The sequence below is a fragment of the Aedes albopictus genome, chromosome 1 (genome assembly GCF_035046485.1).
Source record: "Aedes albopictus strain Foshan chromosome 1, AalbF5, whole genome shotgun sequence".
In the NCBI taxonomy this organism is placed as follows: domain Eukaryota; kingdom Metazoa; phylum Arthropoda; class Insecta; order Diptera; family Culicidae; genus Aedes; species Aedes albopictus.
Window position 1 is genome coordinate 226,853,112 of NC_085136.1, and position 521,413 is coordinate 227,374,524.

A 521,413-nucleotide genomic window follows, 5' to 3' on the forward strand; every position below is an offset into this window, starting at 1 on the left:
CATTTTTCGTTTGATTCGTGCTTCACCTAGCGCAGTTTTATTATTTTCAACAAAAACCGGACCCGTAGGAGTGGATATAAAGGTAGGTAATAAAATGAAAATTGTGTTTAAAGTTATTGTGGAAATTCCAGAATTTGCAAATGTTTTTCAGCTTTTATGATGATGGAATCAGGGGCAACCGCTATGAAGGTGCGAGCAAGAACACGTGTCAGGATGAAACCTGAAGGTCCAGGTCCACAAACGGGGCTCTGCAATTCACATCGCTCACAATTCAATTAAATTTGGATTGCCGGGAAGTGACCATAATTATCACTATCACCTTTGGGGCTACGCAGCTCTTCACGACGTTGGCCAATGCTAATCAATTTGTTAAACAGAAGCTTGGCAAACCAATCTACAAACGACCTGAGAATAAGTTTAAACGGTTGCTCCTATTTTCATGCAGTGTGTTTAGACATGTTTAGGCATCTTATTATTTAATAAAGTGATACCAGTATTACCGAAAGAAAATTATTTTAATTAAATTTATTTTTAAATTGAATGAAAAGAACAAATCTAATTTCTAAAAATTACTGTACATCATCCACAAAGCAAATTTCATGGCATCCAGGTTGCGTCTTGTTGCCCTTCGACACTGATTAGATTAACATTCACTTTGCGACTAGCAGTTCCTACAAAAATCGAATGATGCGCTTACGACTGCTTGTCATCCAGTGCGAGCCAGACCGAATGATCGTCATCCGAAACCCGACTGACAATCGTCAAAGGGCGTGAGCATATTGGTTTTCAGTTGATTTTGAGAGGGTGTGCTGGTTCAGTGTACTGTCACACTTTCTTAGACCCCCCCTCCCCCCAAAATGTTGGACGTAATTTTTGAACGTTCCCTATATCCATTAGAATTGTTATCCATAAATTAGGTAGTATTCTTCTTCTCCCTCACCGCATGTTAAAATTTAAAAAAAGATGCATCAACCTGACTGTTTGTTTTGGGAAAATTAAATTTTTCGGCTTGGGAAAACTTGTGTCGCCCCCTCGATAAAGTGTCACTACTACCCATAAAAAAATGAGTGTTTTTTGACTAGATATAAAGTTTATTCATATTTGAGTAAACTGACCTTAGCGTGTTTCACTGTTTTCGCTAACCTTTCACGCGCGTCGTCTTGACCCGAATGACGTCTTGTGCTGTCATCGAATTAGTTTTGGCAGCCGAAGGCAAGCGAACATCAGAAGGAAATTTTACGATTCAGCTAAATTCAACCAGCTTTTACAACAACATTCTGCCCTAAAAACTTCATTGATCGTTAGAATCTGTGATAAAAGTTGAAAACTCGTTTTTCTGGTGCAGCAAAGCAACAGCAACCCAGCTCAAGTCCCAACATACCAGACAAAATGACCAACAAGTACGACGCGTAAGTTCTATCGCCATTTATGTGGTTCCCTTTCTTTCGTTGTTTTAGGTTATATTTCGTGACGGAATCTGGGATAGGAAGTTCCTAAATTTCACTCATAATACTGCCCTTCCATTGCAGGCTGAAGCCCTACGGTAGCGACAGTGACGATAGCGGCGACGAAGGTACGGACTTTGACGTCGACAAGTTGGAACCCCTCGAGGTTGGGCCGGGCGAACACAAGCTACAGTACACGTACTGCCTTTGGTTCGCGAAGAAAGGGTCTCACAGAGCTGCGGTAAGGATTATTGCCGAAATTTATTTCTCGGGCAAGTGCGATGAAATTAAGCTTCCTGTTTGCTTTTTTTTTAGGAATACGGCAAATCGCTACACTTTGTTGGCCGATGTGCCAGTGTGGAGCAGTGGTGGACCTTGTATTGCCATTTAGTTAAGCCTACCGTATTGAAATCCTTCCGAAAGTTACACCTATTCAAGGTAAGTCTGTGCAGGAAAGATAGAGCTAGGTCTCTAGTGATTTCTTCCACCAAAATTCATGATAGATCTCCAGCCAACTTTAGTTGGTTTGCTGTAAGCCTGTATCCCACAAAACATTTGTAAGATTAATTTTGGGAGGAAGTTAGGTGTTACTTGAAATTCTTGTAGGATATAATTCGGTTGATTTCTACAACGAATCCGTTGGTAGTTGAACAGGAGATAGTAAGGGAGCGTCGATCAATAATGCAGCATTTTAGGGGAGGAGGAGTATCTGATTGGTTGCTACGAACTATGTATTAAGTATTGAAAAATACAGTACTGGCCAGAATGGATCATTGAAGCCGACTTTTCCGCTACTCACCGCGTCAAAACAAAAGCGCCACCGTATATGGACGGTAACACAGTGACAGCAGTCGAGTTACGTCAAACACACAAGGCTACGGTGGCGCTATCTGTTCATTTCATAGCGGCCGTTTTAGTTATTTTAGTGATCCATTGTAGGTGATGCTGATAATACGATGCTTAGATCGATAAAGCTTTCTTCGGGTTGACTGGACTTATATGCAATAGTTCAACTATTTGTGTTTATTGATCACACGTAATAGAATTGCATTGATTCTAACTTGAAATAACATTTAACGAAGGACGACGAATTATAGGCACTTAACCGCCCTTCCTGAAAAAGTTCGACGTGTTATCTCAGACGTTAGTAAAAACATCACCAGGATCCGGGGGGAGCGACACTAGTTTTGCCAAGCCGAAAAACCCAAAAAAAAAATCGAAAAAACCCGGTAAACCCCACAAAACTTTTGCGGGTTTTAGCGACTTTTTTGGGCTTTTTTCAGCTTTCTTGAAATTTTTTGGCTTGGCAAAACTAGTGTCGCTCCCCCTGCCAGGATCTTGCAATATTCTATTTATCAGCAGTGTTAGTTTAGTTTAGAATCGAGATTACCATAGTTTTTGAGTTTGATTTTGAGTGTATTATATCAAACTTTAATGTCTATGATAACTATTTTTAGATTCTTGTGATTTCGAGTTTATACATATGCAATCTATAAAAACAATGTCCTCCAACGTTTCCAAATGGCTTCAAGTCTAGGGTAGTGGGCAACCCATACAAAATTGGAACTCCTATGCATTGAAATTGATTAGATTGACCCCACTTACTTACATAGTACAGTTACTCACAAAAGTGGTGTCCTATACGAGACAACAAACAAATTAAAAACACCTTGAAGAGCGCTGTAAACATGCCTCTTGGAGCAAAACACAATGTTACCACGTTATATTTAGTAATTTTCTCCTTAGTAAATAACTTCAATTTACTGGAATTTGAGGTGTCTGTTAGACGGAGAGTAGACTAACGCAATATGTATGCGTTTCAGCATCCAAACCCGAGTGCAAGGAGGTGGGGGTAGTAACAGGGTGTGGAAATGTATTTTTCATAAGGCATTGTTCTCCCGATTTCATATGAAACTATGCTAAACCTATGCGTATACGGTGCCGCTAAACCGTATATCAAAACTATCAATTCTCTAGTTCATTCTAATAAGAATTCCGTATATATGGTGATTAAAGATATTTTCAGCAAGACAATTAACGTTAATCAGACGTTAACGTCTGATGGCACAAGGTGAATTATTAATAATTTCAAGATTTTAACTCATTTTTCTTTATTGTTGATTGTTTAAAGTAAGAAATGTTGTATTATTTATTCTGTAGTCAGTAAGCACTTATACTAAACTAATTTCGTTGAGTTAGCTTACTTATTCCAGCTGTGAGAATGTCGTTTACTTTTCCTTGGTCGTTTATTTTAAACACACAGTGTGTTCACAGTTATAATTGAATTGACACCTAATTTTATTAGTGAGAAAATACCGCTTGTTTTGATGGGATTCGAACCCACGACTCTACATCGTTAGGCAGGCGTTTTAACCAATTGAGCCACAGAACAAATTACTCAGAGGAATATAGACTGTTTCAGAAATTATAAATACACTTTGTTTATTGATAAAATGAATTATTCTAATGATTTCTGTCAACTTCTTTCAGAATACAGCAGATTGTGATCCACATTTTTGTATTTCCTTTCAGTTATCAAGATATTTTGAAGAGTTCTCTAACAATTTATTTCATTCTCCAAATTTGCATTTGCACAAAGGTGTTTTTTGAAGATGTCAACATTATTTATCACTAAATACCAAATTTTATCTAACTTTTTCTCATATTCGCTTTGTTAACAAGTTGCCCGAAAATTGCCTTCATCAATATCTGGGAAAAATCCATAAAGGCATTTGAAACAAAAATGTTTGCATTGAGAAGGCCCGTAATGATGGTTCTTGATCAAATATTCCAGTGAAAATTACTTTAACCAATCGAGAAATATCTTTTCTTGTCGGAAGAGTAACTTTCATTGTGTTCGGAAATTTGATACTTTATTTGTGGAATTTTTTTTCGTTTCTTTTTTCTGGCGATCAAAATGTGATATTGGTTTGATTGAGATAAGAGGTAAAAGTACTGAAAATAATATCACAAATTTGTTCCTAAACCATCTGACTCATAGCAAAATTTGATATTTTAAGATCAATCAAGCAGCTCACTGCTAAGATATGAGCTAAATGTGCTTGATGACGATGTTCCAGGAGTAAATTTGAGATATTGTTCTCAGTACTTCTTATCTCAAACAAACCAATGCCACCGTTTGATCTCCGTATCAAAATATGTTATTATTTTTCCTCTACTCGGGAAGTGAAATAACATCCCAATGGCATATTTTGCAATCATAGCTTATTTTTAATATTTCTTGCTTGTTGATTTTTTTCGGTGGATCTCACCGAAAAAAATCAACAAACAAGAAATATAAAACTCAACGGTGACCGAAACCCCATAAAGTACATAGCTTGTTTTGTTATTTATGATATATTTTGGATTTATCTTATATTAAATATTTAAAAAAAAAGCAAATTATTATAACATCAAACCAAGCACAAAACTTTTCTGAATTTACAATACCTTTTTACCCTTCTTACACCCATAAGAAGGGTATAAATATCGCTCGAAAAACCGACTTTCGATCCGAGGCCCGGAGGGCCGAGTCTCATATACTAATGAACTCAGTTCGACGAACTGAGCAAATGTCTGTATGTGTGTGTGTGTGTGTGTGTGTGTGTGTGTGTGTGTGTGTGTGTGTGTGTGTGTGTGTGTGTGTATGTGTGTATGTGTGTGTGTATGTGCGTTACAAAAAAAAGTCACGCACGTTTCTCAGCCGTCTGTCAACCAATTTGAGTTCTCTTGGAAGCAAATGAAAGCTACTACATCCTAGTAGAACGCTATTGAATTTTTTTTCAATTGGACGTTTGGTTACCGAGATATCTCTCGAAGAGTACTTATGAGTCACACATCTAAACTTTTCAAGATTTTTGACCAAGTGTATCATAATAAATATTTCGGCCGTTCGTCAATCGATTTGGGTTCTCTTAGCACCAAATGAAAGCTACAACATCCTAGTAGATCGCCCAGAAATTTTATTTCGATTGGACATTTGGTTACAGAGATATCTTCCGAAGAGTACTTAGGAGTTATACAATTAAACTTTTTGAGATTTTTAACAAAATGTATCATATTAAATATCTCAGCCGTCTGTCAACCGATTTGGGTTCTCTTGGCACCAAATGAAAGCCACAACATCCTAGTAGATTGCCCAGAAATTTAATTTCGATTGGACATTTGATTATCGAGATATCTTTCAAAGAATACTTAGGATTTATACTACTAAACTTTTCGAGATTTTTGCCCAAGTGCATCATAATAAATATCTCAGCCGTCTGTCAACCGATTTCGGTTCTCCTGGCACCAAATGAAAGCTACAATATCCTAGTAGAACCCTATACAATTTTATTAGGATTGGACATTTGGTTACTGAGATATCTTTCAACGAGTACTTGAGAGTAATACAGGTTAACTTTTTGAGAGATTTTTGAGAAAGTGTATCATAATAAATATCTCAGCCATCTGTCAACCTATTTGGGTTCTCTAAGCACCAAATGAAAGCTACAATATCCTTGTAAAAGGTTCTGAAATTTTATTTCGATTGGACATTTGGTTACTGAGATATCTTTCGAAGAGTATTTTAATAAATTCCTTTTTTTTATTATTATATTCGCTTGTTATCTTGCATTAGATTTTGACAATTCTAAGGTAAATTATTTTTCAATAAATAATGCTGATCTCATATAAAGTGTATCGGAGGCGAATGACTTTTTGTTAAAACCTCTTTAATAAATAAATAAATAATAATAAGAATAATATAAAGTGTATACTAGCAGGTTATTATTTTCAATAAAATTATAATTAACAAATTACAAATTAACAGGAATTCTTTGAAAACTAACAATATGTTAAATGAAAGCTTTGAATTTATATATTGTGGGTAAGTGCAAGAACCGGACAGCCAAAATAACTAGCTAATGCCAAAACTGATTTACATAGTAGATATATCATTTTTGTCCTTTTTGCACCATAACTATGAATACCAAGTACTTCGGAGCTAATTTTTTCGACTGGTTAAGAGATATTAGACAAAGTGTATCTCGCTGATTTTCTTATCCATTTGTTGAATATGGAAGCTATTATTTTTAAACATTCCATACAAGATTCTAGGAGGTGTCTGGCATTTCTGGTAGTTAAGGTGAATATATGACGAAGCCACACCTAAAATTTTGAAGAGCACAAATCTGAAGAACCGAATGTCGGTTTGCGGTGAAAAGTTGATCGATTGGTTACCCGCTGGTGGTGACCAATCGATCAACTTTTCAGCGCAAACCGACATTCGGTTCTTCAGATTTGTGCTCTTGAAAATTCTAGGTGTGGCTTCGTCATATATTCACCTTAAGTCCATGGTTTGATGCTATTTTGGTCAATCAATCAAAATAAATTTGTTAAATACGAATAATACAACATTATTTTTAATAAGTGTAAGAAGGGTTCTGTACACCATAGGTGGATTAAATCGGGTTTTTTTTTCAATTATAAGTACAAAATTTACAATTAAGTGAATCCCCCCGATGATCTTTTTTTTTAAATATTTAACTTTTTGTGTACTTTGTTTGTCTTCAATAACTCGATAATAACTTGTTCAGTTAAAAAAGACACGGACACGTTCAATGTTTCCAGTGAGCTATTCGCTCTTTGAAGGAAGCACGACACTAGATAACGGACTAGCATGTAACGCCCAGTGGCACAACCGAAAACTTTGCCTGACAGCTGCGGCGGGAATCGAACCCGCGCTCCTCAGCACGATGCGACTAAGTGCTTGGTGACACTAGCTGCACGGCCACGAATCTACATAAGTTATTCTCCATTTCCGAATATTTTGTCCTTGGTTTGTTCTTATAAGGATAAGTTATTATTGAGTTGTTTTCCGGTACAAAGTCATTTTTGTTCTTTTAGCTCTTATTCCCAACAAACCAATAACAAATTTGCTATTCAGTTATTCATTTTAAGTGGCAAAATTTGATCTTCGTTAGTTAATTTCTTCTACTCGGGATATAGCTCCCAATTTTCGCCTTCAACTTTATATTGATTTCATATTATCTTCCTGGAACGGTTTTGGAGGAGAAGAACGCAGCGAGGGCGGTAATGCTGCAGCATGGGACTCGACAGAACGTGGAACGTTATAAACAGAAGTGGAAACAGCAGACCCGCCTCGTTCGGGAGAAAAAGTTACAACACTTCTTTCCGGAATTCTTGCTTCCTTGGAAATCTTCCAGGTTCCAGAATACCTAAATTCCGACCGATTTTTGTTGGAGTTTTTCACGAGGGGCCTACAGTATTGCTTCCTTAGGTTTTCCCGGAATTGCTTTCAGAGTCCCTCGTGAGATAATCTCCTGCATCTTGCTCAGACATTTTCAAACGATCATTTTCAAGAAGTATCCCGAGATCTCCACAAGAATATCTTTCAGGATATAACTGACTTTGTCGCGGAATTTCTCCTACTTAGAGTTTCTCTCAAAAAACCCTTTGAAGATTCTCCACGATTCCATCTGCTGTTACTTTTGGGTCTTCTCAGCACATGTTCTTGGGATTTCTCCCAGAGCTGCTTCAATATTTATTCGTGGGATTTCTACTAGAGCTCCTTTAAGGGTTTTTCGACGGAGTGTTACGAATTTTCTGCGGGAACTCCTCTCGGGATTGCATCTTCTGTAGAAATTTCCGTGAGTTTTTATTTTCGAAAGTTTCTTCTCTCGAAATTTCTCCCGGGAATTCTTTCAGCAGATTTCTTCAAGTGTTGATCCTGGGCAGAGCCGTAGCGTGGTCCCATGGCGCCCTTGGCAAGCATCCAGGTTGACGCCCCGCGATATTGTTAATTTGCTAAGTTTGTAGTTATTCATTTTTTCAAAGTTACTTTAAAAGTGGCACTTAGTGTTTCTAAGAAACAAATTCCCCTCGATTTTTTTTTTTTGTTTTCTTAGAATGTTTTCCATTCGTTTGTTTTTTTAGGAATTTCAATGGGAGAAACCTAACAATTTTGCGAAGTTGATTTCTTTTATACGAGTATAAGTACGATCATTTTCTTCAGCAAATCTAACAGTATTTTTTGAATTTTTGTTTCCGGATTTTTCAAGTGAATTTTGTTCGCAAAAATTGAGTTTTAGGGGTTTTCAGGAATCCTGAATTTTATGATGAATTTTATAAATTTTCGGCGATTAGTTTAATAGGCTCCACCAACATTTTCCAATAACTTCACCAAAGATGTGTTCTTAAGTTTTTTCAAAACATTTCTCAAAAGATCTGTAAGAAAATGTTCAGTAGACAAACCATGGACATGGTTGAATAACTAAAAGAATCTCTACATCAGTTTTTGTTGAAATCTCTAGAAGAATTCCCGCTGGAATTACGAGAATAAATTATGGTAGTATCTCTGGAGGAATTCCTGCAGAAATTTCCGGAGGAATACTTGATGAAAATCCGGGAGAAAATTCAACAAGAATTTCATATGGAATTCATGGACTAACTCTTGAAGGAATTGCAGGAGCTGTTCCTGAAGAAATACTTGATGGAATGTTACAATTTGTAGAGAATCACTTTTGGAAGAATTTCTGAAAGAAAACTTGGAAAGAATCCCTGAAAAGGTTTCTTGAGGACTCTTTGGGGAATTTAAAAAAAAAATCCCTAGAAGTTTTTATGAAGAAATCCCAGGAAGAAGTTCTTAAAGAATCCACGAAGGGCTTTCAAAATAAACCTGAAGAAAATTTTTGAAGGAATCAATGGTAGATTTTCCAACGAAATACCTGGAGAAATTCCTGAATGGATTCCAAATTTATGATTTTCTGGAGTAGTTAATAAGGAAATTCATGGGAGGTTTTCTACCGGAATTCTACCTGGAATATGTGGAGCAATCCCTAGTGAGCATGGAATAATTTCGGAAGTTATCAATGGAAGTTTTTCTGATCGATGTCATAGATTTTTTACAAAGGAATCTATAAATGACTTTCTGAAGGACACTTTCGTTGAATTTCTAAAGAATTCCATAGAAGACTGGGAGAATTTTCATAAAGAATTCTTGGGATTTCTAACGGAACCTATGCAGTATCCACAAGGAATCCATGGAGGAATTACTGACAAAAACTATTGAAAGGTTTCTGGGCACCTAATCTTTAAAGATATTTTTGCAGGAATCACTATACGAATTCCAAAGAAAATTTTGGGACTCTGAAGAAATTATGGAAGATTATTCAATGAAATCCTTGAAAAAATATCTGGAAGAACCCTTTGACTCATTTCTGAATAAACTTCTAGATAACTTCCTGAAGCCTCCCTGGAGGAATTTTTAAAGGAATTTAGAAACTTCTTCGAGATATTTCAAGAAAAATCTTCAGAAGAATTTATGATTTGAAATTTGTTTTAAAGATTCCCTGAAAGAGTTTCTGAAAGAATTTTTAGATAAATTTCCGATATATTTCTTGAAAGATTTACTGAGGAAAAAAGTTCAAACAAATACCTGGTGGCATTTATGAAGGAATTCCTAGAATATTGAATTTGTTTTGGGGAGATGAAAATTATAAAAAAAAATGCTCACTGGTAGTATTTTGGGAAAAAAAAATCTTGAAAGATTTCTGATAGATTTGCTAGTTTAAAAGTTTAAGCCCAAAGAAACATTTACTGGAAATAAAAATTGGATGAAGCATTAGGAATTTTCAGGAAGAAACATCACCAGACTTTCGAAAGGTTATTGATTTTGCTTTACTCATTAAAATCTAAAATAGCTTCTCAAAACAAAAACGATTCTTCAAATCGTCAAAAAAAAAAAAAATTAAGAATACGGAAGAACGTAAAACAAATGATCAATCTTGGATACTGTAAATAATCTAATTGATAGCATTCAAGAAAACAACAGCATTATCCAGTTTCCTTCTAGCCTTAGGCCTTTCCGGCGCCCCTCTGAAGCTGGCGCCCTTGGCGGGGGCCAACCTGGCCAACAGCACGCTACGGCTCTGATCCTGGGATGTATCTCAGAGTTTTTACTGAATTTAGCATTTAATGAACTTTAACCGGCATTATTCGATACCCCGGAGTTATTGTTTTGTTTGCTTAGTATTATTTGCTTAATTTTTTTTTTCGCTTATAGTTTACGTAGTTAATGGACAGGCCCTTATCGGGAACGGGGGAAGCTCCGCGGTGCAAATGTACTAATTCGTAATAGAGTTGAAAAACTTACATCACATTCTTTTTCTCGTCTGCATTTACAGAGTGGCATAAAACCCATGTGGGAAGACCCAGGCAATGTGCGCGGCGGCAAATGGGTCATCCGGTTGAGAAAAAATAAAGTAGACCGCGCGTGGGAAAATGTTTGCATGGCAATGCTCGGAGAGCAGTTCTTGGTCGGTCCAGAAATATGTGGCGTGGTACTTTCGACGCAGTTCCCGGAGGATTTGCTGTCCATCTGGAACCGAACCGCCACAGACACAACCAGTACCAATCGAATCCGGGACACGTTACGGAGAATTCTGAACCTATCCCCTTCGACGCACATGGAGTATAAACCGCACTGCGATAGTCTCAAGTACCTTTGAAACTGTTTCGCCATCGTTTGGCGTATCGTTATTCTGCCGGGTTTTCCTCTTTTTCTGTAACTCTCAGGATGGATGGTCATCCTCAAAAGAAATAAAAAAAAATAATATGATAGCTGAATCTAAACGATTAGTAAGCGAATTTTTGCATTTTGTTTGTTTTTTTTTTCTTCAAATGAGCAAATCATCACTATGTGAAACAATTAGAACAGTTAATTAAGCATCAAACTAATATTGGTATTTCACGTTTACTATTCAGTGAATATTTGCTCATTTGACCATCTGATTTTGTGAGTATCACATTCCTTGTTGTTGTTAATCGCACTCAACCCTAATCGTGCATTGGGGTCATTATGACCCCTAAACTTGCACTAGGTCAACGAGGTGAGCGCAAGCTAATGCACGAAGAAGGTTAAAAGGCAGCATTCGGCATTCCAGCTGTCAGAATGTCGTTTACTTTTCCTTGGTCGTTTATTTTAAACACACAGTGTGTACATAGTTCAATTGACACCTAATTTTATTAGTGAGAAAATACCGCTTGTTTTGATGGGATTCGATCCCACGACTCACCCACACCCTCACCGACAATTGACCCACAGAACAAATTACATTTCTGCTCAATAAAACGTCAAACCGAATTCGAAACACCATTTTCGGATACGTTTTTCACAACTTTATCTCGCTTTCGGCTTAAATCGGCTTAAATGTTAATCTCCCACACGCTAGCGGGAACCCACGACTCCGTATTCGCTAGACCGGCGCTAAGCCTTAAAACAAGTAATGATTCTGCGGAATAGAAAGCCAAACTGACTCCGAAGCCGCACCGTGAACACTCCTATTTCATTAACTCATTTCTCTTTCGGTTTAGATGCCAATCCACAACACACTTCCGTTTGTGCCTACTAACTACAAGTGAGAGCGAATTATTTTTATGAAGCCGAGCGTCTCTGTTGGAGTAAATCGGTAACGCAGTATGCTGATGACCTCCTTGGAAACCAAAGGTTTCCTTAGCAACCTAAGTTTTCTTTAATAAACAACGCTGTTAGTTTTTCATTCCTGTTCAAGCTCTCCATCAAGCTAGTTGTACAATTGTATAATAAATAGTCTCTACCGTTAAACTTTGCTGTTCCGGTTCTTTTCTAACCATCAAGAGTCTCGCACTCCGCATACCAAGCCACCAGGCATACAAACTGTTAGTGCGAGACTAAGTCTCGGCTGATGCGGTCCAGGAAACTGGAGCTGGCTCACCACAAGACAGAGGTGACGGTTGTTAACAACCTGAAGTCGGAGCAGCAGACGGAGATCAGTGTAGGAGACTGTACTATCCTGGCAAAGCGCTCCGTCAAACACTTGGGCGTGATGATCGACGATAAGCTTACCTTCGGTAGCCACGTCGATTATGCCTGTAAAAGAGCCTCCACAGCTATTGCGGCACTGTCCCGGATGATGTCCAATAGCTCTGCGGTGTACGCCAGTAAGCGCAAGCTTCTGGCTAGTGTTGCTACATCCATACTTAGGTATGGCGGCCCGGCGTGGGGCACCGCGCTAAGTACTAAATGCTACCGACGGAAGCTGGAAAGTACTTACAGGCTTATGTGCCTGAGGGTTGCGAGCGCGTACCGTACCGTGTCACACGACGCTCTCTGCGTCATTACTGGTATGGTGCCTATCAGCATTCTTATCAGTGAGGACATGGAGTGCTTCGAAATGCGCGGCACAAGAGGCATACGCAGGACTGTCAGGATGGCCTCTATGGTCAAATGGCAGCGCGCGTGGGACAGTTCCACCAAAGGAAGGTGGACCTATAGGTTGATACCGAGGGTAGATAGTTGGATTAATAGGCGCCATGGGGAAGTCACATTCCACCTGACACAGGTCCTTACAGGTCATGGTTGCTTCCGACAGTATCTACACCGTTTCGGGCATGCGGATTCTCCCGAATGCCCAGTGTGCAATGGTTTAGAGGAAACGGCGGAACACGTTTTGTTCGTGTGCCCGCGTTTTCGCACAATGCGTGACCGCATGCTTGCCACATGCGGGGAGGACACAACTCCGGACAACTTGGTCCAGAGGATGTGTAGGGATGAGTTTGGCTGGAATGCCGTTTCAACGGCTATTACCCACATCGTCTGGGAGCTACAGAGGAGGTGGCGCGTGGACTCGGAGAATGGCTAGTCCAGATGCAGTACAAGAGGTGGTCCAGGGTTCGGAGTCGGCTTCGTAGGTCATACCGGTGCCCTGCGGTCGAGATCGACCCTTACAACGATTAAGTGGCCGCGGGAGGAAGTCTCGGTAGTGGTGCTGTCGTGGCGTCGGTCTACTGGGTTGGATCCGAGCCCGCGGTTGGAAAGGGGTCCCCGGCAAGGGTCGGGGTAGGTGAGATCCTGCTGTCTGCAACCTACGGGTGCATCTGATAGGGCCTGAAGGGTAGTGATACCCTTCCTTACGGGCAGGTCAGATCGGGTTGCACGTGGGCATCAGTTCTTGATGTCCGCTCAGCAGTAGGGCGCGGGCGGGGTTGACCCTGTCCGCCTTCCGAGGACAAAGGGAGTGGCGAGGACCACTCGGGAAACTGGCTAAGCGCCAGCATGCTACCGTGATGGACTCTATGATGATGAATAACCTGGGCTTGTTAGGGGAATATCTGTAAATAAAAGAAAATCGGGTTAAGTACGGTTCCTTTGAATTCCACTAAGAATTTGCATCCTTTGACAGATACGTATTTCGACCTCAACTGTAAGGTCGTCTTCAGTGTCTTGTACTTGACTCGATGGACTCTCCAAAGCGAGTCATCGATGTTCGTTGCTGCAGGCTACGCAGCTAACCTTGTGGGTGCGATGTGCACTAGCCCCTCTCTGAAGCAATACCTTCTTGGTGGTTCCGGAGAGACGTAGGGTTTGGCGACCATAGGAATGGTTTAGTGGGTACGAGGAGAGAGTAGTCCTGGATTTTACTTTTGTTGTAGAAGACGGCCTGTCAGACCTACACTACCCTAACCTTCTGTTAGGGTGTCTGTTGAGCAGATTATCCCCCTATGGTTTAGAAGGAAAAAAAAAAAGACTAAGTCTCGGCTTCATAAAAATGATTCGCTCTCACTTGTAGTTAGTGGGCACAAACGGGAGTGTGTTGTGGATTGGCATCTAAGCCGAAAGAGAGATGAGTTTGTGAAATAGGAGTGTTCACGGTGCGGATTCGGAGTCAATTTGGCCTTCTATTCCGCAGAATCATTACTTGTTCTGAGGCTTAGCGCCGGTCTAGCGAATACGGAGTCGTGGGTTCGAATCCCACCAGAACGCGTTTTTTTTCGCAAATTTCATCTCTCAATTTGTCAATTAGCAACATTTTGTGCCTTCTAATTTCAAGTTTTTCCAGTATGTTTCAGACATACCAGCAAATAAAATGCCAGTAAAATGGGCAATGTGTCATTGAATGGCTAAAAATATGTATTAAACCCTTAACCCTAGTAGGATGTTGGGGTCAATACGACCCAGACAGGCTCGCTGAACGTGCACTATGTCATCGTGGTGCGCCTAGCTTAACATCTTAGGAGGGTTGAGGACGCGCACCGTTGTAAAAAGTACAACACTTCCATAAAACCTTGCTCGTCGTTTACAGCCCGAGCGCGGTGCATTTTTGGCATCAAATAGGCACGCGTCCTGAAAGGTTGAGATGACTGATCGGTATTATTTTTTGTCAAAAATATGCACACCTTATGTTTCGGTAATTTTTTCACGAAAATAGAATAGCTGAATACAGCAATAATGTATTGTTTAACTTGTGCACTCGTTTATGACAGTTGGTGTACTGAGCCTCAGTAAAATCGATTGCCGAAATAGTTCTGCTGTTCTATTTTCGTCAAACAAGTACCGAACAGGTAATTCAGGATTGAGTGTGTGATGCCAAAATCAGTAATAAATTGACTAAACTGGAAGTTTCTAAGAACCCTTCCCGAAATATATAAGCTCTTAATTTTTTGAGCAGCTTTGTCGAATACAGTATATGTACTTCTAAATGGTCAAGAACGCGACATATACGGGACTCCTACGAAAGGAAGAATCACAAAAGGCCGAAGGGAACGAAAGGCCGAAGGTAACGAAAGGCTGAAGGTAACGAGAGGTCGAATGTAACGAAAGGCCGAATTACAATACTAGTAATTATATTACTTAACCCTTTCTTTCCCATTACTTTAATCAATTATATCTACAGGGGATAGACAAAATGATCGGGACAGGCAAAATTTTCACTTTTCCAAAAATGTTAAACTAGCTGTAACTTTTCGAAAAGTGCATCAAATATTCTCAAATTTTCACTGTAAGTTTTTCAACTAGTTGTGCATCAGTGGACAAAATTTGGAAAAGATCGGGCTATTCTACACGAAATTAAAAATATTCTAGAAATAGGTATAATTTTCCGATAGCCAACTTTGAGCTGTTATATCTCCGGATTCAATGAACCGAATGTAATGAAATTTTGACCATTTAAGACTTATATAATGAGCTCTGAAAAACGTTTGACACAACTTTAAATTATTAACAAGAGAAAAAGTTATAGCGATTTTATTTATTAATTGATTTTTTAGTAAAATGGCCTATTTTTAATATTCATCCCAATACTTTTTATATTAATTGAAGGCTATGTTGTTACTTTTCTTCAAAACATATTTATATAAAAGACAATTAGAGGGAATTTAAATAAACTATAATTAACATCTTGAATTTTGAAACGATGTTAAAGTTTTAGGAAAATTGGTGTTTTATTAGGAAAATAAACTAATCGTAATAACTTTCTTCCGTATAAAGAATTTTAAGTTGTGACAAAAGTTTTTCAAAGTTCATTATATAAGTCTTAAATAGTCAAAATTTCATTGCATTCGGTTCATTGAATCCGGAGATATAACAGCTCAAAGTTGGCTATCGGTTAATTATGCCTTTTTTTAAGAATCTTTATAACTTAGTGCAGAATAGCCTGATCTTTTCCAAATGTTGTCCACTGATACACAACTAGTTGATCAATTTACGGTGAAAATTTGAAAATATTTGATGCACGTTTCGAAAAGTTACAGCGAGTTGAACATTTTTTGAAAAGTGAAAATTTTGCCTGTCCCGATCATTTTGTCTATCCCCTGTATAACAAGAAAAAATAATTTAAGCAAAGAAGTTGGAAATGTTGTTCACAAATTTGAATTGTATAGTGATAATTATACAGAACATGGCATAAAATGCTTATATTTGCAGCACATTCATGATAGAGCCGAACAACTACGTTTGCCATATTTCGGGGAAACGCTTGCTTTCCACACTCGCTATCGCTCGTCGGACTTAAAAAAGGTAACAACTTCTGTTCGCATTATACTTGGGCCTTCAGTACACGCTTTGCCAAGTGTGCAAACTTTTCCGCACGCATCAACCAACATCAAAGCAAACACTTGACATTCCCGATGTTTTGTCAATGTTGCGACCGCTGTTGGCCTGCTGGGTTATGCGTGCGGAAAAATTTGCACACTTGGCAAAGCGTGTACTGAAGGCTTTAGCCTACTATTGGAACTGCTGTTTTCCTTGCATTTGAATTGATACAATTACGGTGCATCGGATATCGCGTACTTCGGTGACCTTCTGCCGCCTCAGTTGCTCTATCCTCAATGCGGCTACGCATGTTCACGTTTATGTGCATGAAGTGTAGAATTAGCATTAGTTAAAATACACAAAAATAAAAACCTCAATAAAATTATGTGCATTATCTGCATACGTTAGAGTGGGATTACTAACAAAACAACTCTTCAATTTGATGTTATGAAATACTTAAACAACCCTTATATGCATTGTTTTAATTGATAGAGCCTATTGTTACATTCGGCCAGATTCGGCCTTTCGTTACATTCGGCCTTTCGTGATTCGGCCTTTTGTGGCAGTTACACTGGTTTCGGCCTTTCGTGGTTCGGCCTTTTGTGATTCGGCCTTTCGTGGTTCAGCATTTCGTGATTCGGCCTTTTGTGTTAACCCCACATATACGACATTTAGATTAAACTGGAAGATTCTAAGAACACTAGCGTCACGCTGCGGAACGTAGTGAGTGAATCTCGAACTAAATTGTTTTCTAGTGAAAGAGATTAGTTTTCTGGTCCAATGCATTAGGTGCCTGAACCAGTTATCACACTACCTAAGCAAAACTATTTCTACAAAAATAAGAAGAAGACCGACGAATGGCATCGATATGTCTAATGATAGATTAGTTTACATACTTTACAGGAAAAATATAGAAACCGAGTTAGTATTTAGTATTAGACATAACTGGTACACTATGGCGAAATAAAGTGCAAGGAAGACGAAAAGTTGAGGTAAATAAGATATTTCTATCATAATTTGCGCAAATTGTGAAGTTTGAATGATTGCAAACATCTTTTGTGATCGTGATCTGTTGTTCACGATATTTTTCTTCTTGATTTGCATCATTAAAGATTGAAAATTAACTATGACGAATATGAGGTACTATAGCCATTAGGGTGGCCCACACTTATATGAAAAACAAAAAAATCGAAAAATGCCAAGTTTTACCTCCTAAATCAGTTGTTTTGGACTTCCAGACATTCAAAATTTGAGCAAAATCGGTTGAGCCTAAGGGGTGCTCAAAACGCTTGAAGTTTGTATGGGAAAAGTTGTCCAAATGTATGCAAAAATTTAAAGTTTTCGAATTCTGCCGCTAGGTGGCGCTGTAAGCGTTCAATAAATAAACCCTTTTGTATTATTGTATAAACCCTTTTGTCACAGACAAACAGACGTCTCACTTTACTCACTTCCCATAGTTTCCCTTTTTAACGGTTTATTCAAATATTCCGCAGTTCGCAAATCGCTCACTCATGGCGCTCGTATCGTTTTTGCTCCTGTTTGGACGTTTGCTTATTAACGCCATCTACTCAGTGGGTTTACGTACCACAGCGTAATTAGCATTGGGCGATTATGTTTGCGTGACGATGTTTTTTATCGCATTTTGTTCCAATTGATACTTCACTTTGTGTCTGTGCTTTTGTATTATTATATGCAAAAGAATTTTGTCGAAGACCGCGAAGTGATCCGACGCCTGTGAAAAAGTTATACCCTAGGGGGCCGTTCATAAACCACGTGGACTTCTTGGGGGGGAGGGGAGGTCTGGCCAAAGTCTGCGCTCCATACAAATTTCGAAATTTTTGTATGGACAAAATTCTACGAGGGAGGAGGAGGGGGGGTCTGAGATGGCCAAAATTTGGTCTCCGTGGTTTATGAACAGCCCCTAGGCAAAATGAGGCAAAGTATTGAGATTTCATTATTGATATTATTCATCTACATGTGTTGGAAAAACAACAATAAAGTTTATCCTCATTTTGCCTAGGGTATAACATTTTTCACAGACTTTGGATCACTTTGCGATTTTCGACAAAGTTGTTTGGCATATAGTCACCTACAATAATACCAAAGGGTTTGATTATTGAACGCTTACAGCGCCACCTAGCGGCAAAATTCGAAAACTTAAAATTTCTGTGTACATTTGGTCAAGTTTTCCCATACAAACTTCAAGCGTTTTGAGCGTCCCCTTAGGCTTAATTGATTTTGCTCAAATTTTGAACGTAGCTTCAGGGAGTCCAAAACAACTAATTTAGAAGGTAAGACTTGGCATTTTACGAAATTTTTGGTTTTCATTTAAGTGTGGGCCACCTTGATAGCCATAACTGGTACACTGGAGCTATTCTTATTTTTTTCTCAATGCCCAAAGAAGGTTAGGGATCTTTCGAAGAAAAAATACAAACCCTCCGTCGAATTCAATTAGAAAAGGTTTTCTTCTCTTGTATTTATTGTATACTGTATATTTTATACACGAATAACTAAAATTAATCAATAAAAATTACTTTTCGTTCATTGTATTCTTTTACTAGAATTAAAAACAAACATGTATAAAATTATCTTGTCGTTATGAGGTAGATAACAATTCATCCAAAAATGTTTCATTCGTTCGCACTGCTGCTTGTTTTACTTCTTCTTTTTTTTCATTATTATCAAAGAAAACATAGATAAAACAAAAATCAAACAAATGAGAACCAACAAAATGAAAGCCTTTGATAGCACTCCTGATTATCGCCCGCCGTACACGCCGAATTAAGTATGGAAAAGGGGGGAAAGCACAGTAGGCGACGTGTGTGTGAATTTCATTCTTTCTTATGATGGCGCTTTCCTGGTTCTTGCTGTGTGTTTATGAGGATTGATTTTTTATTTGTGTTTTTTTTTGTCTGTACACAGTTTTGTCATTCCTAGCGAACGAATAAGTTTTTTCTCTCTATATTATGCGATGGGGTTTTAAGTATATGTGTGAAACAAAATCATATTGTTTCTTGTCGTGATCTCTTCATATCGGGATTGGGCGTTTGGGGGGTTTTCTCTATGTGTGTGAATACGAGTGTATGTATGTGTGAAAAATAAATAAAATAGTTTCTTGCTGTGTTTGTTAAATAATCGATCCTATATAAATCACTGTACACAAAATAGTATATATTTGGGCGAGCCTTGCGCTCGCAACTGAAACAGGTATTGATCATTTTCAATAAATACTATCCGTTTTCGGGTTGTAGAAATTTTAATGTGTAGAAATAATCCTAGTAACAACTTTAAAAGAAATCGGACCTATCGCCACCATGGTTCTGCTGGGATACCACGGAATTTATGGAATGTATAAAATGTAATCGGTTCACAGAAATGGTTTTCCTTTCGGGCTTGAATGTGTGTGTGTGAGTGAGTATATGCATGTTTCTATCCTGTTTCCTATTTAGAGTGAACGCGCATACGCTTATATTGGCTGTGTGTGGGTGTGGCTGTTTTGTTCATTATACATCTAAAAACAATAACTGAGAAATGCTTTGGCTATAGATGTATTCGAGTGTGGCGAGTAATTGGTACATGTGTCTATTAAAACTCATTTTGGTTGTGCTGGAACGTTTCTTTACGTAACATATGAATGGATGCGTGTGTGAAAGGGTTCTATTGTGCTGTAATGGTTTTGGAAACTTTGAATAAAGAAACGTAGAGCTGCGTAGTTATTGCTATGAGTATCAGGTGACTGTGTGTGTTTGTTATTTATTACGGTGCATTGATATGTGTTGGTGAGTTTGATACAGAGTATGCTGAAAGATGGCATATTGGGAAGACTGGGAACGCTTTCGGCCGAAAGTGTTATCAGACTTCCTAATGTGGTATCTTCAGTTGAACGGAACATTTAAAACTATGACTGCGGCGACTACGGTAAGACTATGAACCTACGAGAACATATGAGAATAAATAGAACAAAACGGTCGAAGGAGGAAGTGCATTGTATAATGGTAACTGTGTTCGTCATCTTCTATAGCATAAATTTAGAATTAGAAGTTTGTGTAAAAATAGGCGTAAAATTGTTATCTACATTCATGTTGACAAAACTATTCGATATTTCTTCTCTTAAAAGTATGTAGTGTTCGATTCGAGAGTTGCGTTTCTGTTCTTTCGATTAGTTTTTTTCTTTTCTTTTCAATGTAACAGTGCGTAACACATGTGTAATTCCATTTTTATTTTGCACATTTTAGCGATAGATATAAGAGAAGCGATTTTAGACAGAATTAATCACATTTTTGCCATTGTATCTGAACAGTTATATAAAAAAAATCAAGCTTCAGTTTTTTTTAATTCCTAGTCCTGATGGTTTTGTCAGAGATGAATATGATCCAGGAAATGACAAACAGTTGATGTTTGTATGGGTATGAGGTTTTGAGATATTGTTATGATATTTAGTATTTCATTCAAGATGTTCTCTTGAGATTCACTCCGACACCTTTCAAAAGGATTCTCGGATAACTTTTGTATGGATTTTTTTTAAACCTTAAGAAGTTTCTCTTGCAATTCGATATTATTTATTGAAGAAATTTTTTTAGGATTTCCCCCTGAGGAATTTCTCTTGAACTCTTCGGGGATTCCAAAAATTCCAATAAATCATCGAAGGGATTTCTCAACTCCCCCAAAAGCAATTTAAGCAATTCCTTTAAGATTTTTCAAGGGTTGAGTACATTAATTGGTTAAGTAATTCCACAAAAAAGTAGAAAAAATCTTCCATGAATTTCTTAAGAGAGAAATACTTCCAGATAGGAAAGCTCCCATCGGGCTTTTCCTTGAGAATTCTCGAAAAAATATTTTTTTGGATTCTTAATGGAAATTTCCAAAAAATAGTCCTCAAAAATTCCTATAAATATACTCTGAAGAATTCCTCAAAGGATACTTCTTGAAATTTCTCAAGGAATTTTTGTAGTAATCGCAATTTAGTCTAGTTAGATTTTTTTCCAAAAATACTATTCGGATGAGAACTCCACATCCTAAAAGTCAGGCACCGAGTTGATCTTATTCAGCAATCTATAACTCTACTCAGTTTCTTTTAAAAATCAAACTACTCATTGACTACAAGTTGTCCTTCTTTTAACTGAAACTGTGAAGAAAAACAATAGAATTTCGGATTTCTGAGTAAGATCAATTCAATAAATGAGTAGGTTTCGAGAAGTTATAACACAGTTTCTGCATTATGTAATATGGTATTGAATTTTGCCTACCTTGCATTAAAATTGAACCGTTTAAATCTATTAAAAGTTTTGTGATTATCTTTGTGTGTGTAATATGTATAAGCGTAACTTAACTATGAATTAACTGTATATTGCACGTGTTTTGTGAGTGTGTGTGTGATAACCGGTTAGTGATAACAATCAAACTGTTGTCATTTCCAGCAATAGGTTCGAAGAATGGCACTCTTATTCTCTACATTTTATCCGAAGCCAACACCGGATATTGAAATTAAACAACAAAGAAGGTGTGAAGTAACCGATTGACAAGGGGGTAAAGCAAATAACTAACAAACATTGCCATCCTAGTGGCGTCACACAAGTACTGACTGAAATGGCGCTTCGTGTGTTCTTGTGTTTCTGTGTCTCTGACTGATTCAATTAGAGCATCTTTTTAGCATTTAAAGTTTTTTTTTCTGTCAATTTGTACAAGCAAGGCACGTTACATACGTTTCTTTGCCGTTAGATTCTTTCTGTAGTTCAATCCTAGCCCTGTCTTCGCTTTATTACTTTTGTTTATTCGTATCGCACGGTTGCCAAATCACATGTCTTCCGAGTTGCCAGTTATGTTTTGTGTATGTTTGTTTCATTTGTGAAATTTCCTATGGTTTCGCATCTCTGTCGATTCTCTAAATCGCTGGGATTAGATTAAATAATTCAATCCATTTTGTCGAAGTCGTATAGTTGTTTTTTTTCAGTTTTTCATCAAAGTATTTTTAGTTATATTTTTTCGCAACATCACGATAACGATGCACACATACTTATCGCTTGTTTTGTGTATCATTGACTGTTTTTTTCACAACTGTATTTCCCTTATTTTCTTAAATTTTGTTCTTCAACTCAAACAGTGTTTAGCTTAACGATGTCAATCAAAATCTCCCTTTTCCATTTCTTTTTTTTTTGTTAAGTGTTTGTAGGATAGCCTTTCGAAATTAAATTCCGTTTCTCTACTATTCGCACACTATCATCAAATGTAATGAGACTTAAGCTATATATGTGTACTTAAAACAGATTCGATTTATAGCTGATTTCCTTCAATATCATCTGTTTGCTTTTTTTTCTTTTTTTTTTACAAAATACGTATCGCTTGGAATTTCAATGTTCGATCGCTAATATAATTCGATTGTTGCCATTTGTTCAACCATAAAAGAGGCTTACAGAAAAATGAGGTTTAGCACAGTTTTCCTTCACTTATTCCAAATAATAAAAACAAAAAAATCGGTCACAATCACTGAAACAGCAAACATTTGTCCGAACATTTTTTTTTTTCTTAATGTGTCACCCTAGTAATTGCGGGTGTACTGTTTGTGTTGCATAGTTTGTTGCTACACCTTTACGCACAAATTAATCTGTTCTGTTAGTACTTTTGTGTGTAATTTTAATAGGTCAACTTACTCTCTACTGTTCGTTTCAGGTACCAGATTGTAATATATCTTATGCTTCTTAGTTTTTTTTTTCTTAAAGTTTTGTTTTGTTTTTTTTTTTCTATAAATTAATGCGTCTGCAATATAATAATAATAGTAATAATATATAGTTTGTTATAATGTTTCCATTATAGTTGTTTCTTTCTTTTAACGTTTGCCTTGCCGGTTGGGTTTTACGATGCTTAGCCATTTTACACCATCGCACAGGGAGCTCTGTACATATACCTCAGAATAGCAATAGCAATAATGCAAAAACATAAAAGGATTTCCATTCACAACAATTCCTAACTTATAAATTAACCTCTATTGCATTTAGGTACGTTGAGTTTACATCAGAAGGTGAATTTGCTGGAGCGGTTGCAGTGCAGATGTGATCTGTTGAAGAACCTAGTCAAAATTCAAAAGTAAAAGCGTACAAAAACAAAATTAGGTAGCCCATCTCTTGACTTCCTTGGATATACATAGTTTGGTGTATCACCGAGTAGGCCATGCCGTTGGTGAAGGTGATTATTATCATTCGATCTGTCAAGTCGGCTAGTGCTAGTGCTAGTGCATTGGCGACGAGAAGAACCCATTTTGCAGAACAAACCTGGACAAGTAGAAATATGAGGATTCGAGCCTTTGAAGAGGACATTGAGAAGATAAATGTTCAGTGGACATCCCGACGTGCATCGTACGAAGAGCAGGGAATTCCGTGGCGTTGTTGGCTGTTACAAATGAGGAGGACAACTAGAACAAGATGTTTTCCGCTGAATGAGGCTGGAACAGCCAGCTTAAGGTAATTATAAATAGTCTGTTTTTCGACGGATAGCATCTGATCGGATCGAACCAGAGGGAAATCGTAGAATCTCGACTCGAAAGAGGGAAATGCCAGAGCCTCGGATGCAATTCCGGCCAGGGCTGGCATGAATGTCTCGCCTCAGAGAAGAGAGGCTCTAAGGCGGCGGATAAAATTCCGACCGGGGCTGGTAATGATGTCTCGCTTCAGAGAAGGAAGACGCCAGAACGGCAGATGAAAATCTGAACGGAGCTGGCAATAATAGTCCTGTTCAATGAAGTAGGTTGAACCTGCTCGACAAGGCGAACTCCCGACTCCGGCAGCTCCCTGGGCTGTTAACGAAGAGATCTACCTTAAGAAGTATCAACAGAAGCGTCTGCTTCCTTCTGTTCACTTTAAGCTTTTCGGGTCCGTATAAAGTAAAATATCAAAATTTTACTTCTTTTCCCGATCAGCTTAGATAGCAGTGTAGTGGCGGTAGCTGTTAGTTCAACTGGCTTAGAATAGCACTACGGACAGCCTGTTCCGGTGGCAGGAATCCATTAATCAGGTGACCCCTAATTCATGGTGTTATGCCCCTTAATGCTTACCGTGCTTAGGAATGAATCGTTAGGGGGGGGGGGGGGGGTGTCTAACAAAAACATAAAAACATAACCGCAATCGAAGCCTGTGGAGTACTTGGGCAGCCTCCACAGTATTTTGCCCTTACTGCGCTAACCGGAGCAATAATACTGTAGACCTTGTATTTCTCCGAGACAATCAGCTGCCTTTCTTCAGTCTCAAAGTAGAGGCTAAATAAGGGCGGGATTATAAAGATGACATTGATTAATTCAAATTTTCGCCTTTGGCGCTTTCCAATCGTACGGATCTTTGCAGACTTATGCAAAAAAGTACAGCCCAAGTAGCTTTAGTCCAAGAACCTTACTTTCGTAAGGAAAATTTTTATCTAGAAAACCTTGTGTAACCGGTGTGTGCTACTTTCAATGAAAATGAAATGGCAAACTCGCGTGTCATGCCTCGAACCTGTGCGCTTGTCAATAACACAATTGTTGCAACACTCTTCTCTGCGTCAACCACCAGAGATGTATGTGTTGTCACAATTGAGATATTTGTAGGACACCTTAACAGGAGATACGCATGGAAATACGTCTATTGTTCGGTGTATTTACCGCATGATGAACCATGCCAAACCGATGCTTTCAAGCAAGTCATCGCATACTGCACTTCAAAAAGCCTTCCGATAAGTGTTGGCAGTGATGATAATGCTCTCCATATCATCTGAGGCAGCTCAGACATTAATTTGAGAGGCTCTAGTTTGATGGAATATACTTAAGTAGTACAGATCTTACTTAGAAATAACATAGGCAACCGCACAACGTCCATGATATCTGCTAGAGAGGGAGTGTTAGACATTTTATTCTAGTAGAATCAGTCACGAGATGACCAATTGGCATGTGTCGGATGAAGAATCTTTATCTTTATCTGACCATCGCTACATCTTTTCTAAACAAATGAATGTTACTTCGCAAACTTTGCGTTTCAGGAACCCCCGGTCTACCAACTGGGATATCTTTACTGAATTGGTTGCGGCCAAATTTCCTTGATACTCACCATCCATTGACACTCCAAATGATTTAGATGATGCCGTTGATACTATAACGGCCTTAATCATGGAGGCTTTTAAATAAGCTTGCCCTCTGCGGTCTATGTAGAAAGAGTTGGAACAGACGACGTTCGGGTGGTTCGTAAGCTTTCAGGTCAGCTCGCAAGATCTACAAGGAAGTTCTTCGGCCTGTTGAACGATCCGGTTGGAAAAATCTCTGTACAAATGTATCCAGTTTGAGTAAAGTCAGTTGGTTGAACAAAATACTTGGGAAATCTAAGAATTTCTGAGTGAACGAACTTTGTTCGCCACATGGCGATTCCACTTCCTCTGATAAGGAAGTTCTGGAATGCTTGATCAGCACACACTTCCCCGAATGTGTGGATATTATATTTTCAAGTGAACCTGATGTCTTTTCTAGTGGCGCGGAGTATTGTAACTATAGAATCGATTGAGTGGAAACTAAATAGCTTTATTCCTTTCAATTCTTTCTGGGCACATGGACTTTATTCTATTTTACTTAAGAATTGATTTTATTATTTCAAACATGTTTAAAAAAGAAACTTGTTTGCCGTTTTACTACAGAGTACAAACGTGAATCGTGCATCGTATGAAGAAGCAAAGAGTTTCAGACCTATATCAGTTTGATCTCTTTCCTTCTGAAATGCTTAGAACAATGCGATCATCACATCCGTGATGTTTATATAGCAAACGTGCCTCTTCATGTGAACCAATCTGGAAGATTATTCCACTATGATTTTTTTACATAAAGTACTTTACGATATCGAGAAAGCATTCACTCAAAGTTGTTTGGGTGTACAATTAGATATTGACTCAATTTTCTTTAGGATTTCTCTTGGATATTGAGAATTTTGACAAAGTTGCTTTCTTCGTCAAGCAGCGATTAGGAGGTGTTTGTGGATGCTTCAAAGGGGAGTTTTGGCACCACTTTTGCGTAATGCACAGCAAGCGCGCTCAGTTTTACAACTAAGGGTGAACACTTCTAAATACAAAAACTCATTAAAAGAAAGTAAAAAAACGACATATTGTTGTGACATGTACACGGAGCTACACCTCTTGGTAGCTCCTATAGAACTCCTATAGAAAAACTTATTCACAACGCACTGAAAACCCCGTGTCCAGTAAATTCTCCTCCGCTTTTGACAATGACCGACCGTATTCTGTATGGTGTTAGATGATAAAGGTTTTTGATTTGGCGTGAAGCAAAAGCAGTTGAGATTTGGAATTTAGAAACGCAAATAACTTCCGTCGCGGGTTTTGCGCGCGCGCGGATATGATGGGTACACCATTTTCTTCTCTTATAAAAAACTTCACCAAACATGTTTACAACTCTTAACCATACAACGCGCAATATCCGCAAATGTTCCGATAGGTAGGTAAAAGAAGAAGCCTCTTGTTCAATCAATATTGTTTTCTCATTTCGATCGAATCTTATTAATTTATAGAATTTAGAATTTAAATAAAATAAAAACATCTCTCTCTTTCTATCTGAATAGTAGTGTTCGTTTCGATCGCGGTTTTCCTCTTATCTATAAAGGTTTTCCATTTAGCCAAAGTATGGTTGAGATATAATATAGATAATTAATTAGTGCATGCGAATGGGTCATCTTACTTTGTTCCTATATTGATGGTGATCACATGTTCGAAACAATCGTTCGGATGAGTGTGCTGCTAATGAACGATAACGAAGACGATAATGATGCTGATGATGCTGGTGATAGTGGTCTAGCCGACTGTGGTGGCGTAACTAACCGTTCGGCCCGACAATGGGTCGCCGAAAGTTCCAACTGGAGGTATGCTGTTGGTGGAGGGGCTTCGTGCTCAGGCTACTCTCGTTCAACAGTGACGAAGAGTTGTCCAGGTCTTCCAGGTGGTCCAGATCGCCTTCCTCGTCAGGATCGGCGATCTCACAAGGAGCGCCACTGGAATTGAGCAATTGCTGCCGGTGAATGGGCGGTAACCGAAGGCAGTCGCTATGGAAGCCTGCCGCTGCTCCTCGGTGTTGCTCGTTATTGTTGCATTCCGCTTCGTGCAGGTCGCTCCCGGACGCGGGAGCTAACCGCATTCGTACGGAGAGCTGCTGCTGCTGTTGGTGGTGGTGGTGGTGCGGTTGTTGGGGAGAGCACTCGGTGCTCAGGAGGTTGTTGGTAGAGGTATTTGATTGGTTAGCATCGTCGTTTTGATCACAGTTAGTTACATCATCGTCGTACGGTTCTATACTATTACTATCTATTGTTAAATCTAATAATCTACGTTGGCTACTATCGAAGAGTGAAGTGTTCAGTACGGCAGCTGGAGAGCGGTATCCTCCCGGTGTCGATTTGTTCTTCAAATACTGTAACGATAAAAAATGAAATACAAAAATTGTCAATCAGTTAGAGAAGATGGATCAGTTTAAACAATTATAAACAAGTAATAAGCTAGTAATAAGTTTCAGATTAGCGCAATTTTGTAGGGCCCATATAGCCGAGGCGGTAAACGCACGGGTATTCAGCATGACCATGCTGAGGGTGACGGGTTCGATTCCCGGTCGGTCCAGGATCTTTTCGTAAAGGAAATTTCCTTGACTTCCTTGGGCATAGAGTATCTTCGTGCCTGCCACACGATATACAGTATACACATGCAAAATGGTCATTGGCAGAGGAAGCTCTCAGTTAATAACTGTGGAAGTGCTCATAGAACACTAAGCTGAGAAGCAGGCTTTGTCCCAGTGAGGACGTTACGCCAAGAAGAGGAGAGGAGAGGATTAGCGCAATTTTAGAGGAAATGGTAACATGTCTGCAAAATGGTGAGTTGAAAACTTGAAAAGAGCGTCCAACATCTCTGGTCCTCATGTGTAGCGGAAGACGTGTGAGGTGCCCGTGTCGGAACAACATCAACGGAAGAAATGCAGATGAGTAGCGCAGACCTGACGCGGACGCTGAACCGTAATAAGAGTGAGCTAACAATGGTGTTGGTACTCGCCAAAGAGCTGGTCGGGTATACCAGCAAACGGAATAACATCAGCGAGGACCTTAAACAGGACCTGCTGAAACTACTCAAGTCGATGGCTCCGTCCTAGATAGAATACGGTCTTTTGGCCGAGGAATAAGAAATACTACTAGAAACCTACAAATCACTAAAAACCAAATTCGAAAACGGGAAGGAGCAGGAACTGAAAAGCATTACCGGATTTCTCAAGGAAATCAAGAGAGAGATATAGGACAACAGCCGAGTCTAAACAAACACACCGACCAACAAGACAACAACGAGAAGCGACGAGGTGGACCACCCATGATCTTAGCCAGAGAAGACAGCAAAGAAAAAAAAATCCCTCCCCTTCCACCCGCCCCAGGCCAATTCTTGTCCATGCTACTGGCGCTACTGGCAGTATTGAGTCCCGTGGTTATCGCTGGAGACTTCAACGCCAGGGCGATCGAACGGGGAAACCGCTTGATTAAAAAAAAAAAAAGACACGGATAACGTCTTCAGCTTTCGGCTGTACAGACTGTTTTAAACTTAACATTAGACAACGGACAACGGAGCATGCACCAGTGGAAACGGGGAAGAAACTATTCTCACGAAAAGTTTCAACGCCCGAAGCGGGAATCGAACCCTCACCCCATAGCATGGTGCGATTATAAGCTTGGTGACCCTAACCGCACGGCTACGAGGCTCCACGGAAGAAGCGGTTGGGTTCTGCTCGAATCTATGGTCGGGCTGATCATGGATACTGAGTTTCTATCACGCAGAAAAATATTTTGTAAACACAATTAAATTCTAGTTCAAATCAACCGATTTTTCAGTTTGTTATAGTGACAAACTGATTATTAGTTTAAACTGAACTGTTCCATTCTTTGATAATACAAATCTGGAGCTCGATTTGAATAGGTCGTATGTGCTTTTGTCGATGTAAAATTCGATCAGTTTATTTTAGTTATTGTAGTCATCTGGATGATATTTTTGAGACTTTTAATGATGGAACGAAAAGCCTGTTTTGTGAGGATTCTGCTGTATGTATGTACTTTGTTCAATTTCAACGGTTTTCGCTATAATAAGCGAATCCAACTGATCGAATTTTTAATCGACAAAAGCACATAGGGCCTATTCAAATCGAGCTCCAGAAATATTTTCATTTGCCGAAATTTTTGACAGTTTGTTAGAACAAACAAAGATTTGGTAGTTTCAACATAAAATAACAGATTGTTTTAAACGACTGCACTTTTGCTACTAACAAAGCCGGGAAGTGATTGTGTTGGTGACGGTAGCTCGAAAATCTATTTTTAGACACTCTAGAAGCGGATGGAAGTGATAAGAAATAAAAAAGACAAAAAATCGAAACCGACAAACTTTTTTTTGGATGCAGTCTTGAGTACCTGCGCGTTATCCATCACGGCCAAAACTGCACTTGGAAGTTGGAGTGATGGATTTGCTACACTTTCTTCGTTGTGGCGATGTTGGGGTAAGAATTTTGAAGATGTGTGAGTGCTTCCAGGCCTTGTTTATGGTCCCCATTTTGTTGAAACAAATGCAGATTTTAACGTTATATGGAATGATGGGAATTGGTTGTTTTGCGTTGCGTTGCGTTGTAACGGAGTAATTCGTAGATTGCATACTGAAAGTTGTCATGTTAAAACTTTAATACTCCTATTCTAATTGCTTATGGAATGCTATTTGGGAAGGAACAGCTATCCAATCAGAGATTGAAGTAAAAAAGACATAAAAACTTCCATTGCCGGCCACGCCCATCTTCTCCGTTACGAGGATAGGAAAGGATGTAATGATATGACACCTACTTTATGAAAGGCCAGCGACTCACCGGCGCCCCCATAGGTGTCAAGGAGTTGGATATTTGGAAAGGGTTGATTGGGGATTCACTATAAGCGAGTGATGCGGCAAGATTCAGATTGTGAAAGTGTATTTGAGTTGATCATGTTGATGTGTTGATGTGAGTGTAAGTGATTTTTAACACCAACGTTGAGAGTGACATAGCTAAGAAATTTTGTCACTCCATGGGCCTTTTTGCTTCCGGGATGGGGCACAGGCATTTGGACCATGTGTCCTGGCTAACAAGCCTAGGCTTAAGCGCCATTGATCGCTCTCTGAAACGATAAGAAACACGTTATGTGGATGGGAAGGGATAATCGGGAAGGGATGATATCTATTTATCGAGATGCCAGCGACTCACCGACGCTCTCGTAAATAGAATGGAAATAGGATATTGGAACTGGAATGATCTGGAATTTAGTATGATTAAGTTATGTTGGAATTTGGATGAGATGTAATGGGCGAAAAACCAGTGAAGAGAATTGTCAGACAAAAGAGGCACAAAACAAGCAACAAAGAAGGTGCGACGATTACTCTTTATCCCTACTGGTAACAGATAATGACATGATCTCGAAATTTTTTGTTGCAGACAAAACGGAAGCTGAATTTGTGGCGTACTTTTCAACTCGTGAATAATCAATTATTGCTAACCCAAAGTCGAAACTGTTTGATGATAGAGCTTCACCAGAGTTGCAGTGTTTAACGACTTGAAGTTACCATTCGAAAATCGCAATGCAAGGCTTAAAAATCTCTAAACTCGTGGTGTACGATGTTCATCCCATTATTTTCAAGTTGGGACAAACTTATGTCGCATGGGTTTGTTTGTCGCAACAAATACAGGTTGCGACATTGTCATCATTGTTGCGCGATGGTTGAATTTTTATTCACTGCGAAAAACACAACAAATACAAAAAATATTTATCTTTATCGTTGAAACAGAAAGTATTCGGAATAATTATTCAAAACTTAAATAAATGATGCCCTTCTTATGGCGTAAATGTTCAGTTGTGATAAAATGGAATGATGGGAATTGGTTGTTTTGATCGATAAACTCTAAGTAAGAACAAAGAAATATAACTTTGGAATAAGTAAATGCTCAGTTTGAAAATCAACCATGCGTTTTGTTGTTTTAAACAAGCCGCATTTTTCTGCGTGATGAACTCCCCCTGCTTTCCAGTCTGCACAGGTGATCGATAGACCAGTTGAGTCCCATGGTAAGCGGTTGGGCTCTGCTCAAATCTATGATGAGCGTAGGCTACTAAAATGTCTTAATCATTTTATGGCATTATCGGGCATTTTCTACTACGAGTGTAAGAGAGTAGAGATCAAAGAGGATAATATTATAAGAATCAAAATAAAATCTACTTTGGCGACTACTTTTGGTCGCAGGCAAAGATACGCGCGAGATAGTCGCCTAAGGCAACAGACCTGGTTTTCAAATTTTCCATCATAGAGTTCTTTGATATTTCATGAAAAAAGTTCACCACGTGGCCGGGTGATGTGATGACTGCTGCGACTACACGTGGTATTTGCACCGCGATTGAATTTGAACCATCTTTCAAGACCTGGAAAAGTAGCCGCCATAAATGTGTTTTTCATGCAACGCACAATAAAATCAATGATAGACATGATAGTATTCGCTAGATTTCGAACAAGTGTGAAAGTTAGGCATGAAGCAAGGGGAATGACATATCCTTTTCTAACCGGAATATCCGCATTTATCCGTTTCTAACCGTCGCTAACCGTTGCTAAGCGAGCTGCTAAGTGAGCAGCAGTTAGACGCGGATAACGACGGTTAGAGACGGATAAAGGCGGATATTCCGGTTAGAAAAAGATATGTCATTCCCCTTGGCATGAAGGCCATGTATTAAACGAATACATCGAATGCGTGAATCCTTTGCCGTACAACCTGGAAGAGATCGGCTTGGTTGAGGGTTCAAACCGCCAAACTAAGGCTGGCCAACCAGAATATATGACAAAAATACCTACAGTTGGAACGGTGTAAAGTCCATAGTCTATGTGGCCTTTTGAAAGCCGGGTCTAAGCCGTAATTCAGACTGGATGGTCATCTGTGGGTACACTCTGTCTGGCGACGATCTAGTCGAAACTTTCAGCCGCGCGTGCGATGCCACATAAATTTTTTATGAAGCGTAGACTTTGGCTGGACAAACTCCCCCTCCCCCCAAAAAGTCGATAACCGATAACCGATGCTAGGCAGCCAGCACAAACCGCTGCACTGGGACGATAGCGACAGGGTACGGGGTAGTCATGGCCAAAACGATAGGCGCATCAGCATCCACGAAACGCCCGAGATGATGTGTAGAGAATTAGGGAAACGCTGTTCCCGTCCCACATTATTCGACCAAGAGCTCTTATCCTCTTGTCTTCATCCCCATCCAGGTTGTCCCGACAACCTTGACAAATGAGGAACTCATCACAATAGTGATGTTTCTCAAGGTGAACAAGGCACCGGGTCCAGGCGAAGACGGTATTCCAACCGGTAGCCGTTAAAGCAACTGAAACAACTGGTGGTCATGATCGATGACAAGCTGAACTTTGGTAACCACGTGGAATAAGAAAAGACAAGTATGGCGATTATGGCACTGCCGAAGATGATGTGAAATAGTACGGTAATAGTTTGGAGCAAGCGTGATCTACTCTTGACAATACGGTGTCCAATGTCCATACCATGGGTCGAGTGTGCCAGTGTTCAACCAAATCGTAGAGCGACTCGAGAGTACCCACAGGTTGATGTGCCTAAGAATACCGCATACCACATGAGACGGTGTATGTGTGCTAGCGGATATGATGCCCGTGATGGTATGTGTGCTAGCCAGGGCCGGATCTAAGGGGGGGCCGGGGGGGGGGGGGGGGGTTGGGCCGGGCCCCCACGTTTTAGGGGCCCCCTCCTCCTCTCCTCTTCTTGGCGTAACGTCCTCACTGGGACAAAGCCTGCTTCTCAGCTTAGTGTTCTATGAGCATTTCCACAGTTATTAACTGAGAGCTTCCTCTGCCAAGGGGCCCCCACAAAACCCTTTTTTGGTTGCTAACATTAGCTTTATTTTTCATATTGCTCAAGTGCTGTTCAAAAATAAGTAAAAACATTTTTGTTCATCTCTCCGAGGGGCCTCCACATCCACTCGGGCCCCGGGCCCCCACAATCCTTAATCCGGGCCTGGAGCTAGCGTATGATGCCCCGTCTAGTTGTAGTAGAAGATGAAGAGTGCTTCGAGCTGCGCGGTATAAGAGGAGCGAGACGAATCACCAAAACATCATCAATGCTAAGATGGCAGAGAGCGAATATCCTAACAAGGGTAATTTAGGTGGCATTTGCAAAGATTCGTGCATGCAGATTCTACAGCATGTTCCATATACACAAACTGTGACGAGACCGTGGATTATGTGCTCCTCGTAGGTCCACGATTCGTGGAGCAAAAGTTGAGTTTGCTAGAAATACCCGATAGAGATATCACTCCAGACCACATTGTTAAAAGGAGTTGTACGGAGATGGACAAGTGGGATTCTTTATTTTCCACGGTCTTTTGAATCGTGCTTGAACTACGGAAAAAACGGGTTGTGTGTCTTTCCTGGTGTCTGCGGATTTCCTCATAAAAAAAAAACAACCTACAACCTTTAAGGGAATGGTAATTCTATTTCGGTACGCCCTGGTACTCCAAAACGTAGGGGCCAAAGGTGAGGCGAACCTTGCCAGAATATGGATTGTGGATAAGAAAGCAGAACGTGGTACGTTACAAGCGGAAGCGGAAAAGCAGACCTGCCCACGTACCTGCCTCTTCCGGGACAAAAAACGCCGGTTGGAAGAAGCGGAGCATGAATAAATGGAATCGCTAACCTGTATTAAAGAAACGCGGAAATTCCACCAGAAGCTCAACTCAGCTAGTAATGACTTCGTGCCACGAGCAGGGATAAGTAAGGGAGTCCCTTTGACAGAACAACATGAGGTGATCGAATGGCCGAAGCAGCACTTCCACGAACAGTTGACTGGTGCAGGGCATACATGCACCTGGGAATAAGGTAGCGATACAAATTACTATGTCAGCTCGACGGATGATCGGAACCAACCAACCACCTTGTTGAGTGCAGTTAAGGATGATTTTCAACCAGCTCAAAAATAATAAGGCAGCTGTAAGAGATGGTGTTGCAGCTGAACTCATCAAGATGGGTTCGGAAACATTGACCGTTTGTCTGGACCGGCTGATTGTCAGGATGTGTGAAACAGAACAGCTAACGGAGAATTAGAAGGAAGACTAGTTTACAAAATAAAACGAAAGTCGTGAACTTCTGTCAACGACCAGAATTTTTGAAGCACAATTTAGTACTGATTTCGAAACCGTGCTTCAAAAATTTTTAAGTAGAGCACTTTTTGAGTTTTAGCTCAATATCGAGTTTTACAACTTTAAAAATATGGAATTTACTAAAATTCAAATATCTTGCGTTTTGTTCAACCAATTTCAAATCTTTTTCCATAAATTAAAAGCTGAATACAACACCATTAGATCATCTGAATGCAGATTTTGCGTCAGATTGATGAAATTCAAGATATTGGCGAGTTTAACCCTCAAAAGCCCTAGACGAACCACTTTTTTTCAATCGGGTACTACTCAAAGACCATACAATCAAAAAATTTGAAACCAATTTTAAATTGAATGCGGTTAGTTGGTCTTCCAATATCTGGGTGTGGCATCCCCCCTGACCCCTCCCCCCTTTCTGGGTATTGAGAAATGCCTTGCCACGGGGGTATTTTTCGACAATTTTATTGAATATCACACATATTATCATTCTGAAATTTGTATTGTAAAATTTATTTGGCCATAAAACGATTGCTCTGTGCTATGGGCATGCCACCGCTACGGAACCAGTTCCGGACGTTCAGGTTTCCGGACATAATCTCCGGAGGAACCTGCTACATACTGTTTACTAAGGTTCGCATTCATAATCCTTTTTTTGCGGCTTCAAATATTGAATTTAGAAGTATGATGTCTTAGAAGAGTTTGTTCTATATACTTAATTCTTTATTTTAAAATTTTCACCTAGATGATTAATCCACCTAAAAGTGCGATAGGAATTCACTTTTCTCAAAAATAAAGTTAGAGTATTGGTGTCTTCTACAAAGTTGCAGAAAAGGGTATTATTGGAAAGTTTGCCGAACAAACTATTACCTTATTTGTTCAACTTGAAGAGTTATGTGTCATTGTTTGTGGACGACCCCTTGTAATAGGTTTTCGGATATAACTATTTCTATGGATTTTTAGGATTTTTCGAGTGTTCTACAAAGTTGTTCTTTGTGATGGAATACACCTCATTCTGATTTTTTCTTCGTACTGGATTAACGCTCCAAGTGGTACAGCGCCTGCATCTCAACTTCCAAAAATTTCAAAAAGACTATGGAGTTTCAATGCTCTTAGACTGAGAAAGCCACAACAGTTCAACATTTCCTCCCAGTCGTATAACTCCTCCAAATTCTCTTAATTTTTTTTTCAATTTTAAATGATTATAATACTCCTCTAAAAATTATTACTGTAAACTCTCATGCAATTACAGCTTAGATTCCTACGTACAAAAAAAATGCTTTGATTTTTCTAGACATTTTTGTTTATTTTCCTGCTGTGATTCTTTCAGTGAATTCTACGAGGATACCTAAAGAAAATTTTCTTAGTATTTATCCAGTAGTTCATGCCGGAAATCAACTTGAAAATTTGTTTGGCAATAATTCAATAATTTCCTAAAGAATCCACCAGGGAGTCTTGTTGGAATTCCTCAACCAATTCCTGCTGGTAATGTACCAGGAATTCTTGGTGGACTCCTAAGAGCAATTACTGAAGAAATCTCAGCTGATATTGTTTGAGAAATTACAGCAAGAATTCCTGAAAAAATAGTAGAAATATCTGAAGGAATCCTAGCAAGAATTTCAGGTGATGTTGCTAGGGAAATTCCTAAAGGTATCCTTGAAAAATGTCTGGAGAAACCATTAATGGAATTCCTATAGGAACCCTTGGAAGAATTACATGCAACAAATGTAAAGGAATCTTTGAAGAAAACTCTGGGGCAATCTCTGCAAGAATTTCGAGAGAAATTCCATTATTAATTTGTGAAGGAGTTCCAAGAGGATTTCTCAGAACACTTTTTCTTGGATTCCTCCAAAAGTTTCTCTTTGCATTTTTCTGAGCATTTCTCCAAGAATTCCTTCAGGACCTCATTAACGAAAAAAAAACTCTAGAATGCCCAGTCCACAGGAATTTCTACAAAAGTTACTTTTGTGATTTTTACAGGTTTTTTTTTTCAAAACATTCCTCTACAAATTTCACTTCAAATTTCCCCAAAATGCCTGCTTGGTTAAAACCACGATTTCCTCAAGTTGTTCTTCTAGTAATACCTCTTGGAATTTATCAAAGAATTCTTCTGGACTTACCTCTAGACATTCTTGTTGGGATTTATTGAATTATTATTGATTGGATTCATCCACCAACTACTACTGTAACTTCTCTTCTGTAACATCCTTCTCTTGCGCTTCTTCTAAGAATGTATCTAGGGATTGTTTCAGGAATTTCTCTTCGTTTTATTATTGGAAGTCTCCTTCCTGAAAATGATTCAGATTTCTCGAGTAATTCGTGGTGGGAAACCTCTTGGAAATCTTGCTGGGATTCCTCAAGTCATTAATGACAGAAATTATTCAGCAATTCCTGGAGGATTCTTAAAAGCTTTAACAGCAAAAATACCATCTGGAAATGCTTGTGAAATCCCAGCAGAAATGCTTGGGGAAATCCTGGTAGGAGTTCCTGACGGAATCACAGCAAGAATTCATAGAAATATTCCGGGAGGATTTGAATAAACTATAGAATGTTTCTTAAAGGGACATTCCTTGCCGAAGGAAGAATCCCGGCAGAAACTTCTAGCACAATCTCATCAGGCATTCCTGGAGGAATTCTAAGTAGATTTCTCAAAAGATTTCTCCAGCAGTTTTTGTAGGGATGACTGCTGGGATTCCTCTGAAGATCCCTCCGGAATTTCTCTTAAAAATTCTTCTCCAAGGATACCTCTAGGAATTCCTCTTTCAAAACATCCAGTAAACAACAAGGATTACAAAAAATACCTTCTGGAATTTCTTAGGGAATTCTTGCTGAGATTTCCATGGAACATCTCCAATAAATATAAATATTGCTCTATAAAGTCCTGCAGGAATTACTGGAGGATTCTCTGCAGATATTGCATTGGAATCTCAGAAAAAAAAAATCAGGAGGGTACCTACCTGAAATGTCTAGAAAACCCCCAGTAGAAGTCCTGGAGCAATTCCAGCAGTAGTTAATAATATATTCTCAAGAGGATTCCTAATGGGAATTACATATTTCTGGAGAAATCTATGAATAAATTACAGCAGGAATTACTGGAGGAGTCCCAGCAAGAAATTCCTATTGGTAATGCAAGAAGAATTGAGGAGTCCAGGTGCAAAGGGCTGTAAGTGACCATTTTGTCGATTTTGAGCTGAACATATCAAAAAATTCTTATAATTTTAAGCTTTTGGGAACTTTTTCAAGATTATTTTTACGATGAATTACAATGAATCGGAGAAAATTGGGTCCATTTTGAAACCTTATACATGGGAGGAAAAAATAATGGAAAACTTTATTTACTCAAATCTCATTTACTCGAAAGTATATTTTTGTCACTTTTACCCGTTTGCTTCTAACCCCTCTCAATTCTTGTGTGAGTCCTTGCAGAAATTTATGGAAGAATCTCAAGAGCTGGAAGAATTCTTGATCAAAACATCTGAAAGAAGCACAGGAGGAATTTCTGGGAGAGTCCATGGAGAAATCTCTTCAAATGTCGCAATGAGAATTTCTGCAGGAATCCCAGCGGACATTCCTGTAGGATTTTTGAGAGCAAAATCTGAATGTATCCCGGAGAAATTTCTGAAGGAACCCTTGAAGCTATGTCTTCAGCAATCTCCGCAGGAATCGCTTAGAGAAACTCATCAGGTTTTTCTGAAGACATTTCTCTTGCAATTTTCCCAAGGAGTTTTATACATATTTTTATGCATATTCTTTCTTTGATACCTTCAAGAACTCCTCCTGAGATTTCTCCAAGGTTAGTTAGTTAGTTAGTTTTCATTTTTAAACAAAATTTAGAAAGACGGAAAAGCCCCTGTGAGTGATTTCTTTTTCTATTTCTCCAAGGTATTCTATAGAAATTATGCTTGCGATTCATTTATAGATTTCTTCATGGGTTCCTTAAGATTTTTTTTTCTAAGTGTACCTACCTGCAGAAACTCTAACTAGAATTTCTCCAGGAATATTTCCAGCATCACTTCTGGAGAAATATCAGCAATAATTCCTAAAGGAATTTCTAGTTGCTTCCCAGGTGGAAAATTTGTAAAAATATTTCTGAAATAATCGTCATGTAAATCCCCGAGGGAATCAAAACGAGATTTTTTTTGAAAGAATCACAGTTGTAACCACTAGCGTGGCCAGATGTTCCTTTTTTACTCGTTCTTCAGGAACAAACAAGAGAACGAGAATCATGGAAGAGATGGAACTTGCTCTCACTTCTATTCCTCTGTTTCTCATGATTATAGAAGAGAATGAATGAGAAATAAGAAAAATAAGCCGGATCTAGTGGGTGCCCAGGACCGAAAGTAGTAAGTAAGTAGTGACTGTAATTGAGTGAGGTATTCCAGCAATAATTTCTGCAAAAATCATAGGAATTTCTCCAAGCATACTTCAGGATGGCTTTTTAGGATTTCACCCCCAAGTTGAGATGCAGTCGCTGTTCCACTTGGAGCGTTATTCCAGTACGAAGAAAAAAGCAGAAGGAGATGTATTCCATCACAAAGAACAACTTTGTAGAACACTCAAAAAATCATAAAAATCCATAGAACAAGTTATATCCGAAAACCTATTACAAGGGGTCGTCCACAAACAATGACACATAACTCTTCAAGTTGAACAAATAAGGTAATAGTTTGTTCGGCAAACTTTCCAATAATACCCTTTTCTGCAACTTTGTAGAAGACACCAATACTCTAACTTTATTTTTGAGAAAAGTGAATTCCTATCGCACTTTTAGGTGGATTAATCATCTAGGTGAAAATTTTAAAATAAAGAATTAAGTATATAGAACAAACTCTTCTAAGACATCATACTTCTAAATTCAATATTTGAAGCCGCAAAAAAAGGATTATGAATGCGAACCTTAGTAAACAGTATGTAGCAGGTTCCTCCGGAGATTATGTCCGGAAACCTGAACGTCCGGAACTGGTTCCGTAGCGGTGGCATGCCCATAGCACAGAGCAATCGTTTTATGGCCAAATAAATTTTACAATACAAATTTCAGAATGATAATATGTGTGATATTCAATAAAATTGTCGAAAAATACCCCCGTGGCAAGGCATTTCTCAATACCCAGAAAGGGGGGAGGGGTCAGGGGGGATGCCACACCCAGATATTGGAAGACCAACTAACCGCATTCAATTTAAAATTGGTTTCAAATTTTTTGATTGTATGGTCTTTGAGTCCTCTCTCCTCTTCTTGGCGTAACGTCCTCACTGGGACAAGGCCTGCTTCTCAGCTTAGTGTTCTATGAGCACTTCCACAGTTATTAACTGAGCGCTTCCTCTGCCAATGACCATTTTGCATGTGTATATCGTGTGGCAGGCACGAAGATACTCTATGCCCAAGGAAGTCAAGGAAATTTCCTTTACGAAAAGATCCTGGACCGACCGGGAATCGAACCCGTCACCCTCAGCATGGTCATGCTGAATACCCGTGCGTTTACCGCCTCGGCTATGTGGGCCCTCATGGTCTTTGAGTAGTACCCGATTGAAAAAAAGTGGTTCGTCTAGGGCTTTTAAGGGTTAAGGGACGATCTCCTTAAATTTTAGCCAAATTTCCAAAAATATATGAAGAAATGTATTTTTTTTTTCAATAAGAAAAAAACAATCTAAAAATTCTTTCTGAACGTTTATTTGACATATCATATGTAGGCGAGTTACAGTAAAAAAATCAGCTCAATCGTAGCATTGATTACGGAGAATGAGATGTGTGAAGTGAGCGACGTTGCTTAAAAATAGAACAAAAATCGATTTCAAATCATCAACCTTGTATGGAAAGTCGAAAAAATTTCCGCTCTACTGTAATTTTTTTCCTTCGCGTTTTCGAACTCAGGGCATGATTCTACACCAAAAATGATCATCAGCTTACCGAGTTCAAAAATGCTGTAAACTAGTGTAATCAGTTCTATCTACAAGTAAGACGAAAATATTGTGATAGTGAGCTACCACCATTCTGAACGGCACAAACAAAGTGTTACATTGAGGCAAAAAACTTAGGAAGAGCATAAGATCCCCTTAAGATTTGGTGACACTACGATTATTGTTGAAAGCCATAAATGTCACTTATGATTTAGAGAGGAAAAAGTTTATGTCTAGTCATTTACCATCATAAGTTTTGCTTAGGAATATCATTGGATCAAAATTATAACTATCGTATGTTTGCTCTTATTGAAACCAACTACTGAAACTTATAGAAATCAATATTGGTAATTATGAATGTCATGTCGCAAGCAAAATGATATTCGTATTCATATGTTGTAGATTTTTTGATGAAATAATTCTGCTCCAACTCATGTCATGTATCTTAAATTACTGCGTACCGTGCCATGCCCTAATACCGTGACCTTAAGGATGCTCTTCACTTCAAAGAGCCCTGTAAAAATCAATAATCCATGTTTCTTGATTTTTCAAACGCTACATTATTACTTATTGTGTGTATTATGTATAATAAATACACAGACAAACATACATACTACTCAAATCGAAATCATCGCACGATTTAACGGTCATTTTGAAAATATAGTGTGGTTCGGACTGTGCTCGCAAGTGTCATGGTGGCGCTGCTGTGCCACCGTCACCTCTCAATTTTGGAGAGAAATGAGCGCGACGCCGATCAATGTTTACATAAAATGACTCAATCATGAACCTTCATTCATGTTTTATGAATGGATGACGCCTCGTGGGAGTCGTCACCTGCAAAATTGTTACATCGAGCCGAGGGAAACAACACCTGTAAATTAATACTTCGGTTTGAGCATTATAGAGGGTGCTATTGAGGTGCCAAACGATGTTTTTGAAGCAATTTTCTTCTAAGTAATATGTTTGTTTGTCTGTGATAAATATGAATAATGGAATTCCAAATGCTTAATCCATTGTTAAAATCAAAACGGTAAAACATAGCATTGTTCCTAATACCGTGTATGTGACCCGCATTCATTGGTGGTCCTTTGAATCATCACTATATCAATCATACTAAGTTCATACTTAAAAGAACCTGTGCGTCAAACGTTGCCTAGAGGTTTGTGCAATTGATTCATAAAGTAAAACGTATTAATAATATTTTCAGTTTGCGAGTTTTTGCCGAAACACGGTATTTGGAACACATAAGGAACCATGCCCTAATACCGTGTATAGGTACTTTACACTCACATTCTGTAAATATTTTTAATCGCTTGTTTTTGTAAATATGTGCCAAATTTATCACGCCTAACTTGAGAAGGTTTAATATGCTAAAGTTTGAACTAGTTACTCAGTTAAAAAAATAATACACTTAGTAAAATATTTGAGTTTTTTGTCAAATACACGGTATTAGGAGGCACACGGTATTAGGCATGGCACGGTAAGTTAAATGATCGATTTCGTTTCATCGAGAACATGGAATAAAGACTTTAGTGAAAAGGACTTAGTGAAAAGGAGCGTATTCGACATTCAAGAATGCAATTTTGCATGCGGATTGTTTTAAGCACGCAATGTAGTCAAACTTGCTTCTTTGTCACTTTTGCGAAAAACGATGGGATGAATCAAGAGAAATCAATCATTATACTTACGTACACTGAGGATACTGCAACCTGCAACTCAGAAAATCATACGAATGTACTATGATTTTTTCCACAAGTATTTCTTACGAAAATCATAGTTACGAACTATGATTTTGGATTCAAAGCGCCAACTATTATTGTCATACTGCTACTGTATACATTTCATAGCACTCACGTATGAAAATCATACCGATAACGTACGAAAGTTGAAATTATGTCCTATGATTATCATACATAATTTTATGACATAATTTGCGCATAACAAAAAAAATCACAACCCAGAATCGTACCAGGGACGACTAGAGTAGAGACCGCGTGCTTTACTCATGCGTCCAACGACGCTTCGGAGGTTGAAGTGGTTAGAAGCCAAAAAAAGGTTTAGTTAGTTTTGGGCAATAGCGTTTCATAGTATATCCTATGATTTGCATAAGAATCTTGTTATGAGGTGTTACGATAAGTCTTATGGATTTCGCTGCGACGTGTATGAAAAGCATACGAGAGCTATGAAATAATTTAAAAAAATAAAAATAACTGGTTCATAAGGTGTAAACTATCACACTTAGAATAAATTACAGTATTCGGTGAAAAAAATCACCGAAACTGGTCTGTAAACAAGCAAACTACAGTATTACGGCAAAATCGATGAAATTGCAGGAGAAAATCGGTGAAATCTAAGAAATCACCGAAGAACCGGTGAAATCAGACAAATTTACAGGAGACCTGTGAATATTTTACCGAACAGATAGGTGATGGGACTATTTTACCGTACTACTGTAAAATGCGTTTGACAGCCATGCCGGCAGCTTCGAGCATCAGTTCTATTAGAATTTGCGCATCATCTCCAAGCAAGACTCTCTTGTACAGTGGCAGCAAGTGTGGTTCCTGATCAGAAGGTCATGTATTCAATCCCATCATCGACGTTTTTAATGAAAATATTGTTTTTTTTTGTGCTCGCATAAAATCGCCGTAAATTTGTAAAATTTACCGTACGTTCAGTGATATTGAGAATTCATTTGTAAACAAACATACCGGACGTTCTGCGATTTTTACGGTAAATTTGTAAAAAGTACCGAACGTTCCGATAATTTGGACAGATGCATTTTCCTGAGATATACAGTACGTTCGGTGGTTTGAAAAATCACCGAACTTTTTACCGTACGTTCAGCTGTTGAGATTACGGTAAAATTTTACCGTAATCCGTCATTTTTTTTCTAAGTGTGTATGAAAAACATAAGTGCAGTATCCTCAGTGTTTAATTCCATTGTTGTTGTGGATTTCAGAGAATTTATGGGCCCTTAAAGAAAATCAACTTGATTTTTAGTGTCCGATAGCTGCGAAAACAGATCTGTGAGTAATGCTGGTTTGTCTAAGACGAAGCCAAGGACGAAGCTAGATGGAATCCATATCCTAATTGTAAAAAAATTCATAGATTTCAATTATGGCTTTTTCACAACCATGTCGGTTATGTCAATCGTAAGTTGTAGATATGGAATGCGTTCGCGTCAACTATGAAATCAATAAGTGAGTAATGAAACAGAAAAATCCTCCTTTCATAAGTTGTGACTTATTAAATTCCTAAGTATTTTTGCCTCAGTGTATCCTACATCATGTTCTCAGGGTTGGCATGCTCCTCAGTGCATTAGAAAGTCTGATTCGTCCGTATAAATAACGTACTAGTTCGTGGGCAATTATCATAGTCGATGACTGTTTGATAACGTACCAGATCTTTACCGTACATCAAATCTTCAATAAATGTCGTGAATATCAGATCCCAGGCGTTCTGGAGCGGTGAACCAAGCATCCAGAAAGTGACCAAAGCCGAAAGGGTACGGTTTGATGAGATGGTGGAGCTTGATTGACATGATAATATAGGTATTGATATCAGAGTTTGTTCCCTAATATTGTTAACTATCCTTTGGTTTTCTTGTTCGTCAATCATCCCCCGCCGCTTCTATCTGTCTTTGGTATGCCATTGGTATGATTTCCGCGAACACGGTCAACTTGTTTGCTTTAACCCTTTATAAGACAGTGGCAACTATATTACCACCTATTGTTTGTATTTTTTTTTCTGTTTTATAACAATTTATTTCGAACTTTTTTTTGGTTTACGCAAAATTGGGATTACTAACAACGCCTGGTATTTTTTGGTACTAAACAAATCTTTATCAACAATTTGGGAGTCATTTGTAGTATCAAAAATAGCTAACTTTTACCGCGTGAAGAAAATTAGCTCAAACTTATTGTAAAATTGTAGATTTGGTAAATATTTTAAGAAATAATCATATTATGGGTTGACATGAGCTGAACTACACAGTTTATATTATGGGTTAAGCCCTAATCCACTCTAAAATCTCTTTTCCGGCTTTTTGTCGAAGTCAAAAGAAGAAAAGTACCCTAAACGGGCAGTGGCAAGAATATTGCCACCTCAAAAGCTCGTTTTTGGGGTAAACGGGCAGTGGCAACTATATTGCCACCTAGATTTTTGAGAGTTTCTTCCAAACAAAAATTGTTTTGTACGTGAAATCATGTATATAATTATTTCCATAATCGTATGCGTTGACAACTCTTCTAGTTGTCTCGACCTTATAAAGGGTTAAGAATATACTGTAACAATGATTCATGCTATCACTTACCTGTGGATTCTCCGTAATCCGTACTGCTGCAGCACAGGTAAGATCGACACCGTCACCTGCTACTGGTGGCGTCGTGCCGTTGTTGCTGCTGCTGCTGCTGCCGTACCTGACGGTCCGATGTTGAGGTTGCTGCTGTTGAGGATGCGGTTGCTGCTGAGAATGTACTGAACAGGAAGAAGAGGATGACATCGCCGAGGAACCGTTCGAGGTGGTCGAAATGTTCGATGCGGACGAGAGCGATGTCGAGGTAGCTGCAGAACTTGGCACATTTTCCGCAGAGGTTGAACTGATGGCGCCCGTGGCCATTATGGTAGGTGCAACAGTAGCGAGAGTGGTGGCGGTTGGTCTATAGGAATGTATCGGTTGCGATTGATTTGGTTCACCCGTATTGAAGGTTATGTGTTGTGTTGCGCTTCCACCGCTTACGTTATAGCCTGGATCATCGTTATTGTGATAGCTACTATTGGTTCTACGATAAATACTATTACTATTAGTGGCGCTATGAGTTGGTTCCGCTTCCACGTCGTGGTTCTTGCTACTGCTGTTTGCTTCCAAAAAAGATTTAAGCGGTACTTTGCTGCTTAAAACATGTAAGGATAACGCGAGTTGCTGCTGGGGTGGAAGTAGACCGGTGCCGGTTGAGGAAGAAATGGTTGCCTTTTGTACAAGCCCGTTTTTGTTCGGGGGTAAGAGGTGAGATTTGCCATTTTGAGTTTCTGGATTGTTGTTGGAAGGGTTCGCGTTGGCGTGAGATAGTCGAACACTTCCGAAAGTATTCACAGATTGCTGATGATTGGCCGGTATTTGAGGTTCGGGTTGTCTGTATTTTCCGTTCGGTACTAATACTGGTAGTTGTTCTGAGGTTCCAATGAGGGTTTGCATTTCGTGAATGTCGGCATTACAATTAACGGAATGCATCTGCATTGGCGCATTAGCGCTGGCTGCGGCTTGATTCCGATGGGCTTTTTTGCAGTTTTTCCGATGTATTGCCAGAAGACAACAAAACAAAAGAAGACATATGATTGTAAACGCACCAATACCAATTTCGATCCACGGAAAGTATTCTTCTGCCTCGGGTTCAACTATGTCCACGACGTGATTTAACATTTTTACGTAAATCGGTATGCCCACTCCGGTGTTGCCAATTGCCATGATAGAAATGTTTATCTTATCATCCGTCGATACGTTCGGAAATGTAAAGTGATTTGCATCGATCGTGAGATTCGTCGAATGATTTACGTTGTCTTTGTCGATCCACTGAATCATATATCCCTGAAGGAGACCATTCCTATTCTCCGGTGGACCCCACGTTAGCGTGATACCATCTTTGCGCAGCAAATTGTGATTAGTAACGGGGCCGGGAACTGTAGAGATAAAAATGGAATCAATATGTGTCCGTGCATTTACGACAAATTAATATTTACCATCTTGCTTCGTCAGAAAGTCCAATACATCGCTGATAGGTTCCTTGGAATGGCAAGGCTTCAGGAAAGCTTTGTACGCCGTAAATGGCAGTAGACCTACCAGATTATAGTGCGTGGCGTCCTTCGGTCTGAAAAAAAAGCATGTCAGTAAGCATATAGCAGAAAATTTGGGCATTTGGGTGACTGTGTATTAGTTTTAGTAACGATCTGCTTTGTGTCATTTGAAGTGTTTAAGAACTCTGAGCAAAGAAGAAGTCTCTGTTTCAGTTGCGCTGTTTCTTCTTGAAACTCCACTTCTACACATATTTTGAAGATACAGATCATTTTTTATGAATACTGCACATGGCATTAAATTTTCTCACGAAATAGATAATAGATAAACTGAAACTGGTTTGACCTAATAAATTAATCGTTCAAATTACACAAACATTTCTGTGCATTCAAACAACTAGTTAGCCGATAGCGATAATTTAAGTTTTTAGAATATTTCTTTGACTTCCGTTTATCTATAGTAATGATACTCCATCATTTATTCTAAATATGTTTGCCATACGGACTCACATGTTCACACAGTTGATCCTGTTGGAGCCTCCGCGTATGAAAACGTCATGATTGACGTTCTTGTAGCACAACGTGAGACACTTGTTGACGAGGTCGGTCGCAATGAAGCGGCTCCACGTAAACTGGACACTACGGGCATCGACGTGGTTTGTTTGGAACCGGTTGACAGCATCGGGCCGACGAATGGATGAATCAATCTGTGGAAATACATTTACAAAATTTGTATAGTCCGTTTCCCTATAACCACATACAAACAGACGTAACAGCTTGAACGGTTTTCATGGAAATCTATCGCTCAGTCTACACTACCATCACCTGGTGGAAAAGTTGCACGAATCACTGTGTTGTGCAATATCGTCGACAGAAGGCGCTAGGGTGAAACGTCAAACGCATAGAAAAACGATGCGCGCGCCTCTGGTTGTGAAAGCCAAAACTATGAAAATTTAAAATGATCGTTAAAAGCGTGGTCGATGGAAATTTCGCAAGTGTTACGTCTGTTTGTCTGTGCTATAACTAAAGACACTTACCGTTTTCCATTGAATGTAATGCAAATCTTGCTGCAGGGGTTCCCCATCTGCCGTCACGGATCCCAGAATGCGCACGCTCAGGCTGCTAGTGTTCGGAATGAAAACGCCCGTCACATTACCGGGAACTTTGATTTCGGTGATCAGCACCTGACGGTATCTCGTTTCGTGTTTGTCGTGATGCCCTGCGACGCCCACGTTTGTTCCGGCCACTTCCAAATCCAGTTGGGTGCCGGTCAGTGATTCGAAAATTTGCTTCCGATCCCGTCCCACCATATCGAAGGCTCGGCGGCGGCGTTTGCGTCGTCGTTTTTTGCCCATCGATTCCTCTAGAACATTTTCGCGCGTTTGCCTCACGGTGATGTCAATTGCCGTCAGCAGGGGCTGCACTTCCTCGTGGGTTATGTAGTCGTCCAGGATCTGAGTGGTTCCATTAACGCGCTGTGCGTCAAACGGAAGAGTTTTGGTGTCGTTGTGCTTCAGCTGGATAGTGTAGGCAGTTGGCTCTACGCCGCCAAACCGAGGCCACCACATGAAAATTCCGTTGGAGAAAAATATGGACAAAACCGGAACTGCGAAAAGAAAAAAAAAGGGAAGTCGTTAAAATTGGTAGAATACGTGTAATCATTGAAATAGAGTATGTGTTGAAGGCTCAAGCACATCATTTTTGGAGGATTGAAAAGCTGTAACTGAAAAGTTGTAAATCAAAATAATGACCATACAAATGTGTTCCCTATAGTGTACTCCATTTTTATATTCAACTAATTAACATCAAAACTAACGTTTTTGCTGTGAAAATGTGTCCATGTATTTAATAGTTTCTAAAAAAAGAACTTTAACATTAAATTTTATGACGACGACGATGTTTTATCCGTTTTATCGAATTATTCGTCGCGAAGGCGATTTTCAAGAAATATCAGGTTCGTCTCTTTATGCTCATTTATGTCACTCAGTCCATCACCTGCAGAATGATGAATACGCTTGCGTCGAATCCGTCGAATCGGACAGTTTACTTATGGCTGAATGCATAACCTAAATTAGGTATTGTGGATTTACCGGCTACTTGTATTAAACCGGTCACTTAAGTAGCCGTTTCAAAGTAGCCGTTTCCATATTTAAGTCAACTTAATTGTCGAGAAATGAATGTTATTGAGTAGCTGATGGCAACGAGGAATCGCGCAATTACTGAAAATGCTGGCTCATTTTTAAGTTACGTTTTTTATAAAACGGTTATTTTGAAGGCCATACTGCAGAGACCGGTGGAATACAAGTAGCTGTTAAATCCACAATAACCTAATTGTTCATAAATGTGCTCTACATAATATTGACATGTCATTATTCAAATGCGATAAATAACATTATTTACATTAACATACAACATTAACAGGTTAATCATCATTAATTTTATCATATTGATTTATTCTACATTTGAAAGCCATTTCCGTATAGTCCGTGCCATATTATATACTGATTTATCGACCGTATTCTATTAATAACTTGATGATTTTGTGGCTATATGAAATTGGCTATAAGAAAATATGAAAAACTTGTGCGGCTAGACCAGTTCTGCTAGAAAGTCACGGAAAAACCCATATTTTTCGAATATTTAAGGTAAATGTCACGGACCACCTTTGAAAAATGCTAAATGATATTCACCGTGAATATCATTTGGCATTTTTCAAAGGAAGCCCGTGACATTTACGTTAAATATTCGAAAAATAGCGGTTTTTTCGTGACTTTCTAGCAGAACAGGTCTAGCTGCACAAGTCTTTCATATACCATATTCTCAGGTTCAGCCTCCAAAATGAACTGTAGGTGATTGAATTTAGATAAGGCGAAATGAATTTTTCAGCACTGCTAGGGATACTGCCCCACGGTACTATACGTTGGTTTGTTGTCTAGCTAAATATATAAAATAAGTGGACTACGTGTTCCTAATTATGGATACCATAAGATGCAGTGGTCCTACAGTGTTTCTTACTATGTACAAACAGTTTCTCTACGTTCTTAGTCGAGTGAAAATCGATATGTTTTGTAACGATTGGATTATAGAGGGGCTCAATAAACTTAACCTTCCCGTACCCAACGTCTATTTTGGATGATTTTCGAATCTTGAATCAGCTATGAAAAAGGCATTTCCCAATCGATTTTTTTGAAGTCAATGGCATTCGCTCCAGATTTGTCCAAATTGTCAAGGACCACAATACGGAACCGGTTCACCCATCTGTTCCGGAGTTATTCCAGATTCCGTTGGGGTCATGACCGACCGGAAAATGACACATAAATGCATTTTACTCTGCATCTATTGTTTTTTTTTTTGGAAATTTGCACATATTGTACGCCAGGAATATAGAAACTATATAACCACCGACGAACCGACGTGAAAGTGATGATTCAAAACAGCCCCCCCCCCCCCCCCCCCCCAAATTTAACGGTCGACCAGCAAAGCGAGCGAACGCTTCTGTCAAATAAGCGCAGACGCGAACCTCTTCCTATATCAATACACGGGGGTTTGGAGTCAAGCTATCAAAACAACGCGAACCGTTATACTGCCGTAATTCTGCAAAGTGACGTAAGCGACATTGAACGTTTTGGTCCATTTTTTGGTTGTTATGCACAAAACTCTTGCTTATCCTCTAAGTTTCTTTCCATAGATGATAGATTACGATTAGATCTTGCATTTTGATACAGCAGGCATACCACAGTGTTATTTTTACACCAGTTATTATATATAATATACCAAAAAATATCGACATTTTAAATGGCGCTTACGTCACTTTGCAGAATTACGGCAGTATAGAGGAGGCGGTAGTGTTCGGCTATTTTTCATCATGGCGTCGGGGACAAACAATTTGAATTTATTTGTTCTAGCTGTCACGTCGGTTCGTCGGTGATATAACTGCAAAGAACCATTGACATGAAATGACGCAATCAAGCAGTACCATAAACCGGATATGTCCCGGGTGCCCCCAGGGAAGTGGCCAAAGAGGACATTCTGGCAACATTGTCAGAATCAATCGTGCGGCACCTCGAACTTCATGATTTGTCGAAACATGAAGGAAAATAATCATTCCAGGCTCCTACGACCACTCGGTAACGGCCAGGCCATTTCCGGAATGTTCCGGGTGCCCCCAGAGATGTGACAAAAGTGGCCATTTCCACAACGTTGTCAAAATCAACCGTGCAACACTTCTAACTTCATGATTTTTTAAACATAAAAGAAAATAGTCCTTCTAGGCCTTTACAGCCCCTTGGGACCGGTATGGCCATACCCGGAAAGTTCCGGATGCCCTCAGGGAAGTGGTCATTTCTCAAACAATGTCACAACCAGCCGTGTGTCACCTCAAATTTCATGATTTGTCGAAATACGAAGGATAACAGTCCTTTTAGGCTCCCATGACCTCTTAGAGTGGTCCTGGCCACGTCCGAAATGTTTCGGATGCCCTCAGGAAAGTGACCAAAATGGCCATTTCCACAAAGTTGGTCAAATCAATCGTGCGACACCTCAAACTTCATGATTTGTCAATACGTGTAGGAAAATAGTCCTTTTAGGCTCTTATGACCCCTCAGGAACAGCCAGGCCATACCAGGAATGTTCCGGGTGCCCCCAGGGATGTAATAGAAGGTGCCATTTCCACAATGTTTACAAAATCACACGTGCACCTCTGAATTCATGATTTTTCGAATCGTAAAGGAAAATAGTCCTTCTAGGCCATTATGGCCCATAGGGATCGGTCTGGCCATACCCGGAATATTCCGGATGCCCCAGGGAAGTGGTCAAAATGGCTGTGTGGTATATGTCTGACAATAAGCATCTCTCAGTGTGTTTAGAGTCTTATCCCCCAATATGTCAACAGACAACTGATAACGCACGCACATTCCCCACCCAGGGTAACGCCCACGCTATCGAGTGATAGCTGCTGACGACATCACAGCAGACCACGACTCTTCCTCTTTCTTTGGTCAGCGTTCGACCACATCGGACGTTCAGTGTAGTCGCTGCGCTGGGCGATTCTCATTGAGAACCATCAGCTAAATTCCCACAATGGCCATTTCCACAACGTTGGTCAAATCAATTGTGTGACACCTCAAACTTCATGGTTTGTCAAATCACAAAAAAATAGTTCTTCCAGGATCTTCTGACCTCTCTAGAACGGCCTGGCCACGGTATGTTTCGGATGCTCCCAGGTAAGTGACCAAAGTTCTCATTCTCACAAAGTTGTCAAAATCAACCGTGCAACACCTTCAACCTCATTATTTGTTGAAACATAAAGGAGAATAGTCCTTCTAGGCTTTTCTGGACCCTTGGGATCGATCTGGCCACACCCGGAATGCTTCGGATGGCCCCAAGGATGGAGTCATTTCTCAAATATTGCCAAAATCAGCCGTGCGATACCTCAAACTTCATGATGCACCGAAGCATGAAGTATCACGGCGTGTGTATGGGAAAGGTTTATAACAAAAAAATGGGCATCGCCAAATTTTTCGCTATTTAAAAATAGAGGCTTCCAGCTTTTATCTGCACGGTCCCTCAAAAAAATCCACCGAGGGATCTCGAACAACTTTTTCAGAATACTGTTTTTCCCCATACAAAATAAACGGTTCAAAATTAATCCTTATTTCTACTTAACAAACATACCCAATTTTTGTATGAAAAAGTTCCCCCGATGGAATATTTCGATGTTGGGCTTGAATGAAAGCTAGTAGCGTCAACTTTCACGTAACGTAAAAATTAGCGATGCCTATTTTTTTGTAATAAATTTCTTCTACCAGACACACCGTGAGTATGACAGTCCTTCTAGGTTCCCACGGTAAGTTGTTACGTTTGTAAATTAGTTGTGACGTATGTAAAGTAGTTTTAAGAATTTTCCATGAATTGGAGAATGCAATTCTTGGAAAATTCTACGATTATTGCATGGAGTGTGTTACGTTTGTAAATTGTTGTGAACATTTTGTCAGTTTATTTTGTATGTTATACTTAGGTTTGTACATCTGTCCCTGAATTTTAATGTGCATTTGTAGTGCTCAGAACATTTTAGGAGTGGTCACTCCTGGGATGTTCTGGATACCCTCAGGAAAGTGGTCAAAATGGCCATTTCCACAACGTTGATCAAATCAATCGTGCGACACGACTTCATGATTTGTCGAAACATTTTGACTTCCTCGCTAGAAGAGTTTAACCCATGGCTCTTTTCAGCAACAAGATCAAGATTGATGTGCTCCTTGTGTTTATGCTACAAAAGAATAAAACAAAAGAGACGTTCGCTTGTGGCATTGCTGTAAAAATGCCAATCAACACAAATGTAGAGGGTGCGGCAGAAAAAAATACGAAAACTTCAAAAATCTGTCACCGGCCGAATTTGGTGTATTTATGACTATTTTTCATGACAGTGTATCAGTAAATGTCTATAGAAATTTAAAAAAATATATAAAAATATATATTTTTGATTATTAAGTAGTGATATTGTAAGCCGAGAAAGTGAGTATCCAAAAACTGCGCGCCCAATGGTCATGTTTCATATACTAGTTGAAACAGTTTATGGATTTGATGATATTATACTGCCGTATGCAGCATAGTTGTCCCATGTTAATAGGGATTCCTATAGAACATGGGACAACTATGCTGCACACGGCAGTATAGAGAAAATAAATAATTTAGAGTATGTGTGCCATCAGTAATTTCACGCTCCCATGCCAAGTAACAATCAGCATGCCTTGAAGATTAATTCATGTTTTATCCTGGTTTTATACGAGCATGTGAAAAAGCTAGTTGTTCTATACTAGTTTTATGTGATAGTTTTTTACTTTGCACCTTTGGCATTCCATGAAACTATCATATAACTTCTGCTACAAACATCGTCATTTAAAGACTTGCAAGTGGTCATGAATTGGTTTTATCACTAATTGTATGCCATTTCAGTAAAACTTGCATTTGCGGTTGTTGTCGGAGAGATTTCTTTTTGTAAATAAATAAACAAAACTGTGAGGCAACACTTAGAACCAACAAAAGATTTCGTGGCCGTAACATAGACCAAGAAATGCTGTGATAAGACCGTTAGTTCTATCTTAAGCTCAGTTATGACCAGCTTAGGAGGGTCAGCCCTATTGGAGAAATCATCAGGAACGCAGAGTTTTATCAGAAAAATATGTCGCCAAGCCGGGATAATTTATGTAAATACAGAAAAATCATTACTCAATTTTATGATTTCACGTACAGCACTTAATATCAAACTTAACTATTCAACACGTTTCCGTCATATTATTTTCAGAAAAATTACATAATGTTTTTGAAACTCCGGTTAAACATACGTTATTTGTCCGACAAACTTTTTGTTTTTTTTTTTTCTACACCGTGCTTTTTAAATGGGCGCTGGGTACCCGGGTACCCTGTCGGCCACATAAGGGTTAAAAAACCTTTTTCACGCCCAATTCCACCGAGCATATTAAATGCATTTAACTTCCTATTAGTGGAGCGGACCTGGTTGGATGGTTAGAACACGTGACTATCACGCCGAGGACCTGGGATCAAATCCCACTCCCGACAAACTCGCAAAGTGTGAGTTCTTCCTTCGGATGGGAAGTTAAGCGTGGGTCCCGTGATGAACTAGCTCAGGGCTAAAAATCTCGTTAATACAGATAAAAAAAAAACTTCCTATTAATGCACAGTTTGTGTGGCGCACTTATTGTTTGTCATTATCACAGTCACATTCACCACAAATTTCCCGTGGCATGTCTCCTAACACATATTAAATAGGACATCAAATCTCAATTCCAGATCGGTATCTTTTCAATTCATGGCTGGATAAACAACCAAGCATAATTTATTCTGACGATCGAACATTGATAGTGAAAAATAATTAAAACAAATATTTGACAAGTAATAAGGGAACCAATACCCTATTTTATAAGATGTGAAATTTAGCGACCCATTTATTCTGTGGTTTGATAATATTGATTGTCTTCAGCTTCAGGCGCTGTTTTGTAAATGTTATTGATAAAAAAAAACTTTGAATAACTTTTCAGAAAATTAGCCTGTAGGAGAACATATGAAACGTTGAAACATGGATTGGTTAACGTCAAGTCAAATACACAAAAATGAGGTTTGAAGAAGAAAAACATTTTCGCATTTTTCATTGCCGCATACTGTATATAGGACCGAAGTCCATCATCTCAGATTTTGAAAAGGCAATCGTCGACATCATGAAAGCCATATTTAAGGATGCTGAGTACTCTTTTGCTATTTCCATTTTACCTTAAATCTAGCAAGCTGAACTTCCGGGGTCTGGAAAGCTTTCGAACCCGAGCAGGAGAAAATAGCTGAATAATAACAAACTTAGGTATGGAAAACTGAATGCCTACAACCTGAACGAGCTACATATTAAGAAGCCCTGCATAAGAGGTAAAATACCTAAAATAATAACTGATGTGTATTCTGTGCATAACACGTGAATAATGACATCAGATATGGCAATCAATACCTAAATAATAATCTTCGATTTTTCCATAGAAATAGTGATTTTTCCATAATTGAGTAATACCGCAAGCAGTCCTCAACACCAAACAAATAACTCGTTGAGGTATTCTATCAATATCTACAAAATAGCAATTCGGCCTCTAAGAATTTGGCATTACATTACTTTTGGCCTTTCGTCGTAGTTACAATATTTACGTCTTTAAGGGGCGATTTCTTCACCCTGGCTTAAGCGTTAAACCAGGTTTAACTATATGGGTAAGCCTGGCTTACCAGTTAAGCCGAGGTGAAAAAATCGGCCCTAAGTGATTCGGCCTTCTGTGTTGATACAGGTGATATTGCTTGTGCATTTTTTCAATCTGGTTGAAAGTCGAGTCAAGTACAAGACACTGAAGACGACCTTACAGTTGAGGTCGAAATACGTATCTGTCAAAGGATGCAAATTCTTAGTGGAATTCAAAGGAACCGTACTTAACCCGATTTTCTTTTATTTAGCTTTATCTCATTACTTACCTCCTTGCGAAGTACACTGCACTCCTTTGGAAAGCTTCGACGGAATGACTTGCTTCTTGCCGGCTGGTCCAGTATTCTCCGCATCCGGGACATTGGTCACTGCACACGTTCGCAGATACACAGTGTAGTTCCGAAATGGAACCACCATTGGTCCGGTTATCTTCAGGCTGTTATTGGTCAGAAGCTGCGTCGGCGGCGAACTGTACCAACTGTAAGGACTACCCGAGGCGAGGTAGTACATGGCGTAGTCCGTGTTGACGTGCTGCAAGCCCCGCTCGAAGCGAACATACAAACTGGACGTATCGATTGGGAAACATTGGATGTTCTCCGGTCGACGCGATAAACGCCTGTATCGGTCTTTGTCCCTTATGGAAAGATACATCGACACGCTCGCTTCTCCGGCTTCATTTTTGGCGATGCACTGGTACAGACCCTCGTCGTCCGGATCAATGGTGTTAATCCGTAGAATTGGATAGTTGAAGTGTACGATGTAGCTATTCTTGATTTCCCGCCCATTTTTGAACCACGTGATTTTCGGAGGAGGATTCCCACTAGCGCTGCAATTAAACGACATGGAAGCAACTACCGATGTCGTATATGAGGTCATATTGTTGAGGAACATCGGTGGCACCAGCACCATTACGTTGTACAGTTGAAAATCGGTACCGAGAGAGCAGTTGTATATTCCTTCGTGCTTCTCAACAGACACGTTGGTGAAGAACAATTGATACGTAAAGTTCACTAGATTTATCGGTATTTTGCTTTGCCGTGGGGTAAACGTCCACCGGGGACGATTGTTCTCACCGGCACAGTTTAGTTTGAGAGTGGATCCCGTTCGGATGCTTATGTTTTGTGGCTGCATCCTTGGAAGCAATCGATCCGATACAGAACCAGAAGTGGATGGTGATTGTACTGCGACGACGTATCCATAGCTACGAAGCGTTTTCGCGGAAAAGTTATTCGTAGCATTGCATCGGTAACGGCCAGCATCCGACATGCGTATATCAGTCACCAGCAGGCTTCCGTTTTGCAACTGATAGAATCTGTAAAGACAGGTAATTTGACCTTATTAGACAACATGTACCCAACATTATTACACGGCTGCAACCCAATATTCGCTAGCTAAAGCTTTCCCATAATAAGTAATACACGTGTTAACATATAAATGAAACCTTTTACTCGCCTGTTCTCATGCGGCCCGGTTGCGTAGTTGTTGATGACTATTTGGGTTTTATTCACTATCCAGGTGATGTTCGCCGGCGGATGGCTATCGAACGGACAATGCAGTACTAATGGCTTCTGGGTACTGATCATAATGGTGTTGTTGTCGGAAATCAGTAAGTTGTTTCGTTCCAAATCTGTAACAAAAGACGTTTGTACATTAATATGTTTGCTTGGAAACTTTGGTTGATCAAAAGAAACATCTTCTGATTTGATTTTATCATCAAATTGATATAGGGGAACTTATATCGGCAGTTTCGTTCTCATCGTCCTGAAGTTTTTTTTTTTTTGAAACCTGTTAAACTCAAATTTAATCTCAAATATTACCTAATCAAGATGAATTTTACGACCAATTTTTAGAAATTTTTCAGAGTACATGACGCGACCGCTCCCGGGTTAATAAGGTAACAAAGAGAACAAAGCTGCCGATAATACCCAAAGTCACCCTCAGGGCCGGATTTAAGGACGGGGGGGGGGGGGGTCAGGGGGGGGGGCATTGCCCCACATTTCAGGGGCCCCCACAAAATGTTACTTCAAATGGAAACCGAAAAACAGTAGTGCTAGAAACATCTTGACTTAATTTATATCACAAGTACTTCGACTCTCAAGATGTGAAGAAGCAAATGTCTGCCTTTTAATACAATTTCAAACTTTTTCAGAAAGTTGTTAGGATTTTTAAGGTTTGAATTGATCACTCGTGTGATTTTTACACAAGTTATTAGATTTCATCAATGATTCCGCAAGAAATTCTATTTGGAGGTTTAGCTATAACGGTCCCAAAGATAGCGCTATAAATTTTAACTGAAATTTATCGAAAATGTCTCCTATAAAATCTATTTTTAAATTTCTTAAAGGACTTTCTTATGAACTTCGACTTGATCAATGGAATCTAATACTATGAACACTCGCGGATAAAGCGTTATTTACTAGATAAAATTTCTTTTACGATCGTCTTCAGACTAGATTTTCATATCTTGATCTCTGTTATGCTTAGTTTATAGTGGATGCCTTTTTTTTCTAGTTACGCTTATTAAGCTAGACTAAGGACAAGGTATTTGGAGTACATTGCTCAAAATTGCTAGAGCACCGTTTTTTAGAACCGTTGAACGGATTTTGATTAAAATGCATCACGCTGTTGACAACCACTGAACAATTAGCGTGATATTTTCATCCAAATCCGTTCAACGGTTCTCAAAAACGGTGCTCTAGCAATTTTGAGCAATGTACTCCAAATACCTTGTCCTTAAGGCGGATAAAAATTTAATTTTGACTTTTTGTCCCCCCCCCCCCTTCAAAATTTTTTGGCAGTATATTACATTTTGAGGGAGCAGTTAGAAAATATTTATCAAAATATCGGGTCCGGTCAAAAATTCTTTAACAAATCCGATGAGTTTTAAATATTGTTCAAATTAAATACTTTATTATTTTTATCCCCCCCCCCTCGACCAGCCAAACAGCGGTGGGACAAAAAGTGAAATAAGTATTTGTATCGGCCTAATTTCTTCAATAACAACCTAATTTTTGGAAGAATTTTCCATATTTTCTGGATTTTTCTACAATGGAAAAAAAATCTCTAAAAAAGAGGGCCTCCACAACACTGTGGCCCCGGGCCCCCACATTTGTAAATCCAGCCCTGGTCACCCTATTTATTTATTTATATATAACATTTTAGCCTGAATAATGGAGGCACTCCTAAACACTAGGGTAACTGTCGAATTTTGGACCCCTAGAGGACATTAGATTGAATTTAAGCTAAAATTAAACAGATTCTGAGAATGTTACACATAATGATGATGTTGGTATGACCCTAAAAGCCCCCACTGTCCGTCAAAAATACCCACAAGGTTATTTCTGGCTGAAAATTCGATGAAAATAACTGATTTTTGAAGCATCAGTTTTCACTGTTTTGGACACCCCAATGTATTTTGGACCCTCGTAAGTATATATTTTGGACACCCGGTGTTTAAACCCACTTGAAACTATTTTCGAAGAATCAACCACATAGATATGCTGGATCACTTCCTAATTACTTGATTGACAACGGCTGATTAGACGAATTTTGCGAATTTAGTGCGCTAGAATGAATAACGTTTTTGTTTACATTTGCAAGATTCCCCAGCACCACATTCTCTTCTCGGTAAACATACCGCGACACTCGCACGGGTGACGAGATTAATAAAAAATAATTTCACGGCAAATAATGATATTTCCAGTGAGGAAATGCTTGCTGCTCGTGCAGAACAATCTATTTTAGCAAATGATTCTAAAAACTTTCGTCATCTCATCATTAAATCTGTGAAAGTTGTGATAATACGTCCCAGGGGGTCCATAATATATGGGGGTAAAAATTATATTGGTTACCCTATAGATTGGAGAGTCAAACAGTTTCTGCTGAATACTCGTTTTCATTATGTGGGAATTTCTGAAAGCTATTTTGAATAAATAATTTTCTATGGAGTTCTTAGAGGATTGCAATAATATTTTTGTTTATTTTTTACTTGAAATTTTCTTTTTTACTAGACTTCTAACTGCACTTTACATAGAATCGAAACCTCTATACTAGACCCAAAGTTAGAAAAGAGTATGAAATCTTTTAGAAGCTGTGGATAACTGACACTGAGGAAGATTACAAGTGGTAGTCGAAATACGTGTATCTGTCAAAGGATAAGCAAAACAGGGCGGAATTAAAAGGTACAAATCTGATTACACTCATTTGAAGAATTTTAGAAGCAGTTTTCTAGACGTGTGTGGATAATTATTAAGACATTTTTGCTAAATAACTTAAAAAGTTACGTTTGGTTTGGATTGGAATCTACTTAATCTCTCTAAGAGTCGATTTTAACTCAGGAGCGGTCGCGCCGTATACTGAGTACACGTACCATGAAAAACGCACGCTTGTGGTACACAGCGTGAGCGCGGCGTCGTTGCAGGCAGTCAAAGGCGCGACTGCTCGAGGGTTAATCGCAGGGCATCGGTATGACTATCAGCTTATATACAACTTGTATAGAGTCTGAATTAGCCATTCGCCGAGTCCACGCGCCACCTCCCCTGTAGCTCCAAGACGATGTGGCTGTAGCCGATGAAACGACATTCCAGACAAACTCGTCATTACACATCCTCTGGATCTGATTGTCCGGAGTTGTGTCTTTCCCGCATGTGGCAAGTATGGGGCCACGCATTGTGCGAAAACGCGGGCACATGAACAAAACGTGTTCCGCTGTTCCCTTTAAACCAGCACAAATCGGACATTCGGGAGAACCCGCATGACCGAAACGGTGTAGCTTTCGGTACTTAGTGCCGTGTTCTGCTCGGCCGCCATAGTATGGACGACACAACACTCACCAGAAGCTTGCGCTTAGTGGCATACCCCGTAGAGCTATTAGACATAATCCGGCACAGTCTCACTACAGATATCTTTGGCAATAGTACCAGGCTCTGCCGCTTCCAAAACTCTGGGAAAACTTCCTCGGCCAGGCCTCTGGAATAGCTTTCAATGCGAGTTCGGGACTCCGTCCGAAGCTGGAATCTTACCTATGCTAAGGGTTTTTGCAATTCCCGTAGGTTCCTCAATCCTCATCGATGACCCTCTCCTCATCGCCAGCCCCAGTCCCCAGCTGCCATCATAAAAAAGGAGGCCAAGAACTAGGATCATGACGCGGAAAGAGCCCCCCCCCCCCCCAATCTCTGGAGACAGCCATTACACCTCGTGTCTTCGCCATCACGATCCTGTAGGCATCACCCTATGGATCCGCTTGAAACTCTGAAAGAAACCTGCAAAGCAGGGCTTTTTATTTACCCTTATCACGGTCTTGCTGATTCGATCGTTGGAGGCTCGTTAGATGGGCTGTCTCGCCGGTTGAATGTTCACTGGTTTGGACAAAACCCAACATAAAAGCACTGTCAATGTCAAAATCGATGTCAAAACGAGTTTGACGTCTGACCGCCGTCGCATCGCAGCTTCTGTATAAGAACGTTTGTGCAAGTATATGAGTGTTTCGTGACGTATTTCTCGGCACTTGCGTGTGTCTAGAGCATTTTCATCAGTTGTCAGTTGCCCCAACGAGCGATCACGATTCGCTAATCGGGGCGCAGTCGTGACCCAACCAGCGAATCCGGACTGTATACTTCTGTTCAGATAGCCAGGCTGCTATCAAAGCATTTGCTTCGGCCAACTCTAGGTCGAAGATAGTTATCGCTTGTCGAACTCAAATCGAGCAGCTGAATTTGGCAAATGCTGTTCACCTTGTATGGGTACCTGGCCATTCTTCCATTGCTGGAAATGAATTGCCTGATGAGTTAGCTCGCACTGGAGCATCACATGACTTCATTGGCCCTGAGCCAGCCTGGGCTGCCACTCAACACAGACAATACTGGAACAGTTGGGAGTCATGTCGTCAAACGAAATTGTATTGTACTCAGCTATCTCCAAGGATGGCGAAGTATCTTATAAATCTGTCAAAGCAGAATTGCAGCAATGACTGGCCACTAATGGCGACTCAGCTATCACATGGCGAATATTCAGCAAGCTAATTCATTTATATGTGATATCTGTGAATCCGATTATGGAACTTCGTATCATTTGATATCCCATGTAACATTTTAAGTTTTGTTCGGCTTCATAAGAGATTTTCATGACCAATTTTATAAAACTTGCAATAAAACTGATTTATACATCAAAACCTCTTGATAACCTTTTTAAGAGCATCTTCCGGCTAAGTGGACCACTCTCGGAGTGGATTTGCAAACCACATTAACCCTTTATAAGGCAGTGGCAACTATATTGCCACCTTTTGTTTGTATTTTTTTTCTGTTTTATTAGAATTTATTCCAAACTTTTTTTTTTTGGTTTACGTGAAATTGGGATTAGTAACAACGCCTGGAATTTTTTTTGGTACTAAACAAAGCTTTTACAACAATTTGGGAGGCATTTGTAGTCTCAAAAATGGCTAAATTTGACCGCGTGAAGAAAATTAGCTCAAACTTATTGTAAAATTATAGATTTGATAAATATTTTAAGAAATAATCAAATAATGGGTTAACATGAGCTGAACTACGCAGTTTATATTCTGGGTTAAGCCCTAATCCATTCTAAAATCTCTTTCTCGACTTTTTGTCGAAGTCAAAAGAAGAAAAGTACCCTAAACGGACAGTGGCAAGAATATTGCCACCAGCGCTGGTGGCCTAAACGGGCAGTGGCAATTATATTGCCACCTCAAAAGCTCGTTTTTGGGGTTAACGGGCAGTGGCAACTATATTGCCACCAGCGTTTTTGGGCTGAACGGGCAGTGGCAACTATATTGCCACCTAGATTTTTGAGAGTTTCTTTCAAACAAAAATTGTTTTGTACATGTAATCATGTATATAATCATTTCCATAATAGTATGCGTTGACAACTCTTCTAGTTTTCTCGGCCTTATAAAGGGTTTAGAGTAGCTATAAAACTGTTTTAAAACCTTGTTGAAAATAATCCATTCTCGAAAAGAGGTTATGATGATTGTTGATGTTTTTTTTCACCAAAAATTATGACAGCTCAAGATGCAGAGAAGCTTCTCCGATGGCACGTAAAGTTCAGGAAGATACATAATTCGTAAGTAGAAAGCGATCATTTCAAAGTGATATTTTAGTAGTTATTGTGTTGGTAGGCTTATGCGCATTCAATTTTACCGGGAATATTGGGGTTGCAGAAACATAAAATTAATGCGCTTCGAAAACAGTGAATATTATCATCTTGAAATGAAATTCATCAACCTGTTAATTTAGTAAAACTATCTCGAATCACAAGAAAGCTCAACTGAGAGAGTTTGTTTATGTGGGCATGTTATGGAAATGGTGGCAAACAATCAATTCACTGCTTATTTGAGCAAAATTAACTATTTTCAATTCACGTCAGCTAATTATTCAATATGGCGACGACCATAATTAGCGAAAATAAAACGAAAGCAATTTTACTTTTATGATGACCGCAATAAACCTAGCAGTGTCGTAGTTTCTGCTTTTTCACCAACAGATGTCGTTACTAATCGAGCGGATCGCCATCTGTTGAGAGTTTCAACAGTTTTATTGTGGTAATTATGAATGCCAGAAGGTTTACATATCGGAGAGTTTTGTTTACTCTTGAAATCTGGCTTTATAAATATCTTCAAGTATACTATAAAACATTTCATCAATGGTTTTCATAAAAGCAGTCATAAAACTGTGAGTTTTAATTATTGCTGGAATAAAACCTTAATAAAAATCGAAGAAAACCAGTCAGCAATGGAATTGTTACTTGGGATGTAACTGTCCAGTTTTTGCTCATCTGCGTTTCCGAGTATTCGGTAAACACTTATCATGGACGAAAACGGCTTTCCTGGGAAGCTGACTAGACCACAGAGAACAGACATCCAGGCTAGAACAAATTTCATTCGGAAAGTTGTGTAAGGATTTGAATCTTTACTTGAGTATGGTTGCAAACCAATACACGATGACAACACTAACGCCACCAAACACCATATTGCCACAGTCAGTGGTGAATTGAAACATTTCAAGTGGTGAATTAAATTAGTATGGCAAATTAACCGATTGCAGCGCCACGCCATAGCCGGGGCCCATATAGCCGAGGCGGTAAACGCACGGGTATTCAGCATGACCATGCTGAGGGTGACGGGTTCGCTTCCCGGTCGGTCCAGGATCTTTTCGTAAAGGAAATTTCCTTGACTTCCTTGGGCATAGAGTATCTTCGTGCCTGCCACACGATATACACATGCAAAATGGTCATTGGCAGAGGAAGCTCTCAGTTAAAAACTGTGGAAGTGCTCATTGAGCACTAAGCTGAGAAGCAGGCTTTGTCCCAGGGAGGACGTTACGCCAAGAAGAAGAAGAAGAGCGCCACGCTATTGCCACTTGTGTTGCCGATTTCAAATGGCCGTTAAATTCCTTACATAATTTTGGAACTGGACTTGGATGTCTGTTCTCTGTGACTAGACTGATTAAAGCAACGATGGACGGTGTGCAAAACTGCGTAAGGGTTTCGGGTGAACTATCTAGTTCATTCGAATCTCGCCGGGGACTGCGACAAGGTGATGGACTCTCATGCCTACTCTTCAACATCGCTCTGGAAGGTGTGATGCGACGAGCCGGGCTCAACAGCCGGGAAACGATTTTCACAAAATCCGGTCAATTTGTGTGCTTTCAGACGACATGGACATTATTGCCAGAACATTTGGAATGGTTTCAGAGCTGTACACCCGCCTGAAACGCGAAGCATCAAATGTCGGACTGGTGGTGAATACCTCAAAAACAAAGTACATGCTAGTAGGCGGAACCGAACACGACCGGATCCGTCTGGGTAGTAATGTTACGATAGACGGGGATACTTTCGAGGTGGTGGAGGAATTCGTCTACCTCGGATCCTTACTGACGGCTGACAACAAATTCGGAGGCGCATCATCAGCGGAAGTCGGGCCTACCACGGGCTCCAGAAGAAACTGCGGTCGAAAAAGATTCACCCACGCACCAAATGCACCATGTACAAGACGCTAATAAGACCGGTGGTCCTCTACGGACACGAGACATGGACCATGCTCGAGGAGGACCTGCAAGCACTCGGAGTTTTCGAGCGACGCGTGCTAAGGACGATCTTCGTCGGTGTGCAGGAGAACGGTGTGTGGCGGAGAAGGATGAACCACGAACTCGCTGCACTTTACGGCGAACCCAGCATCCAGAAGGTGGCCAAAGCCGGAAGGATACGGTGGGCAGGGCACGTTGCAAGAATGCCGGACAACAACCTTGCAAAGCTGGTGTTTGCTACTGATCCGGTTGGCACAAGAAGGCGTGGAGCGCAGAGAGCACGATGGGCGGACCAGGTGGAGCGTGACCTGGCGAGCAATGGAGAGCGGCAGCCACGAACCGAGTATTGTGGCGTACTATTGTTGATTATGTGTTGTCTTAAATGTGATGTTGAACAAATAAATGTATGTTATTAAGTGAAACTGACTTCAGAAACCTGAATCTTCAGGAAATTCTGCTGTTCTTAACCCGCTGTGGTACATAGTTATAGGCTCTCTTTCGTTTTATGCGTTATTACGTGCCCTTTTCAGGTCGCTGTTTGAACCCATTCTGGTACGCTTATGCGTTAGTACCCTCTTCCAGGGTATTTTTATCTATTCCCCTACCTGTCTCTATCCCCATCCTATCATATCCTTATTTCCTTCCTTTTTCCCTCAGGTAGTAAATGAAATATCGTTGGTGTTTTCGATTGTTTCACGAAACAGTTTCGTTGTGGCTTGTCAGTCTTGAGTCCCTGAAGAAGGACCCAAACGGACTGAAACGTCGGACAATATATTTTTTTTTTTATTTTGACGATGGCACAAATGTCCCAAATGGAGGATAACGTGCCTCTGGAGCCGGCCTTCTGATACCTGATAGCTTCAGAGTCACCTGTAAGAGCAATAGAGTTAATAAACTATAGAGGACGAATGTCGCTGCTGTTCCCTTTGTTTTCTTTCGCAAACATGCCGGGTATCTATCTGTCAAACTGCATACTTTTTCGCTTTGACACTTATATCCCTCCCTATCTCCGCCAGCAAGAGATGTTGCGGCAGCGACGCCAGCGACATTCGTCCTCTATAGTTTATTAACTCTATTGTAAGAGCCCTCACCTCAACACTCTTGCCAAAGATATCTCTTCCGTCAGACTTTTGTAGGCACCGCTCCTACGTACTTAATCTCAAGTATCATTTTACCTGTACGAGTTCGTTTAATACAACGCTCGTCGACTCCCAGATCCACAAGCTTGGCGTCGCTTCTCATCGCCTTCAAGACTTTCGAGTCCTTAGACTCTTTAGTCTTGATAACAAGCACGTCACCCTTCTCGCGCTGGATACCTCCCCTCCAATGTTTCTTAGGCCTGGTGTCCCTTCGCTCCTGAATGTCCTGCGGTTTCTTCTTCTCCGAAAAATCCGAATTTCTAAATATCCAGGAAAATTACCACGAGTTTTATGGACACCTCTATATCTTGCGTTGCACAGTGGCGGGCCTCCATACAAAAGTCGGACAAAACCTCAAATGTTAACCGAAATTGCTAAAATTCACAGGTTATGATGATTTTAGTTCCCTAAATCTATTTCTGATATGGAACTTTTCATATATTTTGTTTTTACTATATTAGGGTGGCTCAAAATTTTGAAATCTACTGATTATGGGAAGCATGTAAAAAATAATCGACAATAAGCTATCACGATGTGCTTTTTGAACGTAGATTTTGATTAACCTCTTAATTTGGGAATTATAAAATCACGTATTGGTATTGAAATAAACTATAATTGGTTATTTGTTGCTGTTAGGGTGGTCCAAAATTTTTAAAACTAAATAAATCAATAGAAAAAATCGTTTATCTACATTTTCTTTCAATGGATCAATTCAGATACACACCAATGTTGGCTGACAGACGCGGACTATTCTCAGAGACTGCCCATAGGCCACGTGACATTCTACGGTGGGTACACGGAGGTGTGTTGATTCAATCGTTATGGGGTCGGATAGTCTAATATAGTGAACTGTGGAAAATTTGAACTACTTTTTATCAATCTCATTTCAACAACTTCATGCTTTTCCGAGTTTGGATTGTAATGTGCATTGATATCTGCTATCACTTCTCAAAGCAACCAAAATAACCCTATCTGTAAAGAATTGGCAATTCATATTCGCAATATTGAAAGGAGTTGTTGATAAACGATCATCAGAGATCGGTAATCATATTGATGAACAGTAGAGTTCCAGCAAATATTTTTAAAATCTTTATCACTTTGTGTGTCGTTCAGTAGAAATGTGTTTTACTAAAACACATGCATAACATACATTAAAACTTCAAGTTAAAAAAAAAAAACAATTGAAACCCCTGATAATAAAGAGCGAAACGTGTTCGTTTCATTAAATTTAGATAAAAATATACAAAGATTGCCTTGATGATCGCGACATTTACGCAGAAAAAATATTTATCGTAGCGTTTTACGCGTAGCGTTTTTAGCGAATTCCTTTTATATTTTATAGGTGATTATTGCTTTGAACTGTAGCAATGTGCGTGTAGAGAAGAAACGCGTAAATGTTGATGAATTTGTGTCACTATATATTGAAACTTCGATGGAAGTTCGTGAAGAGATTGCTTCCAAGCTTGTTGAGCAATTATAATAATTAAGGTGAATCGAAGAAACGACCAGTTTAAGAAAATCAATGAGCAATGGTTTGTAGTTATTGTCACATGTTTTTCACGGTTATTTTTGTCTTTCTTTTTTTTTTTAAGGTTAAAAGAGTTAGTTGTATCTGGTGAAGCAACATGTAGGCAGTATCTAAGTAAACAAAGGCTTGTTCATACTTTGTCATCACTCCACTCCTCTCCAGCTCACTGTTTTTAACTGGAGCACCCACCTCTTGTGTTTTTCTGTAAAAAAAAATATTTAAAAAAAAATGTTAATGTGGCCATCACGTTATCACCACAACCCCTTCACCACCCCACCCCCCCCCCGCCCCCTATGAGCGCGTGACTTAGTGAAGGTATCCTGCAAGAATGAAAACTGCACTAAATTGTTAGTATTCCTGAAGTCAATTTAAACTATGTTAAGATAAAATTTAAACTTCAAACAAAATCACTTCCTCCACAACCATGCGGCTCCATTGTGACCTGATAGAAAAAAAAAAATTTCAAGCTTAGCGCAAAAACGCGCAAACAGTGACTTATACAGCCAAAAACTAGACAAAATTGCACGTCAGGTCCCGGATACGGCGTCGTTTTCTGATGTTTCCTAAACAAGTACTGGATCTTTTTACTACGAAGTTTTTCTCTAAAATTTCATAAAAGTCAATATGTTTGCATATTGTAAAAACATAATATATTTGTGATTGGATTCCAAACAATCCCTGAAATGTAATGGTTATTCATACACAAAAACACAAAAAATATTGTCACATTATTCAAATCTTCCTAACTTTTACAACGAACTCATGAAGAAAGCTCATAAAATAAAGACAATAAATACAAGTATAGTAGCACACAAAACTTCAACTTTGAAAAAATCTACAAGACTCAATATTCGACCAAATGACTTGAAAATTTGGGGTTTTCTTAGTTGAAGTATCTATAATGGAAGAAAAATATTAGAAAAATAAAAAATTGAAGTCGATTTTTGAGGTTTTGTCCGGCTGCCGGCCACTGTGCGTTGTAGTGGACCAATTACATTTTTTTAGTATGAATGAAAAGCTGAATATAATATCTTTCGATCATTTGGATGCGGTTTTTGCGTCACATTGATAAAAGTCGTGTTATTGGCATTAATAGACCATCTTCACAATCTTGCTATTTTTTTTAATGTAGAGTTATGGTTTCACTTTGATAAGACAAATAGGTACATTTGGGGATGTTAAGGGATTCATCTTAAATGGGGTGTTAAGGGATTCATCTTAGCATTCAACTTCACCTCCGTTTAACCCTCCTAAGATGTTAGATTTTTTGCACCCTGATGACGTAGTGCACGTTCAGCGTAGTAGGATGGGGAATTACTGATTCCAAATTTGCTTGAAATATATATGATGCGTAATACTTACATGCTATAGTCACCACACTTTCAGTCGAAAGAATCGATCCACTTCCGTGCCGCGTCAAGTTTGCCCTGCAGCGATAGACTCCGGCCGAGATGTTACTCATTTGACGATTGTACGGTATCTTGAGTGTCCCATTTGGAAACAGGCGAAACCCCTTGTGCGTTTGCTTGTGATTTTGGTTCTGGAACGCCGTACTGAAAAATTCTAACCCATTCCGATACCACACGTACTCGATCAGCTCATCGCGCCCGTAAGCCGACCGCCGATACCGACTTGACTGCTCATCCTCGTCATATTCTTCGTCCTCTTCCTCGTCCAGATCGTTGCCATGGCCATTGGGGTCGATATTTTCATGCGCCAGATTATGGAGGTCGAGCGAGTCTTCGTAGAATCCCTGCCGTTCGAGGTTCGGTGGATTCAGGATGTCCACCTCTTCGTTGACATTGGTCTCGTACTCGATATCGTCCATGTCCTGGTCCGCGTCCATATCCGAGTCGGCGCCCCAATCGTTGGGGTCGATATCGGCTTCGGCGTGGCATGGCAGGTAGACGGGAGTGTTTTTGGTCGCCGTTATAATTACGTGTGACGGCGGGGACACCGTGAGCCGAAGTCGGTCTGGGCCAGCTTCGTTAACGAAGGCAGAGACTGAAAGGAAAAGAAAAACAATACCTATTAGAGATTTGTTCAACTAAATAGTAATTTATGCAAAAAGTTGCAAAATGAAATGTGTACTTCAAAGTAACCTCTGTCGTTGTAATAATACCGATAATCATCATCATCGATAACCAGTTAGAGTTCAATTTCTTTCCTGAAACAGTAAAGCTGCGCAGAAAGAAATACCCCACCGGCGAAGAGTGCATTGTACTAAGCCACGGACATATGCTCGCGGTGTGTATGATTGATTTGTTCAATAAATCACCCAGGTGAATGGTATTGACATATTGGCTTTGACTCAGCCCCCCGAAGGTTACTCTCTTCTACCGTGCTGCTGCTGCTGCTGCTGCTGCTGCCTTCGATCATGCAACACCGGCAAAACGGCACCTAGATCGAGAGCACCCACGCACGCATGCATTCATCTGGGTGAACGAGAGCTGTGTCCTCTCGTATTGCACAGCAGCTCTCCTCCTGACACCATCCATCGCATCCTCTGTGCTCAACCAGTAGCTTAGAGCAGGGCAGAACAATAATAATAATAATAATAGCAAGCTCTCTGGGTAATCCACGTAACTGATTGAATCGCAATTTTCTCTAATCTTATATAAAACCTAATAAGTTAAAAAAGCCTTAAGCCGTTCATAAAGTCCAAATGAAATTTTTATCATCTTTATCCAGAAATTTTTCCAAGAATACCACCAGGACTTTCTTCAGGGATATCTCCTAATTCATCCAGGAATTCATCAAGCGATTCCTTCAGAAATTCCTCCAAGGTGTCCTCCAAAAATTCTTCCAGGAATTGTTCCACAAATTCATCCCGGAATTCTACCAGCAATTCCTATAGGGGTTCTTCCAGGTATCCTCACAGTGATTCCTCTTGAAGTTCCTCAAGGGATTCCTTTTGGAATTCCTCCAGGAATTGTCCAAGGGATCCCACCACGATTTTTTTTCAGGGATGGCTTTAGAGATTCCTCCAGGATTCAATCGGAAATCCCAGGAATTTCTCTATGAAATCCTGCAGGGGTGCATCCCGTAATTCCGCGAAAAAATCCGACAGGAATTCCACCAGGAATTCTTTCTAGGATTCCTCCAGCTGTTCCTCAGGGGATTCCTCTAGGAATTCCTCCAGGGATTTTTCCAGAGAATACCTCTCAAAATCCTTCAGAAATTCTGCCAAGAAATTCCATTAGTCATTCCTCAAGGAATTCCTTCAGCAAGTACTCCTGGAACTTTTTCAGGAATTTCTCCAGGAATACTTTCAGGATATATTCCAGAAATTTCTTCAGGAATACTTCCAGGATATATTCCAGAAAATCCTCTAGCAAGTACTCCAGGAATTCCCTTTGGAAGTACTCCAGAAATTCCTCCAGTAATTCCTCTAGGAATGCCTCCAGAAATTCCTCCAGGAATTTTACTACGAACTCCTTCACGAATTATTACAGGAATTCTTATAGGAATTGTTCCGGGAAATACTCCAGAAATTCCTACAGGAACTGTTCCAGGAATAACTGCAGAAATGCCAACAGGAAATGATGTAGGAATTACAACAGGAATTCCTCCAGAAATTCCTCAAAGAATTGTTCCTGGAGATCCTCCAAGAATAACTCTAGGAAATCCTACAGGAATTCCTCCAGAAATTGTTCCGGGAAATACTCCAGAAATTCCTCCCGGAAATATTTCAGGAGTTCCTCCAGAAAATAATTCATGAATTCTTACAAGAAACACTACAGGAAATCCTCCAGGAATTTCTCTTGAAATTCCGGCTGAAAAAAATAACTTCAAGAATTCCTCCATAAATTTCTACAGAAATTTTTTGAAGAGTTCTTCCAGGAATTTCTTCAAGAATTTCTTGCAGAAATTTCTAGAGGAAATTCTGGAGTAACTCCTGAAGTAGGGTATCGGGATGCTTCGGTGGCATAGTCCCCTCGTTAGGCCTACCACAACGTAAACCAAAAACTCAATCAAACACGCATAACTGGAGATCGGAAAAGCTCTGCGACAAACAACTGTAACATGTCGTTTCAATTTTAGCACTTAAGAGCACTAACATGGAATGAAAATGTCACTTTGTTTAGCTTTTGTAGACGCCATGATTCTTCGGCTTAGTGGGTAGTCTATACACATGATCATAAATGGCATGATTCTGGGACATTTTGAATTGACTTTTCTATTTTACAAATTAAATGTGGGCCGACTATTGAGGACATTTTTTCACTATGTACCCAAATCTTAGCTTATTAGTAAAGTAACGTCAAAAACATCGATAAAGTGACGTTAACAACATTGCTTGCGTATGAACCAGAAAGAACGATCAGGAAGAAAAAAATTATTTGTGGTAAGTGTAAAAATATAACACAATAATTGGGTTGCGTTGTTTTCGTTACTAAATAAAGAAATAACTGTATTTTAAGTGATTTATTTATAGTTTTGTGAAAATGTGTATGTAATGTGTATGAAAAATGTAATTTGAAAGTCAGATTGGTGAACAAACAATGACAATACTTCAGCAGAAATATTGAAAAAAATGAGAGAATAAGTAGTTCCGGTGTCTGGAAAGCAATAGGCCAACGTTGTATCCACTAATATGCCAATTGTTGTACCGTAGACCAACGTTGCATATCATCGCATCGAATCTTTTCAATGTAATTAAGTAAGTTCTTGAATATTTACGTTAGTTTACCTTCAAGTGGTGTAACATGCATTGTCAAGAGTGCGTGATAGGGTCAACATCAGTGCTGAAAAATTCATTTCGTCAACCACCAATTCAACCACCTAGAGCTCATTTTAGAAGCCGAACCCAAAAATACATTATATTAAAAACTTGTGCGGCTAGTCCAGTTCTACAAGAAAGTCACGGAAAAAACCGACATTTTTCGAATATTCAAAGCAAATGTCACGGACTACCTTCGAAAAATGTCAATTGATATTCACCATGAATATCATTGAAATTTTTTGAAAATAGTTCGTGACATTTACCTTAAATATGCGAAAAAGAGCGGGTTGTCCGTGACTTTCTTGTAGAATTTGTCTTGCCGCATAAGTTTTTCATATACCATATTCTCAGCTTCAGCTTCTAAAATGAGCTAGGTGGTTGAATTGGTGATTGACGAAATGAATTTTTCAGCACTGGTCAACATATAATTTCTTATGCTTATTAATTCACGAGTTATGGTCAAAATTGTCAAAGCGGCTTGCATATTAGGCCAAGGTGTAGTACATATACCCTACTTTCTGAAAGAATTCATTTCATTTTAAAGAATTTCAGACAGTTACAGAAGGAATAGCGTTCATATAATTGTGTAGTTAAATGAATGTATATTTTTATAAAAATAACGGATAATTCTCAAAACATGCTGCAAATTTGTTAGCAGATATTGGCATCTACAACCTTCCCAGATTGATTTTCCTACTCAAACTTGATCATTTGATGGGTGACGATTTATTAAATGTAGTTAAGATCTTGTTTGAAAGGTTACATGATTTTTTATCATGAATCTATTCTATTGGCAAAATTTTGTGCCTATTACTCACATCACTATAGGTTCAGAAACATCCAGTTTCACTTGGTGGTGCTTCAAATTTGAAAGACAAACATATATGTGGCGTTACCACTGACTGTGGTTGGGTACGTGCAACGGAGTAGTCGGAATGATTGGTTCGACGAGGAGTACAGAGTACGGCAGTTTTCAAAGAAGAATACAGCACGGGTGGTAATGCTGCAACATGGGACCCGACAGAATGTGAAGCGATACAGACAGAAGCGAAAGCAACAGGCACGCATCTTTCGGCATAAAAACCGTCGTCTGGAAGAAGTGGAGTGCGAGGGAATGGAATTGCTGTGTCGTTCTCAAGATGCACGTACGATCTATCAGAAGATCAGCGCATCCCTCAAGGGCTTCGTGCCGTAAGTCGAATTGTACATGGATAAGGAAGGGATAGTCTTTCCGATCCACAACATAGGTGACAAGTTAGTATGTGAGTATAGGGTGTCAGTACCAATTATGGTACTGCCTATTTTGTACAAAAATAACGAAACGACCAACGAATGTCATCAATATGTTAAAATACAGCTTAGTTTCCATACTTTACAGGAAAAATATAGAAACGGAGCCAAAGCTACTTTTAGTATTTATTACAGCGTGTGCCAATGATAGGAACCCTGTAACAGTCATGGTTACATTTTTTTTAAATCGGTTCCTTTTCGCACTATTTGCACGCATTCCTTATGGGATTAGCCATAACTGGTACACTAAGGAGAAAAAGAGTGCAAAGAAGCCTAAATTTTAAGGAAAATGATTTATATCTATCATAATATGAACAAAAAGAAAAGTTTAAATGAGTGCAACCATCTTTTGTGAACGTGATATGTTGTTCACAATTTTTTTCTTGTTGATTTACATTGTTAAAGGGTGAAAATTAACTATGACGAATAATTTGTACTATAGCCATAATTGGAACTCTTGCCCTATTTTCGAATGATCAACATTTTGAATGAAGCCTACAAAGTGCTATCCAAGATTTTATCAAGTCAGGTGACCGTCAGAGTTGCAGTCGGTCACTGTCAATGGTAACCAAATCGCTGATTTTGATAGGCCGACTGCGATCCAAGTTAGCGTGTGCTCTATTGAGTCACCGTCTTTTCTTGTTCCATCAGAACTGCACAGATCGAAAAAAGAGTGTAAAATTCTGTGACATTATGATGCACATAATTTTAGCGTGGGATATCACAGAAGTTTACATGACATATCATGTAAAGTTCATGAAAAATCATGTAAACTTCCATTATATATCATGTAATTAGCATGACTCTGAGTGTTTGCATGACATATAACACAAATTTACATGATATATCATGTAAACCATCATAACACTAAATTTACATGACTAAAATGAAGTTTACATGACGTGTAAATCTCATTATTTTTATCTGTCTGGATTGACTGTGATGGTGTATATCACTGATAGGCCATCTTTAAAATTCGTTTAAAAATCCAAATGAAGATTTACCAAGATGATATTTTAATATGTGGTACAAAATAACAAGTTTTGCATGTTGATCACAAAAAAATTTTTGTTTTGGCGAAAACCACTAAAATATCACAACAGTTGCAATGGTTGTGATCTAGAGTGCGGGTCAATATCAGGTCGTTACATGTCATTGTCATATTGATATTGAACGGTCTGGAGTGATAGTGACGATGGTGCAATATCAGTAGTCACCTGACAAGACTGATATTGCGCAACTCTGGTGACCGTACGGCAAATCCTACAGAAATGCCGTGAATACCAGGTAACCCCTGCTATTGACTTCAAGTTCATCAAGTAGTATACGATAGTATGGACCGCACAGAGCTATGGAAAATAATGGATGAAAACTGCTTTCCCAGGAAGCTGACCAGGCTGATAAAAGCAACAATGGACAGTGTACAAAAATGCGTAATGAATTCGAATGAGCTGTGTAGTTCATTCGAACCTCTTTGGGGACTACGAGGTGATAAAGTTTCCTGTGTACTATTCGTCATCGCAATAAAAGGTGTAATGTGACGAACCGGACTCAACAGGCGGACGATCATAACGAACTCCGGCCAATTTGTCTGTTTTTCGGATGACATGGATATTATTGCTAGAACATTTGAAACGGAGTCAGAACTGTACACCCCCCTGAAACGTGAACCAACAAAAGTCGGGCAGATGCTGAATGCGTCTAAAAAGGAAATACGACGGCGTATCATCAGCTATCATCAGTGGAACTCGGGCCTACTACGGACTCCAACAGATTCACCCCCACACCAAATGCATCATGTACGAAACGCTAATAGAACGGTGGCAGAGTTGCACTCTGTCACTGTCAATGGCAAGCAAATAGCTGATTTTGATAGGCCAGCTACGATCCAAGTCAGCGTGCACTCCGCTCTGTTGAGTCACCGTTACTTTCCTTGTTCCATCAGAACTAGACTGACTGTGATGGTGTGTGGATATCACTGATAGGCCATCTTTGAAATTCATTTAAAAATCCAAATGAAGACTTATATACCAAGATGATATTTTAATATACATATGTGGTACAAAATAACAAGTTTTGCACGTTGGTCATGAAAAAGTTTGAGTTTTGACGTAAACAACTAAAATATCAGATCAGTTGCCATGATTGTGATCTAGAGTGCAGGTCAATATCAAGTCATTTCCTGTCACTGTCGTCTTGAAATTGAACGGCCTGGAGTGATAGTGACGATGGTGCAATATCAGTAGTCACCCGACAAGACCAGAGATGCTCTCTGTCACTATCAATGGTAGGCAAACTGCGATCCAAGTCAGCGTGTGCTCTGTTGAGGCACCGCGTCACCGTCACTTTTCTTCTCCCATCACAACTGGACTGATTGAGATGGTGGGTAGATATCACTGATAGACCATCTTTAAAATTCGTTTTAAAATCAAAATAAACACTTAACCCTTAAAAGATATGGACAACTTTTTTGCATAGTTATACTTATAGCGTTTGACACAGTGGGTGAATTTTCAAAACCAAAATGTTTTTGTCAAGGGGATTAGTAACTGTTGTGCTATCATATGCATATATGGAGATTATGTTATGCTAGAACATTTTGGAGATATAGCTGCAAATGTAGTGTACACCACTTGTTATTCGCTCGATTTCGGGTAATATTTCTATGCAAATGTGATATATGTTAGTGAAAATTGCCCAAAACTCCTTGTTTGGGTTGTAGCTGTTAGATAGAAATGAGTTATATCCTTTTACAGCTGTAACATAGATCTCCAGGTTATCAAAAACGCCCAGAAGTTTTGAACTCTGTCTACTGAATACAAATAGTTATGTTTACTTTTCAAATCACTTGAATTTGAAGAATTACATTCAAATATACATTTTAGAACATGAAATGATGGTAGTTATGATCTGGTGATTTAAAAAAGCTCTGAAGTTGTGATTGTAAGGCCTTTACCTGTAATAGAGCATCAAACTAATGTATGCATGTCAGAACTGATTTCATTAGATCCATACATGTAAATCAGAGTATGAAAGACTAACTGCACATCAATGGCGATACCTTAGGCTATCCAAATCATTCTGGAGTTAAGGCCTTCATATCTACACCCGTAATAACACATCGGTTGCATTTCAAACTTAGTATAGTGCGTTTTGGTAGTTTTAGAAGATCAGTTGAATCATATGATAAGGTACACCGGGGCAAGTTGAAACGGGTGGGGCAAGATGAAACGCGAAGTTTTGAAATAGATTTCAATACAATTTGGAAATTTATCCTTCGTTAAAAGTTTGTTGGAATCGAAAACTAAGTGTTATGGCAATCAAATTGTTTATCATCATTAGAAAACATCATGTTAACCCGCTGTTTCATCTTGCCCCACCTGTTTCAACTTGCCCCGGTGTACCTTACTTGTATACACATCATAGAGGCATCCTGGATCATCCGAACTATTCTGAAGTTGAGAAATATGGTTTGAATTTGAAATGGTGTACCAACAGAAGTGCACAAACATAAGATTTTGCTCATTTGATTTATACACATAGTGCAAGCCATGGGAGGGAAGTTTCCAGATCATCAGGGATAACTGAGGTCACCTTTCAGTATTATGTGGTTAAGGCCTTCAGATCTATACTCGTAACAAAGCACCACTGTGTCAAAAGCTATAAGTATAACTATGCAAAAAAGTTGTCCACATCCTTTAAGGGTTAAGTTGATGAAATTTAAGTTTCGTATGATGGTCACAAAACATTTTGAGTTTTGGCTAAAATCGCAAAAATATAAGTTCAGTTGCTATGATAGTGCTCTGGAATGTGGGTCAGTATCAAGTCGTTGCCGGTCACTATCGTTTTGATATTGATCGGCCTACAGTGAGTGACGATGGTGCAAAATCAGTAGTCAACTGACATGACTGATATTTGGCAGCTCTGAACAAGACTGATATTGCGCAACTCTGACCTCTGACGCTCGAGGGAGACCTGCAAGCACTCGGAGTTTTCGAGAAACGCGGGCGAAGGACGATCTTCGGCGGTGTGCAAGAGAACGGTGTGTGGCGGAGAAGGATGAACTACAAAATAGTTGCAATGCACTCTAAGGTGAACGCTGCATCCAGATGATACGGTGAGCAGGGCATTTTGCAAGAATGCCGGATAACAACCCTGCAAAGTTGGTGTTCGCGACTGATCCGGTTGGTACAAGAATGCGTGGAGCGCAGAGAGTACCATGGGCGAACTAAGTGGAGCGTGATCTGGCGAGCGTTGGGCGTGATTGGCGTTGGAAAGCTGCATACCGAGTATGATGGCTTCCAATTGTTTACTCAGTAATATCGTGAATTTGATATTGAACTAAATAAATGAATATGAAAAAATGTATAATTTATATTATTATATTATATTATTTATTTTCCTTTAATTTTACAGCCTTTCAGGGAAAATTAAATCCACAAGAAATACTAAAAGACAATATTCCAGGCCAAGATTGGACCACGCTCTCTGCCTCTCTTTCTCAGACAACTCGAACGTCGTGTACGAGATAATTCCACATCTCACCGGTGTTGTACCTACCTCAACAAAATCATTTGTATGATAAATATATCATTCCCTTCTTACAGTCGTTGTCCTGTCCGTCCGCTTCCCGCCGCATGTGCTTACACCGGTGCGGCTCTGTGAGCAAATGCAGTCATGTTTGTATACAAAAACCCCGCCACATTTGCCCCTCGGTGGCGGCGGTGTTACCGGCATTATATTGTCGTGATCATACAGCCTGGGTTCGGTTCTCCCTCTTATAGGCACTAGGTACCTACCTATAAGGTTGACCAGTTTGCGTTCCCATTGGGCGATGCAACTGCAGCACGGTGTTTTGTTAATCGATTTTAATAAAGTGTATAAACAAATACATTTCTTCGATCGCGAACGAGGCCAGGCTCGAACAAATACGGCTGGGCCGGCTACGCAGAAGTTGTTGATGAATAATGGCCCCCCTACTACTGTGTGAAACTGTGTTAGAACACCTAATGAGCCACGACAGGAGTTCCAAGCAATGGTAGAGCCTTAGATCGCCAGTCGGAGTAGATCGAGTAGATGCATATTTTGACTCCTACGATAAGCAGGAAATTGTGAAATCACATGCCAACAACGCAATATTTTGTTGCAGTTTTCTGACATAAAATTGGTTTCCATGTGGCATGAGCAGAGCCGAACACATTTCCGTTAACACCTATGTGCCTGAGCCTCATTTTGCACCCTATTTCAAAACTTCAAAAATCTGATTCTCAGCCGTTTCTGTAACCGGGATCATGGTTCCGGATTTATAGCCGGGGGTACTGGGGTAACCTCCTTATCAGATAGAGGTGCAACCTATTATTTGCCTTCGAAAACTAACTTGCGGCATATCAAACTTCATGATTTTGCACAACAAGAGTATTGGACCATGTTTCTTGAGATTTTAGACACAATGGTCACTTCTCCGGATGTTCCGGACCCAGGTGCCCCCAGGGAAGTGGCCACTTTCTGACCGGTTCTGAAACCTAGCTTGCGACATATTAAACTTCATGATTTTGCAAAACAAGAGTATTGGGCCATGTCTCTTGAGATTTTGGATACACTGGCCACTTCTCCGGATGTTCCGGAAACCTGGAGCCCCAAGGAAGTGACCACTTTTTGACCGGTTCTGAAGCCTAGCTTGAGAAATATCAAACTTCATGATTTTGCAAAACAAGAGTATTGGGGCCATGTTTATAGAGATTTTGGATGTACTGGCTACTTCTCCGGATGTCAGAACGTGGCCACATCCCTAGGGGCACCAGTTTTCCGGAACATCCGGAGAAGTGATCACTGTATCCGAAATTTCTGGGAACATGATCCAATACTCTTGTTTTGCAAAATCATAAAATTTGATAGGTCGCAAGCTAGGTTTCAGAACGGGTCAGAAAGTGGCCACTTCACTGGGAGCACCAGGTTTCCGGAACATCCGGAGAAGTGGCCAGTATAACCGAAATTTCTGGAAACATGGTCCAATACTCTTGTTTTGCAAAATTATGAATTTTGATATGTCGAAGCTAGGTTTCAGAACCGATCACCAAGTGGCCACTTCCCTGGGGGCACTAGGTTTCCGGAACATCCGGAGAAGTGGCCAGTGTATCCAAAATATCAAGAGACATGGCCCAATACTCTTGTTTTGCAAAATCTAAAAGTTTGATATGTCGCAAGCTAGGTTTCAGAACCGGTCAGTAAATGGACACTTCCCTGGGGGCACCTGGGTCCAGGACATCCGAAGAAGTGGTCAGTGTACCCGAAATCTCTAGAAACATGGTCCAATACTCTTGTTTTGCAAAATCATGAAGTTGGATATGTCGCAGGCTAGGTTTCAGAACTGGGCAGAAAGTGGCCACTTTCCTGGGGGCACTAGGTTTCCGGAACATCCGGAGAAGTGGCCAGTACATCCAAAATTTTTGGAAACATGGTCCAATACTCTTGTTTTGCAAAATCATAAAGTTTGATATGTCGCAAGCTAGGGGCGGGACAGTACCTAATACCGATGCTAATACCGCCTAATAAATATTAGTTTCCTAATCTTCATGGTTCACCGAATCATTTTTTGTGTAGTATGTCATGATTTTCTATACAACAACCAACTGTCACCAATACAAAAGATGGAGATACGGTTCGTCGAAGGTTTTTCTTTAGTTTGTTCAATTATAAACCCTAATTTGTTTTGCTTATGTATTTTAGCAGTGAAAATAACGTGAGTTTCACTGCACTGGATGGCTCTCGAAAGCCCATATCGCTGGACGTAGGAAAATCAAAAAGGTAGCTCCATCAAATGTGATTCGATGCACTTCAATTGCAAGTGCTAAGCAGGAGCTGGTGAGCATAGCATGAGCATGAGCATAGATGACCGTACTATTCGTAGTTGCTACTCCGTGATTGACCAGAACAATCGAAGTTGCACAAGGAACCAACAGACGGAGCTTGGGAGTAGCTTACCGTCCTCAATGTGCATCTTCGAGAATTCCAAACTTTATTAGGTCAATAACGGCGCCGGCCACGTCCTTACGGTCATCGAGGAAGGAAAGGAATGTTATTATGACGTGCGTTGCTTACTAAAGACCGAGATCACCTCTGCGTCTCCACGTCTGTCATGGGAAGGACTTTTTGTTAGTGGGGAGGGGAAAGGGCGCATGATATGAGTTCACTTTGGTAAGTGGACTGATTCATGCAACCCTATTAATATCAAACCACTTATTTTCATTTGGACTAAAACAAAACACATGCCGACATCGAAGATGACGAACCATTCAGATAGTTTTCGAAGTGCGAAAATTAACGAAAGAGAAAATAAAGTGATTTGAACCAACGTGGTTTTGGAACTTGGGCCGACACTTGACGTGACGAACATTTCAATGTCTGTTGACTAAAATCGCAAAAAATGTTGTTTGTTGCATTTATCGTATCATAAATCGCCCCGTACGAAGATGAGCAGTCAAATAGACAACGACGACGACGACCGAATGAAAACGCGGCCCGTACACTTTGCCTCCAAAAACTCACTAAATCGCCCCGTACGAAGATGAGCAGTCAAATAGACGACGACGACGACCGAATGAAAACGCGGCCCGTACACTTTGCCTCCAAAAACTCACTAAATCGCACCGTACGAAGATGAGCAGTCAAATAGACGACGACGACGACCTGCAAGTGCTAAGCAGGAGCTGGTTGCGAAAAACCGTTGTCTTCAAATGCGTGTATCCAATACCTAAATATAAAAGAAAAACTAAATAAGCTGTCTGCGTTTCTGTTCATATTTCCCTTGATATTTACAGAATGTGAAAATTGGAATTAACAGAACTGGGAATTTTTCTACTCCAATGCCGTTTTAGGCTTTGGTGCACTGATAGTTTAAGTTTGTAGGGCCTAGCTAATTGAATACTGAACTAGATATTGGCCATATTGATCTGGAGATAGACTCTCGGTAATATTTTAGCTGGCGAATTATCGGTGTGCTATTGATGATTGTAGATGCAAGCTTTTAGGACGTAGATGTAAATACGAGATACCACAGTTTGGAGGTCCACCAGCGATATTTGCGGAATCGTTGCTCCGGGACTGAAAAGTACGATAGAATAGCGATATGCAACCGATTTCATACAACCTGAAACGAATGAAAATACGCATTTTGTTGCTGACATTTCAAATCGACCCAGTTCAAAAAGCATGGCATACTTCGTTCAAAAATGGATTTTAACTGGTATTAATATTTCTAATACTGCTTAATACCGCTAATGAATATTAGAGCTGTCCCGCCCCTAGGTCGCAAGCTAGGTTTTAGAACCGGTCAGCAAGTGGCCACTTCCCTGGGGGCACCTGGGTCCGTAACATCCGGAGAAGTAGCCAGTGTATATGAAATCTCTAGAAACATGGTCCAATACTCTTGTTTTGCAAAATCATGAAGTTTGATATGCCGCAAGCTAGTTTTCGAATGCAAATAATACAGGGGATGGCCAAAATGTTTGGGATAGGCAATTTTTTTTCTCTCACAAAAAAGTTCAACATGCTGTAACTTTTCATACAGTGCATCAAAAAATCTCAAATTTTGACTGTTTGTCAACCTATTGTATGTGCATCATTGGTACAAATTTGGGCTCGATTGATTAATATTTCGCAAAGTTAGAACCGTTCGAGTAAAACACTATTTTTTTGACAACTCATTTTTGAGCTGTCATATCTCGGAAACCAGTGAACCGAATTGAATGATATTTTGAACGTACACTAACAATATGTAAATGCTTCACAAACTATTAAAACATAGATACTTTTTAAACGTTGAAAAAAGTTATCATGGATTGACACTTTTTGGATTTTTCTCAAAAAAATGTTTTTTTTTACATCAATGTCAATAAATTTTAGTGTTGATATCCAAAGATTTTCCACTTCTGTTCTCAAATTACCTCGAATCAGATATATTAGAGCCCATTTAGATTGAAGGAAGAACACATTTAATAATTTTTGTGGGGTATTGTAAATTTGACTTATTTTCCGCTATATGGGTAAAAATTTCAACCCGGTATAAATTAATTCGCCGTGAGAAAATATTACATTTTATAACTTCGTATTAAGTATCAATATATTGTTGATAAACGCTAACAAATTTATTCAATTCGGTTCACTGGTTTTCGAGATATGACAGTTCAAAAACTAGTTGTCAAAAAAATAATGTTTTACCCGAACGGTTCTAACTTTGCGAAAAATTAATCAATCGAGCCCAAATTTGTACCAATGATGCACATATAGTAGGTTGACAAACAGTCAAAATTTGAGATTTTTTGATGCACTCTATGAAAAGTTACAGCATGTTGAATTTTTTTGTGGGAGAAAAAAAGTTGCCTATCCCAAAAATTTTGGCCATACCCTGTAGGTTGCACCTCTCTCTGATAAGGAGGTTACCCCAGTACCCCAGGCCATACATCCGGAACAATGGAAAAATCCGGAACCATGAAACCGGTTACATAAACTCGAAGGATTTTGTGATCAACTGTCAAAATTTCATTAACTGTCGTTGAGAAACGGCTGAGAATCAGATTTTTGAACTTTTGAAATTGGGTGAAAAATGAGGCTCAGGCACATAGGTGTCGGTCAATCAATGTTTGAACTATTGGTGATGTTGGAGGTCTACAATTGATCAAAGATAGAAACGACCATCTGCCCAAGTGATCGTAGTGAATTGCTGTGTATAATGTCGCCTTATGAGAATATATTGTATGTGTAGGACTCCAAGGGCACAGGTAAATCCGAATCTAAAGGATTCAACGAACCATTCAATACCTAATGACCGTATCATCTTGGATCAAATCAATGAATTCCAAGAATTTCTCTACCTGATGTTCATTGATTACGAAAAAGTCAGAAAGAGCTTTCGACCGTCTCAATCACGAAAACATGAATTTCAAATAACTCAACGTACATATGTACAGATGGGTAAATTATTGGTTAAATTGGGAAAAAATCCACAGCTCAGGTGAGATTTGAACTCACGACCCTTACGCTAGACAAGTGCTTTACCAACTAAGCTACCGAGCCAATTAATGACCCGGCAACCTAGTTGTCATAAGGTTCAATTCTAATCTCATCGATCTATATCATCTTCCCCTAAACCGCAAATATAACCATCTCTGTTGTACATATGTACGAAGAGCGAAAGCGATTTGTTTATTGTTTGAAACTGTTGGCCTATCGTACAGGCAACGCTTCCTCAACCACTTGTAGAGGAAGAACAATGCTACCTGGAAGGCGATCAAACGCGTCGTTCGTATTCTGTTTGATACGACGGATAACTACGTAGAGGTAGATGCTCGAAAACGACTCACTCAAAGTGCAAATTTTCGGTAATATCAATCCGTGTGGTCAATTATGAATTTCAAATAACTCAACGTACATATGTACAGCGTAAGGGTCGTGAGTTCAAATCTCACCTGAGCTGTGGATTTTTTCCCAATTTAACCAATACCCGAGCAGAAGAAAATAACAAGTGAATAACATATCAAGGTATTTATCTTAAATACTACCATACCTTGATATGCCCTTCATTAGGTGGTAATAAGAGGCAAAATAACAAAAACGAATACCAAAATTTTGTATAAATAACACCTAGAAAATAACAAGTCTTGTTATTTCAATAATAAATACATACCTAAAATTTCAATTGCTGTTTTTGTTATTCCAAAGTTATTGAATAACAAACTCATAACATTTCTTGTTACTAAATGTTTCATATGTTCGATGTCTTCATGATGTAACAGCAAATCTTGTTCTTCGGTTATTTTCACTGCAAAACTAGCAAATACTACATCAATACCAAACTCTGCTCAAATACCTCCAACTGTTATTGTGATGTTCTCATAACATTTCGTACAATAACGCTGCAATAACAATTTTAGGTATTAGAGCACATGTTGCTCTTCGCATGGTATTTGTAAGGTATGCCCTTTTGCTCGGGTAATTTACCCATCTGTACATATGTACGTTGAGTTATTAGAAATTCATAATTGACCACACGGATTGGTATTACCGAAAATTTGCACTTTGAGTGACACGAAAACATGCTGGAAGCTTTCAGGCGCAAGGATGTCCCTGAGAAAATCATCGGCCTCATTGAAGCACAGTATAGGGCATTTTCGTGCAGAGTGCTGCACAACGGTGTCTTGTCCAATCCCTTTCGGGTCGTTGCTGGAGTGGGGTAAGGATGTATCCTATCACCGCTACTGTTTCTCATCGTAATCGACGACATCCTGGTAGGTGCGATTGATCGTAAACCAAATCGTGAGTGAGCGCATTACCATGGAGCATCTAAATGACTTTCAACTGATTGGCGACGTTGCTCTCCTAGCTCACCGGCGCTTTGATATGCAGTGTAAGCCGATGATCTTGCCGATCGCACCTCGACAGCAAGTCTTACTATTAATGTTAACTAGACCAAATCGTTGGATGTTAACACGGTCAACCCTTCCAGATTTACGGTAGCTAGGCAAGTAGTCGAGAATGTTGCAAGCTACTATTATCTTGGTAGCCAAATGGAGGCCGATGGTGGCACCAAGATCGACATAGGTGCATGGATCAAGAAGTCGAGGACTGCTTCTGCGAGTTCAAGAAATGTATGGAAAAACAGTCAGATTAGTCAACACACCATGATCCGAATTTTCAACACAAACGTGAAATCTGTACTGCAGCCTGCAGTACGCCAGTGAAACCTAGGATGAATCAATGGTGAACATTCAACGGCTGCAAGTCTTCATCAATAGATGTCTGTGGTATATAATTCATGCATGGAGGCTCCACAAGTGGATCTCCAATGTCGATATCATCAAAAGACGATATCAACAAAAATTCGAAGCGAAAGTGAAAGTGGTTCGGCCACACTCTACGTAGGGGTGAAAATAATCTGCAAGCAAGCGTTAGATTGAAATCCACAAGAAATAAAGGCATTCGACAGAAATTTGACCTGGCCACAGGTCAAGGCGATGACTGGCAATCACCCAGGATAGAAATCTTTCAATTCGGCCCTCTGCACCACCATGGGTGCTTATACTTCAATTAGGGTCACGGTGCCAATAGTACTTCCACACTCCCAAATTTATCCTATTCGAGAACAAAGCGATTGCGAGATTTATGGATTCCGTTCTATTTTTCTTACGAACTACCTTCTAACAAAAAATAAATAAAAACAATAAACAAAATCAACACAATTTTATTCTTTTTTTTGTAAAATGAAATTGGGAGCATCCGGCTGATGCTGAACAGATATAACAGTCTCCCTATGTGGATCATATGTGACAGAAATGTTCACGTTTGTTTCGTTACGTGTAATGCCGCAACTCATCTATACTAGGAACCATAAGTTTTATTACCCGTTCTACCAGAAATGGAACACGAGAGCAACCTTAAAATGTAAATTATTAATTTGCCACAAAAGGAAGCAACAAAAATATAAAGATCAAGGTCGTTGATTCGCTTCCCACTGGTGCTGAGCGATGCCTAAAAATGCATTCCATCTATATGCATAATGTGCAGAACTGCAGCTGCACTCCATTTTACCATGCCATGTCAGAGCTAGCGCTTTGCGAAAGCGTTTTCTTTTCGTTAAAGAATGTAATCAAATTGCGAAAGACTTCAAGTTGAAAGCTGCAGTCTTTGGAGGCTTCTCTTGGACTGGAAAACTTGTGCACGACAATGCCTTGTATCTAGTTGCAAATGTAGTCGCAGATGTAATAGGAGTTAGTGTGGTATCCTAAAGCATCGACAAAATAATTTGAGTAATTACCCTATTATGCATGCTACTTCGTTGCACTTGCTATGGTAGTCCACAGTTTGCACTCCATGGTGTCACGAAAAAGTCCCACGCGAAATACCGTACCAGTAGTGCAGTGGCATAGAGCGGTCATCGATGGGCGGGCACTCAACTTCAACTCCCTCCTACCCTGTGGAATTGAATTTGAGGCAAACAACACTCAGCACTAAAATTGCTTTTATCGTTTTTTGATTAATCGATCAAATGGCAAAATTCCGCCAATTATTGCGGCCACATCTTCCTCTGTACGACGATGAAGCGCACACGGTAGGATGCGTACAAACGTCGAAACGGAAATCAGCTTAAATAAACAAAAAATGTTTCGGTTGTAGGTATTCGGTATCGATTACCGTTAAATGTTACACGTGTTTCGTTACGATGATATGCGATTATCGAAAGTCAATGTACTACACTGCCTGTCATAAATTGAGCCCATGCATAACGAGTAAATCAATCGTCAGTTCTGCATCAGCATATGTAAGTTGAAATATATCTCGAAATATTGATTGCACTGTGGTGCATAATTGATCGGACAAACCATGATTTGCATACAAAATGGCCAAGTTTGAGATGCTGTAACTATGGTTTGCTTTGATGGATGGATTTGTAGTTCCATGTCAAAAATTACCTACTTAAATAAAACGAACAGAACCAAAACAATCCCGAGACAATACAACGATATCGCAGTTTTTATCGCATGTGCTCGAGAATTATTACCAAGATTGTAGTTTATTAGGTACAAAACAACCCACAAAAATAGTGTAATTATTATAGTTAAGTTAAGTGTTATTATCAGTGCCCAATACTAGATTACACAAAGTGGTAAGCAACAAGAACTATTTAATACCGTGGATAGGTAATTACATTACGCTGCTATCATACAGGTTACATCTCCATTCGTGGCTGTGCTAGTGGCCTGTTGGTCGGATTGGTAAATCATACGCCACAATCGGTGAGGAATCTCTAAATGATATCAAACAAATTATATTACATTCCCCTGTAACCACTATTGCAGTGCGAATCAGCATAATTCACCTTCGGTGCGAAGCTAGGAAAACGTATCAGTATAAGTGCTATCCGGTAAGCAAATCAAACCCACTCCCATTTAAATGCTAAAGTGTTATTTTTCACTATTAGAAACTATTTGTGTGCATAACTAGGCCGACGAACCGTTAGAATCGTAAACAGAAACCTAGTAAAGGGACTAAACGTAAGTCAAAACCATGATGTTATATATAAACCAAACTTATATCTATAGCTACACCAAATGATAATCAGAGGTCTACATAACAGTATATACGTAGCACTTAATATTAAGTATGAACTCAGTTTGAATTTATCATAAACACTTTGCATTCGCCTCCAGGAAATTATATTCTCCAATACTGAATTGCTTGAGTTTTATTTGCCTTCGACCGGAGAATAACATTTTAGAAACCGTTCCCGTTGAAACTGAGTTTCAACAGTATTGGTGAAGCATGAAGCCGTTTTATTTTGTACAAAATAATACGTAAATTAAACAAAAATGGCCATTTACCTGTTTCAATGATATTTGTTGTGTTAGAGATGCATGGCTGCATTTTATATTGTTCATTCACACACTTCTCACTTTTAACCTTTTGGAGCCGAATTTTTTCGCCGCTGTCGACGCAACCTCGCTCGTGTCGAACACGTTTGTTATGCTCGGTTTCATCGCCGGGGTCATATATGACCCCTCCGGCTCCAAAGGGTTAAAACATGCTTGTATCCCTATGGTCCACTGCACGAATTTATGCTGGCCTGCTTACTCTCACGCGAAATTTGACGTTTGAGCGGTGTCGGCACCGCTCAAACGTCAAATTTCGCGTGAGAGTAAGCAGGCCAGCATAAATTCGTGCAGTGGACCATTGTGGTAAATGTTGTCCAAAATTTACGATTTATGATAATTGGGTTGTTTAGTGAATGAAATATTCATATTTTCTATAGCCTAATCGAAAGAGCTCATTTTTCTGAGTATACCGTGATTTTATTGGATTTCAATACCTTTGTTTTGATGGTTAAATTAACAAAACAGTTTTAATTTTCGTGGATAGAATGACAGTTCAATCGATAAAATGACAGTTCGACACAAACAAAAAAAAAAATTCCCCATACAAACTTTAAATGCATTTTTAAAATAGTTCCCGGACTCCAAAAATTATGAAATTTTTGATTTCGACTAATTTTTGGGTGGAAAATTCGATTATAAAATAATCCGGATACCCTAAAGAACCGAATTATTTTTAATATAACGGTCATTTTCAAGGAAAACAGCCCAAGTTGAGCTAACTTGCTATTTCTTACCATATCATCGCTAAAATTGTATTGTTTAAACCTTAGTATATCAATTTGGTTCAATACATGGGATACAAACTCAAAATTTAACCTTATGGACTCTTTTTAGATACCGTAGAATTGAAAAAAAAAATTGAATATTTTTCTTGCATGCCGGAGTAAACGGGTTTCAGAAAACGGAAGTGTACTCCTAGGCTTATAAAAACAAATAGAAAATATCGTTATTCTAATCCGTATGCTTCATTTAATCAGTATTATGTGGCCCTTCAATACATGTATTCATGAATCACAGATGTGAAATAAAATTATATTTTCTTAATTTGTATTTTGTATGAGAACATATTGGACACGATGTAGTTACTTTTTAGTTTCAGATAATGAAATTTTCACTTTTCGATAAACAGTTTGACGTAAGCATTTTTTTGCATCCGGCTTCTTTCATAGCACACACCGATCTTCAACTTATACGAAATTTATTTTGGTCAGAAACTCCCAGCAGTGGTGTAAGAACTTTTTATGCATGAATTGCACAAAATATCATTGTGATCGACTCCTCGATAGAATGTACCGTGAATTCCACCAGAAATTCTGTTTTAGAACTACTACTACCAAACGTCAACGCTCGGCGCTGGAGTGAAGTTACTTTGTAGCCAACAAGGTGTCATAGTATGTAAGTAGGTGCCGTAATCCGGGGTCAAATTGATCACTTTAAAACAACTTTTGCGGATAACATCAATGCCAATTTATATATTGCCAAAAGAATTTTTGTAAAACCAGTACCCTGTGGATCTCCATGGAACCATGTGACAGAATTTTGTTCAACAAATTTAAACTTAATGTTAAATAACTCCAAATATCAAACAATTGGAAATGTCACTTTGGGGCGAAATTGATCAGTACATAATTAAGTATCGGTTGGATAGGATAACTTCCCAACCAAGGCTCCACAAAAATGTTAAAACAGAGAATTTACGGGAAGTCCTATTAGCAATGGATTGTTTACACACTAAGAATAAATCACCGAATTCGGTGAAATTTCACCGAAATCTCAACAGCAGAATTTTCGGTGAACTGTTCGGTGATTTTTTGATTCACCGAACATATTGTAAAGAATAAAAATGCTCATTTGTCAAATTCACCGAACATTTCGGTGATTCGTTTTACAGGTTTTCAGTGAATTTGTACTTTATTTACGGAGGTTTCACAGCACTTTCGGTGATTTTTTTTACAAATTTTCGGCGATTTTCCAATTGGAATATTTGTGATTCACGGAACTGTTGCGTAAATTTTACTGCTTCCTCAAATGAAAAACCAAAATAAAATAAGTTTTTTTTTTAATTTGAAATACTATTATTTTTATTCATTACGCTGGTCAGTGAGAGGGCAACATGCAAATTAACGGGACGAAAGTGGCTGTTGTCTTATATGATCGTTCATGGGATGTTGCTCTTCCCAACGCGATGACGGATCCGGGAACTGCAATTCAACAGAATAACTACAAAAATATATTATTGATGAGAAATTAGTACTTACTGAGAATACCAGCAACCAGCATCTCGCACTTCTGTTGAAAATCGTAAAATCTTCATTTTTGTTGTTCTGCTGTTCTATCTTTAGTTTACCGATGACTTTGTTACTCTCACGCAAAAAAATAAAAAACCTAATAATTTTTGACAGCTCGCACTTGGTAATATGGCCGACTACTGGTTTCACAGAAGTTCGGTAAAAATCGCAGCGTACGGTGAAAATGTTAATGTTCCCCGAACCTTAATGTAAAAATTTCACAGAATTTGGTAATTTGTTTGCATTTACCGAATTTTCTGTGAAGTTGTGACAGTTGAATTGGAAAACATCAAATTTCACAGAAAGATCTGTGAAAACATATTTTACAGTTTTGATTCGGTGAATTCTTTCACAGAATTCTGCGATTCATTCTTAGTGTGTAGTAGCGATGCTTTCAGCTAAATGAGAAATACATTGCAAATTCCTTGAAAAAATAAGGCAAAACTAACTTTTTTCTAAAAATTTAAAAGTCTACACTCATCTCCAGACAGCTACGAACCAGATGACGTAAAAAGTTTAAGATCATTACGACGCTTAAGAGTTCCTAGTATAGAATTACAATCTAGTACCCGAATGATCAATTTCACCCCGCTGATCAATTTGACCCCGGTTTACGGTACCTAGTTGACATGGTATGTAAATACTCTTATCGGTGTAGGGATACTTACCAAATCGTTGGTAGTAGGATGGATAGTTACCACTCATCGACAGCAGCGGCGTATGCAGGTAATAATGGAAGGTGCGCTAGTCGCGTTGCGGCTAACAAATACAGAATCTTATATTTCTTCTCTTCTGGCCATAGTTGCTACTAGCAATGGCGAGGGCAGTAACCTAATTTGTTTCAACGTAAAACCATTACTCGTTAAAATGAGACGAAATACCAAAGAAATGGCGTGCGTGCCAGCTGAAATGGACTTACGACACATAAGCAATCAGCAGAGAAGGACAAACAATTCTAAAACATATGCTGTATTTGATCAGTGTTAGTTGGTTAGCTTTCAGTAGTGCCGATTATTAAGGAACATACACTACCCGTCATAAGTACGGACACACAAAAAGTTTTGCAACAATATTGCATCACACTGACTCACCTCAATATCTCTAAAACCAGAACACCTACAAAAATGCCGCCTTCAGAAAAGTTGTTGCTTTTGGTCTTCTGAATAACTTACCTTACCTGAGCATCTTTGTAAGTCCTCAGGTTTTGGAGATATCGAGGTGGGTCAGGGTGATGCAATATTGTTGCAATACTTTTTGTGAGTCCGTACTTATGACGGGTAGTGTACGAGGCTGTTGTTTTCTTTAACTGAATGCCGAACGGCAGCGCCATTCCGAAGATAAGAGTAGATTCCTGGACTAAACCGAGCAGCTTCAGGAGTACCAGGATCTGATGGACATCAAGATCTCGCTGAACAAGCTGCTGACATCCTAGGAAGTCCGTATTAACGACACGTTTGTGATCCAGACCGTGAGATCGCGATACGATGGAAGAACTGTACCGCGCTCCAGGACACACGGAAGTTCTACGAGAAGCTGAACCGCTCGCGCAGAGGCTTTGTGCCACAAGCCGACATGTGTCGAGATAATCACGGGAATATTCTCACGAGCGAGTGTGAGGTGGTCGAGAGGTGGCGGCAGCATTACGATGAGCACCTCAATGGCGACGTTGCAAGTACCGAAGGTGTCGTGGTAACAGATCTAGGAGTATGTGCACAGGACGAAAGACTTCCGGCCCCTGACCTACAAGAGATTGAAGAGGAGGTTGGCCGGTTGAAAAACAACAAAGCCGCTGGAGCAGATCAACTACCAAGCGAGCTTCTAAAATACGGTGGAGAAGCACTGGTGAGAGCACTACACTGGGTCATTACCAAGATTTGGGAGGAGGAAGTATTACCGGAGGAATGGATGGAAGGTATCGTGTGTCCCATCTACAAAAAGGGCGACAAGTTGGATTGCGGGAACTACCGCGCGATCACACTACTGAGCGCTGCCTACAAGATACTCTCTCAAATTTTATGCCGCCGTCTATCACCGATTGCAAGAGAGTTCGTGGGGCAATATCAGGCTAGATTTATGGGTGAACGTGCTACAACGGACCAGATGTTCGCCTTCCGCCAGGTGTTGCAGAAATGCCGCGAATACAACGTGCCCACACCTTACTTGTTCATCGATTTCAAATCGGCGTATGATACAATCAATCGAGAACAGCTATGACAAATTATGCACGAATACGGATTCCCGGATAAACTGATACGGTTGATCAAGGCGACGATGGATCGAGTGATGTGCGTAGTTCGAGTATCAGGGACACTCTCGAGTCCCTTCGAATCTCACAGAGGGCTACGGCAAGGTGATGGTCTTTCGTGCTTGCTGTTCAATACTGCTTTGGAGAGTGTAATAAGAAGAGCGGGGATAAACACGAGTGGGACGATTTTCACGAAGTCCGTTCAGCTGCTTGGTTTCGCCGATGATATTGATATTATTGCTCGTAAATTTGAGACGATGGCGGAAACGAACATCCGACTAAAGAGTGAAGCCAGGCGAATCGGATTAGTCATTAGTGTGTCGAAGACAAAGTATATGATGGCAAAGGGCTCCAGGGAGGAATCACCGCGCCCGCCACCCCGAATTCATATCGACGGTGATGAAATCGAGGCGGTTTGGAGAATTCGTGTACTTGGGCTCACTGGTGACCGCCGACAACGACACCAGCAGAGAAATTCAGAGGCGCATTGTGGCAGGAAATCGTTCTTACTTTGGACTCCGCAGAACTCTACGATCGAATAAAGTTCGCCGTAACACGAAGTTAACCATCTACAAAACGCTGATTAGACCGGTCGTCCTCTATGGGCACAAAACATGGACCCTACGTGCAGATGACCAACGCGCCCTTGGAGTTTTCGAACGGAACTTGGAGAAGGCGGGACTTGGAGAAGGCGAATGGACCACGAGCTGCATCAGCTGCTGAGAGAACCATCCATCGTCCATACCACGAAAATCGGGAGGCTACGGTGGGCGGGTCACGTCATCAGGATGTCGGATAGCAACCCGACTAAAATGGTTCTCGAGAGTCATCCGACCAGTACAAGAAGACGTGGAGCACAGCGAGCTAGGTGGGTCGACCAAGTGGAGGACGATCTGCGGACCCTACGCAGAGTGCGGAACTGGAGACAAACAGCCATGGACCGAGTGCAGGGTTGTTACGAGAAGCGTGGAAAAAAATCCGCGCCAAATCCGCGCGAGACAAATTTGAAGCCGCGCCAAATCCGCGCGTGAAATTGAATTCGCGCCAAATCCGCGAGAGTGCGAAAGTTAAGTTTCATTACGGACATATTAAACATAGAATTTGAATAGTCTACAATAGTGTATGAAGAAAAGGCACTTTGAACTTGAATGGACTATTTGAGAGCTGGGTGGGAGCTGAACTGTTGATTCGTAAATTAACGTAGCTCATCTTAAATGTTCTAAGCTTTCTACAGTTCGAAGACGTTTTGCCACAACTCTATGTCATGTTTTTTTCAGCAATATTCCTTCAAGAATTTTTAGTAAAATCGCGAGTAAAATCTACAGAGCGCTTTTGGAGAAATCGGTCAGAACCCGTCGTTCAGGAAAATATACCACAAGATTTGTGAAAAAATTGTGTGGATTTCTAGCAAACAAAAAAATCATAGAGGTGTCTCTAACGAATCCTTGAAAAACCTGAATGAAACGGAAAGAATTTTTGAAGTTTTTGTTTGCAGAACCTGATTTTTCGAAGAATTTTTAAAATAATAAGCTTGAATTTGAGTAGGATATTGTGAGGGTGATTCTTAGAAATTGACTGGGATTTTTTTTTTAGTGATGTCTGGAGAATCCCAGTAAGACATTCTAGAAAGAAACTTAAATTTTAGATAAGTATTCTCCAGGCAGAATACTTTAGAGCCCGTCCATGAACTATGTAGACTCTTAGGGGACGGAGGGTGGTCTGGTCAAAATCTAAGCTTCATCCTAATTTCGAAAATTTTGAATGGACAAAGTCTATGAGGGTATTTCTGAAATGGCCGAAATTGAGTCTACGTAGTTTGTGGACTGCGTTTTAAGAAAATACTGAAGAAATGCCAAGAGGAACACATGAGGAGTTGCTTGTACAAAGAGAAAATACCTTCCTCCGCAGTTATACTATTAATAATCCCTACAGCATCCAGGGAAGGAAACTCTGGGGAAATTCCTGAAGGACAATGTAGCATTTTTTTAAGAGTTTATTGATGGTTTAAAATTTCTTCAGGATTTTTTTTTTGATAATTCCAGGTATTTCTTCCGTTATTTATCCATGAATTCCTTCAAAAATTCAACAGAATTATTCTCCAAAGTTTTCACTATTAATTCTCACAGGAATTTATATGCATTTTTTTGAATTTCCTTCATGGTGCCTCGACAGTTTTTCTAAAATGATCTAAGGATTTCTACTAGAAATGGCTCAACAATTTCAACGTTAAATCTATTCTAGTGGCTTCTAATGGACGGATTACTCCAGCCATGAATTCCTGAATCATTTTTTTTTATTTGAGAAACTTGTATTAAAAAGATCAATCGTACCATATCCATGTGCGTAACTACAGCGCATTTGTCCTCTCAGTTCCAATGCCATGTGCGCTTGTTATACACTACAGCCAGTGTGCACGACTTTGGAACTAAAATTATTATAGTTTTGTTAGAAACTCTTTCGAGAATTTTCTGTTTCTTTCGATATGTTTGCAGGATTTTTTATAGAAAATTTCCAGGCATCACGAAACAAATCACGAGAACTTTTAAGATGAAAGCATTCACTCGAAAAAACAAGGTAAAAGTTCATTCACAAAGAGCTTAAGAACAATATCAGAAAAGATCCTTAGAGAAATTCCGGAGATACACCCTGAAAAAGTTCCTTGATGATTTGCTGGATTTTGCTATAGAATTTCTAATAAGTATTCGAGGTAGAGCTCGAAGTTTAGTTTATTCCTGTAAATCCAATAGATATTATATGTTATTGTCATATGATCATTTATAAAGGTGAGAAAATGCAAGCGTGTTTTACTTCAATATGTTGTAAAAACTAAGTAGGAAAAATTAAGTTTATTGCTACGAAAATAAACTACATAGACGAAATGTAACTAAGCTGGTTCAATTCAAAGCTTTCTAGATCAATTTCGTATTTACTGGATCACATTGCCTCTAGGCTCATCAACGGGAATAAAAATTATTTCAAGCGCTAACATGGCTTAACTCTTTAGTTTTAGTGTTTTCATATTCAACGCTGTTTGGTAGATAAAAAGAAGGCAATCTCACAAGAAAATAGTATGATGCAAATCAGACTAAAATCATGTTCAAAATTCAACAAAATTTGCATGACAGAACAGCAAAACCAATTCCGCGCCAAATCCGCGCGAGGGCCGAATTCTAGGGGCAAATCCGCGCCAAATCCGCGAAAATCGCGAAATCCGCGCTGTTGTAACAACCCTGCGAGTGGAGTGGAGGCGGCTACTATGTACAGCAGAGGCCACCCCGGCCTGAGCCTGACCGGTAAGTAAGTAAGTATGTAACTCCAATTTGTTGATTCCAATTCAATTAAAAACCAGAACAATGATCCTTAAGTGGGAAGATACTGTGATGGCTTTATGTTTCAGGATCATCTCCTACGATAGTAGAAACGTAGGTCCATTTTTGACTCATGTCCACTAACCGCTCGACCATCAGGAATACCGATATTATTGCTTGTTCCGAGCGCCTCGCGCATCGTCACCTATGCTAATATCATTGGCGTAGCCGGCAATGGAACTTTTCATGACTTTTCTACTTCAACCTTCGATTTGGATAGCTGTTCGTTCCCAAATATCTATCTATAACTAATTGGAATAAAAGTATTTAAGTTTTTAACATGACATTATCCAGCGTGCAATCTACGAATTACTCCATTACCACGCAACGCAAAGCAAAAGAAATTTCGAAAAGTTTTGAAATCAACTTCTGGCGAAACATTAAGGAAATTAAAAAAATCAACAAAATTGAACTTCTATAAATCTATTTTTATTCTAAAACAAAGTGTTGAAAAAAAAAAATGGTGGAAACGCTTGATGAGTTCTTGTTCTTGATAGAATTTCTAACTTCGTTTCTAATAGAATTTCCTATTCAAGCTCTAAAGAAAATCTTTTTCAAAAATTTTTAGTTGTTTTTTTAAATGTGTAAGCATTTTTAATACTCTCAAGATCTGTTGAGAACTCCATAAAATTCTTCTGCAATTTCCTCTAAGAATCTATGAAGCAGCACGCTTTAAATGACATCCCTAATTCGGAGAAAAAATATGTCAAGAACATACCATATTTTTCTAAAAAAGGGAATATCGGCATCAATATCACCTTCCTAAATGTCTTGCTATAGTTCTCTCTAAAACATGTTTCAACAGTTCCAGGTTTTAATATAGATTCAGTACAGATTCGCTCGCTGAAAGCTCGTTAGATGCGTTGGGTGTGCACTGGTTGGGACAATACCCAACTAATAACCAATGTCAATGTCAAAATTGAGGTCAAAACGAGCATTTCGTGACGTATTTCTCGTCACTTGTGTGTGTCTAGAGAGCAACCAGCTCGCATTCGTTGATTGCTCTAGAACACTTCGCTAATTGGGACGCAATCTTTACTCAACCTACGAATAGCCGCTGTAGTATGCTAAATAAAATCCAATCCACAATTCTTTCAAAAATGTTTCCGAGATTCCATCAGCAGTTCATTCTGGGATTCTTCAAAGAGATCCTTCTGGTATTGTTTAAGTATATATTTTTTGGATCCCATCTGGTATTTCACTAGGTATTTCTTTAGGGATTCCCCTAGGAGTGCCTTCTGAGATTCCTGTAGGAATTTCTTTTGAGATTTCTGCAGGTATTCCTTCGTTGTTGGATTCTTCCAAGAGCTTCTGCCGAACTATTTTCAGATTCGTATTTGCAATTTATCCAGGGCACTGGAAGTCCTCCACGAGTTTTTTTTTTCCTGGGAATCCTCTAAGAGTTTCTTCTGGAAATCTCCAGGCATTGGTTTTGGGACCTGCTTGGGCACCTTCTGGGAATCTTAGTGGAGTTACTGAAGAAAACCATAGATCGAATTCCTGGATTGATCTTCCGAGGAGTTCTCGGAAGAAACCCAGAATATATCTCTGCAGGAACCCCTAAAGAAACCTCAGAATGAATTCTTGGAGTAACCCGTAGAAAGAATCCATGAAGGAGTCCGGAGTCCGAATCTGCCTTTATACAGGCACAGTTCCGTAACAACTTAAACCAAAACCTCAAGATCTTGCAGTTGGAACCTTTTGTGTCATTTGAGTTCAGTGAGGCCGAAGTTGTTCAGTTTCGGACACAGAAATAACCAGCTTCTTTTAGACGAAAAATGTGGTCTCAAAACAACGTAGCGAATTGAAGCATACCAAGCATCCAAGTGAGGTCTGGGACCATTTGGACATGGGGACCTATTTTGGGCACTTGCTGTTATAACTCGGTCAATTTCAAACCGATTGACTTGAATTTTTGAATGTGGCTAGATACTGTACGTATCTGATCGTGTATAAAAAATCAAGTCAATCGGTTCAAATTAGTTACGAAGTTATAGCAGCAAGTGTCCAAAATAGGCTCCCTGCCCTAAGTACACTATCGATACGTCGCGACCAAAAAGTCGCCAGCATCAAATTTCAGCGGTGATCGATACCTGACCAAAACTGTAGGTAGTCGATTTGATGGAAATTTGTATTTTGAGACTAGACAATCTGACTTCCAAAGCAGCCAAATGTATCTTTCAAGGACAGCCGATAGTGAATGTTTCGCGTGTGTCCCGTACTCATAGAGTATAGGTACACAGTGCTTGAATTGCTAATACGACATTCTAGCAGTTTCTTGTTCGGTACATGAATAGGGTTCGTTCAAATATTACGTAACGCTGTGGGGGGAGGGAGGGGGTCTAGCGTTGTGTTACGCTTCATACAAAATTTCAAAATTTCCCATACAAATGTCGTTACGTGGGGGAGGGAGGGGGTCGAAAAGTGTCAAATTTTGCGTTACGTAATATTTGAATGAACCCATACAGGAAAGATGGAATTCTCGGCGAAAAAAGGACTCGGCGCCATTCCCGCCAAAATAGCTTGGCCCGCTTGATTGCATAAATTTCTCAACTATTTTCTACGCGTCAGCCGTAGAATGTTTCTAAATTCATCAGCGCAGCCCAAAGTTTGGCGCTAGAATGACGTCCGTTCGTTTTATTGGAATTTCAAATGATTAGGGACAAGTCGTTTTGCCGGTAAATTATAATCCATGCATGTTGACATTATCATCGTTTTATTTTTTGCATAGCAATGTGGAAATTGCGCAAAGTTTTTCCATAGAGTAAATTAGCTGAAAAGCTTTAGGGTTGCATGCAGATAACTAAAGAAAGAAAACATTTGTCAGAACCTGAACGAATCTATGAGATTGTATATTTTGTTTGAATAGGGTTTTCTGACGAATAAATTTTATATTCTTACCTATTGACTCTAACTGTCGGACGAAAGGCTAAGCGCACCTTATCGGGCATTTTTGATCTCATCTAAAACGGATCTTGGTTACTATACGAGGTGTGCACAGGCAGATCGTGCCTGGATCGGAACGCACAATTTGTGATCATGTGGTGGAAAGTGCACTTAACATTTGCCCTACCTGTCTGTCTACATTGCATATAGATAGTGGAATGTGTGCATATGCTATGTGCACTTAGAGAGGAGCGAGGGATAGAGGTTGGCATAGAGCCATGGCATTCAATGCATATCTGGCGGGAGACAGACGAGTCGTGAAAGTGTGGCAATCGATTTGCCAGCAATAAATCTATCAAAGACTCTAGCTCAGTTCGCATGGTCCTGGCACTTTAGGTCTGTAACAGTGGTCTACATGCTCGTGGTGGTGGAGTTGATTGATAAAATATTTAAATTTATTGAATAGTTAGAAAACCTCATGCCATACTGTTGACAATTCTAACTAATCTTGAATGCTGACCAAATATCATTCATACTTACAAGCAAGGATAAGCAAAATAGGGCGGAATTGAAAGGTACAAAACTGATTACACTCATTCAAAAAAAAGTAATCTGTTCCAACTTTTGTGATCAGTAAGAACGATCGGCAATAAATTTTCTTCTCAATGTTTCCACTCTGAGCCACTGTACCTACCCTATCTGGTGCACATTGCGCATGCTGGATGAATGTACCTCCAGCGCATGCTGATATCAACAGACCCCAGAGGGATTGTCCCTCGATGCTTCGATACAAAATGACAACCAACGCCAACAACTTAGTGATACTCGCATGTTATAGAAACACACTTCAAGATCGAGCAACTTTGCCTCCTATAATAGAAGCTTGGTGTTTGGTGTACACGGGGAACCTACGACGACGTAACGTAATATACGAACCCATTGGAATGCAATCAACTTAACGTATAGACACTAGACAGACCCCGATCGAATCGATCATCGGCTGTGCTGGTGAGTGGTGAAACTGCTTTGAGGTGAATAGCTTTATCCAAAGTTATAATTTACCTACTCGTATATTGTGGTCGTATGTCACCGGGGTGATTTTCATACGTTTTTAGCTAGATGGTAAAATTAACCCGTTAACGCCCAAATTGTCTCATAATTGTAATCTTCATGAGGATTTGTTATCGACAGTCAAGTTCCAATATAATAAAAAAGACTTCATTCAAAAATTGGAAGCCTCTGGTGTACTTCCAAAAAGTCTTCTATGTGGGTCCTCAACATCTCAAATTTTTTTAAGCTTTATTTTGTTCAACATTGCACTCGAAGGAGCGATTAGGAAGGAGGTCAGGCGGGCAGAGGAATGGGTCTATCATCACACGGTCGCACATGCTCCTCGGTTTTGCGGACAATATTGATCTCATCGACATCGATCGTAGGGCAGTGGAGGAAGCTTATGCTCCTCTGAAGAGAGAGACAGCGAGGATAGGCTTGACGATTAACTCTACCAAGACGAAGTACATGATAGCGGGTAGAGACAGAAGCAGGTCTAGTGGTGTTAGTGCTGAGGTAGTGATTGATGGGGAAGTGTTTGAAGTTGTTGAAGAATTTGTTTATCTTTGAACACTTGTGACATGTGACAACGACGTGTCCCGTGAAGTGAAAAGGCGTATTGCAGCTGCGAATAGGGCCTTTTACGGATTGCGTAGCCAGCTTAGGTCCCGTAACTTGCAAACGCAAACAAAATTCGCTCTGTATAAGACGCTGATTCTTCCGGTTGCCCTCTACGGTCACGAAGCGTGGACGTTAAAGGAGGTAGACCAAAAAGCTTTTGGAGTTTTTGAGCGCAAAATGCTGCGGACAATTCTCGATGGGAAACAAGAAAATGGAGTGTGGCGCAGACGCATGAATCACGAGTTGTACCAAGTGTACAAAGATGCGAATATTGTGAAACGTATAAAATACGGCAGACTTCAGTAGGCTGGACACGTAGTGCGAATGTCGGAAGAAAGAATAGCGAAAACAATATTCAACAGAGAACCCGTAGTAGAGGTAGGCGACTTCGTGAACGGCCGCGAATTCGCTGGCTGCACGCGGTTGAAGAAGATCTACGATCCCTACACGTTCGGGGAAACTGGAGGAACATCGCCCAAGACCGACGAAGATGGTGCTCTACTATACGCTCGGCGTTGGAGTAAAGTAACTTTGTAGCCAACAAGGTATCAAGGTAGGTATTTTGGCCCAACTTTTATACTACCGTTGTATAATCCGTTTAGATGCAATGCATCTTAGTGAAAAAGAGGATAATACTGAAAGGATAACTCTTTGATAAATCCAGGAAGAATCTTCAGGATGAAACCAGGAAAAATATTTTTGTTTTTTCCTGAAGAATCTCGGATTTTTTCAAATATTTCCTGAAGAATACTTTGGTACTATGATTTTTGAAGTACTCTCTGGATGAGAAATATCCGTAGAAATCCTGGAAGATTTTTTATACAAAATTTAACCAGAAACTTTGATTATCCAACTGGCGTAAACATAACGCAGTTATCATAAAATACGGCAAAAAGAAGAAGCTAGTGTTTTGTTTCTCTATTTTTCTCTGGTTCTCCCACTCTCATTAGCTGTTACTCACACTGAAGAAAGTTTCCCTGTAGAAATCCCGGGAGGAATCACGGAAGGAGTTCTAGCTGGAAGCTCGGCAGGACTCCTTAGAAGAATAATTGAAGAAATCCCAGGAGGAAATATAGGAAAAATCCCTTGAGGTTTGTCAAAAAACCAGGAAATATCTTTGTAGAAATCCTGGCACAAATATGTAAAAGAATCCCACAAATCTCTCTTGAAGCAATCTTTGAAAGAATACAAGGAGGAATCCCAGAAGCAATCCTAGCAGCAACCCTTAAAGCAATCCTTTACAAAATTTTGGAAGGGATGTTTAAAGGAATTCCAGTAGTAATCCCTGTAGGAATGCCGACTAGAATACTTGAATGAATCCTTCCAAAATTTTCTAAAACAATCCCGACAGAAATCCCTGAATGAATCCCGAGAGTAGTTCCGAAATGAATTTGGGAGGCATATCTAGTAGAATCCTGAGAGAAATTTCATCTGAAAGCTCGACAGGAATCCCTGAGAGAATTATTGAAGAAACTCCGAAAGGAATTACTGGAGAGATCCCGGGTGAAATCCCTGTGAAGGAATCTGTAAAGTAATCCCAGCAGCAATCCCTGAAGGAATGCGGGCTAGAATGTCTGAAAGAATCCTTTCAGGGTTTTCTACAGCAGAAAATCTAGGCTAGGAATCTCGGCCAGAAGCTGAGCAGGAATCCCTGAAAGAACCATAGAAGAAACCCTGGAAAGAATTATTGAAGAAATCTCTGAAAAAACTTGCGTTTGATTTTTGAAGGAATCCCATCAGAAAATACGTCATGAATACCTAAGAAATCTAGGATTGCCTGGAGAAATCACGGCAGAAATCTGTATTCTTTCTTATTCCTTTTTGGGAGGAATCCCTTGAAGGAATCACATCAGAAATCCCGATAGAAATCTTTAAAGGAATTCAAGAACAAATCCCTGAAGGAATACAGAATAGAATAACTAAATGAATCCGTGCATGTTTTTCTAAAGTAATCTCTGCAGAAATCCCCGAAAAGATCTCAGGAGTAATTCGTACAGGAATTCTGGAAGGAACATCTAAAGAAATCCCGGGAAGAATCGTGGGAAGATTCTTGAATGTATTTCGAGAAAATATCATCTAATCTCTTCTCATTTCTCCACCGTACTCTCAACCCTCTAACTTACCGTCTTCTTTGCTGTCTATCCCAATCCTCTATCCTACCCACTACCCTAACCCGCTACCGTATCCTCTACCCTAACTCTTTTCACCATAGGCGCCAACATGAGACGTAGGTTGGGTTGTGGGAGGCATGGGGCAAAGCTTTTCAAAATTGTACAAATGGCAAATTTTTTCAGCCTAATTTATGTCAAATTGGGATGAAATGCGTTGAATTTATGCGTGTTCTATTGTTTTTTAAGACCTCGCTTTTACCGACCCCCCCCCCTTTCCCTCTCCCAAATACGTCACAGGTTGGCGCGTATGCTTTTCACCATACCCTCTACATTTTCATCCATCCAACCCTTTACATTACCCCCTCTACCTTACCACACCTCTACACTACCATCTACCTTAACCCTTCCCTCTCTCTCTCTGGGGCAGCAGGGACGGATGTCCTGGGGCCTGACGCACCCCCCCGCTTGCGAGTCAGCCGCGTAGTTGCCGGCTAAGAATAGGACTACTAACCCCAATTCAAGGTGTCAAGCGACCCGTGCCGAGGAATGAGTGATCGAGGGGGTGAAAAAGATGCTCGATCTTTAACGGAGCCTGTGGGGCACCTGGGCACCCCCCACAGTAAGCTGTCCCTTACCGCGTTAATGCAGAGCTCTGGCGTGGTGGACATTCTTTCTCGTGCGACTCGTGGGAATTAAATATGAGTACTAACAAACAAATTCAAAAACAAGGTGTAGCAGGTAGTAGTGGTGCGATCAACCCCTTCGCAAGAAGCGGGTTGATGCGGTCTCCAACAAGGAGAAGCGAGGAGTCAGGTGCTGGAAGCTGCTTGCGCAGCTCAAGCGTGGGAGCTCCTGTCCACTCCACGGCAAGCCAGCCGGCGGAGGTCATGGACGGAGCATGGTTGCTGAGGGCCATCAGCCAAGTAGCAGGAAAAGGACGGCCCGCATTGGAGGTAGCTGAGCAGCAGCTTGGCAAAATTATCGACTTCGCGACAACTAAGTCGAATATAAGCAAGGACCTGAAAACGGCCTTGCTTCGGCTTAGAGCGACTGTCGATGAGGCCAAGCAGGAGCACACGGTCGCGTTGCTGGCTGCAGCAGCGGCGGAACCCGCAAAGGAGAAAGCGTCTAAGTTTACACAAACGGAGGCCTTCTCCTTCGCGGGTAGTCCGAGGAGTGTGGAAGCGAATGCTCGTGACAAACGTGACAAGCATTCGCAGAAGCGGGCGAGGCAGCCGTCAGGTGAGGAGCTGTCTGGCGGCGCCCGCAAGGCCAGGCGTATAATAACCCCTAAAGTCGGTATTATGGCCGGAAAGTCGGACCCCAGCCAGGGTTCCCGGAAAGCTGGGAAGGGTGGGCCTGAAAAGGCTGGCCCGTCCCGGAATGATGGGAACAAGGGGTTGCGACCAATGGTGGGCCCTCAGCAGCCACAGAGCAGGGCGGTCCAAGGAGAAGACCCTCCTTGGACAAAGGTAGAGCGGAACAAGAAGAAGAAGGTGAATCCGCAGGTAGAAGTGCAGGACGCCAAGCCAAGGCGTAGGAAGGCAGGTGCCAGGCGTGAGAAAGGCGACCCTATCGTCATCAAGACGGAACAATCCAAGTACTCGGACGTCTTGAAGACGATGCGAAGCGACGCCAAGCTTGAGGGTCTTGGAGCCGACGTACGCAGTATTAGACGTACTCGTACGGGCGAGATGATCCTGGAGCTGAAGCGCCAGAAGGAGCACAAGGGCGCCGCCTACAAAAGGCTGGCAGAAGAGGTCCTTGGTGAAGGTGTGCAGGTGAGGGCTCTGACACATGAGGCGACTCTGAAGGTCAAAGACATTGATGAGATCACCGAAGTGGAAGAGCTCGTCACGGCACTGCGGCAACAGTGCGATGTGCAGGTGGCCGCCGCAGCCGTTAAGCTACGGAGAGGGCCAGCAGGGACACAGATAGCTTTGGTTCAGCTACCTGTGGCGGATGTTAAAAAGTCCGTTAAAGTAGGGAGTATTAAGGTGGGCTGGTGTGTATGTCACCTGACATTCCACGAGCCACCTGAGGTTTACTTCAGGTGTCTGGAACCAGGACACAAGTCGTGGGACTGCAAAGGCCCCGACAGGCGCAAACTGTGTAGGCGATGCGGCGCTGAAGGTCATAAGGCCCAAAGCTGCACGAGTCCGCCCATCTGCATGATCTGTACCGGGAAAACCTCGAAAAACAGACATCCGATGGGTGGTCCAGGGTGCCCGGCCTTTAAGAAAGCCGCAGTGAATAACAAATCACAGTGCAGGTAACGCAGCTGAACCTGAACCACTGTGATGCGGCTCAGCAACTGCTTTGTCAGGCGGTTTCTGAGTGGGAGACGGATATCGCCATCATTTCGGACCCATACCGAGTACCCGCCGGCAACGGCAACTGGGCCTCGGATGGGACCAGGAAAATGGCGGCGATATGGACGACGGGTAAATACCCCGTGCAGGAGTTGGTGTCTACTACCTATGAGGGCTTCGTGGTCGCCAAAGTAAACGGGGTCTTCTTCTGTAGCTGTTATGCGCCTCCGCGGTGGCCGATCGAGCGGTTCACGCAAATGCTGGACCGCTTAACGACCGTGCTAACAGGGCGAAGGCCGGTGGTAATAGCGGGTGACTTTAATGCCTGGGCCGTGGAATGGGGAAGCCGTTTCACGAACCAGCGGGGTCAGATCCTGCTAGAAACACTGGCCATCTTAGATGTCGACTTGGCTAACGTCGGTACCAAGAGTACCTATAGTCGAAATGGAGCGGAGTCAATTATTGACGTGACCTTTTGTAGTCCTGGCCTAACAAGTAGTCCGAACTGGAGAGTAGATGATGGCTACACTCACAGCGACCACCTGGCGGTTCGCTACAGTATCGACTACAACAACAGCAGACAGCGGATAGAAGAAGAGGCGGCTAGGCCAAGGCCAAGCCCTCGTAGGTGGAAGACATCATACTTCGACGAAGAGGTATTTAGGGAAGCGCTCCGCCGTGAGCGAAACTTACTCGGTTTAGACGGCGACGAGGTGGTAGCGGTGCTCTCACGTGCATGTGATGCGACCATGCCTAGGCGAGTCCACCCTAGAAATGGGAGGCCACCGGCTTACTGGTGGACCGACGCGATTGCGGACCTGCGCCGCGCCTGCCTACGGGCTAGGCGGCGGATGCAGCGAGCACGATCAGAGGAAGAGCGAAACGAACGGCGGGTGGTGTTCGCCGCTGCAAAAGCCGCGCTCAAGACCGAGATAAGAGCAAGCAAAAAGGCCTGCTTTGAGGGTCTCTGTCAGAGTGCCAATACGAACCCGTGGGGTGATGCCTACAGGATCGTTATGGCCAAGACAAGAGGTGTGATGGCTCCTACAGAGCAATCTCCAGAGATGTTGGAGGGGATCATTGGAGGACTTTTTCCGCGTCATGATCCTAGTCCTTGGCCTCCTTTCGTAGGACAGCCGGGGACTGGGGCTGGCGATGAGGAAAGGGTCACCGATGTGGAACTTGCGGGGATAGCTAAGTCCCTTAGCGTAGGTAAGGCCCCAGGTCCGGACGGAGTTCCGAACCTGGCCTTAAAAGTAGCTATTGCAGAAGCTCCAGAGATGTTCAGGTCTGCTATGCAGAAATGCCTGGACGAGGGAGTTTTCCCAGAAGCTTGGAAGAGGCAGAGCCTGGTACTATTGCCAAAGGCGGGGAAACCACCCGGAGACCCGTCGGCATATAGACCAATATGCTTGATTGACACGGCGGGGAAGGTGCTCGAAAAGATCATCCTCAATAGAATGTTGAAGTTCACTGAGGGCGTAAATGGTCTCTCGAGCAACCAGTATGGCTTCCGGAAGGGGAGGTCCACCGTAGACGCTATCTTGTCGGTTACAAAAACCGCCGAGAAAGCACTCGAGCCTAAGAGGAGGGGAATTCGCTTTTGCGGGGTAGTGACTCTGGATGTAAGGAATGCATTTAATAGCGCCAGTTGGGCTGCTATTGCCGATGCGATCTTGCGTCTGGGGATACCGGAGTACTTGTACAAGATTCTCGGAAGCTACTTCCAGAATCGCGTACTAGTATACGACACGGAGGTGGGTCGGAAGTGCTTTCACATAACCTCAGGAGTCCCGCAAGGTTCCATCCTGGGTCCGGTGTTATGGAATGTCATGTACGACGAGGTGTTGAGGTTAGAGTACCCAGTGGGAGTGGTGATTGTCGGATTTGCCGACGATATTACGCTCGAAGTCTACGGTGAAACGATCGAGGAGGTGAAGTTGACTACCGACCACTCGATCAAGGTTGTGGAGGCGTGGATGCGGTCCAGAAAACTGGAGCTGGCTCACCACAAGACAGAGGTGACGGTTGTTAACAACATGCAGTCGGCGCAGCAGACGGAGATCAGTGTAGGAGAGTGCACTATCCTGTCGAAGCGCTGTGTCAAGCACTTGGGCGTGATGATCGACGATAAGCTTACCTTCGGTAGCCACGTCGATTATGCCTGTAAAAGAGCCTCCACAGCTATTGCGGCACTGTCCCGGATGATGTCCAATAGCTCAGCGGTGTACGCCAGTAAGCGCAAGCTTCTGGCTAGTGTTGCTACGTCCATGCTTAGGTATGGCGGCCCGGCGTGGGGTATCGCGCTAAGTACTGAATGCTACCGACGGAAGCTGGAAAGTACTTACAGGCTTATGTGTCTGAGGGTTGCAAGCGCGTACCGTACCGTGTCACACGACGCTCTCTGTGTCATTACTGGTATGGTGCCCATCAGCATTCTTATCAGTGAGGATATGGAGTGCTTCGAAATGCGCGGCACAAGAGGCATACGCAAGACTGTCAGGATGGCCTCTATGGTCAAATGGCAGCGCGCGTGGGACAGTTCCACCAAAGGAAGGTGGACCCATAGGTTGATACCGAGGGTAGATAGTTGGATTAATAGGCGCCATGGGGAAGTTTCATTCCACCTGACACAGGTCCTTACAGGTCATGGTTGCTTCCGACAGTATCTACACCGTTTCGGGCATGCGGATTCTCCCGAATGCCCAGTGTGCAATGGTTTAGAGGAAACGGCGGAACACGTTTTGTTCGTGTTCCCGCGTTTTCGCACAATGCGTGACCGCATGCTTGCCACATGCGGGGAGGACACAACTCCGGACAACTTGGTCCAGAGGATGTGTAGGGATGAGATTAGCTGGAATGCCGTTTCAACGGCTATCACCCATATCGTCTGGGAGCTACAAAGGAGGTGGCGCGTGGACTCGGAGAATGGCTAGTCCAGATGCAATACAAGAGGTGGTCCAGGGGTTCGAAGTCGGCTTCGTAGGTCATACCGGTGCCCTGCGGTCGAGATCGACCCTTACAGCGATTAAGTGGCCGCGGAGAGGAAGTCCCGGTAGCGGTGCTGTCGTGGCGTCAGTCTTTTTTTTTTTTTTTTTTTTTCCTTCTAAACCATAGGGGGATAATCTGCTCAACAGACACCCTAACAGAAGGTTAGGGTAGTGTAGGTCTGACAGGCCGTCTTCTACAACAAAAGTAAAATCCAGGACTACTCTCTCCTCGTACCCACTAAACCATTCCTATGGTCGCCAAACCCTACGTCTCTCCGGAACCACCAAGAAGGTATTGCTTCAGAGAGGGGCTAGTGCACATCGCACCCACAAGGTTAGCTGCGTAGCCTGCAGCAACGAACATCGATGACTCGCTATGGAGAGTCCATCACGGTAGCATGCTGGCGCTTAGCCAGTTTCCGTCAGTCTACTGGGTTGGATCTGAGCCCGCGGATGGAAAGGGGTCCCCGGCAAGGGTCGGGGTAGGTGAGATCCTGCTGTCTGCAACCTACGGGTGCATCTGATAGGGCCTGAAGGGTAGTGATACCCTTCCTTTGCGGGCAGGTCAGATCGGGTTGCACGTGGGCATCAGTTCTTGATGTCCGCTCAGCGGCGGGGTTGACCCTGCCCGCCTTCCGAGGACAAAGGGAGTGGTGAGGACCACTCGGGAAACTGGCTAAGCGCCAGCATGCTATCGTGATGGACTCTCCAGAGCGAGTCATCGATGTTCGTTGCTGCTAGGCTACGGCAGCTAACCTTGAGGGTGCGATATGCACTAGCCCCTCTCTGAAGCAATACCTTCTTGGTGGTTCTGGAGAGACGTAGGGTTTGGCGACCATAGGAATGTGTTTTAGTGGGTCGAGGAGAGAGTAGTCCTGGCTTCTACCGGCATTGTAGAAGACGGCCTCATCCCCACACTACCCTAACCTTCCTGTTAGGGTGTCTGATGAGCAGATTTATCCCCCTATGGTTTAGAAGAAAAAAAAAAACCCTTCACTCTACCCTCTGCCCTACCGTCAATACTAACCTTTCACCCTATCCTCAATTCTAACCCTCTTCCCTACCCTCTACCCTGACTCTCTACGCTCCGCTCTACCCTACCCTTCACCCAAACCCTACCACACACAAACAGACGTAAATCTTAAAGGAAATTCATCAAAAATTTTTGCCCGGTGTTTTTTTAATGAGCACACTGCCACCTGTTGGTAGAATCGCGCGTGTCACTGTCGGCCATGATGGGTTTCGATTTGACGTTTGTCTAACACACACTCACACACTTCGTTTGCATCATTCAGCAACGTGTACACTGGCAAACGTCAAAGCGATCGAATACTAGCGCCTCTGGTAGAGGGATCGCGGAAATCAAATAAAATTTGAAGTGATCGATAGAACCATGTACCAAGATGTTTTGAAGAGTGTTACGTCTGTTTGTCTGTCTACCCTAAACTTCTATCCTAACCTCCTAACCTAACCTGACCCTACCCCCTCTACCCTATCCTTCACCCAAACTCTGTCCGACGACCGTCAATCCTACCCTCTACTCTACCATCTCTCTGACCCTCTACCTCTACCTCTACTGTTTTACTCATCTAGCCCGAGTAATTGCATAGTATCAAATCTCAAACCACCATTCCGTGGTCGCCATCTTGGATCGTGGTCCGCCATCTTAGATTTCAAAATGGCATCAAATCTATTCATTGAGACCGATCGATAAATAAATACCCATTTGGCCGTCCGTGTTTTTTGCGAAAATTGGAAACGTTAAAAGTTCAATATTGCAAAATGGCCGTTTTAGCTAAAAAATGATCATGTCGAAAGAGAGACGAACAAGTCAAGGGCTGTCAAAATTTGTGGTTCGTATCCCAAAATTAAATGGTCTCCCACAAGGCCTGAAGTTCTAAAACATTGTATGAAGAAACGAATATTTTTCAACGAAAAAATACCATATTCAACTAAAATCGGTGATTTTAGGGCCCTTAAGGACCAAAAACGTGCACAGAGTATAAATATCTCATTGCGTTTTAGAGTTATTGATGAAATGAAAAACTACCGTAATCCGGGGTAACATTGATCAGAATTTTCGATCTTTCTTGAATAATTCTCTTGTTAACCCTTTATAAGGCCGAGAGAACCAGGCACGGAATCCACTCGTTCTACATTGGAATATAAAGTACATGTGGTGTAATGAACAAAAACCTTTTTATTTTCAAAAAAATCGATGGTCGATTTTGTATGAAAAAAATGGTCTAAATTTCAACTTTTTGTCAACAAAGTTTAAAATGTTGTTATTTTATGATGCGTTTATCAATCATGTTAATTTTTGACAGGTTATTGCCGTAATATCCATGAGTTACATGTGTGAATTTGAACTCGATTGGTCAATTATTTTGGACGATATGGCGATTTTAGTACATGCCCATTTATTAGACAACATTTTTTCAAAAGGCTGAGTTTCTAAAAGTAATGAAGCAATCAAGTTGAAATGTTGTCCACAAGTAAAAGGAACATAGGCCTTTCATTCCCCATCATTCGATTTTCAATTCGCTTACCACAACAGAAGTTCGAGCTTACAAACCTTTATGCACTCAATGGCAGATTTGGAGAAACATTTTATTCTAAAAAAACCCATTCATATTTGTTATGGCTCAAAAAATCATGAGTGTTCACAAAGGTCTAATGTGTCCATCAGTTAAAACAGAAGTTGTAAAAATTTTCAAAACGAACAGAAAAAAATATGTGTATAAGGTGGCAATATAGTTGCCACTGCCTTATAAAGGGTTAAATCATGTGTATTAGACCTGTTCACTTTTTTTGACCTACCCGTGTCACATCAAATTATCAATCCACATGCAAAAACAAGGCTTCAGCCCAAAAATGAGCCAAATTGATAAAGGTTTAGAAATGTATCAAATCGATTTTGTTTTTTTTTTTCGAGCATTTTCACGAAAATGTACTTCAATATCCAGAAAATTTCACCAAAAAGATACCAAAAATACCGTTAAAATATAGTTTGAACAATACCGTTAAAATATAGTTTGAACAATTGCCGAAGACACCACGGTTTTTAATTTGCGTATTTCAAAGTTATTCAACAATTGTCGTTAAAAAATCACGAAAAAATACAATATTTTTACGATTTTCCATGTAAAAGTAATGTAATTTTACATTGTTTTACGTGACTAATTTAATGAGCTATTGATCCTGTTATGAACATTTCGTCCATACATTATTTTAGTGTAGAAATTCGTTTTCATTGACTAATTATCAAAAGTTTGCCACGTTGATACTAAAAATTGTACAGAGTTGCCAGCATAAAATATAACAAAGTTACCCATGATTTAAACGTCATTACACTTCTTTGTCTTATCTGCATCAGTTTAAATTTGGTGCAGATGGTTGAGCATGAGATTGTCGATTCGAAGATTCAAGGTTCGAGTCCTGGAATAGGATTTTTTGCGTCTCGATCCAGCTATAAGTTGATGAAACTACGCACTGCATCTCATTGCAATTTGGCATCATAGCATTGTTTCGAAACCGTAGAGTGCATAGTAAGAATGAAGCTTCCCTTCATCGTGTAGTTGTGCTGATTTGTGGGTAGACAGATAACAAGCCCTTAACAAGCTCCACCCACAGTTGTCTGTAAAATGTTGCATCCAGAAGCAGTTCCATTATCGTATTGAATTGTTTTAGCTAAATTGATCATTATCAAACAGATGCTCAATATTTCGCCCAGCTGATCTCGTCGTCACGATTTATTGTCAACAAGTATAAACTAAATATGTAGCTAGTCCTGGAATGGACTTAATTGGTAGGTCCCGATCATTATTATTTGGGAGATTGCGTGTAAGTTATGGCAGATTCAACATCCTAACTGCTACAAAGAAAGAAAAAAAAGTTTATCATGTATTTGAGCTTGAACCTGGGACCTTCTGATCCGCAGGCTCGAGCCTTACCATCTGCACCATTTCTGATACTTAAACCAAAAGACATTCGAATACGATGGCATAATCATGGGTAACTTTGTTTTAATTCGTGCTGGTAACTCTGTGCGATTTTTAGTATCAACGTGACATACTTTTGATAATTAGTCAATGAAATCGAATTCCTACACAAAAACGATGTATGGACGAAATGTTCGTTACACAAAGGAGTAATCGCAAATCATTTAGTCACGAAAAATAATGTAAAATTACATGACTTTTATATGTAAAATCGTAAAAATATCGTGTTTTTTCGTGATTTTTTAACTAAAATTGTTGAATAACTTCGAAATACGCAATTTAAACACCGTAGTGTCTTCGACAAAGTTGTAGAGTATTGTTCTAACTATATCTTAACGGTATCTCCGGCATCTTTTCGGAGCAATTTTGTGAATTTCTGAGTAAATTTCTGTGAAAACGGCTAAAAAAACACAAAATCGATTTGATACACCTTCAAATCTTCATCAATTTGGCTCAATTTTGGACTGAAGACTTGGCTTTGCATGTGGATTGATAATTTGATGTGTCACGGAGAATCGGAGAAAAAAAGTTTCAAAGTGAATAGGTCTAATGTGTATGTGTTAAGCTACTCGAAAAAGTATTGTAAAACTTTAAAACATGATTAAATAAACTTTTTTATCTAATTTTTGATCACCTTAGTGAAGAATCCCAAGTAACAATTTTAATTTTATCAAAGTTTTTTAGCGATTCAAAAATCCTAAACATAAAACCATTGATGCCGACTTGAAAATGCTCTCTAGTTCTTGTATGCCTCAATAAGCCCACGTTCTAGCTAGTTGGCCCAGTCTTATTAGGGTCTACAGGACTTCGTATGCAAACCGGCTTAGGATTTCGGGTTGTATCATAGTTTTATCAATCTTCTAAATAAAACCATCTTCTGACTTGTCAAATAATTGTTTTGATTATTTTTACTCTCAATGTTCGATCGTCAGAATAAATTAATTATGCTTGGTTGTTTATCCAGCCATCAATTGGAAAGATCCAGATATGGAATTCAGATTTGTTTTCCTATTTAATACGTGTCAGGAGACATGCCACGGAAAATTTGTGGTGAATGCAACTGTGATAATGACAAAAACTAAGTGCGCCACACAAACTATGCATAATTTGGAAGTTAAATATATTTAATTTACTCGGTGGAATTGGGTGCAAAAAAGGTTTTTTCAACACAGCGGAGTTTAAAAGACATTATGTCATTTTCTGACAAAATAAAATGACGGAAACGTGTTGTATGGTTTAATTTGATCTTAAGCTGTATGTGAAATCATAAAATTGAGCAATAATTTTTCTGTATTTACATCAATTATCCCGGCTAGGCGACATATTTTTCTGATAAAACTCTGTGTTCCTGATGATTCCTCCAATAGAGCTAAGCCTCCTGAGGTAGTCATAACTGAGCTCAGGATAGAACTAGCGGTTTTATCACAGCATTTTTTTGGTTTATGTTACGGCCACGAAATCTTTTGTTGGTTTTATATGCATTGCCTCACAGTTTTGTGTATTTATTTACAAAAAAAATCTCTCCGACAACAACCGCAAATGCAAATTTTATTGAAATGGTATATAATAAGGGATAAAACCAATTCATGTCTACTTGCAAGTCTTTAATTGAAGATGTTTATAGTAGAAGTTATATGATAGTTTTATGGAACGCCAAAGGTTCAAAGTAAGAAACTACCACATAAAACTAATTTAGAGCAACTAGTTATTTGACATGCTCGTATAAAACCAGGATAAAACATGAATAAACCTTCAAGGCATGCTGATTGTTACTTGGGAATGTTCGTTAGTGCAGTGCAGTGCATATTGATGGTATACAATGATTTCTAACCTCATATCGTATCTAGTATTCATTCCAAGCATGAATGTTTGACAATGTTTATCATTGCGTTACGAAACACAGTTAAGGAAAAACCGAGTTATTTCAATGTTTATGAAATACAATTTTCATGAATAACATGTTATCAATAACTGAATAATAGCAGATTACGAAATACCATTCGAGAGCAGCAACTGATTCAATGACAAATGCTTGTTTGGACATTTCATGAGGTTGGTCAAGCCGATCAATGTTACCCCGCTGATCAATGATACCCCGTTTTACGGTACCGAAAAATTACCATTTTTGCCATGTTTTGCGATCCAAAAATAGTGACGGCCTCATACCCATATTGAATAGTAAATATTTTTGCCTAAACTACCATCCCGTGGCGGCTATCTTGGATTGGCTCTAAGGGAGACCCAACAGAAATGATTACTAAATGTGAACGCTGTTGAATACGCTCGCGCGAGGAGGCCTGCCGAGATCGCTACTACGAGAGGCTGGTGTACTCATCAACGAATAGGCGAAAGGAGACATGAGGAGCACGAGGCGGCGCAGCACCAGCCGAGAAAGCACAGATGACCGGCGCGGACCTCACGCGAGTGCTGAACCGCGACAGGAACGGACAACCAAAGATGTTGGTAATTGCCGAACAGTTGGACAAGCTGATCGGCTACACGAGCGGGCGGCTCGAGCTACATGGTCGAAACCTGCCGAGGTAACGCGGCCCAAGAAGCGTCCGACAGAGGCAAGCGGAGAGCCGAAAAGGAAGAAAGGGACGGCAAGCGCGAGCAACCAGGCTCCCAAGTCGGTTGCTAAACGCTCAAGGGGCAGGGGAACCAAGTCCCAGGAGGCCAAACCTAAGAGAAACGGGGGCCAACCGGACCAAGGGAACCCTTGGATTACGACTGGAAAGAAAAAGTTGAGAAAAGTGAAACCAGCACACAAGCGCAAACGGAGCGACGTGCTGGTCTTCAAAACTGAGGCGGATACATACGCAGAGGTGCTGAGGGCTATGTGAGGCGAAAATCGCCTCAAATGTCATCAGGTGCACCAGGACTGGAGAGATGATGCTAGTGCTGAAGAAGGAGAGGCCAAGGAAGGCACCTCCTACAAATCACTAGCTCTAGAGGTATTGTGCGCAAAAGTGCAGGTCAGAGCCCTAACGACGCAGGGGACTCTCCAGTGTAAAAATCAGGACGAGATCACCGACGCAGAAGAGCGCGCAGCAACAGTGCGAGGTAGATGCACCAAGTGTATCGATCCACCTGCGAAAGGGCCCGGCAGGCACGCAGATTGCCATGATCAAGCTTCCCCTACGGGAGGCGCACAAGGCGACTGCAATCGGCAAGATCACAGTAGGCTGGTCAGTGTGCCCGCTCAGCATATAAGAGCTGACAGTGGCGTGCTTCAAGTGCTTTGAGCAAGCACAGAAGTGGTGGGCGTGTAAAGGCCCCGTCAGGAGCAAGCTCTGCAGGAAATGCGGAGTGAAGGGCCATACTGCCAGGGAGTGCAACTCGGCGCCAATATGCCGAATTTTCACGGCGATCAAGAGTCACATGATGGGCGGGCTTAAATGCCCAGGCACGCGAGGAAGTCGTACCAACCGACGATAATGCAGGTTACTCATCATGAATCACTGTGAAGCCACACAATGGGGTGCACTATTGCAGTTGTTATGCTCCTCCCAGGTGACCGATAGACCAGCTCTCGTCTATACTGGATTCGAGTGGGATTGTGGAGACTTCAACGCCTCGAGTAGGGTAGCCGGTAGGCTGAACGTGGATGTCGCGAACGTAGGTGACAGAAAACACTACAATACAGTGCAAAGTCCATCATTGATGTGACCTTCTGGAGCCCTGGTCTAAATCCTAGCTCGGGCTGGAGGGTCGACGATAGATACACGCACAGTGACCATTAGCCTGGTACACGGTTTATATGGGAAAATATGAAAAATGGAAAAACTGCAACTCCTGTATACTTTTTGAGTTCCATTTTGGTCCCATATCAACCGTGCAAATTTTCAGATCGATCGAAAAAACTATATTTTAGCGCCAGCCTTTCTTAGTTTTTCATACGATTTACTATGGGGAAAATTTACTTCTTCAAAGAAAAATCGCTTGAGGTTACCCATTGATCCCTAAAAATAAGCCGTTGAATGATTTCTGTAGAAAACTTCACGAGGAATCAGACCTCCGAAGACCACAAAGCGATGCGACATTCGTGGAAAAAGTTATTAAGCTTTACCCGATCGATAAAATGACGAGATTTTATTATTTATTGTTATTCCTTACGTGTTAAACAGCGTTTGCATGCCATTCGGTTTTCAGTCAATAACTTTTTCCACGTGCCTTAGATCGCTTTGCGCTCTTCGGAGGATTTGTTCCTCGTAAAATTCCCAACAGAAATCATTCATCGATATATTTTTAGGGGTTAAGGGGCAACCTGGGGCGATTTTTCTTTGAAAAAGTGATTTTCCCCATAGTAAATCGTATGAAAACTTAAAACGGCTGGCGCTAAAATATAGTTTCTCCGATCGAGCTGAAATTTTGCACAGTTGCTATGGGGCCAAAATGGAACTCAAAAAGTGTACAGGAGTAAAATGTCTTTTTGTGTCCCACGCTAGTGACCATCTGGCGATTCGATACAGTTTGGAACACGGAGGACGATGAGCTCAAATGCAAGGGTTGACCGGTGGCTTAGGTCAAGTAGTTGTGGAAGCTTTAAAGGTTAAATAGAGCAAGAGGAAAACTGTAGCACAAATAGTAAATTTCGTCAGTTTCGTCATCTCGCTGAGTGTGTTCCATCAAAGACGAGCTCTGAAAGGCGCCTGGGGTCCAATGGACCCCAGGTATCCCTTTTAGGGTTAAGTAAATTCCATGGATTTCTTTTTCACTATTACCAATCTGACAATATCTGTAGCGTAGGAAAGTGCGAGGACGCACCTGCCCAAACATCCATAGAGCCAGAAAAGTAAGTGAAAGTAAAGCATAAGAAGACGCCAGGATGAAAATCTTGTGAAAGTAGGAAATGCAGTAGAAGTTGTATAAGTGGAGTGCTTGTGGTTTTCCTGGGTCTCTAGTGCGAAAGTGCCCTGTCTCTGTAAAGTTCGTTGAAGAAAACGGGGAGATGTCGATTGCAGCCGAATTTGGAGTTGTGCAATTTGCCGGGGACCGATACGATTCTTTCCAAGATGGAGTAACGACATGGTTGATCAATCTGCGACCATATTCCTGTGAATAGAACAGTTGCGCCAGCGCTGTCTCAGGAAGATAGAAAGGATTACACACAAGACAAAACCGAATGAACTGAATGGATCCTGGATGCGGAAGTTATTCGGCTGGTTGATGGACTTGACAAAGTAAATGGCGAAAGCGGACTTTGTGAGTGCTGTAATGATAGAAACATGATCCGGTTACCATTCAAAAAGTGTCGACCAAGAACAGCAAGGCCGCTAGAGCGTGTTCAAACAAATGTCTGTGGCCAGATAATACCGAGAATACCAAATGAATATTGCTGCAATACGGCGACATACAAGTCTGCTGCATTCAATTTCCCAGATGTACCATTAAAGACTCGCACGTCCATTTCCGGATATTAAAACCTTTCTAAGCCTCCAGTCTGAGCGACTTAATCGTTGCCCACACGTTTCGGCTTGTATCATATAAATCAAACCAAGGCTGCACCATTACCAACGGCCGCAGACGAATTGTAAACTTATGAAGATGGCATCGTCGTAATTAACTAATTGGACCACACAGTGTGAGCCGTGCCGGTAATGTTCCGACCGGCACGAATCTTCGAATACCTGGACCCGCGTCCAGGCCTGTCGCTGTCGATTGTTCAACGTTTATCAGATTAGTCGCCTATTAAAATTGTAATTAAGCAAAGCGCCATAACTCCTACACTCTCTGGTTGACCGAGAAGCCGAAGGCGCACACATTCGATTCATCTGTCCCAAATGCATCGATGATGATGACGACGGACGGGCCATACCGAGAGTGAGAGCGAGAGTTGTCCACGCCGCAGTCTGGTCGCCCTCCAGTTGGATGCAAACGGCATATTTGTGGTTCAATTCAATCGCGGGTAATAACTTCACGCCCACCAGCCAGCCAGCGGTGGTGCAGCGTGCTGGTCGATCTCCTTAGCTCTAGGGTGCAATACCTGTAGAAGAGAGCATTGTATAGCTCGAAAGAATGTTCACGAAAGAAATGCGTAACTGAATAGGATTAGTTGGTTGTCAGATCTTAGCCGAGTATTGTCGTCTTTAGATTTAATAGAAAACTATGTGAAATGTTTGTCTCACAAAGATTCGTTCCGAAATTTAACGTTCGTTTTTTTTCGTTCCGATCCGTGAATCAGACGACAACGACACTCTTTCGTAGCGTATTTTTATCGTGAACACTATTCATAATGCACTATGACTGCACTGTACAAATCAATGCAGTAAGCACCCTGCAGTAAGATACACCTTCATCATCTTGGCCAGCGTCGTCACTGCAGGCATTATTCCGAGAGAGCGGGAGGCGATCGTCAATACTTTATAAACGTTCTGGGCAATTCTTATTATTTAAATTAAGATTTATAGGAAATAAATAAACAAACACTGAAAAAGGGAGAATTGAAACCTTACATCGCGGCTGTTAATTGAGATTGAAATCCGTATGGAAGGCCATCCGCAGCCGGATTGAGATCTGTTGTGGCTATGACACATTTCGATTGGTGAAGCTAATAGGCAATACTATTAGGGACGCTTTTATTTTTTGCCACTATAGCGTAGTGCTGTGCTGTAGATTTATTGAGATGTTAACCCGCAAACACCCGGGACGATCTACTTTTGGCAGAAATGCAATATCTTCTTTGTTTTAAAACATTTTACACCGAATTTTTTTTTATAGTCAAGGGGAATAGTTGTGCTAAGAAATGCATGGTACCTCCCCCCTTTGCACCCTCCCCCCTTTTGCGGGGAGGCGAAAATACGTGGCTTCTTTTTGTATTTTTTCATAAATTCTACATGTTTTTGCTGAAATTTCATCGTTTTGCTAATCATCAATAGTTTTCACTGATCCTAGATATGCAATGTATTACTACCCATCATAGTCTGTTGAAGTTTTGATCTTAGAGCTATTCTAAGGCCTCCAAAGTACTCCGAAGTTTGTGACACAAATTTTATACACGATGAATGATTACAGACATTGTCTAAGGTACTCATAAAGCCTCAAAGCGCCCCTAGAAAATTCATGGTACATGAATTGGGTGATCTAGGTCATCCAAACTACTCTGGAATTCATTTTCTTAAGATCTAAAACATCTACCATCGTTTGTGTTCACTCTGTCCAAGAAATTTAGTCACGTTGATGTCCATTACACCTCACAATGCTATGAGCAACTTGATATTGTGGTAGTTGGACATTCCGTGAAATACAAATGGCCTCCAATACATTTTGAAATTTGGCTTACGATATCTACATACTGTCTCATGCTTTAGTTGTTAAAAATTTTCGTGGAATCTAGTCTATAGTGCTAATGGAACCTCAGTGCACATCTATAATGCTTTTGGTACATTCATGGGATATTCCAGGCTTTCCAAACTATTCTGGAATTAGGAACTTCAAGGTCTACAGGCTCTACTCTTGTTTTTCTTCACTCTATCGGCATAATCCTTTCACGATTGTGTATGTTGCACCTCATTATATAACGAGTATCTGTATTTGTTGCTATTTGGGTGTCCACTGGCATACAAATGGACCCAATGTATTTTGAAGTATGGGTCGCAATATCTGTAAATCTTAGGATATTTTTATTGTAATGATAATGAATGCTCGCGGAATATAATCTACGCTACTCTTAGAACCTCGGAGGGCAATTCTGATAACTTAGGAACATTCACTTGGTGATCTAGGTCATCCAAACTATTCGGAAATTAAGACTTTCAAGCTCTACAAGCTCTACTCTTGTAAATCTTTATTTTATCGATGTACTTATTTCACGATTACCTCTGTTATATCTCATAATTTGTTGAGTATTTGTGTTACTTGTTCATCCACTGACATACAAATATTCTTTATGGTATTTGGAAGTGTCGATAATTACCCAAGAATTCCTCTAGGCGTTCATTGGAAATTCCTCCAGGAGTCCCTCAGAAATTAATCGTGATATTCTCCGAGAATATCTCTACGAGTTCCTAGAGAATGTCTCAAGACTTCCCGTGAATTTTTTCAGGAGTTTCCCAGCAGTTTCTCGAAAATTTATTCAGGAGCTATGCTGGAATTCCTTCAGGAGTACCTTAGGAATTACTTTAAAAACTTTTCGAAAAATCCTGTAGGAGTTCCTCGGGAATTCCTTCAGAAATTCCCCGAGGATTCCACGGGATTTCTTCATGCATTCCCTAAAAACTCATCAAGGAAGTTTTCCCAAGAGTTCCTCCAGAAATTTCTCCTGGAATTCCTCCAGGAAATTTTCCAGGGATTCCTCCAAGAATTTTCCTAAGAATTTCTCCAGGGATTCCTCCAGCGGTTTCTCTAGAAGTTCTTCCAGGGATTCCTTCAGGAATACCCCCAGAAATTCCTGCATGGATTCCTCCATGGATTCATCCAGGAATTCATTCAGGTATTCCTCCAGGAATTCCTCCAGAGCTCTCTCAAAGGTTCTTCCAAGATTTCCTCCAGCTGCTAACCTAGGGATTTCTTCAGGATTGAAGCGATTCTTCCATAAATTTCTCCACTGGTTCCTCCAGAGTTTCCTCCAACAATTCTTCCAGAAATTACTCCGGAAATTTCTTCAGAATTCATCCAGAAATTCCTCCAAGACATCTGTCTAGAATTCTTCCAAGAATCCCTCCAGGAATTCCAAAACATCCTACTATACCTTCCCCAAGAATTTTACCAGAGAACCCTCTAAGATATCTGCCAATAATCCCTTCAGGAATTTCGCTAGAAATTCCTCCAGGGATTTGTCAAGAAATTCCTTTAAAAATTCATTCAAAAATTCCTCCATAAATTCATTTATGAATACCTCCTAGATTCTTCAGTCCAACATGAACTCTAAAGAGAATTTCTCCAAGACCTGCTCCAATATTTATGTCAAAATTCCTCCAAGAATCCGTCCTGGAATTTGGCCAGGAGTTCCTTTATAAATTTCTCCAGGAAAACCTTAGGGGTTTTTCAATAAATACTTTCAGAAACTCCTCCAGAAATGCATACTGGAATATCCCCGGGAATTCCTCCAAGAATACCTTCAGGTAATCCTCCAAGAATCTCTCTAGGAATTTCTCCAGGAATTCCTCCAAGAATTCTTACAAGAATACTTCCAAGAAATTCTTCAAGAATTTCTTGAAGAAATTTCTGGAGAATACCCTGGAGGAATTCCTGGAGTACTTTCTCCAATTCATGAAGTATTTGTGAAGGATTTTTTTTAAAGAATTTCCCAGGGGAATTCTAAGAGGAATTCCTTAAGGATTTCCTTGAACTGCGATGAAATCTAGAATTTTTTTTTACAATTTTAATTTTCTGGAGGAATTTCTGGAGGATTTCATGAATTATCTCCTGTAAGAATTCATGGAGTAATTCATACGAGTGATTCCGAATTCACTTGAGGTATTTCCTGTAAGAACTGGAATTGAAGGAATTTCTGGAGAAATCGCTGTAGTAATTCCTACAGCAATTCCTGTTGAAATTCATGTAGTTATTCCTGGAGAAATTTCTAGAGTATTTCTTGAAGGAATTCCTAGGGTGTTTCCCGGAACAATTCCTAGACGATTTCCTGTAGTAATTCCAGAAGGAATTCGTAGTCATTCCTGGAGTAATTCTTGAAAGAACTCCTGGAATATGTGCCGAAGGAATTTCTGGAATATATCCTGGAGTATATCCAGGAAGAATTCCTGGAGGAATCCCTGGAGGAATGACTGATGGAATCCCTGAAATAATTTAAGGATGAATCCCGGTGAGGAATTCCGGGAAGAACCCCTGTTGGAATTGCTGGCGGAATTCCTGGAGGTATTCCTGGAGGAACTCTTGGAAGAATTTCTGGAGGACACCGTGGAGGAATTTCTGAAGGTTTTCCTTGATGAATTCATACATAAATTAGCAGTTTTTCATGACAAAAATCCTGGAGGAATTTCTGGAGAAATTACCCGGAGAAATTCTCTGGAGGCATTTCTGGAGTATTCCCTGGAAGAATTCCTGGAGGAAACTCTGGAGGAATCCCTGGAAGAACTTCTGGAAGAATCCCATGAATCCTGAAGAAATCCCTGGATTAGTTGTTGGAGGAGATCTTTGATGGATTCCTGATGGAGCTCTGGAGGAATTCCTGGAGGAATACCTGACTGAATTCCTTGATGAGTCCATAGAGTATTTCGCGAAGGAATCCCTGGGGACATTCCTGAAGGAAACCCTGAAGGAATCCCTAAAGGAATCCCTGGAAGAATTTCTAGAGAAATCGCTGGAGGAATCCCAGGAGAAATTTCTGGATGAACTCTTGAGAAAATTTCCTTGAGTAGTTTTAAGGGAATGCCTGGAGAAATCTTTGGAGGACTCCCGTGAAATCCTCGGGGAATTTCTGGAGGGATTCCCGAGGAACTCCTGTAGGATTTTCCGAAAATTTCTTGAAGTAATTCCTGAGGAACTCCTGAAGGAATTCCAGCATATTTCCTGAATATACTTTAGAGAAACTGCTGGGAAACTCTTAAAGAATTTAACGGGAAGTCCTGAGGTATTCCCTAGGAACTCGTACATGTTCTCGGAGAACATCACGATGAATATCTGAGGGACTCCTGGTGGAATTTCCGAGGAACGCCTAGAGGAATACTTAGGTAATTTCCGACACTTCCAAATACCATAAAGATCATTTGTATGTCAGTGGATGCACAAGCAACACAAATAAATACTCAAAACATTACGAGATACAACAAAGGTAATCGTGGAAGAATAAAGTAAAGAGATACAAGAGTGTAAAGCTTGAAGGTCTGAATTCCAGAATAGTTTGGATTACCTTGATCACCTAGTGAATGTTCCTAAGTTATCAGAATTGCACCCTGAGGTTCTAAGAATAGCGTAGATTATATTCCGCGAGCATTTACTACAATAAAAATATCCTAAGATTTACAGATATTGCGACCCATACTTCAAAATACATTGGGTCCATTTGTATGCCAGTGGACACCCAAATAGCAACAAATACAGATACTCGTAATATAGTGAGGTGCAACATACACAATCATGAAAGGATTATGCCGATAGAGTGAAGAAAAGCAAGAGTAGAGCCTGTAGACCCCATAAAGCCACCTGGAGCTCATCCGACTATCAAACAACAGAAAACCAAATTGATCACGTTCTAATCGAGATTCGGATCACTGTCTAGTCGCTGTATGCATGCGCTCAAAACTTTCGACGGTTATTACCACGCGTTGAAGTCGAACGCCGCCGCTCTATCGAACGCCCGCGAAACGTAGAAGTGGCTCAAGATTACTAGCAGTTGCCACCAACGGAAGAGCAGCTTGGCGCAGCTACACTTGAATATGGCTGGAGGGACATCCGATCCGCCATAGGTAGTAGCTCGGCGGCAGCACTAGGCTTCGCGACTCCGAATCACAGAAACAACTGGTACGACGGCGAATGTGAACAGTTAAAAAATGAGAAGAATTCAGCATGGACGAGAATGCTGCAACACCGCACGAGAGCGAATCCCAAGTAACACAGAAAACATCTTGAGAAATTCAATAAATAAAGAATGTCTTATTTGTGTATTATAAGTGGATGTGTCAACATCTTATGTTATAATCCGGCTTTAATTATGTTATGTAATAACAAACTGATGGAGAGTTCTTCAGTTCTTCGATAGTTATAATTATGTTTAGAATATGTTGATTGTATGAAAATTTCATCAATAGCCTCCTTTTCAGATTTCGTAGAAAATGAGCATTGCTCCTCAGGTTTAACATGTCGACAGGGTGTATACTTTATCGAGATGATGGAATCTGAATTAAGAATAATTGCTTTGTGGTAAATTTGTTAACTGCATGAACCAATTCTTCATAAATCATAATAATGCAGTTTCCTTGACATCCTTGTCCAAAGCAAGTACGCACTGTAGAATCTGAATATATAACTATATGTAAAATTATGAGATATAATCGTCAATATAAGACGCTTCACTTCACGGGCTTGAATCAGAGAGAGGTTATGTTGAGGTTCACAGCAATGACCCAGCTTTGGGAACTAACTTTCGGCTCACATTTTATCTGATTGTATGACAACAACACAAACACTGTACTTACTACCGCCACTTAGGGAACGTTCAAAAATTACGTCCAACATTTGGGGGAGGGGGGGGGGGTCTACAAAAGTGTGACACTACGTGTATTAAGTATAGGGAAAATGCGTGACAGAGGGGGGAGGGGGGGTCTAGAAATCCCAAAAATTGATGGACGTAATATTTGAATCTTCCCTTACAGTACGTTGCACACAAAATTCACCCATATCTCTAATTAGATACATTTTAGTTGAAAGTTAACCCACGAGCGATCGCGCTGTTGTATTTTGTACAACACGTTGAAAAAATCTCGCTATTTGTACTCAGCATTAGCGTGGTGCTGACGCAGGTAGTCAACCGCGCGAGTTACAGAAGGTTAGCTGAGGTGGCAAATTTGGATCAAACACCAACAAATCTGCAACATTTTGACTAACAAATGTCATCATGGTTCATTAAGGTTTAATCCATGAATAAGTTTTGTTTGCGTGAAAATAACTACAGCAAGACAGTTATACAGCTTATCGGTAGAGTATGTTGAAAATATGTGCATAACATGTTATATAACAGTTATTACAATTTCTTCTAATATACTTTGTTCAACTGTGGTTAAAGGACGTAGACTGAACGTTGTTTCAACTAACACAAGTTTACAAAATAAAACGAAAGTCGTGAACTTCTGTCAACGATCAAAATTTTTTAAGCACAATTTAGTGCTGATTTCGAAACCGACCTTCAAAAAATTTAAAGTAGAACAGTTTTTGAGTTTTAGCTCAATATCGAGTTTTGCAACTTTTCAAAATATGTATTTTACTAAAATTCAAATATATTGCGTTTTGTTCAACCAATTTTAAATCTTTTTCCATAAATTAAAAGCTGAATACAATACCATTCGATCATCAGAATACAGGTTTTGCGTCAGATTGATGAAATTCAAGATATTGGCGAGTTTTAGGGACGATCTTCTTAAATTTTAGCAAAATTCGCAAAATTTTTTGAAGAAATGTATTTTTTTCAATAAGAAAAAACCAACTTAAAAATTCTTTCTCGACGTTTATTTGACAAATAATATGTAAGCGAGTATCAGTAAAAATTTCAGCTCAATTGGAGCATTGATTATGGAGAATGAGATGTTTGAAGTGAGCGACTTTGCTTAAAAATAGAACAAAAATCGATTTCAAATCATCAACCTTGTATGGAAAGTCGAAAAAATTTCCGCTCTACTGTAATTTTATTCCTTTGCGTTTTCGAAATCAGGGCATGATTCTACACCAAAAATGATCATCAGCTTACCGAGTTCAAAAATGCTGTAAACTAGTGTAATCAAGTTGCAAGAAGTATTGCCAGCTTTGGATGTCACATATTTTTTCCAGTGAAAGTACCGGCTAAAATGTTCAACCACATTTGACGATAAATTTGAGAGATTTATTTCCACTGCGTTTCCTTTTCGTCTTATTTTACTGTAATGCTCCAAAAGAGACAAAGCCTGTTTCTAAGCTTCGTGCTTTACGAGCACTTTCACTTGCACAGTTTTAGAAATTGAAAAATGGGGTACATATATGGTATATTTGAATGATGTTCCGAAAACTTCCAAATGGCACTGTAGGCGAGGAACTACCATGTTGTTTCTGTATTGAGAATCAAAAAATAGTCGCAAAATTCCTTGATTTTTCTGGTTTTGTAATGCATATATAGTTCAATTCAATAGCGCATGCAATATTGGGGCGTTATATCAGCAGTTTCGCGATAAATTTTGAACCGTATGCAAACGCAAAGTACCACTGCACTGCTGGGGGGAATTGTTGCACATCATTTCTATAGGGGAGACTGAGGAGACTTGATCCCTGAGGAAACTTGTTCCCCCCATATTTTCTCGGAATCAAAAACAGTTTTCTAGCATATTTTTTCCAAAACTACATCTTGACAGACGACAATGTTTTGGTTACAATTTATTTTGATTGTGCATTGCATTTTTAAAGGCTGATGGTTTGTTTTCAGTCCTTCAGAAATATTTTAGACGATTCCGAAAAATCTCAATAACTTTCTAAAAATAGAACCAAATCGTGTCAAAATTTTACAGCACATAGTGTAAATAAAATACTATCAAACGTATTTATTCTAATAAGTCTGTTATATAAATATTTTAATTAATGCAGCTTGGTGTATATACAACAGTGACATGGGGAGACTTGATCCCTCGAGGATTACACACACACATTATACATGTGAAAAATAAAATTCTATTTGGAAGCCTCTATTTACTCGGAATTCTAGTATATTCAATGATGAAACGTGTCAGATAATTATTATTTTATTACACACCATAAAAAGAGGGATCAAGTCTCCCCATTTTCAAAATACAGCATAACCTTGACAATGTAAGGAAATCTCATAATTTCAAATTCACCATATTCATCAAAAATACAAGAAAACTTGAAATGAAAATGAATAGGACGCTTCTGGAGTTATTTTCCCTTTAAATTGACCATGTGCTCAAAAGGGGATCAATTCAATAACAAATTTTGAAAACGACGTATAATCAATGCTACACCATTGATTATACGTCGTTTTCAAAATTTGTTACTGAATTGTGGCCCATTTTTGAAAAATACGTCATAAGACATGCCTCCATAAAAACACAGTTTTGAAAACTTTAACAATAATTTAAAGCCCTTCTGTTGTGTGTAAACTTGCAATATATGTTAACCTTCCATTATGTATGAAAAACGGATCAAGTTTTGTGTTTTTCTTGAAGTTACAGGCAAATTAAGAAAAAGGGATTAAGTCTTCCCAGTCTCCCCTATAGATTATTTGGAGATATTTGAAGCTTACCGACTTTATCACTAGACATTTTTTTCAAAGACACGGACACGTTCAATGCTTCCAGTGAGCTTTTCGCTCTTTTAAGGAAGCACGACACTAGACAACGGACTAGCATGCAACGCCCAGTGGCACAGCCGCAAACTTTTATTATTCAAGTTGAAGGAGCAGCTGCAAATTATTTAGCTTTTTATTTGTTTTGTTTATTTGTCAGTTGTTGCATACCAACTTGACATATGCTACCTTGTTATATAAATGCTTCTTTGACGTTGTGATACTTTCAAATAACTCGACTTCAACCAGAGCTTGAGGTTGGCAGTATAAATGTTTTGCGTAAAGTATTGTATTGTAATGTATTGCTTACTTGATAGCTTGATTTTCACCGGTGCATGAGGTTTAAACAAACAAGTATTCTGCATGTTTCTGTTACTGAGAGATAACCTGATTTAAACTAATTATTTTTTGGATCTACGTAAAACGTTCCTCAGACGTCATTATTAGTCTCATAATTGTATTCTAATACATCTTATATGATATGCAAGATGTTTTATAAGCCGCCATTTTTTGCGCTGTTTTGAATATATAAGTATGCTATAATACGTTAAAAATTCATGAACAATACACCAGCTTAGGATAGTGTAGTGAAATTTAAACTGTTATATAACAAGTTGTGTTACTTGGGATGGGGCACGTTACAGACAGGCGCGGAACAGGCAGAACTCATTCTTCCGGATGAAGAAGCGCCAGCAGGAAGAGAGAGATCGCGAAGCGATGGAAGAACTGTACTGCGCTAAGGACTCACGAAAGTTCTACGAGAAGCTGAACCGCTCGCGCAGAGGCTTTGTGCCACAAGCCGACATGTGCCGAGATAATCACGGGAATATTCTCACGAGCGAGTGTGAGGTGGTCGAGAGGTGGCGGCAGCATTACGATGAGCACCTCAATGGCGACGTTGCAAATACCGAAGGTGTCGTGGTAACAGATCTAGGAGTATGTGCACAGGACGAAAGACTTCCGGCCCCTGACCTCCAAGAGATTGAAGAGGAGGTTGGCCGGTTGAAAAACAACAAAGCCGCTGGAGCAGATCAACTACCAAGCGAGCTTCTAAAATACGGTGGAGAAGCACTGGTGAGAGCACTACACTGGGTCATTACCAAGATTTGGGAGGAGTAAGTATTACCGGAGGAATGGATGGAAGGTATCGTGTGTCCCATCTACAAAAAGGGCGACAAGTTGGATTGAGGGAACTATCGCGCGATCACACTACTGAGCGCTGCCTACAAGATACTCTCTCAAATTTTATGCCGCCGTCTATCACCGATTGCAAGAGAGTTCGTGGGGCAATATCAGGCTGGATTCATGGGTGAACGTGCTACAACGGACCAGATGTTCGCCTTCCGCCAGGTGTTGCAGAAATGCCGCGAATACAACGTGCCCACACCTTACTTGTTCATCGATTTCAAATCGGCGTATGATACAATCAATCGAGAACAGCTATGACAAATTATGCACGAATACGGATTCCCGGATAAACTGATACGGTTGATCAAGGCGACGATGGATCGAGTGATGTGCGTAGTTCGAGTATCAGGGACACTCTCGAGTCCCATCGAATCTCGCAGAGGGTTACGGCAAATATAGTTATTAATCGAAATCTGTAACGGTCCTACTCAAGTTTGATTGGTGTGCATAGAAATACTACGTTAGAATACAGTATTCCCCCAACAATGGCCCGGTCCGCATCGTCTGATTCGTGGTTCAACTTAATCTCGTTGTTATGATTCAATGGTTTTTCCGATGGTCATAACCATTAGCGGAGCCAGCATTTTCTTTTTTCTTACTCACTCTCCTAAACATACACGAGAACGAAACAGATGGAAGAGGGGGCAGCTTGCCTCCTCTTTCATCTCACTCATTTTCCTGCATATTTATGAGAGTGAGTAAGAAAAAATAAAAAGCTGGCTCCGCTAATGGTCATAACACTCTAGAATCTGCCCAGACCTCATCCCATGAATTGACCGACACAAAAAAAAATAATGCAAACGAAAGGAAAAAAACAAGATTTAGGCTCTTTTTCATCAATAGTTAATTGGATTTCGAGATTGGATCTATGACAATGTACGATTCCTACGACTTTCTCTCAAATGGCATTTGTGTCGCAGAAATATTTAACCAAAGCTACTTCGATTATTTTTGTTCAAATGTTTCGATTTCCTGCCGCTAGTAGACGCTATCATCGAACGAATCTGTTCACCGATAGCTAGTATGGGAAATTCATAAGTGGGTTATCTTGTATTAAAAAATCTTTGGTTACGGCAAGGTGATGGTCTTTCGTGCTTGTTGTTCAACGTTGCTTTAGAGGGTGTAATAAGGAGAGCGGGGATAAACACGAGTGGAACGATTTTCACGAAGTCCGCTCAGCTGCTTGGTTTCGCCGATGATATTGATATTATTGCTCGTAAATTTGAGACGATGGCGGAAACGTACATCCGACTAAAGAGTGAAGCCAGGCGAATCGGATTAGTCATTAATGTGTCGAAGACAAAGTACATGATGGCAAAGGGCTCCAGGGAGGAATCACCGCGCGCGCCATCCCGAATTCATATCGACGGTGATGGAATTAAGGCGATTAAAGAATTCGTGTACTTGGGCTCACTGGTGACTGCCAACAACGACACCAGCAGAGAAATTCAGAGACGCATTGTCGCAGGAAATTGAGCTTACTTTGGACTCCGTAGGACTCTACGATCGAACAAAGTTCGCCGTCACACGAAGTTAACTATCTACAAAACACTGATTAGACCGGTAGTCTTCTATGGTCACGAAGCATGGACTTGGAGTTTTTGAACGAAGGTGTTACGTACCATCTATTAATGCTTAGGGCTCCCATAAGAGTCAATATTGTGAGATCGTTCTGATTTTTATTTATTTATACCTATATCAGCTATATCAGTCACATTCAAGTATTAGAGGTAAATGTTTATTTGGGGAGGGTTGGATACCATAACTTTTGATCTCGTTTCAGAGAGCGGGTAAAAGCGCTTAAGCCTAGGCTTGAGGGCCAGGGCATACGGGGTAAATACCGTTGTTCCATGCCAGGATTCCAAAGGACATGGAGTGACATTAACTTTCTTAGCATAGTCACTCCCAACGATGCGGTACATTATTATCACTTTTCAAGGAACGGTTGGTACGAGATGTCCCCGTTTTTTGATTTCAATAACAATAAAAACGCTGCACAGTAGGCCTGGCCGCTTTATTGCTTGTAATGCATCTCTGATGCACTGCAACCATTAATAATGACAAGAAAAATGACAGGATTAGTCGATCCTATCATTTTCCAGGATTCTTTCAATGAATGGCTGTGTATGTGTAGACTAGACTAGACTAGACTAGACTAGAAGGTGTTACGTACCATCTACGGTGGATGCAGATGGAAGATGGGTCTTGGAGAAGGCGAATGAACCACGAGCTGCATCGGTTGCTGAGAGAACCAACGATGCATCGTCCACACCGCGAAAATCGGCACACCAATGCATGTGAAGTCGCTGCCGACCTGCACTCTGCTCGTGGGGACGCAAAGTGCTCTCGGTCTTTAGTAGCAATAACCACCACACACTAAAATCAACCGTGTATGAGCTGTTTAAATTGCACTTTGAGAATAAGAGAACTTAACCAACTCTCATTTCATTTCAATAGCATCATCACAATTTATATTCAATTTAATTTAGGGTTGGGCAAGATAAGCATTCCTTACAGAAATATAGAATAGTTATTTATGTAACGAGTTGCAAAATGATCATTTTTACAGCACGAGTCGTACATTTATCCAACGAGGCTTGCCAAGTTTTGCAACGAGTTACATACAACATTTTTTGCAATGAGAAAAAATAATCACTGTAATAAATATGATCAGTTCCAACAGTATCATCATGCTCCCTGGGGGCTGAACGCCCGAATAAAAAATACAGTAGAAAAACCGAACGTTGTATTGTAACAGTACTATTTAGAACCATATTTTTACAGTAGACACCACTGTAAAAATAAAAATACAAAAACAATAAGATGTAATGTAGGACACCATACCGTGAATTGTAAATAAGATTTTTACAATATATTATACTGGTTGTTAAGTATCGTAACAATATAAAAAAATATTTTTTTCCATATATATTTTTTTGCAAAACCATACATTATATTGTTAATGAATTGTTTAAAATACTGATACGTGGGATTAAATATACCGTACATTGTATGGTACATAAATGGTTTCAAACAATAAAATGTACCGTAAATAAATTGTTTTTAATTGTAATTTCACTACTAATTATACATTAAATCAAATGGTTTTGGAATGGTTCTCTATTGTTATGTTGTAGTGTTTTACATGACATAAACCATATATTGTTATATTGTCTTGCAATTTTCTTCCTCTTAATGACATCTTAGGCTTATTAGATTTATTAGAATGTGGTTTGGGAATTCTCCAGAGCGTTTTGGATAACCCTTCATATATAGGATCGTCCACGTCTAAGTCTGAGTAGTCTCTGATTGCATTAACAGTTGAAGCTTAGGCTCCCATGCCCCACCAGCCAGATAACCGGGTTTTGCGAACTTAGCATTATTTGTGGCAACACTTTGAGCGGCATGATGGAACTATGCCGAGCGCGCTAAGTGTTATTAGACCACTAATGTAGTTGCATGAAGTGGGTGACGAGGTACATAAGTATCATTACAGCGTGCTTAACCGTTATTGCAATATTGAGGCACCAGTTTGACAAAAGTTTGAAATACATAACAACTCATGAGAAAACTGTCAAGTTCGATTCAAATATAAGTTAGGTTAAAAAGCGAACCCGCAGACGAACCTATATTAAAAGTCATTTCAGTGTTCAGTCCAGTCCATATGTTAAAGATGGCTCTACGTCAAAGATAAAGTTTGTCAATCGCATTTGATTCGATTGTGGTTGAAGGCAAGTTCACGTGAGAGAAGAGGAGAAAACTCCCCTAAATGCAAATACAGAAAGAATAGTGTTGATCTCATCCACTGATTTACGGTAATCTGACCTGCATCTTTCCGGGTTGGCCTACATTCGTATTTCTCTCACGCACTCTACACACCTAGCCCGCCATATCACTTGGACCTGCATTTCTTAGGACATCTGGTTTACCACTGATTTAAACATGTTATTGCGAATATTTTGTATAGTTTTTCTTTCGTTGCGTAATTTGCGCGCCGGGCAGTTACGCGCAGCTCCACTCCAGTTGCGCGCAGCCAATCAGGAGCAAGAAAGCAGACGACGTCGTTGCGCGCCAAAGCTACACGCAGCACGTTTCCATTGTCTGCGACCAAAACAAACACCGACGCTCGCCCACCGGCTGATCGTTGTTGTTGATAACTTGCGTGGAAAGGTAAGTTAACTCATTATGGTCCCTTTCGAGATTGATTTAATGAAACGGAAATAACACAATATGTTCTGGAATTGTTGCTGATTCGATTGGTTGTGCCATTATTTGTTGCAAGCAGTCTTGTACTGATCGCACGCGGTCGATACCGGTTGGGTATGTTTTAAATAATGCAAATATGGATACTGCCCATGATGTGAGATTCACCCTTGCGCACAACTGACTGACAGATCGGTAAAACTGTGAAACTAATTTTTTTCTTGCTAAGCGCAATATTTACTTTAAATTGATGTTTCAACTTATTCACTTTTTTCTCTTTCCTTTCCTTTGCATCAAAATGCATCAAAAAAGTCACATCAACAAAACAAAGCACGGAAAAAATCTTAAACTGAATAAAAATTCACGGAAAAATAATTTTTCGGAAAAGTGAATGGTTCAAACGTAAGAAAAACAGTATAATATATTGTTACATAAAAATCCAATGTAAATGTATAGTATAGCGAACCATTTCATTACAATACACTTTATTGTAGCTGGTACACTGTATGGTGCAGGAATGGTTTCCACCATACACCCTATGGTTAGTTTTTATCCGGGCGGGATCACCCACGTGTTCCATCAAGCTAGACGCAAAATTTGAATCAAGCAAGCTGTGGCCGGGGGTCTCCAGTTAGCCTAGTGGTTAAGGCTATGGATCGCCAATCCGGAGACGGCGGGTTCGATTCCCGTTCCGGTCGGGGAAATTTTCTCGACTCCCTGGGCATAGTGTATCATTGTACTTGCCTCACAATATACAAATTCATGCGATGGCAGGCAAAGAAAGCCCTTCAATTAATAACTGTGGAAGTGCTCAAAGAACACTAAGTTGAAGCGAGGCAGGCCAAGTCCCAGTGGGGACGTCGAGCCATAAAGAAGAAGAAGAAGAAGCTGTGCTATAACTGTCACAGTTGTTCAAGCTCTTGACGTGGAAACATACGTTGTTGGCCAAACAATTGCATTATGATTCATAATGCAACCCAAATGAGTTGCATTATGATTCATAATGCAACTGCTTTTGATAGTGAGGAAAAGTAGGCCGTAGTGACACTAAAACGACAAGTATAAAATACAATTTTATAGTGCCTAGTTGCAAAAAAGCAATTTGAAATATCCTAATTCATTAGATAAGAGAGTTGTCGGACAAAAAAAGGCACAAAACCAACGACAAAGAAGGCGCGGAGTTTATCCTTTGTTCCCCCTTTTCAGATTTAATGACATAATCGCGAAAATTTTTGTCAGTGACTTTCAAATTCGTGAATAATCAGTTATTACAACAATCAAACTGTTTGATGGCGTTTCTCCAACAATGATGCAACCCAAAATCGCTAGGCAAGGCATGAAAATCTCAAAGAACAATCTTTATCATATTCTATTCATGTTGGATCAAACCTATGTCGCATCAGTGCATTGTCTCAACAAATGCAGAATGCGACAATGTCATTGTTGTTGGGCGACTGCTGGAATCGGAGTTAATTTTCTATTTCAATGAGTACAATCAACGTAAATTAAAAAAAATCATAACTGGGGGATCAAAAAATACTCTAGATTATACTTCAAATCTCCACAAAACATGTGTATGGCAGATAATTAGAATACCAACCATCTGCTCTATATGTTCATTAATTCCAATTGCGCGTCTGTTAACAGAAATTGGACATTTTACGACTTGCAAGAGAATATTCATGACAGAGAATTGAATGAAAAAAAGAGAGGCACTCAGCTGACAATGAATGTGGCCAGACACGAATGAAAAAAAGAAATAGAATGCCAATCTTCACTTTGGATCTTCGATTTTTTTACACTCTGGCTGGAATTAGATTCAGTGTAGTTCACTCAATAATGATAAAAAAGCATTCGTATCAAGAATTGTCACACAAACAATTATGACAATTATGTTTTTGTTGTGCAATATTCCAGAAAGAAATCCAGTTTTACTTCTAGATTGATTTAGTTTATTCATGTTCACTTGCATGAAGCTTAGAACAATCAAGGCCAACAAAAACACAATGAAATATGAATCATTCAGCTAAGAAATCAGTAATACAGCCATAAATTAGCAGCAAGCATGATTCAGGGCACGTTAGCATTAACGTTTATTTCTTAACAATGTTCAAAACGCGCAGAACGCATAAAACAGTGACCTGTTGTAATAAAGTTTTACTTCATTGCTAATTGGATTCGTTTCCCGTTTCAAGACAATCTAATTCGTTCGATCCGAGTGAATGAAGGTACTTTTGGGAGCAGATCGCTACCTAATTCCAATCCAATAGGTCTCCCGTAAATCTTCCGGCCGTCATGATGCGAAATTACTGCGCTATCAGATGCGTAGGCAGCCAAGAAGACCAGTCAGTAACGAAACAATTACAGTGCGGAAGCGGTCCGCTATTTATTGTGAACAGTTATGAAAATAAATATCTCCTTCACCTTTTACGCATCGAAATTCGTGCGAGCGGTGGTGCTCTGGATGGTGGCTTGATATTTTATTTTCATTCGCACACCAATCGGGGTACACAATGGAACAGTCGGCAGTGCGTGCTGAATTCTGCGCGGAGTACAATATAACGCTTTCCGCTAGTTTCTCGGGTTATTGCCGAATCTTGCACCATTCGCGGTGTTTTTGGTGTGCGTTTCGATGCCCTCCCGCTTCCGCTCGTTTCCCCCTGCCCTCCCTCCATCGAAACAACATTCAAGAGATGGCTCCACGCACTGATGCCGTGCGTAAATTGCTGATTTACGAGTCTACAAGTTGGCCGAAAAAGTTCATCAACCCCGCGAAATAGTTCGCTTCTGCTTCTGCTGTTTCTGTTGCTGCTGCTGCTGCTGCGTGAGGTTTTTGTTGTTCTCTCCTCTGTGCTTCTGTAGTTCCTCTGTGCGTTGCGTACGTACGTACGCATGCATATTTACAGTGTGTGCCTTTAAAATACAGATGAAAGACTATGACAATAAAGCTGAGTAAATATTCTTTACTCAAATCTCACAGAGATTCACAGAGATTTGCTTGATGTCTATACATAGATTTAGCAAAGATTATTTACTCAGCTTTGTTCATTTGTCCTAAAAGGCCTTAAGAGATAGAAACATTGTTCATTACATGTGTGGTACTGATAAAGGGTGAGTCGTTAATTATTGTGCCACCCTACCTTCAACTGATTCGCAAATTGTCTATAGTTAACGAAATAAAACCAAATTTTTACAGTAGTTTAGTATATGTATGAAATTCAACTTTTTGGTATAGGTTCAAATTTAGGATGCGTTTTAGTGAAATTCACGACATTTTCAATTAACGCTTTCAATTAACGCTGCACATGTGGTATCCTGTCAGGTGTGGAAACTTCCTCTGTAGATCGGAAAGCAGCAATGTCTGTGGTCGAATTTGTAGGGACGATAGGGTACTTATTGCCGAAAGATCGAACCTTGAGGAACGGTTGACTCCAGAAATTTGTAGGTTCACTTGTTTGGACTCATGCTCTACTTTACGGGTACCTCCAGTCCACTTTAGGCACAGTGGTTTTGTCGGTCCTTCGATGCCAAGTTCGTCCGCAAGGCCTTGCTCAAGAAGAGTAAGTTCGGATCCGTCGTCGAAGAACGGGTGAGTTCGTACAGCTTTCTTTGGACCGTAAAGTACCACTGGTATTATGCGAAACAACACCGATGATTGCCCTTGATGCACGTTACAGCTTGGATCCGTCCCTATTGCCTCTGCTGGGGAAACGGTCGTTGGTGGAATCGTCGATGGCTTGGAAATATAGTTCTCTGGTTTATGGAGCAGAGGATGATGTAGTAACGTGCACCCGTTCTTATCGCACTTTCGCTGCTGCTTGCAGGTACCATTATGTCTACGAAGACACTTTCGACACAGTCGTTGCTCCTTCACTACCGCCCATTTAGAGTCGTAACAAAGCTCGTCGAATCTGTTGCACTGGCTAACCGTCGTGCAACTTCCTTTACAAACCACACACTGTTCTTTGATAGGGTCTTTTGTTGCAATGTACACCGTTTTGTTCGACGACTCAGTAGTTTTCTCACAATTCGATTCTGACTCAGTATGGAAGTTCAGAAACCCATCCTTTTTAGTACCACGATTTCGTTGGTCTTGACCTGACGTAGCCATTACCGTGTTTGCGTCTTCTGCTATTTTATAGAGCCAAGCACTGAAATCTCCAAGGTTAGGATCTGGACAGTTCCTGGCAAACCTAGCCCAATCCAACTTAAGAGACGATGGTAGACGTTCCACTAACTCGTAGCGAAGTGATGAATTGAAGATATAGTCCTCAACTTCACAGGCACGGATTGTTGCGACCATGTTCTTCACCGTTAAAGCAAAATTCACCAAGGTCTCGAGTTTTTCCGTGTTCGGTTGCGGCAGATGTCTGATCTTTCTTATAATCGATTGAATAATTGCATCTGGTCGGCCATAGAGCATCTTCAAGGTTGATAAGATGTCAGCTACGTTTGACGGATATAGTAGCTCGCATTTCACTGCCTCCAGCGCTTTCCCTTTAAGACATTTTCGCAGACGTAGCATATTCTCTTCGTTTGTGAATCCGCACATCTGAGTTGATGAGTTGAACGTGGCGTAGAATAAAGGCCAGTCTTCCAATGATCCGTCGAAGTCCGGCAGGTCCCTAGACACTGCCTGGCGCGCTGCGATTTGGCTTCGATTGAGGATGCAGATAGTTTCATCGTTGGATGCTAGCGGACAATTCTCGGTCTGCGCCAACCGTATCGGCGTTGATCCTTGTCCTGGAACAAATTCGTTGAGGGTGCTGGGATTTATAGTTGGGACGAACACGGTCCTGTTAGGGATTTGCAGACGTGGTTGATCCTCCTGAGATGCTCTTTGGTGTTGACGGCGGTACGTCCCAAGTAGCCCTGAGGACTGCGGTCTTGCTTGACCGCAGGGTGCATGTGCGGAAAGTATTGGTTGACTCTCGGCTCGATATCGTTCGCTCGGCTGTCGTGCGTAAGACTGCAGTTGTATGCTGTTCGCGTAGTGTACTCCTTGTACGGAATGGGTGCGAGCTCGCACCTGCTGATGCGCCGGAGGCTGACTTCGTTGAATTTGCAAGGGTAGATCTTCCTGAACGTTCTTGCCGTACTGGTTGGTTCGAAGAGTTGCCAGAATAGCTTTTCGCTGGGCCTCCAGAGCTTGGTGCTCCTCGAGCTGGCCCGAAATGTTCGGTGTTTGCTCGTTTGCCGCTTCAGCTGCTAACCCGGAATCCTCGGGATCACCATGACGTTCAGTTTCGGCTAACCACTCCTCGATTTTCGACAGTCTATCGTCTCCGTTTTCTTCCGTTACAGATGATGTTTCGCTACCGTATTCTTGCAGAAGTTTGTATTTGCGCTCGAGGAAGCGCTTCTCTAACTCCAACTCTTCCTGAAGTTTCTGCATCTCGAGCTCCTTCATCCTTCTAGCTTCGCTTCTGGAACTAACCTTGCTGTTGGATCGTATCGATGGAACTTTGCCAGAAATCGCCTTTTGCCGCTGCTGTTCGGTCGTTCGATTGATATTCGTAGGAGGAACGATGAACGACGAAAACTTGCAGATTGGGCACACCCAGCTGACGTTGGCAATTTCTTCCGTGACTTGGACACATACAAAGTGAAACCACCGATCGCAACCATCACACTGCACCATCTCTTCATTATCTCGCATTTCACACAACTGACACCGATGATCGACGTTTCTGCGAACTTCGCGTAACGGATTTCTTCTGACATTATTCCCGGCACCGGCGTTCACTTGTCCGATATTAACACGGTTTTCGCTGGTTAGTTCCGGTTCTCGGCGGGGATGAGTATTGGAAGGGTCATCGTTTACCTGATTTTCGGAGCTACTTGGGTTGATGGCTGTGGCTCCAACAACGTTGTATGCTTCTTCGGGTTTGGACGTCGATTCTCCGACGTTCTTCGTCCCGGAGAAAGCTGATTTCTTCGACGCCATATAAAAGAATTTTATAAACTGTTGCGGGGTACGGAGGGAGCAAGATCCAATTCAATAAATTTATTCGGTCCGATGAAATAAATTATAAAATTCCTGAAATGACAATCGTTCACTTATTTGTTCGAGTTCACTTTTTAGTCATCTTACTTTTAGTGATCAAGCTGCTACTGACCCTCACACAACTGATCTGGATTCAATTAGGTTGGGAACCCCTGTACCTATGTTGATTAGAACATTTACTAGAACATGTGGTTTTTTGGGGATCAAATCCTTACCTTTGCGAATATCCTAGCGCCTTTCAACTACCTCTAGCCGATGATATAGCTTACCAGGTTTATTCTCAACGCACTTTTACCTCCTTTTCACCTGGGTTTAAAGATTAACATCAGTAGCATCAAGTTGATTTCACAGATATCTTAGCTTCTAATTTTACCTTGCTTACGCTCTTATAGACTACAAATTTGGCGAGTAATTCACTACTTTCTAAAGGTATGGGCAATAGTCACCCCGTAGGCTTAGCTCAACTAATTAATTACAGTTGATACAAAATATAGATACTAGTTAATAGTCCAATAGTAGCCAAAAGTACATCCGAATGATATGCAAATTGTTTATCTTTCCAATCGCATAATAGCGTTTTGCAGAACCTCATCGGTAGGAAGTCTGCAGGGTTGAAGAACAGCCAGATTCTGTTTAACAGTACGAACTAAGCGCTCCCACGCACCTCCCATGTGCGGCGAAAGCGGCGGGTTAAAAGTCCACTCGGTGCGACTAGAGGTAAACTCCTTTGAGAGCTTCTCGTGATCAAGTAGTTGTAGAGCTGCATTGAGTTCCTTGCTGGTGGCTTGAAGGTTGGTGCCGCGATCGCTATAGATGACTGCTGGAATCCCTCTTCTTGCCATAATACTTCGTATTGCCATAACGCAAGAATCGGTTGTCAGTGTGTGGGCGATCTGCAAGTGGATGGCGCGAGTTGTTAGACAGGTGGCAAGAACCCCCCAACGTTTCTCGGTGCGGCGTCCCACTGAAACTAATATTGGGCCGAAGTAATCAACGCCCATGTGGGTGAATGGACGACTGAAAGCGGCCACGCGTGCAGTTGGAAAATTAGCCATCGCTGGAGGCTGTGGCTTTGCTTGCTGGATTTTGCAATACTGGCAGTCTCGTCGGGTCGCATGGTACGTTGCCTTCAGTCGAGGAATACGGTAGCGCTGTAGAATTTCGTTGATAATAGTAACGTGATTCTGGTGGTTGAACCGTTCGTGGGCATCAGCAATTATCAGTCGTGTCACATGGTGGCAACGGGGTAGGATGATCGGATAGATGGCGTCATGGTCGATGAACGCACATGCACTGGTTCGGCCTTGTACTCGAGCTACTCCATATTCGTCGATGAAAGCGCTGCGAAAAAGCGGATTGTGTCTGATGACCTTTCTTGATGCTCGTGCGTCCCCTTGAGTGGTAGAAAGCATGTTGATTAGTATGGGACAAACATCAAATTCTCGCTCCAGTCGACTTTTTTGATTCCATTTAGGTCCAATATGAACTGTACAAAATTTCAGCGCAATCGGTGAAACTATAATTTAGCGCAAGCGGTTCAAAGTTTTCATAGGATTTACTATGGGAAAAGTTACACTTTCAGATAAAAAATCCCAGAGGTCGCCCCATGTCCCCTTAATTCAAATCGATCAATGCTTCTTGTAGAAAAATCATTTATGAAACTTTCCTTCGAAGACCGCAAAACGATTGGATGTTTGTGGAAAAAGTTATTGATTTATTACCGATTAGTGATCCAACGAACGGCTTTTTGTTTTGTTTTATTAGCAGCACTGTAGCTGCTGCCTTCGCTACTGCTGTTTCTGGGGGTGGTGATGCCTCCCGCCACCCCATGCAACAACGGCAGCAGCAGTGCTGCTGATAAAACAAAACAAAAAGCCGTTCATTGGATCACTAATCGGTAATAAGTCAATAACTTTTTCCACAAGCATCCAATCGTTTTGCGGTCTTCGAAGGAAAGTTTCGTAAACTTTGTTTCTACAAGAAGCATTGATCGATTTGAATTAAGAAGACAAAGGGCGACCTCTGGGATTTTTTGATTGAAAGTGTAGCTTTTCCCATAGTAAATCCTATGCAAACTTTGAACCGCTTGCGCTAAATTATAGTTTCACCGATTGCGCTGAAATTTTGCACAGTTCATATGGGACCTATATGGGATCTAAAAAGTCGACTGGAGCGAGGATTTAATTTTTCCATACAAGCGTGTCCCACACTAATGTTGATCTCTTCGGCATAAACTTCTTTCTGTGCCAGTCGAAACAAATAATTTTCCGCCTTCACTAATTCTTGAGCGGTATTTTTGGACTGATTCGAAAGACGTACTTTGCTGGCTGAGATCAGATCATCGCCGGTATAGCCAATTCGTGGCATTTCGTGTCAGTGAAGTACTAGAGTCGACAGATGTTAGCGAATGGCGATGGGTTCCAACAAAACAGAATGTCGCCGATGACGGAACAAAATGGACAAAGATACCCGATTTCTCAACTAGCAGTCGCTGGTTTTGTGGACCGCAATTTCTTTGGCAAAATGAAGAAAGCTGGCCTATATCTCCGAGCTTTAAAGCATCCACGGATGAAGAACTTCGACCCCACCTGTTCATACACGAGAAGGATGAAGAACCGGTGATCACTCCGAAAAATCACTCCAAGTGGACACCACTTCTTCGACAAACTGCATACGTCTACCGCTACATAGATAATTTACGACGTAGTACGAGACAGGAGCAACGTGTCTGCGGAGTACTGACGCGTCAAGAATTAGTGAAGGCGGAAAATTATTTGTTTCGACTGGCACAGAAAGAAGTTTATGCCGAAGAGATCAACATGCTTTCTACCACTCAAGGGGACGCACGAGCATCAAGAAAGGTCATCAGACACAATCCGCTTTTTCGCAGCGCTTTCATCGACGAATATGGAGTAGCTCGAGTACAAGGCCGAACCAGTGCATGTGCGTTCATCGACCATGACGCCATCTATCCGATCATCCTACCCCGTTGCCACCATGTGACACGACTGATAATTGCTGATGCCCACGAACGGTTCAACCACCAGAATCACGTTACTATTATCAACGAAATTCTACAGCGCTACCGTATTCCTCGACTGAAGGCAACGTACCATGCGACCCGACGAGACTGCCAGTATTGCAAAATCCAGCAAGCAAAGCCACAGCCTCCAGCGATGGCTAATTTTCCAACTGCACGCGTGGCCGCTTTCAGTCGTCCATTCACCCACATGGGGGTTGATTACTTCGGCCCAATATTAGTTTCAGTGGGACGCCGCACCGAGAAACGTTGGGGGGTTCTTGCCACCTGTCTAACAACTCGCGCCATCCACTTGCAGATCGCCCACACACTGACAACCGATTCTTGCGTTATGGCAATACGAAGTATTATGGCAAGAAGAGGGATTCCAGCAGTCATCTATAGCGATCGCGGCACCAACCTTCAAGCCACCAGCAAGGAACTCAATGCAGCTCTACAACTACTTGATCACGAGAAGCTCTCAAAGGAGTTTACCTCTAGTCGCACCGAGTGGACTTTTAACCCGCCGCTTTCGCCGCACATGGGAGGTGCGTGGGAGCGCTTAGTTCGTACTGTTAAACAGAATCTGGCTGTTCTTCAACCCTGCAGACTTCCTACCGATGAGGTTCTGCAAAACGCTATTATAGAGGTCGAAAACATAATAAATTCCCGGCCTCTGACTGACATACCACTGGACCACGACGAATCGCCTGTACTAACGCCGAATCACTTCCTGCTAGGATCAGCGAACGGACTGAGATCCTGGGTACCATTCAACGACAGCCCCGTGCTACTACGGAACAGTTTCAAGCAATCCCAGAAAATGGCAGACCAGTTTTGGCGGCAGTGGGTAAGAGATTATTTACCCACTATTACACGCAGAACCAAATGGTTTACTCCGGTGAAGCCAATCACCGTTGGCGATATCGTTATGATTGTCGACCCTAAGTTCCCTCGAAACTGTTGGCCCAAAGGCAGGGTTATAGCTACACATACAGCTTCAGATGGTCAAGTTCGGCGTGTCACCGTTCAAACTGCATCTAGAGGAATCTATGAACGTCCGGCTATTTCGCTAGCAGTGCTCGATGTAGGCGTTGAAGTCAATACGCAACCGGAAGATCCTTTGCGCATTCCGGGGGGGAGTGTTAATTACGCTCCATCGATAGGCAAAACAACCGTGCCCCCTCTAGTACCCACACCACTGGACGACGCGCGGTATTATGAAGAGGATTGACCAAACGAAGAATATAATCATAAAGAAGATGCGATTGGAAAGATAAACAATTTGCATATCATTCGGATGTACTTTTGGCTACTATTGGACTATTAACTAGTATCTATATTTTGTATCAACTGTAATTAATTAGTTGAGCTAAGCCTACGGGGTGACTATTGCCCATACCTTTAGAAAGTAGTGAATTACTCGCCAAATTTGTAGTCTATAAGAGCGTAAGCAAGGTAAAATTAGAAGCTAAGATATCTGTGAAATCAACTTGATGCTACTGATGTTAATCTTTAAACCCAGGTGAAAAGGAGGTAAAAGTGCGTTGAGAATAAACCTGGTAAGCTATATCATCGGCTAGAGGTAGTTGAAAGGCGCTAGGATATTCGCAAAGGTAAGGATTTGATCCCCAAAAAACCACATGTTCTAGTAAATGTTCTAATCAACATAGGTACAGGGGTTCCCAACCTAATTGAATCCAGATCAGTTGTGTGAGGGTCAGTAGCAGCTTGATCACTAAAAGTAAGATGACTAAAAAGTGAACTCGAACAAATAAGTGAACGATTGTCATTTCAGGAATTTTATAATTTATTTCATCGGACCGAATAAATTTATTGAATTGGATCTTGCTCCCTCCGTACCCCGCAACACACATTATCTGTCCAATAGTGCTCTAATAATGATAGAATACGAGCTGCTTCCAACGTATTAGATGCCGTTATTCCACATAAGATCTTCAATGGAACAAGTAGCCTATTTAAAGTTTACCAACTTTTGCTTGATCATTTTATTCAACTACACTGATAAAGCTTAACAACAAGATATTACCATGTTTCTTAAATACATATGTTACACACACCTTTATTCAAGCAATGTTGATTAGCAGTGGTACTGTGTCACTTAATTATCGTTGTTCGCCCTGCCCCTTTTTGTAAACACGGTTGCTGATTAGGAGCCTAAAAAGAGCAACCGCGGCTACAAGCTTTGAAGACCAAACAAACTTCTTGCAGCAGCTCTAAATATCACACTCTTCACACTTTTAAAAACATTCTGACTTACCTTTTACACTACACGCTCCAACGGCAGCAAAATCGGTAACAAAAACACCAGAAAAAAAACAGCTGAAGTGGATCCTGGGCGGCTCCTCTGTTTGGTATTGACAATCTACTCTATCCACTTTGTTGCCACCGGTCAAACCGGGCTTATCTTCCTTATGTCCATATCTTATAGCTGCCTGGTGATATACACAAGTTTTACACATTCTCCTCTCGACACGAAACAGGAGCAGTTAAAATAAATAAAGTTCACTTATTTGGACGTTCAAATAAAAAAAAGGTCGAAGCGATACCAATCTTACAACACAACACCGTGAATTACTGACAGACTAGCAAAATAATTAGCATGCATGCCTTATGATTAAACGTTGCGGTTACAATTATTCAAACATTGATCAAAACTTCAATGTTTATGAAGACAATTAGTTGAATAAAATATGTAAGCAATTTTTTTTTTCGAATGAGTGTAATCAGTTTCGTACCTTTTGATTCCGCCCTATGTCGCTTATCCTTTGACAGATACGCGTATTTCGACTACCACTTGTAATCTTCCTCAGTGCCAGTTATCCAAGGAAGATTACAAGTGGTAGTCGAAATACGCGTATCTGTCAAAGGATAAGCGACATAGGGCGGAATTAAAAGGTATGAAACTGATTACACTCATTCGAAGAGGGTATTCTGCTTAGAGGGTTCGAAAAGTCGGTACAAGATGTAAGCAATGTTTAAGCAGCATATGTACGGTAATGTATTCGACTCAGGAATTGAATATTAATATACTGCTTTAAATCTGCCGATTCATATAATTCGGATTGAAGCAGAGCGGATGCAGACGAGTGTGAAGCCAAAGATCCAGAGTTCGAGTCTTTCCATTGATGTGATTTGTCCCATAAAATGTAATAAAATAAAGATGTTGGGGGTACTTAATCAGAGAGAGCTATTCCAGACACAAATGCAGAAATGTTGAAAGTTAAATCATTTTCTCATTTTATTGTTACATGATGTATTGTATTTTTTACGAATAATAAGCAACGAAATTGAAATCGCCCGAAAATCGTACTTATCTGTCATCTCCGACAGCTTTTCGCTTCCTACCCAATATTCAGGCGAAATCAGCGTGGTTTGTTGTGAAAACAAAATCAGCTGGTGGTTGCCGAACAATAAGAATGAACGTAAACATCGGAAGTCCAGCTGATTTTGTTGTGTAAACATGATCAGCTGGTAGACCGAGAACAATGAGAAAAAATGGTAAACATCGAGACGGCCGGCGAAATCTGTCATTAGATCGGGCGAATTGCTAAAGAGCAGCAACAGAGAGCGACAGCGAAACCGAAAGCGAAATCGGAGAACGACGAAATTTATTGCATTGAAGTCTAAGTGGATAAAAAAATCGCAATAACATGACGTTGAAAAAACGTTTAAGAATCGTTTTTGTAGCAATTTTAAAATCATATCTATAAAAAGAAATAAATTTCGTAAGTTGTATCACAGCTCCAGCATGTTTTGATTGTAATATGGTGGAATAAATATCGAAGAAAGCTTGTTATTATGCGCTATGCTGCTAGTGCACAATAACGGTTTCTAAAACCATTCTTAAATGATTAAACAAATAGCGTCATACAACATTGTTTAATAAACGTTGAAGTCAAGTTTATGATGTTTGTGTAAATTGCTGATGGTTCTAACGTTGAACAAGAGTTTTACAACCAATGTACGATCATTGGATAAACATTCATTTCATCATGCTTATACAGGGCCGGATTTAAGGGGGGGCCAGGGGGCCATGGCCCCGGGCCCCCACATTTTAGGGGCCCCCACAAAATCTAACTTCAAATGGGAAGTGAAAAAAAAGTGCTAGAAACATCATGATTTTATTTTTATCACAAGCACTTCTACTCTCGAGATCAAGATATGTGTATGAAATATTTTGCTTCAAATAAGAAAGAAGCAGATATCTGCCTTTTTTTTTATAAAATTTCAAACTTCTTCTGAAAGTTTTTAAGATGTTTATGGTTCGGAATGATCATCTGAGTTCTAGATGAAATCTTGAACTCTATGGAATCGAGAGTCAAAAAGTTTCTGCTGAAAATTCGTGTAATTTTCTGTTGAAATTGTATTGCTTTTAAACATTTCCTACATAGTTCTTTGAATATTTGCAAGTATTTCTATCAGAATAAAGATACATTTTGAGAGTTTTAGAGTTTGATTCCGCTTACCAAACTTATAAATTATTCAAATCGATTCCTAGAATTGTTGATACATTTCTTTGAAGGTACTAGCAAGAATTTTTGGCGGATTTTTTTTGCAAAGATCTGGTCCTCTGGTTTCTTTAATATGATTAAATTCATGGCGAATTTTTCTTCTTGGCTTGAATGTGTAACTTAAGGCGAACTCTTAACAAATCTATATGTTCCTTATGAAAATTGCAGTAGATATTTGGTGAGAAATTCTTGAAAGATCCTGAAAAAAAATAAAGTTTTCGTCCGCCAAAGATTATTACGAAATTTTACTTATAATTTTATTCAAAATAAAACAGAAATTCCACCAGGAACTCATTTTGGATTTCGGATGAAATTTCTTCAGCAGCTTTTAGTAGAATTTCCGCTTAAAATACCACTATGGATTTTTTGCCCCTTGAAGTTTCACAAAGAGTTCTTAACAATTATTTTGCGCGTTCTCCAGAAACTCCTCTCGCAGTCGCGTTAGAAATGCTTATGCTTAAGTTCCACAAAAAAAAGAAACCTGATAATTGATTAGCAACTCTATAGATTTCATCAATGATTCCGCAAGAAATTCTATTTAGAGCTTTTGCAATTACGGTCCTAAAGATAGTGCTATAAATTTTATTTGAAATTTATCGAAGATGTCTCCTATAAAATCTATTTATAAATTTCTTAAAGGACTTTCGCATGAATCGACTTGATCAATGGAATCTAATGCTATGAACACTCTCGGATAAAGCGTTATTTACTTGATAAAATTTGTTTTACTAACGTCTTCAGACTAAATTTTCATATCTGGTTCTCTGTTATGCTTAGATTTAAATTTCTCCGATAACAACCCTAATTTTTGGAAGAATTTTTCCAATTTTCTAAAATTTTCTACAATGAAAAAAAAAATATGTTGGGGACCCCCACAACACTGTGGCCCCGGGCCCCCACATTTGTAAATCCGGCACTGTGCTTATATAACGGTTGACGTTGAATAGATTCTCATTTTTGGGCGAACAAGAGTTGAAGAACAGTTTTATTTCAAAATTATTCAAATATAATACGACTTCCAGTTCAATAACGTTGTTTTGAGAAACATTTCTTAAAGCAAAAATTGTTTTTTGGGATGTTTCAAATCTTGCTTTAAGTTTAAAACGTTTTTTTTACATTGACTCACGTCGATCAATTCCACCCACTGTTCAATTTCATCCGAAATTACGGTACGTCACCGTCTGTCAAATTTTATTCATAAAATAAGCGATCAGATGATCTAAATCGGCCCATAGAATGGACTATTGGTGTTTGATGTTGTTACGTATAAGGAAGAATCATTTAGGGTATTGGTTCCCTTCTTAAGCATGTGGTTCCCATTTTCATCCTACGAAAAACAAAGGATTGAAGCGCTGTTTGTTTTGTTTCTTATTTTTGTATTTTTTGTTAGAAGTGAGCACCCATGAAAACAAAAAGAACGGAATCAATCGGTGCCGTAATCGCTTGTTTTCGAATAGGATGAATATGGGAGCGTGAGATTAATGATGGAACACATACCCTATTACGTTCATCGTTTTCGTGATATCTAGATCCCCCTCCCCCCTCTGTCACGTTATTTTCCTATACCTAATACACGTACTGTCCTGTCACAATTACCTAGACCCTCATTATCCAAATATTGGAGGTAATTTATGAACGTTCATATATCTGACCAAACATTCCAATAGAACCTGTTATAACGGCAGCCACGAATCTGTTTTGGCTGATATAACTTAACTTTTACTTCGATATAACGTAACATTTTTATTGGTTTCAACTTTTTGCTACTTAAATAATAGGTATGCGTTATTTACAGAATAGTTTATATGACATTACACCCCTCCTGGAACCAAGTCTGCTACCTAAATTAGCGTTATACGACCACTTGCAACTGATTCTGGTAAAATTCTAAAAGGAATTCATGGAAAAATCACATAAAGGAATTTCTGTACAAATTCCAGGTGGTGTCCAAGCAAGAATTTTTGGATAATTCTAGTCAAAATTTCTAGACATAATTCAGAAAATCCTTTGAAAAAAAATATGCTGGAGGCATCTCTGGAAGAATTATTCCTGAAAGAACCCCTGGAGGAACCCGATCAGGTATTCAGAAGAATTGCTAGCTGCACCAATTTCTGGAAAAATCTCTTACCTAGAAAAATGATTGAGTTTCTGCATCCCTCGCAATGGCGCACACTGTATGCCAATTCGCCACCACCACCGCGGGAAAACATTCAACGAAAAGGCCACAATGTAAAAACTATTAATTATGCGTGAGTCGAATTCGCATTCCATTATCTTATTATTATTTTCTTGTTCGCGCAAACAGCCGGCCGGTCGGGTCCCGGAGTTCCAAAGATTGGTGTACCTATGTATGCGTTGTGTTGTGATCGGACCGGGCGCGAAACTATATCCACGGTGGGAGGAGGTGCAACCGCGGGTGGGGATCAGGCCAATCACTCAGCGGAGTCAGAGGGGGATATAAGCTTGACTGCGAGGGGCAATGGGCGAGCTGCGGGGAGGCTAAAAAGCTTCTAATAACCGGTCTCCTCTCCTTTCAATGACGGCAATCCGGTGTGAGCGGGCCGAAAAAAGTGTACCTGCCGGCCCCACATCCCGCCTTCTCCCCTTTTCCAACGACCCAAAAAGTGCGTAGATCCAAGAAGTGTGGCAAACAATAGCCTTCGTTCGCACACAGCACCGGCCGGCCGGCCGACCAACGCGTTTACAACAACAATAATGCTGAATGGGATATTGAAGAGCTCTGCTGGTCGAAGTAAGGTGGGTAACCTATGCGTAGAGCGGAAATTCCATCCAACCGAAACGAGAGAAGGCAAAGGAGAGGACCGATTGCGCGAAACACACGGCCGATGATAGATTGGTACAAGGGGCATTACAAACATCGAACATTGATGAAGATATTCCTGCCAAACCAACCAACGATGCGTCGGAATCTTCCCATCGCCGGTAGCCCCATCCATGGAAGTGAAGGGCGTTTTCGGACTTTAGGAAAACTTTTACTGCAATGTAAATGCCAAGTATCTTTGGGACAAACTTAACATTTCTTCCCTTCTTCGATGACCGTGAGGAATAGCTAAGAAGCTATTACAACACAACATGTATTGTTTCAAATTTTATTTTAAGAACCATCCATGGAATCTATTAGGGTAGGTGTGCCATCAGTAATCTCATGCTCCCATTGTCATCCTATTCGAAAACAAGCGATTACGGCACCGATTGACTCCGTTCTTTTTGTTTTCATGGGTGCTCACTTCTAACAAAAAATACAAAAATAAGAAACAAAACAAACAGCGCTTCAATCCTTTGTTTTTCGTGGGATGAAAATGGGAGCCACATGCTTAATAAGGGAACCAATACCCTATTAAGAAAAATATATAGCCGATAATCATAAACTATTATTTCTCAACTTTGAATATTGTATTTGGGGTTACAAAAAAATCGGTGGGGTGATTCGCTAATTGTTGAACACCACCCAAATGTTGAAACAGTTTCTGCAAATCATATTATAAATCGAACTGGTTGTAGGTAGGGTTTGAGTGCAATTATGGCACTGCCATAAGTAATCTCATGCTCCCAAATTCATCCTATTCGCAAACAAGCGATTACGTCACCGATTGATTCCGTTAAAAATATAAAAATAAGAAACAAACAGCGCTTCAATCCTTTGACATTCGTAGGATGAAAATGGGAGCCGAATGCTCAATAAGGGAGCCAATACCCTATTTCATCCTTTTTTGTTTTCTGCGTCATGAGGGGTTTTTGTCTCCCAAATTATTTAGTCGCATAATTCAGCTGCAAAACGGTGAGTCGATAAGGAGAGCGTCCAACATAGCTCTGGTCCTCACAAGTTCCTACCTCATGCTTCCACGGGTCAAGCGATGACAAAGACCGCCAGCTAAGAGTTGTGTGCTTAGCTGGTAGTGCAGCCTGGGTACTGGTGTCCTTCTGACTTCAGCTAGATTCAGGAGGTACGACCCGAGCGTCTGTTCACCAAGGAGGTGCGGCTCAAACAGCGTCTGTTCTGGCATCCAGCGGCTGAGTAAGAAACGCTGCACCACGCCCAGCTAGATTCAAGGTGGTAGCCCCATCAGCGTGACGTGAAAATCGTTGTCGGCGACATGAACGTGCAGGTAGGAAGGGAGGAAATGTACAGACCGGTAATCGGGCGAAACAGCCTGCACGCCGTATCGAATGATAACGGCCAGCGATGCGTAAACTTTGCAGCCTCTCGTGGTATGGTAGTCCGAAGCACCTTCTTCCCCCGCAAAGATATCCACAAAGCCACCTGGAGATCACCCGACCATCAAACAGAAAACCAAATCGATCACGTTCTAATCAACGGTAAATTCTTCTCGGATATAACCAATGTCCGCACATACCGCAGTGTGAATATAGATTCGGATCACTACTTAGTCGCTATATGCATGCGCTCAAAACTTTCGACAGTTATCACCACGCGTCGAAGTCGAACGCCGCGACTCAACATCGAGCATCTGCGTAACGTAGAAGTGGCTCAAGACTACACGCAGCAGTTAGCAGTGGCCCTACCAACGGAAGAGCAGCTTGACGCAGCTACACTTGAAGATGGCTGGAGAGACATCCGATCCGCCATAGGTAGTACCTCGGCTACAGCACTAGGCTTCGCGACTCCGAATCACATAAACGACTGGTACGACGGCGAATGTGAGCAGTTGAAAAAAAACGAGAAGAATGCAGCATGGGCGAGAATGCTACAACACCGTACGAGAGCGAACGAGGCACGTTACAGACAGGCGCGGAACAGGCAGAACTCAGTCTTCCGGATGAAGAAGCGCCAGCAGAAAGAACGAGATCGCGAAGCGATGGAAGAGCTGTACCGCGCTAAGGACACACGAAAGTTCTACGAGAAGCTGAACCGCTCGCGCAGAGGCTTCGTGCCACAAGCCAACATGTGCCGAGATGATTACGGGAATATTCTCACGAGCGAGCGTGAGGTGGTCGAGAGGTGGCGGCAGCATTACGATGATCACCTCAATGGCGACGTTGCAAGTACCGAAGGTGGCGTGGTAACAGATCTAGGAGTATGTGCACAGGACGAAAGACTTCCGGTCCCTGACCTTCAAGAGATTGAGGAGGAGGTTGGCCGGTTGAAAAACAACAAAGCCGCTGGAGCAGATCAACTACCAAGCGAGCTTCTAAAATACGGTGGAGAAGCACTGGTGAGAGCACTACACTGGGTCATTACCAAGATTTGGGAGGAGGAAGTATTACCGGAGGAATGGATGGAAGGTATCGTTTGTCCCATCTACAAAAAGGGCGACAAGTTGGATTGCGGGAACTACCGCGCGATCACACTACTGAGCGCTGCCTACAAGATGCTCTCTCAAATTTTATGCCGCCGTCTATCACCGATTGCAAGAGAGTTCGTGGGGCAATATCAGGCTGGATTCATGGGTGAACGCGCTACAACGGACCAGATGTTCACCATCCGCCAGGTGTTGCAGAAATGCCGCGAATACAACGTGCCCACACATCACTTGTTCATCGATTTCAAATCGGCGTATGATACAATCGATCGAGAACAGCTATGGCAGATTATGCACGAATACGGATTCCCGGATAAACTGATACGGTTGATCAAGGCGACGATGGATCGAGTGATGTGCGTAGTTCGAGTATCAGGGACACTCTCGAGTCCCTTCGAATCTCGCAGAGGGTTACGGCAAGGTGATGGTCTTTCGTGCTTGCTGTTCAACATTGCTTTGGAGGGTGTAATAAGAAGAGCGGGGATAAACACGAGTGGGACGATTTTCATGAAGTCCGTTCAGCTGCTTGGTTTCGCCGATGATATTGATATTATTGCTCGTAAATTTGAGACGATGGCGGAAACGTACATCCGACTAAAGAGTGAAGCCAGGCGAATCGGATTAGTCATTAACGTGTCGAAGACAAAGTACATGATGGCAAAGGGCTCCAGGGAGGAATCACCGCGCCCGCCACCCCGAATTCATATCGACGGTGATGAAATCGAGGCGGTTGAAGAATTCGTGTACTTGGGCTCACTGGTGACCGACGACAACGACACCAGCAGAGAAATTCAGAGGCGCATTGTGGCAGAAAATCGTGCCTACTTTGGACTCCGCAGAACTCTACGATCGAATAAAGTTCGCCGTAACACGAAGTTAACCATCTACAAAACGTTGATTAGACCGGTCGTCCTCTATGGGCACGAAACATGGACCCTACGTGCAGAGGATCAACGCGCCCTTGGAGTTTTCGAACCGAAGGTGTTGCGTACCATCTACGGCGGAGTGCAGATGGAAGACGGGACTTGGAGAAGGCGAATGAACCACGAGCTGCATCAGCTGCTGAGAGAACCAACCATCGTCCATACCGCGAAAATCGGGAGGCTACGGTGGGCGGGTCACGTCATCAGGATGTCGGATAGCAACCCAACAAAAATGGTTCTCGAGAGTCATCCGACCGGTACAAGAAGACGGGGAGCGCAGCGAGCTAGGTGGGTCGACCAAGTGGAGGACGATCTGCGGACCCTACGCAGAGTGCGGAACTGGAGACAAGACAAACAGCCATGGACCGAGTGGAATGGAGACGGCTACTATGTACAGCAGAGGCCACCCAGGCCTTAGTCTGATCGGTAAGTAAGTAATAGTTCAGCTTGGTTGGGAAGGATCTGAGGCAAACTTTGAGTTCAACAGCTTTCAAAAACCCCCTATGACGAAAAGAACAAAACTGCTGATAATACACAATTTCCGCTACCGATTTTTTCTGGTTGACAATGTTTACCAGTTTTACATTATTTCTCGAAATTACTTTTTTTTTGTAAAACTGTAAAAGGTTTCTCCGTCAATTACGTAAGGGTTTATGAGGGGAGGGGGTTTTGAGAAATCTTACGCGCCATATAAAAACATTTTCTCATATAATAAATCGACGGCTCCAAACATTCAGGAACATCCTTGATCCTTCCTCTAAATGTGTACATATGTATGTTCCATTATTTAATTAAATATTAAAATCAAAAATGAGGAAATGAATCCAATTTTGCCTTAAGCATTTATCGGTCAAAATAAACGGTTGATGTACATGCGTAATGAGCGTCACCATTTTAAACCGATTTATGTAGTTACAACCAGTGTTGGTAAACTCAGTCACACTCAAAGCACACTCATTAACCGCTCCTGCGTGCACCCTAAAACGAAAGTACATAGCGAATGAGTAACTTGCGAAAAGACAAAGGATTTTTCACTCATATTTGCGTACGACTGGATCAGCACAAAAAATGTGCTGATCCGGTGTTACACAAATTTGCGTGAATTTTCACACAAGTTTGCATGAAATCTTTTGTCTTTTCGATCGCTGCGTGAAAGTTACTCCTTGCTCTGTGTACATCGATCTTTTCGTGTGAGCAAACTCGCGCCCGATTCTGAATCGTTTTCTCACGCGCGAGAATTTCATGCAAAATCTTGTGCAAGCTTGTAGAACGAATTCAAATCAATTTGAACGGCATTCAATGGTGTTGTACGCTAGATTTGCTTTTGTTCTATCATGCAATCCTAAAAACTTCGATTTAAATTTTAAGGACACCAAGAAATAAAGCAATGAGTGAAATTATGAGTCAACTCATGCATGATTTTTTCGGCGGTGATTTTGGCGGGTCAAGAATCGCACGTGAAACAACTCAACCATGAGATTTGAGAATTTGAGTTTTTACCAACACTGGTTACAACGTTATTGAATATGTTTCACTTACATATCTAATTACAAACTTTGTACCGCTGATGACGCAAAAACTATACAATCCTCGAAAATAATCTTTCTTAAAATTCTCAAAACTCACTTTTCTTATGCATCCATGTGCCAATTGTTGAACACTGGCATAACCTTAACTGTTAGTATGACTACTAGTTTTTTTTTCAACTCATAATTGTACATTTCAATATGCGTTTCAGGGGATCCCAGGAGTGTTCCAAGGGGTCTCAGGAGATTTACGGGGTGTTCCATGGGGTTTAAGGGGGTTCGGGGTGTTTCAAGGGATTTCAGGGGCATTCCATGAGACTTCAACGCGTTCCATAGGCGTCAGAGGAGGTTCCAGGAGAATTCCAGGGACGTTCCAGTGAGTATCAGGGGGGTTTGATGGGGTTTCAGAGGCGTTCCATGGGGCCTCATGGAGTTTTCAGAAGGGTGTGAGAGATGTTCTAAGGGATTTCAGAGGGTTCTAGAACCGTTCCAGGGGGTTTCAGGACCGTTTCAGGGTTTTCAATTGATTTCAGAGGCGTTCCATGGGGTTTCGGGGGTGGGGCTCCAGGGCTTCCCAGGGAGTCTCACGGAGTTTAGGAAGCGTTCCATGGGGTTTCATGAGATCCCATGGGGCGATTCAGTGGTGTTGCAAGGGAACCATGGGGTTTCAGAGGCGTTTCAGGGGGTTTCAGAGAGTTTCAGAAGCGTTCCAGAGGGTTTCAGGAATGTTTCTGGGGGTTTCAAAGGGTTTCAGAGGTATTCCATAGGAAATCGTGGGCCTTCAGTGGGTCCCAGGAAGTCTCAGGGGTTTCGAAGAGCGTTCCATGGTGGGGGTTTCAGGGGTTCCAGGTGTTACAAAAACGTTTCAAAGTAATTAAGAGGCGTCCCATCGTGTTTCAGAAACCATGAAATGCTTTGAAATTTCTCTGATACATCCCTGAAACCCCCTGAGATATCTTCGCGAACCCCTCCCAAACCTTTTAAAAATCCCAAAAAAATCTGATAAATTTGTATTATTTTGACTACCGCAGTAAATCGTTCAACAGTGAGAATCGGTCAACATACGACGGGATGAGCACAGAATTTATAACCCTATAAAACACATTCTTGATTCCGATCTAAATATCATTTTTCATCATCTAAAATCGATTTAAACATGTTTCTTTTATGAGTTAACGATTTTATGAGTTTTGGCTTTTTATTTTTCTAATATTTATTTTTGAACATTCCAACACTTCTACATTTTTCCTGAAATCCTATTTTTGTTTTCGATGTTTAAGAGAAAAACATTTTTAGATTTTATGATTACTGTCGAAATGTTTTTACTTTAAATATTTTTCATTGAAAATTTTAATTTCCGTGTTAATTTCAAAGAAAAAAATTTTAGAGTGTATTCAACTCTACTAAGATTTATTCACCCAGTTTTATGCGTCAAACCAGGTTTACATATATTGGATAGCCTGGCTTACTGGGGACCGGGATGAAGGAATCGTCCCTAATTCCTATTACCATGATATTGGAGAAAATTTTAAAATAAGTACTTTTAATTGTGGCTATCTCAGTCATGTTGTAAATTGTTGCGATTCAATACGAAAGAAACTAAAGCTAAAATTAGACAGTACACTGCGGGTAAGCAAATATGTTTATCACGGTGCACCGATAGAACGTTATTATAAGATAAAAAGGTCCATCACAACTAAGTTCAGGGCTTCTGTTCGAATCATGTAGCCGTTTTTTTTTAATAATCTAAATAACCTCTAGGAGGAATCTCCTAATCAAACTGACTTAAGTGTGTTTTGTTTAGTATAGCTTACTTGCTTTATTATAGTTTGAATATTGCTTTCTATGGTTCATGGAAAGAAATCAACCAATCAATTTTAACATAAACATGAAGTGGAAAGAGAATTAATGTAACATAAAATAGTAATTGAAAGTTGAAACTTGTGATTGCTGTTTTAGTCGACCACAACCCATTATCGTTTTTTTTTCAAAAGCAGTGTTTGTAGCATCTAAGTAGTCTTTGATAAAATGTACATTGACAATCTTCAGAGAAATAAATTCATTCTTTATTCAACCACCAACCGACAAGGTTCAGTTATTTCATTTGGCGACTGCGGATGCGGATTATTCGACCCATTGAAGGCGGAGGTTAACTACTGGAACAAGTCCCGGTGTGTCACCATCTGATTTTGAAGGAGAAAACAAGATTGAAGCGGAACAGATCAGGAAGCGGAAGTCGAGCAGAAAATAACAGTAGCGGAAATCGAGCGGTCAAGATCCGGACAGCGGTCAAGATTCAGCAAACGGAAGCGTAGCGGTCAAGATTCGGAAAGCAGATTCGAGTACCAGGCGGCATCGTAAAACACGAACATTTGAAGATGGCGTGGCCGATGGTATGTACATTTTAGTTGAGAGAAATTTTGCGTTTTTTTCATGTTTGTAGTTGTCTTGGAAACAGTTCCAGAACTAAAATATTGCAACTAGAAATTCGGGATGTCTGAATATAGAGATTATTCAGAGCTTCGGAACCTGAAAGTTGATATTTTAGTTTCCTAAAACGCAAACCAAATATGGAAAGCTGTTGAAATCAAGATGGGTTTCGAAGCAGGAAAGTATGGGTTGCCCATAGAAATTCATTAATAATGAAATGGGAGCAACAGAGACCAAACAGGATTTCAAAGAAAAAGTTTGGGTTGCCCATAGAAATTCATTTATAATGAAATGGGAGCAACAGAAACCAAACAGGAAAAGGTAGAGCGTTAGTAGGACTAGTGTATGTTTTAATAATGTATGGTTAATGTAAACCAGATGAAGAAGTTATTTTATCTTATCCCCCGCTTATCCCGGCTCATGAGTCGTTGCAGTCTCAGTTGGATCAATGCGAAACAAGCGCAACTCCTTGCCCGGCGGAAAGCGTGCTGAAAATCAACAAAATGAACCGACAATCGAATGAAACATTAAGGAACTACAAGCAGGAGAGGTGCCCCCGTTGTAACGGACGTCATGCATTCAGAAGCGACAGCTGTCCTGCCAAAGACCAGAAATGTCGTATTTGTGGAATAGTTGGACATTTTGCCCGTTGCTGCCGTCAGATAAGGAAGGATCGCAACGCTACCGAAACCACCAATTCCAACAGACCAAGCATCAGGAAGAAGCAGTACATTCGGGAAATTGAACGCACGGATGATGGAGCCCATACAATGGCTACAGAAGCGGAAACATTCGATCTTTTCCATCTGGACTCGAAGAAACGGACAGCGACTGTTTGTATCGGTGGAGCTGCCATGAAACTCATCATTGACACTGGAGCAGATGTTGACGTGCTGTGTGATCGCGATTGGAAAACCTTAAAGGAAACCGGATTTATGGCGTTTAGCGTGAGAAAGGGGAGCAAGAAAACATTCCAGGCCTATGGAACCAGCAACAATCTCAAGGTCCTTGGAGAAGTTGATTCGGAAATCACATGGAAAGGGAACACCGTTGAAACTACACTGTACGTTATCGAGGGAGGAAAATGTTCATTCATGTCCGGAGATACAGCCGAGAAATTGGGATTACTGAAGTTCGTACAAGCTGTGGATAATGTGGCCTTTCCTCACATGCAAGGTAATGTTTAACTAATTTGTAATTCATAATTCATAGATATAACAATAAATTTACTGAACGGAACAACATTTCTATTAGGGATTGTGGCGAATATAAAAATTGATTAAACAGTCTCTCCAGTTCGACAATCAATTAGACGTATTCCTTTTCCATTAGAAGCATTAACCTTAAAGAAACTTAAGGAACTGCTTGCTCAGGACATAATTGAAAAGGTGAACGAAGCTTCTGAATGGGTTTCACCCATGTTGGTTAAACGAAAGAGCTCGTCAGAAGTCAGGATCATAATAGATTTGCGTGAGGCTAACAAAGCTATCGTTCGAGAGGTACACCCATTACCTACCATGGAACAAATGACATGTAAAATTGGCGGGAACAAAGTTTTCACGAAGCTTGATGTGAAACAGGCATTCCATCAAGTATTATTACATGAAAATTGCCGTTATATAACCACTTTTATATCGCCTCTTGGTTTGATGCGATACAAACGATTAATGTTTGGCCTATCCGCTGCACCTGAAATTTTCCAAAAGGTGATGGAAACCTTATTCGCCGATATGCCGTGGCTCATCATTTTTATTGATGACATACTGATACCGGCTAAAAGCAGAGATGAACTTCATCAACGAACAAAGGTTGTGCTTGAACGTCTTCATCAACACAATGTTTTATTAAATAACGAGAAAATTGTTTCAAATGTGGAAGAAATAGATTTTCTGGGCTATTTGATCTCCGGTCGCGGTGTTTCTGTTTCACCAAAGAAGTTAGAAGCAATACAGAAAATGGAACCGCCACGATCGTGTGCCGAAACTCGGAGCTTTCTCGGACTTGTAAATTTCGTTCACCGTTACGTTCCTGACATGGCTACACTCGCATTTTTGCCAACGTGTTTCCGATTCCGATCCAACGTTTGATGAAGAATATGGAAGGATCGTGAAAATTTTAGCGGTGGACACATGCCCAAGATCGGTGTCTTTGGAAGAAATTGAATCAGCTACAAAAGAGGACATTGAATTGCAAGAACTTATTCAATGGATACCTTACCCGGCAAACCGATGGCCGAAAACATTGGCCAGATACAAGAAAATTGCCAGCTCCTTGATGTATGATGGAAACTTGATAATGAAGGATCACAAAATTGTTGTACCAAGAAGCTTACAAACAAGAACTCTACAGATAGCTCATGATCCTCATCTGGGTATATCATCGATGAAACGACGTTTGCGCACAAAGGTTTTGTGGACTCACATGGACAAATTGGTGGAACAATTTGTCCAAAGCTGTTCTGGATGCCTTCTGGTTTCCGAACCCAAACATCAACCTGTTTCCAGAATCGAAATGCCAGCATTTCCGTGGCAGAAGCTGGCTATAGATTTCATGGAAATACCTGGGGGAAATCACTTGCTAGTGATAACTGATTATTTTTAGACGTTTATAAATTTAATTTTCATTTTCATAGATACATTGAAGTAGCAAATCAATCAACAATGACCGCAAATCTCACCATAACCAAACTTCGAGAAACTTTTGCACGTTTCGGTTACCCAGAAGTGAGTGTATGTGATAACGGACAGCCTTTCGCATAGGAGGAATTCGCAAGATTTTGTTCAGTTAACGGCATCATCATTCAGCATACTGTGCCATATGCTGCTTTTCAAAATGGTCTGGTAGAAAGGCAGAATCGAAACCTCTTGAAAACCATCCGAATAAGCGTCGCTACTGGGAGAAACTGGAAGAACGATCTTCAAGACTTTTTGCATTCTTATAGGGCTACACCACACTCATCAACACATTTTAGTCCCGCAGAATTATTATTTGGGTGGAATATTAGAGATAGACTACCACCTATCAGGAGGAGAGTTGATGTAACAGAAGCACGAGAGAATGATAGAAATTCAAAAGAAAAAGGCAGGTTATACACTAACATGAAGAAACATGCAAGTATTCTAAGATAGATGTAGGCGATCATGTTCTTGTGAAGAACATGTTGAGAAAGAACAAGTTAACCACAAATTTTGCGTCTCAGCCACATATTGTGCTTCAGCGGAATGGGACTAGACTTAAACTGAAGAATCTTGATTCTGGTGTAATTACAGATAGACGCGTAAATCATACTAAATCAATTGTCACTAATAATCCACTTTTAACTAACCTAACATCATCAAACACAAAACTAAGCGATAAACGATTGCGATACGAAGAAAAACATCAATCGGTATGGTCCAAACGTTTAAGAAACAATCGTTCATAATTTGTTAACTAATATATCATTATTGTTCATAAACTATATTATTTGTAAAATTGACAAAGGGAGAGAATGTAGCATCTAAGTAGTCTTTGATAAAATGTACATTGACAATCTTCAGAGAAATAAATTCATTCTTTATTCAACCACCAACCGACAAGGTTCAGTTATTTCAGTGTTTCCACTACTTCAAACAATGTTGATAAAACATTATCACTGCGCCAGTGAAGAGAATTGTCAGACAAAAGAGGCACAAAACAAGCAACAAAGTAGACGCGGCGATTACTCTTTATCCCAACTGGTAACAGATAATGACATGATCTCGAATTTTTTTGTTACAGACAAAACGGAAGCTGAATTTGTTGCGTACTTTTCATCTCGTGAATAATCAATTATTACCAACCCAAAATCGAAACCTTTTGATTCTATATCTTCAGCAGCGTTGCAGTGTTTAACGACTCGAAGTTATCGCTCGAATATCACAATGTAAGCCTTAAAAATCTCTAAACTCGTGGTGCACGATTTTTGTCCCATTCTGTTCCAGTTCGGACAAACCTATGTCGTATTGGGTAGAATGTCGCAACAAATTCAGGTTGCAACATTACATTGTCGTTATTGTTGCGCGATAGTTGAATTTTGATTCACTGCACTGCGCTTGGAAGCAGTAAAAGCATGTTCAATAATGGTTTTGTGATTTCGAGCAGAAAACTGCTTTGGAATAGTTGATGATAGCTGAAAATCACTGAATCTGAATTGCAATCATCGCGCAACAATAATGACAATACATATAGCAACCTGCATTTTTTTACGACAAGCCACCAAATGCGACATATGGGTCTAAAAAATTACATGTTTTTAGGGAGTGACCCCAAATTTTTCATCGGCAGTGTATGTATGTTTAGGCCAATTTGTAATTTGTTAAACTTTTTGAACATTTGTTTATGTATTTTGGTGACATTGTTTGATATTTACAATTATGAAATATTTTGTAATTTTATTGCTCAAAACATCAAATAAAGATACCTCAAGATTTATCCTAAAAATTATTTTAAAATATGCCCCCTCCGCACGGTTTAACTTTAGTATCTGAAATTTGCAACTTAGTTGGCCCTTATAATCCTGAAGGGAAGATAGCAAAAATAATACGGCGTAGCGTGTCACCTCAAAGATGGACGGTAATGAATGGCCATTTGCAACGAATTGCACTCATTATTCAGAAGATACTTCATAATGACGCAAACCAGAGACCCCATCACACATATGATCAGGCGGAAATTTGAGATTTATTCCGCAATCATATAGCTTCTCCACCCTTACCTGTCGACGCTTGCTTGATGTTGTGGGATGATGGGGCAGCCGAGTGCCAATTATGTACGACGACGACCAAGAATACTCACAGTAAGATGCACAACACTTTATGGCGCTACTACAGCGCGCAGTTAATGCTCCGGAGGAAGAATGACATTTACCTGAAAGATAGATGACGATAAAAGGTAACATGTTAGCTGGCTCAGTCTGATGCTATCCACCAACCACACTTAACTCAACTTCATGATTAATGCTTGGGGTATCAAAACGTACGGCGCTAAATTTGCATAGTGAGTGTAATTTTTAATCGCGGTCTGAAATAACAGATAATCAGAGCTGCAGCATGTGTATATGTGCCTCATATCCGCTACATATAGACATTGCTGGCGTTGCTGGCCAACTGGCTGACGTCGCCGAAGTCGTTCATTCGTTTAAACTTTTTTTTTTTTTTTGAATGGGAAACACATATTTCTTTTGGAGAAGTTTTCAACTACAGAACTTATCATGGCATTTTGTTCCGCTGTCCGAAGAGGCACTAAATAAAGTTGTTGAAAGCGGCGGCTCAGAAACATTATTGCGCCGTTTTTATACCTTTTCATCCAAAATCAGAAGCCCATAGAACGAGTAAATGCAAAAAAATGAGAAATATTAAAATAATTTATCCATTATAGAGTTATTAACAACAAATCAAAACTTTTTATTCGAAACTTTGAATATTCTGCTAAAAAACTTACATCTTCTTTTTGGTGTCCCATAAAACCGTAGCGAGGCCTTAACCCTTTGAAGCCGGAATTTTCCCAAGCATTATTATGGAGTTTTTGCACGTTTTTCGGTAGTTTTGGTAGAATATTATGCAGAATATTTTTTCTGGATATCCTAGGTCACCAAAACTATTCTTGAGTTTAGATCCTTAAGTCTACGGGTATAACGGTAACTTTTTTCATTATACAAAGCTACGATTTGTAATCTATCATGTCCAGTAAGTCTTCTGAAAGGGTATTAGACAATATTAGATCAGTCGGGATATCCTAGGTCATTCAAACTGTTCTTAAGTTTAGATCTCGAAGTCTACGGGTGTAACGGTAATCTTTTTCATTATACAAAGCTACGATTTGTAATCTATCATGTCCAGTAAGTCTTCTGAAAGGCTAATAGACAGTATCAGATCAGTCGGGATATTCTAGGTCATCCAAACTGTTCTTGAGTTTGGATCCTAAAGTCTACGGGTGTAACGATAACTTTTTTCATTATACTAAGCTACGAATTGTAATCTATTATGTCCAGTAAGTCCAGTAAGTTCAATAGACAGTATCAGATCAGTCAGGATATCCTAGGTCATCCAAACTGTTCTTGAGTTCAGATCCTAAAATGTACGGGTGGAACCGTAATTTTTTTCACTATACAAAGCTACGATTTGTTATATATCATGTCCAGTGAGTCTCTGAAAGGTTAATAGACAGTATCAGATCAGTCGGGAAATCCTAGGTCATTCAAACTGTTCTTGAGTTTAGATCTTAAAGTCTACGGATGTAACCGTAGCTTCTTTCATTAAAAGCTGTAATCTATCATCTCCAGTAAATCTTCTGAAAGTTACAGTGGTTGTTTTTATCAACTTAGCTTTATAACAGTAAGGCAGCCCATAATATCCCAACAATATATAACAACGCTTATTGTTCCTCTAACTACTTTGGTAAGTACTGTGAATTATGTAACACTACTTAACGTAGTGGCAAAAGCTATTATCACAAGTGTAGACCTGAAGCAATGGTCTTCGGAGTAGTGTTGTTGATCTGGAATATCTCAAAACTATCTAGAAATAACTCATGATATGCCAGGGGGATTACAGATTGCAGTTTAAAGTTCATTGTGAGAATCAATACTGTTAAGGTGCCATTAGACTGTTTGTCTATATGACAAATATTTGCCATTGAAGTCCTACATTTATCCAAGGTTGCTATGATTCACGTTGTGTTGGCCATTTGTTGAGCTTGTTTGGCCAAATATTTTACACGTCTAATGGGATCTTTATTACCGAGAGCTAAACTTCAGGATAGTTTGAACGACTCTCAGTATCCCAAAGGTTCATAATAATATATAGTAGACTTCAGTTTGGTCCAGCCCCCGCGATTGATTATGAAACGATACTCAGTATGACAGATATAGCTGATATTACGAGAGTAGACCTGAAGTTCTGAACTCAAAAATAGTTTGGCAGACCTGAAACATTCCCATAGTTCCTCTAAATGATGTTTCAGATTTCAAGAACTTCACGGATCTCAGCAGATTATACTATGCTATTATTTATGGTGAAAACACAAAGATTTTCTTGTAGATTTGAAGAGCTTCATTATATAACAGTTTGGACGAACCTGGATGTCACAAAGGTTTACAATAATAAAAAAAATTTAGCCTTCAGATTGGTCCAGTATCCACGGATAAATTGCAACTTTACTCAGTATAGCAGTTTTGGCTGTTGTTACGACTGTAGACCTGAAGTCCTGAACTCTAAGGTAGTTTGGCTGATCTGGAATATCCCCACAGTGTCTATAAATGGCATTGTAGATGTCAAGAGCTTCACGGATTCCAGTAGTTTATGCAATGCTTTTTTTTTTTCTTTCTCTGTTAACGAGATTTTTAGCCCTAGGCTAGTTCATCTCGGGACCCACGCCTTACTTCCCTTCCGAAGGAAGAACCCACATTTTTGTGAGTTTGTCGGGAGTGGGATTCGATCCCAGGTCCTCGGCGTGATAGTCAAGTGTTCTAACCCTCACACCAGGTCCGCTCCACTATGCAATGCTATTATTTGTGGCGAAAATATATAAAATTATTCTAGTAGATTTGAAGCACTTCATTATAGAACAGTTCGGACGACCCTGAATGTCCCAAAGGTTTCTAATAAGTTAGTAGACTTCAGATTGCTCCAGTAACTGTGGTTGATTACGCAGCGTTACTCAGTTTAACATATATGAACAGTCTAAGGTGGTTAAAAAAATCGTTTTTGCTCCACACCGCTTATTCGGGTTGTAAGCAGATTCTATGCCTTCTCCCAAAAATTGAGCTGATTTGGTTGAAAATTGTGAGTGCACAAGCCCTTCAAAATTTGTATTGGAATTACTATGGGGAAATCGATAACTAATTAATGAGACGTGTGATTTGAATGTGATCTTCGGCAAAATTGTAGCTGATAGAGTAGCCTAGGAGTACTAAGAATCAACTAACACTCTAGGGCACTTGGGAAATGCTACGGTCAATTGAATGAAAAACGTCATTTTCCCATAGTAATTTCCATACATACTTTGAAGGGCTTGTGCACTCTCAATTTTCAACCAAATCCGCTCAATTTTTGGGAGAACTCTTACCATCTGGTAACGAATCGAATAAGCGGTGTGGAACAAATACGATTTTTTTAACCATGCTAATGGACATTGTTACGAGTGTAGACTTGAAGTCCTTAACTCTAAGGTAGTTTGGCTGACCTGGAATATCCATGTAGTGTCTCTAAATGACATTTGAGATTTTAAGAGCTTCGCGGATCCCAGCAGATTATGCAATATTACTATTTATGGCGAAAACACATTAAGTTTTTTTTGTAGATTTGAAGGACTTCATTATATAGCAGTTTGGGCGACTCTAAATGTCCCAAAGGTTTCCAATAAGGTAGTTGACTTCAGGTTGCTCCAGTAACTACGGTTGATTATACAACGTTACTCAGTATTATGTTATTATTTGTGGCGAAAATACACAACCTTATTCTCGTAGAATTGAAGGACTTCGCTATGGGACAGTTTAGAACACCTAGAACATCCCAGAATATAAAATACCTTTTGATAACCTTAACGAAGGCTAAATGAATACATATAAACGTGACAAGAGAGGGCGGAATAACATCAGCAAGAACCTAAAACAGGGCCTGCTGGAGCTCCGCAAATCGCTGGATCTGGCCAAGAAGAAGTATGATTTCCTGTCGCGGATGATGCGAGCAGGGTTGGAGCGGTCCACCGAAACGGACTGCTTCCTCTTTGCTGGCAACGCGACGATGCAGCTCGCCGAAGCAGTAGCGGAGCGGTCTAACCGCCCTACAGCTCGAGTTGCATGGTCGAAACCTGTCGAGAAGACGCGGCCCAAAAAGCATCCGGCAGAGGTGGGCCAAAAGCGACGGCCAACGCGAGTAACCAGGCTGCCGCGTCTGTTGCGAAACACGAAAGGTACAGGGAAACCAAGCCACAAGAGGTCAACGCTAAGAGGAACAATGGCCAACCGGACCAAGGAAAGGAAAATCCTTGGATTACGATTGCAAAGAAGAAGCTAGCGAGAAAAGTGAAATCAGCTCGCAACAGCGAACGAAGCTACACACTGATCTTCTAAACAGAGGCAGACACGTAGATCGGCTGCTGAGGTGCTGAGTGGACCATGCGAGGCGAAAATCGTCTCTCACCGCTGGGCGCAGCTGTAAAAAGCATCCAGTACACCAGAACTGGAAAGATGATGGTGAAAAAGGAGGCGACCAAGAAAGGCATCTCCTATAAAGCACTAGCTCAAGAAGCATTAGGCGAAAAAGTGCAGGTAACAGTCCTGGCGGAGGAGGTGGTTCTCCAGTGTAAAAACTAGGACGAGATCACCGACACAGAAGAGCTCGCAGCCGCGCTCAAACAGCCAGCGGTGCGAGGTAGATGCACCAAGTGCATCTATCCGCCTGAGAAAGGGCCCGGCAGGCACGCAGATCGCCACGATCAAGCTCCCCATAGGGGAGGTGAACAAGGCGATTGCAGTCGGCAAGATCAGAATAGGCTGGTCAGTGAACCCACGCAGCATATACGAGCCGCCAGTCAGTGGCGTGCTTCACGTGCTTTGAGCAAGGACATTAATCGTAGGCGTGTAAAGACCCATACCGCATTCCTCCTGACAACGGAAATTGAGTAGCGGATAAGGCGAAGCTAGCAGCGATATGTCTCCGGTTCAGGAAATAATTTCCACGTCACACGAGAGCTTCGCAATAGCGAAGATCAACGGGGTGTACTACTGCAGTTGTTATGCAACAAACGCGAGAGGCTGCGCTTCACTCGAAGCTCACTGCTAGACTGTACGTAGATGTCGCGAATGTAGGCGACAGAAAAACCTACAGTTGGAACGGTGCAGAGTCCATCATTGATGTGACATTCTGGAGCCCGAACCTAAACCCTAGCTCGAACTGGAGGGTCTACGAAGGATACACGCTCAGTGACCATCTGGCGATTCGATACAGGGTCGAGCACGGAAAAAGGCGGCCGCAGCCGAGAGTAATTGACAGCCATTGGGAATGGCTGACCTCGTGCGTTGATAAGCCGGTATTTGTGGAACGATTGCTCATATAGGGTAACTACTAACGACGATCTAGTCGGAACCTTAATCCGTGCATGCGTCGCAGAAATGCCAAGGCGATCGCTGCCCAGTATACTGGTGGTGTAAAGAAATCTCCGAACTCTGCGTATTCTGCCTAAAAGCTAGGAAGAAGATGCACAGAGCTCGCACCGGTGAGAGTAGAATGGAGCGAGGTGAAGCCTACTGGGTGACCAAGCTGGCATTGAACAAAGAGATTAAGGAGCGAAAGCGGGCGACCGGCCAAGCCGGTCAAAGCGAGGTTGCTCCGGTGACGAACGACGAGCTAATCACAATATCGTAGTCGCTCAAGTTGAACAAGGCTTCGGATCAGGATGGTATTCCGACAGTAGCCATTAAGACGGCCATTGAGGCTGGAAATTCTGTCATATTCAGAATGGCTATGCATATGCACTTAGACATAGGCAAGTTTCCGAAGAGGACCACTCGGGAAACTGGCTAAGCGCCAGCATGCTATCGTGATGGACTCTCCAGAGCGAGTCATCGATGTTCGTTGCTGCTAGGCTACGGCAGCTAACCTTGAGGGTGCGATATGCACTAGCCTCTCTCTGAAGCAATACCTTCTTGGTGGTTCCGGAGAGACGTAGGGTTTGGCGACCATAGGAATGTGTTTTAGTGGGTCGAGGAGAGAGTAGTCCTGGCTTCACCCGGCATTGTAGAAGACGGCCTCATCCCCACACTACCCTAACCTTCCTGTTAGGGTGTCTGATGAGCAGATTTATCCCCCTATGGTTTAGAAGGAAAAAAAAAAAAAGTTTCCAAAGAGGAAGAAAATACAAAGACTGGTTTGACTGTTTGCACACGGGAAGGCACCTACCGATCCGTCGGCATACAGACCAATCTGTATACCGAACACCACCGAAAACAATTGGAGCTGATCATTTCGGAAGTGCCGACCGAAGGTCTTGACCGCTGCTGAAGCAACGATGTCAAGACATTCATAGAAGACTTAAACACTCAGGAAGGCCAGGAGGAGGAATTAAGACAATGAATGGCTCGACGAGAAATGCAGAACGATTTTAGAGGAGCAGTGTGTGTTAATAATGGAACCCCGCAGAACATGGATCGATACAAACAAAAGCGGAAACAGTGGATTCAGGAGACCTTCCGTTTTGAGGAGAAGTAGAGTACGAGAAATTCATCGCCATCTGGAAGAAGTTGAGTTCGAGGAAAATGAACTGCTGTGTCGTTGTCAAGAAACACGAAAAGTCACTAGAATATCAATATAGGTATCCCGCAACGGCTCCGTGCTGAGAGCCTAAATATGCAGGGATAATGACGGGAGCCTCTTGACGGACGGACGTGAGGTGATTGAAAGGTGGAAGCAGCACTTCGATGAACGGTATAGAAAACTTAGGCACGGGGACCAAGCAAACGACTACGTCAGTGCAGCAGAGGATGGAAGTGATCCAACTCCCACGTTGAACAAAGTTAAGCTTGCCATTCACCAACTGAAAGACAACAGAGCAAAACTGGCGTTCTCCACAGATCTGGCTGGTACTAGAAGAAGAGAAGCGCAACGGGCACGATGATTGGACCAGGTAAAACGTGATTTGGCGAGCATCGGACGTGATCGAGGATGGAGAGCGGCAGTCACAAACAGAGTATTATGGTGTAATCTTGTAGATTAAGTATTGTTCTAAATGTCATGTAGTGCAATTAAATGTAAAGTTATGTCTAGTACACATTTGGCTTCTAGTATGATGCTTTATATTACGTGAATCCTAACAAAGGTCAGTTGATTGCCCACCTGTGAGATGAGGCCAAGCATTCCATAAACACTGCCACGAGATAACTAGAATTCAAATGCCGCTTGGGTAACGAACTGCCAAAATTAAATTAGCTCGGTTGAAAAATGATTGCACATTACGCTTGAAGCAAACATGCAAGAATGAAGCCACTTTGGATAGCTACCTTTAACACTGGGAACGGAAAATGTTTAGTGCCATGGCAGAGAAATAATAGCGAGAAATAATAGCAATAACAATAGCCGTCATTATAACGCCATTCATTCGACAAATGTTTGACCTGCGAATGAAATACGTATGAAACTGGTTTTTACCCTATAATTATCCCATAAGGCAATCGCACAAAGCGCATAACATAACGCCATCACTCTCTATGGCTGGGGTAAAGCGCACCCATCCATATAACTGACTTTACGGCGAGGGACCGACCAATGATGATTGGGTGATCTTTCGTACAGTTTCGTTTACCTGAACCCGCGGACAGAGCACCAGCAGCCAGCCACCAGGAAGTAGAAATCTGGGGAAAAGTTTAGTTGTTAACTAATCATGACCAGTCCTTGCTATGTTTATTGTGCTTGTTTCTACTAGGCTGGGTCAACGACATTTTTTTTTCTAGTCCGGCGAAGGCATTAAACTCGATGGTTGAAAGAGTTCTACCGAGAAAATGGATCCGGCTAGAATCAAACCTATTTGCGATAAATGGGGTTTTATCTAATTCCCGTCTAGTTAAGCACCGACCAATAATGATCAAGTTTATTCTTGCATTTTGCCTAGTCTAATGTCCAATTTGGTATCAATTACTAATTCATAAATTAGCCTCCATATCATGTTTCCGTCTTGTCCACATCTAATTCGGTCAAATGATTCGCAATCCAAATCAAATCAAGTGTTCAAAATACTTTTGAGCAGCTAGCTTGAAAATTGAGGTGAATGTAGGTTTGGAATAACGACCAAAATATTTCAATAAGGACACGGGCAAGTTGAAACGGGTAACGGGCAAAATGAAACAGCGGGTTAACATGATGTTTTCGAACGATGATAAACAATTTAATTGTCATAACACATACTTTTTGATTCATCTCTATTTCAAAACTTCGCGTTCCATCTTGCCCCACCCGTTTTAACTATAGATAGTAGAGTAAACATAGATCTGCGGACATCACTGAGTGAAATGTTTCAAGCGTGCGAGTAGTATTTTTCAGGAGTGCGACTGTTTAATATGACGTAATGCGCTCCATTGTTTTTTTTTTGGAATCGTGACGTCATGCTCGTTTGGATACAGATTTTGACAGTTCGTTTGGATACAACGGATTCATCATCGACGGATCTATGTTTACTCTACTATCTATAGTTTTAACTTGCCCCAGTTTACCTCATTCAATATTTTTGTCCACCAGATGGTAATACGCCATCACAGTGCAACGAAGAAATCGTTCTCTCTGTGATTGTGAAATACGATATAACGTATGCAGAAAATTCACGCACACATTTGTTGGCATCCTCCCTAGACGAAGACAACTTGTTGTTTACATTTTACCGACGAAAAAAAAAGATTTATTTACTTGGTGAAGTGAAAACTGCACGGTGATAAAGAACAATTCAGCAAACTGCTGCTTTGGTGCGGTTGGCTTCGTCGTACGCAAAATGAGAAAAAAATCAATGACGGGAATTAACGCTTATGACGAAGTAGATTTCTACCCTAATATGCATATAATTTTATTTTGAAATCATGCTATGTGGGTAAGTAGAGAGTCAATATGAAGTGGAATTGTGGTAAAATTGTGTTCGCATTATCAATTATTATACTACGGTTCTTTTTGAAGAAGCCAGCAGTATTTGATGAATTATCATGCTAATGTGGAGCCTCGTAGCCGTGCGGTTAGGGTCACCAAGCTTATAATCGCACCATGCTATGGGGTGAGGGTTCGATTCCCGCTTCGGGCGTTGAAACTTTTCGTGAGAATAGTTTCTTCCCCGTTTCCACTGGTGCATGCTCCGTTGTCCGTTGTCTAATGTTAAGTTTAAAACAGTCTGTACAGCCGAAAGCTGAAGACGTTGTCCGTGTCTATTAAATATTAGCTGATGGAGCCTGGAATCGATTTGAAGTGCTTCGATGGAATTTACCAAATCTATAATTTTGGATCATGTATTGCAGAGATTGGAACAGATTTGACAGAGTTGGCACGAACCTTAGATCATTTGAAATGAAAAATCAACATTATTTCACATTTATTAATCAATAATTGATTAACAATTATTGTTTATCAATACCACAGACAACCTTATAGTGCTGCGCCTGTTTGTTTATGCTATCAATTGTCGCTAATGTAGCTCCAACATGAGTCAAACTATTCAAGACAGAGAAATAACTTAATCGAAGACTAATTTGCTACGCACGCTCCCGCAATGAACGATGGACGCAGAAGATGTGTCCAAATTGAAACGAAATATGAAATTAGTCAACACATATCTATCAATATACATATGCGGCTTGAGAACTGCTGCCTTGTGCCGAAGCGTGGCCTGGCCTGACCGAGACAAAAAGCAACTAACAAATAGCCGGTTTTAGGTGGTCCCCATGCAGAAGACTAAAAAACGCATCCGTTCAAATTTCGGCAGCCTTGAGCTTTCTGGAGAGGCAAACGCCGTAAAAAAAATCTTCACCATTGATAGAGGAGCGTTTACCGTTATTGGAGTGCCCGAGTAAATCGTGGCCCAAAACAAACTTTCATGCATATCAAATTTCACTGAACTAAACTAAATGTGATATCAAAAAAAGCGAAACGCGCGCTGCAACAAACTTGTGAGAGAGCTCTATCTAGTCGGCGCGGCGTACATACCTACAACTGGACCGGCTATGTTAGTACAAGGCAGCGTTTAATCGCATTACAGATTTCAGGTTTCAAACCGACCGACGTTAACGCCTACGTGTGAACTGCATTTTTATTGATATATCAAATCGATCATCAACGCACATGATGTTTTAGGAGCCACCACACGGCCGGCCGCTACATCCTCATGCCCGCGAAGCTATCATGTTGGCACCCCACCACCCTGGCCAGGCCAGGCTGAACATTTGTTCGGTTTGGTTTGACTTGACTCTATGGTAGCTTTATGCACATGCCGAGCCGTCATCGTCCATCAGTGCATCTCATCAAAAACATACCTGTATACAATGTTTCTTCGACACAAGTTGCTGACAGCGAGCCCGCCAAACGCATGCATGCAGGCAGGCCCCAAACGATATCACTATGCGAGGAACGTGTGCATAATATAATATAGACAACTATACAACAACAGCAACAACAACACCAGCCAAACGTAGCGTTGATCTTGGGTTCCTATAACCCATTATACGACGCTCCTTCGACCGATGCACAGAGGGGTACTTTGTTTATATTTGTGGTAATATTACTTGATGCAATTTAACCGCTGCTTCTCCTTATGTCACCTTCCAGACGCCTGACGGCGATGACAAAGTGCCGCTTCAAAGTGAGAGTGAAAGTGCGCGTCCATAGGATTTTCGTGAATTTGCTACTGTTGATATTCTTCTTTGCGGCTTCGCACACGCGCACTCCCACTCTCACGCGTAGCTGTAACGGCACCCTGAGTTTGCAGAATTCCGTCTGTTTACGATAGCTCAAAATCTCAAGACACCTCTAAATCAAAGCGAGCCGTTTGCGTCGTCTCAGTTGTGTTCGGAGATGCAGTGTGGGTCTCTCAGAGTGAGATACCACTTCCTACACTACTGAAATCTTTCCGAGATTGCATCCCGTCTATATCTACTCCCTCGCATCCACTGATCGTAGAACGTCCAACAAGAAAAATCGCACATCAATATCAGCTCAATCAATGTCGGCCGTTTCCTCCATCGTCCCAGTTATGATCGGAGTTGTGATAATCTCTTTTCAAGAAATTGCAGGCAAATATGTTCTAGTTTCTTCTGTCTCGGGTTATGAGCACACTACCCTGCTTCATCAACAATGTATTGCGGTACCACGACGCGACGTCCACCTAGAGAGCAACTGAAGCAATCGGATGTCGTCATTGCATGCGCACTGAATCTTGAAATAACGGCCAAACTCGATTAGGATCCTTTACATACTGCTAAAGTATAGCCAAAACAGCCGAGAGTTTGACAAGGAGTAGTGAAAGTAGTAGTGGTGGAGAAAAAACCCGTCGTGGTCGACCGTGCTGCAACGTTGAACGCGGTAGAATGTGGAACGTTACAAGGCCTAGTAGACGTGCCTCTTCCGGAAAAAAAACGTTGCATGGGAAAAGTGGAGTGTGGGGAAATGGAGAACTGGTTCTATTGGTGCTTTCAAGAAATACGGAGGTTCTATTAGAGGCTGATATAATCCCGCAAAAGCTTAGTTACAGGAATCAAATTTAAGGAAGAAAGAATTCTGACGTACCCAGGAACGCATGAATGACGAAATGGAAGAAATGACCACTTCAGTGTAGTACAACAAAAAAAAATCTCAAATTGTTTTCATCAGGTTTCCACATCCACATGGATTGTTTTCGTGCACGTTTCCATTATATGATATTAAAATACCACATAGACTTTGCTGCTAAATGGTGAGTTGACAACCCGGAGCGTCCAACATAGCTCTGGTCCTCACAAGTTCTTACCTCATGCTTCCACGGGTCAAACGATGACAAAGACCGCCAGCTAAGAGTTGTGTGCTTAGCTGGTAGTGCAGCCTGGGCACTGTTGTCCTTCTGACTTCAGCTAGATTAAGGAGGTACAACCCGAGCGTCTGTTCACCAAGGAGGTGCGGCTCAAACAGCGTCTGTTCTGGCATCCAGCGACTGAATAAGAAACGCTGCACCACGCCCAGCTAGATCCAAGGTGGTAGCCCCATCAGCGTGGTCGTCCCAGTGTTGGTTGGGACGTTAAACAGAACTGGCACGATGGCCCTCCGGCGAGATAGAAGTGTTGGCGTAGGCCCAACAATAGCAATAAAATCGTGCTGTTTTGCCAAGCAATGCCAACGCTATAACTTTTTTCATAAGCATCAGATCACTTCGCAGTCTTCGACAAAGTTTTTCAGGACACCCTAGGCTATGTTTTCATTATATCGGTTACGTGGTTTTAGACAAATTTGAGCTTGTTATGAGAGAAATGCAAAAAAAAGTGTGTTTTTTCATGTAAAACTCCATACAAACTTCAAACGCGATGCGCAAAACGTAGACATAACCGATCGTGCCCAAATTATGCACACTTATTTGGGTCCTGAAATGTGATCAAAAAAGCTTTGACCTGTTGGGATACCATTGAATTTTTCATTTTTCCATATAAACGATGACCCACTCTAGTAACATTTACCCGAAATAGACGTGTGCGCCGCCGCGCCGCGCCACCGTCGCCGACGATTTTTTCACGCCGCCGCCGCCAGTTAAATTGACCCGGCGCGCCGCTGTTTATATTTTTCCACGCCGCCATACAAAATTTCCCACGCCGATGAGAAAAAGACAAAGATTTTTTTCTCGTCGACACTTTACGAACCACCTATTTAAACCTGATAGCAATTTATAATTAGTTTCTATTGTTTTTTTCTTCTGCATAATAGATGTATTTTTCAGAAGTTTTTCTTGTATATCTTCTGTAACATTTCTATGTGATTTACTTTTGTGGTTTCTTACAGCAATACTTTGAAGATCCTCACTTATTCTATTTAAAGTACTAAGCGAGTTTATTTTGTAAACCATTGTGGAGTTTAGTATTTCACTGAGAAGGAATCACCCCTCACGTGCAGCACACACAACTTACCCAGGCTGACGTCGGTTCGCAAGTGGCAAGAGTGAACGCGGTTGGGTGACGCCTGGAGTTGTTGCTACGCAAGCAGGGATGCTAACATTGTCTGCTTGACAGTTCGCATCACATTCAAATGCGCTATATCGCCTGCTGTGATCAATCTCCTTTCCACAGCTTTATGCAGTACATCTTATATCTCACATCCTCCTTCTACTCTAAAGAAGTTTTACACATTTTTAACAAAAAAAAAATGAATTTCCGTATCTCAATTTGGAGTGTTTACTTACAACGATTTAACATATTGCGGAGATTCCACCTGTTTAGACTTCTGCGCGAAAATTAGTTGCGTGGGCCCACAGATATAAAACCAGACCGCATCCTGGTGAATATTTTACGCTGTGTTGCTAGGTACACATTTGGTGATAGTTTTGCGTTGTAAGCAAACATTTATAACGCACCTACGCTGAAAATGAGCCAAATCATTTGCGTCGGAATCTATAAATCATCACAACGGGCAATAAGTTACTGTTATATTACATCATCGCATACGTTGCTATTGCTGCCATGAAGCTACCGAATACAGTTTCATTGTGAGGTACCATTCTGACTATGCTGCCGCTACTTTTTTCAAAATAGCTCGAGCATTTTAGTGCTTAATTGTGGGAATGATATTTTCCGACGAGCAATAGGAGCTTGCACAGTGACGTCTTCATCTCTCTCTCTCTCTTTCTCTCGTTCGGGGTCGCTCGATACAGCCGTCCTTGCTCGCGAAATAATTTTGAGGGCAATGCTTACAAATTGTACCTCATTTCGTTAGTTATGTTGGTAATGCAAGCCTCTATACTTGTAGTATTTAAAAGAAATTACCGTTTTGGTACTGGGTGATCCAGTAAAAAAAACTTGTTCTTTGAATCTTTATTTAATCTTATACCCAAATTTATCCCATTGCTCCGTCGTTCAAACTCGAGATATCTGATAAAATACATTATAGATAAAGTTTATTGCCTTGCCATTCATTGGAACACTAGTCGCAGAAAACAAACTGCATAACATAATCCTTCTTCTGGCCAGCCAACTTTAACGACGCTCTTTGATAAAAAATATATTGTAACTATTCGATACCACATTTGCACGAATCAAAACTACGTGATTTTTCTAATATTTTTTTTTCGTACATTGTCAATGTTTATCTGCCATGACAAACAACACGATGCAAACTTCCAATCCGATATTTGCGCGAAGCAAAACAACGGGATCATTCTAACCCAGCTTTTCGTAAGCGGACATTGCCGGGAGTCTTCCTCCACGACAAACAACACGCTGTAAGCTTCCGATCCGACATTTGCGCGAAGCAATACAACGGGATCTTTTTAACCTAGCTTTTCGTAAGCGGACATTGCCGGGAGTCTTCCTCCACGACAAACAACACGCTGTAAGCTTCCGATCCGACATTTGCGCGAAGCAAAACAACGGGATCTTTCTAACCTAGCTTTTCGTAAGCGGACATTGCCGGGAGTCTTCCTCCACGACAAACAACACGCTGTAAGCTTCCGATCCGACATTTGCGCGAAGCAAAACAACGGGATCTTTTTAACCTAGCTTTTCGTAAGCGGACATTGCCGGGAGTCTTCCTCCACGACAAACAACACGCTGTAAGCTTCCGATCCGACATTTGCTCGAAGCAAAACAACGGGATCATTCTAACCTAGCTTTTCGTAAGCGGACATTGCCGGGAGTCTTCTTCCACGACAAACAACACGCTGTAAGCTTCCAATCCGACATTTGCTCGAAGCAAAACAACGGGATCTTTCTAACCTAGCTTTTCGTAAGCGGACATTGCCGGGAGTCTTCCTCCACGACAAACAACACGCTGTAAGCTTCCGATCCGACATTTGCGCGAAGCAAAACAACGGGATCTTTTTAACCTAGCTTTTCGTAAGCGGACATTGCCGGGAGTCTTTCTCCACGACAAACAACACGCTGTAAGCACAAAACAAAACAATTCGATCACTCTAGCGCTGCTGGAATTTGTTCTTTTGTTGCACTTTCACACTCTTTCCCGTCAATAATTGCCCATGCACAAACAGTTTTCCGCAGACATGCTCCAGCGGGAGCTACGTCCCCGAAAAATATCACACCGAACTTCCACTTTTCCCATATGGGTTTTGTGTTTCCCTCACTTGTTCACTAATGCATGCACATTGAAGAGTGATTCCTCCCAGCAAAAATATAGGTTCCATTTCCTCAATTAAACGAAAAAACTGGCAGGAATTCGCCAATGTGGAGTTTAGTATTTCACTGAGAAGGAATCACCCCTCACGTGCAGCACACACAACTCACCCAGGCTGACGTCGGTTCGCAAGTGGCAAGAGTGAACGCGGTTGGGTGACGCCTGGAGTTGTTGCTACGCAAGCAGGGATGCTAACATTGTCTGCTTGACAGTTCGCATCACATTCAAATGCGCTATATCGCCTGCTGTGATCAATCTCCTTTCCACAGCTTTATGCAGTACATCTTATATCTCACAACCATAACGAATTATCAACAACATTCTTGGCGGTAATCTAATTAGGTTCACAAACACATCTTCCTACATATTCTTTGTTTATCTCTTGGAAGGTTTCCATGGCAAATTACGGATGACATTCTTGAAGGCATATATTCCATCCACTCTTCAGAAATTCCTATAGGGGGCCCTCCAGAAATTTCAACATGAATTCTTTAAACAAAATTCCATGCCTCAGAAACTCCCCCATGGATTATTTCAAAAATTTCTCCGGGGATTCTTTCAGAAGAGTTCTGACATTCTTACAGCGTTTTATTTTTAGAGAATAAAAAGTCCAGAAAATAAAATGTCAGAAATTTCTCCAAGGATTCTTCAAAAAATTTGAATGTTCCTTCGGATTTTTTTTTAGAAGTGTTTTAAGTTCCTCCATAAATTTTCCAAAGATTTTCTATGGAGAACCTCCTGAAATGGCTCCATTGATTTATAAGAATTTCCATAAATAAGGTCACGTAAAAATGTCTATTTTCAAAGATGTAGTTTTCCCATGCTTTTGTTTGGTAATTCAAGTAGATATGCTTTCAGTGATTTCTGGAAAAAAATCATATTGTTTATGAGTTCTTCCGGGTATTATTTTACGTATTTCACCAGTTTTAGAAATTTAGAAAAATCTTCAGTAACAATTCCTAAAAAGTTTTACATATATTCCTTTGGAAATTTCTAGGAACCTTTACAGAAGTTAGAGTATTTCTCCAGATATTCTTTTGAAACTATGTTCATGAATTCCTTCGGGAATTCTTTCCGAACATCCTCCATGAATTTGGTTATAAGATTTGTCTTGTTTTTTTTTTCTAAATACATAATTATTAATAAATCCTTGTAAGAATTCCACCAAGGGTATGTGAGAGAGAGTTTCCAGAAATTTCTTTGGCAATTCTTTCTAGAATTATTTCAGAAAATTCCTTGGGATTGTTTTACATAATCTTCAGGAATTAGATAACATTTTTTTTTAATTCCTCCAAGGATTCTTTCGGAAATTCCTCAATAGATTCCAACTAAAACCTACTAAGGAATTCCAGAAGAAATATCACTACTTCAGTAGTTCAAGGATTTTTCATGAATGTCAGTAAGAGATTACCTAAAACATTTTTCGTTTGAAAACATCATCAGGGGTTTACGAAGAAATGCTCAGAAGATCTTTCTTTGGAATACCTGCTGCGGTTCTATGATTTGCGATTGCGGCTGCGATTAATTTGAAGATTCCTCCAGGAATTCTATGAGATATTACTCCACAGACATTCACAGAAGTATTTTATGAAATTGCATAAAACATGTAGGAGTTATTCTTGGAGGGTTACCTGAAAGAATTTCTATAGAAATGTTTAAAAATTTCTTGATCCCCATATGATTTGTCAATAATAAATATGTTATGTCCCGGTGTCATATAGCAGGCTTTGGTTAGACCTAATAATCATCAGACTGAGTGATCATCAAGCACTCTGGTACAGGACTAACTGGCGGTCACAATGCTATTTTAATCAAAGGATTTTTGTTAATATTTTATTCTTTTAAGGCTCCATCCAATTAGCCCGAACGTCATTCCGAATCAATCTGGAGGTCGCCCAAAAAAAAAGCTTACTGTGGATAACTTATTAAAAATTGATGTAACTTAATCGGTTAGAAAAGGGTAACCCTTGGGGTAATCTGTAACAACGTTGTCTTTCATGAACAAGAATGGTTTGTGGTAACGTAAGAAGCCAATGCAATGCATTTAAGGAAACTATGACGAAGGGAGAGGTTTCAGATTCAAACTATTTCCCTAATGTGTTCTTTTAAAATTTGCTTGAACATTTGCTGTTGGTGCTGATCACAAATCATATTTAAATAATAATGTTTCCCTTCTTTTTATCATTGGCTGTTCTTTGGAGCTGTAAAATGCTTTTGCAATATAGCTGTAAATTTTTATTTAGAATTCTCCTTCTCAGGATATGGATGTACTTTCGAAATTATAGTTATTGCTATAAAAACCATAAGTATTTCAATCTGGAATGTTCCCTTCTTTCTAATGTTGACTGTTATTTTCATCATAATTCATTTGATACGGAATAATTGCCCCAAACCTTGTCAACTGGCTCCCTTTTTGATGAATGAGAATGAAAAAAATCGTCCAAAAAATATTCAGGTCGAAAATCATGAGGATGAATGCTAAATTGTCATTAAGAATTATGGAATGTTCTTATCATAACTGAAGAACATCTGAATGTGATAACTTTTTCATTACCAAGCTATCACATTTTTTTTTAACACAGGCTGCTTTGAGCTACTTATATACACTTATATACACGGTCACAAACTGGCAGCCATACCGCAAGTATTATCCACTTCTTCTAAGATTTGCCTTCTTTTTAAAATAGGCTGTTCTTTCGAATTTACATTGTCCACCCGTAAACTGTTTATGAGTTGGTCGGCTGGTACTGACTAAACTGGTAATTTCTTCATAGAATTTATTCCTTCTCTTCATAAGAGGCTACTTTTTCGAGTTGGCGTTCAAATGTTATATAGTTTGTTGCGGACGAACTACTAAATCCATTGGAGACCCGTGAATCCATCTTTCTACCTATATCCTTTGGGGAACTATTATACTTATCCATTCCATATTGACTCATTCGGGGAAATGGCTTTTGGAATAATGTCCTATTCGAGGTTATGATGGCATTCGGGCCATGGTATTCGGGATAAGGGGGTTGAGTTTCTTTTACAGACATAGTATCACTGTGTTGTTTGGTGCACACTTAGATTTTTTTACAGTATTCGGTAATTTTTTACCGAATTTTCAACAGCTGAACGTTCGGTAATCGATACGACTACCGAACGTCCGGTAAATTCAATTTTCGATAGGCTGTCAAAATTTCTGAATTTCTCCGGTAATCTTCGAAGACAAATTACCGTAGCATTTCGGTACTTTTTTGTTTATTTTGAAGGTTCCGTAAATTTCCGGTAATTTTATTGGATTAAAAGATGCGGTCTATGACTCAGTTGTTTTAGCGATTACCATCATCTTTATTATTCATATTTATATAACATCTCCATCACTGTTTTATTAAACTTCTTCGATGCTTGTATGGTAGCCAGAGATGATCGGGAGGCACCATCCTTTTGATGATGGCTAGCAATGAAAAAGGCTGGAATGTTTTGTTAAATTATTTATAAGGTATGGCCAGATTCAATTAATAAACACTCACCCACCTGCTGCAAATGCGCTGTGCTGTCCAGTAAAATGAGATTCTCCGTCATTCAGCACCTTCAATTCAGAAAACTGTGAGCTAAAACCACTGACATGAAAACTTTATCTAGTGTTGTCGCGCCAGTTTGACGTTTGGATGTCTGTTCGACGCTTTACAGCATTTCGGTAATTTGGTGAAGATTTACAAACTTTTCGGTAGTAATAATTACCGGATACGATGTTTTCTCGGTTTTACAGTTCATACTGTAATATATTTGACAGCAAATGCTGTTTGTGTATGAAATCACATTCGGATCGGTAATTCAACTACCGAAATCTTGTGAAATAAATTATTATTACCGAAAAACGGTAGTTTTCCAACTTTACCGAATTTTTCCGGTGAAATTTTTACCGAACAGCGAAATAGAATCTGAGTGTGTGGCCAAACTATTACTTATCCTTCGGAGATTTGCCCTTCTTCTCTTCAAATGCTGTTCTTTCGAGTTGCACTGCAGGATATTTTGTTGGCGTTCGAACTACTAACTGCACAACAAACATTGTTGCTGTACAATAGAAGAATAAGCCATTCAAAAGCTTAATTTTTGAAATTTTGATTGAATAAGCTGTTATTCAGCTACCATTGTTAGTTAGGATGCATTTAAGTTTTGTCCTTCTTTCGATTATATGATATTCGTTTAAATTACACTCTTACATGATTGAGTGATGGATTCCAAGTCTACATCTAAGATTTTTTCCTTCTTTTGATAATAGGATGTTCTGTTTGGTGAACAATCTGCAAACTTCTCTGTCAAATATTTTTTTCTAATGATATGTTGATTTTCCGAGGGCTGTTTTCTTATCGTTTTGAGCTAATGACCATTTGGCCTACACACAGAAATTTCCCCTTCTTTAAATCATAAACTGTTCTTTACTTATCAAAAGAACAGCTTATGAATCAAAGAAGGGTAAATATCTAGAGTGAACTTTAACAGCGTGAACACAACAAATGTAAGCTGCAGTGATGAGTTTTATTCAAGGATATGTCCTGTGAATTCCTATCGCGGATCATTTCAGAGAAAATTTGATAAAATTGGTTCTTGAGAAACTTGATATTCAAAATGCTTTTCTGATCCACAATACAAAATAATATCTACATGTACTTTTCAAATTGCACAAAATAAGTGAGCTTTATTCACAAAATCATAATTTGTGCATAGTAATAAACTATTCGGGTAAATGTCGCATTCGGGTAAATGTCGCATTTGGGTATTTGGCATTCGGGTGTATGTTACATTCTGGTAAATGGTTTTCGGGTAAATGTCTTTCGGGTAAATGGTTTTCGGGTAAATGTTATAGAACCAATGTACATTAGGCCTGTCCACCTTTTCAAAAATTTTCTTTGATTCTCAAGTCCACCCCCATATTTTGATTGGCATCCTAAAAGAAGTAACTGGTCAAAATTTCAGCCAAATCCATTGAAATTAAGAGGTGCATCAAATCAGTTTTGTGGTTTTCGACTATTTTTGAACTTCAAAAAATCACAACTACACTAAAACTTGTCAAAACTTAATTCTATTGGCAGAAATTGAAAGCTGTACTTATTTGCTACAACTTCTCCAAACAACGTGTGCCAATAAAATTGTAGGAAACATGTGTAATTATCACATTTGTAATCAGAAAAAAACTTAAAAAGTTGATTTTTATTATAGATTTCGTTATGGAACACCCTAATATACGTAATAAGTTGGATTTTTCAAAACGGCATCATATTCTCCAATGTTTTTTGGTTATTGGCTTCTTTGACTCCAATGCTGTAGGAGTTGAGAAAAAAATACTAAAATTCGTGAAAGCCAAATGTGACCTAAAACTAGCTTTTCGGGTGCAATCACGCTTAGGCGCGCAAAAAGTGTCATCGCGTCAACACTGATATGATAGCCAACACCTGTCATCACGCTTGTTTGTTATCACCCGTGGTAGGGGGTAGAAAAGACAAACTACAAGGAAGTAAAGCTACTACGTTCAGTGCAATTTCGCGTCACAGCGTGATTGCCTCCAAAAAGCTAGTTTTTAGGCCACATTTGGCTTTCCCGAATTTTAATATTTTTTGCTCAAATCCTTCAGCATTGGGGTCAAAGAAGCAAATAACCAAAAAAACATGAGAGAATATGATGCCGTTTTAAAATATCAAACTTATTACGTATATTAGGGTGTTCCAGAACAAAACCAACTTTTTAAGGTTTTTCTTATCACAAATGTGATAATTACACATGTTTTCTTCAATTTTATTGGCACACGTTGTTCGGAGAAGTTGTAACAAACAAGTACAGTGACCCCACAATTTATGAATCGGCAAAAATGACCACAGTTTATGGATCACTCCATTTGATCAACATGGTGATTCATAAATAGTGTACACAATTAAGGTGATTCATCGGTGTGGGGTCACTGTATACCTTTCAATTTCTGCCGAAAGAATTAAGTTTTGTCAAGTTTTAGTGTAGTTATGATTGTTTGAAGTTCACAAATAGTCGAAAAACACAATATTGCTTTGATGCACCTCTCAATTTCAATGGATTTGGCTGAAATTTTGACCAGTTACTTCTTTTAGGATGGCAATCAAAATATGGGGGTGGACTTGAGAATCAGAGAACATTTTTGAAAAGGTGGACAGGCCTAATGTACATGTATATTTAGGCATGTATATGCATATTAGACTGGGTCAACAAAGTCGATTTTTCGGAACAAACCTTTTTCGATTCCTTTTAGCGTCCAAAGCAACTGTGCAAAATTTGGGAGCGATTGGTTGCTTCTCCGTATTCCGCTTTGCGATTGAAATTTGTATGGAATTTAGTATGGGAAAACCAAGGGGAAAACGGACTTTTTTGCATTTTACTCAAAAGATGAATTCTTTTGTCTAATACCACGTAACTAATGACGTTAAAGTATAGCCTAGGATATGCCAAAAAACTTTGCCAAAGACCGCAAAGTGATCCAACACTTGCGAAAAAAGTTATAACGTACAGATTGCCAGGTGGTGATTAACATTTAACATGTAAAGGAATAACATCAATAATAAAATCTCAATTTTTGGGCTAAGTTACCAGGCGAATAACTTTTTTCACAAGCGTCAGATCACTTTGCGGTCTTCGGCAAAGTTTTTCGGCATATCCTAGGCTATACTTTAACGTTATTAGTTACATGGTATTAGACAAAAGAATTCATCCTATGAGTTAAATGCAAAAAAGTACGTTTTCTCATACTAACTTCCATACAAATTTCAATCGCAATGCGGAATACGGGGACGCAACCAATCGCTCCCAAATTTTGCACAGTTGTTTTGGACGCTAATATAGATCGAAAAAGCTTTGTTCCGGGTTGGTACGATCAAATTTAAAGTTTCTCCATACAACGTTGACCCACTCTAATGCATATGTTGTGTACATGTATATGCAGAGAAGAGAAAAAAAGTAGAAAATACAAAATAGGAGTAAAGGGACAACCCAGGACTTGCTGTATATTCCGAGTAGCCCACATGTTCTTCACAAGTACAGGGGGTGGCCAAAATGTTTGGGATAGGCAACTTTTTTTCTCTCTCAAAAAAGTTCAATATGCTATAACTTTTCATAGAGTGAATCAATAAATCTCAAATTTTGACTGTTTGTCAACCTAGTATATGTGCATCATTAGTACAAATTTGGGCTCGATTGATTAATATTTCGCAAAGTTAGAACAGTTCGGGTAAACGACGATTTTTCAGACAACCAATTTTTGAGCTGTCATTTCTCGGAAACCAGTGAACCAAATTGTATGAAATTTTGAAAGTACACTAACAATATATAAATGCTTCACAAATTATTAAAACATAGGTACTTTTTGAACGTTGAAAAAAGTTATCATGGATTGACACTTTTTGGATTTTTCTCAAAAAAATTTAAATTTTTAACATAAATGTCAATAAATTTTAGTGTTGATACCCAAAGATTTTCCACTTCTGTTCTCAAGTTATCTCTAATCAAATATATTAGAGCCTATTTAGATTAAAGGAACAACACATTTAGTAATTTTTCTATGGTATTGTAAATTTGACTTATTTTCCTTTATATGGGTAAAAATTTCAACCCGGTATAACTTTATTCGCCGTGCGAAAATATGAAATTTTATAACGTCGTATCAAGTATCAATATATTGCTGAAAAACGTTAAAAATTTCGTTCAAATCAACTCAGTGGTTTCCGAGATATGACAGTTCAAAAATTAGTTGTCTAAATAATAGTGTTTTACCCGAACGGTTCTAACTTCGCGAAAAAATGATCAATCGGGTCCAAATTTGTACCAATTATGCACATACCATAGGTTGATAAATAGTCAAAAATTTCAGCCAGATATATTGTAGGTTAAAAAATAAAGAACCATTGTTGAAACTTCCATTATCACCAAATATAATCGATCCAAAGATTAACTTTGGCACCATTTCCCTTCAACTCAAGCGACCCTTCATCCTTGTCCGTTAGTCAAACAGAACACGCTCAGAAAAATCACACACGAGCTGACCGAATGAGTTCCACCAGCACTCTTACGCAGTCTCCCAGAGCAATATGGACATACGTCAGTTGGGAAGAAGCTCCTGCCAGGATTATTCCCCTTATCAGCTTCCCCGTCGTAAAACAACCACCAACTGTATCATATCTGCCTCAGCATACTTATGATCCAAACCAAAGCTTCTCCACTCCCGGATAAAGTCAATCCCATCCCAGCTGAACAACATCTGGAAATTGTCATTATAGTGAAGGATTGGAGAGTAAATTAAAATGGTATTCACGTTATCGGGTAATAACAAGCTGTACGTGGAGCTTGTCTCATTCTGTCTCATTGAGATGTCTCATTGAGACTCGCAATGCCAATGTGATGCGTAGTAACATCGCGAGTCTCAAGCTCACGGAATTTCCATGTGCTCACAGCCAACTTTTCTCAATCTCGTATTGAGATTTGTGCGTACAGATACTCTGATATTCACCAACTACCCCTCTGTGCATCTTTTTCATATTATAGTTTTTATCATTTGCTGGATGAAACAGCGAGCGGTGACCGGCTTTTTGTTGTGTGTCTGTCTATGTTTGTAATGTGTGTTCATTCGTCTCTGATACCTCACTGAAAAAGAAGGTGAAACAAATCAAAGTTTTCTACGGAATGCGATCAAAGTAGCATCACAGACAAACAGACGTCTCACTCTACTCACTTCCCATCGTTTCACTTTTTAACGGATTATTCAAATATTCCGTAGTTCGCAAATCGCTTGCTCATGGCGCTCGCATCGTTTTTGCTCCTGTTTGACGTTTGCTCACTACCGCCATCTACTCAGTAGATTTGCGTACCACAGCATAATTAGCATTGGGCGACTATGTTTGCGTGACGATGATTTTTATCGCATTTTCTTCCAAGTGATACGTCTGTTTGTCTGTGGTAGCATCATGGTGTGTGCTGGGCTGGGGGTGTTGAGTGGGTCTCGATTCGACTGCAGACTGGATATCTACCTACCTACATGCATTTAAAATTGTTTCCTTAATTAGATTGTTTATCGCATGATAACTCGCCGCCCTCAACTCCTTCAAAAGTGAAGTTGAAAAAAAAAAATACAATCAGCAACAGGTTTCTTTGGTTCATGCACAATGATACATTTGCCAATTGTTACACACTTTTTCCTTGTCCATGGTGCTATGCTACCACGTGGTAGCAACTTGCCAATTGCGGTTACGTGCCAATCATAATCAACAGAAACTCAATCATACGATTTGTAAATATTGTACATATTAAATTGTTCAAACAAGACTAAAATATTAACGCGCACTGAAACGGCAAAAACTAGCAATAGCCAATATCTTACAAAAATATTTATGATGACTATCTAAGTCTTTTATAATAGAGAGATGTTCCTTCTTTTTATCATCTGCACGAAAAACTATTGAAAAATCTCTATAGAATTTTGAGGAATTTAATAAAAACCAGAATTTTGATTGCTTCGCCCATACAAAGTGTTAGGCAAATTTGATCAAGTTTATTGCTAATTTCAAATTTTTAATTGTGCGATTATATAGCTGCCTTCAAACAATTGGTATTTTTGCAAATGCAGATATATTTCAAAAGAATCTACAATAAAATTCAAGTATTTTGCTTCATAAGTTTATACTTATTTACTTACCATTGGAAAGTAATCAACCACATTTGGAAGGATGATACAATATATGCAAATGTGATTCCAGATCAATATTATGTCATACCTGAAAAAGGAAAGAAAAAAAATAGGTTAGGTAAAAGTAGTAATAACCGAGGCACTTTTGAACCATTTGGCCAATTTTTTTTGTTCAAGGGGCTTAATTGTGTACAGTTGAAATAAATATGTAAATATTATTATTTTTTAGTTTTTCATGATCTTGGGACCAAAGGAGTAGGCTCAGTGTAGTAAATCATAGTAGGCAGACTTAAGATAGAAGACTAGATTGACAGCTAGGGATGTTCATTCTGTAATAAACTGTTGAAAGATAGAGACGTTGTCTTATTAACCTCACTACAGTTCAGAAGTGGGATAAGCCATGCTACATCGAAACGAAAATTATTCTCAGGACATTGGAAACTCAACCGTTGCTGTTGACGAGCGAAGGAATTCATCAAGTAGTTCATTTCGAGAGAGCGGATCATTTGCTGCAGGGATCGTCGTTTCAAACGCAATGAATGCTGCTGCACCCGCTGTTCGAACAGACACCGGATCGGCGTTGAATCGCGTGGATTTTGGATGTGATTGCTACGTACAAGGAGGACAACAGATGAATTTGGAAAACGTTGGAGATTTGGAAGATTTTCGGAGTTCTGCTGTAATGCAAAATCGCGGAAATTCTGGAGTCGTTTTTGGCAGTATGAAAATGGAAGAGATATCTCAAATGTTGCCATCGTTTCATGGGAATCCTGGAGAAAATGTAAGCCATTTTATATCGATATTGGAAAATACAAAACGCGCTTTGAATGTGGATGAGTTCTTCATGAAGCTGATAATGATTCGGAACCTGAAAGAGAAAGCTCAAGTTTGGTTACATACTCAAGAAGACTTTATGCTGAAAAATTATTACGATATTGTCAGAAGCCTGCAAGATTTTTTCTATCGTCCCATCAATACGTTTGAAGTTCGGAAGCAGTTGGAGAGGAAAACCTGGTGTGGAAAATTTGAGACGTTTTCGGAATATTGTCAAGCCAAAAAAGTTATTGCGCAAAATTTGAAGATGCCAGAATTTGAACTTGTGGAGTACATTGTAGAAGGAATTGTTGATCCAGTTCTTCGGAATCAAGCTCGAATCATGAATTTTCAAACAGTTGGAGAAATTATTCAAGCTTTTCGTATGATTGGTGACACAAGAACAAACCCGTTTTCAAGAAAGTCGGTGAAATGCTACTGCTGTGACAAATTTGGACATATCGCTGCTCATTGCTGGAAGAGAAAGGATGCCGTGCCGTGTCGATACATTAGAAGGGATACCTGCGACGGAGCTGCAACTTCCAGGAATGTTAAACAAGACATCAACGTTGTTATAAAGAAAGACTTGAGAGTTACAGGAGATGGACGTCATGGACTGGTAGATTTTGAATTGGTCAATCAGAATAGTTTATTTAAGGCTTTATATGACACAGGGAGTCCAATTTCACTAATACGACGTGGCTTAGTTGAAAAATCAGAAATGTCAAAATTCAATGAAAACAAAAAATTTCGGAGTATTAGTGGAAATAGACTCAAAATATTAGGAATATTTCACAAACAGATAATTATTCAAAAAATTCGTTTCAGGATTGATTTTCATGTTATTGCTGATAAACACATGGGACTCTACGATGCCATAATTGGAAGAGATGTGATCATGCGTCCAGATATTGAAACGGTCATTCAAAACGATATTAAAATGTATGAAGTCGGGAAAAAGTATTTGCACATTGAAACTCCATCTAACATGCAGGTAAATACACAAATAAATCATATTATCAGTTCAGATACGTATCAAATACTTTCATCAAATATTGGTAAAATATCTGATGATAAAAAGGCAAAATTTTTAGAATGTTTCAAAAGCAAATATTATTTTAACAAAAAACCACCCAAACCAGTAACAGACTATGAAATGACTATAACATTAAAAAAAGATGAACCTTTTCATTTCAAACCTAGAAGATTATCTTTTGATCAGAAAACCAAAGTTAACGTTAAAATTCAAGAACTGCTCAAAGAAGGAATTATCAAAGAAAGCAATTCACCATATGCCAGTCCAATAGTGATAATTCCCAAAAAAGATAATGATTTCAGATTATGTGTTGATTAAAGAAAACTGAACAAAAACACAGTTAGAGATAATTATCCTTTGCCCGTTATTGATGATCTAATTGATACTTTAAAAGATAAAACTATTTTCTCAATTATTGATTTAAAATCAGGATTCCATCAAATAAGAATAGCACAGGAATCTACTAAATATACATCTTTTGTTACACCAAATGGTCAATTTGAGTATCTGCGTGTCCCTTTTGGATTATGTAATGCACCTGCGGTTTTCCAAAGATTTATCAATAAAATTTTTAAGCAATTAATTGATGATGGCGAAATTGTAGTTTATATTGATGATATAATGATAGCTAGTAAAACTTTTGATGAACACTTAGATACTTTAGGAAAAGTTTTCCAAATACTCAATGATAATATGCTGGAAATAAATTTAAATAAATGTCAATTTTTATTTGAGGAAATTGAATACCTTGGATATACTATAAATACATTTGGGAAGAAACTAAATAAGTCTCATATTGAAAGTATATCAAATTTTCCTGTCCCCAAGACAGGAAAAGATGTTCAACGATTTTTGGGCCTTACGAGCTATTTCAGAAAATTTGTACGGAATTTTGCAACCATTGCAAGACCATTATATAGTCTTTTGAAGAAAGATGTAAAATTTGTTTTTGGCGAGGAACAATTAAAAGCTTTCAATTCTTTAAAAAATAAATTAATATCGGCACCTATACTTGCCACTTTTGATCCTCAAGCTGAGACACAACTGCATTGTGATGCAAGCTCTTTTGGATTTGGAGCTATTTTGTTCCAAAAACAGAAGGATAATAATTTTCATCCAGTAAGTTATTTTAGTAGAAAAACAGATGAGTTGGAAACTAAATTACATAGTTTTGAACTTGAGACGTTAGCAGTTGTTTATGCCATCAAAAGGTTTCATATTTACTTATCAGGAATTCATTTCAAAATTTTTACAGATTGTAACGCTTTGGTTCAAACGTTATCGAAAAAAGATGTTAATGCAAAAATATGTAGATGGGCAATGTTTTTAGAATGTTATGATTTTAGTTTGGAATACAGAGACGGATGCAGAATGCAACATGTTGATGCCTTAAGCCGCCAGAGGAGCACTTATGACAAAAAATCATCTGAAGTAGAATTAGATCCCATTAATGTGTTGCAAGATGATGTTATTGATGAAACTGTGCATGTTTTGAATGAAAATGATGTAGATCAGAACATCATAATAGCACAAGAACAGGATGATAAAATATTAAAAATAAAAGAGTTGATTGAGCGGTCGTCTTTTCCAGATTTCGAGCTTATTAATGGAGTTCTTTTCAGAAAAGAAGGTGATAAGCGATTATTAGTTGTACCAAAATAAATGATTGATAACGTAATTAAGCTAAGTCATGATAATTGTGGTCATATTGGTATTGAAAAAACGATTTTTGAAATTAAAAAGCAGTTTTGGTTTACCAGAATGAAAAAATTTGTGAAAAACTATGTAAACAACTGTTTAACTTGTATATTTTATAATCCTGTAGGGAAAAAAGAAGGCTTTGTCAAGATTATCGATAAAGGAAAGATACCCTTTAATACTATTCATATAGATTATTATGGACCAATACAGTTGCCATCTTCAAATAGAACAAAATATATATTGGTAATAATTGATGCATTTACAAAATTTACTAAATTTTTTCCTACAAGGACATTGAGTTCAAATGAAACTATACGTCATTTAACAAACTATATAAACTTTTACAGCAAACCCTGTAGAATAATCACGGATAGAGGTACTCGTTTCACATCACAAAAATTTAAAAATTTCACCGAATCTAATCAAATTGAACATATTAGAACAGCAGCGTATACTCCAGAGGCAAACGGTTAGGTTGAGCGAGTAAATAAAACTTTAACACCAATGCTCGCAAAATTATGTAGTGATTCATCTAAGCCATGGGATAAATTATTATCCAAGGCTGAATTTATTTTTAATAATACTATCAATAGATCAATCGGTAACTATCCTAGCGTGTTATTGTTCGGTGTTCAACAAAATAATTTAGACTCTGAGAACCATAATATTTCAAATTTTATTGCTAATAGACAATGCTCAACGGAATCAGTAAATTTAACAGATATTCGTGAAAACGCACAAAGGAAAAATATTGCTATTCAAAATTATAACAAAAGAAATGCAGATAAGAAAAGAAAAAAAAAGAGCATGATATATAAAGAAGGTGATTTCATAGTTTTAAAATCGGGCGAAACGCATAAATTAGCCCCAAAATACAAAGGCCCGTATAAAATTCATAAAGTTTTGCCAAACGATAGATACGTAGTGACTGATGTAGATGGATTTCAAATTGCAAATGCTCCATTCAATTCGGTTTGTTCTCCTCAAAATATGAGGAAATGGATAAGTGATTGCACGTCTGACAATAGTGATATCGATGAGGACATCGATAATGTCAGGATGGCCGAGATGTAGTAAATCATAGTAGGCAGACTTAAGATAGAAGACTAGATTGACAGCTAGGGATGTTCATTCTGTAATAAACTGTTGAAAGATAGAGACGTTGTCTTATTAACCTCACTACACTCAGTGTACCAGTTATGGCTATTATAGTACCTAAAATTCGCCATAGTTGATTTTCAACCTTTAAAGATACAAATCAACAAAACAATTTGGTGAACAACAGATTACGATCACAAAAGATGGTTGCAATCATTCAAACTTCACAATTTGCTCAAATTATGGTAGAAATAAATCATTTTCCTTAACTTTTCGGCCTCCTTGCCCCTTATTTCGTCATATTGTACCAGTTATGGCAAATCCCATAAGGAATTCATGTAAATAGTGCGAAGTGGAACCCAAATTAACAAATGTGTCCATAACTGGTACAGGGTTCCTATCATTGGCACACGCCGTAATAAATACTAAAAGTAGTTTTGGCTCCGTTTTTATATTTTTCCTGTAAAGTATGAAAACTAATCAACCATTTGACTTACTGTTTACATTCGTCGATCTTCTTCTCATTTTTGTAGAAATAGTTTTTCTTAGGTTGTGCGATAACTAGTACAGGCACCCTACCCTGCTTTTTTTAATTTTTATCAGAAAATTCAGAAAATTGTGCGTAACATAACCAAGAGTGTGCGAAGAAGTTGCCATGCCAATATCCTGTAAGGGTTAATGCTAGTCCTTCTGGTGGCGAGACCTGTGACTGTGATCGAAATAAAATATTTCTATTAATTTTTGATTCTCCTTCCTTCTATACCAAAACCAATGCGTGCCATGTTTGTTTAGAAGAAAAGTGAGCCGCATGACCTTAAAATAGTTCAACGTCGTGGTTGTTCGCATACCTCATATACCTACCAACACCACTTGTCGACGGTTTGGTACCTTCATGGAAGAGCGTTGCTGTTGCTGCTGCTGCAGAGCATTTTCAGATTCTTTACTTCACCACGCCGTTCCAACTACCAATTGCTATATGCATCGTCATCATCGCCATATAGGAGATATTGGGAATCGCTTTAGATTTTTTCTTGCATTACCATTTGTATGGTGTGGATAGGAAAGACGTAGAGCATATTTTTGTTCTACTATTCAATTAAGAGTAATATACATAACACGAGTAATTATTACAAAGGTTTAGATCCCATTAATACAAATAGTATTGTTAATACTACAGGTATTCTTCGATATAACGTACCCTCGATATAGCGTACCCTCGATATAGCGAATTCGATATAACGTACATTTTGCTTCGATATAACGTACAACATTGAAAATTTTTATTTTTCCCACGAATAACCCTTAGATAAACTACAAAATCACTCAAATCAATGTTTTGTTGCAGCATTAGCCTTGTTACCCAGAATTAGCGTAATTTGGGTAAAATTTAGTGTACTTTATATCGAAGCAAAATGTACGTTATATCGAAGCACAAAAAACGAAATGACTTTTCGTCAAAACTCAAGATTTTTTATTATTGGTTTTGTGAATTTCACCGAAATCATTTTCTGGGATTAATTTCACGTCGAATACATCAATACTAGCATAAAAAATATTATATTCTTCTCTGCTTCGATATAACGTACACTTCGGTATAACGTACAAAGAGAAAACTTTTTTGTACGTTATATCGAAGAGTATCTGTATTTGTATACGTCGACTTAAACTCTGTAGTCTTCAATTTTGTGAAGCACAAGCTATTTTTAACCGAATCAAACAGCTAGAACATTACAATCTCACAAGTGATACTATTGAAATCGCAGTATTTTTCAAGCAAATTTATGATACTGTTTTTTTTTTTCAAATGGTCTAACCAAAGTCTACCAAAAAGCTCCATACAAATTTCAAAATTTGTATAAGGACAAAAGCCTACGAGGGACAGGGGATGATGTCTCACATGACCTAAATATAATTATATGTGGTTTATGAACTCCCAAGAAGGCCGCAAGCAACTGGCACAGGACTGTCTGTTTGTCTGTGACTAGAAAATAGTAGCATAGCATAGCATAGCATAGCATGAATACTTGCACAAATCTTGGATGGAGTTGCAAAGTTGAATATATCCATTGACGTTGCTGATGTCGCTACTATCTACAATGTCATAGACCCACTCAGCTCCACACACCTGGCCAAGTCCTTGCAAGCATTTATAAATCCCTTCATCAACTTAGAAAGAGCCCAGAACTGAAGCAGCTTCCAATAGATGAAAGGATGTTGAAAATAGCGAATTTTCAACTTAAATGTAAGTATATAACAAATGTATATATACTGAAGTAGAGTTATTCATAAATAAATAATATTGGAAAGATCTCACCAATTCTTGCGTGGTTATTGTGGTCCAATGCCGATCAGCTACTGTGATTGATGTTCTTCACTTGGAGAATCGGCAAAATTGTTTCTGATTTGCCCCCTTCTTTCCTTCGAGTGAGAGGCAATCTATTTGACACATGAGTTGCAACAGTATATTTTCACACGCATAATTTTCACTGATTTTCTTCATTTGTTTCTTTCCGTATATTTCACTTCTACATATTTTTTCAACAAATATCATGGCAACATTCAAAATAGAAGAAAACTTCATACATGGCCCAATTTAAATACACAAATGCACAGCTCTGCTGCTGTCACACCAGCAGGTTATCCTCAACACTTTTTTTCAGCACTGCATTTACCCTCCTCAACACACACCCACACAGCCTAAAAAATCGGAAACACTTTCTGGAATTTCAGACCAGCGGGCACTTTACGACTGGTTCCATGTCGTTTGTATGCCATCCAGGATCGGCCCGCGTTTCGTACACCGGAAAACGTCACACTCACGACGAATCACACGCACAATTTTTGATCGACTTCCGCTTTTCAAATGTTTTCGGAACCCTCTGCCAAAAATAACCGTTTTCCCAACGACACTCCGGCGGATTCCGTTACCGATATCGTAACTCGGTAGAATCAGAATCACGAAGATTGTTCTATCGCACTCGAAAATCGCGGACACGAAAACTTGTCTGTGACTAGAAAATAGTGACACTTTATTCAAGCAATCCTTAAACTAAATATTATGTTTTGGATGCAGCGAGAACTCCTTCTTCTACTCACCTTCCTGTACCGAACGTGAAGGAGCGAAACCGCAAAACGTAAACGAAAAGTATTTTTTTTCCTCTTGTGTTGTGTTGCCTCCTTTTTGGTGGCGCGCGGTTTTCAAGGACTTCCAAATATTAGGGCAGTTGCTTAGAAAGGATCGCACGAAACGGTCGAAGTGAAACTACTAAAAAAAACGATATTGAACGCTATAGCTTAGGTCTCCCTACATATTAGAGACGTGAAGTATGGATAAATAGCAAAACAAAAGATTTTGGGATGATTTGCTAAGGCGGAAAACTTGTATGTATTTTATATGCTTGCCAACAGGTACGATAATGAGCTTCGCTTCATGTTTGCGTTTTGCAAATAAGTTGCGAAAGGGATATCTTTGTGCCTGTGCGTTCATAAGCATTAGATGTTCGACCCTACATCAAACCAATATTGAGACTTTAGGCGAGAATTTCCCAAGGAATTCAACCAGAATCTTTGTTAAGCAACCTCAATGATTTCTACCACAACATAGAAATCTAGCCAGTATATGCGACCCTCAATTTGGTGACCACGGCTCTTCTATACAAAATTCAAATTTCTGTGTGGAGAAAGTCTGAGATGACCAGAATTCGGTCTACGTGGTTTATAATCATGCTTATCTTTAGGATACTCAAAAAAAAACTCTTCTACTCTTGAGCTCGCTCATGAAATGAAAACCTGCTGCTCAGACTTCTATTAACCTTCCGTAACACGCGCGTTTGGCCACCTTCGCCTCCGCTAATGCTGAGTAGAAAAAGCGAGATATTTCAACGTGTTGGGCACAATACAACAGCGCGATCACTTGAGGGTTAAGAAGAGCATACTCCATGCTATCGGCTCCATCAGCTAACTCAACAGCAGTTACATTGTTGAGGTGTCGATATTTTTGATCATAAAACATCGGTTGAGCGACAGCGTAAAGTTGGGTTGTGATTGAAGAAGTGATCCGACGAAAATTTGCATACGAATTTCCGCTGTTTGTCGATATATTTCAACACTGAACATAACAAATGTCGCAGCAATTTCATGTGTGTCATTACTAGGCAGGGAATACGTGCAATGAAATAAAGAATACGTACGCTTCGTCATTATTGGCGGTGGGTAGGGTAGAGTACTCCAATAAGCACCTTTTAAGCTTGTGTGGTTCGGATCCTACGTTGTTTTACGGTAGGCCATAGGTGACTTCAATGGAACACAGGAACGGAATTCGGCTTGGAACGGAATAAATGAAGATACTTAGGCAGGGCCGGATCTAAGGGGAGGCCGGAAGGGCCAGGGCCCGGGCCCCCACAAATCCCTTTTTTGATTACTAACATTAACTTTATCTATCATATATCTCAAGTACTGTTCGAAAAAGGAAAAAAATAGCTCATCGCTCTGAGGGGCCATTAATTATATCCCCTTGGGCCCCCACAATCCTTAATCCGGCCCTGTACTTAGGTATGATGCCTCCGAGAGGTACCGTACCAGCTCGGAAGAATTTACGATATTGAAGCGTCCTATTTGTGGGACCCAGCGACCTACTTATAGGACAGTACTTTGTCAAAAGTATCAAGAAGTTGATATCTTGAGAATTACACAATATTGCAGTATGTATACTGTTTTCGGAAAAGTTGTTCAGAAGATCCATGCTTCATACATGGCGAACAATTAACATCAAAATTACCTCACCAGGAATATTTCTCAATTCCTACCTATAGTTCTCCGTGGATTTCTCTTATGACTCATGCCAGGTTTCATCTTGTAATTCCTCCAGAGAGTACTGTGCCGACAACACCCCTCGGTGCAGTGGCGCCGCCGACGGCCGTTCCTGAAAACCGACAGATGTGACAGAAGGCCGTTGAGACGTCAAGACGGCCGTAGGATGCGAAATGAAATGCAAGTCATCATCGCGCTGTTTGATGTGATCTACTGCAGTGTACGATATCACTATTTCTCTATTTCTAAACAACAATTACTAAATTACCAAGTGAAGCTAAAGTTTGTGAATTAAAATTATTGAATTTGATTGTAAGTAGAAGTAAGGTACGATTGAATTTAAACTGAATGCAATTCCTAATTTGTAGCAAACACACAATCACCGGCAATCGATACGATTTTTCCTAGTTTCCCAAAACGTTCACTAAAATCGTAAGTAAATGTTGCAATCGATTCAAAAGTTTTGAGAATTAATAAAATGATATTTATAGCTTGAAGCTTACACGATACCCAAGAAGTTTGCTATCAAGATTTGGTGTGACATTACCCCACCCCCAACAAGTACTGTAGGGATTCATCCCAGGGTTTCTATAGAAATTCCTCCAGGTATTCAACTCAGGATCCTTCTTGGGATACTTTCTAGTATTTTTTTTTTGTTAGGTTTCTAACTGCACTCTGAATAGAGTTGAAACCTCTACACTAGACCCGAAGATAGAAAAGAGTACGTAATCTTTCCGAAGCAGTTTGCCAGCCGTACGCGGAAAATTATATCCATTGAGACACTGTTGCAACTGACTCAGAAAGTTACGGTAGAAGATTAGAAAGTTTTCAATTGGTCAGTCAGTCAGGATTTGCCTATGTAGTGTTGTGGTAAGGTTCAATATGTTTTCCTCCTCGTTAAGTCAGTTGTAGTATTTTTTTTTATCGAATCAGTCGAACCTCGTATGTTAAAATATAGTTGATCCTGTGTCAAATTGTTTTCTTGATTTCGCTAATCGTTTTCTACTTCTCTGTGTTCATCTCTTGTGTCCTTAAATTGTCATCGGTCCAAAACCCACAGAAACATGTAACTGAACTTCTGATATTTTTCTGTTGGTGTCATAATACCATCTAAGAGATAACAAAAATACGCCAAGTTGGTCAGTTGATTGCAATAAAATTTTAAAATAATAAAGATTGCTTGTCTATTATGTATTCATCCCACTACAAATACTATGAAAAATATTCAAATTCGTTCAATTGTCCTATCGGTCCTACCTAGATAAACCATGTCATTTTCTCAAGCGTGGCCTAGAAATGTCAACCTAGTCATACACAAGTAACGTTGTTCAGTCAGTTTTTGTCCAAAATGTCACGTCGAACGCATTGACGTCAACAATGCGTTTAAGTGTTCGCACGTTAGCTTTGAATCTATCAACACAATTAAGTGCTGCAAATCTCCTTCCCACTATTGATTCTTCGGTCGATTTTAATTGCTTTATTTAAAGAAAATATGACCAATTAACATTGTATAAATTCGAAAAAAGCGACTATGACATTAATAAATTACTAATCAAAATCAACCGAGAAACGTGGGAAATAGAGCCCAAACAACATTTTGAAGTCAGTTGGCTGTAAAAGGTACCAAAACCTGTCACAAATCCTGTAATACTTTTATTAGGATTTGTAACGATCATCAAAACCTTCTCTAATCCAACCGACTTGGAACTATTGCTTGGGAATAGACTCTACTGAGCCCCGGCGGTTCCTCCGTGTTTATCGAGTATGTTTGATGCATATGATCAGCCATACTCCATCTGCAGCAGCCGGTTCGTGATGAACCGTTGGAGGCGCATTAAAGTGTTAAAAACGGTGATATGTTTCACTAAAGAACACTACATTACAATAATCAAAATGAAACTCCTTCACTTTAATACCGTCAACCTCTGCGGACTTGGTTACTTTCTAGTATTATTCTAAGGATTCTTTCAGGAATGCCCCAGGAGATAGGGCATAGAGTATCTTCGTGCCTGCCACACGAATTACGCATGCAAAATGGTCATTGGCAGAGGAAGCTCTCAGTTAATAACTGTGGAAGTGCTCATAGAACACTAAGCTGAGAAGCAGGTTTTGTCCCAATGAGGAAGCTACGCCAAGAAGAAGAAGAAGAAGAAGATCATTGATTCCAACCGGTATTCCTTTAAGGATTTTTTCAGCAACTTATCAGAGGCTCCTCCTACCCCGTAACGTGGGTGGATCACCTTAGAATGGTGCGTTGCGGTGTAAGATCTACCAAATCAAATTTTGATCTTGATATTTACCGTATTTTTAAAAATTCCAAGATCAAAGTTTGATGCTCTTTTCCTTGTGTTTTGTAGTATTTGTGTTTCAATGTACTGCTAATTAATATTTTATTTCAGTAGGATTGAGGTAAATGTATCGTACGGTATAGATAATATTTTAAAAATATGTAGGGGTAGGCGGGGCATTATGGACACCCGGGGCAGAATGGACACCCTCAATATTTTGAAATATGCGAACTTTTTTGTACTTTTAATGAATGGAGAATATAGTCCATTTGTCTAAAACGTAGTTTCAGGAAATAAACATTCGAAATTAAAATTATACTTGATTTTACACGAAAAAGTTGCGTCCTCCGTTTTTTGTGCATGGAAATTATAATTTTCACACCATCTAAAATAAGATTTAGTGATTAATTTATTGCAGGTCGATTAAAACCTGATATTTCTAGAACACATGCAAGTAGTTTTGCTGTATCTACATGCTTAACATGTTTATATTTTCTTCTTTATTATATCAAAAATCAAGTTTGGAAAAATCTTCTGCTGCCGGGGCAAAATGGACACTCACCTTTTTGAAAGAAGCGGCAAGGGAAAAATATAACCTAAATCACAAACCAACCAAATTCTTCGATTTCAGTATATTTTCGGTTAAATGTTCACTATAGTAGACATAGGGTGAAACAAATTGGTCAAAAAACGATAGAAGTGGAAAATAGTTGTTCTAGGCACAGCTTACATGCCGACAAAAACGAAGCTTTATCCAAAACAGCCTGAATTTAAATTAACTGAACAAAAATGAACTAATTCGGCGCATTATTCATCCATAATAGTTGTTTTGTAATGAAATTACTTCATAGGTGTAAATAATGTACGAAATTCGTAAAAGTCTCATGGTGTCCATATTGCCCCATGGGGGTGTCCATTCTGCCCCGTATGCTTGAAGATGGTCATGAAAAACTAACATTTTTCAAAACATTTTTTGAAGTGGATAAATAATTTTTCTTCGTGAGAATTCTTATGCAATAGATGCTAAATAGACTTTAAAAGGATACATGTATCAAAAAACTAAACTTTTTTGACATCTTGCCAGGTAAAGTTGGCAAAAACCTTAGGGTGTCCATATTGCCCCGCCTACCCCTAGCTGTGGCGAGCGTATCACTAATATGTAGCTTATTTGACGTACGATGTTAATATTATTTTATATTTCAGATTATCAACCGAAGAATCTAGTAATTCAACCAAATGCCAACAATATGACGAGAAAACCAGGATGAATTGGGCATACAACTGATTCGAAGCAGTCTAACAATGGTGTGCCTGAACGTTAACCAAGCGTATCCTTTGGAGTTTACCCTTCCACTAACAACACCCTAATTCCCGTGACACCTAGGCCTGAGAGATCGTAGAGTTGTCTACATTTTTCATAGGTGTCCAAAACTAACCATCCTTTCCCATTCCTCAGCAGTCGCAAGGACGTGGCCAGGACAGTGCTCGACCATTGGAGGATTGCGTCAGTCTTGTCTAAGAGTCAGAGATTAGTCCCAAATCTTTGTGCTTTGGTTCGGACGGGAAGGAGGCAACCCTCATAACAGCGGTCTAGGACTGTACCACCTACGAATTTGTGCGACTCGCTTAATGCTAATGCTAATGCTAACTTATCAGAGGCTCCTCCTGACATTCCGTTATGGATTACTTCCGGCAATTCTTAATTGCTTCATCCCAGGATTCATTTAGGGATTTCTTCTTCGTTATTTCACTGATTATCCCCGAGATTACATCAGGGATTACTCCAGTATTCTGTCGGGATTCCATCAGATGTATTACGTCCTGGCTTCCTTTAGGGATTCCTTCCAAAATTCCTTCATTTATACTCCCGGGGTTTCTTCATCGATTTTCCTGGGTTTTCTTTGAGCATTCGTCACTACAATTTTCATCAAGAACTCTTCTCAGGAGTCCTTCGAACCTGACATTGAGATTTGTTGATTTCTTACGCAATTCATTAAGGGATTTTTCCTGGGATTCCATCAGAGATTTCTTCCGAGATTTATCAATTGGCTCCTCCAGGGATTTCATTCGGGAATCTTCCCGGAATTCTTTCAGGGATATTTCCCGGTATTACATCAGGGATCACGGAATTCCTTTTACAATGTTTCCCGGGATTCTTTCACGGATTGCTCTTGAGATTGTATTAGGTATTCCTCCTGGATTCTTCATTGATTTTCTCCCGGGATTTCTTTACCGATTTTTACCTGCTTCTCTTAAAAAAAAATCTATCGAAATTAATACAGGGATTTTTTCAAGGATAATAATGGAATTCTTTTCTTCTCCATAAAAATTCTCTAATGATTCTTTCATTGATTCTTCTCATATTTCCTTTAGGAATTTATCCAGGTGTTCCTTCGGGATTCTTCCAAAGGTGCTTCTAAAGATTCCTTCAGGAATACTTTCAGATGTCCTTCCCAGGATTCCTACATAATTCTTTCAAAGATCTTTCCCGGAAAAATTTCAGGAATTCTTTCAAACTATTGAAACGAATTCCTTTTGAGGAGGAATTCTTTCTGAGTGTTTTTTTTTCGTGATTCCTTCAATATAGGAATCCTTCCGAAATCACTTCAGGATTTCAGCTCTGGATTCCTTAACCCTCGAGCGATCGCGCTGTTGTATTTTGTACAACACGTTGAAAAAATCTCAATTTTTGTACTCAGCATTAGCGTGGTGCTGACGGTGGTGGCCAACCGCGCAAGTTACGGAAGGTTAATATACTTTTCCCCGACTTTCTTGCAGGATTCTTTCCGAAATTCTTTCAAAGTTTCCCCCAGGGTTTCTCTCAAGATTATTTCAGTGAATCCTTCCGAGACCTTTTTAATGATTTCTCCATGAATCCTTTCATTCCTTCAAGGATACGTTTGGTCAACGTTGAGGCACCAAAACGATATACAATGGTACAAATTCGTTTAAACGCACATACCGTAAACTGGGGTGTAGTTGATCAGTGGGGTGAACCTGATCACTCAATTAATCACGAACATCGACTTTCAAGGAAGCAACAATTCTATTTTTAGCATTCGCAACCCAATGACGTAACATTAAAATGGAATGGTAACTTCCTTGAAAGTCGATATTTGTGGGCAATTGAGTGATCGGGTTCACCCTACTGCACAGTGGTGCGTAGCTGAACAAAAGCCAGCCAAAACCTCTTACCCAAAACCCTCAAAAACATATGAATATCATGAAATCTATCGCAAGTTTTCGCAAAATAAATCATACACCAATCGAAAGCACTGGTCTTAGGCTTACAAAATCGCACACGTCCTACTATAGTTTTAGATCAATTTTCACTCAAAAATGGGTAATTTTCAAGAATATCGAAGAATAACTCATTTTTAGGCAGCTTTTTCTCAACTTAAATGCCATACAGATGATCTTCACATATCTACGAACAAAGCCTTCAAAGCAACTATTATAGTTCATGCGTTTATTAAAGCACAGGACACTGGCATAGCTGTGAATAAACATTATAGATTTTGTATGAAGGCCGTTCAGGAGGCTGTCAAAAATTCAAATTTCAATGAATCGATCTGAAATTTTTGGATTTCTACAGTTGACGAATTTCGCGCCAACTCGACCAGTGGTTGGCAACACCCTCTCAGAATCGAATGAAACTTGGTGGGCATAAAGACTAGGTTTTTATAAGCAACTTTGCATACTTAAATTTTCGAAAATTTTCAAGAGTAACATTTGAAGAGGGCCTAACTTTTTTTTGAAGAATTTTTTAAAATCGATGTAACTCAAAAATGACAAGACCTATAGAAAAGTGTTGTATGGGGGACTTTTAGAGAATTGTCCAAGCTTTCATGAAAAAATATTTTAAAAATTCTAAATACATTTTTACACGCTAAAAAATATATTTTTAAAATTAAAAGTCAATTTACAGAAAATGCCCACTTTTTTATGTTTTGAAATTTTTTTCCAAGAAAGTCAATATTGTTGCCTAACTTTTCTCCATACATCACAAGATGGGCATTTTTAAGGAAAAAAAGTTTTTCTAACAAAAACTTTTTCATGTTATTTTTTTAGCGTGTTGCGCATTAACTCGTACAGGATGTATCAAGAATCCTTATACCCATTTAATAACACTCAATGGGCATTACAACTTTGTTTGATTGGGTGCCTTCTTTTTCTTGGCGTTACATCCCAACTGGAATAGAACCTGTTTCTCAGCATGTTTTGATATCTGAATGCTTAAAACAGCATTCTGTTTGCTGAAATTGTATTATTGTGTGCCTAGAACCAGTGAACTAACATCATTATTAGAAGCGAATGATGAAGAATCGGTTTTATTTCAACAATGGCTAACCACTAGGGTGGGTCAAGGGTTATATGGAAAAACGTGAATTCGATCGTATCTAGCCAGATCAAGGTTTTTTCGATTCCATTTGGGGTCCTTAACAACTGGTCAAAATTTGAGAGGGATCGGTTACGCCTACGTTTTGCGCATCGCGATTGAAATTTGTATGGAAATTCGTATGGGAAAACGTGCTTTTTTGTATTTTTCCTATTTCATCTACTAATTTAACTAAAGTCATAATACTAAACCCGTTAAAGTATAGTTCATGATATACCTTACAACTTTGCCGAAGACAGCAGGGTGCTAAACTGCTCACAAAAAAAGTTATTATGCTCCAAAGTGAGGTATATCGAAATATAGGCTGAAAATGACTTTTTCTGCCATCACTGCCCGCTGGGTCAATTATAAACTGCTATAGCACTTTGTGGATGCATTCTATCAATTTGGTGTCTTCAGCAAAGTTGTTTGGATTTACATGCTCTTTGAATTGCATTTGGACATTAGTTCGAAATTTCACCGCATAGGTGGCGCTGCGATACAAACTTTTTTATTTCGCATCCTAGAGCTTTGGCGTTTTCGGCAATGTTGTAGAACATGAAAAGTTATGAAAATTTGTCGAAGACACCAAAGCTCTAGCACTCAACCCAGCGAAGTTATAGCGAAAATAGTAAATCCTATCTCAAAGTTTACGTTTTTGCACTTTTTTATATACTTCTTATAGTGCCATGAATCGTTTATCTTCTACTAGCTGTCCCGGTAAACGTCGTACTGCCTGCCTACTGTGTTTTTTTGACATACAGCTCCATAGGGACGTTTCCCGCAAAGTTATCTGTGCGGGAGCCCCCAAATCAAAGGGGCTACATCCTCAATAGCGTTGGTAGATCGCTTACGCTGAGAGTTTACTACTTGAACATACAATAGAGGTAATAAACTATAGAGGACGAATGTCGCTGCTGTTCCCTTTGTTCTCGCTCGCAAACATGTCGGGTATCTATCTGTCAAACTGCATACTTTTTCGCTTTGACACTTATAGCCCGGCCTATCTCCGCCAGCAAGAGATGTTTCGACAGCGACGCCAGCGACATTCTTCCTCTATAGTTTATTACCTCTATTGAACATACATACACTGAACTACAAATCAACCCAAATTTAAGTTGTTTTGACGCAATCCCGGTCTTCCGTGGAATAACTCAAATTTGCGTTAAACAGCGAAAGTGGTGAGTGAGTAGTTCTCGTTTGAGAGCGGCAAAAAAATTAACCCAGTGGTAAGTTATTTTCACCCAACGGAGGCCTCAAATGACGCAAATTTGGGTTAATTCAAGAAAACCCAAATTTGGCTTCTTCCACGGAAGAGCAGCGGATGCGTCGGTGCTTCTCTCTTTGTTTTCGACAACATTGCGGTGGGACGAGGGAGAAAACAACCCAACTTTGAGTTAAAACTTTAAGCAGTTTAGCCAAATTTGAGTTTTTAAAACTTATTCTTTGAGTTATAATATTTTTCCGTGTATACCTCGCACTATAATGATTAAAAGTAATATCATTCGTAATATATTAGTTATATTGGCAGATAAGGAAGGAGTATTCTCAAATATATATTTTAATATGTACAATTACCTACTTTCAAGGTAGCTGCAATGTAGTACATATGTCACACGTAGTACAAAAACGTAAACTTTGAGATAGGATTTACTATTTTAGCTATAACTTCGCTGGGTTGAGTGCTAGAGCTTTGGTGTCTTCGACAAATTTTCATAACTTTTCATGTTCTACAACATTGCCGAAAACGCCAAAGCTCTAGGATGCGAAATAAAAAAGTTTGTATCGCAGCGCCACCTATGCGGTGAAATTTCGAACTAATGTCCAAATGCAATTCAAAGAGCATGTAAATCCAAACAACTTTGCTGAAGACACCAAATTGATAGAATGCATCCACAAAGTGCTATAGCAGTTTATAATTGACCCAGCGGGCAGTGATGGCAGAAAAAGTCATTTTCAGTATATATTTCGATATACCTCACTTTGGAGCATAATAACTTTTTTGTGAGCATTTTAGCACCCTGCTGTCTTCGGCAAAGTTGTAAGGTATATCATGAACTATACTTTAACGGGTTTAGTATTATGACTTTAGTTAAATTAGTAGATGAAATAGGAAAAATACAAAAAAGCACGTTTTCCCATACGAATTTCCATACAAATTTCAATCGCGATGCGCAAAACGTAGGCGTAACCGATCCCTCTCAAATTTTGGCCAGTTGTTAAGGACCCCAAATGGAGTCGAAAAAACCTTGATCTGACAAAAATGTTCCGATGACCCACCCTACTAACCACTGATCGATGCAATTTGGAAACTATTACTAAGACTATAGACGAGTTTGTTCCGTATTTTGTAGAAAAAGTTGATAAGCTTATAACTCATGATTTCATTTATAAAGAACAATCCTCATTTTTGCGGGATAAAAAAGAATCTCTTAAACAGGGTGAAGTATTAACAATTTGTGACTTTTCAAAAAATTATTAATTTATCATTCAAAATTCAGCTCAAGGTTACCATTGGAATAATTCTCAAGCTACCATTCACCCCTTTGAAGTGTACTACAGAAAAGAAAATAAGTTGGAAAACTTGAGCTTTATAATAATATCTGAAGTACTTACACACGATACAACAGCAGTTCAGTTATTTATATCAAAACTGCTGGATTTCATTAAACAATCGATTGATTTCTCAAAAATTACTTTCATGTCAGATGGAGCAGCAGCTCATTATAAGAACAAAAAAAAATGCCAGTTTGTGCAGTTTTCGGTCCAAGTATGGATTGGATGCAGAATGGCACTTCTTCGCAACTTCACATGGCAAAGGTCCATGTGACGCTGTTGGAGGTACTCTCAAGCGAATGGTAAAACGAGCAAGTCTTGCTCGAGATTATGGAAACACAATCACAACTCCTCGAGAACTGTATGACTGGGCAGTTAAACAGCCAGATACACATATAACAAAATTGAATTTTAGCTTTATTTCAAATGAACAATATGCAAAAATGACGGATGAACTTGAAGAACTATACACATACAGTCACGTAAAAACAATACCTGGTACACAAAAATTTCATTCATTTGTGCCAATTTCTGAAAATCAAATTGAAGCGAAGAAGTTTTCGAATTCAAAAGATAATCCGAAAAAGTTTACTTTGTTTCAGATAGACTAAAGATCTAATATTCAAAAAACGTTACAATAGAATGTATAAAAGAAGGATGTATATATTGTATAAAAGAAAATAATTGAATACACATATACATATGCACATATTTCATCAATACACAAGCGTTTTCATTGATATAAAACCCTAAAAGCAGTCTTGAGCCCTTTCCAATATCAAGCACGTTTTCAATGTCAAGCACGTTAAGATATTAAAAAAGTAGTTGAGCCCATTAAGTTTTAATGGATTGTCATTAGGATTCTTGATACATTACTGTACGAGTTAATGCACAACACGCAAAAAAAATAAAATGAAAAAGTTTTTTTTAGAAATTTTTTTTCCTTAAAAGTGCCCATCTTGTGATGTATGGAGGAAAGTTAGGCAACTATATTGTCTTTCTTGGGAAAAAAATTCAAAACATAAAAAAGTGGGCTTTTTCTGTAAATTGACTTTTAATTTTGAAAAGATATTTTTTAGCGTGTAAAACATTTTTTTATATTTTTTAAATATGTTTTCTTGAAAGCTTGAACAATTCCCTAAAAGTCCCCCATACATCACTTTTTTGTACAACTTATCATATTCGAGTTATATTTTTTGTGAAAAAAACGGCTAATGCGCAACACGCTAAAAAAACTAACATGAAAAAGTTTTTGTTAGAAAAACTTTTTTTCCTTAAAAGTGCCCATCTTGTGATGTATGGAGGAAAGTTAGGCAACAATATTGACATTCTTGGAAAAAAATTTCAAAACATAAAAAAGTGGGCATTTTCTGTAAATTGACTTTTAATTTTAAAAATATATTTTTTAGCGTGTAAAAATGTATTTAGAATTTTTAAAATATTTTTTCATGAAAGCTTGGACAATTCTCTAAATGTCACCCATACATCACTTTTTTGTACATCTTATCATATTCGAGTTATTTTTTGTGAAAAAAAAGCGGTTAAAGAACTTTGACTCTTTTTAAATGTTAGTCTAGGTTAATTTTGAAAAAACAAAATACGCAAAGTTGCTTGAAAAGGTAAAGTCTTGAAACCTACAAAATTTCATAACATTCTGAGGGGATGCTGCCAACCCCGAAGACGAGTTGGTGCGAAATTCGTCAGTTGAAATATTTAGGAATCTGACAAAAATATTATCTACGTGAAAAGCATTTTCATTTTTTAGGTTTCGACCGCCCTCGCACTACTGTGCACTGATCAACTACATCTTTATCTTTATGTTACTGCATAATAAAATTTATGATAATAACGCTCTAACTATCACTAGTAATAGGGTAACGGTCGAATTTTGGACCCCTAGAGGACATTAGTTTGAATTTAAGTCAGAATCAAACAGATTCAGATGATATTACGCATAATGATGATGTAAGTGTGATCGTTAAAGCCTCCGCTGTTCGTTAAAAATAGGGGGCTATTTTATAACTCGAGTCGACCGTAATTTCATGTGACTCGATAGTTGTCGAATTATACAAAACGAGTTAATCGATGGATGTCGAGTAAATAGTCTAGCACAACGAATGCTCGACTCACTAAAACGACTCGATGAAAACGGTCGGCCACCTGTCATCGCACAATAATCAGTGCCTGCTGCGCACAGCGATCAGACAGATTGATGTGAAATTTAGAATTTTTGCCAACAACATGGCTTTGTGCGCGTAGGGATTTTTTTTGCATTTTATTAGTAAAACTACTCTAGAATATTCATTGGAATCCGTTTTAAACCCTTCATCAGTCGCGCCAGAAAGAGATACACGAGCGATCGCGTCGGGTATTCAGTACACGGCATACGCTTTAAATTATGGTTGCAGTACTAGATAGCATATTGGTGTATTAGGCAAAAATGTCCAGCTGATTATGAGTGTTTGGTAGCTTGGTTGGTAGTGGACATGTAGAACCGACCAACCCGATCTGGTCCTGTCACGAGTGTCGGAATGGCCCCGCGGAAACCTTGGCATTCAGTCAAGGCCGCCTTGGTCAGGGCACCAAAGCTAGGCATGCGGCGGCTCTTTCTTGATGATTCATCATATCCATCATCTTAGCGAACCAACGGCCACCCTGGTGAACCCGTGGCCACTGGAATGTGCCCTGGAGGAGCTAACTTCGCAGAAATTTTGACCATAGTGCCAAAACTAGGCATGCGAAGGCCCTATATTCATCATTTATCATATATGTACACCACCTTATTATCCATAAAAAGGATTAATGACCTCCCTGGCCAACCCGTGGCAACCGGAATATGCTCTGGAGGACCCTGCTCCGAGGACGCTTTGTCCATAGCGCCAGAACTTCTATCTTTTTATGTTTATCCTGTGTTTAGGTGATCAAAACCTGATTCTTCGCCTGCAGGCATCTAAGAAACTGAAACCAGGAATTACGTCGGAATGAACCGATTACACTCAAGGAATTCCTCCAGAAATTCCACTAGGGATTCCTCTAGAATTCCTCCAAAAATTTCTCTAGGAATTCCTCCAGATATTCCTCTAGGAATTCCTACATAATTCCTCTAGGAATTCCACCGGCAATTCCTCTGAGAATTCCTCTGGAAATTCCTCTAGGAATTCCTCTAGGAATTCCTCTAGGAATTCCTTCAGGAGCTCCTCTAGGAATTCCTCCAGGAATTTTTCTAGGAATTCCTTCAGGAACTCCTCTAGAAATTCCTCCAGGAACTCCTCTAGTAATTCCTCAAGGAACTCCTCTAGGAACTCCTCAAGGAACTCCTAGGAATTCCTCAAGGAACGGAACTCCTTTGGGAATACCTTCAGGAACTTCTCTAGGAACTCCTCGAGAAAATCCTCTAGAAAATCCTCCAGGAATTCCTCCAGAAATTCCTCTAGGAATTCTTCCAGTAAGTCCTACAGGAATTCCTACAAGAATTCCTCTGGGAATTCCTACAGGAATTACTCCAGGAATTCCTCTAGGAATTCCTCCAGCAATTCCTCTAGGGGCCGTCCATATACCACGTGGACAACTTGGAGGGGGGAGGGGGTTCGCGAAAAGTCCACGCTTGTCCACGGAGAGGGGGGTAGGGGCCTGCCAAATGTCCACGTGGACAACATTGATATAAAAATTAAGAAACAAAGATACACTAACGAAACAAGTTTTGGAAAAAATCCTGAGTCGAAAAATGTCGGGAGGAGTTACAAGATGAAATTCCAGGAGATAATTTTGGTGGATTTCCCGGATAAACTTTCGGTAGAATACTCCTGGGAACATCTCATAAGCATTAGCTAGTATTAGCAGCAAACGAGTCGCACAAATTCGTAGGGGTGTAACAGATCTAGAATGCTGTTATGAGAGTTGACATCTTCCCGTCTGTTATCAACGCACAAAGATTTAGGATTGATATCTGACTCTACGACAACATCGAAGCAATCCGGAAGAGTTCTCCTAAGAACTTCCAAAAAGTTCTCTTTTAAAAGAATTCCTGGATGAATGTCCCGGAAAACATTCTAAAGATTTCCAGAAGAAACTTCCACAACAGATCCCACAGGAATTCTCGAAGAAACTTTTGAAGATTTTGCGGAGGATCTTCCAGAAAAAATCCGAACAAAAAGTTTTAAAAGAATTAACGATGGTACTTTCGGAAAACTTTCGGGGGAAACACATGACAGAATTCCCTGGGAAACTTCAGGAAGATTTGCCAGAAAAACATACAGAAGAACTCCCGGAAAAGTTTCTGTTTCTGAATTTCCGGAAGAATTATCAGAGACTTCGGGGGAGCTTCTGGAAGAATCCCCATACGAATTTCTGGAAAACTCGCACAGAAACTCCTTGCAGAATTCCTTGTGTCCTTGAATTACTGAAAAAAAAAGACACGGTGAAAATTTGGAAAATTGGATTAACTTTTTCATAATTCCCGAATGTAGAAATACCGCAGCATTTCTGGAAAGAATCCTCAGATAAACTTCCGATAGAATTCCCAATGGAGTTTCTGCAAGAATTCCACTGAAACTCCTTGAGTAAATCCTGGAATAACCAGTGAAACTCCTGAAGAAACTCCCGGTGAAAATCCTAGAGTGGCCTAGAAGAATACTTAGTGATCCCAATAATAGTACCTCCACAGACAAACAGACGTAACTCTTAGAGAAAATTCATCAAAAACTTTTGCCCGGTGTCATTTTCATGAGCACACTGCCACCTGTTGGGAGAACCACGCGCGACACTGTCGGCCATGATGGATTTCGATTTGACGTTTTGCTGACACGCACACTACTACACAAATTGCCTGTAATTTTCGTTTGCATCATTCAGCAACGTGTACACTGGCAAACGTCAAAGCGATCGAACACTAGCGCATCTGGTGAAACGATCGCGCAAATCAAATGAAATTTGAATTGATCGTTAAATGCATGTGCCAAGCCGTTTTGAAGAGTGTTACGTCTGTTTGTCTGTGGTACTTCCTAAAGGAATACCCGGTGAAACTCTTAGAGGAATTCCCTACCAAACATGTGGATAAATTCCCAGAGGAACTTATGGGAATTGGGACTCCTGGAAGAACTTTTGAAAGTATTTCCCGTAGAATCCCCAGTGGAATCCTATGAGAAAATCCTAGTGGGGTTTCTAGAGAAATTACTAGTGGAACTTCTAGAGGAATTCCCGATGGATTTCCTTCAGGAATTCACATTGGACTTCTGCAGGACTTCCTAGAGGCAATTTGCCATGGTATTTCTCGAGAAATTCAAGGTGAAACTCTCAGAAAGATCTCCTAAAAATTACTATGAATTCCCAGTTAAACATTTGAAAGAATTTCCGGCGAAATTCCTGGAGGGTTCCAGGGTTTGGAAAATTTTTTTCAACAAATCATGACAATTATGAATTGAAAAACAATCCGTTCAATTAATGTTAATGTTTTACATACTTCTTTTAGAAAGACTTTAAAAGAAGTCACTCAAAAGGGGTTTCCCCTTGTAATTATTTCGTTTAAAATACAATAAATTCTTATTTTAACCTATTAGGAAAACTACAGAATATTTGTAAATTCATTAAGCTATAAACTATATATAAGACATTGCTTACGATAAAAAATCATTTTCAAACAAAATTTCAAAATCGAAAAGGTGATAAATTTTTTATAATGTCCACGTGGACATTGGTGGAGGGGGGGTAGGGGTCAATGTGAAGTCCACGCTTGTCCACGGGGAGGGGGGTGGGGGTCAAAGACCACGATTTTCTGTCCACGTGGTATATGGACGGCCCCCTAGGGATTCCTCCAGAAAATCCTCTAGGAATTCCTCCAGAAATTCCTCTAGGAATGCCTCCAGAAATTCCTCTACGAATTTCTCCAGAAATTCCTCTAGAAATTCCTCTGAGTTTCCCAGAAAATCCTCTGAGAATTTATCCAGAAATTCCTCAAGAAATTTCTCCAGAAATTCATCTAGGAATTTCTCCAGAAACTCTTCTACGAATTTCTCCAGAAATTCCTCTAGGAATTTCTCCAAAAATTCCTCTACGAATTTCCCCAGAAATTCCTCTAGAAATTTCACCAAGAATTCGTCAGGGAATTTGTCCAGAAATTCCTCTACGAATTTCCCAGAAATTCCCCTAAGAATTTCCCAGAAATTCCTCTAGGAATTTCTCCAAAAATTCATCTAGGAATTTCTCCAGAAGTTCCTCTAGAAATTTAACCAGGAATTCCTCTAGGAATTTCTCCAGAAATTTCTCTAAGAAAATCTTCAGAAATTCCTCTAGGAATTTCCTCAAAAATTTCTCCAGAAATTCCTCCAGGAATTTCTCCAGAAATTCGTTAAGGAATTTCTCCAGAAATTCCTCTAGGAATTTCTCCAGAAATTCCTCAAGAAATTTCTCCAGAAATTCCTCTAGGAATTTCTCCAAAAATTCCTCTACGAATTTCTCCAGAAATTTCACCAGGAACTCCTCAAGGAATTTCTCCAGAAATTCCTCTATGAATTTCCCAGAAATTTCTCTCAGAATTCCCAGAAATTCCTCAAGGAATTTCTCCAAAAATTCCTCTAGGAATTTTTCCTAAAATTCCTCTAGGAATTTCTCTAGAAATTCCTCTAGAAATTTAACCATGGATTTCTCTAGGAATTTCTCCATAAATTTCTCTAGGGATTTCCATTAGGAATTTTTCTAAAAATTCCTCTAGGAATTGCTCCAGACATTCTTCTACTTATTTCTCCAGAAATTCCTCTACGAATTGCTCCAGAAATTCCTTTCGGTATTTCTCCAGCAATTCCTGTATAATTTCCTCTAGGAATTACTCCAAAAATTCCTCTAGTAATTCCTCTAGAAATTCCTCCAGGAATTCCTCCGAAAGTTCTTCTAGGAATTCCTCCGGAAATGTCGCTAGGAATTCCTCCGGAAATTCCTCCAGTAATTTATCCACAAATTCCTCTAGGAATTCCTCCAGAACTCCTCAAGGAATTCCTCCACAAATTCTTCTAGAGATTCCTCCCAAATTCCTAAAGAATTCTTCCAGAAATTCCTCCAGGAATTCCAACACCATTCCTCAAGGAATTCCTCCGATGAATTCTCCAGGAATTCCTCCGAATATTCCTCTAGAAATTCCTCTGGAAACTTTTCTAGGAATTCCTCTGGAAATTGCTTTGGAAATTTCTCTAGGAATCCCTCCTGGAATATCTCTAGGAATTCCCCTAGGAATTCCTCCAGAGGAATATTCGGAAGAATTCCTAGAAGAATTTCGGGAGGAATTCTGGATGAAACCTTTAAAGGAATTTGTGGAGAAATATCTTGAAGAATTCCTCCGGAAATTCCTGCAGCAATTCCTCCGGGAATTTCTCTAGAAATTCCTCCTGAAATTCATCCAGAAATTCCCCCGGAAATTCCTCCGAGAATTCCTCTGGAAATTCCTCTAGGAATTCCTCCAGAAGTTCCGCCGGAAATTTTCGCAGCAATTCCTCCGGAAATTCCTGCAGGAATTCATCCAGGAATTCCTCTTAAAATTCTTCAAGGAATTCCTCCGGAAATTTCTCCAATAACTTAAATTCTTCCAGAAATTCCTCTGGGCATTTCTCCGGAATTTCTAGAGAAATTCCAAGATTAATTTCTGGAAGAATTTCTAGAAAAAATTCTGAAGGAATTCCTAGAGGAATTTCTGGAGGAATTCCTAGAGGAATTTCTGGATGAATTTTTGGAGGAATTCCTAGAGGAATTCCTGGAGGAATTCCTAGAGAAATTCCTGGAGGAATTCCTAGAGAAATTCCTGGAGGAATTCCTAGAGAAATTCCTGGAGGAATTCCTAGAGGAATTCCTAGATGAATTCCTAAAGGAATTCCTAGAGGAATTCCTAGAGAAATTCCTAGAGGAATTCCTAGAGAAATTCCTAGAGGAATTCCTAGAGAAATTCCTAGAGGAATTCCTGGAGGAATTCCTAGAGGAATTCCCAGAGGAATTGCTGGAGAAATTCCCAGAGAAATAGCTGGAGGAATTTCCAGAGAAATTGCCGGAGGAATTCCTCCAGGATTTCCTCTAGGAATTCGTCCAGGAATTCCTCCGGAAATTTCTCCAGAAATTCTTCTTGGAATTCCTTTAGGAATTCCTTTAGGAATTCCTTTAGGAATTCCATTAGTAATTCCTCCAGAAATTCCTCTAGGAATTCCTTTAGTAATTCCTCCAGAAATTCCTCTAGGAATTCCTTCAGAAATTCCTCTAGAAATTCCTCCAGAAATTCATCTTGTAATTTCTCTAGAAATTCCTCTAGGAATTTTCGGAGAAATTCCTAGAAGAACTTCTGGAGAATTGCCTAGTGGAATTTCTGGATGAATTTCTAGAGTAAATTCTGGAGGAATTTCCAGAGAAATTTCTGAAGAAATTCCTACTGGAATTTCTGGAGGAATTACTAGAGGAATTTCAGGAGGAATTCCTTGAAGAATTTCTCCAGGATTTCCTGGAGGAATTTGTGGAGGAATTCCTGCAGGAATTTCCGGATGAATTTCTGCAGGAATTTCCGGCGGAACTTCTGGAGGAATTCCTGGAAGAATTTCCGGAATATTTCCTGAAGGAATTTCCAGAGGAATTCTCGGAAAAATTTCTGGAGGAATTTCTGGAGGAATTTCCGGAGGAATTCCTGGAGGAATTGCTGCAGGAATTTCCGGAGAAATTCCTCAAGGTATTTCTCCAAAATTCCTCCAGGGTTCCATCCAGATTTCCTCCAGAAATTCCTCTAGGAATTCTTCCAAATATTCTTCTGGAGGAATTCCTAGGGATATATCTAGAGATATTCCAGGAGGAATTCCTAGAGAAATTTCCAAAGAAATTTCTAGAGAAATTTCTAGAGAAGTTTCCAGAGAAATTTTCAGAGGAATTTCTAGAGGAATTTTCGGAGGAATTCCTAGAGAATTTAACGGAGGAATGCCTTGAAGAATTATGTAGGAATTCCTGGAGGAAATTCTGGAAGAATCTCAAGAAGAATTTGTGGAGGAATTCTGGGGGAATTCCTAGAGGAATTTGTGGACTGTGGACTGGAGAAATTCCTAGCGTAATTTCCGGAGAAATTATACAGGAATTCCTAAAGGAATTGCTGCAGAAATACCGAAAGAAATTTCTGGAGGAATTTTTAGAGGAATTTCTGGAGAAATGACTCGAAGAATGTCTGGAGCAATTCCTAGAGAAATTTCTGGGAAAATTCCTAGAGGAATTTCTGAGGAAATTCCTAGAAGAATTTCCGGAGGAATTTCTAGAAGGTTTCCTGTTTAAATTTCTAGAGGAATTTCTGGAGAAATTTTTTGGGAATTTCTGGATAATTTCTTAGAGGAATTTCTGGGAAATTCTTAGAGGAATTTCTGGAGAAATTCCTAGAGGAATTCCTGGTGAAATTTCTAGAGGAATTTCTGGAGAAATTCGTTGAGGATTTTTTGGAGAAATTCCTAGAGGAATTTCTGGAGAAATTCCTAGAGGAATTTCTGGAAAAATTTCTCGAGGAATTTCTGAAGAAATTCCTAGAGGAATTTCTGGAGAAATTTCTGGAGGAATTTCTGGAGAAATTCCCAGAGGAATTCCTGGAGAAATTCCTAGAGGAATTTCTGGAGAAATTCCTAGAGGAATTTCTGGAGAAATTTCTAGAGGAATTTCTGGAGAAATTTTTAGAGGAATTTTTGAAGAAATTACTAGACGAATTTTTGGAGAATTTCCAAAAGGAATTTCTGGAGAAATTCCTAGAGGAATTGCTGGAAAAAAATCCTAGAGGAATTTCTGAACAAATTCCTAGAGGAATTTCTGAACAAATTCCTAGAGGAATTTCTGGATAAATTCCTAGAGGAATTTCTGGACAAATTCCTAGAGGAATTTCTGGAGAAATTCCTAGAGGAATTTTTGGAGAAATTCTTAGAAGAATTTTCGGAGAAATTCCTAGAAATCCTGAAGGATTTCCTACTGGAATTTCTGGAGTAATTACTAGAGGAATTCCTGTAGAAATTCCCGGAGGAATTCTTGAAGGAATTTCCGGAGGAATTCTTGGAGGAATTCCTTGAAGAATTTCTAGAGGAACTCCTGGAGGAATTTCTGGAGGACCAGAGAGGAAATTCATGAAAATAAAGCCGTCGCATGCGTAGTTCTGGCTCCATGGCCTAAACGTCCTCGAAACAGATTTCTCCAGGTCACATTCTTATGACCACGAGATGACCACAGTGGCCTGGCCATTGATCCTTTTTATGGATGATGGATGTCACAAAAGTTCAGCTTATTATATGTAGTGGCTTGATTGCCCTAACAGCGGGGAGGAAAAAAAAGATAATTAATATATTTATAGAATCAAGAAGATAGACCTTCGCATGCCTAGTTATGGCGTTCACGAAGAAAGCACCTTCAGGACGCATTTCGATTGACCAGGGAGGACATTGGACCTTTTTACGGTAATCAAAATGATGGATATGAAAAAGCATGAAGATAGAGCCGTCGCATGCCTAAATTTGGCACCATGGTCCAAAGGTCCTCGGAACAGGTTCCTCCAGGGTATATTTCAGTGGCCACGGGTTGGTAAGGAAGACCATTAGACCTTTTCATGGTTACTAAAATGATGGATATGAAAAATCATGAAGAAAGAGCCGTCGCATTTCTAGTTTTGACCGTATGGCCAAGACGTCTTCGAAATAGGCTTTTGCAGAAAACATTCCGGTGGTCATGGGTTGACCAATGGTTGGCCAGGGAGGCCATTTGACGTTTTACGGTGACCAAGAAGATGAATATACAAAATCATGTAGACAGTGCCTTCGCATGCCTGGTTTTGGTGCCCTGACCGAAATCACGATCCAGGTCCCCGCGGGTGTAATTTCGATGCCCGCAACAGGACCAGATTGGGTTGGCCGGTTAGGTTCCACATGACCACTACCAGACACGCATCACCCAGCTGGACATGTTTGCCGCAGACACCAACATTCAAAGACGCGGCCGCTCGCAAAAAGCTTGTGTAAACAAAATTCCTCTCAGTAAACTGTCAAAATCGCGAATCGACCACTCTTCTGCTGTCGACTGTCGAGCTAGTCGGTTTCTGTAATCGCTTTTCTGCTCGACTCGACAGTGATAGCAGGCGACCCGATTTAATCGACTCGAGTTATGAAATAGCCCCCATATACACAAGTTCATTTCTGGCTGAATATTTGATGAAAATGACTAATTTTTAAAGCATCAGTTTACACTGTTTTGGACACCCCAATACATTTTGGACCCTCTGAAATATATATTTTGGACACCCGGTGTTTAAACCCGTTTGAAACTATTTTCGAAGAATCTGCCACTTGAATAAGTTGGATCACATCCTAATTACTTGATTGACAAAGGCTGATTACACGAACTTTGCGAATTTAATGCGCTAGAATGATAAACGTTTTTGTTTACATCTGCAAGTTTCCTCAGCACCGCAATCTCTTTTTTTAAACATGTTGAGACACTCGCCTGGACGACCAGAGTGATCAAATTTAATTTCAAGGCAAATAATGATATTTCCAGTGAGGAAATGATTGCTACCCGTGTAGAGCAATGTAATTTAGCGAATGATTCTAAAATTTTGCTTCACCTTTTCATTAAATCTGTGTAAGTTGTGATAATACGACCCAGGGGGTCGTCAAAAATTGTGAAATGGTTTGGTAATAACGAATATGGAACATGAGCATGAGCATGAGCATAGATGACCGCACAATTCGTAGTTGCTACTCCGTGATTGACCAGAGCAATCGAAATTGCACAAGGAACCAATGAATAGGGCTTGGGACTAGCTTACTATTCTCAATGTACACAGTTCGAGAGCTCTCAACTTTAATAAGGTCAATAACGGCGCCGGCCACGTCCTTACGGTCATCGAGGATGGGAGGGAATGTTAGTAAGACAAACGTTGTTAAAAAGACCGCGAATCGCTGCATCTCCACGTTTGTCTCAGGAAGGAATTTTTTGTTAGTAGGGTAAGGTACATTGTCAGTCCGGGAGTCACCTATGGTTGGTGATGATGGATGATTTGACAATGGATCAATATACACAAACCGCCGTTAACAACCGACCACTTTTCGACGCAAAAACTAGCCAAAAGGAAAATTATATCGCGCGTCTCCACTCCACTAGGGAGCAGAGACCTTTAGTCTATTCCACACAGAAATACACTGAACGCGACTCACTTGTCGGCGCCCGGATTTTTTTCTCGACCAGCGAGCCCTAACTATCATTTTCCACTCTTTTGTGTTAATGCAAAAAAAATATTTATTATCCACTAAAAGTGTATTGGGAAGTAGCGCCGGCGGAAAGCGGAAAATTCGGAACCGACTCGAGCCACGACGCGTCCACCGCACATTTCGTCCCGTCGTCGGAGCCCCGCAGAGAAGAAAAAAAAATCGCAAAATCTAGCAAAGCCAGCGCGCGAAGCTTTGCTGCTGCCGAACTACCGCACACTACTGACTGCTTGGCGTCCCGTCGTAGTCGTCGGAGCCCCGCAGAGAAGAAAAAATCGCAAAAATCTAACAAAGCAAGCGCGCGAAGCTTTGCTGCTGCCGAACTACCGCACACTACTGACTGCTTGGCGTCCCGTCGTCGTCGTCGGAGCCCCGCAGAGAAGAAAATATCGCAAAAATCTAACAAAGCAAGCGCGCGAAGCTTTGCTGCTGCCGAACTACCGCACACTACTGACTGCTTGGCATCCCGTCGTCGTCGTCGGAGCCCCGCAAAGAAAAAATCGCAAAAATCTAAAAAAGCAAGCGCGCGAAGCTTTGCTGCTGCCGAACTACCGCACACTACTCTTGGTAATAACAAATATGGAACAACCGAAAAAAGTGCGTTTAAACGATTTTTGCTCCAAAAATTAGACAGTTATTCCCTGATAAAGGTAGAACGAATTGAAAAGAATTCTTCGTCACTAGTGTAGATAGTACATTGCGTGAGTGTCTATCAAAATATATACCAATAAAACACAGATGACCTTAAAGTAAAGTTTACCGTTCAAAAATCAAGTGCGTTTAAACGAATTTGTACCACTATACATACACACCAAATTATACTAATTAACGCCCCCCCCCCCCCCCTCAAAAATATCACTTCACGAACAACATTGTGAAGAAGAAACAAACACAAGTGCAAGGAACATTATCTTGAATATAATCTAAAAGTTCCTGCTAAATGTGTCTGTGAAAAATTGGTAAATATATATTTCACGGAATTCTTAAATGAATTGAAGCAATTTTCTTTTTTTTTTCAATATAGTTTTAAGAATTTTCCACAGAATTATAGCGGGAATTTCTTTTGGGATTTGGGTAGCTTTTCCCCAGTTCTAGGGTTTGATTTTGCTTGGCAACATACGCGCCAACTTGGGACGTAGGGATGCAAGGTCTTTGAAATCTATGACATTTGAATAAAATCAACACAATTCATCCAAACCAGAAATGTTTACGTGAGAACTACTGTAGTTAGTTAAAAAAGTATCAATTTGTCCAATTTTAAGAAGTATTGCCCCCCATAACAAGTTGTTGCCTGTGGAGCGGACCTGGTGTGATGGTTAGAACACTTGACTATCACGCCGAGGGCCTGGGATCGAATCCCACTCCCGACATACTCGCAAAATGTGAGTTCTTCCTTCGGAAGAGAAGTAAAACGTGGGTCCCGAGATGAACTAGCCTAGGGCTAAAAATCCCGTTAATACAGATAAAAAAAAAGTTGGTGCCTATGCTTAGCAGCTATTTAAATCGAACTCCAGAGCTGTTGAAACAGTTTTTAAAGGAACTATAGCAATTATTCAAGGTGGATTTGTTTGAAGAGTTATGATTGAGTTCTTGAGAAATTTTCTTCCTGGATTAAGGGTGTATGGTGAACTTTTATGCTCCTAACTCCTACGAAAAAGTAATCGTAATAGAGCCTCGTGGCCGTGCAATTAGCGTCATCAATCGTATAAACGTACCATGCTATGGGGTGAGGGTTCAAATCCCGCTCCGAACGATGAATCTTTTCGCAAGAAATGTTTCTTCCTCGTATCCACTGGTGCTCGTAATGTGTGTCGTGTCCGTTGTCTAGTGTTAGTTTCGTTCAGTCTGTACAGCCTCTGGCTGAAGACGGTTTCCGTGTTTTTAAACATCTTCGGAAGGATTTCACTAGAAATACTGTAGCTTTCGTAAAAAAAGATCACAGCGCTTGCGCTGCAATGTTTACTAGAAACTTTGGAAGATTTCCGCTTTAACCCGGGAGCGGTCGCGTCGTGTACTGAGTACACGCACCATGAACAATGCACGCATGTGGTACACAACGTGAGCGCGGCGTCGCTGCAGGTAGTCAAAGACGCGACTGCTCGAGGGTTAAATTTATGTGGGGACATCAAGTATTCAAATGCCACGAGAATTTCGCATTAGAAATTCAAAACTGGATCACTGTTTTTTTTTTTAAATGGGCGCCAAAGAGATTTCTAGTTATGCTAATTGTCCTAAATAAAATTTCTTACATAACGAGATTAGTACTTTTTTGTAAGAACTATTAAGATTGTTCTCAATTTGTGTGCAAAAATCTATTCTCTAAAAAGAGGACCCCCACAACACAGTGGCCCGAGCCACCACATTTGTAATTTCGGGCCTGTTTGAAGGTAGATTGATATATACATACAATGTAGGGAGAAAGAGACTTTGAACCCAGTCCCTTTGTCCAAACTCTATGGTGCACTGGTGAAAACCTTATTCTTTCGCATAAATCTCGCGCTTAGTATCATACGGGCGTATCTACAATGATCGATTTCTCTTCATCGATTTTCTATTTTATCAATAACTCGGCCGGCAAATCATTTCCAGTTATTTTTATTGTTCTAGATGCTAGTCCTGGCCGTCCTGCATCGAAAAACCTCAAGAGATCATCCGAACACTGATCGTATGTCCCGGAAACATTCGAAGAGAAAATCGATGAAGAGAAATCGATCATTGTAGATACGCCTGTATGATACTAAACGCGAGAAATACAAAAAAAAGACGATTAGCTATCGTATTTTATGCATTTCTTTGCATTGTTAAAATGTAAATGAAGATTCTCTCAATTGCATCTTTTCGTCGTCGGTAAGTTTTGCAGCACTCTCCCCTACGATCATCTAGTGACTGGGCGCCACAAACTATACAGTCCACACAACAGACGAATGATCGTTTCCACTTCAAAACGAAACGTTTTCTGTCCTTGTCCGGCTTGTCCCTGCGCGCGCCGACCATTCGAAAACACCGAGACCACCCAAACGAAGGGAAACAGCCCTTTGGCGTGATTTAGACTGAAATAAAATCCTTAAATATGATAACGATTAGCCGTTAAAAGTGCTAACAGATCCCGTTGGTGCGTGGGTTTAGTGGGCGCAGAGCGAGAAACGTCTGTTACGGCTCTGAACTGGAACTTGATGAGATGAGGCCAGCGGAAAATGGAACCATACCTACCACCACCAGTCGGTTTAGTCAGACCTCAGCCCAGCAATCGCAAGCAAGCCGCCCACTCGGATCCCTTTCACCTTTGAGGGAACGGGCCCGGGTGCAATAAAAGCCAATAAATCTATGTGAAGGCACTTCATATGCGTTGAGATGCTATTGAGGGTCGTGCGGAGCCGATACCTATATGCGAGAGATGAGTCAACAAGAGCATGAAATGTTCAATACCCAGTTAATGAATGTCTTCTAAAAGCTAGAATATATAATTTCTCTAGGAAGACAATTACAAGTTTTCAGACCTTGATCAATTTTTATGTTATATTTGTTCATATTATAGTCATTCTGGCATTGAATAGAGTAGAAGCATCAGCACCCGTACCCAATAAATTAATAATGCAGAAATAGAGGATCTGATCGCACCATGTATCTCTTCGATTCTGATCGCTTCGTTTTCAAAAATCTACCTTAACTTGTGGTGTTCTCTCCAAGTGGGACGCGAGCCACGGATCAACGAACGGATGCTAATAATGAAATCGTTTACAATAACAATAATACGCACACCGTGAGCGAGAGCGACCACGTGGTCGTAAATGGTGTAACGCCGTCTGTTGTGTCCGAAGAAGAATCTGGTGGAGGTGTGATGAGGCTGTCGCTCACCGTTCCGTGTAATAGATAAGTATCGAAAAGTCCATTTATACGATAAATCTGACGAAACTGTTTCGTTTGTGTATTTCAACACGTACCTACCTACCTATAGCCAATAGTGGTTTCGCAGCGCGGCGTCACGAACACTAATGCAAAACTACTGGTTGAAAATATGCCCATTTAATTTTTCCGGGAACAGCTGATTTTTGTTTACTATTTTCAACCAGTAACTCAGCTAGTGTTTGTGGAATGCAACGTGTACGTACACGCAACACCAGTAAAAGCAGAAACCACTATGCAATGACAGCAACAACGCGCGTTGGTGACGACCGGGCCCATTTTACCACCGAAGACCGGAGGCATCAATTAGACCGGTATGTGCGCGACATAAAAATCGCGTTTGATGGGCGAACCAACTCGGAGTAGAAAAGTGTTACTGAAAGCGGTCAAAGTTTGTTATGTGCCTTTTGATAACTAAACTTAACATACCACACAGCAAATAATTTTATAATTTATTCGAATGAGTGTAATCAGTTTCATACCTTTTAATTCCGCCCTATGTTGCTTATAAGGCGGAATTAAAAGGTACGAAACTGATTACACTCATGCGAAGAGGGTATTCTGCTTAGAGGGTTCGAAAAGTCGGTACAAGTTTATAATTTATGGCGATGTATCATTTTGTTTACGCATATTTATAGAAACGATAACTTCGGATTATATTAACCAGACTGTAATGCATCTGTAACGCACTTGCACTCAAGATCTCATAGTATGTGGAGTGTTTTCCCGCCAAAACATGACCACAATGTAGAATTATCTTCCAGTAAAAGGTGACCGACCCTACCATAATAGCCTTTAGTAATCATCTGTAGACAATAAGCCTTTACTAGACATTATCGTACTCCATTCCAGTATAACCGAATATCAGTACACCAGCAGGACCGTTTAGTAGTTAACAGTGTCGTGAACCAGTCCGTCATAAATACAATACAAATCATCAGTGAAGCTAAGTTTCCAATAAATCCAGTAATTGATATAGAAGAATTAGTGTATCAGATTTACCGTCGAATAAATGTTGTAATCTTTTAGAACAATATGTTTCCATTGCTAAATCAGTGCTCATTATCACCTCGATTATGATCGTTCAGTATCCGACAGGTTCCGACTACCACAGACGCTCTCATGTGTGCGAAAACATTATTTTTAGAACGTGATTTCACTTGGTTGCATCGTTTTCCGACAATTATCACAATTCCATCAGAAACACCAAGACTTCAGCCAAAGTTATCTAAATTTTAGTTACTAAAATTAATTAAAAAAAAAATAAGAGCTTTACCAGAAATATCCTTGAAATTTTCTAAGCTTTTCCTTCAATGAAATCTCCGTGAGCTTTGCCAGAAATTGTCCAGAAAATTCTAACTTCAATATCTTGAAAAGCTATAACTTCATTACTGTCATAATATTATACATAAGTATTCTCAGGAATTTTCGGAAGTGATACTTTAACCCTCCTAATATGTTAGGATTTTCGCACCACGATGCCGTAGTGCACGTTCAGCGTGCCTGATTGGATCATATTGACCCCAACATCCTACTAGGAATGTTTTACACAATTCGTCGAATTATTAGCGCTACTTATAATTCTTTAAAAAATCGGCAACAATTTCCTCTGCAGTTGTCTTTTGATTATTTTTCCGGAAATTTAGTTGAAAGTACATACTGCGGCGTCATGGTTGCGATTTTTTTGGCAGTCAAGTAGACAGATTGTGAACGAACCTCGGACCCAAGTACATCCTTTTTGATCGATTCTCTTTACTGTCAGATCGGTGCAACACGCTAATGATGGTGTGTCTAAAACCGTTATTAACAACATAAAATACCCTTCTAAGCGGTACCCACCATTCGAAATACACTCCCGTTCAAAAGTTTGGGGTCACCCCCTTAAAAACATGTCATTTTTTAGGCCCATATCTCCGCCAATTTGCGTCCGATTTCAAAACCCTAGGTTTCATTCAAAAGATAATAAGTCAAAGAAACTTTGAACATGATTTAAAAGAAACTTTTTCAAAAAAATTTGTATGTAAACTTAATCCAAAGTTGCCAAAAATTTCTAAAAAATGAATATAAACTTACGGCAGTGTCGCTGGAAATTGGGTCGACCAAATTTTAAGATGAGAGCGGTAATATGACCCATTTTCTATTAGCTTTCAACTGCTTTTTACAGAACTTAGCTAAAAATCTAGAAAAAAAAGTTATTAAGTAAATTAATCCTTGATGTCATCGACCAAAAGTTTGGGGTCACTATCGTAAAACATGGAAAAGTGATTTGTTGATATCTTTGTCATCTTTCATTCAATTTTAATTCTTCTTGGCTTATTTGAAACATAACGAATGATACTTACTGCATAGACATTGAACCACATATATTTGTTGAAATTTACATACTAAAACTTAACGTAAAGTTGCCTCATTTTTTGAAGTGTGGTGAAATGTGTTAACTTTACATAACATTTTTATATACAAAAATCGTTAAATACGTTAAGTTAAAAACATCAAACGTAAATTTAGTTAATTATCTTTGAAATGAGCCAAAAAGAATTTACGTTAAGTTGAAGACATCAAACGTAAATTTAGTTAATTATCTTTGAAATGAGCCAAAAATAATTAAAATTGAACTATAGATGACGAAGATATTACCAAATCACTTTTCCATGTTTGACGAAAGTGACCCCAAACTTTTGGCTGATACATTATATTGAGGGGTGACCCCAAACTTTTGGTCGATGACATGAAGAGTTAATTTACTTAATAACTTTTTACCTAGATTTTTTAGCTAAGTTCTGTAAAAAGCAGTTGAAAGCTTATAGAAAATGGGTTATATTACCGCTCTCATCTTAAAATTTGGTCGACCCAATTTCCAGCGACACTGCCGTAAGTTTATATTCATTTTTTAGACAATTTGGCAACTTTGGATTAAGTTTACATACAATTTTTTTTGAAAAAGTTTCTTTTAAATCATGTTTAAAGTTTCTTTGACTTATTATCTTTTGAACGAAACCTAGGATTTTGAAATCGGACGCAAATTGGCGGAGATATGGGCCTAAAAAAATGACATGTTTTTGAGGGGGTAACCCCAAACTTTTGAACGGGAGTGTATATAGCATCCAGGCAGCATCCCTGAAATTTTGGAAATGTTTCATCGAGAGAATTGATAGTTTGGGCAATTTGAATTTTTTGGACGATTTTCAATGAAATTCTCTTTGAACTATTACTTTTCAATCGTGGCTGTATAACGATCGTGGCCATCGACCTGTCCCTCATAAATTTGGAATTCAACATTCGAAACGTACACACTAAACGCTTTCAGCAATATTTTGCTGAATTTTGCCGAGCTGAAGGGTCCAGCTAAATTTTTTGCTGAACATAAAACGTTACTGGTGATCAGCAGAGTTTACTGAACAAATCAGCAAAATTTTTCTGAATTTCGGCAAATTTTTTGCTGAAGCCTTCAGCTCGGCAAAATTTAGCAAAATTTTGCTGAAACCCTCAATTGATTTTTGGTGTGTATGGTATTCGAGTGTTCTTACTGAAAATTTGAGAACAGTTTATCTAAGAAAACAAAAGTTATCGTGAGTTGACTTTTTAATCCAAATCCATAGGTTTTTACAGTATTTATAGCAAATAAACGGTTAGAGTAAAGTGGGGCAAGAGTTTCTTTTGAAGTTTTTGAGCTCAATTCAAATTATTTCTTTCGGGTGTCAAGGTTGTTCGATGCCTTTTTTGAAAAAGAGTCTTTCACTCCAAAAAATTGAAAATTGATCAATATTTCGAACAGTTATGACAAAATGTAGATTTTTGATCAAAATATTGTAATATGCGATAGGCCTTCCAACGCATGGAATCGAATTGTAATGAAATCGAATTCGATATTTTATTTTGGGGCGTAACTAGGTTTATTTTGAAGATGCTTCTGCATGAATAACTTTTTGCAAAAAAGATTTGGAAATCATATTTTACACATAGTGGGGCAAAAGTTCGAATTGTGGCGCAAGAGTTCGAGTCATGTAGCAACTTTAGGTAAAACCCTAAAATTCTGCAAAATGTACATATTATCTCTAAACATGACGGAATTAGTGAGAAAATTCGATCAAAGCTGAAAAAAAATGTTGTTTTATCTGAATTTGGCAGAAAACTACTAATTTGTGGTGTAGTAAATTTAACCCTCATTTGGGTAAAATCCAGATCGAAATTTAGAGTGTATTTCAGTACCCACATCAAATATCAATTGGTTTTAGGTATTCAGATCACCAAAGTGTCAAAATAGTGTGCTACGGTTAGTGAAATTCCACAAACACTAGATTCGAACTTTTGCCCCAGTGGTGGGGCAAGAGTTCGAATTAGACACACACATACAAAAAGTGTTGTAACTCAAAATTGAAAAGATATTTGGTGTAACTTTGTTCAGCAAATTTTTAGCTCATGGATGGTAGAATCACCACACGGTATTCATTTAATTTTATCTACTTCGATTTCTTGAAAAAAGTTGAATTTTCAACTAAGGTCGAACTTTTGCCCCACCTTACTCTACCATTTAAAGCATTGTCCAGTTAGAATCCGGACGCAGATAATCACTTATATCTCAGAGGTGGAATAACAAACAGAAAAGGTGAAGCCCTTAAAACAAAGATAATTTACAGTAGTTGCATGGAAAAATATCGTTAAAATAATTAAGTTTAATTTTTAATACATTTTCTCATTTTTTCCGTGATGGCTTCCTTAAAAATCTGCACAATGGTAGTAAATTTTAACATCAACCCCTTCGGCGTCTTTGTTTAACAATCGGGTCATCTCTGTAGTGTCCTGAGACCCTCTACCAGTCTGATTAGGAATCCAAAGAAACTTTACCAAATATTTCTCTTCTTGCGAAATTAAGGGCTTATCAGTGAATTCCAATGAAGCGAAATTTGAGTGTTTTTTCGTTAATAAACACTATCCAACAGTAATGACACCACTGCACATCTCAGGCTGTCGTGATAGCTCACCAAAGTAGCTCAAACCTCTTCAGATCCCTTGTGGGCATTTTTGAAAAGCAGCACGCGGTTCTTGAGGTTATCATCTTTGTACACATTTGGTGTCAAAATCGTGATGTGAGAAATCGATGTCCAGAGCTCGAACTTCCTGACAAATCTTGGAATTCCAAGCGGATTTATCCATGAACATAAACTTTAATCTTCCTTGGACACTTCCTCTTGGCATGGTTAACAACATCTGAACACATCACATGAAATGGTTTTGGAGATATTAACATTTTTAGCGACTGTCGTACCTGACCACCCTAAATTTTCAGCGTGTTTGTGCAAGATTTTTTTTCTTCGCATGTCTTCAATCTGGAATAACTTTTCAATCGTAGCAAGAAAATCGATGAAATTTTCACCGTCATTAGAGGACTTGTTTATTATCAGACTGCAGTGAAAAAAATATGATTATGATCATTGAGAGCGTCACAATAAATTATCCTTTGCGTCCGGATTCTAACTGGACAATGCTTTACTACAAACAACCAAAATCAGATCAAATGCCAGCTATTGTGGTCAATCACAGCATTCAATAGTTGGATGAAATATGATTTCGATGTCTTGCTCTCTAAACACACAAATAAATTTCTCAGTGTATTCTCAATGCTTACCAGGAATTGAGAAGGGAAAGCAGCATTTTGTAATGTATAGAGGCGAGTCAGCAATCAAAGCAAATTATTGAGCGATTTTTATTAGCCTCACGGCATGGTGAAGAAGCGTTGTCATCATTCTTGCAAGCGAAAGTTTGTTAGCGAAACTCCATTTTTTTGTGTAATGAGACCCTTGTTAACGGTATGGATCAGGCAGAAGTTGATATTGACTGCCACTTCCCAACCTGCTTTACACATAACTCTTGGAACGCATTGAACAAAGCCGCCAAAAAAGCAAGTCCTGAAAAGGTTCAGTAGTGGTCCATGATGGATGTTGTGAGACATCAGCAACGAACGTATGGCTTCACAGGAAAAGCATATGACAATTTATTGGTCGCTTCGATGGTTCTTGAAGGAGGTCCTCAGCTACACGATCTTTTAAATGTAAGCGTTTAATTAACTATGATGGTTTAATAATAATTGTATTTCAGGCATCAGCTCTACAAAGACATCTACAGAACGTGTTTCATAGATAAATTGGATCCAGACTATACCACGTTGAAGGCTAGGTTTGGAACGATATGGGAGACCCTTAATTTACCGTATTTCTCAAAGTTTCATATTTTGCAGTTCCAGTTGCTGGTCTGAGATGATACATACCGGAAAATCTCTTGGTGTGTTCGGAGAGCAAGCTACTGAGAGTGTTCCCAGCAATTTTTCAGAAACATGGGAGAGATATCGTACGCAGACATCTAAATCTTCAAAAGTGGGCATTTGAATTCGTTTTGATTTTTGTAGTAAATGGTAACTGTTTAATTGCTATAAATACTGTAAAAACCTATGGATTTGGATTATAAATTCAACTCACGATAACTTTTGATTTCGCAGATAAAATGTACTCAAATTTCCAGTAAGAAGACTCGAATACTATACGTTTCGAATGTTGAATTCCAAATTTATGAGGGACAGGTTGATGGCCACGATGGTGATACAACCACGATTGAATATTAATAGTTCAAAGAAAATTTAACCCTAAAAGGGATACCTGGGGTCCATTGGACCCCAGGCGCCTTTCAGAGCTCGTCTTTGATGGAACACACTCAGCGAGGTGACGAAACTGAGGCCATGAAGGTATCCCTTTTAGGGTTAATTGTAAATCGTTTTAAAATTTCAAATCGCTCTAACTACCTATTCCCTCGATGAAACATTTCCAAAATTTCAGAGATGATACCTGGACACTATATGTTTCGAATGGTGGGTACCGCTTAGATGGGTATTTTATGTTGTTAATAACGGTTTTAGACAAACCGTGTTAGGCATTCTGTCAATAATTTCTATAACAATTTCCTTAGAGTTTTGCCAATGAAAACTCTAAGGTATCTGAATAAAATGTTTGAAAAGTTCTACTAAAAATTCGGCAGCAATCCTCTCAGAACTACCATTAATATAACAGACACTACTTAACTACTGTGGGAAAAATGAGTTGAACTGATTGCAATTAGGAATAGTTGCAACTAAAAAATATATCTTTTGGGTAGTTTAGTGAATCACATATTGCTATTTTCTATAGCCTAATCGAAAGAGTCCATTTTTCTGAGTATAAAGCGATTTTATCGCGTTGCAATACCTTTGTTTTGTTGGTTAAATAAACAAAACAGTTTAAATTTCCGTGGATAAAATAACAGTTCGACCCGAACAAAAAAATTCCCCCGTACAAACCTTAAATGCATTTTCAAAATAGGGGAAATTACCTATTCTCGGCCGTTTTGTTCACTTCGTCTTTGGGGGTTTTTTGAAACCTATTGAACTCAGAGTTGGTCTCAAATCCTTCCCAACTAAGCTGAATTATGTGGCCAAGTTTCAGGCAATTTGGCTGACAAAAAACCCCCATGACGAAGAGAACAAACCTGCCGATAATACCCATTGTCACCCTAGTTCCTGGGCTCCAAAAATAATGAAATTTTGGATTTAGACTAATTTTATGGCGGAGATTCCGATTATAAAATAATCTAGAACCTATCTAGAGCCCAATTGAGCTACAAATTAGCACAGAAATTTATTCAGATATCATATCTGCAGATTTCAAGAAACGTCTTTATAAACTTCATAGAAAATTCAGCATGAAATGCAGTAAGAATATCATAAAAATACTGTAACAATACCTCCACCCCGATCATAATTTGATAAATATTTTTCTCTAAAGAAATTACTTAAAGCCTGTATCCGCAAAATTCGGGACACAGAAGTACGTCAGTAGCTCTGTAATGAATCAGTAAAATTGGCCAAATAATTGACTGAAAACTCTATGGTGTATGTTTATCATTTGTGCCAAATTTCATAAAAATCGATGTATTACTTTTAACTGTGGATGAAAAACAAACAGACGTGGTTTTAAGCATTTTGTACAATCATGATCAATTTTCATTCGCATACTAGATGGTTCTTTTACGCTACAGTTCAAAGTTCTGTGATGATACTTATGAAATTTTGTTAGCAGTTATGATACTTATTAGACTTAGACACTTTCTTGCAAAATTTTATCAACTTTGATCAATTAGTTTGAAAGCTACTGGTATTGATGTTTTTCATGTGCTATTTTTGCCTATTCATAACTTTTGAATTTCTCTGTCAATTTTCATGAAATTTTCACAGAAGCTAGTTGATTATGTGTATATTATGCCTGCAAAATTTAATGATTATTGGCATAGTACTTTCACTAGTACAATCGAAACAATAGAGGGTGCTGACTAATTTCTGTCTGAGGGGCTAAAATCACGATCAGTGCCAATACATATTTCCACTATAAAATTGTTGATAGTGCATCGATTTTTTTTTAATTTTGCCTATGTAGATTGAGAGGTTTGTGTTCAAAATTTCAGCCATTTCCTTTGCCAAATTCAAAAGCTACAGCGCTGACAAGCAAAACTAGGGGCTGCACAAAATTCATTGGCGCACATTTTACTCTTTCGTTGCTACAACAAACAGTACTGCACCGATTCACATGAAATTTTGTAAGCGTAATGAATACATCACAAAATGTTATTAGACAAAATTTGAGCAATTTTAATGTATCTATTGCAGAGTTACAGCTGTATTTCTGTGTCCCGATTATTGCGGATACAGGCTAGGATGTTGAAGTGTTTTTGGGAACGTTTTATAATGGATCGACGCGACATTATGGTGTGAAACTGAAGGAGAGGGAAACGTTTTTTTCAACCCACTTTTGGTTCTAGTGATGTCTATGAACATATAAGGAAATGAAGAAAGTAGATTGAAGAAAGACACAAGGTATGGAAAAAATGACGAGTCAGGAATTGGACCCAGGAACTTTTGTATACGAATCAGAAACGGTAGCTTCAAGACCACCAAACCGGAATTTCTTGGATATTGTTGTGTTAAGATATTAAAATAAAGCTCGAAACATCTGAAAACAAAAATTATAGTTTGCCAAAAAGACCGTTTTGTAAACAATTTCAAAAATAATACATTTTCAACAATATTATTGTTATTATTAAATTACCATTTGAATTTTTAGGGTCTCCAGTTAGCCTGGTGGTTAGGCTATGGATAGCCGATCCGGAGACGGCGGGTTTGATTCCCGTTCCAGTCGGGAAAATTTTCTCGACTCCTTGGGCATGAGTATCATTGTGCTTGCCACACAATATAGGGGAGACTGAGGAGACTTGATCCCTGGGGAGACTTGTTCCCCTCATATTTTCTCGGATTCAAAAATAGTTTTCTTCTAGCACATTTTTTTTCAAAACTACATCTGGACTGACGACAATGTTTTGACTACTACAGATATTGATGGTGCATTGCATTATTGTGTAATGGCTGATGGTTTGTTTTCAGTCCTTCAGAAATCTTTTCGGCGAATCCTAAAAAGCTCTATAACTTTGTGAAAATTGAACCAAATCGTGTTAAAATTTCACAGCACATAGTATAAATAAAATAATACCAAACTTATTTATCCAAATAAGGCTGTTACATAACTTTTTTTTTATAATGCAGCTTAGTATATACAACAGTGACATGGGGAGACTTGATCCCTCGAGGATTACACACACATTATACATGTGAAAATAGAATTCTATTTGGAAGCCTCTATTTACTCGGAATTCTAGTATATTCAATGATAAAAAGTGTCAGATAATTATTATTTTATTACACACCATAAAAAGGGGCATCAAGTCTCCCCATTTTCAAAATGCAGCATATTCTTAACAATTTAAGGAAATCTTACAATTTCAAATACTCCATATTCATCAAAAACACAAGAAAACTTGAAAAGAAAATGAATAGGAAGCTTCTGGAGTTATTTTCCATTTAAATTGACCATGTGCGCAAAAGGGGATCAATTGTGACCCATTTTTGAAATATACATCATAAGACATGCCTCCATAAAAACACAGTTTTGAACATTTTAACAATAATTTAAAGTCCTTCTGTTATGTATAAACTTGTAATAGATATTTACCTGCCATTCAGTACGAAAAACGGATCTAGTTAAGTGTTTTTCTTAAAGTTATAGGCAAATTAAGAAAAAGGGATCAAGTCTCCCCAGTCTCCCCTACAGAATTCATGCAATGGCAGGCAAAGAAAGCCCTTCAATTAATAACTGTAGAACACTAAGTTGAAGCAAGGCATGCCAAGACCCAGTGGGTACGTAGAGCCATAAAGAAAAAGAACCTTTAGAATTTCTTCGAAAATTTTCACTTAAACAATGTTATCCTCTGCTTCCAAGACTGTATGCAAAAAAAACTTCACGAAAGTCTTGGCGCCGATACTCGCGCTCTGAATATATTTATTTTCCGAATATTTTTTTTCTAATATATACTTAAAAAATTTCGGGTTTTTTATTTTATAAAAAAAAACCAATAAAAAAAATAACTTACCACTAACATATTTTGCATGACTTTGGAAAAATATAACGTTCTACAAGTTTATTCAAAACTCAATTTGAAAGATATCCATAAATAAAAAAACGGTTTAAAATTGAAGAACACTTAAAATGAAGACATATTTTTATTACTCAAAAAATCAACTTTGAAGCCTTTGCACCACCGCTAAAAGTCAAAAGTTTTAACTCAAACTCGAATACGTCTCAACTTTATGTTATTTGAATCCAGAAGAGCATATGAATCAAGGTTCCAACAACTTTTGAAAAAAAAAAAAACCGCAGCCTAGTGCCTACAGATTTTTTTTTTGCTGAAAATGGTCAAAATCATTTTTGATAAATTCCAGGATTCTTACCAACGAAAATGGTATAAAAAGTACTGATATATCAGTATTATTGTACACTCAAATACAAACAGCAATGCTACTACAATGTACATAGACACTTAACCCCTTTCCGCCCACGACTTCTTTCAAACTTTTGAATGCTAAAAAATGCTATGAATAAAAAGTGCTAGAATAAAAGTAGTTAGGGATCACTTGAATGTGTTATCAATTCTGAAAGACTTGCCTCGGCGATTCAAGAAACCATTTTAGTAGAAATTGCATGGGGATTCTACAGGACATTACTGCACCAAGATTCCTCAAAGATAATTTTCCAACAAATATAATAGTATTTTCACCGGAAGCTTATTTAACAAAAAATAGAAGAAATATTAGATCACATATAAAAATACAATGTTTAATATTAAGAGGCGCATGGTTGGGTTGTTATTCATTTCCACTCGGGAACTCACGGATAATGATGGCTTTTTTCCCGCGGAAGTGTTTCGAGAGATTCACTGCTTGCTCCTCCGCTGACATGGGTAAGTTAGTTGCCGTTGTGCGTACGCTGCTGGAGAGCCCTTAATGCTGGGCTTGTGCAATGCGCAGCACACCTACGTACACGTCACATAGGAAAAAAAAAGCTGAAACAGCTTGACCCACTTATACTTCATCAGCGTAAGCTTAACTTTGTGGCCGTTTTCGGTTTCCTGCCAGAAGAGTGGCGGAGGACCGTTCCGTGTAGGCTCCCTGCGCCTGATCGTGAGTGGGTGGCGAAAAAAAGGGCCTTTGGTAGCAGTTTCGAAAGCTTTTTTTATTATTTCCCCACTGACGCGACGACCGCGTCTAAAACTAAACAGACCCCTAGGCATGGGCAAAGGTACTGGTTGCCAGGTCTGCGCTGCTGCTGGTAATTATTCAAGGCTTAAGATTTGAAGTCGTTGGCGGCGTGGGTGTCAATCATGTTGGCCGGTTTCGAAAAGAAAGGCTCAACATATGGTCCACGATCGCTTATGGTGGTGGAGTAACCACAACACAAACCATGTGACTTTGTGGAAATAAGGTGGGTGCACTTTTCAATGCTTGGCGTGGCGCTGATCGTTATGAACTGTTTCTTGACGACGCGACGCTATGTTAGTACATATCTAGGCCAACGGCGTGTCTCAAAATCTAAATCTCGTAAAATTTCACTTCTTCAAGGTTCAAAATCATATCTGAAATTTATCAATGTAGGTTTCCATAGAACTCTTCACAGATCAAATCAATCTACTGAATCAAAGTTATGAAGAATGAAGATCCTCAGCGAGTCAAATTGAATGATTTTTTACACAACATTTTGATATGCATACTTTACATACAGAAAAATTTTCATTGAAATCGGTTAAGTATTTCTGGCTCTATAAATAAAACAGTAAAAATGTGTTTTCATTTGTTCACAAAATTTTAAAATAGCAGATCTCAGGGTTCAACAATATCTCCGCAAATACTAGACCGATTTTGATGAAAATTTTATGGTACAAGCTACATATAATGTACCATTACTGATTCAAAAATCAGCTGTTTTGGTGTACGCAGTCTAAAGTTATGAAAAAAATGTGTGACCAAAATTTGACTTGACTTGACAAAATTTGACCACCTAAACAAATATAACTTTGTAACGGCAGGATCAAATTGAATGAAATTTTCACACAACATTTTGATATGTATACTTTACATAAAGAAATTTTTTTATTGAAATTGGTTCAGTTTTTCTGGCTCTATAAATAAAAGAGTAAAAATGTGTTCTTATTTTTTAATCCTCTCTGTTCCAAATTTTAAAATTGCAGTTTTCAGGATTCACAATATCTCCGCAAATACTAAACCGATTTTGATGAAAATTTTATGGTATAAGCTACATATAATGTACCATTACTGGTCCAAAAATCAGCTGTTTTGGTGTACGCAGTCTCAAGTTATGAAACAAATTGTGTGACACAATTTTGACCGTATCACCCTTTAGGGTACATAAAATCGTTTTGATTCCAACCCACAAATTTGTAGTTTCTTCCTAAATTTGGGGTTAATATTTGAACATTGAGACTGCATTGAGAGGCTTGTTCCTAACTTTGTAATGGAAATGAAAGCAACATGTTTCAATCAATCAACTACTATCACAAACGTAACATTTAGGAAATTTTTTGGTAATCAAATGTACATGTTCACAAAGGTACATATATGTACTAAGGTCTTTTTTACACGGGGGATACGCTGCCCCCACTCGCAAAACAGTCTTATATGAATAGGAAACCCAGCAAAAATGGTACTGTTATGCGAGTGGCGGCAGTGCGTATCGTGTAAAAAACGCCGTACCAATTTGGGAACCCGTGTAAGAAAACTTAGGGAAATCTGAAAATATTGAAAATGTCCTTACGTTCAGATATCCGAGGATTGTTTTAGAAAGTTCATGTGGAAAGGGAGGAGGGTAGTGGATCACGGATGAATTCTAAGGGCTAATGGGGAGGGTGGCAAGGGATGGTTGAAGGGTTTGGGAAAGGGGAATGCATACTGGATTCAAGGAGACTGTCACGAAGTGAGGATATAAGGTGTTGTTTGGGTGGGGCATAAGGCTTAGAGGTGTTCCAGGAAAGTTTTAGCAGATCTACGTATTTTATCAATGGGGGTTCCAGGTCATTTGGTAGAATGCCGTTTGGCCCCACACTATTTGGCCGAACACCGTATGACCGAAAAAGGAGTGACTAAAATATTCCCAGTTTCAACGCATACATAAAAACCCATGCATAAAACCATATAGTTTAATTAGAAAGAAAAGCCTATATGATTAACCCTTCCGATACCAATTCTCTAGATTTCTAGGATTTCTCTAGAGACTTCTATTGAGATTTCTTCAGAAATGCTTGGTGAGATTATTCAAGACAATCTTCTTGGGATTCTTCCAGACGTTTCTGCGGCGATGCCTCCAGAAATTTCTATAGAGATTTTAGCCAGGGACTCCTCGAGAAATTCTCATGGGATTTCTCCAGGAACTCGTTTTGGCCTACCTCAGGAATTCCAGCTGGGATACCTTCTGTGATTCTTCCAGCAATTCCTCCAAGAACTCCTTCAGTAATTATAACTGGAGGAAACACTGAAGGAACTTCTGGAAGAATCCTTGGAAGATTGTCTTGGAGGAGTCCTGGGAGGAATTGCTGCAAGGACCACAGCAGAGATTGCTTGAGGAATCCAGCTGGTGGGGAGGCTAAGAGGAGTTCCTGAAGGAATACCATTAGAAATTTATGGGGGAATCTTTGGAAAAAAAATTCTTGAAGAATTACCGAATAAACTTTTGGAATAATCTCAGAAAAAAACTCTGTAAGAAGTCTTAGTAGGGTTCTGGGATGTATTATTGGAGAAATTTTAGCAGAAATCCAAGAAATTGCTGGAGGAAAATATACAGGAATTTCTAGAGAAATCACATCAGGAATAGCAGGAGGTATCAAAAAAATCCTTGAAGAAATACCTGAGGGAATACCTCGAGAAATCCCTGGAAGAACCGGTAGAGGAATTCTGAAGGGACCACAGTAGTAATTTCTGAAAAAAATATCAGGAAAAAATCCTGGAAGAATTTCAGCAAGAATCTCTAAAGAATACTGAAAGTAGAATATACTCCTGCTGGAAGAACCACGGTAGGCGTTGCTTGGGGAATTCTTGGAGGAAGGCCATCAGGAGTTCCTGCAGGAATTACATGAGGAATTTGTGGAGGAATCTTTGGATACAATCTATGAAGGATTTTCTGGATGAGTCCTTAAAGAAATCCCTGAAAAAAAAGAAGGAATTTCTGCAGAATTCCGGGAAGATTGCCTTGAAGGATCTCAGCAAAAAAGCCAGAAACTCTAAAAGAATCTCTAGCTGAATTTTTGAAGTATCACAGTTAGATTTTCTTAAGGAGTCCGAGCAAGAACAGCTCGAAGAACCGCAGAAAGAATTGGTTGAGGAATAACAGATGGAATTTCTGGAGGAAGATCACGAGGAGCTCATGGAGGAATCCCATGAGAAATAGCTGGAGGAATCCCTGGATAAAATCTCTGAAGAAATTCCTAGAGGATTCACCGGAGTAACTTCTATAAGAATGTCCAAAATATTGCCATAAAAAATCCTACCAAAAGTTGCTGAACTCCTGGAGGTATAACAGTAAAAATGTCTGAAGAAGCCGTAGGAGGAATTGCTAGTAAAACCACAGTTGAAATTGCTTGATGGATCCCAGCTGAAATGCCTGGATAAATTCTCTGAAGATGTTCCAGGAGGAATTACCCGAGGAACTTCTGGAATAATCAATGGAAGATTGTCTTGAACAGACCCAACGAGAGTTCTTGAAGAAATTTATGGAGGAATTCCTAGAATTCCGTTACGTTTCACAAAAGGCTTTTATAGAGAAATCCCAACAGGAATTGCTGGAAGAATTTCTACAGGAATTATAGGGTTTCTATAAAGCATGTCAGGGGAATCCTGAGAGAAATTCCTTGAATAAATACCTGGAGGATTTAAAGTAGCGCTTCAATTGCTACTATAGGGCAATTTGGCAGTAAAACTGCAATGATACGGCAGTAAGCAAATCGAATGCAGATATAAAACAGAAATACGACTTATTCAAATGCTTTTTGCTGGGTAATTTCCACTGCTTAGCATGGATTCTACCCTGGCAGGTCAGTAATGACCAATCTTCTTTGCTTTACCTCTAGCTGCACCAACCGCTTAGAAGATGGGAAACAAGTTGACATAATCAACGCCGATTTGAAGGCAGCATTCGACAAAAGCGTTCATCGTATCTTGTTATATAGTTGGCGAAGCTTGGTGCGTCGGACGTCATACCTTTGCGACAGGATCGGATCGTATACTTCTACCTGGTTTACTGATTCCTCCGGTGTACCGCAAGGGAGTAATCTTGGGCCGCATCTTTTCGCACTTTCCATTAACGATGTCGTTGTCTTACTGGGCGTGAGATGCAGACTAATATACGCTGACGATCCCAAGATCTATGTTGTTGTTGAAAGTCTAGCCGACAGTGAACAATTGCAACAATTACTAAACGTCTGCGCCCGTTGGTGTGAAGTCAATCGAATGACGCTTAGCATCAATAAATGCTTCCCATGGATTATAGAATGGGCGACACATTCATTCAGCGTGCCAGCCAAGTATAAGACTTGGGAGTACTGCTCGATTCCAGATAATCCTTAAATGAGCATTGCTCGGAAATTATTGATCGTGCAAATTGACTGCAGGCGTTCATTATCGAACATCCAAAGGTTTCGATGATATCCGATGCTTGAAAACACTTCACACCTCGCTTGTTCGGTAGATTTTGGAAACCTCACCGTTGTTTGCTGCCCATATCAAGCAAGCTGGGTGATAGGCTGGAACGTAATCAAAAACGGTTTGTGCGCTATGCCCTAAGACAACTTCCTTGGAATGACCACAACAATCTGCGATCATACGTTGACCGAGGTTGCTTACTTGGAATAGAAACAGTAGAGCTACAGCGGTTCATTCAACAAGCTGTAGTCGCTACGAATATATTGAATGGAGAAATCGACTGTCCAAATCTTCTTGCAGGGTTATCTTTGAAAGCTCCGAACAGGATTCAACGTAGAAGTCTTGAACGGATGCTGGCAAAACGATTTCATCGTTCAGTGTATGGCTATAACGAACCGATGCCCTCTATTCTAAGCGCCCTCAATAATGTGGTCTATTTGTTCGAATTTGGAATGTCTTCTACGCAATTCAGAAGCAAATGCTCCCAATTAATGCTTAAATTATTATAAGAACATTCATTACGACTTATGTCAGATTGATTAACAATAAACAACAAATTTTCAAAAATTGACATCCAATGCACTTAGTGGAACCAGGTGACTATTCCAACAATCGTTAGAATTAGAAGGATATACGCTTCTTGTGTGAAAATGTGGTTGAAAAATATTGAACAAACAAAGAAGTTATAACGAAAAGAGTGTTTTTGCAATCTCGTTATGGGGGTTGGTAACGGAAGAAGGAAATATTGATGATCATACTAGCAGCTAGAATGTTACCCAGAGTTTGTCTGCGCCTCTATTTTTTTTTAATCATAATTCGGCCAGATGGAATGCGGCGAAACGACATTCAGCCAAACGGCATTCAATCAAATGATCGGATACCATCAATGAGTTTGTAGATGCTTGTAGATCTTCAGGCCTTTATTCGTGGAAGTTCTTAGAGGTCCTACAACATCTTTGAAAACGACTGCTCTACAGAACTATGCTCCATGGATCTGTGGCATGTTACATCGCATCAATAACACAGCGCAACATTTTTTTGTCTCAAGAGCAAACTTATGTGACTCCGAAGGATTTTGGGCCGCTGAATCCGAATCCGGGCTCAGATTTGCTCTAACACGTCACAATTTTGAGCTATACCTCAATTTATAGGGCAAAATATGCGATTTTGGGCTTTTTTGACTGCAAGCCATTAGGCAAGGAAATATTTTTTTTAAGCAATCAAAAGGTTAATTGGTCAATTAACATCTAAATTAACGACTCATGCAAAATATTTTGTTTTACCTAATCAAATTTGATAGATTTGAGCATTTTATGTTAGTATGAAAACATGCATGCAACTTTTGGAGGGTGACTTGTATGGGAAATATCGCACCTAACATAAATCGCTTAAAACTATCAAATTCGATTTGGTAAAACGAAATATTTTGTATAAGTCGTTAATTAAGATGTTAATTGACCAATTAACCTTTTGATTGCTTTAAAAAAATATTTCCTTGCTTAATGGCTTGCAGTCAAAAAAGCCCAAAATCGCATATTTTGCCCTATAAATTGAGGTATAGCTCGAAATTGTGACGTGTTAGAGCCAATCTGAGCCCGGATTCGGATTCAGCGGCCCAAAATCCTTCCGAGACACATAAGTTTGCTCTTGAGACAGACAAAAAGTTAATTTTTGTTACGCTGTGTAATGTAACAACAATCCATTGATTACGCTTGAAGAGCTTCAGGCTTTCTTCGCGGGAGTTCATGTAGGTCCTAGGACAGCTTTGGAAAACACTTCTCTATAGAATCTATTTATAATGCTTGTAGATCTTGAGGCGCCTACTCGCGAAAGTTTTTGGATAACCTAGAACGCTGTTGGAAATTATTTCTCTACATAACTATGCTTGTAAATCTTTGATGCACTTACTCGCGGAAGAATTTGGTTACCCTAGAACATCTTTGTAAATTAGTTCTTTATAGAACCGTGTTCCACGATCTACCATTAGGAAAACCCCATTTAACCCCTCTTCTTAACCCCCACGTATTACCACCAGTCACTTAATCGCCCCCCACTCTTGCTTACCTTCTGAACCCTTTAGACTTCTTACATCGAATCAAATAAAATACATTTAATTAAAATCGTTGATCCTAGTCTCAACTAAATTCTGAGAAGAGCTTGAATATCTGATCACTGGAAGTGTCGTTATGACCTCCTTGAAGTGTCCCATTTCCAAATGATCTAGGGCTTTATCGCGCTTCTGCTACGATGATTATTCCGCGCCGAACGGGGAAACATCTTCAAATGCCCAACTCAGCCTAGACATTCTGCATACTGAATAGATAATCGCGGTTTCCTCTCTTTTTCGCGAGCATATTGTATCAATCTTCCTTCCCATATCCCATTATTGCTGTTCAGTGTAGATTTACACCACCACATCCGTCCTCCAATCGCATAGGAACCATTATTGCTATAGTAGGTAGCACAGCGTGTATATCGTTACTGGGCTCTCCTTTCCGTTTTCGGTTCTCTAGTTCCACATTCCGTCTGCTCCCTAGCTGATACCGCCGCCTGTTGTGTGCGATTTGGTGGATAACAAACAACACCGAATAAATTGAGGAAAACGGGGAGCGATGCGTCTGGTGGCGATAAAAGATTTTTACACTAAAATGACCTGACCATGTTGATGGCAATGAGTTCACAGAATAAAAATGTTATTCAAATTATCGCCATGACAAACGTCAACAGGGATGCCATATATACGGATTTATCTGTATTATACAGATTTTTGAGCTTCCATACAAATTTCGTTTAATATGATTACAGATTTGGGAGCTAGAGGGGCCATTTTAATTTTGTATGGGATATAGATTGTACTACCAAATTTTGTTTAGGATACATATTTTTGTAAAGAGTGATACAGATTTTTCAGAATATCATCTGGCATCCCTGAACATCAATAACATCTCATTATCTAGAAGCTGTCATTCATAGTAATACTTCGGAAAACACATTGTTCAGTTTTCAGCCTGAACATGGCATTATAGGATACTGCAAGATGACGTCACGAAGCTGTACACAGATACTGACAGTTCAGCGAGCTCTTTACCTGGACTTAGTTTCTGGTGGAGATCCGGCGATAGAATCTCAGTAAAACGGGGTTTAGACGATTAATGTTGTACTATTTAGTAAAGTAGAATATAATCGATGTTTACATGCCACAATGATTTCGGGACGGAAAACGTGAATTTATTTTTTCATCACACGATACAAATTTTAACACCTTGTAAACAGCTCGCTGAACTGTCAAACAAAGTGAGGTTAGGTCAGGTGCTTGCAGTACCCAGGTGCCATCATTTTGCTACCTAAACATTTTACCCCGTTCTCTTCCTTCCATATAGACAGACCAAGAGACATTTCTCCTAACACGGGCCGCATTCGCTCTATATATCCTTTCTTAATCGTAGTCTCTTTCTCGCGCACCACACGTTGCGAGCGCCATTTTGATTGTTTTGACAAGAAAAACACGGATGAAAACAAATCGAATGTTTTGGCTTCTTCTTCTTCTTCGTCGTCGTTTCAATACAGGTACAAAATAAATCAAGCGAATAAAGGAATTTCGCATAAACGCATAAGCTTCCAGTAGTCAGTGGCAAACTGCGCCCGCCGTCCGCGCGTGGACAAAGGCACACTGAAGCATGTTCTATGGTGCGATCTGTACGAACGACCGGGCGCTATGTGATGATGTGAAGTGTTTGGTTTACACTTTTGTCACTCTACGTTGCATCACTGACTGCCGCTGTTGGTCCGGTACGGTACCATCGTTCCTACTTTGGTGGATATTGTATTGATGACCTTAAACTTCGTCATCTAATATGAACTACTTCTTATGTTTCCTTTGTGCAGTGATGCCAGAGTTAAAGAATACGAGATTCGAAGCCTTGATACTTAGGGAAACAAACAATATCTCGTTTTGATGTAGTTCATATTATGAGGAACTACAACCATGTGAACTAACATGTCGACCAATTTGGAATACCCATTGTCTAATGTCTCTTTTACGCAAAGTTGTAGGGTATGAGTATCTTTCTTCATCCTATACTCCTATCTTCATCCTATTCCAAAAACAGACGATTTATGCACCGATTGTTTCCATTCTGTTTGTTATTATATCATGCATGATCAACCTAATAAAATATACAAAAATGAAAAACAAAACAAGTAGCGCAACAAAGCTATTAAAAAAAAAATAAAATTGGAGCACGTTGCTGAAGATCGGCCCCGTTCCCCATATGTACAATATGTACATCTATAAGTACGAAATATGACGACAGCACAAATTTCCCATATCTTGCCATTATCTCCTCTACATGGCGACCGTTGCACAATGGTCTAAATCCACGTTTTAACAGAATAAAATATCTCTGTTTTCGTTAATATTAAGTGCTTAGCATGTTCTGGGAAGTTGTTTGCAATAGGACAGATCGGTGAAGTACTAGTTTTTTAGTAATGAGCTGAGTTTTAGTATGGTGAGAAGGTCAATTCTCCTTTTCTGCAATGAAATGGTGCAAAAACGTGGATATTATAATTCCTTGCCTAATTTGATGCTGTTTGAGCAAAACTTTGGGCAACCGTGTTGTTGTTATCTTCATTTCTTGCAACATAAACAACATAGTTATCCAAAGTTTTGCTCAAACAGCATCAAATTAGGCAAGGAATCATAATACCCACGCTTTTTGCACCATTTCATTGCAGAAACGGAGAATTGACCTTCTCATCATACTAAAATTCAGCTCATTACTACAAATCTAGTACTACACCGAACGTGCCCCATTGTTTGCTGCATCTTTATCAACACATTTTGATTAGGGTGGTTCTCTGCCCCCACTCGCGTAACAATCCCATTTGATTACTTTTGAGTTAACATTATGAATAGTCATCATTTTCGATGTACTTCCAAAAATCATGATAAAAATTACGAATTTTTGTATCAATGTGTGAATAAAATACCAAGTCATGAGCGTCCAATATTAAAAGTACCCGCATAACAGTCCCATCAGGGATTTTTGTGTCACGTAACACAAAACTGAACAATTCTGTAGTGATTGTAATGTTTTTCACAGTTATGTATTCATGTGCAAAGCAGTCTGTGAAAGTTTCGAGAAGATCGAAATTCTTTTCAAATTTTGGTGTCTGGACGAAGTCTACGCTCCATACAAATTTCAATTTTTTTTGTATGAACAAAAGTCTACGAGTAGGATGGGGAGGGGTGGGGGGTCTGAGATGGCCAAAATTTGGTCTACGTGGTTTATGAACAGCTGAGTTCAGCTGAAAAGATAGAGTTATTCTGTCTTTGACAAAATTGACGATACCTACAAATATTCCGAACAAGAGTTTTTTTTTTGTATGTAAAACGTGAACAAAAGCTTGAACTTGTTTATTGTATTTTGGCCAATAACCTACTGTTCCCAAACTTAAAAATGAAAGATTACGAACTGGTTTGATTTTTAGCGCAAAAAAAAACAGACAATAATTAGAACATGGAATGTACTAACTAGCTCAGCAGGCTAAATTGGTGCAAAACTAGCCAATGAGGCCTGCCGTATGAAGCTTCTAAGACTAAGCGTTGACGGAACTTTGCAGAACACAGTTGGGCTAATTCTGCAAAAATCTGGACTAAACGAGACGAATGAGAATTTTTTTCACACTGCAAGCGAAAATGAATCGTTTGGGAACTGCCAAGCTGAATGGAAGCTTGGCAATGTGATAGTTTGTGACCGAGAACCGGCCAGAACTGGGTGCCTGACCTGGATCAGCTAATGAAGCAACAGTTCGAATGTGAGACCAGAAAGCGCGAGCGGCAATTGGGCTATTGCTTAAGGACAGCCTACTGAACTTCATCACGGACACAAACACCGCTTGGGACACCTGGGAAAGCCTCCGCCGCCACTACGAAAAAGCAACCTTGACTTCAAAGGTATCCCTCTTGAAGGAAATGTGTGAGAAGCGGTACAGTGATGGCGAGTTGGAGGACCTCTTCGAGTGATTGACTTTGGCAGGCCATGATTTGGATGAAAATCTTTAAGATAAAATGGTGCTTCGAGCCCTTCCGGAGTCGTTCATTGCACTTACCCCTACTTGTAAAGTAGAATCGACGACAAGCTGACGTTGGAACTGACCAATTTCGTTTAAAAGGAGGAAAACGTAGCGAAAAGGTGCCCAACGAGTCTTTGCTGATAGGGAAGTGGAACCATTTTAGAAAGGCTCCTATTTTGGGCACTTTTCTGTTATAACTCAGCCATTTTTGAACCAATTGACACAATTATTGGGACGCGGTGAGATACGTAGAAGCTGAACCTGCGAATATGGTATATGAAAAACTTATGCGGCTAGCCGGGTTCTGCAAGAAAGTCACGGAAAAACCACTACTTTTCGAATATTAAAGGTAAATGTCACGAACTACCTTTGAAAAATGCCAATGACATTCACGGTGAATATCATTTGGCATTTTTCAAAGGTAGTCCGTGACATTTACCTTAAATATTAAAAAATAGCGTTTTTTCCGTGACTTTTTTGCAGAACTGGTCTAGCCGCACAAGGTTTTCATATACCATATTTTCTAAAATGAGCTGTAGGTGATTGAATTTGGATATCACGAAATGAAATTTTCACCACTGACTATAACTGTACTACGATACTGAATTCAATATAAGTCACTGCCTACGGCGGTTGCTATAATTTTTACTAAGTTTTTGACGTTTCTTGGCATTGCTGTTTATGATTCAGACTTGGAAGGACAATCGTCAGCTTTCGGACTTGGAAAAATTTTGCCAGATTTTCATGGGTGGTTTGATTTAATTCAACATGAGTAAAGTTTTTTTTTGGATTTCGCGTGCGTGGGAAAGTGTGCTGATGATAGGGTAAGTGCTCTAATGATGGATATAGTTCCAATTATTCGCCATAGTTGATTTTCACCCATTAACGGTGTAAATGAACAAGGAAAAAAATGTGAACAACAAACCACGTGCACAAAAGATGGTTGTACCACAGCCAAACAGGCGTATCACTTGGAACAAAGTGCGATTAAAATCATCGTCACAAAAGCAAAATCGCCCAATGCAAATTACGCTGTGTTTCGCAAACCCACTGAGTAGATGGCGATAGTAAGCAAAGTCAAAAAGGAGCAAAAACGATGCAAGCGCCATGAGCGAGAAATTTGCGCACTAGAGAATATTCGAATAGTCCGTTCGAAAGGCAAACGATGGGTAGTGGGTAGAGTGAGACGTCTGTTTGTCTGTGGTTGTACTCATTTAAACTCCACATTTTGCTCAAATTATGGTATAAATAAATCATTTTCCTTAAAATGTCGGCTTCCTTGCACCCTTTTTCGCCACAGTGTACCAGTTATGAATCCCATAAGGAATGCATGCAAATAGGGCGAAAAGGAACCTAAGTTACAAAATGCCCTAACCGGTACAGGGCTGCTATCTTTGGAACGCGCTGTAATAAATACTGAAAGTAGTTTTGGCTCCATTTCTATATTTTTCCTGTAAAGTAACATGTAATATAACATATTGATGACATGCGTTGGTCTTCTTATTTTTATAGAAATAGTTTTCCTCAGGTAGTGTCATAATTGGTACAGGTACCCTATATGACTTGATGACGACACGTTGGCACCCCTCTAGGAGGTCATTGTGGGACTCCACAGGAATACTATCAGAGATTTCTGCAAGAAATCCTTTGCCGGTTTTCTGCAAATTTATTCCAGGGCTCCTCAAGGAGTTTCTTGTAGGATTCCCAGGGAGTTCTTGATGAGATTCTTCCGGGATACCTAACGAGGAATCAAGAGTCCATGCTCCGTCTTGGATTACCCTAGATTGATTCGGGAATTTCTTCCCGTAGTTTTTCCACAAATTTATTCTAGGATTGCTCTTAGGATTTCCTTCTGTGATTGCTCAGCCCCTTCTGAGATTGTTTTTGGAGTTCCTTCAGAAGTACCATCTAGGATCCTTTCTGGGATTCCTAAAAGACTACTTCAGGAGAAACTCCTTTCAGGATTCCTTCTGGAACTTGCAGGGATTTATTCCTAAATTTCTTAAACAGTTCCTGGAATCCTCTAGGAATTCCATCCTATATTTTCTTAATAGTTTCTTTTGGGATGTCTTAAGAAGTTTTGTTTATTATTTGCAGAAAGTATCCTGGAAAATATGCCTGGGAATTCCAGCCATTTCGACCGGGATTTCCTCTAAGAATTCCTTCCAAGATTGCTACAAAAATTACTTCCAAAATTCCGCCTGGGATTCCTTCCATGAATTTAATGCGAGATTCACCCGAATTCCTTCTGGGATTTCTACAAGAATGCTTTCTGAGATCCTTCCAGGAATCCTACAAGAACTTCTTGCAGTATTCTGCCCCCACTCGCATAACAGTCCCATTTGACTTTTCATCACTTTTGAGTTAACGTTATGAATAGTCATCATTTTTGATGTACTTCCAAAAAGAACAATAAAAATTACGAATTTTTATGTCAATGTGTGAAAAAAATACCAAGTTATGAGCGTCCCATATCAAAAGTACCCGCATAACAGTCCCATCATGGATTTTTGTGTTACGTAACACAAAACTGAACAACTTTGTAGTGATTGTAATATTTTTTACAGTTATATATTCATGTGCAAAGCAATCTGTGAAAGTTTCGAGATGATCGAAATATTTTTCAAATTTTGGCGATTTTTCAAAGTTTTATATGGAAACAAGTTTTCAAACTTCAAATGCCGTTTTCTCAATTCCTACTTTTTGCAAATGGGACTGTTATGCGAGTGGGGGCAGTATTCCTCCAAGAAATTTCCGGGCTTCGCCCAGGACCCGAGATTCTTTGAAGAAGTACTTCTGGGATTGCCTCAAGAATAACGGGAATTTCTTTTGGGCTTCAGTCAAGAATTGATTCGGGAACACTTGCCGGGATTGTTACGGGAAGTTCTTCTGGAATTCTTTCAGAATGCTTCTCCCGGGATTTCTTCAGGAACTCTTTCCAGGAGTTATCTAGGAACTCTTTTTTTTGTTTCCTCCTAGAGTTCCGTTTGGTATCCCTGCAGATTCTTGAATTCTTGCAGATGTTTCCAATAGACATCTTCCAATAGTTTATTAGGGAGTATTTTGAAAAATTCTTCCTGCAGTTTCTATACATGGTATTCCTCATGAAGCTCCTGCAGGATTTCTATGACAAAATACTCCATTAAGTTCCTTCTGGTTTTCCTCTTGGTAAAATCTCAGATGAAAACTTTTGGGATTCTCAGAAGAAATGAGGAATCGCAGAAGAATATTGATTTAGCTGTATTATAGAGACTTTCAGCCCTTGGCTGCCTGAAGAAGATTCTGAAGGAATCCCTAATAGATCCCTGGAAGAATCTTATCAAGAACTCCCTAGGAATCCCACAAGAAGAAACTTTTAGAGGAGCCCTGGAATATATTTATGGAGAAACCGCGAAGAATTTCTTGGAGGAATCCTGTATGGAATGCCTGTGGACTCCCAGAAGGACCTCCAGGAGTTGTTTTTGTATAGAATTAATGATATCTTACTTTGTACCGATTCGTTGTAATGTATTTTTGAAGCTAAAAGTCGCCTGTCAAATTAAAGTAATTTAATTCGCTTACGAACGGGTTTTTATATGACTGATACGACCAATCATATCACGGTCACCTCCCACTAACGCGTCGTAACACTGTGAAAGTTGGAAGGAAGGGAAACGGTTTTTGCAACCCGTTTCTGTTCTAGCGATTGCGACGAACTCATGATAGGTAGGTAGTAATAGGGTAGGTAATCAAAAATTGAATCAAATTGCGGCTTTCCGAAGTAGCGCAAATTTTGAGTGATTTTTTTCTCCCGCATGGAAATAATTTACTACGACAAAATCTTATGTACATGAAAGTCACGGGTATAAGCTTTCTGTTAAGTGATAAAAAGTTTGTATTTGCACCGAATTTCATTGGAAAATTCGATTATTCGTCAACAATGATTTTAATGTTAATTTGAACCATCGTAATCATAATTTGAACCAATTTTAATCTTAATTTGAACTACTGGCGGCAGCAGCTCGAGCATCTCCAACAACAGCCAATTTCATGCTGAACAATAGAAAAACACGTGGATCCGCTAATTCCCATAACTATTTTTCATTAGGCAGTGGAATTTTTATTAAGAATGTTCTAAACTCTTTAGGAACTTGGAAACTAAATTTGGAATTTTTCATCCTCCAAGAGTAAACAAAACAACCACTAGCGCAGTCTGCACGCCAACACTGGAAGCTCGCCCCGTTCACTAGTTCAAATTTAGATTACAAATGGTTCAACTTAAGATAACATTCTCCGAGTAAGAATAACTTAAATTTAATAATTTTATGACAAACAATGCGGAATATTATTCGGTTGGTCGATTCTACGGTAAATAAGCTTTCATTTGACGTGCTCACATATTCCGTGTGATACAATGCATGAGCTGTACGAGTGCACCGAAAATGTGCTTTCTCTGGGGGGAAATGGGTGAAATCACAGTGATTTTTCAATTGCCTGTTTTCCATGACAAAAACGCTTTTTTCAATGCTTTTAAAGTCCATGTTATCAGGTTATATTACGGAAAGCTGTTTAACATCTTTTCCGGGACAATATTTACCAAAAAAGAACGTCGTTCTAATGAATTTCTAAATGGTTCAAATTAAGATTACAACTTGACTAGTTCAAAGTTTGATTTCTTATCTATACGTGAGTTGTATATGTAGAGAAGAGAAAGAGAAAGACTTACAAACTTTCGAAATTAACTCGACGGAGTTAAAAATTTGATAAATTTTTGCCAATTTTCTTGTAATTACAAAAATGTTACGAAACTTAGTTTAGCTCAGTAACCTTGAACTTTTAGCCTTGATACTAAGCTACAAATTTGATTGTCATTTTCGTGGTTTTCGATATGTTTCTATACATTTTTTTTTTTGTTGATGAAATGCGCAAAGTGCTGAGCACCACTGGTTTACGGGATCGGCGTCCCGTTTTAGTTCAATCCCTAGAAAAAAAAATCGATCGTAGAACATTTGATTGATTTTTATCTATTGAATCTGCTTAGAATACCTAATTTTGTAACTAGAATGTCCACTCCGTAGAGTTTTTATTTTTTATTAAAACAGTCGAGCCATATAAATAAACAAATTAACATATTTTGGAGGATTTCCGGAGTAATTCAAAAAAAAAAAACTTACAGAATATTCATTTTGAGAATTGGTAAAAACATTGCACAAAGAGTTCGTAGATAAGTTCGTTACGACAAAACATCCTTGACCTAATCCGTCTAAATTTCAAACACTTAGGTATCTTTAAAAGTTGGCTGATTTAGAAACACTTGCGTGACAATTGCAAATCATTTCAAATTTGCTTAAAAATGTTTACGACTTTTTGAATACTTTTGGTTTTGTCTTTTCCATTAATGAGAAGAGTTTCAAAATCTAAAATGTTTTGCAAACCGAGGCGAACCATTTCTTGAGTAAAAGTTAAGACGTTTGTCATTAGAAGTTTGTTTATCACATTCAATGATATATATTGTCGTGAAAATGAAGTTGTTTTCAACCGGTCTAGAGAAACTGAATATTCCAAGAAATCCTAAGACGACGAAATTTGTGGGATTCCCGAAATGTTTTTGCATTTTTTTCGCCGAAACTATCGATTTAGGTAGAGGATAAAGAACGCTATGGCAATGAAGCAAGTTAAGAAACTTACCGATACAGAATATAGCCTATTTTTTATACTAATACGAATATGATTGTAATTGTATTCAAGGCCGGATTAACAAATGTGGTGCCCGGGGCCACAGTGTTGTGGGGCTCTTTTATATAAAGGATATATTTTAAAGGAAAAAATCTGTAAAAATATAGATCATTCTTAGAAAAAAATATTAATGAAGATATTTTTGTCGTTATTGAGAGATTGAATCAGAACAATAAGCATTTAAGGCTTTGCTGGGCTTTGCTAACGTTGATATCCACTAAATTTATTCATGAAACAGATTTTATAATGAAAACAATGATAAAAGAAATTAAAATAAGATAAAAAACGCATTATATCTCCGATTTAGTAGGAATTCATACAAAAGTTCGTAGAGAAATTGCAAAAAGAATTAGGAGCTGAAATTTTTGAGAACTTCCTAGTTAAATTTGTAGCACAATCGTTTTTGCGGAATAGATTAGAAAGAAAATTTTTAGGTTTTAGGGTATTCCCGCTGCAATCTCTGGAAAAGTTGCTGGTCGATCACCATAAAGAATAAACACTTGTTCTAACGTCACTGCAAGGACGTTGTTCTGGCGACTTCTCATAAGAATTTCCCTCAAAACGCTGACATCAAAGAAGAAATTCTAATAGAAAATGCTCAATCCATTTTAGCGGGCATCTATGATATGTTCCCGATGGAATTTCTGATTTAATTTCAACGGTATAGATTTCTAAACTCTACATGGCGACCGTTGCAGTGAAACGTGTACCTGTAGCTCATGCTCATCGGAGCAATGCTACCCCGACTCGCATAACAATGCCTTCTATAAAAAAGTAGGTATTAAGAAAAAGGCATTTGAAGTTTAGAAAATCGTTTCATTTCGTTTCCAAAAATACGATAAAAGGAAAAAAAAATATACATCGAAAACAAGCATGTTAGTTAGTTTTTCGCGGATTTTTACGAAAACCAGCTGACATCACTGTCGCCGACGAGAGGGATCGATACAACACAGCAAACAAGGCAGAGAGGTGCGACTTGGGGTGAAGAGAAATGGGCAATACAAAAAAAACATGAATGCTGGTTTTCTTACCTGATAAAACTGCGAATCCATTCAGCCAGAGTAATCCTATCGCAAACACAAGGTAGAATCGAAATAATAACAGCGCCATAAAAATGTTTGACCATTTGGATTTTGGTTCTACCCGAAGATTTGGTGGTGGTGGCGGCGATGTTTGGCAGCGCGGCGCACACGACAGAGTTGGCTCATTTGGTGGGAGGAAGCGCGCCGGTGTGTTTTGGTTTGCAATTTTGAACTCTTTTTTTTTCACTCTCTTAATATTCGAAGGAATCACTTTTTTCGATGCTTTTTTCCAACCATCATCATTGTTGCTTACACTTTGCACTAACTAGCGGCGGCCGGTGGTGTGGTAGTATTACCTAATTTGAATTCCTTCCTTCTCTAATTATTATTCGCTTATTTCCTGACAAGTGCGCTTGCATGTACGAATACCATAAATAGCGATTCTTCCCCAAACACACGAAAACTTTTTTCCTGGTCGTTTCTTCTTTTACATATGAATCACTTCATCGGCGGTGTTGCTGCGAGTGGAGTGGAGCTAGAGCTCTCTGTTGCTTTGCTTTGCGTTTTCCTGCTGTATTCCCAATGGCAGTAGGCCGCCGCAGCTCAGAATTTTTACTCCATGAATATGATATTTCTTCTTCTAGACACAGCAGGCCAGACGGGGAAAGGTAAACGCAAACACCCGGTGACTATGATCTGCACAAACACTAAATACGATTTTTGCCAGACTGCTAGTTGCTTATCTCAATTTTCCCCGTGGCTATGTTTATTTATATATACGATACACAAATTAGACCACTTCTGCAGACTATTTCTATCAATTTAAATTTCAAACACTTGTACGACACACTGAAGCAAAAGCTTGTTCTGCTTCTTATTTCCAGAAAGCGCTCCACTAAATGTGTATTATCGTCATCCAACAACTATACACAACACACTACAGCCTCTCCTAGAGCAATAATGGAAGAAGCGCGCATCTATGTTATGAAATTCCTCGTTTTCCTCGCTTTATTAGTTTCTCGATCCCGAAAGGTATTCCGATTTGGACCAATACAGTGGTACATATCAAACCACCATATCTAGATTTGCACGCAAAAATCCATAGATCCAATCCTTTCCTGGCTTCCTCGCTCTGCTTTGCCTTAATTTGCACACACCTCCCAGCAGCAGGGGCCAAGGGATCCGAAAATATCGATTTTATGTTTACACACACCGCTCCTGCGATACTATACTATATTTTGGATTTCCACACCATTCACCGACATTTCTAGCATCAACTATTCAAAAAACACTTTGCGATCGAAACTTTAATGATGGTTCTGTTCTTCTGCTGTTTTTGTATCCATCATCCATTATATGCTGTTTATTCCGGGAGTACTTCTCCAGCAGTTCTTCCACTAGGCTGGATGGTAGATTGGTAGGTAGGTAGGTTGGTACCATTCATAAATGCGTAAATTACGTCTCAACACTAAGGCGACCGACCGAAAACTGAGGATCGGTTCAGTGTGGCGCTTGTGTTGGTTGATTCTGTGTCGCGTATACGCGCCGCGGAACGCGCGGCCTCTGTCTTGGTTTATTAGCAAACCTATTCGGTAGGCATGTATGGCGTTGATGCTGCTCCTCCGACACGAACAAATGCGGCGGCGCCGTACCCGGGTTTCTATGGTTCGGTGACGCCTTATTTCTAGTTAACGGCTGAGAATATAGATGGAGTGGTTATAAATTATTTATAAAATACAATAAATACATATTATACATAAACTATTCTACTTATACTACAAAAATATATAATCAATAATAAATATACAACAATATATTATACAATAACTATTGCTACAAAAATCATAATTATAACAATGAACCTGTATGCAATGATCCTATAGTTTGCAATGGAAAATAGACTAAATAATTATAAGCAACTACAAGATAAGTATTAGGTACCTCTAATATAAAAGTAATTTCCATAGAAATTTATGGTTGAAGCCAATAAAAAATATCAGGAAATGCGATTTTTGCTTGCTATCTGTATCTATCTACCTAAAACCATTTACTCTTCGCTTAAAAGTAAAAAATATGTAATAATATTTTTCTTCGATTCAAAGATGTTTCTTATCTTCTTCTCATGAAAACTGGCTATGCACAGAACAGTATGGTAGTACTCGGCTCCAGAAACCTAACGCTCAATTTATTGAATTCCTGATTCAGCGTACCATAGATATAATTAGTCATTATTCGGCCTGTTGGGATGAAGCGAGTCCATAGCGAATGAAAGCAGCCTTATTGTGGTCAGTTTCAATGCTGGAATTTCGTTTATTTTTCATTATAAATTGAAGTTTATTTTAATCCAAAATATAACTTACATTACAGTATTAAACTGCTATTCCCAGACACAAACATTCCAATACTTATACATAATACAATTTTGCCTCCTATGTTTTGTACACTTCTATATGCTAATCCATAGCAGCAAATATACTATATTAACAATATAGGTTACTTCGTGTTTTCACATACAACGACATGGAGACGCCGTTTACGATTGATTACAACACCACCTGTTGTCAGAAAAAGTCAATAATTGTATTTTGATCAATTTTAGTTTACCGTGCAAGGTGACATTTCTCGAAAAAAGATGTTAGGGGTGTCAAAGTTTTTTGTTCTCAAATAATCGATTAATAAATAATCGATTACAAATCGATACAAACAAAATAATATTTCATTAGATGACATCTACAAATATATCTGTAGAAGAATTTGAATGCTCCCTCATTTTCGAGGTTAAACGAATTCGGTGACGTTACAACCGAAATCGTTTAAACTCGAAATTTAAAATTTTCACCCTCAAAATTAACTTATATTTTGCCCTGGTGGATGCTCTTTTCCTTTGACAATGGCTTTTAGTATCATCTCTCTTAATAACCACGCTGACATACATCGGATGGGCCTTTTCATTTGACGTCTTAAATCAGCTGATTGTTCGGGCGTTTGACAGTTCTTCTATGAAGATGACACGTTCTTGTTAGCAGCTGTTGTTCAAGCTTTGTAAACAAATGCATGCACGGATCTGTCACATGAAAAGGCCTATTGGATAGCTTACAAAAAATCCGGAAGATCATCAACCAAGTGCACGTCAAATTACTTGTGGCATAGTGCAATATATTGCAGCCAAGGGTGTACAAGCTAATGGACCGATGCACGAACTTAATAATTTCAACGTTTGAGCGGCGTTCTTACAAAAAATGAGCTTCGGGATCGGACCTGAGAATGGAACCCGTCAAATTTAATTTCGAATAGGTAATTTCGTTGTTCTTCCGAAGTGAACTGTGAGTTTATTAAAATACTGATTGTTTTATTCCGGAATACTCGAAAACGTTTTGAAGTTTTAGTGTCTACAGTTGCTAATTCCGGAAGAAATTTTGGTCCTGGATAAAGTGTAAGGGTGCGGCAACATTAATCATCATGTGACCGGATCCCCCTATCGAGTGATTGTTGACGGTCCAGCCAGGAGAAGACCACAAAGAGTCCCCAACCGCTACACCATATTCGAACTGCGGCTGCGATGATGAGTCGGGTTGCAGAACGGTAATCCCCGCCGAACGACTGTCATGTGGTCCAATGGAACCTGGAGTCTGCTGTCCAGCGAGTTGTAGTGAAGAAATCTACGACGGATACCAGCACTTGGGTGACATAGTTCGTCATTAAGGTTTGATCTTTCCTTTTTATACTAGCAATAATACTTTTCTATAAGAACGCACACAATCCAAACCAAAACTGAAACAGTATTTAGAATCCTTCTAATTCCGAGTACACAAAGTTGACCTCATAACTTTCTCCATCCAGAATGGGGGAAGATCTATCTAATTTATTTTGCTTATTTTTTCATAAACTTATTGGATATTTGAAAAATGTAAAGGTTGTATGTGGGGGGATCTGTAATGCTATTTTATTTTCGTTTCAGAGAGTGAGTAATGGCGCTTAAGCCTAGGCTTTCGAGCCCGGACACAGATCAAATACCTGTGTTCCATCCCCGGAGTAGGCATACCAATGGAGTGCGTATTAACCTTCTTAGCTTCACCACTCCCAACGATCTTGTACCTAATCCTCATTCCCCTGATAACGAAACGGTTGGTACGGTTGTCCCCGTTTCATCAATCCTCCAATTCGAAAACTTGTGTCAACCATGTTATTCATACGTGCATAATCTGATTGCCACAATTTTTTGAGTTATCTTTGAAACCATTAGTCTGCACAGTGGGCCTGGCCGTTTTAATATTTGTATCACATCATACCTGATATGCTGCAAATATTAATGATGACAAGAAAATACCAAAAGTAATTTCGGTATTTCCAGGATGCTTTTCAATACTGGCTGTGCAAGCACTAGATTAGATTAGATTAGATTAGATACTGATTGTTTTATTCCGGACTAATCGGTTTGCTTTGTTGTTGCATGTGTGAACATTGTGCTGTCAAAGATTGCACATTTACACGGTCGTCGCGAAATCCTTGCAAAGCTCAATATTTTAAATATAAAGTAAGGTCTTTTTTTACGAGGTTTTAACTCTATACAAAAAAAAATCATCGTCTTATTTTTGCATGATTCGTCGAGAAATGGTGAGACTTTTTTTACGCGGTTTTTCGAATTTTGAACTGAGTTTTTTTTACGCGGTACGTATCCCTCGCGTAAAAAAAAACCTGACTGTACAGTCATGGGCTTCTGGGTGAACTTCAGGTAGTAAAAATATTCTAGCAAATTCGTCTGCTGCAGAGTGATAATCCCCCAGCAATTTAATCAGGCATTTCTTCTGATTTTCCAACGGAAGTTCCTTCTCAGGTTCCTCCAGGGGGAATTACATTTCCTTTGCTAACCGGAAAAATCCGCATTTATCCGTTGCTAACCGTTGTTAACCGCGTCTAACTGCGCCTGCGGCTTAGTTAGCAGCGGTTTGGAACGGATAAATGCGGATTTTCCGATTAGAAAAGGATATGTCATTCCCCTTGATTTCCTCCTAGAGTTTTTTTTTTCAGAGATTCATTCAGGAGCTCTTTTTGAAATTCATCCAGGAGAGCCTTCAGAGATTGATTTAAAGTTTTTTTTTTTAATTTCCCCAGAGGTTCCTTCGAGGGACCTCCAGGAGTTCCTACTGGAATTACTTCAGCAATTTCTTCTGATGTTCCTTCAAGAATTAATTCTAGGAATCCTCAAGAATTCTCTTCTAGGATTCGTCAAGAAGTTTCTTATAGGATTTCTTATAGGATGAGTTTCTTGGAGTCTTTCTTGGATTCCTGCAGAAGCTTCTTCAACGATTCCCTCAGGAGTTTTTTTTACGAATACCTCCCGGAGTTACTTCTGGAATTCCTCCAAATTTTTCCAAGAACAGATTTATCCAAGAGTTCCTTTAAAAAAATCCTCTTTCTGGGAATTTCAACCGGTATTTATACCAGTATTACTCCAAAAGTTCCTTCTGGAATTCACTCCGTCCTTTAAGGATTTCCACAAGGTCTACTGGGATTTTTCAAGGAGTTTCTTTTGAAATTCCGGAGAAATTCCTAAATGACTCTGTAAATCTCCAACGCGATTTTTTTAATATTTTTCGAGAGATCTTTCCAGGATTCCTTCAGAAGTTTCCTCTTTGAAGTATCAAAAATCTCCCAGGAATTATATTTGTGATTCCTTCCGAGATTTCTATTAATTTGGAATGTCTTCAGAAGTACTTTTTGCGGGATTCCCAAAAGGAATAAGTGAATACTAGATTTAAAGTGATGAGTTGTTTTTTTTGTATGGTGAGATGCTAAACTCTCCGTTTCTGCATTGAAACGGTGCAAACTCATGGGTAGTATAATTCCTAGCCTAGTTTGATGCTTCTTGAGCAAAACTTTGGGGAACTATGTTGATGAAGTTGCAATAAATGAGAATACAGCAACACAGTTACCCAAAGTTTTGCTCAAACAGCATCAAATCAGACAAGCAGTCATAAAACCCTTGCTTTTTTGTTATCATTGTTGAAGTTAACATTTTATTGCAGTAACGGAGAATTTACTTTGTCATTATACAAAAATTCAGCTTATTACTACAAATCTAGTACTTCACTGATTGCGTTTTGTTCATGGAGATTAGGCCTGTCCAGCTTTTCAAAAATGTTCTCTGATTCTCAAGTCCACCCCCATATTTTGATTGGCATCCTAAAAGAAGCAACTGGTCAAAATTTCAGCCAAATCCATTAAAATTAAGAGGCGCATCAAATCAATTTTGTGTTTTTCGACTATTTTTGAACTTCAAAAAATCATAACTACACCAAAACATGTCAAAACTTAATTCTTTCGGCAGAAATTGAAAGCTATGCTTGTTTGCTACAACTTCTCCGAACAACGTGTGCCAATAAAATTGAAGGAAACATGTGTAATTATCACATTTGTAATCAGAAAAACCTTAAAAAGTTGATTTTTTGATAGATTTTGTTCTGGAATACCCTAATATACGTAATAAGTTGGATTTTTCAAAACGGCATCATATTTTCCAATGTTTTTTGATTATTTGCTTCTTTGGCACCAATGCTGTAGGAGTTGAGCAAAAATTACTAAAATTCGTGAAAGCCAAATGTGGCCTAAAAACTAGCTTTTCGGGTGCAATCACGCTTTGGCGCGCAAAAAGTGGCATCGCGTCAGCACTGATATGATAGCCAACACCTGTCATCGCGCTTGTTTGTTATCACCCGTGGTAGGGGGTAGCCAAGGCAAACTACTAGGAAGCAAAGCTACTACGTTCAGTACAATTTCGCGCCACAACGTGATTGCCTCCAAAAAGCTAGTTTTTAGGCCACATTTGACTTTCACGAATTTTAGTAATTTTTGCTCAACTCCTACAGCATTGGTGTCAAAGAAGCAAATTACCAAAAAACATTGGAGAATATGATGCCGTTTTGAAAAATCCAACTTATTAAGTATATTAGGGTGTTCCTGAACGAAATCTGTCAAAAAATCGACTTTTTAAGGTTTTTCTGATTACAAATGTGATAATTACACATGTTTCCTTCAATTTTATTGGCACACGTTGTTCGGAGAAGTTGTAGCAAACAAGTATAGCTTTCAATTTCTGCCGAAAGAATTAAGTTTTGACATGTTTTAGTGTAGTTATGATTTTTTGAAGTTCAAAAATAGTCGAAAAACACAAAATTGATTTGATGCGCCTCTTAATTTTAATGGATTTGGCTGAAATTTTGACCAGTTGCTTCTTTTAGGATGCCAATCAAAATATGGGGGTGGACTTGAGAATCAGAGAACATTTTTGAAAAGCTGGACAGGCCTAATGGAGATATGTAATCCCAGAAGGAACTTTTGAAAAATAAAAAACAGAACGGACATCTGGAGGAATTTTTACAAAACTGCTGGAGAAATTTGATGAAAAATGTTGGAGGATGGAGGAGGAACGCTGGAACGCTTTCCCTAAGCAATCCCGAAAGGAGTTCCTAAAATAATTCCAGATTTACTTCTAGGAAGAATCCCCCAAGAGCTTCAGAAAGAATCTTGAAGAAAAAAATCCAGGGTGTAATTCTTAAAGAGATCCCACAAGGAAATTCTTGTGTAATTTCCGGAGCAAATACCGTTCATAACTCGCTAACGGAAAGTTCGATTTGGGTCGTCTGTGTTTAGTCTGTTATGAAAGATTATCAGTTCACATTTACTTCGCATGTCGCGCGAGTCGCGACTTCGATTTGGTGCTGCGACGATAATTTACGCCAAAAATTGTTCAAGAAGAGAGCATTAAATTTGTTCTGATTTGAATAGTTGAAAAAAAAAATCGATTATCTCAGAAGAAATGGGCATCCCCACCATGCAATGACAGTTCGACAGAATAAACGTCATTCGAATAGCGCATGCATTTAGTGTGTAGTAGTACCTCTTCTGACGCTTGGTGGCGCCACATTCACTAAAAAGGTGTCGCCAAAAAATCGTAAGAGTGACCTATATTGTTAATATAGTATATTTGATAGCAGTGCTGTCAGTTTAACCACTCGATGCTTCCTCATTTGTTCCTCCAATGGTATGGCAAAGGCTGGGAATGCGATTTTTGTAAGATCCTTTACCCTCTTGCCATGCAACTCAAATCCCGGAATACGAGCAACCTTACGGAAGATCGTGTAACCAGCCTTTGTGGGCTTTGGCAAACCTACTGGGTGCGAACGTTGAGAGGCAATAATACCTGGTAGTGTAAAGGCCGATATACAGAGGCGCTTCTTGATCAGTGGCCGATCGACGAAATAATGTGCAGGTTAAGGAAAAAGGCCGATTCTTCAACTACAGCATAATCAACAAGCGCAGCCATCAGCCCGGAGGCGCTGATGATGAGAAGGATGCATTCTACGCGCAGCTCGAATGTGAGTACGATAGCTGTCCAGGATACATGCCAAGATTATAGGAGACTTAAACGCTCAGGTTAGCCAGGAGCCGCAATTCAGACCGACAATAGGAAAGTTCAGTTCCCACCAGCTGATGAACCAGAACGGCCTACGACTGATTGATTTCGCCGCCTCTAAGAACATGCACATTAATGTGGGTCATCGGAACCGTTTTCACAGATCAAAGCTTTTTTGGTTCCGTTTTGGGTCCTGAGTATCTGTGCAAAATTTGAGCACGATCGGTTGCGTCTACACTTTGCGCATTGCCATTGAATTTTGTATGGGATTTTGTATGGGAAAACATACTTTTTTACTATAATAACCGATACTATGATAGCCTATGATGTTCTGAAAAACTTTGTTGAAGACCGCAAAGCGATCCGATGCTTGTGAAAATAGTTATAAACAACGAACCGCATGTATGTCTCTATGTTTTAACATATAAAGGAATAACAATAGCAACAAAATCATGCTGTTTCGGCAAGCAATGTCAATGCTATAACTTTTTTTCATAAGCATCAGATCACTTCGTGGTCTTCGACAAACTTTTTCAGGACACCCTAGGCTATGTTTTCACTTTAACGGTTACACGGTTTTAGAAAAAAATCGGGCTTGTCATGAGAGAAATACAAAAAAGTGTGTTTTTCCATGTAAAATCCCATACAAACTTCAAACACGATGCGCAAAACGTAGACAAAAACGATCGTACCCAAATTTTGCACACTTATTTGGTCCTGAAATGGGATCAAAAAAGCTTTGATCTGATGGGATACCATTGAATTTTTCATTTTTCCATATAAACGATGACCCACTCTAATGCACATGCGTAGCACCTACTTCCAGCACAGTCTCCCTTACGTTACACCTGGAGATCAGCACAGCAGAAAAACTCCAACATAATCGACAGCATACAAGTGAATGGCCGATCGACGAAAGAATGTGCAGGCTGAGGATCAAGGGCCGATTCTTTAACTTCAGCATAATAAACGTGCACAGCTCACACTCCGGAAGCACTGATGATGACAAGGACGCATTTTACGCGCAGCTTGAACGCGAGTACGACCGCTGCCCAAGCCGCGACGTCAAGAACATCATAGGAGATTTAAACGCTCAGGTAGGCCAGGAGGAGGAATCCAGACCGACGATTGGAAAGTTCAACAGACGAATGAAAACGGCCTACGACTCATTGATTTCGGCGCCTCAAAAAATATGGCCATATGCAGCACCTTTTTTCAACACATCCTCCCTTATCGTTGCACCTTGAAATCACCACAGCAGACGGAATCTCAAATCAACCACGTTCTGATTGACGGACGGCACTTCGCCGACATTATCGACGTCAGAACCTATCGTGGCGCCAACATCGACACCGACCACTGCCTAATGATGGTCAAACTGCGCCCAACACTCTCCGTCATCAACAATGTACGGTACCGGCGACCGCCACGGTACAACCTAGAGCGACTGAAGCAACCGGATGTCGCCTCAGCATACTCGCAGAATCTCGAAGCCGCGTTGCCAGACGAGGGCGAGCTCGATGAGGCCCCTCTAGAGGACTGCTGGAGTACAGTGAAAGCAGCCATCAACGACGCAGCCGAGAGCACCATCGGGTACGTGGAACGGAATCGACGGAACGAATGGTTCGACGAAGAGTGCAGAACGGTTTTGGAGGAGAAGAACGCAGCGAGGGCGGTAATGCTGCAGCAAGGGACTCGACAGAACGTGGAACGTTACAAACAGAAGCGGAAACAGCAGACCCGCCTCTTTCGGGAGAAAAAGCGCCGCCTGGAAGAAGCGGAGTGTGAAGAAATGGAACTGCTGTGCCGTTCCCAAGAAACAAGGAAGTTCTATCAGAAGCTCAACGCATCCCGCAACGACTTCGTGCCGCGAGCCGAAATATGCAGGGATAAAGACGGAGACCTCTTGACGGACGGACGTGAGGTGATCGAAAGGTGGAAGCCGAATTTCGTTCAGCACCTGAACGGCGTGGAGAACGTAGGCACGGGAGCCCACGGCAACGGAAGAAACGACGACGCCAGTGCAGCAGAGGACGGAAATGAACCAACTCCCACGCTGAGGGAAGTTAAGGATGCCATTCACCAGCTCAAAACCAACAAAGCAGCTGGTAAGGATGGTATCGCAGCTGAACTCATCAAGGTGGGCCCAGAAAAGTTGGCCACCTGTCTGTATCGGCTGATAGTCAGGATCTGGGAAACCGAACAGCTACCGAAGGAGTGGAAGGAAGGGGTAATCTGCCCCATTCACAAGAAAGGCGACCATTTGGAATGTGAGAACTTTAGGGCGATCACTATTTTGAATGCTGCCTACAAAGTGCTATCCCAGATCATATCCCGTCATCTGTCACCTAAAACGAATGAGTTCGTGGGAAGTTATCAGGCTGGCTTCATCGACGGTCGACAACGGGCCAGATCTTTACCGTACGGCAAATCCTCCAGAAATGCCGTGAGTACCAGGTCCCAACGCATCACCTGTTCATCGACTTCAAAGCGGCATACGACAGTATCGACCGCGCAGAGCTATGGAGAATCATGGACGAAAACTATGTGGGCTTCGTGGCCGAGCGGTTAGCGGCGTCAGTCGTTTAGGTGTCTCGTAAGCCTCGGAGTGTGGGTTCGATTCCCGCTCCAGTCGGGGAAAACTTTTCGTCAAACGGAAAATTCTCCACTGGGCCACTGGGTGTTATATGTGTTGTCCGTTGTCTTACGTTGGTTATGTTCAGTCTGTGCGGCCACTGGCCGAAGATGGTGTGATTGTCTTTTTCTGCCAAAACGGCTTTCCTGGGAAGCTGACTATACTGATTAAAACAACGATGGACGGTGTGCAAAACTGCGTAAGGGTTTCGGGTGAACTATCCGGTTCATTCGAATCTCGCCGGGGACTGCGACAAGGTGACGGACTCTCTGCCTACTCTTCAACATCGCTATGGAAGGTGTGATGCGACGAGCCGGGCTCAACAGCCGGGGAACGATTTTCACAAAATCCGGTCAATTTGTGTGCTTTGCGGACGACATGGACATTATCGCTAGAACATTTGGAACGGTGGCAGAGCTGTACATCCGCCTGAAACGCGAAGCAGCAAAGGTCGGACTGGTGGTGAATGCCTCAAAAACAAAGTACATGCTGGTAGGCGGAACCGAGCACGACCGGATCCGTCTGGGTAGTAATGTTATGATAAACGGGGATACTTTCGAGGTGGTGGAGGAATTCGTCTACCTCGCATCCTTACTGACGGCTGACAACAACGTGAGCCGTGAAATTCGGAGGCGCATCATCAGCGGAAGTCGGGCCTACTACGGGCTCCAGAAGAAACTGCGGTCGAAAAAGATTCACCCACGCACCAAATGCACCATGTACAAAACGCTAATAATACCGGTGATACTCTACGGGCACGAGGCATGGACCATGCTCGAGGAGGACCTGCAAGCACTCGGAGTTTTCGAGCGACGCGTGCTAAGGACGATTTTCGGCGGTGTGCAGGAGAACGGTGTTTGGCGGAGGAGGATGAACCACGAGCTCGCTGCACTTTACAGCGAACCCAGCATCCAGAAGGTGGCCAAAGCCGTAAGGATACGGTGGTCAGGGAATGTTGCATGAATGCCAGACAACAACCCTGCAAAGCTGGTGTTTGCAACTGATCCGGTTGGCACAAGAAGGCGTGGAACGCAGAGAGCACGATGGGCGGACCAGGTGGAGCGTGACTTGGGCGCGACTGAGGATGGAGAGCGGCAGCCACAAACCGATGTGGCGTACTATTGTTGATTATGTCTTTTCCTTATGATGTTGAACAAATAAATGTATGTATGTATGTAGTTTAAATTGAAAACATATATTTTTGAACCTGAAAAATGAATTCAAACACCAACATCGATATTTATGAAAACCCGTTTTTATAATAGTTTAAAACAAGCTTCATGTTGTGTTTGTGTTGTGATGATCTATGATGGGACAAAGGTTGCGATTAACATTTCTTCCCTCTTCCAACCTGACTGCAAGGACGTGGCCGGCACCGTTATTGTACCGTTAAAGAGAGCCTCTGAAGCGTGTACAGTGAGAATGTTGACCACTCCCAGTCAATTATTCAGTTGATTCATTGTGCAACTGTCATTGGTTCGGGTCAATCACGGAGTAGCAACCATAGATATGTGCAGTCAGTCTAAGCTCAGCTCAGCTCAGCAAAAGCGAACGGTCTTGGTGTAACCCTTACCGGGGAAAAGCTCTTTTTCAAGCTTAGCTAGAAAGCATCAGGAATTTGAACAATGGTCAAGCTGCGCCCAAAGCTCTCAGTTATCAACAATGTATGGTATGTGCCGGCAATGGGGCACCTTCGGTGTAGTACAGGTCGGACTCGATTATCCGGAGTCGGGTTCTGGTGCTTCCCAAAATAATATCTCGCAAACGGAATGCTGTGAGAAGCTGAAATTTTGACTGATCACTAATCAAAGTCGGCTTGACAAAATGTCAAAATTTCAACTTTATAGAGAGCGATTCCAAGCAACAGCATCAAAATTAAGGAAAATTTTTAATTCATGATTTTCTATTGAACTGAAACTTTGCACAGTTTTTCAGTTCCATCTAAATCGCCATTTTTCGATATCAAATTTTTATTTAGAACCACGACTAACTTTTCAAAAAAGTGTATGTGAAAATGGTTCAAAAATATTCAAAAATATGCACAGCAAAAACGAATTGTTCGATTGTTATGAATTTTTCAGCAAAGTTAGATAGCTAAATGGTGATTTCTAAGAAAATATACACTGTGAAAAAAAATCTATTTTATCATTGAAAAACATCATTTTTGTCACAAAAACTCAAATATCTCAAAACCCTATCTTTTTACCAACTTGAATTTTTTAGGGAAAACGGTCCATTGTATTAGCAATCTACCATAAAAATTTGGTGATGGTAAACTAATAAACAAAAAAGTTATAACATTTCAAAAATTTCACAATTTTTACATTTAGTAAAAAAAATTTTTCTGTGTAAATTATTTCGGCCGGGAATCGCGATTTGATGCTGATTTTATTGTTCAGCAAAGTTAGATAACTAAATGGCGATTCCTAAGAAAATATACACTGTGAAAAAAATCTTTTTTAACATTAAAAAATATCATTTTTGTCACAAAAACTCAAATATCTCAAAACCCTATCTTTTTACCAACGTAATTTTTTAGAGAAAACGGTCCATTGTATTAGCAATCTACCATGAAAATAAACAAAAAAGTTATGACAATTCAAACATTTCACAATTTTCACATTTAGTAATAATTTTTTTTAGTGTAAATTATTTCGGCCGGAAATTGAAGTTTGATGCTGATTTTATTGTTAATGGCCTTGCGTGAGTAAAACAAGTTGTTTTTATTATATATTATATATACATATAATATAATATACTATGTACCGTAATGTTCCGATTTTATCACGCCCTCCGCGCATTAGTCGTTTATTCATTAATTTGCTGTTACATTTGAGGACAAGTGTTTTCCCTCTTCTTCAAGATGAATGTTGAAAGCGTGTTTTGCAACGTTAAAAATATTGAAATGGGTATAGATGTTGAAGAATATTACAGGGCATTTTTGAAAAGGGGCGTAATTAAATTGTTTAAACAGATGTCGCTGATGACAATTTCTCAGTTGTTGTCGTTTTCGAACTTCCTGCGCCCTGCTTTACCGATGATATACAGATGGCTCGTTTGTCAAATTCTAGACGGCAGGACGTGCAAATGCGTAATTTTGTACACAATGTGGACATTTGGGCATAACCAGTCTCTTTCAGTTTATCTATGGTGCTTTCGGTGAGATTTCGTAACTCTTTTGAACATTTTTTTTCATCAAACGGTCTACAAGAGAGCGTTGAGTTGAAGACCTTTGAGAAAGCGACTGTTCATCTTGTTCGTTAGATTATAATAAACAAAATCACTTATTAATTTTAACTTACTTGTTTGGTGTTGGTGGCTGAAGAAAAAAAATACTATACAATTTTTAATATTCATAGCGGTAGTATTTTTTTGTTTTTTTCGTGAGCATTGTCAGGTATGTATACAGACAAACAAACGTAACACTGGCGAAATTTTCATTGACCACGCCTTCAACGATCATTTTGAATCTTGGTTGTGGCTTTCATAACAAGAAAAGCGCCCATCGTTTTTCTTTGCGTTTGACGTTTCACACTAGCGCCTTCTGATGACGATATTGCACAACGCAGTGTTTCGTGAAACATTTCCAGCAGGTGGTGATAGTGTGAACTGGGCGATGAATTTTCACTAAAATTGTTCTAGGCGTTTCGTCTGTTTGTCTGTGGTATGTACCTCTTATGCATTTGTTGTTGTTGAAGTTACTCGCATTCTTCCGATCATAAAGTCTGTTCTCTAAGAGGGATTTTTTTTGCGGATAAACTAGACGTATACGCGTATAAAAAAAACTTTTATTATACAGCTTTTGTCTTAAAAATAAATTCAATTCCATTTTTCTTATAATCAACAGCTTTTCAACACTATCAAGGGATTTTTTCACCAGTCACGTACAATAAAAAGTATGACAATCTCAATATTTTTGATCACAACACTGGATCGCGTCTAAGTTTCAAATAGATACTATAGTAATTACGAATAATCAAACTAAAGTATCATGAAAACAACTTGTTTAATTCAGGCGGTAGCCTTTACAATAAAATCAGCATCAAAATATAATTCTCGAAATAATTTACACAGAAAAAAATTTTTTTTTGTTACTAAATGTAAAAGTTGTGAAATGTTTGAAATGTCATAACTTTTTTGTTTATCAGTTTACCATCACCAAAATTTTATGGTAGATAGCTGATATAATGGGCCATTTCCCCTAAAAAATTGAAGTTGGTAAAAAGATAGGGTTTTGAGATATTTGAGTTTTTGTGACAAATATCATATTTTTTCAAAGTAGAAAAAGAAATTTTTTACAGTGTATATTTTCTAAGGAATCATCATTTAGTTATCTAACTTTGCTGAAAAATTTATAACAATCGAACAATCCGTTTTTGCTGTACAGCTTTTAGAATATTTTAGAACTATTTTCGCATACACCCTTTTGAAAAGTTAGTCGTGAGTGAATATGAAGGTTTAATATCAAAAAATGGCGATTTATATGAAATTGAAAAACTGTGCAAAGTTTCAGATATTTTTGAAATGGTCGCTCAGGATCGACTGACATGACTCCGTGGAATTCCTCTAGAACGTTCCGTTCCCCAGATATAGGGCACTGCACTGTTTTGATTTTGTATGGGATTTTGACGTTTCGTGGCCTTGTTGTTTACAAAATTTCTGTAAGAGTGAAAAAGAAGGAGATAATTTCATGCACTGCCCTATATGATTGAGAAGCATGGGAACTCGACTCCGGATAATCGAGTCCGACCTGTACTAGATTTGTAGTAATGAGCTGAATTTTAGTATGGTGAGAAGGTCAACTCTCCGTTTCTGCAATGAAATGGTGCAAAAAGCGTGGGTATTATGATTCCTTGCCTAATTTGATGCTTTTTGAGCAAAACTATGGGCAACAGTGTTGTTGTTTTCTTTTTTCTCGTTCCAGTTTCGTCAACATCAATCAGGCAGACCGAGCGGGGGTGACCACCGACGTCGGCGCACCGTCGATCTTGAGACGATCTCGGTGGCCTTCGGCGGGACGCGGTAGCCAGCTTTCCGGCGCGGGAGCGAAGGGCTCGAAGGCAGCAACGATCGCATCGGTAATCGGAGGAGCGGATTGGTGAGCGAGTTGGCGCCAATCATGAATCGGACCGTAGGGTCGGCCGGGAACAAGCATCCGGCAGGCGAGGAGGCCCGAGTGAGCGGTCGAGGTTTGTGATCGGTGGCGATGCGTGAGTACAAATATGAGACAAATGTTAGTTTCTAAGTAAGAATAAACAGCTAGGACGTAGAGAGAGGATTAGGCGTTTAGGTGGCACAATGCTAGGAGCCAAATAAAGATGTCTAAATGAATAAGCTTTGAGTTGGTGCTTTGATTGCCGTGTTTGTGCCCGAATTACCCTGCTATACGGTAGTCTTGCTCTACTGGTCGGGAAGTTTGCAACACTGGCAATGGGGCACGTTCGGTGTAGTACTAGATTTGTAGTAATGAGCTGAATTTTAGTATGGTGAGAAGGTCAATTCTCCGTTTTTGCAATGCGATGGTGCAAAAAGCGTGGGTATTATGATTTCTTGCCTAATTTGATGATGTTTGAGCAAAACTTTGGATAAACATGTTGTTTATGTTGCAAGGAATGGAGAAAACAACAACACTGTTGCCCATAGTTTTGCTCAAAAAGCATCAAATTAGGCAAGGAATCATAATACCCTCGCTTTTTGCACCATTTTATTGCAGAAACGGAGAATTGACCTTCTCACCATACTAAAATTCAGCTCATTACTACAATTCTAGTACTTCACCGATCTGTCCTATAGGGCGCAATCAGTGAAGTACTAGATTGAAAGTAGTGAGCTGGATTTTTGTATGGTGAGATGATCAGTTCTCCATTTCTGCAATGAAACGGTGCAAACAGCGTGGGTTATATGGTTTCTTACCTAATGGGGCACGTTTGGTGTAGTACTAGATTTGTAGTAATGAGCTGAATTTTAGTATGGTGAGAAGGTCAATGCTCCTTTTCTGCTATGAAATGGTGCAAAAAGCGTGGGTATTATGATTCCTTGCCTAATTTGATGCTGTTTGAGCAAAACTTTGGATAACTATGTTGTTTATGTCGCAAGAAATGGAGAAAAAAACAACACTGTTGCCCAAAGTTTTACTCAAACAGCATCAAATTAGGTAAGGAATCATAATACCCACGCTTTTTGCACCATTTCTTTGCAGAAACGGAGAATTGACCTTCTCACCATACAAAAATTCAGCTCATTACTACAAATCTAGTACTTCACCGATCTGTCCTATTTGATGCTGATTGAGCAAAAGTTTGGGTAACTGTGTTGTTGTATTATTTATTTCTTGCAACTTCAACAACACAGTTACCCAAACTTTTGCTCAAACAGGATCAAATTAGGCCAGAAATCATATAACCCACGCTGTTTGCACCATTTCATTGCAGAAATGGAGAACTGATCATCTCACCATACAAAAATCCAGCTCACTTCTTTCAATCTAGTACTTCACTGATTGCTTCCTATTCCAACGCTGAAGGAAGAAAGCTAAAGATGCCATTCGCCAGCTCAAGACTAGCAATGCAGCCGGTAAGAATGGTATTGAAGCTGACTTTGTCAAGATGGGTCCTGAAAAGTTGGCCTCCTGTGTGCACAGGTTGAGCTGACACACTGAAAAGCCACCGGATGAATGGAAGGGTAATCTGCCGGTACCCTTATTTACAAGAAAGGTGACTGCTCGGAATGTGAGAACTGAGAAGCGATAATAACGTCGAGTAAACGCCGTGATGCATGTAGCATTCATCACGGTGTTATATTTGACGCTTATTTCCCTATTCCCCCGAACTTTTGGATACCGGCAACTAGATTCTACATTGATGTGTTTTTCATGGCCAAAATGGAATCATTCCTTAGAGCGGTGATTCCCAAAGTGGGCGAAATCGCCCCCCAGGGGGCGAAAATCAGATCGAAGGGGGCGAAAATGTGAAAAACCAAAATTGGGGGGCGAAAATACTAAAAAAGGGGGCGATTTTTTGAATAATTGAAAAAAATCAAAAGTATTGAAATACTAGTCAAGAATGTCAACTAAATTATTAAAAATCCCTAACATTTCAAATTTTGTTGTTTTTAGGGTTATTGAAAAATGTCTGTTTTGAGATCGACTATATTTTACAGATTTTTTTATATTTATGAGGACTTTTCGTCAAAATTCCAAGAACAAAAAAACACAAATTAGACTGCTATAAAAATTTCCTAAATAAGGAATTATGGAGATCTAATATTATACATGTTAAGAAACTATGAAGAAAATTTTATAAGAGATAATGAGGAAAATCGTTTTTTACTTGATGAGAAAGTTTTTTTTCATGGAATTTTCAATCAAAATCATGATGTTTCAGACGAATTTCAGAACACGTTTTGGATGGGAGCTATCACACATTGTTTGAGAATTTCAAACTTATTACTAGTAGCTTTTTTGATTTTTTCCACGAATTCAGCGTTGATTTCCCTCAAACCCGAGTAATGACTGTTGCATATTTACTTATTTGACAATAGAAGTTCCTTCAATTTATACTGGCATTTCAATATTTGCATTTACTTTGAAAAGCTGACTACACTTGAAAATACACAGATATATTCCTGATTTGTTACTTCTGTATAAAAAATATTTTTGAAATTGTATTTCAATATCCCATCAGTAGGAGAACCTTGTTCAAAAACACTAGTACAATATCTGGTGTAAGATAACGAGTTTTCGTAAATGTTTACAGTCCGTTCTGTTTGCTTGTTTTTGTTCAAGAATATGTATAGCACAAACATGATTTCAAAATGTATTGTTATGCATGCAATAATGCGTTTTTTTTAATGATGATGATGATGATGATGATGATGATGATGATTGTGTACCCACCATCAGCGCAAGGATTACCTATGGCTGCAGAGTCATACCTGAACGGAATGATCTACCTGATGGTTTGTTGTAGCAGGGTAAGCTAAATTCACTGGAGACCTTCGGAAAACAACATGATAATTGTTATCTCGTGACAAAGTCTGGCCACCCCACGAACATTTGCCCGGAAACCAGTTCATTTAACTTCCTTTGGCTACCCCTCCGAAATCCCCATATATGTCATGTTCAAATATAAAAAGTAAGTATAAGGAACGAACTCACCGGGTAATCCTGACCAGCTGGTTTTCTATGTTTGGCTTTGGTCTCAGCATGCAAACAGTCCAACCATATTAAATGTGCACTCGTTGACACCACTCGCTGATTCTCAAAAAAAAAAAAAATGCATAAGCGAGAATACCCGACGCACTGAAAAACAATAGTCCTGTTCAATGACGGAGGTTGAACTTGCTCGAACTAGCTCGGAGTTGCTCCATCCTGCTCTTACCCATTCGTTAACAAATGGGTAAGAGCAGGATGGAGCAACTCCGAGCTAGTTCGAGCAAGTTCAACCTCCGTCATTGAACAGGACTAATCTCTTGGATACTAGCATTTCCGAACTCGAAATAACGACGAACACGAGCACCACGATGCGGGCAATGTGGTCTCTGCCACCGAGCCATCGTCGATCGTTTACACAAAGTGCGAACAAAAAACACAAAGAAAAATACGAAAACGCGGGAACGACGAAATGCGATAAGTTTCAGCCTCCGCGCCCTGCTTGTCACTACAATAATGCGTTTTTTTTAATAAGAGATACTAATTTAGATACATTATGTATCAGTTTCGCCACAGTAGTGTCAAATAGTGGGTTTTTGAGGGCTTCAGCTCAACAAACTTTCAGCCTTTTTTCATAAAAAAAATAAATATCATTTAGGGGGGCGAAAAAGTTTTTCTCAAGCTCCAAGGGGGCGATACCTCCTAAAAGTTTGGGAAACACTGCCTTAGAGGATGCGTGTTGTGGTGTTACCTCAATCTCTCATGGTTGAAGGATTTCTTTTCAGTTCTCATCACGGAAACATGGGCATTACCATAGCAAATCATATGATATTACATTACCGTAGAAAGTAACAGGAGGGTTGTGAAAGTAGCTAATACGAATTCCTAAATGCTACCCAACTTACGCACAAGTGATATAAGACTGCCAAAGACGGTACCTTTTATGTCGTTCATGTGGAACTCCTTCAATCCGAAGACGATGACGAACGGCGGCGACTTTTCTTCTTCTTGTCGCGCTTCTTCTTGCGCGATCGATCGCCACTGGATGAAGATGATGAACTCGAAGAGGTGCTCCTGCGCCGTTGCTTTTTCTTGCTCGTGCTGGTTGAACTTTTGGCTTTCACTGTTGAAACCACCGTTTCCAGAATTTTCTGCGCCGCCACTAGTTTCATGCTGTCGTGCGCTTGTAGTTGTTGAATCGTTTCTTTCTTTAGTTTTTCAAGTTGAGCGATTTCCAAAGCCGCCTCGAGTTTTTCCTTTTCCTCCTTTTGCTTTTGCTTCTCACGTGCTTTCCTCTGTTCTTCGATCGTCTTTTCCATGTGGTTCTTGAGTAGAAGGAGTGTTTCAGCGCGCTTCAGCATCTTCTCCTTCTGTAGACGCGCCTTTTCCTCTTCGGTTGGCTCCTGTTTAACCTGCTGTGCTTTGAGTTCCGGAGTTTTCTCTCGTTGCGGTTCCGGAGATGACTTGCGGTCGGATTTTTTGGAACGGGATCGAGAGCGGGAATCACTACTGTGGCGTCTGTCTCTGCGGCGAGAATCCGAGCGGCTTCTGCTCCGTCGATCGTAGCTTCGCGATCGCGATCGATCCCTTCGGTAACGATCTCGTCTGCGATCGTAGCTGCGGGAACGACGGTTGCGATCAAAACGCCCTCCTCTTCCACGTGGCGAAAAGAATCCGCGCCTTTGATTCCAACGACCAACAAACGGTCGGCCACCTCCGCCTCCTCTACGATATGGCACTGGAGAACGATCTCGGTACGACCGACGTTTTTCCCTTGATCGACTTCTGGAACGATCCCTTGAACGACTTCTTGAGCTGTCTCGCTTACGATCATCTCGCTTTCTCTCACGGAAGCGTTCTTTGTCGTCCTTTTTGTGCTCAATTTCACTTTTCTTGCTTTCAACCATTTCATCAGTTTCTTCGATAGTGTCTTTTGGATTGTTCTCTTCGCCGACATTGGCCTTTTTGGTATCCAACCCGAATGCTCTAGCGATTGTTTCATTGCGAGGATTTTTCGCCGCTTCATCGTCGGAATATGCACCCTGATGTTCGTAGTCCAGTGCATTCATATCGATAGGCTTCTCGGGTTCGTCTTTTTTCTCGTCCTCGCTTCCATCTTCATTGCCCGGCAGCCCTTGATCCTTCTCTTGGTTCAACTCGAAGAACGATTTCTTCGAGGCATCCTTGGCCATGTCTTCGTGGCGCTTCTTGCGCTCCGATTCACGCCGTTTGATTTCACCTTCCCGCTGGCGCTTCTCGTCTTCGATCTTCTCCAAATCCGTCATTTTGATCGTCCGTTTCTGAGCAATCTTCCAGTGGATGGGAGTAAAACTGCGCGATCTTGAACGGGAGCGCGACGGCGTGCGATAGCGCTGCAAATAAATTGTTGTAATTTCTTTATTAATACCTGCTCTGCAACTTTGGCATGTAGCGCTAATACTTACGAAATTACCGCGTCCCTTAATGGCACGTCCACTTTTCGAAATTGGCACCCGCTTCTTGGACCACCCAAACCCACGCTGTTCCCGGGATCTGTCACGTTCTCGTCTCCTTCCACGGCCCCTGTCATCATCCTCCTCCTCCTCGTCGTCGCTGTTTCTCTCGACCTGTCGCCTTCGCCCATCCCCTCGCATCAGAAATTTATTTGAAACCTACCGGCAATGAATTAGATTAAGGTTTGTCTCGCTTTGAATGATCATTGATCAGTTAGTTTTACTTACTTCCGGTATTTCATTGGGATCAATCTTGGTCACCGTTGTCATTGGATGAACCTCTCCATCGTCCTTCAATTCACCCTCTTCAAGGATGCTTCCATTTTTATCTCTACAGGGCAGAAAATATTCAATAATTGTTTTAGTAGATCTATGTCTAGTGTTTGTAACAATTGAACATACTCTTTTTCACTCTTGGATTTCTTCTCCTTCTTTTTCTTCTTTTCCTTCTTTCGCTTCTTAGATGTCTCCGCTTCTGAATCATCGCTGGAGCTTGATTTTGATTTCTTTTTCTTCTTTTCTTTTTTCTCTGTGAACAACAGTGGTGTTAGAACACGGTTCTACAATATTCCCTCGAAAGTGATTTACTAGAACTTCATTCTCCAGAATTGTACACGCTTTCCCACTAGTTCTTCAGGAATTAGAAATACATGCATTCTTTGCACTTACCTTTCACCTGGCGAACTAGTTCCCCACAGTTGGCAACGACGGCGTCCTGCAGTGGACGAGAATTTCTGTCGACCGGCAACTGTTCCAGCTGCCGTACTAAATCATGACCGGAAACTACGTGTCCGAAGATAACATGAACGCTGTAAATAGAAAACCCGGAAAGTTAGAATTTCCTTCTCATCTGAAAATCCGAAGCATCCGAACGTACTTATCGAGATGAGGTGCAGGTTGCGTTGTACTACAATAGAAAAAGAGAGAACAAAGAACAAAACAATTGATTGCATATGCTTTTGGATTTTTTTTTTCTGGTGGATTGCTAGAGTTGTTGTTATTTGGCGGATTCTTTTTTTGGAATTTAATTGGTTGGTTCTAATTCCGGTTTTTGGCTCATGATGGCTACCGTGTTTTCCAATACGGACGTAGAAAGGGCGCTTCTCTTCGAGCGCACAAGCGATAGAAATTGAGCAACGAACCGGCTGCTAAGCTGCAACTGCCACTGCTCAATGTCTATCGGGCTTGGCTCAAGACTTCTTCAGCAGTGGTCCGAATCATCGCCCGGCGATGAAGCGGCGTTGACATGTTTGGGGTCCTAAGGCCGCGAAAGAGATCACTCTCTTCACTGGAGATGGCCACTACTAGATACTCATTCGTGGGAACCAGATGTCGAACTCAGATTCCTTCTCTTGCTCTATACACAACAACACAGACAAGGTACAAGAAATTGTACAATACCATTAAAATCAAGGAAACTTGACAAATACTTTCGTGATTGCTGAAAAGTAAAAGATTAGTCCGTGGTGATGAGCTTCCAAGGCTCTTATGCTGCGGGTTCAGAGGTGATAATTTTGTTTTTGCCCAATTAAAGGCAACTACACAAAGTAACACTTACATGAAGAACTGCGAACCGTTTGTGTTCTTTCCACGGTTTGCCATGGAAAGTAGAAACGGTTTATCATGCTTTAGAGTAAAAGCTTCATCTGAAAGACAAAAAAAAAACAAAAAAACATTATTAAATAATTCTATTTACAGAATTTATAAAAAGAGACATCGTCGCAGTAATGGTGGAGGTGCCAACAACCAATGGCAAAACGAAAATCTACGTTGCATCAGCATACTTTCCGGGAGACATAGGAGAAGTTCCTCCACCAGAAGTGGTAGAGTTTGTTGCATACTGTAACAAACAAAATAAAGCGTCTTGTACCGACTTTTCGAACCCTCTAAGCAGAATATCCTCTTCGAATGAGTGTAATCAGTTTCATACCTTTTAATTCCGCCCTATGTTGCTTATCCTTTGACAGATACGCGTATTTCGACTTGTAATCTTCCTCAGTGTCAGTTATCCACTGAATGAAGTTCTAGGAAGTGTAGAATTAGCATAAGTTAAAATACACATAAATACAAACAAAAAAAAAAAAAAATGAAGTTCTAGTGGATAACTGACACTGAGGAAGATTACAAGTGGTAGTCGAAATACGCGTATCTCTCAAAGGATAAGCAACATAGGGCGGAATTAAAAGGTACGAAACTGATTACACTCATTCGAAAAAAAAAATAAATAAAGCGTTTATAATTGGCTGCGATGCAAATGCCCATCACACGGTATGAGCAAGCACGGGCATCAATAGCAGAGGTGAGTACCTTTTAGATTATATATCTATAACAATGAAATAGACATATGTAATAGGGGAGAAGCACCAACATTTATAAAAGCAATAAGGCAGGAAGTACTTGATTTAACATTGTGTAGTCCGAAAATTATCGAAAAAATAAAAAATTGGCATGTATCTGATGAAGCATCATTATCGGATCATATGCAAATCTTATTCAAGTATGAGGCTGGTCAACAACTCACACAAACTATAAGAGATCCCAGAAAAACAAACTGGGAGCCTTACAATTCAGAGCTGAGAGCTGGAGTAAACACATTACAAACATCCTCAAAATCATGCACAGAACTTGAAGAAAGTTCAAAACAAATATCAAATTTGATTTTGAATGCATTTAATAAAAGTTGCACTGCTAAAGAACGCTCAACAAACAGAGATGTTCCATGGTGGTATAACCGATTAGCCAAACTTCGAAAGAAAATCCGGAAAATGTTTAACTGGGCTAAACGAACTCAACAGTGGGGCCCATATAAGGAATCCCTTACTAATTATAATAAAGAAATAAGAAGATCAAAAAGGATTAACTGGAGGCATACATGTGAAAGCATTGAAAATACTCCAGAAACCGCCAGGTTGCAAAAAATCCTTGCAAAGGATCATTCTAACGGGTTGAGAACACTGAAAAAAATGGGACTTTTAAAAATTCTGCAAATGAAACGTTAGAGTTGATGATGAAAACACATTTTCCCTGTTCAGTAATCAATTCAACTGAAGACCAAAGTTCAGCTGTAACAGAAACTGGCGTTATTGAAACCAGGACGTATGATCATGAAATACTGAGCGGAACGACTGGATCAAATAGAGACAGGATCGATAGTTGCACTTTGGCCAAACAAATATTTACTGAAAAGAAAGTTGAATGGGCGATTGACTCCTTTGCACCCTTCAAATCACCTGGTAGGGAATTCTTCCTGTACTACTGCAAAAGGGAAAGGCGATTTTAACACCTATTTTAACTAAACTTTTCCAAGCCAGCTTATCTTTAAGTTATATTCCAGTAGGGTGGCGACAAGTACGGGTGATTTTAATCCCCAAGGCCAAAAAAAGGATAAAACACTGCCAAAATCCTTTAGGCCAATAAGCTTATCGTCTGTACTACTAAAAACTATGGAAAAAATAATTGATGAGCACATAAAACCATCATATCTTATTGAAACTCCTCTCAACAAACACCAGTTTGCCTACCAAGAGGGTAAATCATCAGTAACAGCATTACATAAGCTTGTTACAAAACTTGAAAAATCTCTCAATGCCAAAGAAATTGCTCTTTCTGCTTTTCTTGACATTGAGGGAGCTTTTGATAATTCATCTCATAATTCAATAGCAACGGCCATGATGAAACGAGGTTTCAATAAATGTGTTGTCAGCAAACCTTGGAAGCTCCTCTATATCTGTTAGAGCAGTGAAAGGGTGCCCACAGGGAGGCGTCTTATCACCTCTTCTGTGGTCTTTGATAGTTGATGATCTTCTGAAAAACTTAGAATCACAGGGATTTGAAATATGGTTTCGCAGACGATATAGTCAGAATAGTGCGTGGGAAATATGACCAAATCATCCCAAACAGAATGCAAACTGCTCTAAATTGTATCTCATCGTGGTGTGATAGGGAAGGATGAAATGTAAATCCTTCAAAAACTACTATTGTACCATTTACAAAGAGTAGAAAACTTTCTATAAATAATTTATACCTGAAAGGCATATCTATAGATCTTTCAAATACAGTCAAGTACCTCGGAGTAGTCCTTGACAGCAAACTGAATTGGAATTCACACCTAGAGTAGATAATCACAAAAGCGACAAATGCTCTTTGGACATTTGGTAAGCAGTGGGGATTGAAAATGATTTATTGGATCTTTTCGGCAATCGTGAGACCCAGGATTACCTATGCCTCACTGGTCTGGTGGCAGAAAACCACAGAATCCGTCGCTCAGAGAAAACTAGGAAGATTACAAAGACTAGCGACTCTCTCATTAACTGGAGCATTGAGAAGCACTCCTTCATTGGCATTGGATGCTTTATTACACATGCTTCCATTACATCAATTGATACAATTTGAAGCTGAAAATGTTGAGTGAACAGTGGTCGCCCCTCATTCATGTCTGAAGAACTGGCAGCACTGCCATCGATGACGAGAAACCCCATCGTTGTGTTATTGTTTACCATTATCCTTTAGTATTAAGTTATCAGTTTCAAGCGAAACATCGATTAAATGTCCTAGTGATTAGTAGCACCAAACTGTGTTTTTTCTTTCGCGATTGAACAATTCCGTTGCATATTTTGAGGTCGGCCAACAGAAAAGAGCGCTCTAAGAATCAAAAGATCTACGAACCTCTTGGAAGGCGACCTTAATGGGCATCTTAGTATTCTAAAAACTTTTGGCATAAACTCCATAGTTATGAACAACGAAGACTGGATGGAGAAAAAGTACAATTTTGACCGTATGTTTAAAGTTTATGATCCTGATCGAAGTTCGTGGCGAGTCGGTGGTCCAGAATTTCGACCAGGATCGATTATTTTTTATACAGACGGTTCAAAATTGAACAACAAAGTGGGAGCAGGAGTAACTGGCCCAGGGATAAACCTGTCGATACCCATGGGAAAGTATCCAACTGTATTCCAGGCAGAAATCCAAGCAATATTAGAATGCTCTAATATATGTTTGCAAAGAAATTATAGGCATTCCAATATAAAGCCTGTATCCGCAATTATCGGGACACAGAAATACGGTTGTAACTCTGCCATGAATCAATAAAATTAACCAAAAAATTGACTGAATACTGTTTGGTGTCTGTTTATTATTTGTGCCAAATTTCATAAAAATCGGTGCATTACTTTTAGCTGTAGCTCAAAAATAAAACGACATGCGTTTAAGAATTTTGTACAGTCACGACCAATTTTCATCTGCATGAAAAATGGTTATTTTACGCTGCAGACCAATGTACAGCAATGATAATAACGAAATTTCGTAGACAGTTGTGATACACATAAAAGCACTTTCATACAAAATTTCGTCAACTTTGATCACCTGGTTTGAAAGCTACCAGCGTTGATGGGGGTGAGTGTTAGTGAAAATGTTTCGTGTTTTTCATATGAGATGTTAGCCTATTCATAGCTTTTAAATGTCTCGGCCAATTTCCATGCAATTTTCACAGAAGATAGTTGTTTATGTATATATTATGCCTGCAAAATTTCATGATTTTTGGTATTGTACTTTCAACAGTATAATCAGAACAATAAGGTGTGCTCACTGATTTCTGTCGAAAGGGCTAAAATCAGGGTTAGTCACAATAAATGTTTTGACTATAGAATTTTTTATAGTGCATCGATTTTAATGAAATTTTGCCCATGCAAGAAACGTATGTTGAGAGGTTTATGTTCGAAATTTCTGCCATATCCTTTGCCATTATCAAAAGTTACAGCGCTTATAAGCTAATCTAGGTGCTGTACAAAATTCATTCGCCCACGTTCTACTGTTTCATTGCTACATCAAAAAGTACTGCACCGATTTACATGAAATTTTGCAGGTGAAATCAACACATCTTAAGATGTTCCCGGGTCAAATTTTAACAATTTCAATGTATCCATTGAAGAATTGTTGCTGTATTTCTGTGTCCCGATTCTTGCAGATACAGGCTTTATGCATATTGTCTGACAGCCAAGCAGCACTAAATGCTTTGAAGTCAGCGGTATGTACATCAAAACATGTTTGGGAGTGCATTAAATCACTGCAAGATCTGCCCTGTCGTAATCAGATCAACTTATATTGGGTTCCTGGCCATTGTGGAATTGATGGAAATGAAAGAGCCGATGAATTAGCAAGGCTTGGATAATCTCTTCAGTTCATAGGGCCCGAACCTTTTTGTGGGCTATCTGCCTGTGCTTTGCGAATGGAGTTCAAAATAAGAGAACATTCGAAAGTGACGAACAATTGGAAAAACACTTGTATAGCAAGGCAAGCAAGGCGATTTATTATTCCAAATGTTTCTAAGACTTACAAAATACTGGATCTTTCCAAAAAAGATCTTGGCGTATATACTGGGCTTATAACAGGTCATTTTTTTGTATCTGTATTAACGAGATTTTTAGCCCTAGGCTAGTTCATCTCGGGACCCACGCTTTACTTCCCTTCCGAAGGAAGAACTCACATTTTGCGAGTTTGGTCATTGTCCGAGCCGATATCACTTGAAGCTTATGGGAAAACTTCAAGATGATATGTGTCGCTTTTGCGGCACAGATAAAGAAGACTCGGAACATCTACTGTGCCACTGTCAGGCACTCTTAACAACAAGACGTAAGTTCTTCGTCAAAGGACTGTTAGAACCCTCTGACATTTGGAGAACAACACCCAGTACGGTAGTGCAGTTCATTCGAAATGTCGAACCGCGCTGGGTTAATGCTATTAATCAAACGATGACGATCACTCACAATAGTGGTAAGGTACACCGGGGCAAGTTGAAACGGGTGGGGCAAGATGAAACGCGAAGTTTTGAAATAGATTTCAATATAATTTTAAAATTTTTATTTCGCCAAAAGATTGTTTGAACCAAAAACTATGTGTTATGGTGTTCAAGCTATTTACCATTTTTGGATAACATCTTGTTAACCCGCTGTTTCATCTTACCCCACCCGTTTCAACTTGCCCCGGTGTACCTTACGTCATCTTGATATACATAGCTATAATAAAACTTATCAGGGGCATATGTCACAATAGATCAAAAAACTGGTCGCAGTAATGGAAATACCCGACACGGAATAAAAAAAATCTATTTTTTCTATGAGCAGGAATGTCTAATGTTGTTTTATATGACTTTTTTCAGTAACGGGAGGCATTTAAACCCACCCACCTATTGTAAAACGTCCAACTATCCAAACTTTTAGATGGATCCGTAAAACTTGAAAAAATCCGTAAAACTGGAATATTTACAGTATCATTGTTATACTGTTATACTGGGGGACAATTATGCATTTTTTTAGGACGTCGAAAAGGCATATCAAAACAATTGTACATGTAACATATGCTCGAAATTTGCTTCTTATTCTGTAGGTTTTGTAACGAAACCCATGCTTGAAGATTTTTTTGTCGAAATTTCGAAAGATTCGAAGACATACTTGATGAAGTTTCAATAACAAATTTGGCGAGACAACAGAAGTACTCTTTAGTGAATTTCTTATAAAGATTTTTTACGCTATCCCGGGAATTCTTAAGGTGTTATTAATGATGGAGCTATTGATGTAATTCTGGTAAAATTATTGAAGCTAGCTCCAATATAACCTCAATTATATTTTTACCAATGGAAATTTTCTAGTTCGCTAGAACAGGTCTTGAAGCTCCTGGGCATTTGAGGTGGGGCTATCCATAAAGTTCCCAGAGAGCTTAGACAAGGGGGTGTAGTAGGCTATGCTGGAAGTGACATTAGTGGGACAGAGAATAAAACATCACTTGTGTACTGGACATCAACCAACAAACAGTGTTTTATAGATTATTACATTGGCGACGAGAATAAAGAACCCCGTCGAAGAATTACCTAGTTGTCCCCTTATTTGTCTAGGTTGAAAAGGAAAGTATATAACATTTATTTAAAGGCAAGTTTAACTAAACTAACCATTTCCAGCAATCAAAATCATTTTGCGAAACCATTGGCGTGAGCCTCAGCACATGAAGATAAATTACTTGCAAATTAATAGCCGCCGGAAAGGATAAGAACTGGTGCGACATGGAGTTCCACATACAAACGGGAAACGCTATGTTCTGACGTAAAATTTTGATGCCATAGTGGAAAGGAATAAATCGAGGTAGGTAGGTCCAACATAATTTACGCTAGCCAAATTGTTTGTAAAATTTACACCCTGACCAACTACTACTAATCTACATACTTTCAAATGATGGGAAGACTTAACAATTCTTATACGTTGATGTATACTATACGGTTTGCACACCGATGGCAACATGCTATGCCATACATACAATATTGATGATTTTATAGTCTATCGCTCATCACTTTGCGCCATTTAGCTGGAACTTGATTCTTTGTGGACTTGTTGCAGAATCTCCATCACACCTTTTTTTCCTGACATGTGACATAGGAGACGGAAACGATAATTTACCTCTATATTCAAAAATAATATTTGCAACCTTTTAGATTCAAAGTCCCCATAAAAATAAGTGTTTGATATAGAAATTTGGATCATATGTAGATGATTAGTAAGGTTGATTGATTCGTTTGGCAATGACAATAACCGTTGTCAAAAGTGCTTTGGACTACACTACATTTTCAATAGATGTGAAGGACTATATGCAAACTTGAGCACTAAAGTGGACTCAAACCAACTTAGTTTGTGAATTTTATGATGGAAAAACAGGTAAAATTTATTCGTTTATTCTAAAATATGTTGTATATTGAAGATTTCTTCAATTTTGAAATGAAACAGCGAAGAAGTATTGCATACGCCCACATTGACATTACTTATGGGTTTGAGAAAGAAACTCTAGATTATTTACAGAAAGTTGATGAATTTTCACCGATAAAATTCGGATATGTCGAAATGATAAAATGATGTTTTGTTAATTTTGATCAAACATTGATTTGTAATTGAAATAGAACATTTGTCACAGAGACTGGGAGTTGCACGATTTATTACCAAACATCAAATACTCTGAAAATCCATAGTTGCAGTGCATGGAAAATACGAAAAAAAAAATATTGAATTACCCATCGAATCATAATAGTATAGAGAGGTAAGGACCCATACAGCCAGGAAAAGGTGATAAGGTTGACGAGTTCGATTCCCGGTCGGTCTGGGAACTTTTCGTAATGTAAATTTAATTGTTTTCTTAATGCATGCCACATGATTTACACATGCAAAATTGTCATTGGAATAGGAAACTCTCAGTTAATAACTGTGAAAGTGCTTATAGCAAACTCAGCTGATAAGCTGGCTTTGTCCTAGTGAGGATTGAAAGTCAAGAAAAAGACAATTGAAAAACTAGCGTTTTTCTTATTAAGCATACCTTAAAAAAAGGGTAGTTGCATTACAGCTTTTGACGGTAACTTGTATGAGAATGTTTTAATAAACTCTCAGTGAAAAAGTTAGCTTACAAAATAGTCTGTAACTTATAAAGAGTCTGTTTTAGTCGATACAGTTTTGTAGCCTCTATACAGTGGATGTGCACCATTTGAGATACCACTGGGTGTCAATTACGTATGTATATGTATCGAGTGTAAGCCGAACTGAATAAATAAAATAATGTGAGTTGTTCCGTGACTATCGGCCTACCCCGACGTGTTCCATATATCACCCATATATCTGCTATGATGATCTCCCCTCTTTCGATCTCCCATGATTTGGGAGATGTTATAAGTTTGTATGATTATCCCAGTCTTATTGGAGATGAATCAAAGCAATGAATGAAGAGGATTTTGAAACCTAGTCCATTCATTATAACACAGAGCACCATGTTTAAAGGAATTACAACAGGTTCACGGAGATTCGGTATAAACGAAAGGAACTTCAAGAGAGTTGTAGTACGTTATTGTTCTTTATTACAAGGGATAAATAAAACTACCCCAGTCTATTTGATAATGTAGAATACAGTCTCGAAAAACCAAATTTAAAAGGATAATCTTAATCGATTTGGCATAAATCCAGTCTACCATTTTGGTAAAGGGATACGCATAGGAAACTAAACAGTTTCAGTCTTCATAAAAGACCAAATGTAGGAGATACGTCTCAGTCCATTTGGCAATCCAGTCTACCATGAGATGTAGGAAGTGATACTTCAGTGCATCTATGGTAAAGGGATGCGCAAAGGAAACATAAGGTTTCAGTCTGCAATAAAAAGACCAAATGCAGGAGATACGTCTCAGCCCATTTGGCAGTCCAGTCTACCATGAGATGAAGGAAGTGATACTTCAGTCCATCTATGGTAAAGGGATGTGCATAGGAAACGCAAGGTTTCAGTCTGCAGTAAAAAGACCAAATGAAGGAGATAATTCTTAGCCCATTTGGCAGTCCAGTCTATCATGAGATGTAGGAAGTGAAACTTCAGTCCATCTATGGTAAAGGGATGTGCATAGGAAACGCAAGGTTTCAGTCTGCAGTAAAAAGACCAAATGAAGGAGACACGTTTCAGTCCATTTTGCAGGTCCAGTCTACCATGAGATGTAGGAAGCGATACTTCAGTCCATCTATGGTAAAGAAATACGCAAAGGAAACGTTTTGTTTCAGTCTGCATTATGAAGACCAAATGCAGGAGATTCGTCTCAGCCCATTTGGCGTAAATCTAGTCTACCACGAGATGAAGGAAGTTATTAAGAATATTATGACAAATTATATATACATAATACTATTTTAAATCTCATTTAGGAAAAAAAACTATTAATCTTGGACATGGACGGAAGCAACTTCGGAAGCATGCGTTCAAGCAGGCACACGTTTTGGGTAGAGAAAAAATTAACAAAAGATGATAAGGTAAGAAATGATAAGAAATCTACAGGAAAAGGGAGAAGACAGCTGTTGTGGAGAGCTAAGTATACAAACATATTTTATTATTAGTTATAAATTATTTCAAGTATCTTTTCCATATTATTTAGATGTCTACAAGATATCCGAGCACGACAGATGACCTTACTGATGGAAGATCAATGGAATAATTTCTTTTGGATTCAACGCACAAGATCGCATCAGTACACCGACTGTTAGAAGATTTGAATTTATACTTGGAATTGGAGATAAACTACATTTGTTAACACACATAAAATAGGCAGATTAATAGTTCATTAATCTGGATTTGTATGATCTATGAATTGATATTGTTATAGAATAAGTATTAGCTAATTGTGTTTCAGGAAGACATTTCAATTTCCTTGAAGGGCTATACTTAAAACTGTTCAATTTTTAATAAACCTAAGGAGAGATGTAGTAGGCTATGCTGGAAGTGACATTAGTGGGACAGAGAATAAAACATCACTTGTGTACTGGACATCAACCAACAAACAGTGTTTTATAGATTATTACAGGGGGTTCAGAGAATTGTTTCAGGAGATTTGGGGTGCCTTTTAAGGGAATTTTGGGGGTTTCATGGACGTTTCAAGGTGTTTTAAGTGCAATTCAGGGGATCTCAGGGGCCTTTAAAAGGCGCTACAAGGGGTTTGAGGGGCGTTTCACGGCATTGTAGAGTAATTTCAGAGAATTTCAGGGGGTTTCAGGAGCATTTTAAGGCAGAGTTTCTCATTGCTCATGTGTACATAAATGTGACAGCGAGCCTCCCATCAAATTGTCTCCTAGCTCTTCAAAATCGCTAGGAGGCTCACGAAAATCTGGTAGGCGCGAGCTAGGTACATAGCTCCCGGGAGCTCGTCTCATGTGCTGCGTGAGCTGTTGGTATCTAAGGCAAAAAACAACTTCTTAGTAACGAAGAACCTCAACGACTTTTTTCCGTACACGACACAAGTGTCTGGTTGGTCTATGCGATACGACTAGGGACTATCAATTGAAAGGTAAAGGTTTCAATTTTCGTTCGTTTAGGAAGTTTTTGTCGTGAAATTTTCTTATTTAATCAGCGCATGAGACGAAGTTCATGAGACACATCTTTTGAATAATGAGACGCACAAGTTTCAGTCTCAAAATGTACTGTGCTCCTCGGAGCTTGCTTCATGGTGGCCACTCAGAGCAGCAAATTCCCGAGTTTTTCCCGGTTTTCCCGATAGCTTTTTAAATTTTTCCCGATTCTAAAATAGAATGATTTACAGTGAAAATTAAACGTAACTTACTAAAAAAAAACTTAAGAGAATTAATATTGCATATTTTCAAATCCTTAGATTTAACATAGTATTCATATGAACTTGAAAATAAGTTATGTGTTGTTTGTCTCGTATCCAATGATGGGCATTGAAGTTACATCTTCATTGAAGATTTCTTAAATTCATAAATGACTAACTAGTACAAATTATGCAGTTGTTTAAGCAAATAAAAATAAAAAGGATAATCCTGAGGGGGTCGAAAATCTCAGAGAATACACTATGTTTATAGGATTTACAAACTTATTATTAGTGGATTTCTTAGTAATATTCCAAAAATCTCTTCTGAAAAATTCTTGGTAAGTTTGTTTGGGAAACTAATATATAAACTAATAACAAAATGCCCAGAAAAAACATTCTGGATGAAATTCTGGTGGAATATCTGGAAACATTACTCGTAAAAGAATTTTGGAAACGATTTCTAGGAAAATCTTCAGTGTAGTATTTTTGATGGTCATTTTTTCAAGATATTTTAATAGAAAACCAGTGGCGAACTTTATGGTAGCGTAAATGGCTACTGCAGAAAGACAGGCAGGTTACTTAGGCTGGAATCGTAAATTCTGAGAGATCAAAGAAATCTTAGCATCCGTCTAGCATTCCGTTATTTCATCAGCGATTGCAATATGAAGTTCTTAGAGATCTAATTTAGATTCATTATTTGGGAATTATATATTTCCATAAATCATACAACTATATTGCTCCAGATGCTTTTGAATACTCACTGGAACGCCCGCGAGAATTTCAATTGGAAGTTTAACTAGAAACTACGAATACCCTAAATTCTCGAGAATTTGCAGAAACAGGAGTTTCACAAGGGACTTGCTAAAGTTTTACCAAAAAGGGATTTTCCCGATACCTTACTCCGGTTTTCTTCGAACATTTTTATTCACAAATTTAATAAATGAGTACATCCAAGAGCTTCGTGAAAAACAACAGAAATCTTTCAAACAAAATACAGGTCGGACTCGATTATCCGGAGACTCGATTATCCGGAATTCGATTATCCGGAATTTTAGACTCGATTATCCGGAGTATTTTTATTGTGATTTTTTTTATTTCAACGATAAAATTTAACATAACTAAATATTATAACATTGTTCTGGCACGATTTTGGAAGCCCCTGATTCTGTTTTCCTCCAATTTTGTCGGAAATTAAAATGTTTTACACTCAGCATTAACATTTTACATTTCCAGTATTTTACAGTGTATTTCAAATTCAGTTGATAATTTTTGGCGTCATATACAAATTACGTAACAAAATAATCTCGCGTTATATTTGAAAATGGCCAAACAATTTTAAGTCTCTTCGCAGCCACAAAACGCTAAATATTGCATCTGTTTTTAAAACATGCCGTGAATCATCCAGGAAATTTTCAAAGAATAATTGCTGGCATGTTTTCAGATAGTGTTTCTGGGATCCCAAGTAACCACGGTGCTGAAGCTTTATTGCATGCAGATATACGACGTATTTAGAGCAATCATTACTTAACATGCAAACTTAAGGTTGATTTAAAGTGGAAATGGGCAATTATAGAATCACATTAAGATTATACTGGTATAATCTTAGTTCAGTCGTATAATTGCCATTTACACTTTAAATCAACCTTAAATGTTCATGCAAAATAATAAGTGCTCTAAATACACCGTATGTCTGCGTGTAATAAGGCTTCGGCACCGTAGTTACTTAGGATTTCTCCAAATTTTCTTTCAAGGGGAAACCTTTCAGAGGTTTATTCGTCCAAATCTCCTTTAGGAATTTATGCTGAGATTCCTCAAGCAATCCCTGCTGGAATTTCGCCAGATATTTCCCGAGGATATTTTACGAAAATTTTTCCGGGCAATGCTTGTTGGGATTCCATCAATATTTTATACTGGAATTCTTCCACGGATTTTTGTAGTTGTGCTTGAAATACCCACGGTTGGATCTACGTTTTTATCTAGGAATTATTTATGGGATTCATATGGGCCTTTCTCCAGATATTTCTTAAAGTTTCCTCCGGAATTTTCTGTAGATATTCCACCAGAAGTCCTTGAGAATTCCTTAAGGTATTCATGCAGAAATTTATCCTAGGATTCTTTCAGGAATCCCTCTGATATTTTTCTTCATTATTTTCTACAGGACTTCTTGCATGGATTTCTTCAGAAATTCTTCTGGATATTCCTCCGAAATCTTTTAGAGATTTCTCCAGGAAGTTTTTAAATAGGCTTGTCAACTACCTATATTCCTTCAGGAGTTTGACCAAAATGTTTGTTGGGTTGGCATCAGCTCCCAGTATCGTGTGTATTATCAACACACGGAAGAGGCTGTTCCTAGATTAGAACACTCTGAAAATTAACGCTGAATTCATCATACAACAGCCCCATTCACTTCAAAACTTTTTTTTGTCGTCCCCCGACATTTTCTCCAATTTACACAAATCACACCCCTTTCCATCAACCATGCCATCTTTAGGGAATATCCATCAAGTACGTTACGCTGAAATTGGACATTTTTATACGGATTTTTCCGTGACGTACTTAATGGATGGCCCCTTACTGTTTATGTTTTGTTTCACGAACCCCTTTTTATTTAGTTCAAAATTGACAGAAAAGTGCCCCGATCTTATCAACCCAAAGCACTATCAGGATCTTACTGAATACAGCTTACAGAAGGGAATTTCCATAAATTATGTCACATTTTGAGAAGGGCAGCATAATTGTGATGACCCATTAAAACTTCAGAAAACTTATATAAAAAGTATGACTAGGGGAAGCAGCAAAAAAAATTTTAACGTAATTTAAGGACGATCCCTTATTCGAATTTCTGGCTACGCCACTGCTTCATGAAAATAAAATAACAAAAACATATATTTTCATACGATTTTGAATTTTGATTTTATTTTTATATGCGATTCGATTATCCGGAAAATTCGATTATCCGGAGTGAAATAAAAATCGATACTCCGGATAATCGAGTCCGACCTGTATTATAAATACTTTTATGAACTACAATAGGCGTGCTTTGAGGAATTCCATCAGATACTAAAAATCCCTTCAAATATTGTTTCAATTGTTTTTTAATAACTATTTTGAAAATGTAAGAATGTTTTTACCAGAAGTCTGGATCAGTAACAGAATTTCATAATTTTTAAATTTAATTTATTCTTGGGGCAATTCATTCATTCATTCAAAATTTTATCAGCATCCTATCCAAATTTCTCAAAGACTTTTCGCTCAAAGGGCAAAGGCTATAGCAAGCATTCTCCTAGAGATTGCACAAGGATAATTTTTTAGAAAGAAGTTATAATTTATGTTATGTTTTATAAAACTTTTATAAGGACGCTTGATGTTTTCAGGAACATGTAAATCCTGAAATGCATGAGTGACATATGAATCTATAAATATTTGAATGTGTCTCAACCAGTCTTTCCACCTTGTTCAAATTGTGATGTTAGGCAACTTCATTATGATTAACTTTAAGGCTCAAATGAGAATCGCATATTATCCAAAACTGAAAAAGCACCTTTCTCCAGAATGACGAAAAAGTGAACAAAACCAGCGTGTCCGATTGTCATAATCGACTAAATGAGCAATCGGACATTCTTATTTTCTTCGATTAGTGGATCATTTTGAGAAAAAGTGCTTTTTTAGTTTTAGAACATTTACCATTCTCAATTGAGCCTTGATTGTCATGACTCGACGACAAGATATTAATTTCCAAGAATGGATTTTACGCTATTTCACCCACTATGTTATATAGTTCAACAGTTTCGTTTCGCTGTGCTTCTGGAGACTGTACAAATTTTAGAATCTTGGAAATTCCCGGTGACTAGCAACAATTTCCGAGGTTTTCCCGACTTTTTCCCGGTGGTTTCGAATTCCCGAGCTTTTCCCGGTTTTCCCGAAATATCCGACTGGGTGGCCACCCTGACTGATGATCCACTAGAGTGTACTCTATAGAGGTAATCACGTTCAAATGTATGCGTGCCTTTTTTGTAGATGTAGTTGTGAAACTGCGAGGAAAATATTTGCACTCTTGCCCCGGACGTTAGTTTTATCATTATTCACCCGTTTTACCCAATTCAATTGGGTAATATTTGCATATGAGGCATTCCATGGACCAGCACGAATCCATTTTAATCTATGTTTTTTAATCTACTTGATATTTTTGTATACTATTCCTCTTTATGTGAGAAACCATTTTTTCATATCAAAAGTTCATATTTTGTCTCGACTAACTTTCAAATAGGGCCAATGAAAAAATGGAACACAAGCAAATAAAAAATTATAACACGGAAACAGCTTGTTCGATCGGAAAGGTGTCTTCAGCAAAGTTATAGAATAATATATGGCGGCTCTTAGAAAAAATACACATTGAAAAATTTATTCAATTTTTCTTCTGGAAAAACTGAATTTTGTTACTAAAAATTAAATATCTCAAAAAGCTTTTTTTTTACCTTCGTGATATTTTGTGAGAATAAAGTTCATTCTGTTAGCTATCATCTGTAAAATTTTTATAGTGGTAAAAAAATATACAAAAAAGTTATGGCAACATTTTTGGTTGCGTGTTTTTTTAGAGTGCATGACGAATTTCCCGCAAACTAGATTTTGGGGTTGGCAGCACCTCTCAGATTTCAATAGAATTGTGTAGGTATGAAGACTATGTACTTTAAGGCAACGTTGCATACTTTGTTGTTGTTTTTAAATTTTATCTACACTAATATTTGAAAAGGGCTTAAGTTTTTGACCATTTTTTATACCAATGTAACTTAAAAATAACATGACCTACAAAAAAGTGTGGTATGTGTGACTTTAAGGAATTTGTGTGAACTTTCAAGTAAAAATTGAAATATTGGAAAAATCACGCTAAAAAAAAGTTAAAAAATAAATTGAAGTCAATTAGGAATACATGCCCATTTGCGAAATTAAATTAATCCTATTCCGGAGAACCAAATCCCACACCAACCATTAAGAATAGAATTCAAAATGGATCAAAGTAATTAAATTGCTGTTATCTGAATCTAACCCAACATAAAATGTTTTTTTTTTTGAGTCAAGCCAATTTTTGGACATTTTTATACGTGGATTTTCACATACATATTAATATTGAACATAGCTTTATGTTTCAATTATAAATCTATCCAATACAAAGAATATAATTAAGAATATAATTTAGGATTCTCTTTTGAACCAGAACACCAGATCTGTTACACAGAAATTCAAAATATCAACCAGAAGTCGAATTTCAACTCAAAAGTTCCCTTATTCATAGGAGAATAAAATAAATACTTTGCATCAGATAGACTTGTGAATCAAAAATATGGAGCTATGTTTAATTTAATATATGAAAATATCTGTAAAAAACGCCCTGAATAAAAAAATTGTTTTCTACCGAAGAGAAACACGCAAAATGATGACATGAAGTATATGTTGTTAGAAACTGTCCATTAAAGACGTTGCATTTTAGGGGAAGTTAATGATATTGCTAGGAGCCTTCTATTAGGTATAAGAAAATATACTTTAAGAGGGGAGGAGCTGTCAAAAATTTTCCACCAATGCTACCGTGATTTCGAATGCAGCGATATGGTCCAATAAGGACCGAAACGTCGGGTTAGGAAAACATATAGTTGTTTTTGATTGACCAAATTAGACTGAAATGCCAATTAAAGATATCATCCAACGTACAGTCGAAAGTCAAACTCAAAGCAATAAAACAAGTACGACCACGATTCTCATCAGTCAACGAGATTGAAACTTTTACTACAAATCATTTTATTGTAATAGGTAAATATCATTTAAAATAAAAAATCAATAATTTTGCTTTCGGGATGAAATTGATCAGTAAATGAAATACCTTTGCATTTGCCAAAAATATGTTTTCCACCTGAATTAACCACCCCAGAATGCGAAATGCTACGCAAAACTTTTACGAGTTTTCTCAATTTTTAATTATTCAAGTATTAAATTTAATAAATTTCATGAAAACGCCTTAAAGTATGCACTTTTCATACTGAAAAAGTGATTACTTCCGGAAAAGTGCAATTTTATGTATAAATTTGAATATTTATAAAAATTTTGATTATGAAATCGTGTTTAGCAAATACTTGGCAGCTAAAAGCATCCATTCGAATATTAATTACATTTGCGATACAGCCACGGTAACAAAAGTTTGAAAGGGTATTTGAGATTCACCAAACACGCAATTACGGAAAATATTGAATTTAATACAGAAATATGCGACTAATTGACTGTAAAACTATTGTATCTTCAGATAAGAAAAGAAACGACTTGTTCGTTTGACTTGTGAACAGAAAGTGAAAATTTTATTTGAATAAAAGTCATGGCTTACTACGCTATACTCTAACACTCCTCCTTAAGCTAGGACTCCTATGGCTTCACGATTCTTCTCCAGTTTCGTCCGTAATAATGGTTTCGTGAGGCCATCGGCGAGTTGGTTGTCTGATTCGATGTAATTGATGTTGACTATATCTCTTTCCAGTGCATCCCGAATAAAATGGTGACGGATATCGATATGCTTGGTCCGAGGGTTGTAGCCACCGTTCCTGGCAATCGCAATGGTGCTCTGGTTGTCGCAATTTATAGTGATCGGACCAGTCGCTTCGAATTGTCTGGTCAGTCCTTGCCACCACGATGCTTCTTGAACAGCAGCCGAAAGTGCCATATATTCTGCTTCGCAGGTTGATAAGGCAATCGTCGGTTGGCGCTTGCAGCACCACGAGATAGCTGCTCCTTGCAGCGTGAAGATGTAGCCGCTGGTGGATTTGCGGTCATCCACGTTGGCTGCCCAGTCCGCGTCACTGTAGCCTTTGATGTCGCTGTCGCCGCCCTGGCGGTATATCAGCTTCAGCGCCGATGTTCCCCGCAGATATCGGAAAAGCGTTTTCACGGCACTCCAGTGTTGCATTCCGGGATTCGAGTTGAACCGGCTCAACTGATTGACCGCATACAGGATGTCCGGCCGGGTACATTGAGCGAGGTACATCAGGCTTCCAACCGCTTCCTGGTACGGAATGTTGGCCATTTGCTGCGTCTCCTGAGTTGTCTTTGGGGACATATCCTTCGTGAGCCTGTCGGTCATCGGCACCCTCGCTGGCTTGCAGTTCGCCATGTTGAACTTTGTCAGCATCGCGTCCACATATGCCTCGTGGTCCAGTGCTACGGTTCCGTCTGACCGGGTGATTCGGATTCCGAGGCAGTTCTTCGCCGCGCCAAGATCCTTCATGCGGAAATGGCCACTCAGGAACGCTTTGGTTTGTGCTGTCCATCCATTGTCGTTCGAGAAAATCATGACGTCATCCACGTAGACTGCCACGCAGAGATGGCATTTCACCGTAGCGATTCACTGCGGCGTCAGTTTATCGACCACACTGGGGATAGGAACATTTTTCACCACACCAAGAAGCCAGTTTCTCTTGTTTTGGGTGGTAAGTAGACCAAGCGCTAGTGCGTGCTCTTGCTCGTCCGCCTTGGATCGAGTGTGGCTCACTCTTTCGCGCGCATCGCTCTCCGGCGCTCTCCCGTGTTTTCACCCAGCAGTCACCGAATTATCACCATGGTGTCGCCGGGGCGAGAACTCTCCGGCGTTTCACCGCAGCGCGCACTCTGGCGCAAAAACCTCACTGGAGCGCGCACCCGGGTGATTTTTTACATTTTCACCGAAGAGAATTTTAAATCGCTCTCGCCGCACTGTTGTGTGGCCTAGTGCTCAGGGAGCTAAGAGATTTATTTCTACCCACCAAGCTTGCGCGCATCCGAATCGCAGTGGTGGATCCACATATAAGAGAAGGGCTCCTGTTCAGATGCACAGCGTGAGTGGTGTATTTTCTATTTCTCTTTCCCACACTGAGGATATGGACATCTCTGCTGCCACGAATATCATGCTGCCTCCTTCGATGCGATAATACACGCAGGGATCGTACTTCGCTTGAGTCAGCCCGAACTCCTTCAACATCTGGTCCAACTTTTTGTTCCAGACTCGACTGGACTGTTTTAGCCCGTACAGGGCCTTATTAAGACGGCACACCAGGGATGGATTCCTACGATCGATGAACAACGGAGGCTGCTCCATGTAGATTTCCTCCGCCAGGTCTCCTTGGAGAAAAGCGGATACCGCGTCCATCTGCTGGATGTCCAGGTTGTGCTTCGCCGCCATGGCGAACAGATATCGTAGCGAACTGTGACGAACCACCGGGGAGTATGTTTCGTCATAATCTACCCCCTTTCGCTGCGAAAATCCCTTGATGACCAGCCGCGCCTTATGTCGTTCAAGGTTCCCGTCGGCATCCAGCTTCGTGCGATATACCCACTTGCAACGGATCGCCTTCCTGCCCTTAGGAAGTTCCGTCAAGGTCCACGTTTCGTTGGATACATGGGCGTCGTATTCCTCCTGCATGGCCACCTTCCACTTGTCCGCATCGTCGCGACGTATCGCGTCTTGGTGCGTCACCGGGTCGTCGGGCATCGCTTGTCGCTCGTCACTCTGCTGCTGAGATGCCATGCCGGCTAACTGGCCTGAGGTCTCAGGTCCCAGGGGTGGACCGCTTGCTTCCTCACTCGCCACATCGGAACGGTTGATGCCATCGGTTGCAGGAATCTGGGGAAAATTAGAACGAGGCAAGCCTTTGCTCGAAATTGCAAAATCCTTATACTTGCCTGGAAGTTTGTGCTCCCGACCACTGCGCCTCAACACCTGTGACGGAGGTGGATTTGAAGTTTGGTGTGGAGGGAGCACAGTGATGTCAGTCACAGTATCGGCGGAAGAACTACTTATGTTGCTTGCTGCTTCTTCGAAATCTTCATCGTCCCAATCGCTTTCCTCGACTTCAACTCGGCCAGTTGCGTCATCCTCGAGATTCGGATGGCCGCCGAGCGCTTCTTCGGTGTCCGGAGATAGTGATACCGCTTCTTCAACGTCTAGCTTGATAACCGTTGGCTTCGCGGGCTTGCTGCTCTTGACTGCCGCCACCGGGGTTCCAACGTCGCTCTCGTTGATGAACGTGACGTCTCGGCTTCTCGAAACTATTTTCGTCACTGGGTCGTATACACGGTAGCCTTTCGTGTCCTCGTCGAATCCGACCAAACGGCAATCGTGGGCCTTTGCATCCCACTTGCGCCGCTTCTGTTTTGGGACGTGCACCATCACATTGGCCCCAAAGATCCGAACGTTCGACAAATCTGGCTTCTTTCCGCTCCAGCACTCTTCGGGTGTCATACCATGACCACGGGTCGGCGATCGATTGATGAGGTACACCGCCGTCGAAACAGCTTCCGCCCAAAACGGTTTTGATAGGTTGGCCTCAAACAGCATGCACCTTGCACGCTCGACGATCGTCCGGTTTGCCCTCTCTGCCATACCGTTCTGTTGGGGGGTGTAGTCGTTCGTTCGCTGATGACGGATACCAAACTTCTCCAGGTAGCTTTGGAATTTCCTGTTGGTATACTCCAGCCCGTTGTCCGTTCGAATGGTCTTGATTTTCGAACCGGTCTGCCGCTCCGCCATCACGTGGAAAGCTTGAAACGCCCTCAAAACTTCGTCCTCGGATTTCGTTCGTAGGAAATAGGCGACCATGCGGCGGGATTTGTCGTCCACGAACACGATATAGTACCTGCTACCCCCTAGCGACGGTACCTCCATCGGGCCGCAAATATCCGAGTGAACGACCTCCAGTAGTTCCTTGGCTCGGGAACCCTTCTTGCCGAATGGCATTCGTGACTGTTTCCTCTTGGCGCACACGCTGCAATCACTTATACTATTAGTATTTAAATTCATGCCACTCACCAGACCGCTCGCTAGCTTTTTCAGGTTCACCGTGCTGAGATGCCCCATGCGCTGATGCCAAACTTCCATGGAATCTTCCGGCGGAACAGCCAATGCCTTGCCGGATCCACATGGCTCGCGCTGCTCCTGTTTAAAAAGTCCGTTTTCGTGGCTCCCTGTTGCCACCGTGCCGCCGCTCGAGTTCAACACCTTGCAGCCGGCGTTGTCAAACACCATCGAGTAGCCTTTACTTACGATCTTGTTGACGGATAGGAGGTTGACGGACAGCTGCGGAATATAGTGGACATCAGTCACGGAAATTTCGTTTCCGTCTTCCTGGCAAACGGGCTTGAGTGCAGCGGTTCCAGTAGCTTCGATCTTCATAGCGGCCTTGTTCGCAGCCACTACGGTGCCACTGGATGGCTTCAGGTCCTGCAGCAGAACCTTGCTTCGGGTCATATGATTGGTCGCGCCTGAATCGAAGTACCAGTCAGCATCACTGGCGGCCTCGAACGTTGACAGGACGGTGCAGAAAGCATCTCCTTTTTTCGAGCTTCTGCAGTCCCTCGCAATGTGTCCGTAGTTTTGACACTTTTTGCACTTCGGTCCTTTCGGTTGATTGGATTGCTTCGATTGGCTGCCTCGATTTTGGTTGCCGTTGCTGCTGTGGTTGCCGTGCCACTGGTTGCCATGGCTACGTTTACCCTTCGACAACAACGCCGCATCCGACGACGGAATTTGCACCTCTTGCAGCAGCTTCGTCTTGATTGCGTCGCCGGTGATCCTGGTTCCAGAATTTTCCAGGGCCATGATCATTGGCCTGTATTCCTCCGGGAGACCGCAGAGCAGCAGGGCACCAATCCATTCCTCCGAAATGTTGAATCCAATTCCGTTGAGTTGGTGGGCCGTGGAGATTATCCGATTTACGTACTCGGACATCGACGAACAGCTCATCAGATCGGTTTTCACCAGCTTGTGAAGGAGACCGATCCGCCGGGTGAGGCCGGAATCTTCGAACGCCTCCTCCAGGTTCTCCCACACTTCCTGCGCCGTTTTCGCCTCCTTGACGTGGACATACAGGGGATAGACAAAATGATCGGGACAGGCAAAATTTCCACTTTTCAAAAAATGTTCAATTAGCTGTAACTTTTTGATAAGTACATTAAATATACTCAAATTTTCACTGTAAGTTGTTCAACTAGTTGTGTATTAGTGGACAAAATTTGGAAAAGATCGGGCTATTCTGCACGAAGTTATAAGCATTTTAGAAAAAGGTAGAATTATCCGATAGCCAACTTTGAGCTGTTATATCTCCGGATTCAATGAACCGAATGCAATGAAATTTTGTCCATTTATGACTCATATAATGAGCTCTGAAAAACGTTTAACACAACTTGAAGTTATTAACGAGAGAAAAAGTTATAGCGGTTTCATTAATTTTATGATTTTTTAGTAAATTGGTCTATTTTTAATATGCATCCCATTACTTTTTCAATGAATTGCCGCCTATGCTGTTACTTTCTTTCAAAACATATCTGTATTCAAGAGAATCAGTGGGAATTTAAATGCACTATAATTAGCATCTTGAATTTGTAAACGATGTTGAAATTTAAGAAAATTTGGTGTTTTATTAGAAAAATTATCTAATCGTTATAATTTTCTTCCGTGTTAAGAATTTTTAGTTATGTCAAATGTTTTTCGAAGCTCATTATATAAGTCATAAATGGTCAAAATTTCATTCCATTCGGTTCATTAAATCCGGAGATATAACAGCTCAAAGTTAGCTATCGGATAATTTTACCTTTTTTTAGAATTTTTATAACTTCGTGCAGAATCGTTCGACCTTTTTCGAATTTTGTTCACTGATACACAAATAGTTGATCAACTTACAGTGAAAATTTGAGAATATTTGATGCACTTATCGAAAAGTTACAGCTATTTGAAATTTTTTTGAGAAGGGAAAATTTTGCCTGTCCCGATCATTTTGTCTATCCCCTGTAGTTCACCGGTTCAAGGAGAAGAATTACCTTGGCTCTTGCTTTCCGGTCCTTCGCAGGGTCCACAGCTTCGTAGCTTCCGTCCGGATTCTGCTCCGGCTTGACGGCTCCCCAGAGATCTTCCAGCTCGAGGTACGTTTGAACGGCAAACTTCCACGTAGCCCAGTTCTCTCGTCCGGATAACCGCTCAATACCTGGCAGGCTTGAAATTCCTTGCACGGAACTGCCGCTTGATCCCGCTGGACTTCCGGTATTCATCCTGAATCTTCAGAGCTTCGGCTTGAAAAACGATAGGCCCATAACCTATTGTATCTTCAGATAAGAAAAGAAACGACTTGTTCGTTTGACTTGTGAACAGAAAGTGAAAATTTTATTTGAATAAAAGTCATGGCTTACTACGCTATACTCTAACAAAAACATCTAACTCATCATTCAATAATCCTTTAGCCGGTCATTTTCTACAAATTGTTTTAAGTACCCTTTCTTTCCCATGGTAGCACAGGTGATCCACTACTTTGCACTGTTCATACAAATACAGGATAAGTTAGTTCATTCCCATTTTTTCGTCAGATGTTTGTAAGGTACCCCGGGGCAAGTGGGACCTAAAAAAATGCTAGTTTGGTTTTGTCAAGCCAAAAAATTCTAAACGTAAATAATTTTATAATTCCAATGGTTCTAAAAGACATTGTTGGTATATTTCTTGTTATTGACGGGCATTGAAACAGTTTCAAAATTTTTGAATTCTGTATATTATGCATATAATAAAAAGTAGAGCAGATCATCATTTACACCATATCACGGGGCAAGTGGGACCTATTCGGATTTTTTGTACTAATGGCTTAATATAGTTGCTGCATATATAAGGTAGCATAAATTATAAATATCTTATGCGAATATCTATGTTTAGCGATTTATGTTGGAAAAGTTTTGTGGTATCGTGCATAAATTACGTAACACATATAATAACGAATCACTGAGAAAAAAAAGGTTTAACTCTAGTAGCTCGTGTAAAACAAATTGATTTTATTTACACAAAAAGCGCCCTAAGGTTAATTGCCAAGGGATTTCCAAAATTACCATTCATATTACGTAGTGTATAAGTCCCGCCAAAAGATTTTTCAAGATTTACAGACGTTATGTATTCCCTTACATAATTTTACGATCATTAAATAGAGATTTTTAAATCGTGAACCTCGAATAAGTCGTTTTCCAATCTTTGCATACTTTCTGGCCAGTTCCTTAAGGCCGCACGGGACGACGTGTAATTTTTCCTATCTTCCCTCTCTTTCTAACAATTTGCCTCGCGATTTTGAAGAAGCAAATATCAATCTCCACTGCACTGACGTAGCTGAAACTTTAGTCGATTGTGCACCACAAGTGAGCAAATGAACGATCAAATTTCTAGTCAATAATATGAAGTAGAAGTTGAGATTTGCATCTTACTAGCAACAGAGCAATGGCGGACGATTCAACCACCGTCCCGTCCGGCCTTAACATTCAGAAAAACTCATTATGCAGCGAAAAACGAAAAAATAATAGAATTTGCTTGAACAAAAATATGGAAAATAGATGATTTCGGAAAAGTATGTTCTATCAAAGACTTTACAATTTTCAACAATAACTTCATCATCAGAATAGAAGTAATTAAGTATAATTCAACGATTGATTACTTAAGGCGCCGATTTTTACTTCACTTTTGTGTAAATTTCGACTTAGGTTGAAAAAAGCGAGATCAAACTATGAAATTGTGTTTGTTTACTCTCATAGGTCTCACTTGCCCCAGATGCTGAAATGCACTGGGGCAAGTGAGAGCAGTTAACAAAAGGTTATAAATGAAAATAAATTACAGCTTTTTCGCTTAAAATGATTTGCAAACATTCCAAACATTACCCTGAAACCGAAAAAGTTTTACTTTATTTGTTATTCTATTTTTAAACGACGAATGTAGTAGAGTACGTTAATCTCACTTAGTGAATTGAAAATTACATAAGTACAAAAATAACATATATGGTCGGCGTTAAGTCAGACTGGACCATCTGTTTTTCAATGGTTTTGAGAAAATGCCCTGCAAAGGCGTAGGATATCAAATCAAACGGATTATTTTTTGAAAATCTATTACTCTTTTATGGAATGAAGCATCTGCATCAAAATAACATTGAAAAGTTCAGAGTTATTTAATTCCTTTGCTTATCTTTAACTGCCCAAAAAATCGCGTGGTCCACTCTGGCTGAACGCCGACCATATGGTCTCTTTATGATGAGAACAATAACAATTTTTGAATTCAAAGTATCCGTTGGTGTGATACCTATGTTTTCTATGAAGAATGTTTGCCTTGAAACTAACAAATAAACAAAATTATAGCTGCAGGTCTCACTTGCCCCGGATTCTCACTTGCCCCGGGGTACCTTATATGTTTAATGAACTATTATACCAAGTTTGGTCAAAATTTCTCTGCTCGTTTTTGTTCTGGAGCTAAATGATTGAGCGAAAGTCGGAATTTTTTCTATTTTAATTCAAACAATATTTGAATATTCAATATTCCGAAACATCAACATTATTTTCATCGGAAAAAAATACTAGCATGCCCTACAGTATGTATATTATCACAATAAAATACCGTTTCACAAACAAGTTGACGATAAAACACTAATTTTATGATCAAACATGTGGATCATCAGTGATCCATTGGGAACATAACGACATTTTTATCCTTCCCGATCTAAACTGTTCCTTGTTAACATGTTTGTTTACATTCAAGATATTTTCCATTATTAATAGGGTTTCATGTAAATATGTCATTATTTCATATAATGTAATCTATTTAGCGCCGGCAATAAGTCGTAGATGAATCCAGGAGGGTTTATATGGTACTAGGAGAGAATCCATAGATTCGAAGCGAATCATGTCCGAATAACTACTTATGATAACTGCAAGAAGTCCGACAAGTTTCATTAAGTTTTACAGAAGGGCTAGATAAGAATCTCGAGATGAATTAAAGGTGTAATAGACGATTTATAAATATATAGTTTTGAAAAAAAAAAAATATACAAATAAAAAGCTAAATTTATATATGTGAATTCAGTGCATCCATCTTCCCAATGGATCACAGGTGATCCACCCAAAAAATCATTTTTTTCATTTCTAACGATATTTTGGAGTAAAACTATACATCTTTTGTTCTGGTGATTTTTTCAGAAACCATTTTATCTATTTTTAAATGTTAAAAAACCTTGTGGGAAAGAAAGGGTTAAAGCAAAATTTTTAACAAATGAAAATGACCCTCACGTCGATCAATTTCACCCGAAATCACGTTACCTCAGAAATGCTTTTCTTCAAAAGTGCCCATCTTGCGATATATGGCAAAATTTTCAATAATTACAAAAATGTCATGTTTTGCAAATTGAAATAATTTATCTTATTTGTTCACATGATTATCTGATAGTCACCCATACATAACTTTTTTGTAGGTAATGTCATTTTTTAAGTTATATTGAGTAAAAAACGGTCAAATATTTAGCCCTTTTCAAATATTAGTCTAGATAAATAAAAAAAAAAACAACGTATGCAATCTTGCTTTAAAATACAGAGTCTTTAAACCTAAGAAATCCCATCGGATTCTGAGACAGTTTTGCCAAACCCCTACGCGTGAATTCGTCATACACTCTAAAAACACACAACCGAAAATGTTCAAAGTGCCATAACTTTTTTGTATATTTTTTACCATTATGAAATTTCTACAGTTGATAGCTAACAGAATGAACTTTATTCTCACAAAATATCACGAAGGTAAAAAAATAGCTTTTTGAGATATTTAATTTTTAGTAACAAAATTCAGTTTTTTTTAGAAGAAAAACTAAATAAATTTTTCAATGTGTATTTTTCTGAGAGTCACCATTTATTAACCTACAACTTTGCCGAAGACAGTTTTCCGATCAAACAAGCAGTTTCAGAGATATGATTTTTCATTTGCATGTGTTCCATTTTTTCATAGGCCCTATTTGAAAGTTAGTCGAGACTTCATAAAAAGTTTTAATATGAAAAAAATGGTTATTTATATTGATTAGAACAGCTGTGCAAAATTATATGCAAATCAAAAATGCAAAATTAAAAAAAATGGATTTTTTTCGTGCTGCTTCGTGGAAAGCCTCTATACCATATGCTCCGGTTCAGCTTCTAAAATGAGCTGTAGGTGGTTGAATTAAGATATGACGAAATGAAATTTTCAGCACTGGCCCTAACGATCCATAGCAATGCTTTTCAATAACGTTGTGACTTGCAACGGCGGGGTGACTTGCAACACTTGATGTCTTCTGTCTATGTTTATCAACAAAACATAAAAATCAGACGTTTACCTACCAAAACTTAGTTGAACTATAAAGTACACATACTATCTGAGTAGTAGCCACGATTTTTACTTTTATGAAAAAAGTTCCAACAAAATACAGGCGTACCTCGATAGTACGTACCCACGATAGTGCGTACCCTCGATAGTACGTACCCTCGATAGTACGTACATTTTGCCTCGATAGTACGTACACCAAAATTTAGTTAACTTTTAATCTACAAAAATGAGTTCGAATCATTAGTAGACGTATAGCAGAGACTCCGATACTATGCATTTGTGTTATGCAGACTCCTATAACACGGATTTTCATTAATCAGTTTTAAAATAATGCGAAATGAAAGGCATGAACGAATACGTTTAATGTAATGATTGCAGTATTCTTTGCTATACATAGATGTTTTCTGCCAGTCATAATATCTGGCATCATCATTCTGGCGTTACATCCCAACTGGAGAGGACTGCTTCTCAGCTTAGTAGTTGATAAGCACTTGCACAGTTATTAACTAAACGTTTTCTTTACCAATAGAATGTTGTAATAAAATAAAAAAGCACATGATGATTCTATTTTGGGTGGTAATAAAAAAAAACTAAATTTATCGGCGAAGAATGCTCTCCAAAACATAAATCAAACCCATCAAGTTACTTATCTAAATCATTGATTTCAGTTCATTTACTTGCTTTTTTTTCGTTTTCCAACGTTTTTTTTTTGCGATACGTGTGCAACATTTGACAGTTTTCCATGAGTTTGGAAATTTAAACAACTTTGAGTACCGTAGGGCACTGCAAGCCGCGGTTGCTAAGGAAAATGTTCTTAGTTTTGGATGTTTCGTGGCTTTGTTGTTTATGATTCGGAAAAAGTTATCATGAGTGGTTGGATTGGTTTCTAAAAGGGGGGGTATGCGTGCGTGTGCTGTTTTATAACTTGATGGTGGCATGGTGACTCACCTCATGAAGTTCCTTCTGGGATTCCACAAGAATACCATGAGGGACTCCCCTCGTGATTTGTCCACAAACTTGCTCCAGAGCTTTCTTCTGGGATTCCGTAAACTCTTAATGAGATTCTTTCAGAAGTTTATTTAGGATTCCATCAGAAGTTCCCTCTGGGGTTTTCCAGGATTATTTTTTTCTGAGATTCTTTAAGAGGATCCGTCTGGAGTTCCGTCAAAAGCTCTTTCCAGGATTGTTCCAGGAAGTTCCACTAGATTCTTCCAGAGGTTACTGGATTTCTGTAGAAATCAGTTCTGATTCCATCAGCATTACTCCTTCTAGGATTACCTTAGTAATTTTTCCTGTAACTCTTCCAGGTATTCTTTCCGTGGTTTCTCCACAAACTTTTTCTAGAATCCCTCTAGGATTTATGTGATTCTTCAGGGAGCTATAACTAAGTTGCTCTTTCCTGTGTTTATTCAAGGAAATCCTACACGAACTACATGAGGAATTCCATAAACAAAATACTCCAAAAAGTTCATAATAAACTCCAGGAGGATTTCCGTTACAAACAATTCCTGACGGAGCTCTTGGTAGAAACCAAAAAAAAAGTCCCTAGATGATTTCTGGAAAGAGTTCTCGAAGATATCCCTGAATCAGTTTCTGAAAAAAATCCTAGAAGAAGCTCTAAGAGGAATCCCGGAAGGAATTTTCGAAAGAATCCTGGAAAAATCCCAGAAAGATTACCTGGTGAAATTATTGTAGGAATCTCAGAAGGAATACTTGAATCAGAAGAAGCTCCAGAAAAAAAAAAAACGGAAGAAGTTCCTGGAGGGATCTTGGAGAAGCATTTAGAGGAACACTGAATGAAGTTCTTGTCAGGGATCTTGTAGGATTTCTGAAAGGGTTTCAGAAGGAATTTCTAAAGAATTCCCAGAAGATACTTCGAGAAGAATCTCGTATGAAATTCCAGGAATAAATCTTTACTGATTGTTGCAAGGATTTTTTGAAAAAATCTCGGAAAGAATCTCTGATACCATTTCCGAAAGAACTCCTAGAGAAATTCTGGGTGAAGTTGCTAGAATTTCCAGGAATACCATGTGGAAGCCCAAAAAGAAATCCAGAGACTTCCCAAAATAAACTATTCGGGAATTCCGAATGAAATTTCTGGAGGATTCCAGGAACTCCTTGAGAAATTCTGGAAGAAATCTCCTGAAGTCCGAAACGTGAACAAAAATGTCACAAAACGTCAAAAACTTTGAACAAATTCTTTAGCAACCGCGGTTTGCATTGCCATATAGGCTGTACCAATTCAATTGTTTCGCTTTCTCGCTCCTTAAAGATTTCTTCAAATTTCTTTCAGTTCCGAAATTCCTCTAGGTGTTGGTTCCGAGATTTCTCCAGGAATTCTTTCTGGGAATTCTTAGGGATTTTTCCAGGAGTTTCTCCTGCGATTCCTAATGAGATTCCAGGGTCTCTTTTTGAGATTTCTTAAGAGATTCCTTCCGAAACTTCACCAAGAATTTCTTCTGTAATTCTTTCGGGACTTTCAGGATTTTTTTTAGGAATTTCTTCCAGAATACTTCCAGGAATTTCCAAAGATTTCTCCATGAATTCATTCCAAGATTCCTCCAGAAATTCATTCCGACATTCCTACAGGAATTCTTTCTAAGATTCATCAAGTTGTTTTTCCTTGAATATCTCCAAGACTTCCGGGATACCTCTTGAAATCCCTTCTCGTAAAAAAATTAAACTCTTGGAGGAGTCCTAGAAGGAGCAACGTTCAGAAAATTTTGAATATATCACGGCAATAAATGCTGCAGAAGAAAATACATCTAGAATGTTTTTTAACAAGATATTACTGATCTAGATCGATTCAATTATATCTAGACCAGTTTGGACGGTTCTAAAAGATAACTCAAATAAAATCAATCTAAGTTCCCAGAGACGAGATGCCTCTACGAAGCATCCCCAGAGCACAAGAAGATTTTTCCAATAAAGATAGCATCCTAAACAAGCAAAATTACGTAATTAATAAACGGATCCTTAGGCCACATGTAATTTTTTGGCAATCCTGACGTTCTAGAAATAACATTCTTTGATTTAAAAATGAAATTTGAAATAAAAAATTGTGATTCGATAGTACGTACGTTTCGATAGTACGTACACTGAACGAAGCGATGGTGTACGTACTATCGAGGTATGCCTGTATTCATAAATTTAACTTTAGTCTCAAAAAGTAACAAAAACGCGAGCCTCAAATCGTTGCCTGCAAAACAATGAAAACAAAATTTCCCAAAAATAATATTCCATATGCGGATTCTATACATAATGAGCTATACGAATTTCCATTTTACTTTATAAAAATATTACAATATCATTGTTATATTCATATGTTTTGAAATATTATACCTAGACGGGGAGACTTGCAACACTTATTTTCTTAACAATTCAAAGTCCAGAAACACGAAATATTGTTGTTTAACTAATAATTCACCAGCAACAGTCTGAAGGATCATCATATGAACTGAAAAATACATTAAAACTTATGTAAAATTAACAATTAGTAACTTGGTGTGTTTGAGCCCAATATTCCCATATAAAAATTCACAATTCAATTTCCTATGTAAAAACAAATGCAAAAATAAGTATGTCAGCCCAAACGATATCACAATAGCAGCAAGAATACTTATCAAATATGCTTGAAACTAAAAATTAATATCTGCGTGTTTGAAAAGGGATTTACATTGGGTGTTGCAAGTCACCCCACACGACGTCTTGTATCAAAAACGACCTTATTTGGCTTTTTCAACATGAAAAAATAAATCAATCTATAACTTCTTCACTCTATTTTATAGCCGGCCCATTAAAACTATTACAAATAGTTTGAATTTTAAAATTGAGTTCATTTTTTGTTAATTGAAGCTGAAAAGTGTTGCAAGTCACCCCGTTTGACGGTATATGCACCCCACACACGCAACCCCCACAACCGAACAGTATGGTCACTTGAGTATCCCTGAGGTTTTGATTAATCACTAATAGTGGACACCCCCGAGGTCCACTATCGGTTTGTTAACTTTACTAGCCGCTCCAATGTCCTTAACCCTTATGTGGCCGACAAGGTACCCGGGTACCCCGCGCCCATTTCAAAAGCACGGTGTAGAAAAAAGCAGAAAGCTTGTCAGACACATAACTGTTAAATCAATATCAATAGTGGACTCTCTTAGAGCATAGTGGACCCATAGACGTGTTTGCAAATTTGTTCAAATAATAACATTTCGCATCGTAATTAAACCGTATGGAACTACTATCCAGGAATATGAACCATTGTCTCCCGGTGGAAGTTAAACGTTAGAAACAGATTTGAGCAGGAAATCGAAGAATAGTGACTGAGGATCCACTTTTGGCCAAAATACCCTTATAACATAGTCTCTTTTCATATGGCATCGCTGAAGCAAAAATAACTTTTTCTGAGTGTTTCATCTAACTTACCATCAAACGTTCCTCCGTAGATCGATTCCCCACCTGTTCCGTTGGCATTGGAGAAGTCTCCAGATTGTATCATAAAGTCCTTCACAACGCGATGAAATATAATTCCCTGAAAAAGAATGTAAGAAATTTAACTGATCATCATAGTTTTATCTACATACGAGAACCCATACCTTGTAGTGCAGTGGTTTGCCGGTTTTCTGGCCAATTCCTTTCTCACCGGTGCACAACGCCCGGAAGTTCTCGCAAGTTTTCGGCGCTAAATCCGGAAGCAGTTCAAAAACAATTCGTCCCGCCGGCAGCCCACCCAGCGTAATATCGAAAAAACATCGGATTTTAGACTGACCAGCCGCGGAAGCGGTGGCTGCAGCTGTTTCCGCGTCGACGGTCATCCTGACGGCAGTTTGTTCCGCCCGTCGATTTCTGAAGAAAATCGATTGGCTCAATGAAAAAATGGCGTCAGTGCAGCGAAGGGCAGAGTTGGTACTTACTTTGGCCAAAAGTCAGCTGAAATGCACACTACAATGGATACATTTGCGTTGAAGGACAGCAAAGGCACACCACAAATTGAATTTCACGGTGAATTTTAGAAATTAAATGGATATCAATGCGATAAAACCAAATGAAACCACGGTTTCAGGAACCTAAACACTCTCCGCACACGATTTCAGCGATTTTCAGTCATGACGTTCAGCATTCGCGAATGGGAATGACAAATTGCACACGGAAAACCAAAAATACTCAAAGAGGTGAGAATTTTAACTCGAATCTGATTCAGGGAAGATCCAAATATTACGTCCCTTGTATATTTTTTTGAGATAAATATTGTGGATTTACCAGAGGCCCCTGGCATTCACCGGTTTCTTATTATGGCGCCAGCACCAAACCAAATGGTCCACTGCACGAATTTATTCTGGCCTGCTTACTCTCACATGAAATTTATCGTTTGAGCGGTGTCGGCACCTCTCAAACGTCAAACTTTCTGTGAGAGTAAGTAATGTCATTGACGTCATTGAGTAGCTAGTGGCAACCTCGGTGGCAACGAGGAATAGCGCATTCAATAATAATTATTTATGTAACGAGTTGCAAAAAGTTGATTATTTCAGCACGAGTCGTACATTTATCGAACGAGGCTTGCCGAGCAGGATGAGGACAGCTCACGCACGTGGATGAGTATCGAGACAATGAAGAATTATTTACATAGCTGCCTAGCTGCCTATGATCACGCAGAAAAATAAATTGTAAACACAATTAAATTCTAGTTCAAATCAACCGATTTTTCAGTTTACTATAGCGACAAACTAATTTCTAGTTTAAACTGAACTGTTCCATTTGTTTGATAATACAAATATTTTCGTTTGTCGAAATTTTTGACAGTTTGTTAAAACAAACAGAGATATGGTTTTTTCAACATGAAATAATTGATTGATTCAAACGACTTCACTTTTGCCACTAACAAACCCGGAATGTGATTGTTTTGGTGACGGCAGCAACTGCGGCAGCTCGGAAATCTATTTTTAGATCGTCGGTAAGCGGATGGCGAGGAGAACGACTAGAAAAAAACAAAAAAGGTGAAACCGATCAACTTTTTGTGGATGCTGTCGTGAGTACCTGCGCGTTATCCATCACGGCCAAAGCTGCACTTGGAAGTTGGCGTGATGGATTTGCTGCACCTTCTTCGCTGTGGCGATGTTGGGGTAAGCATTTTATAGATGTGTGAGTGCTTTCGGACCATGTTTATGGTTTTTATTTTGTTGAAACAAATGAAATTTTTGATATTATATGAAATGATGGTAGTCGGTTGTTTTTATCAATAAACTCTGAATGAAAACAATTAAATAAAACTTTGGAATAAGTAAATTCTCAGTTTGAAAATCAACCATGCGTTTTATTGTTTTAAACAAGCGCCAATTTTCTGCGTGATGTAGTGCGCAAGCCTCGACCGACAAACACGTGCTGCATAACCGAGAGTAAACGGGGGAAGATGTCCTCACCCCGCTCAGACTGACTCCCTAGTTGAGACACCATCGATTTTTTTGTTTCATGGACATCCACCTGGTTGCCACCTTTGCTAAATTTTTGACGTTAGTTTTCGCCGCTTTCCCCCACGTGTTTGTTTTCTGTTTGTTTTTTTTTTTTCAAAAGATTCCTCTGAAGTGTCCAGTTGGTTTGTTTTCCATTCAGGATCAATGGCTGTCGGGAAGCATCGCATCGTTTATGCGGTAAGTTGTTTAATTTATGACTTCATTCTGGAACATCGGAGCTATTCATGGTATGTTTTACTTTCAGGATTTTTTGGAGTATAAAGTATAAGTTAGCTGAGGATTTACCGGTAGAGGATGACGACATTGAAGCGGCCGTTCCGCAAGTTAGGAGGTGGTAGGTTAGGGCGAAGCTACCTTCGATGCTTGCTGCGATGGGAACGACGGAAAAGGAGATGCATGCAGTGGACGAATTGCTTCCAGACTTCCGTCAGAATGAGGTGCATCGATTCCCAAGGCTGTATGACGTACTTCGGCTCCCAAAACAGAAAGTAATTAACTTCTGGTAAAGTATTTTAAAAGTAGAAAGTTCTATCTTTGAATTCCAAAGTTTTAGTATTAATTTAACGTTCCCACTGCGATAGAAACTACTTCGCAGTGTTTCTGCCAATGACCATCCGTATATCGTGTGGCAAGTAAGTGCCCAGGGAGGAAATTCATGAATATTCCCATTACCTTCGAAGAGATCTTGGATCATCTTTGAACAGAACAGGCGGAGAAGCTAGTGGCGTAATGTACCAACTTGGACAAAGCCTGCTTCCCAGCTTCTATGAGTGTTGTATGAGCATTTCCGCAGTTATTGACTGAGAGCTAGTCTCTGTCAATGATTACTTTGCATATACCGTGCGAGCACCATATTATAGACAGCTCCATATTCTGAACAGTCAGCTAATCCAAAAAAGATTTTTCTCTAATGAAGCAATATATTGATTCAAGAGTTGAGGCGTTAATTTCATTGAGCCCCGCTATGATCCAATCATTACAAAGCGTATTATTGTTGACTCAACTGTGAACGTAGTGCATGTGTTTGTACATAGTATGTAAAACTGTGTGTCCATAATTAGGAACACGTCGTCCACTAACAAAAATATGTCTAGATCATGGACTGCAAGCTATTATGAGATTTAATTTGTTTTATATATTTAACTAGACAACAAATCAACTTGATGGTATTGTGAAGCAGATTCCCTTGAAACAAGAACTTCCATTTATGTGAACCTCTATTGTGAGAGTCGCTTAAACGTTCAGAATATGGGTACCGCACGGTAACCACCAAGTATACCATTAGCATGGTTCAGCTGAATACCCTGCACTTACTGCATCGGCTGTACAGTAGCTCTTGAAAAAAAACGGCTTGAAAACGCTGTGTCCCAAGAAAATACAAGACCCAATCTAATCCATGTTATTACTTTCATCTCATTTCATAAACAGACTTGAATAACAAAATTTTCACAGTCATGTAGAAACAACATCGAACCAGTTAGTCACATTATACAAAGTGATCGCATACCAGTCCCACACTACGAAACCGTCGCAGTAATATGTAATAAAAGTGTACTGTATTCATAATCAAATACATCCCGAGGCTTCTGACTTCCATAAATGATTAAGAATATTTTCTATAATTTATCGAATACATACCAAATGACTGGGAATTCATGAGAATCTTTAGTGATTTTTTGGGATAATTTGAATATTTTAGTGAAGCTACTCACTAGTATAAATTACTGAGAATATTTTCTATAATTTGTCGAATACATTAGGGATTTTCTGGAATTATGTGCATATTTCAGTGAGGCTGCTGCCTTCTATAAATGATAGAGAATATATATCTATCTATCTTTGTCTATACATCTATACATACATTTATATAAAAATGAGTTTGAATTCCCTTTGAGGCAACAAAACTCACGAACGGATGAACCGATCAGCGTGATTTTTGCATGGTTCGATCCGTCTGCAGGGTGGTTGTGTTTATATTTAGAAAAGTTAAATAAATCAACCACCAAAGTAGAAACAATGGAAAAATACTAAAATTTGGGAGAACCTCAAAACGATCGCAATAAAATCTATCTAAAGTGCGGTGCAAAATGAGCTCAACAATTGTCCAACACAAAGTGGCAGTACAACGTTTGCCGGGACAGCTAGTTTTCTATAATTTATCGAATACATCTCAGATGACTGCAAACTCTTGAACATCATCAGGGATTTTCTGGAATTGTTTAAATACTTATAACTTATTGAGTTGAATACATCCCAGATGAAAAAAAATCCTGAAAATCTCTAGTGGTTTTCTGGAATTATTTGAATATTTTAGTGAGGTTACGGACTTGTATAAATGATTTAGAATATTATCTAAAAATTATCGAATACATCCCAGATAACTGAGAAATCTTGAGAATATTTAAGGATTTTCTGGGATTATTTCAATAATTCAGTGAAGGTAATGACTTCTATAAATGATTGAGAATGTTTTCTATAGTTTCTACAATATATCCCAGATGACTGGAAATTTCTGAAAATCTTCAAGGATTCTCAGAAATTATTTAAATTTATTCCGCAAAGCTACTAGTTTCTATAAATGATTGAGAATATTTTTTATAGTTTCTAGAATACATCCCAGATGACTGTGAATTTCTGAGAATCTTTAGGGATTCTCAGGAATTGTTAAAATTCATGCCGCAATGCTACTAGTTTCTATAAATGATTGAGAATATTCTCTATAGTTTCTAGAATTCTAGGGATTCTCAGAAATTATTTAAATTTATTCTGCTATGCCACTAATATCTTTAAATGATTGAGAATATTTTCTATCGTTTCTTGAACAAATCTCAGTTGATTGGGAATTTCTGAGAATCTTTAGGGATTCTCAGGAATTATTTAAATTTATTCCGCGATGCTTCAGATATTTTTAAATGATTGAGAATATTTTCTATAGTTTCTAGAATACATCCCAGTTCACTGGGAATTTCTTAAAATATTAAGGGATTCTCAGGAATTGTTTTAATTTATTCCGCAATGCTAATTGATACTTTTAAATGATTGAGAATATTTTCTATAGTTTTCGGAATACATCCCAGATGACTGGGAATTTCTGAAAATATTTAGGGATTCTCAGGAATTGTTTAAATTTATTCCGCAATGCTACTGATTTTTAAATGATTAAAAATATTTTCTATATTTTCTGGAATACTTCCCAGATGACTGGGAATTTCTGAAAATATTAAGGGATTCTCAGGAATTGTTTAAATTTATTCCGCAATGATACTATTTTCTATAAATGATTGAGAATATTTTCTACAGTTTCTAGAATACATCCCAGATGACTGGGAATTTCTGAGAATCTCCAGAGATTCTCAGGAATTGTTTAAATTTATTTCGCAATGCTACTGTTTTCTTTAAATGATTGAGAATGTTTTCTCTAGTTTTCTTAATACAACCCAGATGACTGGGAATTTCTGAGAATCCTTAGGGATTCTCAGGAATAATTTTAATTTATTCTGCAATGCAACTGATTTTTTTTAAATGATTGAGAGTATTTTATATAGTTTCTACAATACATCCCAGATGACTGAGATTTTCTGAAAATCTTTAAGTATTCTCAGGAATTATTTGAAATTATTCTGCGATGCTACTGTTTTTTAAATGATTGAGAATACTTTCTATAATTTCTAGAATACATCCCACATGACTGGGAATTTTGAGATTGTTTAGGGATTCTCAGGAATTGTTTAAATTTATTCCGTAATGTTTATGTTTTCTATAAATGATTGAAAATGTTTTTTATAGTTTTCGGAATACAGTGATAGACATTCGTTTAGCCGAGGCTAAAAAAAAATTCAAAAAAGTGTAAGGAAACTCATACAAAAGATTTTATGATAAAACTTTTTTATCGTAGTGATAGTATATCTAGTACTGTTTTATAAAAATATGATACATCACACTTACATATACACTGAAACAAAAACGAGGGTGAAAACCCTTCAAATGTCATTTTTTGCCTACACGGAACTACAAATCAACCCAAATTTAAGTTGTTTTGACGCAATCCCGGTCTTCCGTGGAATAACTCAAATTTGCGTCAAACAGCGAAAGTGGTGAGTGAGTAGTTCTCGTTTGAGAGCAGCAAAAAAAATAACCCACTGGTAAGTTATTTTCACCCAACGGAGGCCTCAAATGACGCAAATTTGGGTTAACCCAAGAAAACCCAAATTTGGCTTCTTCCACGGAAGAGCAGCGGATGCGTCGGTGCTTCTCTCTTTGTTTTTGACAACATTGCGGTGGGGCGAGGGAGAAAACAACCCAACTTTGAGTTAAAACTAAGAGCAGTTTAGCCAAATTTGAGTTTTTTAAACTTATTCTTTGGGTTTTAATATTTTTCCGTGTAGACATTCGTTTAGCCGAATTGTACATTTTTTAGAATTCCATAATAAAAAACTAACAAATTTCGAAATATATTAAACAAAGTTATTTTGTAGGGTGGCCTGCATTATAGATCGACTTGTAAATCATGAATGAGATCGTTTTTGGAAGTGTTGCCATATTAATTTTGCATGCATCTTATATAAATATGTCATAATATTGTAAATGTTTCCAAATTGAGATTTGATGTAGTTATTTTTATCGGAAGTGTTTCAAAATAATCTAATGAAAATTTCAAGACCAAAGCAGGTTGAAAATTTATGAAAAACAATGATTTTAACAGAAAAAAATAACGCAAACCATCAAAAAATCACGCATTTAAGTATTGTTTTGATGAAATATGATGGCTTCTCTTGCATAAATCACAGCGTTTACTACTGTTACTTCTTCTAATAGCTCCCAGTATCTTCTAGACTGTATTCTGGCTGAAATAACATACATTGGACGGCTCATATTTCGAGAAATGGCACCGAAAGTATTTAAATTTCTAGCATGAACTACTTGTTTCATAATTTAGACATTCTATTCAAATATATCATGTTAAAAATGAATGTGGTTCACAAATAAGACTCATTTATAATGTTTTTCTTCAGAGTGAATGGAATAAGCCAATTGTTTGACCATATCTTGCATTTTTGTATGAGCATCTGCTTTCAAATAAACAGGGTACAAAAATTTGGACAGTTTGCAGTTCTTCGACTTTGCCGTCTTCTTACTCAGTTAGTAATGCTAATATCAAACAGGTATACACCACAGGCATTAGGGCACGTCTTTATTTCAATGCAGAACTATTTATTTTAGCTTTTATCAATCCCATTTTACAGTTTAACCAACCAAAAACCAATATACTTAATTTTTTCATGACATTTTATGCATTAATTTGAACATTTATAACAATAATTCTGTGCCATATTTTCAAAACTGCTAATCTAGCTTACGTTTGAGTGTTTACAGAAATCATTTTCCTTAAATAAATTTGTTTATCGTCGCTTCTCTATATCGGGACATTTTTTTATAATATTTCTCTGAATTTCACAAATAAATAAACTTTTAAGGTCAATTATCTTGCTAACACGTCATAAACTAAATTCCTTGGAGTATATCATCGAAATATACTCACGCAGTTGCAAAAAATCTGTTGAAAACCAATTTTTTATTTACCTCGGCTAAACGAATGTCTAGGCAAAAAATGACATTTGAAGGGTTTTTACCCTCGTTTTTGTTTCAATGTATATGTAAGTGTGATGTATCACATTTTTATAAAACAGTACTAGATATACTATCACTACGATAAAAAAGTTTTATCATAAAATCTTTTGTATGAGTTTCCTGACACTTTTTTTGGTCTCGGCTAAACGAATGTCTATCACTGTATATCCCAGATAATTGAGAATTTATGAGAATCTTTAGGGATTCTCCGGAATTATTTTAATTTATTCCGCAATGCAACTGTTTTTTTATGATTGAATATATTTTTTGTAGTTTCTGGAATACATCCCAGATGACTGGGAATTCTGAGAATCTTTAAAGTTTCTCAGGAATTATTTAAATTTATTCCGCAATGCTACTGATTTTTTTTTAAATGATTGAGAATATTTTCTACAAATTCCATGTATACATCCCAGTTGACTGGGAATTTCTAAAAATATTTGGGGATTCTCAGAAATTGTTCAAATTTATTCCGTAATGCTACTGTTTTCTATAAATGATTGAAAATGTTTTCTATAGTTTTCGGAATACATCCCAGATGACTGGGAATTTCTGAGAATCTCCAGGGATTCTCAGGAATTATTCAAATTTATTTCGCATTGTTACTGATTTTTTTAAATGATTGAGAATATTTTCTATAGTTTCTAGAATACATCCCAGATGACTGGGAATTTCTAAAAATATTTAGGGATTCTCAGGAATTGTTTAATTTTTTTCCGTAATCCTACTGTTTTCTATAAATGATTGAGAATGTTTCTATAGTTTCTAGAATACATCCCAGATAACTGGAAATTTTTGAGAATCTTTAGGAATTCTCAGGAATTATTCAAATTTATTCCACAATGCTACTGATTTTTTTTAAATGATTGAGAATATTTTCTACAAATTCCATGTATACATCCCAGTTGACTGGGAATTTCTAAAAATATTTGGGGATTCTCAGAAATTGTTCAAATTTATTCCGTAATGCTACTGTTTTCTATAAATGATTGAAAATGTTTTCTATAGTTTTCGGAATACATCCCAGATGACTGGGAATTTCTGAGAATCTCCAGGGATTCTCAGGAATTATTCAAATTTATTTCGCATTGTTACTGATTTTTTTAAATGATTGAGAATATTTTCTATAGTTTCTAGAATACATCCCAGATGACTGGGAATTTCTAAAAATATTTAGGGATTCTCAGGAATTGTTTAATTTTTTTCCGTAATCCTACTGTTTTCTATAAATGATTGAGAATGTTTCTATAGTTTCTAGAATACATCCCAGATAACTGGAAATTTTTGAGAATCTTTAGGAATTCTCAGGAATTATTCAAATTTATTCCACAATGCTACTATTTTCTATAAATGATTGAGAATATTCTAGGGATTTTCAGGAATTGTTTAAATTTATTCCGCAATGCTACTGTTTTCTATAAATGATTGAGAATGTTTTCTGTAGTTTTCTCAATACAACCCAGATGACTGGGAATTTCTGAGAATCTTTAGGGATTCTCAGGAATAATTTTAATTTATTCTGCAATGCAACTGATTTTTTTTTAATGATTGAGAGTATTTTATATAGTTTCTACAATACATCCCAGATGACTGAGATTTTCTGAAAATCTTTAAGTATTCTCAGGAATTATTTGAAATTATTCTGCGATGCTACTGTTTTTTAAATGATTGAGAATACTTTCTATAATTTCTAGAATACATCCCACATGACTGGGAATTTTGAGATTGTTTAGGGATTCTCAGGAATTGTTTAAATTTATTCCGTAATGTTTATGTTTTCTATAAATGATTGAAAATGTTTTTTATAGTTTTCGGAATATATCCCAGATAAGTGAGAATTTATGAGAATCTTCAGGGATTCTCCGGAATTATTTTAATTTATTCCGCAATGCAACTGTTTTTTTATGATTGAATATATTTTTTGTAGTTTCTGGAATACATCCCAGATGACTGGGAATTCTGAGAATCTTTAAAGTTTCTCAGGAATTATTTAAATTTATTCCGCAATGCTACTGATTTTTTTAAATGATTGAGAATATTTTCTATAATTTTTAGAATACATCCCAGATGATTGGGAATTTCTTCTCATGGATTCTCAGAAATAATTTAATTTTATTCCGCGATGCTACTGATTTTTTTTAAATGATTGAGAATATTTTCTACAGATTCTAGAATACATCCCAGTTGACTGTGAATTTCTAAAAATATTTGGGGATTCTCAGAAATTGTTCAAATTTATTCCGTAATGCTTCTGTTTTCTATAAATGATTGAAAATGTTTTCTATAGTTTTCGGAATACATCCCAGATGACTGGGAATTTCTGAGAATCTCCAGGGATTCTCAGCAATTATTCAAATTTATTTCGCATTGCTACTGATTTTTTTAAATGATTGAGAATGTTTTCTATAGTTTCTAGAATACATCCCAGATGACTGGGAATTTCTAAAAATATTTAGGGATTCTCAGGAATTGTTTAATTTTTTTTCCGTAATCCTACTGTTTTCTATAAATGATTGAGAATGTTTTCTATAGTTTCTAGAATACATCCCAGATGACTGGCAATTTCTGAGAATCTTTAGGTATTCTCAGGAATTATTTAAATTTATTCCGCAATGCTACTATTTTCTATAAATGATTGAGAATGTTTTCTATAGTTTCCATATACAACCCAGATGACTAGGAATTTCTGTGAATCTTAAGGGATTTTCAGGAATTATTTTAAATTTATTCCGCAATGCAACTTTTTTTTTAAATGATTGAGAGTATTTTATATAGTTTCTACAATACATCCCAGATGACTGGGAATTTCTGAGAATCTTTAAGAATTCTCAGAAATTATTTAAACTTATTCCGCAATGCTACTAGTTTCTATAAATGGTTGAGAATCCCTAAATATTTTCAGAAATCTCAGAAATTATTCAAATTTATTTCGCATTGCAATTGATTTTTTTTTAATGATTGAGAATATTTTCTATAGTTTCTAGAACACATCCCAGATGACTGGGAATTTCTGAGAATATTTAGGGATTCTCAGGAATTGTTTAATTTTTTCCGTAATCCTACTGTTTTATATAAATGATTGAGAATATTTTCTATAGTTTCTCTAGTGATTTTCTGGAATTATTTGAATATTTTAGTGAGGTTTTGGACTTGTATAAATGATTTAGAATATTATCTAAAAATTATCGAATACATCCCAGATAACTGAGAAATCTTGAGAATATTTAAGGGTTTTCTGGGATTATTTCAATAATTCAGTGAAGGTAATGACTTCTATAAATGATTGAGAATGTTTTCTATAGTTTCTACAATATATCCCAGATGACTGGAAATTTCTGAAAATCTTCAAGGATTCTCAGGAATTATTTAAATTTATTCCGCAAAGCTACTAGTTTCTATAAATGATTGAGAATATTTTTTATAGTTTCTAGAATACATCCCAGATGACTGTGAATTTCTGAGAATCTTAAGGGATTCTCAGGAATTGTTAAAATTCATGCCGCAATGCTACTAGTTTCTATAAGTGATTGAGAATATTCTCTATAGTTTCTAGAATTCTAGGGATTCTCAGAAATTATTTAAATTTATTCTGCTATGCCACTTATATCTTTAAATGATTGAGAATATTTTCTATCGTTTCTTGAACAAATCTCAGTTGATTGGGAATTTCTGAGAATCTTTAGGGATTCTCTGGAATTATTTAAATTTATTCCGCGATGCTTCAGATACTTTTAAATGATTGAGAATATTTTCTATAGTTTCTAGAATACATCCCAGTTCACTGGGAATTTCTTAAAATATTAAGGGATTCTCAGGAATTGTTTTAATTTATTCCGCAATGCTAATTGATACTTTTAAATGATTGAGAATATTTTCTATAGTTTTCGGAATACATCCCAGATTACTGGGAATTTCTGAAAATATTAAGGGATTCTCAGGAATTATTTAAATTTATTCCGCAATGCTACTAGTTTCTATAAATGGTTGAGAATCCCTAAATATTTTATTTATTCCGCAATGCTACTATTTTCTATAAATGATTGAGAATATTTTCTACAGTTTCTAGAATACATCCCAGATGACTGGGAATTTCTGAGAATCTCCAGGGATTCTCAGGAATTGTTTAAATTTATTTCGCAATGCTACTGTTTTCTATAAATGATTGAGAATGTTTTCTATAGTTTTCTTAATACAACCCAGATGACTGGGAATTTCTGAGAATCTTTAGGGATTCTCAGGAATAATTTTAATTTATTCTGCAATGCAACTGATTTTTTTTTAAATGATTGAGAGTATTTTATATAGTTTCTACAATACATCCCAGATGACTGAGATTTTCTGAAAATCTTCAAGTATTCTCAGGAATTATTTGAAATTATTCTGCGATGCTACTGTTTTTTAAATGATTGAGAATACTTTCTATAATTTCTAGAATACATCCCACATGACTGGGTATTTTGAGATTGTTTAGGGATTCTCAGGAATTGTTTAAATTTATTCCGTAATGTTTATGTTTTCTATAAATGATTGAAAATGTTTTTTTATAGTTTTCGGAATATATCCCAGATAAGTGAGAATTTATGAGAATCTTCAGGGATTCTCCGGAATTATTTTAATTTATTCCGCAATGCAACTGTTTTTTTTTATGATTGAATATATTTTTTGTAGTTTCTGGAATACATCCCAGATGACTGGGAATTCTGAGAATCTTTAAAGTTTCTCAGGAATTATTTAAATTTATTCCGCAATGCTACTGATTTTTTTAAATGATTGCGAATATTTTCTATAATTTTTAGAATACATCCCAGATGATGTGGATTCTCAGAAATAATTTAATTTTATTCCGCGATGCTACTGATTTTTTTTTTAAATGATTGAGAATATTTTCTACAGATTCTAGAATACATCCCAGATGACTGTGAATTTCTAAAAATATTTGGGGATTCTCAGAAATTGTTCAAATTTGTTCCGTAATGCTACTGTTTTCTATAGTTTTCGGAATACATCCCAGATGACTGGGAATTTCTGAGAATCTCCAGGGATTCTCAGGAATTATTCAAATTTATTTCGCATTGCTACTGATTTTTTTAAATGATTGAGAATATTTTCTATAGCTTCTAGAATACATCCCAGATGACTGGGAATTTCTAAAAGTATTTAGGGATTCTCAGGAATTGTTTAATTTTTCTCCGTAGTCCTACTGTTTTCTATAAATGATTTAGAATGTTTTCTTTAGTTTCTAGAATACATCCCAGATGACTGGCAATTTCTGAGAATCTTTAGGTATTCTCAGGAATTATTTAAATTTATTCCGCAATGCTACTATTTTCTATAAATGATTGAGAATGTTTTCTATAGTTTTTTTAATACAACCCAGAGGACTAGGAATTTCTGTGAATCTTAAGGGATTTTCAGGAATTATTTTAAATTTATTCCGCAATGCAACTTTTTTTTTAAATTATTGAGAGTATTTTATATAGTTTCTACAATACATCCCAGATGACTGGGAATTTCTGAGAATCTTTGAGAATTCTCAGAAATTATTTAAACTTATTCCGCAATGCTACTAGTTTCTATAAATGGTTGAGAATCCCTAAATATTTTCAGAAATCTCAGAAATTATTCAAATTTATTTCGCATTGCAATTGATTTTTTTTTTTAATGATTGAGAATATTTTCTATAGTTTCTAGAACACATCCCAGATGACTGGGAATTTCTGAGAATATTTAGGGATTCTCAGGAATTGTTTAAATTTCTTCCGTAATCCTACTGTTTTATATAAAAGATTGAGAATATTTTCTATAGTTTCTAGAATACATTCCAGATGACTGGCAATTTCTGAGAATCTTTAGGGATTCTCAGGAATTATTTAAATTTATTCCGCAATGCTACTGTTTTCTATAAATGATTGCGAATATTTTATATAATTCTAGATTGAGTTTAAATAAGGGCGAAAGTAACATGGGAGAGTACTCTTCATCGACTCTCTCTTTTTCAAATTAAAGTGACAAGATGCAAATATGGTTGCACTTTTTTGGTCATACATCGCTAGGTTGCGATGCAATCTAGCGTCTAAGTGTGAAAAAGTTCAATTGAATTTGCATCTTGTCACTTTAATTTGCAGAAGAGAGAGTCGATGAAGAGAACTCTCTCATGTTACTTTCGCCCTTATTCAAACACAATCTAGAATATTTAGAATACATCCCAGATGACTGGGAATTTTGAGATTGTTCAGGGATTCTCAGGAATTGTTTAAATTTATTCCGCAATGCTACTATTTTCTATAAATGATTGAGAATATTTTCTATAGTTTTCTTAATACAACCCAGATGACTGGGAATCTCTGTGAATCTTTAGGGATTCTCAGGAATAATTTTAATTTATTCCGCAATGCACCTTTTTTTTAAATGATTGAGAATATTTTCTATAGTTTCTACAATACATCCCAGATGACTGGGAATTTCTGAGAATCTTAAAGGATTCTCAGAAATTATTTAAATTTATTCCGCAATGCTACTACTTTCTATAAATGGTTGAGAATATTTTCTATAGTTGCTAGAATTCTAGGGATTCTCAGAAATTATTTAAATTTATTCCGCAATGCTAATTATATTTTTAAATGATAGAAAATATTTTCTATAGTTTCCAGAATACATCCCACATGGCTGGGAATTTTGAGATTGTTTAGGGATTCTCAGGAATTGTTTGAATTTATTCCGAAATGTTTCTGTTTTTTATTAGTGATTGAAAATATTTTTTTATAGTTTTCGGGATATATCCCAGATAAGTGGGAAATTATGAGAATCTTTAGGGATTCTCCGGAATTATTTTAATTTATTCCGCAATGCCACTTATTTCTATAAATGATTAAGAATATTTCTATAATCTCTAGAATATATCCCAGATGACTGTGAATTTCTGAGAATCTTTAGGGATTCTCAGGAATTGTTAAAATTCATTCCACAATGCTACTAGTTTCTATAAATGATTGAGAATATTCTCTATAGTTTCTAGAGATCTAGGGATTCTCAGAAATTATTTAAATATATTCTGCTTGCCACTAATATCTTTAAATGATTGAGAATATTTTCTATCGTTTCTTGAACAAATCTCAGTTGATTGGGAATTTCTGAGAATCTTTAGGGATTCTCTGGAATTATTTTAATTTATTCCGCGATGCTTCAGATACTTTTAAATGATTGAGAATATTTTCTATAGTTTCTAGAATACATCCCAGATGACTGGGAATTTTTGAGAATCTTTAGGGATTCTCAGGAATTATTCAAATTTATTCCACAATGCTACTATTTTCTATAAATGATTGAGAATATTTTCTATAGTTTCTAGAATACATCCCAGATGACTGGCAATTTCTGAGAATCTTTAGGTATTCTCAGGAATTATTTAAATTTATTCCGCAATGCTACTATTTTCTATAAATGATTGAGAATGTTTTCTATAGTTTTCTTAATACAACTCAGATGACTGGGAATTTCTGTGAATCTTAAGGGATTTTCAGGAATTATTTTAAATTTATTCCGCAATGCAACTTTTTTTTTAAATGATTGAGAGTATTTTATATAGTTTCTACAATACATCCCAGATGACTGGGAATTTCTGAGAATCTTTAAGAATTCTCAGAAATTATTTAAACTTATTCCGCAATGCTACTAGTTTCTATAAATGGTTGAGAATCCCTAAATATTTTCAGAAATCTCAGAAATTATTCAAATTTATTTCGCATTGCAATTGATTTTTTTTAAATGATTGAGAATATTTTCTATAGTTTCTAGAACACATCCCAGATGACTGGGAATTTCTGAAAATATTTAGGGATTCTCAGGAATTATTTAAATTTATTCCACAATGCTACTATTTTCTATAAACGATTGAGAATATTTTCTATAGTTTCTACAATACATCCCAGATGACTGGGAATTTCTTAAAATATTAAGGGGTTCTCAGGAATTGTTTTAATTTATTCCGCAATGCTACTGTTTTCTATAAATGATTGAGAATATTTTCTACAGTTTCTAGAATACAACCCAGATGACTGGGAATTTCTGAGAATCTCCAGGGATTCTCAGGAATTATTCAAATTTATTTCGCATTGCTACTGATTTTTTTTAAATGATTGAGAATATTTTCTATAGTTTCTAGAATACATCCCAGGAATTTCTGAGAATATTTAGGAATTCTCAGGAATTATTTAAATTTATCCCGCAATGCTACTTTTTAATATAAATGATTGAGAATATTTTCTATAGTTTCTAGAATACATCCCAGATGACTGGAAATTTTTGAGAATCTTTAAGGATTCTCAGGAATTATTTTAATTTATTCCACAATGCTACTATTTTCTATAAATAATTGAGAATATTTTCTATAGTTTCTAGAATACATCCCAGATGACTGGGAATTTCTGAGAATCTTTAGGGATTCTCAGGAATTGTTTAAATTTATTCTGCAATGCTACTGTTTTCTATAAATGATTGTGAATGTTTTCTATAGTTTTCTTAAAACAACCCAGATGACTGGGAATTTTTGTGAATCTTTAGGGATTCTCAGGAATTATTTTAATTTATTCCGCAATGCAACTTTTTTTTTAAATGATTGAGAGTATTTTATATAGTTTCTACAACACATCCCAGATGACTGGGAATTTCTTTAAGGATTCTCAGAAATTATTTAAACTTATTCCGCATTGCTACTAGTTTCTATAAATGGTTGAAAATCCCTTAATATTTTCAGAAATCTCAGGAATTATTCAAATTTATTTCGCATTGCTACTATTTTTTTAAATGATTGAGAATATTTTCTATAGTTTCTAGAACACATCCCAGATGACTGGGAATTTCTGAAAATATTTAGGGATTCTCAGGAATTGTTTAAATTTTTTCCGTAATCCTACTGTTTTATATAAATGATTGCGAATATTTTCTATAATTTTTAGAATACATCCCAGATGACTGGGAATTTCTGAGAATCTTAAGGGATTCTCAGGAATTATTTAAATATATTCCGCAATGCTACAGTTTTCTATAAATGATTGCGAATATTTCCTATAATTTTTAGAATACATCCCAGATGACTGGGAATTTCTGAGAATCTTTAGGGATTCTCAGGAATTGTTTAAATTTATTCCGTAAAGCTACTGATTTTTTTAAATGATTGAGAATATTTTCTATAGTTTCTTCAATATTTCCCAGTTGATCGGGAATTTCTGAGATTCTTAAGGGATTCTCAGGAATTATTTAAATTTATTTCGCAATACTACTGATTTTTTTTAATAATTGAGAATATTTTCTATAATTTGAAGAATACATCCCAGATGACTGGGAATTTCCGAAAATCTTTAAGGATTCTTAGGAATTATTTAAATTTACTCCGCAATGCTACTAGTTTCTATAAATGATAGAGAATATTTTCTATAGTTTCTAGAATACATTCAAGATGACTGGGAATTTCTGAGAATCTTTAGGGGTTCTCAGGAATTATTTAAAATTATTTCGCAATGCTACTAGTTTCTATAAATGATTGAGAATATTTTCTATAGTTTCTAGAATATATCCCAGATGACTGGGAATTTCTGAGAATCTTCAGGGGTTCTCAGGAATTGTTTAAATTTATTTCGCAATGCTACTGTTTTCTATAAATGATTGCGAATATTTTCTATAATTTTTAGAATACATCTCAGATGACTGGGAATTTCTCAGAATCTTAAGGGATTCTCAGGAATTATTTAAATTTATTCCGCGATGGTTCTGATTTTTTTTTAATTATTGAGAATATTTTCTACAGATTCTAGAATACATCCCATTTGACTGGGAATTTCCTAAAATATCAAAGGATTCTCAGGAATTGTTTTAATTTGTTCCGCAATGCTACTGATACTTTTAAATGATTGATAATATTTTCTATAGTTTCTAGAATACATCCCAGATGACTGGGAATTTCTGAGAATCTCCAGGGATTCTCAGGAATTATTCAAATTGATTTCGCATTGCTACTGATTTTTTTAAATGATTGAGAATATTTTCTATAATTTCTAGAATACATCCCAGATGACTGGGAATTTCTGAAAATCTTTAAGTATTCTCAGGAATAATTTGAAATTATTCTACGATGCTACTGTTTTTTCAAATGATTGAGAATACTTTCTATAATTTCTAGAATACAGGATTCTCAGAAATTATTTAAATTTATTCCGCAATGCAACTGTTTTTTTATGATTGAGAATATTTTCTGTAGTTTCTAGAATACATCCCAAATGACTGGGAATTTCTGAGAATCTTTAAGGTTTTTAAGGAATTATTTAAATTCATTCCACGATGCTACAGTTTTTTTTAATTGATTGAGAATATTTTCTATAGTTTCTGGAATACATCCCAGATGACTGGGAATTCTGAGAATCTTCAAGGTTTCTCAGGAATTATTTAAATTTATTCTGCAATGCTACTGATTTTTTTAAATGATTGTGAATATTTTCTATAATTTTTAGAATACATCCCAGATGATTGGGAATTTCTTCTCATGGATTCTCAGGAATAATTTAATTTTATTTCGCGATGCTACTGATTTTTTCAAATGATTGGGAATATTTTCTATAGTTTCAAGAATACTTCCCAATTTCATGAATTATTAAAGCATATTCCGTGAATCTACTGAATAACTGAGAATATTTGACATGCTTGGCATAAAATAATTCATCGCAGATGACTTCAGGGAATTTTAGGGTTTTTTTTTTTTCAGAAAGTATTGTATAGTTTTAAAGCTTCTTACTTATATTAATAACAGACAATATTTTCTATAATTCGTAAGAATACATCCCAGATGAATGGGAATTTCGTAAATAACTTTTGGAGAAATCCCTGAAGCAGCTACTGGAGTAATTTCGGAAGCAACTACAAGAAGAATCCCTGACGGAACCATTGAAGGGGCTTCTGGAAGATTTACAAGAACTCCTGGTGAATCCCTAAAGGTACTCCTGGGGCAAATTCCTGAAGTAATCCTAGAAGAATCTCTTGAGGAACTCCTGGGTGATTCGTTGATGGAATGCCTGGAGGAATTACTGCAGGATGCTTTTGAAAAACCTCCAGAAGCATTGCCTGAGATTCGTTCTTTAGAAATCGCTGACGGGGTTCCAGGAGGAATTTCTGAAGAACCTCCTGGAGCAACTCTTGGTTCCCCGTGGAGAAATTCCTAAAGGAACTTATGGAGAAATCTCTTAGAAATGCCACACGATATACACATGCGAACAGGTCATTGACAAAGGAAGGTCATAGTTAAACCCTGTGGAAATGGTCATGGAACACTATGCTGAGAGGCAGACATTATTCTATTGGGGATGCTACGACAAGAAAAGGAGAAGAGGATTCCCAGAAAGAGGAATCCCTGAAGGAACTCCTGGAGCAACCCCTGAAGGAACTCCTGGATGAGGAACTCCTGGAGGAATCCCTGAAGGAACTCCTGAAGGAATCCCTGAAGGAACTCCTGGAAGAATCCCTGAAATAACTCCTGGAGGAATTTCTGAAGGAACTCCTGGAAGAATCCCTGAAGGAACTCCTGGAGGAATCCCTGAAGGAACTCCTGGAGGAATCCCTGAAGGAACTCCTGGAGGAATCCCTGAAGGAACTCCTGGAGGAATCCCTGAAGGAACTCCTGGAGGAATCCCTGAAGGAACTCCTGGAGGAATCCCGGAAGGAACTCCTGGAGGAATCCCTGAAGGAACTCCTGGAGGAATCCCTGAAGGAACTCCTGGAGGAATCCTTGAAGGAACTCCTGGAGGAATCCCTGAAGGAACTCCTGGAGGAATCCCTGAAGGAACTCCTGGAGGAATCCCTGAAGGAACTCCTGGAGGAATCCCTGAAGGAACTCCTGGAGGAATCCCTGAAGGAACTCCTGGAGGAATCCCTGAAGGAACTCCTGGAGGAATCCCTGAAGGAACTCCTGGAGGAATCCCTGAAGGAACTCCTGGAGGAATCCCTGAAGGAACTCCTGGAGGAATCCCTGAAGGAACTCCTGGAGGAATCCCTGAAGGAACTCCTGGAGGAATCCCTGAAGGAACTCCTGGAGGAATCCCTGAAGGAACTCCTGGAGGAATCCCTGAAGGAACTCCTGGAGGAATCCCTGAAGGAACTCCTGGAGGAATCCCTGAAGGAACTCCTGGAGGAATCCCTGAAGGAACTCCTGGAGGAATCCCTGAAGGAACTCCTGGAGGAATCCCTGAAGGAACTCCTGGAGGAATCCCTGAAGGAACTCCTGGAGGAATCCCTGAAGGAACTCCTGGAGGAATCCCTGAAGGAACTCCTGGAGGAATCCCTGAAGGAAATCCTGGAGGAATCCCTGAAGGAACTCCTGGAGGAATCCCTGAAGGAACTCCTGGAGGAATCCCTGAAGGAACTCCTGGAGGAATCCCTGAAGGAACTCCTGGAGGAATCCCTGAAGGAACTCCTGGAGGAATCCCTGAAGGAACTCCTGGAGGAATCCCTGAAGGAACTCCTGGAGGAATCCCTGAAGGAACTCCTGGAAGAATCTCTCAAGGAACTCCTGGAGGAATCCCCGAAGGAACTCCTGGAGGAATCCCTGAAGGAACTCTTGGAGGAATCCCTGAAGGAACTCTTGGAGGAATCCCTGAAGGAACTCCTGGAGGAATCCCTGAAGGAACTCCTGGAGGAACCCCTGAAGGAGCTCCTGGAGGAATCCCTGAAGGAACTCCTGGAGGAATCCCTGAAGAAACTCCTGGAGGAATCCCTGAAGGAACTCCTGGAGGAATCCCTGAAGGAACTCCTGGAGGAATCCCTGAAGGAACTCCTGGAGGAATCCCTGAAGGAACTCCTGGAGGAATCCCTGAAGGAACTCCTGGAGGAATCCCTGAAGGAACTCCTGGAGGAATCCCTGAAGGAACTCCTGGAGGAATCCCTGAAGGAACTCCTGGAGGAATCCCTGAAGGAACTCCTGGAGGAATCCCTGAAGGAACTCCTGGAGGAATCCCTGAAGGAACTCCTGGAGGAATCCCTGAAGGAACTCCTGGAGGAATCCCTGAAGGAACTCCTGGAGGAATCCCTGAAGGAACTCCTGGAGGAATCCCTGAAGGAACTCCTGGAGGAATCCCTGAAGGAACTCCTGGAGGAATCCCTGAAGGAACTCCTGGAGGAATCCCTGAAGGAACTCCTGGAGGAATCCCTGAAGGAACTCCTGGAGGAATCCCTGAAGGAACTCCTGGAGGAATCCCTGAAGGAACTCCTGGAGGAATCCCTGAAGGAACTCCTGGAGGAATCCCTGAAGGAACTCCTGGAGGAATCCCTGAAGGAACTCCTGGAGGAATCCCTGAAGGAACTCCTGGAGGAATCCCTGAAGGAACTCCTGGAGGAATCCCTGAAGGAACTCCTGGAGGAATCCCTGAAGGAACTCCTGGAGGAATCCCTGAAGGAACTCCTGGAGGAATCCCTGAAGGAACTCCTGGAGGAATCCCTGAAGGAACTCCTGGAGGAATCCCTGAAGGAACTCCTGGAGGAATCCCTGAAGGAACTCCTGGAGGAATCCCTGAAGGAACTCCTGGAGGAATCCCTGAAGGAACTCCTGGAGGAATCCCTGATGGAACTTCTAGAGATTTCCCTGGAGGAATCCTTGAAGAAACTCCTGGAGGAATCCGCAAAGGAATCTCTGGAAGTACTTTTGGAGGAATCCCTAAAGTAAATCCTAAGTAATCCCTACAGAAACACCTGAAAAATTTTGGAAGGAACGCTTGAAGTAATCCTGGAAAGAACTCCAAAAGGGATTCCTTAAGAAACTCTTCTAGAACTCCTACTGGAATGATTCCTGGAACCTTTGAAGGAACATCTGGAGAAATTACAGAAATGAATCGTGGAGAAATCCCTTATGGAACTCCTGGATTAATTTCTGAATTAACTTTAGGAAGAATTTATGCATTTCCCAGGGGAAATCCTTAAAGGATCTCCTGGCGGCATCCCTAGATAAACTCCTGGAGGATTCCTTGACAGAACTCGTGGAGGAATCCCCACAGGAACTGCTCGAGGAATTCCAGAAGGAATTGCTGGGAGCTTGCCTAGATAACCTACTGGAGGAATCCCTAAAGGATCTCGCGGAGGAATCCCTGCAGAAGCTACTCGAGAAATCCGTGTAGGAACTGCGGGAGAATTTCTTGAGGGAATCCTTGAAGGGACATTTTGGTTAATCTCCGAAGTAACATCTGAAGGAATTCATGCAAAAGCTCTAGAAGAAAATCTAAACATATTCAGCGGGCCGGGGAAAAAATCTCCTAGAAATATCAGAAGAAAACTTCCAGTAATATTCCTGAAGAAACTCCTCGGCAAAATTCTGACGGAAATCCTTAAAAAACCCTGAAGGAATTTATCAAGGAGCTCCTGGTGAAATATCTTAAGGAATTCCTATAGGAGTTCTAAAGGAACTCCTAGAAGAATACTGCCGGAAATGCATTTTGAAACATCTAAAAATCAGTCATGTTTTCCCGCATTTAGTTTTTATAGCGTTAAGGTCATTTATATTATATGTATTATATGTTTAAAATAAATAAACTTTCACGGACAAATATATTATTTGTTTTGTTTTTGTTAGAAAACATAAATAAAAAGAAAAATAAACAAAATTCAGCCTAGTAGAGATCTGCTAGACAGCTACTCGATTTCTAGTACCCTTATCTAGTAGATATCTATGAGATATCGACTAGAAAGCGGGCGAAATTGTTTTCGCCCGATTTGAGGTAGACAAAAATGTTGCACTGGAGGAAGATTTCTATGCGACTGGTAGTAGATATCTGCTTAAATGTCTACTAGATATTTTATTTTGTCTAGTAGATACCTACTAGATTTCTAGGAGGAATTTCCGAGCGGGACCCTGCTTTCGTTAGCTGAAACCGCAACTATATTGCAGACTACATCCCAAATTGGACTATCACACTTTTTTTGGTACGCCTAAAAAGTGTGATAAAAGTGCACATTTGCCTCGGATCGTTTCGACGTCTTCGGTGCACTTATTCCTCCATTTACAAGGAATAAGTGCACCGAAGACCTCAACTCGATCCGACGTGTCCCTGCGCTGCAATCACACTTTAAAGGGGTGTGCACACTATTGTGTCAGTCCAATTTGGGGTGCAGTCAGCAATAAGTTTTATCATGATATGATCTTCTACAAAGTTGTTCCTTATGCCTGGTCTACATTGTTCAACTGAAACGAACATTCCACATGCAAACTTCTCAAAGATGTTCAATCCAATGGAATGATGTGTTAAGATTGAGCAAATTACTTGAGTGTTCACTTGAATGCTCTTGAATGCATCTCAGTTGAAGCAAGTGTTTACATTGTTCAACTCGTGCGGAGCGCAAGCAAACTGAATTGAGTTTTCATCTCACTGACAGATGACTTGAATTCAGCTCACATGAATCGCGGGTTTAGACGGGGCAAGTGAGACGATTTCGTTTGACTTGAATGAAAAAGTTCAACATGTTCAACTTTCGTTCAAGTCAAGTGAGTTGCTCATGTGAGATGAATGGTGGTGTTTACACGTTCAATTCGCATTCAATAGGGTCCTAAAATGAAAAATATTTTCCCGCTTTTGGTGCATAACACGAAAGTGCATGGTTTTCTGATCTCAATGGTATTTTTTCCGAGCTTAAACAATAACAGAATACTTTACTATTACTTTAGAGCTTTTAGTAGAACTTGTTACTTCAGACTCTAGTTTAATTTAAAAACACTTCACTAATACTTTACTTTTGCAAAAGAAAATAAAAAATGAATAACTCTTTTAAAGAAAAACTAGAAAGGACGAGCAAATTCCTTTTAATTCTACTACTGTGCTTATCTTCGGACAGATAGGCCTATTTCGTCTGTTCGTCCAGAAGTCTGTAAGTCACAGACGAAATAGGCCTATCTGTCCGAAGATAAGCACAGTAGTAGAATTAAAAGGAATTTGCTCGTCCTTTCTAGTTTTTCTTTAAAAGAGTTATTCATTTTTTATTTTCTTTTGCAAAAGTAAAGTATTAGTGAAGTGTTTTTAAATTAAACTAGAGTCTGAAATAACAGAATAGTTAATAAACTCGAAAATAAAATAATGATGAGCAGGTCTTGTTTGACATTCGAGGTCAACCTTGACGTAACGAAAGTGAAACAGCGGGTTGCAAAAGACACCACATTGGCTCACTTTTGACAACAAATGCTCCTGTTTGACATACACGGTAAACACAATTTACCTAAAAATGAGTGCTAAACAAGGAGTGTTGCAAAAGTTATTAAAATTTTTGAAGATATATTTTATGGGCTTTACCTAATAGAAATACTTAAAAAAAAATGAGTAAACATGTCGTTTTACTCAATGCTAGATCGAATTATGCAGAAATTGAGATAGGCCTTTAGGAGCCTATTGGGCATTTTTCATTGATTTGAAATCTTGCACTGTCTAAACCAGGCATTAGGGTATCAACTACCATTCTTTCAATTCTTAGCCAAATTGAACTTGCTAAACCCGCGTGCTGAATGAGAGACTGTAGGTCATCCGATTTCCCATATATTTGGACTGAACATCCCACACAAACCTTCAACTGATTTGCGCCAGCTCATTTTTTAACCGATTGAGCTGAATCTTTCACAGATTGTTCTTCTCATCTAAAGGCACGATTCTAGAGGGTGCCCCGTGGAAGTTTCCGACATTTTTGTATTTGGGCCAGTCTAATTCCTACCCGAACCAGCGTATAAACGAAGAAGTGGATCCTGGGGTTTTTATTACATTTATCATATATGATTATATATAATCTCTACAAAATCTTGGCAAATGACTATTGGAACTTCCAATCATCATTTGCCAAGATTTTGTAGAGATTATATGATAAATAAATGTAATAAAAAAAATCCACGGTGGGTATACATGCCCCAGGCCAAAATACGCCCACTACCCTATTGATTGCATATTATATTTTTTATTTTATTTTATAGTCACATTTATTCGACATAAAGTTTTATTTACACAAGTGTTGTCTGGTACTCTTCAATGACGTATTTTATCTTCCGAATGGCCAGGTCCACATCCTCGTCCGTCAGGTTTGTGTAAATGACAATCCGTGCAAACGCCCAGTCCCGTGCACTCAGTTTGACGCTAATGCCCTTACCGGAGCCATCGATGAGTCCACCCTTGATTTCCTCCGCCTGCACTTCCTTCAACCGTTGAGCAAAATCGCTCGACTTTATTTTGGGCGTCAGTATTTGCACCATCAAGATGTTGGAGTGCAGGTTCTTCAAATCGACCGTAAATAACGGACTGTTCATAGCGTGAATAGCGTTCGCGATCCTCGCCGTACGATCATGGTCTAGGGCCAGCTTGGGTACAACCTCATCCAGAGCCACCAAGGCAGCCGCCGCGAGGAATCCCACCTGTCTCATGCCACCTCCGAGGGCCTTGCGCAGACGATGGGCTCTGAAATGGATTAAAAAGTTAAGATTAATATTTATAAGCTCCTCTGTGTGATACGATTTAAGGAGATTCCGCCCAAAAATCTGTTGAAGCACGCTTCCAAGTAACGCACATATATTAACACACATATAAACCACAGAGTGTATAAAAGTTGAATAAAAGTGGGAAGTGGCGCCTATATTGTTGAATTACGATTATACCAGTATAATCGTAAGTCAGTAATGGTGGCGCCACTGAGACCCCCAGGGATCACCCTGAGACTTTCTTGTATCGCCTGAAACGCCCCTGAGACTAGCAACGAACATCGATGACTCGCTTTGGGGAGTCAACCAAGGTAGCATGCTGGCGTTTAGCCAATTTTTCGAGTGGTCCTCACCACTTCCTTTGTCGTCGGCAGGCGGGCAGGGTCAACCACCACGCCAGCGCCCAACTGTTCTACAAGCATCAAAAACAGATGCAACGTGATTTGATTTGCTGAAGGCTGAGCACCAGAAGAATTTGCTGACAGTGTGGCCTCCACCTGCCCTGGCCTTTACTGTGGATCCCTATCCTACCGCGGGCTCGGATCCAACTCAGAAACCCGACGCTATGTTAGCAACGCTACCAGGATGAAATCCCCGCGGTCACTTCGCTGTAAGGGCCAATTTCAACCGCAGGGCATCGGTATGACCTACGTAACCGACTCCGAACCCATGAACCTCCTCTTGCATAGCGTCTGATCTGGTCATTCTCCGAGTCCACGCGCCACCTCCTCTGTAGCTCCAAGGCGATGTGGGTGATAGCCTAGGCGTTGAAACGGCATTTCAGCCACACTCATCCCTACACATCTTTTGGACAAGATTGTCCGGAGCAGTGTCCTCCCCGCATGTGACAAGCATGTGGTCACGCATTGTGTGAAAACGCGGGCACACAAACAAAACATGTTCCGCCGTTTCGTCTAAACCAGCACAAACCGAACTTTCGGGAGAACCCGCATGACTGAAACGATGTAGATATATTTATAGTATACTGTCGGAAGCAACCGAGGAAGCAACCATGGCCTGAAAGGATCATGGAATGTTACTTCTCAATGGCGCCTGTTAACCCAACTATCTACACTCAGGATCAACCTGTGGGTCCACCGTCGTTTGATGGAACCTAGGGTGGAACTGTCCCACGCGCGCTGCCATTTGACCATGGAGACCAAACTGGTAGTCCTGCGTATGGCTCTTGTGCCATCTTGTGCTGCGCATTTCGAAGCATCCTATGTCTTCCCTGATAAGGATACCGATAGACACCATACCAGTGATGACCCAGAATGCATCGTGTGACACGGTATGGTACGCGCTCGCAAACCCTAGGCACATCAGCCTATAAGTATTTTCCAGCTTACCACGGTAGCTTTAGATAATTAGCGCAGTGCCCCACGCCGGCCCGTCATACCTTAGTATGGACGTAGCGACACTAGTCAGAAGCTTGCGCTCACTTGTGTACATCGCAGAGCTATTGTACATCTTACGGGACAGTGCCACTATAGCTGTGGAGGCTCTTTTGCAGGCAAAATCAACGTGGATACTGAAGTTAAGCTCATCGTCGATGATCACCAAGTGTTTGACGGAGTGCTTCGAAGTGATACCTAGTGCATTCGCCTGCACTGATCACCGCTTGCTGCTCCGACTTTCGGTTGTTCACAACCACCACCTCAGTTTTGGGGTGAGCAAGCTCCAGTTTCCTGGATCTCATCCACTCCTTCACAACCTTGATCTATTGGTCAGTGGTCAACTGCACTTCTTCGACAGATTCACCGTATACTCCCAGCTTAATATCGTTAGCCAAGCCGACGATCTCCACCCCACCGGAAACTATAATCTCAACACCACATTCCATAACACCAGCCCCAGGATATAACCTTGCGGGACTCCTGAGGTTATGTGAAAGCACTTCCGACCCGAAGTAACTTCCGAGAATCTTATATAGGTACCCGGCTATCCCCAGGCGCAGGAGCGCATCGGCAATGGCTACCCACTGGCGCTATTAACTACACGAGAGACCATTTACACCCTCGGTAGCAACATTCTAATGAGGATAATCTTTTCGGGTACCTTCGTGTCAATCAAGCATATTGGTTTATATGCCGACGGGTCTCCGGGTGGTTTCTCCGTCCCCATTCCAATTAGGCTCTGCCTTTTCCATATTTCAGGGAAAACTCCCTCGTCCAGGCATTTCTGCATAGCAGACCTGAACATCTCGGGAGCCTCTGCATTAGCTACTTTTAAGGTCAGGTTCGGAACTCCGTCCGGATCTGGGGCCTTACCTACGCTAAGGGACTTTGCTATCCCCACGAGGTTCACATCGATGAACCTCTCCTCATCGCCAGCCCCAGTCCTCGGCTGTCCTACGAAAGGAGGCCAAGGACTAGGGTCATGACGCGGAAAAAGCCATTACACCTCTCGTCTTGGCCATCACGATCGTGTAGGCATCATCGCACGCATTCGCATTGGCACTCTGGCAGACCCTCAAAGCAGGCCTTTTGGTTTGCCCACAGATAACAGATGTTTATGCTAGTACAAATTTTTCGCACAATCATGTGTAAATGTTCAAAACGATATACGTTGGCTCACTAGCGCCATCTACTCAACTTATTGCGACATTACATCTAACTTGAATGCAAAAATAGTTCAAAGTTCCAGTTTCATTCAAGATCGAATACAATATTGAATGTAAAATTGCGTAGTGCATGCAATCTTGAAAGCGATCACTGACTATCGATCACTGCGCCATCTCTAAATGATTGCCACATGAGTTTCAGCTGCTCGTTACATACAAAATGGCTGTTGAGCATTTTTACACACATTGCCAATATAAGCATAAACGTCTGTTATCTGTGGCTTGCCCTTATCTCGGTCTTCAGCGTGGCTTTTGTAGCGACGAACACCACCCACCGTTCGTTCCGCTCTTCTTCAGATCGTGCTCGCTGCATCCACCTAACCCGTAGGCAGGCGCGGCATAGGTCCGAGTTCGTTTGAAGCAACCAGTAAGTCGGTGGCCTCCCATTTATAGAGTGGAGTCGCCTGAGTGGACTCGCATCGCACGCACGCGAGAGCACCGCTATCAGCTCGTCGCCGTCTTAACCGAATAGGTTTCGTTCACGGCAGAGCATCTCCTTAAATACCCTTTCGTCGAAGTATGATGTCTTCCACCTGCGAGGGCTTGGCCATGGCCTAGCCTCCTCTTCCTCTATACGCGGCCTGCTGTTGTTGTAGTCGATACAGTAGTGAACCGCCAGGTGATCGCTGTGAGTGTAGCTATCGTCTACTGTCCAGTTCTAACTACTTGTAAGGCCAGGGCTAATAAAAGTAACGTCAAATCTGGACTCCGCACCGTTCTGTCTAAGAATACTGCTGGTTCGTGAAACGGATTCCCCATTCCAAGGCCCAGGCATAACCACGAAGCCCTCATAGGTAGTCGACACTAACTCCTGGACAGGGTATTTTAGGGTATTTATTGCGGGAAGGTACCCGGTATGGGTCCGCTATGATGGTGATATCCGTCCCCCACTCAGAAACCGCATGGCAAAACAGTTGCTGAGCCGCGTCACAGTGGCTTAGGTTTGCGGCTTTCCTAAAGGCCGGGCACCTTGGACACCCCGTTGGATGCCTATTGTTCAAGGATTTCCCGGTACAGATCAGACAAATGGGTGGACTCGTGCAGCATTGTATCTTATCACTTTCGGTGCCGCATCTCCTACACAGTTTGCTCGTGTCAGGGCCTTTGTAGTCCCATGACTGGTGTACTGGTTCCAGACTATTGAAACAAACCTCCGGTGGTTCGTGGAACGATGATATACCCTTTTTTACATCCTTCACAGGTAGCTGAATCAAAGTTATCAGTGTCCTCGCCGGCTCCTTCCGTAGCCTAACGGCTGCGGTGGCCACCTGCACCTCGCACTGTGCCGCAGTTCTTCCACTTTGGTAACTTCGTCTAGGTTTTTCACCTTCAGAGTCGCCTCTTGTGTGAGAGCCCTCATCTCTGCCCCTTCGCCAAGAAACTCTTCCGCCAAACCCTTGCGCTACATATGTACATATCGCGCTTCAGCTCCAGGATCATCTCGCCCGTACGAGTACGTCTGATACTGCGCACGTTGGCTCCCAGATCCACGAGCTTGGCGTCGCTTCGCATCGCCTTCAAGACGTACGAGCAGGGCTGGATCTAAGGGGGGGCCGGGGGGGGGGCCGGGCCCCGGGCCCCCACATTTTAGGGGCCCCCACAAAAACCTTTTTTGGTTGTAAACATTAGCTTTATTCTTCATTTTGCTCAAGTACTGTTCGAAAATAAGGAAAAACATTTTTAGTCATCTCTCCGAGGGGCCTCCACATCCGCTCGGGCCCCGGGCCCCCACAATCCTTAATCCGGGCCTGCGTACGAGTACTTTAACTGTTCGGTTTTGATGACGATCTCGTCGCCTTTCTCGCGCTTGACACCTACTTTTTTACGCCATGGTTATGCGTTCCTCGACCTGCGGCTTTACCTTTTTCTATATCTTCCGCTCGACCTTCGTCTAAGGGAGGTCCTCCCCTCCCTTAGTTCGACCTACTCTATGGTTGCTGAGGGCCTAACAATGCGATGATCGCAACCCCCTATTTCCATCCTTCCGTAACGGGCCAGCCCAATGAGAGTCTAATAAAGGTGGGGAAGAAGATACTTCGTGTGCGTGAGATCCGTGTCTGGTGCAAAACATGTCACAACTACAAGCAAAGCGAGCTCCCATAAGAACGCGTGTCAAATAGTGACGTCACTATTTCTGTTTACATTTTTCTTTCCTTACTAATACATAGCCATCTCTTCTTCTTCCCCACCTGTAATATACTCTCATTGGGGCCAGCCTTTTCAGGCCCACCCGACAAGCTGTGGTTCGATGATTTGCCGGCCTTACTGTCGACTTTCGGGGTTAGTATCTGTCTGGCCTTGCGGGCACCGTCAGACAGCTCCTCACCTGACGGCTGCCTCACCCGCTTCTGCGAGTGCTTATCACGAGCACTGCCGTGTGTAGCATAGTTGTCCCATGTTAATAGTAACAACAGGTGTTATAAAACATGTACCGTTAGTAGTTAAAATAACAAAAACTCTAACAAAACCAAGGGCGTAGCCAGAGATTTTTTAAAATTCGAGCCAACTCAAAGCTTATGAATAATTTAGAGTTTCAGAAAAAATATCTCAAAAAATATACTATTCTAATAATTTCAGTTTTTATCCACAATTATTAAACATTTTTTACTCGAAAACCAGAAGAAATTTCGCCAAGTATTTCTCCAAGAGAACCACTTCAATCTTATCATAGAGTTTAACCATATTACAGGAGAAACTTCAGAGAACACAAACATGGCTGCCACAATGGCCGACTTGGTCCCCTACACTGAAAGGCGGCTTGCAGTAATGACAGGCATAAAAACGTTTTTAAATTTACCATGGCAAAACATGATCATCGACCCACCAACGCTTCTTGTGTGCGTTTTGTTTCTTCTCACATCAACCAGTTCAATAGCTGAGTGGTAGCGTGCGAGCCTGGCGATGTCAACCAAGAACCGTTCGAATCCGGTTGCCAACCGAAACTTTTTATAATTGAAAATCGAGTCCATGGTAAAATTGAAAACATAATTCTGTTGAATTGAAACGAAACTCAGTCTGCACAAATTGAGTGGCGTTGTGTATTTAAATTGACCCTCAGAATAGTAATTTTCACCGCAAGCCGCTGTTCAATGTACTCACGTTTTCAAGAGCACCAATATTGAAAATTCGTAAACAAATATTCTGCCTCTTTTTGCAAGTGAGCAAAGCCAGGATAAACAAGTGCGGCTTGGTTTGATGTTTCGTTCGTCAGATTTGTGTTTCTAAAGTTTGTATGCAAAATTGCAATGGGATTTCTTGATGTTTCACCTTAATTGAATGACTAAATTTTATGACGTTTTTTCATAGATTACAAGAACAACATGCCGAATTTCCCGGACACGCTGGAACCGGTTCCGGTAGGGAAACATAAGGATATGTAGAACTATATGTTGCTATAGAGCAGTGATTCCCAAAGTGGGCGAAACGACAACAAAGGGGGCGAAAATTATCACCCCATGACAAATACAACACAGTTACCAAAAAAATAGAATAAGTTTTCCTTCATGGGTTTCAATTATTTTCAGAAAGATTCATTTTGAAAACCAAATCTCAACTCGAGTGCAACTATTTCGAAGAAATATTGGTTATGTGCTTTTTCTAAGTAATCAGCCATTAAATTAAAACAGACGGGCTTGGTGGTCTAGTGGATACCGCTTCTGATTCGTATGCAGAAGGTCATGGGTTCAATCCCTGGCCCGTCCGTTTCATTTTACTTTGTATCTTTCTATCCACTTTCTCTCTCTCTCTCTTCTCTACATATACAACTCATGTATATTCATATGTTCATTAGTGTTTGTCATCGGAACCGTTTTCTCAGATCAAAGCTTTTTTGGTTCCGTTTCAGGTCCTGAGTATCTGTGCAAAATTTGAGCACGATTGGTTGCGTCTACACTTTGCGCATTGCAATTGAAATTTGTATGGGATTTTGTATGAGAAAACATACTTTTTTGCATTTTTGTCATAAGTTGAAAAAGTTTGTCTGAAACTTTTCAACAGAACTATAATGTTCTGAAAAACTTTGTTGAAGACCGCAAAGCGATCCAATGCTTGTGAAAATAGTTATAATCAACGAACCGCATGCATGTCTTTATGTTTTAACATATAGAGGAATAACAATGGCAACAAAATCATGCTGTTTCACCAAGCAATTTCAACGCTATAACTTTTTTCATAAGCATCAGATCACTTTGCGGTCTTCGACAAACTTTTTCAGGACACCCTAGGCTATGTTTTTACTTTATCGGTTACATGGTTTTAGAGAAATTCGAGCTTGTTATGAGAGAAATGCATAAAAGTGTGTTTCCCTTGTAAAACCCCATACAAACTTCAAACGCGATGCGCAAAACGTAGACATAACCGATCGTGCTCAAATTTTGCACACTTATTTGGGTCCTGAAATGGGATCAAAAAAGCTTTGATCTGATGGGATACCATTGAATTTTTCATTTTTCCATATAAACGATAACCCACTCTAATGTTCATAGCCATCGCTAGAACCAGAAACGAATTGCAAAAATTCGTTTCCCTACCTTCCAATATCCACAGCACAGTGTATATATAACGCCTACAAGTTATGCAACCAAAGCGTACTGTGCCGCTTGATCTTATTCACCTTATTCACCACACAATCTATCACGAACACTATAAAAAATAACCCCTATCCATGGATCGCATCACCGACCCAACGGTGACTCCCAGATCTCCCATCCTTTCCATCTAACAAATACCCCAGTCCGTGCTGGTTGTGGGGATGCAGAGGTGATCTCGGTCTTTAGTAGCAACAACCAGCACACTATAACATTCCTTTCCCTTCCTAACTGACTATAAGGACGTGGCCGGCGCCGTTATTGATAAAAAATGTATGAGCTGCTAGAATTGCACTTTGAGAATAAGTGGAGTGTCCCAGCCCTTATTCATTTGGATCTCAGTGCAATTGGTACCAGCTCAGATCAATCACGGAGGAGCAACCATTGACATGTATAGTCAGATTTGATCGTTTTGATCGTAATCAGCCATTAAATTAAAACACTTTAGTTCTCTTCTAAAATAACAATTTTCGTTTTTTTTTTGGAAATACAGAAATATATTATTTAAAATTTCGAACTATCAACATCTAATTTCAAATAATAAACCTACTTAATGCTCTGAATACTTCGATACATGTTCGAAATTTTACCGTTTATGTAGTTAGAAAACATCTTACACCCCAAGTAACCACCCAAGTAACCACGAAGCCGTATATAAGTGCATCTATTTTGCCCTATAGTGTTATTTAAAATTGTGGATATAATGCTGCGTTACTTTAAACACATCATTGAAGCAATATTAAAGTCGAAAAGGGCCCCACTAAAAGCAAATTAGTGCCACATATTGCAGCACGTTGACAGCCATTGCTAAAGTAACATAAATGCATGTGCTGTAAATTTGCAGTTGCACATGCTTAATACGTGCAACAAGAAAAACCAAAAAAAAAATCTATTTTTAGCACCGTTTCGTTATCGACGGTACTAATGCCCCCACACATGAATCGAGACATGAATGTTGTAAGTTTTAACCATTATTTTTTTGTTGTCGGGTCGGGAGTTGAACCAGAAGTGCTGAAGACCGCTAGATGAGTTCCATACGCGCTGTCACCTTGGACTGTTTCTGCTGCTGTGATAACAACAGATATTTCATTAACTAAAAGGAAACTGTTCTTCTGTCTGAATCAATGCAGTAGAGGACAAAACAACTATGTCATGTGTAATAGATCCCTGTAATCACATTCTGATAAATCACTGCACACTGCTCATTATGCAAATTGTGGTTTCATTATTGGCATGCGATAGCAGTCAACAGAAAAGAGAAAAGGTCATCTCTAAAACTAATCTTATGCTGAAGAAAGTTGTCGATCGGTGGTTCAAACGGGGATTAAGTTGGTAGGAAGTCGAACCAGCAGTGTTGAAAACCGCTAGAGTTGACCGTAAAGTTGTTCACTCTTCTTGATTTCGTTTGTTTACCATTAGAGTAAAGCTTTTATAATTGTATTGTTAGAGCAATATTTTCTAGTTTGTACATTGCATTTATTTAGTTTTTGCAGTGTTGAATTATTGAACTGTCGTATATCACCCTTTAATGTACCCTAATTGTTGGGGCGCCTGGTTGCCCCAAGGGAAATGGTCAGGGGTAGATCTTTCCTCGGAAAGATAATGGGAAGGGGAAAGTCTTTCGCAGGAGAAAGATGGCGGTTAATTCACTACTTAACGTTTTATTTCTTTCTTGACCCTTTGCCAGGTCGAAGTGGACTGTATGGCTACGCTAGGAACTTGGTGGTTTTTATAGGCCATGACAGCAGTTTGAAACCTTCCCGAAGCTGCTGCCATGGTGACGACGTCGATGCGGTGGTGTGTGGTGAGGCGTCCTTGGCACAATATGGGGATTTGAATGAGTTGCTGTGATCGGTTGAAGATGTTACTGACCACGTGGCTGCCGGAGCGGTTTGGGCGCGAACATACTGCCCCCGGCCTGGAAGGTACTCCTGTCGAAGAACTGGCATCCTGATGACGGTATCTTCTGGTGGCGTTGTTAGTTTTGGTGTTTCTTGATAAACATGGGACATCGTGGCTGGCATCGGTCGAAAAACAGGTCCAGTTAGAAGATGGGGGTTGTACTGTGCGTTCTCCTCCGGGTTCCTGGATGGGTGCGTTCGGGACACGTACTCCGGGATAACTTCACTGGGTTGATGATGCTTGGATTGACCGTCTGGTGGTTTCTTCGGCTTTAGGTCGGGATGGGAATATTCGTAGACGCATATCGGTGGTGGCTCGAACTGGGGGTCCGCAATGATCCAGAGCTTCTCGAGAGGGTCAACTACCGAACTGGCACCGGCGGGTATTTGAAATGGCTTGGATACTAGGTGGGCACTGGTAGACGCTTGGGCTGGCTCTGTTGACCGACTGGTACCGGCGGTCTTCGGGATCGGTTGTTTCATTGGAGGGATATCTCGGATCAGCAAAGATCGCTTGGGATTCGGAGGGACGTTAATCTTCTTGAAGGAAATTTCGTCACATGGAGGCTCCACGGCTTGGATCGGGTTGGTGGATAACGGACCCATCTTCTTCTTGTTCGGAGGGGATGGGAACTGTTTTGCCATCGGGTTGTCTCTGGTGGGCTTTTCTCTTGGCGGTGGTGTCTGATGGTTTTCTTTTGGCTGACTCTTCGACTCGGCGATGGCGCAATTATCATCAAAGAAGGCTTGGAATGGAACAGATGGAGAAACGTCAATGTTGCTGGTGACATTTTCGGATGACTCCTCGCCGAAACGGGAATCCTTCTGGCTAGTGTCGGTTGGATTCGGAGGATGCTGCTCCTGGTGGGCAACGGTGGGAACGGGCTGTTCCATCGTTGTACTCGGCGATCGACTTCGAAACCGCTTGATACGCCGGCGTGGCGTGCGGTTGGTGGGAAAACATGTTGGGGATGGCGTTTGGGTGCACCGTTTGGGGTTACCGGTGGACGGGTAGGAAAGCATCAAAGTTTCCACCAGTACGCAGGCATCGGTATGGATGGCATCGAAGTGCAGGGAATCCTCGTCAAGCTCGTCGTATCTGCTGGCTGGGAGTGTAGAGAGAAGCTTGGAGTACACTCTCTGATATTCCTGGTAGTGGTGCTGGAGATCAGTTTCAAATTTCTTCACACGTTCAGTACTTGGTATGCAGCTCCCTCGAATTTGATTCTGAAGCAGCTTGACTTCCTCCTCAATTCGGTTTCGTTGGCAGATCAGCTTCTCGGTGGCTGTCATTCTGGAAATTCTTCTATCACGCGCACGTGAGTCGGGATGGAACGGCTTCTTTTCTTGCACTCCTCTGTGCAGGACGCCGACGACGGGAACTACGGACTAGATCGGTCGTCCATGGGATGGTATCCGGTTCGGTTCGGACCAAATGTTGGGGCGCCTGGTTGCCCCAAGGGAAATGGTCAGGGGTAGATCTTTCCTCGGAAAGATAATGGGAAGGGGAAAGTCTTTCGCAGGAGAAAGATGGCGGTTAATTCACTACTTAACGTTTTATTTCTTTCTTGACCCTTTGCCAGGTCGAAGTGGACTGTATGGCTACGCTAGGAACTTGGTGGTTTTTATAGGCCATGACAGCAGTTTGAAACCTTCCCGAAGCTGCTGCCATGGTGACGACGTCGATGCGGTGGTGTGTGGTGAGGCGTCCTTGGCACAATATGGGGATTTGAATGAGTTGCTGTGATCGGTTGAAGATGTTACTGACCACGTGGCTGCCGGAGCGGTTTGGGCGCGAACACTAATGTAAAGAAAAATGTAATGCATCATTACATTGATAATGCCAATCTAAAGGATTATTGCATGACAAGTGTGGAATTACTGCATTTCGCATTGCAAAGGTTGATATTCAGTCTAATTCGTGCAATGATATAATGCTTGTGGTTACTTGGGTAATATCAAGATTCCATGACAAAAGCATAAATAAAAAAATGCTTAACGGATTCTTCGACTGAGCATGAGTAGATTACCTGAACAGATGCTGTGAATGCACCATGTCCAAGACCATACCGCACCACATATTGTCATTCATTTTTAAAGACCGATATTTAATAATAAAAATAAGAACATATTCATATCGCAATTAGTTCGTATGGAAACAATATCTTCAATAAGGACCAACACTTTTTGGTCGCATTCGATACAAGTTTTCTCGCCGTGCGATAAAAATAATGACAGCGAAATCAGATTAGAAAACACGTGTTTTGGGCTGATCAGCTGTTGAAGTATAAGGCGTTGTTTAGTTGATTACCACGTGCTGTGCTAATTCACCACTGCTGAACACAAGTTCAGGAGTGATCATTATTGAGTCATGGGAAGATTATGTTTTGCTTTGGGTGCTGCATCTCACCATCTCTAGGATGGCGCAGATAGGAAGGCATGCGGCTGGCAATCAACAGGTCTCGAGTTCTAATCCGGGTTAAGGTAATTTCATATGTAATTCTTAATTCATAATAGGTGTTCTTAACATGAGAGCGAGAACTCCTGTTGTGAGCAGAGAGTAAAAAATTCGAAGATTGAAAGTGAAGATTGACATTCTCATTTTTTCATTCGTGTTTGGCCACATTCATTGTCAGCTGAATGTCTCTCTTTTTACATTCAATTCTCTGTCACGAATATTTTTTCGCACGTCGTTAAATGTCCAATTTCTGTTAACAGACGCACCATCCGGCTTGATGGACAAACAGAGAACATAATTAATATTTTAATTAACTACTATACGTAAGTTATGAGGTGATTGGAAGTATAATCGGGAGTTACGGTCCAGTTTTATTTCTCAGTGAAAATTGTCAGTGACAGAAAAATGAATGAATACGTGTATGTTTGAAAAACGTATGTTTGAAAAACGCTGTATGTTTGAAAAACGCTTTTAAGAACAAAAAATAAGTTGATGCACAACATGATGCTTTATAACTTCTCCAAATTTGTGTGAACAAAACCCGAACATAGGTTGTACGTGAAAATAATTCAAATATTATTCAACATTATGCTGAATTATTTCGTCATAATGGTGTCTATTAAATGAGTGATTGTTAGTTGGGGATACTTCGAACAAAAATCTCCATGTCTCGAAAACCGTAAGAGGTGGAGCTTTAACATGCTCTACGATATTTTTTCTCTTATTATGAGCTACAACTTTGCTGAAAACGTCAAAATTCTAAAATTGTTTTTTGAAAAAAAAAAATAAAATGTTTATCTCACTTCTAGGGAGATTAACCATTAATTACATTTTATCAAAATACGAGTGTAGAAACACTTTGTAGAACACACCAAACCTCTAGAATCAACCTAAAAAAAGTTATTTAATTTTGATCGCAGAATCATCGATTTCCAACACTGTGCGATGTTATTATACATCTGTTAGAATAAATGATACAAAATTTGTTATAATGTTGTAACTATATTATAACAAACACACTAAGAATAGATCGCAGAATTCTGTGAAAAATTTCACCGAATTTCAACTGTGAAACATGCTTTTACAGATATTTCTGTAAAATACAATGTTTTCCTATCTAACTGTCAAAATTTCACTGAATATTCGGTGAGAGCAAATAATTTACCGTATTCTGTGAAATTTTTACATTACGGTTCGGTGAACATCCAAATTTTTACCGCACGCTACAATTTCCACCGAATTTCTGTGAAAGTAGTAGTCGGCCATCTCAAACGCATTGTCAAAACAGAAATGATTGTTTTCTTCTATTGAATTGTTGGTCAGTTTGCCTCCTTCAAAATCGATAAACTGAAGACAAAAAGGTAGAAAAATATAAGAAATTTCAGATCATCTGCAGTAGCAGGACGACAGGCAGGTTAGTATTTTCAGAAAGTTTCAATTGCACATTAATAATATGTATTTACTTGTAGTTATTGCTTCTGCCTCGTTGAAGTGCCATCACCGCGTTACATCGCCACATGAACGATCCCTTTCTTCTCGGTATATGTGTGTCATGACCCCGATTTATTTACAGATCAATATAACAATGACTATTCAAATTTCAAATAAATTCGATGGAAATAAAATTAAGTTTTGATTTTGATTCAAGAAAACTGAAAAAATATTCTGAAAAGTTCGATGATCTGCAAATTATTCAAATGAAAAATCACCGAAAGTTTTGTGAAATCTACAAAAATAAATAATAATTTCACAGAAAACCTGTAAAACAAATCACCGAAACCTTCGGTGAACTTGACAGATAAGCATTTTCAATTTTCACAGATTGTTCTGTGAATCTGAAAATCACCGAACGGTTTACCGAAAGTTCTGCTGTTGAGATTTCGGTGAAATTTCACCGAATTCTGCGATTTATTCTTAGTGTGAATGTTTATATAATTTTGTTATAAACATTCACACGGAGAAATCCTTATAACAGAATTATTTCAACTATTATTATGACTAACAACAGTTGTCATGGTTTGTTATGGTCTTATTATGTGCTTCTGGTCGGGTTAGTAGTCCTATTCTTAGCCGGCGACTACGCGGCTTTCGTGGGAAGTTATCAAGCCGGCTTCATCGACGGCCGGTCGACAACGGACCAGATCTTTACCGTACGGCAAATCCTCCAGAAATGCCGTGAATACCAGGTTCCAACGCATCACCTGTTCATCGACTTCAAAGCGGCATACGACAGTATCGACCGCGCAGAGCTATGGAGAATCATGGACGAAAACGGCTTTCCTGGGAAGCTGACTAGACTGATTAAAGTAACGATGAACTATCCAGTTCATTCGAATCTCGCCGGGGACTGCGACAAGGTGACTGACTCTCATGCCTACTCTTCAACATCGCTCTGGAAGGTGTGATGCGACGAGCCGGGCTCAACAGCCGGGGAACGATTTTCACAAAATCCGGTCAATTTGTGTGCTTTGCGGACGACATGGACATAATCGCTAGAACATTTGGAACGGTGGCAGAACTGTACACCCGCCTGAAACGCGAAGCAGCAAAGGTCGGACTGGTGGTGAATGCCTCAAAAACAAAGTACATGCTGGTAGGCGGAACCGAACACGACCGGATCCGTCTGGGTAGTAATGTTACGAAAGACGGGGATACTTTCGAGGTGGTGGAGGAATTCATCTACCTCGGATCCTTACTGACGGCTGACAACAACGTGAGCCGTGAAATTCGGAGGCGCATCATCAGCGGAAGTCGGGCCTACTACGGGCTCCAGAAGAAACTGCGGTCGAAAAAGATTCACCCACGCACCAAATGCACCATGTACAAAACGCTAATAAGACCGGTAATCCTCTACGGGCACGAGACATGGACCATGCTCGAGGAGGACCTGCAAGCACTCGGAGTTTTTGAGCGACGGGTGCTAATGACGATCTTCGGCGGTGTGCAGGAGAACGGTGTGTGGCGGAGAAGAATGACCCACGAGCTCGCTGCACTTTACGGCGAACCCAGCATCCAGAAGGTGGCCGAGTATTGTGGCGTACTATTGTTGATTATATCTTGTCTTAATGATGTTGAACAAATAAATGTACCTATGTATGTACCCCGTGAGGACCCCTGTTCTCTCCTATAAACGTCCCATGACCACCGTTGCACTATGGGGCGACTCCATACAAACAGGTGGTCAAAAATATTTTTGCGTCAATTTCATAATGTCTTGCTCCTATTCATAGGGTTTATGCTTAAAAATATGAAAAACACGTTGAACAGGTTGTTTTAACACGACAGTTTCAAACAGCATGAAATTATAAGGGCATTGCATACTTTTAGGCGTTTAAGGATTTCTGTTCATATTTACAAATTGTATTCCAGTTCGTAAAAACACGCTTCGCTAAGAGATCTAAGACCAAATGCACTATGATTGATCTACCGAGAAAAGCGGCCATGACGGCCAAATGTTGCATCAGAGGTATTTAATGGCCAATAGGGTGATTTCATTTAGCAATATCTCAATCATCACTGGCAACTTGATTGGAATTGCAGAATAGCAGCTAGTAGCAGCCAAATTTGATTTCAATGTCTCCCAGGGATCCTAAACAAAGACAGAGAAATAGTCCCGAAGCGAAACTTTGAGAAACTTTTTTTGTATGGTACGGTCTGTATGGAGAAAATTTGATTTTTTTAATGTGGTATCATTTAGTAGTATTACAAGCAACATTTCTACGTCTAATACGTCATTCGAATGGTTTATAAGTAAGCTTTTAGAAACTACTTTAAAAGTATGACATTTTTTATTTAAGCCAAAGATATGTTAAGTAAAACATTTCATTAGTTTTACCAAAAATCGGCAATGGTCTCATTCTGCTACCAATAGCTCGATAAGTATAGGGATTGGCAAACTAATATTCTAGGGTTTACTGGTCCAAGAGGTCTACTTTCAACTACCGAAGGTAAATCTTAAATTTAAAAAAGTCAATTTTCGATTTTTGGCCACCTGAATCCCCTTAGTGCGTTGCCAAAGTCACCGTCATTACTACATTTTGTTATGCACAATATTGGTTCTGAATAGCTCTCCTTCTTTTCATGGAGGGCATAAAATAACCTGCACAAAAAGGTTTCAGCACAGACAATAACAGACTGATAATTCTCATCGTACACCGATTTAACGGTCTTTTTCAAAATTTGATAGTTGGCCAACTGCCCAACCGTGGCGCTCGCATAGTTTTTGTTCGAGTTTGACGTTTGCTCACTACCGCCACCTAGTTGGTGGTCGGCCAAACTTAGTCCTTTTAGCATTGGGCGAATATGTTTCCGTGACTATGATTTGAATCGAAAAATGTTCGAAGTGTTACGTCTGTTTGTCTGTGGTTTCAGTGTACCAGGAAATCATGGCTAATCCTCTTGCGAATAGCCCTACTATAAACTAATTACATGTTTGTGCTCCCCTGTGCACGTTAGTAAGCTAAAGCGGGGTAGCTTTGGTATTGTAGGTAATTTTATACATAATTTTTATTATCAGAAGGCATTTCACATTTTATCTGATAACTATCAATCAGTTTAGCAAAAGGCATATGTAAATCAAAACAATAAATAACTCCATACACCGATGAACGCCAAAAAGTATGCAATTCTCTTATAGTTTGATGTGTTTTAAACTGTTACGTTCAAAACCTGTTTATTTAAATATCGAAGGTAACCAAACTATCGAGATTACGCATAACATTAATAACAGTACTTACTGTATATCAACTCAAATATTTGTTTTTATACAAATAATGCTTTTTGGTGGATATATTTTTGAGCAGTACCTCCAAAACCACTATTATTCAAACAATTTTGTCAAAAATTGTCACCTTAATTTATTTTCACAATCGAATCCACTTTTGACTTTAGGGGTGCATTAGAGAGAATTTTACTCCTTTGTCTAAGAGACTTCAACTTTCGGCCCGAGTGTCCTCAACATTCCCCGTTCAAATTACCAATTCAAAAAAGTGTTACCTTTTAGGTGCCAAGAAATTATACACAGTAACACCGCTCAGCACTAAAATGTGTAAGCCCTACTCATAAGTGCATAATTTCCAGACCACACGAAAATGTGTTACAGTTACACATTCTCAAAAACAGCTCGTACATTTGTCTAGATGCGAAATGTCGATATTTTTTTTTTGTTTTCCAAGGTCACTAGTAAACCTAACAATATTTGCGAATTTAACGATTTTGCGGACACAGGAGCTGATTTTGTGAATGTGCAAGGGTTAGGGTAAGTGTGCCCATCGTTGTGGTATTAAGGTAAATTTATTTTAAAAACAATGATCGTACCATCAAATGAAGGGTTGCAAAACGTTAGTTGGTAGTTTTCTATCCAAATTTGCTTGGAAAAATATAAAAACTATCGTTTCTCTCTGTTTTCGATCATAAATCGCTTACCACAACATTAGGCACACTGTTCCTATTATGGAGGTAAAATTTAATTTTGGTTCCTATTGTTGCGGTATCCCATTGAAATCATATGGGATACCGCAACATTAGGAACACTACCGCAACAATAGGAACACAGCAACAAAAAATTTAAAGAAAATATTTTTTTTAAATAGGGTTTTGGGCAAATCTTAAGCACACAAATCGTGCAATCTCATAATTTAAGCATAATACATCTATTAAAAATGCTTTTTGGTAACATTTCAGTCGAAAAAGTGCTCAATTGCCACTACTGCAACATTAGGTACTACCACAACGAAGGGAACAATTACCCTACACATTTTTGGTGTAGTCTGGAAATTATGCATTTTAGTGCTGAGCGGCGTTAGCGTGTAGAAGGCAAAACGCCTTTGATACTTTTACACTAATCTAAGTTTTTAGAAGTGTTTTTATTCTGTAAATTATTTGTTGAAAAAAAAAATAGTAATTGTACCCCATTTTACGGTAATTGGAAACCCGCTACACGACATTAAAAAAAATCCAGTCAATTGCTACTTACTGCTTAATAAATTCCTTCGATCCGACCAACATCGATCCGACGGGGCAGGCTAGACTTTTGCTCAGACAGAAGCAAACGGAGTCGACATCGCGCACCACACGAGAAACCGGTACCTTTAGGTGCTCCGCCGCATTGAATACGCGTGCTCCATCCATATGTAGCTTAATGGACTTTTCCTTGCAGATTTTAGACAAATCCTCCATCCACTGCAGTGGCAGAACTTTCCCACCGCACATGTTGTGGGTGTTTTCGATCAACACCAGTTCGGTATTCGGCTCATGGACATCGAACCCACGGAACTTGTTCTGCAATTCATCAAGACAGAACGTTCCGTCCGACTTGTTCTTGATGTTGTTCAGCAAAACCCCGGCAAGTTGAGCCGATCCACCCTGTTCGTAGAGGAACACATGGGCCATATCACCGACAATCGCTTCGGCGCCTCGCCTGTTGCAGTGAACCATCACGGCCAGTAGATTGCCCATGGTACCACTCGGCACGAACAGCGCTGCCTTCTTTCCGAACAGCGCAGCCGCTCGTCGTTCTAGTTCGTTCACCGTGGGGTCTTCACCGTAGACGTCGTCACCTACCTCGGCTTCGTACATGGCCTTACGCATGCTGGCCGTTGGGACGCTAACGGTGTCCGAGCGGAAGTCCACTACGCGAACCGAGTAAACGGCTTCCCACGGTGTTCCGTTGGTAGTTGAATACATTGCCGATTTTAAAGTTAAAAGCTCTGCACTTGGAATTTGTCGAATTTCGCCACTGATGGAGCACACCTTTCTGCAAGCGGAGTTCGTTATCAACTGGCCCCCCAACTGCGCGTGATATTTTGTGTATGCCTTTGCCTTCACATACAAACATCGACTAGTAAGTCACGCTACGCCTAGAGGAATGTATTATTCAAAGCGAATATGGTCAAACATTTTATTCCGTGCGATGAGTTTGGGTCTTAAATTTCAGAATATGAGGAACTTCTCCAACATCATCGGCAAAAGTATTTCTATAGATTCATATGAAAATCATTTTATGACTTTTGCCTGGGTAAAATGGTAACAAATCTAAGAACAGCAAATTCTCACTGATTAAAAAAAAAATGCTGTGTACATATCTCCATTCGATAAATTCTTCCTTCAGACATGGCGTGGACTGGTTTTGTATATGTACGTACGTATGTGTTGCAGATTGGCGGGCAACACAAGTTTTGAGAACTCATCACTTATAAGCCTCTATGTCTGAAGTATCTCCCTCATAAATGGCAAGAAGTAAATTGAATTATCAGCTCTCAACGGCTCTGTCCAGTGCCAACATCAATCAAAATTTTATGAGTCTTTATTTGAATTTGCAAATCATTGGTTTGTTTGTGTTGTGTGTCTTCGGCGCCGGTATTATATCATACCGGTGCATGCGTTAGTGCGCATGTGCGCAAAGATTCAAAGAAAGATAGAGAACCGTACCGTAATCTGGGGGAAATTGATCACTGTTCATCCATTCTTTTGAATAAAATCAGGTACAATAGTAGAATAACTAGCCACATACACTCCCGATCAAAAGTTTGGGGTCACCCCCTCAAAAACATGTCATTTTTTAGGCCCATATCTCCGCCAATTTGTGTCCAATTCAAAACCCTAGGTTTCATTCAAAAGATAATAAGTCAAACAAACTTTGAACATGATTTAAAAGAAACTTTTTCAAAAAAAAAAATTGTTTGTAAACTTAACTCAATTTTAATTCTTTTTGGCTCATTTCAAAAATAATTAACTAATTTTACGTTTGATGTCTTTAACTTAACGTATTTAACGATTTTAACGACAAAACTTTTATGTGAAGTTGACACATTTCACCACACTTCAAAAAATGAGGCAACCTTACGTTAAGTTTTAGTATGTAAATTTCAACAAATATGTGTGGTTCAATGTCTATGCAGTATTAGTATCATTCATTTTGTATCAAATAAGCCAGGAAGAATTAAAATTGAATGAAAGATGACAAAGATATCAACAAATCACTTTTCCTTGTTTTACGAAACTTACCCCAAACTTTTGGCTGATACATTGAGGGGTGACCCCAAACTTTTGGTCGATGACATGAAGAGTTAATTTACTTAATAACTTTTTTCTAGATTTTTCAACTAAGTTTTGTAAAAAGCAGTCGAAAGTTAATAGAAAATGGGTCATATTACCGCTCTCATCTTAAAATTTGGTCTACCCAAATTCCAGCGACACTGCCGTAAGTTTATATTCATTTTTTAGAAAATTCGGAAACTTTGGGTTAAGTTTACATACAAATTTTTTTGAAAAAGTTTCTTTTAAATCATGTTCAAAGTTTCTTTGACTTATTATCTTTTGAATGAGACCTAGGGTTTTGAAATCGGACGCAAATTGGCAAAGATATGGGCCTAAAAAAATGACATGTTTTTGAAGGGGTGACCCCAAACTTTTGATCGGGAGTGTAAGTACAATGTCGCGACTATTCGTTTGACTAACATCTAGTTTGCCACACCCTTACAGCGTCAGCAGTGGTGCTAGAAGTGTCAAGATAATTTTGTTTATCAAAACAAAAGGGCCTCTACAAGATGGCCGCTTAAAAATGGTAAATTATTGCAATTAAAGTTATTAAAATAACTAAATGAGAAAAGTGACTACAGCGCCATTGGAGTTCTAGTGTATTTCTATTGGTACAATGCATATCCCTAATAAAAATGTATCATAAGTCGACGATAACATCAACAATTGTATCATTCAGAGTATCATCAAGATGATAGCCCGAAAGGGTGGTTAAGCATGTTGTATCATATTTTTCTATTAAGGACGATTCCAAACAAATATTCTTAAAACACACCGAAGGGACCTGTGACCTGTACCAAGCTCCGTAAACGAAATTTTTACATGAAACTACTAAATTTTGTAAAACATGTTCAAAAGACCAAATTAAAATTGATCAACCCAGATTCAATATTTTAAGATTGAAAAATTATTGAGCAAACTAAATTTAATGATACTGAATCTGAATAAGGTTTTAAAATTCTTACAACTGGTTTATTATACCGTCTACCCCCGTTGGTTTGAACGACACCTCATGCAAACCAACGGGGTTCATTTTTTAATCTGAACTTCTAGTAACCCTGTGGGCATCGAAAAACACACTGATGGCAACCCTTTTTGCTGTTTTGTTTTGAATCTGCGTTCCGTTTCACCCCGTTCCATGAGCAGAATGACGTTTGAACCATTTTTAGTTTGAACGATGTGCAGATTAGAGGGGGTCAAATTAAAAAGTGTTCAGATTAGATGAGGTCAAACCAACGGGGGTAGACGGTAGATGTAAATAATAAAATAAAGATCAGTTAATTACAGATTGTCCCACATTAAAATTAGGCGCTTAATGCGGATCAATCTGTAATTTACTGAACTTTATTTTAAAAAGGGACTGTTCAATTCATAAAAACGGACAAGTTTGCAAGGCTATAAAAAGAAACACAAAGTTCAAATTTAACCAGCTTTGTTTTGTTGTTTAGTGCATTATATATCCCTTTCAAGACGGAGCGCAAAAAAGTGAAGTGTTCATACAATTTGCTCAACTTTTGCTCTCCAGCACTCCCACTCCCACTCAGAACCCCGAATATTTCTTGGGGACCTTAATGGTCACCATCCTACCGGTCCACTAAGTATTACCGGAGGAATGGATGGAAGGTATGGTGTGTCCCATCTACAAATAGGGCGACAAGTTGGATTGCGGGAACTACCGCGCGATCACACTACTGAGCGCTGCCTACAAGATACTCTCTGAAATTTTATGCCGCCGTATATCACCGATTGCAAGAGAGTTACAGCAAGGTGATGGTCTTTCGTGCTTGCTGTTCAACGTTGCTTTAGAGGGTGTAATTAGGAGAGCGGGGATAAAAACGAGTGGAACGATTTTCACGAAGTCCGTTCAGCTGCTTGGTTTCGCTGATGATATTGATATTATTGCTAGTAAATTTGAGACGATTGCGGAAACGTACATCCGACTAAAGAGTGAAGCCAGGCGAATCGGATTAGTCATTGATGTGTCGAAGACAAAGTACATGATGGCAAAGGGCTCCAGCGTGCCCGCCACCGCGAATTTATATCGACGATGATGAAATCGAGGCGGTTGAAGATTTCGTGTACTTGGGCTCACTGGTGGCCGCCGACAACGACACCAGCAGAGAAATTCAGAGGCGCATTGTGGCAGGAAATCGTGCTTACTTTGGACTCCGCAGAACTCTACGATCGAATAAAGTTCGCCGTAACACGAAGTTAACTATCTACAAAACGCTGATTAGACCGGTCGTCCTTTATGGGCACGAAACATGGACCCTACGTGCAGAGAACCAACGCGCCCTTGGAGTTTTTGAACGGAAGGTGTTGCGTACCATCTACGGCGGAGTGCAGATGGAAGACGGGACTTGCAGAAGGCGAATGAACCACGAGCTGCATCAGCTGCTAAGAGAACCAACCATCGTCCATACCACGAAAATCGGGAGGCTACAATGGGCGGGTCACGTCATCAAGTGTCGGATAGCAACCCGACTAAAATGGTTCTCGAGAGTCATCCGACCGGTACAAGAAGACGTGGAGCGCAGCGAGCTAGGTGGGTCGACCAAGTGGAGGACGATCTGCGGACCCTATGCAGAGTGCGGAACTGGAGACAAACTGCCATGGACCACGTATATGACATCCCTATACCCACCCAATAGGATTGTTTGCAGCCAACATCAATTGGGTTCCCCCATTGACAATACATTTGTGTTCCCTAAACATTAGTGTAAGATGCGGGAATCGTATTCGTGACGTCATCGCACCCTGGTGCCATGGACCGAGTGGAATGGAGGCGGCTACTATGTACAGCAGAGGCCACCCCGGCCTTAGCCTGATTGGTAAGGTAATAAGTAAGGCTCTCGTTTTCAATACGCGGTGAAGCTTCATTGTTAGTTGTGAACAATGAATGCTGTACGAAAAAACACGTTAATCGTCAATTCTGACGTTCTTCCCGTTCGACGGAGTGCAGGAACTATAAAACAGTTTCTCGATGAGAAACTCAAACTGGACATTGCTGCTTCTACAGATACCCAAGAAGTGGGTCTTCAGGTGATGTGGAGTCAACACTAAAACTTCTTTCTCTCTCTTCCTTACCTTCGCGGTACGCCCGTTAGGGATGGCTTCGAGAAGGGGGATAACTTCGTACAATGAGTACATTCTAATGGTAAGCGTTCCACCTGCTACCACCTTAAGTTGTTCGCTCTTCTCCGGAGTCTCGGGCCCTGGCTAGTACATAGACTACCCGTTGGGCTCAAGCTCCTGGATGGGGAGAGGGAGCCAACTCAACTAGCTGTTGTTTCTCTGTAGTTCAAGGACGATTCGAGATACCGTGGAAGAAACGGCATCCAACTTGTCCTCCCCCGTACACATATTTTCAACAATGTTGTCGGGAGTGATATCTCTACCGCATACCTCATGCATACTCGACCTTTGCTCCACGAAGCGTGGGCATTCAAAGAGCACATGCTCCGCGGTCTCGTCGCAGTCTGCACGCTCCGGACACGTAGGAGAGCCTGCATGTCCGCATCTGTGCAGATATCACCTAAAGCACCCATGGCCTGACAGAAATTGTGTCAAGTGAAAATTCACCTCGCCATGGGGCCTGCTCGTCCACTTGGACACGCTCGGTATGAACCTGTGTGTCCATCTACCCTTGTTGGAGGATGACCAATCCCTCTGCCATTTCAACATCGACGATGTTCTGGCAATCCGTCTCGCGCCTCTTGTGCCGCGTCTCGCGAAGCACTCCTTGTTCTCTGACACCACAAGTGCTATGGACATCATACCCGCCAGCATGCATACCGCGTCCTTTGACACCGTACGGTATGCGCTGATGACCCTAAGGCCCATCAACCTTTGCATACTTTCAAGCCGCTCTACGTTTCGCTTGACCACTAGCGTGCTCCACCATGTAGAAGCGCCATACCGTAGTATAGAGACCGCTACTGTCGCGAGAAGTCTACGCTTACTCGAGACTATTGCCGAGCTATTTGACATTATCTTCGATAGTGCTATAACACTGGTCGACAGTAGATCACGCACTTTGACCACTTGATCCATTTCCGAAGGATTTTGGTCCGCTGATTCCGAATCTGACTTCGGAATTGCTGTAACACGTACAGTTTTTGAGAAAAATAGGGTTTTATTCACAAAATTTCATATTTTTATAGAAAACAAAATGTTGTCTTAATATTTATATTTTTTTGAGCAGATTTATGAGCAGATACATCATAACCAGTATTTAAATTCAATAGATTTTGATTCCCTGATTCAGAATCTGACCTAAGAATTTTTGTAAAACGTAATTTTTTTTGAGAAAAATGGGGTTTTATTTACAAAAATTCATATTTTTAAAGAAAATATACTATTGTCATTTTAATTTCAATTTTTTATCTCCTCATTTTAGCCAATATTTGTATTTATTAGATTTTCATCCACCGATTTGGTAACTAACCTAAAAATCTCTGTAACACGTGCATTTTTTGAGAAAAATGGGGTTTCATTCATAAAATTTCATATTTTCAAAGAAAATAAAATATTGTCTTTATAATTTTAAAGTTTTTATCTACTCATCTTAATTCATATTTTATTTTTAAAATATTCTATTTCACTTATTTGTATTCTCACCTATGAATTTCTGTAACACGTAAAATTTATGAGAAAAATATTTTATTCACAAAATTTCATATTTTCATGGAAAAACTATTGTCTTTATAATTTTATTTTTTTTTATCTGCTCATCTTAACAAATATTTATGTTTAATGGATTTATGGAAATCTGACCCAAGAATTTCTGTGACACGTACAATTTTTAAGAAAAATAATTGTTGGCGTAAGTAAAAGGAAAACACAGTCTGGGTAGTTGCCAAACTGGGCAGCTTCAAAGTTGCAAATATATTTCGATTAATGCAATAGCATATACAAAAAAAAATGATCTACTTACATTTCTGGGTAACAACCTAATTAACCTGCGCTACAATGGGGTTTTATTTTTCCTCAAAAAATTCACGGGTTACAGAAATTCTTAGGTCAGTTTCCGAATCATTGGATCAAAATCTATTAAATATTGGTTAAGATGAGGAGATAAAATTTTAAAGACAGTATTTTATTTCCTCTAAAAATATGAAATTTTGTGTTTTTCTTAAAAGCTGTACGTGTTACAGAAATTCTTAGGTCAGTATATATACAGTATATATATGAAAATCTATTAAATACAAATATTGGTTAAGCTGCGCAGATAAAAATATGAAAATTATGAAGACAACAGTTTATTTTCTATGAGAATATGATTTTTTTTTTGTATAATTCCATTTTTCTCTAAAATTTTACGTGTTACAGAAATTCTTAGGTCAGATTCTGAATCAGAATATGAAAATCTATTAAATACAAATATTGGTTAAGATGAGCAGATAAAAATATTAAACTTATAAAGACATATGAAAATATGAAATTTTTTGAATAATCCCTACTAAAATTTTACCTGTTACGGAAATTCTTAGGCCACATTCTGAATCAGTAGATCAAAATCTTTTCAATAAAAAAATTGGTTATGATGAGCAGGTGGAAAATTGAAAATTATAAAAACAATATTTTATTTTATATGAAAATATGAAATTTGTGAATAAAACCCTATTATTCTCAAAAATTGTACGTGTTACAGAAATTCTTAGGTCAGATTCCGAATCAGTATATGAAAATCTATTAAAACAAATATTGGTTGAGATGAGCAGATAGAAAAAAATTAAAATTATAACGACAGTAGTTTATTTTCTATGAAAAAAATAAAATTATAAAGACAGTAGTTTATTTTATATGAAAATATGAAATTTTGTATTTAAAATTCTATTTTTCTCAAAAATTTTACGTGTTACAGAAATTTTTAGGCCAGATTGCAAATCATAATTTATTTAATATAAATATTGGAAAACATGGGCAAATAAAATAATAAAATTGTAAATACAATAGTCTTTTTTCTATGAAAATATGGAATTTGTGAATAAAACCCAATTTTTCTAAAAAAAAAAAAATACGTGTTACTAAAATTATTAGGTCGGATTCTGACTCAATGGATCAAAATCTATTGAATATGAATATTAGTTATAATGAGCAGATGAAAAAATTGAAATTATAAAGACAATATTAAGTTTTCTCTGAAAATATGAAATTTTGTGAATAATACCCTACTTTCTTAAAAATTTTACGTATTACAGAAACTCTTAGGCCAGTTTCTGAACCAGTGGATCAAAATCTATTGAATAAAAATATTGGTTATGATGAGCAGATGGAAAATTGAAAAAAAAAACAATATTTTATTTTATGTGAAAAACTGAAATTTGTGAATAAAACCCTATATTTCTAAAAAAAAATTACGTGTTACAGAAATTCATAGGTCAGATTCCGAATCAGTATATGAAAATCTATTAAATACAAATATTAGTTGAGATGAGCAGATAAAAAAAATTAAAATTGTAAAGACAGTAGTTTATTTTCTATGAAAATATGAAATTTGTGTTTAAAACCCTATTTTTCCAAAAAATTTACGTGTTACAGAAGTTCTTAGGTCAGATTGCAAATCATAATCGCCATGCTTGCCCTCTTGAAAACACATTCCACGTGGCTGCCAAAGTTCAGCATCGATCATGACTCCGAGTTGCTTCAAGGAGCGCTTGGAGTTGATCGCGCACCCGCCTGAGGTGACCACCGCATGTTGTTCAGACTTGCGGTTGTTCACCACCACCATTTCCATCTTGTGGTGTGCGAGTGCCAGCTGACGAGACCTCATCCAGTCTACGATTATGCCAATTGCATGCACCGCTGTCAGTTCTACTTCCTCTATCAACTCGGTGTAAACCGTGAGGGTAATGTCATCGGCAAAGCCGACAAGCTTTACGCCCGGTGGAAGTGTGGGCCTCAATACGCCATCGTACGCCGCGTTCCATAGTACCGAGCCCTAGATGGACCCTTATGGTACTCCCGCGGTGATGTTGTACCACTTTTCGCCCTCGCCCGTGTCATAGAGTAGCACCCTATTATGGAAATAGCTCTCTGGTATCCGGCGGCGTAAGCTATCCGGGACTCCTAGGTGTTGGATTGGGATTTCAATGGCTGCCCAACTGACGCTATTGAGCGCATTCTTCACATCCAACGTGGCTACCGCACAGTAACGAATTCCTCTACGCTTTTTTCTGGAGTGCTATCTCGGCCGTTTCGGTTACGGCCTTGATAACGTCCACCGTCGATCGACCTTTCCGGAAGCCAAACTGATTATCCGAGAGCCCAGAAAACATAGCCTAGGCTGTCCTGAAAAACTTTGTTGAAGACCGCGAAGTGATCTGATGCTTATGAAAAAAGTTATAGCGTTGGCACTGCTTGGTGAAACATCATGATTTTGTTGCTATTGTTATTCCTTTACATGTTAAAACATAAACACATGCATGCGGTTCGTTGGTCATGACTATTTTCACAAGCATCGGATTGCTTTGCGGTCTTCAACAAAGTTCTTCAGAACATCCTAGGCTATCAATTTACAGTATCGGTTAAAAAGTTTCAGACAATTTTTTTCAACTTATGGCTAAAATGCAAAAAAAGTATGTTTTCTCATACAAAATCCCATACAAATTTGAATTGCAATGCGCAAAGTGTAGACGCAACCGATCGTGCTCAAATTATGCACAGATACTCAGGACCCGAAACGAAACCAAAAAAGCTTTGATCTGAGAAAACGCTTCCGATGACCCACACTATGTGCAGTGGAGCAACGTCAAAGAGAACTTCGTGCGCTGCCGTTGGAGTTGAAGAGAACGCTCCAGACATCGCCATTAAGGCAAAACTGGATCCATTTCCTCATTTTTTGTTTTTTTTTTTATTTTTTATAAAATAACGAAGCAATATTTTTAATATCGGTTTTCGTGCACATATTGAGTATGGATCTAGATATCTTCCGATTTTTTTTTCAGATGGAAAATGTTTTTAGTTTTTGCAGAAACCATTTTTTAACAAAAATTCACAAAAAATGATTTCTGCAAAAACGAAAAACATTTTCCACCTGGAAAAAATTCAGGAGATACCTTGATCCTTACCTACATGTGCACGAAAACCGATTTTGAAAATATTGCTTCGATATTTTATGAAAAATCAAAAACAAAAATAATGAGGAAATGCTTCCAATTTTTCCTTAAGCATATCCTTTGGAGATGGCCTAACTTTGATTGGACCGTTTTCATTTCGCCCTTTTGTCACCACATAAGACATCCGTAAGCCAATATTGGCCGAACAACAGTTGTGTAGATAACATTTGATATACTTGGGTTTTAGACCCCAAGTTGTAGCAAAGGTTCGCCGGCATTGTCCGAAGGCCATACCAGCTTTCTTGATTCAGAACTCAATGTGAGGTGTCCAGGAAAGCTTGGAATCAAGAATGACTCCAACGTACTTTACCTGTTCAGTCACATCGCATTGCTCTGTTGCTACTAAGATGGTAATCTCAGATTCTACTTCATATTTTGCAACAAAAACCTATCATTGTGTATGCTCACTTGCAGTGCATATGCTGATTGGTTTTCAGCATCTTCAGTGCGATAGGTCTCGAGATTACCATCTTCAAAATCGCGAGGCAAATTGTTAGAAAGAGGGGCAAGATAGGAAAAATAACACGGCGTCCCGTTTCACCTTAACAATGCTAGGTAGTCGTCGGCAAAACCATAAGTAGGAAAACCGCTATTATTGAGTTGCCTCAATAGCGCATCGGCTACGAGATTCCACAAAAGCGGTGACAAGACTCCCCCTGGTAGGCATCCATAAACACTCAATTTCCTAATCCCTGCTAGACGCAATGTTGAGAAGATACACTACCCGCCATAAATATGGAATCGCATCGCCCAGTATTGCAACACCCCAGTTGAATATTGCAGCACCCCCAGAAAGTTTGGCATCACCTGAAGACTTCATCACTTTCTGATCTGTATCTCAAAAACCGTATCCCCTGCATAGTTTAGACCTTCAGCAAAGTTGATCAGAAGACCTATGGCTATCAAATGGTAGTAAGTTTAGTGCGTAATTCCGCCGCTATGTGGCGCTAGTGTGCATTTAAAACGAAGTACTTTGACATGGTTTATCTCATGATTCTGACCACCTAGAAAGTTCGTGTCTTCAGCAATGTTGATCAGACGGTCTATGGCTATCAAATGGTGGTAAGTTTAGTGCGTAATTCCGCCGCTATGTGACGCTAGTGTGCATTTAAAACGAAGTACTTTGACATGGTTTATCTCATGATTCTGACCACCTAGAAAGTTCGTGTCTTCAGCAAAGTTAATCAGACGGTCTATGACTATCAAATGGTGATAAGTTTAGTGCGTAATTTCACCGCTATGTGGCACCAGTGTACATTTACAACGAAGTACTTTGGCATGGTTTATCTCATAACTTTGACCACCTAGAAAGTTCTTGCCTTCAGCAAAGTTGGTCAGCCGGTCTATGGCTATCAAATGGTAGTAAGTTTACTGCGTAATTCCGCCGCTATGAGGCACCAGTGTGCATTTACAACGAGGTACTTTGACAAGGTTTATCTCATGATTCTGACCACCCAGAATGTTCTTGTCTTCGCAATGTTGATCAGACGGTTTACGGCTATCAAATGGTGGTAAATATAGTGCGTAATTCCGCCGCTATGTGACGCCCGTGTGCATTTAAACGAAGTACTTTGACATGGTTTATCTCATGATTCTGACCACTTAGATTGTTCGTGTCTTCGGCAAAGTTGATCAGACGGTCTATGGCTATCAAATGGTGGTAAGTTTAGTGCGTAATTCCGTTGCTATGTGGCGCCAGTGTGCATTTAAAACGAAGTACTTTGACATGGTTTATCTCATGATTCTGATCACCTAGGCCATACGCTGCAGTTTGTCACGCCGCCGGTTTTTATTTTTCGCACTGGCGATCAGTGCACAAACAAAATTTATGTTGCATTCCTTCAAGGATTCTTCTTGAAATTTTTTCGGGGATTTCGCTGTCGTGGATTTCTCCTAAAATTCCTTCGGGGTGTCCTCCTGGAATTTCTTCGATGGTTTCTTTTAGAATTATTACGGAGATTCCTCCTTGATTTCCTCCAGGAATTCCTCATAGAACTCCTCCAGGAGCCCTCCTGGAATTTCTTCGGGGATTTCTCCTAGAGTTTCTTCGGAGATTTCTTCTGAACTTCCTATGAGGTTTCCTCTCCCCCCTGGGATTCCTGCAGGGATTTGTCCTGTAATTTCTTCAGAGATTTCTCTTGAAATTTCTTCAGGATATCCTCCTGGAATTCCGTCGAAGTATTCATTCTGGGCTTCCTTCAGGGATTCCTTCGGAGATTTCTCCTTGAATTCTTTCGGAAATTTCTTTTGGAATTCCTACGGGGTCTTCTCCTAGAGTTCTTTTGGGGATTTCTCCTGGAATTATTTCGGGGATTGATCCACGAGTTCTTTCGGAAATTCCTGCTGAACTTCCTTCAAGGAATCCTCTTGAAATTTCTTCGGGGGTTCCTCCTGACATTCCGTCTGGGATCCCCCCTGGAATTTCTACGGGAACTCCTCCAGCAATTTGGAGTTTCCTCATGGAATTTCTGTTGTGATTCCTCTTCGAATTTCTTCGGAGATTGCTCCAGAAATTTCTCATTGAATTCCTCCGGGGATTCCACCTGGAATTCCTTCGGGGTTTCCTACTGGAATTCCTTGGGGAATTTCTTCTGGAATTCATTCGGGGACTCCTCTTGGAATTCCTTCGGTGATTCCTCCTAGAATTCCCTCACGAATTTCTCCTGGAACTCTTTCAGAGGATATTTTTCGTTGATCCGTTATTGAAATCCTTTGGAGATTCTTACCCGAATTCCCTTGGAAGTTCCCACTGGAGTCCTGCTGGAAATTTTTTGTGGATAATTGCTGGAATTGCTGGAATTGCCGGGGCCCGTAGCGTAGTGGCTACACGTTCACCGCATAAGTGGATGGTCATGGGTTCGATCCCAGCCCCGGCACATGCAATTTTTCGTCAGTTGCTCTCCCCCCAAGAGCAGCTGACACCTGACCCTCTTCTGAGCATATGCTCTAACGGACCCGGAAACTTGGATATCGGCTAACGGCAACTCGTAATGGACCCCCAATCGGACTGGAAATGGAACAAAAGCTACACAGCAACATCGTGCTCATCATTCTACCATAGACAGGGTAAAAGTGACAGCAGCGCAAAAGGCTACCAGTTTGAATTAGAATTGGTGGAATTAGAATAGAATATATTTAGGCGCTGTACAAAGTGTAAGTGCAGCCGCCAATTGGAATCGCTCACGCAGTGCCCTAGTGGACAAAAGAGCTGTAAATTAGATTAAGTGGTTGAAGAATAAAAAAAAAATGCTGGAATTCCTTTGGGATTATTTTCGGAATTTGCTCTTGAAGTTCCTGCGGGGATTCCTCCTGAAATGCCTTTGGGGATTCCCCCTAAAATTCCTTCGAAGATTCCTTTTCAATTTTATCCACGGGTTCCTCATTAAATTTCTTCGAGGATTCATCTAATTTTTTTTTTCGATGGTTCCTCCTAGAAGTCTTTTGAGGATTCCTTCAGGAATTGCTTTGAAAAATTCTTTCTGGAATTTATTTGGGGATTCCTCCTGGACTTCCTTCTGGATTCCTCCTGAAATACTTTCGGGGATTCCTCTTGATATTCCGTCGTGGATTCCACCGGGAATTCCTTCGGGGTATCCTCTTAGAGTTCCTTCGGGGATTTGTCCTGGAATTCCTTCGTGGATTCCTGCTGGACTTCCTTCAAAGTTTCCTCCTGATATTTCTTCCAGTATTCCTCCTGATATTCCGTCGGGAATTCCTCCTTAAATTAACACGAGAACTCCTCCTGGAATAACTTTGAAGTATCCTCTTGGAATTCCTGTGGGGATTCCTCTTTTATTTTTTTTCGGAAATTCCTCCTGGAATTCCTTAAATTCTCTATGGAATTCCTCCTGGAATTCCTTCAGGGTTTCCTTCTTGAATTTATTCGGTGATTTCTCCAAGAATTCCTTCGGAAATTCTTTCTAGAATTCGTGGATTCTTCCTAGAGTTCCTTCGAGGATTTCTTCTTGAATTTCTTCGGGGATGCCTTCTGACTTCCTATGGAAATTCCTCTTGGGGGTTTCCTCTTAAAAAACCTTTGAGGATTCCGCTCGAAATTCCTTCGAAGATTTCTTCCGAAGTTCTTTCGGTGGCTCCTCCTGGGATTTCTGCATAAATTTCTCCTGTAATTTCTTCGGAGATTCCTTCGAAGATTCTTTCTGGAATTTCTGCGGGGATTCCTCTTAGAATTCCTTCGGGGATTCCTCCTAGAATTCTCTCAGGGATTTATCCTGCCATTCCTCCAGAAATACCTCTAAGGTAATTTTCGTTGATTCCTCTTAGAATTCCTTTGGGGACTCTTTTTCTAATTTTCTTCTAAACTCCCACTTGAATTCTTTGAGGTTTCTTGTTGGAAAATCTTTCGGAATTTCTCCTGGCTATTTTTCGTTGATTCCTCTTAGAAATCCTTGCTTAAAGGATTCCTTCTCGAATTCCCTTAGAAACTCCCGCAAAATATAGTCGGCACACAGGTAGGTCTAGGTGGTCAGAATCATGAGATAAACCATTTCGAAGTACTTTATTGTAAATGCACACTGGCGCCACATTGTGGCGGAATTACGCACTAAACTTATCACCATTTGATAGCCATAGACCGCCTGACAAACTTGTCTGAAGACACGAACTTTCTACGTGGTCAGAATCATGAGATAAACCATGTTAAAGTACTTCATTGTAAATGCGCACTGGCGCCACCTAGCGGCGAAATTATGCACCAAATTTACCTCCATTTGATAGCAATAGACCTTCTGATCAATATTGCTGTAGACACGAACTTTCTAGGTGGTCAGAATCATGAGATAAACCATGTCAAAGTATTTACTTCGTTGTAAATGCACACTAGCGCCACATAGCGGTGGAATTACGCACTAAAATTACCACCATTTAATAGCCATAGACCTTCTGATCAACATTGCTGAAGACACGAACATTCTAGGTGATCAGAATTATTAGATAAACCATGTCAAATTACTTTGTTTTAAATGCACACTAGCGTCACATAGCGGCGGAATCACGCATTATACTTACTATCATTTGATAGCCATAGACCTTCTGATCAACATTGCCGAAGACAAGAACATTCTAGGGGGGTCAGAATCATGAGATAAACCATGTCAAAGTACGTTGTTTTAAATGCACACTAGCGCCACATAGCGGCGGAATTACGCACTAAACTTACCACCATTTGATAGCCATAGACCTTCTGATCAACATTACTGAAGACACGAACATTCTAGGTGGTCAGAATCATGAGATAAACCATGTCAAAGTACTTCGTTTTAAATGCACACTAGCGCCACATAGCGGCGGAATTACGCACTAAACTTACCACCATTTGATAGCCATAGGTCTTCTGATCAACATTGCTGAAGACACGAACATTCTAGGTTGTCAGAATCATGAGATAAACCATGTCAAAGCACTTCATTGTAAATGCACACTAGCGCCACATAGCGGCGGAATTACGCACTAAAATTACCACCTTTTGATAGCCATAACCCTTCTGATCAACATTGCTGAAGACACGAACTTTCTAGGTGGTCAGAATCATGAGATAAACCATGTCAAAATACTTCATTGTAAATGCACACTAGCGCCACATAGCGGCGGAATTACGTATCAAACATTTCACCATTTGAAGGTCATAAACCTGCTGAACAACTTTGTCGAAGGTCTAAACTTTGCAGAGGATACGGTTTTTGAGATATAGTTTAGTAAATCATAAGGTTTTCAGGTGATGCCAAACTTTGTGGGGTGCTGCAATATTCAATTGGGGTGTTGCAATACTAGAAGATGCGATTCCATATTTATGGCGGGTAGTGTATATCGGTTTTTGAGCATTTGATGAATCCAATTGGAAATCATTGGAGATATACCATGACTCCGTGCGGCTTTCAATATGGCATCGAAAGGCACATTGTCAAAGGCGCCCTCGATATCTAAGAAAACACCCAAACAAGATTGCTTTTGGCGAATGCTTTCTCAATATCGTAAACAACCTTGTGTAAAAAAGTCACAGTGGTCTTAGCAGATTGGAAGTCATGTTGGTTCACATGAAGAGGCACGTTGGCCAGATGAACATCACGGATGTGATGATCCACAATGCGTTCTAAGCATTTCAGACGAAAAGAGGTCAAACTGATAGGTCTGAAATTCCTTGCTTCTTCATACGACGCACGACCCACTTTCGGAATAAACTTCACAGTAATATCCCGCCAGGATTTGGGAATATACCCTGTAGCAAAACTGCAAACAAGTAGTTTTTTCAAAACATGTTTGAAATGATCAAATCCCTTCTGAAGCAAAATAGGATAAATCCCATCTGCCCCAGGAGATTTGAAAGGAGCAAAGCTTTTAAGTGCCCACTCAATCGATTCTATAGTTACAATACTCCTAGCCAAAGCTAAAGAATCATAACTACAAGAAAAGACATCAGGTTCATCCGAAGATATAATATCCACACATCCAGGGAAGTGTGTGCTGAATAAGCATTCCAGAACTTTCTCATCAGAGGAAGTCAGATCGCCATTTGGCAAACGAAGTTCGTTCACCCGGAAATCCTTAGATTTCGCAAGGATTTTGTTTAACCGACTGACTTCACTCAAGCTGGAAACATTTGTACAAAGGTTTTTCCAGCCGGATCGTTCAGCAGACCGGAGAGCTTTCCTGTAGGCCTTGCGAGCCGACCTCAAAGCCTCCGAACCAGCCGATCGTCGTCTGTTCCAACTCTTTCTACATTGTTTCATGAGTTTCGCCAGATCAGAGTTCCACCAAGGGGTTCCTCTTGTGATCTTCACAGACCGTAGAGGGCATGCTTCTTCAAAAGCTTCCAAAAAAGATATAGTGATGGTCAGATAAAGATTCTTCATCTGACACATGCCAATTGGTCAGCTCGTTACTAATTCTGCTAGAGCAAAGCGTTATATCTAACACTTCCTCTCTAGCAGATACCATGAAGGTTGGGCGGTTGTCTCTGTTAAGTAATCCGAGATCTGTACTACTTAAGTATTCCATCAAACTGGAGCCTCTCAAATTGATGTCTGAGCTGCCCCAGATTATATGGTGAGCATTAGCATCACTGCCAACAATTAGCGGAAGGCCTTTTGAAGTACAGTATGCGATGACTTGTTTAAAGCATCCGTAGGGGATGGTTCATCATGCGGTAAATACACCGAACAATAGACGTATTTCCTGTTGAGGTTTCCAACAGATACACCAATTGTGATAGCACATACATCTCTGGTGGTTAGTTCAGAGATGAGTGTAGCAACTATTGCGTTGTTGACAAGCACGCAGGCTCGAGGCATGACACGCGAGTTTGCCATTTCATGTTTACTGAAAGTAGCAAAAACCGGGTTCACAAGGTTTCCTAGATAGTAATTTCCCTTACGAAAGTAAGATTCTTGTACCACGGCCACTTGGACTGTACCATTTTGCATAAGTCTGCAAAGATTGATCGTTGCTGTTCTTTTATGCTGAAGATTGATCTGAGCTATCCTAACCGTAGCCACTACCCTAACTAGGTAAGATTAAACTCGCAACAACAGCACAACAAAGAACAGCAACAATAAAACCAAATCGGTATCGATTGGAAAACGCCAAAGGCAAGGATACACAGAATACACTGTGTAAATTGCATAATGCGAAACCATATAGGTGAAAATTTAAACTAATTAACAACATCTTCATAATCCCGCCCCTATTTAGCCTCAAGTGAGACTAAAGAAGGGCAGCTGATTGTCTCGGAGAAACACAAGGTCCACTGCACCATTGCTCCGGTTAGCGCAGTAAGGACTACATACTGTGGAGGGTGCCCTGGTACTCCACAGGCTCCGTTAGCGGTTAGGTTTTTATTATCACCTGTTGGTGGATGCTTACCACCGGAACAGGGGGTCCGTAGTGTTATTCTTAGCCAATTGAGACAATCGCTACCGACACTACACAGCTATCTAGGCTGATCGAGAAAAGAAGTTAATATTGATGATCAACTCGAACAGCCTTGTTATTATGAACAACAGAAAATCATATTTGTCTAAAAAATCATTTGAAGGCGCTCAATGCATCTTTCCTCGTAAATCTGAATGCTGGACCACTGTTCAGTGCGTTTTGACATCAGTATAAAAAATCATGAATTTTGAGACGTCAAACGGTGAAGTTCAAGGAATTCTGAGAGTATCTCCTCGGGGTCCCTACCGGAAGCGGTTCCGGCCTGCTACTTGGATGGAACAGGTCTCAAAACTATCCATGTCAACGTGTGGTGGATTGAAGTTTCAAAATAAAGTGATTTACTACTTTATCATGTTTTCCTCAAAATATCTATTCTGGGACACTCTGGGTACCTCAGGTTTTTCGACATGTATTCGGAACTACGTTGGTTTATATAATTATATAATTCACTTGCATTCTTATGGACTTTTTATTTCAATTGGATAAACTATGACGAAATTACAGATCTTTGAAAAATTGATGTTGACACCTTCTACTGTGAAGAACATTTCTGACGTTCGATTTGAATAGGGCGAATCAACATAGGAATCACAGCAATCATACGACCTATTCAAATTGAACGCCAGATTTCTTCTAGAAGCAGAAAGGTGCACATGAAGGTTTTATGAGGAAGTACATCAGAAGAGTTTATTTCGTCCATCCACGATCGTCTGCTTTTTTCACCCAATCTTTTTTATCTCTTGTTCCTTACAGTTATAAATAAATAAATAACACTAAATCAAACGGTTACACATTTATTAAAAAAAAAAAATAACCTACTTTCATAGAAAACGGCTTATCTAACACAAGTTTACAAAATAAAACGAAAGTCGTGAACTTCTGTCAACGACCAAAGTTTTTGAAGCACAATTTAGTGCTGATTTCGAAACCGACCCTTAAAAAATTTTAAGTAGAACAGTTTTTGAGTTTTAGCTTAATATCGAGTTTTGCAACTTTTCAAAATATGTAATTTAATAAAATTCAAATATATTGCGTTTTATTTAACTAATGTTAAATCTTTTTCCATAAATTAAAAGCTGAATACAATACCATTCGAACATCTGAATACAGGTTTTGCATCAGATTGATGAAATTCAAGATATTGGCGTGTTTTAGGGATGATCTTCTTAAATTTTAGCAAAATTTCCAAAATTTTTTAAGAAAATGTATTTTTGTCAATAAGAAAAAACCAACTTAAAAATTCTTTCTCGACGTTTATTTGACATATCATATGTAGGCGAGTTACAGTAAAAATTTCAGCTCAATCGGAGCATTGATTACGGAGAATGAGATGTTTGAAGTGAGCGACTTTGCTTAAAAATAGAACAAAAATCGATTTCAAATCATCAACCTTGTATGGAAAGTCGAAAAAATTTCCGCTCTACTGTAATTTTTTTCCTTCGCGTTTTCGAACTCAGGGCATGATTCTACACCAACAACGATCATCAGCTTACCGAGTTCAAAAATGCTGTAAACTAGTGTAATCATATCTGCTAAGGTACATATGAATTGCTTTCTGCAAGGATTGATATCTACGAAATTTTCAAAAGTTTTTTTTTAGAAAAAAGTGATTTCTAAAGTGTACTTTAATCAATATTCGTCCAATAATGTATGCAAAATACCAGAAATTATCACATTTTTAGATTAAGATTTAAGATATTTAGCATTGCATCCCGAAATGTAGCCACAAGACGTTATCCAACGTCAAAGTCTGTGATAATGCTATTCTTGACCGTCTCGACATCATTCACCGAAAACTATCAATCAATCGATCGCAATGAAATTGGGGGTTTTTTAATTCAACCGGCATCGCACTGCGCTGCTGCCGGGATCGAATATCTCTCTTGTTGATTGGCAAAAACGGTGGGCGATGCCATCGTCTGCGATCAGTTCCAACCGAGACGTCGGTGCGATCAGTTCAGCGCGAGAAGTGCACCATTAGGAAGCTACGCGTATATCCCATCTGTGTTTGCCCACTGATAATCAACTAAAATCGTTCTTTAGAATCGCGATCTCTGGCGCGATGTGTCGGGTTGCAGTATTTGGTCTGGTAGTAGCCGCACTGGTATTTCCCGGTGAGTTGCGAGTGACCGCAAACGCGTGCGTTGTTGTTTGTTTTAGCCGGGTGTATTTAATGATCTCAATGTGTGATTTACAGCGGCTGCCGAAAGTGATCAAGCAGCCACTTTGCTGGACTATAGGAATTCTTTCATCTCTTACGAACGGAAAGGGCTGGACTGTAAGTATGATGAAGCTGACAGTGTGTTTGCTAATTTTGAAAACTGTTTGTACGAGTCGTTAGACATCTTTTTATAATGTTTGTGGTGACCTGTGAAATATCTTGAGAAAAGAATAATTCTCTATAACTGAAGCATTATAAGGATATAGCAGTACAGGTAACATTGCCTAGCTGTGGTGATGTTTCATTAGCGTTTCTTATACAAACAAATATAGCATTTTTTTTAAACAAGTACTGTTCCTCTCAGTATCTGAATCGAAGGAAATGCTTCTTCTAATGTTTTAAATGCTCTGAACGTTTACGCTGCTTTTAATTTTCGTATTCCACAAGAAGAAAATAGCGCGAAACTTAATACTGGATTATCTCGAATTTGTGTTTTTAAAAAGTGCCGTTACAGTGATCATGATATTTTAAAAAGTAGTTGATAGATTTGTAAACTTTTTTTCAATTGTTCGTATTTCAAATCTCGAGGTACTGAATGGTTCACTTTTTATAAATAAATACATAGTTGACTTGAAAATACTTTGTTAAAACTTTTTACACCAAAAACAACGACTTTTTTCGTTCATCATGAATTTTTATTGTGTTTTTTTTTTTCATTATAATGTACCAGTACCTCGATATTTGAATTTCTTCTAGGGATTTATCCTGATATTTTCTTTAGAGATTGCTTCAGAAATCTCTTCAATAATCTCTATGAAAATTCCACAAGGGATTTACCCAGAAATTCCCATACAAATCCATTCAAACAACCATCAAAAGCTTCATACCGAAGTTTTCTTCAAAGATTACTTCTGAAATCTCTCCATAAATTTCTTAGAATATTCCACTAGGGATTCCTCCAAAAGATTCTCGAAGGATTGTTTTTGAAATTCTACTTAAATTGCTCTTCGAGAGATTCCTCCAGAATTCCTACTGAGAGTTTTTATATGGATTTCTTCAGAAATAAGTTCAAAAATTCCTCCAAGAATTTCATTAGAAAATCTTTCAAAGTTTCTGTGAAAATTTCCTCTTAAGTTACTTTTACAAAATCTTCCACAGATTCTTTCAAAAATTCCTCCAGAGATTTTTTTTAAAATCTTTTAGGGATTTTTGAAAGTTTTCTCCAAAGATTCTACAGAGATACCGTTCAAAACTCCTGTAGAGATTTCTTTACAAACTTCTGGGGGATTCTTTTTGAAGAAAATCCATGAATTATAAACTCTTTTATGCAGTTATTAAAAAATTCTTTCAGAAATTCTTGTAGGGATACCACCAAAATGTTCTCTAAAGATTGTTTTAGAAATTCTCACGAAGATTTCTTTAGTATTTTCATCCTGTATTCCATTATTAAATTCTACAGAAATATGAATTAATATTCCTTCAGAAACTCCATTAGAAGCTCATTCAAAAAATTTTCTTTACAAATTGTTCCAGAAATTCCACCACAAATACGGAAATTTTGCTCGGAGTTTGCGTCAGAGATCTCTCCTAGAATTCCTGGAAGGATTTTGTTTAGAAAATGTAGCATAAATTGCTTCACAAATTCCTCTATGAATTTCTTCAGAAACTCTCCGCCAATTCCGTCAGAAATTCCTCAAGCGATTCTGACCGAAATTTCTCTTCCTTCAGATAACCAATCATGGATTTCCTCAGAAATAACTCCTGCGATTCCTTCTTTCAAAGAGGCTTTCGGGATTTATGTGAAGCTTTCTGCCAAGCTTGCTATTTAGTGAAAACATTCGCGAAATGATGCGATTCGCTTTCGACAATACGTTTTCACCCTTCCTCGCTTCACCAAACCAACCTCCCGTACGAATAGCACATGAACAGACTCGACGCAGATCAGCATTGTTGGCCGCTTCTCTTCGCCGTTGAGCTGTTGCGTTCCAGCCAAGCCTGTCTTCTCATCGCTTTCGATGCTTTTCGATCAGCTTATCGCGAAGCATCGTAGGCTGGAAACGTTATTGGTGTGGTGTCGGTACATGCGAATGTTGAGTCTGTGTGCGTGTCGAGCGTTCGTGCCATAGCTTCTAAAACCAACCCATTCGGTGTTGTTCGGCTGTTCGGGTGAGCATGTGGCGGCACTGACAGATGTGTGCAAAATCGTTTGTGAGTTATATATCATGTTCGTTTTGTCACCTCTTTGCCACTGGTCATCGCTGAGCGGTGTACAGTTCAATCGCAAGCGATAAAAATACAATTGATAAGTTGTTTGAGCATTCATGAGGTGATAATTTGCATCATTGCTTTCTGCAGTAATAAGTCTAAAGATTCCTCCAGATTTTTCTCCACGGATTACAATCTTCTAAAGAATCCCTAATAATTTCTTCTAGACATTGCTCAAGGGATTCCTTCAAAAAAGCTTTTAGGGATTCTTTCGTAAAGTTTCTTTGCAGCTTACTTCAGAAATTCATGTACGCGTTGCTTCACAAACTTTTCGATCGGTTTTGTAAGAAAGTCTTCCATAAATATATAAAAAAATCCTCCATGATTTTTTTTTTATTTTTTAAAAGATCCCTCTGAATATAACTTTAAGGATTCCTTAGTAATTTCTCCACGGATTCTTTCAGAAAATAGTCCAATGACTCCTTCAGAAATCCTTCCCAGGATTATTTTGGAAATTCTTCCCCGGCTTCCTTAAGAAATTCCTCTATCAATTTCTTCTGAAAATCTTTCAGGGATTTTAAAAGAAATTATTCCAAAGATTCCTCTACAAACTTCTCTGAGAATTCTTTCATAAATTCTGCCAGGAATTTTTATAGGGTGACAATGGGTATTATCGGCAGGTTTGTTCTCTTCGTCATGGGGGGTTTTTGTCAGCCAAATTGCCTGAAACATGGCCATATGATTCAGCTTAGTTGGGAAGGATTTGACACCAACTCTGAGTTCAATAGGTTTCAAAAAGACCCCAAAGACGAAGAGAACAAAACGGCCGAGAATAGGTAATTTCCCCTATTTAATGTTCCAATATTTTTTTTTTAATCTCCAGTGATTCATTCAGAAAAGCTAAAACCCATTCTGAAATGGGTTGACATATTTTAATTAATACTGAAATTGCTCCTTTAATTTCGAAAATAACTCCAGGGATTCTTTATAAAAATCTTTCATGGTTAAGGAATTTGTCTATGGATTTGTTCAGAAATTCATCTAGATAATGAATTTATTGCCCTTTTACCCTATACTAGTCCGGCAGGATGTCTGAATTAGACGTATGACAGCGTCCATTTATTACGTAACGCTTAAATCAGTATTTTTACCCCGCCGCCCTCTCCTCAACCGTAACGCTTTTTATATGAAAATCCTAAAATTTTTGTATGGACGTAACGCTGAGCCGTACTCCCCCCTCCCTCTAGAGCGTTACGTTATTTGTGGACGGCGCCTATGAGTTTTTTTTCCTTGCATGATTTTTTTAAACTCCCCCTCAGATTCCTTCAGAAATAACTGCTTCATAAAATCATATATTCAGAATTTTTCCTTTATAAAATATTTTATTGATTTCATCCAAAATTGCTCCATACATTTAATAGTAAGTGAAGATCCCTCCCGAGCAGGCGTGTGCCTCTCGGGGGCAAATAAAATCCGAGTTAGTTTTAATTTTGAACCAGTTGTTCTTCGTCGCCTGGAGTCCCCCCCCCCCCCCCCCAAGATCCACAACCCTAGAAACATGGGTTCTAGGATTAGAGATTAGTAAGTTGAAGATCCCTCCCGAGCAGACGTGTGCCTCTCGGGGGCAAATATATATCCAAAGTCTTAAACCAAAGTAGTTGTTTGTCGTCGCCTGGATCCTCCCTCCTCACCACACAACGTAGCCCTGGCCCTAGACGAAACATGGTTTTTTTCTGTTCAACTGGAATAACTCTCCATGTGGATCAAAGTATGCATCTTTACTTGAATTCATCTCAAAAAGATTTCCTGGTGGAATTCTTAGAATTCTTGGAAAGTACTGGTTTAAACGATCGAACATTTGCACGATAGTGTAAAAAGCAAAGCAAGATGCTATACAAATTAAAAGTATATACCAGATAATGCAATTCCAAACGGATCATATTGTGGATTTACCGGCTTCTTGTATTCCACCGGTTACTCAAGTAGCCGTTTTCATATTAAAATTAACTTAATTGTAAAATAGTGAATGTCATTGCGTAGCTAATGCCAACGAGGAATAGCGCATTCAATAAAAATGTGTAAGCTCATTTTTAAGTAACTCTTTTCATAAAACGGCTACTCTGTAGGCCATACTGAAGCGACCGGTAGAATACAAGTAGCCGGTAAATCCCCAATACTTTAAAAGATAAAAGCGTCAAAAATTACGAACTGGCAGACTATTCATTGCATCCATAAAAAAACCTGAAACTCTTCATAGAAACCGAGCTTCATAAAGAATGCATATATGTTCTATGAAAATGAGCAAAAAATAAAAAAAATAATTGAAAACGTTCCATGCTTTATAAAAATTATACCGGTAAAACATATTTTTTTTTCATTGAAAGTGTAATTTTGCACCAATCCATAGAGTATTTTAACCAATAGTGACCTCTTAGTAACTGATATTTGCTCTGATCATAAGAGCATTATCTAATCAAATTGTTTTCACTTATAGTTGTGCAACAACCACTAAAACCGAACAAACCTTATATTTCTCATAAAATAATAATTTGAAAATTTCATCAAATTATCCTATAGTCATCCCCTGGGGTCTATTACACTCAATTCTGTCCGCGCAAAACAAAATCGGGTAAAAAAAGTTCGCGTAACTTCGAGAAGCCGCGCAAAAAAAAACCAAAGGTTTTTTTTTACTGCGTTTGCTCTCCGCAAATGACCAAAATCGCGTGAAAAAGTCGCGTAACTTCAAAAAAATTGCGTCAAAAAGTCGTATAAAAACTGAATTAAGTGTATTGGGTTGTTGGGGTCCACTATTGGCTATTCTCTTACCATGTTAAATCGGTGACCCCCTCAAATTTACCCAATAGTGGACCCCCAGACTTGTTTACATATACCTTTTTGCTTAAATAATCAAATTATAGCTTTCCGGCCTGGTTCCATTACATGGAACTGTTGTCTAAGAACATGCTATGGTCTTCCAATTGGCTTCTTTAAGGACAAGGTATTTGGAGTACATTGCTCAAAATTTCTAGAGCACCGTTTTTTAGAACCGTTGAACGGATTTGGATGAAAATGCATCACGCTTATTGTTCAGTGGTTGTCAACAGCGTGATGCATTTTAATCCAAATCCGTTCAACGGTTCTAAAAAACGGTGCTCTAGAAATTTTGAGCAATGTTCTCCAAATACCTTGTCCTTAACGGTGTTGAGATAATTCGATATTCTGAATCTGCACGTCAAACTGAGCCGAAATCCAAATTTTCATGAATTTTGGAGTCCGGGAACCTATTTAAAAATCAATTTGAAGTTTGTATGGGAGCGATTTGTCGAATCGCCCCTCGTCGCAGTTTATACACTCAGGCAAATAAACCTGAAATTATCATAAGGTCTAACTTATGAAATGGCCTTTAAACAATTCATAACGGCTAGAATGAATTTCATAATGTCAGTTTATAGCGCAAAATCGTCTCACAGTTTGGCTTTTATACACATTTAGCAACATGAAATTCTAAAGCGTCGATAGCCGCGTGGGTTGGGCACGAGCTCAGTGATCTGGACGTTCATGGATCGATTCCAGTCTGCATCTCTTTACGATTTTTCTGCTCTTTTCATAAGTTTATCTTATGTAATTAGGTCATCATAAGCATGTTCAATTTTCGTAAGGTATTCTTATGGCATCCATTCTTTACAGTTATGGCTAAATTTCATAAGATATTTTGATAAATTTCGGTAGTTTACTTCGCTGAGTGTACTGAACGGAGCTGTCAAACAGTTGCCCAGCTGTCAAAAGGTGATTTCAAAAAATCTCTTTGAAATTGATTTTAAGGACCAAAACAAAGTTCTAAAAATCTAAAAAAAACATGATGACTCAGAAAAAGGTGCTCTATCGTATAAATTCATAAAATCAATACATTTTTCAAAATTTAAAAACCCAATTGAAGTATACCGGTAGAAGCAGATTTGAGTAGGAAATTTGAAAATAATTGGATAAAATACCCTTTCAGTAAATTTCAATTTACTATGGGTACAAGTCAATTTTTTGGGGCACGTTTTCTATAAAGTTTGAAGCGTTTTCAATTATTTATGGGTAACATTGCACATTTATATGGAACATATGTTCATTCTTTATGGACCTTTTTTTGATTTTCTATGGAGCATTTGCAATTTGCTATGGTCGCAAAAATCTTTTGCTCCACAAATTATTCAAAATCATTATCAAAAAATTTACAATATAATCTAAATTTTTCAAATAATACAACATATTTATCTAATTGAATTCGAAACTTTAATTTACTTATAATAAAAAAAAACTACAAAACGTTACAATTGCAAGAGGAATTTCTATAGGAATCCTTGTAGAAATATCTAAAGCCTTCCGAACAAGAATTTTTAGAAGAAACCCATCAGGCGTTCATAGAAGAATCTAAGAGGATTTCTTCAACGATTTTTCTTGAAATGCCTCCAGGAATGCCTGTTGATATTCTCTAGGAATGTCTGCGAAGATTGCTGAAGATAATGTAATTTTTCCTTGGATTTCTCCTAAACATTGGTATTTAAGCTGGTAATCCTCTTTAGATTATTTTAATAACTTTTGCTGGGAGTAATTCTGGGATGCTTTTAAACATTTCAAATAGGAACATTCCGGGTTTTTTTTTCTCATGTGTCCCATGCAATACCTACAGGGAATCCTTCAGGAGTTCCTGGGGGACTCTCAAGAGCAATAATTGGAGATGTTCCTGCTGAAAATGATTGACAAATCTCATCAAGAATTCTCGAAGAAATTTTAGTATAAATATCTGAACACAGCAGTAATTATTTTGAAATCATAGTGCGGGAATTCCTGGAAGATCTTAAAGAGGACTCTTATGAGATATCCTGGAAAGAAAACCTGGAGCAATCCTAGCAGTATTTTTAGAGGAACCCCAGCAGACATCCTCAAAAGAATTCCAATAGGAATTGCTGAAGAAATCAGAAATTCAGGAATTCTATTAGAAATTTTTGCTGGGATACATCCATGGATTTCTCCAAGAATTCACAGTAAAACCGCTCAGCACTAAAATGTGTAAGCCCTACTCATAAGTGCATAATTTCAAGACCACACAAAAATGTGTTACAGTTACACATTCTCAAAAACAGCTCGTACACTCGTCTAGATGCGAAATGTCGATATTTTTTTTGTTTTCCAAGGTCACTAGTAAACCTAGATTGCTATACAAAATTTTTTGCGGATTTAACGATTTTGCGAACACAGGAGCTGATTTTGTGAATGTGCAAGGGTTACACATTTTTGGTGTAGTCTGGAAATTATGCACTTTTGTACTGAGCGGCGTTAGCGTGTTCCTCCAGAAATTGCTTCGATGATTCTGTCAGGGATTTTTTCAAGGATTCCCCGGAGTACCACTACATATACTTGCTGGGATTCCTTCCTTCTATCATGATTTCTCCAAGCATTCTAACAGGGGTTTTTCAAGCATTTCCACATGGTATTTCAGCAATTATTGTTCTAAAGAGTCCACCAGAAGCTCCCGAAGGAATTCTAGCAGAAATAGTGTCCCAGCAATACTTCGTGGAGGATCCCCACCACACTTTCAATCCTAGTAGCATTCCAGGATCAATTTCTACAGAAATGCTCACATTATGCTACAAAAACGGCTGAACAGTTTCAAGAAAATCAAACGATACTATTTGATTTTGTCCAACGTTTCGAGCACTTTTTAAGTCTTCTTCAGGGGGTTTATCGGTAATATCGTTCTTCGTCAAATTTTCTGCATAAAACTGCCAGGGTCTTGTCAATTACTGGTACTATGACTAGAGCAAGTGGAAGAATTAATAACGAGAAGTGAGAAATCAGCTACTAAATTACTATAATTCACCACCTTGATGAACGAAGTAATTGATCAAACTATGACAGTTTTATGCAGAAAATTAGTTGAAGATCATTAACACTCCAAAACCACTCCAAAAAGTGTGAACTAAAAGTTTGAGTAGCTCGTTCTCAGCCGCCTGTGAACCGATTTTCAATTTTCTTTCACGGAACCTTCGACCCAACATTAGAATAACTAGCCACAGAAGTCCAATGTCGCGACTGTTCGTGTGACTAACATCTAGTTTGCCACGCCCTTACAGTGTCAGTAGCGGTCCTAGAAGTGTCAAATAAATTTTGTTTACCAAAATAAAAGATCCTCTACAAGATGGGCACTTCTAAACAATCAATTGTTTCATTTAAAGTTATTAATGGAATTAATTAGGAAAAGTGACTACAGCGCCATCGGAGTTCTAGTGTATTTCTATTGACCCAACTGTTCTACTTTTATTTTATACGAAACTAGCTGTACCCGGCAAACTTTGTCTTGCCTACTGCGTTTCTGACGTTTCAAGTTTCTAGCCAAGTCCAAGTCCCCGTTCAAAACATATAAAAAATCGATTTTCAAAAACTCACAATTTTTCCATGTTTTTTGTCTCATAAACCATCATTGGGCGAAAACTAACAGAACAAAACTAAGATGACCCAAATCGGACCTGCGGTTCGCAAGTTATGCGCGGTCCCACGTATGCCACTGCATTTTTATGTATACATATATAGATTTATGTTTATAGGGCTGCTTATTTTCCCACCAGCATAGCGTGAGTGAGGAAAATTTATAAAAAAGCTGATATTTATTATTTGCATGCCAAATTTAAGACATGACAATATATAATTACTGCAAAACGAGATTTCTGCGAATAAGGCATGGTGCAGAGGTAAAACAAAATGTTTGCAACTATCTTGAACATCCCTAGCTACAGTCAATTGCAGCTCTCGACGAACAAGCGCTCCAGTGCTCTTGCCAAGCATCCTAGAGGGTTATGGTCTTCGGCAAAGTTGTCTAGATTGATTGGTGCTACACTTTTATGTCCTTGGATTTGATCTAGATCTGCTGAAACTGATCTAGATAAGTTTTATCTTGTGAAGCGGACCTAGTGTGATGGTTAGAACCTGTGACTATCACGCAGAGGACCTGGGATCGAATCCCACTCCCGACAAACTCGCAAAATGTGAGTTCTTCATTCGGAAGGGCAGTAAAGTGTGGATCCCGAGATGAACTAGCCTAGGGCTAAAAATTTCGTTAATACAGATCAAGGATGTTTTCGATCACCTGCCAATCATTGGACTCATTTATCCATAGCTTAGTTCAGAAGCATAATATTGAAATGAGGTGTTCGGCAAACTTGTAGATAAGTGTTTTTCCTATAATTATCACCAAGGACGCCATATCCTAACTCTTATATATACGGCGTGAGAGCGCTAGTAACACCTACTCATACTAAACGATCGAAAAATTCGATCGTTTAGTATGAGTAGGTGGTACTAACAATTTTTCGCCGTAAATATAAGAGTTAGAATATGGCGTCCTTGGTGATAATTGTAGGAAAAACATTAATCTACAAGTTTGTCAAACATAACATTTTATTATTAGGCTTCTGAACTGAGATATAGACAAATGAGTCAAATGATTGCCAGATGATCGAAAACATCCTTGATACAGATAAAAAAAGTTATATCTGTCCATACGATGCTCTAGTGATGTCGATGTGCATCCTAGAGGCTTGGGGCACAGACAAACAGACGTAACACTTATAACAAACTCCTTAAAAAATCATCGCTCAGTTACATTAGCACCTGCTGGTGACGAAGCACTGAGCTTTGCAATATTGTCAACAGCAGGCGCTATTGTGAAACGTCAAATGTGAACAAATTTGATGCACGCGCCTCTGGTTGTGAAAGTAACAACTGTGGAGATGAAAAATGATCGTTAAAACCGTGGGCGAAGGAAATTTCGTCAATGTAACGTCTGTTTGTCTGTGGTTGGGGTCTATTCTACTAAAATCAATGATTTCAAAATGTACTCAGAATTGCACTATCTCCACTTGATTTTAATATTCCTCTTGCGATTTCTTCAGAGATTTTAACAAAGATTCCTTTAGGTTTTTTTTTGGAATACCCGGTAAAAATCATGTCAGAATTTCTTCAAATATTCCTACTAAGATTTATTCAGGAATTCTTGTTAGAATTTCTTCAGTAATTGCAGTCGTCCAAGTACTCCTAAAGAACTATCAGCAAAAAATTGCCTGAGGAATCCCAGCAAAACTTTCTGGCGAATTTCGCAAGATTTTTTTTGAATTTCCTGGAGCAAACCCAGTAATATCATTGTGGAAATCTCTGAAGGAGTCACATAAGGAAAATTTGAAGAAATTTTTGAAGAAAGTCACAATTGGAATTTTTGTAGTAATCTCAGCTGTAATTGCATGATGAATTCCAGCTGTGAATGTTGATTGAGTTTTATAATAATGATGTTATACCAAAGAAATAAAAGGACGGTCGAACCAAAAGGAAATTTTTAAAATTGTATGGGCCGTACCTAGCATTTTTAAGAACCCGTATCTCTCAACACAGCGTAGTGAGTTTTGTTAACAGTTATCATTTCTTCCAGCATGCCCCATTACGTACTACCGGGAAACCTGTACCGATTATGCACACATCGTTTTGATTAAAAAATTTGGAGAAATCGAATCATGGGAAGATCCCCTTTGCCTCGGTGCATTCATATCGGAACGATTCGTTCTCACGAAGGCCAGTTGCATCCGCCCAAATGGTGCCGCCGAGTTGAAATTGTACTCTGCTAACAATCTTCACGAGGAGCTGTTTTTGGCCTCTGTTCATCATCATCCGGACTTTGGGCTTGCCGAGGGAAACGATTTGGCTGTCCTGAAACTGAACGCGTCCGTTGGGTAACGAAGTGAACGATAAATACTGTTAGTTGATCTGATAAACTTATTGTTTGTTTCTCTATTTAGCTTTAGTAAAAATGTTGCCGCAGCGTGCCTCTGGGATGCAGACTCCATAGATTTGTACTCCAAGGTTCAAGAAATGGATTTTGGTATGTTTTCAATTGATTATTATATTAATATTCTAGTTTTCAAATGTTACTTGAACCAAACATCAGCTACGTTGACAGCTTTAACGTTTTTCAAGCTTCCAATTTAGTAGAATAAATTAATTAAATCAATAGCTATGGTTCAACCAACATTTTTGAAATAAAATACATTCAATTGTACCAACAACACAGAAGAAAGCATCATAACAACACATTTGATGATTTATTTAATTATAGATTCTAGTATGATGAAACCAATGTACAATTCGACAGTATGTACAGGAGAGGCCAAAAACAAATGTCTCAAATCGGCCCAGCAGCTGTGGTGTCAAAGGGTATCGTCGAATGATTGTGTGCCTTGAAGACACCTCCTAATCTTTGGATTATTACTTTTCAGAAATCGCCCGTAGGATTTCTGCAAATTCGACAATTAGGCCAGCACAAAATGCACCCCATGATTGCCAGCTTGGGTTGCAACGGTGATAACGAGATTGTTCCATTGGCGAAGCACTTGCCGTGGATTAGAGAGGTGACGAAAAGTACTAATTTGGAATACAACTACACGGATGTTGGATTGGGAGAGAAGTGTTTCAAAAGTCAGAATGTTACGGGGGTTTGCCTGCCACTCGAGTCTTGTCCGAAGGCTTTTAAGAATATTAAGGATATCAAGAAAAATCAATCCGTGAATCCGTGCGGGTTTGATGGCAACGACGTGTTAGTTTGTTGTACCACAGAAGACATGCTGAAGGGACCTGACACGGAGGCTCGGTTCCAAGATATTGTCCAGGAAATCGAGGAATGCGAAATGTTGTACGACGAGTTCAGACGAACCCCGGAAGAGCATCAGCTACATTCCCAGATGGCCATTATTGACGGTCATGAATCGACAAATTGCAGTGCAACATTAATCACTGCTCGGTATCTTCTTACGTCGGCGCAATGTGTGCTTGGGTAAGTGAAAGACCGTAATAGAATGATAGATTAGCACTGAAAGTATAGCTTTTTGTTAATTTTTTGGTTTGGTATTACTATTGTATAATCAGGAATTTCAATCGTCACTGAATGTTTTTGCCAAAGTTTCGTATTCGTAAGTTCTATGGTACCGCCGTTAGGGATAAGAATGGATTAGAAATTCATACTGCCTTATAAGTATAATATGCCGTTATACGCACAATTATCCCAAGTAATTTGGAAATCCCAATCTACATGAGACAATTATGCGTAGAACGGTAGCTTATACTGAATAGCTTCCACTCACCCCTTGATTCACACTGTATTTTGAGTGGTCTTAGGTCCTCTTCAACCGCACATAGCCACCGTGTACGTGGCCTACAATGAAGTCACAGGCCTCTCTCTGGTTCATTGTCTTCGTACTGGGGCAGCGTTTAATCCGAATTGGCTTCTTTAACGGTGTTGAGATAATTCGATATTCTGAATCTACATGTCGAACTGAGCCGAAATCCAAATTTTCATGAATTTTGGAGCCCGGGAACCTATTTAAAAATTAATTTGAAGTTTGTATGGGAGCGATATGTTGAATCACCCCTCGTCGCAGTTTGTACTGGGCGGAGCTGGCAAACAGTTGCCCAGCTGTCAAAAGGTGATTTCAAAAAATTTCTTCGAAATTGATTTTAGGTACCAAAATGAGGTTCTAAAAATCTGAAAAAAAATCATAGTGGCTCAGAAAAAGGTGCTCTTTCGAATAGAATCGAAAAATCAATATATTTTCCAAAATTTAAAAACCCAATTCTTGTTTTACCTCATCTAGCGTCGGAAGTTCCTCAGCTTGTTCATAATCACTAATGCATAATCTGTTCATCGACCATTTAGCTACCATATACTCTATCCACCATCGAGTATCTTTTACACTTACAGTCATTGCATATTACAGAGACGGCGCTGTTTTTTTTCCGCACGTCGTTGACAGTTTCATAAAATTTCCGCATTTCATTGTGCTCCATACCGTTTTGCCCTCAGTAATGACATTCTCGTCAAAATACTTCTTCTTTCTGTGGTGAATTCTTTACTCAGTTGTTCAAGCTGCGTTTTAGCGCTATCTATTCTGTCGGTACCACACACTAACATCCTGTTTCTGGCAGCGTTCTTCTCATTTGTCACCTTCTGGAACTCCTCATCGAACCAACCGTTTTTGGGTCGTCTTTGGGTAGTTTTGTTATTGTTAACTTCAGTAACTTCATTGACTTACGCTGCCTTTTCTATGCATTAAACATAACGTCAGAAAGAGTGCGCTGTATAGTAATTCTGATGCTCTATTCAGCGCACTACTTCCGACGTTATGTTTAAAGCATACAGAAGTCAATGAAGTTACTTCCGACACAAATTTAGTGGCAAATCCACAATACCAATTACTTCCCGCGCTGCTGTTTTCACTAGATAAATCCTCACAGGTTGTTGATGTTGTCGCCTACGCCGATTTCAACCTTCTACTGGAAAGCGCAGGATATGGTAACGCATCGGTCTCTGAGTTTTTGAGTTTGTTACAGCTGAAAACCGATTTCTTTCAGATGCTCTTTGGGATTTCCAGATGTGCCTGGGAGATTTCTCCAAGAATTCCTCCAGAAGACCTCTTGAATTTTCTTTTCGAGTTTCCTGGGAATTCGTACAGGAAATCCCCGTGAATTGCTCTAGGTGTTCCTCGTGCATTGCTCAAGGAGTTCCAAATTCCTCCACAAGTTCCCCGTAACTTCCTTCTGGACCCAAGCAACACACATGTTATCTAAAAGTTATGACAGCGCAAGCTTTGGTTGTTTAGAAGTTTATTTGACGTTATTCCAATACAATGCAAGAATAACGTCAAATTAACTTCTACACAACCAAAACTTGCGCTGTCGTAACTCTTATATAACATATGCGTTGCTTGGGGAGATTCTCATGACTTACTTCAGGAGTTCCCGTTAATTCCTCAACAAGTTCTTCGGAAATTCCTCCAGGAGTTCCTCATCAATTGTCCATGAAATGCTGGAGCAATTCAACCACAAGGTCCCCAGGACTTCTCCAGGAGTTTATCAGAAATTTCTCCAGGAGTTCTCGGGGAATTCATCAAAGTTCCTCATAATTTTCCCGTAAATTCCTGGGGCAATTCATCCACAAGGTATTCAGGATTTCTCCAGAAGTTTTTCGGAAATTCGTCCAGGACTTCTTCAGGAATTTTCCCAGAATTTCTTCGGCTCTTGTTGGAGGAGGTCTTTATTAATTCCCCGGGTATTCTTCCAGGAATGTTTCCATAAGTTTCACGGAATTTATTTCAGGAGTTCGTTGGAAAATTCCTCTTCTTCTAAAAATTTTCCAGATGTTCCTCATTAATTCATACAGAAGATCCTCCGTAATTTATCCAGGAATTCCTCGAAATTTACTGCAGAAGTTCCTTGAAAATTCGTTCGGATTTTTTTTTTTCGGAAATTCCACCAGGAGTTCTTCGGGAACTCTTCCAGGTGCTCTTTGAGATTTCTGTCAGAAGTTTATCGGGAATTTTCCAACGAATTTTCGCAGAAAGAACCTAGACAATCCACCTGAAGTTCACCATAAATTGTTCCAGAAGCTCTCTAGGAATTCCTCCACAGAAGCGCCTCGGCCATTGTTCTAGTATTTTTTCGCCAATTTCTTCAGAAGTTCCTCAAAAATTCCTCCAGAAGCACCCTGAGAATTTTCCTGGATTTCCCCGAGAATTCCTTCAAGAGATCCTCAGGAAGTAATCCATAAATTCGTCGTGAATTCCTTCAGGAGTTTCCCGTGAAGATCTTCTGGATTTCCCCAGTAATTCCTCATGAAGTCGTCATTAATTCCAAGAGGAAATAATCTAGAAGATCGTCAGAACTTCTCCTGGATTTTCTCAAAAATTACTCCAGGTCTTCTTCGGGAATTCTTCCAGGAGTTCCACATTAGTTTCCCGAGAATTTCTCCAGTTACTCCTCAGAAGTTCTTCTGAATTTCTTCGGAAATTGCTTCAGACGTTTTTCGGGTATTTCTCCAGAAGAACTTCTGGAATTCCTCCAAGGAATTTAGGAATTCATCCAGAAGATCCTCTGGAATGTCTCCAGGAGTTCCTTAAAGTGAAGATATGATGAAGCCACACTTGAAAATTCCAAGAGCACAAATCTTAAGAACCGAAAGTCAGTTTGCGTTGAAAAGTTGATGGATTAGTCACCATCAGCGAGTAAACAATTGATCAACTTTTCAGCGCAAATAGACTTCCAGTTTTTCATATTTGTGCCCTTGAAAATTCGAGGTGTGGCTTCGTCATATCTTAATGCGCTAGCTCTTCGTACATACGTACAAGTGTGACGGATATATTTGCGGTTAGGGGAAAATGATGCATGATCCATGAGATTTGAATTACGTTATAACAACTAAAATGCCGTGTCATTAATTGGTTTGGAGGGTAAGTTAATAAAGCACTTTGTATAGCGTTCAAAGGCCAATACATTGCTTAAATCAGAGGTGGGCTTAAAAAAGGTTTGGGTATTTTCAAGGCATTTCAAGAGGTTTCTGTGCCGTTTTAGGAGGTTTCAGGGGATTGAAGAAGGGTTTCAGGAGTCCTAGGTAGATTTTAGCATGAAGTACGCTAAAATCTAGACATCGTTTGATAAAATGTCAGGAAATTTCAGCAGAGTTTAAAGGGGGTTCAGGATTCACAGAGGAATTTCATGGCGTCTCAAGGTATTTAACCCTTCAGCGCGCACGCTGTTGTAAACAGTACAACACTACCAGAAAACCTCGCTTTTAGTATACAGCGCGAGCGCGGTGCAGTTTCGCTTGCTTGATGGCGCGCGTCCTGGAAGGTTAAGGGGCGTTTAGAGGGATTAATGCGGTACTTTTAGGAGTGTTTTAGGAGGTTTCGAAGGGGCATTAGAGGAGTTTCAGAGCGTTTCAAGGAGTTTTTTGGGGTTTCAGGGCCGTTTTGAGTAGTTGTAGGGCATTTCACGGGGTTTGAGAGACATTTCAGGAGAGTCGCAGTCAGTTTCAGAGGAATTTCTTGGGCATTCAAGGGAGTTTCATGAGATTTTCAGAGACGTCCGACTTAAAAACGAGTAGAGATATCGCAAATCTAAGCACATTTTTGGCCCTTAAGGGTCCTAAAATCACTGGTTTTAGTAGAACTTTAGCGTATTTTTTTGTCGAAAAAAAATTCATGTTTTTTTGGTCCCATACAATTTTTGACAACTTTAGGCCCCTTGAGGGACCACTTAGCCTTGAGATACGGACTTCAAATTTTGACACGATCATTTCTTAGCTAAAACGATCATTTTCCACTAACGAACTTATAACATTTCCAATTTTTGCAAAATAAAGGACGGCCTAGCCGCAGAGAAACAGACGTCACACTCTCATTGCTTCCCATCGATCACCTTTTTAACGGTTGATTCAAATATTCAGTAGTAGGTCGATCTACCACTCGCGGCACTGGTATCGTTTGCTCACTACTGCCATCTAGTGGCGGCCCGGCCAAACACAGTATGTTTAGCATTGGGCGATTACGGTTTTGTGACGATGTTTTTTTTAATGAAATTTGTTCTAAGTGTTACGTCTGTTTCTCTGTGGCCTAGCGGTCAAGTGCTAGAGATGTAAACCTTTCCCTGCCACGGACTTCAAGTTGTTGAGCACAAGTATCGAACCCCGAAACGAGATGCCCGATTAGGATTAGTTTACCTAGACAAAACCAAGCTATGAAAACAGAAGCAATGACTGTCAACTAAAAGGCAAGGCGAAAGGCCAAACAAAACACTATTCCAGGATGACTGATGGACCTAGAACAATTATGAAACCTCTCGTCCTGTGATCGGAAGGTGTTATCCATCTGGATAACAGGGCACATATATGTTTTGTGTCGTGTTGCGTCAATGTGTGATGTCTGTATATTGTGCATTTGTAAGGTTTTCTATGTGTTGTGATATGTTGATCCTTTAGAATAATTAGTTTCTTTTATTTTTGTAACAATATCAGTCCCATATTTGCTAGGTTTCCTATTCATATAGGAAATTTAAACGTTTACATGCAGTATACATCATAAGAGTCACTATTTTTCAGTCATACAGGGGATAGACAAAATGATCGGGACAGGTAAAAATTTTACTTTTCAAAAAATGTTCAACCAGCTGTAACTTTTCGAAAAGTGCATCCAACATTCTCAAATTTTTACTGTAAGTTCATCAACTATTTGAGTATCAGGGGTCCAAATTTGGAAAAGATCGGGCCATTTTCCACGAAGTAGTAAAGATTCTTGAAAAAGATAAAATTATCCGATAGCCAACTTTGAGCTGTTATCTCTCTCTCTTCTCTCTTCTTGGCGTAACGTCCTCATTGGGACAAAGGCTGCTTCTCAGCTTAGTGTTCTATGAGCACTTCCACAGTTATTAACAGAGAGCTTCCTCTGCCAATGACTATTTTGCATGCGTATATCGTGTGGCAGGCACGAAGATACTCTATGCCCAAGGAAGTCAAGGAAATTTCCTTTACGAAAAGATCCTGGACCGACCGGAAATCGAACCCGTCACCCTCAGCATGGTCATGCTGAATACCCGTGCGTTTACCGCCTCGGCTATATGGGCCCTATATTTGAGCTGTTATATCTCCGGATTTACTAAACCGATTGCAATAAAATTTCGACCATTCATGACTTATATAATGAACTCTAGAAAACATTTGACTTAACTTGAAAATTTTAAGAAGAAAAAAAGTTATAGCAATTTTATTATTTTCACGATTTTTTAGCAAAGTTGTCTATTTTTAATATGTATTCCATTACTTTTTCAATTTATCGGCGGCTGTGTTGTTATTTTCCTTCAAAAAACATTTATATATGAGTCAATTACAGGGAATTTTAATGAACTATAATTTGCACCTTCAATTTTGAAACGATGTTGAAGTTTTGGATATAATTTGGTGTTTTATTAGAAAAATAATCTAATCGTTATAATTTTCTTCCGTGTTAAGAATTCTAAGTTAAGTCAACGGTTTTTCATAGTTCATTACATAAGTCATAAATGGTCAAAACTTCATTGCATTCGGTTCATTGAATCCGGAGCTAAAACAGCTCAAATTTGGCTATCGGATAATTTTATCTTTTCCAAGAATCTTTATAACTCTGAGAATCTTGTCCAAACTTGGACCACGGATATACATTGGCGTAGCTAGGGGGGGTTCCAGGGGTGCATGGCACCCCCTAGAACAAATTTGGCACCCCCTAGAATTTGTCCTTGACAGGCACCTAAAACTTAAAACTTCAACCCATAATTCAAGTATTTATTAATGGCACATTTAAACAAATCATAAGCAAACCTAAAATTACTGATATACTGTGTTGTAGGTTTTGGCGTTATGGATATTGGTAAGAACAATGAACAGACTTCTCTCAATGGATTCCTCCAGAAATACCTCTATCAATTTATACAGTGATTTCTATATGCCTCCTCAATGGATTCTTCAATAGACTTTCCATAGGATTCTGCCTCTGGTGGGGTTGTACAATGCACGTAGGGTGGGGCGGGGCAAGATGGGTCGCGGGGCAAGATGGGTCAGTGCCATTTTCGGACGCATTACTCATGTTTTGATTATGTTAATAATTTTGTTAGATGACCAGCATGAATATACAAAAGTTTGGGGCATTGATTGAAAAATTATTCACTCTCATTGGAAATAAAAAATAAAATGGTTTTTTGCTATTTTTCTTATGCGATACATTCCATATATTCTCCATATAAACGGCCGCGGGGCAAGATGGGTCACCTTCAATTTTGAACGTATTTTTGGAGCATTCAAAAGTTATTTATTTTTTATTACAAGACTATCTCATAAATGACTTCAATCAAGCGGAATGAACGCTCAAAATTATAACATAAAATTATGATAATTTTTTAGTAAAAACATCGATTTTCAAGTCGCCTTAGGAACACTCAAATCGTAAAGTTTTTTATATTCCAAATAAATTTATAAAATGTTTACTAGTAGCTCTTGTTTACTCAGTATGGATATGGAGCATATTTGAATGCGGAACAAATCTTATATTTTGACGTTTTTCGTTGAGAAAATGTTAATTAATTAAAAGGTGACCCATCTTGCCCCGCACTTTTTTCACGGCACAAAATCGATCACTTTTTAAAACTGCTTGTTTAACATCATATTTTGTATTTAATGAACTTTTTATCGACTTTTAGCATAGCTAACTAGTGTATTAAAGAGTAGCGGACGAATGCAAACCAATCCGATTTGTATTTACGAAGTTATGTTGATCTATCCTTATGCGACCCATCTTGCCCCGCCCCACCCTACAAGAAATTTCTGCAGAGATTGAGCAATTTCTTCGGTGATTCTTCTAGGAATTCATTTGGAGATTTCATTCAGTGGTTCTTCCAGAATTTTGTCATGGAATTCCTCCTGGAGGTTATATTGGCCTTCCTCTGGGAATTGTGGCTAGGATTCCTCAAGCAACTCCTGCTGAGATTCTTCCAGCAATTTCTCTTAGAACTCCTTCAAAAAATCTAACTCTGGTACCTTCAGGAATTCTACTAGGGATGTTCTTCTGGAAATTCTTCCGGAAAATCTCTCTGGGATTTATCTAAAAATCCCTTCGGTGATTCTTCCAAAGATTTTTTCAAGGATTTATCCTCTAGAAATTCCACAGCGGATTTCTTCAAAAACTTCTATTGACCTTCTTCCATGAATTTCAACTGTGGCACTTCAGAAATTCTTCTAGAGCTTTCTCCTGGCTTTTGTGCTGGAATCTTACCAGGTAATCTTCCTGGAATTCTTGCAGAAATTCTTTTGGTTGTTCTACCAGAGCACAATGGTCGGAAAAAGATAAAGTTCGGCCAAAACTCTTTTTATGTGTTTAATCGAAGTTATAGATTGCCTAGATATGGTATATAGTATTTTAAGTGTTTAAAAAGGGGTATTCAAAAATTACGTAATTTCAATAATTTCAAAAAAGGTGAAAATCAGTAAACCCCATATTTTTTGCGTTTTTTGTTGGAAAATCAATTTTAATTTTAATAAATGATTATCTTTCGATCAAATCCAATCAAGTTTGTTCAAAACGTGTGAAAAATGTGGAAAGATAAATTTTATTTCAGTAAAAAATGGAAAAATAACGTAAAATATATGAAAAAACATGACTTTTTTAAATAGCTCTAATTTGAAAAACTGCAAATTTCTGCAAAATATTTAAACGTTTTTAGACAGCTCTAAGCATGATATTTAAGATGTACTATTCGAAATTGCGGCGACACGTGACGACACGAACCGTTTTTTAACTTAAAAATTACCAAAATTTCTAAGGTACAATATATGAAAATTTGAATAGTTTTGTGACATATTAATTTTGCACCATACGTGCATTCAAACAGTCCAATAACAAGCTTTCATATGCTGGATAACTTAAAACATATATTCCATTCTCAAAATATTAATAATTTACCTTTTTCGAATAATTCATTTTTCAATTTTATGACTTAGGCCACTTTGGCAGGGAAAATGGCATTGAAATACAAAAGCTGGTATGCTTTTAATTAAGAATCATAAAAATACAAGACATTAACTTTGTTATAAGGTGAAATAAAGTTTAAAAATATCAATTTCGTTTTTTGAGAGTTTTGGCCGCCCCTTTGTATGGAGCCCGACCAATGTGCAGAGTTTTCTCCAAGGACTCATCCAGGAATTCCTCTAGAGATTTTATCCAAAGATTTCTCCAGAAATTCCTCATGAAATTCTCTCAGAAATTCCTTTTGGGCCTTCCTCCAAGAATACCTCAAACAACTCCTCCTACGGTTCTTCCCGCAATTCCTCCAGAAGTTCTTACTATGATATATCCAGAAATTCTTGTAGTGATTCATATATGAATTTATCCTAGCATAATGGCTGGAATTCGTCCGGGATATCTTCCTGCGAATCCTTCAGAAATTCCTCCTGCAATTCCTTCAGGGTCTTCCTTATATATTCTTCCAGAATACCTGTACCGGTTCTTGCAGGGACTTCTCTAGGTTTTCGAAGGCTTTTTCCTTAAGATTCCCCCAGGCATGCCTAATGGGGGTTTTCTAGAAATTCCTGTATAGTTTACTTCAACAGTTCCTCATAGGATTTCTGCTGAGATTTCTACAATGATACATTCTGAGAATACCTCCTGAGATTTTTCTGTGATTTCTTCAGAAGCTCTCCTCCAGGAATGTTTATCCAAGATATTTTATCCAAAGTTTCTCTCATAATTTTCTCATGGATTTTTTCCAGGTCTTCCTCCAGGAGTGGATGGGTTTCTCAAGCTATTTCTGCTGTAATTCTTACAGCAATTCCTCCTAGGACTCCTCCAGAAATACTGGCATTTTCAGAGAAATCCTAGGAGGTATTACTAGACAAATCTCTAGTGATATCCCATAGGAATAAACGGTAGAAACTAATTGATTAGAAGGCACCGAATGTTGCTAATTGACAAATTGAGAGATGTATTTGTAAAAAAAAAACGCTTTCTGGTGGGATTCGAACACACGACTCCGTATTCGCTAGACCACAGCATGGCAATTTCTTAGAGGGTTCCTTCGGCAAGGTTGTTTTTTTTTTTAATTTCTGTGGTAGTTTTTAATCAGCAATTTCTTTGGATTGTTTTTCTATAACTTCAATGGCTATTCCTCTGAAAATTTTCAGCAATTTCTTTTTCAGTTGTTTTGCAATTTTCTCAGGCAATTTTACCGTGATTACTGTATGATTTATTTGTGATTTTCCGAAATTCTCAACTGGACTTGCTCAAAGAAACCCCTATGAAATTCACGAAAACCATCCTGACAAATTCCCAAAGCGATTGCTGGAAAAATTACCAGAGGAATTCCGGAAGAAAATATTAAGGCTTTTTAAAGAAATTGGCCAAACCCAGTCTCAAAATAAATTGCCCAAATATATTCTATAAAAATTTCCACATACACGAAAAAAAAATCTAGGAAATTCTAAAAGAATTTTCCGACAGCATCAAAGGAATTTCTGAAGAAAATTCGGCATATCGATTTCCAAAGGAATTACCGAAGAAGTTCTCAAAGTTATGATTGAAGTTTCCAAAATTTCCAAAGGAATTGCTGATGAAAATCCCAAATAAATTTTTCAATCCAATTAACACTGGAATAGCCGAAGATATTCCGAAATCATCTGCTGCAGGAACATAGAACATTTAGACAACATACTTACTGAAGAAGTTGTCTAAAGAAAAATTATAGAAGCAATTTATGAAAGAATTTCCGAATTTCGATCGACGAAAATCCCAAAAAAGTAGAATGGCTTGCCGAAGACTTAAAAAAAATGTGAGGAAGTTTCCATAGTCATTGTTGATTTAATTACCAAAAGCTTTACTAAAAGAATTCCCTAAGAAATAGCCTGAAGAGTAATTGGATAATTTTAAAAAGCAAATATCAATAGAATTGCTGACATTAACAAAACAATGCTTGAAGCACTACTAAAAATTGGCGAGGAACTCCCGAGAAAACATTTCCAGTAAAATAAAAAAAAACAAATAAATTCCTAACGGTATTGCCAAAGAAATTTCCAAAGGATGCGTGAAATGTGCTTAGTATACCGAATTCTAAACATATTTCCAAATAAATTATTAAAGAAATTGCTGAAGGGGATACGAAAAAATTTGCCAAATCCAAAGAAATTACTGAGAGATTTCCAAAAGAAGTCTCAATTGAAATAAATTGCAAAACAATTTCCAAATAAATTGCCGGAAATGTTTCCCTGAGGAATTACCAACAGAATGTTTTGCCGAGAACAAAAATTATAAACCAGACCCGATTATCTGAATGTACGGAGCTGACTGATTACTACAATGTTGGTTTTACGTAAGTCAAAATTTCAGCTTTATGCACCATTCTATTCACCAGTTATATTATCAATCCAGTCGAAATCATAATTTGGTGCGAGCATCAGAATCCCGAAGAGAAGAATCGAAGTTCGATCGCACCAAATTCCAGGTTTGAACTGAATTGATAATATGTTCGTGAAGCTTCAGAATGGTACTTAGAGTCAGAATAATCGAATCCAAATTTTGTAGTTTTAAGAATCATACTCACAATTTCTCTGTTAGAGTATGATCATGTCCACGTGGTAGTGTTGCAACTAATGAAACAACAACGCTGTCGCTATAAATGTTGTGGTCAAACCAAAAATGCAAATATGTATTATGATTTTGCAATTTTAAGTATTTATAACTGTCACAAATGTTCTTGAAAACTATTTTACTAAGGGTTGTTATTATGCTAAAACAAAGAGTATGTCACGATGAATACAAGTTACACGCAAATTTGTGGATATTTTACAGTTTCCGAGATTTACACTTCTAATAATTGCTCTGAAAATGTATTCTTACGAACCTGATTGTTTTCAATTCACAAAACAAAGTGGTTGTCGCGATGATTGTTAAGTTCAAACTCAAAATGCAAACTCCATGTATTATACGCAATCAAGTTATCAAGTTTCCAAACCTCACGTGACGGAGAAAGTGTTAAATCATTACATTATTAATTACTAAGAAATTGTGGGTGGATCGGTATTTTTCCTTTACAAAAAAAAAACAGAACAACCTGGAAGCCACTGAATCTGGCACCCTCTAGGCACCCCCTAGGAAAAAATCCTAGATACGCCAATGCGGATATACAACTAGTTGATGAACTTACAGTATAAATTTGAGAATATTTGATGCACTTTTCGAAAAGTTACAGCTAGTTTAAACACTTTTTGAAAAGTGAAACTTTTGCCTGTCCCGATAATTTTGTCTATCCCCTGTACTTAAACATATCTTCTAACATTTCTAGCTTGGATCTCAAAAAGTCGACAGTTTGGCTCGGTCTGGGAAACGACATCGAAAATGTGGTTCAGAAAAATGAAATCTACTCTGTGGTGCCGCATCCCAAGTTCACGTCGAAGTCAAACCACTACAACGTGGCAGTGGTCAAATTGCGCCATCCTGTGCTGATACACACCTCTAGCGTACCGGCCTGCTTATGGCGAGATAAGGCTAAAATGCCTGCTGACTTCAGTGCCGTTAGCATCCACGGGCCGGAACAAAGTCCTACTGCAGTGGGAGCCAGCGCAATGTACTACAGTGATTGTCGCCGACTGTTTAACCCAGATCTGATCCCATCGGAAATGTGCGTCCTCTATCAGGGCCAGCAGCAGTGTGAGCCAAAGGACCACTATGATCAGTGTCGACAGCCCGGAAGTGGACTGTTCTCGAATCTTTACTACGGGAACGACATGAAACCGGTGACGTACGTCGTTGGAATCTACAACAGTGGATATCAATGCGACAAAGGGGGACCAGCTTTGTACACGCGAGTGAGTGAGTATTTCGAGTGGATTAAGAGCGTAGTTTATTTGGACTCCCAAATTGGTGAATAAACAGAAGGCGGAATCAACCATTTGTTTGATGAAGCTCTATATTGTCTCAGGTTAAACTCTAGATGGTAAATACTTATAAACTTCAAATAGTGTTTTATTGAATCCGAAATTTTTATGCCGTCTTATGCTTTGAGCTAATCTTTCCCAGTGTACCGTCGTTGGGGGTGAGAATGGGTCAAAAAAGGATACTCAAAGATTGTTTGTTAAATAACAAATGCAATTGAAGTCGGAATAACTTTTTATTTGGTATGAATACTCTTCTATGTGGTATTGATAGTTTAGCAAGAAAATATTACTTAATATGAATTGCTTACTAAACTACAAATGATTGAAAATTGACAAAATCTCACCCCTTAGAGGGGGTGAGAATGGGTCAAAGTATTCGAAATTACCTATCTATGAATATAAGTTAATTTTATTGATCATATCTAGTAAGCCTACTAAAAAAACAATATAACCATGACTAAAAAAACTTTCGTAATTTTAAAAGATGATAAATCCACCTAAAAGGGCTAGTACAACCGAAAAAAAATGTTGAAATTTGATAACATAACGTTTGTATGTTGTAACGCCATTTTTAGCCACCATAATCATCCTCATTTAAAGTTTCAACCTCCATGAGAGGAGGGGGGGATTACAATGAGGAAGAGACGCATTGAAAGATTGCATGAGAAATGTTTAACAAAACCAAAATTTGACGTTCATTCACTTTCCGACATTGTACTATGTTACCGGTTTTATAGCCCCTGTATTTTATAAATCCCACTACTGTCTGGTAGTTTCAGGATATTTCCTTAAAATTTCAAAAATGAGTGGAGAAGAAGAACGTTTTTAAGTCTATTTTGTGAGCTTACGATATTGCAGTACACTAAACGTTAAATGATGATTAGAGGAGCTGTCCATGTCCGTGTTTATTGTTATAAATGATTTTTGGCACTAAACGTATGGACATACTCGCTTAACACTTCTGCGACATATTTTCGAAAAAAGCGTACTTTTATGAAGATACGGTAAACATGGCACCACTCTAACATCAAATGGGGACTGAATAACAAGTTGAATTTTTAGTTAAGGTTATGTGCACTCGATAACTTGCTTGACCCAATCTCACCCCCATTTTTAATATTTAGACATAGGGTCGAAAATATTGAATTTTTATATAAAAAGTGCATTGACAGCCCACTTTTTTCGTTGCATCAACCAGGTAATACCTACAGCTAACTACTTATTAGAAAATTTATGGTTAGGTGCTTGTGTGAAACATTGCGAAGGAGAAATTTTTTCAGAGTGATTTACTAGTAGTTTCATCATATAAGTTTAGCCACAATTTGAACAAAAAACGATTATTGCTAAACATCTTTTTCTGCATCATGACGTGTAAAAACATCTCCTCTTTAGAATAATATAAAGTTTTCAATATAAATTAGCCATAGTTGATAAGCTATTTCAAATTTTATGTTTCTCCGTTTTGACCCAATCTCACCCCCTAGACCCATTGTCACCCCCATCGACGGTACCTCTTTTTATCATGCACATGACTGGGAGTGCATACATTAAAAAAACATAAATAGAGGGAAATTTGTGCATAAATTAAGTTTGGACTTTAATGAAAGAATCTAGTTCGCGAGAACAGGTCTTGATCTAGAGGTGGGGCTAAGGGGGTTTCCAGAAAGTTCCCAGAGAGTCCAAAAAAGGGGGTTCCAAGGGGCTTCAATGGCGTTGCAGTGGGTTGTTTCAGGGGATCTCAGGAGCAGGGTACGAAAAACGGATCACGCCGAAAAACAAACGCTTTGTCATAAGCGGTGCATGTCGGTAACAAAGGCGCTCCGCAACAAACGCATGTCAGGCGATGAGAGCAATAAAACAAACATCGCATGCCGTGCGTGTACTGATATTTCGGCTTTTCTGCTGAAATTTTCGACCCACATTATCGAATTCATAAACATTTGAACGAAATAGGACTCTTGCAAACCTCAGAGTTTAGTTTCAGTTGTAAAACAATGCAAAAATCATGATGTGAATAGAACGAGACAAATATTCCTACCGTTTTTGTTGTGAACAAACTTGGGAGCGATTTTGTCATTATCTGCTAACGAAAAAACAAAGCGTTGTTGCCGTGCCTTCTTTGTTGCCTATTTTTCGCTTGCGTTGGCATATTTTGCGAACACTGCTCAGGAGCCTTTCAAGGGTGTTCTGGCAGGTTTTGTTGATGATTTAATGGGATTAAGGGGAATTAAGGGGCATTTCAATAGTATTAAGGGGGTTTCAGGGACGTTTCAAGGGGCTTTAAAGGCAATGCAGGGGGTCTCAGTAACCTTTACAGGGCGTTTCAAGGAATTTCAAAATCATTTCAAAATGTTTCAGGGGTTTTCAGGAACATTTTAAAGGCGTTCCTAAGGGTTTAAGAGACGTTTCATAGCATTTCAGAGGCGTTTCAAGGGGTTTTCAGGTGCGTTTCAGAGTTTTTTTGGAGCCTATTATAGTCGCCTAAAAGGGGTTTCATTGGCATTTATTTTGATGATTTCAAGGGCGTTTCACTGGGTTTACGGAGGTTTCTGGGGCGTTTAGAGGCATTTCAAATCAGGGTCGTATCAGGGGGTTTCAAGAATAAAAATAAAAGAATTTAAATCAAAGAGCATTTCAGGAGCCTATGACGCCTACGTGACGTTACAACGCCCGTCCAGTTTCAAACAGGGTTCTGCTCGCGTTGTAACGTCACGAAAATGCACATCATGTTAGAATCAGAATAATCAGCAAAATAGGGTATCTCACGCTCACAGTAATCCCACGCTCCCATATCCATCCTTTTCGAAAACAATCGAATGCGGCACCGATTGATTCCGTTCTTTTAGTTTTCATGGGTTCTATCTTCTAACAAAAAATACAAAAAAAAAGAAACAAAACAAACAGCGCTTCAATTCTTTGTTTTTCGTAGGATGAAAATGGGAGCCACATGATTAATAAAGGAACAAATACCCTATGCCCAAATTTGTGAATTTACGATCAAATCTGACTATACATATCAATGGTTGCTACTCCGTTATTGATCTGAGCTGGTACCAATTGCACTGAGATCCAAATGAATAAGGGCTGGGACACTCCACTTATTCTCAAAGTGCAATTCTAGCAGCTCATACATTTTGGATCAATACCGGCGCCGGCCACGTCCTTATAGTCAGTTGGGAAGGGAAAGGAATGTTAGAGTGTGCTGGTTGTTTTTTTTACTTAATCATTTATTTGAGGCTCATGCGCCAACAGGCATAACGGAGCCGAATCCATTTTTTTTTATTTCATACAATGTTATGTGTTTGACTAAAACTATGTTAGTTTTGGGGAACCGTAAAACTCGCGGTTTAGTCGAGGTTAGGGGTAACAATAATATTTGAGGAAAGGATAGGGTGATGAGGGCTTTTCGTTGACACTTAACAGCATGATGTGGCGTATTGCTGCTGGACAAACGTAGAGTGGATCCATGGATAGGGGGTTATTTATAGTGTTCGTAAGGTGATAGATTGTGTGGTGAATGAGGTGAATAAGGTCAAGCGGCGCACAGCACGCTTTGGTTGCATAACTTGTAGGCGTTATATACACTGTGCTGTGAGTGGAAATTGGAAGAGAGGGAAACGACTTTTTTCCAATTCGTTTCTGGTTCTAGCGATGCCTATGAACATATGAATATACATGAGTTGTATATGTAGAGAAGAGAGAGAGAGTGAGAGGAAGTGGATAGAAAGATACAAAGTAGGATGAAAAGGGACGGACCAGGGATTGAACCCATGACCTTCTGCATACGAATCAGAAGCGGTAGCCACTAGACCACCAAGCCCGTCTTTATGCCCAAATTTGTGAATTTATTATTGCATTATCTTCACTGCTTCAAGCGGAACTTCATTCTTTTGAAAAACCGTTTTGTGATAAATGGCTCGGAGGGCCAAGTTCAGCAGTATGAATATTACATGAAGGTTAATGACACCCATGTTCGGCCTAGTACCCCCATATCCATCTAATTTTGTCCCAAAGACTAGACCGTTGAGTTTCATTACTTCACACTGCCAGATTTGTTGATTTTCCAGCATAAAACTCATCACGCCGTCGAAATAAACATTTTTTCATTAATTAATGCAATGTCATCGATTCCAATAAAAACACTTTAAGATGTGTGCGAGCATTCATTGAACCAAAGGCATACCAGAGGATCTGCATACCACTTCGGGGCATCAATTTTTGTGATCTGAGAGACAAATAGACCAAAAATTGTGTTAGATAAGTCAAAAACTTACAGCTGATTTACCAATGGATGTAAGATTCTGCCATTGGGCGACGCTAATTAAAAAATTACAATATTGTCGCGCTTATCTTTTATTAGAGTCCAGCGGCTGTCGTACGCCCGCAAGACATCAGTAGGTCGGCTCTAGAGGCACGTACTCCTCCAAAAGACCCCGCAAGACATACAGCCGCAGCGACAGTCGCAAGGGTGGGTGTTTTAGGGTTAAACAAAGAGCTAATTTTTTTTTGGAACAAATTTTCAGTATAGAGCCCTTTGTGACAAAACAATTTTTCGGCTGCGCCGCTATTTTTCAACTACGAATACAATTACTCATTGCTGTTTACGAAATGTAACTGTAAAATCAAAAACAGGTATCATGGACCGTTGAAAACCCCTCCCAGAGACAATTTCTGGCTACGCCAATGTGACAAGCTAAACAACCTTGCCAAAGATATCAACACTCTATAAAGTAATCAGGGTTCTGAGATATATGAGTTTCTATTTCATTAGAGTTACGTCCGCCGCTATCCGCACGACCACGAAGCCCACTATTAATCATTTAAAGGATGCTTCTAGCCACTTTTAAAAAAAAATCTTAAGAAAATGGATAAACAGTCAGGAAGAATTCCTGAAGGAATTCTTTGAGAGACTTCTGAAGAAATTGTTTGATTTTTTTAAGAGAGGGTATCTGTTCCTTCACTAAGCATTACGCTCCCTTTTTCATCCTACTCAAAGCAAAGGAATGAAGCGCTTTTTGTTTTGTATCTTATTTTTGTATTTTTGTTAGAAGTTAGCAAGAATGATAACAAAAATTGCAGAATCAATCGATGCCGTAATAGCTTTGTTTTCGAATAGGATGAATTTTTGATCTATGTTACGGTGACCCTACCAGAAATCCTTACAGATTTTTTTAAATAACTTTTTAGAGGAATTTCTTGAGGAATCATCAATAAATCCTGAAGAAATTTTGACGATATGCTTGATGGAAACTTAATGATGAGAATGATTTTCAAAAAGTTTCTTGAAAGAATTTTAAAGGAGTTTTATCAAAAATCAGAAGAGATTCTACAAGAATGCTAGTAAAAACTCCTGATGAAATCCTTAGGAAAACTCCTAGAGTAGATGGATATTAAGGAATTGTTTGGAGAAATTCCAGAAGGATTTTTCAAAAGAATTCTTATAGATTTTCTTAAATGTTCTTCTGTAGGAATCCTTACAGGAATTCCTGAATTATTATCCAATGGATTCTTTGGATATTTCCAGGAGGAATTCTAAGATAAATATCTTAGTAAACTCCTTGAAGATCCTTGCAGAAATTTTTCGAAGAAATCTATGCGCTAATTCTTGAAGTAATCCTTGGTGGAGTTTCTGAAGGAAAGAAAAAAATCTTAGGAAATCTTCAAAATGAACGCCAAGTTGAATGCTTGAGGAAATGCCAAGATAAATCCTCAGAGATCTCTGAAAGAGCTATGTTAGGGAATAATTGAGAATTTTTTCAAGAATCTTTGGAGAAATACTTGACTTCCGTGGAAAAATCATTAAAGAAACATTTGGAGAATTCCTTGGAAGAAACTATAATGTTTGAAGAAATCCTAAAGGGAGTACTTTTCCTCAGGTGGAACTCCCATTTAATTTCTTGGAAGAATATCTGGTTCCAAAGGTATCATTGGAGATTTTTTTGTGGTAATTCTTTCTGGAATTTCTAAAGAATTCTTTAGTTGATTTTCTAGATGAATCGTCAGAGATATTGATAGAATCCTCGGAGGAACAAATATTTCGAGAAGTACTTGACGAAGCAAGAGTCCTCTGAAGTACTGTGAAATACTTCAAAAACAGCTTCAGAGACAACGCTGTTAGAATTTCTGAAGGAGTGCTTAAAGAAATACTGAATGACATCCTAGCATTAACCACTTAAAATATTCTTGAAGACAAATTATTCTTTAAGAAAAATTTCTTGAAGGAAACGTTAAAGCAATCTTTGAAGGAATTCCTAAAGGCATATTTGATGGAATTCAAAAATAGATTGTTAAAGAACTTTTCGACATATTAGAAAAAATCTTACGCTCATTACACTAGTTTACAGCATTTTTGAACTCGGTTAGTTGATGATCGTTTTTGGTGTAGAATCATGCCCTGAGTTCGAAAACGCGAAGGAAAAAAATTACAGCAGAGCGGAAATTTTTTCGACTTTCCATTCAAGGTTGATGATTTGAAATCGATTTTTGTTCTATTTTTAAGCAAAATCGCTCATTTCACACATCTCATTCTCCGTTGTCAATGCTCCGATTGAGCTGATTTTTTTTACTGTAACTCGTCTACATATGATATGTCAAATAAACGTTGAGAAAGAATTTTTAAATTGTTTTTTTCTTGTTGAAAAAAAAATACATTTCTTCATATATTTTTGGAAAATTTGCTAAAATTTGAGGAGATTGTCCCCAAAACTCGCGAATATCTTGAATTTCATCAATCTGACGCAAAACATCAATTTAGATGATCGAATTGTATTATATTCAGCTTTTAATTTATGGTAAAAGATTTAAATTTGGTTGAACAAAACGCAAGATTTTTGAATTTTATTAAATTCCATATTTTCAAAAGTTGTAAAACTCGATATTGAGCTAAAACTCAAAAACTGTTCTACTTTAAATTTTTTGAAGCACGGTTTCGAAATCAGCGCTAAATTATGCTTCAAAAATTTTGGTTGTTGACGGAAGTTCACGACTATCGTTTTATTTTGTAAACTAGTGTTATTGCTGGAACACCGGGATGTACTCTTGCAGAATTCCCCGAAGAAACCCATAAAGGAATGCAAAAAAATAATGTTTAACCTTCCGCTAGTGAGTTGGCCACCATCGCCAGCAGCACGCTGATGCTGAGTACAAAAAGCAACGTGTTCTGCAAAATACAACAGTGCAATCACTTGAGAGTTAAATGTATAGATTTATCATTGTAAAACAATGTGCATCTGTAATTTTCATGGGGGCCCATAAATTTGGCTCCGCATCAGGCCCCCGAATTCCTAGCTACGCCGCAAATGCACCTGAAACCCTCTGAAACGCCATAGTTGACTCGACGAAAAAATTCCGCCAGAAGTTGAATATAGTGGCTGTAGGAAGAAACAGTAGCACGAAAAAAGTGTGATTGCATTAAAACATGGATCGGATCGATATGTGGAGGTTTTCTGCAATTGTCAATGGTGTGCGGTGGAAGACTGCGCTAATTGGGCTAATACATGCAGCTTTGGATGGATCAAATTCAAGTGTTCGGACCACACGCGAAATGTCTACTTCGTTTGTATTTTTGAAAATAACAGGGTTAATGCAAGTTCGAACATACAGGGGATAGACAAAATGATCGGGACAGGCAAAATTTTCACTTTTCAAAAAAATGATCAACTAGCTGTAATTTTTCGAAAAGTGCATAAAAAAATCTCAAATTTGTACTGTAAGTTGGTGAACTAGTTGTCTATCAATCTATCTATCAATGGTCCAAATTTGGGAAACATTGAAATATTCTACATGAAATTAGATTTTAGGAAAAGTTATCCGATAGCCAACCCAACTAACAATCACTCATTTAACAGGCACCATTATGACGGATTAATTCAGCATAATGTTGAATAACATTTGAATTATTTTCACGTACAACCTATGTTCGGGTTTTGTTCACACAAATTTGGAGAAGTTATAAAGCATCATGTTGTGTAACAACTTATTTTTTGTTGTTCAAAGCGTTTTACAAATGTACAGGAGGCTTTTATTAAGCTTCGGCAAAAATGACTGAAAATAAATAAAATGCAAAAATGTTGAACTCTCACGAGAGTAATTATTTGCTTTTATGTTGGGTGTTATGAAATAAGTATCTATACAAAACTCACGAACGGATGAACCGATCAGCATGACTCTTGCACGGCTCGATTCGTATTCATGGTGGCTGTGTTTATATGCAGAAAAAGTTACGAAAATCAACTAGAAAAGTAACAAAAATGATAAAGTACTGATTTTCCATGAGCTGGGAAGGAAATCAACACGATCGAAATGAAATCAATCTAGAGTGCGGTGGTATTTTGAGCTCAATAGTTGTCAAACCACCACAAGACGGCAAGACAAAGTTTGCCGGGACAGCTAGTTACATAGAAAATTACCAAAATGCAGATTAGAACTTGAGACCTGTCGATTGCCAGCCACATGCCTTCCTATCTGCGCCATCCTAGAGATTGTGAGATGCAGCATCCAAAGCAAAACATAATCTTCCCATGCCTCAATAATGATCACTTTTGAACTTGTGTTCAGCAGTGGTGAATTAGCACAGCACGTGGTAATCCACTGAACAACGCCTTATACTTCAACAGCTGTTCAGCCCAAAACACGTGTTTTCCTTTCTGATTTCGCTGGCAGTATTTTTATCGCACGGTGAGAAAACTTGTATCGAATGCGGCCAAAAAGTATTGGTCCTTATTGAAGATATTGTTTCCAGACGTACTAATTGCGATATGAATATGTTTTTATTTTTATTATTAAATATCGATCTTTAAAATTGTATGACACTATGTGGTGCGGTATGGTCTTGGACATGGTGCATTCACAGCATCTGTTCAGGTAATCTATTCATGCTCAGTCGAAGATCCGTTAAGCATTTTTTTTATTTATGCTTTTGTCATGGAATCTTGATATTATGTTCAATAAATAGTGCATAAGGATGTTTAGGGATACTTAAAATGTGTCGATTTATGAATGCTGTTTGGTTATCTAGGTGACTGTGGGAACAATATTCAGTAAACACGACAGCACTGAAATGTCAAATGCATCGATCCAAGCGTATCGTACAACCGAACTGCTGCGGAGGATAAAAAATATAATAATCAAGGTACAAGATATCTTGTTACAGACTAATAATAATAAATAAATGCTTCATTTTTACGTTGATTGCGTCTCTTGGCACTCAATGTAAGGCTATATAATTTTATTCTGTTTTATGTTATGTGATTTGTTTAAAATATTGGTTCTATAATAACTTGGTTGTCTAAACTGTTTTAGCCATGCTATATCCCATTATCCGAACAAAGTTCCGAGTCAAACTATGACGGGCTGAAGGCGTTAATTTGACAAGTGAAAAGCACATTGTTCATGAGCATACGCTAATCGATACATCAGCTTAATAAGATGCAGACAAATGTTTTGTTAAACTTTTTTGTTGAGGAATCAATGCATGTCGAATAAATTTCTTGTCAAACTTTTGAAAAGTGTTTTAATTTATCATTGTTGATACCGATGCGAAAAGTCGAACATTGACTACTTTCTCAATTGAAAAATCATTTAAACAGTAAGGGGCTGTCCATAAACCACGTGGTCATTTTTTTGGGACTTTTCAACCCCCCCCCCCCCCCCCCCCCGCGTGGTCATTAGTCCATACAAAAATTTGTATTTGTCCATACAAAATGGTCATTGGCCGAACCCCCCCCCCCCCTCCTGACCACGTGGTTTATGGACAACCCCTAACGTGTAGATCATAATTTTAGCTCAACTATCATTACCATTAAGTGGACTCACTAAACAGTTCAAAGAGCTACGTAAGCCATGATTTTCTGATTATTTGAAATGTTTCATGAAATTGCGAATGAAATAATCAAAGTTTGCCTTGGTGATCGCGACGTTTAATCAGAATAAACTTTAATAAGCTGCTTACGCTGTTAAGTGAATCCCCCTATTAAATATTAATCAACAATTCAGCGAGCTTGCTTGTTTGTGGCTTGCAATTGTTAGTTGGGAAGTTTGTGCTGTCATATCTCTGGATCCAATGGACCGAATGCAATAAAATTTTGAGCATTCATAACTTACACAGCGTAACAAAAATTAACTTTTGGTCTGTCTCAAGAGCGAACTTATGTGTCTCTGACAGATTTTGGGCCGCTGAATCCGAATCCGGGCTCAGGTTTGCTCCAACACGTCACAATTTTGAGCTATACCTCAATTTATAGGGCAAAATATGTGATTTTGGGCTTTTTTTACTGCAAGCCATTAAGCATGGAAATATTTTTTTTAAGCAATCAAAAGGTTAATTGGTCAATCAACATCTAAATTAACGACTCATGCAAAATATTTTGTTTTACCAAATCGAATTTGATAGTTTTAAGCGATTTATGTTAGGTACCGTCAAATAGGGTAACTTGCAACACTTTTTCACTTTAAAGCAATATCACTGAAAATCTAAGACAATATCCTGCCTAAGCCTTTTGGAAGACTTATAAAGTTCGCAACAAGACAGAGTAATTTATCCAGGATTTGTCCAACGAAGGAAAACGATTTTTCGTCGGTGAAAAGAAAATGGATTCCCTTCCACCCATTCTGCTGCGGATTGGTGTCAACGGCGTCAACTCGACTTTGCGATGGACGCCCGCAGCCCAATAAACGCCATTTCGAGCTTCCAGAAGCTGTTCCCGAATGAGAAACTTAAAACTGATCTACGGGAGGAATTCATTAGCTGATACGGAAGCGATTTTCGACCAGTTGGGAAGTCCCATGCTTTAGTTCAAGGATCACAATGTCAATTTTCCGATTGCGACCGGTCGCTACCCCCTGCCGAGACGATTAGTAGGTTGGCTCCAGAGACACGTTAGGCCGAGACGGTAGACCATAACCAGTTGAGGGCTGAAAATCTGTTTTGTGCGATGTCAGCGGCAGACGACCTCTCCACGCAGAAACAAGAAACAAAAGGACTTTCCTTCCTATCATAGGATTGAGAAAACTGAACAGAATCAAAACTTGAGAAACTGGTGAGTTAGTTCCAATTGATCTATTCAATATTTCTTATAAATCTTATCAATGACAAACGCGTTGATAATAAGGTTTGTCCTGTGATTAGTCCTGCTGGGTTAATTGCATATATACATCTATATACATACATCTATGCGACATTGAATTTTAACAAATAATGATTATTATTTTGGTTTCCAGGATTTCTTCAGGTAAATTTCCATAATAAATATTGACATACTTAAACAATTCTATATCCCTATATTTCGCATACATTTCTCAACCATATAAAACTAAACAAATCGGAGCGTTTGGTACGGTATGTTCACGCATCCTTCCATCCCTGTAGATTCTAGAATTGCTTCGATTTTGAAGATTATTTACAAAAATCTAAACAGTTCTAGCATCATCTTAGCGGTAAACACAACGTAGTAGACCTGGCCGCTTTGATTCTTGTATCATATTTTTGATATGCTGCAAGCATCAATACTGACAAGAAAAATATTTGGGCGTAATCTAACCCAAATATTTTCCAGAATGCTTTCTCGTACTGGCTGCGTTTGTGTTAGATTAGATTAGATTAGATTAAAGCAATATCACAGAAAATCTAAACATTTGAACCATCCTGTAAAGCATCGTGTACGCTCAGAGCCGTAGCGTGGTTCCACGGCGCCCTTGGCAAGCATCCTGATTTGCGCCCCATAGTAATGTCTATTGTTTTCATTTTTATAAAATTTCTTCAAAAGTTGTTTTGTTTTGATATTTTGGTGACATTTTTTGAGAAAAAATATTTTTTTTCTCGAGAATTTCATAGGGTCTTGTACCATTTGGGCAGGTGTACCTATTTTGGGCACTTGCCGCTATAACTAATTGAATTTCAAACCGATTGATTTGAGTTTTTGTATAGAGTTAGATACTGTACGTGCCTAACTCTACACAAAAATTCAAATCAATCCGTTTGAAATTGACTTAGTTATTGCGACAAGTGCCCAAAACAGGTACACCTGCCCTTGCACCATTTGTTTCGAATTTCCATTAAAAACTGTTTTGAAAGCATTGTATTTAGTTTGTTGTATTTTAAACGTTATATTTTTTGAGATATTTAGACATTCATCTGTTTATTTCTTCCAACCTGTTTCACATGTTTTATTAGGAATTCATTCAGTTTTTTATATCACTTTTCAACACAACTTCAATAGCTTTTTTAACAGCATACTTCCTAAAGTTTATAACTATCCTGGAGTCCTCTAAGAAGCCTCACATGATCCATTCTTATATTTCCGTGAAAAGTTCATTCAGTTCTGTGCGTACCACAGGTAGTAGTTAATTGCAAAAGCAATTGAGATTGGTAGGGGCTGTTTTTCGAATTAGTTGCTCTAATAACAAAATCTATCTTATCAACCTTAACTTTCATCAACTTATGTTGATTCGGGGTTCGGGGCGGCGCGGACTATGGAAAGAACGCTTAGAATAGCCAATAAATTATTTAAAAAACATAACTAAGACAAACAACTTGTAGCCATACAGCTAGATTTTCACAGGAACCATATTTATTGTTGAGATCAAGTTTTAAAATGCAATGCTCAAGATTTTTTGAAATGGCTGATTTGGTTGAAAATATATTTGGAAGATAACTTGAGACATAGTGAGAATGCTGATGGATTTAATAAAACTTCTACAGAAATTGTGATTTTTTGAAAATGTACACAAAGCTTCCTATTTTTATTTATTATTTTTTAAGATTAAATTGGGAAAAATTTAGAATAATATCTTAAAACGGGTATGAATTCCCAGAAAAAAACTATTGTAAACATTCAAAAGAAAGTCTGAACAAATCTATTATGGAAAAATGCTACAACAGCAAAAACATGATAACTGTGGGGTGTGAAAATATGTGTGTTTCTGAGATACAGTGCATTACTTTGAATCTTGTTAAAAACACCATACAATTCCTTCCAGCCTTTGGCCAATTTGGCGCCCCTCTGAGGCTGGCGCCCTTGGCGGGGGCCAACCTGGCCAGCCCCACGCTACGGCTCTGTGTACGCTAATTACCCAGAGTAGAATACTATGCAGCAATTGATTTATCAAAATATGTTGTCACCTAATCGCGAGGTGCGAAATACATGCTTGTTGCAAGTTTCCCCATCTGTGGGGTAACTTGCAACACAGGACATGAAGTTAAGTTAGCTATCATTAAACAGCACGAACATTCTAGTGCTTAGTCGCATTGTAAATTTTTTATGTAAAGCATGAAAAATGCATTGTTAAGATGTACACTAACCAATTGACATATAATTTTTCATGAAAAGGTTGATAAGTTATTGCAAATGAGAGTACATATATCGTTTAACAACAGGTCTCACGTCCCTCAAATATAAAGTATATATGGATTTCATGACATAGTACTCGTAACAAAATGTCAGCAATGATAATTGTCATTTTTTGAAAAGGTAGAGTGAGTCATGTTTGAGTAGTTTTCAGTTTGAAGCGGTGTTTGACAATTTCAGCTAAAATAACATGATTGAAACACATCTATTGAGCTTTGTAAATATCAAAGTCGTTAATTTGGATACTCAGCTGAAATAATTTAGTCCATCAAGGTTCAGAATTGATGTTGGTGATTGTTTTAAAGCGCCCATAAACTAAATTAATCTTTGAACAAGATGTAACATGAATAAAACTCCATAATATGGTATTTCCTAACAATGTTTGAAAATCACGTTCAAAAAATGTAAAAAATGAGTTGTCATTTGAAAATGAACTCGTTACATAAAGCCTGTATCCGCAATAATCGAGACACAGAAGTACGGCTGTAGCTCTGCAAAGAATCGGTAAAATTGGCCAAATAATTGACTGAGAACTCTTTGGTGTATGTTTATTATTTGTGCCAAATTTCATAAAAATCGATACATTACTTTTAACTGTGGATGAAAAACAAACAGACGTAGTTTAAAGCATTTTGTACAACCATGACCAATTTTCATTCGCATACTAGATGGTTCTTTTACGCTACAGTTCAAGGTTCTGTGATGATAATTATGAAATTCTGTTAGCAGTTATGATACTTATAGAGACACTTTCTTGCAAAATTTCATCAACTTTTTTCAATTGGTTTGAAAGCTACTGGTGTTGATAGGGGTGAGTGTTAGTGAACATTTTTCGTGTTTTTCATGTGCGATGTTTGCCTATTCATAACTTTTGAATTTCTATGCCATTGTTCATGAAATTTTCACAGAAGGTAGTTGATTGATTTTTGAAATTTTGCCTATGCAACGAATTTAGATTCAGAGGTTTGTGTTGAAAATTTCATCCATTTCCTTTGCCAAATTCAAAAGTTACAGCGCTGACAAGCAAAACTAAGGGCTGTACAAAATTCAATGGCGCACATTCTACTCTTTCATTGCTACAACAAAAAGTACTGTACCGATTCACATGAAATTTTGTAGGTTGTAGGTTTTGTAGGTTGTTCATTACACATCTTAAGATGTTATTAGGCCAAATTTGAGCAACTTAAATGTTTCTATTGCAGAGTTACAGCTGTATTTCTGTGTCCCGATTATTGCGGATACAGGCTTTAATCAAGAAATGATCTGTTTCGGTTATTTCTGTCAAAAATATCGTGAAATGAAGATAAATAATAGAAGGTTTTGTCAAATTTAACTGTTGCAAGTTACCCCATTATGGTTGACAAATATAATAAAGATTTTTTTCATTACTTAGTCGATAAGTTTATTAAACTTTTATCGTTCAGCTAAGCTTACTATTAGGTACCCTAACTGCAACCAAGGTCATCAGACTTATCGCACTTACTATAGGGGAGAGGTGAAACACGATTTTGATATTTGTTTTTATGACATAAAATGAGCAAACCGTTTTAACTGTGTAGCTAAACAATAAACAAAGAAACCAAACTAATTTTTCCACTAAAACGATCTTTGGTATACATAATCTCTATAACCGAAATAGAAGGGTATACTAGTTTTCATTATTATTAGAAAATACTTCACATGTAGTGTTTGTCATCGTGTGGCAAGTTACACCGCTGTTGCAAGTAACCCCGTTTGACGGTACTATATTTCCCATACAAGTCACCCTCCAAAAATTGCATGCAAGGTTTCATACTTACATAAAATGCTTAAATCTATCAAAATTGATTAGGTAAAACGAAATATTTTGCATGAGTTGTTAATTTATATGTTAATTGACCGATTTACCTTTTGATTGCTTAAAAAAATATTTCCATGCTTAATGGCTAGCAGTCAAAAAAGCCCAAAATCGCATATTTTGCCCTATAAATTGAGGTATAGCTCAAAATTGTGACGTGTTGGAGCAAATCTGAGCCCGGATTCGGATTGAGCGACCCAAAATCCTTCGGAGACACATAAGTTTGCTCTTGAGACAAAAAATGTTGCGCTGTGTTATATAAAGTGCTTCGAAAAACGTTTGGCTTAACTTAAAATTGTTTATAAGAAAAAAAAAAGTTATAGCGAATAATTACAGCAAGTTTACCATTTTTAGAAAAATGAAAATTTTTCCTGTCCCGATAATTTTGTCTTTCCTCTGTATATTTGAACTTGCTGCAGAATGTGTGTATTTTGAAACACTTTCGACCTGTGACGGTTACTTTTACGGACTTCACCAGCTTTAGTACCGTAACTTGCAAACGCATACGAAATTCGCTTTGATTGAGACGCTGAATCTTCCGGTGTCCTTTCTACATTCACAAGGCGTGAGCGTTAAAAGAGGCAGACCGAAAAGCTTTCAAATTTTTTTAAATGCAAAATGCTGCGGACAATCCCCAGTGGAAGACTAGAAAATGGTGTGTGTTGCGTTTTTATTAAACTTTGCCAATAAATAATTTAATTGTTATTCATATATTATCAAATATCAAAATATATAATTGTTGATTCTCCATGTCCCATTAACCCTCGAGCGATCGCGCTGTTGTATTTTGTACAACACGTTGAAAAAATCTCGCTTTTTGTACTCAGCGTTAGCGTGGTGCTGACGCAGGTAGCCAACCGCGCGAGTTACGAAAGGTTAAGACAAATAGTAGCTCCCGTCTAGAAGATTCTAACAAAAATATAACATAATTATAACAAACCATGATATGTATAACTCATTAAACATCTTTGGTGTTTAAAAATATTATAACTCAATTGTATCATATTGTGTTATAAATGTTGTTCAATAACTCATTGTAAAATAATTTAGTTTTGATTCCTTGACATTCAGAACATCATTTTACACAATTGTATCAAAATATGATAGAAACTAGTTTTCTTGAAGCTAAAATTTATATCATATTGTGTTAGAATTTTGATCTGATTATAACAAAATAGGTTATTATTTTGATTAGACCGGTGTACTTTTTGTTACGATTTTAGTTATTTTAACATCATCCTGCATCTAGTTTATAACATAATGAGTTATAGAAAAATTTCATAACATCATAACACAATGTGTTATAAACTTGATATATTTTTCTAGTCGGGTAATCACTTATTTAGATAGCCGTTAATCGTGACGATAACTTAATCATAAATCAGACATCAGAAAGAAGATCTAAATGAGCTTATAATAAAAAAAGAAAAAGCGTTGTGGGTATTTCAGGTCTTGCGGTTGAATCATCAAGAGACGCCGTTCGATCGAAAACCCCCTTCTGATCAAAACAAAACCGATCAATACTATGCTAGTAGTGTGATTTCAGAGCTCGTTGTGTATGGACGTGCGCACGATCCGTGGTAAAGCTCGTATTCGGACAAGTTTTGAGATTAATTTACATACTATAGACTCAGTGGACGCTGTGAATGTCAGGGACCTACAATGATGAATGGTAAGACGAGAGCAACGACGCGGTTAGTAAACCTGTTAATAGTTTTCGTCTGCCGGCTCGCTGGGAATTCCGTCTATGGAGGTAATGTGTAACTCCGACTAGATTACTGGATGCGTTTTTACTTAATCTAGGTTTCTGTTCTTTCGCTTAAGAATTGTTACCCGATCATGTGCCCTTATCACGAACCACTTCGATCAATCCGCTTATGCCGAATAACGAGCAAAGTGTCAAAGGTTAGACGCTGTTTTATTTCGAAATGTTTGAAGGCTGTTCCAATAAAACCGTAATTTCTTTGATCCCAGATTGCCTGTACACGAACTATCCGTACGCTACACGAGGATTAGCCAGCTCGATTTTCGCGGAACCTTATCGGGACAAGACCTTTGCACATGTCGTCAAACTTGACACCGTTGAAGAGTCGGATTGTGTCGGTGTTATCGTAGATCAGTTACACATTCTGACGACGAAACAGTGCGCACAGCTGCAGCCTCAGACTATCAGTTTTCAGAATGAAACACTACCGCGCTGGGGCATTCTCAACACCAAGTACCACATTAGCCTTGATGTCGCCATTCTGCAGTTGAGGACCAACTTGAGGTAATGCCATTTGTTATGTGAATAGTATACATAGCAGCTAGTAAAAGTAATTCGATCCAAGTCGTGATGAGGGATGTGAATATTTACAATTTTCTTAATAGCTCATTGCTATACACATATTAGAGTCAACAACAACCATGATGCTTGAATAACTATATATGGCGTGGAAAACAATCAGGAATATGGAAATCCATGTTTCCAAAAAAGTAAACGTGCGGATAATCAACCATGCTAGAAGTGACAGACTCGATTCCCGGTAGGTCCAGGAAACTTTTGTTATAGAAATTTCCTCGATAAGAATACATGTACAAATTAAAAAGGTCAGTTACAGAGAAATACTCACAATAACAAAGAAGCGAACGAAGTAGAAGATAAAAAGAAGAATAAAAAGAAGAAGAAGAATAAGAAAAAGAAGAAGAAGAAGGAGACGAAGAAGAAGAAAAAGACGAAGAAGAAGAAAAAGACGAAGAAGAAGAAGTAGTAGTAAGAACAAAGCATTGGTCAGACTCCCTCTCTCTTCTTTACAAAAAGTTTGCTTTACGTTTTTAACCATCTCTTCATATACGATTTACAGTATTGACGAACAAACCACACCCACTTGCTTTTGGAATGCAGCGACTTCTGACGGATTTTCCTCTCTTCAGCATATTGCTATAGGTTAGTTTTGTTTTGTAGAACACTGCAAACAGATTAAATATGTTTCAAAGAACATTTCAGACAATCATATCGACAATTTTACTATCAGCACTACAAAATGTGAACGCAGCCTGCGACGACAGTGTTATGAAAACTCTCGAATGAAGCCAAATGGTTTTGTGCAGGTCCAAGCCATTTCCAACTACAGAGAGCATCCATTCCTATTAGCGCTGGGTTCTGGAAGCGACGGGTCCCTGTTGGAGGTGTCACAATATTTGAACTGGATTCAAACGGAAACGGGCATCAGCGTTGATCCGATAGGTATGTTTGTTAACACTTTATTTTTATAACCTTCCAATCCTAAAGAAATGCACATATTGCTCCATAATGGTAACAGAGTGTGCCATTAGATACTACAGGCTTCGTGAGTATGACGATCATGTGGCCGTTAGGGATTCCGAATTTCGGACAGTGCAGCTGCAGAATGCATACGTATCGTCCGCAACCAACAACAAATACAAGGCTATCATTGGCCATTACGTGGAGGATCCGGTAATAGAAACCGTTGTAACCTACAGCTGTTACGGTACATTGATTCACCGGCAGTTTGTGCTAACCTCGGCGGACTGCATTGACAGTTTCAAAAAGTAAGTTTGATGGAAATTTTATGGATATAAAAATAACAAAATGTATTTCAGTGAATCACTCTTAGTTCAAATGCATCAAGAGAAGAAGTTCCAACTGTCTTCTGATCCGGAATATTTGCTGCAGGAGAAAAGCACTTACTTGGAGCAGGTAACGGTTTCTCAGGTATTCATGCATCCAGAGTTCAGCAAAGCTCCACTGAAAAATGATTTGGCCATTTTGCAACTGGATCCAGTAGAGCTAAAGTAAGTTTAATGAATCATTTCAAATGTCTATGATAACCATGTTTACGTAACTTCCAATAGGTTTAACCAGTACTTCAGACCAGCATGTCTTTGGTCGCATGATTCTGTGGAGATTAAACAATTTCAAACCAATGGTCACGGTCCGCTAAGGACGGTCCAAACACTCGATGATCGAGTTGAACTATTGATCAAGGACAGAACCGAAACAGAACTCTACCTGATATCAAAAGTGCTGAAGGACTGTCCAATGGAGTTGTCCAACGACCAAGTTTGTGTAGGCGAAGATGCCACTCTGGTTCCTGGTACTTGTAAAGTATGTAGTAGACCTCTTCATAAAAAATGAAATTTCTCGAATTCAGCCAGTCACCCCCACATCTTCATTCTTATGCTAAAACAAACTTCTGGTCAAATTTTCAGCTAAATTGGTGAAGATTTCGAGGTGCCTCAAGTCAAAAATGTGTTTTATGGTCATTTTTTACCTTTAAAAAATGCCCATGAAGGCTAGAACCCATATAAAATATCGCGGCCGCCAGTAAATGAAAGTTTTTTCTATTCCTTACAACTTTTGTGAACATTATGTGCTGATCGGAGAATGTTTTGGTCCTATTTATTCGATTTTCAGTCATGCAAGTACCCTAAAAAGTTACATTTTTCAACAGTTTTTGTTCTACGAAATTCCAACACACAACTTTTCTAACAAGTATCAAATCATTAAATAATTGCCCACATTTTTCTGAACAACATTGCCATACATCATTTTCTTATACGATCGACGATAAAAATCACAAAAATCGAAAAGTAGAAGCTTTCCTGAGTTTTTTGATATCTGGGGTTGACGCAACTGTTGGCAGACAGAATAATCAAACATAGTAGCTTTGCTTTTTCTTGATGATTGCGATGATTGATCATTGATTCAAGTGACAGGTAGGCACAAGCAAACATTGCTTTAACAAAAGTGACGTATAATGTGTCACAGTATAATGTGAGGATTGGCTCAGATGGTAAGGCTATGGACTGGCAAACCAAAGGTTCAGAGTTTGAGTATCGTCATTTTTATCGTATTTTTTATGAAATTTGAATGCATTTTTTTCGACATGTGAAGTTGGTTTTCCTACAATTCAATACGCTAACCTAACGACGGAAAATTTTATGATTCTAATGAGCGGATGTGATCCGCTACCCAGCTACCCAGTAAGGGCCGAATTACGGATTGAGAAATAAATTAGTTAGCGTGTTCGATTTTCAACTACGCAAACATAAAAGTTCTGTCGGAATGATGCGTACATGCATGCGTTTTCCCTACACCAGCCATCGATTGAAAAAGATTACAAGGCCAGGTAAATTGAAACAATGAATTGATTCGTTTATTTTGCATTTTAAGTGCAGGTTGATATTTTCAGCATGATGATAAAAATACGATAAAATGACGATACTCAAACTCTGAACCTTTGGTTTGCCAGTCCATAGCCTTACCATCTGAGCCAATCCTCACATTCTACTGTGACACATTATACGTCACTTTTGTTAAAGCAATGTTTGCTTGTGCCTAGCTGTCACTTGAATCAATGATCAATCATCGCAATCATCAAGAAAAAGCAAAGCTACTATGTTTGATTATTCTGTCTGCCAACAGTTGCGTCAACCCCAGATATCAAAAAACTCAGGAAAGCTTCTACTTTTCGATTTTTGTGATTTTTATCGTCGATCGTATAAGAAAATGATGTATGGCAATGTTGTTCAGAAAAATGTGGGCAATTATTTAATGATTTGATACTTGTTAGAAAAGTTGTGTGTTGGAATTTCGTAGAACAAAAAATGTTGAAAAATGTAACTTTTTAGGGTACTTGCATGACTGAAAATCGAATAAATCAGGCCGAACATTTCAATAGGTCCTATCTGCATTTGAGAGACTCTCTTTATTCACTTTCTCTTTCAATTATTGCAATGTAATGGTAAACTTTTCAACTACTTTTGCAGTACCAATCAAAAGATGATTGATTTGACGATCGTTCTATGCAAGGAGATAATCATAATTCAAATGAACATCTGAGATATTATCGAAAGAGAGGGAAACCAAAGAGAGCCTCTCTTCTGCAGATAGGACCTTTAGACATGTTTCGCCTGAAATATGATCAAAACATTCTCCGATCAGCACATAATGTTCACAAAAGTTGTAAGGAATAGAATAAACTTTCATTTATTGGCGGCCGCGATATTTTATATGGGTTCTAGCCTTCATGTGCATTTTTTAAAGGTAAAAAATGACCATAAAACACATTTTTGACTTGAGGCACCTCGAAATCATCACCAATTTAGCTGAAAATTTGACCAGAAGTTTGTTTTAGCATTAGAATTCAGATGTGGGGGTGACTGGTTGAATTTGAGAAATTTCATTTTTTTATGAAGAGGTCTAGTATGTAGTTTTGAAAAATATGTAAGTAGTGTTGTGCATCTGTCTTGCTAAACCGTTTACAGTCCAACCAGGGTTCAGCGATGTCTCGTGAGCTAGGCGCTATACTGGACGCTTACTATGACTACGTATTTGCCATCAGCAGCAAAGGAGAAGACTGCGGGCTTAATACGCCTTCAACGTTTACCCGGATTGCGCCGCATATAAAATGGATTGACGGTGTTGTTTTTGGAGACAATGGTAAGCAGACATAGATAGACACAAATATTTAACCTTCTAGGACGTGTGTCGGATTGTTCTCTTGCGGGTTGTCTCTCGCGCGTTTTGTAACCCGCTTATGTGCCTGGTTACTAAGGTTGGATGTCTCCTTCGTCTTAAGGTGAAGAAATGACGAAGCCGCACCTCGAATTTTCAAGACTACAAATCTAAAGCACCAAATGACGACGGTTTGCTCTGAAAACTTGATCGAGACTTGATTCGCTAGTTTTTCGCCTTCACCCCTCGTCGTGGCGAACTCTCAAAGCCCCTTCGCTCCCTGTCCCGAGCAGAGGGGAATATCAAATTAATAACTACGAAATCACAAAACCTGTTTTTATATCTTGTTTTGTTATTATTGAATTATCAAGGCATTACGTTTCCATAACATGTTTTGTTGGACAATCTTATTTTGTTATGACCAAGCAATTGGTATGCAGTCCTTAAATAACATCTCAATATTACATTCTGTTGTGGAACAAGTTTGGTTATTATTGTATTATTGAGAGTGCACAAATACTTTATGGTATTGCTATCTAAACTAAAACAAATTTTGAAACAAAACCTACGTCATTCTACAACGTTATTTACAGCATTTGAGGGAAAGCAACGGCATATTCACTCATCAATTTGTCTTCCTCTTCCATTTATCATTACATCCAAACTGAGACAAAGTGCATGCCCCATATCACTAGCTAGTATTCCGTGGGAAAAAGTTTGCATAATGCACCAGAAAAACTGTTTAACGATTTTTTGAAAAGTGCGCAAAGTTAGGCCCTAGGTGCGCAAAGTATGGTACACTTACGGTATCACATCACCATACCTCTGGTATATTACGTGACATGGAGGTGCTGTAATGTGTACAAAACAAAGTCCCTGCTCTGCGGCGCGAGGTTTTGCTAAATTTCTGAAATTGACTGAGTTGTAGCTGAAAAGTACCCAAAATACCAGCCACTGCCCAAGTGGCGCAGTACCCTGCATACATCTAAACGAGAACATAGCAGACGATATTGAAGGTTTTTAAGGTTATCAAAGGGACGTTCCAGATTCCGCCTTTGACATGTGAATTTCAATGATAAAAATGTCAAACTTATGAAATAAACTTGTTTGAACGAAGCTAATACAGACAGCTGAATCCAAAATTGTAGATGGTTTTGAATGGGATTTTTCAGAAATATTTTGTATTTCACATGTTTTCCCTGTCGTTCCAGAGATGGAGTCGGATCTACCTATTTGAAAGATAGGTACATGAATAGTTGAAAATACACCTATTAGGGAAGAGAGAAACTGAAGTTCGCATTCTCACATGTTGGTCTAAATATATAGAATTCTCAGCCATCACGAAGTCATATATGATGTAGAATAGGATGCTAAAGTGGAGGCCATACCCGACTAGATGAACATAACAATAATATATCATAATTATATCTTAATGTGATATAACTAACAAATTATGTTATAATTTTGTTATGACATGGACTGTTTCAAACTTTTTCAAACTAAATTATAAGAAAATATATTATAATCTTTTGTAACTAGTTTTGTTACAAATAAATCAGAACAAACTCTGTTATAACTTTGTTATTTTTGCAACTGAACAAAATAATCAGTTGCAAAAATAACATAATTATATCAGAATATGAAATAATTTTAATTTTTAGCTATATTACAAAAAATGAGAAATTTGATTAAGTATTCGTTTTTTTTCATTGCTTGTAGAGCAAAAGGTCGATGGATAGCAGGTAAAAGATCAGAAAATGTTTATAAGGAAACAGCTTTATTCTATGTAATTGAAAAATAAAAAAAAAAAAACATTCAATTGCTGTTGAGGGGCTGCAGTTTTGCTTGTTTTTCATTGCGTAGAATGCCGGAAGCGTATCCTGCTACCCTCAAAACTGAAAAGTACTCATATTTTTTCAACTTTGAACCGATTTAAGTGAACTTCAACTCGTTTGAATAAGACATCTTTTTATATTGATTGGTAATGCGAATAGAACGATTGGGTTACGCGGTATTCCCAAAAGTCCAAATTTTCTGGAACATATCCTTATGCTATTGAGGGGCCCAGATGCAAAGAGGTGTAAGTGACCGTTTTGTCGAGTTTGAGCTGAGCATATCAAAAAATCTTCAGATTTCAAGCTCACAGGAACTTTTTAAAGATTATTTTTATGATGATTAGAAAAATTACAGTAAATCAGAGAAAATTGGGTTGATATTGAAACTCCATACATTTTGAATGGGATGAAAAACTGGTGAAAAACTTCAAAGCTCATTTACTCGAAAGTGGGTTTTTGTAACTTACACCCCTTTGCTTATAAGCTCCTCTATTCTAATATCGGCGTTGTTGGAGTTAGCGTATTGAAAAAAATATGGTCTCTCGTGAAACATGCTTCGTAATTACACTGTTGAAAACGCTTTGACATCCACGTGCAGCACAACAGAACATGTGCTCGATGAACAAATTGAGATTTGAATTATGAAAATGCTACGGTCAACCTTGGCTTGGTCAGCCAAAGCAAAATCAAGAAATTGACATTTATGCTTCGTAATGATAAGTCAATACTTTGGGCCTAGGCTGGACAGAAATGCTATTGGTGATTTGATGGTGCATGAAGAAGAAGAAGAAGAACGATGGTGTTTTGAAAAATCCTATCCCTACCACACAGGAGAAGATTTTAAAATGTCTCTATAAAATCTAAAACAAAATCTAATTAAAAACGTTTTGATGTACGGTGTAAGACTTTGGACGGACTACATATTGAACGTATAAATTTAAATTTAACATTTTTTTTCTTGGTAAGGTACTTAATTTGTACCAATCACCAATTGGGTTTTTTAAATTAAGAATAATATATTGATTTTTTGATTTTATTCGAAAGAGCACCTTTTTTTAAGCCAGTATGATTTTTTTCAGATTTTTTAAACTTTATTTTGATACCTTAAGCTTCAATTACAAAAAGATTTTTTGAAATCACCTTTTGACAGCTGGGCAATTGCTTGACAGCTCCGCCCAGTACGAAATGCGACGAGGGGTGATTCGACAAATCGATCCCATACAAACTTTAAATCGATTTTTAAATAGGTTCCCGGGCACCAAAGTTCATGAAAATTTGGATTTCGGCTCAGTTTGGCATGTATAGATTGTGAATATGGAATTATCTCAACACCACTAAAGAAGCCAATTGCAGCTGGTCTATGGAAAATTCCACGTGTATGGCAATTCGGGTTTTTTCTTAACTCACGATGACCAGATTGGTTCAGTCGGATTTGTTTTTGATGGAAAAAATAAATCTGGATCGAATGAGATCAATATTGTCAAAATCGGAGAAAATTTATCGCAGATATAACCATTACATAGCTTACCTTCTTTATTTTATTGTCTGCTGTTTCATATTATGAAGTAGAAAATAACGGCATTGTAACTTTTAGAAATTTCATCAGACTCTTCCGTATTTTTTTATTTTATTCATTGCTATAATTTGAGTTTTGGGTAAATATAGCATCATAGCTATTGATATGTTTATCTTTGTATTAATTTCCTTCTTTCAATATCCCAGTTCCGTTACGGTGCCAATTTCCTATCACTTTTCTACGATTCCCAATTCTTATAGGTTAAGTAAAATTTTAGCTTCAAAAAGTGATACATCTGCAAATGAGTTCTTTTTATCTCAAATTTGAGTAAACTTAGTTGAAATTATATGTCATGTCATATGTACTGCTATTCTAACCTCTAATTATAACGTCAAAAAGTATCGAACAGACTATGTATTACGAAGTAATGAATGTTAGTGAGAGTGGAGATAGCAAATATGGTACCTACTAAATAATTCTAATCAATAAAAATGTCAACTATACAGACAATTCTGCTCAATTGATGATTGCATTTGTCTATTATAACTTTTTTTTCTTTCGGTCTATTATTATTCGATCATATATTGTTTGACATTATGTCATAAATATCTTTTTTCATTACTAAAAATAATCTAAAACAGGATAAAACTAAACAGCATCTGCAGAAGTAATCACATCGGCATATGATATAATTACCTTTTACCTTCGCTCACGTAGGTACGTGTATAATCGCCGTTCTCACAACGCGAACAAAACAAAAAATTAAATAAAATCATCTCCGTCTGGAAAGGATCTTTGTCGCCGCCAAAATGCACCCCATGACGAAGCTCAATCATAAATAGTCGACTAGCAACTTTTTCGTCGTTCTCTTTGTTCCGAAACAGCCGACGACGGGCCCTGCGAACGCCACCACTGTTATTAGTGTTACAGTGCACATGTCTGCGCACCGCGATAGCGCTGTTGGTAAGAGAGAGAGGTTCGTTGTTTGATCTTGCATTCAAATCTCTGTCTATTTTTGTCCTGCGACTGGCAAACATGAAATGGGGGAATAGGGAAACTGGCAATACGTAGAACCAGTAAAGCTTCTATCGTCCCTCACTGCAAGTGCTGTGATAGCCTCATTGGTAAAGGCGACTGGAAATTTACGATAGCAGGATTGGAGGTTCAAATCCCGTCGATGTTTGTAAGTTTTATAATGAATTCGAATTTTTTTTTATGTGGCCTATTATTTTCTAAAAATAGAATAACACACTTAAAATAATTACCCAAAAATGAGTAAAAAAAGTTAGTTTTTACCCTAATTTTTAACTAATTTAATAACTCTTTAATATCAAAATTTGTTATTGAAATATTTCCCAAATTCACTGTTATTAAGTTGTTATTGCCACTAACAAAACATGTTATTAAATTGATTTTTCAGGAACAAATTTTTGTTATGTGACTTGTTATTTTGCCGCTTATGACAGACAAGTTTATAACTCAATATGTTATGTTAATAACATGAAAATTACTAATTCCATTATGCAGTTATTTTGCCAAAATAACGCATTTTGTTATGCTGTTGTTATTCTCTTCTGCTCGGGGTACCCCATTAGAGCGGCTGTGCCTCTCTGCTAATGAAGTTGCCGCCAGCCCTAGTGTTTATCTATGCAAGCAGGGAAGTCACCCGTGGGTTAGGATACCTTCTTATGGAGACTGAGCTCAGAGCCGGATCAGCGCTATTCAGGAGATTTATTTGAACCTATTTCCACCCAGTTAGTTGACTGGGAGTAGCTGGATACTGCTGGAAAACGTACTTAAAGGCCTTGCTACGGTTTTATGGGACGGAAGGCAGCGCAGATATTAGCTCATCCGCCGTTCCAGGTTAATGTTACGCGGCCCTACTACGAGGATCAATTGTCGTCGAATACCACCTAAAGCACCCATTCCTTGGCCAACAGGAATTGCATCAAGTGAAAGTTCACCTCGCCATGTCGTCCATTCAGACACTCTCGGTATGAGCCTATGTGTCCATCTACCTGCACTGAGTCACAACATCATCCACGACTGTCACTCGCCAATACTTTGACTAGCTAGTGAACACTCCGATCAAACAACAGCCTGTCATTTCGCCAGGCAGGCCCCGAGACTCTGGCAATGACGCTTCGATTGTTTCCAACAAACCTGAGCAGAGGAAAAAAGCTCAATAACAAAATATAATAATACGGAGATCAAAAAGTGATATTATGTAGTTTGTTTGAGATACATAAAGGGGCCATTAGACTGTTTGTCATAATGACAAATATTTGTCATTGTAGTCCGACATTCATCCGAGGTTGCCATGATTTACGTTGTGTTGGTCATTTGTTGGGCTTGTTTGGCCAAATATTTGTCATGTCTAATGGGACCTTAACAGATAAAAGTACTGAATAAAATATTTATCTCAAATTTACTACTGGAATATCGTCATCATATGGAACACATTTAGCTCTTGGTAAGATCTAACAAATAGCAGTGAGCTATTTGATTGATCTTCGAATATCAAATTATTAGTTAGGTGGTTCAAGAACATATTTTTGCTATTATTTTCAGTACTTTTAACTCTTATCTCAATCAAATCAATATCACATTTTGATCGTCAGTACTTGACCTCTACCCGGGAAGCTACACTCTAAACAGCTGGTCACAGTCCACGGCCGCTTCCAGGCTTTTTTTGGTGCTCCGGGTGTCAAGGCATTTAGAAGAGGGGGAGTTTCGGATGGGGAACTACAGAGAAAATTTACCCTAAATTTTGCATTTGGCTACTCAGATACTATGGTACAAGGCATGTTAAACGTGCTGCCAAACGGTCAAATTGCAGCGACAGGTGTACCTACGATCGTTAAGATCATGTGGCACCGCATGTGGAAAGCTGGTGCATTGTTGGATGGTCCCTGATATGCACGAAAGCAGCCCGAACTCCAGTTGGATAGCTCCTGGCTGAAACGTGACCGGAAGCGTTCAAAACTTGGCAGTACTTAAACGCGTAACATATGGCCCGAAAGCGGCAGAAGCGCTGATAAAGAATAAATGATCGACGACAATAAATAAATAAACAAATCACGCTTATTGGTCGTAGATGGGCTTGGTGGTCTAGTGACTACTTTCCTCCTACTTTGTATCTCTATAACCCTTTCGGGATAGAGCGCAAAAAAGTTAAATCTCCATACAAATGGCTCAACTATGGCTCTCCAGGACTCTTAGATATTCCAACAAAACAACAATTATTTTTACTCATGTGAAAGAACTAGGGTATGTGTGCCATCAGTAATCTCACGCTCCCATATTCATCCTATTCGAAAACAGCGATTACGGCACCGATTGATTCCATTCTTTTTGTTTTCATGGGTGCTCACTTCTAACAAAAAATACAAAAATAAGAAACAAAACAAACAGCGCTTCAATCCTTTGTTTTTCGTAGGATGAAAATGGGAGCCACATGCTTAATAAGGGAACCAATATTCTACTCTTTATCTTTCGATTTCTTGCTTTGACTACCTACATAAATTGGAAATAAAAAATAAGCGAAAGATAAAACTTTTTCATGTTTTACGGTTTTTGTCCACTTTTTGTTTACCTTGTTGTGGTAAATAACATAGGCAACGTAAACAAAAGCTTGTTTGCACACATACAAGTATAAGTATTGGCTGAATTATTGGAACAGTTTACATCACTCAAAACAAAGTCTAAACAGATGAAAAAATATGCAAAACTGTTACCGCTCAACAGCACAATTGTGCTGGTTCGTCACGAAAGGGCTATACTTTCTTCCGAGCTTTTTTTTCGTACTCCATACATATACAACACATGCATATTCACATGTTCATAGCCATCGCTAGAACAGAAACTGGTTGAAAATTAATTCCAACTTTCCTAGCACAGTGTCAATCAATCATCATAAAACGCCTACTTGTTATAAAATCAAGCGAACTGTACCTCATTATCTTCAAAGTAATTTTCACCATACGCCTGGCACCCACGCACCAATGTGTGAATCCTCTGCCAACCATATCCCACCATTACTCCGACATCCGCATGAATTTGTGCAGACGCAGAGGTATATTCGGTCTGCAATCATCATTTCTTTCCCTTCCCCACATTGGCCTGCATTCTGACGTGGCAGGCGCCATTATCACCTAAAAATAGAAGATCACCAACACTCACACACTGAAGATGCCTGCTTAGTCCCTCGCAGGTATCTCATTCGTTCCTTGTGTGAGTGTAGCTGGTCTAGCGATACTGGAGTAGCATCCACGGGCGATCAATCAAGCTCAAACGCTCAAACTCAAGCTCAAGCTCAAGGAGCGAGTGCTGTGGTTCTGGGCTACGACCGACCAGTTGTGTTTATGGAGGTTGAGCGGCACACGAACGATGAGCCAAAACGTGGCATGGACGCAGAGTGGCTGTGGCGCGGCCAGAAAGCGGCAGTCGCATTCGAATGGAACACGATTGCGTTTGGGCAAGTTTGGGCGGAGAAGACCCTAAGCTCACCGTCCATTCCCAACAAGGAGCAGAACCATTTGAATAACTAGCCACAGAAGTCCAATTACGCGACTGTTCGTGTGACTAACAATTTCAATTCAAAACGGATTCTTATGTTTTCTTCTTAGGAATTAACAAAGTCCCGTTTTATCGGGGCATATATGAGCGAATCCAAAGATGGCCATCACAATGGCTGCTTTGCAAATACCGAAGGCACGGATTTCGTCATTCAAGCAACAAACAGAGCTGAAAAAGCAATTAGTACACTTGCTCACTCGTGGTAAACATTGAGTAGCATTTTTGTTTTCGGTCATTTTGTAGATGACGAGATCGGTGCTCTCGAGAACGCGAGTCAAAAATACACCTGGGCGCGCTCCCATTTCACCTTAAGGGTCTGCAGCATAGGCACATTAGCCTGGTACACCGTTTATATGGGAAAATATAAAAAATGGAAAAACTCCAACTCCTGTATACTTTTTGGGTTCCATTTCGGTCCCATATCAACTGTGTAAAATTTCAGATCGATTGAAGAAACTATATTTTAGCGCCCGCCATTCTAAGTTTTTCATACGATTTACTATGGGGAAAATTTACTTCTTCAAAGAAAAATCGCTTGAGGTCACCCATTGATCCCTAAAAATAAGTCGTTGAATGATTTATGTAGATAACTTCACGAGGAATCAGACCTCCGAAGACTGCAAAGCGATGCGACATTCGTGGAAAAAGTTATTAAGCCTTTTTTTTTATTCTTCAATCACTTAAATTAATTTACAGCTCTATTGTCCACTAGGGCACTGCGTGAGCGATTCCAATTGGAAGCTGTACATACACTTTGTACAGCGCCTAAATGTATTCTATTTTAATTGTACTACACTCAGAAATAAAAGTATACACGGAATTACTATTATTTATGCATTTTGTATTCGCATCTCTCTCACTCTCTTTTTGTTTTCATGCTATCTGCCGTTTAGCCTGGGTTGAAGAGAAGTGTTTCGTCAACCCAGGCGAAGCACCAGATAGCATGAAAACAGAAAGAGAGTGAGAGAGATGCGGATACAAAATGCATAAATAATAGTAATTCCGTGTATACTTTTATTTCTGAGTGTATATCGAACTGGCTGCCGTTGCGCTGCTTTCACTTTCTTCCCTATCGTGGTAGAATGATGAGCACGAGGATGTTGATGTGTGGCTGTTGGTTGTTTCTGTTTCCAGTCCGATTGGGGGTCCATTATGGGTTGCCGTTTGCCGATATCCAAGTATCCGAGTTCATTTGAGCCATGGGGCTCAGAAGAGAGTCAGTGTCAGCTGCTCTTAGGGGGAAAGAGCAACTGACGAAAGTGCCGGGGCTGGGATCGAACCCATGACCATCTGCTTATGAAGCAAACGTGTAGCCACTACGCCACGGGCCCCGGCTATTAAGCCTTACCCGATCGATAAAATGACGAGATTTTATTATTTATTGTTATTCCTTACATGTTAAACAGCGTTTGCACGCCATTCGGTTTTCATTCAATAACTTTTTCCACATGCCTTGGATCGCTTTGCGGTCTTCGGAGGATTTATTCCTCGTAAAATTTCCAACAGAAATCATTCATCGATATATTTTTAGGGGTTAAGGGGCAACCTGTGACGATTTTTCTGTGAAAAAGTGATTTTCCCCATAGTAAATCGTATGAAAACTTAAAACGGCTGGCGCTAAAATATAGTTTCTCCGATCGAGCTGACACTTTGCACAGTTGATATGGGGCCAAAATGGAACTCAAAAAGTGTACAGGAGTAAAATGTCTTTTTGTGTCCCACGCTAAGGCACATATTCCGACAATTCGCCCACATCGTTCAAGCCGTGGGCTGATTTTCGGAAATCGATCCGGCTCGCAGAAATGAGGTGACGTAAGAACTTTTGTATGCAGCGCAACACAGCACTAGATCCCCTCTCTCCCCCTTAGCGTTACGTAAAATTTGAACGAAACCTATGTATCACTTTGAAATTTTATTCTATTTTATTGATGCACAAGGGGGTCATAGGGCCAAGTCTCCAATGCAAATCCGAGAACTCGCATCGTCCATAATGCACCTTTGACTTTGGGCGTAGGCATAGCAACCTCTTTAGCCATGCGGCTTTTAAGTTTTGCGTGGCCTTAAGGATTGGGAAAGGTGGGAAATCGATGTGGTGTATTGAATGTGTTGCTAGTTAAATGGTCAACGTAATTTACCTTTGAGTCGCTTGTTTAGGGTAAGCGTTTTGAACATTGCAACTCAATTTCAAAACAAAACCAGTAAGTTTTGTTTCTAAGTTGAGTTACTCTTTCCTGTTTTCGTTAGATCGTGTTGTTTTTTTGTGGTAAGCAAATGTGGTTAAATTTTGGTTATGTTCTTGGAATGCTGCTTCTTCCTCATCGCCATTCCCATCGAAATACGATAAGCCTGTCATTTTGCTGTCTGTGGTTTCTAGTAAACCGCCTTCGTAGTCAAACTTCACCATCTCCTGCTGCTTTGGCTCTGTCATTGACAATATCCTTTCAATATTCCAACAAACATCCTCTCATAGCCACATCTTGTCTACAGCTGGATTTCCATGTGAACTAAGGCCTTCAACTTTTTTCCCGGGATTTTGTAGATTAGTGCTTTATGTATGCATCCGTTCCTGGCACTTTGGAGCATGGCTTAGACATGGCTGAGTACAAACAATGCTTATCTCCAACGATAATTTTTACCAGCATCGAACCATCATCGTTCTGCATAACTTCTATTTTCCACTGCTATCACTCATAGTACTCAGATACATGAAAATATAAAATAAATGTTAGTAGCGCTTTTGGTGATACTTTCACGACGGCCATTCAGAATGGTTCAACGGATGCAGATGAGAAGATCATCCCTGCTGGCTAGCAGCGTTCATCAAACTCAGTTGAAGATGAAACTTAAAATATACGAACACGAAGAGCAACAAATAGACGAACGCGAATATTCTAAGAAAAAAAAAGAATGATCTTCCATCCGATCTTCAAGTGATCCTCACAAGCAACATCTTTCGTTCAGGCACTTTTGAATGTCCGTAATGCAACTTATTCTCACAAGAAATCTGCCTCGACCAAGTTGGCAGAACGCGCCCATACCCCTTTCTGAACCGAAGGGCAGGGACCTATGTATCACTTTGAAATTGATTCTATATTTTGCTTAATTGGGTTTTTCAATTTCAAAAAATTCATTGATTTTCAATTATATGAAAAAGCACATTTTATGATTTTTTTTTCAAATTTTTCAAATTCATTTTTATACGTAAAATCCTTTTTAAAGATATTTTTTGAAATCTCCTTATGACAGTTGGGCAATTGCTTGACAGCTCCGCCCAGTACAAAATCCGACAAGGGGTGATTCAACAAATCGCTTCCATACAAACATCAAATTGATTTGTAAATAGGTTCCCGGGCACCGAAACTCATGAAAAAAAAAATGGATTTCGGCACAGTTTGGCACGCAAATTTAGAATATGGAATTATCTCAACACTGCTAAATAAGCTAATTGCCAACCGCCGCTATGGTAGATGTACATAGTACTTGAAGGAACCCTAGCAGGAATAAATAAGTGACACAGAACTGCAGGATTCTTAAATCAGGTATCATATGGTATTTATACCATAACAAGTTATTGGTAGATTGTCATGGTAATGAAAATAACTAATTTTGGTATTTTGCAGGTATTAAATTACTGACCACAAATACCTCAACGAGTTATTAGTTTGAAATTGAAAACTGATTGAGGTATTATTCAAAAATAGAAAAAAAACACACCTATATGGATTTTTTTCGAGTATTATTGAGATATTTCAAGACCTGGTGTTATTATTCACCTGGTATCCATAGGAAACACTCAAGGTATTATTTTAGGTTTTGTACATCTTATGCAGGAGCAGGGCTCTTCAATACCGCTTTCAGGTTGTAGGTACAGGTCGGACTCGTTTATCCGGAGTCGGGTTATGGAGGTTCTCAAAAATATATCCGGTAAATGGAATGCTGTAAATTGACTAATCAAAGTTGGTTTGATAAAATGTCAAAATTTCAGCTTCATACAACATTCCGTTCTCCGGGTGCATGCTTGCGAAGCTTCAGAACCTCACTCCGGATAATCGAGTCCAAGCTGTATTAGATTTTAAATACCTGAAATTGGTATTCTACAGCTATATTCTTCTTGCTCAGGAAGCCTAGGGATTCACTGTACTGAATTCACGTTTTCCAGATCTCCTGAATCGCATCCACGCTCACTCTAAAGTCCTGATCCGTGTGCCAAGTTCAATCATAGTTCTCATCTCGTTTCTGGGTCAGTCGTTTATTCTTGATTTTTCGTGGTAAGTACTTAAGGTGAAACCGGAAGCCTTTCCTCACTTTTTGGTTTTAGATTTTTTATTAATTAACGAAGCAATATTTTCAAAACTATTTTGTTTAAAAATAGCAAGGTTGCGACCATTCATTTGCAAAGATTTACATTCATTTGCTATTATCTCAGTTCAGAAGCATGCTATCGAAAAACAATGTATGGATGAATTTAATCTTGTAGTTTTATCTGAAAGTTTGCCGAATAACATTGGGGTCGCAAACGTATACCAAAGTCGTGAGCGAGCTGTGAAGGCAACTCTTCACGCGGTGAATGTCAATTTCATTCACGCTGGGGAAAGTTGCCTTCACAGCTCGCTCACGACTTTGGAATGCATGTGCGACCCCAATGTTATTCGGCAAATTTTCAGATAAAACTACATGGTTAAATTCATCCATACATTGTTTTTCGATAGCATGCTTCTGAACTGAGATAATAGCAAATGAATGTAAATCTTTGCAAATGAATGGTTGCAACCTTGAAAAATAGTTTTTGCAAAAACCATTTTTAAACAAAATTTTACAAAAAAATGGTTTATGCAAAAATGGAAAACATTTTCCAACACAAAAAAATTCATAAGATACCTTGATCCATACTCTACATGTGTACGAAAACCGATTTTGAAAATATTGCTTCGTTAATTAATTAAAAATCAAAACCCAAAAAAAATGAAGAAATGCTTCCAGTTTCGCCTTAATTCGCACTACCTAGATCGTGCTAGTGGAGCTGTCACCTTAGATATAGTTGATGAGGTATAGTATTCCATACTCATCCGCTGGCAAAACGCTAATAAGACCGGTAATCCACTACGGGCACGCGACATGAACCATGCTCGAGGAGGACCTGCAAGCACTCGGTCTCGGAGTTTTCGAGCGACGCGTGCTAAGGACGATCTTCGGCGGTGTGCAGGAGAACGGTGTGTGGCGGAGAAGAATGAACCACGAGCTCGCTGCACTTTACGGCGAACCCAGCATCCAGAAGATGGCCAAAGCCGGAAGGATACGGTGGGCAGGGCATATTGCAAGAATACCGGACAACAACCCTGCAAAGCTGGTGTTTGCAACTGATCCGGTTGGCACAAGAAGGCGTGGAGCGCAGAGAGCACGATGGACGGACCAGGTGGAGCGTGACTTGGCGAGCATCGGGCGCGACCGAGGATGGAGAGCGGCAGCAACGAACTGTGTATTATGGAGAAATATTGTTGATTCAGTTTTATCTTGAATTTGATGTAATACTAAATAAATGAACGAAAATGAAATGAAAAATGAACTCATCCGCTGGATGCTAGAACAGACGCTGTGGCTCAACATACTATACTACCACTTATACTTATACTAACACTCTTTCTTGAGTAACATGCTAAAAAGTTCCCACTGCATCTATCATCATTTCCACTCTAGTACAATTCAACAACTCGGACATCTACTACGGCGATGAATGCCTGCTCCACAACGGCGCATCGGGAGTATGCCTAACAGTGCCGGAATGCCCTGGAATTGTGGACGAATTGATTGGGCCATCCACCGCACAAGTAAAGAATTGTGGATTTATGAAGGATGAAGTCTTAGTTTGCTGCTCGGCGTCTGATTCAGCTCAAAAAACTGAACTTTCAAGCACTCGGCTCGATGAGATAGTGCAGGAAATCGAAGACTGTCCCAATCTTTATGCGGATCTTCGGAACAATAGGTCCCCGTACGATTTCAGGAAAGGGCAAGTAACGTTTTTGGTAAGTAACGGCACGAACTAGGGTTGAATATATAATAACATAAACAAGTGACATGATGAAATATGAATGTAGCTGGACCAGGAAGAGCAAAAATAGGAAAAGCAAAGTATGATAATTGGAAAAAATAGTATACCTGGGAAATTTGAATAAGATAATACTAGTATTGAATGAACGATTTAACAAGATGATCTACTTTTGCTGTTGCAGGGTCTAATCAAGTCACATTCTTCATCAACCACGTGTGACACCACTTTGATTTCCAAAAGCTTTGTCATCACCTCCGCAAGCTGTCTCAAGAGGTAATTCAATGCAAATTGGTCGACAATTCTCTGAAAGGTTCAATACTCTTAATTTTTACAGGTTTTCCAGCGATGAACGGTTATTCGCCATCATCGGACAGAATACGACTCAGCAAAGTGACGTTGAGAAAACCGTAGTCCATCCTCTCTACGATTTGGGCAGTCACGAGAATAATCTAGCGCTTTTGAAGTTGACGTTACCAGTTACCGTATCTCATGAGGTGATTCCAGCGTGTTTGTGGAAAAGCCGTTCACATGTTCCGTTTGCTCTGGAAGTTCTCGGAACCAAGGACCAATTGTTCGATCTTCAGGCTTATCCACTATATCAACAGCGGTGCGAGGAGTTACGATTTCCCAATGTGACATCCACGGAACTTTGCGTTGCGTTCGAGGGATATTACGGTAGGGACAAGCCCAGCATCTGTCATGATGCGGGAAGTGGAGCCTACAACTACTACGCTCACGGATTGTACGAGAAACAGGTTGCTTATTTGGTAGGAGTCTACACCCGAGGAACGGACTGCGAAGATGATGCGGTAGCGGTGTTCACCAGGGTAAGTCATCATTTTGGATGGATCAAAAGTGTAGTCTATCGATTGGCTTAGTGTATTAAAGTAGCGAATACCATAGCAAGGGTCAGTACAAATCCGGCCACAACTGAAGAAGCCCCACCTTTGTCCGGTTTGACGGTCGTCGTACTGAGGGTGTAGTCGTTTGAAACTAGCCAGCTGCCAATGGCTTCCGCATGTTCATTCACCCAGGCGAGGTTCCGTTCGGCTTGGATGAGAGCCTTGCTGGCGGCAGATCTCACCGAATCTGTGAACACCCCTCCGTATTTGGCCACGATGTCTTGAAGCTGCAAGATGATATTTTAGTAAATACCCATTTTGATCTTGTATAAGTACTTTCTACATTTGATTCATTAATCTTTGTTGCAATTCTATGTGAATTTTGCAAGGCTGTATTTTATAATCTTGACATTACCAAACTCTTAAACAAAAAGTATTTCGGTAGAAACTTTAAAATACCGCTAGTCGGGGTAATATTGGGCCTGCGGGTAACTTTGGACCAAAAATCAAGAAGGATGTTTCGTTCAAAATACCAACATTTAGGTATCAAAGTGATTATCAAAAAGTGGATAGTATGTGATAAATACAACTTGCGTTGACCATCCGGTGTAGAAAAAAGTCAACTTTCCATTACGAAAACGTGATGTGAATTTTATGGTTAGGCGTATTGTACAAGCGTTAGATTTGAACTCAGCAGGACATCGCAGCACAGGCAGACTCAGAGGCTCATGGCGGCTCAACAAGGAAATTAAGTTGACAGAAATTTGACCTGGGCACAGGTTAAGGCGGTGGCAGGCAATCGCCCAGGATGGAGATCTTTCAATTCCCCAAGTAACACAGAAAACATCTTTTAAAATTAGAATTTCAAAAGATGTATTACAACAGTGATATAAGTGAATCAGAAAACAAATATTGTAATTATTAGGCTTTAATAAAGTAAACTGGATACAAACAGTAGAAAAAGTAGTACAGACTGCGTTTAGTATTAAATTTGCACATTTCACAAGGATATAACATTAATGAAACATCATAGAAGTCAATCATTAGAGCAGCAATGATTACATTTGATGTTTGTCTTTGTGAATGTTTCAAGGAGTCTTGGACATCTTCAAATTATATTGAACGCATACTGGATGTTGATTCCCAAACGCAGTAGATTAATTAAACATGGATTCCAATGAAGCTGCCGTGATTTATAGTTGAGTCGGCACAGTCAGAAACACCCCTGATGGGGCTAGATTCAGAGATGTAGTCACGTTGGCTGTCACCATTTTTCAGGTTGCCAAAGACGATTGCCAGAGAAAGTATTAATCCAGACAAGTTGATGATGTATTTGTAACTTTCCCAAAAGCCCTTGTACAGTTGAAATCTCGGTTGAAATTGTTGGTCACAAACTATCCCGATCGACACCGAGCTCTCGTTGCTGGAAGTCCACCCGACACTAGCTCGTTCAAATCGGACATCAATTATCATAATCATCAGCTGCTTATGTCCAAAAACGACGGTCTAGATACAAGAAAATAATCGAACGGAACTTGGAATCAAAAGCAGAGATAACATTTCGACTACTTATGACAATGTTTACTGTTTATTTTTTCTATTTGACAGATTCACCTCTGCGTTTAGCAGAGTAAGTTGTAATTCAGTTTTTTTTTTTCGATGGTTTAATTATGATCGAAAAGCATAATTATAATTTGGGTAAATGCTTGGGTAAATGATTGTTGAGAATGTGTTATCTGAACGTTTGATAAGCGTTCGCAAAATTCAACCGACGTCTTTTGACATTACATTTGATTTTCTTAAAAAATATCATCTTCAGTTACAGTACCTGTCAAAAACATGTATGCTTAAACGAAAATATCCAACACATTATTATTTCGATTGATATTAATTCTGAAAACAAATGTAATGTATATAGTTTAGAATTCCATTATTTCAGGTGAATCGTGAACAATAATGAATGCTTGGCTCAGGAATAATTGTTATTTTAATTTGGATAACAGTTTCTATTTGTTTGTGCGGTACTGTTAACTTTATGCTGAAAACCGGCCATATTGTTCCATTGTATGTATTCAATAAGCTGGCAAAACAGCTCAATTTGGTTGACTTTCCTTACGATTTTTAACGAAACTCAGCGGCGCTTGAAATATTAGTGAGATTAATTTCACAATAAATTTTGAAGCGCATGTACATCAGCGCTACCACTAATGAGAATAGCCCATTTCCTCATTGCTAATTTAAATAGTTTATAATCAATGACTTCATAATATTTTCAAGTTCCATGTTTACGTGACTCAAAATTCCAAATCTATTATTGTTGTTTATTTTTTGTTTATATTTTTCGTCAGTTTCACGTTACGTACAGTTACCGATTTATATCTTTGTATTAAAATAGCTTTCTATCAGTCATATCACTTTCGAATAGCGTAGTATCAACATGCACACATGATATGTGATACAAATGTTTTCTACAAGTTATATCACAGAAAACAATATTTCATTCGAACTAATTGATGCGACTGTTATATAAGTGTTATTGGCAAGTTATATCATTGATAAATATCTTGATAAATATTTGACAGCTGGATAATTTGTACTTTGATCCCAATCTTAAGTACCACAAGTGTATTGGGATACATCTTAGGGGCTGTCCATAAACCACGTGGTCATTTTTTTGGGACTTTTCAAACCATTAGTCCATACAAAAAATTTTATTGGTCCATACAAAATGGTCATTGGCCGAACCCCCCCCCCCTAATGACCACGTGGTTTATGGACAGCCCCTTATATTACATGCAACATGCTCTATAAGCCGCCATTTTTTGCGCTGTTTTGATCATATAAGTGTATAAATTTAGGTAAATAATTCAAGGAAAATACACCACGTTTTGTACAAATGGTGTATTTTCAACTATTATATAACATGATGTGTTACTTGGCTCTGTCCTCTGCACCACCATGGGTGCCCAGTACCAAAAACAAGTAAAGTAATGGCAAAGATTAAGTAGTACGTCAAGAGGATGTTACTTCATCAGGTGGAATCTTGAGAATACCTGTTACCAAATAAGCGTCAAAAGATGGTGGCTCCAAAGAGTATGAAGTGCTCTAGAAACCAAGTTCGACAGAAGCTAATTTCTCTAAAGAAGTTAACATGTTTGCCGATCCATGTGCGACAGAGTATGGTGGCTCCAACGAGGAAACCAAGCGTTACGTTGAATAGCTACTATCCTTGAAATGGTTTTTTTTTAGCTCAGCCTTTGCTTTGGCATGGGTATGTTGCGCAAATCAGATCCACTAGCCTCTACCCAGCAACTCATATCCCAATCTCCACGTGGTACCGGCTACAAACTACGAGAAACCTTAGACAATAAATTGAGTGTGAGTTTTCAAAGTATTGTGAGAAACGATTTATATTTATATGACTGAGGTATTTTGGCTGAATATTTTGAATTAAATCTAAAAGTGTCACATATGTAGTGTTTATTTTTTGCTAGGAAATATTTAGTTAGCCTCAGTTAGCCTAGTTAGTTAGCCCTATCGTCAACAATTTCTACGTATATCAGTCTCACATAAATCATTCGTATTTTTTCGAGCTTGATGTACTCTACTCGTTTCTGTTCAATTTTCCCTTATAACATTAGAAGACTTCGATGCATGTGTTGAGGCAAAACGGACCTGAAAGACCACATGAGAGTGGTGTCACACTTTGACTCATTCTTAATAATGGAATAAGTAGAAACCAGGTGAGTGAATGAGTTAAAGAATGAGTAATTTGATTAGTGAATTGGTAAGTAAATGTGTATTAAGTCAGTGAGTGTGTGAATAAGTCCATAAAAAGCGATTTACGTTATTGAGCGAGTGAGAGAGTGAGTGGTAGAAAATTAGTGAGTGAGTAAATTAGTGAGCGATGTCAAGAGCTAATAAGTGTGTACGTGAGCCTGTTAGTGGATGTGTTGGAGCCCGTTAGTGAGCAAATGCGTGAGTGATGTAGTGACTTATTGAGTGATTCAATGGATTAATGAATAATGTACAGTGATGGAGTGATGGAGTGAGCCTGTTGATGAGTGAAAGTGTAGTTGGTTAAATGAGTGAGGTTATAATTCAACCCTAGTAGGATGTTGGGTGAATATGACCTATACAAGTACGCTGAACGTACACTAAACCATCGCGGTGCGAAAAACCCAACTAATGAGTGAGTAAGTTGGTACGTTCGTGAGTTAGTGAGTTATTGAGTGAGTTAGAAGTATGTTAATTTATTAGTGAATTAGTGTATTAGAGAAACCAAATGAGTCGGCGAACTAGTGATTGAGTTAATTAGTGAGTGATTGTACCTATTGAGTAAGTAGGATGATTATTTTTGAATGAGCCGATAAAAAATGAGCAGATGAGCAAGTAAGCTAGGGGAACGTACAAATTTTTTATTAATTTTTCTGGTGTTTTGGTCGGTGCGATTGATCGTGAACCAAATTGTGGGTTGCTGTGGCAGCCCATTCTCATCATGGGCATGTCATAATTTCTTTTCAACATAGCTGGTTATACATTTACTTCCAAAGCTCTTTTTGATATAACCTCCCTAAAAATCTTCAAACGTAACAAAGTGAGCTGAGCTATTTTGACCATTACTTATTTATAATTAGGCCGGAACAAATCTTTTTTTGTCACTTTGCTCGTTGACTCGTCAAGGGGGGGATGATAAATAATAAATGTATTTGATGGAAAATTAATCAAACAATTAGGCAAAATCGTCAAACTCATCGGATTTGTTAAGAAATTTTCTCGACAACTCTAATTTCACTTGAAATTTTTTAAATTTCTTAAATAATTTATTTGTGCCCCCCCTCAAAATGTCGAAATCGGACGAAAAAAATCCGAGGGGGGGGGTGACATAAGAGAAAATCGAAACTTGTGTCAGCCTTATATGTATGTAGTCGGTTCGTTGGACTGCTCGACATATTCATTCCTCGGATCCTTATCCTTAAGGAGAACCCTTTTCGTCCGTACCCGTCGATTGCGTCTTTCGTACCAATAAACCATTTCCCAATCGAGCGGCACGGCGTCATTGAGGTGTGCGACCAATTCACGAAGTCAATAAGAACTTCACTATTTTCGCACCCGTTCTTCCGCCCAGCCCCTTCGATTTGTCCAGTTGCATGCCGGCCCTGCCACTGTCTATGTCAAGGGTCCCATGGTCCCATGCTGCTGAGCTAGTTATCCGGGAGTCGTGGCTCATCTGCTGGGCCTATTGAGCAATTTGTACCTAAGCCTCAGTTAGCCTGACAGTTATGACAGAAGTGACTGTCCTGTGCAAGAAAAAAAAATGATAATTTGCAATGATTTTCGACTGGTACATAAAGGACCAAGTAGTAAGGCATCGTCAAGCAATCTCGAGCTCATTGTTTATTCCAGAAGTGAGCCATCACGATCGCTGATTATGAAGGAGTTGAGCATACCAGTTCGCTCACAGCACCGGGACACTGCGATCATGTTGGGCTCATGCTCGTTGAGCTCGCTCGCAAGTCCAATGCCAGCCCAGGACCAAAAATAAGTAAAGTAATGGCAAAAAGATTAAGTAGTGCGTCAAGCGGATGTTACTTCATCAGGTGGAATCTTAAGAATACCTGTTATCAAATAAGTGGCAAAGATGGTGGCTCCAAAGAGGATGATGTTGCTCTAGGAACCAGTGAAGATAATTGGGTTTTTAAATTAAGAATAATATATTGATTTTTTTATTTTATTCGAAAGAGCACCTTTTTTTAAGCCAGTATGATTTTTTTCAGATTTTTTAAACTTTATTTTGATACCTAAATTCAATTACAAAAAGATTTTTTGAAATCACCTTTTGACAGCTGGGCAACTGCTTGACAGCTCCGCCCAGTACGAAATGCGACGAGGGGTGATTCCACAAATCGCTCCCATACAAACTTTAAATCGATTTTCAAATAGGTTCCCGGGCACCAAAGTTCATGAAAATTTGGATTTCGGCTCAGTTTGGCATGTAGATTGTGAATATGGAATTATCTCAACACCATTAAAGAAGCCAATTGTCAGACAAAAGAAGCACAAAACAAGCATCAAAGAAGGCGCAGCGATTACTCTTTATCCCAACTGGTACCAGATTATCTCGAAAAATTGTGTTGCAAACAAAACGGAAGCTGAATTTCGTTGCGTACTTTTCAACTCGTGAATAATCAATTATTACCTATCCAAAATCTAAACTTTTTGATGAAACGTCTTCAGCAGCGTTGCGGTGTTTACCGACTCGAAATTACCGCTCGAAAATCACAATGTAAGGCTTAAAAATCTCTAAACTCTTGGTGCACGATCTTTATCCTATTCTGTTCCAGTTGGGACAAACTTATGTTGCATTGGGTAGAATGTCGCAGCAAATTCAGGTTGCGACATTGTCGTTATTGTTGCACGATGGTTGAATTTTGATTCAGTGCTAGAAACCAAGTGCGACTGAGTGTACCTTTTCTAAAGATAATCTGCTGAACCATGTGCGACAGAGTATGGTGGCTCCAAAGAGGAAACCAAGCGTTACGTTGAACACCAACTATGCTTATAGTTGTTTAATCTTAGCTCAGCCTAAGCGTGAATACGTTAACACAAAACATAAAAAATATAAATTGCAAATTGCTTCCTTGTGGTATCGTGTTAACATGCTGGAATAAGTATTTTTTAAATATCTGCCAAATTAAGAATCTCAAGCTTACTGATGTTGCTGTAGAACATAATTTATCTGAACAATCTATTGTGATAGCCCATCAGACTTGACTTACCGTTTCGAATCCTCCCTTATCGCTGATTCTATTCCCAAACTCTGTGAAGATGTTCGCCACTGACCCAAACATGTACGAAATGTCCGGATAGTATTCCAACATGAACTGCAAGCTTGTACGAAGTCCTTCGTGGCTTCCACTCAGCACTGCCACCAAGATCTGATTCCTCTCTGTACCAGTCAGCTGGAATCCCGGCAAGTTGAGAACGGTTAGCGCAAGATATTGCTCAAGCATAGTTGTATTTCTGGTGCAACCCATTCCGGTGATAAAACGACCAATCAGACCGTTGTCGTTGCTTTGAATAGGAAGATACCGATCGAAAAGCATCTGCAACAAATCGCCATTCGGAGCGGTTACATGTCTGTTGAAGGCACAAAACGCCGCAGCTTGAGCCTCCTCAGGAACTACGAAGGACTCGTCGTTCATCATCTGCTGCATTAACGTCTGAGAATCATCAACACATGCCTTCACACCGAAGTAGCACGCCAAATAGACCGTATTTGCCCGATGGAGTCTGTTGATGTGATGGGTCGTTCCGGTCAGGGCAACTCTTTCGTACATTCGGGACGTAATTTTTCTCATGAAGTCTTCGAATCTGGAATAGTTTTCATTACTGGAAAGCATTCTGTTCATGTGGATTAGCGCATTGTAAGCCGTACTCCACGGGATGTATTCGCTTTCCATTTCCAAGTATTCCAACAAAGATAGAGCAATTTCGTAGCTCAACTCTCCAGCTTTGGCAAGGTTGCTTGCATCGTCAACCAATTGCGCACGATTTATAACCGGAATGGTGTTCAGTTTTTCGGATTTCAACAACTCGATCAACGCAACCCAGTTGTCGTTGTCGTAGTTGACTCTGTAGAATCCAGTTTGTTGTTTGTTCACAATAATCCAATCGATGTCCGTTGGTAGTTCCTTGGTGTACTCTGGGACATCTGGAGTCAACCAGTCCACTGCTGTTGTATCGTTGAAATCAGCATCCGTAGAGGTAGCATAGTTAAGGGGTACGTAAAATTTGGTATCCTTGGGAGCAGTTTGTCCTTCCACAGGCATCCAGAAGCGCTTCTGAGCACATGTGACCAATCTTCCATTTCTAGTAACTTTCACTACCGGGTAACCAGCATTGTCTGCCCAATTGTTGAACACAGTTTTGACGCTGTCTGGCATCGGAACTTCGTTAAACTTTTCTATACTTTCGTACAGATAATCTGGTTTCGTAGTCATGTAACTACGACTTGCAATGTAATCATTCAAAGCTGCTTTGAACGTATCGAACCCAATTACATTTTGGAACATTCGAATAACCGACGCACTTTTAGCATACACCACATAGTCAAACAACCCATTCAGTACATCCGGTTCAGTAGCGTAGAAGCTCATCGGTCGATTATCTACCTTATCGTCCTGGGAAAAGGCGGAGTGCACGTTGTTCACCACGAACTGTTCCCATAGGTGCCATTCGTCCTCAATTTGCGAGGTCACGTAATACTCAAAATATCTTGCAAATCCCTCGCTCAACCATAGATATGTCCACCACTCCGGAGTCACCTCGTTACCGAACCACGAATGCACGAACTCGTGCGTAATCAGATCGGCAATGTTTTGCTTGGTGCGAGCCGTCGTCGTCGCATCATCGTAGATCAGATAAACCGCGCGGAACGTTATAAGACCCCAATTCTCCATGGCACCCATGTTGAAGTCTGGAATGGCGATCAAATCTACTTTCGGCAGCTGAAATTCGTGACCCAAAAGATCTTCCAGCATTTGAAGCGATTTTTGAGCAAATTCTCTAGCGTAGGTTGTATGCTGCACTTGGTTTTCCTGAAAAGGGGATTTGGTGAATAAGAGTTCCTAAATTGAACTGACTAGTACATACCGGAGCATACACCTTGATGCGATCTCTCTCATCCGACAGCGTTTTGTAATCAGATACGATAAAAGCAAGCAGATAACTTGAGATATAAGGAGATCTCTCGAATTTAGTAGTTGCAAACTCATTATCATCTTCGGTTCTAGTCAGTGAAATAAACTATCATACTACCATTACAAAAACAATGTTATGCAAAGAAATTTACCTTTCTTTAATTGGCATATTGGACAGCGCATGGTATCTGGAACGATGACGGATTGTGACGTCGAAATATGCCTTGTAGGATGGTTCATCGTAGCATGGAAATACGCTTCGAGCGTAAGTTGATTCGAAATGAGTTGTAGCGATGTACCTGAAAAGGATAAAGCAAACATCAGTTAACACTTCAGTAGTAGCGCTGTTGTATGTTGTACACAAATTTCTTAAGGAAACGTAAAGAACTCCTAGATTCCTTCATCCTCCAGGAATTCCATCGAAGATTCTCTTAAAAGTTTCTTTTGGAATGTCTTCATAAGTTTTTTTTTTGACTTGCAGAAAATACTCCTGGAAAATCTAACAATTTTATCCGGGATTTCTTACGGGATTCCTGCAGGAATTCTCTCGGGATTGCTTCAGGAATTCGTTCCGAGATTCCTTCCCCAAGTAACACACTTGTCACCGAAGAGTCACGGCGGCGCAGGTTTTTGTTGCGCAAAAGTCACTATGACTTACTTCTAGCAAGTAAGTGTTTATTTGTTAGAAGTAAGTCACAGTGACTTCTGCGCAACAAAAACCGCCGTGACTCTTCGGTGACAAGTGTGTTACTTGGGTCAGAAGTTCCTTCCAAAACTCTGTTAGGAATTGCTTCCAGGAATGCTATGCGAAATTCCTCACGGAGTCCTTTATGGGATTTCTTTAGCAATTCTTTCTGAGAACTTCAGAGGAATCCTACAAGAACTTCTTCCAGTATTCCTCCAAATACTTCTTCTGGATTTTCCCTGGAGCTTCTTCCAGGATTCGGTTAGGAACTACTTTTGAGATTGCTTAAAGAAATTCTTCCGGGATTCCTACGGTAATTCCACTGTGAGCTTCTTCCGGGATTATTTCCAGGATTCTTTCGAGAACTCCTTTCGCGATTCCTTCGGGAGCTTTATCAGGGATTCCTCCGGGAATTTTCTGGGCTTCTATAAGGAATTGCTTCTGGAATTTCTTCAGAAATTCTTTCGTGGATTACTTCGGAAACTTTTTTCAGGATTCCTTTTGAAACTCTTTTGGAATTCCTCTTAAAAAATTATTCCGGGAAGTTCTTCTGGAATTCTTTCAGAAACTGCTACCGTTTATATTTACGGAATTTCTCATGAAGTTCCTACAGGACTTCCTTAAGGTACAGCAAGTTCCTTCTAGTTTTCCAAAAAAGCTATTAGAATGATCTCAGATGGCATTCCTGGGGGATTCCCGAATCTCCATGAGAACTCGCGGAAGAAATCCCTTGAAGTCCCAGAAGGAATCTCAGAAGAAATGTGGCAAGGAGTTCCTAAGATGAACCTGCTAGAAACCTCAGAAGAAACTCCTGGAAGAATCTCAGAGGGAACTTCAGAAAGAACCCTAAAACGAATCTCTGATACATATATGTATATACATATGTATATACATATATATATATAGCTCCCTGTGGAATCACAGAAGGAAATTCTAAAGGGATCCTAGAAACAAATTGTGAAGAAACGGAAAGATTTCTTAAGAGATACTCATGAAAAATTGCTGGGATAGTCTTGGAAGAAGTAATCGTAGAGAGATCTCGAAATATAAATCAGAGAAGAATCTTTCAGGGAATATTAGGAGCCTTTTAAGGGCTTCAGATTTCATTGACGTTTTAATGGGGTTACGGAGACTTCTGGGGCGTTTCAAAAATATTAAAAAGGTTTCAAGGACGTATCATGGTGTTTTAAGGGTGATTAAGGGATGTCCCATAAGCCACTAAAGGGCGTTGCAAGATGTTTGAAGGCATTTTAGGAGCATTTCAGAGAGTTTCAGGTGATTCCAGGAGCTTTCAGGGGTTTCAGGGACATTTCAAATTGATTATGAGGATTTCAAGGGCGTTTCAATAGGATTTCGGAGGTTTCAGGGGGCGTTTCGAGGCATTTCAGGTAAGGGCCGTATCGTGGGGGTTTTAGGAACGCCCTCAAAGCAAAGGGATTCCAGAGGCATTTCAAATGGGATTTAGGAAATTATCCCGTATTCCATTACCCCGAATTCTATTACCCCAAATAACCCATTTCCCCGAATGACGCATTACCCCGAATGAGCTATCCACAAGCCTATCTGAAGACCTGCTCTGCGTAATTAACGGTACACCAAGTGGTAGACAACATTTTCTACAAAGATTTCCCGTCTTTGAGAATATGTTGATGTTTTTGACGTCACTACTAAGGAAGTTTTTGAAATAACAGTCGAAACTCTTATAAGATCACTAGTCGGGGGCGCAATATATTATAAGTTTATGTCATACTGATCAACTTTGCCAAAGACACCAACTTTCTAAGTTATCGGGACTCTGAGATATAAGATTTCTAAAATTTGCATGTTCACTAGCCCCGCCCGTGTAGTTGCCGGCTTAGAATAGCACTACGGACCCCCTGTTCCGGGGGTAAAAGTCCACCAAAAAGGGAACCCCAATCCAAGGTGTCAGGCGACCCGTGCTGAGGGATGAATGGTTGAGGGGGTTTAAAACATGCTCGATCTTTAACGGAGCCCGTATCATGGGTAGATCTCCCTCTTGGGTTGCGTTACAGAGTAAGATCTACCTAACTGAACCCTGGTGACATCGCTTGTTAAGCTAGGGTAATGCCTTTTGGTATTGAAGATTCATAGTACAAAGAACTTGTTACTAGTGACAGTTTCTAAAATTGCATATATTTTGCCTTACGGAAAGTTAAAGATTCGGTTTGCCCTCGCCAAGACTACACTTGATGTAAGGAAAACAAACATGCCTTGCGTATCTAATTGCGTAATAACCTACTAAGGACTGATAAGTACTAATGATACAAGGACTCACGTGAATTCCTATTACCAAACACATTCTCTCATTTGACAGCGTTTTGCATCTAGCCTAAAGTCCCGGGTTTTTCTATGTTGTCCTGGGACTAAACTAGAAGTAAGACATGGATGGGGCCAGAGTTCCGATGCATGGACAAATATCAGTTCTACTGTTTTGTTTTTCTCAGAAATAAAATCGATTATGTGTGATTAGGGGCGCTCTTTCGTTGGGATCTATATCCCTATGAAAACGGTACTTTTTCATCACATTCGATTTCTCGAACCTCTGAGGTAACAAAACAAGAACTGTACAGAAATCGATGCTTCATTGCCTCTCAATGGCAATGGAGTAGTACGACAAGCTCTAAATACTAAGGATACGGGTATTGCCACAAAAGATCTAAATCCGGCTCATCCGAACAGAAAAAAAAGCCCCGCCTAGTGGCAGAATTGCAAAACAAGTGTTTATTTTTATGTAAGTTTATATCATACTGATCAACTTTGCCAAAGACACCAACTTTCTAAGTTATCGGGATTCTGAGATATGAGGTTTTGAAAATTTACTTGGTCACTAGCGTCGCCCAGTGGAGGAATTTCGAACTTCGCAACTCATCGTCAGTAAGTTATTGGCGTACCCAACAACTTTTCCGAAGAAACTATCAGTGTCTTGAGCTGTCGCATATCGTAACGTTTGTTTGGCAACCTGATATGGTTCCTGTTGTGCAATTTATCATCAAACTGTTGATGGTCCCTCTAGCGGCCATGTTGCCAACTAATCAAACGAACTAAAGTTCTAAATGGTAGATCTTATCAAGCCCTAAAACTTTGCCGAAGAACGTATTGCGCTAACTCTTAACACACCCGAGATAATAGGCCACACCCCCAAAAAGCCGAAATCCCATAAGCTCTTAGTCTCCTATTAACCCTAAAAGGGATACCTTCATGGCCTCAGTTTCGTCACCTCGCTGAGTGTGTTCCATCAAAGACGAGCTCTGAAAGGCGCCTGGGGTCCAATGGACCCCAGGTAACCCTTTTAGGGTTAAGCGGATTCCTATAGATTCCTAATTAGATAATCTCTCTGTAACAAATTGCGATTATTTTCCACTTAGTGCTTCGGCTCATTGAAAATTTGAATGAAAATTTAGCAATGAGACTAGTTCATTCCTGAACGACTTTATGGCTTTCCTGCATTTAGGTAAATAGAAAATGTATAAACTTGAAATTATGTATTCGGGGTAATGGATCATTTGGGGTAATGGAATTCGGGGTAATGTCATAAAGTCTTCAATTAGATTACGGGGATTTCAAGGGCATTTCTTCCAAAACTCCTGAAAACTCCTCCGTAACGCCTCTAAAATTCGCTGATAATTACCTGGATCTTCCTGATATGCCCCAAAAATCCCAGTAAAACCCCCTTGGACCCCATGAAACGCACCCAAAACCTGCTCCGAAAATGAATGTCCCCGCATTCTCACACATCTGATTCTCGAGTTACCCGCATGACTCTTTCGCAGTTCTCGGAACCACTGGTACTCCACGTCATCTGTCATTTCATACTCATGCGCGTAACTACAGACCATTTGGCACCTCAGCTCCAATGTCGTGCTCGCTTGTGATACACTACAGCCAGCGTGCATGGCATTGGAGCTGAGGGGCAAAATACGCTACATACTACGTTACATACGTTACATACTTAAAAAATCACACACAAATATAAAACTTAAATATAAACAACAAAAACAAACAGCATCAGTAATGTAACAATAACTCATTGATTACGCTTATAGATCTTAAGGACTTTACACGCGGTAGTTCTTGGAGGACCTTGAACATCTTTGAAAAATACTTCTGTACAGAACTATACCGCATGGACCTGTAGGATGTTGCATGCACCGTGCCAGTAATGTAACTACTATCCATTGATTACACTTGTAGATGTTAAGACGCTTATTCACGATAGTTCTTGGATCACCTAGAACTTCTTTGGAACCCCCATTTAACTCCTCTTAGCCCACCCATGCATTACCAACAGTCGGATACCGTGGAACTGAGTCGACGAAACGATTGGAGTAAAAACAAGTTTTTTGGGCGGGGTGGGGGTGTTAAGAACACAACGCTGATGGTCATGCTGCAGCATGAAACCCGTCAGAACGTGAAACTATACAAACAGAGAGGGAAGCAGTAAACCCGTCTGTTTCGGGTGAAAAAAAAAGACGACTTGCAGAAGCGAAGCGGCAAAGAAATGGAATTTCTGTGCCGTTCTTGTTAGACAAGAAAGCTGCAGTCATTGCACAATTATGGGTTACTCTGTCACAAATATTAGTCAGACAGTTCACCATGCAATTCATAAGAGATGAACCAGCATAGGGCTGAAAATCTCTATAATAAAGAAATAATAATAATAACCATGCAATTCAAATGGAATTGACCCATAATTGTGGGTGACCCATGATTGTGCTATGACTGTATTTGACTCATGAATTTATTGTTCGCGAAAATGCGCTCCCAACGTGGGCAGCAGCATGCTGAGATGCGCAACCAACACGCTCGTTGAAAACTACTCTCAAGTGAGTAAATTATACTCACTTTCAAACTTTTGCTAAATCTGTCAAAGGTGAGTAACATGCATTTGTCAAAGTGAGTTATTAACTACTCTGTCACGTCAGATCTCTGCTTTACTCACTTTTGAGTAAGGCGTTTTATTTTCGAAAAACTCACTAGCTGTTGTGATGCAGTGATTGATCGTGGCCGCATCAGAAAAATAAAACAAGTTGCAGGAGGTTCTTGTTAAAGACACTATATGCAAAGACACGAAATGTTCCAATTGGAATTCCAAATTTTCTGTCAATGTCATTCCAATCGAGCAGGAGACCTGTCAAACGTGCTTTAAAGCATTGCTCGTCGGCATCATCGTCATGATTGGATGATCATCATCGACAACAACAATCATCACACTTCGTATCTTTGCTTATAGTATCTTTAGTTCTTGTGTGCCAAGCCAAGCCGGCGGAAAATCTGAAATCGACGCTAAAAAAGATTACGTTGCGGCAGCAGTGAACCCGGAAACCTTCCGGCAATCAACAGGTGAGACTTAAAAAATGTAATAATGACGCCATTTGCCAACAAGCAAATTATTGTCGCCGGTTATATGGCTGCGAGATGGCTGAGCAGCGGAGCTGGAATGCCACTTCCGGAGGTTCATTTCCTTGACGCCAGTAGAACAGCTAACAATTCGTATGTTCGGAATGTGGCAGCATATAAAGACGATTCACATCATTGAAACCAAAGACGAGGCTAAAGAGGAAGGAAGATTGATGGAGCACCTGAGGTTTCCAAAGAACGTACGGCAACACCGCTTATTCGTTGGGTAAAAGTAAGTTGTTCATTTTTTGACTTGGTATTTAATGAGTTGATCATCTGTTCTCTAATTTAAGTTCATGACTAACAACGGTGAAGTCCGGTAGATCCGCACATAGCTTGATGAATCAGCCACTTCAAATGGAGCATCTGTTCGTAGTAATGAACAGCTAATCCAAACCATCATCAAAGTCCAAGGGAAGTTTACGGTGATTTTATAACTTTATTATAATGTTGTGTTACATATAATGAATACTATAGAATAAAAATTAGGCAAGATTTATGCTCAACTTAATTTTTGAGTTTTTAATTATTTGAAAATGAATAACAATGGAGCACGTTCGGTGTAGTACTAGATTTGTAGTAATGAGCTGAATTTTAGTATGGTGAGAAGGCCAATTCTCCGGTTCTGCAATGAAATGGTGCAAAAAGCGTGGGTATCATGATTCCTTGCCTAATTTGATGCTGTTTGAGCAAAACTTTGGATAACAATGTTGTTTATGTTGCGAGAAATGAAGAAAACAACAACACTGTTGCCCAAAGTTTTACTCAAACAGCATCAAATTAGGCAAGGAATCATAATACCCACGCTTTTTGCACCATTTCATTGCAGAAACGGATAATTGACCTTCTCACCATACTAAAATTTAGCTCATTACTACAAATCTAGTACTTCACCGATCTGTCCTATTCCAAAACCCATCCCGAGGAATATTTATCTACTCACTTTCGCTAATTTTGCAAAAAATATAAGTGAGTAAATACCACTCACTTTCAACAAAATCAATGATTACTCTAAAGAGAGTAAATCAGCTTTACTCTCTTTTGAGCTGATGCACTTTGTAATGAAGTGAGTGAAATTCTACTCACTTTAGAGTAGTTTTCAATGAGCGTGAACCAACAACAACCATCGCTTCGGAACCGTCATCGATGATCGTCACATAGCACGCGCACTCACCCGAGCCGACGGGACAGCAGCGACCAGCAGCAAGAGAGTGAGTGCCGTGAGAGCAGCAACGAACGCCGCCGCCGAAGCCGTCATCATCATCATCGACGCTCGCCGCCCTGCAGCCAATGTGGCGATGGTTTGTTCCACACACGTCGCGAGGGTTCTACGCGCGCGTAGAGCTTTCCACGTGTTTCCAGAGCAGTGGAACATCAGTATATAAGTGCGCACCCTTTTGCGCAGCCAGTCAGTTCAAATTCAAAAGTTATAAAGTGACAAGCGTTCGCGTGGCGCGAAGTAGAATTATCCAAAGCAAAGTGTAAATAGCAAGTAGAGAGAATAAAGTAAAGTGCAGTGTAAAAGTGAACAGGCGTTACTCCATACCCATCCGAAATTCCAATTCTCTTCTGCTGTGCTATTCCCCAATACAGTCCAGTGATTCGCCTTAAATTCTTGTGTTCATTGCCGAACACATGATTTAATAGAACCGTATGACTTTATCCCACATTGAAATACACTGACTGGAGGTACTTAGTAGCGTGGTTCAAAAAATCGTTTGTGCTCCACACCGCTTATTCGATTCATAACCAGATTCTATGCCTTCTCCCAAATTTCGAGCTGAATTGGTTGAAAATTGAGAGTGCACAAGCCCTTCAAAGTTTGTATGGGAATTACTATGGGAAAAGGACGTTTTTCATTCAATTGACCATAACATGTCCCCAAGAGCCCCAGAGGGTTAGTTAACCATTGGCATTTCTAGGCTACTCTATCAGCTACAACTTTGCCAAGGACCACATTCAAATCGGACGCCTCATTAATTAGTTATCGATTTTTATCCAATTGAAGAAACTTTAACAGTGATCGTTAAGCTTTCCAGCAGGCAACATTGCTGCACATGGCGCCAAAGATAGCACACAGAAACCATGGCTACTATGTTGCAAGGCAAATTGCAGTGATGCCCATCGAATAATGTAACTATCATGATCAAAGATTTTATTTCTGGATAAAATTCAATAATTAATTAATGAGGCGTCCGATTTGAATGTGGTCTTCGGCAAAGTGGTAGCTGATAAAGTAACCTAGGAGTACCGAGGGTCAACTAACACTCTAGAGCACTTGGGGAAATTCTGCGGTCAATTGAATGAAAATCGTCCTTTTCCCATAGTAATTCCCATACAAACTTTGAAGGGCTTGTGCAGTATCAATTTTCGACCAAATCAACTCAATTTTTGGGAGAAGGCTGAGAATCTGGTTACGAATCGAATAAGCGGAGTGGAGTAAAAACGATTTTTTGAACCACGCTAACTTAGTGTTATGACAAACGGCATTGTGCCGCATGGGTTTAATGGGCTTTATAGGCCTGCACTATCAGATCGAGACAATTTTATTCCCACAATTACATGAGTTGTCGACTGTTGTTAGATGATTCGAAGTTGTGTATAGTCTCTGACCATTTGAACACGGAGACCTATTTTGGAAACTTTACGCCTTTACGCTATAACTCAGTCAATTTCATAACAATTGTTTTGATATTTATACACGGTGAGTAGCGTACATTATCTAGTTGTGCACACAAATTCATGTCAAATGGTTTGGATTTGACCAAGTTATAACGTACAGGTCACCCTGCCCAAATGATCCCCGACCCTATATTACAATCCTCCTCATAATCACCCGTTGATTTTTTTTTGTCTGTATTAACGAGATTTTAGCCCGAGGCTAGTTCATCTCGGGACCCACGGCTTTACTTCCCTTCCGAAGGATGAACTCACATTTTGTGAGTTTGTCGGGAGTGGGATTCGATCCCAGGTCCTCGGTGTGATAGTCACAGGCTTAAACCATCACACCAGGGCCGCTCCCTCATCCATTGATTTCTTTATACATCACACAAACACTCACCTCGTTGTGTTTCCTACCGCATAGCTACTCCGATACAATCCCTTAAGTTCTGTTCCAATGGTATTGGAGAACTCAATATGTACCTTGTAAACTGCATTTTGTTCCAATCGCTCGTTGAAATAAAATAGCAGCTGTTCGTATTTCTCCATCGATATCAAATCTCTTAACGGCAGATCTTCTCCGTTCGGTTTGGTCACTTTGATACTGTCACGATCGATTACCACTCCATCGTTGCTCAGATAGAAGTGATTGCTCGTATCCAGAAAGCGCATCTCGATATCGACCGAGCCTCGATAGGAGTAAAAATTTTCATCACTGATGTCGAGATATAAGCTGTACGACAGTGGCTCGGAAACCCGCTGCAAACGGTAACCTTCATCGACGGTCGCTGCTCGTTCGATGAGCGTTGGTATCCTCTCGAAAGGAGCTGCACAATTCACCACAGTCACCAGGAGTGAAACTCCCAATAACGAACGAAGGAGTCTCATCCTTCAGATCCAGAAAGCTTTGGACGTAACACGGTGCCTATGTTACAGACAGTACTGAAGCTTCTGCTGGATCGATATGTGAACATTTTCGTTTCTCTATCTTATCCTGTATGCGTTGCAATTCATTGCTTGGCCTTTTGTGAATCTTATCAAATTACTTCACAAACCTAGATAATAGCAATACACAATCGAATTAATCCCATTTCAATAGCTTGCTATCATTGAGTAGACATCACTATCGCAAAAATGTTCGCCGGTTATGCTTTATTCTCGTTTGGTCTATGGTTATGAAGTGATGGCCTCTGTGTTCTTTATATCAGGGAAATGAAATATCTCTGTGTCACTTCTGACCGGAAACAATTCTGGTAATGACCTGATACGATAGCTAATCAATGACAGAATCGTGAAAAATATCCTGGCTATTCAGCCGAGTAATGACATAGCATTTTTTGCAGGCAACGCTGAAAACAACTCGGTCAAGAGTTTTCAATAGGGGAGACTGGGGAGACTTGATCCCTTTTTTTAATTTACCTGAAACTTCAAGAAAAAACACAAAACTAGATCCGATTTCCATACAAAATCAATTGCAAGTTAATACACAACAGAAGGCCTATAAATTATTGTTAGAGTTTTAAAAACTGTGTTTTTATGGAGGCATGTCTTATGATGTATTTTTCAAAAATGGATGAAACTTGATCCCCCTTTGAGCACATGGTTTATTTAAAGGGAAAATAATTCCAGAGTCTTCCTATTCATTTTCTGTTCGAGTTTTCTTGTATTTTCGATGAATATGGAATGTTAGAAATTGTAAGATTTCCTTAAATTTTTAAGGATGTGTCGTATTTTCAAAATGGGGAGACTTGATCCCCCTTTTCTTGGTTTGTACTAAAGTTATAATTATCTGACACATTTTATCGTTGAATAGACTAGAATTCTAAGTAAATAGAGGCTTCCGAATAGAATTTTATTTTTCACATGTATAATGTGTGTGTAATCCGCGAGGGATCAAGTCTCCTCATGTCACTGTTGTGTATACTAAGCTGATTTAATTTAAATATGTTAACAACAGCCTTATTTGGATAAATAAGTTTGAAAGTATTTTATTTAAACTATGTGCTGTGAAATTTTGACACGATTTGGTTCAATTTTCACAAAGTTATTGAGATTTTTCTGAATCGCCTAAAAGATTCCTGAAGGACTGAAAACAAACCATCAGCCGTTAAAAAATAATGCAATGTACAATCGAAATCACTTGTAGCCAAAACATAGTCGTTTGTCCAGGAGTAGTTTTGGAAAAAATATGCTAGAAGAAAAATAATTTGATTCCGAGCAAATATGGGGGGAACAAGTCTCCCCAGGGATCAAGTCTCCTCAGTCTCCCCTATTGTTATTCTTGAGAGGTCATTATCATTTCAAAATTTAATAAAGCCCAAGTTGTGAGTAAATTATGACTTTTTAGTAGCTGAGTGCACTTTGATTTCAATAACTCTTGTGTTAGAAATATATACACGCTCAGAAAAACGTTCTTATAAACGTGAACAAACAAATGCAAATATGAGAACAAGCAAATATACACCGTGAACTGGAACTAGTTCCAGCTATCAATATGGGCGTTCTAGAAAACGTGAAATCTAGTTCACGGTGTACATTTCTTATTGTTGTTATCGTTGCTATGCATAGTTCCCGTTCGTTGCCGTTGCCGTGATTGGGAGTTCACGTATATCGGAACGGTTTTTTTGCGTGTAGATATTTCAATTATTCCATCATTAAATGTCCCACTACTGTTGCGGCAAATATCAAAAAGATGTTTTACTTTGCCTTTCTCGTACACCAAAGTGTACTGAAAGGCTATTTATATGTTCACTCAAAGAACGAATTTTCGATAGAAGGCTTATATATACCAATCAACTCAGTTCGACGAATCAACATGATGTCTGTATGTGTGTGTGTATGTATCGCAAAAAAGTTTACTCACTTTTATGGCACTTCCCATTGGCCGATTCTATGGATTAAAAATGATTCGGATCGGTCAAGCCGTTCCCGAGTTATAGCCATTTCAGTAATACAGACCAGCACCGATAGAACTGGCCGTATATAAAATTAAACTAAGCCCCATCATGCGACACTTCAAACTGCGGCGCTTTTTGTAACCTTCAGTATGGTTGACGAATTTTGTGGTGGGAATCAACACTGGAGACCAAAAATTCCACGATATCAGCCCAACATTCTAGAAGGTGGCTTCTAATTTAAGTGTTTTAAGCTCTAAAACCATGCAATATTGGTATACTTGGTATGGGGAATATATCCGGAGTCCAAAAATGACGATCAGCATATCCAAGATGGCGGTCTAAAATTCAAGATGGCTGCTCGAAATTCAAAATAGCGGTTGTTTAATGGAGTTTTAGGCTCTAAGACCACGCAATATTGGTATATTTGGTATGGGAAATATGTCCGGACTCCGGAGTCCAAAAATGACGACCAGCATATCCAAGATGGCGGCTCCAAATTCAAGATGGCGGCTATTTAAAGTTGTTTGAGGCTCTGAAATCATTCAATATTGGCATATTTTTTTTTTACTTATTCGTTTATTTAGAAGGCTCGGGCGCCACATGGGCATAACTGAGCCGAAATCTTTTGTTTTTACATTGATTTTACATTTTACAATTTATTACTGCCTTAAAACTATGTTAGTTTGGGAAGCCGAAGTACTCGCGGCTGTTTCGAGGTTAAGGATTGAAAAAAAAACTAAAATAAAATTTCGAAGGACGGGTTTGTGGGTTTAAAACTAAATTATTTGCTAACTTATACTAAAAACATTGATGGGACAAATTGTTCATATCTGTAACGGAACCAAAAAGAAAGGACTTTATTGGTAGACAACGACAAGAAGAGGACAAACGGAAGGGGGTGACGACAGACAGGGGCGAACAACAAAACCAGAAGGCGGACAACGAAAACAAGGAACGTACTACATCAAACTCTTACATCAACACGTTTAAAAACTGGTAAATCAGGTTCGTGTATTCCAAATCAAGTCCTGCCAACACTTCTCTAACGGATTTCTGTTGTTTTCCTCGGACCCGGAGAATTTCATGCAGCTCAGATCTGACCTCACGATACTCATTGCATCCCCACACGACATGTTCGATATCCTGGTAATCTACGCCACAGACACAGAGATTGCTTTCTCAGAGCCCAATACGGAAGGTATGTGCGTTCAACAAATAGTGGTTGGACATCAGCCGACACATTACAGGAATGAAATCGCGGCCTAAATCCAACCCTTTGAACCATGACTTCTTCGACACCTGTGGAATGATGGAGTGCAACCATCTACCCATCTCTCCATCTCTCCATTTGTGTTGCCAGCTGATCAAAGTCTCCTGACGGGCCAATGCAAAAAATTCGTCGAAGGCGATTTGACGCTCGTAAATATCGCCTCCGCTAGCGCCCACCTTAGCCAGAGAGTCCGCTTTCTTATTGCCCGGAATTGAGCAATGGGAAGGGACCCAAGCTATGGTGATGGTGTATGAGCGTTTGGACAAAGCACTCAAGACTTGGCGTATTCCTTTTAGGAAGAACGCTGAGTGCTTCATCGGTTTCATTAACTGAACAGCCTCCAGAGAGCTTAGACTGTCGGTAAAAATGAAGTAGTGCTCAGGTGGAAGAGTGCGAATGTACTCTAAGGTGTAGTATATAGCCGCTAGCTCAGCAATGTATACCGAACATGGCTTTTGAAGCATGTAGGTGGCGCTATGAAATTCGTTGTAGACACCGAATCCAGTCGAATCATCGGTTTTCGAACCGTCTGTGAAGAACTGCCTGTCCCCGCTAACATGCCCGAACTTACTTGCAAAAATCTGTGGAATACCTACGGAACGAAAAGATTTCGGAATACCGGTGATCTCATCCTTCATGGAGATGGGCTTACCTTCAGCGTCATGTACCAGTAGTACACACTCATAAAACGAGTTTGAGGGTTCTGTTCGAGCAGCTTTTCGAAATTTTCTATGACCAATGGATTCACAACCTCGCATCGGATGAGGAACCGGAACGATAACTACGCAAAGCGGTCTGTCAGAGGCTGTACACCAGCGAGTACCTCTAAATTCATAGTGTGAGTTGAGTTCATGCAACCTAACGCGATCCGAAGACAACGGTACTGAACCCGTTGAAGCTTCAGCAAGTGTGTTTTCGCCGCGGATTGAAAACAGAAGCTACCGTATTCTAAAACCGACAGAATGGTTGTTTGGTACAGCCTGATCAGATCTTCCGGATGTGCTCCCCACCATGTTCCGGTAATAGCTCGTATAAAGTTAATTCGCTTTTGGCATTTCTGTATCAGATACACAATGTGCTTCCCCCAGGTGCATTTGGAGTCGAACCAGACGCCAAGATATTGAGAAGACATGCAATGAGTGATTGTATTACCCATCAGATGGAGCGGAAACTTTGCCGGTTTGTGTTTTTTTAGAAAAGACAACCATCTCAGTTTTCTCCGGAGAGAATTCGATACCCAGCTTGAGATACTTGGGCTCTTTGGACAAATTGTCAAAACCTTGCAGATCGGCTGCTATTGATCCCGTTATAGAAACAACACAGTCATCCGCAAGCTGTCTTAACGTGCAATTTTCCATGAGACAATCATCTATGTCTCTAACATAAAAGTTGTAAAGAAGGGGGCTTAGACATGAACCCTGGGGGAGACCCATGTAGCTAATTCGTGAAAGGGAACGTTCAAAAATTACGTCTAACATTTGGGGGAGGGGGGGTGGTCTAGGAAAGTGTGACAGTACGTGTATAAGGTATAGGGAAATAGCGCGACAGAGGGGGGAGGGTACGTAATAAATGAACCTTCCCAAACTGTCAAGTCGCCATGAGCAAAACTCATCTGCTTCTCAAACAGCAAGTTATACAAAAAGTTGTTCAAAATTGGTGAAAGGCCACTTCCGTGTAGTTTGTCGGAGAGAACATCGACACTAACTGAATAAAAGCTCCCTTAATATCCAAAAACACTGAGCCCATTTGTGCTTTTGAGCAAAGGCAAGTTGAATTTCTGAAGAAAGTAACGCAAGACAGTCGTTCGTTCCTTTGCCTCTGCGGAAACCAAATTGTGTATCTGACAACATGCCCTTCGATTCAACCCATTTGTCCAGTCGAAAAATAATCATCTTCTCCAACAACTTCCGTAGACAAGACAACATCACGATTGGACGGTACGAATTATGATCCGACGCGGGTTTCCCGGGTTTTTGAATTGCTATAGCCTGGAGCACATAGCGTCCGTTCCGTCGAGGTTTGCGTTTTTTTTGACAGTTTTCCCATGGGAAATGTGTCAAACTACTGTCACGCACACGCAAACGTATGCATTGTGTGGGGCACTTATCACTCTCACTTGCCTCCAATCATCCGGAATGATGTTGTTATGGGCAGGGTTGTGCAGTTTCAGGATGGTCAATGTCGAATGACACTCGCTCTAACCATCACTTCATACGACAAACGCAGTCCATCAAAACATAATCGATTCACGCAAAAGCCACTCAAGCCAACCCTCGTTCAATGCAGAGTCAACCACATCCAACAGCAGCGATCGTCTCTTGTTTCCGAACCACACGATGAAACACCGAAGCGAGTTTTTGTTCTACGCTTTGCATTCTATTCATAGGGCGTGCTATGTTTGTGTTTGCTGCGCCATGCAATACTACTTAACAAATTGACCCTCATCCTGGCATTTTCAGACGAGAGTCACCCCGCAGTGAGTGACATAGCTCTGCGTCGGAACGACGGTTAAGAAGCGTTCGGCTACTCAAGAGATTTGCAGAGAAAGAGCGTGGCGGCGGCAGCTACCGTATCAATGCGTTCGTCTCGAATGTGTTCGATAGCAACATAGAGACGGTCGGCTGTAGCGTTGATGGAGGAAGAAGGGCAATGTTGATGTTGCGGCTTTTTTGTGTTATGATGGTGATAATGCACAAGACTGGTTATGGGGCTGTCCATAAACCACGTGGTCATAAAGGGGGGGTTCGGCCAATGACCGTTTTGTATGGACGAATAAAAAAAATTGTATGGACTGATGACCACGCGGGGGGGTTGAGAAGTCCCAAAAAATGACCACGTGGTTTATGGACAGCCCCTATCCAGGAACTGATTGAACAAGTTTAACAAGCGCCTCTTAGCGACGTCGGGGAGGTTTTTAAGCAAGTTGAACTTAATTCGATCCATTCCTGGAGCGGAATTGTTACATGAAAGAAGAGCAAGTGAGAATTCAACCATCGAAAACGACCTATCCATGTCGTCCCTGTCCTCGGAAACATCACGAATTATTCGCTCCACGGGTACGGAATCTAAACAAACTTTTTTGCAAACTTGAAAATTCACCGAGGAGAGCTTTCTCGATCCTCGTTTACCGACGACGCGTTACGCATTCTTCTCCCGACGTACCAAAGAGTTCTCATTGATGTCTCGCGCGATAAACTCTCGACGAACCGACGCCACCGCTTTTCTTTGCCTTGACCAAGTTCTTAAACTTGCTTTCAAGGGAAGTGTACCGCCTAAAGTTTTCGACCGAACCGCGTTTCCGAAACTCTTTGAACGCAGCGGATTTCTCGAGATAGATTTCTGTACACTCGCTATCCCACCACGGATTGGAGGGTTTCCTGCGAACCGAAGGACCTGGCACTGGCCGACGTTGTGCCTGAAGCGCGCTACTAATGATCAGTTCTGATAGAAACTCTTCCCGCGGTGGAAGAATTTCTACCGATTGCTCACCGTCGATAATTGCTTCCGCGTACTTCCCCCAGTCAATTTTTGGCATATTTGGTATGGGGAAAATGTATGCCCAACTAACAATCGCAAGCCACAAACAAGCATGCTGAATTGTTGCTTTATAATAGTAATTGTTACGAGAATGTAGAATAGAAGAGTCGAACGAAATTTGATAACTTACTCCAGCGTGAATATAATTATTAAATTCCTATGAAAATACAATTCATGTTACTTATTATTATACACCTAAACCTTGATTTACGTCCACTATTGGCTTAGCGAAAAAAAATCTATCGACAAAATAATGATCAAAATACACATTTTTATATTTTTGTACACTTCTCCTAATCACGAAGATGTTTTAAAAAATATAAAACTGTTGAGTTTGCTCATTGTCTTAGCGGTAGAATTGTTTGTCGCTCAGCCAAGCATGGACGTAAAAAAAGGAGAAGGTGTATACAAACAAATAATTATATATTCTTACTTCTAGTGTTCGATCTTCAACTTTCCACGTAACTATTTCGCCGTTATTTGTTTTGGCACTGTCGAATTACACCCAATTATACTGCGATTATGTAGAGGTTTTGTTGTTAGATGCGTTCGAGTGATAGCCTGTATTCGCTACCTCATCCAAGCAGCGTGCGTTTCCATTCAACCACACTGCGCATTGTTCGATCTTTAACTCGCCAGCCCGACGACACGGTGGGCACCGTAGGTATGTGCAATGTCCAGCGTAATGCGATGCGCTCGACAATAGAATTTAATTGAATATTGTTTGTCCGTACTGTGTCTGTCGCCTATAAAAGGCGGCAGAAAAATTGTAAATATGTATAAGTTTCATAGTTTCCCCATCGAGCAGACACACGCCGTCTGTCTCGATGGCAAATAAATAGTTGGATTCCCCCTCTTACCCCTAACCACAAAACGTAGATGTCCACCCCAGACGAAACAGTAGCCAATGTTTAACTTTAGTATCGGTATTAAAAATTATTAACGTTATTAACTTATCAGGCATGCAGAACGGTAAGTCGATAAGGAGAACGTCCAATATAGCTCTGGTCCTCACAAGCTCCTACCTCATGCTTCCACGGGTCAAACGATGACAAAGACCGCCAGCTAAGAGTTGTGTGCTTAGCTGGTAGTCCTTCTTACTTCAGCTAGATTGATGAGGTACGATCCGAGCGTCTGTTCACCAAGGAGGTGCGGCTCAAACAGCGTCTGTTCTGGCATCCAGCGTCTGAGTAAGAAACGCTGCACCACGCTCAGCTAGATCCAAGATGGTAGCCCCATCAGCGTGGTCGTCCTAGTGTTGGTTGGGACGTTAAACAGAACTGGCAAGATGGCCCTCCGGCGAGACAGGAGTGTTTGCGTAGGCCCAATAAGCCACCCGTAAAAATCCCCATTGCCAATAACATAGGAGAAAATACGACTCGATACAATCGGCAAAGACCCACGCGACGAAATAAGGACTACGATTGGAAACTTGGAACATGGAATTGCAAGTCACTAGGTTTCGCAGAATGTGACAGGATAATCTACGACGAACTACATCCCCGCAACTTCGACGTCGTGGCGTTGCAGGAACTTTGTTGGACTGGACAGAAAGTGTGGAAAAGCGGGCATTGAGCGGCTACCTTCTACCAAAGCTGTGGCACCACCAATGAACTGGGAACAGGATTTATAGTATTGGGCAAGATGCGACAACGTGTGATCGGGTGGCAGCCGATCAACGCAAGGATGTGCATGTTGCGAGTTAAGGCTTATTTCTTCAACTACAGCATCATCAACGCCCACTGCCCACACGAAGGGAGACCTGATGACGAAAAAGAAGCGTTCTGCGCGCAGTTAGGGCAAACATACGATGGTTTCTCGCCGCGTGACGTGAAAATCGTTGTCGGCGACATGAATGCGCAGGTAGGAAGGGAGGAAATGTACAGACCGGTAATCGGGCGAAACAGCCTGCACGCCGTATCGAATGATAACGGCCAGCGATGCGTAAACTTTGCAGCCTCCCGTGGTATGGTAGTCCGAAGCACCTTCTTCCCCCGCAAAGATATCCACAAAGCCACCTGGAGATCACCCGACCATCAAACAGAAAACCAAATCGACCACGTTCTCATCGACGGTAAATTCTACTCAGATATAACCAATGTCCGCACATAACGCAGTGCGAATATAGATTCGGATCACTACTTAGTCCCTGTATGCATGCGCTCAAAACTTTCGACAGTTATCACCACGCGTCGAAGTCGAACGCCGCGACTCAACATCGAACAGCTGCGTAACGTAGAAGTGGCTCAAGACTACGCGCAGCAGTTAGCAGTGGCCCTACTAACGGAAGAGCAGCTTGGCGCAGCTACACTTGAAGATGGCTGGAGGGACATCCTATCCGCCATAGGTAGTGCCTCGGCTACAGCACTAGGCTTCGCGACTCCGAATCACAGAAACGACTGGTACGACGGCGAATGTGAACAGTTGAAAAACGAGAAGAATGCAGCATGGGTGAGAGTTCTGCAACACCGTACGAGAGCGAACGAGGCACGTTACAGACAGGCGCGGAACAGGCAGAACTCAGTCTTCCGGATGAAGAAGCGCCAGCAGGAAGAACAAAATCGCGAAGCGATGGAAGAGCTGTACCGCGCTAAGGACACACGAAAGTTCTACGAGAAGCTGAACCGCTCGCGCAGAGGCTTCGTGCCACAAGCCGACATGTGCCGAGATAATTGCGGGAATATTCTCACGAGCGAGCGTGAGGTGGTCGACAGGTGGCGGCAGCATTACGATGAGCACCTCAATGGCGACGTTGCAAGTACCGAAGGTGGCGTGGTAACACATTTAGGAGTACGTGCACAGGACGAAAGACTTCCGGCACCTGACCTCCAAGAGATTGAGGAGGAGGTTGGCCGGTTGAAAAACAACAAAGCCGCTGGGGCAGATCAACTACCAAGCGAGCTTCTAAAATACGGTGGAAAAGCACTGGTGAGAGCACTACACTGGGTCATTACCTAGATTTGGGAGGAGGAAGTATTACCGGAGGAATGGATGGAAGGTATCGTGTGTCTCATCTACAAAAAGGGCGACAAGTTGGATTGCGGAAACTACCGCGCGATCACACTACTGAGCGCTGCCTACAAGATAATCTCTCAAATTTTATGCCGCGGTTTATCACCGATTGCAAGAAAGTTCGTGGAGCAATATCAGACTGAATTTATGGGAGTACGCGCTACAACGGACCAGATGTTCGCCATCCGCCAGGTGTTGCAGAAATGCCGCGAATACAACGTGCCCTCACATCACTTGTTCATCGATTTCATATCGGCGTATGATACAATCGATCGATGACAGCTATGGCAGATTATGCCATAAACTGATACGATTGATCAATGCGACGATGGATCGAGTGATGTGCATAGTTCGAGTATCAGGGACACTCTCGAGCCCATTCAGGTTACGGCAAGGTGATGGTCTTTCGTGCTTGCTGTTCTACATTGTGTAATAAGGAGAGCGCGAATCAACACGAGTGATATGATTTTCAAGTTGGCCACCTGTCTGCATCGGCTGATAGTCAGGATCTGGGAAACCGAACAGCTACCGGAGGAGTGGAAGGAAGGGGTTATCTGCCCCATTCACAAGAAAGGCGACCATTTGGAATGTGAGAACTTCAGGGCGATCACTATTTTGAATGCTGCCTACAAAGTGCTATCCCAGATCATCTTCCGTCGTCTGTCACCTAAAACAAATGAGTTCGTGGGAAGTTATCAAGCCGGCTTCATCGACGGCCGGTCGACAACGGACCAGATCTTTACCGTACGGCAAATCCTCCAGAAATGCCGTGAATACCAGGTCCCAACGCATCACCTGTTCATCGACTTCAAAGCGGCATACGACAGTATCGACCGCGCAGAGCTATGGAGAATCATGGACGAAACGGCTTTCCTGGGAAGCTGACTAGACTGATTAAAGCAACGATGGACGGTGTGCAAAACTGCGTAAGGGTTTCGGGTGAACTATCCAGTTCATTCGTATCTCGCCGGGGACTGCGACAAGGTGACGGACTCTCATGTCTACTCTTCAACATCGCTCTGGAAGGTGTGATGCGACGAGCCGGGCTCATCAGCCGAGGAACGATTTTCACAAAATCCGGTCAATTTGTGTGCTTTGCGGACGACATGGACATTATCGCTAGAACATTTGGAACGGTGGCAGAACTGTACACCCGCCTGAAACGCGAAGCAGCAAAGGTCGGACTGGTGGTGAATGCCTCAAAAACAAAGTACATGCTGGTAGGCGGAACCGAACACGACCGGATCCGTCTGGGAAGTAGTGTCACGATAGACGGGGATACTTTCGAGGTGGTGGAGGAATTCGTCTACCTCGGATCCTTACTGACGGCTGACAGCAACGTGAGCCGTGAAATTCGAAGGCGCATCATCAGCGGAAGTCGGGCCTACTACGGGCTCCAGAAGAATCTGCGGTCGAAAAAGATTCACCCACGCACCAAATGCACCATGTACAAAACGCTAATAAGACCGGTGATCCTCTACGGGCACGAGACATGGACCATGCTCGAGGAGGACCTACAAGCACTCGGAGTTTTCGAGCGACGCGTGCTAAGAACGATCTTCGGCGGTGTGCAGGAGAACGGCGTGTGGCGGAGAAGGATGAACCACGAGCTCGCTGCACTTTACGGCGAACCCAGCATCCAGAAGGTGGCCAAAGCCGGAAGGATACGGTGGGCAGGGCATGTTGCAAGAATGCCGGACAACAACCCTGCAAAGCTGGTGTTTGCAACTGATCCGGTTGGCACAAGAAGGCGTGGAGCGCAGAGAGCACGATGGGCGGACCAGGTGGAGCGTGACCCAGACAACCAATTCACACGTAAAACGAAGTTTACGACCATTTCATACGTGCAACTAAGCGTAAAAGTTTCATCGCATAAAACGCTGCGAATATGCCCTATACATGCAAAAGTGGAGGCGATATGCGTGCATTGACGGAAGAAAGATAGCGCTATGTGAGTTGACACGATATCTTCTGCGATTATCGATGATAGTACACATTGCGACGTAATCAATCATATTATGCGAGTTGTTTTATTAAAACAAACAAAAAACAACTCACATTGCCCCCGGTGTCGAACTTATTACTTCTGGATTAGCTGCCGGTGCCTTATACTTAACACCACACAATTCTTGAGAAACAGGATGTTCCATTGCAATACCATTCTAACTCATCTCGATGTCTTCTAAAATAAAACTGACTTACATGTGGTGTCCCAGTACGGGGTAGCTTGGCAAACAACGCGAACCTGCACGATAAATGTTGCATTTTTTTTTTTTACAAGGGCTATGGCTAGTTCAAAACACTTCGAAACTAATACACCAGGGCCACTAAAACAGTTATAATGATTTAATTTTAACACAAACGGTTCACTACCGAATGATTTTTCACTTTCTCGGTACGGATCCACAGTCCAACCACAATCAAACAGCAATTTTCCATGTGTGATCACATTTCAAATCACATTATGTACGCATAACATATTATCGTTTATGCGAGTTTGTATTGATATGTAAACAAACTTGCTTGTGCATTTATGCGAGTTAATCAACACACTAACGCAAGAAGAGCTGTCATAACAAAACAAAGTTCGCATAACCATGCAAATTGCGAATTTGAATGCTATGTTATGAGTTTGCTCGTGTTATTATGCGATTCAGTTTGGTTCATCGTCAACAACCATTAAAATGTCGGGTTTTGCGATGAATTTCGCACTTTTGTTGCATTTGGTGTTTACATTTATGCGATTGTGAGGTATGTTAGTGATAATATGATTAAATATATGCATTTTTATGCGAGTTCTGGTTGTCTGGGGACTTGGCGAGCATCGGGCGCGACCGAGGATGGAGAGCGGCAGCCACGAACCGTGTTTTATGGAGAAATATTGTTGATTCAGTTTTATCTTGAATTTGATGTAATACTAAATAAATGAATCAATGAACGATTTTCACTAAGTTCGTTCAGCTGCTTGGTTTCGCTAATGATATTGATATAATTGCTCGTTAATTTTGAGACGATGGCGGAAACGTACATCCGACTAAAGAGGGAAGCCAGGCGAATCGGATTAGTCATTAATGTGTCGAAGACAAAGTACATGATGGCAAAGGGCTCCAGAGAGGAATTGCCACGCCCGCCACCCAGAATTTATATCGACGGTGATGGAATCGAGGCGGTTGAAGAATTCGTGTACTTGGGCTCACTGCTGATCGCCGACAATGACACCAGCAGAGAAATTCAGAGGCGCATTGTGGCAGGAAATCGTGCTTACTTTGGACTCCGCAGAACTGTACGATCGAATAAAGTTCGCCGTAACACGAAGTTAACTATTTACAAAACGCTGATTAGACCGGTCGTCCTCTATGGGCACGAAACATGGACCCTACGTGCAGAGGACCAACGCGCCCTTGGTGTCTTCGAACGGAAGGCGTTGCGTACCATCTACGGCGGAGTCCAGTTGGAAGACGGGACTTGGAGAAGGCGAATGAACCACGAGTTGCATCAGCTGCTGAGAGAACCAACCATCGTCCATACCGCGAAACTCGAGAGGCTACGCTGGGCGGGTCACGTCATCAGGATGTCGGATAGCAACCCGACTAAAATGGTTCTCGAGAGTCATCCGACCGGTACAAGAAGACGTAGAGCGCAGCGAGCTAGGTGGGTCGACCAAGTGGAGGACGATCTGCGGACCAGGGTTGTTAACGTTAATCAACGATTAACGCCGTTACGTTAACTCGTTAACGTTAATTGTAACGATTAACGTTTTTTGCGTTGATTTTTCAGGGCCGTTGATCAACGTTAACGTTAACGCTGAGCGTTGAATTAACGTTAACGACTCCGTTGATTTTTACGTTAATTGTGCAATTTGACCGATACTGATAGGCACAAAGCTTCTCTCGAGGCCGAGGAAATTTCCTTTACGAAAATTTCCTGGACTCACCGGAAATGTTTGGAAAAGTTTCAAAAATATTAGGGGTACTCACTAAACAGTTTAAATTGCTACGTAAGCCATGATTTTCTGCTTATTTGAAATGTTTCATGATTTTGCGAATGAAATAATCAAAGATTGCCTTGGTGATCGCGACGTTTAATCAGTTTAATCAGTTTACGCTGTTAAGTGAATCCCCCTATTGTTGAAAAAAATACTAGAGAGCATGATGAAATCGGCAAAAATGTGGGCTGATTTCTGTTGAATTTGCTATCACTGTTGGCATTTATTTTTGTCTCTAAAAATCATGACATTGACATTCACAAGGAATTTCGTAAATATTTGCTTTCTAGATTAAGTTTAAGAAATCTTTAAATTCTGTTTATTTCTAGTAGTCACAACAAGCAACGTCAAATGATGCATTTATTTGGCCAGTCATAAGCTCCCGTGCACCATTATTGCTAACCCAACATTATTTGTGGCAACTCTTTAAGCGACTATTTGGAACTTTGCCTAGTGCGCGAAGAGTTATTTGTCCACTAATGTGGGCGCTATCTAATGCATAACGAGTCGGTTGACGATATTACAGCGTGCCTGGTCAGTTTAAAGCATAATTGATGAGCGTATTGTGAAACAACTGCAATAAACACAAACTATAGAGAATGACCTCTTTAAATACTTTAGCCTTCAGTACACGCTTTGCCAAGTGTGCAAATTTTTCCACACGCGTAACCCAGCAGGCCAACAGCGGTCGCAACATTGACAAAACATCGGAAATGTCAAGCGTTTGATTTGATGTTGGTTGATGCGTGCGGAAAAGTTTGCACACTTGGCAAAGCGTGTACTGAAGGCTTTACCGATAAAAAATACTCATTGGTCATCATTTCCATGGTAGGTTACATGACTACTCACTTTGTACTCCATCATTTTTTCTAAATACTAGAATATTGGGGTTGAAACAAAACTCCCACCGGTGTATGTTTTTTCTTCGAAGTCCCAATCGTTCCAATAATGGTTCTATTCACTCTTGTGGAGAAACGGGTTTCTTCATTTTGAATCTTGCATTTCAACAAACTTGATCCGCTCGAATTTCTAGTTTAGTTAGATGTCCACCTGACACATGTTCACTTCACAAACCAATCTTTGTTTTTGAGAAACGCGATTGAGTTACCAAAAGTCAGTGAAAAAAATTGCATTTTTGACATGTCTACTGCGATAGAAAAAAAAAAACAGTGCATCAAGCTCGAATCTACCTCCTTCGTTAGCACAAAAATAAATGAAATACTTATTTCATATTAATTACAAAATCAGAATAAGCTCTCATCTCAAAGATACAGCGTGACTAGCTAAACAGTGAACCGATATCTATCGTCAGCAGAGTGAGTTTACCACCAAAAGGATTCCCAGGCCCTTAGCCGTGGAAAGTATGTTATTTAATTATTCCGCCAGGTCTATCTATACCAGGGCTGGGAGTGATCAGGCCAGAGAAACTCGGAACGAACTACGCGTACCGATCCAAACTACAGATTGAAATCGCCGGCCTAGCCAGATGACTGCACAAAAATCTTTACAAACAAGTTTCTTCCTGGCACCTTTAGGAGGCACTGCCAGCCAACACTAGCGTGTCTTTTTCATATCACAGTGAGTAATTAACGGTTGGATTAACGCTATTCGTTAACGTTGATTTAACGCATCCCGTTGACGTTAACGTTAATTACTACAAAAATTAACGCAACGCCGTTGACGTTGATTTCGGCGAAAATTAACGTCAACGGCGTTAATCGTTGATTAACGTTAACAACCCTGCTGCGGACCCTACGCAGAGTGCGGAACTGGAGACAAACAGCAATGGACCGAGTGGAATGGAGACAGCTACTATGTACAGCAGTGGCCTCCCAGGCTATAGTCTGATCGGTAAGGTAAGTACAGCGGATACACAGAATGATCGGGACAGGCAAAATTTTCACTTTTAAAAAAATGTTGAACTATAACTTGTCGAAAAGTACATCAAATATTCTCAAATTGTTACTGTAAGTTGATCAACTAGTTGTGGATTAGTGGATAGAATTTGGAAAAGATCGAGCTTTCCTGCACGAAATTATAAGCATTTTAGAAAAAAGTAGAATTATCCGATAGCTTTGAGCTGTTATACCTCCGGATACAATGAACCGAAGGCAATGGAATTTTGTCCATTTGTGACTTACATAATGAGCTCTGAAACACGTTTGACTCATCTTAAAATTATTAACATGAGAAAAAGTTATAGCGATTTCATTAATTTTATGATTTTTTTAGTAAATTGGTCTATTTTTTTTATATGCATCCAATTACTTTTTCAAGGAATTACCGTCTATGTTGTGACTTTCTTTCAAAACATATCTGTATTCAAGACAATTAGATTGAGTGAACTATAATTAGCATTTTGAATTTTGAAACGATGTTGAAATTAAATAAAATTTGGTGTTTTATTAGAAAAATAATCTAATCGTTATAATTTTCCTTCGTGTTAAGAATTTTATGTTAAGTTAAAAGTTTTTCAAAGTTCATTATATAAGTCATAAATAGTCAAATTTTCATTGCATTCGGTGCATTGAATCCGGAGACACAGACAAACAGACGTAACACTCTTCAAAACGACTTGGCACATGCATTTAACGATTAGTTCAAATTTCATTTGATTTGCGCGATCCTTCCACCAGATGCGCCAGTGTTCGATCGCTTTGACGTTTGCCAGTGTACACGTCGCTGAATGATGCAAATAAAAATTACAGGCGCTTTGTTTAGTAGTGTGCGTGTTAAATAAACGTCAAATCGAAATCCATCATGGCCGCAGTGTCACGCGCGGTTCTACCAACAGGTGGCAGTGTGCTCATGAAAAAGACACCGGGCAAACGTTTTTGTGGAATTTCCTTTAAGAGTTACGTCTGTTTGTCTGTGCCGGAGATATAACAGCTCAAAGTTGCCTATCGGATAATTATACCTTTTTCTAGAATCTATATAACTTCGTGCAGAATAGTCCGATCTTTTCCAAATTTTGTCCACTGATACACAACTAGTTGATCAACTTACAGTGAAAATTTTAGAGTATTTTATGCATTTTTTCGAAAAGTTACAGCTATTTGAAATTTTTTTTGAGAAGGGAAAATTTTGCCTGTCTCGATCATTTTGTCTATCCCCCGTATCTTTCAAGCATGTAGCCTGGGGAAAGTTGTTGACTGATACACTTTATTTCTTTGTGGCTCTTACCAAGGAAGTTTTCAAATAGCGGGAAGCTTGAAAAGCAATGAGGGACCCATGGTACTACGAAGGAAACCTCAAATTTTAACTTTATGTAATCCGTTCCCAGAAATTAGATCGAAATCCTTCAAACAAACTGACTTGCACGTAACTATCTGTCACTGATTGCTCCGAAATCAAGTTCAATACTTTGCGAAATGGTATCTTATCTTCCGAAGAGAGTTGAGATGGGACGTAGGTGACGACTACGGTCTGTGAAGGTACCAGTTGACTCGTCATAGATACCTTCTACATTGAAGCTTATATTGAGCACCTGATAATGGGAGGCTCGTAACGATCGGAGACAACGGATTTTTCCCGCGCATTCCACTAGACAGCGCTATAAAACCATCAAATTGTACAAACCGACAGATTAGTACTGCGGTTACTTTTCGGCTGTGCGATACATCGGCCGTTCAGTGTTAATTGGATCGTTTAGTCTTAAGTTAGTGTTACGTTCCTGTTAGAAGATAGCTGTGTAGAATTAAAAGGTACGGAGTGAATTTTTGCCTAAGAAATCATGTGTGAAAACAGTGTGTGGGATTGACTCACAGTTATACTATTTCCTTTGCGACCAGTGAACTCTCAATGCAACCAATTCATGATTCAACATCACCATTGCATGGCGGAACTACTCGAAACTTATCGGAATTGTTATTAGTGTTAAAGTAGTGTTCTTCGGTTGTATTTATTTATTGAAAAATAAATTGTTTTTGCAGTATGGAGATTGCTTACGTTTTTGCAGTATGGAGATTGCTTACAATGTTGCGTGCAAGATACTCTATTATGTAAAATTGTATTAATTGATATAGAATTTCAAAAGTTCTAATATTTACGTTGAGTGTAGTTTTCAGAACTTCTTTCTGTGTACTCCAAAGTGCATACAGGTTCTTCTAGACAGAGCATCGATCAGGATCTCATGTCCATTTGGCACGGGGTGAACCTTTTGCAACCATAGCTTCCTTTGGAGCCCGTAGTACATACCTCCACTGATGAAGCGCCTTCGAATTTCACGACTCACATTATTGTCAGTAGGATACGAGGTAGACGAATTCCTTCACCCCATCACCGCATCGTATCGCACACATTTTTCCATCAGTTTATAAATATACAGCTTGCTTTCAGTATGAACCTTAAGTTTCCATACAAGAAATTCTTTGATGCAAAATTCAGTGAAATGTACATAATACCGTCTACCCCTGTTGGTTTGAACGACACCTCATGCAAACCAACCGGGTTCACTTTTTAATTTGAATTTCTAGTAACTTTCACTATGTTCCAAGGGTCTCTGAAGCATTTCAGAAGATCTCAAAAGCGTTTCAGGGGGTCTCATTTGGGGGCGTATGTGGCGTTTCAGAGGGTCCCAGGCAGTTCCAGAGGGGTCTCAGGGGCGCTTCAGAGGATCTCAAGGGATTTCAGGGGGGTTACCGGGATTTCTGAGGCACTATAGAGCGTCTTAGAAGCGTTCCAGGGGTCTCATGGACGTTATAGGGGGTCCCAAGCAGTTTTTAAGGGCATTTAGAAGCGTTCCATCGAGTCTCAGTGCGTTTCAGGGAGTCTCACGGGATTTCAAGGGATACCATGGGGTCCCGGACGCTTTCCCGTAACCCCTTTGAAATGCCCCTGAACGCCCTTAAATTACTGAGACCCCTTCAGAAAAACCTTTGAAATCCCTTCAAATGCCTTAGAAATGCCCCTGAAGCCTCCATAATCCACTGATTAAAAGGTTCCTGAAACCCCCCCGTAACGACCCAAACAGAATCTTAAGCAATTGAAGCACTCATGAAACACCTCGAAACCCAACTAACAATGATAGCTGAATAACAGCATCTTCAGCCAAAATTTTTAAAACAAAGCTTAAGAGCGGTTTATTCATCTGTTGTACAGCAACAATGTTAGTTGGAAATGGCACTGAAACCTCCTTAATCTTATTGAAACACCCTTGAAATTCCCGTAATCAATTTGATTTTTTTTTTGTCTTTATTCAAGAGATTTTCAGCCCTAGGCTGGTTCATCTCTCTTAATTTGAAATGTTCTTGAAATGCTATCAAACGCCCCTAAATCCTCTCGGAACGTCATTAAAATGCTCCTGAAACCCCGGAAACTCTCTGGAACGCCTTTGAAATTTCCTGGACACCCCCTTGGCCTCATCTTGAATGCCCAGGAGCAGGACCTATTCTCGCGAAACTAAGTTTCCTAATTTAAGAACTGAAATTTATGTACAAAATTCCCTCTTTTGAGCCATGGTATAAAAAGAGATGCCCGTGTATTGATAAAATTTTCATTTATAAAAATACGATCAGCTGATCCAAATTGGCTCGTAAACTGGAATATTTTTCAACCACGTTTCACTGCGTCATAAATATGATAGATTGTATATCAAGTGACAAATAACATCCCTTCAACTGGAACAATAATCTACTACACCTTGAGGAATTAACTACAATTTGTCGCTTGATACGTCTTTAATCGGCTCTCATTGTCAAAGAAGTATAAAAACATATACCGTAAAACGGGGTAACTTGGATAAAGTGGGTATCTTGAAGAGCTCGGGAACATTGTATACTTAATTTTCATATCTACAAACAGTTCATGGATTTGGAAGAGTTTAAGGGAAATTTTCAAAGCTGCTCACATAAATTATTATGAGTCAATAAAAAAATTATCCTTGCCCTAAGCTTTCGATTGCAATTGATAACTGAAATCCCACTAAATTTTTATGATATGATTTTTTTATAATGCATTGCCATGTTCAAAAGTATTATGAAAAAAAGTTGAATAAAAAGGTTATCAAAGTTACCTTATTTCACGGTATATAGACTCTTCAGAATCGTACCTGTCGTCGGTAGATACTCATAATTTAAAGCGTGAAAAATGTTGTAAAACAATTATCGCATGTGGATTGTCTGTCACTCAAGTACATTATCATTGCCCGGCATTGATAATAATATGACGAGTATGACGATCGCTAATCAATCAAATCATAAAAATTACTTATCTCTTGGAACTGGTACTTCAATGGCTACAGTCCCATACAGCATATTTACTACAGTCCATTCCGCTAAGTGGTCCATCGTTCCAAACTGACGTCTCGCTATCCCTATTCTGTTCTTTTCCAGAATGAAGGGTACCGTTGTGTACCTGCTGGCAGCCAGCGTATGTTGTGCCCTGGCAGGCCCTATAGATCTGCTGAAAACGTCGGACTCCGTCGAAGAAATTTCGCCCCGAGCCGAACTGGCCGAGTACCGTCTTAACGATGATGTGATGCCGTCCCACTATGACCTTACACTGACGCCTTACTTCGAAGATGAAGACACACACCAAGCATTCACCTTCGATGGGATTTCAGCGATGACGTTCCGCGTGACCAAACCCGGTGTAACCAGTATTGTGCTGCACATGTGGAAGATCAATATTACATCGTGGTTCTTGAAGCTATCTTCTGATAGCTCGGATGTGCCTCATGGAGTCGAGTCGTACGATGAGGAGACTCATAAACTCACCATTCCGGTTAATCAGGCTCTCGCAGAAAACACCGACTACCTGTTGATATTCAACTACGTGGGTCTTTTGGATGATGACATGCATGGCTTCTACCGAAGCTACTACAAAGTCGACGGAAAGAAGGTTTGGATGGCATCTACCCAGTTCCAGCAGACACATGCTCGCCGTGCTTTTCCGTGTTTCGATGAGCCACGTTTCCGATCAACGTTCCAAGTGCGAATCAACCGTCCATCCAACTACAAGACCTTTTCCAATACCCCCATTATTCGCCAGACTCCGTTGAGGTAAGTTAAGAATCTACTAGCGATATTTTAGGATATGACTCAATTGATTACTTCTTGACAGCACCGGACGGTACCAGGACGAGTTCGCCAAGACTCCTGCTATGGCTAGCTACTTGTTGGCGTTCATCGTTGCTGATTACGAAGTCAATGAAAAAGACGGTATGGGCATTTTGGCTCGCCGGGAAGCCATGAACCAAACGGACTACAGTCTCCAATCCGGAATCGATCTCCTAAAAGCGATTGAAACGTGGATCGATTATCCGTATTCTTCTGTCCCAGAAATGACCCGCATGTACATGTCGGCCGTCCCAGACTTTTCGGCCGGAGCCATGGAGAACTGGGGACTGTTGACCTACCGTGAGTCAAACATTCTGTACCATAGCAGTGACTCGACAAGTTTGCAACAACAGCGTATCGCTGCTGTTATTTCCCATGAAATTGCTCACCAGTGGTTTGGAGATTTAGTTACCTGCGAATGGTGGGACGTTACATGGCTGAATGAGGGATTTGCTCGTTACTTCCAGTTCTTTGGCACTGCTTTGGTAGAGACAAAATGGGATTTGGCTCTTCAGTTTGTCGTAGAACAACTGCAAGGAGTCATGCAAATGGACAGCTTGGAAAGCACTCACCCCATGACCCACAATGTGTACACGCCTGCACAAGTTAGTGGCATTTTCGACAGTATTTCTTACAATAAGGGTGCCGTAACCCTGCGAATGGTCGAACACCTAATCTCTACAGAAAAATTCAAAAACGCACTCCGCCAATACATCAAGGAGCGGGCATTCAAGTCAACTCGCCCGGAAAACCTATTCGAGGCACTCAACGAACACGGCGATCCTACCGTTAGAGATTTCATGGAGCCATGGACAGTTCAACCGGGTTACCCATTGGTAACCGTCATTGGAAGTGACGACGGCTACTCCATAACCCAGCAACGCTTCCTGGTCAACAATATGAACCACGATGACAAATCCACGTGGCCACTGCCGATCACCTACGCCACAAAGGAAGCCGACTTTGAAAACACCAAACCAACGATTGTCAATACCACAACCTACAAGATCACGGTTACCAAACCGGAGGAGCTGTCTTACTTCATTCTGAACAACCAACAAGTCGGTTACTACAGAGTCAATTACGATGCAGACAACTGGGCTAAAATCAGCAAGGCACTGCACTCGGAAAACTTCGGTGGAATCCATGTGTTGAACAGGGCTCAGATTGTCGACGACTTGTTCAACCTGGCCAGGGCGGACGTTGTCAAGTACGATACCGCTTTGGAGATTTTGGATTATTTGCAAGCCGAAACCGAATACCCACCGTGGTTGGCAGCAGTAAATGGTCTTACCACACTCTCCCGCAGGATCCACCACGAAGATGACGAGAAGTTTGCGGTAAGTTTGTACTAGACTTTACGTTCTTATTTTTTTTTTGTCTCATTTTTCACTGTTTGATGCCATTAATTCGTCTAAGAGTGCATTGAAACCATACTCTGAGAATTTCTCCAGAAAATCTTCCAAGGTTTGCTTCAATTTTTTTTTCTGTGCCCTTAACACCCATTCGATTTTTTTTACCAAAAAGGTTCGTTTAAATATTACGTAACGCAAAATTTGGCAATTTTAGCCCCTATCCGCTATCCCTCCTCCACGTAACTATTTTTCTAGGGGAAATTTAGAAATTTTGTATGAAGCGAAACACAGCGCTGGACCCTTCCCCCTCATTGGCGTAACGTAATATTTAAATGAACCCAAAGCAAACCCTCCACACCTATCTCCGTCTCTGACGTGCTCAGAACAGTTTTTCATGAATAAAAATGAGTTTAAAAAATGATACGATTTTGTCAGGTACCCGATTTTGTCAGCCCAAAATGCTACCCGGGGCTGACAAACTCGGGCCCTTACTGTAGTTGATTTAGTTGGCCAGCTATCTTCGTAGGCGTTAAGAATTTTGTTTTTAATGGATTTGGACGCATCTTCCAATTGTGTTATGTACAGGGGATAGACAAAATGATCGGGATAGGCAAAATTTCCACTTTAAAAAAAATGTCCAATTAGCTGTAACTTTTCGATAAGTGCATCAAATATTCTCAAATTTTCACTGTAAGTTAATCAATTAATTGTGTATTAGTGGACAAAATTTGGAAAAAATCGGGCTATTCTGCACGAAGTTATAAGCATTTTAGAAAAAGGTAGAATTATCCTATAGCCAACTTTGAGCTGTTATGTTATATCTCCGGAATCAATGAACCGAATGCAATGCAATTTTGTCCATTTATGACTCATATAATGAGCTCTGAAAAACGTTTGACACAACTTGAAGTTATTAGCGTGAGCAAAAGTTATAGCGATTTCATTAATTTTATGATTTTTTAGAAAATTGGTCTATTTTTAATATGCATCCCATTACTTTTTCAATGAATTGCAGCGTATGTTGTTACTTTCTTTCAAAACGTATCGGTATTCAAGAGAATCAGAGGGAATTTAAATAAACTATAATTAGCATCTTGAATTTTTAAACGATATTGAAATTTTTTGAAAATTTGGTGTCTTATTAGAAAAACAATCTAATCGTTATAATTTTCTTCCGTGTTAAGAATTTTTAGTTATGTCAAAAGTTTTTCGAAGCTCATTATATAAGTCATAAATGGTCAAAATTTCATTGCATTCGGTTCATTAAATCCGGAGATATAACAGCTCAAAGTTGGCTATCGGATAATTTTACCTTTTTTTTAGAATCTTTATAACTTTGTGCAGAATCGTTCGACCTTTTCCGAATATTGTTCACTAATACACAAATAGTTGATCAACTTACAGTGAAAATTTGAGAACATTTGATGCCCTTATCGAAAAGTTACAGCTGTTTGAAATTTTTTTGAGAAAGGAAAATTTTGCCTGTCCCGATCCTTTTTTCTATCCCCTGTACTTGTTGTAACTTTCTATGATGTACTTTTCGGATTGTTGGATAGCTGAGTAGGAGTCCCAATCAGTTTTCTTAGAACCTTTAAACGTTTTTTTTTTCTATCGTTAGACCCCCTTCCCATTCGAGGATGATGTGTTTATGATCTGACATTGATATTTCTTCAGAAACATACCAGTTATTTTATCAGAGATAGACCGACTACATAGACACAAGTCTAAAACTTCCTGACGAATGGAGTTTTTAAACGTGGGCTTGTCACCAACATTACAAATGTCAATGTCCTTGGAAGAGAGAAACTAGGTATATCAGGTACTCACCTCTGGTGTTTATATTGGTACTTCCCCATACGGTGTGATGTGCATTTGCGTCGCATCCTATGATGAAGGGGATGTTGTGTCGGTGGCCGTAGGCTACGAGCGCAGCTATTTCTGGAGGAGGGATTTTGTCCACGTCGATTGGGAAGTATGCTGAGACCACTAAGATCTCTCTACTCCCTCTAGCGGAAGCTACCTTCATCCTGACCGCTACGATGTCTCTTTTTGTGAATTCTGAAATTGGGAAGTATTTATAGTTATTATGTAATAAAATAGCCGCTCTAGGAGAAAGCTAGCTGTCATCATATACTAACTTACATGAGTGTTGTGGAATACCTTGTATTCTGGATTTATTGACTCTTCTTCTTCTTCTTCTTCTTTATGGCACGACGTCCCCACTGGGACTTAGCTTGCCTCGCTTCAACTTAGTGTTCTTAGAGCACTTCCACAGTTATTAGTTGAAGGGCTTTCTTTGCCTGCCATTGCATGAATTTGTATATTGTTAGGCAAGTACAATGATACACTATGCCCAGGGAGTCGAGAAAATTTTCCCGACCGGAACGGGAATCGAACCCGCCGTCTCCAGATTGGCGATCCATAGCCTTAACCACTAGGCTAACTGGAGACTCATGGCTCTTGAATAAGGGCCACGGTTAAATTCTCTTTGGTGAACCTCTGACAGAGCACACCCGTAGCGTTCTCAGCATGGTGGAGGTTCACTTGCAGAACTTTAGTCGCCATTTCCGGGGTTCCCACTTTTTTCCGGACGACGACTGTCCGGCTTGGGATGTTGCGGATCATCAGGATGTCGTTTAATGTTACAGTTTGGGTTGTTTCTCTTCCCTGTAGCGACCTGGCCCGCCAGTTTGGCCTCTGTGGTCAAGCTGTCGCTTTTTGCACCCCCTTTGCCCTGTTTAGATACCTTTGGTTTGGTACCACTAGAGTAAATCTCACCCCATAAAGGCTAGCCTGTCCGCCTCTAAAGGAAAAGCTCGAAGCTTTTCTTTTAGAGGCGGACAGGCTAGCCTTTATGGTGCTTTTGGGGTGAGATAGAAGGTCTAGCTTGGCTGTAGTGAGTTGGATGGTGGGAAAGTCTTTGGGTATTATCCCGACCTTCACGCTTCGCGCACTGTAGCAGATACCAGCTGTTTCCCTCATGGGTGGGTTTTGTTGTCCAGACACGTTTTTCTGAGGCGCGAGGTTTGAGAGATGTTGGGCGCGCTCTCTCGGGTCCAGTTGGTGCTTCACTCTTTTTTGTTTGGGGTCCTCTGTAGCGGATTTCTCTAGGTCGTTTCTCGATCGTTTTGAGGAAGTGGGCTCGCTCTCCTTATTCAGAATTATGGATAAGACCTCATTCAGGTATTTTCTCTTATCCCGGAGAGTTCTAAGCTGCTTCCTCTTTTTTTTCCTTCTAAACCATAGGGGGATAAATCTGCTCATCAGACACCATAACAGGAAGGTTAGGGTAGTGTGGGGTTAAGGCCGTCTTCTACAATGCCGGTAGAAGCCAGGACTACTCTCTCCTCGACCCACTAAAACACATTCCTATGGTCGCCAAACCCTACGTCTCTCCGGAACCACCAAGAAGGTATTGCTTCAGAGAGGGGCTAGTGCATATCGCACCCTCAAGGTTAGCTGCCGTAGCCTAGCAGCAACGAACATCGATGACTCGCTCTGGAGAGTCCATCACGGTAGCATGCTGGCGCTTAGCCAGTTTCCCGAGTGGTCCTCGCCACTCCCTTTGTCCTCGGAAGGCGGGCAGGGTCAACCCCGCCCGCGCCCTACTGCTGAGCGGACATCAAGAACTGATGCCCACATGCAACCCGATCTGACCTGCCCGCAAAGGAAGGGTATTACTACCCTTCAGGCCCTATCAGATGCATCCGTAGGTTGCAGACAGCAGGGTCTCACCTACCCCGACCCTTGCCGGGGACCCCTTTCCAACCGCGGGCTCAGATCCAACCCAGTAGACTGACGCCACGGCAGCATCGCTACCGGGACTTCCTCTCCGCGGCCACTTAATCGCTGTAAGGGTCGATCTCGACCGCAGGGCACCGGTATGACCTACGAAGCCGACTTCGAACCCCTGGACCACCTCTTGTACTGCATCTGGACTAGCCATTCTCCGAGTTCACGCGCCACCTCCTTTGTAGCTCCCAGACGATATGGGTGATAGCCGTTGAAACGGCATTCCAGCTAATCTCATCCCTACACATTCTCTGGACCAAGTTGTCCGGAGTTATGTCCTCCCCGCATGTGGCAAGCATACGGTCACACATTGTGCGAAAACGCGGGCACACGAACAAAACGTGTTCCGCCGTTTCCTCTAAACCATTGCACACTGGGCATTCGGGAGAATCCGCATGCCCGAAACGGTGTAGATACTGTCGGAAGCAACCATGACCTGTAAGGACCTGTGTCAGGTGGAATGAAACTTCCCCATTGCGCCTATTAATCCAACTATCTACCCTCGGTATCAGCCTATGGGTCCACCTTCCTGTCCTCACTGATAAGAATGCTGATAGGCACCATACCAGTAATGACACAGAGAGCGTCGTGTGACACGGTACGGTACGCGCTTGCAACCCTCAGACACATAAGCCTGTAAGTACTTTCCAGCTTCCGTCGGAAGCATTCAGTACTTAGCGCGGTACCCCACGCCGGGCCGCCATACCTAAGTATGGACGTAGCAACACTAGCCAGAAGCTTTCGCTTACTGGCGTACACCGCTGAGCTATTGGACATCATCCGGGACAGTGCCGCAATAGCTGTGGAGGCTCTTTTACAGGCATAATCGACGTGGCTACCGAAGGTAAGCTTGTCGTCGATCATCACGCCCAAGTGCTTGACAGAGCGCTTCGACAGGATAGTGCACTCTCCTACACTGATCTCCGTCTGCTGCGCCGACTGCATGTTGTTAACAACCGTCACCTCTGTCTTGTGGTGAGCCAGCTCCAGTTTTCTGGACCGCATCCACGCCTCCACAACCTTGATCGAGTGGTCGGTAGTCAACTTCACCTCCTCGATCGTTTCACCGTAGACTTCGAGCGTAATATCGTCGGCAAATCCAACAATCACCACTCCCACTGGGTACTCTAACCTCAACACCTCGTCGTACATGACATTCCATAACACCGGACCCAGGATGGAACCTTGCGGGACTCCTGAGGTTATGTGAAAGCACTTCCGACCCACCTCCGTGTCGTAAACTAGTACGCGATTCTGGAAGTAGCTTCCGAGAATCTTGTATAAGTACTCCGGTATCCCCAGACGCAGGAGCGCATCGGCAATAGCAGCCCAACTGGCGCTATTAAATGCATTCCTTACATCCAGAGTCACTACCCCGCAGAAGCGAATTCCCCTCCTCTTAGGCTCGAGTGCTTTCTCGGCGGTTTTTGTAACCGACAAGATAGCATCTATGGTGGACCTCCCCTTCCGGAAGCCATACTGGTTGCTCGAGAGACCATTTACGCCCTCAGTGAACTTCAACATTCTATTGAGGATGATCTTTTCGAGCACCTTCCCCGCCGTGTCAATCAAGCATATTGGTCTATATGCCGACGGGTCTCCGGGTGGTTTCCCCGCTTTTGGCAATAGTACCAGGCTCTGCCTCTTCCAAGCTTCTGGGAAAACTCCCTCGTCCAGGCATTTCTGCATAGCAGACCTGAACATCTCGGGAGCTTCTGCAATAGCTACTTTTAAGGCCAGGTTCGGAACTCCGTCCGGACCTGGGGCCTTACCTACGCTAAGGGACTTCGCTATCCCCGCAAGTTCCACATCGGTGACCCTCTCCTCATCGCCAGCCCCAGTCCCCGGCTGTCCTACGAAAGGAGGCCAAGGACTAGGATCATGACGCGGAAAAAGTCCTCCAATGATCCCCTCCAACATCTCTGGAGATTGCTCTGTATAGGAGCCATCACACCTCTCGTCTTGGCCATGACGATCCTGTAGGCATCACCCCACGGGTTCGTATTGGCACTCTGACAGAGACCCTCAAAGCAGGCCTTTTTGCTTGCTCTTATCTCGGTCTTGAGCGCGGCTTTTGCAGCGGCGAACACCACCCGCCGTTCGTTTCGCTCTTCCTCTGATCGTGCTAGCTGCATCCGCCGCCTAGCCCGTAGGCAGGCGCGGCGCAGGTCCGCAATCGCGTCGGTCCACCAGTAAGCCGGTGGCCTCCCATTTCTAGGGTGGACTCGCCTAGGCATGGTCGCATCACACGCACGTGGGAGCACCGCTACCAGCTCGTCACCGTCTAAACCGATTAAGTTTCGCTCACGGCGGAGCGCTTCCCTAAATACCTCTTCGTCGAAGTATGATGTCTTCCACCTACGAGGGCTTGGCCTTGGCCTAGTAGCCTCTTCTTCTATCCGCTGTCTGCTGCTGTTGTCGATACTGTAGCGAACCGCCAGGTGGTCGCTGTGAGTGTAGCCATCATCTACTCTCCAGTTCGGACTACTTGTTAGGCCAGGACTACAAAAGGTCACGTCAATAATTGACTCCGCTCCATTTCGACTATAGGTACTCTTGGTACCGACGTTAGCCAAATCGACATCTAAGATGGCCAGTGTTTCTAGCAGGATCTGACCCCGCTGGTTCGTGAAACGGCTTCCCCATTCCACAGCCCAGGCATTAAAGTCACCCGTTATTACCACCGGCCTTCGCCCTGTTAGCACGGTCGTTAAGCGGTCCAGCATTTGCGTGAACCGCTCGATCGGTCACCGCGGAGGCGCATAACAGCTACAGAAGAAGACCCCGTTTACTTTGGCGACCACGAAGCCCTCATAGGTAGTAGACACCAACTCCTGCACGGGGTATTTACCCGTCGTCCATATCGCCGCCATTTTCCTGGTCCCATCCGAGGCCCAGTTGCCGTTGCCGGCGGGTACTCGGTATGGGTCCGAAATGATGGCGATATCCGTCTCCCACTCAGAAACCGCCTGACAAAGCAGTTGCTGAGCCGCATCACAGTGGTTCAGGTTCAGCTGCGTTACCTGCACTGTGATTTGTTGTTCACTGCGGCTTTCTTAAAGGCCGGGCACCCTGGACCACCCATCGTATGTCTGTTTTTCGAGGTTTTCCCGGTACAGATCATGCAGATGGGCGGACTCGTGCAGCTTTGGGCCTTATGACCTTCAGCGCCGCATCGCCTACACAGTTTGCGCCTGTCGGGGCCTTTGCAGTCCCACGACTTGTGTCCTGGTTCCAGACACCTGAAGCAAACCTCTGGTGGCTCGTGGAATGTCAGGTGACATACACACCAGCCCACCTTTATACTTCCTACTTTAACGGACTTTTTAACATCCGCCACAGGTAAATGAACCAAGGCTATCTGTGTCCCTGCTGGCCCTCTCCGTAGCTTAACGGCTGCGGCGGCCACCTGCACATCGCACAGCTGCTTCCTCTGTGAGCGTGCGAGTGTGGGGGTTTTCTTGCTCGCAGCACCCTTGGCTTCCGTAGAACCCTTGTTATCTTCGGATCCTTTGCTAAATATTCTTGGGGGTTGATGACGATCCTTATACCATCATCTTCGTTATCTTCCATGTCCAGCAGGTTGGAATCGGTCGATGAGGGGTGTCGTAGATCTGGATCAGCTTTTTCAAAACATGTGCTGCTCCGGGAGATAGGCGTTGAGGGGTAGTATATTTCCATCTTCTCCTGTGAACTACTGAGTAGCTGGTCTTCGGTAAGGCCAAGCCGACTCAGAGTATTCTCCACTACGACTGAGAGAGGCAGTCATCACCTTGAAGGTTGTTTGTAGAATTTGTACTCATTTTTGGTCCCACGAGTAGCTAGGGAAATAAATGTCCGCTGCACCAGTGCCCCGCCGTAGTGCAGTAAGGGCTGCTTACTGGGGTATTTGCCCTGGTGCACCCCAGGCTCCGTTCGCGGTTGAGCATGTTTAGAACCCCCTCAACCATTCAGCCTTCGGCACGGGTCGCGTGACACCTTGCCATTGGGGTTTATCCATTTTAGCTTTATATGATGACCATTAATAACATCCATCGCAACCTTCCTCCTTTGCCAGGGCTTAGGACCTGTAGCTCAAGTTCTCAATAGTTTCACAATCTTTCGGACATGCAATTACGGAGAACCATCATTGCTAGCGAAGTTTCCCCTGGTCCTTTTATCACAGATATTCTTATGAGTTTCTTTTATTTTATTTCGGAATTGTTCTCCTTATAATGTCAGAATTTGTTTTTGGAATTTCTTCGTTTTTTTTATAAAAATTCCTTCAGAAATTTCTTTGTGAACTCTAGTTAATGATCTAGTAAGTGATTTCGAGTGAAATTGGTTGACATGATGGCCATTTTTATTTGTGAAAATAACGATTTAAACTTAAAACAATTTGAAAACAGTTAAAACAATTGAAAACAATTGTATGATGAGTTAACTTGTTTACACCCAATAGCGAATTAGTCACATATCCTACAGAGGCGAACCAGCCAAGGGCTGAAAGTCTCTTTTAAAGATGTTAATTAATAATTAGTCACATATTTCTGTATTGAATTCAATATTTTCCGAAGTTGCGTGTTAGGTGAACTTTGAAAACGCTATCAAATTTTTATTACCGCAGCTTTATCGCACATGTATATTCGAATTAATGTTTCTAGCTACCAATTATTCGCTACACCCGATTTCGTCATAAAAAGTTCTATAAATATTGAAATTCAAGCATAAAATTGTACTTTTCTAGAAGTAATCACATTTTTAGTATGGGTATTGCCAACCATCAGGTGTTTTCTTTGAATTTGATAAACTTTAAACTTAAATAAATAAAACATTAGAAAACTTTTTACGTAACTTTTCACATTTAGGTGGAAAACATATACATTTTAAGCATTTACATTTCCGGATCAATTTCACCTCAAAAGCAATATCTACTATTGTTTTTTATTTTTTTATTTTTAGGACAAACGCCTTGAAATCCCGCTTCAACATTGCATCGAAACTTCAGATGCACAAATCTCAAGAAGCAAGTTTCAAACAACCCAAGCATCACACATGTTATAATAGAGTTACGACAGCGCAAGTTTTGGTTGTATAGAAGTTTATTTTACGTAATTTTAACATTGTGTTGAAATAACATAAAATAAACTTCTATACAACCAAAACTTGCGCTGTCGTAACTTTTATATATCATGTGTGTTACTTGGGAACAATGCATTTCATTATTCTGTTCTTGCTCACTTGTAATTAGCTTAAAATTTAGAGCGCAGGTACACATGGTTTTGTTTACGAAGAGATTTGTGCCCTCGAAATCGTGAGTAGGTGCCAAAGTCGGCCATTGTGGCGGCCATTTTGGGATTCTGACATGTCTATCCTTAATGATAGGGTGACAAAGGGTATTATCGGCAGGTTTGTTCTCTTCGTCAAGGGGGGTTTCAGTGGGCCGAATTGCCTGAAATTTGGGCACATAACTCAGCTTGGTTGGGAAGGAATTGGGACCAACTTTGAGATCAACAGGTTTCAAAAAACCCCCCATGACGAAGAGAACAAAACTGCCGAAAATACGTTAGTTCCCCTATTTATTGCAATAAAATGATTTGCAGTAAAAGTTTCAACCTCGTTGACTAATGAAAACAGTGATCTTACTTGTTTTAAAGCATTGAGTTTGATCATATCGATATCTATTCAACAAAAATAGACGCCAAAAACTGTGAAAAGTCATCAATTTCACCCCAATCATAGTATCGCTCATTGAATTCCTCTATAATTTCCAGTGAAAAGCCTTTCTTTCGTCTCGATATTCCTCTATAAACATTTCCAGCGATTCTATTTCAAAGCAATGCCACATTGCATTAGAAATTTCTTATAGACAGTCTGGGACCATTTGGACAGGGGGCCTATTTTGGGCACATGCTGCTCGCCGTGTTCCAAAAATCAAGTCAATTAGTTCAAAATTGGCTGAGTTATAGCAGCAATTGCCCAAAATAGGTCCCCTTGCCCAAATAGTCCCAGACCCTGTTGGGCATATCTTTAACCCATTAACTCGCGTCTAATTCATGATGAACAAAAAGAACGTTCAATATATCGAAATTATAAAAAAAATATTACGATCATTAAAACGTAAAAGTACGGTGAAATTTTTGTTTAATTACACTGCGGGGTATATGCATGTAAAACATTGATTAAACTTTTAATTCATTTATGAATGAAGCTGCATATTTTACATGAGATATTTGAATCATCTGTAGATGAGTGATATGACAAAATGATAGTTGATATTGTTTTAAATGGGAAATTCACAGCGTAAATGTTATGTAATAGTATTGCATTACCATTGCGCAATTGCGCAGGTAAGGAATTTGGATTTACGAGGAGAGTTGCGTTTAGCTCTTCTGAGTATTTTTTAGAGACAAATATAGTCTTCTACACAGTTACTCCTAGTATTGCACATTTAGTTCCTTAGTTAGCTTTCACGAGTACGAAAACGTAAATACAAAGCGCGATTGCATCAAATCAACTCGATGTCTCCAGAGCACTTATTCATGAATTGTTTCTAGACCAAATTGCAGAATTTGAGGCCAACTCTGAGCTTAACAGGTCTAAAAAACCCCTTGTCGAGGACAACAAAACTGACGAAAATGTATAAAACTGACACAAATTTCGTTATTCTTTTTTCAAAGATATCTTAATTTTCAGCCGATTTTCAATCTTTTTTTTTATGAATCTCTTTCAGATTATGATAATGATTGTATTGCCCTTTTCCGGCTATACCAGAAATAGACGTAAAAACTTGAAGTATTTTTAGGCAAAGTACGTTTAATTGGCAAATTGAGAGATAAATTTGTGAAAAAACACCACTTGTTTTGGTGGGATTCGAACCCACGATTCCGTTATCGCTAGTCCGGCGCTTTAACCAACTAAGCTACAGAACAAGTTACAATTCTGCAGAATAGAAAGTCAAACTGGATTCGAAGCACCACCCTAACCTGGTCCGTCTTTTACAACTTTATCTCTCTTTCGGCTCTTAGATGCCAATCTCCCGCACTCTCGCGGCCTACCACAGTGTTCGAAATCGATGATTTTACGATCAAAATTAAATAACATTTTTTAGGTTAGTTCTAGAGGTTTGGCGTGTTCTACAAAGTTTTTCTGCATGTTAAAAGGCGTCTTTTGATAATATGTAATAAATGATTAATCCCCCTCGAAGTGAGATAAAAAAATTATTTTTTCGAAATATTATTTAGAGGTTTGACGTCTTCGGCAAAGTTGTAGCCCATAATAAGAGAACAAAAATCGCAGAATATGTTGAAACTCCACCTCTTACGGTTTTCGAGATATGGAGCGTTTTGTGCGAAGTACCCCTAAAACTAGTTTTTTCAGTGTAGCTTCAACAGATAAAATCCTACAGTTTTGTGACCTTCTACAAACTTATTCAGGACGTCAAAATACACATTTCTTCTGTAGATGTCAAGTCATTATATCTTAAAACAAAAAAGTTATAGGCAAATTTATCATATTTCAAGGTGTACTTTCACCTTAAGTAACTATTTCCAGCGAAAAATGGCGCAGATAGCGACTGAGCTAGTTGAAAGATTAGACTTTTTACTAGCACTTGGGGATGGAAACCCTCGTGGGCAATACTGGGAGTAAAAATTACTGTGGGATTCTTAATTATTTTTTCTTTAAATTTTTTTTCTTGTATGTATTACAGGCAAAATAATTAGTTTTTGTCATGTATTTGAACCACCTTTCCCACTATTGCCCACGAGGGTTTCCACCCCCAAATTATAACAAAAAGTCTAATCTTTCACCTACCGACTGAGCCACCTGCGCCATTTTGCGCCGGAAATAGTTACTTAAGGTGAAAGTACACCTTAAAATATGATAAGTTTGCCTATAACTTTTTTGTTTTAAGATAAAATGACTTAACATCTTCGGAAGAAATGTGAATTTTGACGTCCTGAACAAGTTTGTAGAAGGTCACAAAACTGTAGGATTTTATCTGTTAAAGCTACACTGAAAAAACTAGTTTTAGGGGTACTTCGCACAAAATGCTCCATATCTCGAAAATCATAAGAGGTAGAGCTTTGACATGTTCTACGAAGTTTTTTCTCTTATTATGAGCTACAACTTTGCCGAAAACGCCGAACCTCTAAATTTTTTTTTGGAAAAAATAAAAATTTTATCTCACTTCTAGGGGGATTAATCATTAATTACATTTTATCAGAAAACGCCTTTTAACATGCAGAAAAACTTTGTAGTACACGCCAAACCTCTAGAACCAACCTAAAAAAGTTATTTAATTTTGATCGCAAAATCATCGATTCCGAACACTGTGCGCTCCCATGTTCATCCTATTCGAAAACAAGCGATTACGGCATCGGCTGATTCCGTTCTTTTTGTTTTCAAGGGTGCTCACTTCTAACAAAAAATACAAAAATAAGAAACAAAACAAACAGCGATTCAATCCATTGTTTTTCGTAGGATGAAAATATGAGCCACATGCTTAATAAGGGAACCAATACCCTATGTACTAAATTTCGTACTATTGAAGAGTCTCTGACCTCTTTAACGACATTGCTGTAGACTTACTGCGCTGCCATAGTACCGCATCAAAGTGAGAGTGGGAGTGTGCGTTCAACGGATTTACGAGGATGTGCTGTTGTTGATATTCTTATTTGCGACTCCCACTCTCACGCGTAACTATTACAGCGCCCTTAGTCTTCAAACTTCTCCACAGTAATCGCAAAAGTTACTGATTTTAATCAAGATCACTAGGCGTTCAAGGCAACTGATCTCTGGGCGTGAATGATTCAACCTAAAGTCCGGACTAGACAATTAAGTGCCATAATGAGATAAAATCGTAAGGCTTACATTCATCTCTAATTTCTCTCCACAGAAATACATTGTCCAGCTGTTCAGCAAAGCATACGCACTAGTCAAGTTCAACGCACCAACCGCTGAGGAAAGCAGACTATTTACCTACCTCCGCATCAACGTTCTCCAGTGGTCTTGCAACTACGGAAACGCTGAATGCAAGAAGGCTGCTCTCGAAGAATTCGTTCGTTTTTACGAAAAACCGACTGAAAAGTATGTATGGACGGTCACTACTGGTTTGATTTGAATAGACTTTAATAATATAACAAATCTGCTTATAGGGTCCACCCGGATCTTCGTCAAGTGGTGTACTGCGAAGGAATCCGTCAGGGTACAGATGAACACTTTGACTTCTTGTGGGATCAGTATTTGAGCGCCAATATGGCTACCGAGCAAATTCTCATTCTACAAGGTCTTGGATGTGCCCAGGACAGGGAACAGATTTTCGTGAGTATAATTTGACTTACCGTTAGCAGATGATTTTACTTATGTTCTGATTTATGGACTTGCAGAAAGTAATGGACGCTATAACTTCGGACGACATCCGGCCACAGGATAAGAGCACTGCCTTCTCGTATCTTCTCTTGAACCCCTACACCTTGGACTATCTGTCCGAGTACTTGCGTACTTACTACGTTCGATGGGCCAACGCGTAAGTATCGTCCACCACAACTTTCCATAACTTTTCTCGTACTCAATAACACATGCATCATCCTCCACCAAACAGTCATGGATCCTACTCGAACGTGGCTTCCGCCTTCAATAATCTCCTGGCTCGCATGAAAACCGACGAGCAGATGTGGAGGATACGATCGTTTGCTGCCCGTAACGAGCAAGTTTTCGGCGAAACCGCCTACAAGTCCATCGAGTCCGGCGTGGAGGACTACTTCGTCAACAAGAACTTCACCGAAAAGCATCGGGCCGTGATTGGTGAATTCCTGGATAAGGCTCTTTCGAAGAGCGGTGCCGAAAAGGTTACCGTTGGAATTCTCACGCTGGTTGCCGTTGTGGTTGCCCTGCTGCGGTAGAAACTGCAGCAAGGGCGAAATTCTTTACATTCGTGTATGGAGGGGTTAAAGAAAGTGTCATATGTATAGTTGTAAATATACAATTTAAGATAAAGAATGACAGGAATGAGAACAGTGATATTGAAAAAAAGTTAATAAAAAGTATTTACTTCTTTCAATTAAGTCTAAATGAGTGTTTTAAACTAATATTTGATTTGGAACCTCTTTTTAAGCCATGGACTGGAATGCATTAATTTAAAATGGGCATACAAGAAGGAGTTTTGTGCATGTATTAAGTCAGAATTTAAAATGAGGGAAGTTAATTCTAGAGACAACATGTGGCTCCTAGTGGGTTGAGATTAGGCCAAGGATTTTTCTGGGGATTCGGGGAACCAAAAAAGAGAAGATTCCAATCGTGAAAAACTCATGAAAGACCCCTGAAACCTTACTGAAGCGCTCCTCAAACCTTCTTAAACACCCCTGAAACGCCCTATTTCATCAACTGAGACCACCAGAAACGCCCCTGAAAAAACCCCTGGAGCCCTCTAAGACCCCCTGAAACGCCCCTGAAAGCATCTGAAACCCCTCTGATCCCATAGTGCACTTCATGAAATCCCCATGAGACCTCTGGGATCTCCCTGATACCTCTGAGATCCCTTGAAAGTCCTCTGATACCCCCTGAAACTCCGTAGGATCCCTCTGTGATTCCTAAAACGCCCCTGAAACGCCCCTGACACCACCTGAAATGCTCCTGAGATTACCTTAACGCCCTCTGAGGCCCCTTGAAATGCCTTTGAGAGCACCTGAAACGCCCCTGAGACCTCTTGGTACCCCCTGGAACGTCTGTGATACTCATTCATAGGTCTTTCGGCAGAAGTATGAACCTGGTGCCGTGACCAGGACGGCACTTGGAGTGAACCTTCGGACATCGAAAAGAAGCAACCGCTCGCCGTCGGATTGTTCGATCGAATCGAGTCATCAAGCAAGAAAACTCAATCAAAACGTGGGGCAAGATATCCTGGTCGACACAGCATTTTTCGCAATAGTAAAAATATTTGTATGCAATTCGTTGCATAACTCGCAGCAACTGACTCCATCATTGAATTTGCGTCCTCAAGGTTCAACATCACCAAAGACCTCAAACAGACCCTACGGAGACTTCGAAACTCAATGACGGCTGTCAAGCAAGATCAGGATAAACCTATGGAAACTGGCTACGACAGAACCCGCGAAGACATTGCTTACGAAGTCTACACAGACGAAAACCTTCGCTTTCGCGGGTGTGGCCCAAAGTGTTCGGCGGATGCGACTGCTTTCGACAAGTATTTGCAAAAGCGTATGAGACAGCCGTCAGGTAAGGAACTACCAGGCGGCGCCCGCAAGACTAGGCGGTTTTTAACCCCGAAAGCCGGTAGTAATGCTGGTAAGTCGGTTCTCTGCCAATCGACCAGGAAAGCTGGGAAGGGTAGGCCTGAAAAGGCTGCCCCGTCCCGGATTGAAGGGACAAGGGAGTCGCGACCATTGTTAGGTCTTCAGCAACCACAAGTTAGGGTGGATCAGGAGGAGAAACACCCCCCCCCCCCCCCCTCTGGACTATTGTAGAGAGGAAAAAAGGAAGAAGAATCCGCTGGAAGTGCTAGAACGTAGGGACACAAAATCTAGCAGACGGAAGGACAGGTTCAAAGCGCGAGGTGGGCGACGCGCTCGTCATCAAGACCGAACAGTCCAAGAACTTGGAGGTCTTGAAGGCGATGTGGAGCGACGCCAAGCTCGCAATATCATGCAATACCTATCACGTCGAAGTGCTCCGTCAAACACTTGGGCGTGAAGATCGACGATAAGCTCACCTTCGGCAGGCACGTTGATTACGCCTGTAAAAGAGTCTCCACAGCTATTGCGGCGCTGTGTCGGATGATGTCTAATAGCTCTGCGGTGTACGCCAGTAAGCGCAAGCCTCTGGCTAGTGTCGCTTCGTCCATACTAAGATATGGGGGCTCGGCGAGGGGCACTGCGCTAAGTACCGAAAACTACCTTGGTAAGCTGGACAGTACTTACAGGCTGATGTACCTGAGGGTTGCGAGCGCGTACCGTACCGTATCACACCACGCGCTCTGCGTCCTCACTGGTAATGGTGCCTATCGGCATCCTTAAGTACTAGGGAGGTCATAGAATGCTTCGAAATGTGCGGCACAAGAGGTACGCAGAGTGGCCAGAATGGCCTACATGGTCAAATGGCAGCGCGTGGGACAGTTCCACAAAAGGAAAGTGGACCCATAGGTTGATTCCGAGGGTAGAAAGTTGGATTTATAGGCGCCATGGGGAAGTTACATTCCACCTGACACAGGTCATCTCAGGCTATGGTTGCTTCCGATAGTATCTGCGCCGTTTTGGTCATGCGGGTTCTTCCGAATGCCCTGTTTGTGCTGGTTTAGAGGAAACGACGGAACACGTTTTGTTGCGGGGCTAAATGCTGGCCACATGCACCCACACCGTCAGGGAGCTACGAAGGAGGTGGCGCGTGAACTAGACTTACCTTACCAATCAGGCTAAGGCCGGGGTGGCCTCTGCTGTACATAGTAGCCGTCTCCATTCCACTCGGTCCATGGCAGTTTGTCTCCAGTTCCGCACTCTGCGTAGGGTCCGCAGATCGTCCTCCACTTGGTCGACCCACCTAGCTCGCTGCGCTCCACGTCTTCTTGTACCGGTCGGATGACTCTCGAGAACCATTTTAGTCGGGTTGCTATCCGACATCCTGATGACGTGACCCGCCCACCGTAGCCTCCCGATTTTCGCAGTATGGGCGAAGGTTGGTTCTCTCAGCAGCTGATGCAGCTCGTGGTTTATTCGCCTTCTCCAAGTCCCGACTTCCATCTGCACTCCGCCGTAGATGGTACGCAACACCTTCCGTTCGAAAACTCCAAGGGTGCGTTGGTCCTCTGCACGTAGGGTCCATGTTTCGTGCCCATAGAGGACGACCGGTTTAATCAGCGTTTTGTAGATAGTTAACTTCGTGTTACGGCGAACTTTATTCGATCGTAAAGTTTTGCGGAGTCCAAAGTAAGCACGATTTCCTGCCACAATGCGCCTCTGAATTTCTCTGCTGGTGTCGTTGTCGGCGGTCACCAGTGAGCCCAAGTACACGAATTCTTCAACCGCCTCGATTTCATCACCGTCGATATAAAATCGGGGTGGCGGGCGCGCTGATTCCTCCCTGGAGCCCTTTGCCATCACGTACTTTGTCTTCGACACATTAATAACTAATCCGATTCGCCTGGCTTCACTCTTTAGTCGGATGTACGTTTCCGCCATCGTCTTAAATTTACGAGCAATAACATCAATATCATCAGCGAAACCAAGCAGCTGAACGGACTTCGTGAAAATCGTACCACTCGTGTTAATCCCCGCTCTCCTTATTACACCCTCTAACGCAATGTTGAACAGCAAGCACAAAAGACCATCACCTTGCCGTAACCCTCTGCGAGATTCGAAGGGGCTCGAGAGTGTCCCTGATACTCGAACTATGCACATCACTCGATCCATCGTCGCCTTGATCAATCGTATCAGTTTATCCGGGAATCCGTATTCGTGCATAATCTGCCATAGCTGTTCTCGATCGATTGTGTCATACGCCGATTTGAAATCGATGAACAAGTGATGTGTGTGCACGTTGTATTCGCGGCACTTCTGCAACACCTGGCGGATGGCGAACATCTGATCCGTTGTAGCGCGTTCACCCATGAATCCAGCCTGATATTGCCCCACGAACTCTCTTGCAATCGGTGATAGACATACTGGAAAAACTTGTAATTAGAAAAACTTGTAATTAGAAGGCACGAAATGTTGCTAATTGACAAATTGAGAGATGAAATTTATGAAAAAAATCGCGTTCTGGTGGGATTCGAACCCACGACTCCGTATTCGCTAGACCCAGTGGCGTAGCAAGGGGGGGGCGGAGGGTGCGGTCCGCACCGGGCCCCCGAATCTAGGGGGCCTCCAAATCAGGGCAGGTCTAGTGTTATAAACTTTCCCTGATTTGGAGGCCCCCTGAATTCGGGGGCCCAGTTTGAATAAAGTTCTGTGATTAGCGAAAGATTCCTACATATAAGTATAAGTTAAATACTTACCGATCTGCTGGTAGGTATGTAGGGGCCTCTTCGTGATTATCAAGAGATTTTGGAATGGGGAACACAGATGGCTATTTTGATGTTCTATTATTGACAATTATAAATGTACACACTTTATTCATGTAGTTTCGTTAGTTTTGTTTATATTAATTTGATGATTACTCTTTGGACCTGCAGGAGTCCCAAAATACAATAAAAAATGTGTTAATTCATTAAGTTAAGTATAATTCATGAGCATTATGAAAATGTCCCTGATATCCTATCCACAGAACCAAACATAGGTGTTGATTTAGCATAAGATAGCAGCTAAAATTCAGGGGCCCCATTTATCAAAATTAAGAACTGAACGCATGTTACGTTCTTGAAAGGTTTCTGCGGGAATTCCTTCGGGCAAGAATATATTTTTCGATTTATCAGGCAGTTACCTCAAAGACTTCTACAAAAATTCCTCTATGATTTACTTCAGAACTTTTTTCAGGGATTGCTTGAGAAAACTTTCTAAGCATTGGTTTACGAATACTTACAATGATTGCTTCAGGAACTCCTCCTGATATTTCTTCAAGAATTTCTTCAAACAATTATCAAGAAATCCTTCAGGAATTCCTTTGAGATTTTTTTGTAAGAATTTCTTCAAGCAGTCGTTCAGAAATACCATTTCGGAACCGTTCATAAAGCCATTCAAGGATTATATCATGAAACTCTTCAAGAAATCCTTCAGATGGACCTCAAGGAAATTCTCCAAGAATGATTTTAGAGATTTCTTCAAGAAGGAATCTTGCAGTAGTTCCTCATGGAAAATATATTTGAAGATTTTTTGAGATTTTTGAAGCCATACCCGAATGGATCCTTGGGAGATTTTCCAAAGAAATTTGAATGTATTCCCGAAGGAACTCTTGTAGAAATGTCTGTAGGATTTTTTGTAGAAATTTCTAAAAAAATCTATAAGAATCGCCTAGATGAATTCTAAGATGTATTAGGAAAGAATCATTGGGTTGATTTTGGAGGTATATTTGATGATGTTCTGGAAGGATTACTACAGTACTATGAAGTAGTACTACAAGTACTAGGAATACTATGAGTAATTACTTAAAGGATTCCTGAAAAAAATCTGTAAGCACAGGGATTTTTGGAAGAACTAATTATGAAATGCCTAGATAATTACCGTAATCCGGGATAACATTGATCAGAATTTTCGATCTTTCTTGAATAATTCTCTTGTTAAAGCAAATGTTACATGTTTTATATTTTTAAAACAAGTACTGACTCTCTGATTATGTGATAAGCTACTCGAAAAAGTTTTGTAAAACTTTTAAACATGTTTAAATAGGCTTTTTAATCTTATTTTTGATTTTGTTGATTTGGGGTAACATTGATCATGTCAGTGATCAATGTTCATTTGTGTTGAAGATATCCTTACTTACTAAATTCGTGGTCGCTGATTACGAATATGTTGTCCAAATTCTTACAAGTTATGTAATTTTTGAGTTATTTTAAGATTAAAATCCTCTAAACTGCGTATAACGCCGAAAGGCAAGCAATAGTTTAAGGAATTGATAGCTTACTTTTAATAAATCATATATTTTATTGCAAAAGAGCATTTTTATAAAAGTTTCGTTGATTAAATCGAACTCTAGGATACCATATTGAAGTAATAGAGTGATTTCGAACCTCGTATTGCATCTAGTATTCATGCCAAGCATGAATGTTTGACAATGTATCTCATTGCGCTACAAAACACAGTTATGGAAAATCGATTTATTTCAATGTTTATGAGATTCAATTTTCAAGAATTACATGTCATTAAATAGCATAATAACAGCAGATTACGATATACTATTCGATAGCAGTAACTGATTCAATGTAAAATGCTTGTTTGAACATTTCATGAGGTCGGTCAAGCCGATCAATGTTACCCCGCTGATCAATGATACCCCGTTTTACGGTACTCAAGAAATCAATGACGGAAACCCCAAAGAATTCCAAATTCTTTGGTGCAAATTAAAAAAAAACAATCTTCAAAAGAATTTACGCAGGAGGCCTTCGGTGAATTTCTGTAAGACCCCCTGAGGAAATTTGTGCAGGAATTCTTTAGGGATGAATGTGTCCATCCTTGTAGGGTTATCTGAAGAAAAACTTCGAGAAATCCATGAACGAATCTTTATACGTAACTTGAAAAACAAAATCCTTGTTAAAAAGATTAAATTTTTACTGGAATTTTTTAAAAGATTCTTGAACGAATTGTGAAAAAAGACTTAAAAACATTTCCTAAGGAATCTTTGAATGATTTTCTACAGAAATTATTAGAGGAATTTATGAGGAAATCCCTGCAGGAATGATTACTAAAGAAATGCTTGAACAAATTCTTAAGAAATCCTTGAAAGGACCTCCAAGAAAAATCGTATGAGGCAGTGCAAAAAGAACCCTTGAAGAAGTTTCTAAAAAAATCTTGAAGGAACTCCAAAGTATTCCTCTGAAAAAAATGCTGAAGAGAACATGTTGGAATCTTTAAAAAACTCTTTATAGAGTTCTTGGGATTACATAATACTGAAGAAAGTCCTTCAAGGAATTGAAGAAGAAGTTTATAACGAATAGTACATTGGAATCTTACAAATGCACATTTTATTTTCCGTATCAGGCCCCACGTCTGGGAACTTAGATACGCAAAATAAAATGGAACATTACAAATGCACAAAACACAAACATGCAACACATAACATAAATTGTGCCCAATTATCCAAATAGATAACTTAGTCCAATCCCAGGATGACGAGGTTTCATATTTGTTCTTCGTCCATCAGTCATCCTAGAATTGTATTTTGTTTGGCAGTTCGCCTTTAGTTCGCAGCATCTGTTGCGGCATTCATAGCTTGTTTTGGTCTAGGAATTTCTAATCCTAAGGGGGCATCCTGATTTGGGCCACAACACAAGACCGTCTACAATTTGATGTCCGTGTTAGGGGACGGCTTGCGTGTTTTGTGCTGGTTCGCTCCTGAAATGTTTGGAGCGCTACAAATGCACATTAAAATTTAGGGGCAAATGAACAAATCACAGTACAAAACAGAAAATTAACTGACAAAATGTTCACAACTATTTACAAACGTAACACACTCCATGCAACAATCGAAGAATTTTCTATGAATTGCATTCTCCAATTCATGGAAAATTCTTAAAACTACTTTACATACGTCACAACTAATTTACAAACGTAACACAACACCAGCAACAGCGGAAGAATTTTTCAAGAATCGAAATCGCGATTCTTGAAAAATTCTTAAACAGTCATATTTACTCTCCTTTCAAGTGGTCGGTTGATGGCAGCGATGATCATTTTTTTTTTTGGTGCTGAGCAGACCTCAGCGTGAAATTGTCACCAGACTAACCATATTACGTAAGCCAAACGCTTACCAGATAACTCCGCAAATAAAATTGCCACCAGGCTAACTTAAAGCTTATTGCCACCAGGCTAACTTAAAACCAATTGCCACCAGGCTAACCTTAAACTAATTGCCACCAGGCTAACTTAAAACTAATAACGCCAGCGAATCCTGGCAAAGGGTATGATCTAACGCCATTAACCAACGGCCAAAGAACTTCCATCAACCAAGCACTTAGCCTTTATCTATCTTTACTGTTGCGGACAGTCATATCTGATCTACTCTAAGTTTACCTAACCTAAACCAGATGGATCAACAAAGAAACAATAAACTATAACATGAACGTGGGTTTTTAGTTGGGCGCCAATGTAACGAATAGTACATTGGAACCTCATAAATGCACATTTTATTTTCCGTATCGGGCCCCACGTCTGGGAACTTAGATACGCAAAATAAAATGGAACATTACAAATGCACAAAACACAAACATGCAACACATAACATAAATTGTGCCCAGTTATCCGAATAGATAACTAAGTCCGAACCCAGGATGACGAGGTTTCATTTTTGTTCTTGGTCCATCAGTCAATCCTGTAATCGTATTTTTTCTGGCAGTTCGCCTTTTAGTTCGCAGCATTACTTGCTTACATAGCTTGTTTTCGTCTAGGAATTTCTAATCCTAAGGGCATCCTGATTTGGGCCACAACACAAGACCGTCTACAATTTGATGTCCGTGTTAGGGGACGGCTTGCGTGTTTTGTGCTGGTTCGCTCCTGAAATGTTTGGAGCGCTACAAATGCACATTAAAATTTAGGGGCAAATGAACAAATCACAGTACAAAACAGAAAATTAACTGACAAAATGTTCACAACTATTTACAAACGTAACACACTCCATGCAACAATCGAAGAATTTTCTATGAATTGCATTCTCCAATTCATGGAAAATTCTTAAAACTACTTTACATACGTCACAACTAATTTACAAACGTAACAAGTTTCCTAAGGAATCGCTGTTGCAACTTTCACAGAAAATCTTCGAGGAATATGTAAAGAAGTCCTTGAAGTATTTCCCAGATGAATTGTAAAAGATATCCAAGAAAGAATTCTTGGAGCTCCGCACTTGAGAAAAAAATATTGATGAAATCGTTAGAAACATTTCGTTACAAGTTTCGTGAAAGAAATCCGGACGAAACTGGTGTAATCGCTAAAGAAACCGTTAAAGGTATCAATAGAAAAAAAGCTGATAAAGACCTTGGAAGAATTCCTAAAGGATTCATTGAGGAATTCCAGTAGAATCTCTTGGAGCAATTCCTGTGAGAATTTTTACATCATTTATTACAATTTTTGAAGTATTTCTTCGGATTTTTTTTTTATCTTTTTCAGTAAGTGACGATATATTTGATTAATTGTTAGGCATTTCCTTTGGAAACTTCTTCAACTAATTCTCAGAAATGCTACAAAAATGGCTTCTGATTTTTATTTCTACGAACTTCTTTTGATTTCTTTTTCTACGAAAATTTTGTTGGGAATTCCGTCTGCAACTTTTCACTGACTTTTTTTTGACAATTCGTTTGAGAAAATCTCTGGTAATAACTTTCGGAATAACTTTAACACTTTTCTGGAAACTTCTATGCCAATCCCTACGGGAATTGATTGGGTAATTCATTTGGCATTTTTTTTTTTTGGTTTTTTATTCGGCGAGTTTACTGTGAGTTACCTGAAAAAAACTTTCAAATATATTTTGGCGATTTTTTTTTGACAAATTCTTGGGAAATGCTTTGATTGGATTTGATCCGAAAGTTCCTATAAGAGTATTCTTGGAATTTTCTCTGCAAATGTTTTTGAAAACTATTTCGGCATAACTCTTTTGGAATTTCTCGGCAATAATATTCAAAGTTGAATTAGGTTATTATTTTTGAAAATATCTTTGACAGAACTTTTTGAAATTCTTTGGGTTTGGAAATTTATTACGGGATTCAGCAATTTCTCTAAAAGTTCTACCAGCAGTCCCTTTGCTCATATACCTGACAATTACTATTGTAATTCTTTCAATAGCACAGCGTAACAAAAATTAACTTTTGGTCTGTCTCAAGAGCAAACTAATGTGTCTCTGACAGATTTTGGGCCGCGGTTATGTTAGGTACGATACAAACCACCCTCCAAAAATTGCATGCAATTTTACATATTAACATAAAATGCTTAAATCTTTCAAATTTGATTTGATAAAACGAAATATTTTGCGTGAGTCATAAATTTAGATGTCAATTGACCATTTTACCTTTTAATTGCTTAAAAAAAATATTTCCATGTTTAACGGCTTGCAGTCAAAAAATCCCAAAATCGCATATTTTGCCCTATAAATTGAGGTATAGCTCAAACTTGTGACGTCCTGAAACAAATCTGAGCCCGGATTCGGATTCAGCGGCCCAAAACCTGTCAGAGACACATACAGGTACTTTGAAAATTAATTAGTCGATTCGTTTGTAAATTTAAGTTGGCAACTTTTAAAAGCTTCTTTGGTAATTCCTCTGTAAATTTCTTCTGATAATTCTTTATTAAATTTCGTCTGTTATTACTTTTCATGTTCTATGAGATACATCTTTGCAAATTAAAAATAAATCCACGAATTTGCAACGGAACGACCGAGAAAAATCTCAAGAGAATTACCAAAAAATTAAGATGATTACCAGAAGAGATCACAAACAATTTCCTAAAAATGTATGAAGAAATTTCTATAGAATTTCTAGGAGGAATTTCTGTGAGCATTGAAAGAATTCTTTTGTTATTTGAGTTTCTGAAGTATTCATTGGAGGAATTTATGAATCCTTGAATAGGCTTATTAGAGGAATTTCTAAAAAAAATCTAGCAAAAACACTCAATGCATCCCCTGGAGGAATTCCTATGGAATTTCTTGGTGGAATTTGTGTAAGAATCTCCGGAGAACCCTTGCAGTAGTAATTGAATAAATACATGAAGAAATCCTTGCATAAAAAGACCCCAAAAGATTTCTTGTACAAAATTATTTGTGAAATACCTGGAAAAATCAGTTTAGGAATGAATGAATGAAATCAATTGAAAAAACTCTAAGAGAAAACTTGAATACAATCTGAACGAATCTTCGGGCAAATCGCAAGAGAATTACTAAAGAAATCTCCTCTGGAAAAAATCCTGAAGGAATTTTGGGAGCAATTTCTAAAGGCTGCCTTAAAGGGGAAGCTTCATGGAAAACCTGGTAGAACCCGACTTTGGCGCACGTTTCGATTTTTTAAAAATTAATGGAAAGTGATATAAAAAATCTAAAAAAATCAGTTTTTAGCTAAGATCCTAAGGATTATGTTCGTAAAAAAATATTTGATTTTACTCAAAATTTGAAAAAGTTGGACTCTCGAGAACACCAAAATTTTTGGTAGGAAAACCGCTCCCATGCCGCAAATTTTTGTGTTTGCACAACGATTTGTCCCGTAAAAATATGTTTTATCGTATAACTATGTACGGTCATTTTGCTCAGAAACTAATAACGAGTCGAATGGTATATAAATATCAGGGGGTTTCATACAAAAATCTACATTGAGAGGCATTTGTATGAAAACATTTCCAAAATTATTGCGCGCCACCGCGATCGAACAGCAGCTAACGGTTTCTTGGCTGGCCTGCGGTGGGCACCCGTGCGGATGATGGGAAAGAACATGAAACGGTAAAATAATATAAAAGATTTGTCGCTATGCTCACATGGAACAAATGCATAGTTCGCGAATGTAATAAAGGTGCTAGAACTAGGGGATCATTTGTATTGATCAATATAGCATTTTTAAACGTTTTTTCCGTTGTGTTACATTTTCTACACATAATGTTTAAGAAATAGCGAAGTAAGTTTTCAAACCGGAACATGTGATGGTGATGTGATATAAAGGTATATTGTAAGTTTTGCTGATTTGTTAGACCATAATCGTCGCGACCAGCCGTCGTGTGGCATAATTGGGGAAGGATAAATTAAAATACTCCTCATACGTTACTCCCAAATGATTTTTTTTATACAACACTAAGAGCAGAGTTGTTGACATGTGAGAATTACTGACTTAATATTTTGAGAAATTCAAGAGGAGCCTGAATTACTTACTCTAGCAGGAAAATTTGAAAGAATCTTAATAATGTTCATTGAACAATTTTGGTGGCTTTTATGATAAGAGATTTTTTTAAATGTTTATACAGAATAAATACCGAGGAAGATTATTTGTCGAATATATTCTGTCCGATTTAACTTTCAGTATTATATAGAAATAAAAAGAATGTGAAACATCTGTCGGGATTGTCAACATATAGGGTATCATGCCATTTTGTCATATGGCTCCTATTTCCGCCGTACATATCCAAAACCGACAAAACCGACGCGATGTACCTTCTGCTCAAATACGAACGAGACTTTATGACTTACATGGTCCGCGGATGACACACCGTCAACATTTCTTTTTCTTAGATTTATAGGACTGTTATACGTTTACATGTCAAATTAGAGCACGATTTGTCGTGAAGTTTTTTTTTAACGCCACTTTAAACAAGTTAACCTTCAGTGTGTTTTTCGAATTTTTCTATGGAATCAAAGTTCAGCAAAGGATTTGTTTGTTATTTCAACAGTATTAGTGTTTCGGGTTAATTTAAAATGTGGTAGAAAGCATATTGGGAATCTGCTCTATCCCGAGCACGTGTGTTTGGTTGGAGAAAGTGGCCCCCCCTGACCGAGCAACTATATTCTAACTTAACCGAAAAACTTAGATGATCAGAGCTGTTTTTGACTAGTAAAAATAAAATTCTCCTGCATCCTCGTATTTTTTTAATGTATGCAGGAATTCCTTCGGAAATTCTTTGAGGAATATCTTCGGAAATTCCTGAAGGTATTGCTTCGGAAATACCTGGAGGAATTCCTTTGGAAATTCCTGACGGAATTCCATCCAAAATTCCTGGAGGAATCCCTTCGCAAATTCCTGGAAGAATTCCATCGGAAATTCCTTAAGGAATTCCTTCGAAAATTCCTGGAGCAATTCCTTCGTAAATTCCTGGAGGAATTCCTTCGGAAATTCCTTGGGCAGTTCCTTGGGAAAATCTTGGATGAATACCTTCGGTGGTTCCTGGAGGAATTCTTTCAGAAATCCATAGAGAAATTCGTGAGGAAATCCTTAGGTGAACTTCTTAAGAAATTCCTGGACAAAATAATTCCAAACTTCCTGGAGGAATGCTTTTGGAAATTCCTGGATGAATTCCTTCGGAAATTGCTGGACGAATGTCACTGAAAATTCCTGGAGGAATTCCTTCGGAAAGGCCTGGAGGAATTCCTTCGGAAAGTCGTGGAGGATTTTTTTCGGAAATACCTTTTGGATTTTTTTTTTGGAAATTCTTGCAGGAATTCCTTCGAAAATTTCTAGCGGAATTCCTGGAGGAATTCCATCGGAAATTCCTGAAGGAATTCTTTCAGAAATTTCGGAAGGAATTCCTTCGGAAATTGCTGGACGAATTCCTTGGAATTTCAGGAGGAATTCCATCAGGAATTCCCGGAGGAATTTTTTCGGAAATTCCGGGAGGAATTCCTTCGGAAATTGCTGGACGAATTTCATTGGAAATTCCAGGAGGACTTCCTTCGGCAATTACTGGAGGAATTCCTTCGGAAATTGCTGGACGATTTTTTTTTGAAATTCCTGGAAGAATTGCTTCGGAAATTCCTGGAAGAATTCCTTCGGAAATTCCTGGAGGAATTCCTTCAGAAATTCCTGGAGGATTTTTTTCGGAAATTCTTTTTAGATTTTTTTCTTGGACATTCCTGGAGGAATACCGTCGGTAATTCCTAGCTGAATTCCTTCGGAAATTCCATTAGGAATTCCTTCAGAAAGGAATTCTTTCAGAAATTTCGGGAGGAATTCCTTCGGAAATTGCTGGACGAATTCCTTTGGAGATTCCCGGAGGAATTCATTCAGAAATTCCAGGAGAAATTCCTTTACTAATTCCTGGAGGGATTCTTTCGGAAATTCCTGAAGGAATTCCATCGGAAATTGCTGGACGAATTCCATTGGAAATTCCTGGAGGAATTCCTTCCAAAATTCTTGGAGGAATCCTTTCGCAAAATCCTGGAAGAATTCCTTCGGAAATTTCTAGAGAAATTTCATCGGAAATTCCTGAAGGACTTTGTTCGGAAATTACTAGAGGAATTCCATCGAAAATTCTTTGGAGAGGTCCTTCGAAAAATCTTGGATGAATACTTTCGGAAATTTCTGGAGGAATTCTTTCAGAAATTCCGGGAGGAATTCCTTCGGAAATTGCTGGACGAATTCCTTTGGAGATTCCTGGAGGAATTCATTCGGAAATTCCAGAAGGATTCTTTAGGAATTCCTGGAGGAATTCTTTCGGAAATTCCTGGAGGAATTGCTTCGAAAATTCCTGAAGCAATTCCTTCAAAAAATCCTGGAGGAATTCCTAAAAAAAATTCCAGAAGGATTTCCTTTCAAAATTCTTGGAGGAATCCCTTCGCAAATTCCTAGAAGAAGTCCTTTGGAAATTACTGAAGGAATTCCTTCGGAAATTTCTGGAGGAATTCATCCAGAAATCTATAAAGAAATTCCTGAGAAAATTTTTGGATGAATTCCTTAGGACATTCCTGGAAAAAATCATTCTAAGCTTCTTAGAGGAATGCTTTTTATGATTCCTGGAGGAATTCCTTCGGAAATTACTGGACAAATTCCTTTGGAAATTCAAGGACGAATTCCTTCGGAAATTGCTGGAATAATTTCTTTGGCAATTACTGGAAGAATTCCTTCGCAAATGCCTGGAGGTATTCTTTCGGAAATTCCTGGAGGAATTTCTTCGGAAATTCCTGGAGAAATTTTTTCGGACAGTCTTTTTGGATTTTATTTTTTTAAATTCCAAGAGGAATTCCCTCGAAAATTCATGGAGGAATTCCTTCAAAAATTCCTGGAGGAATTCTTTCGGAAATTCCGGGAGGAATTCCTTCGGAAATTGCTGGATGAATTCGTTTCAAGATTCATGGAGGAATTCCTTTGGAAATCCCTGCAGGAATTCTTTCGGAAATTCTTAGGGGAATTTCTTCGGAAATTCCTGGAGAAATCCCTCCGGAATCTCTTGGATGCATTCCTTCTGAAATTCGTGGAGCAATTATTTCGGAAATTCCTGGAGGAATTCCTTCGGAAATTGTTAGAGGAATTTCTTTAAAAATTCCCGGAGGAATTCCATTGGAAATTCCTGGAGGAATTCCTTTGGAAATTCCTTCGGTAATTCCTGGAGAAACTTTTTTGGAAATTCCAGGAAGAATTCCTTCAGAAATTCCAGGAGAAATTCTGTCGGAAATTATTGGAGAAATTCTTCTGGAAATTTCTAAAGGAATTTCTCCATGAATTTCCGATGTAATTCCACCAGGAATTTTGCGAAGGAATTCCTGCAGGATTTTCCGAATAAATTCCTCCACGTATTTCCGAGAGAATACCTCCAGGAATTTCCGTGGCAATTCTTCCAGGAATTTCCGAGGGAAATCCTCCAGGAACTTCCGGAGAAATTCCTCCAGGAAATTTCGGAAAAAATCCCCACAATTTCTCTAGGAATTTCCGGAGGAATTCTTCCAGGAATGTCCGAAGGAATTCTTCCAAGAATTTTCAAGGGAATTCCTCTTGGAATTTTCAAAGGATTTCCTCCTGGAATTTCTGAAGGAATTCCTTCATGAATGTCCGAAGAAATCCCTCTATGAATTTTCGAAGGAATTCCTCCATGATTTGCCGAACAAATTCCTCCAGGAATTTTGCCAAGGAATTCTAAAGGATTTTCCGAAGGAATGCCTCCAGAAATTTTCCGACGGAATTCCTCTACGAATTTCAGAAGAAATACCTCGAGGAATTTCCGGAGGAATTCCTCCAAGAATTTCCGAAGTAATTCTTCTAGGAATTTTCAAAGAAATTCCTCTTGGAATTTTTAAAGGATGTCCTCCTGGAATTTCCGAAGGAATTCCTCCATAAATGTCCGAAGGAATTCCTCCATGAATTCCTCCAGGAATTTTGCGAAGGAACTTCTAAAGAATTTTCCGAAGGAATTCCTACATGAATTTCCATATGAATTTCTCCAGAAATTTTCCGACGGAATCTCTCCACGAATATCCGAAGAAATTCCTCGAGGAATTTCCGGAGGAATTCCTCTAGGAAATACCGAAGGAATTCCTCCATGAATCTCCGAAGGAATTCCTCCTCCTTCCTTTAGGAAATCCTAAAGCATTTTCCGAAGGAGTTCGTCCATGAATTTCCGAAGAAATTGCTCCAGAAATTTTTCGAAAGAATTCATTCACGAATTTCTGAAGAAATTCCTCCATGAATTTCCGGATGAATTTCTTCAGAAATTTCCAGATTAAATCCTCCAGAAATTTTCAAAGAAATTCCTTCTGCAATTTCCAAAGGAATTCCTCCCGGAATTTCCGAAGTAATACCTTCATAAATTTCCGAAGGAATTCTTTCAGGAATTTCCGAAGGAAATCTTCCAGCAATTTCCGAAGGAATTCCTCCTGGAATTTCCGAGGGAATTCCTGCAGGGATTTTCAAAGGGATTTCACCTGGAACTTTCAAAGGATTTCCTGCCGGAATTTACGAAGGAATTATTTCATGAATGACCAAAAAAATTCCACCAGGAATTTTCGAAAGAATTTCTCCAGGAATTCCTTCACGAATTTCCGAACGAGTTCCTCCATAAATTTCAGAACAAATTCCTCCAGGACTTTTGCGAAGGAATCGCTCAAGGATTTTCTGAAGAAATGCCTCCATGAATTTCCGAAGGAATTCCTCCAGAAATTTCAGGAAGAAATTTCTCCAGGTGTTTCCGAAGGAATTACTCCAGGAATTTCCGAAGAAATTCCTCCAGGAACTCCCAAAGGAAATCCTCCACGAATTCTCGAAGGAATTCCTCCAAGAATTTCCGAGGGAATTCCTCCAGGATTTTCCCGAAGAATTCCTCCATGAGTTTCCGGAGGAGTTTGTCCAGGAATTTCCGTAGGAGTTCCTCCAGGAATTTTCAATGGAATTTCTCCTGGAATTTTCAAAGGATTTTCTCCTGAATATTCGAAGGAATTCCTCTACGATTTTCCTAAGAAATCCCTCCCGGAATTTCTAAAGAAATTTAAAGGATATACCTTGAAATACCTCCAAAAATTTCCGAATAAATTCCTCCAAAAATTTTTGACGGTTATCCTCAAAAAAATTCCTTAGGATTTTCTCACATAATCCCCAAACGTTTTTTTGAAGGAATGATTGAAGAAGTTTCTCAAGTTTTCGTAGGAGTTCCGCAATACATTTTTGAAGGAATTTCTTGAGGAATTTCCGAAGAAACTTCTCCAGTATCTTTCACTGGAATTCCTTGAGGAATTTCGTAAAGATTTATAAAAAAAACGATAAAATTCCTCAACGAACTTATCAAATAATTTCTCACGAAATTTCCGAAGGTATTCCATAAGACATTTCAGACATATGTCAAAAAAATTTCCAAACGAACTCCTTTAACAATTTCCGAATTTTCCTTATCAAGGCATTTTTAAAGGAATTCTTCAAAGAATTTCCGAATGAATTCCTCTAGGAAACAAAAAATCACAAAAAGCATTTCTTCAGGAATTTCCAAAATATTTTTTCAAGAAAGTTTTGAAAGATTTTTAAAGAAATTCCTTATGGAATTTCAGAAGGGATATCTCATAAGACTTTTAGTGGATTTTTTTCTGCTTCAGGAATTTGGGAAGGAATTCTCACAGAAATTTTCGGATGAATTCCTCCAAGAATTTTTGAAGGTATTCCTCAAGGAATTTTCGGAAGAATTCCTCACGAAAACTCCGAAGGAGTTCCTCAAGGAATATTCTAAATCTATTTCAAAGAAATTCCTCAAGGAATTCCCAAAGAATCTTCTAAAGGAAATCGTAGAAGAACTCTTGAAGGAATGTCTTATGTAATTTCTCAAGGAGCTTTTGAAATGAAGGAATTCCTCAAAAAATTTCTGAAGAATTTGTCAAGGATTTTCCGGTGGCATTCCTCAAGTGTTTTCGAAATAAATTCCTGAAATTATTTTTTAATTGATTCCTTTAAAAATTTCTGAATGCATTCCTCTAAAGCCTGTATCCGCAATAATCGGGACACAAACGTACGGCAGTAACTCTGTAGTGAATCACTAAAAATTGGCCAAAAAATAACTGAGAACTCTTTGGTGTATGTTTATTATTTGTGCAAAATTTCATTAAAATCGATGCATTACTTTTAACTGTGGATGAGAAACAAACAGGCGACGTTTTTAAGATTTTGTACAATCATCGCCAATTTTCATTTGCATACTAGATGGTTCTTTTCCGCTACAATTCAAAGTTCTGTGAGGATAATTATGAATCTTCGTGAGCAGTTATGATACTTATAGAGACACTTTCTTGCAAAATTTCATCAACTTTTATCAATTGGAATGAAAGTTACTGGTGTTGATAGGGGATAGTGTTAGTGAAAATGTTTCATGTTTTTTATGTGCAATGTTTGCCCATTCATAACTCTTGAATATCTCTGTCAATTTTCATGAAATTTTCACAGAAAGTAGTTGATTATGTGTATATTATGCCTGCAAAATTTGATGATTATTGGTGTAGTACTTTCAACAATACAATCGAAACAATAAGGGGTGCTCACTAATTGTTGTCTGAAGGGCTAAAATCACGGTCAGCCCCAATATATGTTTCGACTATAAAATTGTTGTTAGTGCATCGATTTTTTTGAAATTTTGTCTATGTAAGTAAAGTAGATTAAGAGGTGTGTGTTCAAAATTTTAGTCATTTTCTTTATCAAATTCAAAAGTTACAGCGCTGACAAGCTAAACCAGGAGCTGTACAAAATTCAGTTGCTCGCGTTCTACTGTTTCATTGCTACAATAAAAGGCACTTCACCGATTCACATGAAACTTTGCAGGTGAAATGAACACATCTTAAGATATTATCAGGCAAAATTTGAGCAATTTTAATGTATCTATTGCAGAGTTATAGCCATATTTCTGTGTCCCGATTATTGCGGATACAGGCTTTAGCAACTTCCAAAGATATTTCTCCAGGAATTTCCGAAGGAATTCCTTTAGAAATTTTCAAAGAATTTTTTCCGGTAATTCCGAAGGAATTCATTAAAGGATTTTTCGAAGAAATTTCTCCAAAAAATTCTTAGGGTATTTCTCAAGAAAAGGAATCTTAGTTTGATTGGAATTTTTGAAAGAATTCCCGGAGAAATTCTTAAAGTATTTTCTGGAGCTTCTCAAACGGATTTCTGGTGGAATTAAGAATGATATTTGTAAAGAATTACTGGGGAAATTCTCAAAAGAATGCATGGTGAAATTCGTAATAAAACTTCTGGAGGAATTATTGAACAAATTTCTGAAGGTATTCCCAATGGAATTACTGCAAGTTTTCCGAAGGTAATTTCTGCTGGAATATCTACAATAAAATAACCTGGAAAAATATCAAAGAAATTTCTGGAGAAACTACTGGATAAATTCAAATTCATAATGGCATTTGTTAAGAAATTCCTGAAGCAATATCTTGAGGAATTCCTCAGGATTATAATCATATATGATTCTTCCATTGAACCATTCCTGTCAATCACCCATATTTCATACTTCACTTTTATTTTTTTTAATGATGAAATATTTGAACTCCTTGTTACTGCAAAGTGGTTTTCAGTGTAAGGGTGCTCGCCCCCCCCCCCTGGCCGAAAAACTGGCTACGCCCTTGGATAGCGCAATATGATAACAAAAGAGGCGTATGAAAAGTGCTATAAGGAATAAAAACAAAAGATGGCATATGTGTATCGCCTCCGAATAAGGTTAATTTGCAAGATATAAAACAAATATTGAAGAATAATTAACCGTTTTTTTTTTTTATTTAACGAGCCTCGTTCATATTTGAGCAGAAGGTATATGTATATACGGAAAACATAAAACTATTAAAATCTTAAGTCTTACCCCAAAAATATTTTATTGTTGACTCTCAGAAACTACTGTTAAATTTTGAGCGAAATCGGACAAGTCTACAAGTCTAAGGGGGCGCTCAACGGGCTGGAAGTTTGTATGGGAAAATCCATCCAGTTATACGGAGAAACCACATGTTTCCAGTTTTTTAGTCTAGGTAGCGATGTATATGTTCAATCATCACCAAATTTTCCATCTTTATCGGAAAATCTATCTTCAACAACATTGCCGAAAACCGCAAAATGATCCGAGTTCATTTGAATAAGTTTTACCCTATAAAACTATAACTCATTTTAGAGAGATTTAATGATAGCAAAAACGAAAGCACAGGTATGCATCGAGCTTGAAAAAGATTTTTTTTTTCAAAAAAACAAAATAAGACCTGGCCTTGTTTCATTCATTGACAACTATTTTGTATGCCGTGGCCCCCTCCTGACCGAGCAACTATATTCTAACTCAACCGAAAAACTTAGATGATCAGAGCTGTTTTTGACTAGTAAAAATAAAATTCTCCTGCATCCTTGTATTTTTTTTAATGTATGCAGGAATTCCTTCGGAAATTCTTGGAGGAATATCTTCGAAAATTCCTGAGGGTATTCCTTCGGAAATTTATGAAGGAATTCCATCCAAAATTCCTGGAGGAATCCCTTTGCAAATTCCTGGAAGAATTCCATCGGAAATTCCTGAAGGAATTCCTTCGGAAATTCCTGAAGAAATTCCTTCGGAAATTCCTGAAAGATTCCTCCGGAAATTCCTTGGGCAGTTCCTAGGGAAAATCATGGATGAATACCTTCGGAGATTCCTGGAGGAATTCTTTCAGAAATCCATAGAGAAATTCGTGAGGAAATCCTTAGGTGAATTCCTTACGAAATTCCTGGACAAAATAATTCCAAACTTCCTGGAGGAATGCTTTTGGAAATTCCTGGAGGAACTTCTTCGGACAGTCCTGGAGGAATTCCTTCGGAAATTTCATTAGGAATTCCTTCAAAAAATTCCTGGAGGAATTCTTTCAGAAATTTCTTGAGGAATTCCATCGGAAAATGCTGGACGAATTCCATTGAAAATTCCTGGAGGAATGCCTTCCATAAATCTTGGAGGAATCCCTTCGCAAATCCTGGAAGAATTCCTTTGCAAATTTCTGGAGAAATTCCATTGGAAATTCCTGAAGGAATTCGTTCGGAAATTACTGGAGGAATTCCATCGAAAATTCCTTGGCGAGATCCTTCGAAAAATCTTGGATGAATACTTTCGGAAATTTCTGGAGGAATTCTTTCAGAAATTCCTGGAGAAATTCCTTCGGAAATTGCTGGACGAATTCCTGTGAAGATTCCTGGAGGAATTCATTCGGAAATTCCAGAAGGAATTTCTTTAGGAATTCCTGGAGGATTTCTTTCGGAAATTCCGGGAGGAATTGCTTCGGAAATTCCTGAAGGAATTCCTTCAAAAAATCGTGGAGGAATTCCTTAAAAAATTCCAGAAGGAATTCCTTCCAAAATTCTTGGAGGAATCCCTTCGCTAATTCCTGGAAGAATTCCTTCGGAAATCCCTGAAGGAATTCATTCGGAAATTCCTGAAGGAATTCCTTCGGAAATTTCTGGAGGAATTCCTTCGGAAATTCCTTGGGGAGTTCCCTCGAAAAATCTAGGATGAATACCTCCGGAAATTTCTGGAGGAATTCTTTCAGAAATCTATATAGAAATTCCAGAGAAAATCCTTGGATGGATTCCTTAGGACATTCCTGGAAAAAATCATTCTAAACTGCTTAGAGGAATGCTTTTTATGATTCCTGAAGGAATTCCTTCGGAAATTACTGGACGATTTCCTTTGGAAATTCCAGGAGGAATTCCTTCGGAAATTGCTGGAATAATTTCTTCGGAAATTACTGACAGAATTCCTTCGGAAATTCCTGGAGGAATTCTTTCGGTAAGTCTTTTGGATTTTATTTTTGGAAATTCAAAGAGGAATTCGCTCGAAAATTCATGGAGGAATTCCTTTACAAATTCCTTTAGGAATTCCTTCAAAAATTCCTGGAGGAATTCTTTTGGAAATTCCGGAAGGAATTTCTTCGGAAATTGCTGGACGAATTCGTTTGAAGATTCATGGAGGAATTCCTTTGGAAATTTCTGCAGGAATTCTTTCTGAAATTCTTAGGGGAATTTCTTCGGAATTTCCTGGAGAAATCCCTCTGGAATCTCTTGGATGCATTCCTTCTGAAATTCGTGGAGCAATTATTTCGGAAATTCCTTGAGGAATTCCTTTGGAAATTCGTTCGGAAATTCCTGGAGAAACTCTATGAAATTCCTGAAGGATTTTTTTTTTGAAATTCCAGGAAGAATTCCTTTAGAAATTCCAGGAGAAATGCCTTTGAAAATTCCCAAAGGAATTTTTCCGTGAATTTCCGATGTAATTCCACCAGGAATTTTGCGAAGGATTTTCCGAATGAATTCCTCCAGGAATTTCCGAGGCAATTCCTCCAGGAATTTCCGAGGAAAATCCTCTAGGAACTTCCGGAGAAATTCTTCCAGGGAATTTCGGAAAAAATCCTCCACAAATTTCTGGAGGAATTACTCTAGGAATTTCCGGAGGAATTTCTCCAGGAATTTGTGGAGGATTTTTTCCGAAATTCCCTGGAGGAATTACTCCGGAAGTTTCTGGAGGATTTCCCTCGGAAATTCCTGGAGGAATTGCCACGGAAATTCCTGGAGGAATTCTCTCGGAAATACATGGAGGAATTCATTCGGAAAATCCTTCGCAAAATTCCTGGTGGAATAACATCGGAAATTCATGGAGAAATTCCTTTGGGAATTTTCAAAGGAATTTCTCCCGGAATTTCTGAAGGAATTCTTCCTGGAAGTTCCAAAAAAAAATCCTTCAGGAATTTCCAAAAGAGTTTCTCCAGGAATTTCCGAAAGAATTTCCAAAGAAATTCCTCCAGGAATTTCCGGAATAATTGCTCCACGAATATCAGAAGGAATGCATCCAAGAGATTCCAGAGGGATTTCTCCAGGAAATTCCGAAGAAATTCCCATAAGAATTTCAGAAAGAATTCCTGCAGAAATTTCCAAAGGAATACCTTCATGAATCTTCAAACGAATTCGTCCAGCAATTTCCGAAGGAATTCCTCCAGGAGTCATAAAAAGCATTCCTCTAAGCAGTTTAGAATGGTTTTTTTCCAGGAATGTCCTTAGGAATTCACCCAAGGATTTTCTCAGGAATCTATATATCTATATACAGGGTGTTAGGTTCCTGAGTGCAAACTTTTTAAAGGGTGATAGAGGACCATAAATGGTGAAAAAAATTGTTCTACGCATATGGTCAAATCTCAACCGTTACGTAGTTATTGAACTCCCCATGTTTTTGACTCTTATTGCCTTAACTGGCTATAACTTTAAAATGGTCAAACTTATCGCACTTTTTTAACCCTTATTCGAAAGATCATTGAATTTTCTATCAAATGGCATCTTTGAACCGATCGGTTTAGTTAAATAACTAAGTTTTCTAGATCAAATAGCCTAACAGTTGTGTGTTTCAATTTGTTTTTGTCAATTATCTTTGAAAAATGCGTAATAATTTAAAATTCTTTCTTTGGCAAAGTTGTGGCCCCTGTTTCACTCTACAATTTGTTCTTTGACATCAAACTTCTATCTCTTATCGTTTTCTTGTAATTTTGATTTAAACGTCGCATTTCAGATCAAAAATTTGCAATCGTCATGGTAAGCACTTTTTTGCGCACTGTGCTGCACATTTAAATCAAAATTGCAAGAAAACGATAAGAGTTAGAAGTTTGGCGTCAAAGAACAAATTGTAGAGTGGAACTGAGGCCACAACTTTCCCAAAGAAAGAATTTTAATTTATTACGCATGTTTTAAAGATAATGGACATAAACAAACAAAAACACGCTATTTTTAGCTATTTTGCTCTAGAAAATTTAGTTATTTAGCTAAACCAATCGGTTCAAAGATGCCATTTGATAGAAAATTCAATAATCTTTCGAATAAGATTAAAAAAACTGCGATAAGTTTGACCATTTTAAAGTTATAGCCACTTAAGGCAATAAGAGTCAAAAACATGGGGAGTTCAATAACTACGTAACGGTTGAGATTTGACCATATGCGTAGAACAATTTTTTTCACCATGTATGGTCCTCTATCACCCTTTAAAAAGTTTGCACTCATGAACCTAACACCCTGTATATAAAAATGCAGTGGCATACGTGGGACCGCGCATAACTTGCGAACGGAAGGTCCGATTTTGGTCGTCTTAGTTTTGTTCTGTTAGTTTTCACCCAAGGAAGGTTTATGAGGCCTAAAACATGGACAAATTGAGAGTTTTCGAAAATCGATTTTCTATACCTCTTCCACCGGGGACTTGGGCTTGGCTAGAAACTTGAAACGTCAAAAAACGCAGTAGGCAAGACAAAGTTTGCCGGGTACAGCTAGTATATATATAAAAATGCAGTGGCATACGTGGGACCACGCATAATTTGCGAACGGAAGGTCCGATTTTGGTCGTCTTAGTTTTGTTCTGTTAGTTTTCGCCCAAGGAAGGTTTATGAGGCAAAAAACATGGAAAAATTGAGAGTTTTTGAAAATCGGTTTTGTATACATTTTGACCGGGGATTTGATCTTGCTTAGAAACTTTAAACGTTTAAAAACGCAGTAGGCAAGACAAAGTTTGCCGTGTACAGCTAGTTTATCTATAGATTTCTGAAAGAATTCCTCCAGAAATTTCCGGAGGTATTCATCCTAGATTTTTCGAGGGAACTCCCCAAGGAATTTCCGAAGGAATTCCTCGAGAAATTTCCGAAGGAATTCCTTCAGGAATTTCCGAACGAATTCCTTCAGGAATTTCCGAAGGAATTCTTCCAGGAATTAGCGAAGGGATTCCTCCAAGAATTTTGGAAGGAATTCCTTCTGGAATTGTTTAAGGAATTACTCCAGGATTTTTTGAAGGAATTGCTTCAGCAATTTCCGAAGCAATTCCTCCCGGAATTTCCGAAAGAATTCCTCCAGGAATTCCTAAAGAAATTCCTTCTGGAATTTCCGAATGAATTCCTCCAGGAATCTCCACAGGAATTCGTCCAGCAATTTCCGAAGGAATTTCTGAAAGAATTCCTCCAGAAATTTCCGAAAGTATTCATCCAAGATTTTTCGAAGGACCTCGCCAAGGAATTTTCGATGGAATTCCTCCAGTAATTTCCGAACGAAGTCCTTCAGGAATTTCCGATGGAATTTCTCCAGAAATTTCCAAAGGAATTCTTCCAGGATTTGCGAAGGGATTCCTCCAAGAATTATGGAAGGCATTTCTCCAGGCATTTTCAATGGAATTCGTCCAGTAATTTCCGATGGAATTCCTTCAGGAATTTCCGCCGAAAGAATTCCTCCAGGAATTCCTAAAGGAATTTCTCCTGGAATTTCCGAATGAATTTCTCCGGGAATCTACAAAGGAATTCGTCCAGCAATTTCCGAAGGAATTCCTCCCGAAATTTCTGAAAGAATTCCTCCAGGAATTTTTTGAAGCAATTCCTAATGGAATTTCCAAAGGAATTCCTTCCGGAGTTTCCGAAAGAATTCCTTCAGGATTTTCCGAAGGATTTCTGCTAGGAATTTCCGACGGTATTCCTCCAGGAATTTCCAAAAAAAATCTAAAAAGAATTTCCGAAAAAAATCCTCCTGGAATTTCTGAAGGAATTTCTCCAGGAATTTCCGATGGAATTCCTCCAGGAATTTCCAAAAGAATTCGTCCAGCAATTTCCGAAAAAAATTGCTGAAGAAATTATTGCAGGAATTTCCGATGGAATTCCTCCTGGAATATCCATTGAAATTCGTCCAGCAATATCCGAAGGAATTCATCCAGGAATTCCGCTAGGAATTTCCGAAGGAATTCCTGCAAGAATTTCCAAAAAAAAATCCAAAGAATATTTCCGAAAAAAATCCTCCACGACTTTCCGAAGGAATTCCTCCAGGACTTTCCGAAGGAATTCCTCCAGGAATTTCCAAAAGCATTCCTCCAGGAAGTTTGGAATTATTTTGTCCAGGAATTTCGTAAGGAATTCACCTAAGGATTTCCTCACGAATTTCTCTAAGGATTTCTGAAAGAATTCCTCCAGGAATCTCCGAAGGTATTCATCCAAGATTTTCCCTAGGAACTGCCCAAGGAATTTCCGAAGGAATCCTTCAGGAATTTCCGATGGAATTCTTCCAGGAATTTGCAAAGGGATTCCTCCAGGAATTTTGGATGGAATTCCTTCATAAATTTCCGAAGGAGTTCCTTCATAAATTTCAGAAGGAATTCCTCCACTACTTTTGCGAAGGAATCGCTCAAGGATTCCATTAATTTCCGAAGGAATTCCTCCAGAAATTTCAGGAAAGAATTTCTCCAGGTATATTCGAAGGAATTACTCCAGGAATTTCCGAAGAAATTCCTCCAGGAATTCCCGCAGGAAATCCTCCACGAATTCTCGAAGGAATTCCTCCAAGAATTTCCGAGGGAATTCCTCCAGAATTTTCCCGAAGAATTCCTCCATGAGTTTCCGGAGGAGTTTGTCCAGGAATTCCGCTAGGAATTTCCGAAGGAATTCCTGCAAGAATTTCCAAAAAAAAAATCCAAAGAATATTTCCGAAAAAAATCCTCCACGACTTTCCGAAGGAATTCCTCCAGGACTTTCCGAAGGAATTCCTCCAGGAATTTTCAATGACATTCGTCCACCAATTTCCGAAGGAATTCCTCCAGGAATTTTCAAAAGCATTCCTCCAGGAAGTTTGGAATTATTTTGTCCAGGAATTTCGTAAGGAATTCACCTAAGGATTTCCTCACGAATTTCTCTAAGGATTTCTGAAAGAATTCCTCCAGGAATCTCCGAAGGTATTCATCCAAGATTTTCCCTAGGAACTGCCCAAGGAATTTCCGAAGGAATCCTTCAGGAATTTCCGATGGAATTCTTCCAGGAATTTTGGATGGAATTCCTTCATAAATTTCCGAAGGAGTTCCTTCATAAATTTCAGAAGGAATTCCTCCACTACTTTTGCGAAGGAATCGCTCAAGGATTCCATTAATTTCCGAAGGAATTCCTCCAGAAATTTCAGGAAGGAATTTCTCCAGGTATTTTCGAAGGAATTACTCCAGGAATTTCCGAAGAAATTCCTCCAGGAATTCCCGCAGGAAATCCTCCACGAATTCTCGAAGGAATTCCTCCAAGAATTTCCGAGGGAATTCCTCCAGAATTTTCCCGAAGAATTCCTCCATGAGTTTCCGGAGGAGTTTGTCCAGGAATTCCGCTAGGAATTTCCGAAGGAATTCCTGCAAGAATTTCCAAAAAAAAAATCCAAAGAATATTTCCGAAAAAAATCCTCCACGACTTTCCGAAGGAATTCCTCCAGGACTTTCCGAAGGAATTCCTCCAGGAATTTTCAATGACATTCGTCCACCAATTTCCGAAGGAATTCCTCCAGGAATTTTCAAAAGCATTCCTCCAGGAAGTTTGGAATTATTTTGTCCAGGAATTTCGTAAGGAATTCACCTAAGGATTTCCTCACGAATTCCTCTATGGATTTCTGAAAGAATTCCTCCAGGAATCTCCGAAGGTATTCATCCAAAATTTTCCCTGGGAACTGCCCAAGGAATTTCCGAAGGATTCCTTCAGGAATTTCCGATGGAATTCTTCCAGGAATTTGCAAAGGGATTCCTCCAGTAATTTTGGATGGAATTCCTTCATAAATTTCCGAAGGAATACCCTCAGGAATTTTCGAAGATATTCCTGGAGAAATCCCTCTGGAATCTCTTGGATGCATTCCTTCTGAAATTCGTGGAGCAATTATTTCGGAAATTCCTGGAGGAATTCCGTTGGAAATTCTTTCGGTAATTCCTGGAGAAACTCTTTTGGAAATTCCAGAAAGTATTCCTTCAGATATTCCAGGAGAAATTCCTTTGAAAATTCCCAAGGGAATTTCCCCATGAATTGCCGATGTAATTCCACCAGGAATTTTGCGAAGGATTTTCCGAATGAATTCCTCCATGTATTTCCGAGAGAATTCCTCCAGGAATTTCCGTGGCAATTCCTCCAGGAATTTCCGAGGGAAATCCTCCAGGAACTTCCGGAGAAATTATTCCAGGGAATTTGGGAAAAAATCCTCCACAAATTTCTGGAGGAATTACTCTAGGAATTTCCGTAGGAATTTCTCCAGGAATTTCCGAAGGAATTCTTCCAGGAATTTTCAAGGGAATTCCTCTTGGGATTTTCAAAGGATTTCCTCCTGGAATTTCCGAAGGAATTCCTTTATGAATGTCCGAAGAAATCCCTCCATAAATTTTCGAAGGAATTCCTCCATGAATTGGCGAACAAATTCCTCCAGGAATTTTGCCAAGGAATTTCTAAAGGATTTTCCGAAAGAATGCCTCCATGAATTTCCGAAGGAATTCCTCCAGAAATTTTCCGACGGAATTCCTTTACGAATTTCCGAAGAAATTCCTCGAGGAATTTCCGGAGGAATTCCTCCAAGAATTTCCGAAGAAATTCTTCTAGGAATTTTCAAAGGAATTCCTCTTGTAATTTTTAAAAAAATTTTCCTCTGGAATTTCCGAAGGAATTCCCCCATGGGTGTCCGAAGGAATTCCTACATGAATTTCCAAAGGAATTCCTCCAGAAATTTTCCGACGGAATCCCTCCACGAATTTCCGAATTCATTTACGAATTTCTGAAGAAATTCCTCCACGAATTTTCAAAGGAATTCCTCCAGGAATTTCCTGAGAAATTCCCCCATGAATTTCTGGATGAATTTCTTCAGAAATTTCCGGAGGAAATTCTCCAGGAATTTCCGAAGGAGATCCTCCAGGAATTTTCAAAGAAATTCCTTGTGCAATTTTCGAAGAAACTCCTCCTGGAATTTCCGAAGGAATTCCTTCATAAATTTCCGAAGGAATTCCTTTAGGAATTTCCGAAGGAAATCTTCCGGCAATTTTCGAAGGAATTCCTCCTGGAATTTCCGAGGGAATTCCTGCAGTAATTTAGTGTGGAATTCCTCCAGGGATTTACAAAGGAATTTCACCTGGAATTTTCAAAGGATTTCCTGCCGGAATTTGCGAAGGAATTCCTTCATGAATATCCGAAGGAATTCCACCAGGAATTTTCGAAAGAATTTCTCCAGGAATTCCTTCATAAATTTCCGAAGGAGTTCCTTCATAAATTTCAGAAGGAATTCCTCCAGGACTTTTGCGAAGGAATCGCTCAAGGATTTTCCGAAGGAATTCCTCCATTAATTTCCGAAGGAATTCCTCCAGAAATTTCAGGAAGGAATTTCTCCAGGTATTTCCGAAGGAACTACTCCAGGAATTTTCGAAGAAATTCCTCCAGGAATTCCCGCAGGAAATCCTTCAAGAGTTCTCGAAGGAATTCCTCCAAGAATTTCCGAGGGAATTCCTCCAGAATTTTCCCGAAGAATTCCTCCATGAGTTTCCGGAGGAGTTTGTCCAGGAATTTCCGTAGGAATTCCTCCAGGAATTTTCAATGGAATTTCTCCTGGAATTTTCAAAGGATTTCCTCCTGAATTTCCGAAGGAATTCCCTTACGAATTTCCAAAGAAATCCCTCCCGGAATTCCCAATGAAATTTCTTATCGATTTGTCTTGAAATACCTCCAAAAATTTCCGAATGCATTCCTCCAAAAATTGTTGACGGTTGTCCTCAAAAAATGTCCTTAGGATTTTCTCACATAATCCCCAATCGTGTTTCTGAAGGAATGTTTGAAGAAGTTTCTCATATTTTCGTAGGAGTTCCGCAATACATTTTTGAAGGAATTTCTTGAGGAATTTCCGAAGAAACTTCTCAAGGATCTTTCGCTGGAATTCCTTGAAGAATTTCGTAAAGATTTATAAAAAAAACGAAAAAAATCCTCAACGAACTTATCAAACAATTTCTCACGATATTTCCGAAGGTATTCCATAAGACATTTCAGACATATGTCAAAAAAAAATCCAAACGAACTCCTTTAACAATTTCCGAATTTTCCTTATCAAGGCATTTTTAAAAAAAATCTTCAAAGAATTTCCGAATGAGTTCCCCTAGGAAATAAAAAATCACAAAAAGCATTTCTTCAGGAATTTCCGATATATTTTTTCAAGGAAGTTTTGAAATATTTTTAAAGAAATTCCTTATGGAATTTCAGAAGGGATATTTCATGAGACTTTTAGTGGATTTTTTTTCAATATTTTCAATATTTGAAAAGTCCCAAAAAATGACCACGTGGTTTATGGACAGCCCCTCATTGGCAGAGGAAGCTCTCAGTTAATAACTGTGGAAGTGCTCATAGAACACTAAGCTGAGAAGCAAGCTTTGTCCCAATGAGGACGTTACGCCAAGAAGAGAGAAGAGAGAGAGAGAGCTTGCTCGAGGGTTTGTTGAAGTATTTTTGATTTTTTGTTGATTTTTATGATTACCTGGGAATTCTAGTGAATATTCGAGTTCAATGAGCTTGCTTGAGGGTTTATGAAGTATTTGTGAATATTTGTTGATGTTTATGATGACCTGGGAATTTTTGTGAATAGTTGAGTTGAATGATTTTACTCGAGGGTTCTTGAAGTATTTGTGAATATTTGTTGATTTTTATGATGACCTGGGAATTCTGGTGAATATTTGAATTCAATGAACAATCCTCGAGCAATCTCAGTGAACTCAAATATTCATTAGAATTCCTAAATAATCACAAAATATCGAGGAATACTCTAAAACTCTTCAAGAGTTCTCGAGCAAGCTCAGTGAACTCAAATATTCATCTGAATTTCTCAGTTATCGTAAAATCGATGAATACTCCTAACATTCTTCAAGAATCCTCGATTAAGCTCAGCAGGCTCAAATATTCATTAGTATTCCTAAATAATCACAAAAAGTCGAGGAATATTCTCAAATTCTTCAAGAATTTTTAGAGCAAGCTCAGTATACTCAAATATGCATTAGAATTCCTAAATAATCACAAAAAATCGAGGAATACTCTAAAACTCTTCAAGAATCCTCGAGCAAGCACAGTGAACTCAAATATTCATCTGAATTTCTCAGCTGTCGTAAAATCGAGAAAAACTCCTAACATTCCTCAAGAATCCTCGAATGAGCTCAGCAAACTCAAATATTCATTAGAATTCCTAAATAATCACAAAATATCGAGGAATACTCTAAAGCTCTTCAAGAATCCTCGAGCAAGCTCAGTGAATTCAAATATTCATCAGAATTTTTCAATTATCGTAGAATCGAGGAAAACTCCTAACATTCTTCAAGAATCCTCGAATAAGCTCAGCAGGCTCAAATATTCATTAGTATTCCTAAATAATCACAAAAAGTCGAGGAATATTCTCAAATTCTTCAAGAATCCTCGAGCAAGCTCAGTGAACTCAAATACTCATTAGAATTTCTAAATAATCACAAAAAAGATCCTGGACCGTTCGGAAATCGAATCCAGTACTTTCAGCATGGTCCTTCTAAATATTGGTTAACCGCGCGTTTACCGCTGCGAGATTTCTTCAATCCTATGTATATTCCCCAAATTGATCCTCAGCTGAACTTATCATCATAACTCGTGTAACTTATGATCTCGCCCTAAAAACCATTGGTAACCATGTGTGTAGCTCGTTGTTTCTGTGCAGAATAGCAGGTAAACATCAAAATTTATCCTATTGGCAGATAGAGGACAGTCTCCTCTTGATCAAGCTGGCGTTTAAATTTTTGTTTATTCATTCATCTACTCGGTAGCATCGTGCTACACACTTGGTAACCAATGGCTTTTAGGCCCTAATCACGAATTACGCGAGATATCGCGTTTTTTTTTCCATCAGAAATATCGCGCATTCCTTTCTCAGCCTACTCAATAATAAACATGATTTTTTTTTCAATAATTGTACAGCAATATAAATACGAGAACCATACCTGAAATACCTCTGAAATACTATATTTGAGTAACCATTGTTTATTTGTCTAGATGCATTATTTCTATTACTAAATCATCCGTGTACTCCACGTGCATCAACCAACATGCAATCAATTACATATTTTTTTCTGAAATCAATTTGTGTCCAACTATTTTACCGGATCAACGTCAGTGAGGCAAATCTGCTGCTTTGTTTCGTTGCATCATCCGCACGGGTGCCCACCGCAGGCCAGCCAAGAAACCGTTAGCTGCTGTTCGATCGCGGTGGCGCGCAATAATTTTGGAAATGTTTTCATACAAATGCCTCTCAATGTAGATTTTTGTATGAAACCCCCTGATATTTATATACCATTCGACTCGTTATTAGTTTCTGAGCAAAATGACCGTACATAGTTATACGATAAAACATATTTTTACGGGACAAATCGTTGTGCAAACACAAAAATTTGCGGCATGGGAGCGGTTTTCCTACCAAAAATTTTGGTGTTCTCGAGAGTCCAACTTTTTCAAATTTTGAGTAAAATCAAATATTTTTTTACGAACATAATCCTTAGGATCTTAGCTAAAAACTGATTTTTTTAGATTTTTTATATCACTTTCCATTAATTTTTAAAAAATCGAAACGTGCGCCAAAGTCGGGTTCTACCAGGTTTTCCATGAAGCTTCCCCTTAAAGGAAATCCTTTAGAATTTTGAATAACCTTAGAACATTTCCTAATTCCTTGGAAAGACTTCTGGAGAAGTTATTTGTTTGGATAAGATAGGATATCTGTTTCTTTACTATTTAGCCATTTACGCTGCCATTTTTATCCCACTCAAAACAATGTAATGAAGCGTTTTTGTTCTGTTTCTTATTTTTGTATATTTGTTAGAAGTGAGCACGGATTATATAAAAAATAACGTAATAATTCTGGAGGAATCAATCATAAATTCTGGAGAAATAGAATTTTTTGAAGAGTGCCCAGAGGAATACTAGCAAAAATTCCTGCAGGAACTCTTGAGAAAACACCTAGAGTTGATGGATATTGAAAAATTCGTTTGAGGAAATCCAGAAGGATTTTTCGAAAGAATTCCTACAGAACTCCTACAGAAGTCCATCTATAAATTTAATTGAATTAATTTAATTTAATTAATTCAATTTCTTCGGTAGGAATCCTTGGAGATTTTGTTTAATTAATGGAGAAATCCTATGATGAATCTCTTAGTAAAACCTTAGAGAAACTTCTTGAAGAATCCTTGAAGATTTTTTTTGGAAAAGGAAATTTTTGGTGGGATTTCTGAAGTAATCTTAGGAAGTAATTCTTAAGAAATCTTTAAAAGGACACTAAGATAAGTGATGAATGCTTGAGGAAATTCCAAGTTTAATTATTGGAGAAATATCCAAAAGAGTTATTTGAGGGAAGAATTGAGAAATACTTGAAGAATCTATGGAAAATCACCAAAGGAATATTAAGAGGATTCTCTGAAAGAAACGGAAGCATGTTGAAAGAAACCCTAGAAGGGCTTCTCTTCCTCTGAGGGAATCCCGATGTAATTTCTTGGAAGAACATCTGGTTCTTAATGAATCATTGATGATTTTTTGCAGTATTTTTTTCTGGAATTTTGAAAGAATTCTTTAGATGATCTTCTAGATGAATCCTCAGAATATAATTGATAGATTCTTGAACTAATATTTCCAGAAATACTCGATGAAGCCTTTGCAAGAATCTTTTGAATTACTCTGTAGTATTTTGAAAACATTCCTGCATGTCTGAGGTGAACCAGCCAAGGGACTGAAAGCCTCATTAATAAGGCTAATTATAATAATATCATTCCTGAAGGAGTGCATTTAGAGGAGTACTGAATGATATCCTTGCATTTACAACTTAAAAGTTTCTTGAATACAAATTATTCTTCAAGAAAAATTTCTTAAAGAAAAAAGTAAAGCAATCTTTGAAAGCGTTTATAAATGATTATTTGGTGCAATTTCTAAATAAATTGTTAAAACATTTTCAGCATAATTCTTATAAAAAAAATCTCGCGCTCCCAAAAAAAATCATAAAGGAAAACAGAAAATAAGATAAGATAGATAATTTTTAACCCTCCTTTGGCCATCACTGCCAGCATCACTAGAATATTGAGTACAAAAAGCGAGATTTTTTAATGTTTTGTACAAAATATAACAGTGAGATTATTCAACAGTTAAATGTATAGATTTATCATTGTAAAATATGAACATATTATGTTATTTTCATGGGGGCCTACCAATTTGCTTCCGCACCGGGCCCCCAAATTCCTAGCTACGCCACTGGCTAGACCGGCGCTTTAACCAACTAAGCCACAGAACAGGTAATGGTTCTGCGGAATAGAAAGCCAAACTGACTCCGAAGCCGCACCGTGAACACTCCTATTTCACAAACTCATCTCTCTTTTCGGCTTAGATGCCAATCCACAACACACTCCTGTTTGTGCTCACTAACGACAAGTGCGAGCGAGTTATTTATATGAAGCCGAGACTTACTCTCGCACTCCGCATACCTACACTGAACCAAAACAACCTCCCTGAATCGACTGTGAAGTAATACGCACACGCCCTTTAACGAACATCCTTCCCTTAGCGAATGATTAGCCAACCGAATGACTCCGATCTGGATGATAAACATTCGAATGACGATCATCCCGAAAACTATATGATTTTGCGAAAGAAAACCAAATGATGTGTTGCTCAAAATCCAGATGAATTGAATTTGGTTATCCACTGAAATAAATTTGGTTTTTGTATGAGAAGCAGAACACATTTATATTGGTAATGGATCCATTATGAGATTTTTGGGGGTAAATCCCGGGGGTAAATGAAAATATACGCAATTTGAATAATTTATTATTTATTGACTACCTTGCACCAAAAATAAACTGAATGCACTATAAAATTAAATTTGCAACAGCACTTAGCTGGTGGAGTATTCCGAAGCTAACAGGACTATCCGGAATAGCGGCAATACGGATGTGCGGGATGTGCCTCGTTCATGCCGATGCTGAAAGAGGAACTTGAACTGGAGCTTCGCCGGCAAACGTTTGGTTCAGCAACCACCAGCTGTTTTGATATACAGGAACTGCAGAAAACGTCTTCCTGAAACGTACAAAACAATATTTAAGAATTAACATACTTTGCAAATTTGTTGGATCAAAAAAATACCTCACACGACAAAAACGTTGAAGAGTTCGATCCGGTGAAAATACAATGGCGGAATTCCGCCTAGCACACCGAGTAGCACACTACCCACAGCCTGAGCGACGACACGGTTGCGAATCAGTTCAATAGCGGATGATGGTTTATGCGAATATTAACTGACAGTAATAATGGGGCGCGATCGAAGTACTTTCCATCCGTTGATGGGATGACATTCGGTTGCAGCCGCGTGGTTCTGAAATCGAATGAAAAAGAGAGCAGAAATCGAAGTACCGCGGAGGGCCCATATTCTGCGCATCTAAGACTTTTTCAATTTCATTCAGCTGTAACAAATTCCAAATCGAACCGATTTGGCTGAATTTTTGACTGCACATAGTTATTAGCTTTGTAAATGTGGGAAAAATATAATTCTTATACAAAACACTTAATTTTTAAGTAAAATCATGAAATTTCTAAAGTGTGTCTCTGTTCCTAATTCTGCGCACCCATTTTTGGAATGTTCCTTATTCTGCGCACTAACGTTCTTAATTCTGCGCACATGGGGAAAACACTAAAAAGATAACATGTTGTAATGGGAACATGATTCATAGATGAAATTCAATTGAATTCTTCATTTTCAACTTTTTTACGACATTACGACCATATTGGAACTTTGCATGTCAACATTGATACTACCTACTTTGATTACTAAGCAAAAGGAATTTGAATCATAATACACAAAAGGATTTTGTTGCATTATCGAATACTACTACGTAAAGCTTTTTAGTTATTCGCATGTGCACATTTTAGTAAAATTTACTTTTATTTCTAAAGGCAATATCAACTTTTTCGCCATGACAAGGTGGCACAATCTTTGTTTGCAAACTGAAACTTCTTTCTTGTCTAACTCCAGGGTTTCCACTGTTTAAGAAAATTCCATGTAAACTCACATCATATCTCGCATTTGACAAATGCTTGCATGAATACATAAAATTTCCCCCGAGGTTGATAGAAAATGTTTAAAACAAGTGGTTAGTCCGGTCGAACTATCAGATCAAAAATTCAAAAATCGTAAATTAGCCTTCAAAGTTCATAAACTAACTTGTTGAGCCGTAATTACATTCACCGGATTGCTAGAAACATAGAATATCCCAGTTATAACTATGGTGGCATTTATATGATGTTTGTTTATTAATTATATGTTCAAAACTTAGTGTTGAAATGTCTGCGCAGAATTAGGACCACCATTTAATACCGGTTCCTAATTCTGCGCACCTAAGAAGAACAAGAAGATTAAAAAAAGAAGAAGAAAACTCAATTCTTTTTTGCCGATTCTGATTTCTCTAAGACATTTGTACAGGATGCACATGGAAAAGCAGACATTCTCTTCATTATTTATTTCATAAAATGCTTCAGCTCATGAAGCATCTTTTTAGCAGTTTCGCTAACGGACACAGATTTTAGGCAATTTCCAGTACTTGCAACATCATTTTATTTTTTTACAAAATAATGGTCGTTGATTTGAAAAATTTTTCTTCACAAACTTCTTCATTACTATTGAAACAATATTCAAAAAATATAGTTGATGCTAATATTGAACTAACGCCCGTGATTTTGTGATATATTCGAGAAAGTGCGCCGAATTAGGGACTGCGCAGAATTAGGGCCGGTCACGGTACAATCTTCTGAAATGGGGATGATTTTGTTTCGATATTTCGATGATAGGTTATACGCTGGTTGTCATCAGTTGAAAAAGGAAGGATGCATTTTAAAATTAAGGCGGATGATAAAAACTCGATTTAATCCACCTATGGTGAACAGAACCCTTCTTACACTTATTAAAATTATTGTTGTATTATTTGTATTTAACATATTTATTTTGTGTAATTGACCAAAAGTTCTAGAAAATATTGTGGATTTGGCATCTAGTGGATTGGTTTCCAAAATAGCATCATGGGCCATGGACTAAACTATTAGAAATGCCAGACACCTCCTAGAATCTTGTGTGGAATGTTTAAAAAATAGCTTACATATTCTGGAATATTGTATCTTGCCATTAGATAACTGCCAAAAGATCTTGAATCTATTAACAAATGGGTAAGAAAATCAGCGAAATACACTGGCATTTTACCCACAGTATATAGAATCAAAGCTTTCATTTATCATATTGTTAGTTTTCAAAGAATTCCTGTGTGCATTTGTAATTTGTTATTTATAATTTTGTTGAAAACAATAACCTGCTAGAATAGACTTTGTGTCAGCATTATTTATTTAAAAATAATTTCCCATAGACTGGTCAAAAACTAATGCAAGATAACAAATGAATTGAATAATAAAAAAAAATTATTGAAATACTCTTCGTAAGATATCTCAGTAATCAAATGTCGAATCGAAATAAAATTTCAGAACTTTTTACAAGGATATTGTAGCTTTCATTTGGTGCTTAGAGAACCCAAATAGGTTGACAGATGGCTGAGATATTTATTATGATACACTTTCTCAAAAATCTCTCAAAAAGTTAACCTGTATTACTCTCAAGTACTTTTTGAAAGATATCTCAGTAACCAAATTTCCAATACTAATAAAATTGTATAGGGTTCTATTAGGATATTGTAGCTTTCATTTGGTGCCAGGAGAACCGAAATCGGTTGACAGACGGCTGAGATATTTATTATGAAGCACTTGGGCAAAAATCTCAAAAAGTTTAGTTGTATAAATCTTAAGTACTCTTTGAAAGATATCTCGATAACCAAATGTCCAATCGAAATTAAATTACTGGGCAATCTACTAGGATGTTGTGGCTTTCATTTGGTGCCAAGAGAACCCAAATCGGTTGACAGACGGCTGAGATATTTAAAATGATACATTTTGTTAAAAATCTCAAAAAGTTTAATTGTATAACTCCTAAGTACTCTTCGTAAGATATCTCTGTAACCAAATGTCCAATCGAAATAAAATTTCTGGGCGATCTACTAGGATGTTGTAGCTTTCATTTGCTTCCAAGAGAACTCAAATCGGTTGACAAACGGCCGAAATATTTATTATGATACACTTGGTCAGAAATCTTAAAAAGTTTAGATGTATGACTCATAAGTACTCTTCGAGAGATATCTCGGTAACCAAACGTCCAATTGAAAAAAAAAAAATCAATAGCGTTCTACTAGGATGTAGTAGCTTTCATTTGCATCCAAGAGAACTCAAATCGGTTGACAGACGGCTGAGAAACGTGCGTGACTTTTTTTTGTAACGCACATACACACACACACACATACACACATACACACACACACATACAGACATTTGCTCAGTTCGTCGAGCTGAGTTCATTGGTATATGAGACTCGGCCCTCCGGGCCTCGGATCGAAAGTCGGTTTTTCGAGCGATATCTATACCCTTCTTATGGGTGTAAGAAGGGTAAAAATACGCTTACAGGAGGATGCTTTGGTTCAGTGTAGCCACCAGGCAGTTTGTTTTGCTGGTGTCTAATTAGTATGCGTCGAGAGCTCGGCACGGTCGGACGCTCGGACGACCGAACTGCGCCATGTGACGCAAGCAAGGGTACAATGATACATATTGCCCATTTACTGGCATTTTACCAGGTTTGCTGGTATGTCTTAAACATACTGGAAAAACTTGTAATTAGCCTGGTGGCTAGGTATGCGGAGTGCGAGAGTAAGTCTCGGCTTCATATAAATAACTCGCTCGCACTTGTCGTTAGTGGGCACAAACAGGAGTGTGTTGTGGATTGGCATCTAGGCCGAAAAGAGAGATGAGTTTGTGAAATAGGAGTGTTCACGGTGCGGCTTCGGAGTCAGTTTGGCTTTCTATTCCGCAGAACCATTACCTGTTCTGTGGCTTAGTTGGTTAAAGCGCCGGTCTAGCGAATACGGAGTCGTGGGTTCGAATCCCACCAGAACGCGATTTTTTTCACAAATTTCATCTCTCAATTTGTCAATTAGCAACATTTCGTGCCTTCTAATTACAAGTTTTTCCAGTATGTTTAAGACATACCAGCAAAAAAATGCCAGTAAATGGGCAATATGTATCATCGGTGATAGACGGCGGCATAAAATTTGGGAGAGTACCTTGTAGGCAGCGCTCAGCAGTGTGATCGCGCGAAAGTTCCCGCAATCCAACTTGTCGCCCTTTTTGTAGATGGGACACACGATACCTTCCATCCATTCCTCCGGCAATACTTCCTCCTCCCAAATCTTGGTAATGACCCAGTGTAGTGCTCTCACCAGTGCTTTTCCACCGTATTTTAGAAGCTCGCTTGGTAGTTGATCTGCCCCAGCGGCTTTGTTTTTCAGCCGGCCAACCTCCTCCTCAATCTCTAGGAGGTCAGGGACCGGAAGTCTTTCGTCCTGTGCACATACTCCTAAATCTGTTACCACGCCACCTTCGGTACTTCCAACGTCGCCATTGAGGTGCTCATCGTAATGCTGCCGCCACCTGTCGGCCACCTCACGCTCGCTCGTGAGAATATTTCCGTAATTATCTCGGCACATGTCGGCTTGTGGCACGAAGCCTCTGCGCGAGCGGTTCAGCTTCTCGTAGAACTTTCGTGTGTCCTTAGCGCGGTACAGCTCTTCCATCGCTTCGCGATCTCGTTCTTCCTGCTGGCGCTTCTTTACCGGAAGACTGAGTTCTGCCCGTTCCGCGCCTGTCTGTAACGTGCCTCATTCTCGCCCATGCTGCATTCTTCTCGTTTTAAACTGTTCACATTCGCCGTCGTACCAGTCGTTTCTGTGATTCGGAGTCGCGAAGCCTAGTGCTGTAGCCGAGGTACTACCTATGGCGGATCGGATGTCCCTCCAGCCATCTTCAAGTGTAACTGCGCCAAGCTGCTCTTCCGTCAGTAGGGCCACTGCTAACTGCTGCGCGTAGTTTTGAGCCACTTCTACGTTACGAAGTTGCTCGATGTTGAGCCGCGGCGTTCGACTTCGACGCGTGGTGATAACTGTCGAAAGTTTTGAGCGCATGCATACAGCGACTAAGTAGCGATCCGAATCTATATTCGCATTGCGGTATGTGCGGACGTTGGTCATATCCGAGAAGAATTTACCGTCGATAAGAACGTGGTCGATTTGGTTTTCTGTTTGATGGTCGGGTGATCTCCAGTTGGCTTTGTAGATATCTTTGCGGGGGAAGAAGGTGCTTCAGACTACCATACCACGGGAGGCTGCAAAGTTTATGCATCGATACGGCGTGCAGGCTGTTTCGCCCGATTACCGGTCGGTACATTTCCTCCCTTCCTACCTGCGCGTTCATGTAGCCGACAACAATTTTCACGTCACGCGGCGAGCAACCATCGTATGTTTGCTCTAACTGCGCGTAGAACGCTTCTTTCTCGTCATCGGGTCTCCCTTCGTGTGGGCAGAGGACGTTGATGATGCTTGTAAGTGTTGTATAATTCGTGTCGTATGTACTACCGAGAATTTTGTATGATTTTGTGAAAACCGTGAATGTTTAAAAAAAGCAGGTAGTATTCGTCATGAATGTAGGTGTTTCCCAGCTCAACTCCCGACAGTGATAGGCTAAGTCAGGTTCAGGCTCCACCACCCTACGAGAAAATCGCCATCATCCACCCACAGAAGTACCAAAACCCACCACGAGATGGACGGTTATCATTCTTGGGCGGCCATGAGGGTTGGCGTAATAGGACCATTAAGAAATAAGAAATGGGAGGAGGGGGCAATGACCTGAGTAAGAGGTCATGGACCTCCAAGCGCTCGACGACTCCATGACTGAGGTTCGTCGAGCAAGACAGTTTAGAAAAGCTAGAGACAAGTTGGAGAAAGAAATTGGAGAAGTGAAAGTTTAAGGAAGTGCAAGTGGAAAGAAGTTTGGTGAAGTGGATATCAGGTAACTGCTAGAACCACCAATATAGGCCTGATAGTAATGCCTTCCCCTCCCCCATCCCAGAACCCCGCCGTTTTTTGGTGTAAGAACCTCGTGAAGCGCCCTACGAAATCCGAGTGTCCAAAGTCCTTCCAGCAAAAACCGAAGACCGATCCACTACGACATCGGTAAGGACCCGGACAAGTAGTCCGGGTAGGCCCGGACAAGAATGAGCCGAGGATCCACGCCCGCACG

General features: G+C 39.5%; 9 protein-coding genes and 3 long non-coding RNA genes across 13 annotated transcripts; 7 read left to right on the top strand and 5 right to left on the bottom strand.

Annotated features, from left to right (window-relative positions):
- Positions 1–1,250: 1,250 nt before the first annotated feature.
- On the top strand, positions 1,251–11,093 carry LOC109430360 (eukaryotic translation initiation factor 4E type 2). Its single transcript, XM_019706422.3, has 4 exons — positions 1,251–1,409; positions 1,530–1,686; positions 1,761–1,883; positions 10,631–11,093. Exons 1-4 carry the CDS (start codon positions 1,390–1,392, stop codon positions 10,952–10,954), a joined length of 624 nt encoding a protein of 207 aa, XP_019561967.1. The 5' UTR covers positions 1,251–1,389; the 3' UTR covers positions 10,955–11,093.
- Positions 11,094–18,739: 7,646 nt separating this feature from the next.
- Positions 18,740–249,904, bottom strand: LOC109430327 (uncharacterized). 2 transcript variants are annotated; one of them, XM_062846354.1, is made up of 10 exons: positions 248,259–249,904; positions 159,724–159,875; positions 67,986–68,627; positions 56,371–56,545; positions 55,188–56,230; positions 47,207–47,775; positions 46,680–46,876; positions 46,119–46,246; positions 44,695–46,058; positions 18,740–27,706 (listed from the first exon to the last, which is right to left on the bottom strand). In XM_062846354.1, the coding sequence occupies exons 3-10, from the start codon at positions 68,467–68,469 to the stop codon at positions 27,119–27,121; spliced, it is 4,548 nt and encodes a 1,515-aa protein (XP_062702338.1). In that variant the 5' UTR covers positions 68,470–68,627; positions 159,724–159,875; positions 248,259–249,904; the 3' UTR covers positions 18,740–27,118. The 2 variants fall into 2 exon arrangements, with proteins under 2 accessions (XP_062702338.1, XP_029712814.2); XM_029856954.2 differs by lacking the exon at positions 159,724–159,875 and having other exon boundaries at positions 248,259–249,902.
- Positions 249,905–251,331: 1,427 nt separating this feature from the next.
- Positions 251,332–259,842, top strand: LOC134285508 (uncharacterized). The gene is made up of 2 exons (XM_062846364.1): positions 251,332–251,543; positions 251,630–259,842. The coding sequence occupies exon 2, from the start codon at positions 257,855–257,857 to the stop codon at positions 259,232–259,234; it is 1,380 nt and encodes a 459-aa protein (XP_062702348.1). The 5' UTR covers positions 251,332–251,543; positions 251,630–257,854; the 3' UTR covers positions 259,235–259,842.
- An 8,412-nt stretch (positions 259,843–268,254) lies between these two features.
- Positions 268,255–303,282, bottom strand: LOC109432134 (peptidyl-prolyl cis-trans isomerase G). The gene is made up of 10 exons (XM_029857859.2): positions 303,078–303,282; positions 302,760–303,009; positions 302,590–302,695; positions 271,497–271,584; positions 270,816–270,845; positions 270,608–270,747; positions 270,341–270,467; positions 270,167–270,269; positions 269,891–270,097; positions 268,255–269,818 (listed from the first exon to the last, which is right to left on the bottom strand). The coding sequence occupies exons 2-10, from the start codon at positions 302,976–302,978 to the stop codon at positions 268,412–268,414; spliced, it is 2,427 nt and encodes an 808-aa protein (XP_029713719.1). The 5' UTR covers positions 302,979–303,009; positions 303,078–303,282; the 3' UTR covers positions 268,255–268,411.
- On the top strand, positions 271,591–276,211 carry LOC134285505 (uncharacterized). Its single transcript, XR_009996433.1, has 2 exons — positions 271,591–274,340; positions 274,574–276,211. It is a non-coding gene; the product is annotated as an uncharacterized LOC134285505 (long non-coding RNA).
- On the top strand, positions 276,817–283,372 carry LOC134285504 (uncharacterized). The gene is made up of 2 exons (XR_009996432.1): positions 276,817–278,067; positions 280,639–283,372. It is a non-coding gene; the product is annotated as an uncharacterized LOC134285504 (long non-coding RNA).
- Positions 303,283–327,195: 23,913 nt separating the features above from the next.
- LOC109432163 (uncharacterized) lies at positions 327,196–346,097 on the bottom strand. The gene is made up of 2 exons (XM_019708483.3): positions 345,272–346,097; positions 327,196–327,709 (listed from the first exon to the last, which is right to left on the bottom strand). Exons 1-2 carry the CDS (start codon positions 345,979–345,981, stop codon positions 327,259–327,261), a joined length of 1,161 nt encoding a protein of 386 aa, XP_019564028.2. The 5' UTR covers positions 345,982–346,097; the 3' UTR covers positions 327,196–327,258.
- A 19,209-nt stretch (positions 346,098–365,306) lies between these two features.
- LOC115257625 (uncharacterized) lies at positions 365,307–390,148 on the top strand. The gene is made up of 7 exons (XM_029857447.2): positions 365,307–365,512; positions 365,596–365,676; positions 376,232–376,529; positions 376,596–376,678; positions 376,913–377,010; positions 377,073–377,626; positions 389,476–390,148. The coding sequence occupies exons 1-7, from the start codon at positions 365,461–365,463 to the stop codon at positions 390,059–390,061; spliced, it is 1,752 nt and encodes a 583-aa protein (XP_029713307.1). The 5' UTR covers positions 365,307–365,460; the 3' UTR covers positions 390,062–390,148.
- An 11,989-nt stretch (positions 390,149–402,137) lies between these two features.
- LOC134286874 (uncharacterized) lies at positions 402,138–403,063 on the bottom strand. Its single transcript, XR_009996931.1, has 2 exons — positions 402,262–403,063; positions 402,138–402,215 (listed from the first exon to the last, which is right to left on the bottom strand). It is a non-coding gene; the product is annotated as an uncharacterized LOC134286874 (long non-coding RNA).
- Positions 403,064–406,762: 3,699 nt separating this feature from the next.
- On the top strand, positions 406,763–426,584 carry LOC109430290 (uncharacterized). Its single transcript, XM_029856970.2, has 12 exons — positions 406,763–407,000; positions 407,072–407,152; positions 407,222–407,516; positions 408,091–408,173; positions 408,234–408,473; positions 408,550–408,799; positions 408,851–409,042; positions 409,103–409,355; positions 411,518–411,692; positions 425,331–425,656; positions 425,864–425,955; positions 426,017–426,584. Exons 1-12 carry the CDS (start codon positions 406,910–406,912, stop codon positions 426,558–426,560), a joined length of 2,622 nt encoding a protein of 873 aa, XP_029712830.1. The 5' UTR covers positions 406,763–406,909; the 3' UTR covers positions 426,561–426,584.
- LOC109430281 (aminopeptidase N-like) lies at positions 426,546–444,967 on the bottom strand. The gene is made up of 5 exons (XM_062846347.1): positions 444,391–444,967; positions 435,379–435,525; positions 435,180–435,315; positions 433,304–435,124; positions 426,546–426,811 (listed from the first exon to the last, which is right to left on the bottom strand). Exons 1-5 carry the CDS (start codon positions 444,876–444,878, stop codon positions 426,557–426,559), a joined length of 2,847 nt encoding a protein of 948 aa, XP_062702331.1. The 5' UTR covers positions 444,879–444,967; the 3' UTR covers positions 426,546–426,556.
- Positions 444,968–462,235: 17,268 nt separating this feature from the next.
- Positions 462,236–480,949, top strand: LOC109432153 (membrane alanyl aminopeptidase). Its single transcript, XM_019708461.3, has 7 exons — positions 462,236–462,395; positions 465,024–465,692; positions 465,754–467,089; positions 479,775–479,965; positions 480,034–480,199; positions 480,265–480,404; positions 480,480–480,949. The coding sequence occupies exons 2-7, from the start codon at positions 465,025–465,027 to the stop codon at positions 480,778–480,780; spliced, it is 2,802 nt and encodes a 933-aa protein (XP_019564006.3). The 5' UTR covers positions 462,236–462,395; position 465,024; the 3' UTR covers positions 480,781–480,949.
- Positions 480,950–521,413: the final 40,464 nt, after the last annotated feature.

Bases quoted from the DNA above. Each gene is read 5' to 3' on its own strand.
- LOC109430281 (XM_062846347.1), bottom strand. From the start codon at position 444,878: ATGAGACTCCTTCGTTCGTTATTGGGAGTTTCACTCCTGGTGACTGTG. The intron at 435,316-435,378 runs GTAAATTTCTTT...TTCACTGACTAG, and splicing joins AATATGCCAATTAAAGAAAG to AACCGAAGATGATAATGAGT. The intron at 426,812-433,303 runs GTAAGTCAAGTC...ATCATCTTGCAG, and splicing joins ATAAGGGAGGATTCGAAACG to CTTCAAGACATCGTGGCCAA.
- LOC115257625 (XM_029857447.2), top strand. From the start codon at position 365,461: ATGTGTCGGGTTGCAGTATTTGGTCTGGTAGTAGCCGCACTGGTATTT. The intron at 365,513-365,595 runs GTGAGTTGCGAG...TGTGATTTACAG, and splicing joins AGCCGCACTGGTATTTCCCG to CGGCTGCCGAAAGTGATCAA. The intron at 377,011-377,072 runs GTATCGTCGAAT...ATTACTTTTCAG, and splicing joins AGCAGCTGTGGTGTCAAAGG to AAATCGCCCGTAGGATTTCT.
- LOC109430327 (XM_029856954.2), bottom strand. From the start codon at position 248,337: ATGGCGCTGTTATTATTTCGATTCTACCTTGTGTTTGCGATAGGATTA. The intron at 68,628-248,258 runs GTAAGAAAACCA...TTTTCCTTTCAG, and splicing joins TGGATTCGCAGTTTTATCAG to TCTCTGCCTTCGTTAACGAA. The intron at 46,877-47,206 runs GTAAGTGTCTTT...GTATTTCCACAG, and splicing joins ATTACATTCAATGGAAAACG to ATTGATTCATCCATTCGTCG.
- LOC109432153 (XM_019708461.3), top strand. From the start codon at position 465,025: ATGAAGGGTACCGTTGTGTACCTGCTGGCAGCCAGCGTATGTTGTGCC. The intron at 465,693-465,753 runs GTAAGTTAAGAA...ACTTCTTGACAG, and splicing joins ATTCGCCAGACTCCGTTGAG to CACCGGACGGTACCAGGACG. The intron at 479,966-480,033 runs GTATGTATGGAC...ATCTGCTTATAG, and splicing joins TACGAAAAACCGACTGAAAA to GGTCCACCCGGATCTTCGTC.
- LOC109430290 (XM_029856970.2), top strand. From the start codon at position 406,910: ATGATGAATGGTAAGACGAGAGCAACGACGCGGTTAGTAAACCTGTTA. The intron at 408,800-408,850 runs GTAAGTTTGATG...AATGTATTTCAG, and splicing joins TGCATTGACAGTTTCAAAAA to TGAATCACTCTTAGTTCAAA. The intron at 409,043-409,102 runs GTAAGTTTAATG...AACTTCCAATAG, and splicing joins CTGGATCCAGTAGAGCTAAA to GTTTAACCAGTACTTCAGAC.
- LOC134285508 (XM_062846364.1), top strand. From the start codon at position 257,855: ATGGCCATATGCAGCACCTTTTTTCAACACATCCTCCCTTATCGTTGC.
- LOC109432134 (XM_029857859.2), bottom strand. From the start codon at position 302,978: ATGACCGTCGACGCGGAAACAGCTGCAGCCACCGCTTCCGCGGCTGGT. The intron at 302,696-302,759 runs GTATGGGTTCTC...ATTCTTTTTCAG, and splicing joins GCAAACCACTGCACTACAAG to GGAATTATATTTCATCGCGT. The intron at 270,270-270,340 runs GTATGTTCAATT...TCTGCCCTGTAG, and splicing joins AAATCCAAGAGTGAAAAAGA to AGATAAAAATGGAAGCATCC.
- LOC109430360 (XM_019706422.3), top strand. From the start codon at position 1,390: ATGACCAACAAGTACGACGC. The intron at 1,410-1,529 runs GTAAGTTCTATC...CTTCCATTGCAG, and splicing joins ATGACCAACAAGTACGACGC to GCTGAAGCCCTACGGTAGCG. The intron at 1,884-10,630 runs GTAAGTCTGTGC...CTGCATTTACAG, and splicing joins GAAAGTTACACCTATTCAAG to AGTGGCATAAAACCCATGTG.
- LOC109432163 (XM_019708483.3), bottom strand. From the start codon at position 345,981: ATGTATTCAACTACCAACGGAACACCGTGGGAAGCCGTTTACTCGGTT. The intron at 327,710-345,271 runs GTAAGTAGCAAT...AATCCATTTCAG, and splicing joins TCGAAGGAATTTATTAAGCA to AGCCCATCGTCTGCGCAAGG.